Source organism: Pituophis catenifer, unplaced genomic scaffold, assembly GCF_029215685.1.
Source record: "Pituophis catenifer annectens isolate HBS135680 unplaced genomic scaffold, rPitCat1.0.hap2 SCAF_1, whole genome shotgun sequence".
Classification (NCBI taxonomy): Eukaryota; Metazoa; Chordata; class Lepidosauria; order Squamata; family Colubridae; genus Pituophis; species Pituophis catenifer.
In genome coordinates this window covers 41,716,192-42,292,907 of record NW_027256881.1, presented here as the reverse complement: position 1 = coordinate 42,292,907, position 576,716 = coordinate 41,716,192, and the positions used below count along the sequence as shown (strand labels likewise).

The window sequence follows — 576,716 nt, the reverse complement described above, 5'->3', positions numbered from 1 at the left end:
CTTTACAGGCATCCAGCTTGGTTTAAAAAACATTGTATAGTCAGAGTTGAAATGGCTTCTATTGATTTGTTTCTAACAACTAACATTCCATGCATTGGAAGGGTGGAATAAAATTGAAGTAGTACCTGGAGCTCATAATGGGATGCCTCTATCAGCTGCTGTAATGATGTAGGTGAAGAATTTCTTGTCCAGTTGCCTCTATTTCATTCCAATCCTCCCGGAAGAATAATTTGAAAAAGTAGGCTTTTATTTATTTATTTACCAAATTTAGAGACCACTGACCTCACTCTCAAATTGGATTGGATTTGTGGAGGTCAGTGCAACATCTCAGTTTATTAGCAGCTTTGAAATTTCCATCTTCTGGTTCCCATTAGAAATGAATGGGAGCCTCATGTGATTATTACTGAATTTCTCAGGGACAGGCTACTGGTCTGAAATTAGGATTTGGTTTTAGTGCCTTCTGGTCAGTGTTGATTTCAATACAATATTTTTTGTGTGGATCTTACTGAGTGACTCTACTCCACCCCAAAGATTTTAATTATCATTTGGTATATAATGCAACCCTTGTGTGGTTGGTCACACTTCCAGATTTTTTTTTCTTCATTTCCCGGCCCTTCTAAATTGAATCTACAATGCACCCAGACTGATCTGGGCTGTTTCAAATATTTTCAGGTTTATTTAGATATCAAGATGCTATGAACACAGGCATATTTATATGGGTTTTAATCTAGAGCTCACAGAGAACAAGCAGCTACAATATGCCTTCCCTTTGTGGTCATTAGCGGAGCACAAAGAACTGTCAGATAATTAGCATTTAGTTGCTAAGTGTCTTGTTCTGCTTACTCAGGGCCATGCCTAGACAAATATTCTTTTTTTAAAGAAATAAGAATTGCTATGTTTCTCTGTGTACCAGTGTGGGTAATTTCAGTTGCCTCCCAAAAGTTTAATGCTCAGCAATTTGTTTAACTAATTAAGCTATCATACTGCTATGACAGCATCCCAGGAGGTTGAAGATGGGTTAAACTAATAATCCTTTCCAATAAACACAAGGCAGTTACAAAGCATGGATACAACACTACTGGCTCAGTGTACAGGTAATCATCAGATTATGAGAGTAATCTTCGCGCAGCGAACCGGTAGCAGCATTTCACCACTGGATAGATGGTTGTAGAAATGGATTTAACTAAACAAATAAATTTAGGATTGTTCCACAGCCAATTCCTAAAGAGTGCCTGTAACTACTGCATTTTACTTTCATACATAAAACATTCGATGTATTTCTAAAAAGTTAATTCACATACAAATATATAAATGCATACTGCCGGGAACCCAATTGGCCATATTTTTTTAAATGATTGGATATTCATTGGAAAATACATATTTGTCAATGAGAAGACTACTTTAGAGGTTCTCACTGTTCTCATTCTCAAGCTAATGTTGGTTTGTGATGTACATCTTTGCATAATAAAAAATCAAAGTAAATGACTACATCTAGTGTTCTTGGAGCTGTTCTTCAGTCACAAATTGAAATTAAAAGTAATAAAGGTTTTAAGTGCATACATATATTTTAAATGTATAAGATAATAAATAAAAGTAGGAGATATAATGCTCAGAAAAAGAAAATTCGGGGGCAGGGGGAAATGGTTGTAATAAAAAAAATGGAATGCAAGGATTTTTCCCCTTTAGTCAGCAATTTATACCACTAGGTGGCACAATTACTCTCAGAATCAGTTTCTTGTTTAATCCAAAATTTGTGATTTAAAATACTGTAATTTTCTTGCCATTTGGCATATGGTTGTACATTAAGCAGTTAATGTGTGTTTTTGTTTCGATTTGGGACTGAAGTTGTATTAGTTCCAAACATAGAAAGTTACATGTACTCAAAAAGGGTTTTGAGCTCATTAGAAAAATTATTTCAGAGAATCTGTTGTGCATCACAACTGTTTTTATGCACTCCTTTTAAGTTTTTAATTCAAGCAATGACCAGGCAGGAAGGTGGATTTATAACTGTATGGCAACACTCTTATCCCTTCCATAACACCCATGCAACAAGTTTTTATATGCAGGTTGTATGCTGATTGCAGTTTAGTATTATGTATGTGTAAAATGTATTGGCATCTTCAGTTAAAAAGTTCAGGGAAATAGAAAGGCATATTTCTGCCTGTTGCAGTCAAAGCAGACAGTGCTGGATTAGAAAAAGGAAGGACTGCCCTGTAACCCCTCAAATAATTTGCCCCTTTAAAAGAAAGGATTCACCTTAAATTCCATGGATGCAATAATGACTTTTTTTTTTCTTATTTACTTTTCCTAGGGAAGGCCTTACATTTAGGAGTGCCTAATGACAGCAATAAGGCAGTTTCCAAAATATGACGTGAACGCTCACCCTGTCCTCATACCCTATGAACCATCTTCCATATGGAAGAGCACAGGGGAAAACTTGGGTTCACCAAAGCCAATGTCTTCAACCCTTCTGTTTCCTCATAAAGACTGACTAGTTTTAGTAAAGCTGGTTCTTTCACCTTCTATTCTGCATCTGCTTCTCCAGGGAAACTGGCAATGCATTCCTCAAAGATCTGAGTTTTGTTGGAAAACAAGAAGGGCAGGTAAGCAAAGACAATGACTGCAGAAAAGACGACAGAAGGTCAACAATGACATTGCATACAATCTTCTTTTACATATGGGATGGGCATGCAGGTTAGTCTGGGTTAAGGTCATTTCACATGCTTTTTGGGTGTCTATGTCCTGTATTTGGTGAGGCTGAAGCAGCATATTTTCTGAAAACGTGATATTATGCATTAATTATCCATAAGAATCTTTACTGATTTATTTGAAGAGCTTCAGTGTAAATGCACATATGATTTGGTCACCTATAATATATTGTCATTAATATTGGTGATTAGCCTAATCTAAACCAAGTAACATGAAAAGAAGTGCTCAAATAACTCAAGGCAGTGAATTAGATCTCCCTGATAACATATGCACAACAATTTTCCAAGGTAACATTTGGAGATAATTAATGTCCAAGTAACCTTCATGGTGAAGTAAGCTCCAACCACTGCATCATCTTAGCTCTTTTTTCATCTTAGGAAAAAAGACATGGAAAACTATGCTTCGCAAACTTTGATTCATTTAAGAACTTTAGGCTGAACAGCTTCTCCCCCAATCTTATTTATTTATTTATTTATTATTCATATTTCTATGCTGCCCAACTCTCCGAGGACTCTGGGCGGCTTACAACAAAGACAGTATGAACAATATACAATAAGAGACGTTAAAAAACCCATACACACCGGATCTCGCAAGATCGCAGTGATGAGATCAACGGCCCCAAGCCTGCCGGAAAAGTATTCAATCATGGATAAAAGTATCCAATCATGGATAAAAGTATCCAATCATGGATACTTTTCACCTACACATAGATGTTTTCTTATATTTCTAGTTTTTTGTCCTGTCAGGACTTCTAGAGCCACCACCAAATACAAATATTATCTCCACATCAACTCACATTCCTCGTGATCTTTTCAGAGGTGGGTTTCATATATTTTTACCACTGGTTCGCCACGTGCACACATGCTCACTTCGTGTGCACCAGAGGTGGGTTTCAGCAGGTTCTGACCAGTTCTGGAGAACCGGTAGCGGAAATTTTGAGTAGTTTAGAGAACCGATAGTAAAAATTCTGACTGGCCCCGCCCCCATCTATTCTCTGTCTCCCAAGTTCCAGCTGATCAGGAGGAAATGGGGATTTTGCAGTATCCTTCCCCTGGAGTGGGATGGGAATGGAGATTTTACAGTATCTTTCCCCTGCCATGCCCACCAAGCCATGCCCACCAGGCCATGCCACGTCCACCAAGCCACACCCACAGAACCGGTAGTAAAAAATTTTGAAACCCACTACTGGTGTGCACGCCTTCCGCACATGCGCCCGGCCTCAACAACGTGGCTAAATAGGACGGCATAGCACCGATCTCTGGTACCGGTTTCACCTGAACCGGCTGAATACCACTACTGGATCTTTTGTATAGTAGATGCACTCATGCAGCTCAGTTCAGGAAGCAATGCTTACATTCTTAGACAGACTACCTTACAGACTAGAGATAACAAAGTTCTCTTTTGACTTTAAGAGCTTGGTCCTATGTCTTTTCCTTGCATTCAGGACCAACAAGAATGGTCCTGGTGATGCCCCGAACAGTCTCTCCTTCCAACTGCATTAATATTTTTGCAGCTACAGGTGATTTGATTTTAAAGTCACATTGTAGTACATAGGCTGACAACTAGCCACTCACGGGCCACATTTATGCTTAGTTTCAAAAAAAAATTCTGCAATATTGCCTCTTCCTGGTAATCCCACTATAAAAGTGTAATATAATTTATTGGGAATGTGCATTTCTGGAGAAGCCAGTATGATATAGCTGGCAGAGCACTGGAAATCCCTGCATAACCATGGAAGAAATCATATTATGTTGACCTATTTAATGTGGCTTTTATGGAAACAAGGTAACAGCTATCTACTGCCCTATAATCTTTGGTGGAATGGGAAAAGGCAAGTGTGACATTCGTTCAAGACCATCTGAAGTGATTACGTATTAATGCAACCTTACCCAGCCTTGCGCCCCTCAGATTTGTTGGAACTAAAATTTCAGCATTCCTAGTCAGGAAACTTTGCAATTCTGGAAGTTTTAGTCATAACACATCTGGAAGGCTGGAAAAGTGTGACATTTGAATGCTGACTTTTATTCTTTGTGTAATTTGCATGTATTAGTCCATGTATAATCATGCCATTATAAAAACATATGGCCTAATAAAAGAGATTTTTCCCCTCTTATCTCCTTTATTATTCATTTGGTTTGTAGCTCTGTTGTTTGTGATAGTTCTGAAGCTTCTGAGTAGAAGTAGCTGCTGAAGTTATGCTTTCAAGTCTGGAAAAGAATGTATTTACATATATTATCCACGGAGTATAGCAGGAAAGTGTCAATTTATCTTTCATTGTAATTGGAATATAGCAATGTTGGAACTGGCAGCTAGAGTATGTAGTAGAAGCTCTTAACCTCTGGACTGATGCTTGAAAATTCAATTAATTGCTAGAGTTTGAGAGGACTTGCTTGTTTGGCTTTTGAAAGAAAATTCCTAACAGCTACTGACCTTCATTCTCTGATCAACATATGAATGCTGCTGGTCATGTTGCTTTAAAGAAAAAAAAAGAAGATTTTCAATAGTTTTGTTTTTTTAATTAAAAGGTCGTTGAAGCACAATATAGAATAATCCTGGTAAGCCCTTGAATTCACAAAGTAGTGTAAACTCTGAGTTATATCCTTAATTGTTTTATCTCATAACATTTACTCTTCTTTCTCATGCAGCAGTGTAACTATATTCTGTTTCTTTTTTAAATACATAATTTTATTGAAAATTTTTATCACTAATACAAACTAAAATACAGCAAAAAATAATAAGGAAAAAAGCATAAGGAAAAAATGAAAGTACAAAAAGAAAAAGAGTAACATAAAAATAGACAAGAATGAAATAAGCTACAAAATGGCTTGTGATTTTTACAACAGTTATAAGTATAATTATAAATTAATCTCTCTCTCTCTCTCTCTCTCTCTCTCTCTCTCTCTCTCTCTCTCTCTCGTTACATCATGAATCTCTTTTTTTATAATTTATTCTATCTAATCATCAAAACCATAAATCACAGGATCATTATTTTCTTTTTTATGCAAAAAGTCCTTAAGGGGTTTCCAGTTACCAGTAAACATAGATATTGTCTTTTTTCTAATCAAACGTTAATATTTAAAATCTCTGATTAACTCTAATTCTGTATTTGAATCCAACATTTTCTAGCTTTTTTGCATGTTCACCATGCAGGATAAAATGACTCTTTTTGTTCACATTTCCAATATAAATTTGACATATCTTTATATATCTGAAATTCTTTTTTGCGTCATATACCAACAGTATATCATTTATAAACATTCTCTTTATGATTATTACACAATGTAAAATTTCATTCCTTGCAGCCATGTATTTTCACATTGTTCCTTCCACCTGTATAGTCTAACCAAAAATTTTACTCCATTTTATCGTATGTTCCTTAACTTGTTATTCTGTTTCAAATATAAATAAAAGTTTATACGTTTTAGCAATCACACAATCATCATTTGTACACAATTCTGTTTCAAAATCAGTATTCCAATGTTCAATACTATATTTTACCTACTTTAAGTTTTCTGATAATAAGAAAACTATTGACAAGTGTATTTTTCTCTGTTATCAGTGGGTCTCTTGATTTTATTGTATTCTTTTGATAGAACTCTGGTATCTCATAATATGTTAACCATTTGTGTTTGCCTATTATTATTTCTTGTCTGTAAAATGCTTCTTGTACTGAGAACCACAAAGATGGTTTTGAGCACATACTGGATTAATACTTATTCTATATTTTAATGTACCACTTCTAATATAATAATTTTTGAAATCTATACTAAGCTTGACTTTATCATACCATGTACTCTTCAAATCTCAGATCATGTCCTTCTAATTCTAAGTGTTCTATTTCTCAGCATCTACTCCTTCATCTAAACTATTATGTATGGATTGGCTAGAATCTACATAAGTTTTCATGCTCGCCACGTATTGGCTAGAATTTGTATAAGGTTTCATGCTCACCACAAATTGGCTAGAATCTACATAAGGTTTAATGCTCACCTCTGATTGGCTGTCCAGACCGTGGGAGTTTTAACCTGCTGTAATTGGCCGGCTGGTCTGCCTGGAGCTCCTTAAAAAGGCGAGCTCTGGCAGCCCAGCCGGCAGAGCACAGTCACATTTTGCTGGAAATAAAAAGGTGCTGAATTCACTAATGACTCTCGTCTGCTGTTTTGCGCCGATCTAACAAAAACCAAACAACAAATTGCAAAATAAACTTTCAAATTAGATAAACCCAATCCTCTTTTTTCTTTTACATCTTGTATCACTTCATATTTAACTTTGCTTGGTCGGTCTGTGCCCTTTCTCCTTTGCTGGTGACCTTTCCCAGGCCTGAGGGACCTGGGACTGCCTTGTCCTGCTCCTCTGGTCATTCCTCTGTCGGCCCTAGCTCCCTCCTCATCCTCAGACCCAGGCTCCAACGGGGCCATGACAATATCAAAAAGGATTATGCACTGACAATGTCACTATCCTTTCTGGATCCAACTTGGGACTGTGATAAAATATCTGTGCAATCTCTAAACACACATGCAGACACCAAGAATTGACACATGATGTGTGTATGGAGGACATTAGGTCAGATCAATTCTAGTGCATGTAATCTTTTGAGATCTCTGAAGAATGAAAGTGCTTATATGAATGATCCACCCACTTCTTAGGGAAAAAGTGATGGTTAATTCCTTAATTGGAAAGCCAATTCAGTATAGTGATTAAGACATCAGACTAGAAACCAGGAGACTGGGAATTCTAGACCCACCATAGGCACAAAATGTACTGTTGACCATGGGTCAATCACTCTCTCTCAGAAACAGGCATTGGCAAATCACTTTTGAAATATCACCAAATGGGCAGCTTATGTTCCTGCTGAAGTACAGTAAGCAGGTCCTTATTTGGCCAGAGAGGAGGAATAAAATCTTGAGTCCTGCTCACAAAAAAATTGTATTGATTTCTTCAGTTGTCATATTTTTTAACATCTTATAATATCTATATCTACCAAAAAAAAAAAATGTTCATCTGCAAACCTTAAAATGAAATCTTCCAAAACAGCATTGGGAAAGCTAAGCATGATCAGCAGCTCCTAAATATTGTAATGAACAGAAAGTGCAAAAGGACAAAATGAAAATGGGACAGAAGTAAGAGTGGCTTTTTGGAGGAGCACCATCTCATCAGGAAATGAATGTGCTGCAGGTGCAGCTATTTATTGCAGTTTGGTAACATCACAACGATAACAACAAAACAATACTTTTCAGAGGAGTTACCAAATATTTCCTGTTTAAGTAGGAATGCGGCGTCATAGATGCTTAACGACATTGGAACTGCCAGTCAGAAATAGTCTGCGTTCCGGCAGTTTGAACCCAACTCCTTGAGATGAAGTGAGCTCCTGTCACTCGATTCCTAGTTCCTGCCCACCCAGCAGTTCAAAAGCATGCAACATTGTGAGTAGATAAATGGATACCACTTTGGTAGGAAAAACCTAGCTGCTTTTTTTTTTTTTAATTTGATTTATATGCCGCCCTTCTCCGGAGACTCAGGGCAGTTTACAATGCGTTAAGCAATAGCCTTCAAACTTTTGTATATTTATACAAAGTCAGCTTATTGCCCCCACAATCTGGGTCCTCATTTTACCTACCTTAGAAAGGATGGAAGGCCGAGTCAACCTTGAGCCAGGTGAGATTTGAACTTAATTGCAGACAGCTTGATGTTAAGTGATTTAGTCTGCTGCGCCACCAGGCTCCTTTTGTGTATGTGGAGAGTGGAAGCTGGCACTGGACTTGCCTGGACATAAGGCATGTGGCAAGACCAGCGGAGGAGCCCAGAAGAGCCAGCATCCTGAGTATTGCTAGTTAGATGGTGTAAAGCTAGTTCACCCCCATGGTGCATCAAGGATAGGCGCGAAAGCACTGAACAGAATAAACTAGCATTCTAGTCTGTCAGAACTGCATTGTGTGTCTACCATTGTGTGTCCTGACACTGTATGCCATATGCTAAATAATAATAATCCTGTTTAAGAATGGTTTGGAACCTGCAGGCAATAAAAACAAGATTTTCATTTATTGGGAAAGACTTGCTTGAGCTATTATTTGTGGCTTGAATGTGTTTAAATTAGTTATCTGGTTTAAAATGGCTGATGTATTAGTATAATAATTATTAGCCTATTATTATTGCCTATATAACTCTGTATTATTCTTACTTCTTTAGAAAGCTCCTTTTCATACTTCTTATTTTGTAACAGTGCCAAACTAGAATTCTAATTTATGTGCTGGATGGCACAGTGGAACGTATTCTAAAAAAGACATTATATGCCAACTAAAACATTTATTTTATTTTATTCATTACATCTATTGAATTCATATTTGTTTTGTGCAAGTATTTGAGTATTTACAAATATGCAGTATGATTCAATTGGAATACTAACATGGTCCTCAGATTTGTGCACTTACTGTAGTGAGAAAATATTTCTATTCAGTTGATAAATTAATTATACCAAATAATTTAACAATATGAAATATATCTTTAAAATGTCTGAGGACAGTTTCTGCCTCAAATTCATCCAATGAGCCTAATAGATAGATAGGGATTTGGGATTTATAGCACGTGACAGTGATATCCACCCACATTTACTTCGTTAGGTAAAGGTAAAGGTTGCCCTACACATACATGCTGGTCATTTCCTGCTCTAGGGGATGCTGCTTATCTCCATTTCTAAGCCGAAGAGCCAGCACTGTCCGAAGATTTCTCCGTGGTCATGTGGCCGGCATGACTAAACGTAGAAGACGCACGGAACGCTGTTACCTTCCCACCAAGTGGTCCCTATTTTTTTACTTGCATTTTTTACGTGCTTTCAAACTGCTAGGTTGGCAGAAGCTAGGACAAGTAACGGGATTTTACTCCATTACGTAGCACTAGGGATTCGAACTGCTGAACTGCCGACCTTCTGATTGACAAGCTCAACATCTCAACGTCCCTTTGTTTTCTCTGTATTAATTTGTCAGGTAGACGGTATGCTCTACATTCTGGTATGACATACTCACTTCCTAAAATATTTTTGGCTCACTTCCTAAAATACTTCTGTTTTATTATATCAAAATAGAGGTGAGTAAGCTTCGATCAATACGGTGTTGTTGTTGTTTTGTATTGAGCAATCAGATTTCAACTTGTTTAACTGTTTTGTATGGTGTTTTTATTGTTTAGTATATTGTGAACTACCCAGAGTTTATTTGGAAACAGGCAGCCCCTAAATCTAAACAAATAAATACTGTAGCTCTCTATCATCCCTGATTTGTTCCTAATTCCTACATGAGGGGTGGGCAGGCTGTTGGCCTTGTGGCCTCCTGCAATCCCAGATCACTGTTAATCAACAGAGCCAGATTTTCTCTTGGACTTTTTTGTTTATTGGACTGAAAAGCTGCATTATAAGTAAATTAGCCCTCCTGAATATTTTACCCAGGCACACCTGGGAAAACAGCCACCTGTCCTTGTAGTACCAATTAGACTTGCAATCTTCAGCCCTTCCAAAGAGGTACTTTGAGGGTCATGTGGCCTTTTAAAAACTGTTCCAAGTCGTCTCTGAATGCATGTACATGAACAGCCACTTCACTTTCTTGTCCCCAGCCCAACTCTTTTAAACCATTAGATTGAATCAAAATAGACTGAATTTTTGTTCTGGCCTCCAGCATGACTCTTGAGTGTAAATTGCACTCTTTGGTCCAAAAGAGTTCGGCATCTTTGTATATAGTTTTATGTCGCAGCTAGCAGGTTGAAAAAAAAATCATTCTATAATTACAAGCTGGCACATCTTCAGGAGACACAGTAGAAGATCTACATTTTACTTTATTCTCATTTTAAGAAAGGAAATTTGCAACACACTTCTATTTTTTTTCTTCCACAAATAAGTTCATTTATGATCAATGGGGAATTCTCAAAAGAAAGGTTGCAAAGCCTTTTGAACTAACCATCAATTTCTTCCATGTAACCTGCTTAAATTTTTTATATTTTATGGATTATTCGTGGAATCTGGCATCTTTGTCTCTTTAATTTTCTTCTATATTCCAAGAGTACCCTATCATATTCCATATGTTCCTATATATCAAGAGTGTCAAACTCAAGGCCCGAGGCTGGATCCAGACCACGGGGTACTTAGATCTGGCTTGTGGGGCCGTCCTGGAAACATTGAAGGACCGAGCTCCGTTTTCACTGGCAAAGGGTTGCAGGAGGCCATGGCAGCCAAAAACAGGGCTCAGGAGCCCGTTTTCGCTGGCAGAGTGCTTGGGCCACTACAGGCACCCCAAACAGGAGTGACATTGAGCTGGCCATGGCCACCTTGGCCACACCCACCCAGGCCCACTGAGGTCAAACACAACCCTGATGCGGACCTCAATGAAATCAAGTTTGACACCCCTGCTATATATAGACTCAGGCTATTTTACTTCATCTCCATTTTAAATAAAGATTGCAGAACTCAAGTGTCACAACAGAGAAGACTGTACATCAGTAATAACACCCAGCATGTATTTGGCAGGCACTGGAAGCAATTGGCAATAGCTCTGCTTATTCCTTTCATATACAAATAATCCCTGCTGATGCCAGCTTAAACTATATTTTGCTTAGAGACAAAGGAAAAGCAAATTCATTTTCAGCCAATAACTTTAGTCTTCACTAAGAGCAAGAAGAAGCCAAATAAGAATTTCTCTTCCTTCTTAGTTCTTCAAATATGTTTTTTTATACATATAGTGAATCAAACAGTGTAATGTATTGGATCTCAAAAAGTAAATACATTATGGTCTCTGGTCCCAATCTAAAGGACCATTTATATTTAAACAGATGCAAGTAGAGGTACATTGTCCAGTTTAAATATTGCATTCCAATTCTATAGACAAGACTCTTGATCACCAAATTATTTCCTAATTAATTTTGGATTTGCCCTAAAACTATTTAGTATATCTAGATTACTAACGATCACAATCCTGCTACTGCTGGATAATTATTTGCTTCTATTAGTCCTGGTTTCTTTGAACTTTCCATTTTTATTAAATCAGGAAAAGTGCTTACAGGTCAATGGGCATATTCTGCTTATAAACTAATATTTACCATAGTATTTCATGCCAATGCACGATTTCAGCTATGGCAGCCAAGATTTTAAAAATAAAAAAAGCAGAAATGGCAAAACCTTGCCTGTCCACAGATGTTATTTTTGCAGAAAAAGGAATCCTTGCTAGACAAATAATATGCAAGACACTGTTACTTTAAACCCACTCAAACATTCATAGTAATAAGTATGAATTATGTTAAGCATGAAGCCCATTTTGATATTTGGTACTGAGTTATATCACAGTTTGGACAGCATTTTCAACAAGCCTGAAATGTGCTACTTTTTGTACTACTTAAAACAAAAACCTGCTTCAACCTCATCACAATACATTTTCTGCTTGGTGCTGAATCTTCTTCCATACAAAGCTTTTTGCTAGGATCCAAATGTCCTCCGACTTCATTCTAAACTTATCAGTATCAAATAGTTTATTGCATTGACTGAACCGTCATTACTTCTTTTCCTTCCTTGCTCCATGGAAGAATAAATGCCACAGCACTGCTAACCATTTTAGTAACAATGATCACCACATGTTTACCTTGCCATTTTCTTCTCCATGCCACCTTAAACTATGCCAAACAATGGCAGGGGACATGCTGTGTAGGCTGTTGTAAGACAGGAGGAAAGAATGGGCCATAGGACAGTAGGATGCTGAATGATGTGTGAAAATGAGAAGATGGCTAAATGACTTACTGTTCAAATAGCATTTCTCTAAATGTAACTAATCAATTCTAGCACAGTAGGGATGGTTAACATTACAAAGGGTCTAATCAGGGATTTGTCCAATATCAACTTGCTTACTCAGTAGCTTCCCATGCCTGAAAAGCATATGCACAAATTTAGTAACAAAGACTTGAGGTTGGACCATTTTGCTTTTATGAAATAAGTATATTCCAGATTTTAGGGATCCCTGCCGTGGTGATTGGATGCATGGAGAGCAAGTGACTTCTTAGTACTTACAAAGAAATGGCTGCAAATTTGATAGAGAACAATATTTTGTCACAACTGAGATAACAATGTTAAATAATTTTCATATGCTATTGCGATGTAGTTTTCATAAGAAATGTAAAAGCAATGATGCATCTGTTTATATGTTTGCTGTAGGAAAAATAAAGCTTTCGGAATAGTTTTTGATGGTTTTGCAAATGAATTCATCTCAAGAGAGAAAGAAAGAAAAGGAAGGAAGAAAGGAAGGAAGGCCTATTGATTAAGTTACAAAGGGAGTTAAATTCTGAAAACTTTGGAAGGTATACTTAGAACAGAGGTGTCAAACTCAAGGCCCACAGGCCGGATCTGGCCTATGGGGTGCTTAGTTCTGGCACACGGGGTCCCCCGGAAACAGCAAAGGACCAGCCCATGATGCCTCTGCCAGTGAAAATGTAGCTCTGTTTTTACTGGCAGAAGGTTGCAGGAGGCCATCACAGCCTAAAACGGAGTTCGGGAGCCCATTTTTGCTGGCAGAGCTCTCGGGCCACCACAGGTGCTGACACGAGTGATGTTGAGCTGACCACGTCCACCCTGGCCACGCACCCCAAGGTCAAACACAACCCTGATGTGGCCCTCAATGAAATAGAGTTTGACACGCCTGACTTAGAATGGATTATAGACAAAGATGTTATTTTTCCCAAGAGGCAACTAGAGCTGAAGAAGCTTCTTGGATAAGAAGTGAAATGTCTTCAGAGAAAAACAAGAAAATCCAATTGCCTCTTGAAAAAGAAGCACCTTTGAGACAACCATGACCTGGATGATTGAGAATCTCCATAGTTCATAGGTTCATAGCAATTGAACTGCACACAGTAAGTGGCCAAATTCTAGTGATTGGAATTTATGCTCCTAATCAACAACAGGATCATTTTTACAAAACTTTGCACACCAAAATATTGCAATGGGATTATAGATCTATTTTAATCATGGGAGATTGGAATGGAGTAATTGACACTAAAATAGATAAAAAGAGTTTGGTGAAGTCAAGGATTAGATTACCACAGACTTTTTTTGATATGAAAGAAGATCTGGAATTAAAGGACATTTGGAGAATACATAATCCAAAAGAATTGGACTTTACTTTTTTTTCTGATAGACATAGATCTTTTTCTAGGATTGACTTTATTTTATTATCAGATGATCTACTTGTCAAGACAAAAAGAACAAAGATTTTTCCAAGAACTCTAACCGACCATAGCCCAGTATGGATAGAAATTGAGATGGGAAAGATTGAGAGAAGATCATGGAGATTAAATGAAAATTTGTTTAGATATGAAAAAAAATAACAGAACTTAAAAAGCAGATGAAAGAATTTTTTGAAATGAATTTGAATAAGGGTACCCCGATTGAAATTGTGTGGGATGCGAGTAAAGCGTATATGAGAGGGGTACTCATTCATATGAACTCTAAACATAAATTGAATCGCCAAAAGAAAAGATCTGAAATGGAAGCAGAAATAAAGAACAAAGAACAGTTATTTATTAAAAACCCAACAGATGAAAGAATACGTGGTGCTATAAAACTTTTGAAAGATCAATTTCAAATGCTTATGGCGGAACAAACAGCAACAAATTTACAATATGCGAGACATAATACATTTTGTAATGCTAACAAACCGAGCAGATGGTTGGCTTATACACTAAGGAAGAAGCAGAGTATACGGACTATTGATAGTATTGATATTGGAGGGAAGGAAATTTTTCAACAAAAATTAATTAAAGAAGTTTTTGTAGATTATTACACTAAATTATATGCTAAAGATGACATGCAGAATGGACTTATAGAAAAATATTTAGAAAATAAAAGAGTTACAAAAATTACCAATCAACAAAAGGAGAGAATGAATTATCCTATAACAGCTGAGGAGATTATTGCCGCAATTAAACAATTGAAAACAGCTAAAGCTCCTGGAACGGATGGTTTAACTGCGGTGTACTACAAAACTTTGCAAGCAGAAATGGTTGAACATCTTAGAGATTTATTTTGTAACATACAACAAGGGGGTAAAATACCCCCATCATGGAAAACAGCTTACATTTCTTTGATACCAAAAAGAGCAAACAGGTCCTAAAAAACCTGAGAATTTTAGACCAATATCTCTTCTGAACAATGACTATAAAATATATGCAAAAGTATTAGCCAACAGGTTGATGCCAGTTATCCAAGAGGTGATTCATGGTGACCAAGCGGGATTCATAGAAGGCAGATATATGAAGGACAATGTAAGGCAAGTCATAGATTTATTGGAATATCTTGAGAAGAATAAACAGATCCCTGCAGTGCTGGTTTTCCTGGATGCGGAGAAGGCCTTTGATAGAGTGGATTGGAATTTTCTCTTAAAGACTTTAAAAAAGATGGACTTTGGGGATCAATTTATACAGGCGGTTTCAGCAATTTATCAAGAACAAAAGGCACAGATTATTATTAATGGAAGTTTAACAACAGATTTTAATATTGAGAAAGGAACAAGACAAGGTTGTCCGTTATTCCCATTGTTATTTATTTTAACACTAGAAGTCTTGTTGAATACAATACGGGACTCGAGTACCTTGAAAGGAATAGTGATAAGGCAAGAGGACTACAGAATAAGGGCATTTGCAGATGATCTGGTTGTTACCCTAACACAGCCGTTGGAATCAATAATCCAGATGAAAGACATTATAAAAGACTATGATACAGTATCAGGATTTAGACTGAACCAGAAAAAAACTAAGATGATAGTTAAAAATATGACACAAGATCGTAAACACGAACTTGAAAGGAGGGCAGGTTTTGAGATTGTACCAAAGGTTAAATATCTAGGAGTTCAGGTTGCAGAATCAAATATGAAATTGTTTCAAAATAATTATGAGGTGCTGTGGCGAGATGTACAGAAAGATATGCAGACTTGGAAAAAACTGCAGCTGTCTTTACTTGGAAGAATAGCAGCAGTTAAGATGAACATTTTGCCAAGATTTCTTTTTTTGTTTCAAATGATTCCGGTGCTTAAAAGTGATAAACAATTGAAAGAATGGCAAAGTGGACTGAATAAGTTTGTCTGGAACGAGAAAAAACCGAGAGTCAAATTGAAAATTATGCAAGATGTTCCAGAAAGGGGAGGTCTTAAACTTCCAAACCTACAGTTATATTATGAAGCAGCGGCTTTGACTCAAGCAAGCGATTGGTTTGGAAGGAAAAAGACCAGAATATTGAATATAGAAAGCTTTGATCTTGAATTTGGTTGGCATGCTTACTTATTTTATGAAAACAAAGTGGATAAAGTATTTAAAAGCCATATACGCAGAGACTCTTTGATGAGAGTTTGGAAGAAGCACCGACTCAAACGGGATTACAAAATACCGCTATGGCTGGATCTTGGTCATATTATGTGGAATACAAATATAATGTCACTCGGGGGGTTTTTATATAAAGAAGTTCTTTTTACAGATGCGGGCAGATGGCAACTGAAGACATTAGAAACACTGTTGGATGAAGGGATTAATCTAACTTGGTTACAGTATAATCAACTTCAACTGAGATGGAAAGAGGACCAAAAAATTGGTATAATGTTGCATGAGGAAGAATTGGTTAGACATATAAAAGAGAAAGGTCCAATGCATATTAAAAGGCTTTATAATGTTAGAAAGGGATTCAGAAACTGAATTGGTTAAAGACTGCATGATTAAGTGGGCACAAAATTTTGCAGAACCAGTGATGTTGGAAACATGGGAAAAAATATGGGTTCAGAATGTTAAATTTACATAGTCGCAGAATTTGAGGGAAAATTTTTATAAAATGTTTTATAGATGGCATTTAGATCCTAAGAAATTGTCATGCATGTACCCTAATGTTCAACCAAAATGTTGGAGATGTGATTGCTTAGATGCCACATATTATCATGTGTAGTGGACTTGTAAGAAAGTGAAGGCTTTTTGGATAAAAATTTGGTGGGTTATGCAGAATGTTTTGAAGAAAAAAATTCAGTTTTCTCCACAATTGTTTTTATTGGGTATAGTTAAGGGTTTTACATTGGGTGAAACAAAGTTGATATTGTATATGATAACAGCAGCGAGATTACTGATAGGTCAATACTGGAAAAATGAAGCTATGCCCACTATTGAGGAATGGACTTTGAAGATGGCCAGCTTTGCAGAGATGGCGAAGATTTCAGCATATCTAAAAGATTGCTCACAAGATGTTGCATTCATTCTGGTGGGCTTCTCACGAGTAGTCCAGATTAGAGAAAGCACAAACGCAGGTGTTTCTCGTGGTGAGAGAGCAGAGAACAAAAGCCTGCCATCTCTTTTATTAGTTATCAAAATACAGCGTCATCAGAAGGCGTTATTATGGCTACACATCTCATATTACATACAAGAGATAGAAAAACATCCATATATTCTCCATATAAGTTTCACATTCTTACCTATTACAGTAAATCACGTGATTTCTAGGAAAGCGATACTTAAGGTGCAAAAACAAAACTTAACTCTGACTATTTGCTACCAGTTACTACCAGGCGAGAGGCCCATCTCCTGCTATCTGATTACCTCACTTCTCAGGAATGTTCCGCAAGAAGATGACTCTTATCTTTGCAAATACAGTCTATGTTATGAACAAAGAGAGAACGAATAGGGCCCTTTAGAGAGTATCCATATGAACCCGCTTTTCATAGTCAGATTATTTCGGTGCCAAGCTCCATACAGTGTCCAACCAGTTAGACTGGTCTATACATGTACTATGGCCACCGCATTCCCACAACAAGAGACTTATGAATGAGAGTGGAAAAAGTGGATAGATTATGTGCAGAACAAATATCAAACTAGGAAGTATCAAATAGCTTTTAACTGAAAGTATTATATAAAGATAGAAATATTTGAATTTTGTGAAGATGAAAAAATATATTGGGGGTGGAGGGGTTCAAGTTTTATAAAAAGGGGATTTTGATTTGGATTATATTCTGTGGAAGTCCGGGGGGAGGGGGGGGTTGGGGAGGGTTAGGGAGGTTAGGGAGGTTAGGGAGGGATGGGGGGGAAATGGGGAGAAAATGTAATTGTAAAACTTTTCCAATAAAAAAAAAAAAGAGAGAGAGAGAGAATCTCCATAGTAAGAGTGACAGTTACAGCTAGGATTATATCAGAAAGATGGAAGTCCAGGGCTGGCTTTCAAAATAAAGACAGAAAATTTGCTTGGGAGCTGATACAAAATCAGCAAAGAGAAACAAGGAGACTCATCCTATGATTAGAACAAAGGAAAAGGTAAATGATTTTTAGTTTGGCCTCTGGTTTGAGGTTCCTAATATTTTTGTAGCCCTGCTTATTCATGGATAGAAATGCTACTGCAGAGTTTGCCTGCCATGGAGCAGTCAAAAACAGAGGCCTTCTGTCTATTAAAACAGATGGCAAACCTAATGTCTCTATAGATTTTATCCCCAGAGCATGAGTGCCATAAGGTAGAAGCACTTCTTAGCATCTTCTATATAGGAAGAGAGCTCCATCTGACAAGTAGCAGTCCCTGAATTGCACCTGCGGTCAGATTATTACATGCTAAGACACAATTCTAGATAAATCCTATTTTTCTGTTTGACCTTCTTTTTAAGCCTCACTTTGAATTTGACTCTCCCATAATTACAGCTCATCACTTTATCACTGTAATTGAACTGTCCTGTGTCACCTTTCCTTTTCCTCCACATCACCTGCCAGGATATAACCATTTATCTGTCTGGAGCGTGAAGGAAAAGAGAAGGAGGTTTTCTTAGCTGGAAGAGTCACAGTACAGGTGAATGTTTAGTTGCTAGGTGAATGACTTGACTCCCAACATATAGTTGGCAGTTCTTATAATAATCACATCCTTTACTTTCCTGGACTTAATCCAACTTTCAGCCAAGGTGGCCAAGACAAAAGTATGACACAATTTCTCCAATCGTTGTTATCATCCAGCACATCTGAATATGCTGCTTTAAAGCCAAATAAATAAGAAATAAATGTCCTGACTGGGCTTAAAAGCTTGAGTCAAGGCCAGCCATATCATTTGGCTGACAGACAGCTGACTTTGACATGAATTTAGGCTATTATGAAAAGAAAACAAATGGTTAATTGTTTAACTTATTAACTCTTTTCTAAGGCTGAGGAACAATTTGAATTTCATGTATCAAAGTAGTTTTGAGAACTATGCCCATATCCTTGGAAAAATGAAAGTAATTAAGATAATCCTTGTTCAGTGACTGCCTTGTTTAGTGAATGTTCGCAGTGACACTAATGATTAGAAAATAGCTTTATGATCAATGCCTGCATTTAGGATCTTCACAGGTCTGCAAAACAAAGGAAAATGAGTAGGATATTAAGCACAGTTACAGTTTCATTTAACAACACTTTGCTTAGTGATCAAATTGCTAGTCCTAATTGTGGTTACTAAACAAGGGCTACCTGAATTTGCTGTACTTTCTCAGTAAAATGTCTTATGCTAGACCAAGTGAGATTCTGAATTAGATCTAAAGGGGCAGTGATAAAACATATAGTTTTTACCAGGTACGATTCTAGAACACTCTAAACTATCTTAGGGTGACTCAGCCTATCCAGCCAGTTTGCTTGTTCCATGCGGTAGCTTGCCACCTCTGAATCCCGTTCAGAAATGTCCCATCTCTGTGTGTGACTCACATGCAAAGCTCACATATTTTCGCATTGATTGATGGCCTTTCCCAAACAGCAGAATCTCCTGCAGACAAGGGTCAGATCCTAATACTATAGAACTTGACAAAAACATTAGAGTTAGCTCCGGAGCTACTTGCTCCCTGCCCCCAGATAAGCCATAAAGATCCATACAGAAACTGCATTATGAGATAAAATGTGAAATTATCCTCCCTAATTTGTAAGAAAGGCCAGGGGTGAAATCCAGCAGGTTCTGGAGAACCAGTAGTGGAAATTTTGAGTAGTTCAGAGAACCGGCAAATACCACCTCTGGCTAGCCCCAGAGTGGAGAGGGAATGGAAATTTTACAGTATCCTTTCCCTGCCACGCCCACAGAACCAGTAGTAAAAAATTTGGATCTCACCACTGAGAAAGGCTATTTCTGTTTGTCAGTGTTTTTGCCAATCAATGAACTGTCTCATCAATGGCTAGTATATTTACCTCTAATCTTCTTCTATGGGAAGCAATTGCTATATTCTTTTCAAAATAGTCCAATCTGTTACAGAGATTGGGCACATGTGTCTATCCAACTTTTTAAAAAATTCATGGCAAAACCTAGAATTTGGGTTCTTTTTAAAGGTATAGTTATATCAATTTATTCTGGTATATGCATTGTGTGCAGGCATACAGCTTTAAGTAAGTCTACAAGTCTGTTTTTCTCTTTCCCTCAGCTACCTTCTTCTCAGAGCAAGTCTTGAATGCTGGAGCAGCATAGAAAATTGTTGCTGAGAAAGAGTATTTTCTCATACACTGTACAGAGTCTATACAAATAGTCCTTGATTTGCCAAGCATCCAAATTTTGATCACATGAGTATGGGGACACTACAATGGTCGTAAGTGTGAAAAACAGTCATAAGTCACTTTTTTCCAGTGCTATTGTAACTTCAAACCATCACTAAATGAATGATTGTAAGTTGAGGACCACCTGTATTCATTGTACGTGCAAAAAGAACAAAGTGGCTGCAAACTAAATCAAAATTACTAGTTAAAAGAAATCAGAGAAAGTATTTATTTGTTTATTAGACATATCTTACTATTTACTCCAAATGGTGTTCAAACAGTTAGAAATTCTTTGGTCTGTGGTCTGAGTGTCAAATCTGGATTACATATTTATTGGTTTCCTTTATCTAGGGAAAGAATAGTATCATATATTTCAGAACTTGAACACCTTTAAAAAAAATCTGTCTTTGAGAATTTTACTGCAGATTGAGAGATCTGAGATACATGAACAAAAATGAAACAGCAGTCTTGCTATAGTAATTTCTCAAGGTCAAGGTAACCTATCATGGTACAGTAAGTCTGTTGCAAAGGTTACTGTCAGATGCAAAAAATCAGGACCATACATGAAGTTCCAATTAAACTGATTTATTACTAACCATACCAATGCCCAAGAATCTACTCAACTAACAGCACTATCTTAACATTAGATAAGGGTCAACAGAATTCAAGATAAATTGGGCTTAATCCATTTGTGGCTAAGTAGAAGCTATAGAGTGACTCCTCTTTTGACTTTGGTTCTGCTACTCCTTCTACAACTACCCAATCACCATATCTATCAAGATGTAGGTAAAGAAATCTAATTTTAAAAATCTATAATTAAAAACTAGATATGCAATTAAACACTAAATCTGTCATTTTAGAAGTAAATGCTTAATTCTAAGAATATTTGGGCAATATTAATTAAATAACGTAGCGCAGCAGACTAAAGCACTGTTATTAACATCAGCTGCCTGCAATTACTGCAAGTTCAAATCACACCAGGCTCAAGGTTGACTCAGCCTTCCATCCTTTCTAAGGTAGGTAAAATGAGGACCCAGATTGTGGGGGCAATAAGCTGACTTTGTATAAAATATACAAAAGTATGAAGGCTATTGCTTAACGCATTGTAAACCGCCCTGAGTCTTCGGAGAAGGGCGGCATATAAATCAAATTTAAAAAAAAAAGTAAATAAATCAGGTAAGTAAATAAAATAAGTTTTATTATGTTAGCTGATGAAAGAAGCCCAAACTCTGGTCAACTATTCTATTCTTTTTCTATTTCTGCTGCAGAATGATCATCAGGGCCTGGTGGCTCAGCAGACTGATAGCATTGTGATTAACACCAGCTTTTCTGCAATTACTGTAAGTTTGAATCTCATCAGGCTCAAGGTTGACTCAGCCTTCCATCCTTTCTAAGGTAGGTAAATTGAGGACCCAGTTTGTGGGGGCAATAAACTGATTTGTATAAATATACAAAAGTATGAAGGCTATTGCTTAAGGCATTGTAAGCCGCCCTGAGTCTCCGGAGAAGGATAAATCAAATAAAAAAAAAAAAAATAGAAACGAGAAAAAGCTAACAATTCAGAAACTCAGCAATTTGAGGACAAAACATTCTGGAGAACTCCGGAAAATTTCATTTGTTCATTGGACTATGCTGAGCTTAATCATTCTAAAGCATACCATTCCAAAGGCAATTTGGTGGTTTATAGAAGTAAATCTTCTGAATTTAAAATCTTCATGCAAGATTGTTTGCAGTGATGGTCCCTTGCTTCAAAATAATAAGCCCAAGTGAGCGACTGAAACAGCATCCATTTTTATATGCATATAATAGTATTCGGGGGTGAAATACACCTGTTTGGGATCAGGTACCCCTCAAAACACCTCAAGCTGTTATCAGTTTGGGGTATTTCTTTTAAGATATCACTGAACTGCCCCTAGAACCGCATACTCTAGAGCAGTGTTTCTCAACATTGGAACTTGAAGATATGTGAACTTCAACTCCCAGAATTCTCTAGCCAGCATGGAACATGGAGTTTTCTCAAGTGATCTATTCCTCAACTGTTAAATTTTGCACATCCATATTCATTAATGTTTCCAAAACAAGATAAAGGCATGGACTGTTGCTTTATATCATATCATTTGCGTGCAGAAGGACCCAAATCTGCTCCATGGCCTTCATAGGTAGAGAGCTGGGAAAGATTTAATATAGATGTTCAATATCTGCTACAATGATCTGATGCATCATTTCATAACCCATTTCTATAACATCAAACCCCCTTCTATGTCATGTGACTGAAAAATACAATAAACTGTCAAAACCTTGAACTTTCTTCTTTCAAACAGTAGGTGGAAAAAACTATATCAAGAAAAAAAAATTAAAAATTTGGTTGATTTTTTTAAATTGGCATTATTATTGCATGGTATTTCAGCAGTACCAATAAAGGAAGGTAAAGAAGCAATGGAGTGCATGCAGAGAAGAATGGATCTTTTTTAAAAGGCGGCTTATTGTGGCTATACTTATCTACATTTTAATGGTTTAACCTTGTTATAGATAAATGTTACTTAACTTAAATGTTACTTAACATATTTCAAAGACAGCTCACTCACAGAAAGAAAGAGTTTGACCACTACTTTCTTAGAACAGAGGTGGAAGAGAATCATCCAACTGGAAGATATGGTAGCCTGCATCTTTGACTGGCTAATGTCCTTGCAAGCCATTATCTACAGCTTCATGATCCAGATTGGATTTTCTTAAACCATCTTACAATCAAGCTGGTATGGTAAATTATGATATGCCTTAAGTAACAACACACACACACTGATTCTGGATTGCAACCTTGCTGCAGGATGTGCTATGCAAAGAAATTACAACCCCCTTGTGTTTTGGTGCATTACCTCCTTCACCTTCCTGGAGAAATCCTTTCGGTCTATCTTACAATGACCACACATCCTTATTAAATTATTTATTTTCTTCGTTTTGCTCCTGAATTTTTTGTTTCTAAAATGAGATTCTAAAATTCTAAACACAAGATTTTAAAAACAAACATTTTTTATTCTTATGAATTTCTTTCAGATTTACCCCCTTTTCACATTTGTCCTTTATTTTTGCCAAGAAAATATAGTCACCGTGTCTATCATAGAACCAAGGGTGCTTCCAGAGAAGATCCTGATTATATAATTGTCTTTCCATTTTCAAGGAATTTTACAGGAGGACCAAGCAACTCTGTTTTCCAGTTTTAATATTCCAGAGTTTTCCTAATAAACTCTATACACACAAACACAAGAAGAACAAATAACTTATCGCAATTGGTTCAAAGAAGGCAGGTGAAATATATATAGCCATTTCATTTATCTGTCAGCAAGTCTGAATGTCACAGTGTCCCTCTTGGATATAGGTCTCTATGGCCCACTGATGGAAGAGTGCTTCCTGATTATAGAACCCAGCTTCCTTGAACAGCTCCTGGTACTAGAGCTTAGAGCTATGCACTGCCAAACTGGATCTATTAGATTCATTCTTACAAGTTTCTGACAATGCTGTTGAAAGATGCTACAATGCTACATCATCCATTTAGGAACTCACTACTGAAACTTTAAATGGCAGCTTGTTGTCACAATCTTCTCTGGCTCTTACATTAGGCCGAGGAATGCAACTCTTTCTAGTGGTAAATGGTGGCAAGTAGGAACAAGAGTCACTGGCAGTTTCTCCTGAGCCCATTACCATTCCTCTCTGCTAAAAGACACACTATTGTGTGTCATAGGTGTTGATTTAAACTAGCATTTTAGGGGTGATGGAGAGTGCTGTCCTATTTACTATACTAAAACTGCAGAATTTTTACTGCAGTTTATACTAGAACTGCAGAAAAAACAATTACTACCAACCTGCCTTCCATTGAGGACCTGTATACTGCACGAGTCAAAAAGAGGGCTGTGAAAATATTTACAGACCCCTCGCATCCTGGACATAAACTGTTTCAACTCCTACCCTCAAAACGACGCTATAGAGCACTGCACACCAGAACAACTAGAAGCAAGAACAGTTTTTCCCCGAAAGCCATCACTCTGCTAAACAAATAATTCCCTCAACACTGTTAAACTAGTTACTAAATCTGCATTACTATTAATCTTCTCATTGTTCCTATCACTCTCTCCTCCCACTTATGACGGTATGACTGTAACCTTGTTGCTGGTATCCTTATGATTTATATTGACTATTTCCCTATGACTATCATCAGTGGTAGGTTGTCCCCGATTCGCACCAGTTCTATAGAACTGGTAGTAAAACTGGCGGGAGGCTCCGCCCACTGACCCTGATGGCATCAAAATGCTTCTGTGCTTGCGCAGAAGAGCGCATGCACGCACTTGCTTCGCTCGCTCGTGCGTATGGCCCCATTGCAAACCGGTAGTAAAGGTAAGTAGAAGCCACCCCTGACTATCATTAAGTGTTGTACCTTATGATTCTTGACAAATGTACCTTTTCTTTCATGTACACCGAAAGAGTATACACCAAGACAAATTCCTTGGGTGTCCAATCACTTGGCCAATAAAGAATTCTATTCTATTCTATTCTAAAATATAGTACTGTATAATAAAAAAATAGCCATATAATCAGTTTTTGTACATAAAACAATCTGTGACCCGTTGGGTCATCCTTTCATAGGTATATTCTTACCATATTCCTCAATACTTTCAACAAGGACAGAACTTCTAATGTACTACCTTCATTGGGAAAGTTGGATTCATTCAGAGATATATTGCCTTGAAAATACCATTGTTGAACTGTATAGCACAGCACAGGAAATTTTATGACATTTTGTATTATTTCATCAACTGTTTTATGATTTTTATGTCATAAAATGTTTTATAAAATTTGCCAAATTTCAATTCCACAGGAGTCATGCGTCCCAGATTTTGTAAATTAGCCCCTTTGAGATACCTTGGTTCAAAAATTGTTGCTCTATTGATGCACTATTTTGCTCACAGATTGCAGGGTAACCCATTGTGTAACAAAAAACATTAGACACACTGATGTAAATTAAAACTGTATAAATTAACCTTATGATGTAAAATCATAATTTTGAATGTTTGGATTATAATAGTCCTAACAATTGGTCTTACTGTAGGATGATAGCAAAAGCAATAGTACTTAGACCTATATACATCCCCACACTGTTTTACAGCACTTTCTGGATGATTTACAGTGTCAGCACACTGCCCCCAACAATCTGGGTCCTCATTTTACTGACCTCGGAGGGATGGATGGCTGACTCATCAAGATCGAACTCCAGTCTGTGGGCAGAGTTAGCCTGCAATAATACTGCATTCTAACCACTGTGCCACCAGGTTCAATAGCACTTGAACATGTAAAATAATAATCCCCAAAGATATTTAAAAATCACTTAAATTAAAAAGAGGAAATAAGGCACACTTTTTCAAAATCAAGCAGACTGGGGAGAGATTTATGATGTTCAGCACTTTCAATCTATAGATTATTTAAAAAGGCTCTGTGCCAGTCACACAGCTAAGGTCTATATGCTATTCTGAATAATTCACTGGAGAAAAAGAGATTGTATTTGCCCTGTGACAAATAACTGTTTTTGAGTGCGAGACAGAGGAGAAATCTATGCAATAGAAGGCACTGCTCTGAAGGAAAATGTGCGAAGTCAGAATTGAGCATTGATTGCAGCCTAAAGAAATATCCAGAAAAAGTTAACAATTGTGTAAAAGCAGACCCCATTAAATTAAATAGCTACAGAGAGTACTGGGCTGCAAGTCTTACAAATTACATCCTGGCGACTGATTTGTAAAGGTTATGAGGAGAATGAGAACAATCTCCTGCTGCAATCCTCTGTTTACCAACCTCAAGATGGCAGTGCTGTAAAACAGCTGCACTTTCCACCAGAACACTTACATAATCTTGTTTATACAGCAAGGAGGTCATTTGAAAGCTAAGATCACACAATGCTAATTTGGCCAATGACTTTCAGCTTCTACTCTCTCCTCCCCTGTTTTTGGCAAAATGCCTTCTTTATGTCTAGATGGAGACTTCTCAAGGAAAGGGGATGTGCTGATATGCTGCTGAGGAAGGCTTGCAGACAGGGGAAAATAGCTGGGATTAAAGTTTTGGGTTTCTTTCAAGTTATGTCTTCCTTAGAACTGCTTCTTTTAGTTTCTTGTTCTGGACCACAATGAAGCGGGAATGCTTGGCCAAAACATCATTGTAATTTCAGTGGGATTTCTGACCCACAGCTCTCTTGCATATTTTTTTTCCATTTGAGAATTCTATCAGGGGAGTATAAATCGAAAGGCACACTTTCTGCCGCCTGAAGAAAAGACATTTTAGAGAAACATCCAGCTGCTCTTGCGTACAGTATAACTCATTCTGAAATAAGGTGGATGAGAGTTTATATGCACATCATCTGTTTATTTTAATGATTTCTAATGAGTTGTGAAGTATATGCTTGACAGCTTATTTTTAAGAGAGAAGCCCTACACAATTGTAGCAGTTCTACCTGGCTAGGGAAAAGATAGCTGTTGAAAAGATATATTTTCAAAGTCTAGTGGCATTAGGTAAAGTACAAGTAGTCCTCAAAATATGACCTTTATGGAGCCTGCCCATTATGGCCACATTGGGTGACAGCTGTTGTGAAGTATCTCATTTAATGATCCTTCTATCCCTGCTCTCCCCAATGCAATTGTTAAATGAATATGTAGGTTGTTAGGTGGTGCATGGAATACTTCAGTGATGGAGGTGGCCTTTGGAGGCCTAGTACAGGCCCATGCCTACCTGCTCTGGTCTTCCCAAGCCTCCCCCATTCACCAGGATACCCCTGGTGATCTGCTTTTGACTCCTTGGGTCCCCACAGGCCTTTTCCCATTTCCACCAGGATGGCCTCCCCAGGCCTTAGGCTTGATTTCCACCCCACCATGCCAAACACCCTCCTCCCCAATTACTTTTAGCAGAGCTCCAAGACCTTCCAGACCACTAGAATGGATTGGCTCATTGCATGGCCATGTGGCACAATTCCAGAAGGGGTTACCAGAATACAATTTGGCTGCTGGAAACATGGTGGCTGTTTGTGGAATTATGCCATGTGGCCCTGAAGATTTCCAAAATATTGTACAGACATTAGTGAAACAGAAAGGGTCATTTTGTCCCTCGGCCACATGGCATGATTCCAGAAGTGACCGCCATGTTTCGAATCTCCAAATTGTATTCTAGTACTGCTGCCGCTTCTAGGAATGAGCCATGCAGCCAAGGGACAACCACTGTGTTTTGTTGTCTTAACATGTCTATGGAGTTTCTCAGTCATCCCAGTCATAGTCATCCCAAAGGTGCTTTTTTCAAGAGGCAACTGGACTTTCTGGTTTTTCTTTGAAGACATTTTGCTTCTCATCCAAGAAGGTTCTTCAGCTCTGACTGGATGATGAGGAATGGAAGGATTTATATTCCTTGCAGATAGCTGGTCAATTGCATTCTTTTAGTGAGCCATTAAGGTCCCCTGGAGGTTTATCTTTGTTATCAGGGTCACCTCAGTGGTGCAAATGGGTGTGGAGCCTCCTTGGAACTGTTGAAAGGACTGTGTTGTATTTTGAAGATAGATGATGTTGTACCCCTCCCTCTCGGTTGAGAGAGCGATATTCAATTTTGACTTAGATGGCCTCTTTGACCCCTCTTTCAAACCAGCGGTCCTTTTTTTCCAAAAATGTGGACTCTGCTGTCTTCAAAAGAATGGCCTTTGTGTTTTAAATGCAGATAGACTCCTGAATCTAGCCCTGATGGGTTTGTTCTCCTATGTTGTGCCATGCGTTTATGAAGTGGTTGTTTTGTTTCCCCGATGTATAGATCTGCACATGGCTCACAACATTGTACTGCATATACAGTATCATGTTGCTCAGTTTGTGTCTGGATGTTTTATCCTTGCGGTGGACAAGGTTCTGCGTTAGTGTATTCTTGGGTTTGAAGTGTGCACGTTTGTTGTGTTGGCTGAAGATCCTTCTTAGCTTTTCCAATATTCTTGCAACGTATGGAATGACAACGTTGCTTCATTTATTGTTCTCTTCTTTGTCTGTAATGGAGGAACTCCTGTAGGGTCTTTTTTGAGATTTGATGAAGGCCCACTTGGGATAGCCACTCATTCTGAGGGCTTCCTTGGTGTGTTTTCGTTCTGTTTCTTTCCCATCTTTATTGGTACATTTGGTGGTGTAGGGTTCTGATGACTCCCATTTTGTGCTCCAATGGGTGGTGGGAATCAAAATGTAAATATTGATCTGTGTGAGTGGGTTTTCTGTAAACTTCAGTGTTAAGGCTTCTGTCTTCCTTAATATATACTGCACAATCCAGAAAGGCTAGACTATTTTCCTTAACATCTTCCTGTGTGAATTTGATGTATCTATCTACAGAAAACACAGAAATTGGAAACAGTCACCAAACATATCAACTCTTGTCAGAAAGTCCAGTTGCCTCTTGAAAAAGCACATTTGGGACTGTCTTAACATGCTTTGTACTGTACAGATGCTTTCTTATGTGCCAAATGGGTGGGATAAAATGGCAGAAGCTTTTGGACTGGGTCCATGAGGTTTAGGGACAAACCACTCCATTTTACTGCCTTAAGGAGGTGCATACAGTGCTGCAAAAGCTTTCTGCAAGTGGGCAGGACAAAATTGTGTCAGCTTCCTAGTCACCTACTACATGGCCCAGGGATAAATTATTTTATTTTGCTGCCTTAGTGAGATCTGCACAATGCTGCAAAAGCTTCTGAAGGCTGCAGAGAGCTTCTGCACCACTGTCCAGACTGGCTGCACGGTAGCAAAGACACCAAAATGGAGCCGTTTGTCCAGTAGTGGTATTCATCGGTTCTATCCAACTCAGGCGAACTGGTAGAGGCGGCTGCAGGAGGCTCCGCCCACTTGCCCAGACGTCATCACGTCCCATTTTTGATGATCTGCACATTCATGGAAGGCCCTTGTACGCACGCTCACATTTACGAACTGGTAGCGAAGGTAAGTGAATACCACCCCTGGGTTTGTCCCGCAGCTGCCAGTTTGCCCCACCCATAAGGTGGCAGGACAAAATGGTGGTAGCTACCAGATTGCCATCTCATGGCTCAGGGATGCATGGCCTGCCCTTCTTCTGTAACTTGAGCTCTGGAGATCTTCAATTGGTAAATGTGGGATGGGTGACGGGCATAGGGGGAGCATAGGCCAAAGTGCTGCTGGGTCCCGGCAGAGTGGGATGGGGGAGAGGGTGGCTTGGGGTTGCTGCAGCATCCTTGACAAATGACTACAGAGGCCGTCCAGTGGCTATAACTTTGAAAAGGGGTCAAATGTAATTTTGGGGGAGTCTGTCATAACTTTGTATGGCCATTAGGTGACCATTCATATATTGCGGGCTACCTGTATGTGTTCTCAAAGACATCCATGTAATTTTCTTGGTATGAATAAAAAAAAAGTGGCTTTTCAAAAATCTTTTCTTTAATATATCCTAGTCTGGCTCACAGCTCTGGGATTTTCCTGGTGCCAACTTTGTCTGTGTCTGCTTAGCATTTTTTGAGGCCAGCCAAGTTTGCTACCTGCTGATATCTGCCATGGCATCTCATAACACCTTCAATTGTATTAATTTATCTTATGTCTTTGTTTTATCTCTAACTATGAGGGTCTCAGCAGAATTTATGTTCTACCTATCCTGACTTATACAGAAAAGGTATTTAGTAATCACCTCTTTCTATTTTGATTTATCAAGGAAACAATAGTTTAATTATACTTTATTTTTTCATACTTTTCCTCTGCTAAATGGTTTCTTTCTTTTCTTTTTTAATTGTGGAATCTTTTAAATGCTTTCCATCTACTGACAATACACCATCAAAGTATGCAAATTTTTCTGGTTTTGGCATATTTGTTTTGCTACTTTTTGCTACTTTAACAGGATATGCTTATCAAACGAATGCCAAAAAATACAGGATGATATTCAAAGATGTATTTTTGTCAGGTGCAATTTTACAATGCTGTGTGGCATGTCATTATAAAACATTCAGAATGGCAAGGCAAATAAAACTATAATAGTACAAATATATGGACTCAGGACTGATATAAATATTAATGTATTCTCAGTGTTAATTGCAATGACAATATAGTATCTCTGAGTTCGGCAGGAACGAGGTATAAGAATAACCATTTTGCTTTCTGCAGAAAGCATCCAGATACTGCAATAATGAAATTGGATGGATTCGACTCTACATTGAAGGTTTGGCATCAGTTCACAACAGCTGAAGTGTAGCAGATGGCAAGATCTAAAAATGTAAACAAAAATTGATTAACCAAGCAATGTACGCTGGTAAATGTCAAAAGTTTGGAGGATGGAAAAAGTTTTGCCTAGAAACTGCTGTCTAAGGCTTGGCGGGTACACATTTAAAATAGTAGAGATGAGTGCTCTTAGGATTTCATAAACAAAAATAAAACAATAACATTCTGGACTCCATCCAGAATCCATGGCCATCTAGTGACTATATAAATAATACCACTATCCACTCATTTTCCTTTGGAAAGATTTAAAGCTAATTGGGGGGGGGGGAACCTGCGCCAGGGAGGGTTATCACAGCAACTATTTCTTTCTCTTTTTTGCAAATATCTTTATTAAAAAGATTGAGATGCAAGCTTACATAAAGGAGGAAAAAGGGAATAACAGGACAGATGTATATACTCTTTTTTTCCAATGATACATATACAAACTTTGCAGCTGATGTCATATATTTTAAAAAGTCTCATTCCCCCCCCCAACTGTTAATCTGGCATCCCTAAAAGAAAAACTTCAGGTTTCCTTTATAACAATAATTTCATTGATCAACTTTAATTAAATTTCAATTAAATCAAAATTAACTTTTTCTTGGTGTTGCCCATTTCCTTGAACATGTGCCTTGGCACATCATTGGAAAGTCAAATACAGATTTTGACTTGAAAATTTTTTTTGTGTATAGCTGGTTTACAGGAACAACAGTTAAACAGCTTAGTACTATTGATGTTGAAAACAATTTCAGGTAATCAGTTTCTTAAAAAAGAAATACCTTGGCTCTTTTTACTTTCTGAAAAATATTTTCAAATACTGAAATAATGCATACTATTTATTCAAGACCACACTGTTGATTTTAAAATTCTACAGATTGGGCATGTTATCATTTTTCTTAATATCTTGGACCACTGTGAATACTAGAGGTAGATTTCATAATGTATTTATCCTTTCTCTTCTCTTCCAGTTCTATTTCTATGTGTTAGTACTTGAGAATGCAGATGCAGATTGCTCTTGTTGCATGTAATATTTATTTATTTATTGGAATTTGTCAAACAAAAATGAGAACAAGAATAAGAGAATAAAAATACAATGACAGGGATAGGCACGTTAATGCACTTATGCATGCCCCCTCTTCTGACCTCTTAAGTAAGAAGTAAGGTCCATGGAAGTCATTTTGTGACTGAAACTGTGAAAATTTGTAGCTGACACAACTGAATCAGGTAGGGCATTCAATACTTTGGCAACTATTACAGAAATCATATTTTTTACAGTCAAGTTTAGAACGATTTACATTGAGTTTAAAGCGGTTGTTCACGCACGTATTATTGCAATTAAAACAGAAAAAGTCATTTACAGGTAAAACATTACTACGTATAATTTTGTATGCAATACCTAGGTCTGACTGCAAGTGATGCAGTTCTAAGTTATCCAAACCAAGAATTTCGAGCCCAGTAGCATAAGGAATTCTATTGTGTACAGAAGAGTGCAAGACTTTTCTCGTGAAGTACTTCTGAACCCACTCGATTGTACTGATGTTAGATATATGGTGGGGATTCCAAACAGTTGAACAATACTCTAAAATTGGTCTTGCATAGGTTTCATAAACTCGAATTAGCAATACAATGTTTCCAGAAAAAAAGCTTTGCAAAATTAAGTTTACGACTCTTAATGCTTTTTTAGCAACGCTGTTACAGTGAGCTTTGGAGCATAGATCGTCAGAGATAAGTACACTTAGGTCCTTAACAAAGTGAGGGTCATCTAGCTTATACTTGACATTCTGATTACGTTTGCCAATATGTAAGACAGAGCATGTATTAATCAAAATGAAGTTGCCAAATAGATGACCATTCAGACACATAGTCGAGATCACTTTGCAAAACAACAGAATATGAGTCTCTTCCTACATTTTAAAATAGTATTGCTCATTGAAAAAGCACTATTAATTCTCATTTTATTCTAAAACATAAGCACAAATATTTTTGCAACTATTTTTGAAATTTAAAGTTTCCCAATAAATAAGTACATAAATAAATGAAAAACACTGTAGAAACACTGTCATTTGCTAAGCCATCAGCATGCTGGTCACTTTTATACTGTTTCTTTTTTGGTTCTACCCTGTCCTTTAAGTCTTGTTCAATTGAATAGACCGCCATTCCTGAAAATCAGAAGATGCAGTAGAACAGAACAGAACAGAACAGAACAGAACAGAACAGAACAGAACAGAACAGAACAGAACAGAACAGAATAATAGAGTTGGAAGGGACCTTGGAGGTCTTCTAGTCCAATCACCTGCACAAGCAGGAGACCCTATACGATTTTGGACAAAGGGCTGTCCAATTTTTTCTTAGAAATCTCCACTGATTGAATACCCACAACTTCTAAAGGCTAGTTCCAGTAGTTAATTGTTCCCACTGTCAGCAACCTAGAAATTAGTTCTAGGTTGCTTCTCTCCTTGATTAATTTCCACCCATTGCTTCTTATCCTGCCTTCTGGTGCTTTGGAGAATAGGTCTTCTCCAAAGCACCAGAAGGCATTTGTGGCATACTCCACTCTTCTTTGTGACAGCCCCTCAAATATTGGAAAACTGCTATGTCAACCCTAGTCCTTCTTTTTACTAGAATCTAGTGATGGGGAACCTTTTAGAGACCGAGTGCCCAACCTGCAACTCAAAACCCACTTATTTATCGCAAAGTGCCAACACGGCAATTTAACTTGAATAATGAGATTTTACTACCTAAAATAATGATAAACAAGGCAGAATTCAGGTAATTGTTCTAAGAAAAATGTGATAAATCCCCTTCATTTTTTTCCTGCTTTTCAAATATTACGTTTAGCAACAATAAAAAAGAAAAGTTTTTGTAATATCATTTCTCTTTTCCCCCCTCTTTCTCTCTCTTTCCCTCCCTCCCTCCCTTTCCCTCCCCCTCTCTCTTTTCTCTCTTTTCCCTCCCTCCCTCTCTCTGTCTCTTTCTCTCACTCCCTCCTTCTCTATCCCTCTGTCTCTTTCCCTCTCTCTTTCTCTGTTTCTCTCTTTTCCCCTCCTCCTCTGTTTCTCTATTTTTCCCTCCCTCTCTCTTTCTCCCTCTCTCTTTCCCTCCCCCTCTCTGTCTCTCTGTTTCTCTGTTTCTCTCTCCCCTCTCTCTCTGCCTCTGTTTCTCTCTCTTTCCCTCTTCCCTCTCTCTCTGCCTGTTTCTCTCTCTTTCCCTCTCCCTCTCTCTGCCTCTTTCTGTTTCTCTCTCTCTTTCTCTCCCTCTTTCCCTCCCTCCCTCTCTTTCCCTCTCTCTCTCTCCCCCCCTCCCTGGGGGGGGGAAGAACCCCTGAACTGGTGCTGAGTGGTGGGAATCTGACGTCTGGAGGCTGAGGAGCCCAGGAGCAGCGCACCCATGCTCAGCTTGTTGGTGGAAAGCTGAAGACCAGCTGGCCAGCGGGGAGGCGGGGCATCCCAACACAGGCAGCTCTGAAGGAAAAGCAACTGACATCCGGGAGGCGAGAATGAGCAAGGTCGCATTGTGGCTCTGCATTGTAATGGGCTCCAGGAGGAGGACAGGATCTCGTCTACCCCATTGTGAAGCGTGATAAATTTCACTGTGCTGCACAATGGGCAGGCCATAGAGGCAGCAATAGCAAATGCACTGCCACAAAGGTGGAATGCTGTTTCGCACATTTTTTTTTAGTCCTGCAAACGACGGTGAGAAACGTGACAGAGAAACACAATGGAGCTGGGCTGGGGTGGTGGTGCACATGCCCACAGAGAGAGCTCTGCATGCCACCTCTGGCACGCCTACCATAGGTTCGCCACCATGGCACTACTAGACTAACATAATTCCTGCAACCATTCTTCATATGTTTTAGCTTCCAGCCCCCTAATCGTCTTTGTTGCTCTTCTCTGCACTCTTTCCAGAGTCTCAACATTTTTTTAATATTGTGGTGAGCAAAATTGGATGCAATATTTCAAATGTGGTCTTACCAAGGCATTATAAAGTGGTATTTTCACGTGATCTTGAGTCTATCCCTCTGTTAATTCAGCCTAGGATTGCACTGGCTTTTTTGGTGGCTGCAGCATATGGATGGCTCATATTTAATTGATTGTCTAGTAGGACTCCAAGATTCCTCTCGCAGTTATTGCTACTGAGCCAGGTACCTCCTATTCTATACCTGTACGTGAGAGAGGGTTATAGCATAGGATGCTATTATCTGTAAAATACAGCACTTCTTCACCAAGGACAAAGAACACTAGCTGCTGTTTGTAGAGCATATTCTTTGCTTATGGGCTGTACTGTATTTTAGCAAATTAAGTAATTAACATTTATAAAGTAGAAGCTTTGTTCAATGCATAAACAAGATCTATTTATTTGTACAGAAATACAGTGCCCACATATACTAACACAAACTTAAATCAATGTTGTTATAGTCACTAATCACATTTGTAAAGTTTTGCTTTCATTTTTAATCAATCTCTTCCTGGTGGCCATGCCAAAGGAAAGAGAAATGCCTCAGCTTGTTTATATAACTAATTCCATGTTATGTTGAAATGATATCAGCTGGGAGTAAGTCTAATTGAACTGAAAGGAACTTCATTTAGAACAGATACTATAGTCTGTGATGCAAATTTGCATTCTTTTGAGAAAATTCACAAGGATATTTTGATGTAAAAAAGTTCGGCACCCTTTTCTTTATGGAGGAATGATATAACAAAGATATTGCTTTTATATTCAGAAATGTAATAATAAACACATCAAACTGATTATAGAGGAATCACATAAAGTGTTTTTCTGTGATGCTATGGGCCTGAAATATTTTTCTTTCTTTTTCATTCACTACTCAGTCTATTTCTACAATCTGCCCACTACACCTCAAAAAGAAATTGAATTATGACTTCCTATTGGACCCAAAATAGATTGGACTACCACAGGGAGATGTTATGAAATGACATTTAGTAAAAGCTGTTCTCTGTTCCATTGCACAATACCCTGTGGTGTCCTTCATGCTAGTTATCGATTAACTTCATTCAATGCAAAAAGCTTCTTTTTGAGCTTGGGAGTGAGATGTCATAATCAAAGAAAGTCATTGATTAGTGAGACAGATGACACAAAACTTCTTCAGTAGTGTCTTGAGTTTCATGGCAGTGGCATAAAAAAATAGAAGGTAACTTTAAAATGTTGACAAAATCACAAAAAACAACTTAAATATTTTGTACAGTTATAGGACTCAATAAAATAACTAAACAAAATGTGCTGAACTCAGGAAGACACTTTAAGAGAAAAGCTGGGGATAAAATGGCAAATATACAGTATATTTTTGCCATATTTCAGGTGAGTAGGAAAAACAACAAAAACTAGTGAGACCAAAGCAAGAAGACTAGAATATAAGTATTCAACAAATATAATACAATAGTAAATACAATAAAGATATCCCTCTGGACCTGGCTAACTAAATATTTTTGAAGATTTAAAAAGGTCCTAAAAGCAGGAAAGTTAGTGCACTCTCATGCATTCTGTTGCTATTACTACCAAAACTGTTCAGAATCAGATTTATAACAAACAGCCCAGATTGGTCATTTTGAACTTGAAAAAGGAGCAGTTAAAAAGATAAGCTAATAAATTCCAGTTTGCTGACATTTAGTTTAAGAGAACGTTGATGTCCAATCTTGGATATTTTTTATCTTTTTTTTTTCCCCCCTACTGAGGGAAATTAGACGTAATATGGGGATAAAAGGTCTTTATATCCAAAATCAACAATATAAGGTGCAGGCTTACGCTGATGACTTAGTATTTATATTAGAAGATCCGTTGATATCGGGACCGTGTCTGACCCAGGAAATAGAAAAATATGGTAAGGTGGCGGGATTAAAAGTCAATAGGGAAAAAACTAAAATTATTGCCAAAAATCTGACAGTAAAGCAAGGGAAAGAATTAGAAGCGAATTTGGGGTTCCAAATTGTAAATAAACTAAAATATCTAGGTATTATTATATCAGCCAAATGCTCCACGATCAAAGAAGACAACTATCTGAACCTTCTCAAGAGAACAGGTCAGGATCTAGAGAAGTGGAAGAACATGCAGATATCCCTACTGGGTAGAATAGCAAGTATAAAAACTTACATACTCCCGAAATGGATATACCTATTCTATACAGCACCAGCTAGATTGGATAATAATTTTTTTAAAAAACTAAATTACTATGTCCTTAAATTCATTTGGCAAAATAAAAAACCCAGAATCAAACTTAAAATGCTTCAAGAGCTTAAAGAAAGAGGAGGATTTGGTGTTCCAAAATGGGAATACTACTACCAAGCCGCAAATTTAGTCTGGATCAGGGATTGGATATTGTTGAGAAGAAGGAGGTTGTTGATCTTGGAAGGGGAGGGGCTACATCAAGGTTGGCATTATTTTCTTTGGCAAAACAGAATCCCAAAGCACAGGTGCCTTGCAGGACATTATGTGAGGAATATTCTAATTGAGTCCTGGAGGAAAATTAAGGGTAAATTTTACTCTTCAATCCCCTCTTGGCTGGTCCCACTCGAAGCTATAACGTATAGGCCTCTATATAACAAAGAAAATCATGTCTGTTACCGGGAACTTTTGGACCCCCATGGTAGTCTGAAATCAAGAAATGAGTTGGAGTTGCAGGGAAGACAACTGGATTGGTGGGCTTATGCCCAAATTTGCTCGAAATTTAAAAAAGATAGGGAACAAGATGGTATTAATTTGAATCAGCATGATCTGGACAATATCATTCTAGGAAAAGAGGACAAAATGTTATCAAGGATATATAAACTTTTAATAGACTATTGGATAGGGGATGAAATAGTTAAAGACTCTATGATTGCCTGGGGGAGAAATATTGGCTATCCAATTGATTTGACAAAATGGGAAGAAATCTGGCTTAAACATATGAAATTCCTGTGGGCAACATCATACAAAGAAAATGTGTACAAGATGCTGTATAGATGGCACCTTCCACCTGCTCGTCTTTCTAAAATGTATTCAAATCTCTCACCAAACTGTTGGAAGTGTGGGGAGATTGGCACCTATTTCCACATGTGGCGGACCTGCTCCAGGACGACTGAATTCTGGAAAATTATACAGGCATGGATCATGGAAATCACAGGTTATAACCTAATTCTGAAACCAGAGTACTATCTACTGAACATCAGGCCAGACAACATAGGCACAAATATATGGTGTCTGTGTGTATTTATCACCACGTCAGCAAGAATATGTTTCGCCCAACATTGGAAGGGGAAAGACCTGCCGGCTGAAGATTTGATTTTGGAGAAAATTTTGGATTATGCGGAAGCCGACAGACTGACTAAGGCATTGAGAGATCAAAAGGACTCCGTATATTTCCAGTGTTGGGACAAATGGTACGTTTGGTTGAACAACAGACGCCCCAAAAGTCAAGTATAACCAGGATTATGTTTAATATATGTTAAATCTGACTGAAACCTACATACCGTAGAAAGTGTAAATATCATGGAAAGTTCCTGTCGCGATCATTTGTTTGACTATTTCTTTTTTTTTGATGTATTGTTTTAAATAAAAAAAAAAATTAAAAAAAAAGATTTTTTTTATCTGCCAACTTTCTTTTTCCTTTTCTTTCAAATAATGGGAAAAAAAGATACTATTTTAAATGGCATGCATTGAGATTTACCATCAACTCTCAGTAATAAATTCAGTGCAATGGTCTAAAAGATACAATAAAACTTGATCCTCAAATTTGTTTATTTTCTTATCACAATCTGTGTGTTGCCTATGCATCAGATTCTGGGCACTTACAAATATTTGATATTAAAACAACATTCAGCACAACTTCAAAATTAAAACTCATACTCAGGGCATTGAAGGACTTTGCCTTAAATCAGATCATGTTCTTCCCTAGAGCAAAGCACTAGACAGAGTTTTTCCAAACTTGGCAACTTCAAAATTTGTTGACTTCAATTCCCAGAATTCCCCATCCAGCACAGGTTGCTAAGTTTGAAATACACTGCACTAGGATAACAGAATGTGATAGTTTTGTACAGTCATAGGAACTATGGTAACTATTTGCTTGCAGTTTCACAGATGAACAGTGGGCTAATGACATAGTTACTGAGGGATACAAGTTATAGGATGGCACATTTAGATGTCCTTCAGACCCACCCACATTCTTTTCTATCTTGAGAAAGCAATGGAGGGATTTGGAAAAGATGGTAGCCCATTGACGCATGAATGGGGGAACAGTCAATTTCTCCTTCTAGTCCATCATTTGCCTTATAAAAAGCCTGGTCAGCACATCAGAACACAGAGATCATCACAAAGTTCAATAAAATCAAACATTTGCCAAGAGGAAAGAATTCAGAAGCCAGGCAGAAAATGGTGTGTATACCAGGGAAATCAACCAGGAAGTCAGATTTTAAATACAGTTTGCAAAAAAGTTTCCTGAAATGTGTACCCCATTTAGAAAGATTTATACTGAAACATATACTGTAGTTACTCTGCCTTATGTACAATAGTTACTGTACATAAAATCTGACTTGATAACAAAGCCATTCAATTATATTAAACTATTTGGGGATTTATTTATTTCAAAAATTATTTCCTCTGTCACTGAGAACACAAATATCAATGGGCTCCTATCTGCCATGAGATATTCAACTGGCAGTGGTCCTATTCTTATGGGCTGTGTTGCTTTACAAAAATGTTTCTCAACCTTGGAAGCTTGAAGATGGTGAATCCCCCAGAATCCCCCAGCCAGAACTGGTTCTGGGAGTTGAAGTCCACCCATCTTCAAGTTTCCAAGGTTGAGAAACACTGCTTTACAGTATTTATCAAATTGAAAGAAGTCCTGTGTAGAATATCCTCTCTTCAATTGGCTAAATATTTTGGATTCAATATAAGCCTGTGGCACACAGAAGGGTGGAATAATTCAGAATAAAGGGCACATCTTGGTTCCAAATTGTTTCTACAAAGCCTATTTCTATAAATTAATAATTTCATACGGTTATCAATATGCAGCCATAGCTGATTGAAACTGAATTGCTTAACTCTAAATACCAGAAAAATGAAGAATTTGGAAAGGAAATGGTTCTGACTGTAGTCAAAAAATCTTTTCCTGATATATGGATGTATCTACAATTAATACACTTTCCAAATTTAGAACATTCTACATTCAAAAATTTCATCATTAGCTAAACAGAAATGTTTTAAAGGAACTACAATCTTCACTGATTTATAAATATTTTTCTAGAAGATTCTAGATCCAGGTCTGTTGTTTCTTAATAATATTCTTATTGTGGAAAAAAGGTTTATCTTTATAAAGATACACTGGTATCTTTATAGCAGGGGCGAAATGCTCCCAGTTCGGACCGGCTCGGGTGAGTAGATAGCGATGGCAGTGGGCAGTTCGGAGAACCGGTAGCAAAAATCCCTGCCCCCACCCCATATGCCCAGCTGAGCCGCGCGATCATCAGAGCCTTTTTTTTCTTTTAAATGGCTTTGACGATCCCAGCTGAGTTGCCTGCTAATCGGTAGCAAAAATCCCTCCCCCCTCAGTTTGCTTACCTTAGCTGCTGGTTGCAATGCCTTGCTGTAATCCCTGCAATCCATTGCATCAGCAAGCAACTGAATCTCCCTGCCTGCAATCAAGCAGGCAGCGAGTTGTGGACTTCAACTCCCAGAATTTCTCAGCCAGCAAAGCAAAGCTGGCTGAGGAATTCTGGGAGTTGAAGTCCACAAGTCTTAAAGTTGCCAAGGTTGGAGACCCCTGTTCTATTGTTTTTTCCCCCTTTGGGAGCTTTAAAAAAATAGTTAATTGGGGGGTTTTTTTAGTTGTTCTTTTTTTAGACCTAGCCATTTAAAGTTTAGGAAGTTTTAAATGTAGCTGCTTTTATATAAAAATAAAAATAAAAATAAAGTAAAATAAAATAAAATCATGCGCTCCATGGCATAGGGCCTAGCTATCTTCGAGACCGCCTGCTGCTACCAACGACCTCCCATCGACCCGTGCGCTCCCACAGAGAGGGCCTCCTCGGGGTGCCATCAGCCAGACAATGTAGGCTGGTGACCCCCAGGGGGAGAGCCTTCTCTGTGGGGGCACCTACCCTCTGGAATCAGCTCCCCCCAGAGATACGGAGAATCCAAGACCTCAGTGCCTTCCGTCGCGCCCTTAAAACCCATTTATTTAAACAAGCCGGGCTGGCTTAAGATGAAATTTTTAACTGTTTTTTTTTAAATGTTTTAAACGTTTTTAATTGGTAATGAGTTTTAATTGGGCCAAATTTATATATCTTTTAATTGTTTTTAATATTTGTTCTGCATGTTTTTTAATCTGGCTGTACACCGCCCTGAGTCTTCAGGGAGAAGGGCGGTATAGAAATCCAATATAAAATAAAATAAATAAATAAATAAAATAAAATAAAATAATATTTGTGCAGCTTTCTGAGATTTAGTGTGTTTCTGTAGTGTTTCACTCTAACTACACAAACACACAAAATCTCACAAAGCTGCATGTGGAATTTTGTGTGTGTAAAGTGTGAAAGTTGTTTTTTTTGGGCTTTTTGTGGCTGTGTGAGGTTCCTGCTTGTTGCAGGGGCCATTTTGGGTCTAGCACAGCTGCTTTTACATTGCGGGTGAGCCAGTTGTGTTGTGTTGTGTTTTGTAGGTTAAAAAAGGGCAAAGAAGTGACATTGACTTGGCCACGCCCTCCCAATCACCTTACCACCAAGCCCCGCCCACTAATTAAGCCCCACCCACAGAACCGGTAGCAAAAATGTTTAGATTTCACCCCTGCTTTATAGATTATGTCCACTTTATGCTGAGATCAGTGATCTATGAAATATGTCTTAACAATATGATATCAGTGACTTGGGGAAAATATTGAAACTGACATTTGCATATTATTATCTTACTACTTACTTTTTTTTGAGCTCTCAAATATTCATCTGATGCAGATGTGTATAGGTATCTACAGGGTGGAATGGGACAACTGGCTGAGGCCGTCTCACCAGTGGTTGTCTTGCCATGGTTAACTTGTTATGGCCAGCTCGCCATCGCTGGCTCGCCACAGCAGATTCAATGTGGGACAACTTGCTGCAGCCAACTGACTGTGGAACAACTCACTGCGGAACAATTCAATGTCACTCGCATGAGTGGTGGATACTTGTGCTCAAGCAAGTGGAGCTTTGAGCACGAGCACAAACGGCCTCCACTCAAGCTCCCTCCTCTTGTGCAAGCGGAGCATTGCATGTGAGTGCAAGTACTTGCCACTCATGTGAGCGGCGCTTTGTGTGTGAGTGCAAGATCCCTCCACTTGTGGGCAAAGCTCCAGATGTGTGAACGGAGGGTGCATGTGCATGCTGATTGCACAAATGGAGCTGTGCGCCTGCTCGTGCACTTGCCACTCACATGCCTCCCCCCTCTCACCGGGCCAGGTCACCAAGCTGGAAAGGTTGGGGACCGCTGGACTAGAAGACCTGCAAAGTCCCTTCCAACTCTATTTTTCTGTTCTGTTCTGTTACATTTCTAAAGATGTAGATGATCCTGGTTTAATGATCCTGGTTTTTAACACTGGGTCACTATTTTTCACGCTATGTTTGCATATTTTCAGCATATTAGTGGCTTTGATTTTACTTGTTAATTTTTCACTGTTTTGGGAGATTTGAGATTGGGGAACAGTAAACAGTAAAGACTTCTCTTTTTTCATTTTGTCAGTAAAACCCAGAGATGTAATGTTCTTTTTTCAGTGCTTTGAACTGTTTTTATCTTTAACCTGTAAAACTGGGGAGGCAGCAGGATAGTGAGGAAAGGCAGATCTAATTGTCAGCCTGACCCCATACCATGATCAAATAACTTCTTCATTGACTTTGCATGTTTTCTTCAGAATGACCACGCTTACCCAGATGGAAATGTCATTTTCCCTTGCTCTTAAGCAGGAAGGGAAAGATGTGTTTAACTGTTTAACATAGTTTATGCTTTATTGAGGTTTCAAACAAAATATACACAATTTTATCAATATATGTTATAATGCAAATTATCCTAGCAGGTTTCCTCCTCTTCTTCCAGCTGGAGCATAAAGCCCAGGCTTGTCCAAAACAGTAGGGAGCAAGGGAAGCTCATGTAGCCCATTAAGAAATGTAAGAAGCTGCTTTATATTCAGTCACAGCATTCATCCATGTAACTCAGTACAGATGACCGACTGGCAGTAGCTTTACAAATGATCAAGCAGGACTTTTCTCTGCCATACCCAGAGAAGCCAAAGCTTGAACCTGGGATCTCCGCATGCAAAGCAGGTGCACTGCAATACAGCTTTGACCATTATTCAGCGATGCTTATTATCAAGTGACTACGCAGTTCAATCTTACACATTTAACTAAGACACTGGTTCTCAACCTGTGGTCTGTGGACCCCTTAGGGGCCCATGATGTCATCACAGGGGGTCCATGAATACTTGAAGAAATGTTATGATTTAAATCTTCAATTAAGTCTTGGTGGTCTGTGGCCACAAAAGGTATTTAAAGCGGGTCCGTGGTGAAGAAAAGGTTGAGAACCACTGAACTAGAAGGTAAATGTTATTAGTATATAGTTATAAATGCTCACTCTGTATCTCATTCTGACCAATGAGATTTACATCCAGCTTAATAATGTGTACAGGTTTGCAGCCTTGGAATCAATGTTAACTTGCTATCTTCACAGATATAGCCCCAGTGAGATGGGTGGCATAGAAGTTTAATAATAAAAATCAAGTATAGAAATGTACAAAAAAAAAGTATGGATTCTGAGTCGAATAAGAGGCAACTAGCAGGAAGAGAATGAGGTACCTTCTCTTCCTCAAAAAATGGAAAAGAAAATCTTTAAACTTTTCCACACTTTGTAATAGACAAAGGTTGTATCACAGTTGGCTTCACATTTTACAGGCACAGCTAAAAGTATTAGTACCCTTCTTCCCCCCCCCCCCCAAGAATCCCAATTTGCTGTGAAATAAGTTGAAATTGACACAGATAAAAATTGGAGGCCACAGCTGTACAATGTTTTTCTTTTATATTATACTGGGTGCCCTCTTACAGCATGTCAGGGGAATTCTCCTAGGTAATTAGCATTACACCAACAAGAAGAGTCCTGTAACATTGGGTTGTCTTGCTTCAGGCAAGAGCACTTCTATATCCAACACACAAGCACAAGATACCCTCATTAGTGGAGAGCAGAAATGCCTGATATTAGCCTCAATTCATCCCCAATCAGAAGCTAATGCAACTTTGCTTTCTGGCTCTGCCTGTAAGTAGTCGTATCTGTCCTACTGTTCAGTTCACAGTTATAACAATTAACCAGCAGAACAACTTGCCTCCAGAAGTTGTGAATGCTCCAACACTAGAAGTTTTTAAGAAGAGATTGGACAACCATTTGTCTGAAATGGTGTAGGGTTTCCTACCTGAGCAAGGGGTTGGACTAGAAGACCTCCAAGGTCCCTTCCAACTCTGCTATTCTATTCTATTCTATTCTATTCTATTCTATTCTATTCTATTCTATTCTATTCTATTCTATTCTATTCTATTAATGTGCTTCAATTCTTTCTTTAGCATACAACTATTCAGTGGTGAAAATCAATTTTTTTTACTACTGGTTCTGTGGGTGTGACTTGGTGGGCGTGGCACGGAAAGGATACTGCAAAATCTCAATTCCCACCCCACTCCAGGGGAAGCATACTGCAAAATCTCCATTCCCACCCCACTCCAGGGGAAGGATACTGCAAAATCCCCATTCCCTCCCCACTCCTGGGGGAAGGATATTGCAAAATCTCCATTCCCACTCCACTCTGGGACCAGCCAGAGGTAGTATTTGCCAGTTCTCTGAACTACTCAAAATTTCCGCTACCGGTTCTCCAGAACCTGTCAGAACCTGCTGGATTTCACCCCTGCATCTATTTCAGTTGGTTATTCTGGCCTTCAAAACCCAATTGCCTTCCATTACTGATCCATGTGCACTGCATGGTTACTGTGCCCTAGATACAGGCCTGCATGGTTCTGCCCTGGTGCTCCATCTATTTCTTTCTTTTCATCCCCCACCCCACCCCAAACAATGACACAACAAACTGTATGTTTTCCATGAATCTATCAATTGATTTTTTTAGAAAATGCAGTCTTCTTTTTAGTTTCTTTTTTTTTTTTAATTTTATTTATATACCACTCTTCTCCTGAAGGACTCGGGGCGGTTTACAGCCAGAATTAAAATATAAATATACAATATCATAGTTAATATTAATTAAAATCATTAAATAGTTTTGTCTGAATTTTAAAACCCAAAATTAAAACCCAATTTAAAATCATTCAGTTAGACAGCCCTGCCTGTCGGAACAGTAGGGTCTTGAGGGCACAGCGAAAGACCCGGAGGTCAGAGATGTTACGAATATCCGGGGGCAATTCATTCCAAAGAGCAGGAGCTCTGACAGAGAAGGCTCTCCTCCTGGGTGTCGCCAGCCGACATAACTTGGCCGACAGCACCCTGAGAAGTCCCTCTCTGTGGGAGCAAACTGGTTGATGGGAGGCTGTTGGTGGCAGAAGGTGGTCCCGTAGATATCTTGGTCCTATGCCATGGAGCGCTTTAAAGGTGGTGACCAACACCTTGAATTGCACTCGGAAGACCACTGGGAGCCAGTGCAGCTCGCGCAGGAGAGGTGTTACATGGGCATAATGAGGTGTGCCCATAACCACCCGTGCGGCCGCATTCTGGACCAGTTGGAGCCCCCGAGTGCTCTTCAAGGGGAGCCCCATGTAGAGAGCATTACAATAGTCCAGACGGGAGGTGACGAGGGTGTGGGTGACCGTGTACAAGGCGTCCCGGTCCAGAAAGGGACGCAACTGGCGGATCAGGCGAACCTGATAAAAAGCCCCCCTGGCTATGGCCGTCATATGCTCTTCTAAAGACAGACATGAGTCCAGGAGGACACCCAGATTGCGGGCCCTCTCTGTGGGGGGCGAAGATTCACCCCCAATAGTCAGCGATGGCACCAGCTGACTATACCGGGATGCCGGGAGCCACAGCCACTCAGTCTTTGAAGGGTTGAGCTTGAGCCTATTTCTTCCCATCCAGGCCCGCATGGCCTCCAGGCAGCGGGACATTGCATCACATCAAGGCATCATTGGGGTGGTTTGGGGTCGAAATGTACAGCTGGATGTCATCAGCGTACTGGTGGACTCTCACCCCAAAACCATGGATGATCTCACCCAGCGGCTTCACATAAATGTTGAACAGAAGGGGCGAGAGGACCAACCCCTGTGGCACCCCCCAAACGAGGCGCCTCGAGGTCGACCTCTGCCCCCCTGCCAACACAAACTGCGAGCGGTCGGAGAGGTAGGAGAACCACTGTAACATGGTGCTTCCAATTCCTAACCCCTTCAACCGCTGCAGCATGATTCCATGGTCGATGGTATCAAAAGCTGCTGAGAGATCTAATAGGACCAGGACAGAGGAACAACCCCTGTCCCGAGCCCTCCAGAGATCATCAACCAACTTTTTAGTTTCAAGGTAACTTGTATAAAAGGACCCTTTCTAGGAAATTAATGAACACTTTTCTGTCATGCTCAAACAATGAAACAGCAACCAGCTTTGATGAGCATTTCAATGAATTATCGTCTCATGATAATCAGTTCACTTATTCATTAATGCTACCTTGCAATATTGCAGTTTACAGTACTAGTTCTATTTGTTCAATTAGTAGTATCATTAAGCTTTATTACTACTACATTTACCATACTAATGTTAAGCTTTATTACTACTACATTTACCATACCAGTGTTGTATTACTACAACATTTACCATAGAATTCAGAGTGCAGGACTTTGGAGATGGGGCACTGTTTGCTTGAAATAACAAAACTCTGTAGAAACTTCCACTGAAAGTACATTTAGGTGTGAATGTCCATCTATAAACAATTTAAACTGATGATGATGATGCAGAGATATGAGGGTGCAGCAAGCAGAACTATTCAGTGAGTACTCATAGAACCTCATAGTCCAGATTAAACATCCTGCTAAATTGTGCTCAAGTGTCACAATCTAGGTGGAATTTATAGGCCAGAAGAAACTTGATACTGTGGTACAGAATTGCCATTAACTAATATTAGAAAAGCCATCCTTGAGATTGCCTATAATATTTCCAGGTCTCAGTAGCTGCCTAATAATGAAATTATTAAAAATTTGGAATATGGTATGTAATTGTATTGAATATGTCTAAGTCCATTAGGACCCTATCCAACAATATGGATTTCAATGTGGAGAAAAGCAAAGTTTTACATTTAAGCAGGAAAAATCAAAGGTGTAAGTATAGACTTAAGTGAGACCTGGCTCAAAAACAGTAACTGTGAGAGGGATCTTGGGAGTCCTAGTGGATGATCACTTGAACATAAGCCAGCAGTGTGCAGCCGCTGCCAAAAAAGCTAATACAATCCTGGGTTGTATAAACAGAGGCATAGAATCTAGATCGCATTAAGTACCGTACTAGTCCCACTTTATAAAACCCTAGTAAGACCCCCACCTGGAATATTGCAACCAATTTTGGTCACCATACTACAAAAAGATGTTGAGACTTTGGAAAAAGTTCCGAGAAGAGCATCTAAGATAATCAAAGGCCTGGAGACTAAAACAGGGGTGAAATGCTCCTGGTTCGGACTGGATCGCCCGATCTGGTAGCGATGGTGGCGGGCGGTTCAGAGAACTGGTACCAAAAATCCCTCCCACCCCCATACCCAGCTGAGCCACATAATCATCAGAGGCTTTTTATTTTATTTTTAAAAGCATTTTTTCTACAACCCCTTCGGCCGAAAAAATGCTTTTAAAAGTAAAAACAAAGCCTCTGCCAATCAGGCAAGTCAGCTGGGATCGTCAGTGGCTTTTAAAAGCATTTTTTTTACAACCTCTTCAGCCGAAGAGGTTGTAGAAAAAATGCTTTTAAAAGTAAAAAAAAAAAAAGTTGGCCACGCCCGTCATATTACACCCCCCCCACACCAAGCCACGCCCACAGAACCGGTAGTAACAAATTTTATATTTCATCACTGGACTAAAACATACAAAAAACGGCTGCAGGATTTGGGTTTGACTAGTCTAAAGAAAAGAAGAATTAGGGGTGACATGATAGCAGTATACCAGTACTTGAGGGGCTGCCACAAAGAAGAGGAGGTCATAATCTCCAAAGGGAGGGCAGGAGAAGAAACAATGGTTGGAAACTAATCAGAGAGAGAAGCAACCTGGAATTAAGGAGAAACTTCCTAACAGTGAGGACAATCAACCAGTGGAACAGCTTGCCTTCAGGAATCCTGGGCGCTCCATCACTGGAGGTTTTTAATAAGAGACTAGACCAGAGGTGGGCAAATGTGGCCCTTTTACAACCTGTAAAAGGGCCACATTACAAGCTGTCTCAGGAATTCTGGGAGTTGAAGTCCACAGGTTATAAAAGGGCCACATTTGCCCACCCCTGGACTAGACAGTCACTTATCTGAAATACAGATTCTCCTGCTTGAGTAGGAGGCTGGACTAGAAGACCCTCAAGGTCCCTTCCAGCTCATTTATTGTATTCTAGTACCTCATGTAGCCCTTGGATTGTCCTTTTGAATTCAGTGTAATTTTTTTTTTTCAGTGAAACATGATGTTTTGAGCAATGCATAAAAAAAAAAACTTCAAAGATTCCCCAGAGCGGTTTAATTTCTTAATTTCTTTCTCCCACTTTTAATCTTAAAATAACCTCCCCTCATCCTCCCTCCAGTAGATTGTTCCTGCGTATCTGTCAACTGAGTCTAAAATTTCATGCATTTGGAAAAGTGGTTTAATTCAATCCACAGATGCTTGCTTCATATTAAGGCTCCTAGGCACGTTTCCTGGAGTCTACTTCCCATTTGATTCAACGGGGTTTTCTTTTCTTTTCTTTTTTTTAATTAAGCATACTCCACTGGAAAGCCCGGACATAAATATCTACCACCTTCAGGCCATTTTGTCATCCAAAGGTAAACGGAGACCTTCGGTGTTTTCCTATTGGTTGGCAATGATGTAATGCAGCAGAACATACGGGTATCTCTCTCCCCGTCCCCTCCGTTCCTGGTAAGTACTTGAGAGAAGGCCGCTCCAGTGTTTAGCCAATCAAAAACAAGAGTCCATTATGGCTTTGGGGAGTGAAGTAGGGAGGGCAACCAGTTCGATTGCTTTTCAAACACCGCCTCGTTCTCATTCCCCTCGACCCCGCCTCATATGCAGGCCTACCCAATCAGAGTACAATATTGACACTAGCCTCTTCGGCTATTTGAGAAGCTCTTTTAAAGGACACGGAAGCTAGGTAAGATGGACATTTTCTTAGCCAATTGAATGATGGTAAAATATAAAGGCGGGCTAGGGGGAAATCAGTGTATGTTTTGTAAGAGAAAGAAGTAGTAGGGAATGGGGCGGGCTGAATAAGTCAATTGGCAGTCGTGTGGCACCAATGAAGCTTCATACTACATAACCATGTAGCTTTCTAGAAGCACATAGATGAGGGCGGGAACCTGACCTCTATCGACCAATTGATGCGAAGCTGAGAAAGAGACTCGTAGCCAACGGGCGTTGTTTTATAAATGGCAAATAAGTTAACCAATCGGTATTTAGAATGTGAGGTTTGACAGGTGAGAGATCCAATGGAAATGTGGGCGAGGACCAGAGCGTTTGAGTGACCGTCATTGCGACCAGTAAAGGTAAATCTTTTTCTTTTTTTAAAAAAATACCGGTTCGACACTCACTCTCTAGCTCTCTCTCGCTCTCTCTCTCCGAGGCTCTGGTAAGGGAGGGGGCTCTTGTCCCCTCCTCCCACCCGGTGCATTCTGACGTTGCGCGGCAGGGAAGGAGGGAGGGCCTAGTAGCGGCCGCTGGGATACAGGCTTCCAACATGTCTGCGCTGCTGGCTGCGCTTGGATTGCGAGGGCAGAGGCCGACGAAAGGAGAGGCCGCTGCGTGAGGAGGAGAAACTAGAAGAAGGCGGAGGCGGCGGCTCGAGCTGTAGCCTGTCCCGACCCGAAGCCTAAGTGGGGGAGACGGAGGCTCCTTCCGCGGGCGGGCGTGGATTTTTTAGGCAAGCTAAGAGGCTGCGGCGCCAGGTACAGGCCCGGGCCGGCTCTTTCGGAGGGAAGGATTGCGGGGCGGGGAGTGGGCGAAGGCTGACGGGGAGAACGAGGCCTTGTCAGGCGGGAGACGTTGAGCGTAGCAAAAAAAAAACAAAAAAAAAAACAAAAACCGACGCAGAGTGGAAGGAAGAGGGAGGACGGCCTCGGCCTCCGCTGGCGTTGCGGGCAGCAGCAGCAGCAGCAACCGCGGGGGGAGAAAGCGCCATGGCTGAATTTGTATCTGCGCTGTAAGGCCGGTGGTGAGAGATGGAAGTGGTCTTCGGTCGGAAGACCAGGAACGGGCGGGCTCTGGGGGCTCGGATCATAGGCCCCTCGTGGCCGATTGCGGCTGCTCCGCTGGGGCCTCCGGGTGGGAAGGTGCAGTTTGGGATGGAAGGCAGCTTTTGATGGGATGTGGGCTGGATGAGCGAGATCTCGCGGTTCCCTGCCTTTGGATGGGAAGGAGAGGCCTGGGCGGACGGAGGACCTTTTTCTCCAATACATATTAAGGCTCCGTTATTTGGATGTCGACCACAGGGTGGGATTTTATAGTTATTCCATTAAATTTTTTTTTTTAAAAAAAAGCTCAGTAGGGTCTGGCCTCCCCGATTTGCTGATTTGGAGAAATACGCGAACCTCTGAAATGTAGATTCTCTGCAGGGGCGGTTCTGGGATTAATGCAGGTTGGGAACTAATGTTGCCAAAAGGGGACAACTCTCTCCGTGCTGGTCCTGAAGGACATAGCCCCTCATTCCTCGTAATTTTAGCGATGGAGGCAGTAGTGAAATCTATCTCTCTTGGCGGTTGACTGGAATTCAGATCTGAAGGCTGCTTGCTTATTTGCTGACTAATATACTTTTATTGATATGCGTTTTAAACTTTACCTCAATAGAAAGCATGAATAATATAAGCTGTTTTTAAAAATATATTTGAAAATCTCTATTCCAATCCCATAAGTGATTCTCTGTAGTTTTGTATTGCTGTCTGTGCCTTCGTTTTAAGGGAGTACAAGTGGAAGACAAATTTCTAATTTTGCATAATGATTGGAAAAACTTAAGATGGTGACTAGAAAGTTGAAGAATAGATTGAAATTAGGGTAATTTGCAGTTGCTTTGGAAAAACATCTTCATATTTCATGAGAAAGTACTAATACAAAGATGGAGTTGTAAATTTGAACTTATTTGTACCTGGTATTTGATTGTTCAGGGGATGTGTAATTATTTAATCAAAGAATTTAGCATTGTAAAGGGAAATGCTATTTGTAAATAGAATTATTAGATCAATAATAATTTGAGAATTTTTATTCAGGTCATGTATGGAATAATGAAATTTATGAGGTATGATTTTGAGCAGAATAATGATATACAGAATAGTGATATACAGAAAACTTAGGTATTTGTAAATATGACTATCTTACATAGACATGTGCCATAGACATGTGTAGAGATGTTGTTATCCACATACATATATTAAACTAGTGAAGTTAATCTGAGTACAGTATAGCTTGTTTAATGTGGATTTACCACAAGACTGAGCTAGGTGCATGTAACTTGTGAAAAAATGTGGGATTAAAAGTATTTAAGAATTTACAGAAATTAATCGTTGAAAACTTGACATTGAAGACTTGACTGATAATTTCTTACAGCGGATAATTTAGCTGTATTTAAAAACCATCATTATAGTGGAAACCAATCCTTTTCTATATAGGACTTTACCTTTGTATAGTGGTAGTGTTTTGGTTTTTATGCTGAAGATCCAATTTGAATACATAATAGGATGACTTTTTTTCTCTTAATATAATTTCTTGAAGTTAAGTCCTTAAAAGTTAAGATTGGAATCTCTTGCCATCCATAATATAAACATCATTGTGATTTGTCACAGCTGATTAGACAGGAGTTTTCTCTGCCCCCAGTAGGCGGTTTTTATTCTGTCACATTATGTTCTTTTCTGCAGCTCTTAAGATCGTGTTTTCTACTGGTTATAGTTGTGAAGACTGTACAATAGGTCTCATTATAATACAGTGGAGGGAATAGAGACATTGCTTAGGGAAAATGATTAGTTGTGCTGCCACAACTAATCAACCAAATTGTAAGCTGCTCTGCCCAGTAATCAAATATGAAATACACAAAGTGTTATAGAATCATTTCTGCAATATCACTTTATACTGGCATCTGATTATTTTGGTAATGTAAAGCCTGTCTTAAATTAGGAATATTGCCACAACAGTGGCGACATAATGTTATAAACCAGGCGGGGTGAACGATGGCCCTTTTATGACTTCTGGACTTCAACTCCCAGAATTCCTGAGCCAGCCATTCTGGCTCAGGAGTTCTGGGAGTTGAAGTTCACAAGTCATAAAGAGGCCATGGTTCCCCACCTCTGCTATGAACTGTTAATATAGAAATTTTGATACCTTCAGACAATCTGTGTACAGAAAAAATTGAATAGGGGAAGGAGGATTCTTTCTTGCCCTGTACTACAAAAATGCTTGGAAATTTTGAATATAAGGTAAATTGATTTTGCATATGCTAAAGGTAGTTTGGCAATATTTCAATAAGCTTAGATGGTTCTACAGGCAATATGGCAAATATGTACAGTTCTTAGAGTTAATATGGCCTTTTAATTAGAATATTATAGCGATAGTCTCTAGCAGCTTAATGCAGGCTTGGTGTACTTTTAAAATCAATGTAATAGAACAATATTTTGTCGTTTTATGTATTTTATTGCTGTTGTGTTCTGCAGAAAGCAGGTTTTGAATGTATCGACTATGATAGAAATAGCATTTAGGCTAATATACCGCCCCATACTGTTTTATAGCACTCGATTTACAATGTAGCAGCAGTATTTGCATATTGTCCAGTTATAATGTTCTAAACAACTAAAATTGAATAAGAGGAATGATAGCTCACTAAGCTTACCTATATTATCTAGCTGCCAGCTGTTAACTCCATCTTAGTTTCCTATCAGTACTACAGATTCTAATATTCTAATATTTAATGGTAGTAGAGCATTGTTGAGTTGGACAGGTGGTCTTAACCCACAAGCTACTGGTTATGTTTATGCGTATGCCATCTTATTTTTATCATAACTTTCTATATTGTCTAAAATTATCAGTGAATTATAATCATAAAGTACTGTACTTCCTAACCCAGGACTTCTGGCTATTTTAAACTGGCAATAGTAGTGCAATACTGCCAGAATTTATTAATAAAATAGCAATTGGGATGAATAAAGTGATCCTGTAAATTCCTTGAAGCTTTAGAAAAGAAGGATTGCAACTCATGACTCAAAAGGCTGGTCCTTGCTACAAAATCCTGAATTACTGTTAGATCCTACACTAAAAATATTTAAGCAAATAAAGCATTCATATTATACAAACTCAAAGAATATCCAAAGCATGTCAGAGGTGTGTTTTTCAGTGGCTACTTTATAACAGTAGAACTTCACTTCTCTGGAGTTCTGCCAAAAGCCAGATAGTAGCTTGACCATTTAAAGCATATGAATTGTTTATGTTTAGAACGAACTGAAATAGCCAAGAAGCCTGGTGTCAACTTGGCACCAGCTGAATTCTTCCTTAATATTCTCTTATTCCTCAGCTGTGGATTCTACCATGCAGTCTTGCTGCCCCTCCCCCACTTTTTTCTTTAGTATCCAATGCTAAAGGTGAAGCTATTTTTAGTTCTTTTTCTAATAAATGGTATGCTTTATCTGAATATCTGAAAAAGGGTACTGCAAATTTTCCAGTGGACACAAACAACTTATACTTTATTATGTCTTAATCATTGAAACTTAATGAAAGCAGTGACTGCATTGCATTCATACTTTGTTCCTTTGACTTGCTACAATTTTTTAAAATTAGAAGTGAGATTGCAAAGTACCTTGATATTTAATGTTTCTTGCATTATTAATATGAAAAAATACAATGCAAGAGTTCAATAAGGAGGTTCAGAATATGAATCTCTAAGGAAAAGTTGCTATATAATAAACATCAAATTTGGTTATGAGCAATATACTTTTCACCATTAGTTTCACTAGATTTCAATAATTAAAACAGATTAATGTCTGCAATTACATGAGAACTTTTCAGGCTTTGAAATCAGTGTATTTGTGGTCTGCTTATCTCATGTTCCAATTTTAAATTCTCTCTCACAAAGAAACTGCACACAGCTAGTTTTTCATGGAGTTGAAGATTATGATTCTATAATAAGTTTTATAATGAGCTGTTTTAGAATAAATCAGTAGTAAGACCACTGTTGATATAGTGTATGCCAGAAGTGGCGAACAGTGAAAGAAGTAGGATAGAAAAGGTTTAGTTGGAAAGAAGAGTAAAAGAATATAATTTGCTTTCCTTTCATTCAGGAACAATCAGGCTACATACCAGATTTTTATTCCACATAATTATTTAGATAGTAGAAAATATTTAGATAGCAGTAAGGAATAGATTTTACTAGATGTTTTATTTGCTACTCAGTTAATGTTACCAAATCATTCAATAGTGGATACTCTTTTAAAGATTCTTGCTAACCCGGTACAGATGTTACTGCACATAATAGCTGCAATATACTTGCAAATATATGGAAGCATGCCTACAGAAATAACTAAATCCTTGTAAGCTGCTTTTAAAGTATATGAATAATTTTCCAGCATATGAGAGTTCAGAAATAATAGCATTTTAAAAAATTGCATATCTTTTGTAATTTTTGAGCCCAGCTGAAATATACAATATGATGAAAGGCTCAAGGTAGAAATCTGAAGAAATTAAATCTCATTCTGTTCTTTGCAAAAGTAATCACTTTTGATTACTGTTATAGTATTGGGTCCTTTTGAACTTGGGGAATTTCTTATAGGAGCTGTTGAACCTTCCATTTATAAAGGCCCAAAATGATACTTTCTGCATAATTATGAAGTCGTTTATAGTATTAGTTTTGATGTATAATAGACATTCCTTTAGCAACTGATTTTATTGGGTGATTTCCTGAACTTCACAGTAACATACATGATATATCATATATTGTTTCATATATAGTAGCCTAATAGTATTTTTCCCATACGCATTTTGGGTTTTTTTCCCCAGCATACTTTTTTTTCCCTGCCTCACAACCCCTCAACATTATGCAAAATGTTGATTTCATTTTTTTAAAAAATGAGTCTAATACATATTCAGAATTAAATATCAGAACTTAAGTCACTGGTTTTCTACCTACTTATAAACACTTTGTATTTAAATAATTTTGCACATAATGTTTAATAAGATAGCATTCTAACTTAAATTGCTAAGAACTTTTCAGAGTTGAGCATAGTGAATTGGTTTTGAAGCCACTTAGTATAACTTTGACCTTGAATTATAAAATTAACAAGTCTTGTGTTCATAGAATCTTTGCATTTGTTATTATGTTCTGCCTATTAGAAAAAAGAACATAAGTGGCCCCATTCATGTAGCATACTAAGCAGTATTTTACTGTGTTGTGCAGAAAAACCATTCAATTGTGATTCATTCAGTACTTATGGCTTAGTGCATTGTGTTATCCCCTATGATATGCAAGATATACAGTTGACCTATTTTATCAGAATGGGAAATATCCTCACAGATTAAAAACCAAGAAATCCATCTATATACAGTTTCATCATATTTCATTATAATACAGAAAGGCAGAAATGGGAATATCTATAGAAAATATGTGCACGAATGGGAATTTATAGAATTGGAGACTTATAGAAATGGGGAGATGAGTGTATACGCTGTGGAAGATAGGTATACAGTGCATAGAAAGGGAACCTGAATTCAGGAAAGGCACAGAGACATGCAGAAGCAGGGGGAGTTTTGAACAGGGTGGATAAAAATCGATGATTTTAAAAAAAAAAATCAGATTTTTTTATTTAAATCGGATTTTTTTATTTTTATCAAATTTATTTTAATAAAATGCTTTTGAAATAAAAATCTAAATATTATTTTCTATTTGAGATACATTAATAATTTAGTTTATTCAGCGTGAAATGGAGCTTAGCTATGTAGCATGAGGCTGTATGTTTGGTAAACTCATTCAATGAATCCAAGCTCTGATATAACATGCACTGCATTGATTCACACAATTTCACAGTAACCATGAGATAAATCATAAAACAAAGTTCAGGAATATTCCTTTATCTCATTGTTTTGGAAATATATGTATACTACAAACTATGATTGAAGAGAAATGCATCTGAACCAGTGAGGGGGAAGAGCAAGCAGTAAAAATGAAAATAAAACCTTCTAAGCAGCCTATATATATAACCTAATCCAAAAAGAAACCCCCACTAAAATCCAAGACAGAGAACAAGAAAACGGCAAGGCCCTCCTCCCATACATAAAAGGCACCACAGACAGAATAAGCAAAATCCTCCACAAACATAACATCAAGACAGCATTCTGCACAAACCGAAAAATATCCACCATCCTAAGGAACCCCAAAGACAAAATTGAGTTAGAAAATCAAGGAGTATATGAAATCCCATGCACCGCCTGCCCCACCACATACATCGGACAAACCAACAGACGAATAAGTGCACGCATAGAAGAACACAAGAACTCAGTCAGAAAAGAGGAACCAACTTCTTCCCTGGTCCAACACCTTAAAGCCACAGGACATGATATTGACTTTAAAAAGACCAGAACTATCACCAAAACTGAACACTTTAACAACAGAATAATCAGAGAAGCCATTGAGATAGAAAAACACCCACACAGCATGAACAAACGAGACGATACCTCCCGCCTACCAGCCATTTGGAAACCCGCCCTTATTGACAAACGAGTCCCTAACACGACGAATGACACCAGACCCACACTCACGAGTGCCACACCTGATGTCACCACCACACATCCACGCAGAAAGCAGACTCAAACCCACACTGATAATGAGCCACGACCAAGGACCAGAAGCCAGACCGCAGCTGCATCATTAGCCACTTTAAACCCCTCCAATCCATACATGAAGCAGACTGACACCCACCATGAAGAGCTCGCACGGCCACAAACACGAAGCCAAACAACAACAACGCAGCTCACCAGCTCAAATCCCCCTGCAACTCAGACTAAGCTGAGCACAACCAAGCCCCCACCCAAACAGAACACAACCCCAGCCAATCAGAGCACAGCCAAGCCCCTAACCAATCAGAACACACCTCCACCCAATCAGAACACAGCCAAGTTCCCACCCAATCAGCTCACACCTCCACTAGCAGTTAAAAGGAAGAGACAGCTGCGATCTCACATTGCTCCTGGAAGCACGAAGCCGAGAACACCAGCCTGAAGATGACGAATGAGACTTCGTCGAAACGTCGCCAAGACACTTCCAATTTTACGTGGGAGAAGACCCGAATAACCAAAGACCTATATATATATATATATATATATATATATATATAATTTATATACCACCCTACTCCCGAAGGACTCAGGGCGGTGAACAGGCACAAAATAAAATACATAGATACAAAAGTTAGAAACATATTAAAGAGCACTTGTCATTTCAGATCCATCATGGCAGTGCCTATTAGCGGACATCCACTCACCTGCTGCCTGCCACGTCCCTCACCTTTAGCGTCACTGTCGCATCACTAGCCATCCCATTAAAGTGAATGGGACTGTCAGTGAGTCAACCGCGGGTCAGAGGGGCTGAGATGACAGTTGCTCTTTAAAAATTATGATTTAAATTGAGTTGATTTAAATCAAGCCTTTTTACTAGTAATTTAAGTAATGAATTAAATCGTGATTTAAATCGACTTGATTTAAATCAAATTCACACTGGTTTTGAACCAGTAGCTTATACTTGCTCTAATTTGAAAAAAATCTAAATCTAAAAATAATGATACTTTGTGTGGAAACAATATGTATTTTTAGTATATAAATTCTATATTAATAGTGATCCATTGACTTGGATCTTTATATACAAAAGTGTGTGTTTTCATACTCTTAAGGAAAATATTAGAATACTAAAAGAATTGGGGGTTAGGAAGGGGAAAAACCTTGGGAAGGAGAGGAGAATCATAAGAGGAAAAGGATGAGCAAGCTTCAGTGTACTTAGTGATGATGGAATGCTTGGGATGGATAGAAATGGGATACTATACAGAAAGGAGTTGTCCGTTTCTAGAACCCTAAATAGTTGGTAGGCATTCCCTTTAAAGACACTTTTATTACAGCCTCTGTTGTAAAAGTTGTGTGTGGTGTTACAAAATAAAATAGTAATAGAGCATGTGTGTTCATAGCCACCTGTGAAAATTTTCAGATAGTGGTAATCCTCAATTTATGACTAACGGAGCCTTTGAATTTCCTTTGTAAGGAATCACAGTTGTACGTTGATGCTGGAGCTGATTTTTCAACTTTTTTGCAATGGTCATTAAGCAAACATTACTGTTGTTACGCAAATCAGTGTAGTTCTATGAATGGTTCGTGCTGGAAACCAGCGGAAAAGACCAGAAACTGGCAAAAAAAAAAAAAAAAAAATCATGGTAACCATGAACTCTTCAATCAAATGTAAAAGTGAGCCGATTGCCAAGTGTCCAAAATGCTGCCATATGTCCATGGCATCTGTGCAACTGTTGGAACTCCAGAACCAGGTCATAAGTATCTTTTGGTGGGTTTGCAGAAGTTTGAAAAGCCCCTCAGCAACTGGTCATTAAGGAAAGACTACCTTTATATTCAAGTTCCAAGTTGCTGAATAATATACTGTATTTTCCTGAAAATAATGCATAAGACTGAAGAAAATACTCTTGTAATTGTTTAACTTATTTACATTTAATATAGAAATATAGAAAACTGATGGCAACCCCCCCCCCCGGTGGTCCGTTGAGTGTGCCTTTAAGGGTATGTTTATTTTTGTTTTGTTTTTAATTTATTATTTTAATCATTTTTATTGCTTTAATTTTAATTTGGTTTTTTACTTATTTACTATATTTTTTGGAGTGTAAGACGCACCTACCTTTTTGGGTTTTTTTTTTTAAGTTTTTTTTTATTTTTTAGACAAACACATACAAACATACAATGTATTTTCTTTGAACAGAGTGTTTGGCTGGTTCACAAATTTAAACAGTGTTTAGTCATTTCAATTAAATTTACAATTTCTATATTTCCTTTTTGCCATATTTATTCCTCATCTATTTTTTAAAAAAAAAACAATATTACCCTTCATTCTCATCTCTAATCTTAATCAAATTCAATTTTTCCCTTCTATATTATACCCCTTCCCGTTGTCATCTATTTTTAAATCCATCTTCACATTGGTTAATTATTTAATATTACAATTGTTTAATACAAATTCAACATTTTTATATAAATCAATTAGTTATAACTATGTTTTTTGTATATTAATCAATATGAACATGAATATTCCAATTATTTCCATGCAATCCAATTTCTTACAAATCAATTAATTATATTTACCAATAATAATAAACCAAATAATTTCCCCCATATATTCCTCCAAACCACAACTTAACCATTTCTGCTTTCAACACAATATACAATTAATAGTATCTCAATTATTACAATTCCCTAGTTAAATACAGCTTTTTTTTCTTTTGTGTTTTAAAATCTTGAACTCTCCTCTTTTGCTCTAAATTTCCCATTGTTTGCACCTACCTTTTTTGGTGAGAAAAAAGAAAAAGAAATCTCTCTCTGCCTCATTTTGTCACATTGCAGCAAAGAGCCTGCTTTACTTTCAGTTTTGTTTTTTCAGCATAGCTCAGGAAAAAAAATCTGCTCCAGCACTTTTTGCAACAAGCAGGAGAGCCCTGCGCAAAACAGCTGAGAGCAAATCAGCTGAGAGTTGGGAGGCTGAGCTAATCAACTTGTGCTAATTAACCTATGCTGAAGCTGAAAGGGGCTGTTTTTTCTTGCTGTTTGCTTGCAAGAAGGTAACTGCTGCGAGGCACAGGCCAAAGGGTGGGAGCCAGTGGGTGGGCAGGGCTACATTCGGTGTATAAAACGCACCTAAATTTTCACTCCTTTTTGGGGTGAAAAATACAGTATTTTTATTTTTTGTCGGATGATAGGCATGGGTTCATCCCAAGCATGTTTAACTCAGTTACTGACAATTGACCCACTACCTATTTCTGTGAAGTAATACTATCTAACATTATTTTTGATGTTTTGTCCCTCAGATCTTGCACTATTTTTGTTGATTGTCTTGAGACTCACTCAATCTTATATTTTTAAAAGTTAGGTCTCCACAGCTGGAGACTGTTTTCTAAATAGGCAACTGACTAAGCCCTATATAATGGGATTAGGGCCTCCTTTTTCCTGCTGTTGATCCTCTAGTGAAGCATCCCAGAATTTTGTTTGCTTTCACAGCTGCCTGGACACACTGTGTTCTCATTTTGCAATCATCTGCTATGAGCACACCTAAATTCAGTTGTTCTGTCTTAACACTGTACCTCCAGTATTGTACTCTGCCAGAGGATTCTTTTTCCCTGGATGCATAATCTCACATTTAAAAACATTGAACTGCAGTTTATACATTTTTGATCAAATTTCCAGCAGTGCCAAATTGTTTTCCAAGTTACAAATATTCCCAAGAACATCAACTCCATCACACACTTTTGTGTAATTGGCAGAAAGACAAACCTTATCTAGCAATCCTTCTGTTCTATCACTTATAAGCACGTTATAAACAGAATAGGATCTAGGACTGAGCCTTATGGTATACCACTTATGACTGGTTCAGACAGTCAATTATCACACACTGGGATCTAACCTGAGCCACCTTCCTTTCCCCTGGATCATCCAGTGGTTAAGCCCTAGCCTCTACAACTTTTTTATAAGCTCATTATGTGGAACTGTATCGAATGTTTTGCTAAAATCCAGAAAGGCTATGTCTAGAGCACCACCTTCATCCAAAACATTTGTGACATAGTAAAAAAAGTCAACCGGATTAGTTTGACATGATCTGCCCTCAGTAAAGCCATGTTGCTTTGGGTCCATCAGGTTGTACGGTTTTAAATGTTAATCCTTTTTTTTCCAGGAGTGATTCCATTAACTTTACTACTACAGATGTTAAATTCACTGGCCTATAGTTTCTAGCTTTTTTCCTAGCCCTCCTTTCTGTAGAGGGGTACAAAATTAGCTGTTTGCCCGTCCTAGGGAACTTCACCTGTTAGAGACTGGGTAAACAGATCAGTTAATAGTCCAGTGAGCATGCCTAGAAATTCCCTCAGAATACTGAGATGAATACCATCTGGACCCATCTTCTACCTCTACCTCTAAAAACCCTGGAAAAGAAACCTGGAAAAGGACTAATACGATCCTCCAACTTGTTTTTGTAATTGGCATCTACTTCTGAGCAGACTGAATAGAAGTATATTTTTGGATGGTTTGTGTAGCCAGGTCTCCCTTAGCATAAGAATTGTTTAAATCTTTGATTTTAGTGATTACACAGTTTTTCCCCCTTTTATACCTAGAAAAAAGGTTTTGTCCCCCTTTTTAATAGATTTAGCCAGTTCCTCTTCTTTCTGCACTTTAATAGCACTAATAACTTGTTTGTAGCTTCTTATATACCTGTAATATACCTCTCAATCAGCTACATTTCAGCTATTTTTATAACTATGCTGATTTTTTTCTCCTTTACTATCCTATGTACATTTGCTATAAATCAGAGTGGTTTTTTTTAATTAACGAGCTTCACATAGAGACTAGTTGCATCTAGGATGGCAGATTTTATCAGTGTCCATTGAGCGTTGCACCCTTCAAATTTATGTTTTAGATAATCTCCCATTTTGGTAAAATTTGTCTGCTTGAAGTCTATAAAACTAGTTTTAGTGTATGCTGTATTGCCTTTAGTTTTAATGTTAACCAAAAGCATTGGTGATCGCTAGAACCTAAACTTTCCCCCACCCTATCCCTATTTGTCAAAAGTAGTTTTAGAATATGCCTCTTGTTAGGCATTTTACTCATTGGTTTAGAGAGGCACATTTTAATGTCTCTAACATATTCCTGCTCCTGTTTTTAAATGCATTTGAAAGATTCCACTTAATATCGGGCATGTTGAAGTCGCCCATGATTACAACCTCTCCTTTCATTGCCATCTGGGTTCTCTCCTCGACCAGAATGTTATCATAATCCTTTGAATGTCCTGGGGGCCTGTATGTGACACCAATTCACCATTTCATGTTTTAATTATCTTGTCTTGTGAGAGTCTGCACATTATAATGTGATCTAAAAATGTTTGGTTAAACAAAATCATAACATAAATTTATTGTTTTTACCTCAGGAAAAAGAAAACCTCCCCCAAAGACGAATAAATAGAAAGGGGCTAGAAGCACAGACAAAATCATGTGTACAGGTAGTCCTTGATTTGCCACCATTCATTTAAAGACTTTTCAAAATTATGCCTACTTTTGAGAAAGCGAATCTGTCTTAACCAATGACCGCAATGATTTAAGACAGAAATTCTGGTCCCAATCGTGACTGTAAGTCGAGGATTATACATGTAGTTGTGCTCAGAATTATAGTCACAAGTTTTTGCAGTCATAAATTGAGCATCATGTGACTAGATTTGAAGTTACAATCGTTTTTAACAATGGTTGTTAGGTGAAAACTGCAGTAGTTAGTTGAATGCCACATTAAGCAAACCCATTTTCCTCAATGGATGGTTTTTTTTTTTTTTTGGTGATGGAAATTGTGGTCATGTGACTCCGAGACCCTGGAAACAGCAATAAAGGTGACCTGTTGCCAAGCACCTAGAATGTGATTGCATGATTGCAGGAGTGTGTGTGGCCCTCATAACTCCGAAAATAGATTGTAAATAGTTCTGGGGACATCCATTATAACTTCACATGTCATTAAGTGACCAGTCATTAATGGAGAACTAACTGTAATGCTAAAATTGTTAAATTCAAAATAGCCAATTTCATCTGAAACCAATGGAGATGCCCTACTGTGCATCTGTGCAGGTGACTACTTAGTAACATGTATTCATAATATGTGCAAATGTGTACCTTCAAAAAATAATTTTATATTAGACTTTTATACCACTAAAGTCATATGACTTGGCAGTATATAAACGGTTAAATATCTAAGGTATATAGTTCAATAGTAATACAAAAAGTTAAAATCAATAGTCATAGTTAACTGGTGCAATATATAAAACCCCTTTGATAGTATTTATATCCTAACTAATTAAAAAACTTTCTCTTAACCTGCTTCAAGAAAGACAAATGTCTCTTGATAGTGAGGAATTACATGCATTTCCTCCCCCTGGGTCTCTTAGTTGGAAAAAGCAATGACACTTTGACACTAAGACAGATAGGACTTTAAAGACTAATGCTAACATTTTAAAATGCACTTGGAAGTTTACTAGTGGCCATCACAAGACCTGCATCACAAATGTAATGTGCTTGTGACATCTAGCGCTGGTTAATGCATACAGTCTGCAACAAAAACAACAAGAAACATTGAGAGAAAGAAGTGCAATGAAGGGGAAAAAAGGAATAAAACGGGAATAAAAGTGGATGGTGATGAGATGAGGGAAAAAGTTAAATGAATTAGGAAGAAAGAGAGAGAAACCTTGTTTAAAAATTACAAAGGGTTAAAATCATTAGGCAAACCCTCTCAAGCAGCTATATATTTTCTCAAGCAGCTATATATTTCCAAAGCCACAGATCTAAAAGAATTGCAGTTTTTCTTAACATCTTTTTATCAGCAAATGATCCCAAATAGACACACCAATATTTGCTAAGAGGAAATAGTCTTTTTATTAAGTAAATTAGGAGCACCTAGTTTCTCCAGACTAGAAAAATTTAATTGGCATGTTCTTGTTTTTTATTTCTGTATAGCGATACTGTCTTCCACATGAAATCGTTTATTTTACTCTGAATTCTTAACATTCTTGTCTTTGGTCTATATTTCTGATGGATAAGCTTTATGTAAATTCATTATTTTAAGTCCTTGTATTACATTTATGAGTCAATTACTGTGATCCTCCTCCTTAAAATTTCACTATAAAGAATGTGCTGCCTTAATTAAAAATTCCTGGTTGTTTATCTTGGCACTATAGTGTCACATTGTGAATATCTGTTAGTGTCATTATCAGATTTTTAAAATGTTAGTTTCTGCAGACCTGATGCTCCCTTCATGTTCTACTAGTTGTAACTGTTTAGAATTATCAAGCTCAAGAGCTAGTAAACTGGGAGCTGTTTTTATTATCAAGATCAGTCAATGGTATTTGATTCTGGATGGATTGGAGACAATGGGAGTAGTTTATGAGAGAATAGAAGCCGCTTGTGGACTTTCTGTGAGTTAAATACAATAATAGATTGTTAACAGAGGCCTTTGAGGTTTAGCTTCATGGTTAGGACTGCCTATTAACATTTTTATATAGTAGATAGTAGGTCAGACTGGTTGATTGGTAATAGAGTTCTACAATTGTGATATTTTTTAATTTATATAGCAATTTTGCAAATATAGATGCAGACATTTATAGATTGGTGACCTATTTTGCAAGGGTGAGGTATAATTCTTGTTGCTTAAAGGAGCGTTGATCCTACCTGAATGCCCTTTCTCGGGACGGTGGGACCAGCAGCCAGGAATGGGTTAACTCCATCTGTTATCTGATAGGACTGAGTCTGCAAACTGTTATGCTCCTCCTCTTCCTGTTGCTTCCCAGCCTTTAGACAAGAACGAAGCTGCAGACTGATGTGTTGAGCTGAAAAGACAAGGTTATGCCCCCACCCCAGAAACTGGACTGGAAGACAATCAGGGTGGGGCTAGCTGCTGGTCCCACTGTCCCGAGAAAGGGCATTCAGGTAGGACCAATGCCCCTTCTCCATAAAGGTGGGACCAGCAGCCAGAAATGGGACATACCAAAGCAGTGTGTCCTAATGGGAAGGAGATGACTAGTCCGGTGTCTCCTCTCTGAATGGACTCGTTGGAGCATCCGCTGCCCAAAGGCCGCCTCCGCCGAGGCGTAAACGTCTAGCTTATAATGGCGGATAAATGGTGTACGGGATGACCAGGTAACAGCCTGACATACCTCCTCCAAGGAGGCTTGCGTAGCCCACAGGGCCAAGGTGGCCACGCTCCTGGTGGAGTGGGCGGTGATACATTGTGGGATGGGCAAGGCCTGGGCCTCTTAGGCCCTGGCAATACAAACCGGAATCCATCTCCCCAAGGTAAATGATGTAACCCTATGACTCAGGGTGGCAGGTTGAAAGGAGACAAAAAAAGATTCCATCAGTTGGAAAGAGGAGGTCTTCTTGAGATATATATAGAGGGCCCTCCATATATCCAAGGTAAGCCATCTGTGATCCAGGCGATGGATTGGCTCAGGGCAGAAATTGGGCAATATCAATTCCTGAGAAATGTTCCTCAGATGTTCCTGTGGAATGTAGAGTTGACCTTGGGAATGAAAGTCAGGTCCAGACGTAATACGACTCTGTCGGTATGGAAGACACAAAGGTTGTTCCTCATCGAAAGAGGCGCCAACTCAGATATTACTCAGATAGGTTACGGCCACCGGAAAGGCCACCTTATATGATAGAAAACTAAGGCTGGCCTCCCACAGGGGTTCAAAGGGGCCGCAGGTAAGGGAATTTAAGATCTTAGTAAGATCCCAAGTGGGATAGTGGTGAACCATGGGGGAACAAAGATTGGTGGCACCCCTGAGAAACTGCTGAACCACTGGTTGTCAAAGGGATTCCCTGGAGCCCCAACCCAAAACGGAGAAAAGGGCTGCTACCTGTCTCCGAAGCGTGTTCGGTGCCAATCCCTCATCGAGACTGTCTTGGAGGAAGTTCAAGAAGTGGGCAGTGGCCACTTCTATGGGAACCAGACCCTTCCTGGCGCTCCAGTCGCAAAAGGTACGTCATGTAGCATCGTAGATGCGGTTGGTGGATGCCCATTGCGAGGCTTGAATAGTCGTGATGACCCTCGAGGACAACTTGTCCTTCCTCAGCAGGCTCTGCTCAAGCGTCAGGCCATCAGTTGGAACCACTTGAGGGTCCAGGTGAAACAACGCCCCCTGGCTGAGGGAAATCCTATCCGGAGGAATCCTCCAGAGCCGAGCCACTGAAAGGGCCACCAGGTCTGCGAACCAGGTCTGCCTGGGCCAATGAAGCGCCAGCAGCAGAAACTCCAGCAGCTTCCTGATGACTTTGGAGATCAGAGGGGGAGGGGGAAAGGCATAAAACAGTCCCGGAGGCCAGGGGCTGCGCAGAGCATCCTCCTGCTCTGCCCCTGGTGACGGGAACCTGGCAAAGAATTTTGGGATTTGGCGGTTATCCCGGGTGGCAAACAGGTTGACTGTAGGGAGGCCGAAGCAGTCCGATAGTTCCTGAAACAGGTCTGGGTGCAGGCGCCACTCTGCATGGTCGACTGACGCTTGGCTGAGCCAGTATGCCTGCACGTTTGCCACCCCTGATATATGTGCAGCCTTATGGACCACAGATGATACTCCACCCAGAGGCCCAACTGCTCGACCTCCTGCATAAGGTGCCAAGAGTGAGTCCCTCTGAGGCGGTTGATTTGTGCCTTGGCAGCTATATTGTCCATCAGCATTAGAGTGTCTTGATCCTTGACCGTGTCCTGAAAGGCTCTGAGGGCCAGGTGAATTGCCCGGAGCTCCAACCAATTGATTTTGTGACTCAGGTCCTCCTGAGTCCACTGGCCCTCGGCCATGTGTGTTCTGAGGTGGGCTCCCCAACCAAAAAGGCTGGCATCCGTTGTCAATACTAGACGGGTGGTTCCCTGAACGCCTGACCCTTGGTGACGGCTGGGGAAGTCCACATCTTAGAGGAGGACCTCTGGTTGAAGCTGGACCCTGAGCAAGGAGGCACTTTAGCACGCCCTCTGATACGGGAGCAGGAACCACTGCAGAGCCCTGCGGTGGAGCCGTGCCCAAGGGACAATGCTATGCAGGACACCATCTTTCCCAGGAGCTGGGAGAGCATGAGCAGGAAAACGGGTCTCCCTGCCCTGGCTCCCCTCACCAGATCCCTCAGGCTGGAAAGGCACTCCTGGGAAAGATATACCTTGTTCTTGACTGTATCGATAGCCCCTAAATGGCAAATGTGAGTTGTTGGAATCAGTTGGCTCTTGGCCCAGTTGATGGAGAAGCCATGGTCTCATAAAACCTGAAGTTCCTCCTCACCAGAGACTGTGAACTGGATTGGATAAGGAAGTCTTCTAAGTAGAATTGGATCCTTATCAGCCGTGTTCGGAGGTGCGGCTATCAGTTTGGTAAACACTCTGGGTGTGGAGGAGAGACCAAACGGCAGAGCCCAATACAGGTAATGAAATCCTGCGTGACGGAAACAGAAACTTCCTGTGGGCCGGAAGGATGGGGACATGGAGGTATGCCTCCGTCAGGTTGACGGATGTGAGGAAATTGCCCTCCCTGACACTCTTCAAGATGATATGGAGAAACTGCATCTTGAACTGTCGGTAAACCATGCAACAGTTCAGAGACTTATCGAGAATTGTCCTCCATCCCCCCCGAGGATTTCTGTATCGCGCATAGGCAGGAATAAAAGCCCTGTCCATGTTGCTCCTGTGGAAACGGTTGAATGGCCTGAATGTCAACCAGATGTTTGATGGCCGATTCCGTGAAGAGCCGTTTCGTCCAATCCCGCGATAGAGGGCAACGGACAAAAAAACTTGGGGGAGGTGGAGAGGAATTCCAGGGAGAGGCCTGACCTGACCGTCTCCCTGACCCAAGTGTCCGTAGTGGTGACCTCCCACTGGCTGGCAAAAGTGCCAGATGGCCCCCAATGGGAGGGTTGGATGTGCAGTCAGTAGAAACATCAAAAGGGACGACCCCTCCCACCCCAAAAGGGCTGTTTGGGAGGGCCCCTCTGTCCTTGACCACCCTGTCTATCCTGGGGTCTACCCTGCCAGGGGTTAAACGATCTTTGCAATCATGGGCCTATGAAACCACTGTCCGAACCCCGAAAGGGACAAAAGTAAGGGTGTGACCTGGAGTCTACCCGTCGGGACATGTTCGACAGGACCTTGCATTTATCTCTGGATTCTACCAGAAGAGGATCCAGAAATTAATCGAACAATTTGTCCCCGGCATATGGGGAGAAGGCAAGCCTCCATTTGTTTCTGGCATCTGGCGGAGCCAGAGGAGTCGGTGAGACGCTGTTGTAGCGCTGATAGATTTGGCCGCAAATCTGGAGGTGTTTAAGGTAGCGTCCGCCGAGAACTCTATAAGTCTGCCACAATTTTATTCAAATCTTGTTGTGATCTCATGTCTGTGGCCGGCAACCGCTCATGCAACTGCCGCAGCCAGAGCAAGGATGCGCTGTTAAAGAACGAAGCTACGGTGGAAGCCTTGATGGACCAAGCTGCAGATTGGTGTGCCTTGACCAATGACTGCTCAACCTCTTGTCTTCAGGACGGAGGACTTCCTCAGGAGGTCCTGTCAAGACGGAGGGAGTGGGCAGTGCTACCACTGGGGAGTCAACAGTGGGAACCTGGAGGGTGTTAGCGAACTCCATGTCCATATTGTAGAAATGTTGGTCAAGTTATTAGGAGTGGACCTGGAGATAAGAGCAGCCCACTGTCTCCGCACCACATCCAGAAATAGTTTGGGAGTGGGCACCTCTTCTGTGTCAATGGCAGGCTCCACAAATAGAGTATCTATGGGGTCAGAAGCTCCTGTAGCATGGCTTGGGGGTCGGCGGATAGGGCACAATCCTATAGTGGTTCATGCCTTATGGAGCAACGACTTAAATAATTGTGGTCTAAAGAGTCCCACAAAGGATGGTTTGTCCGGAATCAGATCCTCATCATTGGACATGTCGGGATCCCAGAGCACGTCCTCCCCAGTTAGAGAGGCATGACTGGAAGAGTCAGAAGAATAATCTGGAGCCTTTGGAGATATGGGATCCCCCAACCTCTGAGTCTCCTAATGATACCCCTGGGACCTGGGATAGTCAGAGACCAAGGATTCAGCTCTCTGCTGCAACCCAGTGGCAGTGCCCTGCTGGATTGCATTAGAAATTAAGGTTGCTAAGCCTTCTGGGATATTATGTTCCCACTGATGGTCAGGTCTGAGGCATGCTGCGGTGGGTGTAAAGGTAGCTTCGGCCGAAGCTCCTCTTTGCTTATCGGGCTCTTTCCATTGGGGCCCTGCTATGCCAGGGTCTGAGATGGCACCAAACAGTAAGTCACTACAGCCAGGCCCGATAGGAGCCTGAGGTAAGTTATCATCTGGTTGAAGGCAATTGCTCAGGAATGATCGTTTGTTTCATCTGCCCTGAAGAAGGTGCCTGTGGAGAAGGGGCCCTTTATTTTATATGGAAGCATATTTAAGGCCGCCTCCATGGCCTTGTGCCTCTTCCTGCCTTCCCTGTCTGCAGCCTTGGTGAGAGGCTTGGTGAAGAGGGATGGATTAGCCTTGCCTTGCTTGGAGGGCCTCAATCCCAAGGCCTGGCTGTGGGCTACCTCGATCATCCCTTGTGGAATCCTGCCTCATGCGTTTGGTGGCCATTTTGAAGCTACGTGGCTAATGGTCCTGAGCAAGCAAGTTCACTATGGCGCCACGTGGCAGGTCGCGCAGGAGGCAAAAGAATAGGGAGGGGAAACCCCGAATTCAGCAAAGCCTTGCTGATCAGCCAAGCTGGGCAAAAACCAAACCATTTTGACTCTCTGCCTCTGCCCACGACTCTTTAAGCCCAGTCGGCATCGCCTCCAAGTCTCTGAGACTAACGTCACAGAGCAAGTTCATGAACGCTAGCCCCGGACAACCAGTGGTGGTAGCTGAGCTGTCCTGCCCCCTCCTGGGCGACAATATGGACCGGTCTTACTGAGCTTTGTGAGCTTCCACCACTTCAGCCTCCAAGTCTGCTGGTGGCTCCGATCAGCGGGAAAAAACCTCCATGCCGCACTACCGCTGGCTGTGTTGCCAAGCGCAACCTTTCAGCGGCAAATTGGGGTGGAAGCCTCCAACCCCCCCGTCCATCGGCTGGGATATCGGCTTGGGCAATGCCCGTAAGTGCCTCACGGAAGAGCTGCCAGCTGGCAGCCTTCCCACTGTCAAGCGACCTTCAGCGGGCTCAGGCTAAATTGCCCTTCACGCTGGTACAGCAGAAGGCTCAACCAGCAGAGCTGGGAACTCTCTTCAGTAAGATTGCCGAGAAGCGGCCTTCAACAGGCTCAGGCTGGATCACCCTTCACACTGGCAACGCGAGGGGGCTCAACCAGGCATGCTGGGAGCCCACCCAGATGTTAAAACTGTTTCCTAGGACAAAAGCAGTCAGGAATGCTTAGCTCAGAAAAACACGTCTGTCCAAGTCAGACTGAGTCTAAAAGCTGGGAAGCAACAGGAAGAAGAAGAGCTTAAAGTTTGCAGACTCAGTCCTATAGGATAACAGACAGATTTAACCCATTCCTGGCTGCTGGTCCCATCTTTATTTATATATTTATCAGTGTTCTACCAGAGGGGATATTTTGTGTGTATTCTTGATATTTTGTTTTATACACTTGTTTCTCTGTTTTTGTATCATTATTCTTTTATTATGTATTTTATCTTTGGAAATAAATAAAAAATTATACAAAAAGCTGGTTTCTATGTAATAGTATTAATAGTGGCTTTAATATGTAGTGTGGTACTATAGCTGTACATGAAGCAGAAAGCTTCTTTAAAATTAAACTCAATAAAATTTAATTTTACTTAAATTAAAAATTTAATGTGAGAAAAGGGAAACAAAAGACATATCAAGAATACAGCTATCTTAAAGCATACCTGGTTAATTTTCTGGAATTCAGTTCAGTGAAATAGGCTGTGATTACTGTGAAGTAAGTAAGGATTACTATTTTGGATAAATCATGTCCTTTTACCTTAAGTAAAAGGTAAAAATGTCTCAGGGTAGAAATTAAATATTTACTTGTAATATTTTTATAGTTTTCTCCCCTCCCCCCCTTTTTTTTGGTAGGTATATCTTTACATAATAAAATTATGGAGATATTCACATTTAACTCAGAGATTCAAAAATATTTCTGAGGGAAATGGGTGGTTTAGAAATAGGATGGACGGATAGATAGATAGGTAGATTCTTTAAAATCCTTTTTCGTTTGGTTAAAAATAAGAATGTATTCTATTTTTATGTTAGTTTCTCTGTGATATATTATGCACTACTTGTATAACTTTTGCAATTTCTTTACTTGTAAGTAGTACTGATCTTTCTTTCTTGAAAAAAAAATCCCTCAAGCCAAACCCAAACCTTATGATGGCATAGATATTACTATATCATTTTCTTTGGGTTAATATGGAAGTGATTTACCTTTTTTGCAGAGATTTGTTTTGATTTATCAGTTTAACTTGAAGAACTTTCCTGGGTTTGCTAAGGGCATACAGGTAAAATGTAATAAATGATAAATGGTATTCTCCCTTAGAAATGAGGTTTTGCCTTTTATGAGATGGTTAGATGCATCCTTGTTGGAACTGCTATATAGGTTTGTTTAGTGACCATTGGAAATTACAAGGGCACTGAAAAAAGTGATTTTTTTCACACTTATGACCATTGTGGCATCCACATAGTCATATGATCAAAATTCAGATGCTTGGCAACTGTCTCATATTTACAGGGTGGATTTGATTTAAATCAAGTCGATTTAAATCATAATTTTTAAAGAGCAACTGTCATCTCTGCTGCTCCTCTGACCAGCTTTTGATTTACTGGCAGTCCCAATGTTGCAGAATATACAGCCTCATGCTACATAAGCTCCATTTCATGCTGAATAAACTAAATTATTTATGTATCTTAAATAAAAACTATCTTTAGATAGATATTTACTCCAAAAGCATTTTATTAAAATAAATTCGATAAAAATAAAAAAATCCGATTGAAATAAAAAACATCCAGTTTTTTTAAAAATCATCAATTTTTATCTACCCTGCATATTTATGACAGTTGCAATGCCCTGGGATCATGTGTTCCCTTTTGCAACCTTTGATAAGGAAAGTGAATGGGTAAGTCAGATTCACTTAACAGTTGTGTTACTAAATTAACAACTGCAGTGTTTCACTTAACAACTATGGCAAGAAAGGTCATAACATTGGGAAAAACTCACTTAACAAATGTTTCACTTAGCAACAGAAATTTTTGGCTCAATTGTGGTTGTACAATATTTTGTAGTATTGCAATGGGAAAAAAGTCAGAATTATAGAAATAATTCCTTCATATATAATTGTTCTGTTTTGGACTAGAAATAGATATTTAACATACTGGTTGAAGTGTACCAAAAAGCATGCATAGATTTAATTTAAGCTCTTAAAACTGTTCTCCAGGTGGTCAGAGTTAAGTTTGTTAATAGTTTTTTAGAGATTATTTTTTCAGAAGAACGAACTAAAATATCTGAAGAAAGTATTATTAATATTAAAAGTAGCATGCTTATATTAAACCTCTGGTCCAGCTGTCATGAGAATGTCCAATCTGACCCCATTGAGTGGAGGATTGTCTGGATATCTTTTCCTGCAGGGTACTCTTAAATCTGTTTGGATCAAGGTTGTACCCAAACTGGATTAAGTATCAAAGGACTTTAGGACTTAAATGACTATGAAATGAATGGTAACAGCCATTAACATTAGTGGAGCAATTAGGGCTAGGCATGGGAGGGCAGATTAAAAGGGCTGGAGTGCCTCTATTAACTTTCTTTTAAAATGTAATACTTGCATTTTAGCCAAGTAGGCAGAATCATAAATTTTAAGTTTATCTTAGAGGTATGCTTTCTATAATTTTATTAGGGATCTAAATCCTTTCCTCTATGTGGGTGTGTGCGCGCACCCCTCCAAAACAAATTACCATATTTTTTGGAGTATAAGACGCACATTAGTTTTTGGGGAGGAAAGCAAGAAAAAAAAAATTGCCCCTGCCTACCAGCATCCATCGGTATTCATCTGGCTAGCGTCCTTGCAGCAAACAGCCTGCTAAGCTTCAGCACATTATTGCAGCCTGATTTAGCATGAACAGCTGATTGGCGGTTGGATCGGCCTCCCGGAATACTGCCAATCAGCTGTTCCAGGCTGCGGGGATCGCCAGAGCCCATCGCTGCCTCTGCGCATCGCATTTTTGGCCTTTGCACGCTCCATTTTAGGCCTGTTCCAGGCTGCAGGGATTGCCACAGCACATTGCCACCTCCGTCGTTTTTTCGGCCTACGACACCCGATTTTTGGCCTCCATGCGTCACATTTTCGGGCAGTTCTATGTGGCGGGGATCGCCACTTCTGCCACCGCTGATTCCCACCACTTGGAACTGGCAGAAAATGGGACATGTGGAGGCCAAAAACGCGACACACAGAGGCGGCGATCGGCGGTGATGTGCTGTGGCGATTCTCGCAGCTTGGAACGGTTCTAAAACGGGGCATGCGGAGGTTGAAAATGCGATGTGCAAGAAGCCGAAAATGGCTGAAGAGTGGGGGCTGAAGGGTGGGTGGGGCTTTGCCAACATTCAATGTATAAGATGCACGGCAATTTTCACCCACTTTTGGGGGGGAGTGCGTCTAATACTCCAAAAGTATTAGGTAAGTGCATTCTTATTTGCATGGCTAATATGTGAAGAACCCATTCTTTCATTCACCAACTCATGAATTAGTGATATGAAATATGAAAAATTGTTAATTCAATAAATATGCAGATGAGCTTTTCCCAAGTTCAAGTAGACAGTTTTATTCATATAATTTTAAATTGTACTTTCCATTAGAATACTCCTAAAGTATGTGAGGTGTTATACAACTCAAGCATTGCTGATTACGGATATCAGCTGATCTTGAATGTGTCATGCGTGCTGCAATAAAATTAGGATGCTGGAATTATTTCTCATCAAAAGAAAAGTTTTTTTTTAAAAAAAATCATTTTATATATTAGAATTATTATATTGGCTCAAAATTGGATGATGTGGAAATGTCAGCATCACTAAGTTTCAGAATTCAGCTCAGCCTAGAAACATTTATTTATTTTATACATAGTGGAGTGGTTGGTGCTCTCTGAGCTTGGTTGTTTGCTTGTTCACTACCCAACTAGGTAGCATCATCATTCTCTTCTACTGAAACATTGGAATAGCTCCTTGTTTACTCAAAGAGCTATATCTTAAACAGCAGCCACTTGTATCTCTGGGAAGTTCTGCATAACATCTTCATTCTAAATCCTTTTCCAGCATATTTCATTAGAGAGTTATGACAAATGTTTAATATTAAGACTAACTGTATATTCATTTTTCTTTTGTAATTTAAATTGATACAAGAGTTCAGAATTCTGGTATAATTTACCAAAGTACTTTTCCATTTTTTAAATGTGAAAATAAATTGGATGATGATTTAAGTCTGTTGTCATCTATTATTTTCTAATTAGGTGTTATATGATCGAAGATGAGTTGAGTAACCATCTAGTTAAAAAGTTTTAAACAGAAAAATATATTGCTAAATGTTACTGCTGTCAGTGCTGTATTGACACCATTGACAACTAAATTGGTATTTAGCATTTTTTAAATTTAAGGGTTGATAAATACGTTTATTATCATAACTCTGCTGAATTATAAAGGATTTCATGTGAGTTCTCTTCAACCCTGACTTCCTATTTTGTGAGCTAGAATAGTCCATAAAGCTCTTTTTTTCTTTTCACCAATTACTAAGTGAAATCCATTCCCAGGTGACAGGATCTGTTATTGTAATATCAATAAATAATTCAGAGCATTTTTAATGTTCTGATTTAAATGCACATGCAATTGGCAAATAAACAATAATAAAAATGAAGCACATTTCTTACAACTGTATAAGGCAGACCTTAGGTACTAGCAAGCAAAATACGACAAAATGTGACACTGAATTTGTGAAGAAGTGCTTTAAATTCTAAACAGATCTTTTGAATTCAAAATTCCCCAGTCAAAAAAGGTGGGCAATCAGCTCAAATACTTTTCTGTTAAGATTACTCAAACTAGATCCAGTATATTTTTGTTTCAGATCTGTAGAATGTTGTGACCATCAGTGGAGTAATTTTAATGGTTAGCATCCTCTGCTATTATATTAATGATAGCATTTGTACCATTAAGATAGTAGCATTAAATCTTAATGTGAAAGACCTGAATTCAGCTCCTATCTTCTCTTTGCAAATTCTATTAAGTTGGTTCATTGTGGCAGGAATTAAATGTATTGAAATGCACATACATTTAGTATTTAGTATTGAATGTGTATTTCATATTTTAGTTTGCGTGAACAAGATTATAATTTTAAATGAATCTAAATATAGCATACTAGCCCTACCTCACCCATTCTAATGAAGGTCATCCAACCAAAGTAATCAAAGTAGTCACAGTACTATAACCTGGGCAAAATTCCAGTTGAAATGTGTCCAGATAATCAATTTCATCTAGATGCATCTAGAATTGTGGGGCCACAATTTTTTTAAAGACTTAACTTACAATTAGAGCTCTTTTTGTGACAAGGGAAAGGAAGCTTGGATTCCTTTAAGAAGAGAGGAATAAACTTTATATTCACAAAAGCATTGATTGCTTCCCTTAATCATGGGTTCTGTCTGATTTAATCAACCAGGAGGGGTAAGAATTAAGCAAGAAGGCCATCTTTTCACATCTTTATAACTTTGATATCTATGAAATTAAAAAAAAAACAATCCGCAAAATATAGCAACCACCTGCCAAAGTTGCTCAATTTTAAATCCCAGGTCAAGCTAGGATTAGCTGGAATTTAGTCAAAATGCTTCAAGTATATTGCAAATTTTTATAATCTTATATTATCATCAAGATACTGATATTGGTGATTAAGTAATGGCTTGCTCAAGGACACGTAGACAGTTCATTAAGTTGATGACAGAGTTCTTATGGTATGATCTATATTTTGGTAACTGTTCTGCTTGTATATGGGTATTTAAACTGGAATAAATGGTACTTTGCAGATACCAAGTATCAATATATGAAACAAGATTTTGACTTTCTATATTCATAGAGAACAGTGGATCCTTGTTTGGCATATTATTCTGAACTTCAGAATTATAAATAGTCTTATAATTCTCTAGTATAATAGTCGTATAAGTCCTTGCTTAACAATGGTAATTGAGGCCTCAATTTCATGTAACTATTCTCACTTACAATGGTAGTTGATGTGGAATCTCCAGTTAGATTTGAGGTCAAGAGGGGCCAAGCTCAGAGTTGTTGCATTGCAATAAGGGGCACAGGCCAGACTCAGAATCCTTAAAGCCTTATCTTGCTATTCCCAAAGGAATGCAAGTCAGTCTGGTGAGATTCTTATAACATAGTTCGTTAGCAATAAACTACAGTTGAGACTCTTCTCAAGTGGTTCTTGTTGCTTTCACTTGACTGTTGCAGAAGTTCCACTTGCGTTGTTAGGTGAATCCAATGCACTCATGATGTCCTGCAGTTACATGATCACTATTTGTATCCTCCTGCTGGGTTTCCTGTTTACTTTGCTTGTGGGGAGCTGGCAAAATATGATCATACAATCAGAGGATACTTAAGCTGTCATAACTGCCAGTTGGTTGACAAGTGCTCAAACCATGATCATAGACCACCCCATTGAATGAATGGTCATTTAATGCTGTAGGTAAAAAACATGTTTTTGAGCATCTCTGAAACTCAATGATTATATTGCCTTTTTGGGTTCTGTTTGCAAATTCAGTTTGATTAGTAAGTATTTTGTGTTCACTTTTGAATCATAACTGTTGTTCATCTGTGACAAAGCAAAGAAGTCTAGCATATGAAGAACAGTTTCATTAAGAATAATCAAAATGGCTTCAAAGAGTATGCATGTTTCTGAGTTTAATAGAACTTTCAGCAAGCAAAATGTTGCAAAATGTGGAATAAAAAAGACACAAATCCTCAAAATTAAGCCATGTTTTACCATAAGATTTGCAATTTATAATCTGTCTCAAAAATGACTGTAGATAATGCATTAGATTAAACAGTGGTGCATAATGGTAGTTTTGAAAGCACAAAAGTCAGTCCCTATGTGGATGGACTGCTCCCCACTAAGAACAGCTGCATTTTTAGACATCCCCGTGAGAAAAGGGCAAGTAAGTCCCTATAAGAGAAATAGCTGTTAATGTTTTAGTTTGTACATGTTGGGGAATAAAAGCCGCCTGGCAAATTGCTTTAACAGAGCAATGGATTATCTGCCTTTTTTGAACATGTATATTGTATATACAGTATTGAACCTGGAAATGAGGAGAAATTTCCTGATAGAACTATTACAGGTAGTCCTCGACTTACAACCATTCATTTAGTGACCATTCAGAGTTACAATGGCACTGAAAAAAGTGACTCATGGCCATTGTTTTACACTTAACATCCTTGCAACATCCCCATGGTCACGATCAAAATTCAGATGCTTTGCACCTGGCATGTATTTGTGATGGTGGCAGTGTCCCAGGGTCATGTAATCCCCTTTTGTGATCTTCTCACAAGCAAAGTCAATAAGGAAGCCAGATTCATTTAACAACCGTTACTAACTTAACAACTGCAGTGATTCACTTAATAAATTTGGCAAGGAAGATTGTAAAATGTGGCAAATCTCATTTAACAACTATATTGCTTAGCAACAGAAATTTTGGGCTCACTTGGGGTCATAAGTCAAGGACTACCTGTACTCACACTGTCTCCCACTTGTAGATGCTCCATTGTTGGAGCTTTTCAAGGAAAGAGTGGACAACCATTTGTCTAATGTGATGCAAGGGCTCCTGCCTTGGGCAGGGCATTGGGCTAGAAGACCTCCAAGGTGCCTTCCAGCTCTATGATTCTATGTTCACTATAAAGGTTTCCTGGAAAATCTGTGAATCAGCATACATTTCAGACATCATGAAAGAAATTAGAAAAGTAAAAAAAAAATATCCTCCCCTCTCAAAAAACCAAGAAAGGTTGGTTGTGTGGTCATCTGGATGTAGAAGACACCTGGGAGAACCTTTGAAATAGGAGCCATGATGAACTTTTTGGGAAATGTAACAACCGCAAAGCTTTGCTAAGTGACCTTTGAATGGTTTTGCATTATTTTTGTGTTGTATTTTGGGGAGAAATATAACTCTGTGTGTATGTATAGTATTATCAAAGTCAGAAATGAAGGCACCTCATCATGAGATTTTTAATACTTAGTATAAACAGCGGTACACAATATTTGTCTCATTTACTTATTTGTATTGATAGGCAACTGCAATAATTAACAAAAGCACATTGAAGTAGAATTAGAAAGAAAGAAGTTTGCCAGAAAAGCTGTCTTCTTTCTTTTACTCCCAACCCTTTTTGCAACTCAAAGTCCAGAATAGACGCTTGAGGGAGAAGGAGCTACCATGTATTTTACTGCACATTTAAGTTGGCCAGTACCATAAGGCATTATGCTGGTAGCTTCTGTTACCAGGGTTACCTAGGATGTGGATTCTAGTAGCTCTTAGAAAGTATAAAAAGAGAGTTGTTTAATCTGGAAGCATCACTAAGCAGAGAGTTTAGGAAAAACTTAAGATTTTCTGGTGAGTGAATTGCAGACTGGAATATCAATCCTTAGTTTGCTCTTCCCTTCTTAAAGAAGAGAATGGATTGAGATCTCTCTTCATTCAGGCATTTTAAACAGTGAATAAATTAGAACGTTGGTATGATCAGGTAGAAAGATGACCACCCTTAGCCTTCAGATTTGGATAATGGAATAGAGAATGACACACTTTTCTGTTTAGACCAGGGGTCCTCAAACTTTTTAAACGGGGCCAATTCACGATCCCTCAGACTGTTGGGGGGCTGGACTGGCTGGGTGGACGTGGATAAGTTATCATGTGACTGGGCATGGCCAGGTCATCATGTGACTGGATTGGTGTGGCCAATTTAGCCCTCCATTTTGCCAATTTAGCAGTCCATTAAACAATACACAGCAGCCCCGTTTTCTATAGTCTTCTTTTTAATACTGCATTGAAGTTTTTGCTCTAGTTTTTTTTTTTTTTTACTGGGGGCCGAGGTTGGCAATGCCTGGGGAAGGAAAGGGATGCTTTCCACAGGTCTCATGGCTCTATTTAAAGGGCCAGCTAATGTCATTGGTGTTGGGAGATTCATGTTGGGATGAGAAGGCACGAGTGAGGTGGCGGCTGCTCTCACTGGTAACTAAGCCCACCACGCCAATTTGCGGGCTCAGTTGCCGCCAAGAGCAGCCACCGCCTCGCTCATGCCTTCTCATACAAAAAATAGCCGGGTTTTGCTCCAATTCTTTCCACCACAGCCACACAGCCTTTTCTTCCAATTTTAGCTATGAATTGCATCCGTGGTAGCCCAGCACTGCAGTCCCACTTGCTCCAATCCGCAGCTTCTGCTCACGTCAAAGAGCCGGCGGCTGGGCGGGAAGAGGACAAGGACGGGCGCAAGGTGATGCACCGCTTCCAGACCAGTCCGGTGGGTGGGTGAGCAGGCATCCTCAGGGAAGAGCGCTGCACTGGGTGACACATCTCCCGGTTGCAGGCTGGATGCGGGGCCCGAGGCAGAGGGGAGGGCGAGCGTGTAGCAGGCACCCGGAGGCCCCACGGAAGCCGAGAAGCAGGCCCGAAAGGCGACTGAGGCTCGCCGTCCACAGACCCCCCTCCCCAAGGGTGCCATTCAACCTAGCACAGCGGGTCCAGGGCGGATTTCCCACCCCACTGTTGGCCTTACTTTCCAGTTTTATCCCATGGGGCTCACAGAGCTCTGGTCACCGCGGCTGCCCATGAAAGTAAGGCCTGTGCTCGGTCGAAGAGTGCGGGCCAGCGGGGAAGCCAGCTGGCAGAGGAGTGAAGCAGGCAGCACAGCCTCGTGCTCCCTGACTGCTGGCAGCCGCCAGCAGGTAAGGCCCAGCAGCTGTGGAGAGTCTGGGCAGGGGATAAGATGTGGGCTGGGGGGGGGGGAGACAAGCAGCAATGGCTCGCCTTCCTCTCTACCACCAGCCACGGGAGAAAAGGAAGAGTAGGTGGGGATCGGGGGTCATGGCCAGCTGGGAAAGCTGAACTGCTGCCCAGCCCAGAGCAACAAAAGGCAGCTGAGCCTCACCGTGTCCACCCCCACATCCCTGAGACGCCCCTTCAGCCTAGTGCAGTGGGCCTAACAAAAGGCAGAAGAGATTAAGAAGAGGTGGCAAAATTACACAGAAAAACTATACAAGAACGAGTTTAACATCCCTGATACCCACGATGGGGCACTGACCTTGAGCCAGAAATCCTAGAATGTGAAGTCAAAAGGGCCTTAGGAAATCTGAGCAACAACAAAGCTAGTTGAGGTGACAGTATTCCAGCTGAGCTATTCAAAATCTTAAAAGATGATGCACTGAAAGTGCTACACTCAATTTGCCAGCAAATTTGGACACTTCAATAGTGGCCACAGGATTGGAAAGGATCAGTTTACATTCCAATTCCAAAGAAAGGCAATGTCAAAGAATGTTCAAACTATTGCACCATTGCACTCATTTCACACGCTAGTAAGGTTATGGCTAAAATCCTACAAACTTGGCTCCAGCAGTATGTGGATCAAGAACTACCAGAAGTACAGGCAGGATTTCGAAGAGGCAGAGGAATTAGAGATCAAATTGTCAACATATTCTGGATCATGGAAAACGCTAGGAAGTTCCAGAAAAACATCTACTTCTGCTTCATTGACTATGCTAAAGCCTTTGATTGTGTGGATCAAACAAATTGTGGCAAGTTCTTAAAGAAATGAGAGTACCAGACCATCTTATTTGTCTCTTGAGAAACCTATATGCGGGTCAAGAAGCATCAGTGAGAACTGGAGAACTGGAACATGGAACAACTTATTGGTTCAAAATTGGGAAAGGAGTCCGGCAAGGCTGTATACTGTCGCTCTACTTACTTACTTACTAACTTTATTTGATTTATATACCGCCCTACTCCTGAAGGACTCAGGGCGGTGAACAGCCAAACAGTAAAAATACATAGATACAAAATTTAAAAACAAAGTAAAATCGAATTAAACAATTTGGCCCAGACAGATTAAAACACCCCAATCATTTAAAAACCGATTAAAATTTGCATAATTAAAAAGAGGGAAAAGATTAGGCCAGGCCCGCCTGGTGGAATAAAAAGGTCTTAAGAGCATGGCGGAAGGTGTGCAGATCCGGGATCCTCTGTATCTCCGGGAGGAGCTCGTTCCAGATAGTAGGTGTCCCCACAGAGAAGGCTTTCCCCCTAGGGGCCACCAATCGACATTGATTGGCCGACGGCACCCGGAGGAGCCCCACTCTATGAGAGCATACCGGCCGGTGGGAGGCTATTGGTGATAGTAGGCGGTCCTGTAGATAACCAGGTCCTAAGCCATGGAGCGCTCTAAAGGTGGTAACCAAAACCTTGAAGTGCACCCGGAAGACCACTGGGAGCCAGTGCAGCTCGCGCAGGAGAGGTGTTACATGGGAACGCTATGTTGCTCCCATTACCACCTGCGCAGCCACACTCTGTGTCAGTTGGAGCCTCCAGGTGCTCCTCAAGGGGAGCCCCACGTAGAGAGCGTTACAATAGTCCAGGTGGGAGGTGACGAGGGCATGAGTGACTGTGCGTAGGGAGTCCCGATCCAGAAAGGGACGCAACTGGCGAATCAGGCAAACTTGATGAAAAATCCTCCCGGTCATGGCCGACAAATGCTCTTCTAAAGACAGGCGTGAATCCAGGAGGACGCCCAAGTTGCGAGCCCTCTCCGGGGGGGCCAATGATTCGCCCCCAATAGTCAGCGATGGCGCCAACTGACTATATCGGGACATCGGAAACCACAGCCACTCGGTCTTGGGTGGGTTGAGCCTGAGCCTATTCCTCCCCATCCAGATCCGCACGGCCTCCAGGCACCGGGACATCACTTCAAAGGCATCGTTGGGGTGGTCCGGGTTGGAGATGTCATCAGTGTACTGGTGGTACTTCACCCCGAAACCACGGTTGATCTCGTCCAGCGGCTTCACATAAATGTTGAACAGGAGAGGCGAGAGGACCGACCCTTGCAGCACCCCACATATGAGGGGCCTCGGGATCGATCTCTGCCCCCCTGCCAACACAGACTGCGACCGGTCAGAGAGAAAGGAGGAGAACCACCGCAACACAGTGCCTCCCACCCCTAATTCTTCCAACCAGTGCAGCATGATACCATGGTCGATGGTATCAAAAGCCGCTGAGAGATCTAACAGGACCAGGACAGAGGAGCACCCCCTGTCCTGAGCCCTCCAGAGATCATCTACCAACGCGACCAATGCCGTTTCCGTGCTGTACCTGGGCCTGAAGCCCGACTGGAACAGATCCAGATACGTCGTTTCATCCAGGTGCTGGGGGAACTGTTGCGCAACCACACTCTCAACAACCTTTGCCACAAAGCGAAGGTTGGAGACTGGACGATAATTAACCAACATTGCCGGGTCCAGGGAAGGCTTCTTGAGGAGAGGCCTCACCACCGCCTCTTTCAAGGCGGCGGGAAAGTCACCCTCACCCAATGAAACATTTATTATCCCCTGGAGCCAGCCTCGTGTCACCTCCCGGGAAGCCAGCACTAACCAGGAGGGACATGGGTCCAATAAACAAGTGGTCGCGTTCAGTCTGCCTAGAATCCTGTCCACGTCCTCAGGGATCACAGGATCAAACTCATCCCAGATAACATTCTTAAGACCTGCCCCAGTCCCTCCCCCTGAGACTACCCAGTCGGAGTCCAAATCTTCCCAAATCTGAGTGATTTTGTCATACAGATACTGAACAAAATCCTCAGCTCTACCCTCCAAGGGGTCCTCCCGCGCTTCCTGGTGGAGCAGGGAGCGGGTCACCCTAAACAGGGCGGCCGGGCGGTTATCTGATGACGCAACAAGAGCAGCAAAATAACTACATTTCACTGCTTTTATCGCCACTAAGTAATTCCTAATATGAGATCTTACCAGTGTCCGGTCCGATTCAGAAAGACTGGCCCTCCAACTACTCTCTAGGCATCTTTTCCGGCGCTTCAACTCCCTCAGCTCCTCAGTGAACCGAGGAGCCAAATGAGATTGGCGCCGGGTCAGAGGCCGCAAAGGCACGACCCGATACAGAGCTCCAGCGGCCGCCCTATCCCAGGTGGCCACTAGGTCTCCAGTTGAGTCGTGTGCCAGAGCCTCAGGAAATGGCCCAAGCTCCATCTGGAACCTGTCAGGTTCCATCAGGCGCCTGGGGCGGAACCATCTTACCGGCTCCGCCTCCCTGCGGCGGGGTGCAGCGGTTCGAAGGTCAAGACGAAGGAGAGAGTGATCTGACCATGACAAGGGCTCGGTAACTATATCCCCTATTTCAAGGTCACTCAACCACTGTCCAGAGACAAAAAGCAGATCCAGCGTGTTTCCCCCCGTGTGGGTAGGGCCATGAATTAACTGGGTCAGGTCCATAGCTGTCATGGAAGCCATGAACTCCCGAGCCACCTCGGACGCCACACCCACGGACAGCAGGTTGAAATCCCCCATGACCATAAGCTTAGGGGTATCAACCGCCACCGCGGCGATGACGTTGAGTAGCTCGGGCAGGGCTGCTGCCACGTGGCAGGGAGCCAGGTACGTGATCAGCAAACCCATCTGAACCCCGTGACCCCATCTCACGAGGGATTCACAGCCGGCCGTCTGAGGAACAGTGGCCTCCCTCGGTCTCAGACCTTCTTTAATGATAACCGCAACCCCCCCACCCCTACCCTGTAACCTTGGCCGATGGAATGTGTGGAAACCTGGTGGGCATATTTCAATGAGAGGGACCCCCCCTCTTGTCCCAGCCAGGTTTCCGTAATACCTGCCAAGTCCGCTCCCCCCTCCTGAACAAGATCACAAATGAGGGGGGCTTTATTTACGGCAGACCTGGCATTGCACAACATCAGCCGAAGGCCAGGGCCCTGAGGGTCTGCGCAACCTGGAGAACGAGTGGAGTTTTGGGGGCCGGAGTGCACCACCGCTCGTAGATAGTGGGTGCGTGCTCCTCTAGCACGATATGGCCCCCTGCTCCCGCCATATCTATCCCTCCCACCCACAGTACTGATGGTAGAAACTTTATCTGGATATGCTTTAGTCCCCCCCTCGACCCCGGCCCCCCCACCCTCCATGCCGTGCTTCACAGCCATATCCGGCCCTCCCCTTAGTGGGTTATCCCCCATACCCACAGCCCTACTTCTAATCCAACCCTCCCCCCCGGAACCCCTTAAAAAATTGGTTAAAATTCATATAAAACACCCCTCAACCCCCTCTTCGCGGCATGCCACCTCTCTGGGTTCCAAAACTCGTCATCGAGGTAGGCCTTCGATAACGTAGAAGGCCAGGCCTGCGAGAGGGGGGAGTCTCGCAAGGCAAAAAGCTCAGCCGGTGAGTACATCCCTAAAAGTCCGCCTGGGGAAGATGGAATGAGGCCAGGGATTCAATGATGATGAGTTTAAAAAGGTCTGTCTATTTAACTTATACAGAGTACACCATGAGAAAGCCAGGGCTAGATGAATCAAAAGTTGGAATTAAGATTGCCAGGAGAAATATCAACAACCTCAGATATGTAGATGATACCGCTCTAATGGCAGAAAGTGAAGAGGAACTAAAGAGCCTCAACGCGGGTAAAGAAGGAGAGTGCAAAAGTTGGCTTGAAACTCAACATTAAGAAAACTAAGATCATGGCATCCAGCCCTCTTAATTCCTGGCAAATAGATGGGGAAGAAATGGAGGTAGTGACAGATTTTATTTTCCTGGGCTCCAAGATCACCGCAGATGGGGACTGCAGCCAAGAAATTAAAATACGCTTGCTCGTGTGGAGGAAAGCTATGGCGAATCTAGACAGCATACTAAAAAGAAGAGACATCACCCTGGCAAAAAAAGTGCGTATAGTCAAGGCTATGGTTTTCCCAGTTGCAATGTATGGACCCAATGAAAGTTGGACCATAAGAAAGGCTGAGCGCCAAAGAATTGAGGCCTTTGAACTATGGTGCTGGAGAAGACTCCTGCGAGTCCCTTGGACTGCAAGGTGATCAAACCGGTCAGTCCTAGAGGAGATCAACACTGATTGTTCTTTAGAAGGCCAGATCCTGAAGATGAAGCTCAAATATTTTGGCCACCTAATGAGAAGGAAGGACTCACTGGAGAAGAGCCTAATGCTGGGAAAGATTGAGAGCAAAAGAAGAAAGGGACGGCAGAGAATGAGGTGGCTGGATGGAGTCACTGAAGCAGTAGGCGTGAGATTAAACGGACTCCAGAGGATGGTAGAGGACAGGAAGGCCTGGAGGAACGTTGTCCATGGGGTCGTGATGGGTCGGATACAACTTTGCAACTAACAACAACAACAAAAAGTCCTTGCCCAGTAGTCTCATGTAGATATTAAATAGGGAGAGCAGGCGAGACCGAGCTTTATGGCATCCTGTGATCTGTCTCTCTCAACCATTTCTATCTCTGCTCTGTCTGAGCTCAGTAACAAGTATAATGAAAGCTATACCATGACTGTCCCAAAGGTACTTTCAAAAGGCAACTGGACTTTCTTTGAACTGAACTGTTAAGTTCAGTTGAGAAGTAAAACATCTTCAAGGAAAAAACAAAGTCCAGGAGTTTTTTTGAAAAGCACCTTTGGGACAACCATGACCTGGATGACTGAGAATCTCCGTAGAATCTATACTATGATCCACTTCTCCCAAGACACTAAAATTTTGCAGCCCAGTCATCTCAAAGCATTTCCCTAAAGTAGACAAAAAGAAAGGGTACAGTGTGATGTTTTACGACACCGTAAATTCACACAGTTGTTAATTGATCGGTCCATAAACCCAGGACTAAAGATTAGGGAAATACTGTTCAAGTAGCTTTAAAGCATTTTAACAAGTAGCCAATGCATGCTGCACTCTAATTAAATAAATTAGACTATTTAGTGACTATTATTAGACTATTTAGCAAGACTATTTAGTGGATACATTACTAGCTCACTACTTTTTATATTTAATTTTTAATTAAATTAAATTTTAATCAGTTATTGGGTAGAGTATAATAAAATGGAATGCTTTTCATTCAAATGGAATGTTTTTATATGAGTGGAGAGGTACACTCATTTGAGTGAGAAATGCTTCTAAAGTAATACTTTATAAAGACAAAATTTAAAATGATTATGAGAGATTGAAGGAATGGTTTGGAAATAACAAAATGAAATTTCATAAACACAGAGGACTCCAAAGTACAGAAAGTAGGACAGCTTGGCATCGTTGAAAAAGTCATGTGATTTGAGATTTGAAGAACTTGGAAAAGTTTAGACTTGAGAAGATGATAGAAGATATGATAGCACACTTCAAATAGCTGAAAGGCTATTGCAGTGAAAAGTGTCAGGGTCTGTTTTCTGCTATTCCAGATTGCAGGACATAGAATAGATTTAAGTTACAGACTGACAGATCATGATGAAATCTTAGGGTGAAAAAGATTTCCTAACTGAAAAGAGTTTGACAGTGGACACAAGAGAGATGTTGGACTCCTGTCCAATGAATGTATTTGTGTGAGACTAGACAGCCATTTATCATGGATGCTTTAATTTGGAATTAGTAAGGAGTTAGCTAAAACGATCCCTTCCAACAGACAGATTCTGAGAGTTTTTTTTTTAGACGAACTGGAATTTCCGTTTTGTTTTATGTTGTGTCAAAATTAGGCTTCATACTATGCTTAATATGTATTACTATTTTTGTAATTTTTAAAAATTTTATAGAAAGAATAGGGAAAACAGAAAAAGAAATGTATGTATTGTGCTCTATAACAAGGCATTGTTTGATATATAATGCATTTTGCAGAAAATACAGGAACTTGCATGAATTCAGATTGAATGTTTATTTGCAGACCATGCAGTTTATGAAAATATTCCAAAACTATTTTTTTACATTAGAAAGCACTATATTTTTCAGTGTCAAGAATTGTATTTTGCCTTCACATAGTAGCTTGGATCCCCTATAAAAACTTAGAAGAATTAAAATTAAATCTTTAAATAAATGATTTGAGTTAGATTAATTGTAGATGGATGGATGGGGATGGGGATATAAAATAATTAATAGTCTTTCCTTGTTGAATATATTAACTTTTATCTTTTACCGCATACATATTAAAGTGTCTATCCCCTGTTCTTAGTAAAATCCATAGATCTAATATTTTGTTCCATTCAGCATCATATGCAATTAATTTCTGCAATGCCACGTTTTTTCAGTGTGCTGATAAATCCTCTGTTATACATTCGGAGGCCAGAGGATTGGAATAAGAGGGAAGGGATATTAATGTGGAAAATGAAATTAAAGAAAAGAGGAAATCTGCTTTTTCTTAATAGCAAATTATTGAGGGGTGTGATGAAGTCTTAGTCATGCTCTTACAGAAATTAACTGGCAAATTCGTAGCATTAAGTGTAGGGTAAAAAGCAGCTGCAGTGGATAGCAGTGTTTGTAAGCAAAAAAGGGAGGGGACAGACTGGTTTCAGAAAGCAGCAGCAATACATTGGAAAATATTTTTGCACAGCTTGCTGATCTTATTTTTTCAATTCTCTGTCATTTTAGTAGTATATCTTCATATAGCCAAAATTTATCAGCAGTCTATAGAGATTAAAGTATATCCAACAAGTATCAAAACTCTTTATTTATCACCTGGATTTTTGCAGCTCATTCCTGTAGCCTAATGGGTTATTCACCTCTGTTTTATTTTATACAGGTTGTATAAATTAATATTTCTGTTATGAAATACTTTTTCTCATTGGAAAGGAGAGAAAGTAATTCCAATCTGTTCTAGGCCTTCCTACAAAGGCTTTGAAATGGTTGGAGAAAAATAGTCTTTTTTTCTTTCAGATATAATATTTATTCTGATTAATACAATAACTAATTATAGAAATTTTCCCTTTGAATTTAGTAATGTTGCCACAATGGAGCATACATTTGGGTTATTCATTATTTGCAAATCATCTAAAGCTACTAAAGCTACCGTATTTTTTGTAGTATAAGACGCACCGGACTATTAAGACACACCTACCTTTTTTGGTGAGGAAAATAAGAAAAATCTGCCTCTGCCTCCCAGCAATTTTGCCTCATTGCAGCAAACAGCCTGCTTTACTTTCATTTTCGATATGCTCCCAGCAACTTACTTCCTTGCAGCAAGCAGCAGAGGCTGAGTCTGGAGGCTGATCCAATCAACTTGTGCTAATTAGGCTGTGCTGAAGCTGAAACGAGCTGTTTCTTCTTGCGGCTTGCTGCAAGGAGGCAAATTGCTGGGAGGCAGAGGCCAAAGGGTGGGGGCCAGTGAGTGGGCGGGGTTACATTTGGTGTATAAGACGCATCCAAATTTTCACCCCCTTTTGGGGGGGAAAGGTGTGTCTTGTACTCCAAAAAATATGGTATTTTAAAGCTAGCGATATATTTTGACTTAGATTGGTCCTTTACTTCATTGACTTGATTTAAGGGTATTTTAGTCTATCCTAGAAGAGAGCTGTACCATGAATAGTCGGTTTTTCAGTGACAGGGTACCCGGTCAAATTATTTGAAAGTTTTGATGTAATGTTAATAAAGCCTTATAAAGAAACCTTAATATTGTATGTGTCTGAAACTGTAATAAAGATAGCAAAATAATGCATTCCTAAACTGCAAATTCATTCTGCAATATGATGTTCTAATTAATATTATCTCTTTTCCTAGGAAATTCCAATTTACAGGAAGTACTGCATTCTGCATGATTTGAAGGCTTTCAAGTTTAATCTGTTCTATGCCTGTTGGCTGAAGGAATGTAAACCATAAATTTTTAGAACTGAACAAAAATTGGCAGTAGTACAGTTAACAGGTAAATATTTCTTGATGGTTAATTAGATGTAATAGCATACATAACTGATCTCTAGCTGTTGGAACTTAATTTATTCATAGACTATGTTTGGAACAGGTATGAGCCTAAGATGTTCTGTTTTCTTATTCTCTGCCATATTTATGAGTTTTCAGTTTCAGCATCGTTCTTAATTGAAGTCCATTAGCTTCAGATTTACAAAAATACAAATAATCCTCAATTTACAACTACAATTGGGATCAGAATTCTTTTGGTAAGCAAGGCAGTTAAGTGAATCATGCCCAATTTTACATCCTTTTTCCCATGGTCATTAATCAGATCAATGTAGTTAAAGGAATCACAGATTGTTAAGCGAGCCCAGCTTCTCTCATTGACTTTGCTCATCTGAAGCTGGCTGGGAAGGTTGCAAATAGCAATCACCTAACCTCAGGACACTGCAACTCTTGTAAATACATGCTAGTTGCCAATTGCCCAAATTTTGACCATGTGACCATGGGGATGCAATAGTTTTATTTATTTATTTAATTAATTAATTAATTGAATTTTTATACCGCCCTTCTGCTGGACTCAGGGCGGTGCACAGCCTAGAATAAAAAACATCCCAATACAAAATTTAAAATTTTAAAAGAATTAAACAAATTTTGGCCCAAAATTTAAAACTTCCCAACTAAAATCCATTTACAATTAAAAATATCTAAAGGGGGGGGTTACGCCTGCCCAGCTTGATGAAATAGAAAAGTTTTGAGGGCACGGCGAAAAACACGGAAATCTGATATCCTCCATATCTCCGGGGGCAGGTCGTTCCAGAGGGCAGGTGCTGCCACAGAGAAGGCCCTCCCCCTGGGGGTCGCCAGCTGACATTGCCTGGCTGATGGCACCCTGAGGAGTCCCTCTCTGTGGGCGCAAACTGGCCGGTGGGAGGCTATCGGCGGCAGAAGGCGGTCCCGTAAGTACCCAGGCCCTATGCCATGGAGCGCTTTAAAGGTGGTAGCCAACACCTTGAAGCGCACCCGGAAGACCACCAGAAGCCAATGCACCTCGTGCAGGAGGGGTGTCACATGGGAGCGCCCCATCGCTCCCATAATCCCCCGCATGGCCGCATTCTGCACCAGTTGGAGCCTCTGGGTGCTCCTCAAGGGGATCCCCATGTAGAGAGCATTGCAGTAGTCCAGGAGGGAAGTGAAGACTGATCACAGTCTTTTAAGTGAAGACTGATCACAAGTCACTGATGTCAGTGATGTTGTAACTTTGGTCACCAAATGAATGGCTACCTGTATAATAGCAGTTGTAACCTCTGATAGTTAAACAATATTCTTCTGTGCATCATATACCACTGATGGTTAACCTTTTTGGTGCTGAGTGCCCAAAGCACGTGTGCAAGTGTGTGAATGCACATATGTGTGCCCGAATCCCAAAATGCAATTTGAGCATCCCCCCCACGCATGTGCCCCCTAGTGCATGCATGTGCATCCCCAGCGCATATGCCCCAGCCCCCTTGCGCATGCACCCTTAGGCCCCGTTTTCACTTCCAGGTTGGTGCACGAGACTTTCCAGGCCCAAAACGGCATGGAGGGGCTTTGCACAGTGCCACTGTGTCCCGTTTTGGGCCTGGAAAGCCTCCTGCATTAACCTGGAAGCCAAAACACAGTGGGCGGCTACTTGCGGCATTTGTTGGTGCAGCTGGGCACGACTCTGTTCCAAGACAGTGGCCTGCCGCTGCTGCCGCTGCCTCTTTGCTGGTGTGAACGGCCTGCCACTGCAGCCTCTTTGCCTCCTCAAGGCGCCCCCCCCCCCATGCCCAGTTTTGGGCCTGGAAAGCCGCCTGCACCAACCTGTGTATGCGCCCCGCCCCTGCGCATGCTCAGCAGAGACCCGAAGACCAGTTGGCCGGCGAGTTTCATGCACGTATGCATGGTGGAGCTGGGCTGTGGCGACGGCTGGCGTACCCGCAGAGTGGACTCTGTATGCCACCTGTGGCACGCATGCCATAGGTTCACCATCATGGACATATACCATATATTAACCAAGTTTTAGATGTTTTTTTGTCAGTCAGGAACAATTCTATCTATTATGTAACTCAGTGTATGTAAGTAAGCTGATGTTGTGAGGAGGGTTATTTGGGACTGATCTTTGATTTCTGAACACCATTGATACATAGAATATTGTAGATGCCATCTAGTTTATACTATTGATTTGAAAAGATTGATGTTCACTATATCCTTTGGAATTGTCTGATCTGTAGATTCTTTTTAAATATGTTGGCTTTGGGGAAAATATGTACTGTTTTCAGGAATTGTAGAAAATGTTTGAAAGAAGTACTGTATTTTGTAAAATGTATTGATACGAGAAGCAGTTCTCTTCAGAGCATTAAAGCAGCCAAATGCATGCTCAAATTTCCAGAGGCGATTGGGGACAGCTTTTGAAGCAGTAGCATAGGCCTTGTAAAAGTTGCAATTGTTTTTATTTTTTGAATATAGCTTTGTGATGCTAACATGATTTACAAAGCACCTATTTCCACTGCTTTACAGAGCCCTATAGTTAAGTTGTTGCAAGATATGGCTGCCTCTTCCCCCCTCTTTTTTTTTTTTAAAGCTGTGCTAAAAAGGAAATTGTCTGAACTCTAGATGTTGGGCTACTAAATGCTATTTTAATTACCATGAGTACTGTTTTAACCTTTATTCTTATATATGAGTTCACATGCTTGTGTTCTGTTCAACTATTACTGATTACAGTTGGGAAGTATGTATATGTATCTGCTACTTCATACTTAAAATAGGAGAATAAGTAAAAAAAACTATGCATATTAAAACTACTGTGGCTAATTTACAGATATGACATGCAGATGTAAGATGGGATTTGTGATTTGTACATTTTTTATTATTTAGTAACAAAAAGATAATTACTGTGTATTTCAATGTTTGGGCTATTTTGTCAATAGGACGCTCTAGTCAGCTAAAACAAACATTTTACATTCATTTTGAAAAGCTAAAACTAATGCTAACTAAGAAAGCTGGTTGAAAGCCATTTGTTTCTTTAAAATGGACCTGGGTATGTACGAGATCGCCTTCTGCCACTGATAGCCTCCCACCGGCCAATACGCTCCCACAGAGAGGGATTCCTCAGGGTGCCGTCGGCCAAACAATGTCAACTGGCAAGACCCGGGGGAGAGCCTCCTCTGTGGGGGCACCTGCCCTCTGGAATGAACTGCCCCCGGAGATCCGTATGATCCCCGATGTACGTACCTTTCGCCGTGCCCTTAAGACTCTTTTGTTCCAACAGGCCGGGCTGGCTTAGGAAATGAATTTTAATTGGGTGTCTGTCGTTTTTAATACAAGGCCAAATTTTTATATATTTTAAATTGTTTTTTTAAATTTTATGGGTATATGTTTGTTTTAATATGGCTGTACATCGCCCTGAGTCCTTCGGGAGAAGGGCGGTATAAAATTTTTAATAATAATAATAATAATAATAATAATAATAATAATAATAATAATAATAATAATAATAATAATAATAATAGTAGTAGTAGTAGTAATAAAATGGAATGGGTAAGGACTGAATAGAATTCTTGATAGAGTGCATTCTATAAGAAGGTTATATTTCCCAAGTAGTCTGAAATAATTATCATTATTTGGCTGTTTTGAAAGACTTTGCATAGCTGGACTTTGCTTTTCCTTGTTTTATGTTGTATTAGGATACTTACTCTACTCAGGATCACATTTTCTTTTGCAGATATCTTTGTAAATTAGGAAACATGGGCGCATTTTTGGATAAACCAAAAACTGAGAAACATAATGCTCACGGGGCAGGAAATGGCCTGCGTTATGGCCTCAGCAGTATGCAAGGCTGGAGAGTTGAAATGGAAGATGCTCACACAGCTGTTGTAGGAATTCCTCACGGTTTGGAGGACTGGTCTTTCTTTGCTGTTTATGATGGTCACGCAGGATCTCGCGTGGCAAATTACTGCTCAAACCACTTATTAGAACATATCACTAACAATGAAGACTTCAGGGGAACAGAACAGCCTGGCTGTGCTCTTGAACCTTCAGTAGAAAATGTTAAGAGCGGCATCAGAACTGGCTTTTTGAAAATTGATGAATATATGCGCAATTTTTCAGACCTCAGAAATGGCATGGACAGGAGTGGCTCAACAGCAGTGGGCGTTATGATTTCACCTGAGCACATTTATTTTATCAACTGTGGAGACTCACGTGCTGTTCTATATAGGAATGGACAGGTCTGTTTTTCAACACAAGATCACAAGCCTTGCAATCCAAGGGAGAAGGAGAGAATTCAGAATGCAGGAGGGAGTGTCATGATTCAGCGTGTTAATGGCTCATTAGCAGTTTCTCGTGCTCTGGGGGACTATGACTACAAATGTGTTGATGGAAAAGGTCCTACAGAACAACTTGTTTCTCCAGAACCAGAGGTTTATGAAATTGTAAGAGCTGAAGAGGATGAATTTATTGTCTTGGCTTGTGATGGAATCTGGGATGTAATGAGCAACGAGGAGCTCTGTGAATTCGTTAAATCTAGGCTTGAAGTATCGGATGATCTGGAAAAAGTGTGCAATTGGGTAGTGGATACTTGTTTACACAAGGTACGTAAACTTTTCAGACTAAAGATTATTTTGGATGTTCCTTTTACTGTTCAAACTGAACAAAAATTAATTCTAAAAATAGCATAGATTTGTTATTGATGAGTCCACCTTCATGTGATGCAGTCTTACTAAGCATTCACCTGCTTTTATTTGGGCTTGGCAATGTACTTTATACAATCGAAATAGCACTTTTAAATTTTTTACAACCTAGTTTATATTTACTCTTAAAATTTAACATTTATATTTACCCTCGAAGGAGAATATTCAAAATACTCCAAAGTTAGATTCTTTTCTGGAAGCAAAGGCAATATTGTTTCTTCAAGAAAAAAAATGCTTGGAAATTGTGCTTTGGTGCTCATTGTTTAATCTCTTCCCCTCCCCACTCAAACCAGTATTATTACCATTGATTTTTCCAGGATTTACATTTGATAATAATGAAATTCACATTACTATTTAAAGTGCATTTATAGCCTTTAGGGTAAAGCTTTAAAATTTCCAGAATTAATGATACAAAAATTTATATATATTCAAATTGCTCATTATTTGTAAACAAATAATATCCAATCTTCAGTTTTCTAAAACTCTTAAGTAGAATGTAACACAGATGTTTTATATTTGATGTTTTTTAAAACAGAAACTCATTTTCAAAGTGTTAATAACTCAAATATTTCAAGTATCTAAAATTATTTAAATGAATTTCAGTCCTTCATATATTACAAAATTGTAGTGGAAGAATCATAAGTGAGAAAATCCACTACATTATGCCAATAATTAGCTATGTAGCTTCCAGTTGAGAACTTCAACTGACAGGGAGTTTGTCACTAGGTAATCCTCAACCTATGACCACAATTGGGAATTTCTGTTGCTAGGCGATGGATCCATTAAAGTAATCACATGGTCAAACTTGATTTTTATGGTCATTTATTGTGGTCGTTAAGCAAATCCACCTTACCCAATTAATTTTGCTTGTTGGAAACCAGCTGGGAGGGCCACAAACTGCTATCATGTGACCATAAGTCACTGCAACTGTTGTAAATGCGAGCCCATTAACAAGCACCTGATTTATGATCATGCAACTTCATGGGTGGTAGAATTGTCATAACTTTCAAGATGAGCCACTTTTTCCAAAGCCATCATAACTTTGTATTATTATTAAACAAGTTGTAAATCAGGGATTACCTGTATTGTAGTCACACTGTTTCTTTGCTTAACATTTATAACTGGAAAAGTACTATATTCAGCCAGAACCCTTTTCTTTTAATTTCAACTTGTTGATTCTCGTTAAGGATGTGCAAAGCTCACTGATACTGGAGGAGTCTAGAACAACCACATAGATAGATTTTTATTATTGTAAACTGCCCAGAGTTACCCTGTGGTAAAACGGGCAGCCAATTAATTTTATAAATAATAAATACATTCCAATCCCCTATCAGAATGTGTGAAACTTCCTGTCAGACGATGCTATTCTAGGGGTGAATGTTCTATTCCTAATTCAGTGAACTTTGCATATTCCTAGTCCTTGCCTTGGTCAAGATATTAGAGCAAATTTCCTTCCTTTGGCACATGACCGCTATTTTGTAGATCCCTTCCACATTTTTTCTCCTTTGCAAGTTAAACCTACCTGCTCTCTTAATAATTCTTCATAGGGCTTGGTTTCCAGATCCCTTATTCTAGTAAATATCCTGTGAAACCACTCCAGCTTCTTCATGTCTCTTTTAAAGTATGTTATTTCTTCTCTTTTACTACACCTATTATTTGGAACAACATTCCCCTCTGAATTCCACATGGCCCTTTTCCTATTCTCTCCACAGACACTGAGCTAGGATAATGTCTACATCTGCTATTCATGATGTAATTTAGTAATTGAGAATATGTTTGCCATCCCAGTGTTTTTTTTTTAATCAACTGTTCTTAAACTACTATATGCTGTCCAGAATTACTGATGAGAATGTGACCTTAATTATTGAAATTATAAAGAAGAATAAGTTAACAAACTGGGCACAGTCCCAAGTAAAATCAGTCCAGTGCAGAGGAGATGAAAACTCTTTTAGCATCTGACATCTACACACAATATTTTTGTGAATGCAGTCCCAGATTATACCACCCTTTTTACCTGTTTCATCTTATTGCGTGCTGATATTCAGGTGGCGGTTGGCTAATTGTCCAAGATCTTTCCATAAGACTGCTGCCAAGTTGGATCCCTGCAGTCCTGTATTGATGTTCTGTATTTGCAATTTCCTATCCAGTTCTCACTACTAAACCTCATTCTGGAGTTGGCAAGGATTCAGTCTTAAAGTTGGGTGAATAGTCTACCTAGTCGGTTGGACTTTGGTTCAGCTCTGCAGCCCTAACTCTCTCAAGTACCTTTCCTCCAGGGAAGATTTTGAAGGCATGCAAAGAAGAAATGGAAATAGTTTGTCTTTATTTTTTTTTGTTAGAAACTGTTTAGTCAATAGCACAATTTAATAGTAGTTTACCTAATTAAGTTTGGCAATCAATTGCACATAGTTTTTGAAATATTTTAATTGAGTAAATATGTAATTTAATACTGTGAAAAGGCTAAGCATTCATCTCAATTATGTCATGTTCTTTTCCTCCCCAAATATAGGGAAGTCGTGATAACATGAGTATTGTTCTAGTTTGCTTTTCAAATGCTCCTAAGGTCTCAGATGAGGCAATGAAAAGAGATGCAGATTTGGATAAGCATTTGGAATCACGGGTGGAAGGTAAGAAGTTGACTTTTCTACTAGTTTTCCCCCCGTTAGATTTTTTTCTTAGAATGGTTGGGGCAACTTGAAACATAAATGGATTAGAACCATGATGGCAAACCTATGGCATGTGTGCCAGAGGTGGCACACAACTGCTCTTTCGGTTCTGTCACATGCATGCACGCCAGACAACTGCTGTCTTCTGAAGTGCGTTCGCCGGAACTCGGAAGAGCAGCTGGCCACCATTCACATGCGCACCAGCCAGCTGCTCTCTTCCGGGTTCTGGCTCGTGTGTGCATGTGCACATGTTCCAGTTTCAGCACTCAGTGCCAAAAAGGTTAGCTGTCACCGGATTAGAGCATAGGAAGGGAACAGAAAACAATGTAGTGAAGGTGCACCTGGATCACCTCAGTCAGAGTAACCTAGAGTAGATGCTGATGCAGCAGTTTGTCTAAGAGCTTGCTGATTGTTCAGCAGAACAAAGTTTCTTATTTTGCAAAATTTAAACTTATTTAAGTTAGACTTGTTAGTTTATTGCTGATGGGAATAGTTTCTTATTTATATAATAGCAGAGAAAACATCTTTCTAAAGAAGAGGAAATGTGAATAGTTAGCTGACAAATACTAGAAAGTTTTGTTAAAACCTAATAACAAACAATGTCAGCTGCAGAATGTGATAAATTATAGAAATACTATGTGTCTACTAAACCTGAAGTCAACATTGGAAATGTCAGTTGTTTGGGGACAATTTTCAGGTTAGTAAAGATGCTTTGTGATCCTAATAACTGGACGGACACAACTTTGCAATTTACTTCCCAATACCAAAGGTGTTTGGCCTTTTGGTTCTGGAATTCTCTGTGTCCACCCCCACTGAGGACAGGTAGGCACTATTTAGTCAGCCCATCCTAGGCAATTGATGGGTCTGTTAAGTTCAAAACGAGCTTGGAGATTTTCCAGAAGCTCTGGATCACAATTTGGTCAATTGTGGTCCAAGCTTGGAATGAGCATATAATGAGGGCCTTGGAATTGGATTGTCCCTGTCTGGACTCTTTTTGCTTGTGGATCCCAGAATGTTCCTTGGCTTACCAAAGAGTTGTGGGAGATCAAACAACAGAAGGGAAACTTATAAATTTGCTGGCAAAAGAGCAAGGCTACAGGTGAGAGCCTTTATTAGGACTTATCTTGTGGCAATAAGAGCAATAAGAGCTCTTATGTCTGCAGATAATCAACTGATGATTCTGTTTAGGATGACCAGATCTCTTCTGGGTAAGGAGGGTTTGGGAGAGCCCATGTTTGACTGCTGTGAAGAGTGTTCTTGGCATCTGTCAAATAAAGTTACTTAACTTTGCATAGCATTGGCTACTGGCTGGGAAGTCCTATGGAAGTGATGGTTGCACATCTGCGATCTACTATGTAGAAGAACCTGAGCTTATTACTCCTAAGGAAATGGATAGAATTATCCTGATTGGTTAAGGGCCCCTGGGAAATAGTATTCAGTGGGTTCATGTGACTATTACCTCATTCCTTGAAGGAGGCATTGATGCATGCACTTCTTAAGAGGTCTTGGATTCAACTCTGTTAAGACAGCTTTTGCCCAATTTCCAACCTATCCTGTTAGGGAAGACGGTAATGGGTGCTCAGCTCACCAAATTAACTGAAGTAGCAGAACCTTTTTAGGCAAGGTTCAGGCCAGGTTATGGCACAGAGATAGAATTGGTTATACTAGTTCTTCTGTGACAGATTCAAGTCAGTATTGGTGGTGGTGGGAGGTGCCAAGCCCAAGGCGCCCCCCCCCCCAATATCGTGGAGTGCCTCCAAGCTTAACTCTTTTCTACCTCCTTTTCAAAATTAACATGATACTGCTAGAGGAGGTTATCAGGCACCATGGGGTATCACCAGTATACTGCTGATAATCCAGTTGCACATCTCTTGCTATTCCTGGCTGCCTAAGTAGCATTGTCCCAGAGTTGTCTCTGTGCCTGAAGGCTATAAATATTTGGGTGGGGAGGAGCTGGCTTTGACTCAGGCATAGCATGACAGAATGGCTATGGGTTTTTGGTTCCCCCTTTATGTTCAGGAATCATCTTTCAGGAATCATCACCTATTGTTACACTCCCACAGGCAGAGCTGGTGCACAGTTTGGGATTGTTGCTGGAATTGCTGCTTTTAGTGGAGGAGCAGCTGGCAGCTATGTTTCTCTCAGTTTCACTTTGCCCCATTCCTGGATTAGGACACCTTGCTCATCCCCTAGTCACTTCCAGGTTGAATTACTGTAATGTGCTCTAAATTAGGCTGCCTTTGAAGACCCATCCAGAAATTACAGCTGATCCAGAATGCAGCGATACATGAAGTTCTGGATATCCTATGCAGGGGTGAAATCTAAAATTTGTTATTACCGGTTCTGTGGGGGTGGCTTGGTGGGTGGGTGAGGGTAATGTGACTGGGTGGGCATGGCCAATTTTTTTTTTTAACTTTTAAAAGCAATTTTTCTACAACCTCTTCAGCCGAAGAGGTTGCAGAAAAAAATGCTTTTAGAAGCCTCTATCAGGCAATTCAGCTGGGATCGCCAGAGGCTTTTAAAGGCATTTTTTTTCTACAACCTCTTCAGCCGACAATCCCAGCTGAGCTGCGCGATCATCAGAGGCTTTTTTTTTTTTTTAACTTTTAAAAGCATTTTTTTGGCCGAAGAGGTTGTAGAAAAAATGCTTTTAAAAATAAAAAAGTAAAAAAAAAATAGCCTCTGATGATCTCGCGGCTCAGCTGGGCATGGGGGGGGCAGGGATTTTTGCTACCGGTTCTCCGAACCACCCGTCTCCATCACTACCGGATCGAGTGATCCGGTCCGAACTGGACCATTGCTGCTTAAGCTGCACTGGTTTCCAGTTCTTTTCTGGGTGCCATTCATGGTGTTGATTACCTTTAAAATGGGTGAAATGCTACTGGTTTCTTTGGTTTGTACAAACCGGTAGTGATAAAAACTATTGGTTTGCCCGAACTGGTAGTATAAAAATGATTTAAAAAGTAAAAAATATTTATTTTTTAAAAATAAAAAAAAAAAAAAAAGTGACTTCCGGTTTGCGAGCTTCGGCGACGGCGGTGATTTTCTAAGACCGCCAGCCCCGCCGCCTGTAGAGCCGCCCCGCGAACGAGGAGCGGCTCGAAAACTCCGAAATCTTGAAGATTGCAGGAGCAGAGACAGCAGGGCACAGGTTGAGCCCCTGTAACCCCCCCAGGGAATTGTTTCTGGGGGTGAAAACAGGAGCGGCTCCCTTCCAACCTGCGGAGACTCCGGGCGGCGTGGGACGATTCTGCCTTCAGCAGAACAAGCCGACAGCAGCAAACTCTTAAAGTGAGAGGAACTAATTCTAACAAATAGCGGAAATACCAACTTGAATCCAGAAACCTGAAAATTGCAAGTATTAGTGCTTTATTGACTTTTTAAATCAAGAGAAAGTGAGCGAGTGAAAGTGATTTGGAAAAAATATGGCGTCCAGCGCTTGAGTTAACGAGCTAGTGAAAGTGAATTTGTGAAGCCTCTCTGCTTTGCTACAAAGTTGAAAAGTTGCTACAAAGTTGTCTTACCTAAAGGAAAACATTTCTTTTTGCTACAACTTAGAGATTTATTTTGTAATATTCAACAAGGGGGTAAAATACCCCCATCTTGGACAACTGCTTATATATCTTTGATACCAAAGGAACAAGTTGGTCCTAAAAAACCAGAGAACTACAGACCAATATCTCTTTTGAATACAGATTATAAAATTTATGCGAAGGTATTAGCCAACAGGTTGATGCCAGTAATTCAAAAAGTGATTCATGAGGACCAAGCGGGATTTATTGAGGGCAGATATATGAAGGATAATGTAAGGCAAGTAATAGACTTATTGGAATATCTTGATAAGAATAAACAGATTTCTGCAGTGCTGGTTTTCTTGGATGCGGAGAAAGCCTTTGATAGAGTGGATTGGAACTTTCTACTAAAGACTTTAAAAAAGATGGGCTTTGGGGACCAATTTATACAGGCGATTTCAGCAATTTATCAAGAGCAAAAAGCACAGATTATTATTAATGGAAGTTTGACGACAGAGTTTAAAATTGAAAAAGGAACAAGACAGGGATGTCCGTTGTCCCCACTTTTATTTATATTAACATTGGAAGTCTTGCTAAATATAATACGGGACTCAAAAATCTTGAAAGGTATAGTGATAAGGCAAGAGGATTATAGAATAAAGGCATTTGCAGATGATCTGGTTGTTACCCTATCACAACCAATGGAATCAATAATCCTGATGAACGACATTATACAAGACTATGGTAGAGTTTCAGGTTTTAAACTGAACTCAAAAAAGACTAAAATGATAGTTAAGAATATGACACAAGATCGTAAACATGAGCTTGAAAGGAGGGCAGGTTTTGAAATTGTACCTAAGGTAAAATATCTTGGAATTCAGGTTGCAGAATCAAATATGAAATTGTTTCAAAATAATTACGAGGTGTTGTGGCGAGAGGTTCAGAAAGACATGGAGACCTGGAAAAAGCTGCAACTGTCTTTACTTGGAAGAATAGCAGCAGTTAAGATGAATATTTTGCCAAGATTTCTGTTTTTGTTTCAAATGATTCCGGTGCTTAAAAGTGATAAACAACTGAAAGTCTGGCAGTCTGGTGTGAATAAGTTTGTCTGGAACGAGAAAAAGCCGAGAGTGAAATTGAAAATTATGCAAGATGTTCCAGAAAGAGGAGGCCTTAAACTCCCAAACCTACAGTTATATTATGATGCAGCAGCTTTAACTTTAACAAGTGACTGGTTTGGAAATAAAAAGGCTGGAATATTGAATGCAGAAAGTTTTGATCTTGAATTTGGATGGCATGCTTATTTATTTTATGATGATAAAGTTGATAAAGTATTTAAAAGTCATATACTCAGAGATTCTTTGATGAGAGTTTGGAAGAAGCACCGACTCAAATGGGATTATAAAATACCGCTATGGCTGGATCTTGGTCATACCTTGTGGAATACAAATATAATGTCACTCGGGGGGTTTTTATACAAAGAGGTTCTTTTTACAGATGCGGGCAGATGGCAGCTGAAGACATTGCAGACACTGTTGGACGAAGGGATTAATTTAACCTGGTTACAATATAATCAATTACAAATGAGATGGAAAGAGGACCAAAAAACTGGTATTATGTTGCATGAGGAAGAATTGGTTAGACATATAAGAGAGAAAGGTCCAATGCATATTAAAAGGCTGTATAATGTTTTGTTAGAAAGAGATTCAGAAACGGAATTAGTTAAAGATTGTATGATTAAGTGGGCACAGAATTTTGAAGAACCAGTGATGCTGGAAACTTGGGAAAAAATTTGGGTTCAGAATGTTAAATTTACACAGTCGCAAAACCTGAGAGAAAATTTTTATAAAATGTTTTATAGATGGCATTTAGATCCTAAAAAGTTGTCATGTATGTACCCTAATGTTCAGCCAAAATGTTGGAGATGTGATTGTGTAGATGCTACATATTATCATGTTTGGTGGACCTGTAGGAAAGTTAAGGTTTTTTGGATAAAAATTTGGTGGGTCATGCAGAATGTTTTGAAGAAAAAAATTCAATTTTCTCCACAATTGTTTTTATTGGGTATAGTTAAGGGTTTCACACGGGGTGAAATAAAACTAATATTGTATATGATAACAGCAGCTAGATTGTTGATAGGTAAATATTGGAAGAATGAAGCTTTGCCTACTATCGAGGAATGGACTTTGAAGATGGCCAGCTTTGCAGAGATGGCGAAGATTTCAGCGTATCTAAAAGATTGTTCACAAGAGACTTACGAATGGGAATGGAAAAGGTGGATAGAATATGTTCAGAACAAATACCAAACCAGAAAGTATCAAATAGCTTTTATTTGAAAATAATGTATTAGAAATATTTTTATGTAAAGAGACAAAGAGGAAAAATTATATAGGGGGAGGGATGGGTTCAGGTTTATATATTAGTGTTATTAGTTATGAGTATGTAATAGGGAAGTCTGGGGGGGGAGGGTTAGGGAGGGTTAGGGTGGATGGGAAGTTTGGGGAGGGAGGTGGGGGGGTGAAAAAAGGGGTGAAAATGTAATTGTAAAACTTTTGCAATAAAAAAAAAAAAAAAGTAAAAAAAAGTTTTCGACCATCACATCTGTGCCACGCAATCATTGGAACCTTTTTTTTTTTTTTTTTACTTTTTTAAAGCATTTTTTTGCTGCCCGTTCAGGCGAGTAGGTAGTAAAAAAATGGTTGGAACCAGGGTTTTTTTACCTTTTCAAAGCATTTTTTTACTACTTGGTTTGGGCAAATAGGTAGTAAAAAGTGCTTTAAAAAGTATTTTTTAAAAAAGTTGGCCACGCCAACCCAGTCACATGACCCACCCACCAAGCCACACCCACAGAACCGGTAGTAAAAAATTTGCATTTCACCACTGCTTTAAAACACTGAATGATATGAGTCCATGTTATTCATGGGGCTGCCTTTCCTGAGGGTATCTGCGCGCTCTATCAGATCTCAATGGGGTGGCTATATGCCAGGTCTCATCCCTTAAATGTTGCCATCTAGCAGGCCCTAACAGTACAGCCTGCCTTCCCAATTGAAACCTTTGCCTTTGGAACACCCTTTGCCCTGACATCAAGCAGACCCAACCTCCTTGCCTTCTGAAAGGACCTGAAGACCTGACTTTTCTGCCAAGTGTTGGAGAAGTGTATATCTGGAAAGTTGTTTTTGGATGTGAAGGTTGTATTGTTTTGTTGGGGCACTAGGTGTTTTATTACAGTATTATGCTTTTTATTATTATTTTTAAGCCCCACTCTGGTTTATCGCTTGGGGGGGGTGAAAGTCCTACTAAGCAGGTATATACAAAAGTATGAAGGCTATTGCTTAACGCATTGTAAGCCCTGAGTCTCCGGAGAAGGGCGGCATATAAATTTGAATGAATGAATGAATGAATGAATGAATGAATGAATGAATAAAATAAGATGGACAGCAATATAAATCTAATAAATAAATCTTTCTGACTTTCCAGTCTGGCTTACAGCCTTGGTATTTTCTGTTGATCTCTTAGAACCAACTATCAAACTTGACACTGCTTAGCTTCCTTTCCCAAGCAAAATTTGTCATTTGCTACAATCTGCTGATACCTTTCTCTGGCGCGCTGCTTGGAAGAATCCAAGACCGTGGGTAGTATCCCTCAGCTTGCCTGAAAACACTGAGTGTATGTCACTTTAAGAACTGTTGACTCCTCCCCCGGTGGCTGGCTGAGGCTCAGTTCCTTTCACTCAGTGCCTGAACGAGTGTCTTTTGGAATTTCCTCCTTCCTTGTTATCCAATTCAACCTATTTTCCATTTATTTTTCCTACCTCCTTCCACCTTCAAAACTGTGAGTTTTTTCCTTCGTTCTACCTCGTCCGATCGAGAGGCAGCATCGCTCTGAAGGCTTCAGCCTTCCGACGCCCCTCCTGGGCTTCTCCCTGCCGTAGGGCTCTGCCTACCACCTCGGCATCTCTGTGAGCCTGGCTCTTTGCCCTGTATAGCCCTCGCCGCCGAGCTCTGCCTCCCATCGGCATCTCTGCGTGCCTCATTAATCGGGCGGTTGGGAGACGCGATTATTTTTCACGGCCCGATACCTCTCCCGCCACCGCCCTCTGCCTTCGCCTGATCGTTGGGTGGCATCCGAGTACCTACCCGGTTGCTCCGTGGCACACTCGGCATCACTTTGGGAGGCGTTTGGAGCGCTCGTCAGCGCTCACACGCAACATGTCTTTCTCTTCAAGAGCGAAGGCGATCCGGCGATCCTGCAGACGCTGCCAGCTACAAAGAGGCCTCCATTACCGAAGTCTCGGGAGTGACGCCTTGCAGGACGTTTTTTCCCGCGTGGCCACCATCTTGTGATTGGCGCCATTTTGTTGCCTCAGAGCCGAGCCTCAGCAGCGCTCTTCATCAGACCTCTGCATTATTAGGAGCCTGCTGTTTCTTGTGGCCTTTGCTCCAGTGTTGTGAGACTCCTTTGCCTTAGACTACTCTCGAGTAGTCCTTCTTCTATATTGCTGACTTGGGACTTTTGACTGTTTTTTCCTTGCCACCCAAGCCTTCCTTCGTGCCTAATCTGTTCAAGCTTTTGGAGGAGTTTTGTTCTTGGGAGTTGTCTTTTGTTCTAACCTGGACTCTAGGATTCCCTTCCCCCCCCATAAAAAAAAAAACAAAACTCCAACTTACCATGGGTGATCCAGATCTTTCTTCCGACCTGGAACAAGGCCAATCTCCACCTAGGATCAAAGGTTCTGACCGTTCTTCGGGGAAGGCACCAAAGAAGACGTCAAAAAAATCATCTCGCTCTTCTAAGTCCGCCTCCTCTAAGGGCCACAAATCTTCCTCGGCTGAGGATAAGGCCGCTAAGCGTCGCCATGATGCTCTAGAGCGTCAATTTGAACAGGCGCAACGCAAGGCTCCTGCTCCCGCGCCGCAAGTCACTCCCCCTACGGAGGAGCTTGCATCTCCATCTCACATCGACCCTTTGCCTCCTCCGATCACTTCACAGGTGATGGCGACAGGAGTCGATCCTGCGACTCAGGGGTTCATTTACTGCCAGCAGGCCGACCTCCCTGCTGTTCCTTCAACTTCAGCGGCTGTTTATCAGCCCCCTCATCCTCCTCGTGCGCCTGAGGCTACATTCACACCCACCGCGGCAGGCCTCCGTCCCCAAGAAGGTCCCCAGCCTTCCTATTACGATATTCAGGCGATGATTACAGCCACGTTGTCCAGAATGATGGCGGGGGGGGGGGGTTCCTCAAAACATACCTCCTCAGGCCTCTCATCTTCAGGGGACTTCTCAAGCATTCATGCCTAAACCATCTAGACCAGCCGTTCTTCGCTCCGAAGTCGACCCTGGTGACTATTCATTACATGAGTCAGGCCACAGTGATGACTCTCAGTTTGACTATGAGGAGGCAGGGGATATGGAGCTCTCGGATGACGAGGACGAGCTACCTGAGAAGCCCACATTTACGGGACTTTTCCGGCCATCTCTCTTCAAGGCTTTGCTTCGCAAGGCCATTGCTACCACACAATTGGCCTCTTCTAAGACCTTACCAGAGACTGAGGGGCCCGCTAATCCCCATGAAGCCCTTTTTGCTGTTCCGCAACCCGACCAGGAGTTTATCCCCTGTCCGCAACTTTTTTCTGAAACCGTCCAGCGTCCCTGGGCCCAGCCAGGAGCGCTCGCAGCACCTAATGGCATTGACAAGAAGCTGTTCTGCTCAGCGCCCAGCTTTCAGGATTTACTTGCACTTCCATCAGTCGACGCCCCCATTGCTGCTTTGACGTCCTCCATGGTGTTATCCAACGACATCGCGGATGGATTGCGCTCCGAGGACAAAAGGGCCGAACTAGTGTTCCGCAAGGCCCATCAGACAGCAGCTTGGGCTATTCGCGCTGCCACGTCAGCGTCTTTCTTCAACCGGGCTTCCCTGATCTGGCTCCGCCAGCTTCAGGAGCGGCTCCCCCCTGATGATCGGCGCCTCCACCAGGACGTTAACAAATTGGTGGCGGCCACAGAATACTCTGCCGATGCGGCTCTCGCAGCAGCCAAGTTCGCATCGCGATCACTGGCATCGGCCGTTACCTCCCGCCGCCTCCTGTGGCTCCGACATTGGCGTGCGGATGTAAAATCCAAATGGAAACTTGCCTCTGCTCCATATAAGGGATCTCGACTATTCGGGGAAGCGCTGGATCCTATTCTCATAGAGGATAAGGACAAAAGGAAAATCATGCCTTCCTCTTATCGCAGAGCAGATCGCCTCTACTTACCGTACAGTCAACGCCCTTCCTTTCGGCCTGAACCTGGTGCCAGTAGCGCTTCCACCTACCGTCCTTCTTCTTTCTCTTACGACCGCGCGTCCGACAGGCAGTCTTTTCGGGACCGCACCAGATGACAGCAACCTTCCAAACGTCCCTTTCGTGGAGGTGCCTCTCGACCCTTCAGGAGAGGGAAATGACTGTTCCGAGACCTATCCTATCGGTGGCCGCCTCAACCATTTTTTCCACCAATGGTCCCTCACGACGACAGACGAATGGGTCCTCCAAACTATCCGTCTAGGCCTCACCCTGGAATTCTCCTCTTGCCCACCACATCGATTCATCCGCTGCCCTGTCTCCAGGAACCCCGAGAAGAGATGCCTAATGTCCACGGAAATTCAGCATCTTCTGGACATTCGCGCTATAGAGCCCGTTCCCACCGAACATCATGGGACCGGTTTCTATTCAATATTTTTCCTGGTTCCAAAGAACTCCGGGGGCTGGAGAGGGATTTTAGATTTAAAAGAGCTAAACAAATTGATCGCCTACCACAAATTCAAAATGCAGTCCCTTCATTCGATTTTGGCCGCCGTCAAGACAATACGACAACATGACTTCCATCGACCTCAAGGAGGCCTACCTCCATGTCCCGGTCAGATCCTCCCATCGGCGTTTCCTCCGGTTCTTTTACGACAACCAGGACTTCCAGTACAGGGCCATGCTGTTCGGTCTCTCATCTGCTCCCAGGACCTTTACGAAGGTCCTTGCAGTAGTGGCAGTTTCTCTATGGCTCATTCCCATCAGAGTCCTCTGTTACCTGGACGATATCCTCATCCTGTCCGACTCTCCCCAGAAGGCTCTCAGGGACCTGGAAGCAGTTCGAGACACCCTGCAACGACACGGTTTCTCCCTAAATCTGGAAAAGAGCCACCTTCAGCCCACCGATCGTATTCAGCACCTCGGAGCCATCATCGATTCGGCTTCTTGTCATGTTTTCCTGGCCCCGGATCGTCATCTCAGCATTGCCACGGCAATTGCCCAGATTCAGGCTTGCCGGACAGTTTCTATCCTACAATTGTCCCAGCTACTCGGGAAATTAATCTCGTGCATCAACCTCATGCCTTGGGCTCACCTCCATTCTCGCCCTCTCCAATGGTTCCTTTTACCTTATCAGAAGTCTCTGGGCAGCAACTCCAAGTCCCGGGTCAGGCTCCCTGGTCCAATTCTTCGTTCCCTGCGTTGGTGGACTTCCCCCGCAATTTTGAAGGGGTGCCTGTTTCAGGAACCCAACAGAATAACTGTGACAACAGATGCGAGCCTACTGGGGTGAGGGGCCCATCTGTCCGCCAAGATGACCCAAGGCCTTTGGTCACAAACGGACCTACAACACGATATCAATTGGCTAGAGCTGAGGGCCATTCACTTAGCCCTCCGGCATTTCCAACCCGACATCCAAGGTCAACACGTGCTAGTCTTGACCGACAACACCACGGCCAAGGCGCATCTGAATCGAGAAGGTGGCACCCACTCCAAACCACTACTGGACGAGGCGATCTCCCTCCTCTCCTGGGCGGAGGGGACCATACTCTTCATCTCGGCCCAACACATCTCCAGGACGGACAATACCCAGGCGGACTGGTTAAGCCTCTCCCAGATTGATCATGCAGAGTGGCGCTTGGACCCAACTCTCTTCCAGCTTCTGTCAACCAGATTCGGCCATCCTATACTGGACTTGTTTGCGAGCCCCTGCAACACGCAGCTTCCTCGTTTTTTCTCCAGATTCCCCAGCCTGGGGTCCGAAGGAATGGACGCCCTCCGATGCCCATGGCCCCCCGGCCTGCTCTACGCTTTCCCTCCATTCCCTCTCATCCCAAGGGTGATGCGCAAAATCCTGTCGGAGGGCGTGGAGATACTCCTAGTCGCCCCGCACTGGCCACGTCAACCGTGGTATGCAGATCTACTGGACCTGTCGATATCCCGGCCCTGGAGAATACCCCAGGACAAAGTCTCTCTCAGCCAGGGGGCTATCCTACACCCGGACCCGGAGTGGCTCCAACTGGCCGTCTGGCATTTGAGAGGGACCTCCTGAGAAGGGACAACCTGTCAGGGCGGGTCATTACCACCATGCAAGCTTCTCGCCGGGCTTCTACCATATGGATTTACGAGGCTACCTGGGAAGCCTTTCGTCGCTGGTGTCGCAAGAACAACGTCGACCCGGCCGGAGCCTCCATTCCTGTTATTCTCAAATTTCTTCAGGACGGGTTGGACAGCGGCTTGGCGCCAAATACCCTGAGACGCAGGTGGCTGCCTTGAACTTGGTTTTGTCAAAGTCAGCAGACCATCCGCTCTCTTTGGATCGGAGAGTCTGAACCTTTCTCCGAGGGGCCACCAACCTGCGTCCGCCAGTGGTTCACAGATATCCATCGTGGGATTTATCACTGGTGCTCCAGACACTAATGGCTCCACCCTTTGAGCCCATGTCTTCTATTTCTCTTCGCTTTCTGACCCTGAAGATCGTATTTCTCGTTGCGATCACTTCGGCAAGGAGGGTATCTGAGCTCGCGGCCCTGTCTGTACGTTCCGATCTCTGCATCTTTCACACGGATAGGGTCGTGCTCCGCCTGGACCCCGCCTTCTTGCCCAAAATTAATTCGCTCTACCATCGCGCTCAGGAACTAATCCTGCTGGATTTTTGTCCGCAACCTCGCCATCGCAAAGAAGCCCAATGGCATACCCTCGATGTCCGGCGGGCTCTCCGGCATTACATCCAGAGGACTTCACTGTTCCGGAAGTCGGAAGCGCTCTTTATTTCTTTCTTACCCACCTCCATGGGGCACAAGGTTACCTTGTCCACCATTGGGAGGTGGCTCAAAGCTTGCATCTCTACGGCTTACACACTTCGCAACAAGGTTCCACCTGGACGCATCCTGCCGCATTTGACTAGGAGCGCCTCGACGTCAGCTGCGTGGGCCACCCAGGCTTCAATCCTGGACATCTGCCGAGCAGCCACATGGACTTCGCTTACGCCATTTGTACGCCATTATAAAGTTGACTCCTTTCCCTCGGCTGAGGCGTCCTTCGGACGGCGAGTTTTGCAATCTGTCATCTCTGCTCCAGCCACCCGGGAGCAGACAGCCTTCCCTCCTGTCTGATACTTGCTTGGGAACATCCCACACTCTTGGATTCTTCCAAGCAGCGCGCCAGAGAATGGATGTTGCTTACCTGAACATCCTTTCTGGGCGCGCTGCTGAAGAATCCAACCTTCCCTGTTTCAGCTTCTGCTTCTTGAGCCCGGATGGACTTTATTCTTCGCTTGTGCTATTCTTCGTGAAAGAAACTGAGCCTCAGCCAGCCACCGGGGGAGGAGTCAACAGTTCTTAAAGTGACATACACTCAGTGTTTTCAGGCAAGCTGAGGGATACTACCCACGCTCTTGGATTCTTCAGCAGCGCGCCCAGAAAGGATATTCAGGTAAGCAACATCCATTTCATATTTAGTCTAATTCAATGCTTTTATTTTCCATATAAAATCCAGCCATTTTTCCACAGTATCCTGGAAATGCATACTTTTTCATTATTGCTGAATTACAATTCCCATGCAGTGATGAAGGATGTTGGGTTTGTAGTTTACTAACTGATAGAACCCATACTGCTCATATCTTTCTGCTAAACAAACGCTGTGATAGTAGGAATAGCCTTAGATTTTACTTTTCCTTTTATTCTGTCTTTATTATGTATAATGAGTGGCCCAAAATGACCCAACTAGTTTCTGTGCTTAAGGGAATGCATAGTGTCCTGGTTTCTAATCCAGCATGTAGTGAGCATAATAAAGTTGGCCCTTTGCCAACTTTGTTCTACAAAGTTCTCACAAAGTTCAATAAAGTTCTCCGTCATGCTGATAGGATAATACAATTCGTGGGTGTTTCTTTACGTCCTTGCTTTGAAGCTGAGTCAATCATTTCTTTATTCCCGCCTCCTACTGTGCCTCCCCAGTTTTTGACTCAGCTTTCATGCAAGAAGAAGCAAGGAGAGGTGCTCCAGAAGGAAAGACTTTTAGACCAAAATCCAACTAATAGCGGGAAAGTTAATGGTAGCTGAACCATGAGTAAAAAGACCGGGCTGTCTCTGCAGCCGTGGGGTGGGGGAAGAGGGGGGGGAGAGAGAGAGCTGTCCGGCAGCAATCCCTTAAAAGCATCAGTTCTCAGTCTACTACGGCTTTAAACTGAAAAGCCGAGGCCCCAGGACATCATTTGAATAATAAAGGGGCTGAGTCTTTGCTCAGTTTTGGCTGAGTATGCTCATTAGTGGCCATAGAAAAAAGGGTCAGTGCAGTAAAGCTCCAGCACAAGTGAATCTGCCTGCTTCCCACGGAAAAAAGGGGGAAAACATGGAGGATTTCTCTGAGACAGGGGCAAGTGGGAAGGAGCAGAGATCCCCTGCTCTAAGCCCAGCCCTAAAAATGAGCTCGGAAGGGCCCAGAGCGGCTGCAAAAGCAGCTACAGTTGAGATAAGAGGAAAGTCTTATTTTCCAGTAAGTTCTCCAAAGCTGAGGAGAAAGAGGCTTTGAGGAGGAAAAAACGCCATTGAGAAAAGTTTTGCAAGAGCTGAAAAGGAGGTGGAGCGGAATTTCAGTATTTCAGCCAATAGAGATGGAGCAGCAATTCATTAGTGCCAGAGCTGCAACAGCAGAGGGAGCTGGTGAGCATTCAAACCAAACAATCCTTTGTTTGGGAAAGGATGAATCATTGCTTGAATTGCTAGGAAAGTTTCAGGACTTTGGAAATCAGTGACAACCTCATCCAAAGAAGATGAGACTGGCACCGGAGTCCACATACACTCCCACAACTGCAGGAGCTTGATCTCCTGCACTTATGAATAAGATGAAAGCTCTAATATCAGAGGCTTTAACGCAGGTCATGTCTGAGCAGGAGGATCAGACCAGCCCTATAAACGTGGAGAGAATATCGGAACAGGATCATCCCTTACCAGCACAGAAGCCAAAAGGGGGCCTGGCATTACAAAGATTTAACTCCTTTATCTCATCCACTCCTAGTGAGACTTCAATTTCAGGAGAGGAGGAACAAAAGGAGACAGAATTCTCTGATGAAGAGGAAACTCTGGAAGATACTACAGCATTTAATGGTCTGTTTCGAACAAGTCTGTCCAAGCTCTTGCTAAGCAAGGCCAAGGCAGCAACTGGCATGGGCACTGACCCGATGACATCTAGGGTAAAACCATCCGTGACAGATCCAGAGGATAGGCTTTTTGCAAGCCCAACGGAGAAATGCAAGACTGTTCCTTCTCCCGATCTGTTCAGAGAGGTGGTGCATGGGCAAATGGTCCATCCAGTGATTTTCCCAACGCCAAGTGGGAACGAAAAGAAGATCTATAATATAGAGCCAGAATTTGCAGAATCTCTACATCCTCCAACAATTGATGGCCCAGTAGCTGCCTCAACATCCTCAAGCATCCTAGCCAATGAGGCAGAGGAGGGCTTGAAAGGAGAGGACAAGAAGGCAGAGCAGATCCTTCATAAGGTCCAAGCAGCAGCATGGGCAGTCAAAGCTATCACAACCGCTTCCTTTTTCAGCAGAGCCACTCTGATCTAGCTTCGGGAGAGTTCATTCAGTAGGCTCAACCAGTAGGCCTTTCCGACGCAACAAGTGACAACAAGAGCAGTCCATCCATTGGAGGAAGACTGGGCCTATTTGCTGACAGATGGGTGACAATAACATAGGACACCTGGGTCCTATGTTAACACAGTAAAGCGAGGTATAGCACTAGAATTCCTATCCACATCCCCAAACTCCTTCAGAAGGTGCCCAATATCAAGGGACAGGACAAAAAGAAACATCATGGAGACAGCAGTTCAACATCTGCTGGACATCCAGGCCATAGAACCTATTCTACGGGATGAACAGGGACAAGGATTCTACTCAATCCTGTTCATGGTGCAAAAGGCTTTGGGGGATGGAGAGCAATTTTAAACCTCAAACTTTTAAATTGTTATATAGTATACAGTATAGTATACAGAAGATTCAAAATGCAGTCCCTCCAGTCAATACTGGGAACATTCGAGAGGGCGACATCTTAACATCAGTAGATCTCACAGAGGGATATCTGCACATTCCCATTCTTCAAGCTCATAGGAAATTCCTACGATTCTGTTATGCCAGCTGGCATTACCAATACAGAGCCCTTCCATTCGGGCTATCCTCAGCGCCCAGAATGTTCACCAAAGTGCTGACAGTAGTGGCAGCACATCTCAGAACCATTCTGGTTTGTGTCCAATGCTACCTGGACCACATATTGATACAGTCCTTGATAAAGACCAGGGCAAAAGAGGACTTGGAAATAGCAATACAAGCACTGCAGAAGCATGGATTTTCCATCAACTTCGACAAGAGCCAATTGATTCCAACCAAGCGACTGCTACATTTGGGAACAGTCATAGATACCACTTCATGTGAGGTGTATTTATCACAGGAATCCCAAGCCAGCATAAAGGCACTGGCGGATCAGATCCTAACAGCATGAACAGTATCTTTGGATCTGCTACTGCAGCTCCTAGGCAAAATGGTGCCTGCACGCAAGGACACTGCATTGTAATGGATCCTCCTACCACATCAGAGATCAGGCAGGACCAATGCTAGGATCAGGATGTGGGTTCCACCAACAGTGAGGCAATCACTTCAGTGGTGGAGGTCACAGACCATATCCAGGGGGTGTGGCTTCAAGGAGCCAAATCGCCTGACCATCACAACAGACGCCAGCCTACTTGGTTCGGGGGCCCATTGCCACTCCCAGATAGCACAGGTTCAGTGGTCTTCAATGGACCTCAAGAACAGCAACAGCTGGCTGGAACTCAGGGCGACCCACCTGGCACTAAAAAGGTTCCAAAGGGTCGCAACAGGTCGACACATACTGATCTTGATGGACAACATGGCCACAAAGGCCCACATAAACCTATAGGGGGGGACACACTCCAAGGCGCTCATGCAAGAAGCAGAACACCTGGGCCTCTGGGCGAGGAAGCGTCTCCTTTCGCTCAGAGCAGAACACATCTCAGGGTCAGCAAATATACAGGCAGACTAGCTCAGCAGAACAAGACTCGACCACTCAGAGTGGTGCCTATATTCTGGGCTATTCAAGGAGTTGGCGGAAAGATTTGGGAGTCCAGTCCTGGATCTTTTTGCATCCAAAACAAACACACAGTTACCAAGGTTCTACGCAAGATTCCCAACACTGGGAGTGGAAAGAGCCAATGTTCTCTGCAGCCCATTCCACAGGGCACAGGAGATAGTACTGCCGGATTTCTGTCCTAAGCTGGTACACGAGTTAGAAAAGAAGTGGCACTCCTTGGACATTAAAAGCGATACGCATCTATCTAAAGAAAACGGCTTCTATCAGGAAGACAGAATCAATGTTCATTTCAATTAGGCCAAGCTCATTGGGCAACAAGATTTCATCATTGACAATAGGTCGGTGGATTCGAGCATGCATTACTAAGACCTATGAACTGCAGTCGTTGCCACTGCCCGGATGAGTGTAGCGCAGCTACAATGGCGGCGTGAAATACTCAGGCTTCCATTGAGGACATCTGTAGATGGGCAACATGGTCTTCTCCGTTACCGTTCATCAGACACTACAAGCTGGAAGCTTTCGCATCAGCGGAGGAAGTCTTTGGCAGAAGAATACATCAGGGAGTACATATGGTGGTGGGGACCCAGGACAAGACTTTGCCCCACCCTTAGGACAGCCAGCTTTTGTATGTCCCACGAATTGTATTATCCTATCAGCACGATGGAGAAAGAGTGTTGGTCTTACCTGAATGCTTCTTCTTGTCGTGCTGAAGGATAATACAATCCCACCCTGACAACTGTCAAGTCCTAGATCCGGAAGTGATCAGTAACAGCACCAAAGAACTCCGAAAGTCGATCAATCAGCCTTCATCAAAACTGGGGAAGCAGAGTAGAAGGAGGTGGGACTAAAGAAATGATTGACTCAGCTTCAAAGCAAGGAAGTAGAAGAACACCCACGAATTGTATTATCCCTCAGCACGACGAGAAGAAGCGTTCAGGTAAGACCAATGCTCTATCTCTTAGAACCAACTATCAAACTTGACACTGCTTAGCTTCTTTTCCCAAGCAAAATTTGTCATTTGCTACAATCTGCTGATACCTTTTCATATTTAGTTTAATTTAATGCTTTTATTTTCCATATAAAATCCAGCCATTTTTCCACAGTATCCTGGAAATGCATAGTTTTTCATTGCTGCTGAATTACAATTCCCATGCAGTGATGAAGGATGTTGGATTTATATTTTACTAACTGATAGAACCCATACTGCTCATACCTTTCTGCTAAACAAATGCTGTGATAGTAGGAATAGCCTTAGATTTTACTTTTCCTTTTATCCTGTCTTTATTATGTATAATGAGTGGCCCAAAATGACCCAACTAGTTTCTGTGTTTAAGGGAATGCATAGTGTCCTGGTTTCTAATCCAGCATTTAGTGAGCATAACAAAGTTGGCCCTTTGCCTTAATGTACCGTAATAGGATGATTCAGGAGCTAGTGCACATTGTATACGCACAAACAAACTAACAGTTGGCATTCATTTTTGGAGATGAATTCTCCTATCATACGTTTCAGCACAGGTAACAATATTGCTGGCTGAAGTATTTTAGAAGTCAAACCTTCTAAAATTTTGGCTGAATAAATATAATACTAGCAGGGTTGTGATTGAAAAAATGAAAGTAATTCTGAATACTTGACACAATGTGTGAATTAGCAGAATGTACACAGAAACCTGAGGAACCTGTCATTCTGAAACTAATTTTTAATTTAAGAATAACATAATATGTTTTAGATTTTGTTGATAATGTTGTCCTGCAGCCATTATGACAGTATGATTTTCCATAAAAGTTTACCTGACTTGAACCTCTGAAGGGAGTTTGCAAAAAAGATTCTGCCCCATAGTATCAGTAGTCATTATGTTTTCTGCATGCTGTATTTTAAAATGTTATAGGTTATCTTCTAAAAAAATGAATGGCTATGCATACTGGTGGCTGGTAGAATGGTAAATTGATGTGCTAGTAATATATTATCTTCAACTGAGGATATTTGCCTGCTGATATGAGCTAGAACTCTGAGGGAGATGGGGAGTTCAAAAATGTGAAAAGTAAAATAAATAATAAATAAATTTTTCAATTGTGTTCAGAATGAAAACAAAACTATGTTAAAATAACAAAGTAACAAACTACTGGTGAAACAGCAATTGCTTAGAATATAAACATAATACAGAGTAAATAGAACAGCTGTAGTCTTAAAAATAACATTTCTGTTTTCGCACACAAAATAATTACTGATGGAATGCATAAAATTATTGAAATTTACTGAAAAAAATTATCAGATCTTTCATCTCATATTTGTTGCCTGGGTGGGGAATATAAGATGAGGTTTTCAAATATCAAGCTAGTTGTTGCATACTGGCTGGTGAACTGCAGTTTGATGTGTCATTGTTATGAAGGTTTTGACATAGAGAAGATGAAAAATATTAATGACAGGATATGTTTTAGTTATAGTCTGAGTTATCAAGCATATTTTAATGCTGCACTTTTCAGAGCTGATAGTATGGTAGTTTATAATCACATACTTCACATATCATTAAGTAACCCTTTTCACATTCTAAGGCAAGTGTTGAAAGAATAGAAGGTGTTATAAGGAATCAAACTGCTTTTTTTCTGTTGAACTAGTTATTACATTGCATTTTAAAATTATTACGATACGTTTGAAGATTTTCTCTACTGTTTAAGTGTTTTCTTTAAATTTTCTAATGTTTCAGTGTTTTCCTTGCCATGTCCTTGGCATTGTCAGAGTTAATGGTCTATTGTAAACTCTGTTTTATTAGGTTGTGCAGCTTATTTTCCAAACTCTCATTGAGAAGAAAATAATGCACGTTATCTTCATGTCATGTAGTATGGCAAAAACCTTTTTTTTTCCTTATTGAAAGGAATTAATAATGTTATTACAGAGTTATAAATTTTTTTTAGTTAATTGGGAGATTCCTGGCAGTGTTAGAACTGTATATAGACAACTTAAATTAAGGAGTATAATTTATTTGCTGTTATATTTGTTTCTGAAACATGTTCTTGAAGAGAATATTACATTTATCTCCAGACAAAATTATTAATAAACCATGCTATTAATAGAACTATTATTACATGTTTATACTGTATATAGAGAAATGCTGGAATTGGAAACCAGTTAGTATTACAAACAATATTGGATAATAGCTCAACCCTTTTTTGGTAGATATTAACTTGTTAAAATAAGTATTTTGTGCTGTTTTTAAATTTGTAAAGATATTCTTGATTAAATTAGCAGTACAAATGCAGTGAAAAAGTAATTTAACTAGAAACCTTGTATCAGATAGAAGCTCAGTGGTCAGAAGTATAATTTAGCAGTATCCAAAGTGTTTCTTGGTTGAAAGTGAGCATTGTACCTTAAAACTTCAAATACATATAGATATACATCCGTAATCTTTGGTATATTGTCTAAATGTAAAATTAAGGATATAGCAGTTAAGATTTTTTATTTGTAATGTAATTTTCTGGTGGTATGAAAGTAAAGCTATTATTACTCTTCAGCAAGAATTCTCGAAAAGAGATTTTGTAGAAATATGAATTTCCAGTTTCATCTCCAGAGTGATACCACATTGAAACTGCAACTACTTCTTTTATTTCCTTTGCAACATTGTCAATTTCCATAGCAAATGATGTAGGGAAAGAACTAAAATTGAGATTCAAGAGCTTTAAAATAATACTATATATGAAATTGTATCTGTAAATTAGAAATGATATCTGTAAACTCATCCATATATTGTGGTTCATCCTCCTTTGAGAAATTCACAGTTCGAAAATTAAGCAAATTGGTAGGACCCAGCATTTCCTTTAACAGTGTCATATCTCTTTGTTACACTTTTTTACTTTGAAGTTTTAATTTCATTGCATTCATATGATTAGTTATATCTTTAGGAAAACATTTTTTTGAAAATGAAAAATACAAAATTAGCAAGATGAAAGCCCCACTTGTTTCTTATTAGAAGTAACCAGTATCCCTCTTTTAGACAAAGTTCAGTGTATTTTGCAGACTCAGCAATTTAACTTGAGACGTTCGCCATATTTGCTGTACCTACTTGCTAGAAGTAAACTGATCTGTGATTCAATAAATACTTGCACATAAATAAAATTAATAGTTATGTCTAGCATACAAAAAAGAATGGATGGCATTTCAAATAGTATCTGGAAGAGATATTTAAAGTAATGTTCTGCACCTTATTTCTCACTGCTCCCCTTTCATATTCTTCCTGGCCTCCAAATCCAATCTCTAGGAGAATGATGTTCCAGAGGGCAGACACCATTGTAGGAAATGCTCTCTGGGTTCCACCAGCTAGCACTGTCTCATGGGCAGAACCTGGAACATGTCTCTCCTGCCAGATCTCAAAGGATAAGTAGACCTCATTAGGGAGAGATGGTGCTATAGGTAGTCTGGCCCAAGCCATGAAGACCTTTAAAGGTAACCACCAACATCTTGAATTGCACCTGGAAGCATGTCAGTAGCCATTGCAGCTCATGGAGCAGAAGTCTTAAATGTGCCAAGTGGGTTTGCACCCATAACTGCTCACACTGGTGCATTTTGCACCAGCTGAAACATCTAAATACTTTTCAAGGCCATGTAGAACACATTATAGTAAATCTAACAGAAGGTGATTAATGCATGAGAGACAATGAGCAAGTCGTCCTAGTCCAGGAACAACAAAAACCCCCATAGTCAACATTGCTGCCAATTCTTTGGCAGGAGCCATGGGTCCAGGAGTTCCCCAAATTACACACATAATCTACTTGGTATATAGTGCAACCCCATCTAGAACAAGAGATGAAGCTTCCTCAGAAGCAGGGATATCCCAAAGCCTCTTGGCCTTATTAGGGATCAGCTGAAACCTCTTGTTCCCCATCCAGACCTCCATAGCCTCCACACACAAAATACGACCTCCATAGCGGCACTTTGACAAATCAGAGTGCAGCTATAGAGCTGAATATCATCAGCATACTGACGATAACTTGCCCTGAACTGATGGATGACCTCATTAAGTCGTTTCATGTAGATGTTAAATGAGAGAGCACAGAACAGCATCCCGCATAATGGGCTGTATGCTAGACCTCTCCTTCTTTATTATCGCTGATTGGAACCAACCCTGAAGGAAGGAGATGAATCAACACAGTACTGTTATCCACCTCAACCCCAAAGCCGATCTAGAGAGATACCATAATCCTAATTGAAAGCTGCCAAGAAGTCAAGAACAGGAAGAAGGGATGTACCACACCTTCCTTGTTCTTGCTAGACATCCTCCAATAGTGCAGTCAGTACTGTCATGGTCCTATACTAGGCCTGAATCCCGACTGTACGGGGTTCATAAAATCCACCATTAATGCTTATGGTGCCTGGTAGCTGCGTTTCAACAAGGGTTACTCTTTGTCTACTTGAAATAATACTGTGATCTGAGAACACATTCCCTCACTTCTGGTGAAGTTACATATAAGAAACTCACTTCTTCCACATATGCCCCAGCCACTTCTATCAATAATCAAGTTCTGCTTCCTCTACTTAATTGCGGTGGCATAAATCTTTTGAGGCATCCCAGAATTCATGCCACAGTTTAGAGAGGTCTGATGTGGATGAGGAGAATGGAGGTGGCATGAGCCCCACCCTTGGGAAAGTTCAGACTTATTTAGAGGGCTGCATGTGTTCTTTGCCACAATTTTGATCACTTTAATATAGATGAAGGCAGGGGTTTGGGGATCATAGCTTCTTCTGAACAGATCATTGTATTCAGTATATAAATGTCAGGATGGGAACAGAAACATAGTCTGTTATACTTATAGAAACTTCTTTGTGCTATTGATGTACAAAGAGAGCAAAAAGTGTTCATACCAGCAGAGATTGGTACAAGACAAGACAGATTCCTGTAGAACTCAATCACAATTTGGTGTTTGATATATTTTATGGCATTTCTAGGCGTCCTCTCACTCAACAGACTCTGGTGTTATATTGCAGCTCTTTGTTTTCATTCTATATTGCATTTCACTTACTTTAATTCATACTCATTGTAAAGCTTTTCTTAAGCGTAGTCTGTTCTCTTCTATTTTTCTGTCTTATGCCATCTCATTTTTTTAGATTACGGGAAGCTTGTTATCGTCTCGGTTCTTTTTGTGTACCTTCATCTCACTTGACTAATTTCTAGTATAATATTTCTTCTTTCATGGGCAAGAAGATTAATGCTACAGAGCTCTCTCCTTGATCTTCCCCGTAGTATGGGGTATTTGAGACTTAAACAAGCTCATATCTAACGTAGTGTCCTTCAGGAGTGTTGGACTACAACCATCTACTACTGGCAGTAGTAGTTCGAGATGGTAAGTGTTATAGTACAGTATACTTGAGGACATGAAAGGGAAAGCCTACCATAAATACTGTTCTCCATATGGATTGATCTTTCACATATACCGTACTAGGGAGATAGTGTGCCTGTTTAAGTGTTCATGAATTTCACTTAATCATAACTCTACTTCTTATATGTAATTTATATTAGCAATTTAACTTGTATAGTAGTTTTAATTTAAAATGAGGAATGCAGTGGAAAGAAATCATTAACTACTGCTCAGCTTTGGATATAATTACAGTATTTGTTTTTAATCTAGTGTTAACCACTCAGATTTGTGACTGCAAGTTGGGTGAGCATACAAATTGATTACAATAAATATAAATAAATAAGAAAAATGCATTTGCTGAAATGACCTTATTCATGCAACTTTTCTGTTCCTGTGAGATGAGTCATTTTTTCTAATATTACTTGCATACAGAGCTTCTAAGTAAATTATCTGTTGTTCAGATCATTTTTTGCATTGGAAAACTATTTACAAATAGGATACAAAATATCACTTATTTTATTATAGCTGTAGATTTCCATACAAAACCAATATATTTTCAGGTATTCTCAACTTTGGAAAGAATGAAACTCCACAGTGACCCATTTAATATATGCCACGTATATCAGCTGCCTGTTTTCACTATAAATTCTTTACTTAGCAGGTTTATTGAAGTCATGATTATTATAAAACAATTGTAGGCTTGATTTATGTGACATGGTACACTAACTGGCTAAATTTGACAGTGGAGCTGGTTATATTACTCACTTATATATTATGTTCATAAACTTAGTTAAGAAGAATATAAACAGAACTAAGTGAGATTTCACTTTCTGTAATTATCATTTTCTGTATCTTGTGTATTAAGAAATTGAAACCTCAGTAACATGCTCAAGATTATTGGTATGAAAGTCCTATGCATTTAAACCATTATAACAAAGAAGCATATATTTTATCTAGCAAGCCTGGAGGCTGATTTTTTCCCCCAGTTTAGTGGCAGTGGGGAACTATTGTTTTCTGATACTAATCTATTTAAGACGAGATTTATTATTTGAAGGATGTTGCCAAGGATAAACTCCTGTTCTTCTATTCTGATCATGGCACCTGAGTTTTTTGTAGCCTGTAGTTCTTTAAAATCCATGCAAGGGGGCATATTGTAGAGCACAACTCACAAGTAACCCTCTGAATACTAAATAATTGAACGTAATGTTGGAGTTTATTAGGCAGTCATAGGCGTAACGTTGGTCTTTGACTGGCATATCAAAGATTGCTCTTCAAAGTGGAGTTCTGGCTATGATAACAGTTAAATTTATTTTACTTTAAATTAAATATTATTGACTTTAATTATAATAAGATTATTGCAGATGTATTTAATAAATACCTTTCTGTTATATTAAGTATTGCAGATGCAACAACTATCAATAGAGACCGAGTGGAGCAATTGGCCAGTTTTAAGTTTCTGGGTGTTAGCATAAAAGAGGACCTGACCTGGGACACTCACATTGCAGCACTGGTCAAAAGGGCCCAGCAGAGATTATACTACCTGAGACTTCTCAGGAAACAACAACTGAATGAAAAACTGCTGGTGACCTTCTACTGCTGCACCATAGAGAGTATTTTAACTTACTGCACCTGCAGTAAAGTGGCAGATAGGACAACACTCCAGAGGGTTAACGTCATTGCCCAGAGGATCATTGGTTGCCCTCTCCCATCTTTAGAAGAGCTTTATAGCTCCCACTGCCTTAAGAAAGTTCAAAAAATCTTGACTTGTGCAGAAATGGACAAGCTGACACTAGAACTCAAAAACAAGGACGAAACAGAATACTATAAAATTTGGAATAAAGTGTACCAATGGTTAGAAAGGAGAAAAGGAGTTGGAACAAAAAAGAATTAGAGTTTGTAAAATGGATACTGGATAATATTTAGACAAATATGTAAATGAGGACAAGGGATATGTATATAAGAACAAAATAGTGTATTTTAATAGTAATTATATTTGTTATGTTAAAAATATGTATGGATATGACAAGACTGGTATGGTCACACTGTCCAATGTTTTTAATGTTTGTTTAATAAAAATTAAAAAAAAGAAAGTATATGTATAAAATGTTTTATAAGTGGCATCTCCCACCTGCCAGATTGGCAAAGATGTTTCCAAATACTTCCCCGCTATGTTGGAAATGTAAACATCAAAAAGGAACTTATTATCACATGTGGTGGTCCTGCCAGAAGGCAAAAGAATTTTGGCAAACAATTAAAATACAAATAGAAGAAATTATAAATCAACAAATAAAAATGAGGCCAGAAACTTTCTTACTGCGAATAATTACCGGGCCATATGAAAAAGAAATAAAATATTTAATTATTCACGTATTGACAGCAGCCCGAATAGTTTTCGCCCAAAACTGGAAAAACAATGACATACTATCAGAAGACAAGGTGATTAGAAAAATTATGGAATGTGCGGAAATGGATAAGCTCACAAAGGAGATCCAAGAAAAAGATGAAACAGATTATTACTTAGTCTGGGAGAAAAGGTATAAATGGTTGGAGGAGAAAGGGGATAAAGAAAAAAAGGCACAAAAGAAAACTAAACAATGGTTAAATTAGGTGGAGAAATATGGAAACAAATTGGAAGATATAAATTGTGGAAAGGAAACTAGATACCTGTTTATGTTAAATGTAAATAAAATATTTAGATTTAAGAGAAAATATATATATGATATACTAGGAATATATGTATAAGAGATAGATTAAGATAAGAAAGAGAAAATGTATAAATATAGATTACTGATGCGAAGATGTTGAAAAGAAGATGTAAATATCTATTTTTGTTTTTTTGTTTGTAGGTTTGTTTGTTCGTATTAAAAAAATGTTCAATAAAAATTATTTTTTTAAAAAAGAAAGAAAGTTCAAAACATTCTTAAATATCCATCTCATCCTGGGCACCCTTTTTTTGAACTATTACCATCTGGCAGATGGTACAGGATAATAAAAACAAGGACAAATAGGCTGAAAAACAGCCTCTATCCCAGGGCAGTAACCATATTGAATTCTACTGTATAGTGCAATATTAATGCAATATCAGGGGTTTTCAATTCAGTTGTATAGAATGTGAAGGATGTGTGTTTGTGTTTTATTTTTATAATGTACACTGAAGATGGCATTTAATTTTGTTGTATGAGGTGCAATGACAAATTAAACTAAACTAAACTAGAGGGACTCTGGAGACGCTACAGGATTTGGGGAGCTGGAACCTGTGAATTTGTATATTATACTAGTGAACTTCCTAGAGAAACCACTTTCATGACTCCCCAGTGCCAGTTTAGATGGATCTATTCCAGTTGGGCTCAGAACAATGAACTGTTTAAAGATTTCACAAAATTTAAATGTTGCACATGCTGTGTTTAGAATCAGCAGTTTTTGTCTCAGGAAATTAACAGAGCCTGTAACATTAATTTAAAAAGATTGCTTAGGTATTTCAATACCTATCATTTGACCCTTTGGGTTTTTTAAAAATCTTGGAATAAACTAGTAATTTTAAGAGCTAGGGTGTTCAAAATATACACAGAATTATATGCAGTAACTAATAAAAAGGCCAAATTCTATATGCAATTTCATTAATAAAGTTAAACCAAGTATTCAACAAAATAAGTTACCCATCTTTTTTTCAAACTATGTGTGCTGCTTTTGATTTTTTTCCCCACAGGAATTGCCCAAGTCATTCAATGTCCTGTACGTTGGATGAACTGTAACAACTTTAAGTGACTTATACTTGACAAGAAATGAGAGTTAGAATATTGAAGGAATATTTATTTCAAGAATAGAAGAATATAAAGAAAACTGAAGAGAATACAGAAGAACACAAGTCTTATTTTCCCTTTCTCCTTTCTTTCATTTTCACATTTCTTCTGATTCTAATAAATATCCAAACTCTGCCCTTTGACAAAGTCTGTGGTTTTTTTAATTACGCAGCCTGAAATTTGATTAACTGGAACAGCACCTTGCCATTTTACATCAGCTAGAATGCTTAATTTCTAAGCATTAGAAATTAAATTATGGAGTAGTTATCTAAACCTTTATATGAAACAAAATAATAATCGAAAATGTATTTTCATTAGTAAGTTTGCAAAGTCAATTTCTGAATATCAGAACTTACAAATTTTTGTACAATTGGATAATCACTTAACCAGATGAAAGAACAAAGAAAATATTCCTTTATTTTTGCACTGAAACAAAATACTTGTTTTCAAGAACAAGCAAAAATATTGATTACATTTCTTTTGGTTGTGGAAATTTCTCGATCTGATCCATGTTTAACTTAAGTTTTATATATATTCTTTTCGTGATATAAAGCTCTTCGTTTACTTGGTTTTTAAATTGGGGGATGAGAATGACAGAGTGATTTAAAAAAACAACATTGGCTTTTGTCTTAAAAAGTTACTTTTTGTTAAAGTAGCTTCTTCCGGTTATCCTTGTTTCCAGGCTTTTTAAGGTTCATATAGTTGAGATGGATTGGCAATGGGATGTCATGTTACATTTAGAAAGACTATAGAAGATTTTTGGTACGACATGCAATCGAAAAGATCTTCAAAACATATATACAAGAAAAAAAAAAACTTGAGAAACAATTTTTTTCTGTTTAATATTCTTCCAACCTCTGGCCATCTAACCAAGTTATAAGTAAGATTAGATTAGTTTAAACTAGTTTGTGCAAGGGTAATAGAGTAAGATACTCCTTGGGAAGGTAGAAAGGAATTATGGAGATATAAACAAGAATTGTACAAGTATATTTCTGTTAATATAACTTGACTTTGTCCTTGTCCTTCAGTTCTCTGTTCTACTCTGGAGGAGAGCTCTCCTGAACATATACCCTAAAATTTGCGGGCTTATAGATGGGGAGAGAGTTCTGAGGGTCTCATTTGGTCAGTGGAAATTGCTGGGAGAAGAAACTCATTATCTGAAGGATTGTAAATTGTGAAGCAGCATTTTTATGTGAACAGCATTTTTGTTTTAGATAAATGAAATTCGGTAGATCAAAAATCCAGGCATGTTAGATTTGCAAAAAAAAATACTTAGCCCTGAAGATGTAAGATAAGGCATCTGTTACAGGCTACTGATAGAAGCAAAAACTAGAACTCAGAAATTTAAAGATTGTGTATTTGAAAACGATTAATTCCATATAGTTTTATTTAGGATCATAGATTGTTTGGAGCAGCAACTTGAATCCTGGATAGTTGAAGTAAGCTCTGCTGAATAGAAGGATTTACTTCTGAGTAATTGTGTATGGATATTAGTCCAATAGTAGTTTTTTTGTTTAGAAACTAATAAGTTAAATTGAAATAATCAAAATGGCATCTGAGTTATACATTTTATTTTTCAAAAACAACTCTATGGTACATTAAACATTTTTTTCATATATTTTATATTTTACATATATTTTATTGCATGAAAGAGATCATGATTCCATTGTAATCAAATGTATTTCATCGTAATTGAATTTTGGTGAAGCATAAGATTTGAGAAAATCCTGACATTCATTTGAGATAATTCAGATTGTGGAAACGGGCCTTCTTCAGTCATGAAAAATTATATGGGCTTTTTTTCTTCCTAATGTAAACCATGAAATAGTAATATTTATATTAAAAGAGGAAAGCGGGATTAGTCCATGGTAGCAAAAAACAGGACTCTGATAAGAACTTTTCTGTCTAACCAATTTTCATTAAAAGGCTTAAGGTTTTTAATACCCTTCCTGGGTATTAGCAGAAGTTTAGCAGTCATTTTATTCTTTTTTTTATTTTGAATTTCTCTGGGATAAATTCATGACTTTATTAAACGTATCAGGAGTTGTTTCCTAGTAGTAAAACAAATACAATTACTGTTTCCCTTTAGAGATAATATGTTGCAGTCATCTTGTGATCTCGATAGTTAGGTTCAAAATCAACATTAAAGAGACTGATGCTGACATTTAAAAGTTGTCTGTTGTTTTTGCTTTTATTTTTTTAAATGAAATCTATATACATTTTGAACCATTGTAAATGTATATCTTCAGTATGTCTGTCCTGAATTGTGTTTATGCTGGATATTTTCACAATCAAATGTGCAGTTTTCTGGATATGCTGCTTGTTTTTAATAATTTAAGAACTTTCTTTTAACTAGAAATTATGGAGAAGTCGGGTGAAGAAGGAATGCCTGACCTTGCTCAAGTTATGCGCATTTTGTCTGCAGAGAATATCCCAAATTTGCCACCAGGAGGTGGTCTAGCTGGCAAGTAAGTAAAAATACACAAAATTCTTTGACTATATAGAACAGAAATAAATTTGTGGGGGTTTTTTTGCAGGTATGTATATTTATTGTCTTCAAATATTAGTATGATCATATAACTTTTTGTAGATTTAAATGTATTCTTTCATGCCTCAGTTTACAATTAACAACTACTTTTCTCTGATCTTTTCTCCAAGACCAACATCACTTTTTATTAGTTCTGCAGCTCAGTGAAATAGTCTGCTAACCCTACCCAGAGACCTTCAGGATAGATCTGGTCATTCAGTAGAAATAGCTGTAATTCTAGGAATTGCATTTCAGAATGACAGTTGTGTAACTGCATTACTGAATGTTCTCCCTGTGTTTTTGCATGTAGCATAATATATCGGGAACAAGATGACAAGAGCTGTTAACTTTATATAAAATTTTGCTATCTGGAGCTGTTTAGTCTTAACTGTTTTTTCAGTTTTTTCATTCTAAAATGCTTCAGGCTAGATAATTCTGTGAATTTGCTCTAGATGTAGTGCTATCTTAATGATAATTTGTTCAGTGATTGTTCAAAGTTTCAGCAGCATCGAATGGCACTTAACGCCCCGTCCCCAAAGTTATGACATTATAGTGCCCTGCAGTTGATGATAAATGATAATGATAAAAATTTGGGTGCTTGGCAGCCCACCTGCTTACAAATTCTCCCACCCACCTGTGTCCTTCTCTCTCGCTGCCCTTTTGGTTGTCCCACACAACAGCACTTGGTGGCAGCAGCATAGGGGCTGATGAAGAGGTCCAAGGACTTCTGTCTCAGCCAAACCACCACCCCCTCCAGGCCCCTATTTCAGCTCCAGCCCCGCTGCCACTGAGGAGTGCCACCACAAACCATACACCATAGTCAGCCACAACTGCACCATAGTACAAAGTGCCAGCCTGCTCTGGTAGACACAGCTGACCATCACCATCTTCCTCCTGCTGCTGTTGCACACCCAACCTGGCCTTATGCGAGGCAGCTGCTGGATGCACCAGGCCTTCTTCCTGAGGCTGCTTGTGCCATTCTCCAAAATAATATGTAATTTCTCCAAGTAGTGCATGCCGTTCTCATGATGTTTCAGAAGTCTTCTGAGGCCTTCTGAAACAGCACGAGCAGGCCATATCCATCCTCCTCCGAATTGCATGCCTTGTCTTTTGATGCTTTGGAAGATCTCAGAAGCTTTCCGAAGGATTAGGAGAACAATGTATGCTATGCGGAGAATGGTCCAAGTGGCCTCTGGAAGAAGGCCTGCAAAAGTCAGCAGCTGGCTGGCATAGGGCTAATCCGGGTGCAGCTTCTCAGTAGTGGGATGAAGATGACAAAAGTCAGCTGGGCATGGCAGAGCCTGCAGATTGCTGGGTGGTGGGAGTGGCTTGTGCTTTGTGCTGGGATGGCTGGCCAGAATGTGTGCTTGAGGTAGTGCTCAGTGGTGGGTAACCATCTTTCTGTTTCAGCCCCAGAGCTGCCACCGCCAGGGAAGAATATCACTATACAGGATGACCAAAAGGGGAGAGATGGGGCGGGGGGGAGATAGGCAGGTTGGGGGGACTTGAAGAGGAAAGCAGTACCTTACTTTATTGAGGCTTAGGACTAGGAGAAACCAAGCTGGAATGGCTTGGATCAGGGTGTATCGTCTCCTAACGACCAACGCCATTCAGTTAATAGCAACATTGCTAAGCAATGCAATCATATGATGTCATGCTTTATGATCACATTACTTAGTAACAAATTCTGGCCCCCATTATTGGCATAACTGGAGGACTACCCGCATTTTAATGTATTTTCATGGCGTACTTAAGACTTGAAATTTGGAGAATAAAAATATAGGAAAACACTGAAATATGATAAATAGTTAAGATTTAATTACAAAATGATATACATGCTTTAGTAATAATGTTTGACTCTGGACAGTGGCTTGTGAATAATTTGTTTAATTTTTGCGGGGGTTTTTTGTTTGTTCACTGTTCATGTATGTACAGCTTGAATTTTTATTCAGTTGATTTGGCCAGTCTCAACTTTTTGAATGTATTAAAATATAATCTCAACAGGATTTTTTCCATTAATTGTTATTTTTACGCAAGTAGATACAAAATATTTTAGGGTTTTGTTTTGTTTTTTTGTAATTAATGAAATGCATACTCTAAAAAAGCAATGGCCTGAGTAAATTATCTTTAGTTTGGGTGGAGTAGATGTAGTCCAGTACCATAGAGTTCTGCATTGTCTCAATTTTCTAGCAAAATTTGGTAGGATCCACTTTAGTAAACAAAAAACTTCGATGTAAATGGTCTTTTTCTGACTTAATACAAAACCTTTGCACAAGAATTGAAATCCAAGGTATTTTTCATTTGGCCAAGATGCTTGCCAGAATAACATATTGCACATTTTTCCAGCAATACTTATAGAGAAATTCAATAACTAATGCTTCTGCCAAAATATCTCATTCATTTTTATTTCTTTAGTTTCCATAAACTATATAAACAGCTGGCTATTTTCAGAATGTTTTTCCCTTGGTCATATCAGATGTGAAGATTAACACTAAAACAAGAGTGCATAATATCTATATACTGTATGTAATATCCTGCAGAGTATTACTCTATGTAATATGCTGCGGGAGCTGCATTGACTGCCGATTTGTTTCCAGGTGCAATTCAAGGTGCTGGTTGTCACCTTTAAACCCTTCATGGTTTGTGACCAGGTTATCTGAGGGACCGTCTCTTGCCATCACATCTATCCGACCCATCAGAGCGGGGAGACAAGGAATGATGCGGGTCCCATCCCTGAGGGGATGGGACCTGGTGGGACCCAGAAGAAGGGCCTTTTCCGTGGTGGCTCCCTCTCTCTGGAACATCATTCCCCCAGAGATTAAAACGGCCCCACTCTAATACTATTCTGGAAGGTGCTGAAGACCTGGTTCTGCCAGCGGACCTGGGGAACCTAGAGTGGGATGGAGCCCATTAAATGGCTTGTGTGATCTCTTGTTGCCGGGGTGGGGGTGGTTTTATTATACTATATTAATTTATTTGATTCTTTTTATTAGTTTTATTGTTTTAAATATGGTTTTATACTCTATAAGCCGCCTTGAGTCGCCATGGGCGAATAGGCAGCAATATAAATAAATTAATTAAATAATAAATAAATAAATAGTTATTTAAGCATTAAAATGAGTAAATATGTACATCTCCAGACTACCATCTACCGTACCATTTAAAGATATTTCTTATTATGCCCACATAACACCTCTACTCCACAAGCTACACTGACTCTCAGTAGGCTTCTTGGTGCAATTCAATGTGCTGATTATCCTCTATAAAACCCTACACAGCTTTGGTACAGGAATGGATTATTTATGGGGCTGTCTGCTGTCATGTTTCCCACACATAAGAAGGTGGCAGCATGGAAGCTTCCGGCCTAATATGGCTTCCAAAGCTGACAGTTTGCCCATCCCATAAGTTCTTACAAAGAAGGCACACTCCAGATTCCTTCATTGAAAAAATATCATTGCGTGGGACCCAGGAAGTTTGTCTTCTCTGACGACCTCTGCCATTTGGAGTGATCCTCCCCAGGACATATAATTGCCCCCAACCCTCCAGACTTCTAGGAAGGTGGGTAAAATCCTGGTGATTCCTCCAGGCTTTGGGGTCAGGTTGAGCAGAGTCACAGTGGTGAGTTGTTGAAGTTTTCAGTTCTATTTATCATTGTTTTCTGAGTTTAATGCATTATTTCATTTTTATGTGTGATGCTTCTTTGTCTATTGTGTGCTGCCTGGAGTCTCATAGTTTAAGTAGCCTAAGTAAAATAAAATAAAGTACCAAGATCTGTAAAAGAATATTCTACTTACTGCTGTGGTAACCAAGATATTTTTGGGAATCCTGCAAGGAGGGGCATGCTTGCAATAACACTCCTGCTGTTGCTCTTCATCATCTGATACCATAGGACCTATTTTCCAGTACGCTGCTCCTCCAATCCATTGGCTGGGTTCCTTCTCATGTTGCTGGGGAAACTGAGTGTAGATTTTTTTCTCTTCTCTCCACTTTTTGTTAAGAAAATATTTGTTTTATGCAAACTATTCACAATGTAATTTTAAAATGTTGTCTTTGTTTAGGAGAAATATTATTGAAGCTGTTTATAACAGGCTGAACCCACACAGAGAGAATGAGGGGGTAAGTACGTCATCTTTGATTGCCAGCTTTCCCTGATGCAGTTAAACTGTAATCTATCTTTACGTGGAACGGTTTATATTTGGGTTTACAAGTACTCAAGATCATTATGCTAATGAAATTCCTTAAAGGTAAAAGTTGACCCTAAATGATTTGTACTACAGATATTTTAATATAAATGGTTGTGGCTTCATTCAAACCACAAGACAGCCATATAACATTACTTTAGGACTTTATTTCATTTTTGCAATGTATTTGTGATACAGGAACATATAATATAACCCTAATGTTAAGGGCTACTTTGCCAAATCAGTATTTAATCTTCTTAGTCTTCATGCTAGATACTGATTTATTTTTTTCAGTGATAGAGATAGACAGACAGGCAGACAGGATTATTATTGAGGCCACATTTATTAAACTGAAATCCTGGTTTCTGTTTGGGAATAATAAGGGAGAGAATGCACACAAGGTTTGATACTGTGCTTGATCTATAAACATTAAGTAGGTCATTCAATCTTGGATGATCTGTTTATTTTTCAAACTCTAGTTAGGTTTTGTTTTCAATAGCCTATGCTAAATAGAACCAATTATATCAATTATGACTTTAAATTCATAATAATCATTCTGAATGTTCTGGATAGTATAGCTACAGCCCCATCTTCAGTAAGATACAAATTATATGCTCTACCGCTTGCCAAACACTGTCAAATTATCTGAAGCAAAGGGAGAGGTTTACATTAAAATTATAGCATCAGTATGGATCTAGCAGAAACCTTCTGGGTTCTGTTGTAGTTTATAGTGCCTTGCAGTATCACAGACCTTTAATCTTGAGATTCTGTATAATTTGTTCTGAACACTTGAATTTCTTGCTTCAGGTTTGGGCCAAGTCAGCCTCCATTCATAATTCCTTTCAAAGTTCAGCAAGCTCCCTTTATATTGTTCAGTCCTTTAATGTTTAAAATTTCCAACTGATAGGGAGTTTTGTTTTGAGCTATTTGATGTTTAAAGCTTCAGCAAAATAGTCTGAACCCAAAGACTTAGAGTATTATGCATGTATGTGTGATTTTGGTTGCTACCGTCAGCCTTTTCTGTAGACACTGTTTTCCAGCATTGAGAACTTTCTGGTGTGTGGATTTCCAGTGACCAGAATTCCCAGCTAGTGCCATCATTATTGAGAAGTTTGGAAATTGAAGACTACATGCTTAGAAGTTGCCAGAATCAGAGATACTGCTAAATATTTCACTTTGCTAAATCCTTCTAATAAGTTCAGCTAAATATTATATATAGATTTGAAATCATTTAATAAGTAGATTACTGAAGTGGTGAAATAGCATAGTGAAATATATCTTTTTTAAAGGCTTGTAAAAAGCTATTAGACTGAACAGCTTAATTAAAATGAGTCATGCGTAGAGGAGTTTTGTTGTTGAACTCAGCAAAATTGAAATGTAAATGTCTTTTAATATTCAATCAGTCATGTTTTATATAAGTGAAACAACTTCCTAAGAGAATGTGTTTAGGATACCTACTTTCATGTTGAAACGTGCAGAGACTTTTCTTTCTTTTCTGTGCACCAGAATAAATGGTAGGTTCACACATCACAATAACCTATAATAGAAGTTATTTAGCTATTTAGTATACCATATGAAGCCAACTTCGCATTATATGAACCAAGCCAGTTGTGGCTTGATCTACACACTGAAGATGGCATTTAATTTCGTTGTACGAGGTGCAATGACAATAAAGTAAACTAACTAACTAACTAACTAACTAACTAACTAACTAACTAACTAACTATGATTAAATAAACCAATCTAGTATAATGTGTAAATCAAAACTATATATCTGATATATCTGATTCATATATTTGATACTTGAAATGCATACACACACACACATATATATATACATACAGGCACACACACGTGTATGCATTTTTATATCAGAAATATTCACCAACAGTTATGTTCTCAGTACTGACATGAACATAGCAGAAATGTAGGAAATGGCCTACATTAGTAAATCTAGTACAGATTTTGTCTATATTAGAGCACTGACTCTCCAAGGTTCTAGGTAGACTGTTTTTTGTTAGAGGTGCTTAAAATTAAATCCGAAATTTGTTTTCTCCCTAAATTTAAAAATCAGCAATAGATTTCTTTCTTGTAATTTAACTTCTCATTTATATAATATATGATAATATTTTGAACTCATTTGGTAGCTTCTGAATCTGCTTTTATGTGTTGTCACACAGTAGTGGTTGGGAGAAAGGCCTTTTGAGTTTTCCTCTGTTCTGTTTCTTGTAAATTGCCACAGGTGAAGAAGTAGTGCAGGTTTTCCCAATGAAAATTGGGAAGAACTGCAGGTTTCTCAGGCTTTTAAAGGCTTTAAAATTTAGCTTGTTGTGTGGATTTAACCCACACTTAAATAATGTAGTGTATTTCCCTATCTAAAATTGAATTCTTAAGCATTAAAAGTTTTGCCTTTGTTGCTAAATTGACTTACAGTTTACTTGTCCCATTTATTTTTATAATCTATTATAGTTTGCAAGATATAATATCAGTGCAGAATGAAGATTAGTATCAATCCATAAAGCAAGCATTTACAAATACTTCTATATTGCTAAATATTTCCCCGTAACATTTAATATATTTTTACTAATAATACCAAGTCAAGTGCTCAAATTGTGTTCTATTTAGTTATTCTCATTGATACAAAATGTTACTCATATCTTAGGAATCTTGTTTTTGTTTCTATAGCTTGTTATATATCAGTATTATGCAACTTTGTGAAATTTTGCAGCTTACATTACAGACAAGTGTTACAATACAAAACATCATACTAGATGTAAAATTCATACCTTGAAGAACACCCTGGGTTCTGGCAATTGTATGGTAATTGTGGTGTCAGTATTGCATGTAAGAAGAAAACAGGTCCACTTCAGTTTTAGTTCAGTTTTAATGAAAGAAGATCGGCCTTCTATTTTTAGTTGGTTTACATACCATGTTTTTGCAGTTTATTTCATTTTTTTTTTTCTAACATGGAGCATAGGCTCTATCTTTATACCAAATCTGGTAATTGTATAGCAGCAGTCATTCAAATTTTGCATAAAAGTATCTTTCCTAATATTACACGGATTCAATATTATCAATTGAAACAGACCTTATATGCAGTTTTCCTAATGCTGCTTAGAGTCAGTATCAAGTGGACATTTTGAAATAAATATTAAAAATATTGATACAGACATGCATGTGTTGTAAAACAATAACCTAGACAACAGAAAGGAAAACAGTAGAAATAAGATCAATTTTACCACTGCATGGTGGCATCAGTATGAGATAACAGTAAAAGTCCTTATGAATTGAAAATAAAAATAATAATAACATCCTAGATATGCCTTTCTAGGGAGGACTTTTCAGTTGGAAACCACCACTGAGAAAACCCTTACCTTGTCACTCATGGTACTCTGATCACAGAGCTGTGATCTTTCTTCTGGTGGTCTTGGGTATCCTAGGCAAAAGTAGCATAAGCTCATTTGCTGTCTGCAATTATACATTTATATTTTAATGTTCCATATTTCAAAATTTACTGGTAATTCAATACTGGGTGCTTTTGAAGTTTGGTGTTAATGGCATTATTTAGAACCAGGATGTGAAATGATGCAGTTGTCATGCTGGAGAAGGTTGGCTGCTCCAGATAAGTACTGTAAATAAGAGGATTGTGTAGGCAAGAACTGCAAACTTTCTTTTCAGTTTTTCTTCTAAACTTTTCCTAATCAATACCTGTCAGATATAGCAATAGCACTTAGACTTATATACGACTTCACATTGCTTTACAGCCCTCTCTAAGCGGTTTAGAATCAGCATATTGCCCCCAACAATCTGGGTCCTCATTTTACTGAGGAAGGATGGAAGACTGAGTCAACCTTGAGCCAGATGAGATTTGAACTGCCAAATTGCAGACAGCAGAAGTAGCCTGCAGTACTGCATTCTAAACACTCTGCCACCAAGCAGTATTTCATTGAGCTTGGTAGAAACTCTAGGAATGTCAAATTCCCGGCCTGTGGCCCAGATGCATCACATGCTGACCACGCCCACACCTGGTTTAGTGAAGGGGGAAAGTCTCGATACGTCACGTGACACTGCCGTGATGACGTGAGTTTGACATTCCTGCTCTAGGATGAGGCTGGGTAGCAGGAAGTTCTGAATTCCTTAGCTTTTTTTTTTTTTGCTTTTAAAATAGTTCTTGTTCTTTCTACATGATTTATACTTCCATTTATGATACTTCCATCTTTATATAATAAAAACTACTGATAAGTGTCTTGCTTGGTTAGAATCTGAGTATACCTTAAGTAAAGATGACAGAATGAATTTCAAGGGGAAAAATCATTTATATCCCCATACCTAAACTGTCACCAGTTTCTCAGGACTGGACAAATTTGAAGAACATAGTTTAAAAGGAGGATATAGTTATACAGAAACAAAGTTTTTCTTTTTCACATAATTCAGTTGGGATTTCTTTTATTTAAAGTTTCTGATAAGATAATTTGCTGTCTGCTCTATGTATTAACACATATTCTTGATAATCTGCAAAAGGATCTTAGATTAGCACAAAGTATACATCGATATGCTCTTTTGCATACAACTATATGTCTTTGGAAAGTCCACAAATAGGACATGAAGTCAGCAGTTCTTTCTAACTATTTCTCCCACCTCCCCTAATATCTTATGTATAAACACATAATGATTTTGAGCCTTTGATCTGAATAATAAGTTGTCTAGACCAGTGGGTCTCAACCTGTGGTCTGCAGACTCGGGGCTGGAGGGGGAGGCACAATGTCATCACATAGGGAACTGTGAAGACTTAAAGAAATGTTATAATTTAAATCTTGAGTTAAGTCCTGGTAGTCGGTGGCCACAAAAGATATTTAAATGGAGTCTGTGGTGAACAAAAGCTTAAGAACCATTGGACTAGACTCTTTGAAAAGCTATCTTAGATTATATTAGCATACTACATGATATTACTCTATATTTTATGTGTTGTGTGAAGACTTGGGGGGGGGGGTTGGAGGGGAGGTTGACCCTAAATTATCTGTACCTATGTGTATTGGACAAAGCTGAGTTAACATTTGAGAAAAAACTCATACCTTAAAAGCATATAGAATCAAGCATGGAACTACTTAGGATTTTTCTTTTATATTTGCTCTAGAATTTGTTTGGAGATCAGCCCATTAGCTCATGCTTGGAGTATGAGTTTGCTTAGAATATACTTAGAAAGTAGTACATAATATTCTAATCAGTATATGTGGCAGCAAACTTTCCATTGGCAGTTTTAAGTCGATTGGCAAAAACTTAAAAGGTAAAGTAAAGGTAAAAAGTAACATGCATTTTAGTTAAGCTGTTCACAACCTGTTGAATATACTGCTATGTCTTAAAACATAATATATAACTTACATATTATAAGTATTTATATAGTACTTACCGGTATATATAGAACAATAAAAGTAGGAGTTATACAATGTCTTTACTTTGAACATCTAAATTGCAAATTATGTCCAGTCATCTAAGTTTCATAGCTATTGGTGAACTTAATATGAAAATACCTTTCCATACTTTTGTTATTTTATTAACTTATTTAAAATCCTAACTCTCAAATAACTTTTTGCCAAAGGGGACTAAGATTGCTTGAAAGGTGGCTTACTAGAAACCCGCACTTACCATTTTTAATAGTTTGTCAAATGTATTAAAGATTTTAGAAATATCCTAGTTCAACTACTGATTCTGGGGTATTCAATCTTAAATAAGGACCATGGCAAAGCTGCAGAAGTTGCAACACAGGGAAAATTGACAGAAGCTCTCAGGCAAGTGAGAGTTACTCATAGGGGAAACTACCGCCACCTTCTGGAAGATGTGCTCATTAGTTACAGGCTAGCTAAAATTCAGGGAGAAGAAAGTTCTGCTGAATCAGCTACAACCTCAACTTCAGATGCATCAAATAATCAAGAGACAGACTCTAAAGCAAAATGTGAGCACCAGCGTGCTGAAACTCAGAGCCCTAATGAAGATTCAGAAATGAGTGATGAATAATATGATGAAATGATACGATGCCTTCATTTTCCTCACAGTTGCTGATTGTTTAGTTCTTATAATGTCTTGCTTTCTCCATATTTGTTACGTCTTAGTAAGTTAGATTTTTAAATTTTTATATGTACTGGCTACATGCATAAGAGGCATTCTGCATATGTAGGGGGTTCTTTCTGGGAACTTTAGCTATTATAAAATGTAGTTTTAACAGCACTGTCACTGCTTGCCTTCTGCCTATATGGAAAAGAGCACAGCATCTGTGTTCTTAGATTTGATGAATTTAAATATCAGTAGTATTGGATTAGAGTTTGATATCTAAAAGGAATGTCACCTTGGCCATTGTGCTGGTGGGGGGGAACCTAACTTAAAATTTTGGAGAAGCCTAAAATTGCCATCTGAATCCATCATTTATAGTTTGTTGAATTATAATTTACTTTCCATGATTGACAATGATGTAAATATTGCACGTTTGTATTTGAATTCTAGATAATTCATGTCAAAGACACATTTGTCTGTTTAAGTTAAGGCATGTTAATTTTAGCCATTTAAGTTGTCCTGTGTTTTGCTAGCCTATAGTATGGACATTATAATTGTACCCAATTTTCTAAATGTATCCAGGATGCACTTAATAGCACTATGTATCTAATGCCTAAAATGTACTGACAATTAGTGTTTATTAGAGTTATTGTTTACAATCAAATAAAAATATGTGGAATAATCTGAATGTATATTGACTTTCTTTAAGTAATCATGGTGCTTTAATAACCTTTATTGCTATTCTGTCCTAATATAGTAAATTCTATAAATAGAAACAATAAACAATTCTCCCCCCCCCACACACAAATTTAGTGAATACTTTCTGCCTTAGGTTTTTTCTTATTTCCTTATATTATGTATACAAACTGAAAAATATAGAAATGATAATAACTACCAAAATGTGAATTTATTTTTTAATTAACTTTATGAATATAATCCTACCTTCATTGCCATTTTTAAAATGTTCATTTAAAATTTCACTCCTCTTTCTGCAGTTTATTTTAACTAGCAAGCTAGCAGAAAACACAGGCAAACTTGAGTGGTCATAAGGATTACAGAATTTAGGGTTTTTTTTCCTGACAATATATTTTTTTGATCCTGCCACTGAAATTACACGGCTGGGAGAGTGGAACAATAATGATTGAGTCTCTGAAGATGGAGTTTTCTTGATCATCTGTGCATGCTTTCTCTATATAATAACTCAGAATAATATGGATATTATTTTTTTTAAGGTCTATATAGCACTAACAGTTTTCCTCTTCTTTTCCTGTAGGGTGCTGGAGATCTAGAAGATCCGTGGTAGCCTTACAGATCTACTAAAAATGCTTTTGAATCTGAAAAAAGGGGGAAAAACTTTTAATCAGTTTTCTTCAATACAAGGGAAAAATTCTGGTGGATTTCCAACATTTTGTGAAATGGGCAGAAAGAAATTATTAGGATTTTCCATCATTTGTTCATATTTGTGTTTTCTGATATTGCCACTCTTAGCATTGCCTATACTACAGTATTTTTACCAGCCTTGGGCATATTGGCTACATCAATATGGAGCCAGAGCCCTAAAAACCAAGGAATAATGCTTGGAGCACTTCACTAAATGTACATAAAGTACCATGGGATTGTAGTTGTACCCTGAAGACACTATGTTTAACAAAACTTACAATACGTGCACACGTGAGTGCAAATAATTGTAACAAGACACTTATTTCACCTTACCAAGATGGAAATCTTTTACAGCTCTGGGCTTTGGAAGTCATTCAGTTGGGCAATATGCTATAGGATGTATTTTTTTTTAATTTTTCCAGTTTTACCTGTATTACCAGACTGTTAGGATTTCCCTACAGTGTCCAAATTGTGATATGTTGCCTATTGCTTGCTTGAGACAAAGTGTATTTGGCAATAATATAAGGAGATTTTAGGCATCTAAACAAATACAAATTTTACGCATGTGTATAACACATCTTTAAACTCTTGCTACATCTTTTTAAACCAAACAACTTAATTTATGGTTAGTTGTAATTTGCTTTGACATCTCACTCATTGCTGCGAGTTTTTTTAAATGCTGAATATTTGCCTTTATTATAATGTAAATTGTGATTTTGTTCTAAATGTGGTTTTCTATAGTTTTTTTTCCTTTGATTTCTATCAGCTTAAAAGAGAGGTCTTGTGTAATATGGGTATAATTTTTAATTGTTTGCATTATTTACAAAGTTCAAATTATCACTTTGAGATTACTATAAATACAGCTAAAATTATCTATTTTAAATCTAAGAAAATATTAGAGATATTTTCATGGGTTCAGTGACCTTTCATTTTATAAGCAATGGGCATGGTACAGAGTGGCCGTCATGTAAGGTACTTGAAGATTCTTAGTTTAATTCTATTTTTGCAATAACCTTATTTTTTTTCTTAATTCTTTTGAGTTGTGCATGTATTGAGTCAAGTTAAATGCTGAAAGTGGAGAAGAGTATTTATCTAAAAAAATAAATAAAAGCTATTGGGGAGGGGAAATAATGAATGTATCCATCTGTACATGACTTACATGCTGTGGATGCCTTGTAAACATTTTCCTATTTGTTTAAACTGTGTTTCAAACGAGGATGTAATTGTCCTTGTGTGTAGTTTAAGCTAATGACAGTCATCAACTGGTTTTGTGTGAAATAAAATTCATGGTATTTTTCTGTAACCTTCCTTCCCATCCCCTTACCTACACTTGAGTGTAAATCCTTGTACACTCTTATAACCTGGTGCCTCTGGCCAGATTTCCCAAACATTTGGTCATGTTTTTATTTTGTTTTATTTTAAAGTTTTTTGGCAGTGGGATGGTCTAGAAAGGATTATTGCCACAATATATTTTATTTATTCATTAGATTTTAGCCTCGTAAGTTAAACGGTGTTTTAAATGATGATGTTAACAGGTATTTGTCCCTATTGTTTTTTTGTTTCATTTTCCTTTGGGGGTTGTTAAAAGCTAGGGAACGAAGAATGCAACATGGTTTATTGTTCAGACTGTCTACTCTGGTTTAATCCTGTACTGATAGTACCTTCCCAGTATGATATTGTGATGTTTCATACAATACAGTGAACATAACCAACTTGTTATCTTCAATAAAGGATTGCTAAAATGGTGAGAGGCCCTATTTTGTGGAAAAATAAAGACAAAATTATTCAGTTCTGTAATAGGAAATTCCATATTGTATGTGTATTGTGATCATGATCTATAAGAAGTAATGAACTTGGGCCTTTATTGCAATGCTTGGGTTCAAATAGCAATCATGCATCAGTAATATACAGGTTGCTAAACAAGATCAGTAATGTGCAAATAGATGTAGTGCATAAATTAAGATCTGTACATTTTATTGGATCCAAAACAGTTCAACAGAATTGAATATGGATTGAATGTTCAGAAGATAACAGGGCTTTATAACACATTGACGGAATAACTCAAATTCGTACTAATTACAGTTGTACTGAACAGTTTTCAAAAATGTGATATTCAAATTATTGAGTTAACCATATTTCTAACAATAATAAGAGTTTCTAATAGTGAAAAAATAAACAAGAACTAAATTATCACTATTTCAGTGCATTACCCTTAGAAGAAGTATGGTTGACCAGATACTATTAACTGAGCTAGATCCATTTTCATTTGCATCAACATGCAGTTGAAGATTTTTTATTGCATGTCAAAACTAGTCTTTATACCTAATGAATATCATAGAAACCAGAGTTTACACTGCCGTATCTAAGACTGTAAACTTGTTCCTTTTCCAGTTAAAATTTTCCAAAGTATAGAGCAGTGATGGCGAACCTTTTTGGCACCAAGTGCCCAAACCAGGACACGTGCATGTATGCTCATGTGCCAGAGCGCCGGAAACCCAAAGAAAATCTGGTCTTCGGGTTTCCAGCACTCCGGTGCGCGCGAAGACCAACACACGTGCTGGAAATCAGAAGAGCAGCTGGCGATGGCGCACATGTCCACAGAGGGCGCTCTACGCGTGCCATAGGTTCACCATCGGGTATAGAATAATAATAAATGCGCTTTAAGTATTCATGCCAGAATGAGAATTCTAGATTACTAGTCACAAGATTCCTATACTGAAGGAGATATGATCATATTTATCAGTTTCCCCTCTCCTTGGGTCCGCTCCCATTTTTGAGGGGTCAGGCAATACTTCACAATATAAAGGGAGATAATGCCAAGGGCTGAAAGAAGAAGTGGGAATTGGGAACCTTCCCTCTCTCCAGTAGAAATTATTTTTGCTAAATCTAGTCATTTCCATGAGTGGAAAGAGCCTGTCCATTCACTAAAGAAATGCTACAGTTCCAAACCAGTAGATATGGATGGGTGGTGCCATTGCAGAAGAGTTAATCTATTCACTAAGATGTCCTACTTCAAATAGTCATTCTATTGTAAGCTTTATTGCCAGAATCTTGTAGGTGAAGTCAATGAGGAAATGTGTAAAAATGCAGCGAAAACTGTTTAATAAAGCAGTTACTATAACAATAATTTGATGATGTCTGCAATTTAATATAGGAATTAAACGTGTCAAATATATTTATAATAGACTCATACTTATTGTCCTGAAACTCCATATGGCAACACTGTTTAAATTAATAGATACTTTGCTATTTCATGTAAAGTACTGACTTACTTGAAATATGCCCTGCAAGAGGCTTTGACTCAAGTTTGATGCATTTAGATGAGTAAAGCTGGGCTTTGTTTTACATCAGTAGTCCCAGCTAATCTGTCTTTAGAACAAAGTTCTGCCAGCCATAGTGGCATGTGTGTTACTGGTAGACTATTGAAAGTTGATCCTAGGCTACATCTTAGCTTACTTCCAAATTAAGCCTTTCTACTTAATGCCTGTTAATACCACTGCCAGTTGAATTGGTTTTAAGCTATTAGTAACATGCTGCAGAGACTGCAGGGACTAATGAGTCCCATCAATAGGAATCAATGTAACAAAATAACTTGATTATATAGTCTGCTGTTCGTATTTTATTTAAAAGTTAACAAAAAATCCTCAGAAAATTAAATTTAGTTTTCATGCTAATTAAAGGTGTAATTGCTTGATGAACTTGCAAGCTGTGCAAACCCACTTAGAAATTCAGATGATCTATGCAGAAAAGATGTGCAGCATCTCATGGTGTAAGATTGGTGGGTTTGTTCCTTCAATACCAGTGTAAGTAGTTTCTTTTCATTTACATTAATAAAAACCACAAAGATTTTTGTGACGAACTGTTGGCTATTTGCTTGATCGCCAAATACAACAACTTTCAAGTGGTTTAGATTTCAAATAGCCATCATTTAGTACTGGATAAAGTGAAAGATTTGCCATTCTAGCTGTTAGGTTCTGGCTTACCTCTCGCATGATTTGTTTTAGGTTTTGATATTGATGGAAAAAACAAACCTGATCAGATCAATAAATATTTGGGTTTTTTAATTTTAAAATTGCCATATAACTTTTATAATGAAGTCTTGTAAGAAAGATCATAGGAGGAGATTGAAGCTAGATCAAGTTTATATTCAAGTTAACACAATAAGATTTTGTATGGATTCTAAATAGATGAGATGGGAATCTGTAAATGGCAGATTTATGTAAGATTTTGACTGAATAGGATTCGTTTTGGCATTGTAAAGAACTTAATCTGTTACCAACATTACTCTGGCACTATAGCTTCCTCATGTTTTACAGCTGCTTTCTTGTGCTCTTTATGGTCTGTAAATATCACTTTAACATCTAGTCCAGCTTTCTCCAAGCAATCAACTTTTGGATGTGTTTGATTACAATTCCTTTCCCCTCAGCCAAAGCAACCATTATGATGTTGTGAATTTAGTCCAAAACATTCAGGCAATTCCAATTGGGGAAGACTGATCTTTTAAAGATCCTGTTTACATAGAAAACCATGTAACCTCCATTTGATGAAGCTGTAACATTCTATGATGCCTGGGGTGTCTGTAAATGTGTGAATCTGGTGCATGTCAATCTGTTCATAAGTATAAACATACTGTTTGTATCATAATTGTTCTTGTTTTTTATTTGTGGTGTTGAATTTACACTGGGAGTATTTTAACAAATCAATTCTAAAAATAGAACAGAATACTCATTCCATTTAATGTTATATTTGAATTGTGCATATGGTATGTACTGTCAAAGGAACAGAAGCGCCGATATTTCTTTTAATATTGTTGTTAGTGGCATAGATTCCCAAATGCATGAATCCCAAATGCCTGCTAAACGTATGGCAAACTAGTGGCTCTGAAAAATAACATGATTTGTTTTTCTGTTCCTTGCATGTAATATAAATGATAATACTTTCACATGCTTATTGCTGGAAACCATTATTTCTTCCTTTATCAATTCACAAAAAGTCCATGAAAATGATTACTAAATTAATGAAGTTAGCTTATCAGAGCACAGATAATTAGGCAGTTGCAAACAAAGATGCTTTTAACTAACTCATATTCTGAGCAGCTGAAATGACTAGAGACTTTGCAAACACTTAACTAAAACGGCAGCTCATCAGAAGCTCATTCGTATCCATGTAGCTATACTCAAAGGTTATTCCAAGTACTTGGTCTAATTGTCAGGATTGAAAGTGAGAGTCATTTGCACACATAACACAAACTTCAAAAAAAAAAAAAAAAGGACAAGAGTTGTTAGATGTACAATGGCAACGGACTTCTTGTCTCATTATTCCCAAAGATCAGAAGAATGGTTAGTCTCCAGCCATGTAGCTGGAGGGCCTTGTTTTACATAGTTTTTTATCACACTGGGTAGAACCTAATGTTTCTGAATGGAGTTAGCAAACCCCGATCTGTGGAGCTTTTGATTGCTTTTATTCTTAAATGTTAATCTGTGCTTTAAGCTGCTATTATATTGAACACCCAAGAGGTAAGAGATTCTCACCTGTTGTGTGATGTGTCTATTTTACCTATACAACTCCAGCTGGTCACTTCAAAATCTTCAACTCTGTTTTCTCAATAAATAAAGATAAAACAATGAAATGCTTGTAAAACAGAAAATAACTGGGCATTCAATTAGATATGCTGAATTTAATTCCTCTTCTGGGACAATATGTGGAGATATCAATTTGGAGAAAATTGCTCTCTTGGATTTGGTGAACATCTGGTAGCAGAGCTCTGCAATGAAATGAACAACCCTTTTGGTCTGAGGCCAAATTGGTGCTAAGGTGGAAAAAAATTCTACTGAGGGGGTGGCAAAACCTTGAGGCAGCCAAGCTCAGCCTGAGGTGGCTTCAAGAAAACTTCCATCAGAAGAAGTTTTAAGGTGTGGAAATAATCCAAGTCCAAATCAACAAAAGCAGAGAAAAAGCATTCTGCTGTAGCTGTTTGAGTTACAAGGGGCTCGGCTAAGGTGGAAAAAACTGGTTGAGAAGTGACAATCTGTTTACTAGGAAAATTCTTAATAGGAATAGTAACCAAACCTATGATGTCTAACTACAGTTAGGTTTTTCCAGTTCAGTATTAAAGAATATTCCCTAAATAGCCACCAGTTCCCTACTATAAATAGAGGTCATTTAAGGGCAGCCACAGTTTATTTTGATGACAGTCATTCAACTGTGTGGAGGAATTATTTATTATACATGCATCCCCCATGTGTCTCAATAGAATGGTGCTTAAAGTGGTTTGCTTGTTCAGTTTTTATTTTTTTATAGGCACCATTTCTAACAACCCAGGATGACTTTCAAAGAATAAGGCACAAAAAACTCACTACAATAAGCCACTCCATTCACTAAAACTGAAAAACAAATAATAAAAAGTATGACATTGCATTGGAAGATGTTTCAAAGAGGAAACTCATAAATTTAATAAGGTAAAGAAATCATGCAACTTCTGGACTTCTTTCCAGTTCTACTACTAGCAATAGCCAGATGACTTTGTGCCCTGGGAAGCCCAGGTTGGGCTGTGTATGTGTTGCTCATGAGTCATGTGATGGGCTGTCCAGCTCCTTCTGGGGGATATTTTTCTTCAAAGTCCCTGGCTCTGACCCATGTTCAAACCTACCTTGAAGCATTGCCTTCTGTTAACAATTGGCCCTGTTTTCTTCAGGTTATCTAGAACTGGCCTCTTCAGGTTATCTAGAAAAATCCCAGCTCTCTTCAGACAAGTTCTGTTTTTGTTTATTGGGAAGAAGAAAAAGAGTTAAATTAATTAATTCATCACAGGAATTAACCATACATTTTATGTTGCTCTTATTTCTTCCACCATTCTATAATTTTATTTCTGGAAACCTGGACATAAGGTTAACAGAGTTGGAAGGGACCTTGTAGGTCATCTAGTCCAACCCCCCAGCCAAGCAGGAGACCCTACACCATTTCTGACAAATGGCAGTCCAATCTTTTCTTGAAAGTCTCAAGTGATGAAGCTCCCACAACTTCAAAAGACAAACTGTTCCATTGATTGATTGTTCTCACTGTCAGAAAGTTCCTCCTCATTTCCAAGTTGAATCTCTCCTTGATCAGTTTCCATCCATTATTCCTTGTCTGGCCCTCAGGTCCTTTGGAAAATAGGTTGACCCCCTCCTCCCTCTGGCAGCCCCTCAAATACTGGAACATTGCTATCATGTCTCCCCTGGTCCTCTTCACTAGACTAGCCATGCCTAGTTCCATAACATAACACCCAAGTCTGTTAACACTTTACATTTTAGCTGCAGTGGCCCTTTTCTTTGCAAAACAGGCTAAACTAGAGCCAGTTTGGTGGTGTGATTAAGGCATCGGTAGTAACCAGGACTTATAGTCCCACCTTGAGCACAAAGCCACCTGAGTGACCTTAGGCCAGTCACTTTTCTGTCAAAACTGTGGGACTTGTCCAGGCAGTCTCCAAAAAAACAAAAAATTGAATGGAAGAAAAAAAACCACTTGTTTTATTCAGGATACTATTTTCTGTCAAGAAAGCATTAAAGCCTATGATCCATTACCTGCAGCCTGAAATAATATAACCCATTCTGGAATCTCTTCTACTTCATTCTATTATCGTGACTATTAATCAGATTTTAGTCTATCCTTCTATAGGACTTGCAAGGAAAACCAGATAGGAATCACAACCAGGTGAGCTAAGTCTACTTTATAGTAAAGTCAGAATCTTGCAAGTCTGAAAAAGTCAATTCCCCCCCCCCCCCATTGTCTCCTTTACAGCCTGAGAAATTAGAGGGTTTCTTCTGGGTCTCTTGCTCCACACACTATTCAGCAGCCAGGTATACTTTCCCTTCTCTAATCGTTGATTATGGCCCAGTCTTCTAATGTCTTTCTCGTGTACCATTGCACCTACAAAAGTGCATATGTCAAGAAAACTCTAACCTTTGACTCATTTGGAAAGTAAATGCAGCTTTACTTTCTAAATGAGTCATGGACAAGTTCTCTTGACAACAAAATGGGAATGGCTTTATATGGCATCTCAGATGAACTTTTATTCTACCCATAAAATAAGTAATATATCAGCTAATACAGTACATTCAGAAAGTATTCAGACCCCCTTCACTTGTCAAATTTGTTATGCGGCAGCCTAATTCTACAGATGTTGAAGTTCATTTTTTTCTCAATCTACACTCAGTATCCCATAATGACAAAACAAAAACAGTATTTTAGAAATGTATTAAATTTATTAAAAATAAAAAACTGAAATATCACATTGGCATGAGTATTCAGACCCTTTGCAACAACACTTGAAATTTAGCTCAGGTGCCTCCCATTTCTTTTGATCTTTGCTGACATGTTTCTACACCTTGATTGAAGCCCTTCTGTGATAAATTAAATTGGACAAGATTTGGAAAGGCACACACCTCTCTATAGAAGGCATCACAGCTGACAATGCATACTGTAGCAGAGCAAAAGCCATGAGCTCGAAGGAACTGTCTGCAGAGCTCAGAGACAGGATTATTGCAAGGCACAGATCTGGGAAAGGATACAATAAAATTTCTGGTTCCTAAGAGCACAGTTGCTTCCATAATTCTCAAATAGAAGTTTTGCACAACTAGAGCTCTTCTAAGAACTGGTCACCTGGCCAAACTGAGCAATCGAGAGAGAAGGGCCTTAGTAAGAGGGGTGACCAAGAACCTGATGGTCACTCTGTTAGAACTCCAGAGATCCTGTGTAGAGATGGGACAGAGTTTCAGAAGGACAACCATCACTGTAGCCCTCTATCAATCTGGGTGTTATGGTAGAGTGGCTAGACAGAAACCCCTCTTCAGTGCAAAACACATGAAAGTCCGCTTGGAATTTTCAAAAAAGCACCTGAAGGACTTTCAGATTGTGAGGAACAAGATTCTCTGGTCTGATGGAATCAAGCCTGAACTGTTTAACCTCAAATCTAAGTGTTATGTCTGGAGGAAACCAGGCACTGCTCATCACTTCCCAATATCATCCCAACAAGCGTGGTGGTGGCAGAATCATTCTGTATGGGTGTTTTTCAGCAACAGGGACTGGGAGACTGGTCAGGGTTGAGGGAAAGCTGAATGGAGAAAAGTACAGGGATATCCTCAATAAAAACCTGTTCCACAGTGCTCAGGACCTCAGACTGGGTCAAATGTTCACTTTCCAACATGACAATGATCCTAAGAACACAGCCAAGACAACACAGGAGCAGCTTAGGAACAAATTGTGAATGTCCTAGAGTGGCCCAGCCAGAGCCCTGACTTCAACCCTATTGACTATCTCTGGAGGGACCTGAAAATGGCTGCCCCGACAGTCGCCATCTAACCTGACTGAGCTTGAGAGCATTTGTAAGAAACAATGGCAGAAAATCCCCCAATGCAGGTGTGCAAAGCTTGTTGCGTCATACCCAAAAAGACTCAAGGCTGTAATTGTTGCCAAAGGTGCTTCAACAAAGTACTGAGTGAATGGTTTGAATACTTATGCCAATGTGGTATTTCAGTTTTTTTCTTTTTAATAAATTTGCAGACATTTCCAAAATTCTGTTTTCACTTTGTCTTTATGGGGTACTGAGTGTAGATTAATGAGGGGAAAAAGTGAATTTCAACAACTAGAATCGGGCTGCAGCATAACAAAGTTGACAAAAGTGAAGGGGGTCTCAATGCACTGTATATTAAAAATATTAATCACGGTAAGCAATACCTTAAGTAGGAAAAACTAGAGAACCTTACAACAAATTATGCCAAGGGTGATATTACAGTTCTGAACTTCAAATATGGACTGCATTCACTTTTTAATACGTTAGCATATATTAGCCTAACCCCAGGCTAGGCCACTTTCTGAATGTCTTTACCAATTTAAGATATTCAGGAGTACAAGTAGTCCTCACCTTACGAGCACAATTGGGAATGGGATTTCCATTGGTAAGTGGTAGAGTCATAAATTAAGACATCATTGATCACATTGCTTAATGATGGCAATCCTATAAACCAAGAATCACGGATTGTTAAGTTAGTACCTATCCCAATTCAAGCCATTCCGGTCCCTTCTATCCTTACTTACCTCAGTAAAGTAAGGAACTACCTCCAATTAACCCTATTCACCCACCCACCCCAATACACACACATCTCTGCCCTTTGGCTCTCCTGCATCCTGTCTTGTGGGGTGACAAGCAGCCTCAGAACTGCACAGCTTAGGGACTGCTTGAAGTCCTGGGAAGTCACAGCTACCCCAGCCCTCTCTCAGCTTTAGTTGCTCTCGCTACCCAGCTGACTTTTGCCTTCTTGCTCCGATTGCTGACAAGGCATGCCAACCTGTCTGCTAGGTTGTGTTGGGGTATGCTACATCAAGAAAGAAAACGAAAAGAAGATGAAAAAACAGCCTTAAGCCACACTTTGTCAGAATGCCCATTCCCACTGAGCTCCTGGGCCAGGCTGGGCACGCCTTGCTCCAAGAGATTTTTCCAAAGGGGCATTTTGGCACACTGTAGCTCTGGGGTGGTTTTTTGTTTTCTTTTTTATTTTTTACTGCTAAAGCTCAGTTTAGCCCAGCAGCCAGGCTAGGCACACCTCTTCAAGAAGACAGTGAAGGTCAACTATAGTCCGATAGATATATAGACCAATATATTGGTCATATAAGCCCGATAAAATATATAAATAAAAATAAACTGGGTCAGCAGTGCAAGCTGGCAGGGAGCCAAAAGGGCATGGATAAGGTAAGATAGGTGAGGAGAGAGATGAAGCTCCCCTGTGGTCATAAGTTGTGTGCAGGCTGCCAAGCACCTGAATTTTGACCATCGGATCACAAAGTTGTTGCAATAGCCATAACTTCAGGTATGGGTCATATTTACCTTTATTCAATATGATCATAATGGTGAATGGTTGCTAAATGTATGGTTGGAAGCCAAGGACTACCTGTATATTATTTTCACAAAATAACATCAAGGGAATATAGGTGTAGCTTCCAATCAGTCCCTCTATCAGTGTTATCTATCGAACTAAAAACCAATCAGCTCTATTTCAGTTTGTCAACCTGTTTGGTTAGTTTATGCTTCAGGGAGTCAGTGTGAATCTAAGAAATTGTCTTAAACAATCATGGATAAATTAACCAAGGGCAAACAACAATTGGCTATTTGGCAGCAGCTGCCTGGAATGCTAGGCAAAGCTCTTCAATTCTTGCTACAATGATCTTTCCAATTGTAGGTGCCAGATATCTCTTCCTCCATGCAGACAATATGCTGTAAAACTGAGCTAGAAATCAAGGGTCCTCAGTGCTCTTTGAGCTTGTTTTCTTGCAGACATTTCATTACCCAAACCAGCTACAATCCTTGTCACTAATGTCCAAACCAGTGGCTCTTGAATCCCATTTTATGGAAGTCTGGTCAGGCCACCTTTGCAGCAGTGGTGAAATCTACTTACCTTCCCAACTGGTTCAGAAGTGCCTGCATGCGCGTGCCACATGTGCGCGTGGACAGCGCAGAGGGTAAAAAATAAGTTACTTCCTGGTTAAAACCAGGAAGTAATGACAACCGGGCGGGTGAGCAGAGCCTCACACCGCCATCACTACCGGTTCTCCAAACCACCGGCAGCCATCACTACTGGTTCGGCGAAACTGGTCCGAACCAGGAGCATTTCACCCCTGCTTTGCGGCATCAGACCTACTTAGTCGGGTTTCTTCTTTAACTCCAAGAAATCTGTATGTTCAACAAGAGACTAAAAGTGATTTTGCTTTTGTTGTTCATGACAAGTAATTTTTAAGGGATTAGGGAAGAAATACAGTGAAGCTCAAAATCAAGAATGAACTCAAAGCACCATTTTTCTTATTTAACAGTTGTATTTATATAAAATGTAGACATCTTCAAAAATATGGCTATCTTCTGTAATGTAGAAGATCTTATGGACACTCTGGTTGGAAGCTAAAATCTGTTTGGTTTACTCCTCCTAGAAAAGTGAACTGAAGAGAACTAGAGCCAAGAAACAGTTTCTCCCTTGCCTTCCCAGCTGTGTGGAATAATCTCCCCCAAGAAACTAGACCTGCTTCTTCAGTTATGCGTGCCAGAAAATGTTAGATGGAGTTTTTCCAAAGAGTATTGAATATATAATTGTCACCATTGTTTTATTTTGGATTCTTATTTATTGATATTACTATTCTTGTTTGGATTATGTTGGGGATTGATGACTGTTACAGCTGGAATAGTTTATTTTAAACATCATCTTACTTTTACTGAAGACATTTTAATTTTTACATTTGTTCTTCTAGATGGTGTTTTTTTAGTATTATGATATGCCAGGTGTCCTTAGTTGATTTCCCCAATTGTAAGTGTGATTCATAAATGAAGACTCAGAAAATTCTAAATGATAGTTACATACACATACAAACAAACACACCCACGCAGTCACCAAAATAGCATAAAACATGGTTGCCTCCATTTTTAGTGATTGCAATAATACTTCTTGTGGACTTAAATCTTAAAGGTAGAAGCCAAGTGAGCTACTCAACCAAATCTTGAGCAAGTAGAAAAGCTGCTGGAAGAAGACATAGCTTCATAGGGAGAGACAACTTGGGGGTGGGGGGGAAGTAAAGACAAATCTTGTAGACACCCACTTTTTGATGTATGTAAATCAAGTAGTGTAGCCATATTGGAGTTAGTTGCTGTTATGTATCCAACACTGTCAATGTAACAGACATATTGCAGGTTAACAAAGTCATGTAATAATCAGATGAATTCAATTTCTGCCCTAGGTATCGCAGGTTTCTGAATATAGCAACAAAAGTTTCAGTATATATCAATATGGTGATACATATATAGGATTCTACTATGATGGACAAAGAATTTACAGGCTAGTAGTCATGATTTCTGTGTTCCGTTCCAAACCTGGCTGCAAAGATTAAACATTTATTGTGTTTTATATATTAACAAATAGGAGACCCATATCTAGCTTCTTAGTGGGGTATAAGTTGTGCAGGTATGGGAAAAGAGAATTTTTGGGTAAGCAGCAGTTTTGGGAAAAGAATTCAGACATATCCAAGACTCAACTTGGATTCTAGGGCCTTGTAACATATTACAGAGTGCCTTCCTTTCACATTTATGGACTCATAAGTCATAAAAAGGAGGGTTTTTCAAAAATTCTGAATTCAAATTGAATATAATTCGAAAACTGTAGAATTCAAATTCTACAAAGTATACCTGACTCCTGTTAGGGGACTTTTCTACCATGATCCAATCCCCATTATGCCAGACATGAGCTTCATGCAATGACCTTCTCGTTCATAATGGACTGAGCATTCCCTCTCTGTTTTTTTAAAAATAGAAACAAATGCTCCAAATACTTGCAAATACATTAAATGTTTGTGACTTCCCTATTATCACACAAGTTATCATGCAACAATGCTGCATTCTCCTGGGATTTGTCCATTTTGCCAAGTTTAACCATTGAAAACGACTTAAAAGTGAATTTATTTTAGATTGGTTGTTGTCAAAGGTTTAGACATCCCTGGGCAAATTCTATGTTTCAATGAATTCCTGAATGAACAAAAGCTGAGACAACCACCACACAGTACAAAAATGAAAACGCATTTTCCTGCAAATTTGAATGCATATTACTATTTATATGAAGCTGTTTACAGATTCAAAATAAGAAAACTGAATATAGGAAGTGTGAAAGGTTGAAGGGCGTTTACAACCGTTGGAGCCTGCACAGCAGTGCGTCTGTCCTCTGGAATGAAGTTCTTCAAGAGATCTGGGTGATTCCCAACCTAACAGCCTTTAAAAAGCCTGGAAAACTTGATTCATGACTCCCCTTGCAAGTTTTATTGTTGATCAGATTTGCCATCTTGTTCTTTATTTGCTTTTATATATAATCTTTCCCTTTGGAAAAAGAATTCTTGGACAGGCTTGGTGAAAAATGAAAATTTAGTTTTCTTTTTTAAAGACTTACAAAATCAGGTGAACTTGGGATGTAGCTGTATTTACAGATTCTTGTTCTTTTCTTGATGTGTTTAATTGTAATGTTTTTTCCTTCCCTTTGGGGATTCTTTGTGTTTATTTTATTTATGTATGTTAGTTTGAAAATGGATTAATAAAATTATTCTTTTTTTTAAAAAAAATCTTCATTAGTTTCAGTCAGTGGTGAAATCCAATTTTTTTTTACTACTGGTTCTGTGTGTGTGGCTTGGTGGGCATGGCAGCGGAAGGATACTGCAAAATCCCCATTCCCACCCTACTCCAGGGGAAGGATACTGCAAAATCCCCATTCCCACCCTACTCCAGGGGAAGGATACTGCAAAATCCCCATTCCCTCCTCACTCCTGGGGGAAGGATATTGCAAAATCTCCATTCCCACCCCACTTTGGGGCCAGCCAGAGGTGGTATTTGCTAGTTTTCCGAACTGCTCAAAATTTCCACTACCGGTTCTCTAGAACCTGTCAGAAGCTGCTAGATTTCACCCCTGGTTTCAGTGAAGTAAATCAGCTTTGAGTTTGTGCCGATTTGCTCTCCTTCCTTTTAGGCATTTAGTCTAATTTTAATGCAAGACGTTACTTAATCTTCTTGTGTTAACCACCCAGGGTCATTTTGAACTGGGCAGCCTTATACATTTATAAACAAATTGAATTATCTTCTAATAGGTAAAAAATAAAGTAGCCTTTTAAATTCAGTTGCACTTTCAATGGATTAACATGATGCTACTGCCATGGCAGGAAGATTGCCTATGGAACATCTTCCCAACATCAAAGGGTTAAGGACAAAGATCCATTGCTGGAAAAAAAAGAACAGCACCACCTATTCCGAAGCCCTGCATTTTTTTTCTTTTGAAGTCCATTTAGATCTTTGTTCTCTTGCAACATTTTACCAGGCTATAAAGAAAAGACTTTTGTTCAAAAGGGTTGGAGCACTTGACGCTCTTTAATCTTAGTCAGACTTTGGACTGGTTGGTCAGGTTTATTTATAAACTAGGGACAAATGACAAGAATGTTTTTCACTGATTGAAGGTATTCAACCCACTTCTCAGCTGCATGAGACTTTTGAGCAAGAGGAGACAGCACTGAAGAAAAAGGAATGGCTGAAGAAAATACAGTCATCTCTCTTGAGATGAAAGAGAAAGAAGGCGTGGACAACAATGGCTTTCTTCAGGGTGAGGAATTAGATCTCAAAGAAGCAGCTGAGGAAGGGTCACCAAGGCCTGGTCCTCTGGTCATGGAAGCAGAAGCACAGGAAGGATTAACTCAGCAGCCTTACGCAGGAATGCCCAAAGAGGTGCTCCTTCAGTACTCCACACAGGCACGCTACAGGGTTACCAGAGAAATACTCTTCTGGTTGATCATTGCAGCTTCACTGGTGCTTGTGGCAGCTACGGTCACAATCATTGCTGTCTCCCCCAAATGCCTTGATTGGTGGCAAGCCAGCTCCATTTATCAGATCTATCCACGGTCATTTAAAGACACTGACGAAGATGGGAACGGTGATCTCAAAGGTGGGTACATCCAACTGTTTGAAGGATGGCAGCCTTGCCATATCGTATGTTTTTAAAAGGAACTGAGTTTGAAAGCTCTTTTGTCTCACCATCTTGTCAAATTCCCTATTTGGAGAGAGAAAGAAGTTCTATAGTAAGAAATTTTGCAGAAAACGGTGCCTTTAAAAGAAAGGTCCAAAGTTGTGCACTCAAAGCCTCCCAAAGACTTGAGTGTGATTCCAAAGATTCCTAAGTTTATTACCAAATTGTAAGTTTTAAGATGAGAAGGGGGAAATTACTAGCACATAACTGGAGAACGGTCCTTATATTTAATGTTGATTCAATATAAATGTAAATGAAATGAAATCAGATTTAATTTTTGTTTGGGGCCCATCTGTTAATTTTGTGAAAAGCAACTTCCATCAGGCCATCTGAAATCTAAATATGGATCTCAGTGCAGGAAAGCTGTGCATTCCTGCTTTCAAATAAAGGTTAATTGGAAATACTTTTTTAAAATGTTTGTCTTCATCTTAAGATCAACCAAATAATTTTCAGATTCTCAAATGCTAGGTTGAAAACAGTATAGAAATCTTACAGGTCATATGTTCACAATGTGGGTTTCTCCATTACTGAACTGTATTTCCCAGCATCCTTCACTACTGGCCAAAGCCCCTGGAGGTCCTGGGAATTGTGGTTCAGCAATATCTTGCTTGAGGTTGCCTATTGTGTAACATTGCGCATTTAGGGCATCCCACTTCTTGTTTCAGTTCATATCCAGTAAACAAATGTCAGTTTGTGCTAGATTAACTCAATTACTATAAGATTAATCTTACGTTTTATATAAGTGTGCTGAGGAAAATAAGCCAAAGTTTTATATAATCGTGGATGAGATATATAGGCCGAGTATGGGAAGGCTCAAAGAATCTGTAGTAATGACACAGTATAGTATCTATTTCCACATTTCACTAGAAAGCATTGAGACGGTGTGATATCCTTTAAGCATCTCCTCCAACTTACGGTAGTTCTCTTGGCTGGTTCATCTTGATCAGTACTGCTACTATCGAAATTGGCAGGGGTGGTTTCCTCAAGCTGTTTTAACTTCCCCATCCAGTATTTCTAAGCAGTCTGAACCACTGTTACATCTTCTTTCCTTACAGAATTATTTATGTTATTATAATTGACTTTCATAATTAAGTACCCTGTTTCCCCTCAAATAAGACATCCCCTGATAATAAGCCCAATTGGGATTTTGAGAGCATGGCAATAAGGTCAAGTGTTTATTTCAGGGTTCAAAAAAATATAAGACAGGGTCAGGGGAAGGATATTGTAAAAACTCCATTCCCACCCCACTCTAGGGGAAGGATACTGCAAAATCCCCATTTCTTCCCAATCAGCTGGGACTTGGGAGACAGAGAATAGATGGGGGCGGGGCCAGTCAGAATTTTTACTACCGGTTCTTCGAACTACTCAAAATTCCGCTACCGGTTCTCCAGAACTGGTCAGAACTTACTGAAACCCACCTCTGGACAGGATCTTATTTTTGGGGAAACACGGTAGTAAGAACAATACTAACTTCATACATGTTAAGCTGAAATGTGGTTACTTCTTTGTGGTTTGGTGCATGAATGTAACCAAGCAATAGTGGTTATTTAGTGTTCTATAAACCATGACACAATTTGGGAATCTAACTTCCCTAGTCAAATTGCATCTTCTACCAGTAATGATTCAGTTCTTTAGAAGATTTTTGACTTGATATTTACAGTATTGTCCCACTTTTTTCTTGATTAGGTATCCAGGAAAAACTAGATCATATACAGTATCTTAATATAAAAACAGTCTGGATCACATCTTTTTATAAATCAGCTATAAACGACTCTGGATATGGAATAGAGGATTTTCAAGACATAGATCCAATCTTTGGAAGCATGAAGGATTTTGAAGATCTGGTTGCAGCAATCCACGATAAAGGTTGGCTTTATTGTTAAGAAAGAAGTACCAATTTCTATTCTTTTACACCTAACTGTATGTAAAGTTGGCTATACTCGGTTCCTCTTGCCTCACTTCAAAAATCCTAAACTCGGTTCCATTCAATTAATGCTTGGAAGAGAAGAATGACTTGGAATTCAAAGAGTGAAAGTTTTACTTTCAAGTAGCAAATCATTTCTATAACACTTCATGGATCTGTTCATATGATCATTAGGGACAGAGTTTGACTCAAAGGAGACTTCTTTATTATATAAACAGAGTTCAACCTGAGCAATTTTTGATGTTGTTTCTTCTGTGAAGGGAAAAGGTAAAAATTCTTTTAGGTCACGGGTGTCAAACTCATGGCGTCACGTTGCTGTCATGTGACATATCACGACATTTTTCCCTTCACGGAGCTGGGGTGGGTGTGTCCTGCGCATGATGCATCCAGCCTGCGGGCCACCACTTTGACACTCTTATACTTAGGTCAAGTTCATGCACAGTCCATGTAATATTTTTGGCAAAAATGCAGAAGTGATGCTGTTTTCCCAGTTTTAATCAACATTCAGGGATTTTCTCCCATTTAAATATTAACCAGCTTCAATCTTACTTAGCTTTTTCAAGATCACCCAAGATTTGATCAACACTGTAACCTATGATATAGGATTGGATGCAAAAAGTCCATATTGTGAGTGGGAAAGGTTCCTACTGGCATAAAGAGTTATTATCTGCCTTGACTATCTTTTAAAAAAAATGTATTTGTAGTGCCCACATCTTGCCATTCTAAAAATGTTTCTGTTTTCAAGACTGGATTTTTTTTAGCTGAAGGATGGAGGAATAAAAGGCCTATTGTATTAACATGTTAAACTGCAAGAATTAATGATAATTAATTCCAGTTCTCCCCAGGATTAGTACCATAACAAATCTTTTTGAGAGGCTGCTTACAATTTTTACATCATTTACCATTTAGCCATATTTCTAATCTCAAGTTTCTTCAGGTGCTTCACATGTTCAGTAATCTCTGCAGCACATTCATATAAGGGGTTTGTTGATCTCAATTTGCCATTATGCACCTATCCTTTTAAAATTAAAATACTTTACTTCTTTCGGAAACACTGTGCATGTGTATATTGCTTGGCTGTTTGACATACTATTCTTTGCATCTTGAATTGAAAGGTTTAAAAGTGATAATGGACCTAATCCCCAATCATACTAGTGACAAGCACAAGTGGTTTCAGCTTAGTCGGAATCGGACTGGAAAATATACGGATTATTACATCTGGCATGACTGTGCTCATGTCAATGGGATCACCACTCCTCCAAATAACTGGGTGAGTATAAAGTTTTGATAGCCTGGCAATCATATACAAAGTAATATTTAGGTGCTGTAACAGATCTGGGTTTGGCAATGCAAATATTAGCTTCGAATGCAGATCTTACAAACAGGGTATTTTTGCCCTCCGTTTCAGATTTTTCTAATTTAGTTTGAACCCCTATTTGTGAAGAAAATCATGATAGCATGATTTTCAATGAAGCAACGTAATTGAATTAGTAATTAGAAACGAGGGGTGAAATGCTCCCGGTTCAGACCGGATCTCCTGGTAGCGGTGGGTGGTTTGGAGAACCGGTAGCAAAAATCCTTGCGCTCCCCCCCAACCATGCCCAGCTGAGCTGCATGATCATCAGAGGCTTTTTTTTTTTTTTTACTTTTAAAAGCATTTTTTCTACAACCTCTTCCGATGAAAAAATGCTTTAAAAAGTTAAAAAAAAAAAGCCTCTGATGATCGCGCGGCCAGCTGGGATCCTCAGAGGCTTTTCTTTTTTAAAAAAATAGATCTTTATTAATTATTTACAAATTAAAAACACATATAATGTAATTTTCAAATAGATATATCTTGGCCGAAGAGGTGGTAAAAATAATGCTTTGAAAAGTTTCTGATGATCCCAGCTGAGTTGCCTGATCGGCAGAGGCTTTTCAAAGCATTAGAAAAAATGCTTTGAAAGGTAAAAAAAAAAAAAAGAGTTGGCCATACCCACCCAATCACATTACCCCACCACCATCAAGCCACGCCCACAAAACTGGTAGTAACAAATTTTATATTTCAACCCTGTTAGAAACAAACTGGTTTGCTGTAAACTCTAGTACTTAAAAAATACCAGGCTAGAAAGCAAAACGCAGTGTGTTCTAGACCACAGTTCTGGGAGTTGAAGTCTGCCAGGCTTAAAGTTGCCAAGGTTGGAGATCCCTGTTCTAGACTCATATTAGGCACAAAACCAACTAGGTGATCTTGAGACTCTGTCTCAGCCCTAGGAAGGAGACAAGGGCAAATCAGTTCTGAAAAACTTTGGCAAGAAAACTGCAGGGACTTGTCCAGGCAGTTGCCAGGAGTCAAGATTGCACCAGCACCCACACGCTAAAGATCCCTGGGGATGATAATGACTTTGATTTAAGTAGTTAATAAATAAGCTTGTTATAATTACAGGAAGGAAAAATTCAGGAACAATATGCACAACAGAACTGTTACGTATTGCTATCTGCTGATATGTACTAATTACTAGGAAACAATATTCTTTTTTTTTAATGTCTCAGCAATAAATAAACAGTTCGCGGAAACGGTCCGTTTTCCCTTATTAGTTCAGCTTTGCTAATTTGACCACAGTTGAAGTGAAAAAACATTTATACTGATTAAGTCTAAAACAGACAAAATACCTAACTGCTTTAATGTAATACAAAATAGAACTAACCAATGGTGAAACATTTAAGAGTTCCATCGTGCTCCAAGAAAATGATTATTTGGAGGAAAAGTCTACAGTTTTCAGTCGAAAGCATTATCAATTAATAGCCCAATCATTAAGGTCAGAAATAAGTGACTTGAATTCGAACTGCCAGAGAGGTTCATACATACTTGTAGGCAAAGAGTGCGCTGCTGTGTAATATAAGTAAGCCAGATGGAATGGCTTTTCAGAAGACACATCTGCAGTGACATTTTAAGTCATTACAAGCATTGATCTACAAACTTCCCAAAGAAGAAAAATGCAGAGTTCAGCTACTTCTGAAGTAATTTACCTTTCAAAAAATGCATACAGTCACTAAGTGGTTTGCTTAGTGAAGCATTAGCATTGCTATTTTTCTTATTTTCCTTGCTCTTAATGCTTTTTGTGCATTTCTTGCTATGTTCCTCCTATCTCTGTGCAAACCACTCAGCAGGCAACAACCCATGTCTCATGACTAATTCTTTGTGAGATGCCCCTTCATCTGTGGATAGCTCAGCCCGCTGCCTTCTCATCACAGCAGTCTCCTCTCTCCACTAGCCATGACATCAGAAGAAAACAAATCAACCCATTGTTAAATCAGTCTTTATTGCTTTCTAGAATGCTAATTTGTCAGAAAGTGGTTTCACTCTTTGAGAATGGGAAGTTCAGGAATGATAGTTTCGGAAAGCATTGTTCCATTTTCCTATAATATTTTCTTTTACAATATTGTTTAATGTCAGAGCATACTGTAGCTTGCAGTGTCAGCAAAGAATGGAATGGAATGGAATGGAATGGAATAGCATAGCATAGCATAGCATAGCATAGCATAGAATAGAAACAGTTGGAAGGGACCTTGGAGGTCTTCTAGTCCAACCCCCTGCTCAGGCAGGAAACCCTATACCATTTCAGGCAAATGGTTGTCTAATCGCTTCTTAAAAACTTCCAGTGCTGGAGCATCCATAACTTCTGGATCTTGTATTTCTTTGCCTTGGTGTTAAATCACAAGCCAAGGCCAATCCCTGAGGCTGGAGAATGATTGCCTGGTGATATGGAGTACATGTCTTAGAAGTAGATGAGATACTCCTAGATAAAAAAACACAACCAAACCAGAGGTGGGTTCCAGCAGGTTCTGACCAGTTCTGGAGAATAGGTAGCGGAAATTTTGAGTAGTTCGGAGAACCGGTAGTAAAAATTCTGACTGGCCCCGCCCCCATCTATTCTCTGCCTCTCAAGTCCCAGCTGATTGGGGAAATGGGGATTTTGCAGTAACCTTCCCCTGGATTGGGGACAGAATGGAGATTTTACAGTATCCTTCCCCTGCCATGCCCACCAAGCCACGCCCACCAAGCCACACCCACAGAACCGGTAGTAAAAATTTTTGAAACCCACCACTGAACCAAACCCAATAGTTACCAAACTATAAGCCCAACTTCCCCAGTTCAAAATTCACCACTATTTCACAAAAAAGTGACCAATACTCCACATGATGATATTGCTCGTAATGATATAATACCCTCACAATGAAATCAGAAAGGCATAAACATAATTAAAACACTTAAACATAAAAAAGTATATTCGGTGTAGTTACCAGTAGCTACGATAATAAAAAGGCTACAAATCAAGTGTCAGTTTTTAGCATTTTAAAAATGCTTATTCTGTGGTAATCTGTCCCATATACAGTAAAAACAGACTCTATTTTTTATGAGTCAAGAACCATCAACATTTGACATAGCTTTTCTGATTACCATGTGAAATACTTTTGCTGTAAATATGACTGTTTAAAGAAAAGCAAATCCATTCCTTATTTTTAATATTTGGATATTCAAGGTTTCATGGGAATCAGATTAAATAACATATTAAAAATATATTGTATTTCTTATGCAATCAGATGAGCGTCTTGGGAAATTCCAGTTGGCAGTATGATATTGTGAGGAACCAATGTTATTTTCATCAGTTTGGAAAAAAACGACCGGATTTAAATTTTCGTAATTCTAATGTTCAGGAAGAAATGCATGTAAGTATCAATAGTATTTTTATTGTTAAGATTTTTAGATGGCTTCCCATCAAACAATACAATTTGGCAGAATGGGGAGGAAGGCAGTTGAAGACCAATTCAGAGCTTTGGTCTTTTTTCCTCAATAGGTTCTTAACACTAACTGTTTAAGAAGCAGCTTGGTGTTTTCTGAATTAGAATCTCTGCTTGTAGATGCTTCATTATCTGACTAGGTAACATTACTGGTGTAAGTTATTGGGTATAATGTAACATCTGCAAGCAAACAATCAAGCTTCGCGAGCACCAAGAACTCCATAAAGTAAGATGGATCAAAGAAGTTCCACAAAGGATCTTCTTTGACAAGAATCTAAGGTCTCAAGCAAGACCGAAAGGAGTTGCAGCCTAGTTCTAGCCATTCAAGAACATTAAGAGTCGAATGAGGGGCATGTTTGATAGTTTTTAGAAATTTTAATTGGATGTTTTCAAATCTAGAGATGTCTTTATTCACTGGCACAAGTAAGGATACCATATAGGATCAAACTCAGATCTTTAGCTTTTTAGCTGCTTCAATCCACTTGCTGCATGGATGTAGTTGCTGCCATTTGACATATATATTTGGTAATCTCAAGGGATGCTTCTTGAGCGCTTGTATTAAGATCACTTGCCTAATGAACCCAGTAGTAGAAGATTGAAAATGAACACCTAGATGCTTAAAGGTCTTAACAGACTCAGTAAGTCTCTCATTAACTGAAGATTTAAAGCAGTTTTTTTGAGAAAACTACAAAATTTGTTATAGATTACATAATTTTAAGTTGTTCTCTAGAGAGCAATAAGGTGATAAAGCTTTATAGGATTGTTTAACGCCCCAGTGGGATGGGGTGATGGTGATTTCAGTTAAACTGCCATCAAGATTGTCCTTTACTTAAAAGATGGTTGTGCATGATGGAGATCTATTACAATATTAGGTTTAAGGTTTAAAGGTTTCCCCTTTAAACCTTAAACTTAAAGTCATGACTGACTCAACAGGAGGTGCTCATCTCTGATTCTCAGCTGAGGGAGCCTCCATTGCCTGAGAGACACTTCTGTCATCATGTGCCCAACATGAAAATACAGAACACCGTAACCTGCCCACTGAAGTGATACCTATTTATCTACTCGCATTTGCATGTTTTTGAACTGCTAGGTTGGCAGGAGCTGGGGTGAGTAACAGGAGCTCACCCTGTTATGCAGAGCTCAGGTCTTGAACCTGTGCTGTCAGCTTTCCAGCCGACATGCTCAGCATCTTTAACCGCTGAGCCATCTTGCTCCCTGTCAGTTTAAGGAGGCAATAATCAATCAGTTTGGCAGTTAGTTTCTTCCAGAGCCTTCTATGTAGTATGGAATCGAAGGCCAGCCTAAAATCAATGAAAGCAACATAAAGGACACCTTTTGATAGACTGAAGTATTTCTCTGCTAGATGTTGTTAAATTATAAATTGGTCCATTATTGAATGTTCAGTGATAAATCTAACCTGCTCAGGGACCAAGATGTTCTCTGCATGCAATTCAATAGCTTCATAGCCGCATGAGTCTGGAAAGAGAAATTATTGCCTTCAGGGTGGGACAGCATGTCTCTACATACCAGTGTAGAGGAACAATGATGGGAGACACATATGTCTCTATCTCTGGCTTGCAATCATCCCTGAAGCATCTGGTTAGTCATTGGGAGATTTTAAAAAAATGGGCTATGATGGGCCTAGGTCCAATTCAGCAGAACTGTTGATTCAAACAGAGGTATTATCTATGGGCTCTTTCGATTACAAAGAGTCTGTTTTGATGCTAATTTTCCAAAAGCAGAAACTTCTTCCCTGCAACCGAAAGTAGTGTACTCTTGGAAAGCTAGTTTCACATGTACTTTTCCTGTAGAATAGAGTTTAAAATCAGAAAGGACCAATGAGTGAAATAAAAGCCATTTTGGCATAGGGCTTAAAGGCAATTTGGAGACTGGGAGTTCCAGTCCTGCCTTAGACATGAAGCCAGCTGGGTGATTTTAGGCCAATCACTTTCTCTAATCCCTAGGAAAAAAGCATTTTCAAACCAGGTTTGAAAATTTTGTCATGAGAACTGCACAAGCTTGTCCAAGAAGTTACCAAGAGTCAGCACTGGCTTGAAATGCAGACAAAAAGCCTGTGAAATAGATGTTCTTAAGTCTCAGCTCAGCACAGTGGCCAATACAGAATGTTGTACAAAATGTGCCAAGAATCATTGTGGCTTGTTTCCTGAATCTAAGAAAAGAATGAGAACACAAATGAAAGAAAGCTAAAAATTGCAACATTGGATGTTTAGAACAGAATGAGAAATGTTCTTGTTGTAAGCATGACAATGTGGAAATAAGCAAACCCACTAATTCTTCTTTTGCTTTTTATTTAGGATATTATTGAGTTTTGGCTTGGCAAAGGAGTTGATGGATTTAGCATCAGTACTGTTAAATTCCTCTTAGAAGCAACACATCTGAGAGATGAGCCACAAGTGAATAAAAGTCTCCTGCCGGTAACAATTTTTCAGCCTTGTCTTTCCATAAGGAATAAATGCTTAGATTTTCTTGCATTTGTTGGGTGCTATATAATTCTTTATCAGTTGTTAAGCTTCTGCCAATGTAATACAGTGACTTGCAATATATTAAGAGTGACTGGAGTGTGTTTGGGGGACAAATGTACAAATCATAAACTAGAGGCTGGTAAATGTCTATGGAGATTTTCTGTCATCTCAAAGGTGGTTTTTCAAAAGGCAATGGGACTTTCTTAGTTTTTCCTTGAAGACATTTTGCTTCTCATCCAAGAAGCTTCATCGGTTCTGTTAGAGGCTGGTGGAAGGTTTGTGATGACAGGCACATAGAGTTATTGCCTCTGAGTTAGTTTGACCTTTTGTAGATATTTAGAGAATGAATTTGCATAAGTAATTTAGAAACTAAGGTGAGACAGAAACAGTTAAGATCAGCAAGAGCTGTACAATATTAGGGTGGGAAGATTTATAAGACAAATTCTTACCAAGAAGGAATTTAGATAATAGAATGAGGAAAGGCTACAGATAGATTTCTATATAAATACCATATTTTTTGCAGTATAAGACGGTCCGGAGTATAAGACGCACATTACTTTTTGGGGAGGAAAACAAGAAAAAAAAAATTCTGACTCTGCCTACCAGCATCCATTGGTATTCATCTGGCTAGCGTCTTTGCAGCAAACAGCAAACAGCCTGGTTAGCTTCAGGACATTATTGCAGCCTGATTCAGCACAAGCAGCTGATTGGCGGTTGGATCAGCCTCCTGGAATACCACCAATCAGCTGTTCCAGGCTGCAGGGATCACCACAGCCCATTGCCACATCCGCACCTCGCGTTTTTGGCCTCCGTGCATCACACTTTTGGCTCCGTATGCTCCATTTTAGACCCATTCCAGGCTGCCGGGATCACCACAGCACATCACCACTGATCACTGCCTCTGCATGTTGCGTTTTTGGCCTCTGCATGCCCTGTTTTTGGCCTCTGCGCATTGCGTTTCCGTTCCAGGAACCAGCCGATCCTTGCCACTTGGAACTGGCCGAAAACGCGAAGTGCAAAGGCCAAAAATGGGGCATGCGGAGGCCAAAAATGTGATACACGGAGGCTGAAAATGCGACGTGCAGAGGCAGCGATGTTCTGTGGCAATCCCCACATCCTGGAACGGGTCTAAAACGGAGCGTGCAGAGGCCAAAAACGTAATGCACGGAGGCCGAAAACGGCCGAAGGCTGGGGCTGGTGGGTGAGCGGGGCTTCAGCAGCATTCGCTGTATAAGATGCACAGACATTACCACACACTTTTTTTCGGGGTGAAAGTGCATCTTATACTCTGAAAAATAGGTATATGCATTGTTATATGTATATCTATATATACTGTATATATGGAAACAAATTGCTAAATAAGAATGAGCATTTTAGTCAAGTCTGAAGGCCACTTTTGTATTCTTATAATTTTTGTTTAGGATTTTGAAGAGCCACAGCAAAAGCATTATTGTCCTGCAATGAACAGACCCCACCGGTCTGCCCCATGGTCCTCACTGGACTGCATATGTTTATTCTGCCAGCCCCCCATGGCAGGCTAAACATGGGTACCCCATTGGTGCACCCATGCTCCATGAGCCTGCTGTAAAAGACAAGCCCTGGTAGTGATTTGTTTATATGGACTTTCTGTTTTAAAAGTACTCATAACATTAGACTCTCTGAGCTTTGGGAATTGAAAAAAAAAAAAAGGAATGTGTGCCAACTCCACCTTGTGAGCACTTCTTTGAGGCTATTATCAGAGGAGCAATTACAATATCCCACTGTTTTGTCAGGAAAACATCACAGCTTATGCTGAACTGTATCATGACTACACCACAACCCAAGTCGGCTTGCATGATATAGTCCGCAGTTTTCGGCATACCATGAATAAGTTCAGCAGTGAACCTGGTAGATACAGGTAACCATATTCATTTTTTATCTATCAGCCTGACTTTATTTATCTTGTATTTCTCAAAGCTGTAATGTTCCCAAGTGCCAAATCTCTCCTCAGCAAACTGAACAGATAAGCAGCCACATAAGGATGTGAGAATTTCTGATTAGAATAGAATAGAATAGAATGGAATGGAATGGAATGGAATGGAATGGAGTGGAGTGGAGTGGAGTGGAGCGGAGCGGAGCAGAGCAGAGCAGAGCAGAGCAGAGCAGAGGAGTAGAGTAGAGTAGAGTAGAGTAGAGTAGAGTAGAGTAGAGTAGAGTAGAGTAGAATAGAATAGAATAGAATAGAATAGAATAGAATTTTTTATTGGCCAAGTGTGATTGGACACACAAGTAATTTGTCTTGGTGCATACGCTCTCCGTGTACATAAAAGAAAAGATACGTTCATCAAGAATCATAAGGTACAACACTTAATGATAGTCAGAGGGAACAAATAAGCAATCAAATCATATTAGGAAACAGTCAATATAAATCAATAGAAAGTTATAGAAAAACTAAGAAGCAAAACAGAATACCGGTGACTGTTGTATATAAAATATGAGTTCTATTTATACTGCAATTGGTATTGAAATTTGTCTGCCACTCTCCTGTCTGGTTTGTGTTACAGAACAGAAACCTCCCTCTGTTGGAAGGGAGAGTCTCCATCTGCTCTGTGTTTGGGCAACAGCCAGACCTGTGTCTGGCTGTTTGCTGTTGACTGTGGGAAAATCAGCTTTTATACTCATCAAATAGCTTGATAATGTTAGTAGCAAATTGCAATGCTAGGGGAAGCATTATAAGAAGATGGTCTGGGGGTGCTGGTAATTTTAGCCTTTTAGGAATTGGAGTACATCTCCCATTGTACTATACCATGCTCACTGGAGGTACTGGGAACTGGACTCCAAAAATGTCTGAGTGTGAAAAGTTGTAGGAAGCAAATTCTAAAATCTCAGCAGCATTTGATATTTTAAACTTTGATTTCAGCAGAGCCTACATTGTAACCTAAGTGGCATACTTGCTGCCTACCCAGCAAATATATATATAGCAATTATCTCAAATCCTACAATATACAGTACATCTATTATATCTTCTTTGAAAGGAAAACACATTTAATTGAATAAATAGTCAGCCAGCTAATCATGCATACTGAACCTAGTATCTCATTATTTATTTTTATAACGTGTTTTATTACAATTCAAAGTCTCATTCTACCTGATTTTTAATTTTTGCCGGGTCAAAAATTGTTGCCGATATTCATTTTAGCTTCAATTTGCAGTCAATAAGAACACATGTTTTAGCAGGATAAATGATTGATGCCATGTTTTTCCAGTACGAAAAACAACAAAAACAAAAAAAAATACTGTATGTTAAAATATTTGATTTTTGTTCTCTAGTTATGGGTTCTGCCTCTTTAGGGAATTAGCTACTTGTCCAAACTGTTTCCTTTTTGGAGTTAGTTAAGCTAAATTCTTAAGAGGCCTCCTGTTCAGAGGTTAGAACCAAAGGCAATTAAGCTGGTGATGGCAGCTGCTTTTGGCCTGATGCTGGAGGAAAAGGGCTGGCAAGGACAGGCATGTGACTCATCATCTGTGACAGACATAGGTGACATGCTTTCTGCCAGGATCTTGACCCAGCATCACATAGGCTGGCAGCAGCTGCTGTCCTGTCTGCTTCCTCTGTCTGTCTATGAAGATTCTCTTTATCATCCAGGTCATGATTGTCCCAAAGGTGCTTTTCAAAAGGCAACTGGACTTTCTTGGTTTTCCCCCCCCCTTGAAAATGCTTCACTTCTCATCCAAGAAGCTTCTTCAGTTGTGATTGAATGGTGGGGAATGGAAGGATTTATATTCTTTCCAGTCATCTGGTTGTTAGCAGCTAACGATCAGCCTTCAGAGTGCTAATGATCAGATGACTGCAAAGAATATAAATCCTTCCATTCCCCACCATTCAGTCAGAACTGAAGGAGCTTCTTGGATGAGAAGCAAAATGTTTTCAAGGAAAAAAACAAACAAACAAGGAAGTCCAGTTGCCTTTTGAAAAAGCACCTTCGGACTTCCTGTGACTGTGGACATGATGGCCATTCTCTGTCCTAAAAGTTGGTGCCTGATTGAAGTAAGTTCACTGAAGTTCTCTGACATTATTTTCTCTTCAAATGTCTTCAGATATCGCAAAGACAACTTTTGAGTAAAGAATCACAGTTGTTCAGTATAGAAAAATTCTGATTTGGAAAAGCTATTATTTTCTCAGAAGGAGAGAGGGTATTTTAAGACTTGCCTGAAAGCCAAAGGATTCTGTTCTAGGAGAATGGGAAGGGAGCAGTTGAACTTTAGACCTCTCACAACCTCACTTGCAAATCAGCTTATTTGGACTGGAAGGTCTTTAAATATAGTATGTAAAGCTTTTACCCCTACACACAGCTGGCCTATCCTAAGAAAATATTCAATGAGAAATTATCCTACTTGCACCCAGATTATTATTTTATATATGACTGGAAGTCTGAAACATTGAATAAATACTGTATAAATATTGAACAATAAGTTGGTTTTGGCCATAACCTCATAATCTAACAGATACTGTGTAAAAATAAAAAGAAAAAGAAAAAGAAATGAACAAACTTGTCTTGAATGCAGTCTTGGCATAGAATCGAAGCTTTATTTATGGTGGGCTTTTCTCATGCACTGTATAATGTCCTTTTAATGTTCCCCATCTATTTATCCTATCTTACACTTTACACCAGGGGTCCTACACTTTGCTGGCTGAGGAATTCTGAGAGTTGAAGTCCACAAGTCTTAAAGTTGCCAAGGTTGGAGACTCCTGCTTTACACCATCTTACCCAGTGCCTCTGTCAGAGCAATACTTCAGCCATTTTATCAGTACTCAGGGAATCTTTTTGGCAAAGAGGATGTAACAATTTAAGTATTTTATCATGTGAATCGTTTTCATAAGAAGACAAATTCTCCTCCTTTGCAGATTTATGGCTACAGAATCCATTGAGAACAACATTGAAGAAATTATGATGTATTATGGGACATCATTTATTCAAGAAGCTGATTTTCCTGTAAATTTCCACCTCAAGAACCTGGAATCAGTTTCAGGAAACAATATTTCTGAAAGTATAGCTTTGTGGATGAAGAATATGCCGCAAGGAAAATGGCCAAATTGGATGGTAAGTTTTTGGTTTTGAGGATTTTTGAAATTTTTAGTTTGCAGTATAATTTTTTATGTCTTTTTTAACCAAGCAACCGCTAATGTTTATTCATACTAAGGATGCATAATCCTTTGTCAAAAGAACAGTCCAAGATAAAGGGGACATAGGGAAAAAGTGCCAAATCGAAACTAAAGTATTTATTTTAAATACTTAAAATGAATTGTTGAATTGTCCCACAGTGAGTTATCCTGAAGTGAGTTGGCCACGGTGAATTGTCCAGTGGTGAAATCCAAATTTTTTTACTACTGGTTCTGTGGGCGTGGCTTGGTGGGCGTGGCAGGGGAAGGATACTGCAAAATCTCCATTCCCTCCCCACTTCTGGGGGAAGGATATTGCAAAATCTCCATTCCCACCCCACTCTGGGGCCAGCCAGAGGTGTTATTTGCCGGTTCTCCGAATTACTCAAAATTTCTGCTACCAGTTCTCCAGAACCTGCTGGATTTCACACCTGGAGTTGTCCCATTCGGATGCAAGAATGCCTTTGTCAGAGCAACACTTTAACCAGTGGTGGGATTCAATTTTTTTAACAACCGGTTCTGTGGGCGTGGCTTAGTTGGGGGTGTGGCTTGGTGGTCATGTGACTGGGTGGGTGTGGCTATCTGGTCATGTGACTGGGTAGGCATGGCTAGCTGATCATGTGACCGGGTGGGCGTGCCTGTGTGCATAGGGACTACTCAGAGGGCTGAAAAAAGTCATTTCTGACTGATCCTCGCACTTTTGACCGGTCCTCGCACTTATGACCATCCTCACATTTATACTCATTGTGGCATTCTTAGCAACCGTGTCAATCATTTCACCACTACTTCTCTTCACCACGGTGACAAGATAGGGCGCAAAACGTAAAATGTGAGGACAGTCGTAAGTTCAAGGACTGGTCAAAAGTGTGAGGACCGGTCAAAAATAACTTTTTCAGCCCTCTGAGTAGTCCATATGCACATAGGTACTACTCAGAGGGCTGAAAAAAGTGATTTCTGACAGGTCCTCGCACTTTTGACCGGTCATCATTTATCTTCTAGTCCAGAGATCTTCAACCTTGGCAACTTTAAGCCTGGCAGACTTCAACTCCCAAAATTCCCCAGCCAGCTATGCTGGCTAGAGAATTCTGGGAGTTGAAGTCCACAAGTCTTAAAGCTGCCAAGTTTGAAGACCTCTGAGCTAGGGCTTTGGGGCCAGCCTTTTGGGGAGGGGGTCCCATTCGGAGAGACCCCCTGCCTCTCAGGAAGCATCAGGCCCAGGCAGAGAAAATTGCCAAGGTTGGAGATCTCTGGACTAGAAGACCTCCAAAGGTCCCTTCCAACTCTGTAATTCTGGTATTGGCAAGCAAGCACAATTAAGCTACTTAAATCCTCCAGAGCAGGGGTCCCCAACGTTTTGGACCTCAGGGACCACCAAGTTCATAATTTTAAATTTCGCGGACCACTAATACGAATCCAGCGCGTCGCTTGCTGAAACACCTGGACTCCCAGTGACGGGATAGGGTCCTTCAGGCACTCTCCCCCCCTCTTTCTCTCTCTCTCCCCCGTCTCATTCTCTCTTTCTCTCCCCCCTCTTTCTCTCTCCCCCCTTTCTCTCTCTCCCCCTTTTCTCTCTCTCCCCCTTTCTCTCCCACTCTTTCCCTCTCATTCTATTTCTCTCTCCCCCTCTTTCTCTCTCTCTCCCCCTCTCTCTCCCACTCTTTCCCTCTCATTCTTTCTCTCCCCCTTTCTCTCATTCTTTCTCTCTCCCCCTTTCTCTTTCTCTCTCCCCCACTCTCTCTCTCATTCTCTCCCTCTCCCCCCCCACTCTCTCTCATTCTCTTTCTCTCCCCCCTTCTGTCTCCCCCACTCTTTCTCTCTCCCCCTTTCTCTTTCTCTCCCCCTTTCTCTCATTCTCTTTCTCTCTCCCCCCTCTTTCTTTCTCTCTCTCTCCCCCACTCTCTCTCTCTCATTCTCTTGCAGGGGGCCGATCTGGTGTCTGCAACGGAGAGCAAAAAAACCACCTCCGTATATTTGCGGTGCAAGGCAGCCCTCGTTTCCTGCTGACTCAGAGCGGTAAACAGCATCTGGTTCGGGGAGCAGCCGGATTTTGCTCTCCATTACTCTCTCGGCCCCCTGCAAGCTCTCATCTCTCGAGAAGCCCAACCAAAGTTTCCCGCGCCACTTCAGGGAGCGCTCCTCGAGAGACGAGAGCTTGCAGGGGGCCGAGAGAGCAATGGAGAGCAAAATCCGGCTGCTCCCCGAACCAGACGCTGTTTACCGCTCCGAGTCCCAAGCGACAGGAGATGAGGGCTGCCTTGTCCCGCAAATATGCCGGATTTTGCTCTCCATTGCAGACACCAGATCGTAATGCACCACCTGCAAAAATGCGAAAATTTCCAAATATAGCCCTGCCCTCTTACAGCTCTCCTGATGTTCAACTGTTGTCTTTCAAGGAGGATACTTGGCCAGCTTCATGCTTGATGTCTCCCACCTTGGCAGCTTTAAGACTTGTGGACTTCAACTCCCAGAATTCTCCACAATTCCCCAGAATGGGCTAGGCGGGAGTTGAAGTCCAAACGTTGTAAAAGAGCCACAATTGCCCAGCCCTGGGCTAGGGTAGGCTGACGCCGCGCGGATGGGAGGCAGGGCAGGGCGAGGGGCAGGCAAGCCAGCAATTTAACAAAGGGTTCGGCCGAACCCCCTAGAACTCCCAGAATCCCACCACTGACTTTAACCATTATATCAGTACTCAGGGAATTTTTTTTATAGATGATGTAACTATTTAAATACTTTATCATGTAGATCAATTTTATAAGAATGCAGACTTATTTGGAAATCAGAAAATTCCAATATTAGCTGGAAACTAAGATAAGAGAGAGTAGCATACAGTCTACTTCAATTTTATGTGTTGGTACCTTGTGGAAATATTTTACAAAAAAAATATCATAAGACATTATTGTCTGCTTTCTTAAAAATACAGTGATGAAATTCTGCTTGAAAGGCTTCTAAATGTGTTGATTTTGTTGTCTATTAATTACAATAGTAATAACATTTTTTTTAAAAAACAGTTGTATCCAGTGTAATGGTAGAGAAAGAGAAAGAAAGTGACATGGATCTGCTAATGGTTGTACTTATGGTTTAGCACAGGGGTCCATTACCGGGACATGGCCTATTCACAACCACGCTGTGCAAGTAGAGCTGCACAAGTAGAACTGTGCATGCACATATGCGACAACCTGCTGCTTACGTGACCCAGTTCCCCTCTCCCCTCCTCCACTGGGCTGCCAAGCTGCAAAGATTGGGGACCGCTGGTTTAGTATGCCCTAGCCAATTTTAGCCCATCAAGTGATAATGAATACTAAACCTGCTGCATGAATAGTTTGTATAATTTGAATTTCCATAAATAATACAAGCTTTGTATACTAGGAATGAAATAATGGCTTATTTAATTTTAGGTTGGGGATTCCAACACTGCTAGAATATCCTCTCGGATTGGAAAAGAATATATAAATGTCATAAACATGCTTCTTTTAACCCTTCCTGGAACACCTGTAAGTTATTATGGCGAAGAAATAGGGATGGAAGGTGCAACTTCAGAAACTGTGAGTTAAAAATTCAACTTTTCGGTCTCTTGAGAGGCTTGTTGTAGAGGAGGTAAAATCTAGTAATGAAAAAGGCCCTTCCTCAGTCTTCTGCCCTTCAGATGTTCAGGACTTGATCCCTCATGAACAACAGCTAACATGGCTGGCTATTATAGGATTTGTCTTAAACACTGAAGCCGCTGTCCATCTGCCATAATTACTCCCCATGTCACCACTGAAATGCCCATACTTTCCTCCATTCACCAATCCCCCCCATTCTCCCACTTCAAGCTGAAGGAATTTATGTAATCTGACACTAGCAAACAGGATAAAAAAAGCCCCCAGCCAGGTTATATTTCTTCTGTAAACCATTCAGCACCTAGGCCTGAGCAGAGCCTCCATCCCACATCATCCACACTACCAAACCCCACTTCATTCTATTCCAGCCATCCACCCCCTGCATCCTGGTCTCAACTGAACTGCAAGGAGAATCTCATATCTGGCAGACAGAACCTTTCCCCATGTTAGTTCCCAAGGTTGGTATGCAAGACTAGCCTTGTTCAATCTTGTCAATCACACTGCAAAAATCCTTGCAGTACAGAACTTCTCACTCTGGTTGCCAGCAACCACAGTAGAATCCACACACATCAGTCCTGAGAACCCAGCTCTGGATCCCATGGAGAAGAGAAAGGAAAGCTGCCAAGATGGCTGCTGTTCTCCTATAAAATGTTCTCCTACAAAACTACCAACTTCTTCCTCTCCCATTGCTGCCATTCACCTGGAATCCTCAATCCTAAATTTCTCTCAAGGACTCTTGTTCCTAAGATGCTGAAATCAATGCCACCTTGTTGTGCCAAAGTGCTTCCACAAAATGGAACCACTGTTCTCCATTCTCCTCACTATGACTCCAGGAACTGGCCAGATGCCACTCATTAGATGAGCCAGAAACAGCTTTTGTAGATATTTGTGTACATTAATACCAATCTCAGCCTTGGAATGGATTGGTGAAGAATGTGAAATTTTGGTTTCTTATAGTTAATTTCAGAATCTTGATATATTCTTCTATAAAATTTTAAGCATCCCATAAGAAATATTTTTTGAAATCCATCTAGCCCTTTAATTTAGCTTTTAACTTTCCAAAATTCTAGTCTACCTTTTGCTATTTTCCAAAAATTGTTTTTCTTTTTAATCCTTAAATTTGCATAAAACTTCTTTCACTAGGAGTAGAAAGAAACTTTTCCAGCAGCATGATGAAACTTGTCTTTCAGAAGACCCTACGCATCCAAAAATCAATAACAAGAAACTTCCAAAAGTAGTTAAGTAGATGAACCCATTTGAAGATGCTGAACCTTGGTTTAGGAAGGATGTTTTTTGCCTGATGATCATCCATTATTTTATGATCTCTTAATGGATGGACTCAGATAGCAAACTTGTGGGTGATCCTAGGCCTCTCCCTGATCCAAAGAAAAGTTCCAAGAAGCCAACCCATTCACCAGCTCCTCTTATTGTCAAGGTTGTAATCTTATTTCTGCCATTACTTTCCCATAATTGTTTTCATATTAGCAGTGAATCATGGATTAATCCTGTCTTATTAGAGACTTAACATTTATATCAACAACTAAAGAAAAGGTCACCTATAATTTGGCTGGAACAACCTGGGGAAACTGGCACAACTGGCACTGGTAACTCAATGCCCCCTGCCATATTTCTCTCAACCTGTCACAAACAGGATGTTGCTTCCACCAAGATACATCTCCCTTCCTCAAAATGTACCACACCTACAAATTATAATTGTCATTTGTATAAAGGCAGCTATATAGATGTGCCACTCAAGCAGGGACTCTCCTTCTTAACTTCTTTAACACTTTCTCACACCTTCAGTTTTCTAACCACTGTGCTAAAGACAACTAAGAGGCATCTGAACCTTGACACATTAGTGTCTCCCTCCTAGAAAATCTGAACCCAAATTGTCCTGGTTGGGACGTCTACCTGCCTCGGTCTTAGGAAATCCTCCCAGGGCAACTGCAATGGCTAGATGCTCCTTGATGGGAATTGCTTCTCCTTGAGGCACAATACAGCTCAATTTCTAGAATAGTGATAGTGAATCTTTTCAGCGCAGAGTGCATGGGGTGCGTTGGGCACCAAGTGCCAAAAAGGGAGCACTGAGTGCACACACGGTCACGAGGCCGTGATCAGGAAGAGGAGCTGCTCAGGGGGCATGCGTGTGCTGGATAACTGGATACTTCGTTTCCGGCATGCACATGCATGCTGGCCAGCTGTTCATTGTGCGTGCATGCATGCTAGAAACCCGGAAGAGGAACGGGCTACACTACGCATGCCAGGCAACATGGCTCCGTGTGCCACTTTGGGCACGCGTGTCATAGGTTCGCCATCATGGCTCCAGAGGCATGGAGGCCACTGTAGGAACCAAGGTCAAAATGTGACAGCCATGGGCTTTCTAACACTGTTCTTTATCATACCTATTTGGGCAAGACAACGTGTCCTAGATGGCTCCAAACAGTATTCCTTTTTGAGGTTTTCCAGTGCAGATGGTGGCAGTCTTTGCTGCTGGCTCTTCTACCTACCCTGTTTTATATTGTTTTTTTTTTTGAGAATTTTTTAATTATTTTAAAACAAAAACAAAACATAAAACCATCATCATTCCAAACAATAACAGACAGTGAGTCGAACGGTTCATATTCTCTTGTGCATAAATCCATCTCTAAAATACCAATTTATAACAGAAACTTGTATCTTTTATAGAAAAAAAAACCATCAGATATTTTATCTTTACATCAACCCCATATTTCATACTTCAATTCCATGATTTATTATCTATCCATTGATAAAACAAATCCCATATCAAATAATATTGTTTATCTTCCTGTTCTCTAATTTCAAATGTCAATTTACTCATTTCAGCACATTCCATAATTTTCTTAATAATCTCATCATCAGTAGGTAAATTCTCTCCTTTCCAATTTTTAGCAAATACGATTCTAGTCGCTGTTAAAACGTTCACAATTAAATATTGTTTTATATTGTTTTAATGTATTTTATTAATACTCATGTAACCCCCTTTGATATATGACTATACAGAAAATAAGATATAAATGTACATAATGAAAAATGCAAATTCAATTTAGTACTTGAATAGTTCCTTCTCTTTTTTAGGCACGTTTTCTAGAAAAAGCCCCAATGCAATGGGATGACAGCCTTCATGCTGGCTTTAGTGAGGGCAACTCAACATGGATAGCAGTAAATCCTAACTATCAAAATATAAATGTGAAAGTGAGTATAAAATCTGAACACCTACATACATTTGATTATTAAAACTAAAAAAATCCTCTTATGTCTTAAATACAGTACAGTATAGTTAAAAAAACATGATATAGGAACTTTAGGGGAGAATAGAAGATAAAATGGGGAGGATTGTTTAAATTAATGCATTATCCAATTATAGCATGTCTTACAGTTGTACAAAAAAGTAAAATATAAATTTCAAAGTAATTTATATTCTAAAGTAGAAAACACAGTAGAAAGTTTGCTAAAATACAGGACAGGAAGGATATACAGGCAGGCCTCAACTTAGGACCATAATTTAGCCAAGAATTTATGTTGCTAAGTGAGAAATTTGTTAAGTGAGGGGATCACATGACCCCAGGACACTGCAACTGACATAAAGATGAACCAGTTGTCAAGCATCTGAATGTAAATCACGTAACCATGGGGATGCTGCAATGGTCATAAAAATGGTCAGGAGTCACTTTTTTCAATGCTATTATAACTTTGAATGGTCACTAAATGAACTGTTGTAAATCGAGGACTACCTATAGTCAAGTTACACTATGTTTGATTATAGTTTACTACCCACACAACCCTACCAAGGCCCCAGTGAACTTTATGTAACAACAAATAAGATTTCAGCATTTAATAAATTATGATTTTCCTTTATTTTAGATTCAACAAAATCACCCAAATTCCACACTCAACTTGTACCGAGAACTCAATTCCCTTCGGTCCACTGAGCTTCCCATTCACAGGGGATGGACGTGTTACATATGGAATGATATCAATGTCTTTGTTTATGTAAGAGAACTTGATGGGTTGGATCAAGTGTTTATGATGGTTCTAAATTTTGGAGTGGGAACCGTAACAAATCTGCAATCTTTGGTTCCTGGCATTCCTTCAGAAGCTAATATAAAGCTAAGCACCATTTTTAGTAATACTGGGAAAGTTGTAAACATGAAAGCAATTGAAACGCAAAAAGGTGAAGGACTTATATTGGAATATAGGACAAGCAAACCATTCCATATGATGGACAATTTCAAAGAGAAGTGCTTCGTTGCAGAAAAGGCATGCTATTCCAGTGTCTTTAATTTACTTTACATGTACTGTTAAATGTCATTATTTAATTTAAATCCATTAGTTGATTACATGTTACTTCTTTACAAAAGATATGCCAGTTTATTCATAGATTTCTATAGGCTTAATCTAATTCTAGTGGGAGAATTAGAATCACCTAAGAAGTGCAAAAATTAACTCTAATAATTCCAATGTAGTGTTTACTATGCTTAGCTTAAATGGTTGCTTGTAAAATTATTTTCCTATTAATTGTAAGCTTTTTGAGAACCATTCTAGCTGGCTTTCATAGTTCCTCCAATTCTCACATTCTGTGAAATGTGTGTTTCTATTAAATGTGTACCATACATTTTGTTTCTTATCTAATGAGGGGATAAAGATATGATGGGAAGTTTAAACTTTAAAATAAGAAAAATAATTTCTCATATAATATTCATACTACATTGGATTCTATACTATGCTCTAGATAAACCTGACTTTCAGGACAATCTGCAAACTTGGGACTGGCCCAGACTGCAGGTGCTAGGATTCTTAAAGAATAGAGGGTACTGGAACATACCAATTCAATCATGCACTTGTCAGCTTCTTTCCAGGTTCACTTCATGGTGTGTGTTTGATCTTTAAATCAAAGAGCAATAAAATCAAAGATAGTTTTATTTCTCTCTCTGCAAACACTATTTTGGTATAGATAATATTTCCTTGCATTTCATCCAACAGCAGAGAAAGGGCTTTTTCACTTTTTTGCCATAGATTTTAGAGTAACTTTCCTAAAAAGAACTTAGCCTTCACTGCCTGTTTTTCAGTAAATGATGAAAATAATTTTATTCAAGCATTGCTTTAAATTGATCAGTTTCAACTGCTGATTTTTAGCCCCTTAATTTGGTTGCATTTTCTGCTTTCTGTTTATTGCTTACGAGCCATTTGCATATATTTCAATATAGAAAAGGAAGACAAATTCAAACAAACAATGTTTTTATTGAGGTTAACAAAGCCGTCTGAACTTGGAGAAGTGTCTTGCCTTTTCTTCAGGAAAACACAGGATAAATTTAGTTTCCAAAATATGTTAAAAGTTCTAGAGAAATCACATGGGCAAGTAATTCTGAATATTTAGCCAAATCATTTTCCTCTCCTTTGCAAAAAGGACAAAAATTCCAGCCTGGCTTCACTCCTGCTTGTCAAGTCCAAGCTCACTATATAGAAATGCTAGTTGTGTTGCAACCTAAAAAAATTAAAAATAGTTAGTACAGAACACAGTACTGATAACTTTTTGCACACTTTAAGAGATGTATTTTCTGTAGCTCTTTCCACCCCAATTGATGGTCTCCTTGAAGTGCTGTTCGTGCTCCTGTAACACTGGGGATAATCATGGGGGTTTGTCTGCAGTCTGAAGAGTAATCAGAGTTTTTCCTGCCGAATTCTCTTTAGAAAATGGCAGCTACTGTAATGGGCTTTTCACTGATATCCGGAAAGCTTTCTGTGAATTGAGCATTACTGTCAAGTATAACACAGCTTGTGACCAGAACAACAGCAGCCAACGCTGAAGCTGGTGTCACAAAATGCTTTCAAAATTGCTTTGCTTCTTTCGATCATAGCCTGTGGTTGAAGTACTTTCATGTGAGCATGTGTGTCTTCTATAGTAGGCAAAAAGTTCACATCTACACTTTAAAAATATTTAAACACAAGAAAAAAAAAAGGATGCATTTGCATAAGTTGTGTTTTTACATACTTAAATCTATAAAAGACTTACAGTTTGGATACAGTTTCTCATCTCCTTGAGAATCCCTAGCATTATTTTCCTTGCTGTTCTAGACATTCCATCAATCACCTCAACAGATTTTTCAATAAACAAAGAAGACTGATGTTGGGGAGAAATCAACATAGACCATTGAGGTTCCTTTTCAATAGCGTAATTTTTCTACTGAATGTGAAGCTTTTATAGGCAGAAGGATCCTTTCTATCCAAAATGACAGATTCTGGATTTTGCACTATATAAAGTGCAAAGTACAGCCCTGATATACTTATAGAGAAGCCCTTGTTACTACCAGCCAGTTAGTGGGAAGATCTTCCATGGTCACTGTAATATGATCCAAGAGGCTAAATCCCATGCGGATTTAGCCAATCCACAGTTTCGTGAGGAGGAAGATGAATGAGTCTAATCTCTGTACATTTTCCTCCTCCATCTCAGTTGCCCCGCCCCTTTTCCTGATAATGATTAGTGCTACTGGTGACAATTCGACATCTACAACCCTGGATTGGGAATAACATTTTCCAAAATAATGTTTATTTCAAAAGTATTCACTTAATGGATTATGATAAGATAAATGTTTATATGGCGAAACCTAGAATCCTTTCTCAATGACTACAACAAATTCCTGTTTATAAAAAAACATCTTAAGTGGGGGAGGGGGAGATTATGATTTGGTAGGTGGAAAGGCTTGCGTATACAGAAATGGAAAAGATATTTCAGAGGACCAATGATTATCTTCGCAGATTATAGTATTAATTTGTGACTCTATCCATTGTAAAGGATATTTCTACCTGTTTTAAAGAATCCTCATACGTTGGAGAACAATGGCTGCCTCCTGGTTGAATATCTAAGATAATATTAGGCATCTGAGGAGCTCCTGAAACCAAAATATATTAAATGCAATCTACATTAATAGGACAGGAAATATGCTATTCTGAAACATAAATAACCATGCACATTAGTAACACGGACAGAAAAGTATTTTGCTATATGTCTAGGGAGATTCTCAATCATCCAGTTCATAGTTGTCAAAAGGCAACCAAACTTTCTTGTTTTTTTCTTTAAAAATGTTTCGCTTCTCATCCTTCTTCAGAACCGAAGAAGCTTTTTGAATTAGAAGCAAAATGTTTTCAAAGAAAAAAAATCAAGAAAGTCTCGTTGCCTTTTGAAAAGCACCTCTGGGTATTTTTCTATCGCTGTTTGAACATTTGCTGGCTGGTGGTATGCAGGAAATAATTTACTAGTGTCCTCTACCTATTTATTCCAATTCATTTTCACAACAGGAGAGCATTTCAGATATTCTGGGGGGCCAAAAATGTGTTTAAGAGGATAGGTTTCTCAATAATTAATACAGGTAGTCCTTTGAACGTTCGTTTAGTAACCATTGAAAATTATGACGGCACTGAACAAAGGACTTATGACCACTGACTGAAGCTGAGGCTGCTGCAATGTTTCCACATCACAGGAACAAAATTCAGATGGAAAATACCTTTCATACTTGTACCCCTATTTTAATATCTCACAAACTTTGTATAATTGAAATTATTGTGCTTTGTATGTATGCTCGCCTTGGAAAGAATGTGATTGGTGTTTACTTCTGAACAAAAATATGTTCCAGTTATGCTATTTTTTAATATTACTTTTACAATAATTATCAAGCACTTCATATTTGGAAACATATCATTAACAATTGATAACCATGAGCACAGTTTGCGTATACTAATGGTTACTATATGCTGGCTACAAATTCTCTCTTCTTTTTGAACAGATGCTCACACAGAATACACAATATTCTTAATGGATCATTTGAAGTCAGATATTAGTTGAAGGACTAATAGAGCAAATTGTTCTATATATATCTATCTATTTTTCAATAGGTGAATTAAAATTGCAGAGAAAAACAATGGAATGCTAAGTATTTTTGGCAACTATATGAATGAAGAAATGGGATATTTGCTTTAATACCAAAAATCTGTTCAAATATGAAGACAAATATTTAAAATTAATAATTTGAGTAATTTATCTATTTCTGTGTTAATAATTTCCTCTCAGTAAGCGGACTAATTTCTGGATGTTACAACTATTATATTTTATCTAAATGTTAATTTATTGCATGTAACACATACTATATTTTCCAATATAATCAATATATGTCAACATATCAGGATATGTATGTATAAATCAGGGGTGAAATGCTCCCGGTTCGGACCAGATTGCCCAATCTGGTAGCGATGGAGGCGGATGGTTTGGAGAACTGGTAGCAAAAATCCCTGCCTTCCCCCATGCCCAGCTGAGCCGCACAATCATCAGAGGCTTTTTTTTTACTTTTAAAAGCATTTTTTCTACAACCTCTTTGGCCGAAAAAATGCTTTTAAAAGTAAAAACAAAAAAGCTTCTGATGATCGTGCGGCTCAGCTGGGATCATCGAAGGCTTTTAAAAGAAAACCCCCCTTTTTTTTCTTTTAAATGCCTCTGACGATCCCAGCTGAGTTGCCTGATTGACAGAGGCATTTAAAAGAAAAAAACTCTCTGCCGATCAGGCAACTCAGCTGGGATCGTCAGAGCCTTTTGAAAGCATTTTTTTACAACTTCTTCGCTGAAGAGGTTGTAGAAAAAATGGTTTTAAAAGTTAAAAAAAGGCCACGCCCACCCAGTCACATTACCCCCCCCAAGCCACGCCCACAGAACTGGTAGTAACAAATTTTAGATTTCACCACTGGTATATATGCAATCCCTGTTCCAGAAGGATGAAATATGCTGAAAAGTCCAATCTAAAAACAAGGGCCACTTACACAAAACACTAATTGGTCTAATTTAGCATCATGATCCTAATTTGATAAATCTTAGTTCACTGAAGAAAAAAAAAGAGCATGGATATATGTAGTCCTTCCTTGCTCCATTCTGTGAAAGGTTTGCTAAAATTAATCTGGTTTCTTAATCCAAATTATCTGGTAGAAGCCAATGCATTTTTCCCTTTCTCCAATTTTTGAAAGAAGAGAGCAATGCTGCAGTTTTGTTCTTGCTCCTAAATGTGGATTGGACAAACATTTGCAACTATTTCATTACCCATACCCCAGATGTGCTCTAGAAATTCTTAGTGCTACCTTTATAATCTGAATTGTTGCTTTTGGCATGATCTTGTACAGCTTTTCTAAGTTTAGTGATGTATCTTAACAACCCTGCCACGGGAACTCGTTGATCCTTTTCAGAAACTGTGATATAAAGAGAAGGGTAATTCTAAAAAGAAAAAAAAATGTGAGAGCAGGAAAGGAAATGTCTGAGTTAGCAGGATGGAATTATTGATACCAATCTGTGCAGGCATTAATTTTTAACTTGGTGGAACTTGCTTTACCATGTCAGCAGAAAAAAAGCATTAACAGAGTTAATTATATGGATGAAAAATCTATCCAGACTGTAGCCATAGCTGACATTTTTGAGAAGATCTAATCTCTGACTTGATAAACAGTTGCACTTGTCTTCTGTTGAAAGTCCTCCATAAACTCTTTATCCGAGACTAGAAAGAAACTCAAATAAAACTTTGACTCTGGTTTTAACTCTATCCTAGCTGCTATTGAAGCTACTCTTTCTTCATTTGGAAATAGATAACCAAGCAAGTCGGTTATCTGAGGGTAAAGCAAGACAGTGTTAAGTTTATGGTGCAGCCATACCTATTCACAATTGATATGGGAAAGTTACCTGTTTACTCAAGAGTTATACATCCCCCTTAAATCCCCTTCTATCAGTTTTGCCTGCATTGTCATTGCTATCCCTATTGATTAGATTGTAGTCTGACCACAGCAATATAGTCCATTGCACTTTGGTGACAGTGATCCAGATACCAAACCAAGCTGTCATTCCTTTTCTATGAGCGATAAACTTTTCATTTGTCTCTGTTAAATTTCATTTTGTCATTTGTATTTATTAATTAAATTCTGCATGTCTCTCAGATCTTTCCAGATCATTTTGAATTTTGTTTCTATTTTCTAGGATATTAAGTATTTTGCCTAATTCTGTATCATTGGCAAACGTGACTATCTTTCCTCTTTATATAAATAATTAATCAAAATACTGACTAGTGGAAGATCCATAACTGATATTTTTAATCGCCTACATTGGCTTCTTCTCTCCTCCATTTCCCCCTCCCTGCCACGGAAACTGTTTGTTTATTTTTATTTTATTTTTATTTTTATTTATTTTTATATGCCGCCCTTCTCCGGAGACTCAGGGCGGCTTACAAGGCGTTAAGCAATAGCCTTCATACTTTTGTATATTTTATACAAAGTCAGCTTATTGCCCCCACAAACCGGGTCCTCATTTTGCCCACCTTAGAAAGGATGGAAGGCTGAGTCGACCTTGAGCCTGGTGAGAATTGAACTCGCAGTAATTGCAGGCAGCTGGATGTTAAATGCTGCCTTAGTAGGAGGCATTAGCCTCCTACGCCACTCAGGCTCTTTTGTAGCTGTGCCTTTGGTATCTTCTCCTTTTAAGAACTCCCACCCCTGCTGAGTTCCTTTTCCCATTAGTTACTTCTGCAATTGAATCCTACTTATTATTGCTTATTGAAATCTGCTTTTTAGAAGTATAAGTTATATGCTTCATTATGCTTAGTTTTAGTTTCCCTTCATTTTGAGTGGATTTCATTGAATTGTCTGAACAATTCTCTAAATTTAACATTTTAGTTATGTACAGTGCAATAATATTTAATCAGTACAAAATGCAATAGTACCTGTGGCATAATATTTTGGTATGGACAATAACTTTTAATATATTCTTTGCAGGACTCATCTCCCACTGGATCTCCCCATTCTTCTTGTTCCTCAATAGTCAAGGGAAGATAAGGGTCCAGCATTGTATTTAAAATATCCAGAAAAGGTGCCTATAAAGAAAATAAAATCATTTTTTTTCTCATATAGGTTTTACATGAGTGAATCAGATCCCAGAGATAAGCCTGTTTTTTTTTTTAGTATATTTAATTTGTGAGAAGTTAAAAGTAAAACTTTGGAATATTAGTGGTTAAAGATACAAGAAAAAAGGCAACTTCTTTAATCATACATGAAGAATAGTAATGTATCATGCTAAGCCAAAGTGTTTTTAACCGTGAGTAAAACATCTACATAATATGCTAAGCTATAAGTTATAGTTTCAGAACACAGTTGTGTACACATTACCTGATAAGCGAAAATCAAAAAACCATATTTGGTTATTGCAGATATACAAAATTATTTTATTCCTCACTTACTGTAATGTTCAATTGTCCTGGCCCAAGAACTGATTCAACTACAGATGATTCTGCCAATCCTAGACCAGCATTGCTTCACTTCTTCTATCAGCTTGATCTCTAAGTATTGTAACTGCCACTCTAATTCTTTTATTTCCTCAAATTTGAAGGAGCGATTTTCTCCTTGAAAATCTGGTTAAGCGCAATACTGCCATTTCTAGAGGTTGAGGGTACTTGGACAACTTCCTTCACTGCTTCTGCTAATGATTTGTCTTCCCATTACTTCCATGCCCAGTTTGTTCCTTATCATTGCCAAATTGCTCAGGGCTTAATAGAAAGAAACAAGCGGAGGAAAACAGCAGGGGCAGATGGTTTAGCAGGCCACCACTTCATAATGGCAAGAGCCTCAGTAGGAGGTGGAGAATGTCAAACCTGTCAATGTCAAATGTCAAGCTGGTCCTTTTTCTGGATATAACCATGAAAGAAATGGGCAATTGTAATAGATTATATAGAAAGTATTAGCTTCAGAAGAAAGCTAATGCAATCCATCTTGTTACCTACTGAGCCAAACACGCATAGGATACTACTGGAAGGCAAAACCTAAACTTTGTTTTGTTTTATATACTGTTTGTGTGTGTGTCTTCACATACACACATATAATGTATAACTTCACACTGACAGACAGTAATCAATTGTATGATGTTTTCATTCTAGTAAACAACATTTTTATCAAGCTGAGTCACACTGTGGCTGATATACTTTAACCAAAGCTGAACATGGCAGACTAATTAAAATATATAATGTCAGGGACTGTGATTTACAATCAAATCCTAATCACCAAAACCTGACACTTTGTTACATCATCACTTTAAGTACTTCTGTTTGTTTGAATTGATATAGGATTTCCTCTTTGAGCAGGAGATTGGACTAGAAAGTCCTCCATGGTCTCTTCCAACTATGTTGTTCTGTTAATTTGCCTCAATGACTGCCCAGAAACCTCAACCTCAACAACAACAACAACAAGAGCTGGCAATGGCCTGGAGCAGGAAAGTTGAAGAAAGAGACAGAGGGGTTAATTCTGGCTGCACAAGACCATGCCTTAAAAATAAATGCATACAAACCCAGAATTGAGAAGAGATCAACAGATAACAAATGTCACCTATGCAAAGAAGTTGAAGAAACAGTGGATAACCTAGTTAGCTGCTGCAAGAAGATCACACAGACTGACTACAAGCAATGACATGACAAAGTAGCAATAAAGGTGCATTGGAAGATGCATCAAGGAATATCATTTGCCTGCATGCAAGAACTGGTGGGACCATAAAATAGAGAAAGTCATAGAAAATAAGGAAGCTAAATTTTTCTTGAACTTTAGAATTTAAACAATCAGGCACCTGGCATAACATCCCGGACTTAAGAATTGCCAATAAGAAACACAAAAAAGTCTGGATAGTGGATGTGGCTCTTCTAGGAGACAGTGGAAGAGAAGAGAAAGAACTGGAGAAGATCACAAAATACAAAGACCTGCAAATAGAAATAGAACAACTATGGCTAAAGCAAGCAAAGTTTGCCCCAATAGTAATAGGTGCCTTGGGTGTAATCCCAAAACAACTGGAGCATCACTTGAACATCAAGCATTGACAAATTCACCATCAGTCAATTGCAAAAGGCGGCTTTACTCAGAATAGTTTCCATCCTGTTCTTAGTAATATGTCCATACAGATGATATCTGCAATACCGTCAACCATCCACATCTGCCTATCCCAGGTCCTTAGAAAGGACTTGATAGGAAAAAAATGCCAAACCCACTCTGAACATCTGGCTGACTGTGCGACGAACAATAATAGCAATAGTAATAGTAGCAGCAGTAGCAGCAACAACAACAACAACAACAACAACAACAGCAGCAGCTTGATTGGAAAAGACTAGACCACTATATTACAATGGATATTTTGATACAATATTATGTCTATAATGAACAATCTGCATAGATTTCCAATTACTTTTCAGATAAAATTCAAGTTATTAGTTTTAATTTTAAACAGCACTAGACACATGTACTTCAGTGTTCCTCCACCTTGGCATGGCTTATCTGTCACTTAAAACAGCAGAAGAGACATTCTTAAACAGCGGTTCTCAACCTGGGGGTCGCGACCCCTTTGGGGGTCGAACGGCCATTTCACAGGGGTCGCCAAAGCCCTCTCTCGCCCACCCCCACGCCTTCACTCACCCTCACCCTCTGCCTCTGTTGGATCGCCCGGTCGCTTACCCCGCCCACTCCCAATCTATTGCTGCCTCCGGAGTCCCAGCTGGTGGCTAGAGGGAAAAAAAACTTTAAATTCTTGCCGCGGGGCTTCAAAGAGCTAGCTGCAAAGAGGTAAATTCCTGGAGCAATTTTTTTTCCCCCTACCTATGCTGAAAAGCGAAATTGAAACTAAAAAAGGGTCTTTTCTGCAACGTGACAAAATGAGGCAGAGAGATTTCTTTTTCTTTTTCCTCACCAAAAAAGGTAGGTACAAAACTGCAAACAATGGGAAATTTAGGGCAAGATTTTAAAACACAAAATAAAAAAAGCTCTATTTAGGGAATTGTAATAATTGAGATACTATTAATTGTATATTGTGTTGAAAGCAGAAATGGTTGTGGTTTGGAGGAATATATGGGGGAAATTATTTGGTTTATTAGTATTGGTAAATATAATTAATTGATTTGTAAGAAATTGGATTGCATGGAAATAATTGGAATATTCATGTTCATATTGATTAATATACAAAAAAGATAGTTATATAACTAATTGATTTATATTAAAATGTTGAATTTGTATTAAACAACTATTACATAATTAACCAATGTGAGGATGGATATAAAAATAGATGACAATGGGAAGGGGTATAATATAGAATAGAAGGGAAAAATTGAATTTGATTAAGATTAGAGATGAGGATGAAGGGTAATATTGGTTTTTTAAAAAAATAGATGAGGAATAAATATGGTAAAAAGGAAATATAGAAATTGTAAATTTAATTGAAATGACTAAATACTGTGTTGGAAGAAATATCCCTCTGGGTTCTGCTCCAAGTGGGGAAAAAGACACTGGAAACATGGAGACTGTTTGGAAAGATGGTTTAATGGTGGACAGGATCACATGGCTTGATGGGGCCAATTGTGTTAGTTTCTGTTGCTATTGTGTTGCAAATGTCCTTTGACAAAGGATTGACTTTCTGCCTCTGGCCCATTAACAAAGGGTGGGGGGCAGGAAGGTGGGAGCTGCTTTGTCTGTAAAATATGCTTCTCCATTTCTCATCCAGGGAAATATAATATTCTGCCTTTTTAATATTTCCCAAAATATTTCATTCTTCTAGGAAAGGGGTGGGTGCTAACCTCCTACAACTGTTTAAATTTGTGAACCGGCCAAATACTCTGTTCAAAGAAAATACGTTGTATGTTTGTATGTGTGTTTCTAATTATTGCTATTTATTCCTATTTGTTCTCTTTTATTCTTTAAAGTTTAACAATTCATTCTTTATCTTAATATCTTAATATTTGTTTGGGGTTGGCTTTCTTCCCTTTCATCTTTTTTATTGTACAGCAATCTTTCTCCTCAAACCTACCACCTCTGTCTTTTCTTTCTTTCTTACTTTCTCTTCCCCCCCTCTTCTTCTTCTCCCTACTTCCTCTTTCTTTCTCCTTCTCCTCCTCTCTTCCTCCCTCTCTTACCTTCACTCCTCTAATTTTCCTTCCCTTCCTTCATCCCTCTCTATTGCTGTATCCTTTTATGCATATGGACTACTCAGAGGGCTGAAAAAGTTATTTTTGACTGGTCCTCGCACTTTTGACCAGTCCTCGAACTTACGACTGTCCTCACAATTTATGTTTTTGCCCTATCTTGTCACCATGATGAAGAGAAGCAGTTGTGAAATGAGTGACACAGTTGTTAAGAATGGTACAATGGGCATAAATGATGACCAGTCATAACTGCGAAGACCGGTCAAAAGTACGAGGACCTGTCAGAAATCACTTTTTTCAGCCCTCTGGGTAGTCCTTTTGTGCACAGGGACTACTCAGAGGGCTGAAAAAGTTATTTTTGACTGGTCCTTGCACTTTTGACCAGTCCTCACATTTTACGTTTTTTGCCCTATCTTATACCATGTTGAAGAGAAGCAGTTGTGAAATGAGTAACATGGTTGTTAAGAATGCTGCACGGGCATAAATGTGAGGATGGTCATAAGTGTGAGGACCAGTCAAAAGTGCGAGGACCTGTCAGAAATAACTTTTTTCAGCCCTCTGAGTAGTCCCTATACACATAGCCATGGCCATCCGGTCACATGACCAGCTAGCCACGCCCACCCAGTCACATGACCTCCAAGCCACGCCCACAAAATAAGCCACGCCCACAGAACTGGTAGTAAAAAAAATTTAGAACCCACCCCTGGTTGGGGGTCACCACAACATGAGGAACTGTATTAAAGGGTCACGGCATTAGGAAGGTTGAGAACCACTGTTCTTAAAGATAGTCTCAATGTCAAGAGCTAGTTCGGTTATCACTAGGATTGATACTTTATTGTGGATGGGCAATAGTTTATTGAAAAAAAGTCTTTAAATATTAATCTAGAAAAAGCACCAGCATGGACTTAAATCAAATACTAGTTATCTTACCTGTAAAACCACAGCTCTGATAAGATGAGGTGCAATATTGCAGAGGGCACCTGCAAGAACTCCTCCAGCACTCATGCTCATTAAGGCTGTTTGCATAGGCTGAGAATATCCAAGTTCATGCAATAACGTGATGCAGGCCTGGAGGTCTTGGATACCATTGTGTTTCTTCATCATACAACCATCTTTATGCCATCTCAAGCCCAATTCTCCTCCACCCCTGCCAATTAAAATAAGAGTAATAACAAAACAAAAAACAAAACAAAAAACCCCATGACATTTTATTCCCATCCTAATATTTATCCAAGAATATTAAATACATATATGATTTCATTAGAAATGCCTGTTTTAAGTGTTAATATTGTTTAAACATTAAACTAAAGAAATAATAATCAGGTTGGCTTGAATGTGGCACCGATCACTCTCTGTTTCTGCAAACAGAGGAGAACACGGCAACTGTTTTTGATTTTCTTCTTGGATAAGAAATTATGTCCCTTGGTATTAAGTATCAAAAAAGCCATGGATCTTGCAATTCTCAACATATTGCTGTTGGTGGAGAACATACATTCTTGCAAACCAACTCATCACGCTCCTCTTTTTGTGATAAACAACATTGCAGAAAGAAGTATGAAATAGTATGCAAGTAGAATATTCTTTATTGAATAGAATATTCTTTATTGGCCAAGTGTGATTGGACTCACCAGGAATTTTTCTCCGGTGCATAAGCTCTCAGTGTACATACAAACAATAAAGTGATAAGTCGTAAATTATATAAATCATAAGATACAATCATAAATCATAAGATACAAGCAACAAGTGATAAACCATAAAATACCAATAGGAAAAGGTAGTAGGAAAGATGAAAAGATGAGAGAGATAACAGCAATATAGTCCTACTACATGGGTAAATATTTTTAGGCATAAGACAATTTGGTGGGAGTTAGATATTTAGCAGAGTGATGACATGGGGGTAAAAACTATCTTTGTGTCTAGTTGCTTTGGCATGCAATGCCCCATAGCAGTGTCCTGAGGGAAGAAATTGAAATAGTTTATGTCCGGGGTGTGAGGGGTTTGTAAATATTTTGTCAGCCCTCTTTCTGGTTTGTGCAGTATACAAGTCCTCAATGGATGGTAGGCTGGTTGCAATTGTTTAAGTAATGCATAATCCCAAGAGAGCATAAAAAACATGAACAACTATTAGATATTAAATAGAACCAGAGATGAAAATGTGTCTGTTGGAATTCTATATAGCTTTCCCCCTTTGCTCAGTGCAATTTTCTTATGCTTATTGGGTTTTCTATACATAATTTTGTGATTACAATGTTAACAGATCATGTTTTGTGGTTTCTCCAAGTTGGATCCAAAGGTGCTGATATATTTTTGGGGATATATACATGACCAGTTATAAAATAGAGTAAATCACTAGTAACATTTGAATAGAAGTGATGAAAGGAGTGAATAAACACATACATAATTTTATTTAAATAAACTATTTAAATTTGAAAGTACTGTTTTAGGACAGGGCATATATAACCTTATTTTTAATACATTTAAATTATTACATTCTAGTATGTCTTTTAAACTGAATTAAGGATTAGACATTCTGAAATATTCTAAGCATGCTAATATGAGAATGTTTTGTTAAAACATTATATAGTTTTTAAATTTCAAAATACACATGGATAAATTTTAAATTTTAAAATACATGTGGCGTTATTTTCCTTCAGTTGAATAATTTAGAATCATGTAAAATAGCTGAAAGTTTACTATATGGTACTAACCATAAGGACAGTATAATTTTCTTCAGTAAAAAGTAGAGAAGGTAAAATAGAATTTACTTGTATATTATTATATTTAAATAGTATTTAAAGGATAGCAAGCATGTCATTTACAATTTCTGTGCTTAGCTGAATATAAATTATTCCTGTGAATGTATATTACATTATTTCTTATGCTGAGAATTGAATGACAAATATCCAAAAACTTTTAAACATGGTACTAAGCCATAGAACTAAGCTGTGTTCTGAGGAAGTTAGAATTCATACAAAGAACATAGCATTGTTAGCAAATAATCATCAGCAATAATGTATATTACAAATAACTAGCAACACTGGCAAAAACATTTATTTATGGAAATTTTTTTGAATGTAATAAAAATGTTGTGACTGAAGGAGAGAGCTAAAACTTTAAGCAGTAACAGCATCAGGCACAAACGTATTGACAATGAAATATTAAGAACAAGCAAAAAAGTGTTATATTACAAACTTACCTAACATGACAAAAAGCTAATATCCACCCATCCTTGATTAACATTAGATTCTCTGCTTTAAATGTCATGTTCAAATCTATTCCATAAGCTCCATAGACATGAACCAGAAGTGGCATCTTGCACAGCTGCGTAGAATTGTTTTTATAAAAAACTGTAATTGGTACCCAAGTTTCATCCTGAAAATGTGGGAACATTTCAGAATAAAGCATATTTAGACATTTGCAAATTATAAAATCAAAAGAAAAGTTCAATTTTCATTTATCCTAGCATTCTTTGATATTTTGTACAAAACTCTCAGAAAATAAAAAAGAAAGTTGGGATTGCTTCAGGATTTGTTTACCGATATAGAGCATAAAGCTCATTAAATACAACTCATGAGAAGTGTATAAAACATGAAAGCAGCCCGTTCCTCCTGCATCTTCTGCATTGTGATCTGAACAGCTTTACACTCTTCACACTGAACGTAGCAGCAAACATAAAAACTTAAATGTCTGCTAGGAATTCTCTGCTATATGATTGAAAAATACAACAGGTTGCAGCATTATTTTTCTTATTTCATGAAAACGTGTGCCTCACCTGGGAGATTATTATCATATAGTTTCACATTTGTATGTTTTATGTTAACACTTGCTTTCTTTGGGGGGAATTTTTCTCCTGACAGCAAGGAAAATAGGACCACTTCATTTCAAGCCAGGCTTATTGAGAAAAAGCATAACAACTTTGCTTTCATGTTTCTTAAAAGTAGATCTTACAAAAAGAAATGTTAACTCTTCAGACAGCAGAGAAACAGCGATAGCTCTACTGATTAGGGTTTTTTTTTTTTTTTAAAAAAATTCATTCCAAGTCCTGTTTACAAGAGGCTAAGAAGACAAGAGCTTACCTTGCTCTTAGCTTCTAGACGTACAGTTTTACAATTTGCTGTAATTGGTACTTCTTGCTCAGTAAATTCAATAAGGCTCTTTTCCATCAATGAATATGCAAAACAAACTGGAGACTGAAGGGGAGACATGAGCCAAAAATAGCAAGTGTTGGCAGTATAGTCAGAATTAGGTTCCAATTCTAGTGAACAGGCCCAAGCAGGTAGCTAGAAAACAACAGAAATTATTAATATTTGCTCAGTTTTTTGGGTTTTTTCTGTTAAACTATATGTTGTAGTTTCCAGTCTGATAACAGAATTTGAATCTTACTGGCCAAGAGGTGCTTCACATACCCCAGTAAAAAGCTGGGTTGGTAGCAGGACCTCACTATAACACAAGTACAACAATTCAATTACTTTTCCTAAAAGCTGCTTAAATGACATTCAATAAATAATGCAAATGGAAGTAAAAATATTTTGAAATAATCAGAGGTGGCAAAATATTAGGCAATGTCAGTAAAAGTGATATTGGGGCACTAAAAATATAATTAAAATGCATGATTTATCTTACAAGATTTCGCCTTGCACTCTTCTATGTTATCAGAAAGTTTTAAAAATCTTTCTTCCTGCCCCTCTGTCTGCTCTTTCACTCTATCCAACTTGAAATCCAGCCAAGTCAGTGTCTGTTATTGCACTGAGGCCTTGCATTGGCTTTGGGGTGCTCAGCCACTTACAATCCTTGCCTCTGACTCTGTTCCCAGCGTTAGCCATTGTGAAGAACAAAATTATTTTTTTGGCACAGCTACATTCGGAAACTCAGGGCTATTATGTTTTAAGACTTAACACTCCTAGAAATGAAAGGAATCAAGATTCATTCTCTGAGAGCAGCAGGGTCTCTTACCCACTGCTTACTTTCTTTTAAGAAGTTCTGGTTACTGGGTTGATAAAGGCTTTTGGAAATTGAGGCAGTCAGAGTCAAAAAGCTTTACACAGAAAAACTGCACTCTGTGTAATTGATTAAAACCTGAAGAGGATCAATCTAAAAAGACTAAAAAACCTTATAAAATGGGCACTATATTTAACTTGACTGCTACAATTAGCGAAGTAGAGAGTGTATAAGCTTACCATCTTATTGCAATCATGCTAAGTGAAATTTAAAATATTTGCTGATAACTGAATAGTAAGGCAGAAGTTAACCTATGTTTTCAAAAGAGCCCTTTGATTTTTAAAGTTATAGAAAACCTGACTAAGTAAGATGATGCTCTAGACAAAGAAATATAATGGATTTTAACTGATCCAGGTGTTTAACAAAATGCTTTGTTAATTAAAATGTTTTTTATTCATGATTTGTTTATAATCCTATGCAAAACTTCTACAATTTATTGTGTAAAATTTTTATAAATCAAAGTCCACCAAGGTTTCATCTTATGTTTAATGTATGCATAATGTACCATTATTTATTTTGTTTTTGCTATAAAATTTGGTAAGCATTGGGTAAGATTAATTTCTGAAATTAATAATTGAGAAATAGGTCTGTTAACTACTAAGTAAGGAGTTAAAGTTGCAAGTTACAATCTGCTTGCTCTGTGTCAGCAAGCAGGAACGAACTAAAAGAAAATATGCTATGGATTTGATATGCATATGGATATGTTTTTTTATTCCATCACTACATCAGATTCTAAGGAACCAGGGAAGCTGATACCATAGTCCTATTTTGCAGAGTAGCTATTCTTTAGGACTGGTGCTAATAAGGTAATGTGATATTTTTTGCTGAAGTAGCAAAATATTCTGACAAACAATAACTGGAGAAACTAGATAATTTAGCTACATTAATAACTACCCTCAAAGCATGCTTGGAATCTTCATTGCTACTCAATAATCATGATGTTGATAGTCTAATGGTAGTTGGGTATATAATTCAAGACAGGGAAAAGCATGAAGAAAATAATAACCAAATTAATGGCACAAATATCCTCAGCCTATTATGACTACATCCCATCCAACACACCAACAGGTTATTTCCCAAAGTCTCCTGTGTTGAAGGTTATGACAATTCTAATTTTAGAAGTTAGGTACTTATGTTTAGAAATGCAATGTGGGCTAACTGCCTTATTCTATGAACCAGGGGCCTCTAATTAGCAGTGTGTATAAAGGACACAATTTATTTATTTTTTTATTAAAATTCTTCTTCTCTGAAAATCTTTGGATAAATACTATTTACCTTACTCTGGATTTAATAAAAGAATTCATTCTGAAAATTATTACTATTAAAAGTAATACATGTAGTAATTTAAATATTTACCTTAACATTTTCAACTGTATTTGATACAAGAGAAATAATATCCAAATAGAGCTCACCACCGAGTTTTAGAAAGATCACGCAGTGATCTCTGAACATATCTAAGTCGATTAATTTAGTGTTTTCTTTTACTGTGTAAATGGGCTGCCAATTCTCCAAACCACACGAACCAACTGGAGCTTTCATCAGCTATAAAACAAAGAAGAATCTGCATACATATATGAAAAAATGAAAATTTGCAACATTTAAGCATTTTCACTCAAATTTTAGTATTCATGTAAGAAAAAGCTTCCATAAGCATTCAATAATTTGAATAATTAGATTATTATTAACTTGGATAGCTTAAGATATTCTGGAGAGAGAACTATCTTAGCTTAGATTCCTCTCATCTGAAAATAAAGAAATAGAATAAGTAATTTTCATATTTTCAGAGGAAAATGAACATGCTCTCTTTTATATAGCGTCTTAATAGGTGTATGTCTATCCTTGCTAAATTTTGAGGAATGAAATAACTAACACATATTTTTCAACGTTGGCTTAAGTACCAGTCAGAAATTTTTTAAAAAAATTCTAGCTGAGCAATGCTGTAGTTCTTTTCCACAGTTTTTTGGTATTTTCCAAAGCTTCTATACATCTCAGCAGGAAAGATAATAAAAAGATGAAATGGAGGTCATAGAGATATGAGCATTATGAAAAAATATGATAGAATTTTTGTTTTAGAAACAAGATACACAATAAAAAACAAATGCAATGATTTTGATAGATTTATCCTAGCCACATATATCTCAAAGTTTGTGTTTTTGCATGAAGAATTTAAATAAAACGATCTTACAAATGCAATGTGATAATTGAGTGTATTTTAAAAGCATATATAGGAAACACGAACATTAGATTTGACTATGAAGCCAACTATAGGTTTTTTTCTTGGAAATTAAAATCAGGGAGTCAGTGTAGTGTAGTGATTAAGTTTTTGGACAATGGACTAGGAATGATTATACATAGTTTCCCTTAAACATGGAAGCTAGATGGGTCTCTGGACCAGTTTTATATAACTAACCTGAATCCATCCATCCATCCATCCATCCATCCATCCATCCATCCATCCATCCATCCATCCATCCATCTATCCTGCAGTGGATCAGAAATGAATTGATTTGAGCTGGTAATAAATTATTAAAATATATAATGTGGTTGTTTTTCTGAACCAAGCTTTCTAGTTCCCATACCTTGTACCCCACAGGGTTTCCATATGTAGTAGGAATATATAGCTCATTGTTTCGATGCTCAACATGATAAATGATATTTTTGGTTCGTTTTTGCACAAGAACAGGAGATTTAAAAGGGCGATGACAATCTACCAACCATACTTCAGAAGTGGTCTTGCTATTACTATTTATAGTAATAAAATGTTTATCCTTTGTGCGGTAGAGATCCACAAAGTACCTTCAAACAAAGAACACAGAGACAATAAAATAAAATAAGATGTCATGATGTCAAAATTCTTTGGGTGGCTTATTGCATGGGTCACAAATATTCAATTAAAACACAACATAACACCTTCTTGCTTAAAATAATATATAAACTTCAGCCTGCTTTGAGATTATGCCCTTCAACTAAGGGCAACATAAGGGACTTCAACTAAGTTAACTTCAACTAACAAATTGGTGCTCTCTGAGTTTTGTTTTCTTGCAGCTGATTCATTACCAAACTAAGTAACATAATCAGTGCTGATAAAGTTACCTGGTTTGGGTAATGAAACATCTGCAAGAAAACAACCAAGCTCAGAGAGCACGAAGGACTCCTCATTTAACTCTGAGCTACAAATATTCTCCTTTTATCAGTAAGTCACTTGTTTTGGAGCAGCTCAGAATTTAGTAAGAATCAAGATTTGGCTCCATACATGAGGCAGGATGCACAATAGTTTAGGTGTTCTCAACAAGGATGAAAGCAAATTGTGGAGAAGGGATTGTTAAAGAATTCTGTGACAGGGCAAAGGATGTAGAACTGCTGGCATTCGTAATCTTAAGTGTTATGGGGGTTGAGCTGAAATGATTTAATCTAAGAGAAGATTGGATCTGAAAGAATATTTAAAATGCCTCTCTTTCTTCCCTCTAGTCTTGTTTTTATCCTGATAAATGTAAGCTACAGCTTTTTGTTGTACTTAACAGGGAAAAATGAGGCATCGTTTTTAAAATAATATTCTTCTGTTTCAAGTCTCACTTAATAAACCAACATTAAAATAAAATGTTTTGCTTTGGAATTACTGTATCTCACATTTTGTTTAAACCATAGTCTGCTTAATTATGATTTGTTCAATAAGACAGAGTTGGCTGGATGCCTATCTCGATAAACCGTGAACAGCTGATTATATTATTGCACAACTCTGGGAGCCAGACACCTAAACTGGCACAGAAAAGAAAGTAGGCTACTTCCTACACTCAGCAGCTTGTACAAATTGACCCCAAGATTATTCAGCTAGAAATGGGTTTCGGACTAATCTATCACACCAGGTTTGTTATTTATATACATGAATATGGATCTATATGTTGTTGTTGTTTATTTACTTACTTACATGTATGTGTATGCATTATTTATATACATGAATTTGCAGCACATTCTTACCAGGCTAATCCAGCCGACACACTCAACTTTATCAGCATCAATCCACTATGCTTTTTAAATGGGGCATGTGGCAGCAACCTAACCTAAATTTTTCTATTGTTGCACTAATTAATTTGCTACAAAAGGCAACATGGGCAATAGCTTTGGGATGATATGACCATTATAGATAGAGAATAGATCAAGGATTTCTGACTACGTTAAATATATGTAAAAAAAAGTCTTGTTCACATATTTTTTGTATTCTTTTTGCAAGAAAGGTGCTGTTTCACAATTATTCCATGTGTGAATAAAATATTATAAAGCTGTAAATGTGGGAATTTTTCCCTTCAGTGAGAAATGTTTGCATTTATTGAGTTGCTACATAAAACTTTTCTAGTCGGTTTTCTTTTGATTATTATCAAAACATAGCAGTTTCTTTCTGGATATTTGTCCTATCTATATTTATCAGATTTAATACAGAGTTATACATAGAGAAAGCAGTTAACTATATCTGACTTACCTTGCGTCACTTTCTGTATACACCAGTTCAGAATGCTTTTTATTAAAATCAGACAAGTATACAGTATGACACTGAAGATTCTTTTGGATGGTATAGAACAAAATCTCATGTGTAGCCCATTCTAGACAAAAAAGAAAGTTTAGTTTTTGCTAAGGGACCATGAGGAATTGTATTTAATAAATCCAATATAAAATAATAAATTGGAAATGAACATATGAAAAATTACATGCATGCACAATTCTAGAGTTAACTACTGATTAAGTTTAAAATGAAAAACAATAAGAGATTAATGCAAGTGTTTTTCAAGATTTCCTTTCCTGCACAATCAATGTGCAGTAAGTACCACTGTGCAGGATGCGTTTCTTTCTGGACTGCAACTGTCAGTCTTTCTATTTCTTCAAGTGCCCAAACAACAGTATTTTACCACTGTGAAAATAAAAAAGATACCAATATCTAGCACATTTATTGCAGCTTTTGAGTTGTATGAATAACACTATTATGATGGCCTATTAACATCTGTGACATCTATCGTAACAACTGTCACAATGCTTTCCCCCACATTTAAGCTTTGCAGTAATTGCTACTGCTTGTAATTTTTGCATATTAAAGGCCCTTCCCAATATGTATATATGTTTCAGTTTTAAATATTTAATGAAGTGGACTAAAATTCAAATAATAAAACAGTGTGAATGTTGGATTAGGATTAGGAAGAGCAAGGTTTAAATGTTCACTCAGCCATGAAAATTCAGTAGATGACATTAGGTTACTACATTTCTATCCAACCCAATTCACAGGGTTGTTATTAATGGCACAAAATTGGAGAATATTACATATCATTTCTTCAATTCTGGATAGGCAGAATATAAATAAACAAAAAAAAGAGTTATGGTTTATGTCCTTTGAAAAAATGCCATTTTAAGCAAGTTTAATTTGTTTCAATTTGTTTGGAAGAAGGAAATTTCAACTGCTCTTAATTTCGACACACATGGGTTTTGTTATGTGGAAAGATTCATTAAAACTAGTGAAGTAGGGGGCTGCTTGATATAGGATTATACATATCCAGATTTAGAAATATCTGAGAGTTTCATGATAATAATGAAACAAGCTTTGTGACACAAGCTCCTGCTCTTAAGTATTCTGAAATCAAGATACATATACGAAAAGTGTGGAACTTGCATTGGGATACCGTCTTCCCATTTATCCTAATTTATATTCTCTTCCCAATCTCAGAATATTTGGCAAATCTAAAAATTATGAAACCATAACCAAGTGGATTTAGCATGTTGTAACAGACTTACACATATGCAAGGAACCAGGTTTAAGGTGGCTGCATTAGTCTAACACATGAGATTTATGCAAAAGTTATGCAAATCACTTGGCAAGACTATAAGACAAATGCTACTCCAAGAAGAGTTTAGGCAATAACTTCCTCTGAAAGGCTTGATTCAGCACTTCCACATGATTATTTGCCCATGTGTCTAAGATACTTTCACCTGGATGCCCATTCCCTTTTTACTAAATGCTTACCAAAGCTAAATGCATTTGGGATAACACATTCCACTTTTGATATTGGATGTAGTTTCACAATAATACAAGCATATTCTTCAGAGTTGGCACTTTTAATTCCAGTAGCCATATATCCGTGATCTGGAGAAATGCGGATTTGCTGGATAAAAGAATTTTCAAAGGGTAGAGCTTCTGTGCTAAGTAATGCTTCGTAGTTCTCTTCACCTACAATACACAAAACAGTCATGTTAAAACAGGAGAATTAGTGCAAAGAAATCATCCATTGTTCTGCTATACCATTGAATGTGTTTATAGATGTAATGTTTTGGGATTAGTTTGTATATACAGACCTTGATTGTGCTAAAGTTACTCAAATTCAATGGTATGAATTTATGACTAGTTTGTCACTGCTTTAATCGATGTGGATTGATTGATTGAGCCAAGATGGTATTGATTCTTAGCAACCACAGCGATTTTCTCCATTAATCAACTGATTGATGGATAGATGGACCTTAATCACAGGGCAAGTCTGTGGTCATATACTTTTTATTTCAAAAATTCTACTTTAAATTTTGTGCAAAAAATGAAAACAAAGGACCTGTTTTTGAATGTATTTTACTCCCTAATCACTTCCAAATATATTGGCAAAGTCATGGAAGAGATATGACACCACTTTTTAAAAAGATACCACAAAATTAGTTATTTTAAGTATATTTTCTCATGCTCTTTATTTTTAAAAAATAAAATGGCGACTAAAATGGCCATAGGTATGTGTATGGTATATGTTTATGACTGGCTGGCTTAGGAATTCTGGGAGTTGGAAGTGCACACATATTAAAGTTGCAAAGTATTGTTCTATAGTTTATGTGCTGCACAATTTCCAAATTGCTAAATAAAATTACAAACCTAGAAGACATAATTACTTTATTGTATGTTTTAAAAAACTACTTTGAATGAAATTTATCGCTTAAAAATATTCTCTTTTGAATGGAGTTTGATTCCTGGAGTTAATGGAATTGGTTTAAGTATCCAACTATCCTCTCTGAAATTCACAAAAGCTCAAGCTACTTACATACATTCCGAATGAAACATAATTTTAAAATAAAAATATCTTACACCAAAATGCAAGGCCATACATCTTGTAGTATGAGACCTAAGATATGTGGCCTCCTGCTCCAGCTTCTCTCTGACTGGTTGTAGTCCTAACCAATTTTGCTGAGAATAACATATACCTTTTCCTGCCTAATGTAACACACTGTTTTTGTAAGACCTTATTGAAAGTTTCTTTTAATTTATTAAAGCTATATATGCAGCGACTAAAAAAAATTAAATTTAGTAATATAATAATCATACCTACTTCTCCTAGCTTTGAACGAAATATGCAGCCATTTTCTTCAAAGTAAATATAGTCTCCAAACTTAATCTGTTTAACATTAACATAAAGATGGATCCATTACAAGGGATTTAGAATTATGTCATTATCTGTAATTATATTTTGTCAAATTCCTGTACAATAAACTGAACTTTTTTGAGGTCCATGGAATTTCTATATAATTAGAAGAAAAATATGCTCCTTCATATTCCTCATGTAAGATAAACACTGTAAGATTTAGCATTTCTCTCCAAGCTGTCTTCCAGATGTACTAGGATTACAAGTCTCAGAATCCTCAATTACTGCCAAGCGAGTATTCTGGTAAATGCAGTATTAGAATCATAGAATCATGGGCTGGAAAGGACCTTGGAGGTCTTCTAGTCCAACCACCTGTCCATGGCAGGAGATCTTATATCATCCCTGACAATTGGTTGTCCAATACTTTCTTGAAAACTTCCAGCGAAGGCACACCCACAATTCTGGTGGTGGTGGTGGTGGTGGGAAGAGTTATTCCATTGGTTAATTGTTCTCGTTGTCACTAAGTTTCTCTTTAGTTCCAGGTTGCACGTCTCTTTAGTGAGCTTCAACTCATCGCTTCTTATCCTATCTTCAGGAGTTTTGGAAAATAAATCGACCCCCACTTCTTTGTGACAGCCCTTCATGTATCGCAAGCTATCATGTCACCCTTAATTCCTCTCTTCGTTAGGCTACATATACCTAGTTCCCTTAACCTTTCCTCATATGATTTGAAGAAAGCTTCTGTAAAGATCTAACTCAATGAAACAGTCTTAGTTTATACCAGTGGTTCTCAATCTTGACCACTTTGAGATGGGTGGACCTCAACTCCCAGAATTCCTCCATCAGCATTATGTAAGTTGAAATCCACCCATCTCAAAGAAGCCAAAGTTGGGAAAAACCAGTTTATACCATTCTAAACACTTGATGTTTATTCCACCATCATCACATCTCAGTCAATAGCTTTTTCATCTCCCTCAATTCAGTAGTAATCTTTATGTTAATACAGATAGTCCCCAACTGATTGCAATTGGCACAGGCAATTTCATCACTAAATGATGTGATCCTAAAGTTAAATGTCATGTGATGGTGCCATCATATCATATGCCTGTGGTTGTTAAGTGCAACATCATATGACCGTGGCAATTTTCATTGACTTTGCTTGTTGGAAGCTAGTTGTAAAGTTCACAAATGATGATCACATCACTGTAGGACACTGTGATTGTCACAAATGTGCAGTAGTTGATTAAGATCACTGGGTCACTGCTATGGCCACAACTCTGAAGACTGAAGGCTACAGTAACTTCAATTGATCACTGAAGGAGTGGTTGGTAAGCAAGGATTATAGTTGCAAAGTGTTAATCAAACCCACTCTGTTATCTATTATCATAGGCACCTTGACTTAAGGCATACATAGATGTACACAGGCATCACCTTACTTTGTACCAGGGATGAAATTCACTTACCTTCCCTACTGGTTTGCAAATGTGCGCGCGCCCTGCATGCACTCGCTTCACTTGCCATCGTCTGCACATGCGCAAAGCCTTCTGCGTATGCACAGAGGCTTAAAATCATCACAAAAAAGGACGTCATGACGTCTGTGTGTGTGGGCAGAGCCTCCTACAGCTGCCGCTACTGGTTCACCCGGGCCGGATAGAACCGGCTGAATTTCACCCCTGCTTTGTACCCACCGAAACATATATACCATGACCATTATTTGTTTGATTTGTATCCAGCTATCAAATGTATTTCATTTGCTTCTCTTATCCTTGTCAGTGGATGAACCCTGGCACTGGAATATAGTATTTTTCCCATTTAAAACATTTGTTTTACTATAGGAACTAATACATATATCTAGCTGCTACTAGTATATTTATACATATACTTTTCAGTTATTAGAGAGTGAGATAAAGTTCAAGATCATGAATATATATTATTTTGATTAAGCTAAGCTTGATTCCTAACAATACCATGGACACATCCTTGGCAAAAATATGAAACTTGTTTACCATTGCCTTCTTCTGGAGTTTGTTTTTACTTATCAGTTATGCAACACACCCAGGGTATGAGTACATCTGACTCTGGTTTATTTTTCAAGATCATCCAAAGTTGTTTACAAATGTTTCTATATTCTTGGTATAGTTAATTCTTGAGATCCCTTCATACAGAAATATAATGTAAGCTTCCATGTTATTTATTAGATTTATAACTTGTTCATTCAGAAACTCTAGGTAATGACTCATGGTCCCTCCTCCCATTATTCCCTACAAGAACAATCAGATAAAAAATTTGTGTTGAGAGCACAAAACTGGCTCAGAGTCAACCAATAAGTATTACATTTGCTCTCCTATGCAGGCAGTAGGTGTTTAGAAAAATATTCAGAATTTGGCAGAAACAAATGGAATACAAATGTACAGTATAATCATGAAATGTCTTAAAAACCAAATAGGCAAAAAAAACAAAAAACCTCACCCCTCTCCTAGTGAAATGCAAACCATTAACTTCAATAAATGTAAATGGATATTTAAATTCTGGAATGATCATGATGGACATATCACAAAATTGTTTTATTTTGATGGAAAAACCTTTGTCACATTGGTTTTAAATCCTGGCTTGAATTTCATTTTTCCAATGTATTCAGTAAATAGACCAATGAAAATTATTCTCCTTCAGTCTCTCAATGTGTAGAATTGGGTTAATAATAATACATTATAGTTGTATGGTGGGGATAATATGGAAGTAATGCACATAAATGAGCTATGTATATGCGGACAGTAACAAGACAAGTGTTATCATAGAGACATCTCTTTAAATAATTTTTGAAATATTATTTGAATTAGCCTCATAAGCAAGCTAGCAACTTTTATAATACTTACCATCAGGCTATTTAAACCTAATGAATGACTGTCATAGTGTTTTTCCAATTTTTGTTTAATTCTCTCTCTCAAATCTATGTAGTTTGCTGAACAAACCCGCCAGTTCTTTTGCTCTGCTTTCAGAAGATCCTAAGAAAAGATATGAAATGCTAAATGTTAATAAGCAGGATTTATTTTACCGTATACAATCTGAAATTATAAACCAACTAAGATACCCTTAATAATTTTGTATATCCTATTTTAGGAAATTAAGTTAATAACCAAATATGTTGGAAAGCTATGGGAATGAGTCTTCTTTATCAGTAATACTACTACTTCCTTTGAATTGCAAATAGCAGACTTGGAGAGGTGTTCTACCCCTTCTTAATTCTGAAAGAATTAATCCTTCTCTTCCTATGATCTCAACGCTGTCCAGAGCTACCACTGGCTGCTATTGATAATGCAAAAATGTGAACATGAATTATATTAGCAAAGTCAATGTTTAATTTGTTTCTAAAATTAAAGACTTTCTCCATTTTTCCACACAGATAGCCTCACAATATGAGAGCTAAATAGGTACTCAATTTATTTGCTCATGGCAAGGCACTCTGTCCATTAAGAATGATGTGGAACCTTTGATCTATGGACAATTTATAATGTTTTAATACTTGTATACAAATTCAAGGACCAATCAATTGGATTGAAGGTAAAGTAAATGCAATGTGGATGATTATATCATTTGCACAAGCTAGTAATACATAATGTTATAATCTGCAAATTCAATTTGGTCCAAGAGGCTTATCTGTTCTTCTATTATTCTGATACATTGCCAAATGGTAAGACCTAATCTATCTATATTTGAAAACATAATAATTTGTAAATTAAAAATATAAGGAAATTATGGGAAAAAATTATATAAACTACTACATAGCTGAAAAGATCTTAGCAATGTTAAACAATTATTTAGCATTAGCAATGCTACTGTATTTATTTGTTTGTATCTCACCTTTATTATTGTTACAAATAATTTAAGGTGGTGAACATGTCCAACACACATTCATCCTCCTAGTTCCCATTATCAGTCTCTTCCTGATCTAATATAAATTTTAATTGGATTAGTCCCACTTAATTCCGTGTTTTTTATTTCTATAAACTATATAGAAGATGGAAACTTAAGAGATCCCTTTTGACAGTCCCTCAGTTCTTAATTCAACATTTTCATTCTATCAACACAAAATTGAATTAAATGTCTGATTACAGGATTTAGAAATTGTCTTTGGCAGAAATGAGGAATATCTTTATTTTATTGGACTGTAGTCTGTCCCTGGATTTCCAGTGAATAAACATTTTTTTTAAAAAAATAGCAGAACCCAATGATAATTTATTTTTTAAATTTCTATGTTGTCCATCTCACTATCCAATTACAATTGAACAGCAACAGCAATAGCACTTAGAACTTATATACCACTTTACAGTGCTTTACAGCCTTCTCTAAGTGGTTTACAGAGTCAGCATATTGCCCCCAACTTCAGAAAGATGGAAGGCTGAGTCAAACTTAATTGAGCCAGGTGAGATTTGAACTGCCAAACTGCAGACAGCCAGCAGTCAGTAGAAATCTAACCACAGTAGAAGTCTAACGACAGTCTAACCACTGTGCCACCGTGAATCCAGAACAGAAGCCCAAAAAGTAAGTATCATGGTCTTTGAAAATGTATTTTCTGCCTTAACAATTTTAGTGAGTCACTGACACAAGAAAAAAGGCAGTTTTTATTGTGTAAGGGCCAAGATTTATTGGCCTGAATGATTTATTCAAATAGCTTACCTTGCTGGCAAAAAACCTCCATGACTGAATGCTTCCCTGGGAATAAGGAACAATGCATACATTTCTAAAACATGTTGTAAAGAAAAATACTTGTTGCTTTGTTTGACTACAAAATCTTACAGACGAAGTGGACGAACATTTAAAGCAGTTCATGAGGTGACCAATACTGCCTTTCAAAAAAGAAGGAAAATATTTAATGCCTGAATACATGATGACAAAATATTCATCTTGCTTGATTCTTCATTCTTATTTTGAGAACTGTTAGAGTCCAAAGTAATAGCAAATCCAAGTAAACTAGTTGCAGCCAATAGATGTTTCACTTTCAAATGAATACAGTCTTCAATTCTACTGGTTCAGACCTGGAGGAGAAAAAAGAAATTATAATTTCTTTTTGAAAGAGAAATTATAAACAAAGCTGAGACTTTTTAACCTTACTAGTTTCTAAAAACAATACTCGCAGAAAAAAAAAACACTAAAAGAATATTTTCAAAAGATGTTGTTAGGTCCAAGTCAGTGCTTATTCTTAGTGATTACCTAGAGAAATCCCTGCAGTTTTCTTGGCAAAATTGCCATTACGTCTTTTCTAGGGCTGAGAAAATGACTGGCTCAAGGTCACACAGGTAGTTTTGAGTTTAAGGCGGGACTAGAACTCAGATTCCTGGTTTCTAGCCTTTAACCACTGCATCAAGTTGGCTCTTCATTCCATTTGTTAAAAGATAGGTCACTATTTCACAACAAAAAAACCCAATATAATTTTATTGAATCTCCTTAAGGGTGGCAGAAGACTTATACCAAGAATTTAAGGAGTAAATGCCAAGTGCTTTATTTGTTACAGGAACCTAACAGGTTCAAGGAATTAACTGGTCCAATATTTCCAATAGTGTAATCTAACAGTTGTACCACTGAGAAAAATTGCTGCAGGTCATCAATGGCTAGACTGATTCTTTATATCAATTATTTAACTTTATATAATTGTTACAATAATATCCGTTTTATAATATTCACAACACATATACTCATTCCTCTATCTTTAATCTGATTATTAAAATGTCCACAACCACATTTCCAGCTTTTGATTCTTATTTCTTGTTTTTCCAATTGAGATTTGCAGTTCAGTTTTACATACCTTTACTATCTATCTTTGTATGTAAAAAAGTATTTACATAGTTTTGTTAGATCTTTCTTGTACTAGAACAGGATCCACTTTTGGCTCAGATATGGTTAACATTAAATGGCAATCATGGAATCCCTAAGGTAAGAGGCATTCACCTGGGGGTAGGGGGTATAAAAAAAATCAACATGTTTTTGAAGACCCACACCTTTTTAAATGTTTGTGAAAAATTTTGCTGTCCTGTTCCAGGCCTGACATACACACACACACTAAGGAATACAACGCAAGGCTTTACTTTGGTTGAGCAATTATAGCAGTGGCTGGATGGTTATATTTTAAGAAACATACCCCCCCAGTCTTCAGTAGCACTAAATCCCTTAAAAAGGGAGACAGACAAGATCCCCAGTAAGCAAAGTGCAGAGCAGCAAGCAGAAGCACTGTCAGGACACAGTACAGAAATAGAATCATTGTAGGTTATCAGCTGGTCTGGGTCCAAAAGCACAGAATTTTTACAGATAATAGTTCAGGGCACAATAGACACAGGTCTGGTAAATGGAGTGGTTGTTCCCAATGAAGGATTGCTTTCTAGTGATGGCTCTAAAATACAGCCCCAGCAGATGAAAGCAGTCGCCGGTGAGAATGCTCATCTTGGAAGGAGCAGTGCAGATTTTCTCTGTTCTTCTCTTCATTCAACCCTACATGTCTTAGTACAGGGAGGAGGTCCTAGATCAGACTTGTCATCTTCTGCTGTTTCTGGCTGCTCTCTTTTTGTTTAACATTTGTGATATTAGTCTGTCTCTTGAGGAAAGGCTATACTACCTGTCCATGGGATTATATTATAGAAACTATGTATTTAAAAAATAGTTTCTTTAAAAAATAGTTAAATAGTTTATTTAAAAAAATTGATTACCAGAAATATAGCATGGAGTGTTGAATCCCTATCTCTCACACACATCAGGATTAAGAGGAGGACACCAAGTGAGGCACTCCCTCATAGAAGTATAATGGTATGTGGGAATGACCTTGGAAGACAGGAGGAACAGCCACAGCCATGACAACAATCTAATGTGATTTGAATACAAAAGAGGGTGGTGAAAGCATCTTAGAAGCAACACTGTTTTTCAGGAGAGTAAAAATGAGGGACAGGAGGTCTGCATTTCAGACTTGCAAGATTCTGTTAATTTACTCTTATGGTAAAGATAGAGGTAGTACCTTCTAGATTTGCTTCTTATTGGGATTAACTTTCAAGGCTGATAGGAAAGTATATAATAACGATAGGAAATACCTGCCATCATCCCAAATCAACAGATGAGCCAAGTGTGAGGGTGTGAGAAGAGGTCTAAGACATCCACTTTCTCTATGATTCTCGAATTGCCAAAATGTGAATGGCCCTGAAATTTAACAAGCATTGACCACATAGGTTTATGTTTGCAATAGCCACCAGGTGGCCAATAGTAGCAGTGTAAGACCTCACTTCAAGTCTTACCTTGATTAGTGCCACATGGACCACTCGACACAATTGTTGCAACAATTCACTTCTGAAATACAGCATGCAAAATTGAGTAGAACCTGTTTCTGCATTGGGTTGGAGATGGGCTGAGGATGTCATACTTTAATGCAATGTTATGCATTAATGTTCCCGACCACTGTTACTGGAACATCTTCAGTTGTGACAAAATGTGTAGATAAATACAGAGTCAATCAGAGGGATAATAATCAATGTAAAGGTTCATGTGCATAAACATATACATTATACATACATACACAGATATGTATGTATGTATGTATGTATTATTTTATTTTTTAATTTATTTGACTTGTTTGCCACCCATCTCATCTAGAAGTAATTCTGGGTGGCTTATTAAAAGCCAATAAAACATTGAAGCAATAAATACTCTGAATAATAACAATAAATTACAATTAAAAAGATGAGGAGGAAGAATGAAAACGGGGAGAGGTGGGGTCTTGTCTTAATCCGTCAACCATCTCCAGCATGATGCATCCTCATTGGGGTCCCATGTCAACTGGCAGAGCCAGATCTTCAGGCTTTTATGGAAATTCAGATCTCAGGGCAGGAGCCACAGAAGAAAAGGCTCCTCTCCTGGATGCACCAGCTGAAATTCCTTGACTGATGGGGTTCATAGCATGTCCTGTTTGCTGGCATGAGGGGGGCGGGACAATCCCATTGGGTGTGATGGTTGCTCAGATAGCTTGGCCCATGCCGTGAAGGGATTTAAAAGTGATAACCAACATCCTGAATTGTACTCAGAAGCAAACCACCTGCAAGTGCAGCTCGCAGAACAGAACAGCAGTGTAACATGGGCCACCTAGAGACCCCAAGAACTGGCTGCACCACCATGTTTTGCACCAATTAGGCTATGAGAGAATGACTGGCCCCAAATCACACAGCCAGCCATCATGCCTAAGGCAGGACTAGAGCTCACTATCTTCTGCTTTCTAGGCAAGCATGCATTGCACAAAACTGGTTGTGATGGGGGGGCTCTTGGTACATGTGTGTACAAATAAGTACTGATCCAACAAATTTCAAATAAATGCCTTTCCATTCTATAAAATCGATAATATATTGGAATCGAGGATTTAGTTAGAGCCTCAAGGAAAAAGGCATTTCATAAAATAGCAGGCAATGGCCCAGCTAATAACTTAGGCATTGAAATGCTTATTCAAAGTTAAGCCTAGAGGAATTCAGTGGACTCTAACACACTTCCCTATAGCACTTCATTGTGCAGTACAGCACTTTAGAATTGCATACTTAGTCTCAACTTTTTTTTGCCTTTACAACTGAAGTTATCATTTTGTGCTTTATCACAACATTTTAATTCGTAGATAACGGGGGAAACCGAGCCATCTTTTGGCTTGATTTCTCGATCCGAACTGTTTTAAAGCAGGGTAGCAGTTATCTCCAGTCACCGGAATATATTAATCAAATCAACAGGAATATTACGAGCAACCTTTTTACCTTTTAATCACTCCGTAAGGAGGAATTTAACAATCCAGAATGAAACATGAACCTCAGGGACCGCGAGAGCCAATTTACTATTGACCATAGACAAACAGTAACAGAAAAGGCGAACGGCGATGACTTGTTAAACCGGCGACTGAAACCTTCGTCTGCGTACACCGCAATGCTTGCCCACAACCAAGATGGCAGAAGGCGGCGGTTTTCCGGAGTCTTCGCTTTGCCCTTTATCAACATGGCGATTTTCTGTGCCCGCAAATAAAATGCGAAATCTCCATTTTGGTCTGGGGCACTGAAACACCGCCCCTGATTCGAGACCGAAGTCTGAATGGCGTTATTCTTTTTTTTTTTTTTTAAACGTTAAAAAAAAAGTTATGTTAAATACTGGGCAATGCTTTCCGCTACCGTGGCAATAAAAGAGACGAGTTTAGCAAGAAATAATCCTTCACTAACTGCATTCTTTCCCCGTAGCCGTGTTACTGTCAAACGTCCGCTTCCTTGCCCGCATCAAAGATGATTCCGTCCTCTTCTCATGCTCCTAATTGCTAAATGGGAGGTTTTTAGCAACTCTTGCTGAATAAGGCTCGGGCAAAAGCTTCTCAGCCCTGACCGCTGTTTCTTGTGCCTCGGTCGCTACTTTCTGGGAAGGCGACCGGTCCCCCGAGTAAATTTAGGGTTATTCTTTCTGGACTCCCCCCTTCCCCCCGGTTCATTTCACGATTTATTTATTTATTTGGCGCGCTCGTTCAAGTTTGAGTTTAGAGCCGAGAAAGAAGGGAGAGCTGGCATTAGCATGGCTGCAGAATCCTCCCCGAGCGCTTCTCTTGCTCCAGCTGACAGGGCTCAGGCGGAAAACCAAGAGGGAGACGCCGGGAAAAGGAGCAAGCAGGCAACCGCCAAAGCCCGCTGGACGCTTCTCAGACAGGTACGAAAAGTCAACGGCCGCTTCTTTCTCCCCAGCCCCCCCGCCCCCCGGGAACCCTATCGCATCCCCTGCCATTTCTCTAGCATTGCAGATGGGCGATGGTTTCGCTTCGCTTCCTTTGAATATAAGTTATTTGCTGCCTCCGTTTCACTGATGAGGCGGTAAAACTGATCTCGAATGACGCCCCCAACGGCTTTCTTGCAAAGTTAATAAACTGGCCGCAAGGGCAAAATGGGCAGAAGCGACGAGATATATATATATCTCAGACCCATTTCTCAGACCCAGTCAGACCCATTTCCCTCGGGGCTTATCAAATATATATATATATAATATATATCAAATATAATATATTTGATAAGCCCCGAGGGAAATGGGTCTGACTGACAGGTGAACTGGACCAGCTCTGCTTCAGGCCTGAATGGTGATTCTGTGTCAGGGATTCCTTGCTCTGAAACTTGCTATGCTATCACACCTGCTTTTGAGAATGAAAGGGCTTAACTTTGCAGTTTGAAATGATACTAGCAATAATAGAATGACCTGTGGCAAAAGAAAGCAAAGGTAGTAGCAATAGTAATAGATACCTTGGGTGCATTTCCAAAACATCTGGAGCACCGTTTGAACACCTTGGGCATTGACAAAATCACCATCAGTCAACTGCAAAAGGCAGCTTTACTTGGAACAGTCTTACATCCTGGGACAATACCTGTAATATCTGCTGATTTCAGTTCCTAGGGAAAGACTTGATAAAATGGATTAAAAATACCAAATCCAGTCTAAAAATTTGTCTGATTGTGTGACAAACATAATAATAATATATAATTATAATGCAATACACAATCGTGTTTTGTGCAATAGTGTTTTGTGCTATTATGTGCAAAGAATGGAAAGGTATTTTGTATGTTTGTGTACCTGTTCCATGAAGCAAATACTGGTCAGTATAATAGCTGATTCTCATCCTGTATTTGTTTAGAATTTTTTTCATCCTGTTTTTATTCCTTTTATAAGTAGCTCAAGGGTGCAAATCTATTGGACAACAACTCTGTGTGGTAGGTTGGACCGAGAGAAAATGACTAGCCAAAATCACACACAGCTGGCTTTCATACCTAAGATAGAAATAAAACTCAGTTTCTTGGTTTCTAGGCCAGCACCTTAACCATTCACCAAACTGGTGCTTTCCTTCCTTCTTGCCAGATGTTGCTCCCTGTTGTAAGGCAAGCCAACATATATGTAGCAGCACTCACTTGTAGAATGTTGTATGAAATATAAGTTGTAAATAGCTCTAGAAGAGATTGGACAACTGTTTCTCTGAAATGGCAGTGATGGCTAACCTTTTCTGGACCGAGTGCCCAAAGCATGCATGCACGAATGCACACATGTGCATGTGAACCACCAAAATGCAATGCATGCATGCCCCCCATGCACGCTCCCTGCACACACCCCCCCTGTGGATGCGTGTGTGCCCCCTCACGAGCCCCCCGCACATGCGCACGCTGCCCCACATGCACCTGCCCCCTGCATATGCACACACGCCCCACCCCCACACATGCGCATACATCCCCGCACAGGCCTGCCCCTGTGCATGCTGCCCCTGTATGTGCCCCGCCTCCCGCACATGCGCGGCAGAGACCCAACGACCACCTAGCTGGCAGGAGGTGCACGCGCATGCACAGCGGAGCTAAACTGGGGTGACGGCTCGTGTGCCCACAGAGAGGGTGCTGTGCACCACCTGTGGCATGCATGCCATAGGTTCGCCATCATGGGTTAAGGGTTTTCTGTTTGAGCAGGGGGTTGGACCAGAAGACCTCCAAGGTCTCTTTTAACTGTTATTCTGTTACCAGTATCTACTGTATGTTTCAAATAGACCATGAAAGACATTGTCTAACAAAACAAGCATCACATTGCTCTTCAAAAGAAATGGCAAATGATTCAGATTCTGGAAAACCCAATTATTCTCTCTTTAACAAACATAGTTCAACACATTTTAAAACTAATGTTAACCAGGTTTTTTTTTTTACTGTATGTTTTCAAGTTTATTAAAACCTGGACAATCGTTATTTTGTTGCAGCTTCCTTAGTTTGAGTCATGATGTGTTTCATTATAGGTTTTGAAGCAAAAGCCCTTGGAGAATGCCAACCTTCAGCAAATATCAGTAAGACGATTTGCTTCATTTGGTCTCTTCTCAATAACTGAGGACAGTATCGTGGCAGAAGATGATTCAAGGTCTTGGTTTCAGTACAAAAGTAACTATTATCCTGACTATATTATATCATTAAGGTAAATATTATTCCAGTTCTGCAAATACTTTCTATGTCCGCATGTTGTTTATTTTCTTTTTCTTAGTTTTTACTTAATGACAAAATTGAATTATTTCAGGCAAGGCTGGACTCAAAACTCTATTATCAGTTAAAATTTTAAGTTGAATTGGACTTTCATATACACTACTAGGCAGCTGAGTGGCAAGCTGAGCGGTGGTGCATCCAGAAACCTGGATGAGTTTGCAACCCAACAGAGAAATGGCACAAAGGTGAAGAGTGAGTATAGCCCAGAAGGCCAGTGGATAGCAGCAGTGAGTGAACTGGCAGTGGAGCAGCAGAGGAGGTGGTAAACTGCTAGCCTGGCAGAGCAGTGGCAGAAGCGCTTACAGACTTTTTGATACTATTTTATTTATTTTATGTTTGTGGAAACTAGGCTTACAAAACCTTATCTTCAGGACAGATAAGAACATGGACTTAGATTATTGTATCCCAATGTCTTATTTCAGATTACGCTGAGAGCCCAAAAATGTTGCCTTGAATCATGAGAATAGGCGGCAAATAAATTTGATAAATTAAAAAAATTAAATTTGGATAGTTCTGTCAAAATAACCTGGAGAACAATTTCTGGAAGAGTTTCTATTATAAAAATGTGAACATCGAGTTTCCATGAATTTTTAAGACTCTAACACCCCAGGTTGGCTATGGCAGAAATCGAAAAGAAATACCAGCAAAGTTCAAATTTGTTTTTAATACAATCTTGGACTCTATAGAGACTCTGCAGGTTGAAATAACTTCCCTATCAAAGGTAGTCCTGCAGAACAGAATAGCCTTTGATTTATTAACTGCTGCCCAAAGGGGATTTTGTGCCTTGTTACTTGAAAAAATGTTATTTTTATGTGGATAAAGGTGAAAAAATTGAGCAAAATGCCCAGGTTTCAAAAAGTGCAATAAATATTTTTTTTCATGTATCTTTTGAGGCAACCAAGTATAGTTTGGGGACTTTTTTCATGTTTAGCCTCACTCTTTCTAATGCTGGATGCTTGAGAAAATCAGTTTTAAAATTTTGTAATGTAAATTTTAAAATATTATCTCCTTTAATTTTAATAATTGTGTACTTTACTCATGGTGCATCTTTAATTAAGTAGCAATAAAACAAATTTTGTGGTTTTGAGGGATGTACAATTCACTGAGGTAAGAAATAGAATTGCAAATGGATATTATGATTATGATTATTATGATTATTATGGACTCAATAGGTGGATAAAAATGCCAAACTAGACTCAAGAAAAACCAAAAGCCCTGGATAGGAAGATCACAAAAACAATGACAATGAATCATGCCCTTCATTTATGCATTGATATTAAAAGACTCTACTTACTTAAGAAAAATAGGTGTGGAATGTTGCAAGTACACCAGACAGTTGAAGAAGAAAAAAAGTCATTGGAAGAATATATGAAGAGCAATGAAGAAGATGCACCAAAGATAAAAAGATAAAAGTTTCCAGTCATGTCCAACTCAAGGGGCGGTCTTCATCAGATTCACCGCTGAAGAGCCAGCATTGTCCGCAGCCACTTCTGTGCTCATGTGGCCAGCATGACTATACACCGAAAGTACACAGAACATTGTTACCTTCCCACCAAAGTGGTACCTATTTATCTCCTTGGTTTCAAACTGCTAGGCTGGCAGGAGGTGGGGCAAGTAATGGAAGCTCATTCCATCATGTGGTATTTAGCAGTAGTGGGTTTCAATTTAGTTTGCTATCGGTTTGCTTGTGTGTGCGTGTGTGCTCATGTGCATGCGCGCCATTTCTGCACATGCAGAGGAGTGGGTGGGTGGAGCCTCCCACCACTACCGGTTCGCTCAATCCAGGGTGAATCAGCAGCAACCCACCACTGGTATTTAGGCCTCAAATTGCCAACCTTCTGTTCAGCAAGCCCAGCTTCTTAGCCATTTGGCTGCCACACTGAAACTAGTATACCAAGGAAGGCTTACTGAGTACTGAAAAAACCAAACTGGCCCACAAGAAAGACCAAATAAAGAATGGAAAATAGAGATGTGCACTGACAGCGTAACAGCTGACGGGTGCATCAGAGTCTATGGGAATTGTAAACCCTGGATGACTGCCAAGATACGGATGTTTCTGAGAGCCTGGGATTCTGCCTTTAAGGCAGGGGACAGTGAGAGATATAGAGAGGCCAGGACAAATCTCAGAAGAGGCATTAAGATGGCAAAACAACAATACAAACACAAAGTGGAGAACCATCTAGCAGACAACAACCTAAAGCAAGTGTGGCAGGGACTGGAGCAACTAACTAATTATAAGGGCAACACAAGGAACACGGTCAACGCTGATGCCTCGTTGGTAGACGAGTTGAACATCTTCGCCCGCTACGAGGTGAAAAGACCAGATCCCGCAGCTGCTGCCCGCCAGCCTTCAGATTCCCATCCACTCACTCTCTACGAACACCAAGTGAGAGCTGTATTGAAGGCTGTGAATCCTTACAAAGCTGCAGGCCCAGATGGGGTGCTGGGGATAGTGGTAAAGAATTGTGCCGATCAATTAGCAGGGGTCCTAACAAGGTTCTTTAATATCTCCCTGCAAACGGCCTGTGTTCCATCATGCTTGAAAGCAACCACTATTGTCCCAGTCCCGAAGAAAACAGCAATTAACTGCCTAAATGACTACAGACCTATCGCATTAACGTCTGTAGTGATGAAATGCCTTGAGAGATTGGTTCTCCAACACCTTAGGACATGCCTCCCACTGGACTTTGACAAATATCAGTTTGCCTACAGGGGGAATAGGTCGACAGACGACACCATCGCTACTGCTTTACATTCTGTAGTGAGCCATCTGGAGAAATCCAGGAACTATGTCAGGATGCTTTTCATAGACTATAGCTTGGCCTTCAACACCATTCTTCCGAGCATCCTTATTGAAAAGCTGACTGACTTGGATTTTCCCTCTTCCATCTGTGACTGGATCAAAGACTTTCTGAAGGACCGACCACAGAAGGTTGGGTCTGTCATATCCACCCTCCTGAAGCTTAGCACTGGCTCCCCACAGGGCTGTGTGCTCAGTCCCTATCTGTATTCACTGTACACACATGATTGTGTACTGTCAGACCCATCTACTGTGATCATTAAGTTCGCAGATGACAGCACTATACTGGGTCTTATTACAGGTGGAGACCAAACAGCGTACAGTGGGGAGGTTCAAACACTTTCCACATGGTGCTTAAAAAACAACCTGCACCTGAACATCAGCAAGACCAAGGGGATGGTGTTGGACTTCTGGGGGAAGAGGGGAACCTGTCCCACTTTACATTGACAGGGGCTGTGTAGAGAGAGTTTCCTCCTTTAAATTCCTGGGAGTCCATCTCAGCGAAGACCTCACCTGGAAAAACCACACGATCCAGGTTGTCAGGAAGGCCCAACAGAGACTCCATTTCCTTAGGGTCTTGCATAAAAACAGGGTGGAACAACAACTGATGACCTCCTTTTACCAGTCCACAATAGAAAGCGTCCTTACTTATTGCATCATGGTACGGCATGCTGGTCTGACAGCTGTGGATAGAAAAACATTACAGAGGGTGGTGAGCACAGCACAAAACATCGTGGGCTGCCCCCTGATACCACTAGATGAGATCGCTAGGGCTTGTTGCCTTAGAAGAGTGAGGAAAATTCTCAGGGACGACTCTCACCCTGGTCACAACTTCTTTACCATCCTACCATTGGGAAGGAGATATAGAAGTATAGCCAGCTGCACAAACAGGCTGAAGAACAGTTTTTATCCATGTGCTATCAGACTCCTGAATGAAAAATAACATCATAACTATGTAGTTGATGGACTGCAGGGCTGGTGCAATGTGTAACATGTTCACACTGGTGCAATAGCACTGGGTGTTTTGTTAATATGATTTATTGGGTTAGGGATTTTCTGTCTTCACTGTGAGTTGTATTGTGTTGAGAGGTGCACTGAGGGAGCTCAACCAATCTCATTGTACATCTGTTGTGCACTGACAAAGATTTGAAATTGAAATAGAGATGTGGCATTGAAAATTATTTCATGGCAAGTACATACAAATAAAATATCAGGCAGAGCAGATAACAAGATATGTCAATGGCTAAAAGCAGGAAAGTTGAAGAAAGGAACAGAGGGACTAATTTTGACTGCACAAGACCAAGCCTTAAGAACAAAACCAGACAGTTACAAATAGCAAGTGCTATCCCTGCAAAGAAGGTGGTTGCAAGGATTAAAATAATTAAAATTAATATAACATCTATTGAACAGACCAATTAGTTTGCCTACAGTACAGCAGTTGTGGTTACAGAAGAATGAGTTATCAAAATGAGAAACTCCAAAGAAAATCATATTCAAACCCAAAGTGAAAGATCAGATTGGAGGCAAAGATAAAGAAATAGCAATAGCACTTAGACTTATATACTACTTCATAGTGCTTTACAGCCCTCTCCAAGTGGTTTGCAGGGTCAGCATATTGCCTCCAACAATCTGGATCCTCATTTTACTCACCTTGGAAGGATGGAACGCTGAGCCAGTGACAACCGAACTGCTGGCAATCAGCAGAATTAGCCTGCAATACTGCATGCTAACCACTATACCACCATGACTCCTTAAATTAAGATCAGATGCAAGTAATATAAAGAATATAGAAAATGAATGAATGAATGAATGAATGAATGAATGAATGAATGAATGAACAAAAACTGAAGAATGTAAGGATCAAGATAAGCCTAATAAAAAATATTGGTTTAGCACCAGAAAAGTTGAAGAAACTGTAAATCATAAGGCAACAAATAACAACACTAGTTATTTGAATGTTTATGAGGCATGAATAATCAAATTTAAGCAAAATCAGATATTTCAATCAGACCAAAGACACTTCCACCGAGGTAGAGAATGGAAGTAGAAATTCTGAAAATGTAAAAATAAACAAAAAGGAAACACTACTTTGGAAAGATCTATGGGAAGTTAAAAAGAGTATAAAAATACTGGACAGTTAAAAGAATTTGAAGATGAATTTGGTAAAAATCAAATGGAAGAACTAACTATAACAGTAGAAATGGTTGAGATTTGAGTGAAGAAGATTGCATGGGTTTTGACTCAAATATCTGACTAGTTTACATCCAATTATAGCTGAACAGTTAATGAAATATTGCATTAAGGAGACATCAGTGATTGATTAATTGGAAAAAGGTATTTGATTCAAAAAGACCCAGTGAAAAGGACAACACCAGGAAACTATAGGCTCATAATTAACATTTAATTTACAATTAACATTAGTACTGAAAAGCAAGGTTATTTTTTGATAAAGTTTGGATGAAATTAAATTGTAATTTAATTACAATTCTAAAGTCCTTTGTTTAAATGAAAAACTGTATTACATACTGGAAATATTATTTCATTTAATATCCCCTGTTTATTTGATATGCATATAGATTTACCCAATCAGTAAAATTAATCTCATGAATTATATTGACTCATAATGACACTTTGCACTGGTATTAATTAATTGTAATGCAACTAATCAAATTAATTATTTGTATAAGTCTATAAAGACGCTTGTAACCTCACTCCTCTTTATGCCTTTGCTTCCTGGTTTCCAATACCATACTTCGTAATAAAGCAATTTGTGCTTCAATGAAATTGTGTTTTTCTCCTTCACTGTAAGTTCAGAAGCTAGTTAAGCAGGAAACAGCAGTTCTCAGGTAAGACAGAACTGTGATGTAAATACTGAACACGCATTTCGACCCATTCTCAAAGTTGGGAAGAGAATGGTCAAATGTATGTTGATAGAAAAAGGCAGAAGGAAAAAGCCTAAAATTTAAAGCCTGTAAGACTAGGCCTGGATTACTGTATTCTTCTGCATACGAGTAGCCTCTATCCTTTTTAGAAGATAGCAATTTATCTAGTTGGGTTAAGTCGATGAGCGCTGAAGCAAGCAAGTTTCTGCATACAAGGCTGAGTGCCCCAGAGTGAAAATGTATTGTTGTGCCTGGCCCTGGGCAATGTGCATATTCACTTTAAGGATCCTCCTGTTGTGGAAATAGGGAATTAAAGAAACATCCCTTTTAGGGCAGACAGAGTCAGTTTATTTATTTATTGCAATAAAGGATCAAACCCTGATATCGCTACCAAGAGTTTGAACGAAGTATGATTTTCAGCTCAAAGCATTTATACAGTTTCAAACAAAGGATTCTGTGAAGTCAGCAATTCATATGGTCATATACATTTGTCATTTTTAATTGACATTTCCTAATTACTGAGTTTGTTACTATCTTTGCAAAAACAGTTATAATTCTTCTTAAGAAATTACTGAAGCATAACTGGTCATCTTCTCTCTCCGACCTTAAAATGTAAATCGCCTAGACTGTCCTTATCTGTGACAACTGAGAGGCCTTGAAGTAAAAATCCTACTTGAAAGGAATGTGCCTGCTTACATGCTGGATACAATTACAAACATTTTCTCTTTTACAATATTAAGAACAAAGAGGGCCCTTCAGTGATCATCTAGTTGAACCCGCTTTTACTTTATTTATTACTTTATTTGTCACTTTCCACATTACTCCTGTCTGTACTGATCAAATTTGGGTGATACCTTCAATCTATAACCTCTAAAGAGAGTTCAAGAAATGTACTTTTCATCTGCCTGTATTGGGTCATTCATATTACTGCACTGTATTTTGTCAAAAATAATTCAGTTAGTAGTAATAAAAGTAGTTCCCTTCTCCCTAGCACTTTCAGGGCTATGTAGTCTTTTGACATTGCCAATTTTTACTGCTCCTAGTTTTGCTTCTGTAATTACAATGAGGATTTAGTGTCTCAATGTGGATTTTCTTTAAGTGGGATTTCTATCTGTAAATAAAGCTTTTCTGATCACAAGGATTTGGAACACTTGCAGAATTCTTACAGGCTCATACACCATTAGGTTCAGTGGGGTACGTTTCTTTTTTATATTTTAATTGTTATATATTTTACATTCTTATCTTGCGTAATGACTGTTACAATGAAAGTGGGAGAAAGAGACCTGAGATTCAAACCCTGGGACTGATGTTACGCATGTACATATACAACCCAGGGGTGCTTTCAGCAGGTTCTAACCGGTTCTGGAGAACCGGTAGTGAAAATTTTGAGTAGTTCGGAGAACCGACAAATACCACCTCTGGCTGGCCCCAGGGTGAGGTGGGAATGGAGATTTTGCAATATCCTTCCTCAGAAGGGGAGGGAATGGAGATTTTGCAGTATCCTTCCCCTGGAGTGGGGTAGGAATGGAGATTTTACAATATCCTTTCCCTGCCATGCCCACCAAGCCACGCCCAAAGAACCGGTGGGAAAAAAATTGGATTTCACCCCTGACACAACCCAATTCCTGTGTTATAAACTAGTTGATTTTCTTCATAAATGTGGCTTCTTCTAATACCAATAAAACTTTTACTTATCTATGGTGATTGTATTTGAAGAGTCATGAATCAGACTTTGCCATAATGAAGTGCGGCAACAAGATTGGCTATTTCTATTTCCAAAGGGAGAAACAAAGCTATAGTGTTACAACCCCAGGATTTAAACAGTAACTCAACTCTTGGAATTCTGCTGACCATCATTTTTCTAGTGTCACAAAAAAGTTGTGAGAGGAACTAATTAATTCAGACACTGAATCGACTAATGTAGCAAGTAGGAAAGATTTTACTGCAGCAGGTAGTTCCAACATCTTCCTCAGCCAGGACTGAACAAACACAAACAATTAAAGTGAAGCAAGACAAAATTTTAAATAATTTCAATTACCTGGTGGCAGTTACAGGATATGCACATTTCCTGTCTATTTATTCTTCCTTAAATGCATTTAAACAGCCAAAGCTATTTAAGATCTCTTCCCTCTTCCCCCCCCCCATACTTCAAAAGTTGAACTCATGTTCATAGGTATTAGCAGAGCTCTACATTTTTCCCAAGAAAAATTGTGGTGATGTATATAATTGTTGGGACAAATGTCCATCTGGGTTCAGTTCCAAGTGGGGAGAAAGCAGGGGTGAAATGCTCTCGGTTAGGATCGGATTGCCTGATTTGGTAGCGATCGTGGCTGGTGTTTCGGAGAACCGGTAGTGATTGTGGTGTAAGGCTCCGCCCACCCACCCGGTTGTTGTTACTTTTTACATGTGTTTTACATGTATTTACATGTGTTTTACATGTGTAATGTGTTTTGTACCCTCTGCGCAAAAACGACTCTGACAATCACAGCTGTGCCTCACGATCGTCAAAGCCTTTTTTTTACCTTTTAAAAGCATTTTTTGACAACCTATTTGGCTGAATAGGTTGTAAAAAGATACTTTTAAAAGTTAAAAAAAAAGATAGCGTGCCACTGCTGATCACTCCCACCACACTTACTCCATGCCTCCTTATGGTGTGCACTGCGTACATGTGCGCACACCTCACATTTGGTGCATGGTGTGCACTGCGCATGCGCACACACACAGTGCGTGTTTGGCACATATGCGCAACTAGCGAACCGGTAGTAAACCGGTTCAGATTTCACCACTGGAGAAAGAGACTGGTGTGCCTTTCGTTCTTAGATACAATCTGTCAATTTGCCTTAAACGGTAGTGTTTTTTAGCTGTTTTTTTGTTCGGAGAGTTGTGGATTTAAAGGAATACAATAAATCAGCGCTGAGCAGCTTCGGCGTTTCCCGGCTGGGGCGCCAGCTGTCTTTGATTGTTTTGAAAGAAATTAGCGCTACACGGCTTCGGCGGTTTTCTGGCTGGGGCGCCAGCCGCTTTGGGCGTTTTTCTGACAGCGCGAGGAAAGAGGACCTTGAAACGGTCCTAAAGCAGCCGTTTGAGCCACGAGCGAGGAGCTGGTTATCCGGCGCGCCGGCAGAACCGCCCTCGCTCTCGCAACTCTCCGCATTGTTTTCTTTGCATTGTATGCGGCTTCAGAGTCCCTGCACTGTAAGCAAACTCCATATACCAGGAGGGCACTTCGCAACGAAGATCGGCAGAAGGGAGAGAGGCTGCATTTGAAGGCGAGTCGGCTGAGGTTCCGATCTCGCGCTTGTATTTGATCTGCCTGTCCAGCGCCCACCCACCAATTGGTCAGAGCGGTCTAGGGCAGCTTTTCGGCTGAGCCGTTGGTGGACTGTTAACGGCTATTGCGAGGTGTTATCTATAGACGCTGTCTGGCATTGTCTGACCTCCTGTATACTGCCATCAAAGGAAAGTATATAAATTTAGTTCCTTTAATTTCTGTTTGGGGGATTGATTAATTAATTTTCCAACAATGGCAGAGGTAGATATTTCATCAGAATTAGAACAGGCTGATTCACCACCAGGGCACCATCCCCTAAGCCTAATAAATCTAAGAAGGGCAGAGCTAGGACCAGGGATATTGCTGACCAATCCATGTCCAGACAAGGGGACAGGCCTTCCAGAGAGGACTTACGTAGACACAATGCTCTCGAAAAACAGTTCAATAGGGCCAGACTGGCAGCTCAAGCTATACCTCAAAGAGAGGCTCAGGAAGTGATTTTACCTCAGACTACTGAACATCTAATATATCCAGAGATAGATGAGGAAGCCATGACTTGGCAGCAGGCGAATTTACCTTCAGACAATCAAGGCTTGTCTCTGGCAGCTAAGTCTATGAATACAGAGATCCAAGGCAGGGTCACTGTGGGGACAAGTCAACAACCTTTTGTTCAGGCTGTTCCTGAGGCCACCTTCACCCCTATGGCCGCTGGCCTACGTGTTGGAGAAGGTCTATTACAGGGTCAGAATTTGGACTTCCAGGCTTTACTTTCACAAACATTTTCTCGCATTTTCCAAGCGGGATTGCAACAATCAGGTTTATTAACAGGACCTACACCATCAACCTCTTACAATGTGTCTCACAATACTATGCAACATTCTGTAGTCAATTGTCAATTTGAGGAGGAAAACCCAGAATCAGATTATTTGAATGAATTTGACTTATCAGATGATGAGGAGGCTGATACAGATAAGCCTACCTTTCAAGGACTTTTCAATCCTTCGCTTTTTAAGTCTCTCTTACGTAAGGCGAGGATAGCTACCAATATGGAACAGGGTAGTGACAAGAATTTGGATCCAAGTTCCCAATCTGAAAAGACTAACAGTTTATTTCCAGTCCCTTCAAATGATTTTGACTATGTACCTTTCCCAGGTTTGTTTTCTCAAGTCATTAAGAAATCTTGGAATCGGCCTGGTTCAATTTCTGGACCCAATACATTTGATAGAAAGCTTTATTGTAGCTCCCCGGAATTGGATGCTCTTCTACAGTTACCTTCGGTAGATGAGCCCGTGGCCAGCCTCACTTCGCCATCGGTGTTGGTCAGTGATGCTGGAGATGGTCTAAAATTGGAAGACAAACGGGCAGAGATGATTTTCAAAAAAACTCATCAGGCTGCCGCTTGGGCAATCAGGGTGGCAACGTCCGCCTCATTTTTCAACAGAGCCTCATTAACTTGGCTCCGCCAATTAAGAGAGGGGGTACCTTCCCAAGATGCCAAACTTATGCAAATGTGACTAAGTTAATAGCTGCGGCAGAATATTCAGCCGATGCATCTCTGGACGCAGCCAAATTTGCATCAAGAGCGTTGGCCTCAGCAGTATCATCAAGGCGTCTCCTCTGGCTACGCCAGTGGAGAGCTGATATGAAATCAAAATGGCGCCTTACTGCAGCACCATATCAAGGACAGTCGTTATTTGGAACATCATTAGAATCGATTTTAGTGGAAGGTCGAGATAAAAAGAAAGTACTACCATCTTCATATAGACGTCCTGATCGACGTTTTTCACCGTATCCAAGACAGTCCTTTCGGCCAGAGCAGGGACCTAGTGGTTCCTATTTTCAAAGATCTTCTGCTCAACGGTATTCTTCCTTTTCGGATAGAGCGTCCTTTCGAGACAGGGGAAGACGTCAGGCCGGTTTCAAACATCCTTTTAGGGGAACGGGTTCTCGCTCATTCCGCAGAGGGAAATGACTCATCGACCCCTGTACCCGTTGGAGGGAAAATCCAATTGTTTTGCAACGAGTGGAAACTTTCAACAACAGACAATTGGATTCTTCGTACAGTGATGGACGGATTACAACTGGAATTCACGTCACCACCTCCAATGTTTTTCCTTCAATGTCCCTTTTCAAACATTCCCTTAAAAAGACAACTAATGGAGTTGGAAATTCAACACTTACTTCAGATAAAAGCAATAGAACCAGTGCCTCAACATCAAATACACAAAGGATTCTATTCAATTCTTTTTCTTGTGCCCAAAAGCTTGGGAGGATGGAGGGGCATCCTCAATCTAAAGCGATTAAATCTCCATGTGAGGTATCGCCATTTCAAGATGCACTCCCTCAGGTCACTGCTAGGATGTATCTGATCCAACGATCTTATGCAATCCATCGACCTGAGGGAGGCATATCTGCATGTGCCAATTTATCCAACGCACAGGCAATTTCTCAGATTTGCGTATGCAGATCGCCATTTTCAATACTGATCTATACCTTTTGGCCTCTCGTCTGCTCCAAGGATATTCACGAAGTTAATGGCAGCAGTAGCGGCAACACTAAGGGAGAAATCAGTAAGAATTGTCTGTTATCTGGACGATATTTTGATCCTGTCGTCATCAGTACATCAAGCAGAACTGGACAGACAAAGAGTTCTTCAAACATTGCAGAATCATGGCTTGACTATAAACTGGGACAAGAGTCAGCTGGTGCCAGTAACCCGAATATTACATCTAGGGGCAGTTATAGATTCCAGGCAGGGAATAGTGTATCTTTCCCCAGAGCGCCAATCCAGCATTCGGAAATTGATATCTCAAGTGTTGTCTCTGAGAACCGTGCCTTTGATTCTGTTGTCTCAACTATTGGGCAAACTAATCTCATGCATAAACATTGTGCCTTGGGCTCGACGCCACTCTCGTCAGTTACAGTGGCTTCTGTTGCCCTACCAAAAACGGGGCACGGCGGACTCACAGTTCAAAATCAAACTGACTCCGGAAGTGAAACTATCACTAAAATGGTGGATATCACCAGCTCTGAAGGCGGGTACACTATTTATAGAGCCACTAAGGATCAAATTGACCACGGATGCCAGTCTTATGGGATGGGGAGCCCATCTTGGGTCTCAACTAGCACAAGGAATATGGTCTCTGGTAGAGAAACGGTACAGCATAAATTTCCTAGAATTAAGAGCAGTCAGATTAGCGTTAAGACACTTCCATCAGGAAGTAGCTCAGAAACATGTATTAGTTCTAACAGACAATATGGCCACGAAGGCTCATCTGAACAGACAGGGAGGAACGCGATCAAAATCGCTTATGAACGAGACAGAAAAACTGATGGCATGGGCAGAGAGATATATACTGTCGATAAAGGCGGAACACATTTCAGGTTCCTTAAATCAACAAGCAGACTGGTTAAGCAGGGGGATAATAGATCAGTCAGAATGGAGATTGAATCCAAACCTATTTCTACAGATTGTAAACAGGTTCAGGAAGCCTATGGTGGATCTGTTCGCCACGGGAAAGAATACACAACTTCCGAGATTTTTCTCCAGATTCCCGACTCCAGGAGCGGAGGCTCTAGATGCTCTGCAAAGTCCTTGGCCTCGGGGACTTTTATATGCATTTCTCCCCATTCCCATCATTCCACTTGTCATAAGGAAAATGATGATGGAGAAAGCGGAGCTCATTCTAGTGGCACCGTACTGGCTTCGCTGAGAGTGGTTTGCAGATCTGAAAGATCGTTCAATCGATCAACCATGGAAGTTACCAGTAGGCAGACGGGATCTGAGTCAGGGAGCAATCTATCATCCAAATCCAGACTGGCTCCAGTTGACCGTCTGGCGCTTGAATGGATTCATCTCTTGAAAGATCAGTTACCACATGATGTAATAGACACCATTCAAGCAGCCAGACGACCAGCAACAGTCCGCATTTATAATGCCTCCTGGAAGAGGTTCGCTAAGTGGGCAGTTGATCAACATACAGATCCTACCACAGCATCAGTACAAGACGTTCTTAAGTTTTTACAATCTGGATTCAAAAAAGGACTTGCACCAGCTACTCTCAGATGCCAGGTGGCTGCGTTAGCCACAGTGCTTCATACTGACAGGGGGCATTCGTTGTCTCAAGATCCTAGAATTCGATCATTTTTACATGGTGCTGTAAATCTAAGACCACCAACAGTACATAGATATCCAACTTGGGATCTCAATTTAGTATTACAGTCATTGACAGTAGAACCTTATGAACCTATCAAGGAAATAACATTAAGACATCTTACAGTGAAACTAGCATTTCTGTTAGCGGTTACGTCGGCTGGACGAGTAATCTGAATTGGCGGCATTATCTATTCGTCAAGATCTGTGTATTTTCTTTTCGGACAGAGTGGTTATGAGGCTGGATCCGGTATTTATTCCAAAAATTAATTCATTATTTCACAGATCTCAAGACATTGTCCTACCTAATTTCTGCCCAAATCCTAGACATCCGTTAGAAAAAAGGTGGCATACATTAGATGTTAGGAGGATATTAAAATGTTACATTAGGAGAACTGTATCTTTCCGTAAGTCTGAGGCTTTGCTGGTCTCCTTTTTACCATCTACTATGGGACAGAAAGTATCGTCTACAACAGTGGGTAGATGGCTTAAAGCATGCATTGCTGCTGCTTACAAATTGCAGGGTTCACAAGCTCCTGAAGGCATAGTTCCACATTCTACATGCAGTGCGGCTACATCAGCTGCTTGGGCCACTCAGGCATCAATTGATGATATATGTAGAGCAGCCACATGGTCGTCCATTTCTTCTTTTATCAGACATTACCGAGTGGATTCATTTGCGGCTGCGGATGCATCATTCGGTAGAAGAGTTTTACAATCGGTAATTTCCAACCGGAGCCAGGGGATGGAGTCTAAACCCTCCCATTGAGTGAAGGCTTGGGTATGTCCCAATCGGTGGAATATCGGAGCAGCGAGGGAGGAAAAAGGACGTTGACTTATCTGAACGTCCATTTTATCCTCGCTGCAACGATATTCCAGCCCTCCCACTGTACTTCCATCACCTGGCCTGGGTTGGGGTGTTCTGTTTTTCCTTCCTCTACAGCAAAGAATGGAGTATTGCTGAGCACATTGTAAGCCGCCCTGAGTCTTCGGAGAAGGGCGGCATATAAATCAAATTAAAAAAAAAAAAAAGTGTATTCCGAGATAATTGGTGATATACGGTACGAAGTCCATAGGCTGGAGGTAATCATTAGGAGAGTCGACTTCGTGAAAAGACTGGACATGCGCAGAAGAAAGGGGCGTGACCAGGCTGTAGAGGAAGTTTGAATGGCACTCAGTCAGTCCAATGACAGTGGAACCCCCCCAATCGGTGGAATATCGTCGCAGCGAGGATAAAATGGACGTTCAGGTAAGTCAACGTCCTTTCTGATTGGTTGTCAGACTCCTATGGGGCCAAGCAGGGGTAACTTTATAGGTTGTCTTGAGTCCCAGGCTTGGTTGAATCTTGCTGGGTGATGTAATGAAGGGGCTTTGGGCAATTCCTATTATGGCTTAATGGCTTTGTCCTGGTTTGGATCTTGAGTGAGGGCTAATCCTATCACCCTGGAGCTGAAGATCTTTTGTAGATAAGATGGCCCAGTCTTTTGTCCTGTAGATAGGTTGGCACCAGTCTTTCTGGGGCTATTAACAAAGGTGGGGGCTGCTGTCCAAGAGCATGTTTCTCCTTTTCTCATCCAGGGAGGTATAATATTCTGCCTTTTTAATATTTCCTAGAATATTTCATTCTTCTAGGAGAGGGGTGGGTGCTAATGTCTACATTCATATTATAGAGAATATGGTCATTTTGTAAAAGATGCACAGCTAAAACATCTCTTTTCAGAACACAATGGTTAAATTTAAGCAAGGCTTGAAGTGTTCCAAGTCTAACTATCAAAAAATGAGGTTATAGAAATTACATATATATGAAACAATTTTCACATTACGTGCATTTTTACACTGTAATAATTTGTTCTTGATACTGCAGCTTTAAGAAGCTTTTCTCATTTTCCCCTGTTTTACTTTTTTTCATTGCTGTGCTACTTACGTACTGCATTTGCTAATAGGTATCTTAGGGTTTAGAAAAACACAAGCTAACCTCATATTTTTCCTTGTTATTCTATCCTTGAATTTCTCTTCTTGATTTTCTACTGTTATTCTAATACATTGTCAATATTACTGGATCTTTTCCCCACCTCTGAAGAGATTCTTAAGAGGTTAGGTTTCTCAGAGCTAGGTTAAGATTGACCTTCACCTGCCTATAAGCATGCATTGTTTGCATTTCTTCCTGTTTACACTTTTCAAGGTTTGTTAAGTCCTTATAATTCAATAAGTATTGTGAATAGTTTTGTCTAACACTGTCCTTAATTGCTGCTAATAGCTCAGTGTTGTGACCATTAAAGCCCACTAAGATGCACTCACTGGCATTGTTTCCATAATTTCCTCCTTTGTTTGCACTGTCCTATTGTCTTTAACACTTACCTATATGCAAAGAATATATTTAGACTTGAATAAAATGCTATAAAGGGAACAAGGGTATAACAAGGCAAGACAGATATGCCTGTGATGTGCTTCTTCCAATTATGGAATTTTAAAATAAAGTTCCATTGCCTCTTGTCCTTGCTGCTAATTTTCTCAAGAATATAATCCCACAGGGTCAGAAATGAGGCATCTAGACGTTAAGTGGATCGCAAACATTTGATGTGATGCACTGTCATTTAGTCATTCCTGTTACATTATAGATCCAAACAGAAATAGAACTTGCACCACTGAAAACTTCATCAGTTATAAATATACTGACCCCGGGAGCCTGTTGATACTTCAATTTGTTGAAACTATTGATGGTTGTTTTTATCCGTGTCTAAGCGCACTGATCTTCTCCTATTCACCATCAATAATCATAAGCAGTCCTCTACAATTTTATTTAACATCCTCATTAAATTTACTAATAGTCCTAGGAACTGACTGGTCCAGTGTATCAATGCACATATTCATTGGGACTGAAGAACCTAATCTTTGATTCTATGGCATGCAACACTTACATTTTGTTTGGCCTCATGCTTACCCTGCTCATCACCCTGTAACAGTAACTTCTTACCACATCGTTGGCCAAATAAATGGATTTTGAAATATGCCTTTGGGAAGAGATTTTCCTGGTTTTTGAGGCTACTTCTCTATTGTACTCAAAAAGAACAGGATCCATATGTGTGTGGGGGCATATGATTTGTGACTTTCTGGTATAAGCAAGTTTCTGAATAGAGAACTAGACCAGTTACTAACACAGTAATTTAATGACAAGATCAGTTTAGTCTAGTGGTTAAGTCACTATGTTAGAAAGTGGGAGAGTGTGAATTCTAGTCCCGCCTTAATCATGAAAGCCAGCTGAGTGACTTTGGGCTAGTCATTCTCTCTCAGCTCAGCTCAGCTCAGCTCAGCTCAGCTCAGCTCAGCTCAGCTCAGCTCAGCTCACAGAGTTGTTCTGGGGAAAATAGGTGGAAGAAGGTATGTTAGATACGTTTGCCACCTTGAATTATTTGCAAAAAATAATAAAGGTGAAATAAAAAAAATGAATGGTTTATTGCCTAGAGTTAAGTCTGACAGGACTTCATAGAATGGATTTGATGAAATCCATGCTAAATATTTATAGATGTAAAGTGACCTATTTGAAAAACAAGCTGCTTATAGAGTGCTGTGCCAACAGTTCAGTTAGAAACAGTTCCATGTGTTGACCAACTGGTTTCATGTGGCTTATGTCCAAATTTGATTATTCAGTCGATATACAGAACTAAACTGGGTTTAGTTATTAGACTAATACAATTATTAGAGTTTGGAATGTTTTGAGATTAGGGATAAGAGAAGCAAAGAGCTTATCAATGACAACTGAGGGAATGCAGAAGGGGAAGGGGAATAGTGGCCCTGGGAATATCAGAAAGTTGGTGGGCTGCTGGGATTTGCCACATTGGCAACTGTAGCTGAGGGAAAACAGAGAGGAAAGGAGGAAAGGTATAATACGATGGCTTATGGATGTGGTATGCTTAGAACTGTTTGGGAAGGAGGGAAAATGCATAGCAGCTTTGCCTTCTCACTTCATGAACACCACTTGAGGATTTTTGTTTTGGTTGAAACAGCAATCCAATTTTGTTGCAGCTAAATCATGGCCCATCTGGAATGGATCAGCAGAACTTTTGCAATATGCTATCATTGTTTCAGGTTTGAAAGAAAACACATTTTCCATTTCATGCACTCTTGTAACTGATTCATATACCATTATTAAGCAAACTACATAAAGAATTTAAAATAGGATGTGATTTTTCTTGGAAAAAAGTTGATAGATATCCAAAAGCAGAGAAATCTTTTATGTGTCGCATTACTCACACTAACAAGGCAAAAGATTGCAAGAATGTATTTTTTCCAGAATGCAGAGGGTCAGATAAAGTATGTTTATTGTGACAAGACTGTGAAGCAATATGAAAGAAATCTAGTGACTGTTATTTATCCAATGTGTACTGTTTGTAATAATTATTTTTCAAATGTCTTGTACCTCTTTTTCCTTCTACTTTGCTCAAAGAACTGGAAGCAAATATCTTTTGGACAGTATTGTTTTCCTGTGTTTCTAGTTTTTGGTAAAAAATAACCTGTCCTAGTATCACATTGTGTATTGTGACTATGTGAAAACTATCTAGAGAAAGTAGAGTGTACTTTGTATTGTCTGATTATACAATGTTCTTCTTATACAAAGTTCTAATTGTTCATAATTACACAATTATTAATTGTTTAATAATGAATAAACAGGAGTGCTAGCACTTTCCAGTGTCTAAGGTACGACACAACAGGTAGTCCTTGCTTTACAACCCAAATGGGACTGGCAACTCTATCGCTAAAAAAGGCTGTTAAGCAAGACATTGTGTGATTGCAATACACTTACAACCTCACCTCTGCTGCAGTTGTTAATTGAATCCCCATAGTCATTAAATGAAACCACAACTTGCTATTTTACCTCCAGTTTTCCATTGACTCTACTTATTGGGAGTCATCTTTGAAGTGCAAAAATGATGATCATGTGATCTTGCCTGCTAGTTGCGAAGTACCTGAATTTTGATCATGTGACTGCAGGGATGCTGCAATGGTTGAAAGTGCAAGCACCAATCATAAAGTTGCTTTTTCAACACCATCATAACCTTAAACAATTGCTAAACAGAGCAGTCGTTAAGTGAGGACTACCTGTACAGGAATGGAAACAATAAGCGAGACAATAACTTCAATACAAAATCAAAAATACCAGTCAGTGGAAGGATCAGTAATAGAGTTACTATGTAAAGGCAATGAAAGCCAAAAGAAAACACCAAGTTCTTCACCTTATATGTGGAAACTGAGAATTTTTTTTTTTTTAATTTGATTTATATGCCGCCCTTCTCCGGAGACTCAGGGCGGCTTACAATGCGTTAAACAATAGCCTTCATACTTTTGTATATTTATACAAAGTCAGCTTATTGCCCCCACAAACTGGGTCCTCATTTCACCTACCTTAGAAAGGATGGAAGGCTGAGTCAACCTTGAGCCTTGGAGAGATTCGAACCAGCAGTAAATTGCAGGCAGCTGTGTTAATAACAGGGTGCTTAGACCACTGTACCATCAAGGCTCCTTTTGTTTCTAGATGAACTTTAAATTATAGGAATTCTCTGAAACTTCAGTGTGGATACTAGCCTGGCCTCATGGACAGTGGAAAAACTCTTCTGGTCTGGACTGATTCATGTGAGAGCAGGCAGTCTTTTAAATACTATAGTTTCAAGTCTTTTAGGACTTTAAAAAACATAACCAGCACCTTGAATTGCATGCTACATATTCTGTTTTTTTGAACTAGTTTTAAGGCAAATGAAAACTATGTATAATTAAATGTGTATCATACACTTCAGGAAAACTGATACTGAAAGCACAACCAAAACCAGGACTGTGGTAGGACTTTGGTGGTGATGGGGAAGGAATACAGCCCTGGTACAAAATGAGATTACACAAAGAATGTAAACAATTTAATTATTTGAATTTTTTTAAAAGCAGCATCTATTGTCGGTTGCCCACTTCATTGTGATGGTGGTGGGGTATTTTGGAAGGGATTAGTAAAACATATTAGGGATATATGTCTAGAAAGTATAATCTTAGCAAGATGACCCAAAGCATGATGGTCATCCCAGCTGCCAGCTAAAATAAGCAGGCATCTATATTGGGCAGCAGCAATATGGGAAGATGCTGCAGACAAAAGATCACAGTGGCAATGGAAAAGGCATCAATTAATAGTGCCCATGAGAAGGCAATGGCAAACCATTTTTTATTTATATATCAAAAAAGCCACATGGATAAAAATTGACCCAGATTTTTCACTAGTGGTACAAATAGCAGGAAATATTATGCGAAAACCTACTTCTCTGAGGGAAAGGTGGAAGGAAAGAGGAGAAGAGGGTGACCAGCAGCACAGTGGATGTTTCATCTATAGTGGTGATATGTGCACGATTGGAACACTTGTAAGACTAGGTTTCTCCAGATCAATATGGAGAAAATCTAATAAAAGAGAATATACAATTTAATAAAATAATAATCTAATAAAAGAGAATAGATGACCCTCACTCTGTTAAGGACTTTGGAGTACTCATCTCAAATGATCTAAGTGCCAGAGCTCACTGTAACAACATTGCCAAAACAACATTAAAAGTTGTTGCGTAGCTTTTTCTCCGGTAATATTGAACTGCAAACCAGGGCATACAAAACTTTTGCTAGACCAATTCTTCAATACAGCTCATCTGTCTGGAACCCGCACTGCATATCAGACATTAATGCTGTACAATCAAATGAGTCCAGAGATATTTCACGAGAAGAGTCCTCCATTCCTCTGCTCGCAACAGAATACAGAATGTTAAGGGAGCGTGCACCCACTGTCTTCGAGCGGTAGCGTGCTCCGGCCCCCAAGGCTCCACTCGTTCTCCAGGTTGTACAGACCCTCAGGGCCCAGGCCTTCGACTGATGTTGTGCAAAGCCAGGTCCGTAATAAATAAAACCCCCCTCATTTGTGATCTGGTTCAGGAGGGGGGAGCGGACCTGGCGGGTATTATGGAGACCTGGTTGGGCCCGGAGGAGGGGTCCCTCTGGTAGAAATGTGCCCACCAGGCTTCCAGGCATTCCATCAGCCGAGGTCACAGGGAAGGGGCGGGGGAGTAGCGGTTATTATTAGAGAAGGCCTTAGGCCGAGGGAGGCCACTGTTCCTCAGACGGCCGGTTGTGAGATCCTCCTTGTGAAGTGGGGTCATGGGGTTCAGATGGGTTTGCTGATCACGTACCTGGCTCCCTGCCACGTGGCAGCAGCCCTGCCTGAGCTACTCAACGTTATCGCCGCGGTGGCGGTTGATACCCCCAGACTTATGGTCATGGGGGATTTCAACCTGCCGTCCGTGGGTGAGAAGTCTGAGGTGGCTCGGGAGTTCATGGCTTCCATGACGGCTATGGATCTGACCCAGCTAATTCATGGCCCTATGCACATGGGGGGAAACACACTGGACTTGATTTTTGTCTCTGGACAGTGGCTGAGTGATCTGGAGATAGGGGACTTAGTCATCGAACCCTTGTCATGGTCGGATCACTCTCTCCTTCGCCTTGACCTTCGAACCACTGCACTCCGCCGCAGGGAGGCGGAAATGATAAGATGGTACCGCCCCAGGTGCCTGATGGAACATGATAGGTTCCAGATGGAGCTTGGGCCAATCCCGAGGTTCTGGCTCACGCCTCGACTGGAGACCTAGTGGACACTGGGGATAGGGCGGCCGCTGGAGCTCTGGATCGAGTTGTGCCTTTGCGGCCTCTGACCCGGCGCCGATCTCACCTGGCTCCTTGGTTCACCAAGGAGCTGAGGGAGATGAAGCGCCGGAAAAGATGCCTAGAGAGTAGTTGGAGGGCCAGTTGTACTGAATCTGACCGGACACTGGTAAGATCTCATATTAAGAATTACCTAGTGGCGATAAAAGCAGCGAAATGCACCCATTTCGCTGCTTTTATTGCATCATCAGATAACCGCCTGGCCGCCCTGTTTAGGGTGACCCGCTCCCTGCTCCACCAGGAAGCGAGGGAGGACCCCTTGGAGGGAAGAGCCGAGGATTTTGTTCAGTATCTGTTTGACAAAATCACTCAGATTCAGGAAGATCTGGACTCTGACTGGGTAGATCCAGCGGGGATGACGGAGGCAGGTCCTGAGAATGTTATCTGGGATGAGTTTGATCCTATGACCCCTGAGGATGTGGACAGGATTCTGGGTAGACTGAACGCGACCACATGTTTGTTGGACCCGTGCCCCTCCTGGTTAGTGCTGGCTTCCCGGGAGGTGACGCGAGGCTGGCACCAGGGGATTATAAATGCTTCATTGGGTGAGGGTGTCTTTCCTGCCGCCTTGAAAGAGGCGGTGGTGAGACCTCTCCTCAAGAAGTCTTCCCTGGACCCGGCAATATTGGCTAACTATTGTCCAGTCTCCAACCTTCGCTTTGTGACGAAGGTTGTTGAGAGTGTGGTTGCGCGACAGCTCCCCCAGTACCTGGATGAAACGACGTATCTAGATCCGTTCCAGTCGGGTTTCAGGCCTGGGTATAGCATGGAAACGGCATTGGTCGTGTTGGTGGATGATCCCTGGAGGGCTCGGGACAGAGGTCGCTCCTCTGTCCTGGTCCTATTAGATCTCTCAGCGGCTTTTGATACCATCGACCATGGTATCATGCTGCACCGGTTGGAAGAGTTGGGGGTGGGAGGCACCGTATTACGGTGGTTCTCCTTTCTCTCCGACCGGTCGCAGCCTGTGTTGACAGGGGGGCAGAGGTCAACCCCGAGGCCCCTCATATGTGGGGTGCCACAAGGATCGGTCCTCTCGTCCCTTTTGTTCAACATTTATGTAAAGCCGCTGGGCGAGATCATCCGTGGTTTCAGGGTGGAGTACCATCAGTACGCTGACGACACCCAGCTGTACATCTCCACCCCAGACCACCCCAACGATGCCCTTGAAGTGATATTCCAGTGCCTGGAAGCCATATGGATCTGGATAGGGAGAAACAGGCTCAAGTTTCTGTGGTTTCCGACGTCCCGATATAGTCAGCTGGTGCCATCGCTGACTATTGGGGGTGAATCATTGGCCCCCACGGAAAGGGCTCTTAACTTGGGTGTCCTCCTGGATTCACGGCTGTCTTTAGAAGAGCACTTGACGGCCGTGACCGGGAGGATTTTTCATCAGGTTCGCCTGATCCGCCAGTTGCGTCCCTTTCTGGACCGGGACTCGTTACGCACGGTCACTCATGCCCTCGTCACCTCCCGTCTGGACTATTGTAACACTCTCTACATGGGGCTCCCCTTGAGGAGTACTCGGAGGCTCCAACTGGCACAGAGTGCGGCCGTGCGGGTGGTGATGGGAGCGACGTGGCGCTCCCATGTAACGCTTCTCGTGCGCGAGCTGCACTGGCTCCCGGTGGTCTTCCGAGTGCGTTTCAAGGTTTTGGTTATGACCTTCAGAGCGCTCCATGGCTTAGGACCTGGTTATTTATGGAACTGCCTGCTACTACCAATAGCCTCCCACTGACCAGTACCCTCCCATAGGGAGGGACTCCTCCGGGTGCCGTCAGCCAAACAATGTCGTCTGGCGGCCCCCAGGGGGAAAGCCTTCTCTGTGGGGGCACCTACTATCTGGAACGAGCTCCCCCCGGAGATACGGAGGATCCTGGATCTGCGTACCTTCCGTCGCACGCTTAAGACGTTCCTATTTCATCAAGCTGGCCTGACCTAAATTTTTCCCCTTTTTAAATGGGAATTTTAAATTTGGTTTTAAATTATTGGGGTTTTAAAACGGTTCAGCCAAATTTATTTAATTTGTTTTATCTCTATTTTAAATTTTTTATCTATATGTTTTATTTTATGGCTGTTCACCGCCCTGAGTCCTTCGGGAGTAGGGCGGTATACAAATTTAATAAATAAATAATTTTTTTTTTTTTAATTTGATTTATATGCCGCCCTTCTCCGGAGACTCAGGGCGGCTTACAATGCTTTAAGCAATAGCCTTCATTCTTTTGTATATTTTATACAAAGTCAGCTTATTGCCCCCACAAACTGGGTCCTCATTTCACCTACCTTAGAAAGGATGGAAGGCTGAGTCAACCTTGAGCCTTGGAGAGATTCGAACCAGCAGAAATTGCAGGCAGCTGTGTTAATAACAGGGTGCACTAAACCCTTGTACTATCAAGGCTCTTGATAGTACAAGAGCCTTGATAGTCTGGTGGCATAAGGTATAAATACCTTATGCCACCAGACTTCAAATTCTGGAATTAAACAGTTTAGAAGTTCGCTGTCTTCGGTCAGACCTAAGTGCAGCATATAAAATTATCTGCTACAATGTCCTATCTGTCAATGACTACTTCAGCTTCAATCACAACAATACATGAGCACACAATAGATACAAACTTGTAGTAAACCACACTAAATTGGATTGCAGAAAATATGACTTCAGTAACAGAGTCATTAATGCCTGGAATGCATTACCTGACTCTGTGGTTTCTTCCCCTAATCCCCAAAACTTTAACGTTAGACTGTCGACTGTCGACCTCACCCCATTCCTAAAACGTCTCTAAGGGGGGTGCATAAGCACATCAGCATGCCTACTGTCCCTGTCCTAATGTTCCCTTTTATATGTATCCATTTCATGTATTCAAATTATGTTTATACTTATATCTGTTACCTAATACATGCTTGACGAAATAAATAAATAAATAATAAATAAAAATATGTAGCTCAGGGTTGAACATTGGGGTCCTTTGTGTTCTGCTTGATTAGAATATTGTTTTTTGCTAGATTGTTTGTCTAATGTGAGTCCCTGCTTATCTGGGTGTTCTTTACTGGTAAGGAAGAATTCTGGTCTTTTTATTTTCTTCTTAGCTTTTTTTAATTGTCTCTATTGGAATGATATGTAAATGTGGTTTATCTCTCTGTGTCTATTGTTGGCTGATTTGTCTGAATGCCAAGATTCCAGGAATTCCCTAGCAGTTGAAACTATGGCTGAATCTAGCTATGTGTTGTGAGATTAAAGAGTTTTCATCATGTTTTCTGTCTGATAGTTGGTATTCATGGATTCTCTGCTAATTTTCCTCCTGCCTGTCCTACATTGTGGTTGTTAACAGTCTTTACGCTGTATGTTGTAGATGACACTTGTTTTTTGTTCTTGTGCGGTTTTTTGTTTTTGTTTACTTAGGATGTTTTGAATCTTAAAGTTAAGACCAAGCTGTTTTATGTACTCCATAGATTTTGAATTCTTAATATCTAACAATATACAGGACAATGAGCATTGACTACATTTTACTGATCATTTGAAAATACACATCTGAGTGAACAGTTCCAGTTTGTTGTGCATATTATTCATGGGAACACTTGGTTTTTACATGGTTCTTATTCATTGATACACACCTGTGTTCCAGAAAGGGATGAAGGTTTGATCATATTCACTTTGTATTATAGATATAGTTGCTATGGTGACTTGTATTAACTGTGTATTGTTAATCTTGCATTGAGAGTAGAGGAAGTAGAAGAAAGGTAAGTAGTCAAGAATCTATTTGTCATTGAGTGAGAGATTTTGCACGGTCAACCATTTCTAATGAAAACACAAATTGTTCAGTTGGAATAATAGTTACAGTTTTGTTTTGTATTCTGAAGTCTTGATATGGTTGTGCCTTACAATAACAAAAAGTATCAGTGAGAATCACAGCTGTGGTACACAAACCACAAATGGATCAGGAAAAGTACAAGGAAAGACAAAATGAGAGAAGGAGCTCAGAACGGAAAGAAGGAAAAAAAAACTAGATGAAGAAATGAGAACACAGCTTATTGTTTATTAAAATGGCTCATTTTATCTTCAGTTCTACCCTTTCACAAAGGGTATCTGTTCCCTACATTTCAGTAGTTAATGAGTTATAATTTGAACACAAAGTAGTAAGATACGGACTTTTTCCTTTTCTCCCTCTAGTGGTAAGACTTTAAAAAATTGTGATGGCTGTACGTATGACATTGTCCTTTTTTGCACTGTTAATGGTGGTGATTTTTTTTTAGATGCAACAGCAGATTATTAAATGTTGAAGATGTTCTGACAAGTTTTGACAACACAGGAAATGTTTGTAAGTAATGACTTTTGTTCTTGATTATGGTTGTTTTATTAATAAAATTTACCATGTATCTCAGTACAAAAATCTGTGCCAAGATATTTTTTCAATGTGAATATCACAGGAGGAAAACCAGAACTAAAATCAGACAAAGAGGAGAAAGTAACTTAAGTGCTAGTAAGAAATAATGTATTATGTAGAAGCCAGGCACTATAGCAGGACTATAAAACCAAATTAAATATAAACCTATATAATTTTATACATGTAAAAATCTACATGTTTTAAACAAAATAGATAAAAAGATAAAACTAATGTTTAGCACAATTTATTTAAAAGTGATCACAAAGAAGGCATATAGTAAACTGAATGTTTTATTATCCTTTTAAAAAAAATATAGCAATAGCAAGCACGAGATGTAACAAATAATTTAATGCTTATATTGAATAGCTACAACTTTAATTGCATTTGAAACATTTTTCTTCCTTGTGTAAAATTATCTGTTGAAATATCTGCTTCACATGGAACCTTAAAACTGATTATAATATCACATAATTATACATTGCAATGGGTTGGGAGAACAACTTTGGGAAAAGGGAGGAAGAACTGCAGTCTAGACAATGATCTGATAAACAAAATCTGTCTTGAAAGGAGGAATGAGGTTGAAATAAATACCTTAGAAGATGCCCCCCCCTGCCCCCAATTAACTGGAAAGTAAAGACGGGACGGGGAAAGTGTTTTCAGAGTTCCAAGAATCTGTTGTTATAATCTTACAATAAAGGCAGTGTTAGTACTCATGGAGTACTAGCATACTGAAAACTAATTCAAGAAGTGAATAAACACACTGGAACAAAAGTGCCTTATTTTATAAAATGAAAGTATGTTGAGAACATTCATGTCTTGGGGGTGGGTGGGGGGAAATATTCCATGAAATGGAGATAATGACTAACAGATTTATCTGATCTTCATATCACCTCACAAGTATAAATAAATAAATAAATTTGCTTTGTTTTTTCCAATCTGATTTAGAACTAAATATAATAACAAATAGTTTGAAATTATTCATCAAATTAAATATTTTGACATAGCGCTTTGCATCCATTTGGCTTTCTTGCATCCATTTGGCTTTCTTTTTTTTATTTAGAGATTTCTTTTGACACATAATTAACTTCCTTAAGTATCATCATTACATTAGAGAATCTACATATGTATAATACCAATTATCTTTGAGATCAAGATTAACAATGACTGTGCATGCAAAGTAACACTGAATCTCAGTTTAATGTAGAAAATATAATTATCAACAAAGGTTTTACTTCTCTTTCAATGTATTCATTTGTAATATTGTCTATTATAGAAAGAGTATGCCATTCAGAGAGCCAATTACCCATGTCACAATACAATCATATTAAGAGTTAGGCTTCCTTCAAGTTATTTCAGTATACAGTAGTGGCCAAAATTGTGAAACCATTTTGGGAAAAATGTATTTTCTAAAACTAGCTAAGAACACCACTTTTTTTTGAAGTAGTACCATAAAATTATATATCAATGGAAAGATAATTTAATCAAGAATGTAATGCAATAACTTTTATGAAGGATTTGCTATTAGAACAGCAGTTACAGTATAAAGAAGAAAAGTGAAACACATAGAAAAAGCGAGATATACAAAAATTATCACCATAGAAAAAAATGAGATATACAAAAATTATCACGTCAGTTAATACTTAGTTGGGTAACCTTTAGCATGAATTACTCCTTACAATGTCTTCCCATGGAGTGAACCAAGTCTTTTAGTTCTGCAGCTGTTATAATGTGAAACCAAGATTGAATGATTGCTTCTTTAACTGGGTTTTATTGCTGGGTCACTTCTGACTAACAAGTTTCTTTAGTTGGCTCCATAGATTTTGAATTGGGTTAAGATCTGGGCTATTCCTAGTCCATTCCAGCTGTGGAATATGATTATCTTGAAACTCCCCCCCCCCCAAAAAAAGGTGGTGTTATTAGCCATCAAACCTCAAAAATACACTTTTTGCAAAAGGTTTCCACAATTTTGGCCACTACTGTGGAGGGATATACTGTATAGTAGAGGATTTGACTGTTTACCTAGCCAAGTAATCCAAACAGGTTTAGCTTTAACATGCCAAAGACTTGGGTTTTGTTGGGACTAAATTAAATTTACCTGAAGCTTAATTTTCATGTTCAGTATCCACAATAGAGACAAAATCACTATTCCATTACTGGGGCCTCTTTTGTCCCACTCCTGGAAACCATAAGGGAGGAACAAAGGGAACAGAAAAGGCAGGTATGAGTGCAACAGCCCCAAACTTGTCCATGATAGCCTAGCTTTGATTACAGTATGCCACTGTTCCTTTTTTGGGGTATGTGAGGGGGAGAATAAGAGGCAGGAAATTTGGAGGAAAGTGATTACTAATCAGCCTTGTTGGTATCTAATTTGAGGATGGCCCCCAAACAATCCTTTCATTTCAAATCACATGCTGCTGGGAGAGAAGGAAAAATGAATGGACTAGAGGAGGGGATCACTAGGTTATCACCCTCCTCTAGCATAATAAAAAGAATCATCTTCTTTAACTTTGAAACGCTATTGATTCACTAAAAAGAACCCTCTTTTGTATTGCAAACCTGACATTATAAATCAATACCAGATGTTTGTTCATTAAAAGGTAAAGAAAACAAAATATCTAAGCCTGGGATATTATATATAAAAGTCTAACTTTGATTTATAAGTCTTTACAGTTACAGAAATTTTCAAAGAATAAAATGAAGCATATTGATATGTAGAAGTACTGGAAATATGATTAAAATTACATTTATAGGAACATAAGTAATATGTTTAAAAAAGAATAAATCAGATATGTAGAACGTTTCCCAGAAATTTTACTGTGTTTTTGTAAATCCATATACAAATTTTAAAAAACTGTTTTCTAGATAAATAAGTCTGAGAAAAAAACTAATACTTTGCTTCCATTAGTAGTAACATGAAACCATTCCTAAATATAGTCAATTCATTTAAAATATGTCTGTCAGATGTAAATGCCTTATTCTCTAATGTGTAAATAATGTATATATGGAACATCAGGGGTTAACTTATTACTTGAGCTTTAATGTATTCATATTTTACCACTCCCATTCCTGGCTCCGCCCCTTGTATATAAAAGGAGCCATCCTCCCCATTTTCCTTGCTTCTATCTTGAATATTCAGCGAATATAGAATGCCTATTATGATTAAAGAGAATTATATTTAAACCTATAACTTCTATTATCTTTATTGAGTCTGATCCTGAAAATATTGCAACAAGCTGGTAGCAGAGGATGGTTAATTGACTCAATAAGTAATTAAAAATGTCCAAGAAAGATAGGCCCAACACCAGGGCCTACAGCAAAGAAATAGAAACTGATCAAGAGATGATCAACGAATCCACTAATGCGATTTCGAGAGAATCCGAAGAATACACCACTGAAGAAGAAGAACTGATGAGTGAAAATAACGACCAGGAAGAAATCGAGATAGAAAATAACGAACTCAGGTCAGAAATATTAAAAATACTAAAAAGCCAAAAGAATGATGAAAGCCTCATCGCGGACCTCCAGGAGATGCTGAGGAACAGCGGAGCAGCGAGAGAGAAAAACATCATTAAAGAAAAACCCAAAGATCAAAAAACTGTGAGTGAAATGACTACTGAGAAAATAGTTGTAAAAAAGAAAAAATGTGACCCCGCGCGAAATTTTGAACGGCAGCCATCTTGGTTTCAACGAACTTCAAAAGAGAGTGAAGCAGAGCCAATCAAAACGCTCAGTTCAAAATTTCTGGCGCGAAAAACGCTATCAGACGAAGAAAGTGAAAAAGAAGTCTCAAACTCTTCAGATGAACCAAAATCAGAAAGTGAAGACGATTTAACAAAGTCTCAAGTAGAGTCAGCAATGAAAACACTTTTTGCTGCTTTTGGGCCAAGATTGAAAATTTCTAAGACATCAACGAAGAAGCAAGCAATCAAACCGACATCTCAAGACCTGCACGCTCCCATCCTGACTTCGAAAACGACGACACCCGAGCCCAGAGAGCCATGCCGATTCCGTCCTACACCGCAGACAGAATCGAGTGCCAGCACACACAAGAGAAAGAGAAGAACCGCCGCCATCACCAAAGCCCCAAAAACCGAGCCAGAGACCGACTCATCTGAAGAGGAGCGGATCGAGAGAGCTGAAATGGAGAGAACCTTCCACAACGGCGCCAAAGAAGAAATGAGCAACGCGCATGTGCAAAACTACGTAGACGGCCCCGAAAGACTTGAACTGGCCAGAGAACCGCGCAGACTCGTTACAAGCATCCCAATGCCGTTCTGTAATTTCCTGCACTTGAGAGACCACGGACTGCCTCAGGTTGTAAGTAATGGACAAAATAATGTGGGGAACTTACCCAGTGACTTCCCAAAACTTAGAGTTGATGGCATTAATTTACAAGAGTGGTACCAACAGCTTCAGGTTATTTTTATGAAAGAAAATTTACTATTCTTTATAACTAGTCCTCCAAGAAGACCTTGGACTTTAAAAATAGACTGTTTACATCATAGAGCATTTTTCATAATAATTTCTAGCGTGTCTCCTGCAATGTATCATAGCATCAAACCAAACCTAACTGTATCAGAAATAATTCAATGCATGTTTAATCTATTTCACAGCGATAGCGTAGCCACAACCACAAGAATGTCTAAGGATTTCTTTTCTTCCAGAGTGAAACCAGGGGTTTCTATAAGTGAACATTTGATAAATCTAAACAAAATAAGAGCTGAGCTGCAATTGAGGGGGGAAGTGATTTCAGATCAAACTATGAAAAGTGTTATTATCAATTCACTTGATCCATCATGGGATAGCTTTATGTCACACTTAGATACCATTAATTTGGGATATTTATCAATAGAAAGTCTATCTAACAAATTGATAGCAGAAGACAATTCAAGAAAAAATCGTTCCAGTAACCAAACAGAACACAAATCTTTTAGGAAAGTAGTCTTTCAAGATAAATGTAATGAAGCCTTTAGATGCCACAATTGTGGATCCAGGGAACACAGTAGAAGAGACTGTCCCAAAGTCCCAAGGGAGAGACATAGGCCAGAATATAGGAGCAAATACAATTACAGACAATCTTCCACAGATAGACACAAATATAGAAGTCCACCAAACTACAGAGAAAGTAGAGGGGGTAGAGAAAATTCAAAAGAGAGAAAATCTGGGTCACTAAATGGGCTAAATAAACAAGACAGCACCAAAACACAACAAGATGAGAACAATAATTGGCTTATTGATTCTGGTGCAACAAATCACACCACTAATAACAAAAGTATATTATCTTCATTTACAGAAGATAAGTTTGTGATAAAGGTAGCTAATCAAGAAAAGGTTCAAGTATTAGGCAGAGGAAATGTGACCTTGCCTGGTTTAGGGAAAATAGAGGGGGTATTATTAATCCCAGAAATACCTCACAACATACTAAGTGCTATAAAACTAAGCAGAGAATCTGACATCAATATAGTTTTCTCAAAGGGGAAAGCAACTATAGAAAAGAACAAAACAAATGTAGGTACTGTGATGATAAAAGGGGGTCTACCCTATCTGATAACCAAAGAAAGATGGTTACATAACATTGATTCAAATATGGAAGATTGTATTGAAGCAGATGATGAAAATGTCAGTAACAGTGACAATGATGAATGTAAAATAACTCATGATAACAAAAATACACACAATGAGAAGAAACCAAAAATAGGTAAACCAATTCATGATGAGTGTGCTCATATCTTACATAGGAAGTTAGGACATGCAAGCTTTCCTGTAGTACAAAAAATGACTGAACACGCAGAAGGTGTAAAAATAAAAAATTGTGAAAATTATTTAGAATGCTCAGTATGTAAATCCACCAAACTAAAAACCAGTCCTAGACCAAAAAAATCTAACAGATCAACTAACAATATTTTTGATTTGGTACATATGGACTTAGTTGGTCCATTAACTCCATCAATTACCTATAGAAAACGTTACTTCCTAACAATAGTGGATGATTACAGTCGCTATGGTTTTGTTTACACATTAAAGCACAAGGATGAAACCTTTCAGAAATTTAAGGAATTCTACAAACGCATAGAAACACAACATAATATCAGAATAAAACAAATTATGACAGATAGGGGATGTGAATTCATGTCTAAAGAATTCTCCCAATGGTTAAAGGATAGAGGGATGCTACATTTCACGTCCAATCCATTTTCTGCCTTTCAAAATGGGATTGCAGAGAGAAAGAACTCCACACTACAAACCATGATTAGATGCACATTAGAGGATGCTGGTTTAGGCAAACAATTTTGGTCAGAAGCCTTACATTATTCAAATTACACTCAAAATAGAACATGGTCCAGTATTGTGAATAAGACACCATATGAGGTGATGTACAATAGAAAACCTAAATTAGCACACATGCACATATTTGGAGTTACTGCAGACGTGCACATACCTAAACAATTGAGGAGAAAGGGAGAAAACGTATCCAGGAGATTAAGATTCATGGGATACGAAACTGGAACCAAAGGGTACAGATTCATCGATAATAATAACAAATTTATAGTATCCAGAACAGCTGTGTTTCATGAGCAGGCCAATTGGTCTAAGTTGCACCTTAATGAAATTTTTCCTAATAAAAGCAAAGATAATATATCTTGCGAGGAAGGAACAACAGAAAATCAAAATATTAACAAAAGTAAGAACAAAACCAAAACTTGGATAAATAGTCAGCATAAAATAAAGACAGACACATTAACAAAAAAGGAAGCCAGATATTTGCATGACAACCATAGCAAACCTGAAAGAAATATTAGAAATAATAGAAACCAAATACCAAATAAATACAAAGATTATATTATGCATATGGATGGAGAACAAATAACACCTAATACATATGAGGAAGTATTGAAACTTCCCCGTGAAGAAAGAGAAAAATGGGAACTAGCTATGGAAAAAGAAATGAAAAGTTTACAAGGATTAAATGTATTCACACCTGCGATCGCACCTAAGGATAAAACAATTATAGGTACCAGGTGGATTTATAAAATTAAGAATTTAGAAGGAGGTAATACCTTATACAAGGCCAGACTAGTTGCACAAGGTTATGCACAAAAATATCCAGAAGACTATACTGACACATATTCACCCACAGTGAGAACAGAGAGTGTCAAAACAGCTCTTGTAGTAGCATCTGCACTCAATCTAGACGTGTTTCAATATGACATACAGACTGCATACTTACATGCAAAATTAGATAAGGAAATATATGTAAGAGCACCACACAGTCAATACACTAATAAGAACGAAATTTGGTTACTAAATAAGAGTCTGTACGGATTGAAGCAATCTGGCAAAAGATGGTACGATTGTTTGGTAAAAGTACTAAAGACCATGGATTTCAACGCCACCACTGCTGATAACTGTTTCTTTGTAAAAAAGAGTAATGATCATATTGAATTTGTATTAATTTATGTGGATGATATTTTATATATTGGAAAGCATAAAGAGAGCAGGGAAATCTTTGTAAATAAGTTAAACGAACACTTCTCATTGAAATCACTAGGTAGAGTGAATAAATACCTTGGTGTACAAATTAACAAAACAAAAAGGGGATTCAAACTTACTCAAAAAGATAAAATCATTGAACTCCTAAACAAATGTAACTTAAATAATGCCAAAACATGTGACACACCTATGCAAACTGATTTTCTTAGAAACAATGATGAATCTTCCCCTGAGTTTAAAGACAACACATTTTACAGATCAGTTATAGGTTCACTCCTTTATATATCTAATTGGACTAGGCCAGATATTGCATTACCTCTCAATTTATTGTCAAGATATGTTAGCAAACCAACCTTGTATCATTGGGAAGCTGTCAAAAGAATTTTAAGATATCTGAAAAGTACATTAGATTTTTGTTTAATATTGGAACCCAATAATGACAAAGAACCAAAAATTACTTGTTATGCTGATGCAGATTGGGCTGGTGATACATCATGCAGAAAGAGTACCTCTGGTTATGTTTTTCTATTGAACGATTGTCCAGTTTACTGGTATACTGGTAAACAAGAACTGGTAGCCACCTCTACCACAGAAGCAGAATATGTTTGCTTGTCTAAAGCTGCAAATAACCTTGTATGGTTCAATGATTTGATCACAGATGTTTGGAAGAAACCTACTTTACCATTTATTATGCATGAAGATAATAAAGCGGCCATTGAAATTTCTAGATCCGATGCAATTGGACAAAGGTCCAGGCATATTGATATAAAATTTAAGCACGTGAGACAACTATCTCAAGACGGATTCATCAAAGCAATACATTGTGATACTTCTGAACAATTAGCTGACATATTAACAAAACCCTTACCTTCTAAACAACACAAATATTTAACTTCTAAATTATATGTATTATATTGTCCTGAATCTGAATGTAACTGGTGTTGTATAACGAACCGGCATTTAGAGGGGGATTTGTCAGATGTAAATGCCTTATTCTCTAATGTGTAAATAATGTATATATGGAACATCAGGGGTTAACTTATTACTTGAGCTTTAATGTATTCATATTTTACCACTCCCATTCCTGGCTCCGCCCCTTGTATATAAAAGGAGCCATCCTCCCCATTTTCCTTGCTTCTATCTTGAATATTCAGCGAATATAGAATGCCTATTATGATTAAAGAGAATTATATTTAAACCTATAACTTCTATTATCTTTATTGAGTCTGATCCTGAAAATATTGCAACAATGTCTTTTTTAAAATCAACATTGGATTATACTTCATTGTGCACTGACATTTTAAGTATAGAAAAAAATCAATTTTATAAACTAACTTTTGACCTCATAATGATAATAGAATCTACCTGATAGCGAATAACATAGCAAAAAGCTTGGTACAATTCAGCTTCAACTTGTAAACTTTCACCCTCTCTGAGTGCCTCAGGCTTTATAATACAGTTAGTATCCTTAGCAAATATGTAATTGAAATACTGTTAGTTGGAAAAGGTTAATTCACAGATTGGCAGAAGAAAGGAGGACTATGATAATTTTGTGTGTGTGTGCCTTTAAGTCAGTCTTATTTCCTAGCAACTGCCTAGATAAGTCCCTGCAATATTCTTGGCAAAATTTTTAGAAGTGACTTGCCACTGCCTTCTTAGAGCTAAAAGATAGTGATTGGCCTAAAATCATCCATTCACCCACAACTCATAATATTCCAGTTTCTAGACTATTAGAAGTCTACTTAACCACTACACTAAACTTGCTCTCTCTATGTGATTTGCATATTGCAAACAACAACAACAACCTAATATCAAGTTTAATTGAGAGAACCCTACGAGCATACTGTATAGCTACCTAATAGCATTTTAAATTGCAAAACAAAATGAGTGCAGAGGTTGAAAAACTGGAGAGTTTGTAAATATTGATTATTTTGTGCTTCTGTATGTTTGTGTGTGTGTTGGGATCAACATTTTGGTCACAAAGCCATGTGGTTGTAAAATGCAATGTCATATGACTCCATTGCTTAGCCATGGCAAACCCAGCCATCCCTGTTGCTATTGTGAGGATTATGAGTCTTTACGCAAGGAATCTCCTCACAATTTTATGTTGACTTTTATCTAGCAAATCCAATGGGGAAGCCATGGCAGAAAGTTGCAAGTCCCAGCCAGCTCTCACAGTTAAATGGTTGTTGCAAGTGCAGATAGGCTGAGGGTGGCTGCTGCCAGGTATGAGAGGGTGCACCAGTGGTTACTACAGCACTACATGAACTGGTACTGGGTGCAGGTTACACTGGTGGCCGCCAGCCTGTGCTATAGAGTGTGAACCGAGGGTCTGCAGATGGGTGGGTGCTCCTTAGAAGAAAAAGTGGCAGGAAGCAGGAGTGAATTACAGAAACAAATTGCAACCTTCCCTGTCAGCCTTTGCTTGTGAGAAGCCAGCAGGAAGTCAGAATAGGTGATCACATGACAGCAGGACACTGCAGCTGTTGTAAGTATGAGCTTATTGCCAAGTTTCTGGATCATGATAATGTGACCACAGGGTGCTGGATTGCCAGAATGTCAAGGACCAGTCATAAATAATACTTGTTGAGCATCTTTGTAACTTTGTAATAGTTGTTGAACGTGTGGTTGTGACGACTATCTGTATCACATATTTTCCCTGTGAATGAGACTTGCATTTGGAAAGCTTTCCAAAATTGGGTGCTGAAAAAAACTGTACAAGTAAGCATGGAGAAATATTTGGTTGCACAAATAAAAAATGTACAAATTTGCTCTGTATACCGATCGAAGCAATAATATTAATATTAAAATATCTAAGATATTAATTCTTAAACCACAAAATCCAAATAATTTTAATCATAAATATTAGCTTCTTTCATTTTTCAGCTAGCTTAATGTAGATTAATATACAGTTTGCATCCATGTATCTTACCTCAGGTATCTTACTAACTAAATAGTCTAACTTCTAAAGCAGCTCAGTAGTAAACTAGCTCATTAGCTCAAAATAAGATGCTGCCACTAGCTGGCAGCATTATATTAAATTTGAATAAACTACTTTCAAGTTTAAGTTTTATATTTTGCCAACTACTGGGTTTATATGGGTATGTATACTCCTCATGCAAGAAACTGAAGCATGGCTTCTTATGTTTATATTATTTGATTACATCTATCTTTTATTAAATGAAATGATTTTATCCTACTTATTTATACTGTTATTTATTTATACTATTTTAATGTTTATTTTGTTACTCAGTAAAATATGCAAGCATTTGCCCTAAAATGCGATCTGTTCTGCACACAAGTCCTAAAACTAAAAAGAGCCCAATAAAATAAATGTGTCATTCTAAAACATTGTGCTTGCTCATTTATTTATTGAGAAAAATATTCCAAAATTACATATTGGATAGATGGCATAAGTATGTTTGCCTATAAGATTATCAGTTCATTTAAGGAAATTAGAGTCAACTTAATTGTTTCAATCAGTAGGATAATACGTAATAGGACTGTGTGTGTGGTGTATGTGAGTAAGTGAGGTCCTCCCTATATTAAGAACAGTAATTCTGGACCAACAGTCCCTATTTGTGGTCACTCATGCCCTAGTCACTTCCCATCTTGACTATTGCAATGCGCTCTATATGGGGCTGCTCTTGAAGAGCATCTGGAAGCTCTAGTTAGTGCAAAATGCAGTGGCCCGCATGGTTTTGTGCAGACCCCGGTATGCATATGTATCACCTCTCCTGCGGGAGCTGCATTGTTTGCCGATTTGTTTCTGTGTGCAATTCAAGGTGCTGGTTGTCACCTTTAAAGCCCATTCCCGAGGGAGATACACCTGGTGGGACCCAGAAGAAGGGCCTTCTCCGTGGTGGCTCCCTCTCTCTGGAACATCATTCCCCCAGAGATTAAAACGGCCCCACTCTAATACTCTTCCGGAAAGCGCTGAAGACCTGGTTCTTGTTTTGGCTCCGTTACCTGAGCCTGTGTCATCGGCAGGAGAGGACTCCGAGAGTGAAGGAGAGGAGTTGGCAAGGCCTCCCTCTCCAGGACCCTCCTCTTTGGCAATGCCTTCGGTGTCCGCCGAAGGGCAAGAGATAGGGCCGGGGCCAAGCACGTCCACGCAGCCACAGGTGGACAGTGATGAGAGTAATGAGTCTTGGCTGGATCCTCGACAGCGTTGCAGAGATAAGCGCACGCAACAGAAGAAAAGGTGTGCCAGAGATTAAGCTGAGTCACTGGACCACACCCCACAGGGTATAAAAGGGAGCATGCTGGCCAGTCAAGCCTTGTGATGAACAAAGCTGAAAGCTTCCACGCCATTCTGCATTGCCGGACTTTTGCTATAGACTTTGCTGGATTATATTTGGACTTGATTTACTCTGTAATTATTGAACATTTTACTTTGATGTACCAGAAGCGGAGAGATGTTATCTCTTTCCTTCGTGAGTAATAAACTCTTGGCAGGCAGCCATTAGGTTGCTGCCAAGTTCCGTTATCATAAGGATAAGGATTTTGTCGGCTGGTTTGGTTTTTAACTCTTGGACATCTGTTGGTGTGTGTGCGTGTGGGACGGGGACAGAACAGTTCTGTCAGCAGGCCTGGGGAACCAGAACTGGATGGAGCCCATTAAATGGCTTGTGTGATTTGCTGTTGCCACGGTGGGGGGTGGGAGGTGGAGGGTGATTTTGTTATATCGTACTATATTAAGTTATTTGATTCTTTTTGTTAGTTTTTATTGTTTTAAATGTGGTTTTTATTCTGTAAGCAGCCTTGAGTCGCCACGGATGAATAGGCGGCAATATAAACTCAATAAATAAATAAATAAATAAAAATAAATTCTGGGTACTTACTATCAAAATTTGTGCAGAAATATTTAAAGTACAAAGAGGTTCACAAACTTTTAAGTACCGGTGTATGGATTTGTAATGGATTTGTTGCATGCAGGGCTGGTTTTTGCTACAATAGGCCTTTCAATTGTAAGTAGAATACAGAGTTGGTTGGGATGAACCTCATGCTTGACAAGCTCTGCTTTAGTACTGTTACCACCTGTATAGTTTAAAATTAGTCTGGCATTGTGTTGCCAGCTGCATTTTTGCATCTTTAAAACTGCTTGGCTTCAATGCTATGCTAAGGGCAATTTGAAATGTTCACATGCTTAAATGCATTAATATATGCAAATTACCATTGGCTATTTATTGTTAATATAGCAAATCTATGTGGGTGCTTTCTGGGAGTGGTGGACAACCATTACTATGCTGATGATATACTCAAGGTCGTTCTAATTGATCATGATTCAAGTTCTAAATGACTCCAAAGTTTAACAAGTTATGTGGCTTACCCCCAGAGGACAATTCAGATTTGCTAAAAATTGTTGACTGCATTAATACAGCTGGGGCCACTGTTCCTCTGGAGAAGAATTTTTTTAAAAAATCTGAATTCTTTCTTATAAGTGGCAGAGGCTGCTATAACAATAACAGTAAACATTTGTATAACTGAATAATTTGGATGCAAAATTAAAAAAGTAAGTTGAGATGCAGAGGGTTATTTTTCTCTCTCTGCTTTATATCTTAGTTTAGTTAATGTTAATAATATATTGAGGAATATTATTGTATGCAAAAAAAAATCAAAATTCTTATGAATCTTTGCATCTAGTATTGCCTATAAATTGCTTCAGAATAGATTTACAATAACCTTGCTGAGTAGGCTGATTTAATGATTTCATGCTGCATATCATGGGGGTGAAGCTGGGAAAGAAACATTATTTTTTAGATTTATATCCCTCTTTTCCTTCAGGAAAATGGCAATATATTTCTCATTTAGTAAGCAAACAGTGATAAGTGAAATATAAATTCTGCCAAGTGGGAAAAGTATTGAAGATTTGAATTTCTTAAGTTAGATATACATCATTTTAAGATGAACCATCTTTGAATCAATTCAATTAATAAAAACACTCTTTCCAGGAAAAAGTTATTGTCCTAAAATAAAGTCAACAGCAGGGGGCAGTACAACTCTCCATGCTTATGTTTCAGTGATGAAGCAGTTTAAATAGCCAAGCAATTAAAAACCTTGCCCTGCTCAACACTCAGCAGATAGAAATGCACTTAAATTGTGTATGTGTTTCTGATTGCTAAAACTGGTTGACAAAATTGAGCATATTGTTGAATATATAATCTTATGAATGTATATACATTTTCTGCCTCCAAATTATAAATGTCTTGTACTTGTTCACATACTAATTTACAAATGAGTATTTACAAATGATACATTTATGAATTTGATTTTCTTTGATTGTGAATGGCTAGCTTTCCTGAATATCATGAACATATTTTTTACATTTTAAAATTTAATAAATGAATAATATACTGTGAAATTGCTTTGATAAATTTGAGAGAGTTTCCTCTAACAATAATACATTTTAGATATATTATCTGTATCATTATTGTTGTTGTTGTTAGTTGTGAAGTTGTGTCCGATCCATCACGACCTCGTGGATAACTTTCCTCCAGGCCTTCCTGTCCTTTACCGTCCCCTGGAGACCATTGAAGCTCACTCCGACTGCTTCAGCCACCTCATTCTCTGCCGTTCCATTCTTCTTTTGCCCTCAATCGTTCCCAGCATTAGGTTCTTCTCCAGTGAGTCCTTCCTTCTCATTAAGTGGCCAAAGTATTTCAGTTTCATCTTCAGAATCTGGCCTTCTAAAGAGCAGTCAGGGTTGATCTCCTCTAGGACTGACTGGTTTGATCACCTTACAATCCAAAGGACTCACAGGAGTCTTCTCCAGACCATAGTTCAAAGGCCTCAATCCTTTGACACTCAGCCTTTCTTATGATCCAATTTTCACAGCCATACATTGCAACTGGGAAAACAATAGCCTTGACTATACACACTTTTGTTGCCAGGGTGATGTCTCTGCTTTTTAGTATGCTGTCTAGATTTGCCATAGCTTTCTTCCCCAGGAGCAAGCGTCTTTTAATGTCTTGGCTGTAGTCCCCATGTGCGGTGATCTTGGAGCCCAGGAAAATAAAATCTGTGACTACCTCCATTTCTTCCCCATCTATTTGCCAGGAATTGAGAGGGCCGGGAGCCATGATCTTAATTTTCTTAATGTTGAGTTTCAAGCCAATTTTTGCACTCTCCTCCTTCACCCGCATCAGGAGGATCTTTGGTTCCTCTTCACTTTCTGCCATTAGAGTGATATCATCTGCATATCTGAGGTTGTTTATATTTCTCCCAGCAATCTTAATTCCAATTTGTGATTCATCTAGCCCCGCCTTTCTCATGATGTGCTCTGCATATAAGTTAAAAAGGCAGGGCAACAGCCTTGCTGAACTCCTTTCTCAATTTTTAATCAATCAGTCATTCCATATCCAGTTCTCACAGTTGCTTCTTGACCCGCATATAGGTTTCTCAAGAGACAAATAAGATGGTCTGGTACTCCCATCTCTTTGAGAACTTGCCATAATTTGTTGTGATCCACACAATCAAAGGCTTTAGCATAGTCAATGAAGCAGAAGTAGATGTTTTTTTGGAACTCTCTAGCTTTCTCCATGATCCAGCATATGTTGGCAATTTGATCTCTAGTTCCTCTGCCTCTTCAAAATCCTGCCTGCATTTCTGGTAGTTCTCGGTCCACATACTATCTTGAGGATTTTGAGCATAACCTTGCTAGCATGTGAAATGAGTGCAATGGTGCAGTAGTTTGAGCATTCTTTGGCATTGTTCTTCTTTGGAATTGGAATGTAAACTGACCTTTTCTAATCCTATGGCCACTGTTGAGTTTTCCACATTTGCTGGCATATTGAATGTAGCACTTTTACTACATTGTCTTTTAAGATTACAATAATTATTGTACTAGGTATTATTTATAACATACTATTATTAAGAATTGCTTCCCTTAGCAGAATGGGGATATTTTCTTTACCATCTATTTGCAAAAACTGATCAAGATAATTTAGGAACCCTTCAGAATAGCTTTTCAAAGCTGTGGGGTTAGTAAAAAGAAAAGGAGAAATATATATGTATATATTTAGTGGATTAAAATTATGATTTAGATTTCTACTATTCTGACTTTACTGTGGACAATAACATTCTGCTCACATTCCTTCAAAACCTCTACCATTCCAGACAAGTGGCTATCCAGGCTCTTAAAAACCTCCAGTCATGGAGCACCCACAACTTTTGAAGGCAAGCCATTCCATTGGTTGATTGTTCTCACTGTCAGAAATTTTCTCCTTAATTCTAGTTCTATAGAATAGTTTATAAAAGAACATTTACCAGTATATAAATTTATAAATAGAAATTATGAAAGTTAAATTCAGTAAAGAACCAGTTTGTTGAAGGGGTTAAAGCTCCTGGAGTAGAAACAAGGAAACTATGTGTTTAGCTCTGCTTTAGATACAAAACCTGCTGGGTAACTTTGGCCAGTCACACTTCCTCAGCTTTAGGAAGAAGGCAGTAGCAGATTACTTTAGACAATGTTGCCACAAAAACTGCATAGACTTGTCCAAGTAATTGCCAGGAGTCAAGACTGACCTAAAGACAGACGGACACATACACACAGAGCCCCAAATCTACCATTTAGTAGTTGCATATATCCTTTAAAATTCATCATTATATACTTAAACATTAGCAGCCTTGTTTGTATAGAGAGAAGTATGTCAGCATTCAGCTAGAGATCTCTCTGGCCTACCTGCCTGCTGCCTGCATATGTTTTACAGGTAGAATGAAAAAATAGGTTGTGGAGTAAGTATTTCTAAGTCCTTTTGTTTCCCATCATACCTGAAAATATTTGCAATTTTCTGCCAGTCTGATAGCTGCTATAGTACATTTTCCTATGGAGGGGAGAATCTGATTTTCCCATCGTTGTCATACTGTAATGGAATGTCACAATGATATATTTAGCAATTAATCCACTAGCAGCTCTGTCTCCTATGAAGCTTTTCCAAATGTATGCTTTAACCACTGATGCAGAAAAGAAGGCAGTTGATAAATTTTATGGTCAAGCTTGGGTCTGAAATTGACAGAACTTGTAAACAAGATATGTATGCCGCTTACTTTTGGAGCCCATTCTGAAGGGCCCCTTAACAGCAGGTAAAAAATGCCAAAAGATAAAAGGTGGACAGCAAATCTGGAGGAACATTGGGGGCAATTGTGCTGTTCTCCGAGGTTTGTGCATCTTGAAGAAGGGCACAAGGTGGCATTTCTGAAGAGCAGCAGTAGTGCAAGAGTTAATATAAAGGTCTGTGGTGGTGGCAACTGAATGAGACTCCTGAAGGCTCTAGGCCAGTGGTGAAATCTAAAATTTGTTACTACCAGTTCTGTGGGCATGGCTTGGTGTGTGTGTGTGTGTGTGGGGGGTAATGTGACTGGGTGGGCGTGGCCAACTTTTTTTTAACTTATAAAAACATTTTTTTTCTACTATCTCTTTGGTGAAGAGTTTGAAAAAAAATGCTTTCAAAAGGCTCTGACGATCCCAGATGAGTTGCCGGATCAGCAGAGACTTTTTTTCTTTTAAATGCCTCTGACGATCAGGCAACTCAGCTTGGATCAAGAGAGGCATTTAAAAGAAGAAAGGGTTTTTTTCTTTTAAATGCCTCTGACGATCCAAGCTGAGTTGCCTGATCGTTAGAGGCATTTAAAAGAAAAAAAGCCTCTGCCAATCAGGCAACTCAGCTTGGATCGTCAGAGGCATTTAAAAGAAAAAAAGGGTTTTTTTCTTTTAAAAGCCTTTGATGATCCCAGCTGAGCCGCACGATCATCAGAGGCTTTTTTTTTTTACTTTTAAAAGCATTTTTTCTGCCGAAGAGGTTGTAGAAAAAATGCTTTTAAAAGTAAAAAAAAAAACCTGTGATGATTGTGTGGCTCAGCTGGGCATGGGATGAGCAGGGATTTTTGCTATCGGTTCTCCGAACCACCCGCCTCCATCGCTACCAGATCGGGTGATCCAGTCCGAACTGGGAGCATTTCACCCCTGCTCTAGGCCTCTACTTCAGGCCCAGGTCTGATGCTGCACCCAAGAGCTACTGTGCAGGGTGGTCTAGATCAGGAGGAAGGTAGCTGGTGTGGGAAGTTGTGTAGCATTCCTCAGTGGCAGCAATGATGCTAGGGGTGACGTAGAGGCCTAGGTGGTGACAGCTGTCTAAGACTTCTGAAAACTCAGGCCTCTACTTCAGGCCAGATCCAGCACTTCCTCCACATTGTAGGGCTGAAGTAGGGCAGCTATGGCTTTGTACCATCTCCCCCCCAGCTCATGTGTGATTTGCATCAAGCCCCTGAGGCATCCCCATACCATACTTAATAACCCATGTGATCACTTAATGGCCACAGTTGGGAATCCCTAGATGTGGACACATGGTGACTCAATTTATGACTACAATATAAATTCCAGATTCAATTGTGGTCATACGTTGAGTACTAAGCCATATGATTGGAGATTAAACTTTTACTTCTTTCAAACATACACTGAACATTAGTAGTAGTATACACTAATACTGTTGTCTACAGTAACATTTTCAGTAGATACAGTGGTAATTCATAAGATTCTTCTTTTTTCTCTTTTTCTGTATTAGCTTTGGCTTTGGCTTTTCCTTCTCTGACTTTTTCTTAAATGATGAGAGAGTTCTGAAAGTTTAAATATAATACTCTTTGAAGTAAAATGTGACATGAAACTGACTTGCACATTTTTAACAAATTACTCTTTATAAAATGATTTGACACCTTAAATTAGATCTATTAGAAGATTGTAAAAATCTTTTAACAATGAATTTCATGTTACATTTAGCTGCCATGTAGGAACGATTTGAACACCCCGTTGAGAAGAATTCTTATTTCTTTTACATGGTTCATTGTGCCAATGTACTGTATTTTTCGGACTATAAGACGCTCCAGACTATAAGATACACATTAGCTTTAGAGGAGGAAAACAAGAAAAAAAAAATCTGCCTCTGCCTCTGTGGCCCGTTTGCTGCCACCGCCTGTTCGCTATGGCTCTTTGCTGCCACCTGTTTGCTGCGGTCATTTTCTTCCACAGCCTGTTTGCCGCTGTGGCCTGTTCACCGCTGTAGCCCATTTGCCGCCATGGCCCATTCACTGCCATTGTCTGTTCGCCACCATGGCCTATTCACCAGCGATTGCAGCAAATGTGCTGTGGCAATAGGTGGAGATAGGTGGCAGCAATCCTCACTGTCTAGAACAGCTGATTGGCACCGCACCCACCCCTCTCCCACCCTCTCGCCACAATATTCATTGTATAAGATTCACAGACATTTCTACCCACTTTTTGGGGGGGAGAAGTGCGTCTTTTACTCTGAAAAATACGGTACATCTATTTCTATATAGGAGTACACATACTTGTCCATTTGTATATATGGACATACATAAAATTAGCATATTAAGGTAATAATTTTGTCCTTTTCTAAATTTAGTTTATATATTTCCTTGATGTCTGTTTCCTTCTTTCATTTCTACATTTTGTATGAATTTTATAATTCATATTTTATATGAACTCAATTTTATAATTGAGTTCAAAACTGGATTATTTCCTTAACTGGCAAATATTTCTAATTAGATTTGAGAAATTTGATGGTCTATACTGCAGTATTAGAGAGGTTCAAAATATTAGTTTGTTAGTTTTCCATGATGGACCAAAATGTAATTGGATATATGTGAAGCTTGCATTGAAAAATGTTCCCAATTTCAAAAACAGAGCATCAGATAAATACTCTGCTAGAAGCAATATCTTACCATACTCTTCAAACATTATTAAAAAGTTGCTTCTGGTTCAAAGTTTATTGATGAACCTGCTTCTGCTAGTAGTAGCTTACTGAAGAAATGCTTTATTGTATATTAACACTGTGAGTCTCCCAATATACTGCAACCGTGCAGTGTAGATTTTCCCCCACTCTTTTGTAAAGTTCTAGTGCTTAGTACATATGTAACCAATACCTTGAATTGGACCCAGAAGTAAACTGGCAACCAGGGCAATTCATGCAATGTGTTCACTGCAATTCATGCAGTGTTACATGGGCCAGCCTTGGGGCCCTAGGACTCTATGCAGTGCTAAATTTTATCCTAATTATAGCTTTCAAATATTCTTCAAGAATAGCCCCATGTAGACACATTGCAGTTCTAGTGATTCCATTATACCATAAGAAGTGTCAAAGAAGGCAAAATGCCTTTCTAGTAATCAAACCAAATTCTTACTGAGTATTTCTGGGTCATTACTTTCAATGGATTTGTATTTAGTTTTAAACGTTTTATTAGTGATTGTCATTCAGTTTGTAGTTTTAAATTTAGCTTCCCCCCCTCTAATTGCTGTTTTTGTGCATTGTGGATGACATAATTTTGATATTCGGTGGGTTTAGCTTTGTTTATCTGCCCAGAGTCAGGTGGCACTATAAATAATAAAGTCATATTTGAAGATTTTTACCTGCTCTTAATCTGGACATATAGTTGCCAGGTATGCATTTGAAATCACTTTGTGACAATTAGGAACTTTATTTTAGAAATTCAACTTATCTTAACTACCAGAACAATAATTGGCTAGGGGACTTAAGGCTTTTTTTAGTCCAGTGAATGTTTGTGATAGAAGTACTACATTGCTGCTATGGCAAGGTTGCAATATGTCTATTGTCTAATTTCAAAGGGTGGTGCTATAATGTAATTGCATTTAATTTAATTATATTAACCACAAGAGGGTTAATGAACAAATTAAACAACAAGGGGAGCATATTAAACCTCAAGGGCATACAGGTTAGAGAAATATACACAGGTTAAGCCATTCATAAGATATTTCACCTAAATTTTCAGTTATTTTGATGTACAAAGTGCTTAAAATAGGATAAAAACCAATTTTAATGAATTCAATTTGACAAAATAATTGCATGTTCATGTATGTTACCTTAGCTGAATTTTGCAAAACTACTATGTAACATTAGCATCTGCAGAGTTTAGTTATAATTTGAAACAATTTACATCTTTTTTCCCAATATAAATTCTTATACATTGTTGGCCTTACAGAAAAGAGGAAGAAATAGGCTTGTGTGTCACTTACATCTCACCTTGGCCATTTCCTTTAAGGTTGAAGTTCAAAGGTTACCAAGATTCTACTTAAAAAACATGACATAGTATGTCATCGGTATACACTAAATCCACACATCTTCAAAATAAATACTGATGGCATTTTAGTATTACAAAAGTAGTTTGCTTGTGTATGAAACCATGCTCATATATAATCTTTTTTTAACATGCACCATAATTTTTTTTTTTTTAATTTGATTTATATGCCGCCCTTCTCCGGAGACTCAGGGCGGCTTACAATGCGTTAAGCAATAGCCTTATATTAATATAAAATAATAGCAGATATCCATGCTATGTTAAATGCATTGGAGATTTTCCAGATAGGTGTATATATAAAATACATATAGTATACATATTTATTTTATATATAAAATAATAACTTTTATAATATGTAATCATACCAGGTTTTTGAATAATGCTTGCACTAGTGGAGAGAATATTTTGATGTATTAGTGCAAAACATGGTGCTAAGCCTGAGGTTTTATAGGCTTTATAAAGCATCCTTTAACCCTGACATGACGCTTGAATGATCCTTCACTTATTTTCTAAGTGAACATGCCTGAATAAGCAAGACTGTGGTTTCACATAACAGGCAGATACATTTTTGAGATCCTCCACTGGTTATATTGTGTGAGGGTCATTCCTGTGCCCCATTTGTGAAACTGGGTCAAAACAAAGACTTGAGGGTCACTTCTTCAAGTGCTAAACAATTACTGTACACTAATAGGCCTTGATAGTTGATTTTGTACATATGTAGAATTAAGATAGATTACTGTTTGAACCAATTTCTAATCCTGCATCTACAATGTCAGGATAATTAATATCTGCTAAATGTTCTGTGTTATAAGCCTGGAGTGAACTACTTTTACTTGTATTATTATTATAGCTCAGTTAATGTGAATACTATCCTAGAGATATCATTATAGAAGTTCTAGAGATTAAGTTCTAGAGATATCATTATAGAAATGAAATACTTAAAGTAACTGTATGCGAATGTGCCTTATGCCAAATCATCAGATTTTGATAATGTGCCTTAATCATACTGAATTTACCAAAAAAATCAGTATTAAAATTATAATTTATTAATATTTTATTCCACATAATCGGCTGGGCGATTATCTGATGAAGCAATAAAAGCAGCGATATGGGTGCATTTCGCTTTTATCGCCACTAGGTAATTCTTAATATGAGATCTTACCAGTGTCCGATCAGATTCAGCACGACTGGCCCTCCAACTACTCTCTAGGCATCTTTTCCGGCGCTTCATCTCCCTCAGCTCCTCGGTGAACCAAGGAGCCAGGTGAAATCGGCGCCGGGTCAGAGGCTGCAAAGGCACAACTCGATCCAGAGCTCCAGCGGCCATCCTATCCCAGGCGGCCACTAGGTCTCCAGTTGAGGCGTAAGCCAGAACCTCGGGGATTGGCCTAAGCTCCATCTGGAACCTATCAGGTTCCATCAGGTGCCTGGGGCGGTACCATCTTATCGGTTCCGCCTCCCTGCTGCGGGGTGCAGCGGTTCGAAGGTCGAGGCGAAGGAGAGAGTGATCCGACCATGACAAGGGCTCGATGACTATATCCCCTATCTCAAGATCACTCAGCCACTGTCCAGAGACAAAAACCAAGTCCAGTGTGTTTCCCCCCATGTGCTTAGGGCCATGAATTAGCTGGGTCAGGTCCATAGCTGTCATGGAAGCCATGAACTCCCGAGCCACCTCAGACGCCTCATCCATGGACGGCAAGTTAAAATACCCCATGACCATAAGTCTGGGGGTATTAACCGCCACCGCAGCGATAACGTTGAGTAGCTCGGGCAGGGCTGCTGCCACACGGCAGGGAGCCAGGTACGTGGTCAGCAAACCCATCTGAACCCCATGACCCCACTTCACAAGGAGGGTCTCACAACCGGCCGTCTGAGGAACAGTGGCCTCCCTCGGCCTAAGGCCTTCTCTAATAATGACCGCTACTCCCCCGCCCCTTCCCTGTGACCTCGGCTGATGGAATGCCTGGAAGCCTGGTGGGCACATTTCTACTAGAGGGACCCCTCCCTCCGGGCCCAATCAGGTCTCCGTAATACCCGCCAGGTCCGCTCCCCCGTCCTGTACAAGATCACAAATGAGGGGGGCTTTATTTACTACAAACCTGGCATTGCACAACATCAGTTGAAGGCCCGGGCCCCGAGGGTCTGTGCAACCTGGAGAATGAGTGGAGCCTTGGGGGCTGGAGCACGCTACCACTCGAAGACAGCGGGTGCGTGCTCCCTTAACATGATATTGCCCCCTGGTCCCGCCATATCTACCCCTCCCACTCACAGTACCGATGGTAAAAACACAATCTGGACAAGCTCGACCCCTCCATTACCTCCGGATCCCCCACCCCCTCCGCCATGCATAGTGGCAGGACCGACCCTCCCCTTAGTGGGTTATCCCCCAAACCCACGACCCTAGTTCCAATTTTACCCTCCCCCCCGGGACCCCTTAAAAGTTTAACCAAAAAATTACATAAAAAAACCCTCAACCCCCTCCTCGCAGCATGCCACCTCTCTGGGTTCCAGGACTCATTGAGGTAGGCCCTCGATAACGCGGAGGGCCAGGCTTGCGAGAGGGGGGAGTCTCGCAGGGCAAGAAGCTGTGACCTTAAATACATCTAAAGCTCTGAGGTAGTGATAAGGTATGGCCAAGGGCTCCACTATGATAGTCCAAAATGTCCTAAAAGAAACAAGGAAGATTGACCATAAACGGAAGAGTCTCCACTGTCCTCTCACGGCAGTAGGGGAGTCCAATGTTCCAACCAACTCGGGGGTAATCGTCCAACCAGCCTCTCACGATGGTTGGCCAACTGGCCATGGGGAAGATGATACATCCCATCAGTGGTGAAACAATGATAAAAACCGGCTCCATTCATCCTCCCGTAAGCTGCCATTTTCCATACAGCCAGCGTGCTGGATAACAAACAGAGCCAGGTCCAAAATCTCCAGAAGGAAATAAGCTGTCCACAATGTTCATACAGGCAGCGTACAGATGGATAGAACAGGCAAGAAAATAGATGGAAAATAGGTGGGAACCGCCTCCATCGAACAGAAACTGGCAGGGCAAGTATGTTAGTCATAGGGCCTAATAGTGGCCCAACTAGGGAGGGGGGAGGGTTGACCGGGGCTACGCAGTAACTCCAACAGCCTCTCAACCCTTGTTATCCCCCTCCGGGTCTTCCAGGTCTTCCAACCACCCTATCCATGCCCGGTCTTAGGCCCCCAAGATGGTTATGAAGGAGGCCTCACCAGAGGAGCTAAAATTTGGGAATTATCCCAAGGCCCTATGGTGGCCCGAAGTTGCCAAGGTTTAAGAATTCAGTGATGGAGGCTCCCACCTCATGTTCTTTCTAGGCTGCAGGACTCCAGCCATCCCAACAGCTGGCTGCTGCAACGGCATTGGCAGGAGGTGCTGGCATCATTGCGGGCACCACCAACAGCCACGTCTTCCATTCGACCTCGCCTCCTTCAACGCCCACTTCCTTCCCCCTGACATCTAACTTCACTACTCCGACGTGGGGGGGGTGCAGTCCGCGACGACGCCAGCGTCCCCTCCGCAGCCGCCCCACCAGCCATCCTGACATAGCCGAAGCTGGCTGTTTTAATTGCCTCCGCTGCCGCCATAGACCAGAACGCCGCCCTTCTCGCGCTGCCCTTCTCGCGGCGGCCGCAGGACAGCTGTTCTTCGGAGCGTCGGTGCCACGCTGGTATCAGCACTTTAGAAAGCACCTTAGAGAGCACAAAAGCTCTCGGCCAACTCGCCACAAGCAACGCTTGCTGGGCAGGGGGTCCTAGATGGACAAACGACCCCCGGAGGCCCTCACCAGCCAAAACACCCCATCTCTACCGCAGCGAGCCTAGAGCCGGGTTGCCATCTTGGAGCATGTAATTGTTAACATCTGCTCCCTACGAGCCAATCAAAGAATCATCCATACATCATCTCACTGTGAAGCTGGCATTTTTGTTGGCGGTGACGTCGGCTCGGTGAGTATCGGAGTTGGCCGCATTGTCAATTCGTCAGGACAATTCGTTGTGCGTTTTTTTCCCAGATAGAGTTGTTATGAGATTGGATCCAGTATTCATTCCTAAAATTAATTTAACTTTTCATCGTGCTCAAGAGATTGTCCTGCCAAATTTCTGCCCAGATCCGAAACATCCAATGGAAAAGAGGTGGCATACTTTAGATGTATGTTGAGCACTAAAATATTACATCGCACGAACAGCGGACTTCCGGAAGTCGGAGGCCTTATTGGTCTCATTTCTACCTTCCTCTATGGGAAAGAAAGTTTCTTCGACAACGATTGGCAGATGGATAAAATTCTGCATTTCGCCTGCGTATACACTGAAAGGGTCACAGGCCCTGGGCGGTATAGTCCCACATTCTACCCGAAGTGCTGCTACTTCAGTTGCCTGGGCCACTCAGGCATCTATTGATGAGATTTGTAGGGCAGCCACATGGTCATCCATATCCTCCTTCATAAGACACTATAGATTAGACGCTTTTGCCTCGGCAGATGCGGCTTTTGGCAGGAGGGTTTTGCAGGCTGTAATTCCCTGCCGTGGCCAGGGCGATGGAGGCAGTTCCCTCCCAAATTAAGAAGGCTTGAGTATGTCCCAATGAGTGGAGTGTCGGAGCAGCGAGGAGGAAAAAGGGACGTTGTCTTACCTGAACGTCCATTTTGTCCTCACTCCTCCGACACTCCGACCCTCCCAGTGCCTGTCCATTGCCTGGTAAGGGGGGGGGGTTGTGTTTTTTTCTTCATTCCTCTACAGCGAATGTACTATGGAGATCTTGGAGGAAGGTTACAGTTGAATCTGATGATCCTAGTCCTGTCTGGAGTTTATACAGTTTACGATCTGCTGAGAGTTCTGGCTGGACTTCGTGAAAAAACTGGACATGCGCAGTTAGAGTGGGCGGGACCAAGCTGTGGAGGAAATTTTGAGTGGCACCCAGTCAGTCTAATGATGGTGAAGAAGAACCCAATGAGTGGAGTGTTGGAGCAGCGAAGACAAAATGGACATTAAGGTAAGACAACGTCCCTTTTTATTAAGCATGACAACCTGTCCCCGATCGTGGCGTAGCCAACTCTGACTTCCTGACCCCAAACCTTCCCTTTCTGTTCCCCAATTTTTTGCGTCTCATTGGCCTTCTTCCAAATCACTCTCCCCATATCTACTACTTAAGCTCCCAGGAATGTCCCCCCTCCCATCTCATTTCCTAGGGGATATTATCTTCAAGGAAAATAAGTAGGTGAAATGTCAAGCGTCTTCTTGCCAGCTGCCCCCTCTTCTCCTTCTTATGTCAGCACTAGAGTAAATGCAGGTTGAAGTGCTGACACCCAGTGAAGAGCCTGATCCTCTAAAGCAATGTTTTTTTAAAGTGCGGTCCTAGTACCCTTGAGTACTAGGACCCCAAGACCTCATAGAGTTCCTCAACATCAACATTATTTGCTGGATATTGTGGTGGAAAATGTACCTGGAGAAGCAGTAGAGGGGAATCATGGCAGCACAGAGTTTCTGCAGGTAGAAATAGCACAATAGGGTTGGAAGGGACCTTAGAGGTTTTCTAGTCAAACTTCCTGCCCATGGCAGAAGATCCTATACTATTCCAGACTTTCTTTGGGCTTGATGGATACATATGCTCATTGAAAGAATAACAGAGTATCAGAACAGAATAAGAGAATTGGTAGGGATGCCGAAGGTCCTCCAGTCCAACCCCCACCCAAGCAGGAGACCCTATACCATTTCAGACAAATTACTTCATAAAAACCTCCAGTGATGGAGACCTACAACTTCTGGAGGCAATCTGTTCCACTGGTTAATTGTTCTCACTGTCAAGAAGTTTCTCCTTAGTTTTAAGTTGCTTCTTTGATTTAAAAAGTCCTTCTTCCTTCTTTTCACTAAACTAGACTAGACCAGTGAAATCCAGCAGGTTCTGACAGCTTCTGGAGAACTGGTAGCAGAAATTTTGAGTAGTTTGGAGAACCAGCAAATACCACCTCTGGCTGGCCCCAGAGTGGGGTGGGAATGAGATTTTGCAATATCCTTCCCCCAGGAGTGGGGAGGGAATGAAGGTTTTGCAGTATCCTTCCCCTGGAGTGGGGTGGGAATGGAGATTTTGCAGTATCCTTCCCCTGGAGTGGGATGGGAATGGAGATTTTGTAGTATCCTTCCCCTGCCATGCCCACCAAGCAACACTATGCCCACCAAGCCACGCTCACAGAACTGGTAGTAAAAAAAAAATGGATTTCACTACTGGACTAGACATACCCAATTCCTGCAACTTCATATGTTTTAACTTCAAGCCCACAATCATCTTTGTTGCTCTTCTCTGCACTCTTTCCAGAATCTCAACATCTTTTTTAAATATTGTGGTAACTAAAACTGGATGCAATATTCCAAGTGTGGTCTTACCAAGGCAGTATAAGTGGTACTAACACTTCATGTGAACTTGATTCTGTCCCTCTGATAATGCAGCCAAAGACTACATTATGTTTTTTTTTTGCAGCTGGAGCACGCTGCTGGCTCATAGTTAAATGATTGTCCACTAGGACTCAAAGATTCCTCTCAAAGTTACTGCTATTGAGCCAGGTTCCACCTATTCTATTCCTGTGCATTTGATTTTTCTTGTCTAAGTGTAAAACCTCACTTTTTCACCATTGAATTTCATTTTGTTAGATAGGACCCAGTGTTCAAGTCTGTCAAGATATTTTTGGATCTTGAGCCTATTTTCTGGAGTTTTGGTTATTCCTGATAGCTTGGTGTCATCTACAAATTTGATAAGTTCCCCCTTTATCCCCTCATCTAAATCATTTATGAAGATGTTGAAGAGTACTGGGTCTAAGACAAAATCTTGTGGTACCCAATTGCTTACTTCTCTCCATGTAGATATAGTTCCATTAAGGACTAAACGTTGAGTGTGGTTTGCCAGCCAGTTATGGATCAGGTGGTGATGTGGTCTATCCCATATTTTTCTAACTTAGGAAAAAATAGGTTGTGGTCTACTTTGTCAAATGCCTTACTGAAGTCCAAATATACTACCATGTTTTCCCCAAAATAAGACATCCCCTGATAATAAGCCCAATTGGGCTTTTGAGCGCATGGCAATAAGGCCAAGTGCTTATTTCAGGGTTCAAAAAAATAGAAGACAGGGTCTTATTTTTGGGGAAACACGGTATGACCATGGCATTTTGCTGATTCACTAATTTAATCATTTTGCAAAAGAATGAAATAAGAGTTGCTTGGCATGAATTATTTTTGACAAATCCACATTGGCTTTTGATTATAGCTTTGCTTGCTTCTAAGTGCTTGCAGAGGTATTGCTTGATTATGATATCCAGGATCTTCCTAGGTATTGATGTCAGGTTGATTGGTTTGTAGTCTCCTGGATTTATTTTTTTCCCTTTTTTGAAGATAGGAACGATGTCAGCTGTTTTCCAGTCCTTTGGAAGTTCCCTGGAGCTCCAGAATCTTTGAAAGATATGGTTCAGTGGTTCCAAGATCATGTCTGCCAGCTCCTTCAGAACTCTGGAATGTAATCCATCTGGTCCTGATGATTTGAATTCATCTATAGTGGACAAGTGTTTTACTATCTTCTTGCCTATTTTAACTTGTATTCCTAGTCTGTCTTTTACCGTTCTGCTTTTGGTAGGTTGGGCTATTTTTTATTTTGTGTGAAGACATATCCAAAAAACGAATTAAGGAGCACTGCTTTCTCTCTGCTGCCTGTTACTTCTTTGCTATCTTCTTCCATTAGTGGACTGTTTTTTTTTTCCTTGACTTTTTCCTTGTTTTTTTACACGTGGAAAGAAACTTTTTAAATTATTTTTGATACTTGTTGCAACTTTTAGTTCATGCTGAGCCTTAGGTTTCCTGACTTCATCTTTGCAAATTCAGGCTATATGCTGGTATTCTGCCTTAGTTATGTTGCCCCTGTTTCCATTTTTTATTCTTATCCTTTTTATCTTTCAGTTTATCAGACAGTTCTTTATGCAACCATACTGGTTTCTTCTTGGATGTATTTTTTTTTCTTTTTCAGTGATATTGGACTGGTTTTTACAATCATATTTTTCAGTGTTTCCCAAGCTTCTTGAATTGTTTTCCCCTTTAAAATTTTCATCTTTGGAATCCTTCCCAAACTCCAAGTTTGTTGAAATCTGCTCTTTTAAAGTGTAAGATACTGGTTTGATTTGTTCTATTGTTTGTGTCTGCATTTTATTGAATTCTAACATAACACTCTCCCCCAACGTTTCTGTAACTTCAACCCCCTCTATCATTTCTTCTCTATTAGTAAGAATTAGCTCCAGTATAGCTGAGCCTCTATTTCCCTCCTCTTCCTTTGGATGACAAAATTGTCAGCTAGGCTCATTAGGAACCTGTTCAATCTCCCACTTGATGGAGAGTTTGTTTCAATTCATGTCAGATTAGTTAAAGTCTTCTCTTACTACTGTGGTATGTTTCCTGCACACATTAGTTAACTGACTAGCAAAATGTTCATCTATTTCTTCTGTTTGATTGGGGGGCCTGTAGTATGGCTTATGTCATCCCTTTTCCTTTTACATTATCCTCCATGCTTTCATTCTTAATTTTAGGCATTTCTATGGAGGTGTAGCGAATATATAATGCAACTCCACCTCCTCTTTTGTTGAGTCTGTTTCTTTTGAACAGTTTATATCTTTCTATCAGCACATTCCAGTCATGAGAAGGTAGTACATCCCAGAGAGAAGCCCAGATTAAGAGACTGCACAATTCTGAGCTGGATGAGGAAAAGAGGAAAACGTTCAGGGTAGCCACACCCTATAACCTCTCAGAATATATCTGTCATATAGAGAGTTAATAGCTTTAACTTGGCAAGATTTGGTTCATTAGGTGTAAGCAAGTAAAGGAATGACCTTAATTGGATTTCACTGGTCTCATTTGGGCCCAATAGATACTGAAAATATTTAAAAATTTCAAATCATGACACTCTTTTATATTTAATAACTAATGATTTGATATTTTTATTTTTATACAATTCAATAAATAAATATTGTATGAAGACATCAATTTTAAATTTTAATATGGTAAATATTAATAAATATAGCTGATGCAAACAAAAGATCTTTTGGGGTCCTCCATAACTTTTAAAAGTGGGAAGTGTCCTCCTTGTTCTGACCTAGGCTTCCTGATATAGTAAAAAGCACACAATTAGTCCCCAAACCCCCTTTTTTTATTTTAACGGCTGTGAATTCCTTTCATTCACAGCACATGCTGAATCACCAAAAGTTTATAAATAGTGCAACAGAAGTCTGCCATAGTCCTTTGGATAAGGCTGGTAAACCTTTATCTTCTTTGACATACTGCCAAAGACCTAATTGGCAATTATCTTGGCAAGGCCACATGGAAACACAGAGTCAAAAACAGAGCTTCAAAGTACAAACCAACACCATCCACAACGTTGCTTCCTGCAAAGGCCCACCTGCCTTTGCTCTTCCTTTATGTCTTATGGGAGGGGCCAATCATCTCCAAGCCTTACTCCCGAGTCGTCCTTTTTGTTTTAACTGTTCTTGTCTTCTGGCAGCTCTGCGCATGTGCGCACTAGGAACAGGCTCCCCCTGTTCCTCTGCCTCTCTGATGTCTGACTCTGGAGGCTCTGGAGTCCACACATAACTCTCAGATGGCCCTGGCCCCATCTCTGCCTCTGACGCAGAGCTCTCGTCTGAGCCTTCCCCAGACTCCAGGACTGGCTCATGTTCCTCCCCACCTCCTCACTGTCCGACTCTGCTACCAGCTCTGCAGGCTGCTGGCGGACCACAACACTCCTTGATGCTTCAATCTCCCATGCAGACCTGGTTTCTTGGGAGGTTATCAGTTTTACTTTCAGACAACAAAGTTAGCAATGGAACCAGAAATATCAAAAAGCAAAGGCTTGCCTGCAAAATGTGTTTTCAAGAAGAGTTGTCTAAAGTCAGTCCAAGGTTCAAGAGCCAGATCAAGGTTGTCAGCCAGTCCAAATTTCAAGAGTGGCATTCCCACACAGGGATCACACATAAGCCAGATGTTGTTTTCAGCAAAAAGAACAGAGGTAAAACAAGTGTCTTATATAGGCTGCAGCCAGCTGTAACTAATCATAGTGTTTACTTGTTGTTTGGCAAGTAGCCTTATAGACTTTCTCTGTTCTGCTCTCCTTTCTGCTTTCTAGTGCAGGGACTGGGAAACCTTCAGTTATCCTCTTCTGATGGATCTAGCTGTTCAGGTGGTATTTGTGATTGATCATGTGGTATCTGCAGCGGTGAAATGCACTTACCTTCGCTACTGGTTCGGAAATGTGAGCGTGCGTGCCTCTTTTGCGCATGCACAGAGGGTCAAAAACGGGATATAATGACATCCTGGTGAGTGGGTGGAACCTCCCGCTGCCGGCCCTACCGGTTCAGGCGAGCCGGATAGATCCAGCTGGATTTCACTACTGGGTGTCTGTCTTTGTGCTTCCTGAAGCTAAATGCCAGAGGATCAGTTGGAACAGTTTCATCAGCTTCAGATTCAGAATCTGGGTCTAGAAATCTGGTGTCAGGGTTCTAAGTTAACATACCCACAGCAAACAAAACTCCAAGGCAGGTAGAGTCCCCAAAGAATAGCTTTATTGGATATGCCATATTGGCACGGGCTGGTAAAACAACTCTAAATGTTCCAGTAGTTTTCACCTAATTAAAAGTAAAAGTTTTTCACTTTCTCAAAACAATCTGTCACATGATTCAATCAGGATACAGTCCAGTTGCTAGGTGACCTCAGCCTCCTCCTTCTAAGCACCTGATGAAATGTTCTTGGTTTCCAAAAGAAAGTATTTTGTTTTGGCTACAAACCCCAGCTATCTCTACTCCCCCCTCTCTATCCCTTAGCTCCTGTTGGAGCAGCCCTGAAGCCTCAAAATGGCCTCAGTCAGGTGAGCTTCAGGGTTGACACCTGGGCCATGACAGAAGGGGTCCTGAGAACAAAAAGTTTAAGAAAGAATATTTTTAAAATAATGTATTATGACTTTGTCTTCTCTCCAAGGGTTTAATCAAAAGTTCTAGAATAAGTACAGAAACATTTTGTACTAATGTGAATCAGGTTTAATATATGTAAAATCCTCGGGACTCAAGAGGAAAATAACTTAAACATAAAGGAAATGGGTGCAACAGCACTCAATTCTCACTCAGTTTTGATACTCTTACCTTCATTAATTTGTTTAAACTTGTATCAGATTAATTTTAATTTTCAGATTAAAAATGATAAGAGACCTTCACTAAATTTACCGACACAACAAACAATACAGGTAATGATACTTTAGATAGTAACAAAATTAAAATTGGTGGAAAATATCAGTTAGAGGAGTATAATTGTATAGGCATAAGAAAAAAAAACAATAGACTTTAAAAATGTAGTTAAAGCAACATGCTAAAAACACTATAACAGCTAAATATATCACACATATAAAACTTAAAACACAACACAGCAACAGTAAAGTGAAATTAAAAAACTAGAAGAATTAAACTATCTTTGCCTAGCACTAAGAAAGTAAAAGAGTAGGCTCCAGATAATTTTTTATCTCCAGATAATTATTCTTTATCTAAGGTGCTGCTGCTATAACAAACTACTTTGATTTCGAAATAGTCTCTTGTACTCAGATTCTCAGGGCTCAAGGCCAGGACATGATCATGGTCTCAGAACTTGATTTAGATATAACAGAAGAGAGGTTTTTTTCATATATTGAGTGACTGCCACTTGACCCAGTAATGACCTAGGAAGCAGGAAAGATAATACAATAGAGTACTGAAATAATAAGATTAAAAGCACACAGATCCAATTGGTACTTGACATACAGTATATTATGAAATAAAAGTTTTTGTACAGCTTTTAGAAGGATAGAGTGAAGTATAAATGGTAGCAACAATCTGTTTTTTATTTAAAGTTGCAAAGTGTATGTCATTTAATTCTGAAAAAGTACTACTTTGCTTAGAAATAACACAGATATGAAATAGCAATTATAACAAAAGAAAAATAACAAAACCCCAAACCCAGTAACAGCAATAAAGCATTATGTAACATTGCCCAAAGTCTGACCTAAAATCAACTGATAAGCTTCTGGGATTGATACCGTGTTTTCCCAATATATTTTTTTGAACCCTGAAATAAATGCTTGGCCTTATTGCCATGTACTCAAAAGCCCAATTGGGCTTATTATCAGGGGACGTCTTATTTTGGGGGAAACAGAGTAGTAGATCTAAACATGGGTCTTTTGTTTCATTCCTTGGCTCAAGTATTCATTATTAGTTTTTAATAATTAATGAGTGAATTATTGAACATTGAAAGACTTGGTCAGGCCTTGTATATATATCACTATAAGAACTAATGTGATGCTTCAAGCACTAACAATTCACTTGTGGCTAGACATACAATTTATTAATTATTATAGACATACTTCAACTGTTGTATCAGTTCTCTCATGCGCATAGACAAACTTTAGTTTAAACCTTTCAGAACATAAAGTTAGCAAAACATATACTGTACATGCTATTTTAGAACCTGAGGTATCACATAAAGTTTCATCATAAAAACATTTTATTGTTATTTGCACTCTTCTTTGAACCTTAAATCATAAAGCTCATAAAACATTATGAGATTACTGTACAGCAGGCATTTTTCACAGAACTGACTTGGCTTTCTTTCTATTAAATCACCAGGGCACAATAAGCACTGATTGCCTATAAAAAGTCATTTTACAAATTCAGCCTTTTAGTAGGAGTCACAGAAAAAAGTGATTTAAAAACCTGGCAGTCTATTTGCATGCATTTCTGAAAAAAAGCAGGCTTAATTTGCACTTGAAAAAATAGTTTCTTTGCTAGGTTTGCAACATGAAGGACAAATATGTTGTTGGAGCTATTAATGAATCACATTTTCCTCACAAAATGTGGGACTTGGTGTTGCCAGATGTAATTTATTGTTATCTCCTGATTATTATATTAGTATCTTATAGGGTTGCCAGATCTGCTTCCAAAAAATAGTGGACAAGCGGGGGGGGGGGGCATTTAAGTAGTAAAAAAATAAAAAAAAATTACAATTAAATTATATATTTTCTTACAAACATTTTAACACGTATTAAAATAATCACTTCAAAACTTTACTTAAAATTCAAAACATCAAATATATTATAATAATATGTAAAATATTAAATTACATTTTACTTTGCTGTCGTGTGTATTTTTTATTTGACTGCGCAGCTTTGATCAATTCTTTGTGTTTAAGGAATAATTCTTTAATTTCAGTACAACGTTGAGAAATATTAAAAAATATACAAAGTTCACTTCGAACTGATACAAGCAGTTGGTTACGTTCGTCAGTCCACAAATTTCCCATGATGCTGAAAATTTGTTCAACGTTTTCATTTGATACCGGAATTGATGCACAATACTGGAACAGTTTCAGTAAACTGGGAGCTGGCTCTTTCTTGAAAAAGTACGTCCACTTATCAAGGGATGAATCGCCCTGCAGATGAACATAAATTTCTTCTAAGGCAGAAATTTCATCGAAGAGAGTGTTGGGTGGAAGTTCTTCTCGCCATGGTGATAATAACCAGATGTTCGTCATTTCTTCTAAAGTTGGAGGATTATTGCGATCAATTAGATTGAAACAATTTAGCGTCTCATATACTGAATCGGTGAAATTATACCACTTTTCTAGGTACGCAATGGCTCTTTGATACACGTTGATGGCTTCTTTCTTGAACTTTTGCACGGCATTCTCAGGCAAATGTTTTTTATGTAAGGCAAATAAAACTTTCATTCCAAAAAACTGCTCATCGTATTTTTTTTGCAAAGAATCACGCAGCTTACGCATGATAATGTGAAGATCACATGCAAGAATTTTCTTGCTTTCCAGCTTCAGTAGGGTGTCTTGCATTATTGACATGAAGAAGTGCGTGAAATATAAATACAATTCTGAAATTGTTGGTTCATCGTCCTTTGCGAGTTCATTTTCCTGATCCGAAATAAGGTTCCAGATAACCTTATGGCACTCATCAGATCCAAGAGAAATAAAATACGATTTTAGAGGTATCCACTTTAAAAGAAGTCTTTCGACTGCTTTAAACAAACTTAACCAACGTGTTGGAACATGGCGCAAAACTTCATGGAATTCTGACTCGCAAAACTCAAAAAATGATTTCAACTCTTCTTGTTTCTTCGCAGAATTCAAAAATTCGGCAAAAACCTTCAGCACTACATTTTCGATATCAAAAGATAACTGCTTTAATGCATTTTTTGCGCTGTTGTGTAAAATGTGATTATTGCAATGAGCATTCGATCTTTGTCTCATTCTAACTTGTGAAAAAAAAGACAAAACGCGATTCTCCTATCCTTATTCTCTTAGACTGTACAGCTTTAGATTACGTACCATTTCATCATAAAGCTTTTGAATAAAAAAAAGTCCACTATTTTGTGAAAAAAAATAGTGAACATAATGTGAAAAAAGTGGACTGTCCGCTCAAATAGTGGACACCTTGGCAACCCTAGTATCTTATAAACTGTAGGGGAAATCAATCTTGTGTGTGTGTGTGTGTGTGTGTGTACACACACACACACACACACAGAGTAAGATTTTTTTTCCATTTCTTGGATTTTATGTTAAAACAAGTTAACATAATTAATGTTAGAACATGTTAAAACAACCCCTCTTCCTCATCTATTATATGACTGTGTTTCTTCTCAATCTCTAAATTTAGCTGTGCTAATTATTCCTTTTCTGTTTCTGAAACATAGCAAGGATATACAGAAAAATATTCTCTGATCAAGCGCTGTAGTTTGGGTATTGGTTGCTTTTTGCTATGTTTTGTACCTTCAGCTCTTTTCTCTTGCCCTTTAATTTTGTAATATTTAATATTCAACTGTAGGTCTCAGAACTCAGTTTTTAAAACATGATGGATTATCTTTATTTTACTCTGAATAAAGAATGGATTAGAGATTTCTTTTCCTATACTAGGAAGTAAAAATGTGGGGAAAGCTGTCCTTATATCACTGAGTAAACAATGTCTCATTATTTAGCTAATGGCTTCTTTTAGTGAATAGAAGAGATAGCAAGAAATGCAGCTTCAGACTAAACCAATGACTATATGTTTGGCTGCTAGGTGTTAATGCAAATTCATTCTTCGGCTCATTCATCCCTACTGCTCCCATCCTTTGATTTAATTAAATGTAATTGGCTACATTGCTCTTCTCAGGCCCCTGAGGTGTTTTTGTTTATTGCCTACTCTTACTGATAATGCTTCAATTCAAAGTACAAAACACTGGATAAATAAGAGCTTTTTACCCTATGCTGAATTTATAGGCGGATTATTCCCCTCAAATAGTTTTAGTTTACTGTTAAAAGGAAATGACTGGTAAAATAAACTCATTGGGTGGCAAATGTAGTCAATTTGGAAGCAAAGAATTAAATAGGGCAAATTACACAAGATTAGAAGAAGCAATGGAAGTTGTATTGCCAAATTGATAAAGGATTGCAACCAATGGACTGCCACTGGAAAAAGTTCAGAGGCAACTGACCTAGATTTCAAAATCTAGTTATAAAATTCATTTTAGAATTCCTTATTTAAAGCATGTGTCTTGTTTTTAACATGCACTCATATTAATGATAAAAGTAGTATACGATAATTAAAAACTTTCCTCTTTAATAAAACGATAACACTGTTTGATTTAAATTCCTTAGACATCACATCTGAAATTAGCTTTAACAAAAATATTACTATTAATTTCTCTGTATTTATGATATTTGTTGTTTTATGTTGACAGTTCCTGCAAACAAGGATTTCATTCAGCCAGTTTGTTCATCCTGACATTCCAGTTCCACTTTCAGCACCTATAAAATTTAATGGCATTGTCCCCATTTTTACTTATTCCTTAAGGTGACTGTCCACTAAAAAGCTTTCATTGTCATATATAGCACTTTCATTGAAACTAAACGTCTCTCTTCCTATTGTTGCATACTATATTATGCCTGCTGTGTCCATGAAGTGGGGGTGGGGGTGGGGTGGGGAAATAGCCTGCACACAAGATTATTGGCTGCACCTTATATAGCTTGGCATAGTATAGGGCAATGATCCGATTATCAGGCAATCTGCCTACTGTCCAATAGACTTTGAAGATTGCCTGCTGGGTATCTCACTGAGGTTGTTAAAGAGTCTAAGACCCACTATGTCACAAATTGTTATTATAATCCTTCCTCCCAATGATTGTGCAGACAGAACACCAGCCACAGAGCAGTATTAGTATTCTCAAGCTAGTGGGAGTCTGTTCAAAAACAGGGTATATATAGCCATGCACCCTTGTGATATCACCATGCGATTCTTTAAAGTTTTCATAAATATTGGGGGAAAAAAGTTAATCCACATTTCAACTTGCAGTACATTTAATATTCTGTGCAAAATTAAATAAATATAAACAAGGGGATCCTAATTTTTATATGCTAATATTGAGGAGGGGGGCGTTGCTTGACATTCGGGATTTCTCTCTGTTTTTCTGCAAAGGAGAATCCCACCTGGACAGTTCTTCAATGTCCTCTTCTTGTAACACATTCTTATTTATTGGACCAGACAGCCTTCTTGCAGAAAAATTATACGGAGTTTATTTTTACAGCATTTTTGAAAACTTTGATTAAATAATTCATTTCTTATAGGGGATATTGAAGTATACTGTAATCAGCATATACACCCTGATTTACAGTAGTTATTTACTTTCACTTTCTGAGCAGACTACTGTAGGAAGAAATATCCTTCTGGGTTCAGCTCCAAGTGGGGAAAAAGACACTGGAAACATGGAGACTGCTTGGAAAGATGGTTTAATGGTGAACAGGATCACATGGTTTGAGTTCCTGAACAGAAAAGGGCCGAGACAGAACAAATCCCTGGGTTTTATGCTCTTTCTGGCTTTGAACTTCCTGGGGCCCCGAAAGAGTATCCTGATTGGTTGTCAGACTCCCAGGGGGTGGGGGTCTTAACTAGCCTTGCTGTCTGATGTAATCTTCCCATGTGCCATGTGGTGAGTTTCTGTTGCTATTCTGTTGCTATTCTGTTGCTATTGTCAAACATTGAGTTTCTGCCTCTGGCCCATTAACAAAGGGGGGTGGGGGGGAGGCAGGAAGGTGGGAGTTGCTTTGTCTTTAAAACATGTTTTTCCATTTCTCAACCAGGGAAACATAATATTCTGCCTTTTTAATATTTCCTAAAATATTTCATTCTTCTAGGAAAGGGGTGGATGCTAACTTCCTATACTACTACACCTGGATGTGCCTATTCTTGAATTTCCAGAATTCCCTGATCTACTTTGGGTTAGCTCTCTACGAGACCTTGGCATATTTAATTCTCCTTGAAGAATCATTCTATTTGTTTGTTTGTTTGTTTGTTTTTTGTTTACTGCTACCCATCTTCTCATTGTGACTTTTGGTGGTTAACTATGATTTAAAAAAACATTCAAACAACAACATAACAATAGTTACCTATTTATGCAACTGGCATAAAACTGTAAACAAAAGTTCAAATTCAGTATCAGCATAACCATCTCATGGGCTTTGCCCTACATTCTGATCCCCATGCCCAATGATATATTCATATCTTTAAGGCCTGTTTTGATCATTACCTCTAGTGTCCAAGACCTTGAGGTTTGAAAAGCTGCATTTTAGAGAATATGCAAACTAAGCTACCAGCTAAGCTATCCTTATACCAAATGCACCTGTCCCTGCTGATGGTAAGGACAGTACTGGTCAACTTGGGCACTTTTTGACCAGTATACCAGAAGTGCAATCAAAGCCCAACTTTACCCCAAGGATGTACACACTCTGTGCAAAGTAGGATCTCTAGGGTACCTTGCAGGACAATTTTATTGTTACTTGCATCTCACCAACTAGGAAGTAAATCTACACTTAAAGGGACATATAAATATTGTCGAGAGCTACCATTGGAATAGTTTTCTACCTAGCAATGAGCAATTGTAACTTGCAAGGAAGGCAGTATCTTTGCCAAACCTCAATATTTTATACACACATAATTTGTAAATAAAGATTTGAGTACATTAAACCATTTGCTTCAGTCCTAGCTATGCATAAGTAGCAATTTCACTAACTAGAGAGCTTTTATAAAAAAAATTACCTGCCTAGTAAGTATTGTCATTGAAATAGCTCAGTTTTGTTAAAGTAATTTTACATTCTATTAGTCTTTTATGAACAGGTTAAGGTGACATTTGATATTTTAATTTGTTGAGGTATTGTGTTAATGAGTGTAGTTTTAAATTGAATGCTATGGCTTATATTTATAATATAATAATTTATATTATCACATTAAATACTTTCCAGCAAGGTACGTGCAATGCCACAGATAATGAAATGTCACAATATCACCGGTGATATAGGCTTTATTTGGTTCAGCTATTTTTAATGTTACTAAATACTTCAGTTTTATTATAATATATAATATTAATAGAGTTCTTTAATAATTATATGAGATTTAATTAAACAAGTTACATTTTTTAAAAAAATGCAGTATTTAGAGTTTATTGATGTGATTCAATCAATTCAAAATTAGAAAATAAGGAAGGGCCAGAATATACTGTATATTTTTTCTACCAAAAGATGCATTTCCATGGTGGAAAGTGCTAATTTGTTAGAAACATGCCAATTAATAGGTGGGCTCAAAACCATAAGTGGATGGCACATATCAATTGGCTAAGGTATTCATGTTGCATGAAATATAGATATCTTAACAGTTACAAATGAAAAGTGGCAGATGCATTGATTTATTAGTAGACACATAGATTTTCTTTCATTCATGTGTCTATGAGGCTTATTGTTTTGTTTTATATGTCTGTGTAATTGATCCATGCAATGATAATGGTACTGGGCTTAGTCCTGGCTATTTTTCTGTAATACCTCCCAAGATTTCAAAATTGTCTTTTTTGAGCAAAATTTATTCTTGTTGCATATATCTTGTTGCATATAGCTCATTAAACTGTGATGTGACTTCTGAATAAAGAAAGAAAGAAAGAAAGAAAGAAAGAAAGAGAAGAAGAAAGAAGGAAGGAAAGAAAAATGTTAAATAATTATAATGCTTGGAACATTAGCATTCAAAATTGTAATTAATACTCATAGAATATTTTTCTTCTTTTCATTTATTTATATTTAATACTCTAAGGTGTTTACTTAATAAAATAGCAACAATTTAATCATATATTATAAATATGATATAGAAATAATATATTCTACTAAAATTTAGAAGATGGATAATTAGAAAGTGTATATGACTATATTTAATAATATTTTAAAGGATTGAGCTAATTTTATATTAAACATTTTATGGGTATACTTTTAGTTTCTATTAATGTTATTCACTTCTTCATTATCTTATATATCTTTTTCTGATTTTACTAGCACTGCTATATCTTTGGTTGTACTTTGTCATATTTTCTGATTATTATACTTTTCAATAAATATATACTATATATTTCTGGTTCTGGTTAGGATGATGAAAAGAATGGGAGCTTCGCATCTGCTGTCCTGGTTATTTTTTGTTGTTTGTTTGTGAAGCGCGTGGCACACACTATTTAAAGGATAGTGTGACATTCATCTGAAGGGATCTTGGACTGTTGGTCTGGACACTTCAGCCTAATTTCAATTTCCTCTTGTCAGAGAGCTTGAGATGGAAGACTGTAATGTTTGTAGTTGCTGTAGTTGCTGTAATGTAGTTACAGGTGCTGACCATTCCTGTAAACCGAATGGCTAATTTTTAATTGGGTAATGGTGCTTAGGACTTGATTGGCTATTTCTGGAGGTTCCATTGCTTATGGCTCTCCCAGGTCAAATGCCACTGGGCCTAGCCAGTTAAAGCCTTCTGGGAATGGGAAGGGGAGGCAGAAGGACCAGTTAAGGCCTTCTGGCCCATGACAAGTTTCCATGTGCCATTGAGCTCTGGGATCTTTCATCTTCTAATCAATCATGCAGTTGATTAATGACGACAATGAGCAGAGTTAGAATTGCAGTCACTGAGTGAGGCAGGCAAATTAAATAGTTTAATTATTAAAATTTAATTAAATATATATTAACCTTATGAATCTAGCACAACAATGCAATTTACCTGAATCTGGAAATCCATATACACTTCACTTGGATTTTCCATGTATATATTTATTATGTTGGTCTTTGATTATTCAGGTTTTCTCCCGCGTAAAATTGGAAGTGTCTTGGCGACATTTTGATGAAGTCTCATTCGTCATCTTCAGGCTGGTGTTTTCGGCTTTGTGCTTCTAAGAGCACGAAGCCGAAAACACCAGCCTGAAGATGACGAATGAGACTTCGTCGAAACGTCGCCAAGACACTTCCAATTTTACGTGGGAGAAAACCCGAATAACCAAAGACCTACATACAAACACCTGCGAAAACCTCAGAAAACATTTATTATGTTTTATCAATGGGAATAAAATACAAAAAAAAAAAAAAACATACATCCAACAGTAACAAAAGAATAGAAAAAATGTGTGCAAAAAAAAAAAAAAAAAGGTGGGAGGGAATGACCCAAACACCCAATATTAAACAGTTTTTAAAAAATCCATCCTGGCTAAATGTTGAAAATAATAATAATAATAAAAAAAAACCAATTACCGTATTTTTTAGAGTATAAGACACACCCTATTTTGGGGGGAGGAAAATAAGAAAAAAAAATTCTGCTTGAGAGGCTTTCTGTTTGGGAGGCTGCATTTGCAGCCTCCAAAAGCTCCATTTGAGAGGACGGGTGGGTGGGCAGGGCTACATTTGGTATATAAAATGCATCCAGATTTCCACCCTCTTTTAGGGAGGGGAAGCGCACCTTATACTCTGGAAAATAAGGTAATTCTCCGCCCCTTACATAATGGGTCTATAAATGGTTATAAACTCTCTCATCCTTATTTAATAAAAAATATATAAACAAATATTTCAGATGAGGAGGTCTCTCAAATAGCCCCAACATTTAATATAGCAGCCACGGTGGTGCAGTGGTTAGAGTGCAGTACTGCAGGCTACTTCTGTTGACTGTCAGCTGCCTTCAATTTGGCAGTTTAAATCTCACCAGGCTCAAGGTTGACTCAGCCTTCCATCCTTCTGAGGTGGGTAAAACAAGGGCCCAAATTGTTAGGGGCAATATGCTGACTCTGTAAACTGCTTAGAGAGATCTGTAAAGCACTGTAAACCGGTATATAAATCTAAGTGCTATTGCTATATATAAATGGATTATGGATTTGTTTTGTTGTGATTGTAGATCTCTTCCTACTCACCTTCATAATTTTTTTTATTCATGCCATTTGCAGCCAAATAGCAGTAAAATGTCTTTTCATATATATAATACTTTATGTAGAAGGCATTAGTATTTTATATAGAAATCAGGTTAGAGGTTATTCCATTACATGACAAAACGTCTTGTATTTTTATCCCACTGGGAGTCTGCTGCTCAGTCAGTTCAAGTGGAATCATGTGAACTTATACTTGAAGAATGAAAATTTTGCCATTTTATGGTAATTTACCTTTTTTGAACATTTCTATTTACATGACTCCAGCAATCCACTTTTCTCTGGGTTCGAAGCCTCTTCTTTCTCATCAGTAATGGAAGAATAGGAAGTAAATCAATGTCTGCACTATCTTGTATTACTTGTGTAGCAGAGGTTGATAAAGCATGGTGTAAGCTGAAAAAATTCTTCCAGACCAGTGGTGAAATCTTCCCCGTTTTGCCACTGGTTTGCTGTCAGCACATGCGGTGTATGCACCAAATGCATGCTATGCGCACGCACATACACAATGTGCTCCAAATGCATGCTGTGTGTGCATGTGCACTGCACACCAAATGCATGCTGCACATGCATGCACATTATGTGCCAAATGCACGCTTCACGTGGAAAAAGGAGTTTTGGGAAGGTAAGTAGAACAGCGAGGCAGGCAATTTAGTGTGCCACGCAATTTAGATTCACTAGAAAGCAGGATGTCCTGCTTTGGATTTTCTGCGTGATTTTAAATCACGCGGCATAGCTGATTGTCGGAAATACCTGTTCGGAGGAACCGGTAGCATTTCATCGCTGTGCCAGACCCATTGGTTTTGGAATCTGTGGTGCTTGATTACAAACCCAATAGTGGAGTAATCAGGAAATGATTTTTTTTTAAGGCAACAAAAGCCTTAAGTGAAGTAAGGATTGGAGAAAAGAATACAATTGCTATAGTTTATATGACAATTTGAGTAACAGGCAACAGCACAGAAATTTAAAGCAGATTTAAAATACTTGAAATCAATTAAACAGCTCCAAGTACAAATAAAGGAATCCTCGCACTACTAAATAAATGTTCCTTACCAACTTTACATCATAAGTTCTGTTAGAGTCTTGTATCCATTGTAACACAGATTTATTTATACAGCTCCAACATGTCCAATATCTTCCTTCCTTCCTTCCTTCCTTCCTTCCTTCCTTCCTTCCTTCCTTCCTTCCTTCCTTCCTTCCTTCCTTCCTGTTGTGGCCCGCTGGCGGCCAGTGGAGCTGGCAGCAGAGTCGGACAGTGAGGAGGTTGGGGAGGAGGTTAGGGAGGAACTTGGGCCAGGCCTGGGGGCTGGTGAAACCTCGGATGAGGGCTCTGCAATGAGGCAGAGGAACAGCTGGAGCCCGTTCCCAGTTTGTGCAGGTGCAAAGCTGCCAGAAAACAAGAACAATTAAGAAAGGAGGGTAAACTCGGGAGTAAGACCACACCTTGGAGATGATTGGCCCTCCCATAGGACATAAAAGAGGAGCAAACGGGATGTGGGCTTTTTCAGGAAGCCTGTTCATCTCGTTTCAAGATTGGAAAGTTCTGTTCGTGACTCTAATACAGTGGTCCCCAAGCCCCGGTCCGCGGACCGGTGCCGGGCCGTGGAGTACCTGGCACCGGGCCGCGCAGCGGCCGGGGGACATGAACGCTGCAGCACAAAGGCTCCTGGGCCATGCGCAATGGGCCGTGCGCAAAAGCTCCTGGGCCGTGCCCCCACCCCTGCGCGCGCTCAGCGGGCCGCGGCGATAAAAAGGTTGGGGACCACTGCTCTAATAGACTTGGTGTGAAGTTTGGCCTTGCTCTGCATTTGGAAATTGGTTCTCTGGCAGCATTCCAAGTGAGATAAGATGGGGGTTGTTAAACATTCCTCTGAAAGACTGTTTGCCAAAGCCTTGTTGACTGTGAATGAACAGAATTCACAGTCGTGTTAATAAAAGAGATTTTACTGGGATTAAGACTTTGCTTCATGCTTTCTAAGGACGCCTAGGTCAGAACACCTTCCTTCCTTCCTTCCCTTCCCTTCCCTTCCCTTCCTTTCCTTTCCCTTCCCTTCCCTTCCCTTCCCTTCCCTTCCCTTTCCTTTCCTTTCCTTTCTTATTTATAAAATTTATTGGCTACCCATTGTACCTCAGGATAACTCTGGGTGGCTTACAATCATAAAAAATAAAAGCTGTATAAACATAAAAGGTTAATTGTATAAAGATATAAAGATAAAAGCATTACAGAAAATGAGGTGCAAAGTCTATTTCACAGACAAAAGCCAGAAAAAACACCAGGCCCAGACAAGATAACTCCTTCTTACTTAAAAGCTTGTGCTGACCAACTGGCACCCATCTTCATCCACATCTTTAATAAATCACTAGAGTTGTGCTATATTGCTTCTTGTTTCAAAAGCTCTACTATCATCCCAGTGCCAAAGAAACCCTCCATCAAGGAACTGAATGACTTCAGACCGGTTGTTTTAACATCTGTAGTTATGAAAACCTTTGAATGGCTAGTGCTGGCCCACCTGAAAACCATCACGGATCTTCTGTTAGACCCCTTGCAATTTGCCTACCGAGCAAATAGATTGACAGATGATGCTGTTAATATGGCTCTGCATCAGTGGTGGGATTCAGCCAGTTTACACCACTTTGGGAGAACCGGTGGTTAACTTTCTGAGCAGTTTGGTGAACTGGTTGTTGGAAGAAATCATTAGGGCAGAGAACCGGTTGTTAAATTATTTGAATCCCACCACTGCTCTGCACTACATCCTACAACATTTTGAATCTCTAAAGACCTATGCAAAGGCCCTCTTTGTAAACTTCAGCTCAGCATTCAATACCATCATTCCAGATATTCTTCTAACTAAATTAAATCAGCTAACTGTAGCTGACCACACTTGTAAATGGATCATAAGCTTCCTAAGAGACAGGAAGCAGCAGGTGAAGCTAAGCAAAATCACATTAGATACCTGTACAATTAGCACAGCCCCCCCCCCACCCAGGGCTGTGTGCTCTCTCCACTTCTCTTCTTTTATATACCAATAACTGCATCTCAAAAGATCCCTCTGTTAAAGTACTGAAGTTTGCAGATGATACAACAGGTCTCATTCGAAACAATGACGAATCTGCATACAGATAGGAGGTTGAACAACTAGCCTTGTGGTGCGACCGAAACTAAACACACTCAAAATGGTGTGGTAGAAATGGTAATTGATTTTAGGAGAAACCCTCCTATATTACCACCTCTTACAATACTAGACAACAAAGTATCAAGAGTAGAGACCTTCAAGTTTCTAGGTTCTATCGTATCTCAAGACTAAAAATGAACACCCCCTAACATTAAAAACGTCATCAAAAAAGCACAACAAAGAATGTTCTTTCTGCGCCAACTCAGAAAGCTCAAACTGCCCAAGGAGCTGCTGATTCAGTTCTAAAGAGGAATTATTGAGTCTATTATCTGCACCTCTATAACTGTCTGGTTTGACTCTGCAACCAAGACAGACACAGACTTCAACAGATAATTAGAACTGCAGAAAAAACAATTGCTACCAACTTGCCTTCCATTGAGGACCTGTATACTGCACAAGTGAAAAAGAGGGCTGTAAAAATATCTATAGACCCTTCACATCTTGAACATAAATTGTTTCAACTCAAAACGATGCTATAGGGCACTGCACACCAGAACAACTAGACACAAGGACAGTTTTCCCCTGAATGCCATCACTCTACTAAATAACTAATTCCCACAACACTGTCAAACTATTTACTAAGATTGTATTACTATTAGTATTCTCATCCTTACTATTACCTATCTCTTCCCACTTATGACTATAACCTTGTTGCTTGTATCTTTATGATTTATATTGTTTTATTTAGTTTCCTAGTATGATTTGATTGTTTATTTAGTATCCTATGACTGTCACTAAGTGTTGTATCTAATGATTCTTGATGAATGTATTTTTTTAATGTACACTGAAAGCATATGTACCAAAGACAAATTCCTTGTGTGTCCAATTGGCCAATAAAGACTTCTATATTCTATATATTCTATAAAAACATAAATAAAATACTACACACAGCCAAATACAGGAAACCAATCAAAAGATGGGGAGGGTGGGAGCAGGATGATGGTGAGGTGCAATCTGTTGTTAATTGATCAACAACCTACATTGTGATGCTGCCCCATTGGAGCCCCAAGCCAACTGGCAGAGCCAGGTCTTTTTAGGCTCTTACGAAAGATCAGGAGGATTGGAACCAACTTCACTCTGGGAGGCAAGATGTTCCAGAGGGCAGGTGCAACAGCAGAGAAGGCCTTCATTAATATTTATTTATTTATTTTTCACATTTTTTGAACTGCCCATCTCAAATACAAAAAAAAATCTACTACCATATAAATAAAAAGTCAGGTACTATACATGTGAAAATATATAAGGAGTACACCGAATCATAAGCTATTGCTATTAACATAAATCATAAAATCCAACTAAAAGTTGGATCAAATTGTGGTTCTTGCTTCTGAAATTTCATTACTTTATCTGTGATTTTCTTAATGTGGCAGTTGAAGAGACTTTACTAATCCACAATTCAGTTGTTACATTGTCGAAGTTTTCCAATGTGACACAATTGTTGTTTTGGCTTCTATAATAAAATAAATAATCAATTCTTTATTTTTAAATTTTTGGTTTGTTCCTGTAATTAAGTGCAATAAGCCTAACCCTGGAGAGCATTCAATTCTTTGTTTGGTGATAATACTCCTCCAAAAATTATTTTGCCAAAAGGATATTACTTTATCACATGATAACCATAAATAAAAGAATCATACTTTTTTGGACAACATTCCATTATTTGGAAGAAAAATCGTGATATATGTGTTGCAAGTTCAATAGGAGACAAATGCCAATTGTGTATAAACCACTACATTTCTTCCATTGAATCTGAAGTAAATCCGCCTGATTTCAATTGCTGCTGCCAATATGTCTCCTCTATGGGATTATTTAACTCAGTATCCTAAACTTCCTTTAATCCATGTGGTAGTTCTCCTATTTCTAACTGCGCTACCACAGCTAGGTCAAAGGACTGAGATGAAATGTAATTTAACAGGAAGAAGTGCAAGATATATCACTTAGGCAAAAATATAGGGCACACATGCAATATAGTCTGGAAACATGACTTCAGCAAAGGACTTGATTATGGTTAACCTGACATGAGCTGAACGTGTGAGATAATGGCTAGAAGAGTTAGTGCAGGATTGTGATAGAAAAAGCACTACATCAAAGACATGTGAAGTTGTTCCCCTCTACTCTGCACTGATGAGACCACATCTGGAGTACCCTGCATAGTTCTAGGTATAGGAGCTGTAGGAAAGATAGATGGAACTATTTTCCATGGTCACAGACACTAGGACGAGAAACGGCATTTAAATTTCAGTTTTCAGGATGATAAGAGGGGTACAGTAGAACAGTCTACCTACATTTTACTTATATACCTACAAAATGAGTCATGCGGCAAGGCAGAAAACTCAAAATTATAAGCAAGTAAAACAGAATGAATAAGAAAACACAAATTAAGTGTTTTGGAACAGCCAGGTCAAAGTCCAAACCTAAACCTATAGAAATACTGTAGCATGACCTGAATTGAGTACCTCAGATTTTATTGACTTGAAGTAGTTAGCCACAGAGAAAATATAACAATGTGAAAAATCAATAACCAGTGTTGCAATTGTTGCAGTTAAAAGTAGTATACTAATTACTGAATATAAGAGAATGTTTGTTTTTTTACATTGACATGTTGGATGAATTCATTTATGGAATAGATTAAAGTAGTACCAATTGAGTTGTTGATTTATTCAAACTCTCTCTGTATATCATTGGACCCACATGAGTTTTTGCAAAAATTCAGTGGCAAAAATACACAAAATTAATAATATCCGTCAGGGGGCAGTTTTTCACAGCAATATACATATTGAATATTTCAGTGGCTGTTCATGACAAAAGAAATTGTTAAATTAAATCTGTAGATTCATTTGAGTAAACAAGGATAAAATATTAAACTATGAATCGAAGACAGAATTGAATAATTATATTTATTTTCTATTAGAACCTAGTAATAAATTTCAATTGAGAAAGTTTCCTAGGAATTCTTTTAAAAACAAAAGCTTAAATAATGCTATTATTATTATTATTATTATTATTATTATTATTATTATTATTATTATTATATAATTATTACTAGCACATGATAGCATTATCTGACTTTTTCTAGTTAAAAGAAAAATCAAAGCAGCAAACTTCAATATGTTAAAGTGAGATAAGTAATAAACATTTCTGTTATGTCTACAAAACTAAGGTCTTAAATTTTACCTCACAACTATAATATTTTTATAATTCTATAATTTTAAATAAGGAAAGGAAAGGAAAGGAAGAAAGGAAAGGAAAGGTTCAACACAGTTTGAAAAATGAAAAAAAATGCCATTAATGATTAGGGGCCAAATAAAACAAAGTTTGTCTGGGTATGTAGATTTTTTTTTCCATTTGAGTTTTATTGGGTTTTAACAAAAAATTCTTATTCAACTCTTGTGCACGACTGTGACCATTTACAGATCATCATACTAATATTCTCCTATACTCTATGTAATTTTACAAAATCTACTATCTGTTATTTCCCTTTTTTTCTATCTTCAATCCAATTATACAATTTCTCCCATATTACATAAAAGTCCGAATCCATCTGTCCTTTCAGTTCCAATGTCATTTTATCCATCTCAACGCAATCTAATATCTTTCTAATTATTAGATCTCCTCATGTTCTCTCTCATCGTGTATCTCATTGCTCTCTGTGTCAGTAGCTGTCTGATAAGGTATTTACCACGTATAAGTCTGTATATATTTAGATAAAACCACAGTTAATTATCTAAAGGCTCTGTGTGCTGTGTGCTCTGTTTTGCTCCTGGGTTTATCTTATAATACTAGTGACGCTGCCTAAACTTTGACAAAGTTATCTGAACAATATAATATTATTATCCAAGTTACAGAATTTTGAGGAGTTCATAGCAAAAAGTGATTGACAGGGGTTTTAGCATTAAGCGAAATGATAACAATTTTTCAGTTACACAATTTTTGAAAAACGCATCACATCCAAAACAATTATTCTGGCTTTATAGTAAATAATTGATTTAAACAATTGTTTTAATAAATAATTGTTTTATTTACATTTATGTAGACAATACTAAAGAAATGCAATATTTACAAACCTTTTGCTTTTTGAAATCTGCAATCTTATTTCATGCAGAATTTCAAAAAGTATGTATCATTCAAACATATTTTATTTAACATATTTAATCTTTTCCATGGTCCTTGAATGATGAAAAATACTTGTGTATCTTCTTTCTTCCTGGTGAGAGCAATATATAAATGTTTTTTCCTCTACATAGATCTTTTAAGGTTGCATCCCAGGGTAAGAAATGTTTGTGTGTTATTATCCTAGTTTTTCTTCGATTCTCAACTATATTTATCTGTTAGGTTGTGCTTTATCCTTTGTTTAAAAATGTTCTTCCCAACATTAGCAAATTTAAAATCGTGTTTAGCTGGGTTGTCTAGCAAATCGTTCTAGGCTAGAGGGGAAAAAATATAATGGCTTTTAAAGAAACTATTGAGACCCGTGATAAACCGGGTGGTGGTGTACTCAATTGGCATGAATACCTTAGTTTTAGATGGGTCAGCTTTAGGGGTCAAGTTGTGAAGAGAAAAGGCATCACACACACTTCATCAACACTGTGGAATGAGAGGCCAGTGCATTTACTGAGCAATAGATTTCCAGTGAGCATATAAACTAATTGGTGGATGAACATGCCCCAGGAGCAATGATTTTAAGGTCATGGCAGGCTCAGTGAATTGTGCTGACTTACACTTGTGCCTCACTGATAGCTGATCTTACCAATGAGCAGTTTAGAGGCATTCATGCCTGAATGTTCTTCCATGTGCCTTGAATGGCATGTCAGTGGTCACTGTTTCTGACATCTTTTATATTTGTCCAGTCAGCTTTAAATCTTTAGCTTGGGCTCTAGCATACTCAGAAAAGAAAAGAGTGAAGCAATTATTTTCAGTCATTGAGTTTTGAAGTTCTTTGTGTTAATTATTCCAAATAGAGCTAGTTCATCAACAAACTAGAAATGTTAAAATGAAGAAAAGGGAAAATTGAATGTATACATTTTAATAATAAATGGTATTCTGATTGTAGGTTTGCTTTCCTCTTATTTAAATTTCATGCTAAAAGGAATCTCAGTTTTGAGGATGATTCAAATATATCATAAAGCAATGTAGGAATAGATTACTTAGCATTTTGTTTGCCCTATGCTTTACATAACTATCCATTGCACTTGTATATGCAGACTTAACACAGATTCTTTTGTATTAAAGCTGTTTATATAGATCAGAAATATATCAAATCCATGCCCTCTCATTGTTAAGAGGGGTATATCAGGTTTCAATTGGATATATAAAAGTGTGCATAGTTATATACACTGTGTTGCTTAATCCAGACCATTTGATCTGGAAGTGTTAGGTGTTACTATCCCAGAACCTGGCAATCAAGATGAAACATTTATGGGATGAGTTGTACTCTAAAAGAATACCTTTGTAAATTGGATCTGCTCCTTGACCCCCACATATGTCTTGAGTTCATAGATAACTAAAATTATAATGAAAATTGTGAGGAAATGTTCAAAACTTTTGTGAATATTCTTCACTAAAAGCATACCGAATATTGTTGCACGTCATAAATTATTTCCTTATTTGTTTTGTGTAATACCAGCAACTGATTTAACAAATGACACATTCATTATTTTAAACATCTAATTTAAATCTGTGGATCTTCATTATGCACCAACAAATTGCCATTGACTCTTAGTGACCATAAAGACAGTTCATCTCCATATGAATCATCAATAATTTTATTTTGTCTATCCATCTGGTTTTTGTGCTAAAATACAGGAATGATTTACCATTTCAACAATATAAAACCATATCTTAGCCATTGTTACTGGAGTGAACATCTACCTCCAGCATCTTTGTATAGCTGCTGTGTCCCGCTTGCTTTACTGAGGCAGGTGGGATGACCTTCATGTTTTGGGTAACTCCACTGGATGTATCTACTCTTAACATACACTCTGAATGTTCTTCACTCATGTCTCCTAGGAACGGATCTATGGCAATTTGCCATGGCCAACTTGCCTCAGCTGACTTGCCACAGCCAACTTGCTGTGGGACAACTCGCCACAGCCAACTCGCCACAGAACAACTTGCTGCAGGACAAGAGCTACACTAATATCAAAGAAATGTTGCAATAGAATCACTAAAGAAAGGATGCAAAAGGAGGGAGAGAATGAAATATGAATTGCAAAAATTAAATTTTTTTTAATTTATTTTAAATGATTAAAGAGAATTGTTAAATTGTCCTAAAGTGAGTTGTCCCACAGCGCATTGGCTATGGCAACTTGTCCTGTGGTGAGTTGACTGCAGTGAATTGGCCGTGGTGATGCAGTTGGCTGAGGTGAGTTGGCCGCAGCGACTTGGCCGTGTCAAGTTGTCCCATTCCGTCTAGGATCACCTCCCTGCCATGATGAAGTAATAAAGCAAGACCTTAGGGATGCAATGGATCCTAACAGTTACATTGTTTTCAATGTTTATTTGAGGCAAAAAATAAGAATAAAACACAGTGATTGATCAAGCTTATTTTAACCCTGAATTTCTCATTGCATTCCATATCACTCAGTTAATGTCAGTTTTTGGAAAACACAGTTATTTGTTTGAGCATTGAATGCTCTTGAATTCATGACCAGACAGAGGATGAATGGGCATCTGAGATCCACTATCACTCAATATCATCATGCAGAAATAAGATTTAGTATAGTCTTTCAATATAACTACTGTTTAATTAAAATTCTAATAGGAACATAATAACTCTTTTTTAAAAATAACATGTAACATGTAAGATAAATTTAGGGTTAGTATTTACTTTTTTTTCTACATCCGGCACTATATAGAGGTTAAGGATTCTTTGGAAGGAAGTGCTTCTTTCTATATGTTGTGTGGTGGAAATTGTGATTCCGTATAGAGTATATGAACATTATTTATGATTTGTCAGATCCATCATTTGGTGGGTGTAATTTTTACTGTAGTATTAAGTGTTCAAAATAGCTGAGTCTTTGAAAGGTATAGTTCTTGACTTTCAGTTAATGTTCTCAAGATATAAGTGTAAATTACTTCTTTACACTACAGTGTTAAAAGTTCCTCTATCCACTTGGTGCTGTGACTAACACACCTTATACAACTTATCATTCCATCTTATTCTATCAAAGCAGCACATAGACAGCTAATCCATCAGAAATCCCTGTCCTTATCAGATACTCATGAATGGTTGCGCTTTAGGGTATAACAGCACAAAGATCATTTTACTTTTATAAACTGCAGACTATTGGGAGAAAAATGCTTTTCTGTTTTCAGATATTCTCCTGGTTTCATAGAAGTTGCAGTCACTCTTTTTTGTTTCTGTATTTCCTTTTATGAAAAACAAAAACATTCTTTTTTCAAAAAGAGGACTATGTCCTTGCAGCTGTGTATTCTGGTATTTTTCAGTGTAATCTCTACCTGTTTCTTCCCCCTTTTGTACTTTAGAATCAATGTAGTTAAATTTCTTTAATAGATAATACAAGAAAATGTATTTTCCTATCTTTTCTTTTTTATATTAATTTTATTAAAAGTTATAATTAAAAAGAGAAGAAGAAATATAAACTAAAAAACACACTAAAAAGGAAAAATAATGCAGAAAATAGAAAGAATACCAGAAAAGAAGAGCAAAAAAGAAGAAAAAGAAACTCAGTGCTGGAAAACTTGTTGATCCAAAGATTCCTAATACCTGAAAAACAATTAACAAGCAATATCCAAAAGTGATTTTAAAAGAATGTGAATCCAGTGCCTTAAAGTCACTAATGTGGATTGAGCAAAAATACATCTATTCCCTCATTTTATAGAGCCCCAAACCTGCTGGAGATTGCTATTAAGTGGTCTCTTCATGAGTAACAACTCAGTGAACCACTTGTGAACAATCTCAAGTCGTCTCCTTGTTTGGAGAAGAACTATGAAGAGCTGATCTGCTTGTCAGCTCATCATTCTGCAATAATTATTGGCTCTTCTCTGTTTGCTGTTTCCTAGCCAGAAGACAGATAGAAAACTTCTGTGTATTTCTCTGTTTTTCTAATGCTTTTTTCAGTTATTTTTATGGTATTGGTATCAGTTGTGTACAGGAGTCTGAGCACATATTAATGCCTCCTTCAAGAATAAAATTTCCATAAACTTTGTTGGAAATTAATAGGTCTCTCATCTGCCCACCCCCCTTCCTAGCATCTCATTGATTCCATCAAAGAATAGGAATTTCCTCAGGGTGGATTTATTGTAGGGCGATCAGGGTAGATCCCCTCACAATAAATCCACACATAAAGAGGAATCTACATATTTGAAGGCAAGTGTAATTCCTTTCTGGATTTCTTTGAATTCCTTTCTGGATTTCATACGTACCTCTGGAACAAAGCCCTGGGCAGGAACACCTCAATCTGCACAGGAGGGATTCACTAAAAACAGCACAAACACAAACCATACCCTCAACCTTACATCACAGATGAAACCCAGTCTCTGGACCCCATTTTCTCTGTAGTCAACCCCCCACCCCCGAAACAAATCTCTTTGTTTTTGGGAATAAATGGATCTCATTTCTCACAGTATGTCTGGATTTTATTTATTTATTATTTGTTTTTACCACTCTGGCTCATGGAACCTCAAATTCTTCTTCTAACAGCTTAATCACAACTACCTCTCTGTGCATCTTACATTGCATTGTGTCAGGTTCAACTGTTAACATATCAAAGAATATACTGGATATCATGGCTTGTTATAAAAGTTTATATCAGAAAAATACAGTATATCACATCTGATTGTGAATTTCTTTGCTACTGTTATAGTAATTACAATACTGCCCTGTTTGTAAATTTAGAAGGCTTGCTGTATCATCTGTTTTTTCCCAAACCAAGCTATTGAAATGTATTTATATATTTCTCATTCAACCACTTTGCCATTATATGTTGTTATGTTCTTTGAAAAGATTAGTTCAGTGTAGTTTATATGAATTGTACAATAATTGTATTGTCACAAAGATCCTTAAAGAAGGAGTTATATCAGCTAGTCCTTGACTTATGACTACAATTGGAACAGAATTTTCATTGTTAAACAATGGAGCTGTTAAGTGAGACACACCTTTCTGCCAAGCTTGTTAAGTGAATTACTATTACTAAGTCATTAAACTGCACTGTTAAGTGAATCCAGCTTTCTCATTGACTTCGCTTATCAGAAACACTCCCCCCACATCCCAGGAAGATCTCAAATAGCAATCGCATGGCCCTGGGACACTGAATGTGGATTGCCAGATGTCCAAATTTTGATCACATGACCAGGAAATCCTACAAGATTAAGTGTGGATTGTTCATAAATTACTTCTTTCAGTGCCATCATGACTTCACACAATCATTAAACAAATAGTCATAAGTCAAGGATTACTTATACAATTTTATACTGGAAGAAATCCCACTGAATTCCATGAGAATTTCTTCTCTATAAATCTCCTAAAATATCAGAAGTCACATTATTTTAAGTATGTACATGTTAAAGTAAGCTTCAACACCTGCTTATTAGAACTGAAGTAAAATGATGGTGTGATTGCACTGATGTACTGTATTTTATAAGAATTTGCCTACTTTGAAGGCAAGGTGATAAACAAATTAATTTTATATTAATTTGTTAAGTGTTGTGTGTCAGTAAATATAGGTAAGATTTTTTTTTTCTCTTTAGAATGAATGAGCACTTCAAGAAGTACTTATGAATGACTTCTAGTCCCATAGGAATGAAAATACTGCACAATATACACAGTATATGATTCTTCCAGAGGCAGCATATTTCTAAGACCCGATATATGTGTTTACTGCTTCAAGGGCATCTAGACAATACAAATACTTCACTGTAGATCTTATTTTAAACTACATCATTATAATTCAAGTTGTTGATTCCAAAGAATAGAAAAGATTGATTTATATTTTGAAGTCCTATGAAAAAGATTTTATGGACAATATTTTCAGTTAGTTCATACCTATTGTTTTCTTTTCTTTGTGACTGATAAAACAGTTATGGTTTCAAAAATTTGAATAATAATTCAAGGTATTATAACAATTCTGCAGCTGAATATTTCAGGAAGTGTTTGCATAATTGGAATATTTAGCAATGTTTACACAGTGGGAGATAAAACTAGCATAAACAATAGACTAAGTCCAATTTGATATATTTATGAGGGTTTTTTTTCCTTCATGATGTTTTTGTTACCTTTCATTGCATACTTAACTTGATCATCTAGTACCAGTCAGCTAAGCAGACCAATAGAACACTCAATTTCGTTATTAATGGTAAAATTTTCCGATAAAGTCCCAATATACTGTTTGATAAGAAACCCATGCTCAATATTTCCAGGATCCAATTATTGAATAAGACCATTCAAGTAATTTATTTGGGGGAAAAATGGGGTCATGTCAACTGTACTTCTATATTTAATATTTTCAAAACAGAATTGGGATTAAGAACATGTATGTCATGTAGCATAACATTTTCTTGTCTCTATGTTTCCCTTTTTAATTAACTAAATACAAAAAAGAAAAGAGAATTAAAAAAAACAATAGATTAGTAAAAAGGGGGGAAGTTAAAAACCAAGAATATACAATATATGTATTTACAGACATTCGTATATCACTACATTTATGCTATTGTTCATTATAGCCATCCCTGGTTAATATTAACCAGTCTGTATTAATTTGCAAACCATTGAATAATTGGAACCACGTTTCTGTTTCTAATACTGAACAAGATGTTTTTCTTATTGTAAATTCATTTTCTTTATCCAGAGGTCAACTCCAATGTGATTGAATATTAAATCTCAAGGTTGAATTAATACATATAATTGCTTCTTACTGAAATGGAACAATATATTCGAACAAACAGTTAATTTCATTGCACTGCCAACAACTTAAATGCAATGAAGTTAATTCTAGAAATATTTTTGATTGATAAAAAAGATATAATTTTAAAAAAACAATTAAAATTTTGGATTGTTTTTTAACTTCTCATTTTTATTATCTAAGCAAAACCTAAAAACAAAAGCACACAAACATGATTTTAAAACAAAAATTAAAAGGAAAAGAAACATTTTTAAAAAAATCATAAAAAGAGCATTCTGGTAACCTACTCTCATTCTGCCCCCCCCCTTCTTTTCCCACCAGCCACTAATTACTACTTGGATACTCATGGAATACAAATTTTTAGTTATTCCATTGTGTGAAGAAAAGGAAATTATCATTTTTTATTTCTTGTTTTCCATAATCCATTGGTTTCTATATAAGAATAGTAGGATTTTTTTTGGGAGGTTGGGGACTGGCGTTCAGCATTTGGGGAAACAGAGTCAAAGTAGATGAGAAGTTGGGAGAAAATATACAAGGAATTTGTTGTTTATAAAATGGGTCTTAGATCTATTCTAACATTTACATTATGGCAGTATGTGTTCCCACATTAAAAAAAACAGAAAGTTTAAATCTGTCAGTGCATTCAAAGGGAGTGCTGAGGAATTGCATAATAGAGACACAGTTGCTGTTTGCAGTTATTTTATTTTATTTTTTTATTTTTATTTTTATTTATTTATATGCCGCCCTTCTCCGGAGACTCAGGGCGGCTTCAATGCGTTAAGCAATAGCCTTCATACTTTTGTATATTTATACAAAGTCAGCTTTGTATAAATATACTTATATATAAGTTATGAGACTGTGGGTTGCCTGTTCCTGAAATAGAGAAGTATAATATTGGACTAACATCTGCCCTGAGTTGTTAGCATAATGGAGCTCAGGGGGAAAGATTTCAGGAGGATAAGAAAAAACAAACAAACAAACAAAACCCCAAAAAGATATTTTGCCTTTCCTGAAATCACCTTGCGGTATCTTAAGGAATTTAGATTAGATTGTCATAGATATTGTCTCCAACAGTTTCTCAATTTGTCATGCAGAAAGAGTCTGAGCTTCAGCCAAACTCAATAGCTGCCAAAATAGTTCAGGTCTCCTTGGGGATCATCACTAAGTTTCAACAAAACTGTTATTCCCAAGAAGACCAGTTTGGCATTCCCATATCTTTTTCCATTGTGTTTTCTGCTCCTCAGTATGGTAACGACAGAAGTGAAGCTATCCTGATGAAAGTATACTTATACCTCTGGGCATGCATGTAATATATATATCTTCTTGTTGTTGTGCCATATCTGTCATTGGACGTTGGTGATCATGTTAGCGATCCTATTTTTATCAACAGCCACATGAAAAAGTGCTGCTGAGTTTTGTCCAAACCAGTTCCTTAGATTTTGAAGCCATGATGTTCTTCTTCTGCCTGAATGTAATATATCCAGGCAACCAAATATATACATTTGGGTAAATTCTTTGTATGCTTTTTATTTATATTTTATTTGTTTCCATGACCCACAAAGTTTTGTTTGTGATAAACATGAACATACTTAAAAATGTAATTAATTCTTTAAAATATAATACATTAATCAATTGCTTTAATTGGTTAATTATTACTTTAATTAATGCATTAATTTTTAAAATTCAATTTTATTTAGCTGTCCATCTCAATCAAGTGGCTCACAATTCTAAAACTGTAAAACAATTGAAAAGATTAAAAGAATAAAATAGTAAAAACATGCAGAAAATAAATGCATACAGCAGCTAAGATAGTTAACCAACTAACAATAAAATGAAGAAATGGGAACCTTAACACATTCTGAGTTCCAGGTCAGGGTACATAGCTGTGTTTTTAGAAGCTTGTGAAAGGCCAACAGGGTTGGTGCCGTTCTAATACCTTCATATAGGGGTGTGTGTATACAGATGTATATCTGCCAAATAAGGATCACTCTTCATACCTATGATGAAGTAGGTTGTAAAACCTTATGATAAAGACACCTCTAGATTTTCCAAATAATTGGAAGAATGAAACACATGGAAAAAATTTTTTGAAGGAAAGCCTCTTGTTTATCAGGGTAGTATTGTAAATTATGTCATATTTCTATACTTGTCTACAAGCAACAAACTCTTGAGAAGAAAGTAGATGGATGCATACTCAACTTACCTCAAAATAATATGGCCATAAGTGCCCATAGAATGGTTGAGGAGGCAAATGATATTGCATGATGCAAATTACATATGATGCATTGTTTATACCATGATATAATATCACTGATTCAACTTAACATACATTTTATCATTAATTTGATGATTTGATGATGTAATTTGATGATGTCATGATGTATGGCATCATTATGGCTTTTACTGAATTCCTGTGTACTTTGGGATAGCTAATAAAATTAATTGCCTGGAGATTCAAGAAAGAAAAAAGTAGCACTTTGTGCAATACATATTTAATATTTGGAATGGCATGGGACATTGTGTTAGATTTAATACAGGACCATGGATTGACAAATTGAAAGAAGTTTTGTCTTTAAGCAGCTACAAATCATGATAGCCAAATGGAATTTTCATATTTGGTGCTTATTTGTATGTCTCTCTCTGTGTTAAGTTACATCCCATCAAAATACATACTTATGTAGATTATCCTGTCTTTCTGCCTATAGTCTATTTAAGATAACTTAAGATAACTCAATAGGTATCTATTTTTAACCTTTGCACTGCTTTAGGTTTAGGTTTATAGGTTAGCCATTAAAAAGTATTTTAGGAACAATTTTACGTCAATAAATAATATTTATCACCAATATTTGTCATTAAAAGCTTTGGCTATTGATGCTTAAATTTGCTGTTAAAAACAGCAGTCTTGTTCACAAATTGCCTTTGCGGTTACAAAGGTTTTAATTTTGTTACATACTGATAACTTTCATTCATTCATAGAATACACACACACACACACACACACACACACACACACACTTATATACATATATAAACAATAATCAGAGTGGTTCATAGCAGTAATTCTCTATAACTCTTCATTATATTAGTAACACTCTTTTACATCTTAGATTTTTTGCATAGGAAATTTAAAAAAAACTATAATGCTTTTCATTTCACTTTATGCAACTATTTCATTACAATCTGTATTAATGAACTAAAACTATCTGTAAACAAGAACAATCAGGTCTAGAATTCATTATACAAATTTGAGAGTTATAGTTATGGTTAGTTGCAGTTCTATATTCCGACATGTCATTTGATTTGTGATATCCTGCTGTGGAAGGATGCTACAGCTGCTGTTTTTAGATGCTTTTCTATAGTTAATCACAATATTATATGCTAAACAATACACTGACTTAATTCGTATTATATATTATTTTATAAATTGTCTGATTTATTTGCCATACAGATATATACTCCTGAGATGGTATCTTCTGGCAACTGCAGCATATACTATACATTTATTAGTCTATTATATATTCACAAAGGTAATATTTTTTCTTATTCTTGGGAATATTATTTAGTTAGGTGTATTTACTTTAGCTGACTAATCATATTGTCTATGCATTCACAAATTATATCAAATCTAATAAATACAGGTCGTATACATTGTTTTTCTACGGTACCAATGTTCCGATTAATTGGCACAAATGGAATACATGGAGTAGTTACAATTTTTTAAAAAGTTCAAGTCAACTATCTTGTTTAAAATTGCCGAGAGGTTTTGTAAATAATGTTAGTAATCTAAATATAACAATGCACATTGACCGATTATTACTCTACATGATATAGGTTCAGTATTCCAGTTTTGACAGCCCATTACTGAAGATAATGAATGGCTACTTTAAAAAAATCAAATTGAAAGCTTGGTAATGGAATATAGCTAGTGGCATAATTTTAAGGGTTCAAAGTATACTTCAGTTTGATTTGATGACATTTCTGTCCTAGGCTTTATAGGATAAACATATTTTCTTCAGTTTCTTTCATAGTCAGGATTTGCAGTTGTTGTTTCTAAAGCTTTCATTTTAAGTACATGAAGTTAATACTCATTTTCTAATCTGATTTGATGAAATTGCCATATATTAAAGACAAGAATCTCAGATCACAGTTAGTTCACTTCCACAGGACAATCTACGATCACTTTCTTTCTGCTCCTTAACATTTTATTTCATTAGACATTAATATAATTATCCACATCAACATACTAATTCTTGAGCTACAGCATCAATCAGTATTACGTAATTTAGCTGAATCTCTGCCTACAAACTGTATAGTTAACTGACAATTTTGAAACAGTTACTCAGGATAGTGGAAATTAAATGCTATGTTTATAATGGCTATAAATATATACTATACATTGACAAGTCCTCAGTCCCCTAGATAGAATTTTTCAGAAATGTGATTATTTCCAATATTGAATATCCAAGCATATCCAATATTTTGCACTACCAATTTGAGTGTAGAATGTAGAATGTTTGTCCATTGCTAAACAACATGTTTTTTTTTCCTATAGCAATTGGACATAATACATTTCAACAAATATTGAAAGTAAATTTGTTCTTTTGCCTTAAAATCAGTCTATACTTGGTTAAAGTCCCTCCCCTCCTCCTGGAAATCTGGAATGTCTAATATTCAGGAGCTTGCTGTTAAGAGCTTTCTGTTTCGGTCACCAATAGAAGTCAACATTATTTTCAACCTGTTTTTTTTTTTTTTTTTTTTAAGAGAGAAACCTCTCAAATCAACTGAATTCAACAGGCTAAAGCTCTTTTAGAAAGTCAAAGTTTTTGCAGCAATGTTTGTTGAGGTCTGAGTGATGCCTTTGGACTACAATTCTTTTTTCCCAGATGCTTTGCATCAACTTTTGAATGAATGAATGTCTCTATTCATACATCTCCCTGTAGATTTGTCTCCTGTTTTGAAATTCCTTCTCAATAATTCTCTTAAGTACGCACCCTTCTAGTTGTAGTACAAAGCACTGTGATTATGGGCATGTAACACTCTCTTTCTAAAGATCAAATACTGTACCAATACCACTTGAAAGTTCAGCTAGCAGGAATAGTAGCGAGAAAAACTGCTGTCACTTTGCCCTACAGCAAGCTTAGTCGGTGTCAATCTATTGCATAAGGATATTGCTTGACTGGGCTTTTGTAGCTAATAGAATAATAGCAGAGCTTTAGTTCCAGGAGCAGAGTTATTTTGTAAGGAAGTTGAACAAAATATTTCTCTCTCTCACTGTCTATTCACAGTAAGTGATAGATGTACAAGACAGACAGATAGGTTAAGCTTTACAGAACCACTTGCAGATGAAACCTTGTTCAATCATTCAGTTAAATTGACTTTTCATGACCATATAATTTTGTAGAATGTGCATGCATTCAATTTTGCAGCTACTAAGATTGTTGGCCCAGCAGGGACAAAAATAACCAGAAAAAGGATTGAAGCCTGGGAAATAGACCTCTTGTCGGTCAATAGGAGTGCTGATTTACCACTGGTTTAGAGGTACTTTGGAGCTGATGGCACAAGGAAATAACAATCAATGACTTAAATAGTCAGCTATCAACATCCCTATTAATAATTAAAAGCCACATAAATAGTATGCACAGAACAGCTCAGTGCATACATTCTGGAAAGAGAGAGGTTGAGCTGAGGATGAGCTCCAGCACAAGCTTGGAAGAATAAACCTCTGGTCCCAGTGACCAACTCAGATTGGATCTTATCTTTGTTTTTGTGTCCAAATTAATTAAGCTTCATCTTCTTTATTTGTATTTCCAGTGAATTATCTGATTTTACTTCATCAGCAATTGAATCATTTACTCTTTGTGTGATCCAAAGTATTCTCAAAAATTTCCTCCAGTATTACAATTCAAAGATGTCAGGACCAGCTCACAGAAGATGAAGAAGATCATTAGCCTGTAGGGACTCAGCTGGAAGATTGCTTAGCAACCAGATGAGACAGTTATCGCTTGACCTAAGAAGACAAAGGCGGAGCTAACACCTCCCCTCAATGGAAGGGCCTGCCATCAATAGAGGAGGGCTGAACAAAGGCATTCAACAAGACTATTGGTCAGAAAGAACCCTGCCCCATCAAAGAAGCAAATCCGAGTTATTCCCCATATATAATAGGAGTCTCATGTCTCACAGATCTGTTGGCGACAACTTTCTGTCTCATCATTATGTTCCTCAACTCTTTGGGCTTCTTCTTGTATATTCAAGCCTGTTGCCATTGCATTTCTATTTAAAAACTTTTTTTTAGTAAAGATATAAAACTTACCTGTGTGTCTGTGATTTCTGTGGACCAGGAAAGGACAAAAGATATTAATTTTTCTTCAGCTATTCTGATGTCCCAGCTTTGCTAATCATATGCTAGAACTGGGAAGCCCATGGCCTCAACAAAATCTGTTCACTATCAGTGTGATGTATATGTATATATGTGATGTGTATCAGTGTGCCTTTTAATATTTTGTCTAAGTCTGCTATAGTCCCTTTTTATTTCATGTATACACTGACCACACAATGAACTTCAAATAACAAAGTCCTTGCTGCCTCAACCTCTCCACTGTTTCCATTATGCTAGTATTGCCTATTGACATTCCTTTCCTCTTCTTTTTTCTAACACTGAGCAACAAACAAGCTTTTTCATTCTCTTCTTTCACTTTCAACGAGAGTTACCTGAAATCTTATTTTTTTTCTGATTATCAAAGTGGTATCATCTAAGGTTTTTTAAAATTGCTTCTATTTTAGCATTTCTCATGACATTTTCCTTCTATAAGTTAAACAAACAAGATGACAATATAAATCCTTGGAAGATGTCTTTCCCTAATCTGAAACAATTAGTTATTCCACATTATTCCCAATCATCATATAAATTATAAATATCATTTAAATTTTATAAATTTATAAAATTAAAGCCATGCTGGAGGTGGCTGCTAGATGGATGGGAGACTCCAGCTCTCCCCTTGCTCTCTGCTCTCTACCTATCCATTTTTCGTTATCATATTGATGTGTTCTTACTGTTTGCTTTTTCATTGTTTATTTTATTCTATTATTTGACTTCTGTTTTCTTTACTCTTTCCATTTCTACGTTTTTTTATTGTTGTAAGCCGCCTAGAGCAGGGGTGGGCAACTGAGGCCCTTTTAAAATCTGTGGACTTCAACTCCCAGAATTCCTGATACAGCCAAGCTGGCTCAGGAATTCTGGGAGTTGAAGTCGACAGGTTGTAAAAGGGCCACAGTTGCCCACCCCTGGCCTAGAGTATCCCTACAACAAAATAGGTGGCAAATAAATTTAACAAATAAAATAATAATAACCAGGTGAGAGGTGTCATGACTGTATAAAATTTGTTGGGGTTTAATCAAAATATTGCAAACTATTTGACAGCTTCTGCACAATAGTAGGACATTTATTGTTTCTGATTATTGATTCATTGAAATAATCCTTGAGTTCATTATCTGATTTTAGAAAATAGTAGTACAGTTTTCTTTCTTGGCATAATTTTTCAGGAAAACAGCATTTGTAACGTGTTGACTCTTGTGGCAAAATCCTTTTATTCTGTACAGGAGTGATGCTTCAAAGGCTTTGTTCAGTGGATGGGAGGGAAAGTATGAATAGATCATGAGATATCTGGAGACATAAGCAGCTTCTTGTGTTTTTTTTTAAAAATAATTTATTAGAGGGAAATAATTGAAAACAACTAATAATTCTTGGAGTATTAATTTTACTTTAAGTATTTGCCAATGGCAAAACAGGGGCATTAAGACAATGAAGAAATTGCTGTAATGACTTTTAAAGAAATGAATTAATTTCAGAAACAAATCCTAGCTATTTCATATATTAAGTACATAGTCAATATCTAAATAGGGAGACAGGGATTGAGAAATTCATATATTAAATTTATTAAAGAATAATAATAATGAAATAAGGCTGTTTTAATTCACTTACATAGATTTTCCCCTTCACATCTCTCTGTAAAAAAAAAATCATTGAAGATATTTTTAAGTGGACCTAGCAAAAATACTAGTATATTTTATGTTAGAAAGCCTTGATAGAAAAGTGCTTGAAGTTCAAAGGGCATTTGTCTCCTTTCTTGCAGATTCATTTAAGTACTAATCTTGCTTTACCTTTAACTGGGACAGAGAATCATACAAATGACTTGAGATAAAATGAAAATAATGGATCTAGCTTGGTACTAAAGGCGGTAGTTACACTGCATACACATCAACAGGCAGTGAGTGTTATTCTATGCTAATGTAAGTCTGATGGATCAGCTTTCGCTTTTAGCCTAAAGGACCATTAAGCACTGGAAGCTGGGTCAAACTGATACAGTAAGGTAAATATACTCCAATGGCTGGCAACAGTAGTTAAGCAGTAATTCAGTGTGTAAGACTAATATTGCTTAAAATTTTTGAAATGAGGACAGATACGTTTTGTTTAGAAAATGTTTTGATTCGTAGAACATAATTAAATGAAAAACAAAGCAAACTATCAGAGCATTAATGCCGGATGCTGCTACATATTTTCATTGTTCCCAAATATTAAATCACTGTAAAATGGATCCTGTAAAATGTAAATAATTGGCTCTAACAGATTAATACATAATCGAGTGATACCATACATCATCTTGCCAGAAATTAAATATTATGAATACTAAGGTTATTTAATGGCCTTGAGAGTACAAAAGTATAATAGGAAAATAAAAAGTCATACTATGTAGTCAACTTTGAAAAATACATCATTGTATAAGCTTTGAAGTGGTTTTCTAGGTATTGCCTTGATACTCTCATGCAATGAATTTTCATCCTTTTGTTGTTCTTTATATGCACCTACTTATTAAATACATCCAGAGTTGTAGAGATATTTACATGGCCTGTAGTGGAGAGCTCTTCAAACATTTTAATGCACACATGGAGATCCTGTGTGCAGTAGTTTCTTCATTTATTCCTATAGAATGATGATTTCCATCTGCTCTGCTCTTTTGTGTGTACTGAACTAGTCTTTCAAAATGAAAAAAACCTTGTAAGTTTTTTATTACACACATAAAGAACTGCTATCTTGTAACTATTTGCAAATCCTGCTTGATCTGTCATTAACAAAAGCTTTGCTTCTAAGATGTATATAAGTTTTCCTTTTCTTTTAACTTGGTTGACATGGGCCACCTCTGAATGTATGTGTTAATAAATGAAATAGCTATCAATGTGTTTTTCAAGGAATGAAAATTTTGTTCAATGGTGAAAAAAAGCAAAGTTCTACATTTAGGCAAGAAAAACAAAATGCACAGGTACAGTATATGTGGTACCTCGCTCAATAGTAGTAACTGTGAGAGGGATCTTGAAGTACTAGTGAACAACCATTTAAATATGAGCCAACAGTGTGCAACAGCTGCCAAAAAGCCAACAGAGTTCTAGGCTGCATAAACAGAGGGATAGAATCAAGATCACATGAAGTATTAATACCACTTTATAATGCCTTGGTAAGGCCACACTTGGAATACTGCATCTAGTTTTGGTCGCCACAATGTAAAAAAGATGTTGAGGCTCTAGAAAGAGTGCAGAGAAGAGCAACAAAGATGATTAGGGGACTGGAGGCTAAAACATATGAAGAACGATTGCAGGAACTGGGTATGTCTAGTTTAATGAAAATAAGGACTAGGGGAGACATGATAGCAGTGTTCCAATATCTCAGGGGCTGCCACAAAGAAGAGGGAGTCAAGCTATTTTCCAAATCACCTGAGGGTAGGACAAGAAGCAATGGATGGAAACTAATCAAGGAGAGAAGCAACTTAGAACTAAGGAGAAATTTCCTGACAGAAGTTGTGAATGCTCCAACACTGAAAGTTTTTAAGAAGATGTTGGATAACCATTTGTCTGAAGTGGTGTAGGATTTTCTGCCTAAGCATGGGGTTGGACTAGAAGACCTTCAAGGTCCCTTCCAACTCTATTCTATTCTATTCTATTCTATTCTATTCTATTCTATTCTATTCTATTCTATTCTATTCTATTCTATTCTATTCTATTCTATTCTATTCTATTCTATTCTATTCTATTCTATTCCATTCCATTCCATTCCATTCCATTCTATTCTGGGACAGAATATGTACATTTGGGGTCTAAGTAGTCATCTTTGTGCTATTGGACAAGGCAACATTAAGGGTATATTAAGAGATAGGGAAATGTTAGAGAAATTGACGTTGGCTCTGGTGCTGGAAAGTTTTGCTTTCTGGTGACTTCAATTTTCATGTACTGAGGTTTGGTTCTGGGAAGGATCAGGAATTAATGGCTTCTATGGCAACCATGGTTATCTTTGGATCAACTCAGGTAGGCAGTCATACGTTAGATCTCATGTTTGCCTTAGAGATATAGAAACTGGAAGAGCACAAGTTCTAATTGAGCTGTAGTCATGAAGCTAGATGGGTGAACCTCAGCTAGTATTTCTCTCATAGCACTAGGAAGCCCTAGGAAGTAAGCAACTGCAAACTACTTCAAAAATCCTGTCAAGTAAGTTGCAGGAACTAAAATTAATCATTTTCATGCATCGTTGTGCCGACATTCCTCAGTTATGGGAACCTTCACTCCTTTGATTTGTTTTACTGAGTGCTTGTCAAATATTTATCTCCCTCTGCAGTGTGGTTCCGCCCCTTCCTTCTGCACATGCTCAGTCTTTTTCACTCAGTTGACTCAATAGGTCTAGAGTGCTTTTTGTCCTACAGATAATCTGTCTAATTCATCATTATTATTATAACTTATTAGAGGGCTGCGTTAATGGCTTCTGTCTTGACAGCTTTACAATTGTTTTAAAAAAAAAACAAAAAAAAAACATTGCTATTTAAATTGCGGCGTTAAGGGGCTGCTAGCTGCCTTGCCGTTCAATCAACAACGACCTGCAGAGGTTTGGAAGCTGTCTGATTAATTGCTGTCTGTACTGAAGTAAAATTTTTCTTGCTAAAAGTTACGGCGCTAAGGGGCTGCTAGCCGCCTTGCCGATTTAAATTGCGGCGCTAAGGGGCTGCTAGCCGCCTTGCCGATCTGTCAACAGCGATCCACTGTGGTTTGGACGCTGTTTCTTTAATTTAGCCGAGGTGTTTTTCAGCTGCTGAATAACGTTAACACTATTGCAGCCCTCTCTTGCTTATCAGCGGCTACAAAGTTTCTAAAGTAACTTTCAGTCTCATGTGGAAGTTTCTGTTTTAATTGAGCTACATTGTAACGCTTGAAAGCTGCTTTGTTTATTTAAGCCACGGTGTTTTCAGTATCCAATAACACCTTTGAAGTTTCGTTATTTATTAGTGGCAAAGGAGTTTCTGATGTTGGATTCAGACTCCTAATGAAAGAATCTATTTAAATATAAAGAAAATTGACAGACTATTTAAAGTTCCTGCCTGAGCCAGGCATACTTATTTTTGAAAGTTGTGATTTTTTTCTCAAGTTATACACTCGAGTGTTATACTATTAATATACCACAAGAGATCAATTCGGAAACGTTGGGCTCGAGGAATCTTCGTTAAACTGACAGTTGCTGAGGCAAGCAACTGACAGCGCAGCCATTTTTTAACTGTCAAAACTTCGTTTATCATTTGCTTACATCAACTGACAGAAGTTCATCTCAGGGAAGTTGTTCTAATTAATTGTTGTTTGATAAAAATATTATTATACCTTGAATTAATTAATTAATTACTTATATTTTAAAAAAAAAATTAAAAATTAATTATTATTATTATTATTATTATTATTATTATTATATTGATTGAATACAATCTTTAATTAAATATGGCAGACGATAATCTATCATCTGACCTGGAACAGGTCGCTTCTCCTCCTAAAGTACATTCTCCTCAGCAATTTAGAAAAAAACGAGCTAAAACAAAAAATGTGACACAGCCTCAACAGTCTGCCAATTCATTGTCTGATGACATTATTAAAACAATGAATAAGATGGAAACACGTAGACATAAAGCTTTAGAGCATCAATTTGCCAAAGCCAAGTGTGCTGCACAATTGGCTTCTAACACATATCATTCTGAAATGTCTGATAATCAACAACTTATTGATGACAATAATCAGATTAATGAGGAAACTGAAGAAATTCAGTCACAAGATTCTATGTTTAGGGAACAACAAGGTCACTTTATGATAAATATTCCCAGAGGTTTGGCTCCTCAAGGGCCTAATTTTTCAGGTGTTAATTCTCTAAATCAAGGTCCTCCTGAAGCCACTTTCACCCCAACCGCTGCTGGGCTTAGTGGGAAAGATTTTCAAAACAGTGGTCAGGAAGTGGATTTTCAAACAATGGTTACACATGCCATTTCTAAAATATTCCAAGCAGGTTTGCAACAAACCAGCTATCCTTGTCATTCTGGTACAGTTACCAGTAATCAATATCATTCTCAATCAATTCCTAAACAGCAATATTTTAGCTGTGGGGATGACACAGAGTTAGAGGAATTTGAATTATCAGAGGATGAAGAAGACATGACACCAGAAAAACCAGCATTTCAAGGTCTTTTCAAACCATCTTTATTTAAGTCACTGCTACATAAAGCAAAAGTAGCTACTAATATGGGACTAAATTTAGATAAGTCATCTGATCCTAATACTCAAATGAACCCCAATGAGAATTTGTTTAAAGTACACAAGTCTGATTTGGACTTTGTTCCGTGCCCAGATCTATTTTCACAAGTTATTAAAAAATCTTGGGATCATCCCAGTTCAATTTCTGGACCTAATAGCTTTGATAAAAAATTATATTGCTCTCCACCAGACTTGGATGAATTGTTGCAATTGCCATTAGTAGATGAACCGGTGGCAACACTTACGTCATCTTCTGTGTTAGTCAGTGAAGTTGGAGAAGGTCTTAAAGTTGAAGACAAAAGAGCTGAAATGACATGTCGCAAAACTCATCAAGCCGCGGCATGGGCAATTAGAGCTGCAGTTTCAGCATCATTTTTTAACCGGGCCTCCTTTATTTGGCTAAGACAATTAAGAGATAGATTACCACCTGAACAATCTAGGATACAACAAGATGTATCAAAAATTATTGCAGCTGCAGAATACTCTGCAGATGCTTCATTAGATGCTGCCAAATTTGCTTCCAGGGCATTAGCATCTTCTGTAACATCAAGAAGAATTCTTTGGCTACGTCACTGGAAAGCTGACTCACGGTCAAAATGGAGGCTCACATCAGCCCCTTATAAAGGCCAGTCTCTATTCGGAGAGTCCTTGCAACAGGTTCTGGTAGAAGGCAGGGATAAAAAGAAAATTTTACCCTCCTTGTATAGAAGACCGGAACGCAGATATTCTCCCTTTCAACGACAGTTTTTTCGATATGATCAAGGGAATTCAAATACCTACACACAACGTGGTAATTTTCAACCGTACTATTCCTCATACTCGAGTAATAGAAATTCCTTTCGAGGAAGAGGCAGCCGCCAATCATCGTTCAGAAGACCTTTTCGAGGAGCGATGTCACGTCAATCTCGTAGAGGCAAATGACTCGAATTCTTCCCTTCCCATTGGGGGCAAACTTCAACTATTCTATCACCAATGGGAGGAATCAACAACGGATGCATGGATCTTACGTACTGTAACCAGTGGCCTCACTTTGGAATTCACCTCAAACCCGCCTACCAGATTCATCCAATGTCCTTGGTCAACTCAACCATTGCAACAAAATCTGATGAATCTCGAGATCAAGCACCTGAAACAAATCAAGGCGATCGAGGAAGTTCCAAAAGACCAAATTCAAACCGGTTTTTATTCGATCTTTTTTCTGGTGCCAAAAAACTCAGGGGGTTGGAGGGGAATTCTGAATTTGAGGCAGCTGAATGTGAATGTTCTATACAGAAGATTCAAGATGCATTCACTAAAGTCAATTCTACAATGTGTAAGACAACGAGATCTCATGCAATCCATAGACCTCAAAGAAGCATATTTACATGTGCCCATCCACCCAAGGTACAGACAATACCTCAGGTTTGCATATGCGGACAAACACTTTCAGTACAGGGCAATGCCCTTTGGCCTTTCTTCTGCACCAAGAACATTTACGAAATTGTTAGCGGCAGTAGCGGCCAATCTCAGGTCTATCCCAATACGTCTAGTATGTTATCTGGACGACATTTTAATTTTGTCAACATCAAAGGATCAGGCATGTCGGGACAGAGAATTAGTCATCCAATCTCTACAAAACCACGGGTTTACAATCAATGTGGACAAAAGTCACTTATCACCGACAACTCGACTATTGCACCTAGGTGCAATCATAGATTCAGAACTGGGATTAGTTTACCTGTCTCCAGACAGACAAAACAGCATCAAGAGTTTAGTTCTGCAAGTAATATCTCAGAAGAAAACTGCACTATTAACACTGTCTCAACTTCTAGGCAAGTTAATATCTGCAATTACAATAGTGCCATGGGCTCGTTACCACACGCGCCATCTTCAGTGGTTTCTGTTACCCTTTCAAAGGCAAAGACGAGCGGATTCTCTTCACAAAGTGGTGGTACCAACACGAGTAAAAATATCCCTACGTTGGTGGATAACAGAGGCAATTCAGAAGGGTTCTCTGTTTCTACAGTCAGAACAAGTAACGTTAACAACGGATGCAAGCCTTTATGGATGGGGTGCACATCTCAATTCATTGATAGCGCAAGGGATTTGGTCTACGTGGGAAAAAAACCAACCAATCAACTGGTTGGAATTACGAGCAGTGCGCCTGGCGTTAATTCAATTTCAACATCAAGTGACCAACAAACATGTCCTGATTTTAACGGACAATATGACAACAAAGGCACATTTGAATCGTCAGGGAGGCACAAAATCAAAAATTCTAATGGAAGAAACGGATCGCCTCATGTCTTATCGATAAAAGCAGAACATATATCAGGAGAAATAAATGTACAAGCAGACTGGTTAAGCAGAGGCAAAATAGACCAATCAGAGTGGATGTTAGATCCCAAGCTGTTCAAACAGATATCTCTCAGATTCGGTCAACCAATAGTGGACCTATTTGCTACAAATCAAAACGTCCAGTTAGCAAGATTTTTTTCTCGTTTCCCAACTCAAGGAACAGAAGGCCAAGATGCTCTAAGGTCTCCTTGGCCGCAAGGACTTCTGTATGCATTTCCTCCAGTCCCAATAATTCAGAGTGTAATTCACAAATTGAGGGAGGAAAGAGCAGACATGATATTGATAGCACCTTATTGGCCTCGCAGACCATGGTTTGCAGACCTCTTAGACCTTTCAATAGAAAACCCTTGGAGAATTCCTCCAAATCAGATAGTTCTACTTCAAGGAGAAATAAGACATCCAAAGCCAGACTGGTTACAATTGACCGTCTGGCGCTTGAAAGGTCCAGATTAACAAAAGATCATATTCCTTCAGAAGTAATTGCAACTATGCAAGCAGCCAGAAGACCATCTACTACGCGTATTTACAATGCGACTTGGAAGGCATTTGTAGAATGGTGTAGTACAAATCACGTAGATCCTACATCAGCAACAGTACTTGAGGTACTATTATTTCTTCAATCTGGTTTAGACAAAGGTCTGGCTCCTTCAACATTGAAGAGACAAGTAGCAGCATTGGCTACAGTCATAGATGGACCAAGTAAGAAGTCTCTTTCACAAGATATGAGAATTAAATCCTTCCTAAGGGGAGCTATGAATTTAAGACCTCCTATTGTTCACAGATATCCTTCATGGGATATGAATTTAGTATTACAAGCATTAACAAAAAAACCATTTGAACCACTGGCATCTATAAGTATGAGATATCTAACTTTAAAATTAGCCTTTTTAATAGCAGTAACATCTGCACGCAGAATATCAGAAATAGCTGCTCTTTCAATTAGGAAAGATTTATGTATTTTTTACTCAGACAGAGTTGTACTTAGATTAGATCCATCATTTATACCAAAAATTAACTCATATTTCCATAGAGCTCAAGAAGTAATTTTACCAAACTTTTGTCCAGATCCTAAACATCCTAGGGAAAAAATGTGGCACACACTGGATGTACGTAGATCATTAAGGCGTTATATAAAAAGAACTGAATCATTTAGACAAACTGAAGCACTATTTGTATCATACTTACCTTCTACAATGGGTAAGAAAGTGTCTTCTAATACAGTGGGGCGCTGGATTAAAGCATGTATATCAGTGGCATATAGTTCACAAGGGGAAAGTTTACCTGGAAGAGTGTTACCACATTCAACACGCAGTGCTGCAACTTCTGTTGCATGGGCTACACAGGCATCTGTAGACGAAATATGTAAGGCAGCTACATGGTCATCTATTTCATCATTTGTTAAACATTACAGGTTAGATTCTTTTGCATCAGCTGATGCAGCGTTCGGGAGAAGAGTTTTACAATCAATAATCTCCCCACGAAGCCAGGACAATGACAAGGAGTAATTCCCACCCTAAATTATTAAGCTTGGGTATATCCCATAACTGAGGAATGTCGGCACAACGATGCATGAAAATGGAACATTGGATTACCTGAATGTCCATTTTATGATCGTTGTGACGACATTCCGTCCCTCCCTTGGCGTATTGCCTGGTGGTCGTGGGGGGTGTTTTTTTCTTTTTTCACCTCTGCAGTTAAAGTTCCGTTGAGTATATTCTTCAGATCTGATGGAGTTAGACTTCGTGAAAAGACTGAGCATGTGCAGAAGGAAGGGGCGGAACCACACTGCAGAGGGAGATAAATATTTGACAAGCACTCAGTAAAACAAATCAAAGGAGTGAAGGTTCCCATAACTGAGGAATGTCGTCACAACGATCATAAAATGGACATTCAGGTAATCCAATGTTCCATTTTGTTTTGTTTTTGCAGTTTGGATTTGTATGTTTTAATGATGTCATTATTTCTGTGACATTGTATTTCCTGGGAGTCCCAGCAGATTGCAACAAAATAAAAATAAAACAAATAAATATCAATCTTTGTTTGATCTTCAGTGTTAAAGTCATAAGTCACCTGTGCCTGAGCTTGCTTTTTCAAAATGAAAATCAATTGAACTGGGATAAATAGAGGTAATGAGAGGTGAAAATTAGCCAGACTGACCAACTGAAAAAACTACATCTGTAAATCCAGGTAGTATCCATCAAAGCATTCTTAAATAATTAAAATATAAAAGTGCTTTTAAAATAATGTTAATTCCTTTAAATATACAAACTACAACAATAAAAATACAAAAGAACAAGAAAATGAAAAAATAAAATAGAAAAACAGAGAAAATGGACTAAAACAGAAAAATAAATTAAAATTGAAATACATTTTACAATAAATGCATATTTTTTAAAAACTTAGTTCTTAACAAATAAACCTTACAGTAGATCAGTGTTTCTCAATCTTGGCAATTTTAAAATGTGTGGATTTCAATTCCTAGAATTCCTCAGCCAGCTTGATTTAAATCAAGTAAACGATATGGCTGACCTTCCCATAAGAATTTTCTTGAGATTTTATCAATCTGTTTTAAGATATTTAAAAGGCATTAATAATAGCAATCCCTCCAAGATACTTACAATATCCTTCTAAGAATCTAAGATGGTCAATCTTGAAATAACAATAAATCTGAAACCACCTGGTTGCTAGTTGTCTTAAGGAGAAATCAATGAAAATTTATTTGTTTGTTTAACACTTTTTATGAAGAAAATGGTGGATAAAAGAAAAAATAAGAAATAAGAATAAGAAATATTAAAGAGAGAATAAGAAAATACAATAACAAGTATATTCCTTGCTGAAAATGAATCACATTGAACGTTGCAAAGGTAAATTGTATTGCATTACTTTTTTACTTTTGGAGGCTGTTTATATTTTTACAAATAAGTTTACCTGCAATTTACCTGAACTTTCAAAAATTGTATATGAAGTCCTTCATCAAGCTTAGCAAATGTAACTGCTGTGCAAAATAAAGAAACAAGTGATCTCATGGATTGGAAAAAATCAGAAACAGTAGGCATAAATGGGCCATTCTACTACAGTGGGGGCGGTATTGATTGATTGACTAATCAAATTTGTATAGGCACCCATCTCACAGAAATTGATTCTGGATAGTGTACAATAATCAAATAAAATAAATATAAAAACAACAAACATAAAAAATATAAAATCCACATTGAAAGGTTAATATTATAAAAACTAATATGCAAAACCAAGACAAAGAGAAGATTAAAAAATTGGCTATCTCGGTAACGGAGCCATCAAAGCATGTCTCCTGTTCCTGGGACCCCCAAGCCTGATAACATAACTAGCAATTTGAGTGATTTCTGGAATGTCACAGGGGATGAAGCTAATTTAATCTTCAGGGAAGAACATTCCATAATGTTGTTTTTGGTTTGTTTATTTCTTTGGCTCTCTTTCTTTTGAATGTAGACTGAGCTGTGGATCCATACTTTAAACTTAGTTATTGGGAGCTGGCTGGGAAGGCAGAGGACTTCACTCCACAGTTAAGTTGCCACTGATGGAGGGCAGGGGAGTATGGAGGGAGATGTCCTATCTTCTGCCTGCCCAGTCTGATGGTGTTGATGGCTGAAGCTTCAGACAGGATGTCCTGGAGGGCAGAGGCACCATCTGAAGAAGGAGACAGGTGGAAATGAGTTGATTGATTGATTGATTGATTGATGCCACCCATCTTCCATAAAATGGGTGGCATCATGGAAGCTTCCATGAGCAGCTTCCTGGCACAAATGGGAGGATATCTTGGGGCAGTGGTTGCACAGAAGACTCGTGGTGTGGATATCTAATAGCTGCATGCACACGTTGGAATGGCTTTTATTGGTGAGGTGGGGTCTCTTGATGAGAGGAGTCTGGCACAAGTATCTCTGGGGTATTGGGCTGGGGCAAATTGATTGCTCCAGGGGAAGACTACTACAGGAAAAGGGAACTCTCCAATATCTCCCCTTCTCACCTGATGATTTAGTGCTGTATGAGATAGCAAATCTGGCATGTACAACTAAAACATGGTGGGATGTTCATATAAACTTACCATCTCAGAGATTGCCCAAGTATCAGATTCTTCAGCAACTTGATACTATGGCCAGGATAATATGTTTCTCTAATCATGAAGTATACCAGAGATATTGCTGTAGAGATAGCAAGGTACAAATGCCTTGGACTACAGAGAAAAGCTAAGGGTCCTTTACATACGGGCTACCTTGCAGATTTCCTTTTCAGTCATTTGGAGCTGGTCATTAGATTGGCTATGGACCACATCTGCCTGGGCAGAGTTTCTTTCCTCTTCAGCCTCAACTCACTAGGAAGTATTGTATTTGTATTGCTCTAATGTAGACATTACATTGCTCTAATGTATTCAGTTTTGAGTCTCCAAAGGTCTCCAAAGATTCCTTTGGTTAAAATGTTCCTTCGAATTAACTCTTCTCATACAGTTTAAAGATCAATGCCAACACTTTAAATTTGGTCCCAAAATGATTGCAGTCAATATAATAGGTAGGGTAATTGATGCTTTGTGTTTCAAATGTTCAATCCCAGTAGACCAATTAACAAACTATTAGTAAAAATGGCCCCGTGACCAGAACATTGCAAAAGGTTTCTGTGCGTACAATTAGGACATATGAAACTGAAGCTGCCTCCACCTTTTTTGGAAAGCATAGCAGTTAGCAAACCAACCCAAGATCATAAAAGTCATTAATCAGCAATAGCAATAGCACTTATATACCACTTCACAGTGCTTTACAGCCCTCTCTAAGCAGTTTACAGAGTCAGCATATTGCCCTCAATAATCTGGGTCCTCATTTTACCAATGGTCATGAATGTACATTGACATATATCTTGAAGAGAATTAGAGCTGAATTAAGACATCCCAAAGAGGTGCTCAGAACATTCAGTGTTTAATACTCTAGAACAGTGTTGCTCAACCTTGGTCACTTTAAGCTCTGTGAACTTCAACTCCTAGAGTTCTGGAAATTGAAGTCCACAGGGCTTAAAGTGGCCAAGGCTGAGAAACATTGCTCCTGAGGATATGATAACAGTTCTTCTCCTTCTTCCGCACATACCTGAAAATATCTCAAGTTCCAGATATAACACAAAAGGCCCATTAGGATTTCCTGGGAGTTCTCAATGGTTTTTTCCTATAAAGTTCAATGTGGACCTCTCTCTATTTTATTACTACAAATAGAGCTATTTTGGGGAGGGTATGCAAAGAGACGCATGATCTGCTCTGAGGCAGAAAATCTGCTAGTGGTGTGCTCAATTTGTGATCACATAGTTGAATAGCATCTGCTCCATCTCTGTATGGAGTTCTATTAGGCTTATTTTCAAGTACAGAATGCTTTTGGAAGACCACTGATATGACTGTCACTCGTTTCACACTTGTTTCCAGCCATCATAAATTGGCCGTATTTGTGTTTCTGAATAAACTCAAATAATATTAGGTGCAAGCACTATTGCAAGCAAAAAGCTTGTTTTGAAACAGCTATCAAATATACTGTATATTGTTGTGGGAGTATGTACAGGTAGTCCTCAACTTTTTACCACAATTGAGCTCAAAATTGATGTTGTTAAGTGAGACTTTTGTTAAGTGGGGTTCGCCCTATTTTATGACTTTCCTTGCCACATTTGTTAAGTGAATCACTGCAGTTGTTAAATGAGTAATGTGGTTGTTAAGTGAATCTCGTTTCCCCATTTATTTTTATTTATTTTATTTTATTAGTCATATTTCTATGTTGCCCACTCTCCGAGGACTCTGGGTGGCTTACACCAAAGACAGTATACTAAATAGCATACTGCCCCCAACAATCTGGGTCCTCATTTTACCCACCTCAGAAGGATGGAAGGTTGAGTCAACCTTGAGCTGGTGAGATTTGATCTGCTGATCTGCTGAAATAGCAGTACTACACTCTAACCACTGCACCACCTTGGCATTGACTTTGCTTGTCAGAAGGTTGCAAAAGGTGATCACATGACCCCAGGACACTGCAACCATCTTAAATGTGAGTCAGTTGTCAAGCATCTGAATGTAAATCCCATGACCATGGGGGATGCTATAATGGTCATAAGTGTGAAAAATGGTCATAATTCACTTTTTTCAATGCCATTGTAACTTTGGTCACTAAATGAACTGTTATAAATTGTATCAATATTTTCTCAGCAGCACTTTTTTAAAAAGTTTTATTAAAATCTTTATTGTTAAAAAAAAATTGTACATGGTGGAACCGTCATATTAGATGAGCAGGGGGGATTAAAATCGAGGCTGCAACTAAAATAACAAGGATTGGAATTAGAATGGTGGTCATACTTACAAATTCAGTCAAGTTATATGAAAGATATGAAAATGTGGGGCATCAACAGAAATTTAACGAAAATCTAATTAAATAAATTAATTAGATAAACTTCTATTGGGGACAGAAGAGAAAATGATCAAAGCAATGTATAAATTCTTGCTAGAATACAAAATGGAGGAAGAGTGTGTTAAAGAGACGATGGTGGTATGGGCAAAGAACTTTGGGTACAATATCAAATTGAAAAAGTGGGAAAAAATGTGGAACAAAAACAGGAAATTAACTCTGGCTACATCGTACAAAGAGAACTTATATAAAATGTTTTATAGGTGGCACCTATCACCAGCTAGGCTAGCCAAAATGTACAAAATGTTATCACCTAAATGATGGAAATGTGACCAAATACCGGGCACCCACTACCACATGTGGTGGACATGTAGAAAAGCAAAAGAATATTTTAAAGGCAAAATATGCTAATGTGGTTGGAAGAAATGACAGGACAGAGATTGGAACTCAATCCAGAATTATTCCTATTAGGAATTATAAAAGAAGATCTAAGTAAAGGGTTAACATGTTTAATATTGCATATTATAACAGCAGTGAGAATAGTTTATGGCCAACAGTGGAAGAGTGAAACCATACCTAAAGAACGGGAAATAATAAAGAAAATACTTGACTGTGCAGAATGTGATAGACTGATGCTAGAACTGAAAAATAAAGGAGAGACAGACTCCTATGAGATTTGGAATAGTTTTTACCAATGGCTAGACTTAAGTAATAGAAGTCGGAACAGATAAGAACAAGGATGCGTAGATTGAAACAAGAGGCATAATATGTAATATAGTATGTAAGGGTAAGCGTGTATAAGAGGTTAAGTATGTGTATATAATTAGTGAGTAGTAATGTATATTGAATACATAAGAGACTTGTGTTATACTTTGTATGGTGGAGATATCGCCAAGACAGTTCCACCATGTACAATTTTTTTTTTAACAATAAAGGTTTCAGCAGCATTTTTTGAAGTATTGTGGGGAGGGGGAAACAGAAATACTCAGGGGTTATGGGCTGGGGAACTGCAATCTATTAAACTTCCAGGAATTAATCCATTGTCTCCTTGTTCTTCATATTTACCTTGGACAATGTCAGTATACCCGTAACTGCTCCATAAAGGAGGAAGCTTTGTCCTGACTGCCAGAGATGTTTTCAGCTTGGATGTGAGGAATCCAAGTCAAACTGCCAAATTATTTCTTTTATAGTCACTGGTATTTGCTTAGATTCGCAAAGTATTCATGGGTAAAATGAAATGAGTGATCATAATTAAATTTGATCCATTTGAAATCATGACAAATATCCCACTGACACTAATGGTACCATTCTAATGAAGATTGCCTCTGGATCTAACCCTATTAAATTGCTCTGAGCCTTTGTGATGGAGAGGGAAACAGAGATTTCCCTCTCTGTAATAGAGATGTTCTTATTGAGGGAAGGCTTTTTTTAATAGGGTATAGGATCTTTCACTTTTTGTTTGTAAAAATGAAAAGATTTTTTAAAAAGTCAAAATAACAGTAAAGATGTTTATCTGATTTGTCTAACTAGAGATTTTAGTACTGCTTTATTTTATTTGCTCTTTGTTTATATATTTTGTTCTTAATATGCTGCTTTGCTGTAATTACTTTAGAGAATTGAAACATGGAATCTGATGTATGCGACTATTGAATTCAAGTCTTCTGGTTCATAATTTTATTTAGTTTGATAGTAGGAGTGCTACTTGACTTTAGCTAAATGGGCTTCTATTATGGAATTCTTTAAGGTTAGAAAAGTACTTTACCTTGGCTTACCAGTATATTAATGCCCTGGAAATCTCTTCTTTGTTTTAGCATCCTTTCTTTGCAATATTTACCTCGATAAAGAGACTGTCTTTTGTAGAAAAAAGGCAGCATGCAGGTAAATTCAATCAGTAGTATCATAATAAAATGCAGTAGGAATAGGAGCCATGAAGTATGCCACTGAAAGTAAGTTCTTTTGCTTCTTTATTTCCTTCACTAAGAAATACTAACAGAATACAGAATAACAGAGTTGGAGGAAACCTTATACCATTTCAGATAAATGTTTATCCAATCTCTTCTTAAAAACGTCTGATGTTGGAGCACCCACAAGTTCTGGAGGCAAGTTGTTCCACTGATTACTTGTTCTAACTGTCAGGAAATTTGTCCTTAGTTCTAGTCCTTAATTAGTTTCCATCCATTGCTTCTTGTCCTGTCTTCAGGTGCTTTGGAGAATAGATTGACCCCCCTCTTCTTTGTGGCAACCCCTGAGTTATCGGAACACTGCAATCACGTCACCCCTACTCTTTCTTTTCATTATACTAGACAAACCAAATTCCTGCAATCGTTCTTCATATTTTTTAGCCTTCAGTCTCACTTTCGTTGCTCTTCTCTGCACTTTTTCTAGAGCAGGGGTCCTCAAACTATGGTGTACGGGCCGGATACAGCCTGCCGAAGCCATTAATACGGCCCGTGCGATACCACGAGACTGCCCTGCCCACATCATCCTGCCTACCCACCGACCCCCACCTGCCTTCTGGAGGCCGAGGAGGTCAAAAATGGGATGTGTGGAGGCCTCTGGAGGCCGAAAATTGGGCTGTTTTTTGCCTCCCCGGCCTCCAGAGAGAGGGGGGGAGGAACACACACACACACACACACACACACACACACACACACACCAGGGGTGGGTTCTAATTTTTTTTATTACTGGTTCTGTGGGCGTGGCTTATTTTGTGGATGTGGCTTATTTTGTGGGCATGGCTTGATGGTCATGTGACCATTCTTTAAGATTTAGCAGAGATACTGGTCTACCAGGCTTTTAACTGCTTACAGGGCTGTACCGGTCTACTCATTTGTTTTTTGGAGGCACTGGTCTACCCATTTATTTTTGCAGGCACCGGTCTACTCATTTGTTTTTGGAGGCACCGGTCTACCACCAAATTGCCTTTTACCACTGATCAGCTGTAGGGCGGCCCTTTGAAGCCCCGCGGCAAGAGTTTAAACAGTTTTTTTCCTTCTAGCCGATCAGCTGGGACTCAGGAGGCAGCAATAGATTGGGGGTGGGGCCAAATAAAAGGTAAGAATAACGCGAGGGGGAGCGGGGGGGCAGAACCGGTTCGGTGACGTCATATCGTCACCGCTACCGGCTCGGTGGAACTGGGCCGAACTGGGAGGAACCCACCACTGACACACACACACAAAGAAGTCCCTTGTATACACCTCAAGGCAGTCATATCCCTTGACTAACCTTCTTTCCACCCCCAGGTGCAAAACAAATTACAGCTTAATTTGTGTATATTGTTTGGACTGCTAAATTGGCCATGCCCACCTAGTCACATGACCACCTAGCCAGCCTACTCAGCTGGTCCAGCCTCCCAACAGTCTGAGGGACTATGAATTGGCCCCCTGTTTAAAAAGTTTGAGGACCCCTGTTCTAGAGACTTAATGTCTCTTTTATATCATGGCAACCAAAATTGGATGCAATATTCCAAGTCTTACTAAGGCATTATAAAGTGGTACTAACAATTCATGTGATCTTGATTCTATCCCTCTATTAATGCAGTCTAGGATTTGTTGGATGTGTTGGATTTTTTGCAGCTACAGCACACTGTAGCACTGTATTTAAGTAATTGCCCACCAAGACTCCAAAATTCCTCTTGCAGTTGCTACTATTGAGCCAGGTCCCTCCTATTCTATACCCTGTACCTACCTGTATAGGGAGTCCTCGATTTACAACAGTTCGTTTAGTGACCGTTCAAAGTTAAATGGCACTGAAAAATGTGACTTATGATCGTTTTTCATAGTCACAACCTTTGTGACATTCCTATGATCATGTGATCAAAATTCAGATGCTTGGCAACTGGCTCATACTTATGACCATTGCAGTGTCCTGGGGTCATGCAATTAACTTTTGCAACCTTTGGATAAGCAAAGTCAATGGGAAGCCAGATTCACTTAACAACCAGATTTCTAACTTATCAACTGCAGTGATTTACTTAACAACTGTGGCAACAAAAGTCATAAAACAGGGCCAAATTCACTTAACAAATGTCTAACTTAACAACAGAAACAAGGACTACTTGGTTTTACTTGCCTAAATGTGCAACCGTACTTTTCTCACCATTTAATTTCATTTTGTTAAATAGGGCCCAGTGTTCAAGTCTGTCAAATCCCTTCTGTATCTTGACCCTATCTTCTGGATTGTTGGCTATTCCAGCCTGATGTCGTCTGCAACTTTGATGAGTTCTATCCCTTCATCAAAATCATTGATGAAAATTTTGAAGAGTATTGGGCCTAAGACAGAGTCCCCACTGCATACTTCCCTCCGTGTTTTTCTGTCACCCCAGAAAAGAAAGATAAAGTATATTTGCAGTTTTTGTTCTTGGTTATTTGAAATAAACAAATTAACATAGCCAATCATTTTGTTTTAATTTCATAAAATCTAAATTACTTGCAAGTAAGTTATAGGAAATTTACTTATACACACACACACACACACACACACACACACACACACACACAGAGAGAGAGAGAGAGAGAGAGAGAGAGAGAGAGAGAGAGAGAGAGAGAGAGAGAGAAAATTATGTATATTACATATATACCAGGGATGGATTCTACTTACCTTTACTACCAGTTCTCAACGGGGCCTCGTGCACGCTCTTCTGTGCAAACCCAGAAGCTTCTGCGCATGCGCAGAAGCATTTTCATGACATCAGGGTCAGTGGATGGGGCTTCCTGCCAGTTTTACTACTGGTTCTATAGAACCAGGGGAAACCCACCACTGATATATACACACATACACATACACATTTACATACACACATACACATACAAGTAATGCTTGACTTACAACCATTTGTTTAATGACTGTTTGATATTACAACAGCACTGAAAAAAGTGACTTATGACTGTTTTTCATATTTATGACCATTGCAGCATCCCTGTGGTCATGTGATCAAAATTCAGACACTTGGCAACTACTGTATATGTATTTATGATGGTTGCAGTGTTCCTGAGACATGTGATCCCCTTTTGCAAACCTCTGACAGGCAAAGTCTATGGGGAAGTCAGATTCACTTTATAACTGTATTACTAACTTAACTGCAGTGATCCACTCAACAATTGTGGCAATAAAGGTCATAAAATGGGACAAAACTCATTTAACAATGTCTTAGCAACAGAAATTTTGGGCTCAATTGTGGTTGCAAGTCGAGGACTACCGTGTTTCCCCAAAAATAAAACCCTATCTTATATATTTTTGAACCCTAAGTAAGTGCTTGGCCTTATTTTCGGGGATGTCTTATTATTTTGGGTGTGTGGAGCAAGATGTGGCTCCTCTTGCCGCTTTACCTAATTTCCAGCTCTGTCTCCCTAACCCTAACCAGAGGAAATGGTGGGGACCGGCTGCACATACGTTTAAATATTTTCGGGGAGGGCTTTTTTTGGGGAGGGCTTATTTGGGGGGTGTTATTTTAGCACATGCGCTCAAAAGTCTGATTAGGCTTATTATCAGGGGATGTCTTATTTTAGGGGAAACAGGTTACCCCCCCTCTCTCCCTCCCTCTCTCCCTCCCTCCCCCCCTCTGTGTGTGTGTGTGATTTATATTAAAGTCTTTTTAAATAGGAAGATTAAAAACCAATACAAACTAATGTAAGAGAAAGAAAAGAAAGAAAAGAGCAAGTTAAAATTGCAAGAAAAGAAAAGAGGAAAAATAGAAAAGAAAGAATACAATTATAAATTAACCTCTTTCTCTGGTTACAACAGTCTTCTTTTTATAATCTATCTAATAATCAAAACCATAAATCATAAGTTTATTTTTTTCTGTTTCATGCAAAAAGTCTATAATGGATTTCTGGTTAGCCATAAACATACTGTAGCTATTGTCTTTTTTTATTCAAAGATGTCGGGAATTTTACTTCCAATTGCTTGTGTTAAGAATTTCAGTCAGCATCTGCCATCATTTGGAAGTATTTAAAATGAAAGTATGCAATATTTCATTGAGTTTAAATGAAATCAAAACTATTACAGTACTCTATATTACTTTCTTCCTTAATAGAAAGTGTTTTCCTTTCAATTAGGTCTTCTTGAAAGAAAATAATTTCTAGTCATAAAATTTTCCAAATAGCAAAGTTAAGAGATGAAACACTTCTAGCAAATGGGGAAATCTTCACTGTTCTGCAACATTGCATTTATTGAACTGGATTTGCAGAGTTCAAGGCCTGTTATGTTTTTTTCCTAGACCAACCTTCCTATTTATCTTTGAAGTTGAAGTTGAAACTTGTTTTACAAGACATGGAAAAGCTTTTAAACTAATGTGTTTGACGAAAATTGGCAGCAAATGTGGGGACACCTGCTGTTAAGAAAAGTGCCTGCACATTCAGCATACTTGTGTCCCCAATAGAGGGAACTGCTGAGTAAAATGATAGCCAGTATTGTTCAAATCCTATAGGTGGCAGCAGTTCCTACAATTTAAGAACATAACAATGAAATGATTTGTGGGTATGAGAATAAAACTGTCATGAGTTAAGGTAATGGGATCTTTGTTCCATAAAGTGTTCTTCTTTGAAATATGATACCTGAGAAATAACATTAGGTTTTCTAGTTTTCCTTTTAAGATTTAAGTAGCTTATCTTTCTTTTAAGCTCTATTTATACTTTCAATCTTGTCCTCAACCATGTTTCAAAGGAACAATAATTTTATGGTGTCACATTATGAAGTGCCTGTCTCTAAGTAATATAAGAGAAAAGACCCTATGACATGCTAGTTTAAATTTATATAATAGTCTATAGTTAGTTCTGAATACAGCTACTTGTGTGGCAAAATATTGAACAAGTTTTAGTCAAGACTTTCAGTTGTCATTTATAGAGCACGCTCTGATTGCATTTTGAAAACTTAGCTTGGATCTGGAGCTCCTGTTTTATATGAAATGCTGATCAGTGCTCTCTTCTTTCATATCAACTTGCTTTAAAAACACCACATTTTCCTGCAAAGGAGACTCAAAACTTCATTTATTACATTTATGGAAAATAATTGCTTTGCTTAACTAATAGAAATTGTATACACACCCACACCCACATATGTGTATGTGTGTGTGTTTAATTAGCATACATCTAAGATTTGCAAAAACAGCCATTGTATACAAATAGTGGTTCATCTATCTACCCAAGAAATTGCTAGAAAGAAATTAATACAATAAAGTGCTATGCAAAAAGTATTACAGGTAGTCCTCAGGTTATGAACAGTTGCTTAGTGACTGTTTAAAGTTACAATGTCCCTTCCAGGAAGTTCTTACAACCCAATTCTGAAGTTCCATGGCCACCACCTCGCCTACCAACCATAGTCATGTGACTGCATGTTGGGTGCTCAGCAACCAGACTGCTTGCTTGTAGCATCCCAAGGTCACGTGGAATGTTTTAAGATGGCTTTGCCGAAAAGTAGCATATACTTCGGATTTTCAGCAGTATAAAATCAGCTCATAGTAAAACATTGGTTTGCTTAACAACTGCAGCATTTACTTAATAAAGGTTATAAAACCAGGTCAGTCATGTGGGTGGCTCGATTTACAATTGTCCAACATGACTATGAAGAGCAGGTTCCATTACATCTGTAAGCCAAGGACTACCTACAAGGAGCAAATAAGAAATCAGCCCAATTGCTGTTACATCCTGAACAAGATTCTGAATCAAATTGAACAATAAATTTCAGAGTAATAACTGGTAAGGGTGGAAGATGGTGTATGATGACATTTGCAAGTTTCTAGGCATATGAGCAAAACCACAGGTACCAAATTAAGGCAAAAATAAGCCATAACAGTCTCACTGCAAATTACAAGTGTGCCTGGTGTAGTATAGCAGAAAAGTGTTCCCTTTTGAAACTCTAACCACTGTAAGTTAGGTCTGCATACAGTATTTATAGTAAAGTTTCAAAGGACACTTGGAAGTTTAAAAACACAGAGGAATCTTTAGCTAGGGTACTGGATCTGATACTGAAAAAAAAATGTGATCACTGCAGGATACTGCAAAGAGGTAAAGTTTTCTGTATCCATGCGGTCCAGTTCTGGTAAACTTAATTTTGGTTAGGTACCTATACAGAATGTTCATGGTTATACTTACAAAATGGTTGCTATGGGAGACTAGCTTATTCACAAATGACTGCCAGAGTAGTAGGATAAGTCATAACATTTTCATTTCTCAGAAGCTGAAATTGTCCCCAAGATGTTCTGTGCCACGTGAATGGGATATTTATGAAATCCAAAGACAATTCCTATAATAAATATAAATAAATATGTTGCAGTTTGGTGTTCTGCAGCTGCCTATTTTATGTTTTTAGTTGAAAAAAATGAGAAAAGAGAGAGTGGCTAGTGGTCAGTAAGGCCAAAGTCAGAGAAAACATTGGTGCCCATGGCAACATACATATATCTTTTTACCTGTGTTGTCTCAATGCATATTCTTGAATAATTCTTGATATACATTATTTGCAGGCATTTCTATTAACAAAATGCTTATGTGATACCATCCTTAACAAGTTTTATGCAAGTGATGAATGAGCAAATGGAAGACATACTGATACAACTGATTCATCTAGACCATCCCAAATTCAGTCAGACAATAATCAGATCCAGTTACAGTCAGATATAGAATTTTTTCATATAGGAATAAGTATATTAAACTCTCTTAAAGTCTCTTTCCCCTTCAGTTCTTCTCATCACCCATACTCCAGGGTCCTTTAAGATATATAATCTACCAATTTTAACTGTAATTTATGGTTGAAACATTCATTCGTGTAAATATTCTTGGAGATAAGATCTCCATACCACTTTTTAGGCTCCCTTTGTTGTAGCCAGATGATAATTACTGTTTTAAAGAAAAAAATGTAATGGCAAACTCTGTTATCCATTCTTAGTTTTATGGAACGTAATTCTCCTGATGTGTAAATAAGATGAGGGAGCACCAGAGTACATTATGACATCTATGGTTCATGTGAAAGCAGCCCAAAAAACAAATAACGAATGTTGGTATGCTGCCATGATATTACCAGTAAGAAAATTAAATGATGGCTGCTAATTCTTATTGAAGAAGTTTGAATATGAACTGCCAGGTGCCATTTTTTTTTTTAAGAAAAAGAAATATAAATAATATATTTGAATACTTTCAAAAGCTGTGCAGAATAAAAAGGCATTAATAGCCAGTATTGAAATCAAACAAAGAAACAGTTATTGTAACCTTCTCAGGAAAAGAATGCCATAGTTATTGTCATCCAAAAGGTCCTGTCTTGTCTTCCCATGAATTTACACTCTCTACAGAGGGGCTGCCATGGGAACTGTGGCAATAATTTATATTTGCCAAGGAAAAATCAGCCTTCTCAAAAGACCAATATTACTTTGACTCATGGATACAACTGATTTTCATAACATTTTGTTTTCTTTTTAGATTTTGATGTCAAGATAGTAGCATTGCCACTGAATAATGAGTATCCTCTTAATAATCAGGGGAATGTAGATACTGAATGAAAATTCTGGAAATACAAAAAACAAAAGATTTACTGAGTAAAAATATTCAATAATGCATTGTTAATTGTGTTTCGTGTTAAAAAGAAAGAATGCTTTCTTTTGTCCATTATTGGTTCTGTGCAGCATTTGACAGAGAAATGCTTTTGTGAAATATATTATTTGACAAATTCTATTATACCTAATTATAAAATAGGCTGATTGCATGAATCTTATTCATTCAAAATTATATAAAATTAATGTTTATATTGCTAATTCTGCACCTCAGTATAATCCACAATTCTATTCTATTCTAAACTACAAAACAATTGTAGTTTTATGTAAGCTTGCTCTTGTAATTGTTTTAGCTAACGTCTTGTTTTTTCAAACAAATAATTCAAAAAATGAAATGTAACAATTTTATAAAAATGATTTCATCTTAGAGCAATCATATCAGACATGCTGATATTTTCAGCATCTCTTATTCCCCGTTATTTTTATCTGTCATTATGATGTTTTGATCTACAGTTAATAAACAGAGATTCAGCTTATTAGTCATCAGTAATAACTGCAAAAAAAAAATAATGCTGCACAAATGCTAATTCTATGGCAAACTGTCAATGGAGTAACCATGCTAGGAAGACCTTTGCTAAGTCCTTGAAACATTGACGGGCATAAATAATATTAAGTTCCCAAATATATTATTTGGAGTTGGACTCAGATTCACTGAATAAAAGTATGAATTGTTCTTGAAAAGATTATCTGGTTTAGACCATACTATATAGGGCATTCTGGAACTACACAGATATTCTAGCTCTCACTGAATTCTCTCTTCTTCTCCTTTGGCTTAGAATACTTTTCTATTCTTTTAAGAATAATTCACCTAGCTGGAGAAATGTAATCTTTAGGCACTATTATTAACACAAGCATTATATGGAAGTTATCATCTGTTGTGCCATCCCAGTTTTAGAATACCGCTCCTTTAACAGCCATCATTATCTGCCTGATGGCTCCAGGTGAAGCCAGCTGAACATCTGGCTTTTTAGAAGAACTTAAATAACTTTATTGTCACTTTGAATGTACACTAATCGGCATATATTAAAATGAAATTTTGTTGCATACAGCTCCCTAAGGGTCACCACCTTCAATGCTCTTGCATTTGGGATTTAGTAATCCCACATTCTGACCATGCCTTTATCCTTTGAGTGACTTTCTGCTTGTGTTAACTTCTTCAGTTTTGTCTTTGGAATTACATGTTTCAGGATGAATGTATTAATTATCTGTAGATCAATTGGAGGGTGGAAACCATTATGAATCTTGGGATATGGAGGATTCTGTTCCAGAACTGTGCCTCCGTTATTCTGATAGGAAGGCTCCACTTATAAGTTGGAAAACTTACTTGTAAAACAGAGTAATATTTTAAAAATGATTCTAGTTAAATATAATTACTAGAAAAAATTGGCCATTGTGAGCATAATATAGTACTTGGATGATCAGAACAATGGATAACATAATTTACAAACTGAGGTTAAAGAGCAATGTGTTCAGTTTAGCATAAAGGAAATAGAGAGGCTGTATTATTGAGCTCATCATGTCCAAATATTCCCTTCTAATAAAGTCATTGTGAGGAGAATGATCTATGAGTATTTTCCTTGTTTGATAGTTTAGTGAAAAGCTGAATGAATCAGTTTAAATAAAATTGGAAACCATGGTTTCCTGACACGTGAGCAGACTTCAGGACTGCTCACTTGTATTTGTGACCCCTACCTTCTCCTCTCTGAGGCCATAAGGAGATTGGAAGCTTCAGCTTCTGCTTTTAAGTAGAAAAACCAGAGACTGGAGATCAGAAGATCATGAATTGAAGGTTGTTTTTTTAATTGTGACAAAAATGGTCCTCCAAACTGAGAAATTATGACAATTCCACTTTGTAACAATCAAAGACACAGCAGAGGGGAATAAACACAAACCCATTTACCTAATTGGAAACCACAATTTCCTATAAGGTCTCTGCTTACCTAGAATATCACTTTAGGGAGAATATCCCAACAGTCATCTTCTAACTAAAATTTTATCTTACAGAGCAGTAGTTGGCTTAAAAAAGTATTAGAGAAGAGATAAATAGGAAAAATGAGAAAGAAACATGGACAAAAATATTTTTATAAATCACATTTTAAAAAATCATTAAACCATATAAATGGAAGTTTACGTATGTAAGAAATGAAGTATATTTTATTTACCAAGAAAATTAGAGTCTATGTCTGAAGCTTAATTATACACCTATTGTATAGTATCCCAAATGGGAGATATGTTGTGAAGCCACTACAGCTTTTAGAGCCCATCAAAATACAAGTAGTTGTTGGTGGTGGTGCTGGTGGGGAAGATTTGTTTTACCCTTTCCTCTTGATGCTGTGTTTTTCTCCTCAGTCCCACTAAAATTATTGTGAAGATGAAAAACAACAATGGCAGTGTGAAGCTGGCATTACTTCTGGATCTTGATTCTGTATACTCAGAAGAATTCAAGAGCTTTGAAACTAGCAAATATATATTTGTTACCATCCTTTCATAAACACAACTAAATAAAAACAACTACTACAAGGAATTGTATTATGCTGCTATGGGCATTGAATATGCTTAATGAGTGAGAATCAAATCAAAGAAAGGAGACCACAACCTGAAAGACCAACACATATTATGAGCAGAAACACAGGAGAAACATTTTTTGAGGGGAGGGTATGAAGAATGAAAATTGTTTGAAGACTTCTCTTGTTTTAACTGCTTATTACTTATTTTCTCCTATACAAATTGATAGTAACCTGAGCACACAGGTTCTTTAGAACATGAGGACAATAATATACATTCCTAGCAATTTCCCCTGAATTTTCTCATACCCCATCAAGAAAGCAGTGTATGTGTTTCTGGACAGTATGCTTGAATTGAAGAAAGAGATAAGACTATTGCCTCTTGGAATCATGATCTATGCTATCATTGCTGACCACATCCTATTCATTTCTAGGGTTAGTATGCTCACTGGAGGCACAGATCCTAAAACAGCTCAAAAGTTGATTTTTCCTACATACTTCACTAATTTACTTTACATGGTTTTTCCCCCCACACTTAAAAAACAAATGTATGGTCATCACCAGTGGTGGCCCTAAAATAATTGTCAGTAACTGTCATTCTGGGAGAACCGTGTAATAAATATGCATACTACCACAAGATATGCTTACTACCATGTCAATATTTCACATTCTATTTACCTTGGGTGGCCAACTAGTTTGTCAATATGGATAGGCCTCACTTGGTCTTAGAGTCTGCATTAGATACATGGTTGTGAACTTACTACTTACTAAATATTCTAGATTCTACTATTAGGATAAGAATTAACAATTTGTTCAATTCTTTCCTCAAGTCTTATTCTCGGATCATCAGATCCAGCCATTAGCAATGTCATTTTTACCATGCTTTTAACAGTTTCAGTGAATATTTTATCACATGTAAGGTTGAATTATTTTCTAGGGGACTTGATGGAATTGGTAAATCACCTAGTTATTATAACTAGAACCATAGCAACTATGCCTCTATGATACATGGCCCTATAATGGCACTATTGAAATGTCAAGTTTTGTATTTTGACTTTTGAATCTTTAGAAAGGCAAGCTAGCTATGTAAACCCTATCTGTCTTGCATATTTGGGATAGGAAGTGAAAACCAGGTATGACACTCTGGAAAATTATTGGTAATAGAAGGAATTACGAAGTAGTTCAATTTCTGGATTCTGAAGATTTGTCAAATCTATGATCTCTGTTTAAAAATGATGTGATTTCTTGCATGTCCATACATTAAGCATTATATACATTACATATTAAAAAGATTAAAGTGATTGCTGCTAACTGCCATTTGGAAAAAATCTACAATACATTATATAAAAGTAATACCATTTCTTTTCATATTAAAAAGTATTGTTGCAGCCAACCTACAGTATACGAAAAGTGTTATTGATTGTAAATTTAAGTAAAAAATGTTTAAGTGAACAGATAGAAAAATAAGATCTGTACTTTGTGAAAATAATTTATTGGAAAGAATCTAGACAACTAAGGTAAACTAACAATAAACAAGTATCATGGTCCAGGTTACTTGAGGGACCATCTCAACCCACTGGAATTGGCCCATACCACTCGTGCCAGCAAAGGAGGCATGCTGCCCGATTATTCCAGCTGGCAGGATCCAGGAGGAGGACCTTCTCTGCTGTTGCTCCTGGAACATTTTGTTTCCCAGAGTGAGGTTGGCCCTAATCCTCCTATCTTTTTGTAAGGGCCTAAAGACCTTTGGTAATTGGTTTGGGACCTCAGTGGAGGAACAGCACAATGTAGGTGGTTGATTGAGTAATAACAGATCCCAGCTCCCCCTGAACTCTACCTTCCCCTCCCCATCTGTTTTTGGTTTTAATATTTGTTTTTAACTTTTTATGTTTTAGCTTAGATGTAACTGTAAGCCACCCAGAGTTATCCTATTATGGTAAGATGGGTGGCCAATAAATTTTATAAACATGTAAACAAACAAACAAACAAATAAATTTAAAAAATCATATGTTGGGATATTACATGATATGATGGATGTTTATTGATTTTTATACTGGGGTGTTAGCTTTGTAAGCCACCTGAGTCACCGTGAATGAGTTGGGTAGCCATATAAAGTTTCTAAATAAAATAAAATAAAATAATATAATAATATTGTGTCCATGCGTTTCAGCTCAAAAAAGAGGAAACCTGAGTAATCTTCAGGTCTCTACATCTTACCTACCCATCTTTTGTGAGTTGGGTCACTCTCACAATTTATAGACAAAATAAACTTTATTTTTAAAAGAGAGAAATAAAAGTAAAAATTCCTACTTAAAATTGGTATGCATACAACACATTTCGTGTTGGAGAGTTAAAGATATAGAGCATTTAAAATTATAATCAGTATTTTAAAAGAAACTCCTGTAGAAAAAATATGCAGGAAAATTCTGATGATGGAAGTATGTGTTCCTTCCAGTAGTTTAGTTAGCCTTCTGTTATGTAAAGTGATCTTGTTGCACAGAACATTTAATGACTGAAGATGTACAGACAAATAATTAACAAAGCCAATAAAGCATTATCCAGCAAATACAGGAAACAAATTAGGTACAGTTCTTAACTAACATTTTACTATTTCTCTAGAAAATAGATGGCCTTTGTAATCTCTGTTGTTACCTGAAAAATCCTGCATTCTGTAACTTCTACCTTAAATCTAAAGCTCAGGGAAGAGGGTAAATCCCACTAGTTTCCAATCCCTCATTCAACAACCTAAAATTGATTTCATCATGTAATGAATATTCAATGAAACTCAAAATCTAGTTTGTTGTGTCTGCATTGATAGGAGGGCGGTGGGCAGGCAATCAGATTTCTGTGTAAAATCATTCTGCTGTGCCTAAATTCAAGATTCCATCAACAAGGAAGTCATCAAAGTTGCTGAACATATCCCCAAAGAATTTTGAAATCTGGTGCCTTTAAAATAATGTTTACACTAGCTTGAGTCCATCCCTGTAATGATGCATAGAAGCAAATACTACAGGTCATTGATTGGATGACTAAAGTGTGAATGATGATGGAAACAGAGCAGGAATGAGATTTGGTAATTCATGAAAAAAGTAGGAGAATATATTTAATGGTAACTTTGTGTTGTTGAAGAACATTTTCATTTGTGCTAATTAAACTACCCTATTTTTGTTGTTCCCTACCCCATCAAGTGCAGTTAATACTGGTATCAGTTTGCTCATGGTACTATCTTTCAGTAAAAAGTTTTCAATGGTGATAGTAGGGCTTAAGTAGATAAAGGAGGACTAATATTAGCTACCTGGATTACTATTGCTGAGGCAAAATGAGAGTGAATGTAACCTAGGGAGTTTAACTGGTGAACTGAACAAGCAAACAATTGAAATAGTTCTCATGTACTCTTATATGAAAGTTCAATTAAAAGTAGTATAACTTGAACCATGAAGAGTATTTCTATAGGTTGCAACAATATTAAATACTTTTGAATTATAAAGGAAAATTAAACATTTTTAGCCTATAAGATTTGGGTAATAATAGTAAAAATTCCTAAATTATTTAGTCATTTGCTTTCATGTTAAGCACAAAATAACAGCTTTTCAAACATTTCATATGCAGCTCAAACTACATATGTTTTAACACTGCCAAGTAAAAAGAACTGTGTTATATTAAAGTGCACATTGTGCGTTTGGAAATACCAATCATTTTATATCAATTTTGAGTTATTTTTCTGTCACTTCATATTCCATTTCAGAGAGGCATACAAAAACTCTCACTCAGAATAAATCTCTTAGGGCTTACTCATGGATGTCAGCAGTCATGAACAAGAAGTGTAGTGCACAACCACGGAAGATTATAAGAATGTTAACTTTTAGTGACATATATATGTATTGCTGTTCTTTGTATTGTGTTGACTGGAAAATTTAAAACATACAAATTGATCCCAATTTAAAAAAAAAGATTTAAGAAGCAAAATGACAAACGCATTATTTCTTGAATAGTCTAAAAAATATATATATAATACAATTTTTACTATTATTGCTGAATTATGGGTACTATAATTGACAAAATGAGCAAAATGTATACGTGTTCCATGTGTAGTACATTCTATTTTTTCTAGAATTCATAGCTTTTGCTAGTTGCTTTATCTTTGTTCTTTACCACTGGCTGTAATGCCTGCCAATCTTTCTCTGCGCTAGACTAGTTTTGACCATGATCACCTAGATGCTTTATAATGAGCAAATATGGAGACATGGCTGCTACTGAAAACCAATCTTACTTGGAATTTCAGTAGCATCTATGGTTGATAAATATCCTTTAAAATCACACTTAAGAATCAGGATAGGACTTATTTTCAGGTTGGTCTTATTTTCAGGGAAACACGGTAGAGATCTTGCAGATTTCTCCAAGTCTGAATCTTTAGAATGCTTGGTTTTGTTGCAATTACAATCATCCGATCTTATTTCTAATCACTGCCATATTTCTTCACCATCATCAAATATTGCCACCATATTTCTTCTCTCTTAATACCACCATTGCAAAATATTTTCCTTCTGATGAGGAAATTTGGAGTTTCTCTAAAGTTCTTTCTCATAGGCATCTTTCAAATCCTATCAGAAACTCACAAGCAAGAATTCTCATTAGTCAAGTTTACTGCAAGGAAAAATGGGTTACATTACAAAATCTTGAAGAGTGGATGTGTGTAGTTTAAGACATAATTTAGCTATGAGTACACTAAAGTGGGAGTTCCTTGATGCCTTTGATACTCATTCTAACAATTTCTTGACTCAAGGGCAGTTGCTACCCAGTTAGAAAACACAGAAGGAATATCCATCTGTTCTTATTCTACAATATTTTGGAAACGTCCAATCCTGTTGTCAGCTCAGAAAATGTCACTTCAGCATTAGTCTTGTTATTTGGGACTGCCATAGGGAAAAAAAATAGATGAACCTGGTTCAAATTTACTTTCATTCACAATATGAAATTCAAGGCCACTTTCAGAAATGTCTTTGCTGATAACTGAAGGACAATCATTGTTTCCCCCCCCCCCCAAGTTTTTTATAGTTATTTTTTTTTTACTGTCTGGTTGCTCTACCATTCAGATCACCAATATTCTTAACTCAACCCCACAAACAATAAATGGTTCATTATGTCAGCATATAAATTGGACTTTATAATTATTAAAAATAGAAACGGTACTATAGCATTAATGTAAAAATCAAACAGAAATGGGCCCATTAAATAGATTTGTTTAGTATCTTTCACTCTAGCCAAGTGAGCAGTTTCATCAAAACCCATTAAGGTCCATTTTCTTAAGCTTTTTCTATTGAATTGAAAGCTGATGTGATATCAGTAAATGCCATGTAATGGTATTTCCGTATCCATTACTATAAGTATGATACAATAATCAGTTGTGTTATGTTTCTTTTGGAAGTTCACTTTATGCTCAGATTGAAGAGTTAAATCCAGTCCATCCAACTGTTCAAAATATGGCAAGGGTAAAATCTGGAAGAAGTATCCCAAAGGCTTTACTGGGCAATAATTTAAGTGGACTTGCCTGTCAACAGTCTTACACATTAGAACCGTAATACTCTGTTTTCAGAGTGACGCATATATTTCAGAGAAGAATCTTGGAGCATGGGAGACTCCCATATACTTCCTACAGGCTTTTCCAAGGCTATGTATCAATCAACTGCTTGCACTCTGAATAGTTGCAGAGCAACTTGGAAGAATATCTCATTCAGGGGATTGCCCAGGAGAGTTAGCATAGTTTGCTAAAAAGTAGCAAGTCCTGAAAAGGAATCTGAATAAGTGCACAGATGAAATTGGAATACTTAAAACTACAGGTAAGTTGTTCGTTTTTATATGGAGTAACAGAGCTATAAAGAATGTAAAAAAACAAGTTGTTTCCCCCCACCCCCAGATATCTTGTAGAAACTTCAGTACATTCAAAATATTTATTTTTTTTCCTCTCGACTTGGAGTCTTTCAAGACAGATCAGATTAGTTAAATGATCCATAAATTATTTGCATATCAGGCAGTGTTTCGTAGATAATTAGCAAGAGGTGGTCATTTTGAACAGAGTAGAATGTGTCATTTAGTAACAGATAAAATTTGTCACAGCTAATAATCCTGAAAAAGTGGAATGACTATTGCTCAGAGTTGAAAAGATACAATGATTAAAAAGTAAAATGTTTTTATTAATGTTGTTCAAATATGCATATGTATACTCTAGGACAGTGCAGTATTTTGGATCTGATCTCCAAATGGAGCTCTGGACTGTATGGGAGCATGAATGTAACACCCATATTCCTCAAACTGTCTACATGTTTTTCCAGGATCACAGCTTTCCCCTGCAGTTGGCACATAATCCCAGGAAGAAGCATAACTGCTTTAATATTTTGCAAGTTATATTTACAGTTTCCAAAGCTGCATAAGCCTAATAGATGTTGAGCTATGTAAAGTCAATATGAACATACTGGATTGATTTCTTGGAATACAGAAATTCCAGTGTTTGAAAGAAGTTTCTTTCTGTAATAGCATTCCACTTAAAGTAAATCACTGCAGTATACTAATGTACACATGTAATAATAATATGCTGTACTATATAATATTTAGGATTTTGTACAGTTTCTGCATGATAAAATCGCTCAGATCCGGATCGGATTGGACTCTGACTGGGCAGAATCCAATCGGGAGACTAGGGTGGGTCTTGAGAATAATATCTGGATTGAGTTTGACCCTGTTTCTGTCAAGGAAGTGGACAGGATTATGGGCAAACTTAATTCCTCCACTTGCTTATTGGACCCTTGTCCCTCCTGGTTGGTTTTGGCTGCCAGGGAGGTGACTAGAGACTGGATCCAGGCAATTGTCAACGCTTTGTTGAGAGAGGGGAACTTCTCCACCTCTCTTAAGGAGGCGGTGGTTCGACCTCTCCTCAAGAAGCCTTCCCTGGATCCAGACTCACTTAATAACTATCGTCCCATCTCCAACTTCGCTTCGCGAAGGTTGTTGAGACTGTAATGGTGCAACAGCTCCCACAATTCCTGGAGGAAACAGAATACCTCGACCCGTATCAATCGGGCTTCCGACATGGACACAGCACAGAAACGGCATTGGTCGCTCTGATGAATGATCTCTGGCGGGCTCGGGATGGTGGTTGTTCCTCCATCCTGGTCCTACTTGACCTCTAAGCTTCTTTTGATACCATCGACCATGGTATCCTACTGCAACGACTTGTAGGGTTGGGGGTGGGAGGCACTGTCTTACAGTGGTTTTCCTCCTACCTCTCTGGTCGCTTTCAGTTTGTATGGGTGGGAGGGCAGAGATCCACCCCGAGGCCCCTAAATTGTGGGGTGCCTTAGGGGTCGGTTCTCTCCCCCCTACTCTTTAACATCTATATGAAGCCACTGGGTGAGATCATTCGTGGCTTTGGGGTGAGATATCATCAATATGCTAATGATATCCAGTTATACATCTCCACCCCTGACTACCCCAGAGATGCCCTTTCCGTGATGTCCCGTTGCCTGGAGGCGGTACGGGCCTGGATGGGCAGAAACAGACTCAAACTCAATCCTTCCAAGACTGAGTGGCTGTGGATGCCGGCATCTCGGGTTTCAGAGGCCCCATCACTTTTGATAGATGGGGAAAAACTTGCCCCCATTGATAGGGCTCGCAACTTGGGTGTCCTCCTGGATGCTCGGCTGTCCCTAGAAGACCATCTAACGGCCGTGACCAGGGGGGCCTTCACACAGGTTCGCCTGGTGCGCCAGTTGCGCCCTTTCCTGGACCAAGATGACTTTCGCACAGTCACTCATGCCCTAGTTACTTCCCGCTTGGATTACTGCAATTCCCTCTACATGGGCCTGCCCCTGAGATGCACCCGGAGACTCCAGCTGATCCAGAATGCAGCCGCACGGGTTGTTACGGGAGCCCCTCGTTACTCCCATATAACACCCTTCCTGTGTGAGCTGCACTGGTTACCAGTGGTTCTCCGGGTCCGCTTCAAGGTGCTAGTTCTCACCTATAAGGCCCTACATGATTTAGGTCCAGGATATTTGCAGGACCTTCTCCTGCCTGCCTCTCACCATCCTGTTCGCTCACATAGGGCCGCTCTCCTCAGGGTTCCGACTACGAGCCAATGTCGTCTTGCTGTGCCCAGAGGTAGGGCGTTCTCTGTGGGTGCTCCCACCCTCTGGAATGAATTACCTACCGAGCTCCGGACGGCTCCTGATCTCCGTTCCTTCCGTCGGGACCTGAAGACTTGGCTGTTCAAACAAATAGGGTGACTCTGATTCCGGGTTTTATTATTTACTATTAATTAGTTATTTGGTTTAAAATGGGATTTTATTGTACTTGTTTCTTAACTTGTGTTCGCCGCCCTGAGTCCTTCGGGAGAATGGCGGCATATAAATACATGTAATAAATAATAAATAATATGTACAGTATTCTAAGTAGAATCAAGGAAACATTAAAACTAAATGGGGATTAAAAGAACTGTTGCTTCTTTTGAGAATTTGGAAATAGACAGGTAGCATGGTATAATCATTACTTCAGAATCACTACTCATTTGACAGAACTTTTAACAATTCCATTAAAAAGTGTGATTTTGTACATACTTAAAAGATGGTGTCATCAATTATAACTGTAAGATCTTCATTATATTTTCAAGATTTATTGTGCAAAGAATTAATGGAGCCAGAATTGACTTCAGGACTCAAAATAAGGAAAAAGTAGTATCAGAGCATTTCAGTCTCTTGAGACCTTTATTGCAGACCTCAGAAAGACCATCTTGGAGAAACACAATTTTCACAAGCAAGAAATTGCTGAACTCGCATACATCAGAAGGTTTCAGGCAATCTTAAATTTCAACAAGTGAAATGGCTTTTAAACACATTGCAATTGATAATTGATAAGGTACTTGTAATCTGACTCATATGCAACCTGAATCTGTATAACCAACCTGTCTTCCCCTCACTCCTCCTGCCTCACTCAATTTTAAATCCTATATCAATGTAGCCACTCTGTGCATCTTATGAAGTGAGCTGCAGCTCATGAAAGCTTATGCCTTTTAATAACATTTGTTAGTTGCTACCAAAAGTGCTACCAAACTCCTCTTGTAGCGAACATGGGGATTTTTAAATAAAATACTAGATAGCTCTACAGTCTTCATGTTTATAAGCTGCTAGGAATTTGAGAAAATATCTTGCTTCCCTGCCTTTGCCCTCCATTTTCCTCCACTTCTCAAAATTGACAACTTAATATTTTGTATCTTGACTGCTCTCAAGCATACAGAACTGATAGAGCCACTAGATTGATTTCTGCTTTAAGTCCTTCCTCCTTTAAGATAGAAGTGAGAATTGCCTATTTCAAATATTGGAGAAATGTAGGATATTAGCATAGCTATAATTGAACAGGAGCACATTTTTCATCTTCCAGACAAAGGAAGTGATAAAGACTGTAGTTTCCTGTCTTTGCAGTATGAAGTTAGAATTTATAATCTCACAATAGTAAAGGAAATATTCACTTATTTCTTACATTAAAGGTATTAGAGTTGTGCAGAGACTATCATTCAGGGGTGCTATTCAGCATGTTCTGACAGGTTCTGGAAATTTTGAGTAGTTCAGAGAACCGGAATATACCATCTCTGGCTGGCCCCAGAGAGGGATGGGAATGGAGATTTTGCAATATCCTTCCCCTAGGAGTGAGGAGGGAATGGGAATTTTGCAGTATCCTTCCCCTGCCATGTCCACCAAGCCACACCACATCCACCAAACCACACCCACAGAACCAGTAGTAAAAAAAAAATGAATTCTACCACTGCTATCATCGAACTACCCATAGAAGAGTACAAACAAATGTTCTACTTTATTGTTCTGACATTCTTTTCTGGGGACTCACTGTCATAGACAGTATTCTCCTTAATCAACATCGTTGCTTTTATTCATTAATAAAGTTCAAGAGGGCTAACTCAGATGACTCGGGCCAGTATTATTTGTACTGACAGTGATGATTTATAATTCAATTAGAATTATATTAACAAAAAAGTTATCCTTAAATTCTCCTTAAATTTAAAACTATATAGTTTTAAACAGAAATGATATCCTTTCAATCTTGACTTGGGCAGAGTTGTCACCAAGAAAAAAAATTAAATTTAAGTGGCAGCTAGAGTAGGCAATGAATTCTGAGTGTAAAAACCAGATAGGTTTGCTTATAAATCGGCACAACTAGATCTTTTGACTTTTAGACTCAGAAACAAACTAAGAAGTTATTCTATTACAGAGTGTAATAGCACATTCTGCTAAAATGAAGTTCCCTGAAGATGGGCTCTAGCAAAAGCTCAGAAGACTAAATCTCTGGTCCTGGTGACCAACCCAGATTGGGGATTTTTTCCTCATTAAAAAGTCTTTCTTTTGTTTAATCTGAACTGTGCTGGAAGTATTTTCCTTTTTTTCTTATGATAAGAAAAATACATTTTCCCCCTTTATCTTGTTTGCTATTTTCATGTGCACCATAATATCTTCTCTTAGGTTCTCATGCCAACCTCTATCTATAATTTATACTTCAATGCTCGGTATGGAACCATTGTAAAATAATGCAAAATATAAAATAATACAAAATAATCCTTCAGATTCCAAAATAAATGAGACATGAAACTTCTTGGAACACAAGTGTCCTTGCCTGTCTGATTAGACTGTATTTATTTGATGGATGGAGCTTAGCTGGGTATGACATATCCAGATGAAATGTATCGAGTAAATGTGCATGTTGGTGACTAACGTGAGTGGAAAAATGTCTTTGAACTTGTCACCATGAAGAGAATAAAGTTGGATCTATAATATTTTGCAACTTGTAAATAGAGTTTATGATGAGATAAATAAAATACAGTTGTCATATAGAATAGAATAGAATAGAATAGAATAGAATAGAATAGAATAGAATAGAATAGAATAGAATAGAATAGAATAGAATTTTTATTGGCCAAGTGTGATTGGACACACAAGGAATTTGTCTTGGTGCATATCCTCTCAGCGTACATAAAAGAAAAGATACGTTCGTCAAGAATCATAAGGTACAACACTTAATGATAGTCATAGGGTACAAATAAGCAATCAAATCATATTAGGAAACAGTCAATATAAATTGTAAGGATACCAGCAATAAGGTTACAGTCATAAGTGGGAGGAGATGGGTGATAGGAACGATGACAAGATTAATAGTAGTGCAGACTTAGTAAATAGTTTGACAGTGTTGAGGGAATTAGTTGTTTAGCAGAGTGATGGCGTTCGGGAAAAAACTGTTCTTGTGTCTAGTTGTTCTGGTGTGCAGTGCTCTATAGCATCGTTTTGAGGGTAGGAGTTGAAACAGTTTATGTCCAGGATGTGAGGGGTCTGTAAATACTTTCACAGCCCTCTTTTTGACTCTTTTTGATTAATATGTTAAATTAATTTGGGCTGTTGTACATGATCTTGAATTACAGGGCTCGTTATTTTTTAAACATCATTGTTTACCACTTAGGGTCACTGTGAGTCAGGCAGCTTATAAATTTAATGAATTATATATGTTTGTAAGCTATAGTTAGATTCACAGTCTGAGACTGGGGAAATGTAATAATTCAAATCCTAATCAAGGTCCAAGAATTAGGTGCTGTTGAAGAACATAGGAAGTTCTAAGCAGGCTGGTTTTTTGTAATTTGATAAATCACAGATTTGATGAATTCAATATTTCCAGATTATTATAGTTCATCACACAGTTATCCAGATGTATAGACTGGATTGGATTTTTCCCAAAGACCTGGGATAGAGATTTATGGTATTAAATGTATCGTTGTAGCATCTAAACTGTTCCAGGCCTTTTGTAATTGAATGGTGGTGATTTTGTCAATGCCAATGGTGATAAAGTGGTGTTTCGGGTGTATTTTATTATTTATTATTTTATGTAATAACTTTTTTTGCTGTCATTACTATGCATATCTTATGACATATCTTTTATTAACCAATTTATGAAGATTATTTACTATAGTCTCAGAATTATTCTTCTTTGAAAGTGGAATGGTACGATATGAGGACTGACCATTCAAAGAAAAAAGGAAGTAAAAAAAAATCAATTGGACAAGGGAAAGCAATTCTTTGGAATTCACATACCAACACACACTCACACACACACACAAATGAAAGTGAAAATATGTATTGTATACAACAGTTAGAATGCTGTCTTTTAAAAAAAGATATCACTTTTTAACTCTGCCTCTTTCCTGAATCCCAGCATGACAGATTGCCCTTGAACCTTTGGGACAAATTTGTACTGTGGAATGTAGCAGTGGAAAGATCACAGTTTGAAAAATATAAATAAGAACTCAAGAAGGCCAACTTATGTAGCCCTTTAGTAATAACCATCATTTTTTTGCCTTTTCACTTTAACTATCGGTTATTCAATTGTTCGTAGTAACAATATGCAGTTGTTTTGTATGCACAAATTGCACATGAAAATGTGGCGAGGAAGGGGCAAGGCAAGAACTAGAGGTAAGTTAAATTTAACTAATATTTAGTTAAAGGAATTAGCTACAATTAGTCACTTGAATTTAATGAATGGATTAAAATATTGGGTTTTTGCCTCTATTACATTAAACATTATAATTCAGCAACAACTTTTCCTTTAACAGTTTAGCACAACATTTATATTAAAGAAATTATCTTAAGTATCAAGCTATTTTTCAAGCAACTGAAAGGTTTCATGTAGATTGTGTCGTTATTTATATGTATAGGAGAAAATTGCAATGTGTAAGTAATTTGAAACATTTCAGCCATATAAATACTAGTACTCTAGAAACTGAATGGGTAAAAATATAATATTGCAGAACAGAGCCGCATATATTATATATTATATGTACTGAAGTCTTTTTCAAAACATTTACATTAAACCTGACAGGTGTTTATGAATAGCAAAAATTAATTTTCCTCACTTCTGTCATCAGGTAGAGAAATGGATTTTAGCATTGAGGACTGTCAGTATTTCCTGAGTACTAGCATAGCTCATGTCAGTGTCATAGAATTTCACCAGGTGGCCTGCTAAGAGTCAGCTTAATGTGATTTCAAATGATAGGGTAGGGAAGGTAGAGGATATTAAAATAGTATCATACATGTGATTTAAAAGCAAGTTAATTGCATGGGCTTGTTAATAAACAAAGATAATTTCAGGCTGTAATATCTGTTTTATACTATATCAATAGTGAATATGATCCCACTCCCTATTTACTCCAAATTTAAAGGTATATATCTTCTGAATTGACTCAAACTGACAATTACATTATTCACAAATGTTTTTAACTAAATGGTTTTATGATTTGTTGGAGTTTTAGGTATTGTTTTTAACCTTCCAAACTGTTAGCCCTATTGAACTGACAAGATTATACTAATCAAAGAAGACTATTAGTGACTTTCCTTATGTAAACTAAGGGACTTCATATCTTAATTGATATGAGATAATAATAATTAAAAAGAAAAAAGAAAGAAGAATAGAATCTAGCCAGTAGTTTTTGAGACTGTGTTTAAACAAGGCCTGTCAAACTCCCGGCCTACGGGCCGGATGCATCATGCGCTGGTCACGCCCAGGCCCGGTTTAGCAAAGGGAAGGAAAGTCCCGATACATCACATGACACCACAGTGACAATGAGAGTTTGACACTCCTGGTTTAAAGTATTTGGAAATTCCCAGGTAATAAATGTGCTTGGAAGTTGAAGAACCTATATTTGTGTCCTCCAATGAAAAGCTTATTTCTTCTGGAAGAATGTTCCATTTGTTTTTATTAATAATGCCACTAAAATTCAGAATGAATTCTCTCACATTTTATTCTAATAGGTTCACATTTTCTGAATATATTTCTGAATATAAAACAAACCAAATCTTTGTTTCAAAAAAACTTTAATATTTTTGAGAATGGTTAAATGTTCATTGTATATTCTGCCTGTGCACATACTGACCAATGAAGCACCCAAATACTATCCTTTTTGTATATTTTGAGATGTGTTATACACAAGTGATAATGAGAAGCTTCAATCATGTAGAAAACAGACCCTACTATATCATCTGGTGTCCTGCATAACATCTTTATGAAACCACTGGGTAAGTTCATCCACCAGTTTGGGATACAGTATTATCAGTATGATGATACCTAGCTTTACATCTTTAGAAATGGGACAGAACAAACCTCGACTCAATCCTAACAGCCTGAGTGGTATTGACTGTTTGGACTTGGGGATGTCAACAATTTTAGTCTTGGATGGGGCTGCATTTCTCCAGTCAAGATTGGGATGCAACTTGGGGGTTTCTTCTGGAGTCACATGTACTGCCTTAACAGCGGGTGACAGCTGTGGCCAGGAGAGCCTTTGCACACATTTATCTTGTGTACCACTTGTGCCCTTTCATCAATCATGATGCCCTTCAGACAGTCACCCAGATCCATCCTGGTCACCACACAATGGGATTATTACAATACACTCTACATTTGGCTGCTCTTGAAGACCATCTAGAAGCTATCACTGATTCAACATACAGTGTTGCCTTTCTGTGTGCCCATTAGTCACTACTGCTGTGCAAGCTGCAGACCTTCTGTCCTAGGACTCTGTGGACACTACCAAACTGCCTTTCCATTCTGATTTTACTTGATGTACTCGGCGGCGGAGCTATGTGCACTGCGAGACTCCCCCCTCTCGCAGGTTTGGCCCTCCACTCTATCGAGGGCCTACCTTAATGACGGGCTTTGGAACCCCGAGAGGTGGCATGGTGCGAGAAGGGGGTTGAGGGGTTTTTTAGCTAAATTTTTAACCAAAATTTTAAGGGGACCCGGGAGGAAGGGAGGGGGTTGTAAAAGTGGACCCGGGGGGGTTCAGATAGCAACTGAGCGGGGTGATGGGTCGATTGGCTGCAACAGAGGGGTCGTGAAAGGAAATTTAACCGGGGAGCAGGGGGAAGATAGGAAGGGCTGTGTAATTGAAACAATGAGTGGGAGGGGCAGGTATGACGGGCGCAGGGGGCCATATCATGTGCTGGGGGTGCGCACACGCTGTTTACAAGTAATTACGCACCCCGGCCCCCAATGCGCGACTCGTGTCCTGGGTTGTGCAGAGTGTCAGGCCCAGGGTCCGCGGCTGATGTTGTGTAATGCCAGGTCGGTTGTTAATAAAGCCCCTCTCATTTGTGATCTTATTTTAGAGGGGGGTGCGGACCTGGCAGGTATTACGGAGACCTGGTTGGGCCACGAGGGGGGGGTCCCCCTCGTTGAAATGTGCCCACCAGGTTTCTGTGCATTTCATCAGCCAAGGGCCCAGGGGAGGGGTGGGGGAGTGGCGGTGGTTATTAGGGAGAGTCTTTGTCCGAGGGAGACCACTGTTCCTCAGATAGCCGGATGTGAGTCCCTCTTTGTGAAGTGGGGCCGTGGGGTGCAGATGGGTTTGCTGACTGCGTACCTGGCTCCCTGCCACGTGGCAGCGACCCTGCCCGAGCTACTCGACGTCATTGCCGGGGTGGCGGTTGACACCCCCAGACTTATTGTCATGGGGGATTTCAACCTTCCGTCTGCGGGTGAGGCGTCAGAGGCGGCTCGGGAGTTCATGGCTTCCATGACGGCCATGGACCTGACCCAGTTAGTTCAAGGCCCGACTCACATAGGGGGACACACTCTGGACCTGATTTTTGTCTCTGGTCAGTGGTTGAATGATCTTGGTAGAGGGGACCTAGACATCAAACCCTTGTCATGGACAGATCATTCGCTCCTTCACTTGGACTTTCCTACCGCTTTCCCCCGCCGCAGGGAGACGGAACCGACCAAATGGTTCCGTCCCAGGCGCCTGATGGACCCCGAAAGGTTCCTGACGGAGCTTGGGCCGTTTCCTGAGACTCTGGCACACAACTCGACTGAAGAGCTGGTGGCCGCCTGGGAGAGTGCGGCCACCGGAGCTTTGGACCGCGTCGTGCCTTTGCGGCCTCTACCCGATGCCGATCTCAATTGGCTCCTTGGTTCTCTGAGGAGCTGAGAGAGATGAAGCGTCGGAAAAGACGCCTAGAGAGCATTTGGAGGACTAGTCAATCTGATTCCGACCGGACACAGGTGAGGTCTTATATCAAGACCTACCTAGTGGCGATAAAAGCGGCGAAATCTAATCATTTTTCCGCTCTTATCGCATCTGCAGAGAACCGCCCAGCCGCCCTGTTTAGGGTGACCCACTCCCTTCTTCGGGGGGGAGTGCGGGAAGATCCCTTACAAGGCCGCGCTGAGGATTTTGTGCAATTCCTGCATGATAAAGTTGCTCGGATTCGGGATGGCTTGGACTCCGATTGGATGAGTCCAGGGGAGGAGACAGGGGCAGGCCTTGAGAATATTATCTGGGAGGAGTTTGATCCTGTGGCTCCCGAGGATGTGGACAGGGTTCTGGGTAGGATTAGTGCCGCCACATGTTTATTGGACCCGTGTCCCTCCTGGTTGGTACTGGCCTCCCGGGAGGTTACACGAGGCTGGCTCCAGGGGATTATAACTGCTTCTCTGAGTGAGGGTGCCTTTCCCGCCGCCTTGAAAGAGGCGGTGGTGAGGCCCCTCCTCAAGAAGCCTTCCCTGGACCCGGCTGAATTAGCTAACTACCGTCCGGTCTCCAACCTTCGTTTTGTGGCGAAGGTTGTTGAGAGTGTGGTGGCACGACAACTGCCCGGGCACCTGGATGAAGCTATCTATCTAGACCCGTGCCAGTTGGGCTTCAGGCAGGGGCACAGCACAGAAACGGCATTGGTCGCGTTGGTGGATGATCTCTGGAGGGCTCGGGACAGGGGTTGCTCCTCTGTCCTAGTCCTATTAGATCTCTCAGCGGCTTTTGATACCATCGACCATGGTATCATGCTGCGGCGGTTAAGAGGGTTAGGAATAGGGGGCACCGTTCTGCGGTGGTTCTCCTCCTTCCTCTCCGACCGCTCGCAGTTCGTGTTGGCAGGGGGGCAGAGGTCGACCTCGAGGCATCTCGCATGGGGAGTGCCACAAGGGTCGGTCCTCTCGCCCCTTCTGTTCAACATTTATGTGAAGCCACTGGGTGAGATCATCCGTGGTTTTGGGGTGAAGTGTCATCTGTACGCTGATGATACTCAGCTGTACATCTCCACCCCAGACCACCCCAACGATGCCCTTGATGTGATGTCTCGCTGCCTGGAGGCCGTGCGGGTCTGGATGGGGAGGAACAGGCTCAGACTCAACCCGTCCAAGACCGAGTGGCTGTGGCTGCCGGCGTCCCGATATAGTCAGCAGGTGCCATCGCTGACTATTGGGGGTGAATCTTTGCCCCCCACAGAGAGGGCTCGCAATCTGGGTGTCCTCCTGGATGCACGGCTGTCTTTAGAAGAGCATATGACGGCCGTGGCCAGGGGGGCCTTTTATCAGGTTCGCCTGATCCGCCAGTTGCGGCCCTTTCTGAACCGGGACGCCTTGCGCACGGTCACTCATGCCCTTGTCACCTCCCGGCTGGACTATTGTAATGCTCTCTACATGGGGCTCCCCTTGAAGAGCACTCGGAGGCTCCAACTGGTCCAGAATGCGGCCCGCGCGGGTGGTTATGGGCGCAACTCGTTGTGCCCGCGTGACACCCCTCCTGCGCGAGCTGCACTGGCTCCCAGTGGTCTTCCGGGTGCGATTCAAGGTGTTGGTTACCACCTTTAAAGCGCTCCATGGCATAGGACCCGGGTACCTTCGAGACCGTCTTCTGCCACCAATAGCCTCCCACCGACCAGTCCGCTCCCACAGAGAGGGTCTCCTCAGGGTGCCATCAGCCAAGTTATGTCGGCTGGCGACGCCCAGGGGGAGGGCCTTTTCTGTGGGAGCCCCAGCCCTGTGGAATGAACTGCCCCCGGAAATACGCAAGATCTCCGACCTCCGAGTGTTTCGTTGCGCACTGAAGACCCTGTTATTCCGCCAGGCAGGGCTATCAACTTAATAATTTTAATTGGGGTATTTTAAATGTTTGGGGTTTTAAATCGGCCAAATCTATGTAATTATTTTAATTTTTAATTATTGTTGTGTGCTGTGTTTTTAAATTGGCTGTACACCGCCCTGAGTCCTTCGGGAGAAGGGCGGTATAGAAATAAAATTATTTATTTATTTATTTATTTATTTATTGGCTGCCAGTTGGTTTCTAATAGAATTCAAGATACTGATTATTATCTATAAAGCCCTATATGGCATGGGGCTTAGATATCTGAGAGTCCATTTGTCTCCAGCTGTTTCTGCCTGCCCAAAACATTCTAGCAGAGTAGGTGCACTCCAAATCCCTTCATTAAATATTGCCATCTTGTGGGACCTTGAAAGCATGGCTTTTGTGTTGCAGCCCCCTCCCTGTAGAAGAGTATCTCCCCAGAGAATAAGGATAGCAATAGGACTTAGCACTTAGACCTATATACCACTTCATAGTGCTTTACAGCACTCTCGAAGAAGTTTTACAGAGTCAGCATATTGCCCCCAACGATCTGGGTCCTCATTTTACCAACCTTGAATGGATGGAAGACTGAGTCAACCTTGAGACCCAAACTGCCAAACTGCAGGCAGCCGGTGATCAGGAAAGTAGTTTGCAGTACTGCATTCTAACCACTGTGCCACCACGGCTCAGGATATTGCCCTCTCTCCTATGGTTTTGGAAAACTTTGAAAACCTAGCTTTGGTCTCAGGCCTGTGGTTGATGTTTGTATTTGTTCAATAGTTTCTATTTTGTTTTGTTGATTTTGTTGTCTATTAGATTATTTTAATCTGTGCTCTCTGTTTTACTTAATGTTTTTAGCTGTTTTTATGGATTTTTTTCTAGTTTTGTTATGCTGCCCAAAATCCACTTGAGTTGGGCTGCCAATAAATTGTAATTAATTAATTAATTAATTAATTAATTAATTTGTTAATTAATTTGTTAATTAATTTGTTAATTAGTTAGATTGTCCTAAAATTCTTCCTCATGGCCATATTAATGTACTTTCTTCCAGCTGTATGGAAGTATAAAGATATATCAGGTTGTAACTGGTGCTATCCTCATACATTTCATGTAGAAGTTAGATAAAATATTTAGTGGATTTCTCTGCCAGCAGAAAATACAGCCACTGATTGCTCTGCTTAGGGGTGGGATTCTACCGGTTTGGACCTGTTTGGGCAAACTGGTAGCTCCAACGATCAGCTGGGAGTGAACCGATTCACTCCGATGATCAGGTGGGCCAGACCATCCGTCCCTGCACTTTACTGATCTATATCTTCTCAGTTGATTCGCACGGCAGAGCAGATTGCCACGCCTCAGCTATGTTACTCCCCAGCAGTAACGCGGAAGGTAAGTTTTTGTAAAATTGTCCGTGCGAAGAGCATGCGAGTGGTTGGGCGTGGCCAACTTGATGTCACTCACATCAAGGGGCGCCTCGCTGGCCCCTACTCGCCCCACCCCTCCCAGCCACTACTCACCTGCCCGCCTGGGCTCCTTAGGGCCCCAACAGGAAGCAGTTGTTGGAGCTAAACAGCCACCATGAGAAAGATTTGGCAAAACAGCTGGCTCAGTTCAAATTGGATCTGACTGAGAAGGAGCTCAGCAGAAGCACCTCACTGAGGACTATGAGCATAGGCTTTCCAAGCAGAGGGAAGACCTGTGGGAGTGCAAGGCCAGGTGCCAGCACCTGGAGGCTAAGCAGGCTGAGATGGCAGCCAGTTCCAGGCCATGATGCAGTCCCACTGGAACAAGGCCCTCCGGCTCTTTGCCACCAGCGATGCTTCCCCTCAGCCTTCGCCTAAAGCCCTGCACCAGGAGGCTGAAGCAGACCCCGAGTCAGAATTTCTGCCCCATCCGACCCACACAAAAAGACCCTGAAGGGGGTGGACTCTCTGCAGTAACACAAGCATTCATTGCACATATCTGTCCCAGGGGCCGTAGTTTGAGGACCCCTGATTTGGTGCAATATAAAAAATGCAAATAATTTTTCTGCAGACCACCAAAATTTTCTCATAGGCCACCAGTGGTCCATGGACCACAAGTTGATGACTGCTGCTCTAGAGAACAATAACATATGACAATTTATCTAGTGTTGTTTTGTATGCAGAACCTCTTCCAGACTCAGATAAAACAATATCCAAAGAGGTCCTGCATATGAAACAGCATTAGATGAGTTACGTATAACAAATCATCCATCTTTGTTTTCTAATGTTTGTTTACATTATATGGCATTTCATTAGCTAGGTGAGTAGCAAAAAAAAATAGTTGTAAGGATTAGATATTGTAGTATTTTATGTTTAAGACAGATACATGGCCATAGACAACAGTTTTTGATGTGTGACATTTAAGCAAGTAACAAGAGTTTACAAATCCTGAGAAAAGTAGCTTTCCTCATAAATTGTCTTCTTACCTTTTAATATTTATTTACATTGGTCAACACTTCCAAGACTTTGATCAAGCTAGCCTCATTCTGCCATGACCATTTCCATCACCACAAGAACTTGATCTGTTTTCACGTTTTATGAAATCAATAAATTTTATCCCTAAAGAATCCAGCATGCCTTCGATTCCAGACCTGACATTTGCTAATGCTATTGCTGATGACCTGCCATTACAGATTTTCAAAGCTGCAGTCTGTATTTGACAACACTCATAATATGAATCAATATTCAGCATTCAGTGAGTGAGTAAGGGAGTCATTTTAATGCTCCAAAAGGCTGCATTGCCCCTGGGCAGCTGTCAGAAATGGGTAGTTATTAATAGTTCTCTCTTTTCACTTAGCATAGGCAGTAGGGGTCAGACATGAAATGATTTAATCAGGTTATGATATCCATGACAATGAACACTTAAAATGTAATCAGAAAATTTAGGAAGAATTGTCCCTAGGCTGCTGTAATTATTCTGCCCTTCTATTGAGATTGTTACAGAATGACCATACTTTTCAAGTATGCTTACAACTTAACCTTTTCAGAATTTATTTAATGGAAGTCTTCTTTTATCAAGAAAAAATATTTGTTCCTCCTCCTCCCCATTGTATTATTTTGAAAAAAGTAGAGTTATTTTTCAAAAAGACATTACTCTTTTTGTTTGGAAATGTTATTACAATCCACTTACTCTCCCAAGTTCTAGAAATATTGAAGAAATTGTGGGTAGATATAGCTCAGCCCTCAGACATTTTTGTCCTACATATATTAAAGTTTAGAAAAAAGATTACTCTAGTTATTGCTGATCCTGATAATTTATCATGGGTGGATAAAGTATTCATATTTCCTTAGGTACATATTTCTATTCAACATAGACACTCTTCTTTTTGCAGTAAATGAGGGCTTTATTATAGCTTTAATTTGCAGAGGAAAAAAAAGTGAAGGAAACTGAGAAAAAGATTTATCTTCATTGGGAGAAAAATGTACTTCTAAAAACAGGTTTATGTCATAGCTTTTTTTTTTTTTTTTAGTAATTTCCAGTTTTTCTACTCATGATGCAAGGTCTTAGTATTACTTTTCAAAATTTAGTTAGTTAGTTAGTTAGTTAGTTAGTTAGTTAGTTAGTTAGTTAGTTAGTTAGTATTTTGCTGTAAGGTAGGTTTTGCTGAGAGAGTTTGAGTGGCCCAAAGTTGCCCAGCTGGCTTTCATGGCCAAGGTGGGAGGAACTGATGGTCTATTGCTTTCTAGCCTTGTGCCTTCACCACTAGACCAAACTGACTCTAAAAATATCTATTAAAAAATGAAATCTCTGAAATCAAATTTTATAATGTCTACTCAGAAGTAATCTTATACAGTTAAGTTGGAAGTGTTCTGCTGTTTGTGATCACCAATTTATTACTGTTAATAAGTTGCTTCATGGTCAGGGACACAAAAATTGACTTTTCCATATATTTTAAATGAAAAATGTTACATTATTTTAAAAAAATCTTTATTGGGCACATAAATACATGAAATATGAATTAGGGAAATAAACATCAGTCAATTTATAGTTCTAACTTTAATCTTTCATAACTGTATTTCTTTTCTATTGAAATAGTTGGAAGAAAGTATATATAATTGCTCAGTCTGATGTTCAAATATACCTGATATAACTTGTGCAGGAAATAATACTACCAATCAAAATCTTTATTTGCCAATGACCCTTGAGGGGAAAAAACAATAATTTTCTGGAATGTAGAAAATACCAGTCCAGTGTTTCTCAACCTTGACAACTATAACTTGGGTAGGCTCCCAGAGTTCCCCAGCATGCTGGTTTAACAATTCTGAGAATTGAAGTCCATCCATCCTAAAGTTGCCATAGTTGAGAAATACTGCTTTAGACAGATGTTGTAGTTCTGCACTGCCATAATTTTGCTATGTTTGCTACATAGTCTCTGACATCTTCAGTAAATGGTAGGCAGTGCATTCTAGAGCTGGACTTGACCATCAGTTGAAATTGTAACAATGAGCTGACTGATTACCCAGAAGGTTATGTAATATAGCAGCATAATTTCTACTTTCATTCTTTTCCTGGTAACTTTGGGACTGTGACAAGCTCTACAGCCTACTCCAGATTTCTGAAATCCACTTCTCTTGAAAATTGACTCATTGCATATTGTCTTCCAAGTTCATTTTGGGAAACTTACACGCAATGTTACTTTATGAGGAAAATTGAATACCAAGTAAAATAGGAAGACAGGAAATATTTGTTGTTGTTCATTGCTTTCATAATGCAACTGATGATCTGCATTAGGATTTAAGGATGTTTTTGTTATAGCAAACTATTGCATAAAGATCAAGAAGTGATTCTTACGCACATTGATATATTTAGTCTACTGTTCATGTTACATTTTTCAAGGTAGCTTTTTACTAGATATATGACCATAAACCTATATGAAATCATCAAAAATAATAATCAAAACTGAAAACAAGGTTAAATCACCAGTGATGAAAGTGTAGCATTTCAGAATTAACAATCCTTTCTATGAATTCAAAAAGCATTTTGTGCCAACGTCTTTTTAAATAATTTTTATTTGATTGGGGTGCTAAAGAGAAAGGAATCAGATAAATGACCTGGAACTTGCAATTATTCCCTCCTTGTTATGTTTTATAGCCATAAAACTGACCCTTTGTGGGACTTTGGGAATAAATGAAGCCCATTCTTCACTGGCACAGTATGGCAAAGTATCTTAGTTATGGCATGACTATTTTAAACTCTTTTTTATAGACTCTTCACTTTGTAGGGGTTTGTGGTTTGCTTTTCAGAATTGTTACAGTAGAAATGGCACATGAACTGGAGTAAAAAAAAAAAACGGCAGGGGCAAGAATTCTACCACCACCAAGAAGGTTCTTCCATATTCACATATCCAAGCTTATCTTGTGTGGGGGGAAAAATGGTTTATTTATGTTTTTCTGAGAATAACTTTTTTGAGGGGTTATAATGAAATGAAGCTGTCTTTCTTACTGTGTTTGGGTTTCAGTCATTTGCTATGGAAGTGGCACCTCAATGTTAAAAAGGGGAATGGGGAGAGCTTGATTGAAGTCATTTTTAATGAGTGAAAGAAATAGAAAAGGAGGAAGGAACAATTGCTTTTATTCATGTTGTAAACTTATCTCTAATATGACAACCCTCTGCCTATATATTCTTGTTCTATGTTCTCTTCCTATTTAATTCGATTTATATGCTACCTTTTTTTCAGAAACTCAAAGCAGCCTATATAATTTCTTGGATCACATTATGGTTGCAGCAATTAAAGATTTTATAATTGGAGCAGAACAATTTAACTGTGAGGTCTGAATTTACTTTTTTCAAAAACATGTATAACTCCCATAGCTGTGCAAGAGGGAATAAGAAAGCTAAGTTCTGTTATTCAGATATATTTTCCTTAAACTTATGTTGAGTTTAAAAGTAAAACTGGCATTCTGAATTGTACTTGGAAACAACAGCATGGATAATGGGTAGAATAATTTGTTACATGAACAGACAAATGGTCTCTTGTCAAAGCTGTGTCTCCTTCATTTATTCTAATCAAAATGTATGGATACTTCTCAGTGGCAGCACCAATTTAAAAAGAAGTGTGCAACTTTCTTGTACTCAGAGGCCTCACTGAAAAAAAATGTAGCCCCAAAGCTGTAAGGGAATATGGCTGGTGGAGACATAACATCATCATAAGGGTTGGGCCTCAATCAATCAATCAAAATATTTGGTTTTTTGTTTAAGAGTATTGTTTTGTTTTAGGGTATGAGGAGACTATAAAAGCAAAATTATTTCTTTGCAGTTCAAATTTTGTCTTGAGTCACAGTCACAATATGGAAAAGCCCACTTCTTTTGGTAAGGTTTTCTGGATTAATATCAGTGGTGGGATTCTGCCAGTTCTAGGGGGTTCGGCTGAACCCTTTGTTAAATTGCTGGCTCACCCCGCCCCTTGCCCCTTGCCCCGCCCCTCCACACCACTATTTATTGCCAATAAATAGTGGTGGGCGAGGGGTGGGCGAGCCAGCAATTTAACAAACGGTTCGGTGTTTTTTTGTAATTTTATTGGCCCGCGGAGCTTCAGCATAGGCTAATTAGCCCCTTGATTCTATCGGCCTCCCGACTCTCAGCTGATTTGCTCTCAGCTGTTTTGCTCAGGGCTCTGCTGCTTGCTTGCAAAGAGTGCAGATTTTTTTTCCCCTATCTATGCTTAAAAACAAAACTGAAAGTAAAAGCCTGCTTTACTGTTGCTGCAACGTTGGAAAATTAGGCAGGCAGATTTCTTTTCTTTTTCCTCACCAAAAAAGGTAGGTGCAAACTACCTTTAGTGGAAAGGTAGTTTTCCCTAAAGGGGTAGTTCCTCTTTAGGGAAAAAGAGGAGAGTCCAAGATTTTAAAACACAAAAGAAAAAAAGCTCTATTTAAATAGGGAATTGTAATAATTGAGATACTATTAATTGTATATTGTGTTGAAAGCAGAAATGGTTAAATTGTGGTTTGGAGGAATATATGGGGGAAATTATTTGGTTTATTATTATTGGTAAATATAATTAATTGATTTGTAAGAAGTTGGATTGCATGGAAATAATTGGAGTATTCATGTTCATATTGATTAATATACAAAAAAGATAGTTATATAACTAATTGATTTATATTAAAATGTTGAATTTATATTAAACAACTGTAATATTACATAATTAACCAATGTGAGGATGGATATAAAAATAGATGACAATGAGAAGGGGTATAATATAGAATAGAAGGAAAAAATTGAATTTGATTAAGATTAGAGATGAGGATGAAGGGTAATATTGTTTTTTTAAAAAAATAGATAAGGAATAAATATGGCAAAAAGGAAATATAGAAATTGTAAATTTAATTGAAATGACTAAACACTGTTTAAATTTGTGAACTGGCCAAATACTCTGTTCAAAGAAAATACATTGTATGTTTGTATGTGTGTTTCTAATTACTGCTATTTATTCATATTTATTCTCTTTTATTCTTTAAAGTTTAACAATTCATTCTTTATCTTAATATCTTTATATTTGTTTGGGGTTGCCTTTCTTCCATTTCATCTTTTTTACTGTACAGCAATCTTTCTCCTCAAACCTACCACCTCTCTCTTTTCTTTCCTTCTTATTTTCTCTTCCCCCCTCTTCTTCTCCTCCTCTCTTCCTCCCTCTCTTACCCTCACTCTTACTCTAATTTCCCTTCCCTTCCTCCCTTCTCTTCCTTCCCTGTCTCTCCTTCTTTCTTCCATCTCTCTTCTCCTTCCTTCATCCCTCTCTATTGCTGTATCCTTTTGTGCATATGGATTACTCAGAGGGCTGAAAAAGTTATTTTTGACCGGTCTTCGCACTTTTGACCAGTCCTCGCACTTACGACTGTACTCACATTTTATGTTTTGCACCCTATCTTGTCACTGTGGTGAAGACAAGTAGTGGTGAAATGACTGACAGTTGTTAAGAATGCCGCAACGGGCATAAATGTGAGGAAGGTCATAAGTGCAAGGACCGGTCAAAAATGTGAGGACCAGTCAGAAATGACTTTTTTCAGCCCTCTGAATAGTCCCTATGTGCATATGGACTAGTCAGAAGGCTGAAAAAGTTATTTTTGACCGGTCCTCGCACTTTTGACCAGTCCTTGAACTTACTACTGTCCTCACATTTTACGTTTTACGCCCTATCTTGTCACCATGGTGAAGAGAAGTAGTGGTGAAATGACTGACATGGTTGTTAAGAATGCCGCAATGGGCATAAATGTGAGGATGGTCATAAGTGCGAGGACCAATCAGAAATGACTTTTTTCAGCCCTCTGAGTAGTCCCTATACACATAGCCACGCCCACCCGGTCACATGACCAGCTAGCCATGCCCACCCGGTCACATGACCACCAAGCCACATACCCCTAACTAAGCCATGTCCACAGAACCGATTGTTAAAAATATTGAATCCCAGAACTGATTAATATGATTGCCTTAAATTCAATTTTTACCCCGCCATCTTAGAGAGAGGGAGAGACAGAAAGAGAGAGAGAGAGAAAAGAAAGACTTATTATTCAATTACTCATTGAATTTATCTTCATCTATTTTTGGAATGGTCTGATGTCAACCTTGAAGGGCTAATATCAGTCCAGCCCAACTCAAGAAACAGAAGAATCTTTTTTTATGGGAGATAATAGAATCTAGAAAGCTTGACAGGGCTTCGTTTGCTACTTCTGATACAAAAAAGAATCAAGACAAAGTAATTTTCAGTATCTTTCTCACCCCTTTTTCCTTCCCAGGGTTAAGTTGATGGTTATCAAACCATGCTTGCACCTCTTCTTCAGTGTTAGCTCTGTACTCATCTACATCTGTGAGTGTCTAGGGTGCTTGCAAATGGGGGGGGGGTGTTAACATTGAGAAGTAACAAAAATATGTCACCCTTGATTCTTGGGCAGATTCCAGAACAGCATAATTGGAATAACATTGTACATGCCTTAATGCAATCCATTAAAAATCAGTGAACTTTACATTGATCATGTCAACTTTTCTGACCAATTTCTATGGAATTTTATTTTGAACAAATCTGTTAGAAAGTGATAAGGGGGCAGCTAGTGTTACTGACTGAGTTTAATAATTATATTATCAATTATTAAATTAATAATTATAGATTTAACTATGGGTATGAATTTGCCAAATGAATTTGTCAGGTTTTTATGAAGTATAAAGTGGTTCATTATTTATTTTTTTTGGTATAGCATGAACTATTCCACAGATGAGTAAATCAACACTAGCAAGTATTCTGTAAATAATACTTCTGAGAGTATCGGAAACTTTGGGATAGAAGAAATAATCAATTAAGCAAAATTACAATGTATAATATTTTTAAAGATAGTGTTGTCAGTGAAATACAGTGCATTGGAAGTCATTGGAATGACATGAAATGCTTTTTCCCAGCAGCTGACAATCAGGAACAAGAATATATACTTGATGGCAGCTTCAAGAGTAGGGGAGTGATACATTGTGATTTAAAAGAATCCATAATGGTTTGTTTTGAATTTAGTGCTAGAAGAAAGATGTCCTTGCTCAAGATTGCATTTGTATGGAAAGCACGGGAAGGAACAGATTTGATTCCAATATGCATTTTCCACAAGACGGTACATTAAAATACCTGTTAGACTAACACTGACAGGCATGAAAGGAAAAATAGGTCTTTTTGCTGATGATGATCAATTGTAGTATTGTTGACAGACAGTCATAGTGTTCACTTTCTATTCCTCAAGTGCATTTTAACTTGAATCATTAGTATATATTGCTTGTATGTTGCTGCCCCTGTGCCCACACATAGAAGTGTCTATTTTCGTGTTTTACAGTAATCTATGGTTTGTGAGTTAATACACTTGGAGATAGCTTAATAAATGTATTTCTGTGTGCAGCATGTTATATAAATGTCTTTGAGTAGAAATCCATTTCACTCGCTGGTATCACAGTGGTTTACATTCTATTTGGTTAGATAATGCATCATCGGTACTTATTAATATAATGAATTTTATCCTAAAGTATTTTCCTTCATAAAAAGATAAACTTTGTAAAATCATTGGATTGAAAGTTTTAAAGTGGTCTGAGATAAAATTGTGTTTCTCCTGATAGTGATAGTCAGGAACAATAGATTCAGAAGGTACTCACTGCCAGTAAAACTCAAAGGCAGCCTTCAGGCCTACCTAGGGGGGGGGAAAAAGCTTTAAATAATCAAGGGAGGGGAAGAGACCTTGCTGAACAGAAGATGAGAATCTGAAGATTTGGAAGCAGAGATGCTTTTCTTCAAGAGAGCAAGAAGAAGAGCTATAATACCTACTGATGTCATACTACAGGAATAGAAGTGAATGTGATGGCCACGATGGCAGGCTTGTAGAGTGTACTCCCTTTAGGAAGCCTGGGTCAGGGATGTGACAGAACTGCTGCAATGTTTTATCTAATCCTCTATGGTTATCCCTTAGGTTCTCCATATGCAAATATTTGAGACTGTTAGGACTATATCCATCTCACCATGGGCTTTGGAGCTCTAGAGAGCAAATTCAACCTGAGATCTATAGTGCTTTTTTTTTTTTTTTTTTTTTGCAAAAATGGGCCCATCTTTGGCCTCCCAAACCCCCAGGCGTCATGTTTTTGCCCTCCCCAGCCCCCGGAGCACTCTGTAGGCCTCCCAAACCCTCTGCATGCCCCGTTTTTGCAAAAAAAAGGGGGGCATGTTTTTGGCAAAAATGGAATGCATGGGGTGGGGTTTTGGGAGGCCAAAAATGTATTTGGTGTATAAGACGCACCAACATTTCCACCCGTTTTTTTGGTGGGGAAGTGTGTCTTATACTCCAAAAAATATGATAAGTTAAATAAATCCATTTCTTCAGGACCAGATGGATTGCATCCTAGAACATTGAAGTAACAAATAGAGTTGATTGCAGTACCGTTCCTATCTTTCAGAATTCATGGAGAACTGATGAGATCCAAAAAGACTGAGATAGAACAAATGTCATCCTTACTTTCACAAAGGAGGAGAATTCTGAAATAACAAGTGGATTGATTTGATGTGTTTATTGGGCAATAGACTTGAACAGATTTTTTGAAATATGTGAATACGTGGATAGGCATGCTACAATTAATGGAGTCAACATGGGTTTGTCCTAAATAAATCATGTCATTTTCTTCTTTCACAGTGTTGCTAACATAGTAGATCTAGAAGATGCTTTAGATATACTATCCTTGCTTATAACTGGTTGCTTAACAACTGTTTGAAGGTATGAAAGACCTTCAAAAAGCTACCTATAATCTGGTTCCAAAGTCATGATGGCTGCCCCCCACAGTCATGTGACTAGATTTTGGGCCCTTGGCAACCACTGTGCAGTTACGGCCATTTGCAACATTCCACGGTCATGATTTCTGACATGGAAACCATTATTTACTTCTCATGGGCAAAACCCAGCTTATAACAAACGATGAGTTTGCTTAACAACTGCAGTGTTTGCTTTACAACTGTGGCCTTCACTTTGTGACCATGGCATTCAGTTAATAACCACTGCAAAAAAAGATTGTAAAATTGAGTGAGTCATATGATGGAAATATAAAAAAGTATTCATCATATAGAAAATGTTGAATTCATCCATTAAAACTAAATGCATGTTATTCAGGACTGATATATGGAAATATTTATAGAAAATACTATTTAATTCTGAAATCATAGCCATCATCAGATTCCTAACCCAACCTTATGCTTTCCTTAGCTAAAGGAACATTGTAAATGTGGTGTTTTTCATCTTGCCCCAACATATTTATGTACTGGTCTTTATTTGTGGACATAATTTGACATAATTCATCATTCAGTCAATGTGGTCAGGTGACCATTGAGCTGGGACCAGCTCAAATCCTACTAGCCATTTTAGTTGGTGTGAGCAGATCCTATCCACAGTGCTTCCTGTCTTCCAGAAAGAATCTGTGTTTTTTTTCAAGTGGGTCCTCCCTTTGTGCCTGCCTAGTCACCTTGCTAGCCTGGAAACCTGAGTTTAAAGAGATCGTCTTAACAGCTAACAAGGAATTAGTGTGTGTATATGGGGTGAATAGGCTACATATCACAGCATGACGAAGCATGAGGCAAGTTTCCACCTCAAAGTGCATCCCCACCAATACAATTTAGGTATTTACTGGAAGACAGTCATTTACAAACAAATATCCACTTTATAATGACCTAATATGAGATTAATCATCATACTTTTGGAAATAATTACTCCTAGTAATTCTTTTTTTTTTTTTAAATCTCATTAAATCCTGAAGGATGAATTAACCTGTTTAAATAATAACATTTCTGTTGAAATGAAAAGATACACCATAATCATGATCACAATTGCTACAAAAAATGTAGATGCCTTCTTTGTTTGATTAATTTATGATGAAACAGGGATGAAATTCCATTGCCTTTGAACTAATAAGATTTATATCAAAAAGATATACAGATTGGACTGCTTTCAAATAACTCACATAAAATGTTTGTGAAAAATTAGTATCTGACTCCCACTAATGTGAAATATTTCTTAATGCAGTAAGTACAGACAATACTCTTAGCAAAACTATAAATATGCACAGAATTGTAATTTGTGTTAATGTGTACCAATCCATTTTAGACGACTCTAGAAATAGTTTTATAAATATGAGATGACCAGGAATGGCAATTATACACTTGAAAATGCAGTAAGGAAGGATGCAGATAGTTCCAGTTATTTTAGTCAAACGTGTACAATATTCAATAAATTTAGTATTTATTATTTATTTATTAATCATATTTGTATACCGCCCTACTCCCGAAGGACTCAGGGCAGTGAACAGCCACGATAAAATACAAAGACATACAAAACTTAAAAAACTATTAAAAACAGATTAAATAATTTAGGCTCAAAAAACAAAATTTAAGACATCCAATTTATCTAAAAAACATTTTAAAACCCAATTTAAAAGGGTAAACATCTGTACAACTTTCTCAAGTACCTAGTTGAAGATTAATAAATAGCTTTTACTTCAAAAGCTTTCACAGAAAGCCACAGTATGTTACTTTTCTTAGAAGAAAAACTATATCCCCCTCATGCAAGTTTAAATTAGCCCATTTTAAATGTCTTTAATATTGCAGTTCATATTATTTTGTCATAATGCACCCGTCCAAGCCCTTACTAAAGTGTGTGTAGTGTTATTATAATGTAGGTTTGTGCATATTGTACATCGTAAATCAGTTATGGCACTATTACATTACAAGCTTGAAATTGTATCTTGTTCATTTGGCATCTCAATTTATAATAATCCTTTTCTTTCCTTACCTATCTTGTGAATGTTAGAATTAAGGTGTAACCAATTGTTGTGTGAATTGTAAAGATCTAGCAGACCTGATATCCATGACTGAATGATGAGATACTGGATTTTCATAGAAGTAGACAGCAAGCAAGTAGAGGTAGCTCTGAGACTATGATGTCCTAAGTCTTTTTCAAGGGAGGTAAGCCACTGCAATGACAATAGTTATTAAATAAAGATTGAAGTACAAAGATTGCAAAGATGGTTGCATTTAGAAATTGGGCATCCTTCCAAGTATAAGGTCAAGCAGTGTTTGCTTAGGAGTCCTAGATATATTAGGATAAACAAAATTAATAGAATCATAAATTGTGCATGATAAATTATTTAGTTGTGTGATGGAAAATGATAGAGAACTATCCTACTTTGTTCTAAATGTGCTAACTTCTGAAGAATAGTTTCTCTTTCCCCCTGCCCACCAGATGCAAATAAATATCACAGTCTCTGAGCACTTATGTTAAATTGTGCATAGGCAGGGATATTGTAGCTGGCACTGTACCATAACTCCAACTGTGTCTAACATTCTAAAGAAAACTATAGTAAGCAAAAACATGTAACAAAATATACAATATCAAGACTGAAGAACTTCACAAATTGAAATGCCTGCATGGTTGCAATGTTAGAAGAAAGATGAATTTCCAGGGTATCTTTGCACTGCTAAGTTTTGTTTGTTTTATATCTGACAATATCAGCTACTATTTAGACACTTATACTTTGAGGGCAGAAGATTGTAGAATGCAAGTGTGTACAGCAGCTTCATAATGTTTTATTCTTTTTGGAACAAATTTGTTGCACCAAATGTCAGAAGAGTCATTTTGTTCATGTCAGTTATTTGAAAATAATGGAAAGATGCCAAAGTGAAAAGCCCAGTAATTCATGCACTGGTGTAATGGAGCAAATGAAATTCAAAGCTCTTGTACAGGTCCAATTTCAGCACCAAATGCTTACCTGTCAGTCAGCAAAATTGTCCCTGAATAAAAATGAACCCATCTGAGAGAGAAAGGTTTTTAATATACATCACATTCTCTGAATCTGTCGCAGAAGAGGCTGCGAGAAGCAGAAAAATGCTGAAAAGGAAATCTTAAGGAACAGTGAGTTGGCACTCAACCATGTATCATTCACTGGAAAACTCTTGCATTTGTGTTCATTCTTTTTCTCTCTTTCTCCGCTCTTGCACCTGTTTGGTATCTTTTATCTTCCTGGATGGACAGGTGATTTTCCTCAGGCTATGATAGATTTGACCAGTCACTGATTTGAAGGGAAAGCTTTAGACAGGTAGCTATTGACTTCTGGTTGCAGCTGTAGCTTGTATCTGTGAAAGAACTGGTGACAAGTGTTACATCGTGAGAGGCTGAATATCTTTGCAAAATACATTTTTGTGGCCCAAGGCAACAGATTTCTCTGTGGAGAGTTTCATTAGAATTGATTCCCACTGCTGGGAGAGCAACTATCAGTAATGAGCAGATATTGAAAAGCAAAACATCGTATATACAAGGCTTTAATAAAATAAAATAAAATAAAATAAAAAACCATATCTAGAGGTATCTGAACTAGAAAGTCATTGTATTTGGAATTGGGGAGGATATCAGCACCAATACATTAATAGATTCTGTGATGATTTTACAATAGCTGTTTATCTGTTATTTTTCTCAATTGTCTGCCTGATTATTTGTATAAGTTTCTGCTTAGCATGTGCGTGTGTAATCAATATGTATTTATCTCCCCCAAATGGCACGACTAGCTTCTAAAACATTTATTTCCATTACTTGTCTCTACATAGAACACAGTAGAAGAATTGCATGTTTTTAAAAAAATGCTTAAAAGACCTCCATGAGTTGGGGAATAACATTGCTAAGCAGAGGACAGTTTTACCCAGTATTGAACACAACAAAACATGAAAGGTTGGATACTCCAATTCCCTTATGGAATGGGAAAGACAAGAATTGCTTTTTTCCTTTATTGATTAAGTTTATTTGTCGCCCATCTCAACCACAAGGTGGATTCTTATTGAAGCAACAGCAGCAGCTTGTGGTAACATTAAGGCTTGTTTGAATTTTTGTGTCTGTGTGTATTTGTGTGAATTGTATTATAACACTAATAAAACTCATGTCTGTTGTTACTTTGTAACCTTCAGTTCAGCAAAATGTTGCATTGTAGACCAAACCTTTGTCAACAAAAGTGTCTGAAATGGGCTAATTTACAGAATGCTGGGACCCATTACTCTCAAGGGAAATTTGGGAGGTTTTTTTCCCTGCTTCAGCACTCCTGTGTTGTTGCTATTCACAGCACTGCTGATGTGATGAGCTGTGGTCATGTGATTCTCATTTTCAATATGTCCCAACAGCTTCCCTCAAGTCAATTTGGAAGCCTGATGGAGGAATGTCTCACCTTCTTCCTTCCAGCAAAGTCTCACCCACCTGCACACTCTCTGCCCTTGCTCCCTCCCCCACCTGGCAGCAGCCACTTACCTGCCTGTTGGCTCTGGATTTGCAACTTCCTGCCTGGAATGCTTGCAGGGACAAGGTCACTGGAGAACCTTGGGGGGGGGGAGAGGTAAGTCTTTCCCACCTGTGCACTCTCTATCAGTCTGTGCACTTGTGCTCTGCCAGCCACTTGTGTACTCTCTCTCACCTTCCCCCACCTGGCAGCAGCCAATTACCTGCCTGCTAGAGGGGAAGGGAAGGGGAAAACAGGAAGGGAGGGAGGAAGATTTCTGATATTCCCTGCCAGCTTCCCACAAGAAATGTCAATGGGGTAGCTGGCAGGTCATTGCACTCTCTTCCACTGATTTTTCTCCATCTGTGGTCATTTGGTTTGTTTAGGTAAGGTAATATCTCTGAAATAATTTCTCAAAAGTGTATATGTATGTATCTGTGTTTGTATCTGCTCATCTCACAAACGTGACTCAATTTAACTGAGTACCTGATAATTTCCATGCAATGATCATATTGCTTTCATGAAAACAATATGGAAATGGTTTGCTGTTATTTTCTAATGGAATATCTTTCTTTTCTTTTTCTTTTTTTAAAAACTTTCCTAGGATTTCCTTTTGGTCTCACATTCAGGGTTTAACCAAGCCCAACCATGCAGATTTTTTTGAGATTAGCTAGATTGTTGTTGTTTTTTAAATGGCTGTGTGAATTTTTTTAGTACAAGCTTGACACAGAAGCGGGAATAGAAAAAAATGTAATGAAAATTAAATTTAGAGGAGCATAGTTAGTGGTGAGGAGTTAAAAACTGAGCAGATTTTTCTTCTATTTTATAATATAAAACTCTTGGTATTTTATGAATCAGAAATTTAGATGAAAGACATATCCTATATAGGTTGACATATAAAAGAAAACTACTACAGTTCATTACTATCTCCTCCAAACAGAACTCTCAGAATTGCCTTATCATATTTTAGTAAAGAAGGCAACAATATCAGCAATGTAAATTGCAAAATGAAGTAGCACTATGTAAGTTCTAATTTTAAGATAGTGAGATGAGAAACTCCCTACAAAGCCATATCCCATCCATTAACATGATGAAACAAAGCAGAATATATCCATCTAAAAATGTAAAGATATGGAAAGAATGCTGCAATTCTAATTGTTAGCTATAATAGAACAGCACTTACATGATTTGATTTGTTTCTTGATTTTATTCTCTGGTCAATATTCAGGATGACTAAAAAAAATTAAGAACCAGTGAGAAAAAGCAAATTCATAAATTAAAATTAACACAGCAATACTAAAATAAATTAACAATTAAAAGGCTGCCAAAAAGGTAGAGGCCAAACAGAGCTCCAAGAGAGTATGCTTTATAGTTTGAGAATGCACTTTTGTCACTAGAAAGACTGGCTCCTTGGCTGTGAGGTCATTTTCCAAACATGGCATCTCCTGAATATCTTAACAATTATATGTGTTTGTTGTGGGAAACACTATCTCTTAGATGAGTGTTTCTCAACTTTGGCAGCTTGAAGATCTTGATTTCAACTGGCCGGCTGGTGAATTTTGAAAGTTGAAGTCCATGCATCTTAAAATTGCCAAGGTTGGGAAACACTGTCTTAGATAGTCAAGACTTGAACTTGTTCCATTTCCATTTCTTCACTGATTAGAGAAAGAAAGTCCTTCCTGACTCACTCCTGCAAATCCCTCTGCCCTACCTTTCTCCTCTTGGGGCTCAGGGAAGAATTTCCATTTCTTCTTAAGATGAAGTTGGGAAGGTTCTTCCTTCCCCTTACAGACACTAGGCGGCAGGGAAGGGAGTTTCTTTCTCTGTTTTCTCTATCTGAAGCTCTTCCACTTCAGGTGTTGTGCTTCTCTTTCTTGTCACTCAAATGTCATCTGGACCTAAGAGTTTCACATTGTGGGCCAATTGTCAGAGAGGACAAAAGATTTCTGGGTACAAATTGGGTATGAGTAGAAATCTGTAGGGGATAGGATATTTTGGTTTATGTGATAAAGCATCTCCCAACTCCTTTTGTTATTTTATGACTTAGGAAATAAGGGATAACAATGTTTAAAATAAAATAATAATTATACCCATGATTAAGAGTCAGGTGTAAGTATAAATTCATGAGGTCAGGGTTTTAGTTCAAGTAGTTTATGCCAATTGAAAAGATTCTTTGATGGCCAAAACCTCCTTCTTCACAGCATCGCAGTTCTGTTTGGGAAAGACTAGTCTGGGAAGGAGATGTAGAAGTAGTTGTTAGGTACTTCTGCTCTTGGTTCCTTTTGCCTTTAGGTTGCACATGATTCTTTACTTAGTTGGTATCCTCTATGACCTATATAGAGCTAGCTGCAAACAAAATTTGATTCTGTATATGAAGTTGTTTCTTCTTGGTGGGATATGTAGTATTTTAAAATTGTTTTGGGTAGTATTTTAGTTTACAGAGCATTCTTTAAAAAAAAAAGAAACAAAACTTCATAAAGTTTTTATAGGTTTGTAGGTCGCAGTGATATCTGGTGGATGGAGTGATCTGTGGCATGTTTTGATATAGTTCTTACATATGGAAGTATTATTTTGGTTGTCCATGTTTTGCTCTTTGTTTTACTTCCTAGTGCACTTCTTGACTGGGATGAGAAAGTTAATCTTATTGAATATTCTCCGGATGTCATTGCATTCTGCTTTTCTAAGAGTTCTTATGCAGCTGATCTTGGTTGTAGCTTGGAAGTTTAAGATTTACCTCATGTGGATGTGTACAATGGAGTGTAGCCGCAGCGCCTCGAAAATGGACGTTCAGGTAAGACAACGTCCGTTTTCATAGACCTTGGTTTACACCCTTCCAACATCAATGATTAGGGTGCCTAGGGAGTGTTTTTTCTTCCCTATTTCTATGGCAAATTTGATCACAGGGCATTTGAAGAACACTTTTTTGGATGTTTCATAACTATTTCTGCTATGTATCCTGAGATTGAAGACCAGTTGTTATTCCTGTGACTTGTCTGTAAATGCAGTTGTTGAATTGGAAATAGGTGGTAAGACTGAGGTCTAATAATTCTATGTTGTTGGGAATAAAAAAAAATGTATTTTTTTCATGTTTTTGTTTTTTTTATTACACTTTGTAGATAGCTTTCTTAGGTTCCAGGGCAGTTGTCAGGCATAGGGCTGGCATTCTTTCCAGGAAGACCAGATCAAAAGTAGGAACACCTAGTATTTCAAGAATACTGTTTGTTGTTATTAGAACATTAAAATGAAATCTTGAAAGCCTGTCTTAGTTTCTCATCTACTATCACTTATCTAACAAAATCAAATTGGGGTAAGGTGTTTTTTTTACCTTTATGCTTTCTTCTTTGCCAAGATTGAGTAACCTTTCTTGAAGCTCTTCCCCATTACCAGAGTCAGATGTCAATTCCATCATGAAAGTCTTCCTGACTCTGCTAAGGAGGTTAGTATGTCTATAATTTGCTTCAGTCATCCCTTCTATGTTTTTTGAAGAAAGGGGTTTTTATTTATTAAATTAATATAATTACTAGCCCCCAATCCTTCAATTTATAGCCATATTTATTTATAATATTGTTAATGATTTAATGACAGTAGTACCTAATGTGCTGCAGATCAGATCCTTTATGGCATTGCAAGGGTATCCACAATTAATTGTTTCATCTCTGTATAGTTCTGTGAAGTGTGTTTCCCATGCTTCTGGTGGCTCCCAGTTGTCTAAATGTATTGGTTTGTTGCTGGGCTTCATCCGTGTTTATGCACCCAAATACATCCTGTTGCCTGTGTTGAGTCAGATACCAATGGAATAGTTCTATGGCTTTTAAAGAGTGTTATGGTCCTGCTGGCATCTCTTTGATTAAGGAGGATGGGGAAGAAGTGAAATCATGGGGGTGGGGGTGTCCAGAGACAATAGTCTTGGCCTGAATAATTCCAGCAGTGGTGGAGCCAATGATGCCACTCTGCTTAAGGTAGATTCAGTCACCCTCCAGGACTCCTTGCCTGCACCCACTGACAGTATCTTAGACTCTGAAGTTCAGCCACCTAATCTTAAGCAGAAGCATGTAATAAAGATCAGAAGCAAATATGAAAGAGCTGACAATAAATAACCCAACAGAAGATACAATGCTGAGGAGTAAGTTACCTCAGCTATGTATTAGTGGAGGCTCAGTGTGGCTGATTTATTGACTTCATTCCCTGGGAACAGACATGGATTTTGGCCAATATTCAGCCTGAAAGAAAAAGAAGTCAACCATCTGCTTGCCTTGCTATCTTTCCTGTCACTAGCCTTTGCTAGCTACTTCATCAGCAGTCTCATTTGAAATCTGTGATCTGGTGCTACATAGATGAATATGAAGTAAACCTGCCACAAAGTTAGCTTATGGGTGAAAGTTAATGTTAAATGTGACAATACTCCCAGTTTCTTTCTTCTGATATCCTAGTGCTGAAAGTACTTGGACAAATTGGTCCAGTCACTGAAGCTAAAGCCCAATTTATCTCACATGGTGATTGTTATAGAAGCTAAGAGAAGGAGGGAATTGCTAGACACTGCCTTGCATGCAAAATGAGATATAAATCTAATAAACTAGTGCAAGTATATTATTGTTACTAATAACATTAATAAACAGACAGTAAGATAACATTCAAGTTTCCCAAAGGCAAATGTATAGTGCTAAAAGTAGCTATTTGATTAAATTGCACTATATTGCCTATATTCAGTAAAGATCTAAGAATACAGTTTTGGAGAAGGTGTGAAAGAGAAGTTGGGGAAGATCCATCAACTCTGCAATACCGGATTTATTTTAAAACTCTGGCTCAAATGGCTATTTGTTGTCTTTGTGGTCTGGGAATAGTCATACATATATCAATCTATATTTCATGACTTTTATAAGCTGTGAAAATGGTATTTTTCCACCAAATTGTCACTTATTATCATTCATTTAGGGCCAGTAACATAGAAACATGTTTTGGTGACAATGTCAAAAGAATAGGGACAATTTGATGTTTTCTTTTGATGCTGTTTGTTGATATCTAGACCACTGCAGCTTGATTGCCTAACATTAAACCTGAAATAACAGTGCAATCATAACAGTATCATCATGAATGTTGTTACAATAGAAACAACATTTACACTGCTTCAAAATAGTAATTATCAAACTTTTTGTCATGAAGTGCTTATTTGCTGGCATTGATCTGTCCGGGTCAGTTGTTAGCTCTTCTCATCTGAGGTGTGTATTGATTGTATAATCAGTAGATAGAGGCTGCAGGCAGATGAAATTCAGTGCTGGCCAAATTATTGGCTGCTTGCCTGTTGACCTGGACTCTGCTGGTTGCACCTTAGATAGTTGTGGGATTAGTACTCATTTTAGTGACCCTATGTGCACAGAGAATTCTGTATCATTAGCAACGATAAATGTCATCCTATTTTGTTGCAGATATGGTTGAGTCTGTCTGTAGATGACTGAAAAATCTTACAGATGTCAATATGAGATAGGTTCCAAAAGAGCATAAAGCTTCCATTTATATTCTTTTTCAGTGTTTCTCATATTTTAAGGATTTAGAATTTGGAGAATTACACACTACAAATGATATTCCAGTGGTCTTGCAAATATACGAAATTTACTGTACTTGATATTTATTTGTTAATGTACTTATAGTAACATTTATATTCTCTTTTCCATCCTAAAAGGGGCATTCTCAGGGCCATCCATATGTGATGCTACTTTTCCAAAGTTTCTGGATTCCTTTAATGCAGCCTAGAGAAGCAGGGGGCTGCGCTTTACTTTTTCATAAACTAAATCACAACAAGCTGCTGTTAGTTTTTGCAGGGAAGGGGGGAGGCGCTTAAAGCTACAGTATCATTAAATGTTAGAAGATCCCGGAAATGATGAAAGTTTGCTCTTGCAACCAACATTTGTTTGTTTGTTTGTTTGTTTATTTATTATTTATTTATTTATTTATTTATTTATTTATTTATTTATTTATTTATTTATTTATTTATTTATTTCCCACCTTTATTAGTTTTACAGAAAAACATAAGGTTCAACATACCTTCTTCCTCCTATTTTCCCCTACAACATAGCAGTGATTTAGAAAAAATTAAAGAATTTACCTTTCTTGCATCATATGTTTTTGTGAAATGCTACTTCATGTATATCAAATAATAATAACAAAGTGTTTATGGATGTTTTTACTGTACTTTGTAAGCCACTGAGGGGGAGGGAGGGAGGGAGGAAGGAAGATAATGTTAATAATTGGATTAATCTGTATAGTTATTCTAAGATTTGCTTCACCCTTGGTCACAGCATCAGTTGTACAATGGCTTTTTAAACCTAAATATTAAGGTTTATTCAAATATTTATAAATTAACTTAATTGTTTTCTACACAGGTATCTGTGGCAGTAAGAGGGGTAAGTGACAAAATGGACATCATGCTATCACAACAAAATGCTGTGACTTTCATACTTGAATCAGATATGGGAATGCAAATAGGGATTTCTTCTGTGACAAACTGTTCTGCCATTGTGGCTAGCTGCAGATACTATGGCCTTCTGATATATCAGTATGTCTCCTTTGTGTTTCTCTTTTCACACATAAAGACAAGCAGCAAACATTAACATTTAATTACATTAAAATTCAACTAGATTTTTGTATTTGCCATATCTGGGGGGAAATGGGAAGAAACTTAGTTAAAATCAGGTTTACATTTTGGAAGGTTTTTCAAAGAATGCATACATCAAAATGCTACTTATTTGATGTAAACTTAACCCGCTGTCTTCTTGTAAGTGGGATATTTCTTTCTCCATAATCTTCTTTCACCTTTCCAGCATGTAATATTTATATGTACTTGTAACAGTTAAACTGCTTTTAATGGATGAATTTTCATTTAAAGGTAAGAAAGATGTTCTCTACTTCAAGCAGCAGGTGTATTTTTAATCTTTAATAGGTCACCTTCCCAAATGCAAGCAGGCAAGCTGTTATTGATCAAAGAGGTTTTGTTGGGCAGCTTTCAGGTTATTGAGTGACAAACTTTATTGAATTTGACTTAACAGAAGTCAGACGACAGCTGAAGCATAAGAGCTTGCACTACCATCAGAGTCATTTGGCGACAGCCAGGGAGCAAGACTCAGCCATGGATACTGAGCTCTTTGCTGGCCCTTGGAGATTAACTGAGCAGCCTTCCTACCAATTCCCAAGGCTGTCAACAGAGCCAATTAGATTTTCAACCAGTAGACAAGAAGGGTGGCACTTGGGGACCTTTTTGCTTTAGGTCGAAGGCTTTTCAGACTGCGATGAGATGACATTGATGATGACACGTTGAGCATTGGTTGGTTTTAAGACAAGTTAAATTAGCAGTCTTGAAATGATTCCAACTGTCTCCTGACTTCTCACTGTTGCCATATTCAGTGGATCCTGTCAGGAGCAGGTTGATGACTTAATAGTCTTTCTTGAATGGATTTGAGCACTTTGGCTGTGTGTTTATATGTAGTTGTCATGCTTAAAATATTCATATGAAGGTTTGAAATATTTATTTGAAGGAGCCTTCCACAGAGTTCAGCAGCAAGAAACTCTGTGACTCTGCCTTATCTCCCCCTCCCCCCACCATCTTTTTGCTGCTTTCAAGAAATGTTTCTTGAATTGTTTCTATTAAGTGACCTTTTAGAAATATCCACCAAGAGGATTACTCACTTAGGAGGTTGTTATGAATCTAGCATTTCATTTCTAGATCCTGGTGCTAAAACTTGCTGATGCATCTTAAGCAAATGTTAGAGTAGTGTGGCATTTATATCAATTTAATAAGAGTGTGCATCACAGTAGCTCTGAGGACGTCTTTGAGTTAAGAAGGATTGTTTGTGCCTTGCACTGCTATATAAGCCAAGAAGAATTAGAAAGATATTACAAAGTGCTAAGTGAAAGAAAGCGAAGTGCAAATGTATCTAATGATGATGCTACAATTTTTGTAAAAAAAAAAAAAATTCTATTGGCAAAGCTGAAAAAGTTCAAGATATTTTTCACAGGGTTGCACTAATTTTTGAATATTTACCAGAGTAGAAAGGAGATGCTACAAATGAAACAAACATCACTTTTCTCCTCCCTAAAGTCCATGTTTTTAAAAATGTATTCTTGGTGGTGGTTTTAGAAATTCAGGTTTCTATAAGATAGGTCTATCATATAGCTTTCTTTCACCATGAAAGGTATTTTAAATATTTCAATATTTGTAACTTTTTAGGGGATTTAAAGAACCCTACTTACATATACAGTATAAATATTTCAGAGTGCCTAGTGTACACCTATGATGACAGACACTGTAGGTGAAGAATGCACAGAGAAAGTCAGGCTACAGATATTCACTACTGAATAGGAGAAAACTAGGAGGTATCAGTTTTGGTCAGCAAAACCAAAAGATCTGCTTTCATTCAGATTGAAGACCATGATCTTCAGTCACCATGTCTTTTGCAGGTTAAACTTCAACATGTTAGGGCACTGGCTAGGGAAGGTTGACCTGGTAAACATCCAGAAATTAGAATGACTCAGTGGAGGGAGAAAGAAAAGAATAAAAGAAAAGAAAAAGACCTGCAATGGAATACAGACCACAGAACTGCTATTTAACAGGATTATCAGTTCAGAGATATTATGTAAAGGCAGGAGCAAACCTCACTATCAACATCTGACAAGATTGTTGAGCTAAAAGCAATTAACTCTGAAGTGGGATGTGTAGGTCAAGAAACTGAAACAGGAGAAATAATAATCACCCCTATTTGAAGTGGTAGAAAATGTTAGATTCTAAACAGCAGGTGGCTGGGAAAATGCCAAGAAAACAATTATAATGCACATACTTGGATCAGATGTCATTTACCAACCTTCAGTTAGATTTACAACAGCAACATAGAGCAACACAACAAGCAATCACCATTCTCTGTTTTATGAATAAATCAGAAATTCTTTAGTTATTAATAAACTCAATTTTAGCATGCAATTTTTAATTATAAAACAAACCAACTTACACTTCCAGGTTGAATTTTGCTGCATATGAGCAGGATAATGGAAGAAGAGACATTGCTATGGGCAAGAAAGTATAATTAAATAGAACTTTAGTCTATTTAATTATCAAAAACTATCTGTCAAAAACTGATTGTAAAATGCCAAACTATGAGTTTTAACTCTCATCTTTAGATACTAAATTGTATTAGTGCCAATTTATAAAACAGCAAACAAGTTAGCATTCTTTTTGGCTGGATCTTTAAGATGTTTGATTTTTAAGTAAAAGGACCATGAAGTTTCAAGTATCCTGCCTTATTGCTGTTTCTAGTGTTCTATCTATCTAGAACACTGACTTGCTAGTTCTATAAGATACATATGCATATTTTCAGCGGTACTCAAATCTTTACTGTAGTGTGGTATTCAGACAAAAAGAAGCAACAGCCATGCTCTTCTAATAATAAATCACACCTATAAAAATTTCTTGGTAGTAAATTAAATTGCTTTTATATGTTGGGATAATAGCAGGGTTGCTCCATAGGGTTGGCCCTTTTTGTACTTGTCAGCATGACATGAGATGCGTGGAACCAAATGGAGAAGTCCCTTCCTATGAAAGCATTGGGTACTTTGTAGAGTAACAATAGTCATGTAGGGACAAATGTCATGGCTAAATTTATATATCACATGACGACATAATATATATAGGGATAATTCAGCCATTATTGTTTAAAGCCATTGTTTAGAGTTTAAAATACTTTGTGAACCAATCCAATTTGGTTTATTCAGTAAACCATGGTTAAATAAATCACGATGTGACATGGTGCATGATGCATGCTGTGTCAGTAACTTACTAATTGCCAAAGATTTTCATCTTGCCCTTACAATTAGGAAAAATATGCTGCTTCCATTATAGCAGAGAAATCGGAGAAGAGTTTATCTGTCTATTCCACTTAGTAATTGCAGTCTTGGTTCTTTGCTTTTACTTGTACATCTTAGTCTAATGTTCTTAGAGTAGGGATTTGGTGCTATGAATATTTTAGAAAGAAGGTAACACAATAACTAGCAGCAAAATTATTCTGAATCTGTTGGGAATGACATGTCAGAATAGTAAGTATATTTTTACCATACATCAGTAAAAGGAGGTGAAATATATTAATATATTAAATTTATGTGCTAAGTATGAACAGTAGCTAAACTCCTAAATACAATTGTATTTTACATGCTTTGGAAATAACTTGCAAGTAGCTGTCAGAGAGCAAAGACTGCCATCCATGGCCTGTGGCAGAAAACAAGCAATTAGGGACTTCAGTATTTGATTACACTATCTTAACTGCACATTCATTGAGACTGATTAACTGAGTTAACATTTAGGTAGAGGATGCGTCAGCTTTGCTCTTTCATCAACATTGTGACAAAAATAAATCTTGATTTTTTTTTTTTAAAAGGAGGGTGTTATTACATAATACTTTGAAAAATTTACTTCATATACAGTATTGGGGAAATGTTGGGAATGTTTTCAAACTTAAAATTGGTTTTACTTTCTTGCTGAATTTATTTGTCATTAATTAACTGAACCTTCACATATCTTATTACTTGTTATGTTTATCATTAGCAAAGTACATGGTTTGCTTTTTTCCCTATTCTATAACTTTACATATCCTCTGGATTATCATTATTCTTTTTAAAAAAGAAAAACCTAGCTGATGCCCTGTCTCAGAACTGATATCCTTCTCCTTAAAACTTTTAAAATATTTGATTAAATTTATTCATTAGATTAACTGGTTAAAATCATGTATTCTTATACTAACTGACCCATGCTAACAGCTGTGGTAAGATGTATCCACAGGAGGATCAAGGGCAAATAAACAAAAATAACAGCACACAAATGTAAAGCAAGTTCTGACTCTTTTATAGTAACATCATATTTGTGCACAAAAGGAACAGAGCTTGCATCACTAGCATGAAAAGCAAGTTCTGACTCTTTTATAGTAACATCATATTTGTGCACAAAAGGAACAGAGCTTGCATCACTAGCATGATGCTGCTTTTATCATTTTGATGAAAGCATTGCATCCTCTGGCTTGGTAGCAGCAATCATGTTTGACATGGGAGTGAGGCTCTGCAGATGAATGATATCAATAAAGGCTTCTCATCACCAGAGTTTAGTCAAAGTGAGCCTTGTCAAAAACAAGACAAAATAAATGTAGAAATTTCAAAATGTTTAGTTAGTTCAGAGAGAAACAGACCAGAAATTAACCTGAGACATATTTGAAAGCTTACTACTGTTTTTTTAAATAGTTGCTTATTGTCTAATTTCTTCTTAATTTGTTTCAGTATTTTTTCCAGTTGTTATAATAATAACTGCCATTTGGAGTTCAGTACTACATTTTGAATAGAAAGGTAGGCACAAGATTCCAAAACCAGGGATAAAATAGCATAGCTCAGATCTAGATGTAGAATTTTTATCCCCTTTCCCTGTAATACATTCTTATATGTTTGCTGTTTGAAACAATTGCTGTGTATAGCATTTTTGATGAACAGCATGTTTTATTTATTCCTGTTATTTTCCTCTCCAATTTTCATTTTCCCATTTTGCATGGGTGCAATTGAGAGTAACAGAGAGAGCAAATTACTCAATAAACATATAGCTAATATGGACCATATATTCTGTTTACTTGAATCATCACTATTTCTATTCACTCCACTACACTTTAAAATTCTATCAAGTTTTCCATTTTCAATAAGACCTTTCAGAATTATCTTCATGTCAGCTACTACCATTTAGTAATAAAACATTCACTTTCATTATCTGCCTGAACAGAGTGTAGTGTGATAAGAGGCAGCCTTTATAAGAATAAATAGAAATCAAAGTTTATATTTCCTCCAAGAGTCAAGAATGTTTCTCACAACTAAAGCATTGGATTTGTGGCCACATAATCCTGTTCACCAAAATCTGTAATAAGTCTGATCCACTTTAAATGTTACAAAAATAATGAATTCTCCATTGAGAGTGGAGACAGCAGCCAGCGTGGGTAGTGCCCATCCAATCAGCTTGAAGGACTGAGTCTGCCAATTATTCTTAGTCCCGCCCTTGTTGCCGGGCAGGCCAGCTTTTGACTCAGTCCTTCAGCGCTGGCTGGTGTGTGGGACTTCTCTCTGCCTTATATTCTTCCTTTTATATCTTTCGTGTTGTTTTTTTCGGTTTTCTTGAACTTGGACTGTTGGACTTGGAACTGCTTAACGATTTAACCATTAACTGTTTTTTCCGGCTGATTTTGGACCGTTTGACACCGAAATTTGTGAGTTGCCTTTGTTCTCCATTTAACCTCCGTTCCCCTGGCTTAGCCAGGGGCGTGGGGCTTCCCTGCCCTCGTTCTCCTTGGGGAGGGGGTTTTTCCTCTTCATTGATCTTCGAGGGACATTCTCTCCTTCTGCGCTCTTCTCGCCCCTTCATTTGGCCCATTTTCTGTTTTCCTTTAATACCGGCAACTTCGGAGAGCGCGCCACAGCGGCGCCGGCCATTTTGGATTGCAAAATTTTCCCGCCGAGAGGAGAGCGCCATCTCTGCAACCGGTACTTCTTCCTAGCAATACTTATCAACGTGGGACCTTGTTTGAGCGGAAAGCTTCCCCCGCAGGCTATTTTAATTAATGTGCAGCGTGGCAAACTAACTGGTTAATCTGTGGAGTCTTGCACCCCCACCTTTGCTTGCTGTGGCCCGATAATTCAGTGCCTTATATATTTCTGCTCAGCCGCCCTTCCCAGGCTCAGTAAATTGTTAAGAGCCATTGCTGGGTTTTCTGATTGCAGCTGAGGAGTCTCGCGCCCCCCCCATCTTATTTGCTGCAGTGGGGAATCTGTGTGCCTCTCAAATTGCATCCTGTGGAGCTTCACGCCCCCTTACTCTGCCACAAAAACCGTTTGTTTTACGCTGGCCTTTATTGAAAATTAGTGGAGCTTCGCGCCCCCCCCATCTTTTTTCCTTCCTTCCTAAATTGCTGCGCCCACAGGATTGTGGCCTTAACCTAAATACTGGATTAGCTGATTTATTGTTTGCTCCTTCTCAGGAAAGCTTCATAAATTTCCTCAGGCCTTCCCTGCCACGCCTACCTGTTTGTGGAGTTGCTACGCTCCCAACATTGTCTATCAGTCTATTATCTGTAAAACAAGAAAAAGTAAATTTTAATTTTCTTCACTGCTATCTTCTGTGGAGTTCCTTTCGCTCCCTTCTCTCTATCCAGCGGCTAATTATTGAGGCAAAGCCTGGGTCTGGTTCCTTTTTTTCCTTGAGCCTTTGTTTTTTCTGCCATGCCTAAGGCCCTTTCAAAATCTAAGCACGGCCGGAGGGCCAGTGCACGCGAAGTTGGCCAATCAGACCCTATGTCTGCTACCCAGCAATCTCTAATGGAAGATTCCAGGTCTCCTCCCATGACTACTCATCATAAGTCCACCAAACGTGGCATGTCTTCTTCTTCTTCTAAAGTGGAGAAACGTAGAGACAAAGTCTTAACCAGGTTATGTGACAAGGCTTGCGCTCAATTGCCTCCTTCCACTCCTCAACCTCCTTCTCCGTCTAACTCGCCTCCAGCCGCCGCACCCCACTCGCCTACTCCTGACCAACTGTCCCTGCGGGATTGTCCAGTGACTATCTCTGATGATAATTTGTGGGGCCCTGGATCAGCTTCTCCTCGACTGGTTCCTGATCCGACACCCGCTCAGGCGGCCCCTTTGACGGATCCTGTACCTGTCCTCCCTTCGGGCTCCATCGTTCCTCCGGATCAACTACAACAAATGATTGAGGCGGCGGTTCAAAGGTCTTTGGCGGCACGTTCAGGTTCCTCCAGTCGACATGGATCGGGGAGAGAGACTTCTCCTTTTTCAGGAGGTTGCATTGACCAAGTCTGTTCTCACTCAGTTCGATCTGTCTCTCCTACTTCTTCTCACTACAGTCACCCTTCGGCCTTGAATGATGAGGAAGATCCTGCTTCTGACCTGTCGGAGGATGAGAACCTTCCCCCGAATCAGCCAGCTTTCACAGGTCTATTCCCTCAGGCCTTGTTTAAATCGTTGCTGTTCAAGGCTGTTAATACGGCCCGTTTATCTTCGCCAAACGCTGATCCGGTCCCTCCTTCGTCTTCCTCTGGATCTTTGGACCCGATGTTCGCGGAACCCGCTAGGCCTATAACATCCGTTCCTACTCCTCCTCTCTTTCTCGATGTAGTGAGACGTCAGTGGGAGTCTCCGGCTGCTGCTCCTCTTCCCTCATCAAATGACAAACGGAATTTTCAAGTCTCTTCGGATCTTGAAGCTCTTCTCCAAATCCCTTCGATTGATGCCCCCGTTGCAGCTCTTCTCCCTAACTCTAATTTCCCGGGCGGACCCGACGAAGGTCTCCGTCCTGATGAACGTCGATCTGATCAGGTGCTTCAGAAGGCCTTTCAGAGCTCTGCCTGGGCGATCAAAGCAACCACTACAGCATCCTTCTTTAACCGAACAACTTTGATTTGGTTGCGTCAATTACAAGAAAAGTTATCACCTGGTGATGCCCGTATCAGACAAGACTTAAATAAAATTGTGGCTGCTTTACAATTTTCCGCTGACTCTACTCTAAATGCTGCCAGGTTCTCTGCAAAATCCTTAGCTTCGTCTGTCACGGCTCGTCGTCTGTTGTATCTCCGACACTGGCAGGCTGACGCCAGACACAAATGGCGGTTGGCATCGGTTCCCTTCAAGGGCACGAAGCTGTTCGGGGACGCTTTAGACCCTTTTCTCACAGAAACCAGGGATAAAAAGAAGGTGTTGGCAGCTGTCTACCGCAGAGGACCGCCTCGTTTCTCACCTTACCCTCCTCGTTCCTTCTCTCGAGGTGCAGACGGGGGGCCCTCCCCATCTTCGTCTTTCCCTTCCTTTAGAAGAGAGGGGCCCTTTGGTAGGCAGCGGGGGTATTCCGATAGGTCATACAGGGGGCGTCCTTTTACTTCCAAGCGGCCCTTTCGAGGGGGAGGAGCTCGTTTCGCCCGGCGCCGTCGCTGATTGCTTTCCGAACCCTCCTATTGGTGGTAGATTGGGTCTCTTTGCCTCAGTCTGGGAGGAATCCACCTCGGACAAGTGGGTCCACGCCACCTTGAAATCTGGGTTGGCCATTGAGTTTATTGCCCCCCACCCTCACACCTTTGTTTGCTGTCCGATATCTCGTAATCCTGAAAAGAGGTCCCTGATGGACTCATCGGTTCAGCATCTCCTGTCTATCAAAGCTATTCAACCTGTGCCTCCAGGCCAGGAAGGTTTGGGATTTTATTCAAGGGTGTTTCTCGTCCCTAAGTCATCGGGGGGGTGGCGCCCTATTTTGGACCTCAAACGTTTAAACAAATACGTTGTGTATCGTAAATTTAAAATGCAATCATTAAAGACCATTCTTGACGGTGTTCGGAGGGGCGATCTCCTCTCTTCCATTGACCTAACTGAGGCCTACCTTCATATCCCAATCCGCCCTTCCCATAGACGTTTTCTGAGGTTTTGTTATGGTGGAGCACATTACCAGTATAGAGCTCTACCATTTGGCCTCTCTTCTGCCCCTCGCACCTTTACGAAGGTGCTGGCTGCCCTGGCGGCTTGGCTCCGTCTTCGTTCGGTCCGCCTCTTATGTTACTTAGATGATATTTTGATTTTGTCCCCTTCTGTATGGCAGGCGGCCCTGGATATCCGTCTGACGATTGAGACGTTGGCGGCTCACGGTTTTTCTGTTAATTTGGAAAAGAGCCATCTATCCCCTTCCACTAGACTAGTACATTTGGGTGCCCTGATTGACTCTCTTCAGGGCAAGGTTTTTCTTTCTCCCGATAGGCAGAATAGCCTGAGGCAGTTAGTCTCCCAGGTTGAGGGGAGTCATTTAGTTTCTCCCTATATCTTGTCTCAGCTCTTAGGCAAGATGATATCGGCAATAGCCATAGTTCCATGGGCCCAACTTCACGCCAGGGAACTCCAATGGTTTTTCTTGCCTTTGCAGAAGGCGGGCAGAGGCACGTTGTCGAGGCCGATCCCTCTTCCTCCTGCGGTCCGCAGATCCCTCCGGTGGTGGCGTTCCCCTGCTATCGCTGCGGGTTGCTTCTTCCTCGAGCCCTTGAGGGTGGTGGTGACGACAGATGCCAGCCTCCTGGGCTGGGGAGCCCATTGCCAGGGTCATCTGGCTCAAGGGACTTGGACGCCCTCAGAAGCTCGTCGCCCCATCAATTGGCTGGAACTGAAGGCGGTCTTCCTGGCTCTGAAGTCCTTCCGACACCTGGTCTCCGGAGCTCACGTCCTCGTCCTCACGGACAACATCGCCGCAAAGGCACATCTGAACAAGCTGGGGGGCACCAGATCGAAGTCTCTTCTGGCCGTGGCGGTCAGTTGGGATTCTGGTCAGAACGCCATCTGTGTTCCATTCGAGCAGAACACATCTCCGGAGTACAGAACGTTCAAGCGGACTGGTTGAGTCGGCGGCGGATAGACAATGCGGAATGGCGGCTCCTCCCGTCCATCTTCCAGGAACTGTCCCTTCGTTTCGGCCGTCCAGTAATCGATCTTTTCGCAACTCACGAGAACGCTCAACTTCCGCTATTCCTCTCCCGGTATCCATACCCTCGAGCAGCCGGTGTCGACGCTCTCCGGACTCCATGGCCGTCGGGTCTTCTGTACGCCTTCCCCCCGACGGTCCTCCTTCCCAGGGTCATCCGCAAGATTCTATCCGAGCAAGCGGAAGTGATCCTTGTGGCGCCTCATTGGCCTCGGAGGCCCTGGTTTGCGGACCTCGTGTCCCTATCGGTGAGCCCATCGTGGCGCATCCCCCTCTCGGACAATATTCTCTCGCAAGGCGCTCTGACGCACCCAGACCCGGCCTGGCTCAATCTGACCGTCTGGAGATTGAGCGGTGCACTTTGAGGGGGATACACGTTCTGGCGGATGTCGTTCATACCTTACTATCCTCTCGACGTCCTTCTACGGAACGCATTTACTCTGCCACCTGGCGGATTTTCTGCAACTGGTGTCGCCAAGTCGACGTATTGCCTCTACAACCGTCTATTGTTCATATTCTGATGTTTTTGCAGAAGGGCCTAGCCCAAGGTCTCTCTCCCAACACTCTCCGCCGACACATCGCAGCCTTATCTTCAGTGCTCACCTGCGGTTCCTTATCATCTCTGGCTCAACACCCCTTGATACGCTGTTTTCTCCGGGGAGCTAAGAACTTGTCTCCTCCTATGCTGCACCGCTACCCTACCTGGGATCTACCTCTAGTCTTGCAGTCTCTTACGGGTCCCCCGTACGAACCACTTCGGACTACCAGTCTCAGGCTTCTCACCTGCAAGGTTGCCTTCCTGGTAGCCATTACTTTGGCTCGCCGCATCTCTGAGCTCGCCGCCTTGTCCACTCGTCCGGACCTTTGTGTTTTCCACGCAGACCGAGTGGTTCTCCGTTTGGATCCAACATTCGTCCCAAAGATCAATTCTGTATTTCACCGGGCTCAGGAACTTATCCTGCCTAATTTCTGCCCCCGATCTACTCATCCTCGGGAACAGCGTTGGCACGCCCTCGATGTCCGGCGAGCTCTGCGAATCTACCTGAAGAGGACGGCCCCTTTCCGTCGCTCAGAGTCTCTTTTTGTCTCCTTCTTACCTACCTCCCAAGGCAGTAAAGTTTCTTCTTCGACCATTGGTCGTTGGATCCGTCAGACTATTGCCACAGCCTATGATGTTAGATCCCTTCCGCGTCCCTCAAGGTTGACGGCTCATTCCACCCGTAGCGCTGCTACGACAGCTGCTTGGGCGACTCAGGCTTCCCTGCTGGACATTTGTAGAGCGGCCACCTGGGCTTCGCCTACCCCTTTCATTCGACACTACAAACTAGATCAGTATGCGTCGACAGAAGCTTCGTTTGGACGCCGAGTTCTACAAAGGGTTGTTGCCGGAGAAGACAATGCGGTCCAGCGTGACCCCCCCCTGACATTGGGACAGTGAACTTGGGTATGTCCCACGCTGGCTGCTGTCTCCACTCTCAATGGAGAAGGAGCGTTGGTCTTACCTGATACGTTCCTTCTCGTTGAGTGGAGACAGCAGCCAGACCCTCCCCTTGTTTTGAGCTGGACTCGGCATGTCTCTGTTTTTTTCTGTCTTTGGGTTCTCCCTTTTTTTGTCCCACACACCGAGTCTGTCTTCCAGTCTTCGCCAAAAGCTGGCCTGCCCGGCAACAAGGGCGGGACTAAGAATAATTGGCAGACTCAGTCCTTCAAGCTGATTGGATGGGCACTACCCACGCTGGCTGCTGTCTCCACTCAACGAGAAGGAACGTATCAGGTAAGACCAACGCTCCATCTCCTAGTCAAATTCACTTTTTGTTGACTACTTGGATAAATTACGTTTCAGAAATGATTTGCTATATACAGAAATTTGCACCATTTGCAGACAAGGCAAAAGAGAATAATACTTTATTTTAAATTCTGGAATTGGGAAAAATGTAGCACAGACAATAAATAACAAATATGTTTTCATACAGGTTTATATATTGCTTGTATATATGTATACTTAAAATCAATAAAACAATGTAAACAAGGAAACAATAGCTAAGAAATATCTTTCTTTTTTGAACAAAAAGTTTTTATTACTTTTTTTAAATTCAAACAAAAAACATTTTCACTTATCTATTGAAACATTTGTAAACCCAACCTTCAACCCCCCCTTCCCACCCCCTCCCCCAACTTCCCAGAAGAAAAACAGGGTATAAATTTTACCAAACATACGCTAAAATATGCTAAGTTAATGCAAAACTTAAAACTCCCTAGACCCCTTAACTCCCCTTCTACAGATTATTCATCAACCTCCCTTTAAACTCAAAATAATATATAATCCTTTAGCCCTAAGAATTTTAAAAACATTACCAAACACTAATAGATAATTCAAAGCCTAAAAATTTTGTAATACATCTGTAAGATATTCTTAGTTCATTTACTTAATCATTTTACTCTTCCTCCTACTTTTGTTCTCAAGATTCAAATATTTTTAAAAATCTTAATACAACAATAATTAAACCTTAATTAATCATTAATTGAACTCTTAATTCATTTACTTAATCATTATAATTAATCATTAATACATCAATAGTTAGACCAAAGAAAGTTAATCTTCCATTCTTCCTTTCTTTCTGTATTTTTTCCAGTCTTTCTTCCTCCCTCCTACTTTTATTTTGAGGAGGTTTTGAATTTTAACTGGGGGTTGATGTATTTTTAAAACTTGTCCCTTTCTTGGAACCATTTCCTCTGATTTAGAGCCCCCATATCGACTCTTCTTGCTTATATAATCAGTCAGTTCATAGAACGAAGAATTAACTCGATCAGTTTGCAAAGAAAAGTCCACTTGTTGCATTTCAATTAATTGTGTGAAAGCCTCTGCCAAATCTTCTTTATCCTCCGAAACCTCGTAGGGCTGGTCAGTTTCTTCTTCTTTCTGCTCCAAATTATATTTTTGAAAAGTTCTGTCAGTTAATTCCAAAAGGGCAGGAAGAAAGTTTGAAGATTCTTGAGAGCCAGCCAGTTCCAGCTTCTCTGTTTTGGTCAAAATGTCTCCTACATTGTCATTGTGCTTTCCTTCAAAAACATCCTCAATTGCTTTTATATCCTCCACCGGTTCTATAAATTTTTGTTCTATGATTGCTGTTAGGTTATTAATAATTACAATTTGGTTATTCATGGCTTCCTTTATAAATTCTGTAAGGTCTCTAAAAAAATCCTCCTGGCTCTGTGAATCAGTTCTCTGTGTCATTTCTGACGCCATTAGAGAGCCTCCACCACTTTCAGGAACTCCTTGCTTGGAAGCCATATTATTTTAAAAGAATTTTTCTTTTCACAGCCATAAAGTCTCTTGAACAGCTTTCTCAGATTTATTTGTAATTTATCAAGCAAGATAGTCTTTTCTACACCCAGCTCTCAAATCCCAGCAGTTTAAATCCAGTCTCTGAGCACAAATCTGTTAACAAGCACTTTCATTTCTAACTTTCACTTTTACACCCACAACGAAGATGCCATTTCCACCTCCAGCTCAGCAAAATCAAGTAGAAACAATGTATCCCAGGAGTTAAGCATCATACTTGCAAAAGCTTGTTCTCCTGCTTCCGTTCTGTCTGCTTTTGAAATCAATTAATCTTCTTTTTGACAGCAGAGTCGGTCGCCGGCGTCTGGCTCCGTTTTATGGAGTCGCCACGGATCCGGAGCTTCAGTGGGCTGAACGGGGAGCTCTACCCTCGCCCACCGGCTCTCCTCTCCTTCTTCTCCCGAAGGAGAGGTTTTCAAGCCGTCTGACAGCTGATTAGCGCTGTCAGAACGGCTCCAACGGAATCGCGGGGCTGGCAGTCCAAAAAGACCGTCCGTGACACCGGCGGTGCCAACCGGAAGTCTGCTAAGAAATATCTTAATGAGCTTTAGTGGTCAAGATATTGAACTAATTAATAACAGTGCAAGACACTATGATTGACAGTACTTATTGAGATAGTGGCACTTAACAAAAATATTGGGTATAAAGTGGAAGATTTTCAAACAATGTATTCTTATGGCTGGGTAAAGGTCAATCTTAGCTGAGTTCCATTTGAGAGACTTAATCTCTTCAGTGATGCAGGAAAGATCCAATAACATAATCAACTAAAGATAACAGGTTAGCTTTAATCTAAAATATAGTCTTTCAATTATATATCACATTTATAAAATTAGATATAATTCACTCCTTTGTTCATAAAAAATGTATATGTTTTAAAAACTGAATGGCAGATGTGGAACTTGGTGGCTTCTTTCCTGTTTTCTCCTTCTTCTTGTATGGTATCTGAACAGGGTGCTTTATAAATCTAAGATGAAGTGGATGTAACTGCTGGATGGGTGACTAATAAAAAGTCCATCATAATGCATTCCACACCTTCATTATTGAAGAATAACATCTTTAACATAAGGATAATATATGGCAAAATAAAAAAGTCAAAAATCCATTATCTTCTACAATTCCTACAAGCTAGCTAGATTGTTGAGATTTATGGTTTATCCACTTTGGTCAATGGTGAAAACAGTAAGGTTCTACATTTATGCAGGAAAAACCAAATGCACAGGCATAGTATAGGTGGTACCTGGCTTAATAGTTGTAATTGTGACAGGGACTTCAAGTGGACAACCACTTAAATATGAGCCAGCAGTGTGCTGCAGCTGCCAAAAAGCCAACATAATTCTAGGTTGCATTAACAGAGGAATAGAATCAAGATAATGTGAAGTATTAATACCACTAATAATGCCTTGGTAAGACCACACTTGGAGTACTGCATGCAGTTTTGATCACCTTGTTTTAAAAAAGATGTTGAGACTCTAGAAAGAGTACAGAGAAGAGCAACAAAGATGATTAGGGGACTGAAAGCTAAAACATATAAAGAATGGTTGCTGGAATTGGGTATGTCTAGTTTATGAAAAGAAGGACTAGGGGTGACATGATAGCAGTGTTCCAATATCTAAGGGGCTGTCACAAAGAAGAGGGAATCAACCTATTCTCCAAAGCACCTGAAAGCAAAACAAGAAGCAATGGATGGAAACTACGGTAATCAAGGAGAGAACCAACCTAGAACTAAGGAGAAATTTCCTGATCATTAGAAAAATTAATCAATAGAACAACTTCCCTCCAGATGTTGTAGATGCTTCAACACTGGAAATTTTAAAGAAGAGATTGGACAACCACTTGTCTGAAATGGTATAAGGCTGTGATGGCAAACCTATGGCACATATGCCACAGGTGGCACCCAGAGCCATGTTGCCTGGCATGCCAACTGATTTTTGGGCCCACCAGAAGTAGGGAAATAAGCTGTTTCCTGCTTCTGGGGAGTGGGGAAAGCCTGTTTTTCTTTCTCACCTGGCTCCAGATCCTCTCTATGCATCTGGGGAGGGTGAAAACAGCCTTCCCCACCCCCTTGGAGGCCCAAAATGGCCCGTTTCCCAACTTCTGGTGGACAGGAAGTGATGTTTTTTGCTGTCCCCAGCCTCCAGAGACTCCTAGAGAGGCGTACTGCATAGGAGAACTGCATAGGATTTCCTGGCTGAGCAGGGGTTTGGACTAGAAGACCTCTAAGTCCCTTCAAACTCTGCTATTCTGTTAAGAAGAGAAAATGGCAGCAGCAGGGCCTCTGGCTCAGTGGTGAAATGTAAAATTTGTTACTACCGGTTCTGTGGGCGTGGCTTGGTGGGGTGATAATGTGACTGAGTGGGCGTGGCCAACTTTTATATTTATTTTTTTTTTACTTTTAAAAGCATTTTTTCTACAACCTTTTTGGCTGAAGAGGTTGTAAAAAAATGCTTTTAAAAATAAAAAAAAGTCTCTGATGATCGCGTGGCTCAGCTAGGCATGGGGGGGAGGGCAGGGATTTTTGCTACCGGTTCTCCGAACCAGCTGCCACAATCGCTACCGGATCGGGCGATCCAGTCCGAACTGGGAGCATTTCACTCCTGCTTTAGCTCATATGCAGAAAATTGCCAGTCCTTTTCTAAGTCAATTCACACAGACAACCAGATATATGATAAGCCACAGGTTCCTCACCACCATTATTGATTTTCATTAATCTGGTGGATTCCAGTGTTGGTAGAATCCTGACAGGAGCACTTATATGTCCTGTGCCTCCTTATAAAATTGGCCATGGTCACAAATGTCTAGGAAAGGGGCATCAAAAAAGTCAAGATGGCAGTCATGACTGAACAATCAAAATCCCACTTTTTTGGTACATTATCAATATATTTGCATGTAAGGGGGCAGAATTTTGTTCATGCAGTTGCCATCTTGACCTTTTTGATAACCTCTCCAATCCAGACACCACTGCCATTGATAAGTATAAATATTTCAGTTCAAACTATTAGACTACAAATTAGTTACTATACTGTTACGTTATACTACATTGTTTTGTGAATATACCTTAGTGGCTATATGTTTACCAGACATATTAAAAGAAATGACCTTGCAATTTATTCAGAACATAACTTTATTTTCTAGATTATTCATCATTGGAATCCTTGCATCTTAATTCATGTACTGAAGAAGGTTAATTCTTTTTATGTTTCTGGATTGTAATTTCCTTAAATCATGTGCCTTTTAAATGTATCTGAAACTGGTTATATTAGAAAAAAAGTACAAGAAAGTTCATTCATTGCAAATATTTTATTGTAACACTGGTTTTTCTGACATCTTTGTGATGCTTTGGCAATACCATCATATATATTGAGTGAGCAGATAAGATATCAGTGCCATTCCAGTGATCATCCAACACTTCTGTATTGAACTGATATTACTGATAGTAATGCAATATGATAAGAAGGCAAAACTGCAAATCATGATAAGGTCATATTATAGTAGTGAGGAAAAATGCCATTTCTACTTCTTTTTTTCACATCCTATTACTTCATATAATTCGGATGAGTTCCATTTTATAAGGCCCAGCTTATGTATGATTCCTCAAGGACCTGCTTCAAATAGTTACCTGTCTTTGGTACAATTCATTCAACAGAAACAACTCAGAGAAAAGGAAAGGAGAAATTGCAAAGGTAATGTATGCATACATTGAGATCCAGTAATTTTGAGGGTCAGTAACAAATATTTAGATAAGATCACAAAGGAAGGGAAGTTAAAAGATATTAATACAACAATATTTGACGTTGGCTATCTGAATAATGCCTTCCTGGACCATATTACAATATTTTCATATAGGAGAGACATAATAATAATAGGAGGCTTCAATAACCTGCACATTGGCTTGAAAACTAAGATTGCAATAAGAATTCCTCAGAATTCAGTTTTAATTTCCCTGAAAATCAAGAACTCCAGCATTATATTATCACTTTTTCCCAATGTTCCTGCTACTACTGTTTCCTCAACTAAGTCTTCCTTGTTGATTAATGTCAAGTCAAGACAGTTGACTTTCTCGTGTCTTCCTATCTCTGAGGGAAAAAGTTATCAGCAAGATAAGTCAGGAATTCCCTGGAAGGACTATGCTTGGAAGAATTGCTGTACACACATCTTGATAATTAAAGTCTTCTATCACTATAACTTCATGCCAATTTGAAAGATCCACAATTTTTTTTTGGAAGGATGGGCCTCTTCTTCTTAACCAGGAAGGCATTAGTAGATTCCAACAGCAATATTACTATGTTTGTTCCTTTACTTACTTAAGCTAAGATGCCAAATTTACTCATCTCAATTTTTGAGCAAAAAAAATGATATTTTAAACATAAAGTGCAACTCCTTTCTTTCTACTGCTGCTATTCCTTTTAAATAAATAATTGCCTTCAGTTGCTATAATACCACCATGGAAATCATTTCACCAGTTCCCCATTGTACCTGTTACATCTGTTTCTTGTGTACTACTCCGCAACATTACTTTTGAACATGTATAAGAAAATAACATTTCACTGTGGTTTCCATTCAACTGACATATTCTCCACTCACCTGCTAAACAATTTAAATATGATTGAGCTCTCTACGTCCATAGTAGGTGGTAGCAGCACTTTTCTGATCATAGCTGATCTCAAAAAGGCAAAGAAAAGATCAAGAAAAGTCAAAGAAACAAAATAAAAAAATAAAACAATCATTCTGGAAGGAGGCAATAACAAATCAATTTTCTGTTGCTGCCAAGAAAACTATGTGGATATGTAATCACCGGGGCTGAACTTGAGTTGTTAAAATTATTGAAGTTTTAAATTATTAAAGTAACATTACTGTGCTTTATTATTGCAAGAGAGTTGATGGGATGTTTAGGTGGAAGAATACCACACACAACAGAATTGTCATTGTTACTGTGCATGAATAGCTAGCTGAGGCTCAATTTTTAACAATAGTTCTGCCTCTTCTATCACAGAGCAGAGCCAATAATTATTTTGGGAGCATATTATGTACAATTAAACTGAAATGTTCAAGAAATGCACTAAGAGTAAATTTGACATGACATGAAGTGCAACATAAAGTTGTTTAATGAAACATAATTGCACCAATTACATTTAAAATATTTATTTACTTGCCAAGAAAGAAACAAGATTTTTTAAATGCCTGATTATCTAAACTGACACCCAAAACTATTCTACTTGATCTTACTGGAAAAAGAATCATAATAAGTTAACATAGTAGAAGTTAAAAAAGAAGCTACAGGTTTTTAATTTAACTTCTAGCTAAACGAAACATATTTCTTGGGCTTTGCTATTCATATGTGCAGCTCTGATTTTTAAATGCCACATTTTAAGCATTGTGAGTTTTGCCAAGCTATTTGTTCAAGATTTACCTTGAATACCGGTAGTAAAGTGCACTTGAAATTCTGAAGCAAATATTTCTTGATTCTTTAAATACAAATAATGAGGAATTCATTGAAAAGCAACCAACAATAAAGAACACTGAGAGATTGAAAGAGGAAATAATTGCCAATGTCCTCTGTTGACACAGTCATTGAAGACTTTTTCCGTAATTTCTTATTTAAGTCTTGCTAGGATCCATGGATAGGCCTACTCAAATTTCATTGAGCTTTGGATTGAAAAAGAGCATGAGATAAATAAAGACTTGATAGAGCAGGTCTAAACCTAATTATTAGACCATCTTTTAAATCTTAAGCAGAATAAGAACAAAGAAGCATTGCTTATCTCAGAACATACGAATGGAAATAGAGAAGACAGGGAATTGTTCCCAAGAGATTTAAAAGGAGAAGATGTCCTCGATTTGCAACATATCCTAAACTATCCCTCCCTCTCACATCATATTTGTTTATTTGTATCCCACCTTCATTATTTTTATAAATACCATATTTTTCAGACTATAAGATGCACCGGAGTATAAGGCTCATCAAGATTTCGAAGAGGAAAGCAAAAAAAAAAAAGGTTTTCCCTCCCCAGTCCCCAGGAGCACTCTGCAGGCCTCCCAAACCCTCTGCGTATCCCATTTTTGAAAAAAAAATGGGCCCTTTTTTTTGCAAAAATGGAATACACAGAGGGTTTGGAAGGCCTGCAGAGTGCTCCTGGGGGCTGGGGAGGGCAAAAACATGATGCATGGGGGGTTTGGGAGGCCAAAAAGGGGGCCATTTTTCACAAAAAGGGGCGTGCAGAGGTTTTGGGAGGCCTGCAGAGTGCTCCTGGGGACTGGGTAGGGCAAAAACGTGATATATGGGAGGGTTGGGAAGCCAAAAATGGGCCTGTGTTTGGCCTCCCAAAAAACCTCCCATGTGTCACATTTTTGCCCTCCCCAGCCCCCAGGAGCACTCTGCAGGCCTCCCAAAACATCTGTGCATCCCATTTTTGCAAAAAAACCAGGCCTGTTTTTGGCAAAAACGGGACATGCGGGGCGGGGTTTCGTGAGGCCAAAAATGGCTGTATTCTAGCCATAAGATGCACCAACATTTCCACCCTTTTTTTGGGGGGAGGGAAGTGCATCTTATACTCCAAAAAGTATGATAACTCAAGGTAAACTTATCCAACACACCTTTTCCTCTTATTTTTCCCACACTAACAACCCTGTGAGGTGGGTTGGGCTGAGAGAGAGTGACCAGCCCAAAATCTACCGCATAGCTCCTAGCGACTGGTAAGATCCCATAGAGTTGGCCTCCTCCGGGTCCCATCAGCTAAACAATGTCGGCTGGCGGGTCCATGGGGGAGGGCCTTCTCTGTGGCTGCCCCAGCTCGCTGGAATCAGCTACCTCCTGAGGCCTGGACCGCTCCCACCATACTGGCCTTCCGGAAAATGGTGAAAACCTGGCTTTTCTGGCAGGCTTGGGGCCGTTGATCTCGCTGCTGTGATCTTGTGAGATCCGGCCATGAGCGGTGTGTATGGGTTTTTTTAACGTCTCTTATTGTATATTGTTCATATTGTCTTTGTTGTAAGCCGCCCAGGGTCCTCAGAGAGTTGGGCGGCATAGAAATACGAAAAATAAATAAATAAATAAATAAATAAATAAATAAATAAATAATTAATCCAGCTGGGTTTCGTGGCTAAGGTGGGACTTGAACTCATAGTCTTTAGCCTAGTGACTAAACTATTAGTCCAAACTGATTCTCTACTACTCTCTGTCTGTACTACATACCCATTTCTAATTTTCTTCCTCTCTGCAGTTTTTAGCTATTTATTATCTCAACTGAAAATAGCTTTGCAAAAGTCTAAAATTTTCATCTTGAATAGGATATACAATCAGTGGTAGGCAGGCCATATTTGTTATATTGTATCATAAAAATGTCAAATTCACCTAAAGTGAAATTAACTGAATAGGAAATATACTGAAGAATAAAACTAGTTGCGTGAAACAAAAGCAGTATCTTGAAAGCTGAAAAGAGAATAGTGGTTCTCCATTCTCCGTAGCAGAATATTCAATTTTAATACTATTAAAAATTTATAATATGCAATCCTCATATACATTTCTGCAGCCAGAAGAGCAGTTCCAGATCATAATACCAAATTTGGCAACCTAATTTTTCATGTATATAGCCAAAATGAATAAAAATTTTCAGATCTGATCATCCCCTCTCTGTAACATTACTATCGTGTAACTAGATAAATAAGGGTCAAGACAAAGTCCACAGGGATATAATGCAGATTATATACATTAGTTTAAAAGCCTATTATAAATTATCCCCTAAAGTCTTTAGTTGAAATTCAGTAAATGGAACAAATATTCTGAGGCAAATGAATTATTTACCTGAGCAAAAAAATCACCATGCTTATAAATGACATTTTGCACTACTTAAAATATTCTTTCTTATTTTAGGAATTCCTATTAATATTAGTAGAAATTTTAGAAAATGTAAATTTTCATTCATAATTTTGAAGAAAAAAAGAACTAGATTTTCTGTCTTGAAGACAGGTTGAAATGTTGCTTGGTACAATATTCAGTTTTATTCTTATTAATTACACCATCTTAAAAACAAGCTGTCACAGACAAATCCACAGAAAAGTGTCAGAATTTTTCCTGTGATGTAATTAAATTCATTTTTTTATAGTTTTATAATTCTGTTTTTGGTTTAAAATAATAGCAAATGAGTATATCACATTCAGAAGAACCTGTTGTTTTTATTTATTTACTGAAGGGATAAATAAAAATTGTAAGATACCACAGTAATTATATATAGTTCTTTATAAAATGTAATTATTTATAGTCCAGTTTTACAAAATGCTAAAGATGTGTCTTTGACATAATTATATGCTATAAATTCTTTTCCTTTGCATTATAGCATGATTCTATCTACACCATAATTTTCCCTCTCATGTAAATAGTTTCTTTTTGCCACTTTCTCCTTTCATGCACAGTGTGAAGCTGGAGTTACACTATTAACTTCTTTGAAAACACCTTCAGTTATACAGTAAATTCTGCATAGTGTCTGTTCAGGATGTAGCAAAAGTATGCCAGTCTTGAGTTTCAGTTTGAATGTTGCAGCCCAACCACTATAAAATATTTTACATTCTGAATTATAGTCCAAACATTTGCAACAGACCTATCTCCAAAAGCACCTGATATTTGCAGTGTCCTCTCAGCAAAATGAACTTGCTCTTTGAATTTCTCACTGCTGAGGAATAGATGTGTCATGCAGTGGTGGGTTTCAAAAATTTTTACTACCGGTTCTGTGGGTGTGGCTTGGTGGGTGTGGCTTGGTAGCCGTGGCCAGGGAAGGATACTGTAAAAACTCCATTCCCACCCCACTCCAGGGGAAGGATACTGTAAAATTACCATTACCTCCCCAATGCAGTGGAAGGTTACTGCAAAATCCCCATTTCCTCCCGATCAGCTGGGACTTGGGAGGCAGAGAATAGATGGGGGCGGGACCGGTCAGAATTTTTACTACCAGTTCTCCGAACTACTCAAAATTTCCGCTACCGGTTCTCCAGAAATGGTCAGAATCTGCTGAAACTCACCTCTGGTGTCATGCTAGAAGAATAGTCCAGTGTGATTTCAAACATATATCCAGACTTAGAGCTTGATCCTGAATTCTTTGTGTCATATTTCATTCCCTCCTATAAATGTAAGAATTATGCTGTTGCTTTCATTGAAGTGGGACATATCATTGTGAAACCTTCCTATCATTATGTTTCCTACAAGCATTGAATGGGGATATATTTGAGCATCATTATACAGAAAATTATATTTCCTATAAGAAATATTGTGTGAGCTACAAATAGGTATGGATTAATCTCATAAAAATGTGTGTAATGCTTCTTGTCATCCAACTACTTTGTGCAAGACACAACAATACTATTGGAGTCTGTTCGTTTTTAAATGCTGTTTTTAAACAAAGTTTTGTTCAATAATGAACATTAAAATTGAACCATTTACAGGGATTCCTTGAATTAGGACTGCAATTAGAACTGTTATCCTATTGTAACTTACTATGGTCATAAATAAAGGCAGTGCTTTTCTGCAGGAAATGATACCATCATTATTTCTTCTTCTATCATTTTTAACATGTTTATGCCCTTTTATACTTAAACGCTGACAAAGTTGCTGTATTGTCTTAATTAGGCCATAAGACTACTGAGCTGACTCTTTTGTAAATTTTTGAAAGAAAAATGTCACTTAACAGAATATATTTAATTTATCCATGCATATATAAAAGTATGAAAATTGGAACAAAAGAATCTAAATTGAGAAGCTCAGTTGGTTCAGAAATCTCCAGAATCTGGAGTAGAAGTACAGCTACTAGATTCTTTAATGCATCAGTATTCATAGGATATGTACAGTTGGCCTGGCCAACTTGACTTTAGAAAGGATTTGTACAACAGTTGATTGTATTAAAAAAAGGACAGTTTACTATTTGGATCTTGTCTTTAGTACTATCTGCCCATACTGTGTAAGACCCAAAGTGGCTACAAATTGAAGATCTCATGCTCTGCTCGTACACTTCTATTGTTTTTCCACAGGAGAATTGTGTTTGTCACACTAGATCAGAACAGTAGTCTGTCAAGCTGATTTCTTGCCTGTAGCACTGGCCAACACTTGATGCTGTGGGAAAAAAAAAACTTTATCATAGGCGGACAATTGTGCAATGCTACATATGAGGAATACCTTCTCTAACTTTGCAGCACATTGTTGATGTCCCTAGGCAAGAGGTTTGATCTCTTGTTGTAGCATGAAGAACTACAAATGTTATTAGCACATGGGCTCTAATTTAAAGCTTAAAAGCTGGAGAGAAACATCTTTTGATCTTTTGAATTATTTGGATGCAGGTTTAGATGTAAAATAATCCATTTTGGTCAAGCTGAAGTTATTGATTCTTAACTTCTCTAACCTTTATAACAACTAGTGTTGGTTTAATCTGTTTGCATCTACTATAAAGTAAATTATATGCAGAAAGCCATAAAACCAATTGCTTTTTTTTTTTGTTTTATATTTTCATTATATTTAATACTGTAAAGAGAAAGGTCAATAGAAACACTTCTCTTCTTCAGATTCTGATTTTTGTTACTGATGTTTAAAAATGATAAGGATTTCATTTGTATAGCCGTGATGGATTAGAGTGTTTATTTTTTAAGTCTGTTTGAATTAAATAATTTTTAAATAAGTAAAATTCATGCTTATATTTATATCACAGTTGCTTTTAGATACCCGGGAGAGAAACATAGCTAGCCTATGTAGACTAGGTTTTTGTCAATGATTTAAAGAAAATTTAAGGAAAATGTGAAAAATCCTTTAGTTAGTGCAAGCTACAGAGTGCATGCCCACTGGCCATTCTTTACTGTCAGAGATTATACTGAACCTACACAAGTGTGGATCTGGGAAGTTCTCTTTTTTAAAATACTCCATACTAAGACTCCTCAAAGCAAATTTGTGACCAAAATATCCTCTACTCCAATTACTAGCCGTCTGGATTTCTTCATCAAGCATTTATTCCAACTTGGTCTTGCGATGTCTTGCGATGTCTTCTCTCTCATTATTATGCCTAAATGACTTGTTAACCATTACTGGGTTTAGTTAGAATCATAGCAACCTCCATGATTTTATCCTTCGGTTTCACACACCATGGCATTTGCAAATATGCAATGTAGTTTACCCCCTCCACCTTTATTAAATACTACTGGTTAGATGCTAGTGCCTTTTTTGAAAGAGAACACACACACACACACACACACACACACACTATATATATATATATATATATATATATATATATATATATATATATATATGATAAATAAGTAAATATTCTCTCAGTTCATTGAACCATACATAATTGGAAGAATGGGAAGACTGTTTTGAAGGGGAGGGTGATGTAGGAGAAGGACTAGCAGAGGCAGGGGAAGGCATTAAGAAAGACATCAGTTTAGAATTGTTAAGTAGCCACAAGTGAACTAAGTTCAACTCTCCCCTTGAGTGCCATTGACCCATATCTAACTCTAACCAGGTGCTGATCGTTAGTTGAGTAGTTTCCTGTGTCTAGGCTTTTAGCAATAATGCTAATTTGAACCTCCATGTGTGGACCTTGTTTTTCATGCCTGACCGTCCCCAGCCCAGCAAGGTTGAGTATAGGTTCATTTGGAAGCAATGACCATAGTAGTATGAGGATTTTAGGCTTTATTCCAGGGCAATATAAGTAAATAAAGTAACACTGTTACTGATACCTGTTTTCAATAGTCTCATTTCACTAGAATTTGCCAAGATAAGTCTATTTTATCTAGGAATGTTTTGTCTAATCCTGACAAGAATGTAACCATCAACATTAAGGAATATTTGTTTACATCAAAAGGCAATGAACCATGTCAAAGTTAGGTAGTATCTGTTTCCAAGTTTTTTGCTTTGCTTTTGATTTTATCAATGAGAGAGAATCATCCTATCCTACACAAGTATCCCACCAAGAATAAGGCAAAATAAAATATACCATTTAGTGACTTAAAAAATGCTTGTTTAATTCTGTACTACATACTCAACCATTACTGTATATAGAAATATAAAATTCTATGTATGATGCACCTAAGGGAAAGAAGTTCACAATATTATCCAATATCTCCTCACCAATTTACTGGTGAAACACTAGAACTATACTCAAATGATTTTACATGAGACTCCCATTAGTACTTTGTTACAGTTGTGACATGTTTAACTTAAACCTGCTACAACTTTTTAGACAAACATTTATGGATTTTTTTAAAAAAAAACAAGCAATCATTTATTTATAGAATATGGATAGCTGCCCATCTCAGCTCTACATAGTCTTTATGACTCTAGGCACATCACAGTAAAAAAAAACATAAAAACACAGAATATTATAAACATTTTAATGTAACCAAGATAGAAAGGAAGAAAGAAAAGAAAGAAGAAAGAAAGAAAGAAAAGGGAGGAAAAGAAAGAAAGAAAGAAAGAAAAAGAAAGAAAGAAAGAAAGAAAGAAAGAAAGAAAGAAAGAAAGAAAAAGAAAGAAAGAAAAAAAGAAAAAGAAAGAAAGGAGAAACCAATCAATCAATGTTCAATCAAAATACTATGCAAGTCAGGCTCCATTAATAGACTGGTTCCAATGTCCAAAGTAGAAGCCATGCTTTCTAGGCTTTCTGAATGGCTAACAGTAGAGGGCTCTGCAGATCTCATGGGGGATGTTGTTCCATTGGACAGGTGCCATGGCAAATATGGCATGTTTCCAGGGCCCTGTTAAGATAGTATGTTTCATAAAAAAGACCTACAGTATGCCTACCATGTTAGAACTGCTGGGATAGCCACAATGGTACTTCAGTCAATCTGGTCCTGTACCAAATTGAGCTTTATAAGCAGTCACACCTTTAAATTGAGTGTAGAAGCATACTGGGAGCCAATGCAGCTTGTAAAGTAGCGGTGTTACTTAGGTGACTGAGGTGAACCCAAAACAGCTTCTGGGCCAGCTGCAGCTTTTGTATGCTCTTCAGGTTCAGCTCCATGTAGGGCACATTGCAACAATTTAAGCAGGAGATGGCCATAGCATGTCTGTCCATGAACAGAGCTTCCTTTCCCAGAAACAAGTGCAATTGGTCCACAAGGTAGCTGACCACAGCTGCTATCCCCTTCTTGAATAAGAGCCATAGGTTTAGAACATATCCCCAAACTACACATCAACTGTGTCTAAGGGAAAGCAATCCCATCCAGAGACAAAGATGGAAGATCTCCAAACCTTGGGTGGGGAATTTAGTCTGGCTAGGGTTGAATTAAAGCCTTGTCTATCTGGACTTTGGCAATCTCCAGACATGGGATGGTATGTGTGAATGACCTTGGGAGACAGGAGGAAGTTCTGCAACTAGGGCAATGGTTGGTTAAGAGGTAGCTCAATCCACAAGTGGGGGAAAAGCATGGGAAGCATATCAGAAGTAATTCTTCATAGTTTTCCAGAGGCTAAAAAGGGAGGAGGAGAGAAAAACTTTCAGTCTTGCAAGATTCTGCTTAATGTAATCATTCATTAAAGATCGTGCTGAAGCTCCTGGTTTAGCTTCACGTCTGAACTGCCTCAAAGAACTAACAGGACAATTGGAAAGAATCTTGATAGCATCACTTGGACAGCCCAGCTCAGGAATGTACAATTATGTATCATCAACATACTGGTAATATTAAACCTATGCTGACAGATGACCTCAACCAGTAACTTCATACAGATATGAAACTGGACAAGGGAGAGCATCAAGCACGGAGCACCCTACAAATAGGGGAATAAAGCTGGATCTTTCCCTGCTACCTCTACTGCTGGAACTGGCCCCAAAGAAAGGATGGGAACTATCATAAGTTAGTGCCCTCCATTTCCAACCCTTTTTTGAATGTGTGTAGGCGCTACATGTTCATAAGGGTGGGACTTGGATTATGACAGAGCACCTGGCATTTTGCGAAGTGTGTTCCTGCCCGAGAAAGCTGGTGATTTGGGAGTTAAGCTGCCAGGTTTTTCTATCGGAAAAATTGTCTTCCCCTTGCTTCCCCAGGTCTTGCTTTTTTTCTTGGCCTCCTATCCAGTGTTTACAGTGTATCAGTTTCTGAATTGATCACAATATTCTCGAGGGGAGGGGAAGTGCTAATGTAATATTGTATGGTATAGATGCCCAGTGAAATTGAAAAATAAATCCCCATGGAATACATTTATGGTATGTTTCAGCTTTCATAATGTGGATAACATGAACAAAGAATCAGTCATAATTGTTTGTAAAGAATTTCCTAGAACAGTTATGCTGCAAACATTGACAATCACTCACTTTAAAATGTTACAGTACTGCCTGTTAATGGATATGCTTTTTAAAGGAAAAGAATGAAGTGTTTTGTGGTTTACTATAGATTAGTAGCAAAAGGGTCAAGATTGGGTACAGTGCTTCTGTTCTTGTGCATAATAAAATTCTGTAAGAAATCTGTTTAAGTTTCAGAAAATGATATGGTTTGCCAGATTTATACAATACTTGAGGTTTTCTACACTAGTGCTCTCCTGCTGTAGTGAATGACTAGGATGTCTAAGTATCTTGTGCTCTTAGCACTCCACAATGCCTGCTGGGTTAGGCCTATCTTCTTAACCGTTGGATCATTGATCAATCTCCTCTGCTCAATCTCCACTGGTTTTGAAGACAGGTGCCACCAAAAACTGATAGAAAACTATAAGCAGTTTTACAGAATAACACCCACAATTACTACAATAATGGACTTCCCGTGCCCCCTTGTGCTAGACTCTACACTTCCAGAATCTGCAGAGTCCCCTTCATGTCTACAGATGAACTGCAGAACAATGAGTCTTCTTAGAACCCAAACGGCTACCATATACTACAGTAACAAAACAATTTCTCTGTAGATGCTTGGATAATGGAAAGAAACAGTACTTCATCTGTGCTTTTTACCTCCTGCTTTCTGTGAATCAAATATTGAATTTTTTTCCTCATGAAAAGGGGGGAAATATGATATTTTTCAGTATTTTGCATATTTTTTTCTTTTAGTAGAAGGTTGTAGATATTTCAGTACACTTAAACAAAATGAATTATAAATTTCTAACACATGCATCTCTGCATCATTCAAGTGATGCTGGATCATTATCAATTTGTAGAACATGGTAATTCAACCTGCCATTTATGTCCATTTTCTTTGATCAAGTAACACCATTTGAGATAAACTAACATCCTTATTTTGCTATACACCTATGACATACTTACATGGAGTTATGGTGACTTAAAACACCACATACTTTTTAAATTCCAATTTAAATTCAAGTTTGTTTTATTTAAAACTATGGTGCTATATATGAAGAAGGACATGTGTTCTATATTTATTTCATAGGGGTAGTCAAACATCCCATTATACTGGACTAACAAAGTGTGGAATGTGATAAACCATAGATTACTGAAACAAGTAAAGAGTGAACGATCACTGTGCTGTAACAAAAGGAACCAGAAAATGAAGAGAATTTGAAGAGATGGAAGTTAATAATTGGATTAAAAAAATGGAAAAGAAGATAAACACTATATAGAGAAAAGAGGACAGAAAACATACAGATTCATCTTTGATAATGTTTAATATAAGCATTATGTTTTATAGATGGGTTTTTTTAAAAAAGATGCAACTTATATCTTATATCAGGGGTTCAAACTTGATTTCATTGAGGGCTGCATCAGGGTTGTGTTTGACCTTGGGAGGCCAGGGTGGGCGTGGCCACAGTGGGCATGGACAGGGTGGCATGGTCAGCTCAACATCACTCATGTTGGAGGCACCTGTGGTGGCCCTACGGGGCTGAGGGGAATCCATTGTCTCTAGTGGAGGAAGGCAAGACCAGGGAGAGTGCCAAATCCTTGTCCTCCAAAGGAGCCTCCCCATCCCTCTCAGGCCATACGGAGGACCCTTAGATGGCAGTGCAGGCTGTCCAGAGCCCTAGGCAATGGAGGGCAAGCACATAGCTCAGCCCTCAAGCTCCCAGGGCACCGGGACCCCATAGCCCAGCCCAGCCCCATTTCCCCAATGGGGTGTCTGGCTGCGCTTACCTCTTCCTTGAGGTTGCTGCTGCTGTGCTTGCTCTCCTTGGCTAGGTTGGTCATGATGTGTGCGGGAGGGCAAAGTGAGTCAGAGAGAGACCCACTCCCTCTCCATGCAAGGAGACCCAAATTTGTAACAAAAGCATTCTCAGTGATAGAATGGGACACCACCAGGAGAGGTCAGGAGGAGGGGACAAGGGGATGGCAAAAGGGCAGCAGGGCTGCTGGTGGCCAAGTGCTAAGGCAGGACCTTCCTTCCTCCCTCCCTCCCTCCCTCCCTCCCTCCCTCCCTCATTCCTCCCTCCCTTTTCTTCTTTTTCCTTTCCTTTTCATTCTCCTTTCTTCTTCCTTCCCCTCTTTCCTTCTTTTTCCTTCCTTGCTCTTTTCCCATCTTCCCTTCTTTTTCTTTTTCTTTCTTCTTTCCCTTTCTCCTTTCCTGTCCTTTCTTGGATGCTCAAAAGTAAAAGGGGAAACATTTCTCCTTTTGTTTTGTTTTGCTTTTAGTTTGTTTTGCTAGTCCTCTGCCAGCGAAAATGGAGCCCAGGGAGGAGCGCATGTTCCCCCCCCAGCTGTGTTTGTTGGCATAGGCACCACAGGCTGGTCCTTCACTGTTCCAGGGCAGCCCCGTGGGCCAGATCTAAGCACCCTGTGGGCTGGATTCAGCCCACGGGCCTTGAGTTTGACAGCCCTGTCTTATATGATCTGGTGATACAATATTGTATTTAAAAATTAAAAAGTTGTATTTATCATCAGCTGATTCTTATTCTTTAAATTTCTCACCACTCTTTTTTGAAGCTATAATCAACTTCACTTGCCCATAACTTTTTGAGTCTTCCCCTTTTTCTTGATCTATTTACTCTTCTTTCATGTATTTATTTTGCAATTCAGTTCTCGTTTGTTCTCTATTTAACAAACCATCTCAATGTACTTTTGTTTTAGTCACTCAGTTTTGTATTCAGTCCACATGCATTCAGCACCCTCTCTTGATACTATCTTCTCTTGTTTAATCACTTTTGAAGTAATCTATTCCCACTGCTTCAACTTACCTTTATGACATATTTAACTCACATTTCTACATAACAAAGTAGACAGAAGCTTGCTCTTAAACATAGCCTTTTTCCATTCTTTTGACAAACATGTTTCACAAAACACCACATACTTCCACCATTTCCACATCTTGAACTTCTCCATTTACTTCTAATCTTTACAAAACATTGTACCAAAGAACACCCCTTTTTCATTGTGCTCTTGTTTTTACCATTTATTTATAATTTGCAATCATCCACTCAATTTTCTTTGCTACCTTGATGTTTGATGTAGGTTTTTTTTCCAGATCCATACTCTTTGTTGTATTGTACAGATATAACATTCACTGCCACTCATTGTGGTTCTCAGCTAACATAGCATTTTGAAGTACATGTATATTGATCTTCCACCTCTGACATCACCAGAAGCATTCCTTAAATATGGAATAGTTGAATTGTGTTCATACATACAATATGTGTTCATTAATATATACATATTAATATACATATTAATATGTATATATTAATATATATCTTTCAATCGTTCTTCCACTCTAGACTCTTTCACATCTTTCCTTCCATGTCTTCCATCTTTTTTTAAATATCTTGTCTTATTCACTATCAAATTATGATTTGTTTCATATTTAGAATTGACCCTTGTGTCCTTCACTAATTCTCTAATTTTTTTATTATAAACAATCAGATCATTCATTTTCTCCATTTGTATGCAGAAACAGACTTAAACCTTGTACTTGAAACTGAGCAGATCTTTTCTAAGCTGATACTGACCAGTCCTCATTCTCAATTTTATGGGGAGCTCATTGAATGGTTGAGTTAATTTTTCTATACTCTCTTGTGTTATTACTGTGTTTATGACCCCTAACAATCATTTTTCTACTGGATTGTGTTCATTCAGAATATCTCCTAACTTTCATTTCTGGCTCTTCCATTATTATCATTCAGTGGACTGTGAATTCCTACATTCCTGCGCACCTATAACAACCTAGATAATTTAGTTCTTACTTTCTTAAATACCAATTAGTTTCCCATCACAACAAAAGGTGCTGGTTATCATATATAAAGTTCTTCATAGTATAAGGCCTATCTTTTTTGAGTGATCAGCTATCTCTGATAGTTTCTGCCTAATCCATCCATGCTCCAAGTCCCACCAATCAGACAGTGTCATCTAATGAGACTCATCTTTATTGCAGCACCTGCCCTCTGGAGCAGTCTTACCAAAAATATTCAAATGGCCTTTACCTATCCTGACCACATTGTCTTGAGAAAAAAAAGGACTAACCTGAAAAAGGGAAAAATCTGAAAAAGGTCCATAAGGATAAAAGAAATTAATTGTTTATGTTTACAACTTTGCTTTACAGAGAAAAATTCAAGAGCAGAATCAAGAAAACTTTTGCAAAAATGTGTATTCTAATAAAATATCTAAAATCAAAACGTATATGTAAATTTATTTTAAAAAGAGAAGTCAATTTCCATATTTTTGACACGAATATGAAAGATTGTGTTTTAAGTAGCACCATTTGTATGGTAAATGTCCAAAATAAAGGACAAAAGTGAATTTTTTAAAAATAAAATTATTTAAAGGACAGCTTTCCAAAATAAAGGACATATTTCACTGTACCCTGTCTTTGTTTAAGTGGTCCTTAGGTTTAGATTTTCTCAAGGCTTTTGATTTAGGTGGGTGGAATTTACATTTATGTTGGTTTTATGTTTCATTGCTCTGCCTGGATAACATTTTGCTTTCTTCTTTACTGTGGTTTTCTTTTCTATTTTAGTGTTGTATTCTTCTCAGAGCTGAACAGCCTTATAAATTTGATATATAATTAAATTCAATTTGTAATCTATTTATAGGTATCTATTGCTTTAATGTTGATTTTTGATATATTTTAACATATATGCTATTGTTGTTTTAATAAAGGTATTAGAACAAGCACAGAGAAATTTGATCTTCATAGATAGGCTGACAAATACACTGTAAGAAAAGCATAAAACTCATTTATCAAATAGAAAGCTGTCCAGGATTTAACAAAAAGGAAATACCAAGAATTCTATAAAAACTGGGATCAATAGAATGCAACTATTCCTTCAAAAACATGAAAAGCAAAAGCTTGAAATTCTAAACAGCAGACAAAAAGCTCCAGCATTTCAGTCCTGGTTGCTTTTAACAAATAAGGTGTGGGAAGTATACCAAGAAGAATGTGCTAGCCTATTCTTGTAAAATTTAGCATTGTGCATGTATTATCAGCAATATTCACAGTTGGTTCATAGCATTCTTGTCTGTCAATAAACATGTCTTTGTACAGGATGATAATTGCTCTGCCTGCATTTCCTTTGGCACCCACCAATCATTGCTAAACCATTAGTAAATAACTTTTTTTTCTATGTGTGTCAGCTGTTCCAAAAATATTGGTTGACTTTGGCAGGCCAGTTTGCTTCACACTTTCAACATGCTTTTGCTTCCTGAAAAATGCTTTCCCACCACCCTCTGCTCCCTTTGTTGACAGTTTTGTATTTGAAAGATGACATTTTTCTTTCATTTGAAGAGTAAAACAGACATACCTGGATTTGAGAGATCCCAGTAATTGGGTTTCAGGCTTTTGCCAAAATTATTAAATCATCATCATTGTCATCAATTCTCAGGATAGTTTTTTATTTTCTCTCCTGCCATCCCCTTCTCTGGCATATGTAAAACTGACTTTTAAAGGGTTAAAGAATAATGGATCAGATAAGGTCGGTTCTAGCAGTAGCTATTACAGCTATTATTTTCCCTTTTCATGGGAGGGTGCTCAACAAAATAAGATTGTCACACTCCTGTGTGTGTGTGTGTGTGTGTGTGTGTGTGTGTGTGAGAGAGAGAGAGAGAGAGAGGGGGGGGGGGAAGACAGCGACAGACAGTTAAAAGCCTCTTCATGTAAGGATGTTATTTCATAAAGACACCAGCACTGGATTATCGCCTTCACTTTAAACTTCTGCCAGCTTGTACAAAGAGATAAAACAAAATAGCCCCAGTCCCAGGGGTGGAGAAGTGGTGGCCATATCTGCCTATGTCCACAAGCTTTCATTTTGATTAGTCACATGTGAGGAAAATTCACTTAGGCTGAGAGGTAAATTTAATACCAGTTATGCCCATGCTGTTTATATCACAACCATTTTCACATGATGCCACTTAATTCCCTAAGAAACAGGAAGGTAAATCGGCGGCTGGCTAGCTAAGGTGTCATAATGCATTAGGACCAGGGCTCACTGCAGGGGATAATGGTTCTGATTACTGTTGACTCATGTCTCCACCAACTGCCTCATGTAAAATAAGTGACATTTAAAAGACATCAAAACGTGCATGCACTGTACTAGACCTTCTACCTGAACGCCGGGTCCCTTTTTCACCCTAAGTGATACAAAATGATAATTCAACATGCCGTAGTTGATCTGCACTAAGCTTTTAACTTCCTGTCTTGTGTTTTTAGAGAAAAATCTGTAAAAATGCTTCTGGGAACTTCTCCAACACGTTATCATTAATTTCTTTTTCTTTTTCTTCTGCTTTTCTATTTTGCCCTTGGATATCAGGCTGTTCATCTTTTGAAAGGATTAAGACAGAATCAAGTTGGTTTGTGGCATACAACAAGAGGCAGCCTGGTCTCCAAAGGCCCGTTTATGTCTATTTTTATAAAGAGAATCAAATTCCAGTTTACAGTAGGCATATGCCTCAGTTGACATCTGTTTCAAAGCCTTGGATGCTTTGCTTGCATAACAGGCATCAATAAATGGCCTTGTTTTAAGTCTGTTCACTCAGTTGTATTTGGGTTGTTCAGCTGGGGATTTGACTTGCAGCTGATCCCCTACCGCTCATAACAGATAAAAAAAAGGAGGAGGACAAACGCCCGAGAAGCTCAGGCTATTTATTAATGCAGATTTTAACATTCTCAATGAACTACTTAGACTGTTAGACTTTCACCAATTTCTTATTTGACCAGCCAGAAGATTAGGCAATGCTTCAAGGTAACAGAATTAATGTTCAGAAAAAATGTTTTATTTATTTTTTTAAAAAATTGAACAGTTTCAATCACAGAAAAATGTGATTAATCATTTAATAGAAGTGCACAGAAAATCATTTATTGAGTTAGAAGGGAAACAGTAGAATTCTGCCACATTTTTCAACAGACGTAACCCATATACTGTGATACCTATCTAGCTATATAAACCTAACCATTTATTTATGGAAAAAAGTGTTTCTCTGTTGTATTAAAAGTATTCATAGATTTCGACTGACTATCTTGAGCGGTATGTGAGAAAAATGTTCTTTATCACTGCACATTTCCTTTGCTATTTTCTTCAATATATATATTTCTATTTTAGAGGATTCTATTCTTTACAGCTGTTTTTCATACTGGATTGGTTTTTTCTCACCCAACTTGAAGGAGACTTTACGTCCATCAATGATGTTACTTAAGTTTATGGCCTGATGGTGATAAAATTATTTTTTATGGTTTGGCCTATTTGATTTTTAATAATAATAGTACTAGTACTAGTACTACTACTACTACTACTACTAGTAGTAGTAGTAGTAGTAGTGCAGCCACTGAATTGCTGCTCAAAAGGCAGTGTAAAGTCCCTACTGAAATAAATGTTCTGTTTACTGACCTCATTACTCTATGCATTTCCTTTACCTACCAGTCATGTGAAGCATGGACAGGGAAATTCAGATTGCAACTGAATAAAGACACACATAACTTGAACTAGATATTAAAGAGGGTAATAAGTGATCTGAACATGCTGCTGCTTTCAGAGAAAGGACTATTGTTTTTTATAATCACATACTGTGATTTTATTCCAGTACATAAAAAACCTGCTAATACATTCATTCCTGAAGAAACTCTAGGTTGGATTTGTCATCTTTGTGACTTAACTAATTCCTTGATATACATCTGGACTAGTGGAAAGCCACAAGAGGTTTAAAATACTCTTCTGGATGCAAACTTGGGATGAAGTAAATTAGTTCATTTGATGTCTGACAATGTCTGTATTAGCAGACTCCGGTGCATCCTGTGGCCCCCTTTCATTTTGCTGCCTGCTTCCTCCAAATTGTTACATATGGTTCTCTAATAGTTTACTGAGTTTTTTTTTTTTCAAGTGGATTTACTTATCAGCTTTTTCCAGTAGTAACAACAATTGTAGTAGGAAATGTATATCTCCCATTTACTCTTATCCAGTACTCCTACTTTCTTTTTCTCTTTAATTTTTATATATGGTAAAAATTTCATTGAAGAGAGGTTTTAGATGACAGGGCTGTAATTTTAAACCCAATAGAAGAGGTGTAAGCAATTTGAGCTTAGCTGAAGCATAATCTTAGGTTGTCAAGAAGAAACCCATTCTCTCTATGCTAATCAATCAGTGTATTAAGCAACCAATCATCTCTTCAGCTTAGCATATATCCTAAGGTTTGATATATCTATTAACTGCCCATCATGTAGCTGGTCTCTGGATGATGAGATTCTCCTATCTTGGCATTTTGGAGGCAGACAACTGAGCTATCACAGCCTCAGAGAAAAACCAAAGGGGAGATTTCATTCCTTTTCTAGAAAGCAGACAATCCTAGAATATAGAGCAGAGAAAAGAAAGTAAATTACCTTTTTTTTTCAATATCATGAAGTGTGTTTGTGTGTGTGTAAACTGTATGTATTTTGTTGATTTTTTTAATTAAATGAGAAATTTTATTATTTGTTGTGATTGAATCTCCAGCAAAAAACAAACAAACAAAAAAAAAACCCAATGTGTAATGTTGTTGTTAGCTGTTCATTGCAAGAGATGCTGCAGAAACAAGTGACAGGATTAATAAAAATAATGATATTTTCCCTGCTATTATAGGGGAATCAATGCACTGACAGTGGAGAATTTTATTGAAGTGCCACAGAAAGATACATTTATCTGAAAAATTGAGCTTGGTTTTCAGAGTATTGCACTCATTTTACATAGATAGGAACATATGTATATCTATACCCATCATGTCATTCAAAATTTACAGCACAGAACTCTTTCTGTTAGCAGGAATGCTGCATGTGGCCTGGTATGACTAAAGCTGGCAATCTAGTATACTCTTTGTTTATCCTACTAAAAATTGTATGTGAAAGGCTTTTTTTCAATATAGAAGCAAATAATTCAAATTTCATTTAGAAAAATATATTCAAACCAGCATATGATCTTCTCTGCTAATATTTAAGATATCAGAATGTAGACTTATGATGTTATGGAAATCTATATTAAAGAAGGAATACTGTAATTCTCTCTGTTGCCATTAGAGTTCATAAAGTGCATTTTTAGGAGATTCTGAAATAATTAAAAAGCTTAATTCTCTAAAATGTATTATGCATAATTCCCAGAAAAGAATTTGGAAGTTCAGGCCTCACAGAGCCTTCTAGCATTTGGAGGTTGGATCTCTAAGTAGCATAACTGAAATTCATCCGGTCAGTTACTTGGTTTAGTTTATAAAACTTGTGACCTTTTATAAGTTAATATTAATTTTAAAACATAATTTTGCTTTGTTATTTCCAATTTTTAAAATTAAAATCGCGATATAGCACAAACTATATCCTGGGTGTCAAATTCACAGCGTCATGTTGCCGTCACATGACGTTTCATGATGTTTTTCCCACTTGCAGAGCTGGGGTGGGTGTGGCCTGTATGTGACGCATCTGGCCCGTGGGCCGCCAGTTTGACACCCCTGAACTATATGATAGATTGACTTCTACAGCTCTAGTAGATTGAACATCTAACAGTATAATTCTGACTTAAATCTCATTATACACAGTGAGGGTTTCTTCCAATTTAGACTGTGTAATATTGTAACCTGAATTGTGAAAGAGTATGCATAGAGAATCTCCTAACTTTTTCCATTCTCTTTTCTTTCACCTCAAAATTGATCCACCAAATCAGAAGCCTTCCATAATTTCATGCTTCTCCCTCTCCCCTTCCAATGTGTTGGTGCTAAAATCTGACTAGAAGGGAACAGCCATGTCTTTTAGCACATTTATGTTAAATATATCACTTGGCCTCACTTTGAATTTGAAATTCCAAAAAATATATGTAATGAAGTAGTAGCTAGGAGTGCACTGAGGATCAGAACTATTGAACAAGGGAAGAGGTTTCTGCTCCATTCTGTGTTCCTAACAAAATTCTCCCTCTTGACAATAATGACGATGTTACCTACCTATTGGAGAAGGAGGATTTTCTTTGGACAGTTTAGCCACTCTGCAGTATTTTGTTCTTCTGTCCAACTGTCCAGAGAACTTTATGTTTCTTAAAAAAATAAACAAAATAAAGCAGAAATATAAAATACATATATGTGCAGTATATGCATTAGATTTCAAGCTAACTATTCTGGATACAATAAATGGATATAAATCCATCAGAATAATCTGATCACTGTTTTAGACATTTTGGCAAGTCATTTATAATTAAAGACAAATTTGTGTTCAGGAGAAAATAAAAGGTGTAAGAAATACAATTTTATGGACGATACATGAGATCAATTTGATGTATTAGACCAAATTATGAATTTAGACTGGAAAAACAACTGTTCACATTTCTGCTTGGTGACTTTAGTAAACAAAGTGTGACTAGACTATTGTCTCATGTCCACCCCATTAAGTGGGAGCTTGTAAAAACTGTTTCACCTTAACAGTAAAAGGAACACAAGGGAAAAACAGTACTGAAATACAGATGCAGTTTTTGTCTCCCATAGTTTTTAGTTCCCATGTTAGTTCTGTTCCTAGCTCCAAAACCAGAAATAAGTTACAGACTAAAGAAAAATCATATTTAGTGCAGGAATGTTTGGTTACTCTCTCCCAGAAGCAATCAAATAAGCCACCTCTCCTGTTTGTTTGTTTGTTTGTTTGTTTGTTTGTTTGTTTGTTTGTTTGTTTGTTTTTAAATTTATTTCCCACCCATCTCAGCATGGGGCTACTCTGGGCAGCTTATATGTGAACATTACCCATCTTTTGCAATCATAATGATTTTGTCTTTCAGCTATGAACTTCATTAGATGGATGTCTTTCAAGGCAGTCAATTCCATGGGATATTGTAAAGATAAATAATGCAAATCAAGCAAACAAATATCTCTTATAATCCAACTCCAAGGAATCAGCCAGTACTTTTAGAGATTGCTTCTGTTCAAGAATGGGCTGGATGAAGGATGACAATGATGAGAATAAATTGATGTTAAGTGCACGTAAGATGGAGGTGATATTGGTAAATAAGAAACTCGATTTGAGGATTTAAACCAATTTGGGATCAGGTTGCCCTCTGCTTGAAAGAGCAAGGTTGCAGCCTAGAAGCATTCTTTGATCTTCAGCTGCCAATAGATTTGAGGTGATGGCTGTGATAGAAAGCACCTTTGCACAATTATGCCTGATGTATCAACTGTAATACTGCCTGAGTTGTTCAGATTTGGCCATGGTTATCTACTCTTCAATTGCCTCATACCTTAGCTATAGTAACATGCTGTACATTATGGCTATATCACCACATCTGGAAGTTGTACAGAGTGAAAAAGGCAGTAGCTTGAATACTAACTGCTGAATGAGACAAGGATCATATTACTTACAAGGCACAATTTCAATTATTGTAATGGATCTTTAAAGCAAGGATGTGCAAAATTCCATGTCCGCATAATTAGATAATCATTTCCAGAAAATGACAAACCACACCAGAACTCTAGACCAGCATGTTCTGAGACAAAAACAATCAGGGATAGCAGAAGGAACTCATGTAGCTATCAAAAACAAAAGAGATGAAAGTTCTGAAAAAACCCTATATAAGATAGATGATTGATTGATTGATTGATTGATAGATAGATAGATAGATAGATAGATAGATAGATAGATAGGCAGGCAGGCAGGCAGGCAGGCAGGCAGGCAGATGTAGATATCTATAGATATCTATATCTATAGATATATAGATATAAATGTAAAGAGAACTGTACAGTTCTAATTGTTATGTATTTATTTTAGTTGTACATGACTTTGAGGGCTCACCAAAATAGGAAGGAGAGTATCAATGTAGGAGTTAGATAAATATTTTGAGAATGTATCTCTGATCTAAATATATACGAGACCGCCTTCTGCCACCAACAGCCTTCCACCGCCCAATACGCTCCCACAGAGAGGGGCTCCTCAGGGTGCCATCGGCTAAAGAATGTCGACTGGCGACACCCAGGGGGACAGCCTTCTCTGCGGGTGCACCAGCCCTCTGGAATGAGCTCTCCCTAGAGCTTCGTCTTAGCCCCGACCTGTGTACCTTTCGCCGCGCCCTGAAGACCCTTCTGTTCCAGCAAGCTGGATTGGCCTAATACGAATTTTATAAGGGGTGTATGTATGTTTTAATTTTTGAGCCAAATTTTATATATTTGATTTTAATTGGTTTTAAATTTTGTAAATTTATGTGTTTTAATATGGCTGTACACCGCCCTGAATCCTTTGGGAGAAGGGCGGTATAGAAGTCTAATTATAAATAAATAAATAAATTGAACAGAATAGAAAGCAGTCTTTGTATCATGTTAAAGAAAAATATAGTCACATACAGTGTTATTTGTAACTGATAAATCAAAATACAGTTAAAATATTACACGTCCCAGAATTATATTAATAAAATTGTTTATTATAAACATATTTGCTTAACCGAAAGCACCACAAATATTTCTTGGAAATACTTTAAAAATATTTGTTTTTTGTTTTGCATATAATGTAAATATACAGATGTAGACCACAATTGCATGTTTAAATGGAAAAACTGTCACTGCAGCTATCTTGCTGGCTTAGGTATTGTGTTCTCCTTTAAATAAAATATTATAAGGGGGGGGGAATGTCCAAATGATAGCTAATTTTAAATTCAGGTATATTACTGTTCTAGTTAGGCAGATTGCTACTTGATCATGCTAAGATGCTTCCTTATCCATTATTGGATCTGGGGGAAAAAAAGGATTAAGAATTATCTGCCTTCTCTGTTAATGTGCAAATCATCTAAAAGCTCAGCTTAGAAAGGTCTTAGAAATGCTGTGAAATAGCAAAATAATAACCTCAGAATTTTAATAGAAGTATACAGTATCACATTTCTCCATGAAATTTACGGTGATGGACAATAGAAAAAATCAACATCTGTAAATTTTCATTTATAGTTTTTGGTTTTTTTTCCTTTTGTACTAAAACATTTTCAGGCAATTCTTTTTCCATTTACCAGCTCAAATTTACCAGCTCAAATTTTCAATGAAAATGAATTACAAATATATTGGGAATTATAACTCAGATAATTACAATAGTTAATTAGAATACAGTATATAACTGATTGCTAGTTTCCGTATTGTTTTTCAGTCTGTCTCTACATTGGTAGTCTGCCTCTATAACCCCTGGTACTTAGAAGAGAGGGCATAGAATATAAACCAAAAAACAAGTTTTTAATGGCTGTATTTGCATTTTTAGATTTTTATTGGCGATTGTTACTGGAGTGTCTTTGATCATTTCTCATTACTCAGATACATACACTTGTCTTTTTAAAAATCTGTGAAAAGTTTTTAAAGAGAAATTGCCAGCATATCCAAAACCCTATTATAATGCATTTTTCAAATATGTCAGACACATCTTAGTTAAAATTAAACCAAGGATTGGTTTTGAGCGAATAGCCCTATATGCTTACAGATGCTGTGGATGGTTGCATCTAAGCTGCTTATTATATTGATGGATTTTGCTGCTCTGCAGCAAATGAAAACAGGCAGCTGCTTCCTCCATCAAAGCAAAAGGCAGCTTCAGTTTTTATTAAACGAGTGTTCATTTCTTCTATTGCCAAAATTCTTCCACAAAACAAAAGAGCAGTTTTAGCACATTATTGCTTAACTAGACATGAACAACTGACAGCAAGTGATAAGCCCTTCTGCTTTTCACAACTGGTAATCATTTTTTGGAATAGATGTTTTAATATAGTTGAATATAAAATTTTGCAATTTACATCAACAATGGTACGTAAATTTATAGATCCAGCTTTTTGCTGAAGAGTGAAGGCTATAATCACGAAAAGCTTGTTCCAGCGTTGTTTAATTTTTAATGATTATTTGAAAACCGGGTAAAGAAAATGAAATAATTCATTCAGTTGACACACAAAAAGCAAAAACAACCTTACAAGTAGCTTCCGTGATTTGGCAGCCCTGCCATATATTTCAGATTTCAGAATATCTACATTTTTTTTTACTTAGCACTGCATTTCTTTTGCAACTCCACAGGCCTCCCTAAATGAATGCTGCAAAAGAAATTTGCAGATTGAAAAACATCCTTTTTCCCCCTTTTGCATGAATAATAAAGTATTAAAAGTCATATTGGCCAAACTGAAGATTAGTCTCTCTCTCTCTCTCTCTCCCACTCCCTCCCTCCCCCCCTCCCTCCCCTTCTCTCTCTCCCTCTCCCTCTCTTCCCCTCTCTGTAATTTCAGTTTTAGACTGAGAAAGCAGGTTGTATAAACTATGACAAAAATGTGGAAATGTGTTGTTCTGTATAATTCCCTACTTTGTTTTTTGAGGGGTCCTTGGTGCTTTCTGAGCTTGATTAGGTATCATTATATCTAAGACCGCACTCATCCACACAGACAGGTAAGACACCAGAATATAAACTGATAGCACTCCTTACTAGCACTGATGATGTTACCTAGTTTGGGTAATGAAACATTTGGAAGAAAACAAGCAAGCTCAGAGAGCACCAAGGACTCCTCATTTCAACCCTGAGCTACAAATATTCTCCTTTATTGGTACTTTGCTTATTATTATTATTATTATTATTATTATTATTATTATTATTATTATTTATAATAATTTATTATTATAAAGTGGCAATTCTCTCCTTGATGGTATTATAAATTCCTTTTCCACTCTGGTCAGGAAAGAAAAAAAGAAAACCATGTGTAATGTCAAACGTTAATTAGACACTTTCCTCGATCTGCATTCCAAAGCTAATTTGAGTATAAATGGTCAATTTTATTGCATAGAATTAAGAAGCCATACATAGAAGTAGTTCTCAATCTACAACACCCAGGATTTCTGCCTTTAATATATGCTTGTCCTAAGGCTTGAATCTTTGGTCTTTTCCTACTTCAGCTGAAATGGTTGGCTACTTGTTCCCAGTCTTCAAAACTGCTGACAGATATAGAAATCTTTGTGAATGTGACTAGTTAGTGCTTTGGTTTATAGAAGAAATGGGGAAAGGAATTACTAAGGAAAATAGTGATATGAACATTTTTGGGTGCTTTTTAGGATCTTTATGTGTTGGAATAGCTCTTCCTGTGAATTAACTATTCCAGATTATGCCTTCTGCACTAGGAGTCCAACATGGGTTTCACCTGAAATGCATCTTCCCTACCTGCTGAAGGTAGAGCTGCATAGTAGGGTGTGTGTGGAGTGTTCTAGGATCAAAAGAGAACAGTTGAATACAAGATACATTGTATATATTCAATGTAGGTACTGTAAATACAACTTCACCTATCTGGAAATACAGTAGCTGTTCGAGAAAAAAAAATCTATATGCAAATGAATAGGCTGTTATCAAACTGAAATGAACTGAAAAAGGGAGTGTTCAAGGTGAAATCGAGTATTAGCCAGGTCCACAGAAAAGCATGTTGGATCTAGGTGGTAGGTTGAGAGGTGTATGCCTTTAATCAGGAATAAGTCTTGTTGCCCCCCCCCCAGAATGCCATTTAAAGAAGATTTCCTTCTTGAGAAAATGAATGAAAGAGTTCATCAGAGCAACCAAATTAGGAACAAGTTGCAATAAAAATTAGCCAACTCTAGAAAATGCTTTCCATGCTTACTACCATATATGTGTATATGTACATGATAGAATACATGTATATGCACATGAGAGAATAAAGTTCACCTTAGTTAGAGACATATGAAGTCTTTCCAAGACAAATACTCCATTGAAGCCAATATCTATAATTTAGCTTACAAGCTGTAGCAAAGATAGTACTGAAGAACTTTCCATATTTGTTCATTGTGATGGGCAGGATTCTTAGGGTAAATAAGAAAATCATTCAAATAAACAACCAAAAATCCATTCGAAAAAACCATGAAAAATTGTAGCAACCTTAACTGCAGAACACAAGATTCATATAGACCTCCTTTAATGAATTTTAACGAAGAGAATTAGGGATTAGAATACAGGATGTTTAGAATTGAGATGGAAACTTTTCAACTCTCTATCATACTATTAGTGAGTTTATTAAGCCCGGGTCTCATTGATGATTTCCTTTCTGCCAAAATGTTTGTATGACACACTAAGAGTCAATTTATTTGATATACCTGTAATGGAATCTCTCATTAACTGATTGATTGTATTCTTTCCCTCACTTAGCATACACTCTTACAATATGATGAGATTGATGATAACATGAAAAATGAGGGACTGGATACCAATCTGGAAAGTTCCTTTAACAAGTAGCAAGTATTATATATGAATTTGTTAAATATGCATGCCTATTCTACATGTGAATCAGATTGTAAATCCCCCGAAACCTAATCTGATAAACATGCATCTCCTGCAGCCATTTCAAGAGTTCAGAACTAAGGAGAAATTTTATAATGATAATTAAGTTGATTATAGATTATTGTTTGTTATGTTAATTCTTTCTTGTCCAGTATATTACCATTTACTTGTATGATGCTGATTGTAAGATGCTTAGTATCAAATTATTTCAGTGGTGTAAAAGGTAAAAACAGATGTTTTAGATGTAAATAAACTTAAATAGAATGGGCCACTGTAAATTACATGACATGCTATTCAGGGCATGAAATCATGACACTAAAATGTCATTTCTAACTGTGAATAGCTACAGTACAACCCAATAAATGTATTTCCTAGAACTAATGGATATCTCTTGAATATTACGTTTATGTAAACTGATGCACCTCTTACATATGCAATGGCAAAAGACAGGAGACTGATGAGACAAAGATGTTATTCTCCCATACTTGTTTAGCTCAATATAAGAATGGTAGGAGTGAAAAAAATGGCAGCTGATAGAGGAGGTTAAAATACTAATAATTTGAGATATTTGGACAAAATAACTTCTTAACTAAAGACAAGGAATACTTAGGATAGCTCATTGTGAACATAAAAATGGAAACTGAAAAATCTTGGTTAATATAAATATTGAGAAGACCATAGTAACATCAAATAGGAAGCTTACTGGAGTTACAATTGTTAGCAAAATAGAAATGATAAATAGTTTTATTTCTTGGACACAAGATAGAGATGGATAGTGTTCTTGAAAAGTAAAGGAGATAATCTTAGGGAGGAATGCAATGACAAATTTAGACAACATAATGAAGGATAAAATGTCAGGAAAGATCCATAGACAGCAAGAAGAACTGGACCAACTAAAAATTAATGTTTTGAGATGACTGGAAAACAGAAACTCACATATCTTAAATACGCGATGTAGCTGGATAATAGACTAGAAAAATAATTATAATTGGCAAACTGAGATAAATAGAAAAAGAGAAAGCCAATCAATAATGTACAGTAGATGAGTAGGATCAATGACTAGCTACAGATTATTATTAGAGAGAGGTCAAGATAATGATTCTATTATTCTGTGAAATCATAGAATGATTTGATATCTAAGCAACTAGGTTTAGTGACTTTATTTTTAATAGATATACAGTACATAACCCAAATTTCTACTTCTTCCCTTTCAAGTTATATTACTATGATACACCACAGTACCTACAGTACTTTACTGAAATTCCCATCATTGTGAATTACAAAGCACATACTTTGGTGGTGTTCCTGATTTCAGTTTTGTATCCAGAGGCTCCGATGGCAGATTTTGCCAAAGCTTCTCCTTGTTACAACTCATCTTCCATTACTAGTAAGATCTGATCTGGTCATGTAACACAAATTGTATTTATATCTAGAAGTAAATAACTGCAATGAACTCTTCTAGATCCAGAATGCAAACCAGGAAGAATAATGGTTGGTACTCACTTTTGCCACACACAAATATGTAGTTTTGGATCATTTTCCTCAATAAATCAATGAACAAATACAATGTTTTGACTCATTTGTTTGAGTTTTCTTTATCAAGTTATGGGACTTATATGGAAAACAGATCACATTTTAGTTCATATTTATGCAGAAAGGTTGAAAATTCAAAAGGATTGACATCCTGTTAAGTACCATTCTAACATTGCTGTTCTCCTTTATATCCCAACATTAACAGAAATCCAATTTATATGAAGACAAGAAAGAGGACCATTTCTGTTATTGCACCTCAACTGTACAATCCTTTGTCCTGGAGGCCAGTTTGGCATCCTCCAAACTGTGTTTAAAAATACGATATAGGCCTTTTATTTTTGGCTGCTGGTTGCTTCAGTTGGTGTGTAAAGGAACACTTCACAGTCCATGTAGTGTAGTAATTCAAGGAGGCATTGCAGCAGAGAAGGGCTTATCAGAGGATTAAAGAAGGAGACAAAATGGAGAACTGTGAGAGTACTATGTCTAATAGCATTATGTAATAAAATCTTTTCAGTTATAATTTACTTTAAGAAAGGACACAATAGTTATAATAGACCAATTAGCAATGCCCCCTTCCTTTTCCTGAATGAGCTATTAAGCATTCCCTGAAATATCAATTTCTTTTTTAACAAAATCTTAACTTTATAAGACATGAACATAAATTATGTATTGTCTATTATTTTTGCAAGTTTATTTCATAGTCAAAATGTCACCCAGTGTCATTTTTTTTCTTCAGTATTTCAATTGGAAGAGTGATTATCTTTATATTCATGTGAAGTTTTTACAATACATCTACTTATGACAGTTGCATTTAGAAATAGAAATGTGATTTTATTAGAACAAAAGTGAAATATCAAATGCATAGGAAAGGGAATACACAAAGTTGCAGAATGCTTTTCACATACAAAAAAGTCTAAATAGAAAACATAAACGGGAAATGGAAGTTTTATTGCAATGTCTGATGAATCTGATATGTTTTACAATTTAAATTTCAGAGAAAATGTGTAGAGTTGTTAATATAATAATATAATTTTGAGTATGTGAACAAATGCTTAGACCCAACATCATGTTTGCTAAAATCAAATGGATTACAACAGAACAATGCAAAAGAGGAGAACAGTGGTTATAATGAGTGTTGCTTGATCCCTCCTTTCCTGCAAATTCCTTTTCATAAGGCTTCTCTCCCTCTTGATTTCAGAGGCAGGCGGGGATGGGGTTAAAAAAAAATCAAAATTACCTGGGATGCACTTTTGCAAGGGAAACTAGATTAGGAAAGAATAAAGCTCCTTCTCAACAACTGTTTGTTGGGCAATTGCTCCTTATCCCCTGCAGTTATAAGAGGTTTCTGATTAAGAGCCCAATGTTTCTCATGTATCTAGTTCTGCCCTTAGTAGCTATTAGCATTATTCATATAGTGTCATCTGTGTGCAGGCATTTTACAAAGAATGAGAGGGTCTGTTCTCTTTTGAAGTGGATTACAGTACAGAAAATGATAGTAGGGAGACCACAGAAGAAGGAGGAAATAAAGGCAGGAATAAACAGAAGAATATGAGATTATTACAGCTGCATACTCCAATTTAATGGCAGTAGAATCAACTGAGTGAGTATGACAACCACACAGGCTTCTGTCAAAGCATATTGACTTGATTTACATTTATCTGGATTAGAGCCACTGGGTACAATTTGGACAAAGTTGGATATTTTAAAACATCTTTGATTTCAATAAGAAATTGAAGTTTTATTAGTCCTCCCCACAGATTTCAATGAAAGTTCATAATGCTTTACATAAACTGTGACTGCATTCAGTGTTTGAAATGAATGAGATCATTTCTCATCTGAATAGGTTCTTGATATAAAGATATATTCCAGCCCTGCATATTACAAAATATAGGTCAGTTCAACAGAGTAGAAGTCAAAGTGCAAACTCCTCCACATGAATTGTTAAGCTTATCCCTATTTTGAAAGCCATCAAAGAGGATTACTTACCTGTTCAAGCAAGAGAAGCTTTTCCTTTTACTCAAATTAACAAAGGTAGTCTTGCTGCTTCTTTAATGCTTTACTGGGTAACACTCTGCACTTCCATATTTGAAACCTGTTTATAAGAGATCCCCTGACCACTGTTCTTTTTACCTGCCGGCTTTTGGAATTAACACTGACATAGCACCTTGTAGTCCTGGAGAATAATGGAAAGAAGCAGTATACATAGCTGGTACCTGACTTAATTGGGTGGGATTTAGAGGATCTCATCCATGATCTTCCTGCTAATGTTATTAGCAACAGCTACTAATGTGGCTTGAGTCCTAACCTGAATTGTATCAGGGGCAGCAAAGAAAAGTTCCAAGCAAAATGTAGGCATTTCTCCCTCTGCTGGTATTTTTTGACAGCACAATAGCTTCTTGATGCACTGTTGTCATTGTGCCTTCCTGCAAAATACACCAACCATATAATATTGCCAAGGTGGGAGAAATGGGCAGTATTTGCAAAACTGCTTGTGTTAATATTAAATTATTTAACTTGCATGTTGGTCATTAAATAATTTAACATATATGCCTTAAAAAGAAGTGGAATATGTTTTTAAGGGAAGTCTGTCACTTCAGGCACTTTATTTTTAGCAATAATAAAGAGACAAAAGGAGAATTAGGATCAAGGCTAAGAAGAAACAATATTGATCTCAAGCTTAGTTTCATTGACCAAGGAGAAGAGAAAATAGAAAAGCCCTTCGGAAGGAGACAGGGAAGGTGTCCCAAAAGACTGTGTAAACACTCTGCACAGCTGTGTCAGAGACACTTCTGCTGATATTTTCTGTTTTCCCTTCAAATCTGCCACTATTTTTATCACATTTTTATAGGTAGCCTAATTAATTCTACTCAGTAAACTGCCCAAGAACTATAGAAAACCCAGTCTGATGTTCTTCTACAATCCTGAGAGGAAAGACGAAAAAATAAAGTGTGAAACCATGGACTGTCAAAGGACTGTCATTAAAAGGGGGGGGGGTTGTAAAATGCAAGTAAAGGGTAATGAATGTTATCAAGATTAGAAGATGACAAGGTACTTGATGTACAATGAGAGTAATCCAAAATTTGTAGGCGCAACTTTCAGTATGTTTCACCAAGGTAAAATGTAGCTTAATTTAAAAGGGATAAATGTTGAAACTTAGGACTTCTCTTGCAAACCTGATAGCGATATATGAATAATAAATGGTAATAAATGGACTTTTTATGTCATGTGTTTGGTTTGACATAAATATTGCTTTAAATATATTCATTTTGAAATAAGTGCCATATGGTTCTAAATTAGTCAATTACTTAAGTGGGATTTAACTGTAAAAGTTAAAGTATAATCCACAAAATATTTTTTGAAATACAAGTGATCAGCTTTTCTACTGTTGTAAGGTTGAATGATCTAATAAGATGTGATACCTTCGAAGCTCTCCAATTTGCAGTAGTTTGGTCTGATTTTGATGCACAACTGCTTCCCCCATGTTTCAGTATTTAAATAATATCTGGGTTAGAGAATACAACAATGATCAAAAGTTGTCATGGCATGTCAGTAGAAGAAGATGGGGAGGAGAAACTCCCAGAAAATGTGTGAAAGAGAAATAAAGAGGTATTTTTTCATGTCTCTTTTTCCTCCATCTCTCTTCCTAAGTTTGAATTAGAAATTTGTAGCTGAAACCTTTCCAGTCAGTATACAACAACCTCATCCTGCATGCCCTTGCAGGAGACACAAGAGAAGAAACTGAGCTAAAGTCAGGAAACAAGGCCAAACTAATAAGGCAATGATTAGCTCTCTCAGCATTTTGGAACTGAGACTGGCAGTTCAGGTTTGCCCATCCTTGATGTCTCAGAGGGTTGCATAGCCAGATATTGATGCTGAGTGGCAATGGGAATGGGAATGGAAACTGACTAGTGGCTTATGGGAGGACTGAGCTGGATCCCTGCAGCAGAGCCAAGTTGTACTAAAGGAGATAATAGCCATTTTACACATTACACTGGGGTCTATCAACATCAAAGCAACTTGAGCATAAACTGTATTTATTAATCCTCAGTGATGACTTAGATTTTTCATCTTTGCCTTTCAAAGCTTCAGTTGGAGGTGATTTCTAGATCTAGCAATAGTAATAAAACTTAGACTTATATACTGCTTCATAGTGCTTTTACAGCCTTCTCTAAGTGGTTTACAGAGTCAGCATATTGGTCCCAACACTCTAGGTCCTCATTTTACCCACCTCGGAAGGATGAAAGGCTGAGTCAACCTTAAGCCAGTGAGATTTGAACTTCCGAACTGCAGCTAGCAGTCAGTTGAAGTAGCCTGCAGTACTGCACTCAGTGGTGGGTTGCCCCCGGTTCACACTAGTTCTATAGAACCGGTAGTAAAACTGGTGGGAGGCTACGACCCCGACATCATCAAAATGCTTCTGTGCATGCGCAGAAGCTTCTGTGCTTGCACAGAAGAGCATGCGAGTGAAGCGAGTGTGCGCGGCCCCATTGCAAACCGGTAGTAAAGGTAAGTAGAACCCACCCCTGACTGCACTCTAACCACTGTGCCACCTCGGCTCTTATCTAAGATCTGAATTCAGTTTGGATTTTGGTGGAATGCTTTGTGGGGCTGGGTTTACTGGCAGTGTTGCTCTTTACTCTCTCCCAAATGGGAAACATGGGGGACAGGGGTGGAGAGATAAGGTCTTATCCTAGTTTATTTATACAGTATAGTTAGTAGTTTTTTCTCCTTTGTCATGACAACCCTTCCCAGATCAATATGGAAGTCAATCCTGTAACAGTCCCATTGGATTGATTGTCATGGTGCCTGGTACCTGGTACTCAATGCTCTATGTTCAGGTGACTGACTACCTTCTCACTATCCAATAACACCCACCCCACAGCTTTTGTTTTTGGAGTTCTAAATTTATTTTATTTTATTTTTAAAAATAAAATAAGGTTACATTAGAACATTTCTATTATTCTACTTAATGCATTTTTTATTCTGTAGATGTACTGTAGTTGTCTTTATTTCCATCAATTCTTTCTCCTTGATTTACTGTATGTGCAAATATGAATTAGGAAATGCTAAAATGATGATGGAATTATACACGTGGACTATATAAATATAATATATACAGAACTATATAATTATAATATGGTAAAGAATTATGAATGGTGTGATATCAAAATACTTTTTCATGGTCTTTTCATGATATAAGATTGTGTATGCATTCTTCAGTAAAACAATATATTTTAAAAAACCTTCTATGATGGTGAATTGTCTCTATATCAATCCATTTTATACATACATGCTGATAATATAAAGTGGAGGAAATCTCAAGTGCAATAAAGGCTAAAATTTTAAAAATCATTTTAGCAAAAGCAGAATTCAGTATTAAAACAGAGCAACCCCCAATAACAATAAAGAACTGGCAAAATTGCTCATCCCTGGCTGTTATTAAAAGAAATACTGATACTGGCTGTGAGAATCAGTTGCATCTATATGTGTTGGAAGCCATATCCCTTTTTAACACGCCAAACTTACAGTACATGGTCAAAAGGGGTGGGGCTTTGATCATGACACAATAGTCATTCACTTGATTTTTTTTTATCCCTTCCATCAAGACATCCTACTTGAGATGGGGGATATTCTTTTTGTTTTGACCTTTTGTGTTCTGAACTATGTTTAAAAATCCAACACAAGATCAATTTATGGAGATATAAAAATATGCCTTAAAATATTACTTTGTTCTTGGTTTTTTTATAGGTATCTGGCCTTCTGAAGAAATACTAGCTTACTATTGCCTCAAGCACCAGGAAATTTTCAGGTATGAAACCAAGACCTAAAAGACCATCTTCAATCCATTACTATTTTATTTGCATAGCAAAATTTGCTAGGATTTAAATCCTAAGACTCAGTTTTTAAAAAATTCAAGGTGAAAGTGTATTACAAAGAATTGGGAGCTGCCTTTGGGTACTAATATTGCATAGCAAGCTTTCTGCTATATGTCAAAGACTTTTGATTTCCACTCAAGGCATTCTCTTTCACTTTGATTTTTAGGAAACAAAAGTGAGGCATCAATCGATTGATAGTGATTGTGAAGTTTGGTAGAAAAATAAAGACATTCTTTACTCTGACCTCTATTCTGAAAATCAGCAAAATGTTCTCTAAGAAGATAGGTTGTATTTTTAAAGCAAAACTCTGGCATCAGAGAACTCTCTTTTCTCTCTTTTATCATTAGGTTTCCATATATTTTTCATATGCTTCATCAACTCCCCTGCTCATTCCTTTCTAGGAATGCTGGTACAATACAGAAAAAATAATAGGCTAGATTTCTCAGTTTTGATGGGCTTAAGAATTAGCATTTGGAATCCCCTAGGGACAGTCAGAAATACTGAATTGAGGAGACTCCAGTGAAATAAAAGCAGGCTGATTTTTATAGCCATTGGCCCTTACAAATAGTGTTTCTCACTGATAATTCAAAAGATTGCACACATGTTTATACTGGTTTTATTTGTCTGAAATGGTATAGGCAGTGGTGGGATTCAATTTTTTTAACAAACGGTTCTGTGGGCGTGGCTTAGTTGGGGGTGTGGCTTGGTGGTATGTGACCGGGTGGGCGTGGCTAGCTGGTCATGTGACTGGGTGGGCGTGGCTAGCTGGTCATGTGACCGGTGGGCATGGCTATCTGCATAGGGACTACAGAGGGCTGAAAAAAGTGATTTCTGACTGGTCCTCGCACTTTTGACCGGTCCTCGCACTTATGACCATCCTCACATTTATGCCCGTTGCGGCATTCTTAACAACCGTGTCACTCATTTCACAACTGCTTCTCTTCATTATGGTGACAAGATAGGGCAAAAACGTAAAATGTGAGGACAGTCGTAAGTTCGAGTACTGGTCAAAAGTGTGAAGACCAGTCAAAAATAACTTTTTCAGCCCTCTGAGTAGTCCATATGCACAAAAGGACTACCCAGAGGGCTGAAAAAAGTGATTTCTGACAGGTCCTCGCACTTTTGACCGGTCTTCGCACTTATGACTGGTCATCATTTATGCCCATTGTAGCATTCTTAACAACCGTATCACTCATTTCACAACCTCTTCTCTTCACCATGGTGACAAGATAGGGCAAAAACGTAAAATGTGAGGACAGTCGTAAGTTCGAGGACTGGTCAAAAGTGCGAGGATCAGTCAGAAATAATTTTTTCAGCCCTCTGAGTAGTCCATATGCATAAAAGGATACAGCAATAGAGAGGGATGAAGGAAGGGAAGGGAAATTAGAGTAGGAGTGAGGGTAAGAGAGGGAGGAAGAGAGGAGGAGAAGGAGAAAGGAAGAGGAAGTAGGGAGGAGAAGAAGAAGGGGAGGAAGAGAAAGTAAGAAGGAAAGAAAAGAGAGAGGTGGTAGGTTTGAGGAGAAAGATTGCTGTACAATAAAAAAGATGAAAGGGAAGAAAGCCAACCCCAAACAAATATAAAGATATTAAGATAAAGAATGAATTGTTAAACTTTAAAGAATAAAAGAGAACAAATATGAATAAATAACAATAATTAGAAACACACATACAAACATACAATGTATTTTCTTTGAACAGAGTATTTGGCCGGTTCACAAATTTAAACAGTGTTTAGTCATTTCAATTAAATTTACAATTTCTATATTTCCTTTTTGCCATATTTATTCCTCATCTATTTTTGTAAAAAACCAATATTACCCTTCATCTTCATCTCTAATCTTAATCAAATTCAATTTTTCCCTTCTATTCTATATTATACCCCTTCCCATTGTCATCTATTTTTATATCCATCCTCACATTGGTTAATTATGTAATATTACAGTTGTTTAATATAAATTCAACATTTTAATATAAATCAATTAGTTATATAACTACCTTTTTTGTATATTAATCAATGTGAACATGAATATTCCAATTATTTCCATGCAATCCAATTTCTTACAAATCAATTAATTATATTTATCAATAATAATAAACCAAATAATTTTCCCCATATATTCCTCCAAACCACAACTTAACCATTTCTGCTTTCAACACAATATACAATTAATAGTATCTCCATTATTACAATTCCCTAGTTAAATAGAGCTTTTTTTCTTTTGTGTTTTAAAATATTGAACTCTCCTCTTTTCCCCTAAATTTCCCATTGTTTGCACCTACCTTTTTTGGTGAGGAAAAAGAAAAGAAATCTGCCTGCCTAATTTTCCAACGTGCAAAGCCAACAGCCTGCTTTACTTTCTGTTTCGTTTTTTAATATAGCTAGGGGAAAAAAATCAGCACTCTTCGCAAGCAAGCAGCAGAGCCGTGAGCAAAACGGCTGAAAGCAAATCAGCTGAGAGGCGGGAGCCGATCTAAGCAAGGGCTAATTAGCCTATGCTGAAGCTTTGCGGGCCAATAAAATTACAAAAAAAACACCGAACCCTTTGTTAAATTGTTGGCTCGCCCGCCCCTCGCCCACCACTATTTATTGGCAATAAATAGTGGTGCAGAGGGGCGGGGCAAGGGGCGGGGCGAGCCAGCAATTTAACAAAGGGTTCGGCCGAACCGCCTAGAACCGGCAGAATCCCACCACTGGGTATAGGATTTTCTGCCTAAGCAGAGAGTTGGACTAGAAGACCTCCAAGGTCCCTTCCAACTATTCTATTCTATTCTATTCTATTCTATTCTATTCTATTCTATTCTATTCTATTCTATTCTATTCTATTCTATTCTATTCTATTCTATTCCTTCTTATTACTTAGATCTGTGATGGCGAACCTATGGCATGTGTGCCACAGGTGGCACACGGAGCCATTTCTCCAGGCACATGAGCTGTTGACCTAGGTCAGCTCCACTGCGCATGCACGTGCGCCTCCCACCGGCCAGCTGATTTTCAGGTCTCTGTCGCGCATGTAGGAGACACACGTGCATGCCCATGCTGCCCCACCCCTCCCAGGAGTCTCCACGCAGCCCGTTTTGAATGCCAGGTAAGTAGAGGGCTCACGCACAGGCTCTGGGAGGATGAAAAGCGGGCCTACCAGAAATCTGGAAACAGGCTGTTTCCAGCCTCCAGAGGCTTCAGGGTGTCCTGCTAGGCCCAAAACAGCATGCGGGGAGTTGCGCGCACATGCATGGGAGGTGGGGAGCATGGGGGGTCGCACACGCCTGCTCGGGGGTTGGGCAGTGCAGGGGGGGTTGTGTGCACATGCGCGGGGAGGGGGCATGTGTGGGGCATTGCATTATGGGTGTGGGCACATACAGGCGCGCTATCATGCGCGCACACAGATTTTTAGCACCCGAGGAAAAAAAGGTTAGCCATCACTCGCCTAGATTACCTACCATGCTATTCTGTGTAACTGAGCAAAAATTTTAGTTGGTAACACTGTTCACAGATGCCAAATTTTGGAAGTTAGGGGAGAGATAGTTTGTTTTGGTGCTAGCATAGAAAGTTAGTAGTACCCTGCCTCCTTTTTTATTGTGAATTTTATTTGTTTGTTTAAACAAGAAGCTTTTTGTGGCTTCATTTTTTTCCAAAGTACACCAAGATGTGATAAGTGATAAACATAATAGCTGTCAGCTGGTTTTTGCCAAGAGGAGTTCTGAAGCTGCAACCAAGATACATACATGGCAGAAATCTGTAACAGGGCAGCATACATTGCTCATCTTCCGGAGTATAATTTTCAGGTGCCAACGTATTTATTCATCCCTTTTAAGGACTACAAATTCTTCCTTAATCCAGCTTCTGGTTGAAGTTTTTATGGCCTGCATCTTGCTCAATAACTGTTATCCCTCAACATACATGTTAAAGAAAACTTGAGGAGTAGAGTAAGGTGGAACCACTTTAGTGGAAAATGATATTGTGGTATTTTGTGCCATCTGACTGTACCTTAAATTGGATTGGATTTGCAGCTTTTTCCCTCCAGTAGGTGACATTGCCAGAAAGAGATCCTGTCACAGTTCTCCAATAACATCTGTTATATCATGTAAGGATCCTCCTTCTTGCAACTGTGAGCTAAGGGTGAAGATTCCAGCCATGTGTATGACAAAATTTCAGCCATGGGCCTGTCTAAACAGATACAGAATCCTCTTCCAGGATAAACCCTTATAGGGTGTTTTGCGGCTAAAACCATGATTCTTGGATCTGAGGGTGTGCTAGAATAGTGCCACTAGGGAAACCAGTTTATTCTCTGGGAGACTTGAAGCACAAATTGTTGTTTCTAGCTGTCAGCCTTGGCATCCACCAATAATACTGTCATCACAAGTATCACAATTTGAAAGCTATATGACCAGTTCATATAATCAATGGACACTGATGAACCAGCAAATAAAAAGGTCATCTTAGTAATGGCTAATATATGGATGACCCACTCTGAATTCTGAAAGTTGAAGTCCACAAGTCTTGAAGTGGCCAAGGTTGGAAACTCCTGCCTAGCCTACATGAGAGACAAATGAAATGATTAACATATGAAGACTTCTGGGTGAAATTTTGAAAACTTGTGTGAAATATTTGTGTATTAAAAAGGCAGTAATACATTTCTATGTGAAGTTTGCCAGGTTCGGCTCCTTGAATTCCTTACATTGTACGCTCTACGTTGTTTTGGGTCATGGCAAAGATAGTTTGGCTGCTAGTTACAGTCATATTTTCTTTCCTCTCTTCAGCATTGCTGTTTGACTAGTGACTGTTAAAGGAGGTTTGAAAATTAGAGGTACAGGACAAAAAACCCTAGAATGAAGGCCAAAGTGCTTGTTACAATTATAATCAAATTTGTGACAGGCATATTCTTGGAGTGTATTCTCAGCAACTGTGTATTGGAAATCTATTCCGTTGCTGCTACTTCCCATTCATAGTTTATTGTTCAGATGTCCCACCTGGCCCTGGCCCTCTGCAATGTCCTTCCATGAATACTGCATTGTATTCTGTGATGACCTAATTTCCAACAGCGCACACGCTTTCTTATACAGCCTATGCTATACCCATACATGCAGTAAATCCAGCTTTAAAAAGCTCTTCTTAGGTTTTTTTCTTTACTCTTTTTCTTGGGTCACCCTCCTCTGCCTCTTTGCATGATATTTTTTACTAAGGAAAATAAATCCATATGCTGTCAGTTAATAGGCACCTTTAACTTCAATAACCTTGTTCCATCTGGGAAAGGTAATAAAAAACAAGAGACAGTCTGTTAAAATGGTCAACTCACTTTTCCTTCAGCTGAATTTAGCAGGTCTCTCAATCCAAACATGTAGCTGGCTGCAAAAACAAAGTGCACCAGACGAATAAAACATCATACATCTAGGAAAGCAATACAGGATTCCAAAACAGAGGCTGCCAGATAAGATATCATTCCTCAAAAGGGATTTTTTCCAATAGTAATCAAATTTACGAGTGGTATCTGCCTACCTTTACGCTTGCCAGAATAGGCTTGTCTGCATAATTACAGAAAATCAGAGGACTATCCAATATACAACAAAGGTGCAGACTCAAAAGAAATTTACCTTTACAACTCTGGGTAGTTTAGCAGAAGCCCCAAAAGAGCCTGAAAGTAAAATATATCATTTCAATTAAACAATAAATAAATAAGATAACAATTCTTCACTTAGTGTCCTGGTAACCACCATTCTCACCAGCCTTTATTTGGCTGATATTCTAGCTCGGACTTCATTTGCTTCAGCCAGTTCTTCTGTCACTAGTCCCCTTCATGGCTTCCATGATGACCACCATTTTCTGCCTCCATCCCCCAACGGCAGTAACTTCTAAGAGAGCTGTACTCACCACTCACAATTACTTCTGTCATTGTCCAGGGGCCATGCAATTGTTTCCTTCATCCAGCATCCAACTTCTGTTTGGAGTCTTGCTTTCCCATCCTTCACCAATCAGTTTTTTTTCTCTATTCCATGAGTGTTGACATACTTCTTTCCAATTCACTTCCCCAATCCTATTCATTATTCCTTCCACACAATCTGTATTCCTTCGTCATATCTGCATCACTGCTGCCCCCTGTAAAATAAAATTGAACAAAACAAATCCTCCATTAAGGTCAACAATTCTCTAGAATATGCATGCATACATTACAGAAGCATTTATTTGTTTGTTTGCTTGTTTATTCATTTATTCATTCAGTTTAAGTAATTTGCATGGATGCCTAACTCACAAAAGTACAACAATCATACAGCAATGAAACATCATTTGTTACTCTGCTCAATAGCAAAACCAGCTCGGAATTAACAACAATAAAACATATACAGTATGTCACACCAACATACAGAATACTACACCTCCCAGGACTAACATCCTGCCCCAATCTTAAGAGAATAGCCAGGCCTTCAAAGTCTTCCTGAAGATTAACAGGACTGGGAACAGTAAAATCTCAGTGGGGAGATCATTCCACACAATGGTTGCCACAAAAGAAAACATTAAATCAGTAAGTATAAATCTAATTTAATATGTTTATAAAAACAGACTTCAAACATTTTTGTTGAAATAATTATTATTTTCTCTTTAATCGTACACAACATACAGAATCCTTTGAAAATTCTAAGTAGCAGATGTGCTTTCCTAATCTGTTTAAGGGGCTTATGTGGTGTTTTTATGTTTTTTTCAATACCTGAAAGGAGAAAAAGTCTCATTAGTAGGCATATATAGATGATGAGAAAGAGCCTAAAATTATAAGAATTTTTTAAAAATAAAACTGAATCAGAAGAACTCAATAAATCATTATTGTAAATACTATTTCATGGGAGGAGAGCTATATATAGGCATTTGTGGCATTTGATTTTTTATACCTCATAATAGCTAAAAATAATCTATTTCTGTTTCTAAGAAATAATTACATATCATTTGTATTTAGAGTTAACAAGAAATGAATAGCAATAACAATAGCACTTAGACTTATATACCGCTTCACAGTGCTTTATAGTCCTGAGCGGTTTACAGAGTCAGCATATTGTCCCAACAATCTGGGTCCTCATTTTACCCATCTTGGAAGGATGGAAGGCTGAATCAACCTTGAGCCTGGTGAGATTCGATCTGCCAAACTGCTGGCAGCTGGGGACCAGCAGAAGTAGCCTGCATTACTGCACTCTAACCTCTGCTCCACCGCGGAATAACTAGCCTTATGTGAATAAGTAAGCATGCTTCAACCTTGGGCCAGGGGTGGGTTCTACTTATCTTTACTACCGGTTCGCAACGGGATCACGCTTGCATTTGCATTTCTGAATATATTGGTACCAAATACTCTCATACCTTCCTAACTTTTGGAATTCTGAGACTGTATTATCTTCTGCAGATGTCAGAGCTAACTTGTTCAGGCATGAGAATCCCTTTTGTTCACAATGAATAGTCCTACATAATATACAATTAGGATATCAATCCATACAAAGGACATATTCATGTACTATAAACATGATGGAGAAGGATACTGAGAAATTCTGTGGCAATTGCAGATGTTGGCAGTGGGCCTTTTCCTTTTTCCCCCCTTTGCTATTGACAGAGTCAAAAAGATTATTTTCTTTCAGCTTTGTGAGTTTAAATTTACTTGTGTTTTAGTCTTCCTCGCTTTCTTTTAGCAGATATTAGCTACCTGTTTATATATCTCTTTGGTGATTAAGTCCATCTTCCGTTTTCCATACAAATCCATATTAATTCTTTGCTCAGTCAAGAATACCCTATGCATTCCCAGCAATATGCTACCATTACCCCATGTTTTTCTCATCAAAATGGTGGGCTATTATACTACCAGTACCTTATTTTTTAGAAGTTCCCACTCTTTCTGTGCTTCATTTGATCTGACGATTTCCTTCCATGGGATCTGCCTAATACTTGTTGAAATTAGCTCTAAAATGAATATGTGTACAACCATGCTCTGGTTTCTTTTTCTGAAGTAACTTCAATCCCAAAGTTAAATAATCACTTCTTCCAGAGCCCCCACTGCTTCTACCTCTTCAGTAAATTTTTTCCTACTGATTAGGATCAAATATAGTTTTCAATTCTCATTGTTATGGGAAATGTAACTGTCAGCAAGATCACATAGGAATTTGGGGACTTTGCAGGCTTGCATGAGTTAGTTTTTCAGTGGATGACCAGATAGTTGAAAGTTCTGTAACATGATCTAGCAGGGCATTATCCAGATTATATGCCTGGTTTAGTGGTCTATTGCACATTTCCACAACAGTATCTTTTTGTTTCCCTTCATAGCAATCAATGTAAGAATCAAAGTGATAACTGTTAAGTTGGGTGAATGAGGACGCATTATTGTAGGGTGAGAACCCAGCAACTGACCAGCTCCCTTTATATACCTTGCAGCTGTGGTGGTCAGCCAATCAGCTGATGGTCAGTTAATTCAAACTGCCCACCCAAATCTACCTACGTAACACTCCTCCCCTCCCAGAAGTCACTTGGGGTGGATATTAGCATACAAAGTCTCTCAGGTGACCAGGGCGTGTCCGCACCCTAGTTGACCTGCGCAGTTCAGTCAGAGGAGTAGCGTCGAGCAGGTCAGAGGGACTCCCTGTTTCTCCCTGCTCCGCCAATGGAACCTCCGAGAATTCGTTGTGGGCAGCGACTTCTGCGGCTGGTCGATCTTCCACGATGGGGTGGCACTGGATCTCGGGGCCGACAGCTAAGTCCTCCCCTAGACTCGGGGTTGAGTTAGTTCGAGAGTCCTGTTGGTAGTTAGGGAGCGGTTCGTCGAAGGCGTCTTCTGTGTCAGCGGCCCAACGCTTCTGTATCTGGTCAATGTGTCGGCGCCAAATCCTCCCATCTCCCATGTCTATCCTATACGACTTGGGCTCTGTTACCTCCGTGATTGTCCCGGTTTCCCAGAGGGGCCCATTCCCGTAATTCCTAGCGAATACTGGCGTCCCTATTGTGAACTCCCTCAGTTTTTTCTCTGCCCCTCTGAAATTGTCAGGGGAATAACTGGGGTGTAGCCTGTCTAGGACTCCTCGGAGCTTCCTCCCCATCAGAAGTTCCGCCGGGCTCCTGCCTGTGGCGGTGCATGGTGTGGTGTGTTGGGCCATTAAGAATTTATCTATCCTCTCCTGCCAGTCCCCAGGGCCTAGGGGTGAGATGGCTTCCTTAGCCGTTCTCACAAATCTCTCCGCCAATCCATTACTAGCCGGATGAAACAGGGTGGAGAGCACATGTCTGATCCCCAACTCTGCTAGGTACCCCTCAAACTGCGTGGCCATGAACTGGGGCCCGTTATCTGAGACTAAGGTGTCTGGTAGCCCATGGGTGGCGAACAACTGCCTTAGCTCCCTAATGACGGCATCGGTGGTAGTGGTTTTCATGAGTCTGATCTCCAACCACTTCGAGAAAGCATCCACTACGACCATAAATACCTGCCCATGGAATGGGCCAGCGAAGTCTATGTGGATCCTGGACCAGGGACCCTGGGGCCATTCCCATTCCCTGACCGGTGCTGTGGGGGGATATGGCCTAGACTCCTGGAAGGGTTGGCACTTCCCCACCCACTCAGTGATGTCTTTATCCATTAGGGGCCACCATACATAACTCCTAGCTAACCCCTTCATCCTTACAATCCTGGGGTGCACCTCATGCAATAGTTTTAAAACTTTTTCCCTTAGGCACAAGGGAACAATAACCCGATCACCCCACAAAAGACAATCCCCTTGCATTGTCAGCTCGCCCTTTTTGTTAGCGAAATGTTTGAATTCCCCGTAATCAGTCTTTTCCGGCCACCCCCTCGTGACCCAATTTGTGACTTTCCTAATCACGTGGTCTCTGGTTGAGGCTCTCGCTACCTCTGCTGAAGTGATAGGCCCCGAGTCCAAGACGTCAATCAGAAGGACTGAAACTCCAGGTGTGGGGTCCTCTATCCTGTCCGGTAACAGGCAACGACTGAGGGCATCGACGTTGCCCATGCTCACCCCTGGTCGATGTACCAGGCGATAGGAGTATGCTGCCAGGAAGATGGCCCAGCGTGTCATCCTGGGAGATAGGGCTGCCGGGGTGGGTCATCCCCTGCAATGACACCCAGCAGGGGGCGATGGTCTGTGATGAGTTCGAAGTCTCTGCCGAACAGGTATTCGTGGAACTTCTTGACTCCTGAGACAGCTGCCAGGGCCTCTTTGTCAAGTTGATTGTAGTTCCGTTTGGCGCTTGAAAGAGTCCGGGAGTAGTAGGCGATGGGTGCCTCTAGACCATTCAGTAGTCTATGGCTCAGGACGGCCTCCACGCTGAAAGTCACAGACTAGCAGTAAGGGAAGCGTAGAATTGTACTGAATTAGGAAACTCTCGGCCGACAGGAGTTTCTTTATAGTAGCAAACGCTGTAGCTTCAGCCTTCCCCCAAACCCATTTGGACTTTTTGGCCAACAATCTGTGCAGGGGCTCCGCTACTGTTGCCTTTTCCCTTAGAAAAATTGCGTAAAAGTTCAATAGTCCCAGGAACGCTTGTAGTTCCGCCTTATCTTTGGGGGTGGGAGCCTCTCGGATCGCCCTAATCTTGCTTTTGGTGGGGTGTATGCCGGTTCCGTCTACCCGGTACCCCAAGAATTCCACAGAAGGGACTGCGATCATACACTTGTTGCGTTTGACCCTGAGTCCTGCACTCTTGATCTTCCCTAGGACTTGTCTCAGTCTCTCCCCTAGCTGCTGTTCGTCTTCTGCGGTAACAAGCACGTCATCGAAATAGGGACCACCCTGGGGATCCCCTGTAACAGTCGCTCCATGGTGCTCTGGAATAGTCCTGGAGCTATGCTGACTCTGAATTGGAGTCTGGTACACTTGAAGGCACCGTTATGTGTTACTATAGTTTGTGCCTCTGCGGTAGCACCATCTACCGGCAGCTGCTGGTATGCCTGCGCAAGATCGAGTTTATCAAAGATCTTGCCTGGCCCTAGGGAATGCAGGAGGTGATGTACGATCGGAACCGGATAGGCGCTCTGCTGCAGGGCCTTGTTGATCGTACACTTATAGTCTGCGCAGATGCGTACAGACCCATCTGGCTTAACAGGGGTCACAATTGGGGTCTCCCACCGAGCATGATCGACTGGCACTAGCACCCCCTGCTTTATCAATTTGTCCAATTCCACATCGATCTTGGGTTTTAGGGCAAAAGGTACCCTCCTTGGTTTCAGCCTGATGGGGGCAATGTTGGGGTCAAGGTTGAATGAAATAGGGGTCCCCACATACTTGCTGAGCCGCTCATTGAACACATCCTGGAACTCCTGCATCAGGTCATCCTTCAGGGTGCTTTGCACATTGCGGACTCCGGTGAATCCCATGCCCAGGGCTCTGAACCAGTCCATGCCCAGGAGGCTTGGGAGCTTCCCGCTGACCATGGTGAGGGGAAGCTTCTCCCGGAATTCCCCGTACTCCACCTGGAACTCACTGATTCCTTCCACGGGGATGCGGTTCCCCTGGTAATCGCGCAGTCCCAGTCGCTGGTGCCGCAGCTGCTGTCTCTGGATGCTGGGGACGGCCTTCTTTATCAGGACATGATGGTAATTGGGGATCCGATGTCGATCTCCATTACGCACTCCTGCCCCTCGATGCCGACTGTCATGTAGGTCTTCTCCCCGGGGTATGTGCAGGTCCGGCCGATTCGGATGGTGCAGGCCTCAAGATCCTCAGATTTTGCGCTTTTCTGGTAGCTGCTCTTCAGATTGGTTCGTTCCACTGCGCCGTCTCTGATTGGCTAGCGTTGCTCCGTGGCTTGTAATGGTGGGTTTGCTTGGCTCTGCAGACTCTGGCGATGTGCCCCTTCTGCTCGCATTGCCGGCAAATGGCGTCTCGGAACTTGCAGGTCTGGCACGGATGGGGTTCCCCACAACTTGCACAGGCATCTCGCTGACCTCGCCGGTCCTGCCAGTCCTGTTCGGTCCTGCAGACCTCTTCGTCTGACTCCCCCTCTCTCCCTGTTCCCACGGTTTCCTGGTGAACCGGGGCTGTCTTCTGTGCCGTTCTGCTCTGTGTCATCCCCTGTAGTCTCTCGGCTGCCTTGGATGAGGATTCTTGAGCCCTTGCCTCGTCCAGTGCGATGTGTAGTGTGAGATTTGTCTTTGCGAGCAACCTCCTCTGCAAGCGAATATCTCTCACTCCACAGATTAGTTGCTCTAGCAGCATCTCATCGAGGTCTCTGTACTCGCACTGGTTTGCGGCCTTGCACAGGGCAGCGACATACTCGCTGATCGATTCTCCCTCCTGCTGCAGCTGTTGCCAGAAATCGAACTGTTGGACGTACTTCGATGGTGTTGGGGCATAGTGGTCCTTCAGCAGTGTCTGAAGCATCTGCCACGAGATGGTATGGACCGAATTCTGTTCCGACAGGGCCTCGGCCATATCGAACACCTTGGCTCCACAATGGCTCAGGAACAGGGCTTTCTTCCGTACATCGGGCAGCCCCTGTAGGTCGCTGGCCACCAGGAGGCATTCGAAGCGGGACATGTAGGATCCCCACTTCTCTTCCGCGGGGTTGAAAGGCCCTGGCGGCACATAGGTAGACATCTTCAGTAGATTCTCCAAGTGCTCCACTCACTCGCCTGGCTGGATTCGGGTTTGCAGCTCTCTTGTCGGCTCGTGGCTTCAGCTCTTTCCGTGGCTTCTGGCCTCAAAATCCCATCCTCATCGCCAATGTTAAGTTGGGTGAATGAGGACGTAGCAAGCCAGGCAGTGAGTGACAACAGCTTGTAGGGTGAGAACCCAGCAACTGACCAGGAGAAACAGTCCCTTTATATACCTTGCAGCTGTGATGGTCAGCCAATCAGCTGATGGTCAGTTAATTCAAACTGCCCGCCCAAATCTACATACATAACAATAACATCATAGAACGTAAAATATGAAGTAGTGCAATGGAAATAGACAGGACACAACCAGAGAAGAAAGGGGCATAAACCTATGTAGCAAAGTAATGACAACTTAGAAAAGATCATGATACAAGGTAAAAATATTTCTATGACATAAAGGTCAGAATAGTGAAAGCATTGTTCTTTACAGGGGTAATGCCTATGAAAAGCAAACGCCAAGAAAAGTAAAACAAAACTCAGATTCCTTTGAATTATGGATTTGTTGTTTGTTACCATTGTTACTAAAAGTATCATGGATTGTTAATCAGTCCTGGAGCAAATAAAAGCAGAGTGTTCCTTGAGTCATTATGGAAAAACTCACATACTTGGAACATGTGGTGCATAGATTAAAAAAAGATTATTATATTTGAGCAAAATAAAAGAAGGGTATTCAGGTATATGGAGAAATCCTTTGCAAAGGAATGTGAGAACTATTAAGTAAATGTCAATTTAACCTTGGGAAAGAAGAGTGAGTGAGAAAGAAACTCAAGATAACCCCATCTTACTACTGTTTGGTATAAGAAGGGGCAGAAGAAAACTCTTTCATGTTTTCAAGATTTGTTATTGTATTCTCCAACAGTAAAGCAGAGTTCCAATAGTTTTTATAAATTCTCTTTTCTGACCTCATCTATCTTGAAGGACTGACAAGGGGAAATACAATGGATGTAGATGTATGGGATCAAAAGGATTATGTGTCAGGGTTCCAAGTAACTGGAAGCCATCTTTTTTGTTGGATGGCCTGCCATTATGGCTATATCCTTGGAAAACCACCAAGTAACTACTAGGGGCAGATTAAAAATTGGAAATGCTGGCATCAGGACTTTATCATCCTGTGATGATATTGTGATTCAACATTTGAGGTATTATCATTTTATTTTTTCACATTGCCACCTTCCAGTCTATTCCTATTTTATTGACCCTATTACGTTTTCTGAGGTTTGATGCTACTAACTCATATCAGTTTTCTCTAATCTTGTTTTTAATGTGTCAAGAACACAAATTTACCATTTCCTATGTTTTATTTTTTCTACTGCTCTTCTACACTCACAATGTTATTGTGTGATTATATGAAAGTGGTTTACTGAAGATGTTAAGGAACTGATATAAAATCTCAGGACCAACAGAAGGCAGTTGTCCCTTACAATGAAGAAAGGTGACTTTAGGAACAGGCTCTGTACCTATTTAATATCTCAAAGCCATTTATTAAGTGATAGAATTTCCCCAAATTCATAGATAAGTGAACTTACTCTCAAAATTCTTACTGGAAATTAGTACAGTCAACAGTCAACTTTGCTTAATACAAAAGTACAAGAAACATTTTTTCCTTGATGCCATTTATGCCTGCTCCAAAGGAAATGGAGAGTGCAGATTTCATCTCCAAGTACTGTAAATTCACCCAGGAAACAGTCCATCAGTTACCACAGATTGCACCTTCAAGTTCTAACATCATCCTAAAAATAAAGTCCAACACCCCAATCAAACACTGAGTGTTCCATCAGGCTGTAGACTGTGTATTATTCCTTATAATTATCATATGTAAAGATCACTGTAAGACATAGCTCCATAAATCCAGTTAGGTTCAGTTGTAGGAAATAACTTTTTACTGTTTCTAATAAAGTCCTTCATTTTTATATCTGTTTTTAAGCTGCTCATCCAAATCCTGACACTAGCAACAATTGAACTGAGGCAGAAACCTGCATATGAATGCTTGCACAATATCCTCATCTGCGGTGTTTAAACATGAGAATTCATTGACTATCCAGACCATATAAAAGTTTCCTTTCTGGTGTCCTGGGACATATTTGAACTGAAGATCCTTAGTGTGAAAACTGATTTGGGTGGCATAGATGTCAAAAAGCATCAATTCAAACTTCAATGTGCATTTTTAAATGATGATGAGATGTTACTAAACTCTGATGCATCATTCATATCAAGGCCAGTCTGTCTTTTCAAAGCTCACACAAAGGTGGATGCTGCCATCTTTCTCCTGTAAGTCCACCTACTAGAAGAAAAAAAGGGGAAAAAGAATTGGCATAGATTGAACATATGACAGGTCCTCAACTTCAGCTGAGTAGATCAGCTTTGTTTTGAATAACTAAAGAGTCCTAGTGTGAAAGAGTGAGAAGAGGAATAGCAGCATTAGCATTTCTTTGTAGAAAATTTCCCCTGGAACAGATTAGATCTATGGGCTTTTGCGCATGCAATTTATCAGACTCTACAATTTTGAGAAAAACTTCCCTGCAGTTGCTACGTTTACAAGAAAGATGTGCTGAGGATTTGAAAATACTGTTTCATCCAAACATGCATGTCACTCTGATACATCTCAAACTCCAAAGAAATCCAGGGGAAGAAACAGATGCTTTGTGTTGCTTTCAAAATACATTACACTAAGGTCATTTAATTTTTTCTGGCTGAATGCTTGACAAAGTTCTGACTTGTTAATATGTATGTATAGAGTTCTGTCCTGTTTTTACCGTGCTCTTCCTGTATTGATCACAGAAACATAGGAAGCTTTCTTATACTGAATAAAATTATTAATCCATCTAACCCATATTATCTTTAGAGACTGTTAGCGGCTATTCAGGTTTTTCGACAGGATTTTTTCCCCCAGTCTTACTTGGAGATCATAACGATTAGTAGAGGGCTTTCTAAACACAAAGTTGTGTTCTACCACTGAACAATGAAACCTCTGGATATGTTTGGATAGGGACACTCTACTTCTTGGAAACCCTTTCAGCTTTGTCTAAATCCAAAGGGAAAGAATAAGATGTGCAATAAAACACTAGAAGGCCGTTAAGACTTGGAAAACAGAAAATCACTGTAAGAATACCCTATTTTATGATATATCATTAGCAATATATTTAATTGTCATGACTACTAATACCAGACTGCATAGAAATTGTATTTTACCATAAACATGGATTGTAAGTTGTTTTATATTAAGAGGTAAAAAAATATAAAAACACATTTTTGAATTGGTATTCCATGTGTACATGTTCAAGTACACATTGTGAGCAAATGACTGATATGCAGTACCATAAGTTTTCAGCTGTGCCATAGACATGCTTACTTTTGAAAAATCTTACTTATGAGCAACAGGATTTTTGCCAAGTGTTTTTACTGGCAAAGTGGTTGTTCTAACAGACTTCTTAAAACAATCTTTTATCATCTATTTCCAATTTAAAAGGCATAAGCTACCTTTTCACCTGTAGGCTGATATTTTTTTAACTTGAGGTATATAGTTCATTCTAAATATTTGTAATGTCAGTTACAATTGATAACTATTTCATTCTACAGTTCTACAGAGGGAGAGAGGGAGAGGAAGAGGGAGGGAGAGACAGAGAGAAAAAGAAATAATATTAATTCCTCCATTTACTTGTCTAACTGTTTTTGAAGGAATGAATGTGAATTAACGGTGTTATCCTTTCCTAACAATTATCTTTCGCTACTCTAGCTAGTTTAGTTCTAAAAGACAGAGCCATTGACAAGGGAGAAAAAAAGAACCTTCTCGGATTTTTTCAGCTCAGCGGTGGTAATGTTGCACTGAACACTAATGAGGGAACCCCCACTGGTTTGCCTGCTTTGTGACTTTTCTATTTCATAATTATTTTTAAAACGCAAAACGACATGAGGTAGCCCAGTCATGCCTCTGCTACTTCCTGCTACCTCGGTGTTCACTACAGATGGCAATTTGTTCTTGTAACATATATGTCTCTCTGACCATTTTCATCTAATTTGTATGGGTTCTACCATTTCCTTTCTCTCTTTCAGGGGCCTTGCTGTGTGTGAGCTGGGGGGTGGCATGACATGCTTGGCTGGGCTTATGGTAGGTCTTTTCTCAATCCCATTTCTATTCAGAGGGGGGAACAAAAGGGAAAAATGTTCCAGTGCCTCCAACGACTGGGTCAGAGAACTGTCAACAGAATCAGCTGCAGTCAAGCTGCAGAATCTTCAGAGACCTTCTAGACTGACTGGCTTTCGTATTATATCGATTTTATGGTTGCCTCGACGAGGAGAAACATTTTACCTCAGTGTAGTCAATATCTCTTGTTGTGACATTCCAGGCCACATACACTCCGTCTTTCAGAGCCATAGCTAACGCTCCCCCGCGCCCCCCCCTTTCAGATTATACTTCACCATTTGCTAAGATACAGGAATAGCCTGGCGAATCACAGTTGGAGCACCATGATATAGCTGCTAATGTTTTGCCTGCATTATTACACCAACAAACATGATCCAGAGCTCTCGGTAATTAGATTCTTTTGAATTAGATTGGCCATTCAGAAGCGTCATTCACCATTCTCTAGGTTCTGAGTCATGTATTCAGGAGATATTATGTAGCAGTGCAGTGCATTAGACAAGTTTTTATGTCTCTACAAATAAAAGCATATTGTTACACTGATTGGCATTTGACAAACCTGTCGTTCTTACACAATGTGTCGAGGTTACAGCCCAATGTGCGAGCATGTCAAAGCTCACAAAAAAATTACCCTTACAAAGCCATCTGCCTGCAATGCAAAGTTATATGAAGGGCATCAGGCAGTCAGACAGAAGCAAGCTGAAAGGCAGAGTGACAGCCTCGGATGATGGCTCTACTAGATAAACAGAAGCCCGCAAATGAAAGCCTCTCAGAATACCATCATCCGCTGTCACAATGCAATTACGGAACTGAATGATAGCAAGATAGAGGCTCCCGCAAATGGAATGATAAAAGTATTGACTGATTTGATTGAATGATTAAAATAATGCAGACATAAAATGAAAAAAGATTGAAGACTGTTACAGGGAAATAGGTGAGGAAGCATGATACTGAAGGCTTGTCACTCCTGTCTTCACTTCCACACAGACAAGCATATTTGCTCATTGTTTGCTGTGCTCTTTCTCTCTCCCTCTCCCCTCCCCCTCCCCCCTTTCCAGGTTGCTATTTCTGCAGATGTCAAAGAAGTTCTGTTAACTGATGGAAATGAAAAGGCTATCCAAAGTATCCTTATTCAGTTAGAAAACTGGTGTGTTGGATTCATTCCATTTTGTTGGGTTCATGCTCAGTGTAAAAATAGAACAAGGGGTTATATAACAATATGCATTATTTATATTGTGGGTGTGCATTTGTGTGGATGTGTAGATATACATATATATAAATTCATATTAAATATAAAACACACACATCCTGAATAATTATTTATTTGAAAAAAATATATATGTGATTTTTTTGAGTGGTGGAGAAGTTAATTATATAGTGTTTCTAAACATATATTCACTTATTCCATTTTATTTTTATTATTAAGATCCATATTTGTCAATTTTCAGTGATTTCATTCCATCAACATTGAAAATAGAATGTTAATTACAACTGATGTTGCAGTTTTTAAAATTCAACATCAGCTGCAATAAAAATTTCTATTTCTTTTATTCGGCTATTTTACACTGAGTTTGCTTTAAGATATTATAGTATGTAAATATGTCCCTTTTGCATATTTATCTTATTTTTACAGTTGGGTTGTATTTAATCATGTATACACAGTATCACCCCTTGCAACCTATCCCTAACTTCATGCAAGATGGATCTGCATTCAGTTAATGAACATTGTCCAATATTTCTCTTGGACCAAGATTTTCAAATATTTCTATCCATTCCATACATTTTTATTATTATCAAATTTGAATTCATTTTATATTTAATCCTATTAGTATATATGCAGGTAAACAATTTACACTTTAATGTGACTGCAAATTATTCCCCCTGAGTTAACTAAGTGTCTACAATAGCACAAGAGCTGAATCCCATAGTGAATATTAATGGCTGTCAGAAATTGAGAAGGAGCTGCAGAAGGTATCTGTTTGCTTTGCTTCTTGATGATAATGACATTTGCATGTTAAGGGCCTTCCTTTGGCAGGTGATATTCTAATGTCAAAGTTACAGAGAAATCTTTGTTAGTGTTATCAAACGATCTTCTTTCTCAAGTCTATTCAAGCTTTAGAGGGACATTTTTAAGAAGAGAAAAATGTGGTTACAATGCATGTTTAATTCTAATACAAGGTATTGTCTAGGAGACTTAAAGAACACATTTATTCTTTTTGTGGACTCTCAAGGTAGCTATAACTGTTTCAGTTAGTTGGAGAATTCAGAGATAAAAGCAGACCTAACTAGAAACACAGCCCATCTTTAAAAAAAATATGATGTACAAGAGCTTTAAAATAAAGGGAATGCAGAGTCTTGTTGTAATATTTATCCAGGAAAATAGTACTCCTCTTACTTCAGAAAATAAGATCTAATTATATGTAATATAGGCACAATGGTCAAGTATCTTACTTTGCTTTACATTATATCTGTAAACATACACACACAAACACACAAATTAGGTAAATATCTTTACGAATAAATATATGGGAGACAGGCTTATTTAGCAGTGAGGCAAATAGATCCCAGTACTCAACTTCTGTGTAACCATGTACAGGCTGGTGCTGTTGGATGTTAAATATTGCATCCTCTTTTAGATGCCTATACAGTTATCCATCAAAATCTGCTGTAAAATTTTACGGGCTGGATCCATAATACTAAATAAATGTTTTAGCAAATTAATTTAGCATTAAGAGGCTTAGTTTTTACTTTTAGTTTTATTGGGTTATACTTTGGTGTGATCTGATGCTTGTACCTGGCACTAAGATTCACTCTTAAATAATTTTATGCAATTTTACTTAAGTAATGTAAGACAAATTTCCTATCTGAGCCTTTTTACAACAGATGTAACAGTATAACAGCAAATAGAATACATAGGGTGGTGAAGCATTATTTACTTAAAATGAAAAGTCAGGTAGATATATTTCCAGTAAAATAGTGTTGTAAATATATCCTATTCATCCTTTCAGTACTATTTCTATGATATGTGACCAATTAATTTTCTACAACCTGCATCTTTGAATTCTAAATTAAGTCTTTAGTTTTGTACCCTATTAAAAAGCAATTAAATTAAAATGCTGTTTTTGTTTAAAAATAGAATTTACTTTTGTTCTTTAAACTTTTTAATAACTCCAAATTATATGCCAGTCTCCCTTTTTATAACCCTGTAATCCCTGGCACTATCATATCAAAAAAACACCTTTCTAAAAGTTAAAATGATGTCAATCCGGGAAGAGGGGGAATCGCAGTAAGAAGCCAGGAAATCACTGAGCAAGCCTGCTAATTATTCTTAATAGGCAAGATGAACACATTCAGCAACAAATGACTGCATCAGAGAAATGTCACTGAAAATTGACTTGGAATAGTGCTTTAGGTCTGAGCATCCATTTTTATATTATTGTCATTAGCCTACTTATTATTTTTGCTCTTATTAGTGTTATTCACAGGGGACAAGGAGTTCTATTTTTGTGAAATTTTACATTTGGGAGAGGGGGGGATTTGATTCCCCCCCCCATAAAGTCACATATTCACATCCCATCAGTCATTGATGGTTTTACTGTCAGTTCATTTGTGTGAGTAGTAATTTCATTTGCTATTGGGTTGTCAAACCATGTGCTCTCTAAATGCAAAATCAATATCGATCGATATATGGAACCAAAAAAACCCTCTGTATTTGTATTAACTATTTCAGGTTTTAAGCCATTTTGGTTCATATCATATTTTAATCCTAATATTCCTGAGCAATGCTATCTGACATACTGTAAATATATTTCACTTATTCTACATAGATAGTACTCTACATAGATAGATAAATCATCTGAATCTTTTAAACTACAATGCAAACAAATGAAACTACACTTCAGAAAAACATTATTTGCAATCTTTAATAAGAGAAATAAGGAGTTTGTATGGGTATATTTTGGAGAGTTTTATTGTTTGAAATAAAATATCCAGAGAGAAAGAAACTATGCCAAAATGAAATTTAGTAATCAATTGAACGTAAGATTTATATCTTTTAAATGAGAATAAATGTTGATCTGATTGTGAAGGTTCTATGCTACATAGTGTGCTTAAAAAAATAAAAGTTGGATGAACTTTCAGAGAAAGTTTCACATTCAAAGAACATATGAACATATGAATATTTTAAAAATATTTAACACAGTCCTTAAGGTTGTCTGCTCTCTATGTTATTTACTCTCCTGTATTATTATTATTATTGTTGTTGTTGTTATTGTGGTTGTTGTTGTTGTTGTTGTTGTTGTTATTTAATTTTTTATACCGCCCTTCTCCCAAAGGACTCAGGGTGGTGTACAGCCAAAAATAAAACCCACAACTATATGAAAGTTAAAAGACAATTTAAAAATATTAAATAATTTGGCCGAAATAAATTTATATACATTTTTGCCCATGAAATTGAGAAAAAAAGAATACGTTTTGGGTGCAATTAAATTATTCCATAATATAAATGCAGCTATTAAATATAGCTATGGAATTTTGTATGGAATTTTGACTAATCTAAAAAAAGTCTAGGTTGAAGCTGTGTGTGTTTAGAATATGGATTTTTGTAGTAATGCAAGTCACTTATAGTTCAGTAACAGTGAGGTTTGTGTTCAGTAACAGTGGGATGTTTGTATGTGTGTAACCTGGTACAGGGCTGAATTCCTAAGGCAACTTATACCTAAATCAACATTATTGAAATTAAAATTATTGAAAGGTGTTACAAGAACTAAATTTGAGAGCTTTATTGGCCTGTGTTCAATTAACAGGTGGGTGGGTGTTCAGTTACAATATTTAAGTCTTTTCCCCCCTATGATTTAGATAATGTTATTTTACAGAATTCCATGAAATATTTTCAAAGGCAAATCTAAGCTACAGGAGGAAGTAAACATTAATACCATCATTGTCATCATCATCTTCAGCATTGTTGTCTTATAAACCATTATTGATGAATATGTGTGAACAAAGAAACAAAATTTAAGCATTTTTCTAATAGTATTCTAATCAACATAAACTGCTATTGTTAGTGCAGTCATGCCTACTGAATATTTAACAATAGTCAATAAAAAGTATAGATTTGTTTCTTTGGACTTGTACAAAATATTGTTGCTATTTTAGTAGAAATAGTTGGTGTATCTGCAAAGTTTGTTAAATAATATAGCTACTCCCTTGTCAGGCAATTCTGAACTAATTCAGTTCAAATTATTCAGGTTTGAAAATCAAATTTATTGCCAGATCATATAATTTTAAATTCAAATGCCTAGAAATATTGAGAAAAAATGAGCTTCATTGCTATGTAAACATATTAAAGATTGAAATTTATATCTATTCTCCATCTGGGTGACTTTTGGTCATCTCAGTTTAGAGTATACAATTGTACAGTGTAATGTCGTGCCTTGACAAGAATAATGCTTTAAAGATTTGTACGTACGTACACATACATACATACATACATACATAAATACTATCAAGGCAAGGACACAGAACTGAGTGCTGATCTTATGTTTAGTGCTACAACACCCATAATTTCTCACCAGGGAGCACCTGCAAACAGATGATCACGCGGCTCAGCTGGGATCGTCAAAGGCTTTAAAAAGTATTTTTTCTACAACCTCTTCAGAGATTGTAGAAAAAATGCTTTTAAGAGCCTCTGACGATCCAAGCTGAGTTGCCTGATCGGCAGAGGTTTTTAAAAGAAAAAAAGCCTCTGCCGATCAGGCAACTCAACTTGGATTGTCAGAGCCTTTTGAAAGCATTTTTTTACAACCTCTTCGCGGAAGAGGTTGTAGGAAAAATGGTTTTAAAAGTAAAAAAAAATTGGCCACGCCCACCCAATCACATTACCCCCCCCCCACACTAAGCCATGCCCACAGAACCGGTAGTAACAAATTTTACTGGTGTAAAGGATATATCAACTTAAAGGAAACATTTCTTCTTCCTTAAATGAAAAATCTAAGATAATACTTCCTAGTAAGACTCATATCCAAATGATTATGGTTCGTTACAGAGTCAGCCAGATATTTAGACTGGATTTGGTATTTTTAACTATCTATGGAGTCCTTTCCAAGAACCTTAGATAGGGAGATGTTATTAAAGATTTCATCACAGGACGTGATCAATTCCAAGGAAAGCTGCCTTTTGCAATTGACCAATGGTGGTTTTGTCAATGCCAGGGGTCTTCACATGGTGCTCCAGATCTTATGGAATTGCATCCAAAGCACCTATCACTATGGTACTATCTTTGCTTTCTTTTGCCATCATTCTTCTATTTGCAGGTATTTATATATTGCGATTTTCTCTAGTTCTTTCTCTTCTTTTCTGCTGTCTACAGGTACTGCCATGTCCACTATCCAGACTTTTTTCTCTTTCTTATTAACAATTGCTAAGTTTGGGGTATTAGGTGGCAGGTGCTTGTGTGTAATGCCAATAGTATTTATTAGGCAAATTATATTTATTGCAAATCTTCCAGTGCACTATTGTTCCTACTTTGTCATGTGATTGTTTGTAGTCAGTTTGTGACAGCTAAGTAGGTGGTCCACTGTTTCATCAGCTTTTTTTTTTTTTTGGCAAAGGTGGCAATTGCTGCTTTCTCAATTCTGGCTTTGTATGTTGGTGTCATTGTTCTTATTACTATTACATTTGAATAATTAATGCTATCCTGCTTTTATTTCATCTAGAAACTACACAGATCTAGGCCTACTTAATTTCAACAAAGTTGCTGATTTTTGTGCCTTCGGTCTAGAATTTACCTATAGGCAAATTGGAATGCATGCATACACTGTAATCAGTAAATCAAGGAAGTAAAGTTCAACAAGATTTCCTTAAGATTTTTCCATGTATATACATGAGTGAAGAGTGACACAGTAGACATGTACATATACATGTAATTAATTACAATTTTCAAGAGTCCTTGCGTGTTACTTGATTGGAACATATTTACATATAATTCTTAACTTATGTTATAGATGTATGTGATATCATCACAAGAAATAAAAAAGTTGGAGTGTTCAGAGCTAAAGCCATCTCAAGCAGGTAAGATGTTTCATATTCTTCACAACTATTATTTTATATTACTACTCTTAAAATGAAATCAAATGCTAGCTTGCTTGAAAACTTGCTTGATCCTCATTCAAAATCAGATTCATCAAGCAAAAATTATAAATTAATTGTGCAATATATATTGACTATGCATATCTATGTGCATCTATATGATTTTTTTAAAGTTCTGAAAGTGAATTTATAAAAACATTTGCTTTACTTTGCGTATGTTTTGCAAGGTGTGAATTATGTCAGCTAAATGTAAAACATTTGTATACATATGAGGAACTATTATTGTTAAGGACAGACAATATATAAACTTTGTTTATATATTAATATTTTACTGTATCTATCCACTAACTGAATACAAATTATGTTTGAACTTGGGAAAGAATATTTTTCTGTTTAACTGTACCCCATGAAGAAACAAACATAGCTCAGGGATTGCTTAATCCATGCATTGCATCCCAAAGGCAATCCCAAACCTTTCAAGATAAATCTGAAAAAAAATCTATCTATAATCTGGAAAACTGCTGCCAATTCCTGTAGACATTATTTTTTAGTTAAATCAATGATATAAAGCAGTTTCCTTGGGTTTTATTTTCCTACCTCTAAGTGATTCCACAAGGATATTGGCTAACATGATCCTGGCCTCTAGTCCATTGTTCTGATAATAGAATAGAATAGAATAGAATAGAATAGAATAGAATAGAATAGAACAGAACAGAACAGAACAGAACAGAATAGAATAGAATAGAATAGAATAGAATAGAATAGAATAGAATAGAATAGAATAGAATAGAACAGAACAGAATTCTTTATTGGCCAAGACAAATAAGGAATTCCTTATTTGTCTTGGTGCATACGCTGTCGGTGTACATAAAAGAAAATATACATTCATCAAGAATCATAAGGTAATGATAATCATAGAGAACAAATAAGCAATCAAATCATATTTAAAAACAGTCAATATAAATTGTAAGGATACCAGCAACAAGGTTACAGTCATCCAATCATCCAGATGTCCCTATGTTCTTAATGCTATTTATTACGTATGCCTTGATGAAATTAAACAATGGATAATAGCTTCCTAAACTAACCATGTAGTTATCAAGAAACATTAGCCTAGTTCATATCAGACAAATTTGTATCTGTTTCTAGATAATGTTGAACAAAGGACTAACATCTTTGGAAAGAGGTTAAGAAGCAAACAATTTTCAGATAATGATTGATCATGTACTACATTTCTGTAGTGTCACTCCATGTTCTCATTTCTCAAAGTTCTCTGTTTTTTCCCCCGCATGCGATTTTTTTCAATACAATTACTTGGTAATAAGGATATTGTACTCAAAGCTTCAAAGATTAGACATAGACATATGTGTGCTTGTGTTGAACATGGAATAATCAAAAGATGATGGATTGGCCCAAGATTAATTCACAGTTATGAATGACTAAAAAGAATAGGATTTAAGTTAGTGGATTTCAATAATTCTAAATTTGATAATCCACTGCAGTTGAATTCTTTTTTATAGATATCTGCCTAATATTTCATTTTCAAACCAGAGGCTATAAATGTTGAAGAAAAATGGGGAAAAAACATATTTGCATTCACATTGCAGTAATCATTGCCACCTGCAATCAATATTTATTAAAATTTTGTGCTGTCAATAATTTGATATTTTGAGATTTGTATGGTCACTTATTTATTAATTTATTCTTGCTATTATTACCAAATATAAAATGTGTATATGTTTGTGTGCTTAGAATATACAGTGTGAGATTATACTTTAAAAACACACATGCACAAACACATATTCAAATTTTCATTTCCAAGAAGATCTCAGGTTTCAGTTTATTGTGAATAAACCTCTTTTTAGGTTTTTTATGCACCCATATATTCTGTAGGTTTCAAATTGCCATGCAGTATATGTAGGACCATCTCTTGTCAAGATTTCCAACCTGGTCTTTTAGATATCAATCAAAACACATTTTCAACAATGTCCTCATTTACATTTATCTAATGTTTAAGGTCATTTGTGATCATTTGAGTGTATTTCAGCATATAGAATCAGTGAATAATAGATTTCAACACCATGCTGTGAAGAAAGATTGTGTTTTTACAAGGCATAATGTTGTTTACTGGGTGTTAATAATCACTAATTAATAAACATATCTAGATTTCTGAAATGTTGCATTTTCTGCTTTGGAAAATGTCAAGTGTTTAACACACTCAGTACAATAGCATTTTCTGCTTTTATGCATGAAATAATTTCATTACAGAAAAATACATGATGTTGCATTTCAATATAGGTCATACTAGTTATTTTTATGAACTATACATTCACATTTAAAACTTTTATATAAATAGGATTTTTGTAGCCTACTGTATTGTTTAAGATCTCCTGGTGTTCCTTGTTTCTTTTCTATTGATATCTATAAGTTGTTGTGAATTTTGCTAAAAGTAATAAAATTCATCTGTAACCAAAAGAATTTAAATATGAATTTTGGAGCACTGTATAATCCTAGCCTGCAAATTTCTTAATCAAAGTTATATAATTTGATAAATGTTCCTATAAGACCTAGGCTTTAGTTATATTTTGAATTATTGCAGTACACAATAGTATATCAAAGGGGCATGTTACACCTCTGTTCAAGAGGCATGAATGGAGTTTTGTTTGGGGAATAGGTTGTTGTGTTTACCTTCTAAGAGTAGAAGCTCTGGCAGGTTTTCAGTAAATTACTCTTTTCATTGGTAACCATTATTTCCCTTTCCTTCAATGAGGAACAGAGAGTATCAGATGTGTAAGGCCAGTCTGATTGATTTTGAATGTGGAACAAATTAAGAAGACAGATTGACTACCAATTTTTTCATATAATTAAAAACACTATAAATTGGAATATGATGAGAAAAACAGCAGAAGGCAAAGAGAAGATACCCCAAACTGCCACAAGTTCCATATTTGTAGGAAGACATGGTTAACGGCACTGATGAAAGTCTTTTGTCAATAGTTTGATACTTGCTGAATTTTATCTGTTGAGTTTCTTGAAATGTTAGCTCTTCTTTCTAATTTCATGTCATCAATTTACTCCCTTTCTTAAATTACAGTTTTCCTAAACCTCAACCAGGATATTACATTATCATAGGTAGCAGTGGTTAATTACTTTTCTAAAAATCTTCTATAAAAATGAAAAATATTCATTAACTTTCTCTGCTAGTTATAGGAATTCTGTTGTGTAAATTTTGATTGTAGCAATAGCAATTAGACTTATATACCGTTTCACAGTGCTTTAGAGCTGTATCTTACAGACTCAGCATATTGCCCCCAACAATCTGGATCCTCATTTTAACGACTTTGAAAAGATGGAAGTCTGAGTCAACCTTGAGCCTGATGAGAATCGAACTGGCAGTCAGCAAAATTAGCTTGCAATGCTACATTCTAACCACTGCACCACCGCGGCTCCTATTATGGCTCTCTTATTTATTTAGAAATAAATTATTTCGTATTTTAAATCTAAAATAAATAAATAAATCTGTAAGAGTTTTAATCCTTAATGGCCATACATTGGTCTTCATTGATGAAAATATGGAAGGTATATTTACAGTTTTATAGCTAGTCTTGTGTCACTTTTACCCAAAATATTTACTGTAAGTTTTCAAGGAATGAGCTAAGCTTCACAACTAAATTAGACATTTATCATCCATGTGGGATTTTCAGCAGTAAAGGTGATCCATGATGCCTAACATATCATTTCTGGGAACATCCAACAAAAGCACAATAATCAAAGCATCTGAAGATTTTTCCACTAGTCTTGGCCATGAGACAGGTGTTAATAACAGTGCAGAAGAAACAGTAAGCTATCTTTATAAATAAAGGTGCATATGATCACAACTGTGCAACACAACTGTTTATTTGGGGGGAAAATCTTTTAGTTTTATTAATGAAATATTTACAATCTCTTGATGCTAACATGAAGATATACAAGTAATGATGTCTCTGATTTCTAAACAATTTTGGAAAAACAAGCAATATCTTCATGACAAATAAGATATAATTTTCTTGTCCTGAATTGTATCAAAATTAAAAATAAGGGAAGATTCTTAACAGCAGATACAAGCTTTGTCTGCAAAAGTTCAGAGGATCAATTCTTATAATCCTTTTGCCTAGAACTGGGCAAATCTGTTATCTAAAATACTGATAAATCCCAGTTGGACAATGAACAGAGTTAATTCCAAAGACATACATCTGGTCTTTGTGCTTAGGTTTGTTCTCAAAATTCTCAAAGATGAGAATCGTTATCTGAGCATTGTATCCACCCATAAAAAAAGATTGTTTTGACAGACATTAGTATTATAATATTGATCAACTATTTATCTCTAAGAATCATATTTTATAATTTCTAACCTGGTACCTTAATTACTACACAAATTGGCTCTATTTACTGCTTTACCATAATTATAAATCAATAGTTGCCTTTATTGTTTTAATGGTTTTGTTTTTCTAACTTATCTAGGAACAGGAATGTTAATGAATAATACGGGTATTAAAAAAAAACTATATGCATAAATATGTTATATTTCGTAGTGTAATAAACATTAAACTGTAGAGATAGCAATAGCAACAGCAAGAGCACTTAGACTTATATACCACTTCATAGTGCTTTACAGCCCTCTCTAAGCGGTTTACAGAGTCAGCATATCAACAATCTGGGTCCTCATTTTGCCGACCTCGGAAGGATGGAAGGCTGAGTCAATCTTGAGCCAGTCAGGATTGAACTTCTGGAGTGAGCAGTGAGTTAGACTGCAGTATTGCATTCTAACCATTGCGCCACCATGTAATATGTTAATCCTATGACTTCTGTTTGCATTTTTATTTTTTTAAGTGATTGAAAAGACTACCCAGTCTTTTGTGTCTTTGTAAGTAGATATTGCAAAAAAGTTCAAGAATGAAATAACGTATTTCACTCTTGCCTTGCACCTGCAACAAACAGTACCTGAGATTAGATTCTCATTGAAAATCACTGATGAAAAAATGGTTTCCCACTTAAATACTTTTTCATATTTTTTTAGCAAGGTTTCCATTTTTTCATTGGTGTGTACTTATTTATAGTTTTTATTGTCTCCATATTTGGGAATTTATCAGTTAGGGAATATAATATCATCCCTGATCAGATTGGTCAACATCAGTCAAAAGGGAGCACTCTCTGAAGTTAATATATGTTTTTGCCATGTTCCTGTAAAGAACATTGAGTTAGATATTTTTGGCCTACCATTCCAGCCATCAAAAGAAGATGTGTGATAGCTCATCAAGGTGCAATATTTCCATATTTTATTCCTAATGTATTGTAACCTGAAGCTTACCTGCATTTGGGGATTTAGTCAGTAACTTACTTGGTTACTTACTGTATATCCCACCTTTATTATTTTTATACATAGCTCAGGTGGTGAACACATATGATAGTACTATTCCTATTTTCCTCACAACAACCCTGCGAGGTGAATTGAGCTGAGAGAGAGTGACAGACCTAAAGTCACCTAGCTGGCTTTTATGCCCATGTCAGGAATAAAACTCACAATCTTGTAGTTTCTATCCTGGTGCCTTAATCACTAGACCAAACTGCTCTTTTTATTCTATTCCTATTTCTTCTGGATAAGTTGAGTTCTATATACGTTAGTTGATTGATTAAGATAGAATTATGATAGCTATATATAATGTATTCAACTTTCCTGCTTACTCTTAAATTTATGTTATTTATGGCATACAGTTGCTTTTATCCTACACATGCTATCACTAAACTTTCCATTATGTATTTAGGTAGACACTGAAGCTGAATTATATGGCTCCAAGTTGAACATCTTGATATATTGTGTTTCCTTTGTATAGATTAAGTATTTTTGGAATGATTTTGATTTGCTTCTAGATAAATACAGATCAGCCCTTCCTGGGCTGATGAGGGAATAGGCCTTCTTCTCATACTTTTTACTGCCTTTCAAATGTAGATTCACAAATGATAATTACCATGCATTGTGGTTTGAATTATACTACTGGGAGAAAATAGGATTTCAAGATAATAAGCCATTCCTTTCTGCCCTTTAACCTGTCATAGTTATAGTAATGTGTCCTTGTTTGGTTTATTTAAATCAATGATTGGATTCCATTAAAAAATTGGAAAAGAGGTGCTGTTATTTGTCCATTTACCTTAATATGAAAGAATTTATAGAGCTGGCCAAAACATGTCTGAAATTGTGGAGAGGTACTTCCGTTCAGTATAGATTGCACCAAATGAAATATATCAGGGGGATCAATTATTTGACTTTGTATAAAGAAATTTCCTAAATTGCACTGTTGTCTGCTTTGAAGGCAGCGATTTTCTTATGTTCAGCAGAGATCACCAGCTTCTTTTATCCCTTTAATTTCCTTATCCTTAACTGAAATTGAAACTGAGAACCTTTTGCATGTCCTGCACTAAAGAGCCATGGTTTACTGCCCTTACATAAGGAAAGTTAACATGGGATTATTAAAAAGGTACTTGGAAAGTTTTCAAAGATGTAATCTTGTATCTGCAACTAGAACTTCTAGAATAGAAGCAGTAAAGTGTGCTCTTTCTCACATTTGAATGATCTTGAATTGACTGTAATAATTTTTATGCTACCTGAAAAAATAACCAAACCGAGCTTACTTCAGGAAATCTATTCTGTATATATCCTGTGCAAAAGAGTTTTGGATACTTTCCCAGTTAAAATGGCTAAGGGAAAATATCAGAAGGTGGCAGAAGTAAGCATCCTATCCTCTTCCTATCCCCTTCAAAAGCCAATTCCATTACTCACATCTAAAAACTAAATCTCTCTTCTGGTTTAAAAATGATGTAATTGAAAATGAATCACAGATATTTGTTCAAAATTTGGAGAGGGGCATATAATGTATTTTGAGCCAGTTACTTAGCTTTTATGAAGTGGGTGTGGGTGTGGGTATGTACTGGAATAGCCAAAAGAGTAAAATAACATTTTATTTTATTAGAAAGTATATTTTAGAGTATGGTTCTTTTGAAATTAAAAAAAAAATCTAATGAAATGTATAATGCAAGAACAAAGTTAATAATCCAGAAGCTTTTAAAGTGCAGTGGTTGATGCTGGAAAATTACTGAGTCATCTTCAGTATATGTAGGACTAATAAAAAGGATTTAGAAAAAAAATAATCATAAACTTTGCAGTTCTTATTTGTCTTCATGGATTGCCTTTCAGTGGAATGACAGACTAGTGATGGCCTTTAAAGCTAGCAACTCAACCACTAGCTGCTGTTGCAGCTTTGGGTTTTTTTTTTATTATTAAAAAAATCAAAATCAAATGAAAACTAGCAACCCCACCAACTTACCTTTACCTAATTTTCACTGTTGTAACCTAAGTTTCCACGGAAACAGGGTTGAAAAAGCCGCCAGTAGCCAGCAGGCAGTCAGCAGCTGAGAGTGAGAACTCTCCTTTGTCACTTTCCACTAGTGGATGCCTGCTGAGCCCTGAAAGTGCCAGTTTGCAAAGCCACCTAGGTTTCGAAAATGTGTACCCGCTTTATAGTTTAAATGGGTGTGAATGTATGGGTCTGTATATGCATGCATGTATGTACTTGGGGTTGTGCGGTGATTAAATTAGCCTACTGTTTTTCCCCCTTGGAATGGCACAATACATTCCAGGAGGGTAAATTAGTGAGTCAGTTCTGCATTATTATTTTGTTAGTCTGATATTCTACACAACCTTCCCCCATGATGTTGTACATCAACAATGATTTTTTTCAAGGATTCTAATAATTTTCTATGTATGTAAGGCATATTGTTGAACAATAAAAATCATCTTTCACAAAGAAAATATTATGAATAAACCATAAACATGAATCATATAAACCACAGCTGCAGATTATCTTAACCAGAAACGGTTGTCAGTAGTGAATAAAAAGTCCTAAAAGAGAAATAAATATGTATCAGACTAGATATATCATTCCCCTTTCTTTCTAGCTTTTCTTAGCTTTTGTACCAATAATTGCAAATGAAACATGTACTCTTTTGATCACAAAACACACAAAAAAAACCCACAACACAATACATTTTGTAACAAAAGCACTTTTAAACAATATGCATATACTGTAAATATTATTTTAAAGAAATAACCTCTCGTTCCGGTTACTCATAATTTTGTTTTGGAAATGAAATTTAAAACTCTTTTTATATTCCAGATGTTGGAATTAAACATGAGCTAGTCAAGAGCAAATCTTAATAATATAATGTTGGCATACTTTCAAGAATGCTTATTCTCTGTCCTTCCTATAAAGCTAAAGGAAACAGTGGGTTTATCAATAATAAAGACAATGAACACTTATCACAACAAGCAGAGAAAGAAGAAAGCAATATTTTGGTTTGCAAATGTATACTGCAATACAATAAACAATACTGCAATTTAATTACTAAGGGGCAAAACTTTGGACTTCCTGTATATATCACTTTACTTATAGGAATTCTTTAACCAGCTGTTCATATAAAGCTATATTTATAGTGGATGTCACTAATTTATACGTCTATATGCACTCTTTACAATCATGTTATGTACTTTTAATAAATCATTTTTTTTGACTCTTGATCAACATACTAAATGCACCTTTTTTTTTAGAAATGAAAAAGATAAAACACATAAGTCCTGATTTAAAAAATATTTTCTTTCTTTCTAGCATTTTACGATGGGATAATGAGACAGATGTCTCTCAACTGGAAGGACATTTTGACATTGTTATGTGTGCTGACTGGTAAGTACATAAAAATCATAAAATTCATGTGAGAAAAAAAATAGCTTTGCTGAAGTAATTGTACTGTGCTGCTTGCTGATGGCTAAGCAAAGTCAACAAATGAAGCACAAAGCCATCTTAACCTCAACAAATTAATATTCATCTCCATGTGACAGTTCTAAGGTAGTCTTCTATCACACAGTAACTTCTACCACATTATTTCCCAAAGATTGATTTTGAGAAGCATTTCCATTTTCTGGAATTGCCTCTGTTTCATGCTTGATGTATCAGTAAATGGACGACTTAGGCAAATTGCAAATAATTATGGCTCAGTGAGGAACAGTCTGGAGAAAAGGGAGTTTATCAACACAAACAGCTCAATTAGCTTACTTCTTAGGAAAGATCTGACTATTGATATAAGAGGATATATATTCTGTGTTCCCAATTAAATCTTTGGGAATTTTCTCTTCATTTTTTTAAAGCTGCTCAAGAAAATAACAACAAGCATTTCCTTAGTGATACTCAGATGTTAAAATTAATAGTAAATCAACTGCAATAAAAAGAAATCAGATAAAAACATATTTACCATTGGTTGATTGACAAGTTAAAGAATGCTTTGTTATGTATCTAAGTAAATTTGATTGTTGATATAAAATAATGTTTATTTCTGGTGGCTTATCTAATTGTATAAAGTCCACAATGATTTCAGTTGAAATATGTTTTGAAAATACATTTTAACAGCAATATTATTTCACATAAATACATAACTCAGTTTTGTGTAGCTTCTTGGATGCTGGTCTGTGACAGTCCACAAGATTTTGACTATTGACTTCTGTAAAGCAATTAGCATGCAAGATAAAAAGAATAAATACACATTTTTAATGCAGATGTTCTTTATAAAAATATTCTAAGTGACTGTAGAAACAGAATAGTTTAAGGAAGAAACTAACCACTGTGTCCTTTAAAATAGTGAATTAAATTCATAAGCTATAGACATGGTTTTGAAAATACTTCTTTTAATAAAATATTTCTAGTTCTGTATAATGCTTTTCTTTGCCCTTTATTTTCTCCTTTTATGACTAACCAATGAATGAAACAGGCTTTCTTTTCCTAATGCATAGCCTTTCAGCAAAACTTCTTTGTTCCCAAAAAGGACAGACATGGGTTTCTAACTAATCGCTGATAATGTGCCTCAGAGATGCATCATCTGATTAAAATAAGGAGCTAAACAACACCATATGATTTCAGCAAGTAATTTAGTAAATGCCTTCCTCACCAAATATTAGAATGGATACTCTGGGTTTCATTGCACAGATGAAGTTAATGCTGGACAGGATTAGATCAGATTAAGTATGAAAGTCAGATCAGATTCTGGCGGACGTGAGCAGGAGGGCAGCAGTCTTCTCAGAGGCTTAGACAAGGCTTGCATAGGGATGTTCTCCAGATTATGTGGGTGAAGCAAGGTTTGCCAAGAGATTTTGAGTTAAATTTGTGCTTCACACAAATATCAAAACAACCTGACTATTGTATCTCATTTATGCCTAATACATATCCTATTTATTATGCCTAATACATATCCTAATATTTACTGGGTAGAGAATATCAGAAACAACAAGATTTAACTTAACTTTTTAAAAACTATGTATTATTGTTGTCTATTATTCTATTGTCTAATGAATAAATTGCTAGAATTCCCAGAAGAATTGTAGCCTCACTAGAAAACAAAGAATTATGGTTAATAAATATACATTCACTAGTAGATATGAAATGCACCTATTTCTGTGGATTTACCACAGTATTAAAACAAATATGCTTTAATTAATGACAAAATACTATATAAGCATACCGATATATTAGTTTGAGGAACTAATTATTGCATTTTCTTTTTCTAACAGAAATAACTTACAGAGCTTATAGTGCAATATATAATCTGAACTACTAGGTTGGCAATTAAATATATTTTCATTTTTTAAAATTTGGAATTTCATTAAAACAATAACATTGGGTAATAATTCATAATTATATATGGGCTATGTTTGCATGTGCTAATATTTAAGAGGTTTCAAAACTGTGTAGAAATGAAAACAAAAAATAGGTAGAATAATTTTGTAATATCCATTTAACAACATTATCCAGATCATTGTCAGCTGTTAAGCTCTGGAATTAGAATACAGCAGAAACCTTGGTACAAATATTAAGGGAAATGACAGATTCCTATTGTGCTGTTTAAAGAAAATTGGCATAGTATGATGCTCTGATTAGCTAGCCATTGGTACTACTTGATTCCATTTATTAAAATAAGAATGATGCAAGCTCCATTCATAAATGAATTCTGAAGTCAGACTGAGATTCAAGTAAATTATGCATGATTATAAAACCCAGCGTTCTGCTAAATGTTTAAATTATATCTATGTTTACATTCTGATACTGAAATAGTTGATGCACAGAAATAGAAAGGAAATTAATAAAGGTTTACAATATTTAATAATTACAACAATAATCTATGACCTAATTCAGGTCAGGCCAGGTATAAAATAAATAGAAAAACAAGATTAAATAACTTGCAACTAGCTAACCCACAATTATGAAATTTTGGGAATATGGGATAAAGAATAGTCAGACAAAAAAATAAAGCAAATATTAGGGGAAAAAAATTCACAGTATTGTATACTTATAACATAGAATAAGGTAAAAGGAATGCAGTACTTTTAGGCAGGTTTATGTGTATAGTTTAAGGCATGTAAAATGGGAAATGGTTTCTTCAACCATTACATAAATAATGATAACTGGAAGTAAATGACCTATGTTAGCTGTTTTATACCATTCATTTACCAAATTGTAGCCACAACAATCCCATACCAAATCTCAAACTATCCTGTGAATTTATGCTGATACCTTCAATCATGGCTTGACTTACCTGAAGCTACCAGGGCAACTTTGCCACTGTAGATGAAATGCTCTTAAACACCCAGGAATTGGGAAAGCATTGCCTGGAAGTGCCTTGGTTCCCCATCTTTTTTTTTCTTTGAGTCATTAAGTCAGGTGTATTTTTTTATTTCCTATGGGCTATTGAAATTTGATGGATCTATGGGCAAAGTTGGATTATCACAGTGGCATTTTTCTGCATCAAAACTCTGGCATGCAGTGTTTTGAAAAGTGACTACAGTGGTTATGAATTTAGCATGTATAGCCAAATGTTACTAAATATCACGGTGCCAAAGTGCGTATAATCAACGCTATGATTTTCCCAGTTGCAATGCATGGCTGTGAAAGTTGGACTATAAGGAAGGCTGCGCGCCAAAGAATTGAGGCCTTTGAACTATGGTGCTGGAGAAGACTCTTGTGAGTCCCTTAGACTGCAAGGTGATCAAACCGGTCAGTCCTAGAGGAGATCAACCCTAACTGCTCTTTAGAAGGCCAGATCCTAAAGATGAAACGCAAATACTTTGGCCACCTATTGAGAAGGAAGGACTCACTGGGGAAGAGCCTAATGCTGGGAAAGATTGAGGGCAAAAGAAGAAGGGGGCGGCAGAGAATGAGGGGGCTGGATGGAGTCACTGAAGCAGTTGGCATGAGCTTAAATGGACTCTGGGGGATGGTAGAGAACAGAAAGTTCTGGAGGAACACTGTCCATGGGATCGCGATGGGTTGGACACAACTCTGCGACTAACAACAACAAGCCAAATATTGGGGCATTTGTTACAGGGTTTTTTTTAAAAGAAAAATGTTAGTTCAATATATTATGCCATATAAACGTAATTGTTTATATGTAATTGTTGGTATCTGAGAATGGAACAGGAACTGTTTTTATGGCTTTGATTAATGTAAAGGATGAAGGTTTTTTAATGAGTTTCTGCTAGAAAACAAAATAAAAACAGTGATATTCTTTCTCAGAAAGTACAGAGCTAATGGGATGGCACGAGATAAGTACAGATGACATGGGTTTGGGGAGGCACAAATTATCACCTGGATTTTAATAGAGGAAGTATCTCTATTTCTTCAATGTTTATATGAATGGCAAGTATGTATTTATTTCAGGCATCGGTCCATCCATTTACAGATAGTTTTAGTTTCAAGACTGGTTCGTGTGAATTCCATTTCTGATTTCCTCTGATAGCTCTCACTGCCGTTAGCACCAACTGCATATTGTTATAAAATGCATGATAGGTCACACTACCAAGAACATGCACGAGGTTGTCGAATTTTGTAATAATAATTTATTGTTCATTTTGATCAAGTTTTTCCATTTGTTTTCATTTTCTGTAATGATCTGATGGTGTGAAAATAAGAGCTCCATTTCTCCCCATAATGAATGTGTTTCAGTGCATGACAGCTTTGTTCCTTACTGAAGTTATGCAGAGCTGCTAATGACGATGAAGTTCGAACAACTCAGATTTGTATCAGAAGCATCATGGATGGTGGCACTTGGCTATTATAATACATGCAAAATAAAAAGATGAAACTTATTAAATGTAAAGAAATATCAGTGCTTCACAAATGCTAATAATAATTCACAAAGAAAATATAAAAATGTAGGTTTCAACACAGAATGTCATATTGCCTCCATATAATTTGTTTTTCTGGAATCTCTCTCACCTAAATGGGCTTCTGTATATGCTAATTAAACCAAACCACTCAATCGTTCTCCCTACACTTCTTACCGAAATGGCATAGAGGACAACAGAAGTTACAATTTAGATATTCAACTTCATTTCAATTGGTGAGTCTCCTGGGCCACTGAAAAACATACCACCTTAGTCCTAATTAGGGATACACAGGTTGATGGAAAATCAGTTGGTTTTACTCCCAATTGAAAGAGTAGAGAACTACTCTTTCAATTGAAAGTAAAACCAATTGATATGTCGCTCTCCATTTTTTTTCACAGTTTGCAGAAAAAAAATAACATTCCAGTTAGGTTTATCAGATTTGGGGGGCCTTGGAGTGGCACGCCAGAGATCATATTCCTACAAATGGTATCAGAATAAAAAAAAAATGGGGACACAACAAAACTAAATCGGGTTTAATTTATAATTAAATGTAATTAAATTAAAGCAACATAGCCCATTAATGTAAACAATAGCAACATGCACTTCATCATTGCAACATGGTAATGCTTTCCACAGAGCTGACTTCTTTGTAACTCTTGCTGGAATTACCATGGAATCAAATTAATGTCTCTACAAATTGATGAGGGCAAGAAAATGAATTTTCTAGCAATTTTTGTTATGCTTCCTGGGTAAAAAGTAGTGGAATCTTCTTTTAAATAAGGTTAAAATAGATTTACAAAAAAAGTTTTAATTATAACAAGAATGAGAGCCATTTCTATGGTGGTGCTCCATATACAAAAAAGGAATGCATAAACAGACATAAATACATAAATAAGCATATAAGATATAGTGGGCAAATATGAATTATCCTATCAATGAGGTATCCTTGTTCTTTTTTTAATTATTCTGCAAAACACCTGTGACAGGTGATTAAGTAAATTTGATGCTGCCGTGTTTATTTTTATTTCTGTCTTCTAGTGTCTTGTTTAGTTATAGATAGATTTTTAAAATTTTATTTAATATTTCAGCTAAAAAACTTGTTTGAGGATTAAAAAAAACGAGTGTACAATATATATACATATTTTTAGAAATAAGCAAAATAAATTGAATTTTTCTATAAAATGCAGAGGACAGCCTGTTTTAATATTAATTTCTGTTCCAGAAATAGAATGGGATTTATTCATTGTATATTGTATTAATTCTGATTGTATTACCTAACTATTTATCTTAAAAGTATTTCAGCTAAAAGCATATCTTGGTAATCCTTTGGTCTTCAGTTTCAGACAAAAATGGTTACAAGTTTGAGGATTTGTTTAGAAACCATGAACTGAGAAGAATTTAGATTCAGTTTTTCTTCATAGCAGTATATAAACATATGTAATTAGCCTTATACTTATCTGCATTAGAATCATTAGAAATGAAACCCCTTTTTAATCTGAATACTGTTCTCTTTTCAATGTCAGCCTGTTTCTGGACCAGTACAGAGCTAGCCTGGTGGATGCAATAAAGAGATTACTTCATCACAGTGTAAGTATGTTTCTATTTTCTCCTGAACATGCTTCAGAATAATTAGTCTGTGCACAATGATTGAGAGAGTAATGGAATGGCAGGATTAACGTCATGTAATACTTTAATACTTATTATGTCCAACTTCAATTGAGTCTTCTAATCTATCAGATTCCTTCCTAATCATAAACTAGAAAACTTCTTATACTTGGCCTTCTGATAAGGAACACAGTGGGAAGTAAAATAAATGAAACCGCTTCAAAGATACTGGGAGATTATTTTTATCAAAGCATTTCTTGAGTATTTCCCTTTGATAACAATGTCTTCATATTAAAGTAAAATTCTGATATTGAAAATTTTTATGTTAGCTTCTGTCATGTGTAATCCCTTCAATAGTAACCTTTGTCATTGTGTATTTATTTGTTACAAAGTGCTATTTTTAACCACTATTTATACTAAATGAATTGTATAGTACAATAATTTTGTAGGAACTTAATAAATAATCCTGATAAATTGAAATTTTCTTTTCAACTTATCAACAAAACCCTTAATATCTTCATGTCCATATAGATACAGAAGTTACCGGTAAATCTTAACCTGACGCAAAAATGGTTGGAAACAAATTCTGAATGTATGAAACACTTAGCAAATAAATGAATATGAAATATACATTCAGTCTATGCTTAAAAGAGGTTTTCTGCTATTGCCAGAATAAAAACAGCTTAACCTTGTCAAAGCCATATTTGTGAAGTGAGATGAATAACAACAAATTAAAAGCATCTTTTTCTGAAGAGAAGCATTGCCAGTTTCAACTATCAGGTCTCTATTGTTGCATTTGTTTGTTATATCTCAACAACTAAATAATAATAATAATAATAATAGTATTTAAAAAAAAATGACTCCCAGCTTCTCATTCTTGACCTTCAACAAACAGCCAGGTTGAGCAGGAATCCAGAATACATGGAAATGTTAAAAGCCCAAATGCTATTGGGCTGCTTGTTTCAGGAAGAGTAAATTCTGAGGACCGTACTGAAGGCGCATATTCTGTAATTTCATGAAGTGATCCTTTAACTTTATGGATTCAGAGTTGTCACCTTCAAGTATTTTCTACTGTTCTAACTGAACTTTATTTATATGCTTATCTGGAGATGATGATGACTGCTCTTTGAAATACCAGAAGAATATATAGGTAGTTATTGGTTAATGACTGCCTCACTCAATGACTGTTCAAACTTATGATGCTGAAAACGTAGATTTATGAATGGATAGCTATAACAGCATCCCTATGGTTATTGGTTCGTGATTTGGGTGCTTAGCAACCAATGCACATTTACAATGGTTGCAGCGTCCCACAGTGATGTAATTGCCATTTATAACTTTCACAGCTAGCTTCCAACAAACAAAATCCACCCTGAGTCTTTGTGGAGAAAGGGTGGCATATAAGTCCGATAAATAAATAAATAAATAAAATCATTGGGGAAGCCCGCAGTAAGTCGCAAGTTCAAGTTACATGACATTGGGCTTAATGACTGCAGGTGATTCATTTATTGACCTCAATAGAAGTGAGAAGAGTTTGGCATAGTCACATAATATTTCACTTTTTCTTTTCTTTTTTTAATTTTGATTTATATGCCGCCCTTCTCCGGAGACTCAGGGTGGCTTACAATGCGTTAAGCAATAGCCTTCATACTTTTGTATATTTATACAAAGTCAGCTTATTGCCCCCACAAACTGGGTCCTCAATTTACCTACCTTAGAAAGGATGGAAGGCTGAGTCAACCTTAAACCTAGCGGGATTCGATCTTACTTTAATTGCAGACAGCTGGTCTTAAATTACAGAGCTCTGTCTGTTGAGCTATCCAGGCTCCTAACGACCACTTCATGACCATGCTACTTAGTGATAGGGTTGCTGGTTTCCATTGTGGTCAGTAAGTTCATATGATAGACTTTAAACTTCAATCTCCCACTGAACTTAGAAATAATTATTTCTGACTGGAAAAATAGTATTGTTTTCTGAACAACTCACCATAGTACAAGTCTTTGGCAGATGCATATAGAGCTGATAGAGTAATGTTGACATACCTGTATTGCAGAGTTTTACATTTGACAGGTCACTGAGAACTTGAATCCTTTGAAATGGAAACTCCTGATCTCCTGAGCAATATATCCTAAACCTTTTTGCCACAATCCATCCTTACAGAAAATCCAGGTCCTACAATCTGTGCACTGAGAATTCCTCTGTGACATCTGAGGCTAGCCAGACGATTCTCCCTCTTGTTTGACCAAAGACTATTCATTTCACAGAGGGGCATGAAAACAGTGATTTTATTAACATTTAGTTCTGAGTATTAGTGAGATATTTGCCTCTATGGTCCTCAACCTGTGTCTTTCTACTACTATATCCGAGAATGAGCCAAAATCTATTACCTATATTACAGTGTAATTTTATATTTAATTCATACTTACAGTTTTCACTAGAACATATAAATATTTTCATTTCCCAGCATTATTCTTTATAGAACTATATCTTCCTCAGTAGTAACTCCTGAAAAATTAATACTTCATTTGTGTTTTCCCCTACTAAATTTGATTTTGCCACTGTAACCTTCTGCTCATTTTTATATGATTTATTTTGATGCCACTTTCCCTAAGTGAACAGTTCAGTGTTTGCTATGCCCTTGGTTCAGGGACAGTATGTTGATAGCACAACATTTATATCAGATCCTCCATTTGTAGAGCAAACTCCAGGAAGATAGAAATGGTAACATCCCTTTGCATATGTCCCTAAATGTCCAGTTTTATAGGATTCTCCTAGGATTTTAGCAGTAAATAAAAATCAAATAATTTTGTAATAGAAGCAATAATGGTGATCAAAATTCAAGAACTATGCAATTTATTCAGCCATACCAGAATGATTAATCACATTAAACTTGGAAATCCAATGTAAGTAGAATAGTCAACATTTGATTAGCTGGAAGAGTAAGTATATATTGAAAAATCTTGTTAAAGGACAATGTTTTTCAAACCAGCTACCTTCAGACACATTTTTTCAGGTTCATTTTATCTCTCAGAAAAACAAATGGGCTCTGCAAAGATCTGGATAAATAGCACAGGGCATATTTAACTAAATCAAGACATTTTCCAAATCTTTCTGAATTCACTATTCCTTAAAATTATTTGAAAGTATGTTTTAGAATGCAGCAACAATCTTTGGTGACTTTTCTACAGTATTAACCTAGCAAGCTTTATTTATTTAGAGAAGATATAATTCTAAGGAGCTAAGATTTTACCATTTAAGTAATGTGTAGTATTTAAAATTATATTTTTAAAATATAAAATAATTTGTATTAAGAAAAATCCATGGAATTTATAACAATCCATACGACGTGATTGTATGTAATACCCTATGTGAAGATGAAAATCTTTTCCCAGAATTACACAATGCTGAACTGTGTATTCTATTCATTGTTTTTGCATTAATTTGCTTTTTAACAGTTTAAAAGTCATGGGGATAGCTGGTCTTTTGGTAAAAAAGATAGTAGGAAAATCACAATAGCAATAGCACTTAGATTTATATACTGCTTCATAGTGCTTTACAGCTCCCTCTAAGTGGTTTACAGAGGCAGCATATTGTCCCAACAACCTGGGTCCTCCTTGCCCAGCAGAAGCAAACAACAGTCAAGGACTTTATAGCCAGCCATCAACACCCCAATCAACATCTAAAAAGCCACATACAACAGGCACCATATAAATCCCACACACAGAACAGCCCAAAAACGCACACTCTACTAGAGAGAAGTTCCCAGAAGATGGGCTCCAGTTTGAGTCCAAAAGCTTGGAAAACAAAACCACTGGTCCTGGTGACCAGCCCAGATTGCATCCTGCAACATTATCCTGATATATGTATATGTATATTTACCTTCATTTGTAATGCCTAACATGGCACAAAAGTCCTAAGTTTGGTGGAGGAGGCAGCTGCTAAATCTAGATTCTCTTCTGACTATTTTCTAATGCAAGTAATCTTCTAGGCAGTATTCCCAACTTGATGCCTTCAATTTATGCATCCCAATTGACAACTGGCAATTGTAGACCAAGGCATATGGAGAGTACCAGAATAATTGGATTAGTGTGTTGAAGGCCATGTCTGCCGTGAAACTAAACTTCAACTCCATTTGGAAATAAACAGTAATGAAATAATCACAAGACATTCCAATAGATATCCAAGAATGGCAAAATTAACACTGGTTGGCAATTACCAGGAGTAATAGAATCTAATCTTTAAAAGGTGGCCTCACAATTGCTTTCCTTAAGCAAGTTTGTATAAGAACATCCATCTCTGACTCTATTGAAATAGAATCAGTAACAATAAGAATGGGTTTTTAATCTGAAAAATATCCCATAAATTGAAAGGAATCCCCACAAATCTCCAATGAATAGCCTTGGGCAAATATAATAGTAACAAAGAAGTAAGATTTCCATCACCATCATTACAGTTTTAAAAAATGTATTCTCGGTCATATCCAATTGTGCTTATTCCAAATCTTCCAAATCATTTATATTTTGTTTGTCAAACCTGATATTCATTGTTCTCAGTTCTTTAGGATTCCAAGCTATTGACATAGCTCCTTAACTGGTATGAGGATTTTTAAGAGTAAATCTATTGAAAACACCTTATTCTAAACACATTTCAAGGCCTTGGCAGGATTATTACCTAAACCAGAGGAGAATTCCAAAGATCTCTCAGAAAAACATCCAAATTTATCATCCTCCTTGATTAGATCATCAGATTCATGGATGTAGAAATTATAGATAAAAATTGCAGAATCATTATTAACTTTCATATGCCTAGTTCAGTATTCCTAAATTTACTACAGAAGACTCAACCAAAGGTGTATTTTTCTTTATAGGTTGGAGTTAATATTAACTAAAACTTGTCTTTGGTTTAGAAATTTATGCTTTACTTTGACAAAGACATCAGTATCTTTTTCTTCCATTTCTGAAAATTAAGATTTTGAGCCATAATTGTTAAAGTACCCTTTTTGTTTTTATGAAAGCTCTGTATCTTTTTATGTTTCAGGCCATATTTATTCATATGAATACCTAGAGTCTGCATGGGATACAATAATAGTGATTCGTGCAAGTTAGCAAACCAGTGAGAGGAAATGCTTATTTCTTGTTATTGATTCAAAAGCTTAATATGCCCTATTTGTTTGCTTTCTTAGCAGAAATCAATTGGAAATCCCAAACTTGGTGTTTGGCAATTTGCTGTCAAGTTTCAGTGATACAATCCTGGGGGTCCTGGGGCTGGTAAAACTGATTTGGGAGCTGGATGAAGCACAAGAATTCCCACCTATGGTCTATATCAATGATGGCTAACCTTTTTGCCATCGCGTGCCAGGAAGGGGGGGAGATTCATGTGTGCGCATGCCCACACCCATAATTCTATGCACCTTGCCCCGTGCATGTGACCCCCCCTCCTCCCCCCCGCTCCTGGCACGCGATGGCCCGGTAGGCTCATTTTTCTTTCTCACCTGGCTCCAGATCTTCTCTATGCATCTGGGGAGGGTGAAAACAGCCTTCCCCACCCCCTCGGAGGCCCTCCAGAGGCCCGAAATGATCCGTTTCCCAACTTCTGGTTGGACAGGAAGTGACGTTTTTTGCTGTTCCCAGCCTCCAGAGCCTCTCTGGGAGTTTTATTATGAAAATTTATTTTGAAGCAGTAGAAAAATAGATACAGAGTGGTTAAATTTATTGGATTAAACCCCAAATTTATGCCAAGGGAAGGATGCTCTGATCATCGGTTTTTTTCTACATTCTCCGTTCCATTCCAGTTCTGATAAAACTTTCAGGGATACTTGGGGTCCACCGCAAAATCTTGATATGTGGCAGATGGGAAAGTGATAGCAGACATTCATTGCAAAAAAATCTGATTTAAATGCCTAAAGCAAGCAAAACATAGATTATGCAAGATGTTTCCACCCAGTTTTTTCAGTTACCCCTTTTTCCACTACTGCTCGTCTGCTGCTCATCCAAGGTATTTTTGTAATTCCTAAAAACACTAGATGAATCTTTTCTGGTAGCTGTAATGGAAGGAGAAGTGTAAAAAATTCAGTGTGAAAGTATGTTCCATTTACACAGTTTTACATGTTACATTTGTACAATTTCCTCAATTCTAACAAAAATTAAACATGACTATGGATCAATTTTTTATAGCTTATAGTATTTCTCTTTAGCAATTTGATTTAATGGAATAATTAGACAAAATTATGTGGAAAAGATAAAATAAATTTTGATAACAGTCAAGTGCAATTATTCACATTTGGTGAAGTTTACTTATAGCGTATTTTTCAAGATCTTCCTGTTCCTATTTGTCATACCATTGTCCATTTTAATAATTTGTTAACAATTTTATCAATGTTATGTTATAGTTTAAATAAAACATATAAATGTTCTTAATGTTTTAGGGGAAAGCTCTGATATTTGCTCCACTTAGAGGAGATACTCTAAACCAGTTCTGCAGCCTAGCTGAAAAGGCTGGTTTTTCTATCGAAAGACATGAAAATTATGATGAACGCATCTCAAACTTCCACTCCAAGGTTAGTTTTCTGTTCATGGTAGATAACACTTTAATCCACATTGCATTTTGAAGAGATCATGGTTCTTTTGGCAGGTAACCTAAATGTTTGATTAAAGTACTCATAGGTATGCTGCTTCTAAATAGCTATTTTTTGTATCTGATTATTTTGTGTGGAAGAGCCATCCTTTATCTTTGCATATCTAGAAGACCTTTATAGAGGCTTTGCTTCATCATTTCCTCAGAATGAATCTGTTCATTCATAGGGATCCAATTCAAAACGTTCAAGTGTTTAAGTTTGTTCATACATACAGTATCTATTAAAAACAACGGGGTATATTTGAGCCTGAAGCTTATGGCAATTAACTTTATTGAATATCAAAAAATGTGGAATTAATTAGAAGGTGAATGTCTAATTGTATCATATCATATTTTAAATCCATATTTGATTTATAGATGGGTCAGATGGTAGGTTCAGATGGAATGATCTCACACAGAATGTACAGGTTTTGAGGCTATCTGTGTCTGATCTCTATATTACAATAGTTAACCAAATATGATTTTAAGCTTGTTTTCTTAAAGTGACTATTCTCATTGTCCTCTTTTATCACATTTAGTGTAATAAAATTATAGTGTTATGTTGCATTGGAGACCTCATACTTCATAAACTTTAAATTTCCTAAAAATAACTGCTTCCAGTTCCATGCAATTCAACTCATGGACCAGAATGGTGATGTTCATTATACTAAAAGGAGGATCAGGAATCACATATTCTGATTCCCAGCTATGTAACATTATACATGCAGATATTTTCAAAGTAGTGAATTTTCAGGCATTTTCAGTAGTGTTTATATTACCTCTAAAGCGGAATCCTACACTTAATTCTTGCACATAATAGCATTCTTCCTATTGGTCAAGGCCAGGGCGATCTGGAGAAGGAGTGGTCAGAGTGCTGAGTCGAGATGGGACGGACGTTGATTGGAGCATGTGATCGACTGAGGAGTGCGGGGATGGTTTTGGGGGTTTTGATTTACTGAGGGAAAACCCGGACCTTTCAGATTCGGGTTTTCCCAGATGTGCCAGTTTACCTATTCTAGTAAAGAGAATTTTGGAAAATGCTTGCTTCCATGTCTTTACTCGGAGTTGGGGTTTTCTGGAATGCTGACCCTAGGGGATGGAACCCGCAACATTCCTTGCCTCCCTGCTCTAGTGGGTCAGGTAGATGTGACCAGCAAGAGATGGTCCCTCAGGACCATATATGGTACATCCTTGTGAACTAGGAGAAAAGTGACTGCAGACCAATGGGTCATAAAACAGTAGCTAATAGTGAATAAACTAAGGGAAAAACCAAGCAATAATATATTCTTTTCTTGTATGTGTCTGCAGCATGCCAGCAACTGATTCACAAGCCCCATCCATAGTCTGTAGAAAAAACCTTTCCTCACAGAACCAGTCCCTGGTACCCAAACGTTTGGGAGCCGCTTCTCTGTAGGATGAAATTATATGTATGGACTCTGGCTACTGATTTTGAATGTCAAGTAATAAGACTGTCCTAAGGGTAGATGAGACAGCTGACCTGGCATGTATAAAGAAGACTCAAATGGGAATAGAGTGCAAGTCCCTCCCTCCCCCCCCCCCGAAATATGCCTGTCTGGATTTCAAGTGTGGCACTGTCCTGAGTCCAGAGCAGGAGTGGTGGGATAGCAGTTGTCACCCATATCCTTGCCTGATCTTCTAGAATCTGTTGTCAGGTTGGCAACTAAGTCCCAAGGTCAAAATTCTTGGTGACTTCAACTCCTTCCAGGTGGCATTGAGTCTGAGACAGCTCAGAAGTTCATGATCACCATAACAACAATGGACCTGACCCAAATCACCAAGAACATGACACACTAGAAGTCTGAGGGTGAAGGTTTGTTCTTCAGGCTTGTAGTTGGTTTCCAAACATTTCATTACCAGGCTAGGTAATATCTTCAGTGGAGTTTATGGATGTCAGTGTCAGTGTCGTTCCGTTTATAAGGGTTTCAGATATGGGTATTTCAAATGACAGTCTTGTGATAAGGAGATTACATCAGGTCAGGATCATTGGGAGGTGAACTGGTGGGGGGTTGCATGGGTTGGTTAAGGGTCGATGCTGTCTCTGGTTGGCTATGCAGTTGATTTAGATTCTGAGGGGTCTGTAGACTGGTTGTAGGTCTGTAGACTGGTTGTAGGTCTACATGTTGATGGTATTGCTTGTGGATTGCCAATCTTCAATGAACTTACAAGCATGGTGGTGGTGCTGTTTGGTTTTGGTGTGGGTAGAGATTAAATATTTGGGATGTGGTCCAACTTCTCTATGGTTAGCTGACACAGGTTTTAGGCTATGACTCCTAAGCAGAAGGATAGGATCCTTAGGTCTACTTACCTGGCCACCTGTTGTTAGATTCTTGTTTGTGAAGGCCACATAGGAAGTGACATGTGGGAGTTCATGCTGCAGTGTTTGCTTTGATGAGGGAGGCATTGGTGCATCCCTTTCTCGACGTTCTAATGGGATCCACAGTCCTGAATAAGTTTTGTCTAGCCTGCACCTCCCCTTCTCAAAGATTACCAAGAAAGTGGTCAGTCTGCTGTTTCAGAGGGCCTTTGAGAAACTGAGTTTCTAGGTTTCCTCCAGTCATGTTTTAGGCTAGAAAACAGAGACAAGTTTGATTGTAGTTGCTGATCACCTTTGTCAGAGCCAGAACTAATTTTCCGTTATCACTTAGTAGTTTTTAATACCATCTGGACCTCCTGGGGATTTGGGGCGGGGGTCATGAATATGCAGGGTTCTTCTCTTTTCCTCTCGGATTAGGTTCAGTAAATGTTGGCAGTGGGGGATTAATTGACCTTGGAACTCTTGATGTATGGAATCCTGTAGGATTCAGCAGTCTTCCTCCTTCCATTTAATATCTGTATGTACACGCTAGGTGAAGCCATCCATCAGTTTGGATCAGGTACCCTCAGTATGCTAATGATACTTGGCTATACACCTTTACCCCAGGCCAACCAGATGATGCTATCAAGGTCTCAGTACCTAGAGGCTGTTGGGACCTGGACGGGAGGGAAGAAGATCAAGTTCAATCCCAACAGCACCAAGTAAGTGTGGATAATTGGGGCTGCACTTTTCTTTTGGGAATGGTGTATAATATGGGAGTCTATTTAGACTCACAGATCCTGCTTCAGGAGTGGATGGCAGCTGTGGCAAAAGTGGGAGGTAAGGCTGCAATCTGTTGATGGGCTGTTAAATATGAACTATTTTTTAATGAATTTTATAATTCATATTTTCTATTTAGTTATTTCTCATTTACTGAAATTTAGCACATCTATATATTATTTGTGTTATAAATAATTTCTGATCTTTGATCACAATTAAAATTTGATTTAATTTGAATAAATAATAAATAGAAATCTGAGAGGATAAAGATTAAGAATGAAAAATAAAAACATAAAAGAAGAAATAAGAATGAAGTAGGCTTATAGATTTGGGCTGCAAAAATCCAATTAAACATTTCTGTGTCTTTTTGCTGCCATTTATTATCCATCCAAATTTTTATACTCCATATTTGGAAATCCTAATGAATGAACAGAATAATTTTAAGTATCTTGAATTAAAAGCATTAGAAGTGTCTGATTTAAATGCCACATCAGAGTAACAAACTGAAATTTTGCTGAGCACATTGTAAGCCGCCCTGAGTCTTCGGAGAAGGGCGGCATATAAATCAAATTAAATAATAATAATAATAATAATAATAATAATAATAATAATAATAATAATACGGGAATAAAATCTCTTTTTCTCTCCCTCTTTTACTCATATACAATGCCGTTTCTCTTTTTCCCTCCCTCTTTTACTCATATACAATGCAGTTTCTCTGTAGTGTTTTTAGTGTATTCCCTCTCCCTTTAGCTCAGTGCTGTACTTTGCTATACAAATATTCCAGCCTTGACCAAAAGCGTTAGTTAATGCACTGTATAGACACTAACCCACAGAATTAATGTTAACAAGCAATCATTATTTACTAAGCTTGAAAGATATGGCCTTCTTGGTCTTCTTTTGTGGGAAAGAAATTTCCTGGAAAGTTCAGATAATGCCTAGATATAGGGTAAACAGATACTTTAAAATGTTTGGGCATCATCCCCCCAAGTCATACTGAAAAACTATCGAGCTACAGAGAATAGACCAGTCTTTCTCAACCTTGGCAACTTTAAGATGCATGGACTTCAACCAATTCCAGAATTCCTGAGCCAGTTTTGAGAGCTGATGTTCATGCATCTTAAAGTTGCTAAGCTTAAAAAACACTGATATAGACACACAAATAACCTGTATACAAAGCTGGAAATCAGGGGTGGGTTCTACTTACCTTTACTACCGGCTCACAACGGGATCGTGCGCATGCGCAGATCGCTTTTGATGATGTCAGGGTCAGTAGGCAGAGCTTCCCGCCAGTTTTACTACCGGTTCTATAGAACCGGTCTGAACCGGGGACAACCCGCTGCTGGAAATATTAAAAATTTGAGAGAATGACTGAACAGTGGCCAGTCGGTTGCCTCCCCTTCAATAAATCTACAATTATCCAGAGGATTGCAGAAAAATACATAGCCTTCTTGTCCATATATACTTCTCTTTACTCAAAGGGTAAATAAGCACACTTCTCACATTTATATTCCCTCTAGGGAGGCTCTAAATTAGTATAATAATAAGTGTGCAGCGAAATGCAGTAGATGAGGTAGGCAAACTATTTTCCAAAGCACCATAAGGCAAGACAAGAACAAATGGATAGAAACTAATCAAGGAGAGAACTAATCTAGAACTAAGGAGGCATTTCCTGACAATGAGAACAATCAACCATTGTAATGGCTTGTCTTCAGAAGTTGTGGGTGCCCCAGCACTGGAGGCTTTCAAGAACAGACTGGAGAGCCATTTGTTTGAAATGGTATAGGGTCTCCTGCTCATGCAGCGGATTGAACTAGATGGTCTCCAAAGTTGCTTCTAACTCTGTTATTCTGTTCTGTAATAAGCACTTCTGATCCTTCCCCTATCTAAAAGGAGATAGACCGACACAATTTTTCCTCTTTAACCATTCCATCTTGTTCCTTTGCTACCACTACTGATCTTAAAACAGCAATGTAACTACTAAGTAGCATTGTTCATCCGTATCTTTCTGAGAACCTTAAAAAAAAGGAAGGTAAACTATATATACTGGTATGTAAAATATTTTTTTTTAAAAAAAAATAGTCTCAAGACCTGAGAATCTCTCTTTAGGTAGCCATGCTGTAAAGATTTCCAATGTATCACAGAACCTTTCCAGAGTGCCTGATAACTCTTATGGACCAGAATTGCCATAGTAACCCATAGTTGTCCACTTGTGTTAGGGTTAGGGTTAGAAGAAGTCTATAGCTTCTTTAAGAGAAAACAATGACAAACAATAGAATTGCTGTTAGAGTGGCTACAAGCTCTGAATGACTCTTTTAACTGTATTTTAATGCTGGGAGTGCTGTGTCAGTGTAACAGAGCAGAAGAGGTGGCTTAAAAGAATAATAAAGCAGGCTTTCAAGAACTATATGAAACTTGTGGCCCATGGCTTATCCACACAGTTCTCAAATTTCTCATGCGGGATTGAAAGAATTATACAAATTCCCTATTTTCACCTGGATGCGTAATTGCTATGGAGTCGATGATGGGAGATGCCTTGGACTTGCTATTGAACAAACTCTTTCTGACAGTCTGCAAGAATAAACTCTAGGTTGGGGACACTCATTAACATTTCAGGCACAAATGCAGATTTATTTAATTTTTTTTGTTTGTTTTCTGCTGCTGATACGTGGCGGTGCAATGTTGATTGAAAGATGGCTTATAATAGTTTCCTTAGTTGTCCCTTTGCTTCCTCATTGTATGGCCCAACATCCCAGAGGCACAGCAGTTGACATTCGCCTTTCTTTCTTCTTCTGGGGTCTAAGGAATATGGAAGTACAGAGAATCATTTTGGTGCTCAGTTTCCTATGTAAGAGGCAAATTCTTCATTGCTGCTTTCCATAGACTTGGGAGATCAAGAAAATTAGTAGAGGATATCACCATAGCTCTATCATGTTAAGCTTCACATGAGTTCCTTTTCTTTTTTCAATGTTAAACAGCCCCTAAGGCAAAGGGAGCTGGCACATAGCCTGACCTCGCAATGGGCAATTATTTCTTTCTGCTTTACTCAGTGTTCAGGTGCTGGCTAAGTGCTGCCCTGTGTTAAAGGCTCAAGAGGTGTTTTTTTTTAATTGAATTAAGTCTGTCAGAAGCATTTTTCAAGCTCTTCTCCCCATTTCAAATCATACTCTAAACCAACAGTCAGTAATCAAAAGCAGCTGTACAATATTTCACATTGGAGACATTGAAATGTAGACTGTGGGATGCACAGATAGAAAACAATTTCCTCAGGCAGTTTTGGGTTTTGATGCTATTCTTCATTTGCCTCTGATCAACTCCATGTTTAAGGAACATGACAAAATAATTGTGTTCCAGCTATGTTAAATTTTCTCTTGGAAAGTGCGTAGAATGGTAGATGGAATCATACTGCAAAAAATGCTTTTGGGGAATTTAACAGATTGAGTTGGAAGGGATCTTATAGGTCAGTGATGGCTAACCTTTTTGCCATCATGTGCCAAAAGTGGGGGGAGTGCGGGGGGGGGACGCTTGCACACGTGCCCACACCCATAATTCTATGCCCCCCGCGCATGTGCACGCGACCCCCCTCCCGCACTCCCCCCACTTTTGGTCCGTTTTTTGCTCTCCCCAGGCTGCAGAGCCTTTCTAGGAGGCTGGGGAAGGCGGAAACAGCCTTCCCCATCTCCCCGGAAGCCCTCCGGAGGCCGGAAACAGCCTTTTTCCTGACTTCCGGTAGGCCCAAAAGGCCCGAAAATCAGATGGCCAGCGCATGCATGCACGCCAGACCTGAGCTCACGTGCCCACCAATATGGCTCCGCGTGCCACAAGTGGCACGCGTGCCATAGGTTCACCATCACAGTTATAGGTCATCTAGTCCAACCTCCCCCCTCCGCTCAAGCAGGAGACCCTACACCATTTCTGACAAATGGCAGTCCAATCTTTTCTTGAAATTCTCAAGTGATAAAGCTCCCACAAGTTCCAAAGGCAAGCTGTTCCATTGATTGATTGTTCTCACTGTCAGAAAGTTCCTCCTCATTTCTAGGTTGAATTTCTCCTTGGTCAGTTTCCATCCATTATTCCTTGTCTGGCCTTCAGGTGCTTTGGAAAAGAGCTTATTTATTTATTTGTTAGTTCCATTTATATGCTGCCCTTCTCCAGAGACTCAGGGCAGCTTACAATGCGTTAAGCAATAGCCTTCATACTTTTGTATATACCTGCTTAGTAGGGCTTTCGGCCTCCCCTAAGCAATGTTCTTTTTATACAAGGTCAGCTTATTGCCCCCATAATCCGGGTCCTCATTTTACCTACCTCGGAAGGATGGAAGGCTGCGTCAACCTTGAGCCTGGTGAGATTTGAACTTGCAGTAATTGCAGGCAGCTGGCAGCTAAGTGCTATTTAACAGCACTTTAGTCTGCTGCGCCACCAAGGCTCCTTTTAAAGCTTGACTCCCTCCTCTTTATGGCAGCCCCTCAAGTATTAGAAGGCTATCATGTCTTCTAATCACTAGATTAGAGTCCTTCTCTTCAGTAAACTAGCCATGCCCAGTTCCTGTAACTGTCCTTCTTATGTTTTAGTCTCCAGTCCCCTAATCATCCTGGTTGTGCTCCTCTGCACTTTTTCTAGAGTCTCAACATCTTTTTTATAGTGTGTTGACCAAAACTGGATGCAGGAGTCTAGGTGTGGTTTTACTAGGGCTTTATAGAGTGGTATTAGTACCTCATTTGATCTTGATTGTATCCCTCTGCTAATGCAATTTAGGATTGTGTTGGCTTTTTTAGCTGCCGCTGCACACTGCTGGCTCATACTTAGCTGATTGTACACTAAGACTCCAAGATCCTTCTCACAGTCACTGCTATTAAGCCCAGTTTATATGTCTGCTTTTGGTTTTTCTTACCTAAGTGTAAGACTTTACTTTTTTCCACGTTAAATTTCATTTTGTTAGATAGGGCTCAGTGTTCAAGTCTATCAAGATCCATCTGGATCTTGAGCCTATCTTCTAGGGTGTTAGCTATTCCTGCCAGCTTAGTATCATCTGCAAATTTGGTGAGTTCCCCTTCTATTCCCTCATCTAAGTCGTTTATGAAGATATTGAAGAGTACTGGGCCTAAGACGGAACCTTGTGGTACCCCACTGCTTACTTCTCTCCATGTAGACTTAGACCCATTAAGGACTACTCGTTGAGTATAGTTTGTCAGCCAGTTGCGAATACATCTGGTGGTGAATCTATCTATCCTGTTACACAACTAGAACAGGAATGCATTGTGAATTAGGAAGAAAATAGCCACTTGGGCACCAAGCATCCCCTTTGGTACAGAACAAAATAGAAGACAGTAGAGTAGTGTTTGATAGAATAGCCAGTTGATAAATTATTGATAGAAATGTTGCATTTCTAGGACAGCAAAAATAGAAGAAGACAGGTGTTGGCTTGGTAGCATTGGGTAATATGACTAATAATGGGCTGCATTTAATTTGGCGGGTCACACATTGAGCTACATCAATTCCCAGTTTCTCCTGCAGTGGGAGAGGCTCTGAAGAACTGTATCAATCCCAAATACGCTCACTGTTCAGAGCAAGGAAATCCAATGTCAGCAAAGCTGTTCTGAAATAATGGCACTAGAGAAGTAATTGTATGAAGATGGCTTCCATGAACATTCCTGCTAGCTTCCACCCTTCTCCCTAGTGCCCCATGCAACATATCTCTCAAACTCCCTGCATTGTTCCTTGTTGATAATTAAGCAGGTGATACAAAGGGGGACACCTGCTATTTATGGCAGAGAAAACCATTGAAAGTACCTAGTCAGGAGAAGCATCCTATCCAGAGCTCAGATGACACCATTAAACCCTAATCACAAATAGCTGGATCAGCCCCCCACCCCCAGGAGAGCGGGCTTAAGCCATCCAGTGCCATTCACATGCATGGTCCTTTTGTTTTTTGAGAATCATGAAATGCCACCCTTTGAGGAAAAAGTACGGGAATATTCATTACTTCTCTCTACATGGGCATATATAAATTATAAACCTTATGCTCAGAGATTAATGAATTATGTGTAAAACGTATTCATTTTATTAATCAAATTTATATTCTCTCACAAACACAGAAATCTCTTGTACGAGTTTTGTTTTTTATTCTTCCAGGGTGGCTGAAAATCTGAAATGGCAAAAAGGGATTAATAACTGGAAAAGAATTAGAATCAGAGCATGGGGTTTGGGCAATTTTCTCTACTTCTCAAAAAAAAGTGGGGGGGAAGCCTTCGGTATATACTGTATGTTTAAACTTTGTTAGGGAAAGTTGCTAGGGGTACATGTTTCAATAATCAGTTCCTTCATAACAGAATAATTGAGTGTCTGCCATTACAGATAAATGCTAATAGAGTGATTTTTCACCTATTTGTTTTGAACAGTCTCAGTGAATTTCATGCATTTTACTTCGCCGTATAGGGTTGCCTTGTGAGTCACTAGGCGGTTTACAGTGATTGATTGTTGTATTGATGTATATTGTGGTCAGTAAATTGTATATAGTTTGAAAGAGCTTGAAACAAAAGAGCCACTCCTTCTTTAGGATTAAGGTAGAGCAATACAAACAATTACACAGTAAATAACAATAGCATTCAGCAGCTGAGGCAGTACAGCAATGTGCAAGAATGGAAGAGGGGCTCAGGCAAAGATATATTGGCTGAAAATAGAGATACTACAAACTTTATATGCCCCTATCGTTGGATATCAAACTCCACCCCACCCCCCAGCTCCGTTGCAAATATTCCCCATCCTTCTGGCTCTTAAGTTAGTTTTCCCCTAAACTGATGATGGCTGATCTACCTACTTTTTGGAATTTTCTTCTTTCTTCTTCCAATAAAAAGAGGGGGGGGGCTTTCCAATTGCAAGGCTGCTGGGCTGACTGGAACCTTCGTTTTTTGTTGCTGAATTTATGTGAAAAGTTTGGTTGTTAAGTAGGATCATGCTTTCTGGTTGCATATCCAAGCCTCATCTTTTCCTCGGACGTGTTTTCTCCCAAATGAAGGAGAGGCATTTTCCTTTCGGCTCCGTGTTATCCTCTTATCCCTACTGTTTTGGAATAGAGCGTAACCAGCTGGAGAACTGTAAGAAGCCTGATAATGCAGCTATTTTCTGCTGTCCCGTCTTAATCTTGTTACACAAATGGTTGTGAAGAGATTCATGAATTTTAATTTTGCCCTCTGCATTAGTGCTTCATGTCACTCATCCACAGCTGCCTTCTATGGCAAGTTATTCACCCCTCCTCTTAGAAGGGGGGGGGAAATTAGTTACAATCTTGACAGTAGTGCAAGTAACAACAATTTAAAAAAATCCACAGATTTAGGCAACCACCCATGAAGCTGATTAACAGGCAGTGATCAGGAGGAACAGCTTTGCCTCTTAAACTTTTCACCTCTCATTGTTAGCTGTGAAATTTTATTTCCGTTTCAAAAAACAAGCCTGTAATCAAAACTGGGCCTATACTTTATTATTGTGCTTTTGTTCAAAAACTATAGACACATCCTTTTCCCAGGTTGGGTTTCACAACGCATCAGTCTCGCACTAACCTCTGGAATATTTTCTTAATAATTAATACATTTTTTAAAACAAATAAGATGCAGGTTATGCTACTTTGCCAAATATACATTGCAAACTGGGTATGTTTCATTAACTATTCAATATTTTTCTTCTCCTGAGATAAGTAACCAAAATATAAGATGAGGGTAGCATAGATTTATGTTTTAACAGGGACAAAGCAAAGTCGGGATGGTTTTCTAAACAAAAGCAATGGCTGAGGCTGTGGTATGAGAGCAGAACGTGATGTCAAAAGGATAGTTATATTGCCTTTCTCCTTATCTATTTGAAATACCACATTACGAGTGGCTAGTGCTTATAATGTGTCTGGTGCGCGGTTAATAATTGTGGCTACTGTAAAGGGTAAACAGTATGAATTCCGCTCCCGTTGCTGCTGTTCACCCTGTGGGTCTGAGTGTGTTACATCCAATTAGGAGGGAAAGCATAATGCTACTAAGAGTGGCCATATAATTTATTTCAGTTCTCCTAGGCCTCTCCTGCTCTCCTCCCTTTTCTTGCCTCCAAAATTGAAAAATTGTTTTATTCACAATTTGCTTTTAGTTGTTCGTGCAATTCAAAGGGTGGGCTCACGAGGGTTTTTTTTTTCCCGTTTCATAAAATTACAATAATTAATTGGGCTCAGAAGTGCAACCATGATGTGCGCAATAACACTCTACATAATATTCTGGACTGAAGCATATGCACTGTTTACAAATGCTTCTGTGTATGCATATATGAGTTCAATAATGTTATGTTTCCAATGCACTTACGATTGGATAACAGGTTGCAGTAATACATGCTTTTGTGGCATTTATTTGTTTAACATCCCCCTGCTAATCTGGAATAGTGAAGCCGGGTCTGAGTTGTGTTTAAACTCTGCAATGGAGCCTTTGGGCTGGCCACCAGAGGTCACTAGAGAATTCAGGTTAAAAGAGACATGGGGGCAGACCAGCTCTGCTACATTCCTAAACAAGAACATTTTTTTTTCTTATGGGCTTACAAGATATTATTTCTGGATGTAGGTTAGTGAAGCTGCTGACCCAAGACACATCAGGGTAGAGAAGATTATGAGCAATAGGAATGGCCATTTGAAGTTTAGTCCTCGAGGAAATGAAGTTTCCTTTCTAAAAAAAACAGATCTTAAGATGCAACTGGGGAAAACTTTGAACTGGAAATTATTTTGTATACTGTTTTTTTAAAAAATGAAGTGTTTCTTTATTATTATCATCGTTAACACTTATAACAATAGAGAGTTTTTGGTTCCTTCAAGAGATCACTTGGAATGTGTCCCATGAAAATTCATGCCGCCAGCACCCCACCAAAAGAAAAAAAAAAATCAGTTAATTTCTGGTATTAACCAACATTTTGCTATTTGCTATGCCCTTGTAAAACGAAGAACATCAGCCAAAGTACATCAAAGGATGGGCTCACAGGTTTTTTTTCCTGTTTCATAAAATTACAATAATTAATTGGGCTCAGAATGTCAGGAATAACATTACCTGAAGAAAAAGTTGGATATTATTTAAAATGCTACATATTATTATAAAATTAATAAAGCCATTTTATTAACATAGAACTCTTCGTGCTAATATTAAAGACATTAGAGAACCAAATTGTCATTTTTAATATGGCTGAGAATTTGAACAGATTAACAATTGTTGTTGGGAAAATTACACTACTCATAAATGGTAAATTATTTCTCAGAATTAAACAATAGGACATGGGTAAATTCCTGTTTATATAATGGCTAAAAAGAAATGTCAAAAGCTATATTGAATATATAATATTCTAATACACATATGTACACTAGAGTATTACATATTAAATATTATATATTTAAGAAAAAGGAACGCTACTTCATATTCTTTGCCTCTTGTCTTTCAGTTTTGTGTTGCTTCTCCCCCACCGCCCCAGCATAAACACACACAAAATTGTTTCAGTGAAGTCTTTATAAATGTTGGTTTAAACTTGATTTTCATCTGGATAGCTTGTTGAATTCAGTAGTTTGTGTCTATAGAAAATATATGCCAAATTCAACTACTTGGTAAATAAGTTCTCATTGGAGAGCTGGCTAAATGAATACTTGTTTTAAGAATGAATACCGTACATGTTACATTGACTTAGTTATAGAGTTCACATAACCTTTGTTTTTGTTGCTAAGAATATGCTGCGCTATTCTATGTCCAGAGAGGTAAGTCTGAATTAGTATGTGAAACTACTGAAGTTTGACAGTTGTTGATGATCATAGTGTTCTATCAATCATACATTTAAAGTCTTAATTTTAGGAAACAGTTTAGCTTTCATTTATTTGTACATTTCAGATGAATTGTATTTACTCCACTGCATGGTATTTTCTCACCAGCAATTTTGATTACTGGTGATTATAAAAAATGAAAATAAAAATTATGCCAAATATTTATTTTCTCCTTTGATACCCACCCATCCAACAACAAGAAAAATCTGACTTACTAACAAAGATTATGTTGCTACGATTAAAACGAATTGACTTTTGCTTTCTGTTTCTTTATTTGCAGCTGAAAAAAGAAGAAAAAGATATTTATGATCCAAATCTCCACTACCCATTTTTTCTTGTTTTAACCAAAGAAGGATAGAATATGGGAAAACAATATTTTTTACTACAAAATGGACTGTATATAATAATTTCATGGGAAAGGTAAACTCTGAGCAATGTAGACTAGATCATTCTCAGAACTTTGGGTTCATTATATTGAAAAAGAGAGCTGGAAGTCTTAAGAGCTCTAGTTTCCTTTGTGGCTGTCATTTCGCACATGATTTCTTCATTGTGACAAAAATGTTTTTTTCTGTTGCATCTGGAAGAATGTGTTTGACCAACTGCAAAATGCTAAAGGATTTATTGTTCAAGTAAGTGAAAAAAACAGATACTGATATCTGCTCAACATTTGAGATCGTATCATATTCTATGAAAGCTTCTCTTATTTTACCATTACCCCTTAGGCTATTTTTGAAAATTTCCTTTTGGGTTTTCTTTTCAGAGTGAAATTTTTCAAACTCAGATTGTTTATCTGATTTTTTTTTTTTACAACAGGAGTTGGGATTTCAGAGTTTTATTGTTGAATTTTTTATTTTGGGGTGGGGGGTTTGGTCCTCTCTCAGTAGATGTATTAGAAATTATTGCTTCAAACCAAAGCCTCATAAACTGACCATTTGTCCTCTGGACACAATGCATTGGCCAGCCCTCTGCTCCTCCTCTCCAATTATGTGTGATTAGTCTCAGTGTGTTGTGTCAAGAAGGGGGAGTGTGCTGAGTACTTATTATCTGTTTAGGTACAAGAAGAGTGCTCTGACTATGAATGAAAAGTGAGTCTTTATCAGTCCTGAAATCTAACTGCAACTGTTCCCTATACTTGCTATTAAAAAATAGATCCTTGTCTGAGAAATGTTGGGTACTGTAGCAGTTGTGGGCTCTTTGCTCTCTCACTTCCCAAAAATACATGTTAACATCGGGCATTGTTCACACCATTTCATTAACATTTTTGTCCCAGAAGCAATGCATGCCTTTCAAAGCCTAAGACAAAACTATTTGGATTTGTCTTCTTCCTGGTTTAAGAAACACTTTTTGGCATCTTAAGTAGCTTATCGTCTCTTTTTTTTTTTAACTATTTTTAAAAGTCACTGGGGGGAAAATCAAATAGTATTACACTTCATTGTGTGCTTAATTGGCAAAGTATATGAAAATAAAATAATTACCCCTGAATTGTTGTTTCTCTTCTCTGATTTAATAAGTTGCACACAAACTCCGATGTGCTTCCATCTTTCCCTCAAATGCATTTCTTTATCATCAGTTTACATGATGGTACATTCCACATTTTTTTATGCTCCATTAGAGCACCTATATGGATCGCAGAAGGCATAGGTCAAATCGCAGTTAGATCATACATTTCTTTCTCACAAAACCTGAATTGCAATGCCAAGTGATGGGCTAACATCACAATAACAGCAATTTATTCCTCTTTTGATAAAACAGCAGTCTATTCTCAGTGTTGGATAAAGACCAGGGGCAATGCAAACCAGCCATTTATCCTAGTATTTCAGTGGTAGATCTCCTTTTATGGATTTTATGGATTTCACATTGAGACACTTACTGCATGGAATTTCTGCTCAGAAATGGCAAGAATTTAGAGATGGACAGTTTTATCATCATTGTGTGTCTCATAGTTACACGTGCTATATATCTTTAGTAAAAATATTATATAGAAAAGGCACAAATAGTACCCATGTATATGGACCATCACATATCATCACAAAACTATTCAAGAACATGACAAATAGATATATTTGCTAACTTTTACATAATGACCCTGGAAATTATTGTTTCACTCTTTTTCCCCCTCTGAGTAGATAACAAGTATATCAAAATGAACAACTAATTATTATTGTTTGTTTCTTTTCCCCATCTGTCATGTCAGTACAAGCTAGTGTCTCAAATGCAGGCTATTATCCCGTAAGGGTTTAATTGAAGGGGTCTTAAGAACACGATCCTGCAAACATTTATGCATTGAGGCTGAATGGTGAAACTAAATTACTCATGCATATAATTGATGAAAGGACCAGAAGCCCTAGATTGTAGCATTTGCTGCTAAAGATCATTGTATAAAATTCTCTGGTTCTCCCCCCCCCCCCGCCCCCCATTTCTCTGGAAAAAAATAAAGTTGCTTTCTAAAATTATCATTATCTCTATATTGGTTTAATTAAGCACACATTCTAGTTCTTTGAATGTTACTTCTGCTCGTCCAAATAGTAATGTTTTAAAATTAAAAGCTGGTTTTAATTTAAAAAATAAAGATTACTAACAGTGATTGTAAGCATAAATTGACAAACAAAATTTAAACAACCTTCAGTTAAACACACTCTGTGATGAGGATATATGCTGGGTTTTGTATGAATGGAAGTTAAACTGAATGAGTCCCTTAAAGTTAAATCAGATATCAATCATCAACAATCAATGGGAACAACACATTGGTGAAACTTTTCTTATGGGCTTGTAAACTGCTCCTGAAGGGGCTTTTTTATACTGAATGATAGTTTCTGAGCCTCTTCTTGATAGAAGTTGCAGGAGGAAAAATTCTGATTTCAGTAACAACACAATGGGCATATGACAGACATCTTGTAAGTTTTTTAAAAAGTAGTTTTCTGAAACATGGTTTCTAAAAGTCTGCAAAGTGATTTTGCCAAGATTAAAGATGAAGAGAACGCCTTTTTTTTCAAAGAAGGAGAGAGATTAGTAAAAGAGGCATCAAAGATTATGTTGGGCAATGTTATAAGTGTTACATGCAGTTAGTAAGATTTGTTTTGTTTTCTATTGCTATGTACGTACTGTGATAAAATAAGAACTATTGTTTCCCTTTCATTTCTGAATATTTCACTTGTATTCTGCACATTTAGTATCCCTTTGATTTTTTTCCCCTTGCAAGGTTACATAAATTAAAAGGTATTCTGCTCCAATCGGCACACTAGGGACAATATGTCACATCTTCAGCCAAAGAACCCGCATAATCTAAGGCAATACTTGTGCAGAGACTAATGGAGGGCAAGGTCAAGTTCCAGTGAAATCAATTCAGATCAAGGCAGGAGAGAAGGAAGCAGACAAAAGGCAAAGGCAAGATGAGGTTGGTTGGAGAAAAAGAAGAGCCAGTAGGGCAAGATAGGATCAAAAGCACGAAAATGGCAGAAAGTCTCTGGTTATTCATCCCTGAGGACTGAATGCAACATGCTCTTACAAGTGTGAGTGCTTGTAACATTCTCACCCTTGTCAATCAAGAGTTTAGGAAAGAAATATGAACATTCTCCAGCAGGGCTGTTCCATCCCTCAGCTGAAGAAAGTATTTCCCCTTCCAAAAAAGAAATCACATATGCAAATGGGCCATGCTTCACACTCTTGTACAAATGCCATTTTCAGCAAAAACAGCAAAAAAGACCCTAGATGTATTTGTGTGTAACTCGATTATCTTCCAATCCCTGGTGTTGCTTCAGAAAGATTTATTTATTTTTACCCCACCTTTATTATTTTTATAAATAATACAAAGGTAGCAAACATACAGTATCTAATACTTCCTCCTATTTTCTCCACAACAACGACCTTATGATATGGGCTCATCTGAGAGAATTCACCCAAGGTCACCCAGCCAGATTTCCTATTTAAGGCCAGACTAGAACTCACAGAGCCCAAATGGCTCTGACAAATCCTATGGTTGGTTTCCCATTGCTTCTACAAAATCACAGACCAAGGATGGATGCACTATTCCCATCGTACTCACATCAAAGGTCATTTAAAAGTAAACAACTGCATTTCAATCCCATACCCAGGTGAAATTTTATGAGGTGCCCAAATTAAAAAAAAAAAAAGGCTTTCTAAAAGCATACAGTTACTTGGATATACAGAGTCATTCCATAAAGCATTATCTTTGATAGGGGGTGGAGAGGAGAAAATCCAGGTTATTATAGAAACATGTGAATTACCAGAGAACCATAAATTCGTGATTACAGAGAAGCATATTCTGTTCTATTCCAAAATCCATACAATACACAGGTAGTATTTTCTTTAGTGCAACATAATGAGCACAAACTTGTGGGCAAGCTGTAATAAAAACCCAAAATATTTCCCATATAGATTTAATGATTCTAATATCAAGGATTTTTTTAAAATTCTTGGCCCATCTTATTTTCTCTGCAACATTTTCATTCCTCAAAAGTAATTGACAAATTGTTTTTATTTATTTCATTTCATTTCTACAGTTGCCTATCTCAGTCAAGTGGCTGGACAGCTTGTTTTCTGCCATTACATTCCAAATCACTTTGTCCAATGGTAGTGCCAAAAGTTTAAAAAACATCTGGAAAACATCTACTCCTAAGGTGTTGTACAATCTCATAAAGTAAACCCAAGGATGTTTTTTTTCCTTGCATGCACAACCAGATGCATAAGATCTGCTACACAACACAATCCCACTGTGACATTTTGTGAGGTCTTTGCACACACAGTTTTTTTGGAAACAATTCAGCTTGTGTTATTTCTGCCAAAAATCCAAATACCTCATTAGTCTGTTGAAGCAACAATGACAAAGATATCTTTGGCACCCTAATACCTATATGATTTATTGGAGCTGTGTTTTCATAAGCTGCAGCCCATATTAACAAAAGCATGAAGTAACCTGGAAATTGTGCAGATAAGGGTTTTTGCTGAAGGAGAAACAGCTTATCTACAAAAGCTCATACCTCATAAGGAACCAACAAGTTGGTATCAAGATTGGTTTATATTATTTTAATGTATATCCCATCTCTCTGTCCAGATAGAAGGCAGGATTGTTGATGGTCACCAAGTCTGCTGCTCTGCTCAATACTTTTATTTTGCAAATATTTACAGCACATTCCATCCAACCTTTACTTCAACATTCCCAGGAATAAACAGCCCTTTGCCTTTCCATGTCTATTCTCTGTCCGGAAGAAATTTCTTATTGTTTCTCCTGTTGGATTCCCATTGCTTCTAGACTTGCATTTTGTCATCAGCAAACAAGCCTGCACCATTTTCTACACAACAAATCTATAATGTTTCCATGCATTCTTCTCTTCACCATTCTAAATATACCTTGAATTCCCATACTTCTGTAGTTCTTTTTCTTTCTACTGACATCTCAGATAAGCATGGCTGTCAGGTGCATCTGATAGTCCAACCTTGATTTAAAAAATCAGTCCTCTGTGTTGACTGAACAGGATCTCTTTTTAAAGATGCTTCTCAATAACACTCCTGGCTTGTCGTATATTATTTTATCTCCAAATTCAACAATTGCCAAGTTTTCAAAAACTCTAATGTTTGAGCTATTTTCCCCAGGATGTTGAATTTAATTCAACAGAATTGTTTTTATCAGAAACAAACTAGAGTAGTGTAGGACAGTAATTGTGTTGGGATTTTAAAAAAAAAACCCTGAAAGATGCTAACCAGTTCTGCCTGTGGTCTTTGTGTTCTCTGACTTGGTAAATGGCTCTTAGCCTTCTGTCCCTCACGGCCCATCTTCATTTCATGTAGTTTTTAAATGATTAAACAGATCATGCTGTGACATCTAAAATGTCAACAAGTCCATAAATCTGGAAAACAGGAATGTAATAAAATAGGTAATAGGAGATTCAGGAGTTAATAGAGGCCCTAATATGGGAGTGTATACAGTAGCTGCATATTGGAAACAGTGCAAGTGAAGATGGCTTAGTATTGCAAACTGAGGAAGAAAATTGTTTTTAATTAGCACCTTCCTAAGAACTGCTGATTAATACTGTTTGGTTTGGTGAAAAGCTTTCAGCTGAGTAATTTGTACAGCCATTACAACAGTTTTGTTAGAGAAGGGACTCCTGTTGTTAAACACAAACAGCAGATGATAATGGTGGAAGATGAGTTTGTCATGTAACAATTCACCTTATTGGTGGGGGAAAAAAAGCTTTACATAAAATCTAATACAGTAGTAGATATCAGCAGAAATCGAATATAGTATACACTAGAAAGAAATGTTATATGGTTTATAAAATTATGTGCACATTTTAAAGGCAGTGGGCATTTAAGCTGGTTGGTAAGTAGGCTTGTTGTTAATATTGTTCTCCTTGGAAATCTGTGCCGGTTATTTAGCCTGTAAAATTATGTTCCATGTGCGAATAAAGTGCTGCATTTAAACCCAAGATAATCTTCCAGGATGTACTTTTTTTTCCTGAGAGGTATTATTACTTATTTTTGGCTAGCTTGGTGGATAGATGGTTTTTTTTTTTATCCATTGGATAATTACCACTCAAAATCTTTACTCCCAACTTGCCTAATAAGGTAACGTGCAGATTTCATTTCCATCCAATTAGATGTTAGGTACGATATACAGTAAACAGGAGAACTTAAAAAAGAAAGAAATGTGATTAACAATGGAGGAATATGTATATTAAATTGTTACACTATCCAAGGAATTGCTTGACTGGGGGTGCCATAATAGAGCATGAGAGGGTTTCTCCCTCCCTCCCTTCCTCCCTCTCCCCGCCCTTTTCGACAGGCCTTTGGGGTAATAACAAGGGTTGAGGCTCACGACAGTGCCAAATAAGCTTTAGACAGCATAATAGTCTGCAAAGAAAAGCCACAGAGCACTAATGCGAAAGAAGAGCTGTCCACCACATGCAGCAAAAATCACCAAAGGTCATTTTATGGTAGCAATTGTGACACAAAATTGGTGGTCATGCTACATGTCTAATACTCAGCGCAGCTTTATAAATGATGGGCCCCTAGCGATGGCTGTCATTAAGTGCTTTCATCATAATAAACTTTAAACTGTTGGCTTTATGAATCACCAGCCAGTTTCAGCTGTTCGGTGGATGGCGCTTGCAGGGCCTTAAGTGTGACAAGACCTATTAGGAACTGCAACCATGCTTCAAGCACACTTGGCTTTCCCACTCCTGGGGTGATTGCAGCCTATTAAAAGGCATCTGGGAAGATTTTCCTCTAGCAATCTCTGATCAAGAGCTTTTTTGGGCTTTGACCTGCATTTCCTTCAAGACTTTCTCCAAGGAGTTTCATAAGAGCAAAAACTCCAGAGGATTTATAGCCACTTCTGATTAATACCTTTTCAGGGTGTTTCCCCCCCCTCCTTTTGAACGCTCCCACTGCTACATGGAGAAAAGCTTTCATTGTTCCTAAGGTGCTTATTTGTGACCTTTTCTCGGCTTTTCTGATTCCTTCTAACATGTTCTCAGCAAATCTTTGGTTTGTAACCAAGACAGTTGTTGAATTGTTACAGCTTTAAAGAGAAAAATGACTTTCAGATATGCATACATGAAGGTACGTGTGTGCACAAACGCACATATACACAGAGCTAATGTTAGCAATCTTAAATCTATAGTGGAAGCTTTTAATTCAGGAAAAAGGATCCTTTCCTGTTATTCTTAGTGGCAATTCAAGATTAAATTTTAATCTATGGCTCATTCACATGACATTTTTTGCATGTGAATCTGTCATATATTGATAGAATATTCACCAATCCAATTCTAGCATGGTGCTTTGTTTTGTTTTTAACGAGCATCATAAAGACCTCTTCAAATTCTGTCTCCTGAGGTTTGCAAGATGCCTGACATTGCACCTGGAAATGTAATTCTCTAAAGCAATGCTTCTCAACCTTAGCAAATTTATGATGTTTGGATTTTAATTCCCAGAATTCCCTAGACACACATTTTAAAGTTGCCATGAAATATTGCTGTAAAGCCTAGGGTAGACAAGAATCATTTCTCGTTTGCTGATGTCTCCTCCCTGATTGAAGACTTGATCACTGGCATAGATAGATAGGGCAATTTCTCCTGCTCAGCAGAACAGAGCAGTGGTGGGTTTCAACATTTTTTACTACCGGTTCTGTGGGGGTGGCTTGGTGGGCATGGCATGGCTTGGTGGCCGTGGCAGGGGAAGGATACTGAAAAATTCCCATTCCCTCCACACTCCAGGAAAAGGTTACTGCAAAATCCCCATTTCCTCCCAATCAGCTGGGACTTGGGAGAGGCAGAGAATAGATGGGGCGGGGCCAGTCAGAATTTTTACTACCGGTTCTCCGAACTACTCAAAATTTCCCTACCGGTTCTCCAGAACTGGTTAGAACCTGCTGAAACCCACCTCTGGAACAGAGAGGGTAGAGATGGTAAAGAAACAACAATTGGTGCCCGATTGCACCACCATGCAATCGGTGGTGCAATTAGTCACCATGGACTAATCTAAGAAATTCTTTACATGAATGTTAATCCTTTGAATTCAATTTTAAACAGAAATCAAATGTTATCAAAACACATAATTGCCCAATTGCCATTATAGACTAATCTAACAATCTAATAGACTAATCATCCAAAACACCCACTTCGACGTAAGGAGAGGTTCAAAGGCCAAGGCCTAAAAGTCTACCTTGAAGTCCAGAATCACCTGCTATGTTGAATGGCAACTGATAGCTGAATTTGTACATGGTATTATAAAATCTAGGGTTTAAAGATCAGTCCAATTTTCTGGCAGACTACCCGGCTTTCTTCCCTTTATGTTATGGGTGTCCAACCTTTGGGCTTGCTTGGGCAGCACTGAGTGAAGATGAATTGTCTTGGACCACATGTAAAATACATACAGGTAGTCCTCGACTTACAATCACAACTGAGCCCAAAATTTCTGTTGCTAAGTGGAGACTTTTGTTAAGTGAGTTTTGCCCCATTTTATGACTTTTCTTGCCATAGTTGTTAAGTGAATCACTGCAAGTGATGTTAGTAGCACGGTTGTTAAAGTGAATCTGGCTTTTTCATTGACTTTGTCAGAAAGTTGCAAAGGAGGATTACATGACCCCAGGACACTGTAACCATCATAAATATCAGTTGCCAAGTGTCTGGATTTTGATCACATGACCATGGGGATGCTGAAATGGTTGTAAGTGTGAAAAAGGATCATAAGTCACTCTTTTTATTTATTTATTTATTTTAAAAGTTTTTTATTTTGAAAACATTAAAAACAAGACACAAACACACATTTATATACATATCACTTTTCCCTACAGCTACTTCAAAATGATCCTTTCTTACTATTTACATCTATTCACACATATTTTAAATTTATCTTATTCAACAATTTATTTTCCATCATTCTTTCTTTCGTCTAGATTGTACTTTGATCTTCAACATTTTTTCAAGTCACTCTTTTTAATGCTGTTGTAACTTAGAACTGTTACTAAATGAACTGTTGTAAGTCAAGGATTACTTGTAGTTCATGTATATAAATCACATAATAATGTTAAAAGTTTGCAATCTTTTGGGGTTGCATTACTAGCTGTCCCTGGGCTGTGAGTTGGACATTCCTGCTTTATGTACTGTTTCCTACTTTTACATTTTAATAATATATGGTTTGTAGACCACTTTGGGAAGGCTTCATTCTCAAAGGACAGAGATATCCTTATGTATGTTCCTACTGTATGCCAAACTCATGAGAGTGAAGCAACGGATCTGGCACAGAGTAGTTCAATGCTGTGGTGCATTTCATAATGGCAAGGTACCATTTTCTAAAAATAAAGGTTCTAATTCACTACTATGAACCGCAAAAACTGATAATGTTGTTTTCCATTACATGTTTAAATTTACATTTAAAGCCATTCAGCCAGTCTTGGGGCAACCCATACAATTTGTTAAATATATATCACCTCAAGAAAATGACCTTGATCTCTCCTGATTTGATTGCCCATGAATTTCACAATTAACAACTCGAAGTACTGATATCATAAAATAATGAACTCAACCTATCCACCACTAACATTCATCAGTTTCAAAAACAGCCACATGTCCTTTCATTAAACTCTTCACCATATTTTTGCCTTAGCTAAAACAGAATAACAAGAGTTGGGAAGGACCTTGGAGATCTTCTACTCAAACTCCCTGCTCAAGCAGGAAACACTATATACCATTTCAGACAAATGAGTGTCCATTCTCTTCTTAAAAACCTCCAGTGTTGGAGCACCCACAACTTCTGGACCCACTGATTAATTGTTCTAACTGTCGGGAAATATTTCCTTTGTTTTAGGTTGGTTCTCTCCTCGATTTGTTCTCCAGTGCTTCATTTTTTTTTCTCCCAATAAATGACACATCGTTCAACTATCCAAACTCTGACACCAACTCAAGATGGAGAAATCAGAGCCATATGATACTTCCTTTCTCTTGTTCCTGCAGTTTAAAAGCTCCCATAAAACTTATACAATTTCAACCAGAATCACATAGTTTATTAAAAAAAGACACATATACAGATCACCTGACTATAAATGTGCAGCGTTTTCAAAGCTGACATATTTCCAGATCTTTTTAGGCTAGCAATATCAGTTCCTTTCTATTCATGGTTGTGTAGCCTTTTTAAGCCCCCCACCCCACCCCCATCACGGATGGGGACTACACACAGCACAAGTTCCCTTTTCCCTTTCCAGCTGGTTCAGGTGCTAGTGTTGTAATGTTAAAAGCTTTAAGTGTGTAAAAAAACCTGCCTAATACTCCTATTAGTGATTCTTCTAATCCATTCAGTGTAATAGCAAAAGTTTTAGATGAATGTCTCAGAGGTAGACCATTAAAATAAATTGCCCAACCTTGGGGAGATTAGAATTAGTCTCCCATCAGAAGCACCTTGGGGAAGCTGGGTGTGGAGCCAACTTTTGAAAGCCAAAATTCCCATCAAAAACAGCATTGGTCTTCCTAGTTGTACTAATGAAGACACAATAGCAGTAATCATTCATTTGACTTCTAACTGTAGATTTGTTTCCTCTAGGAAACAAACATGCAAATGTGAGGGGGGGAGGGAATTAATCATGGCAGTAGGATTCCTGATTTGAAATGCTTTTGATTTTGAAGCACAACAAGGCAGGAGAAGTGAGCCCAAGTAAATAGTAAACAAAGTACATCAAAGTCAGAGGAAGCAATGAGGAGCATTTTAATTAACCATAATAATGCAAAGAACGTTCACAACATAGCACCTTTTCATGTTCAAAGAACTCTGTAAACTAACTAATTAATGCCTGCAACGGTCTTATGAGATAAGTAATTATGGCCTTTATTCCCTTCTCTTCTTCCTCCTTTTTATGAAACAATGAGGTACAAAGATAAGTGGCATGGCCAAGGCCACTGGAGATGATAATACTGAAAATACAGTACAAATCTTCCCAAATCTCTTTAAATATTAGAAAGACATATCAGTCTACATATAAGCTAAGTCAGTGGTCCCCAACCCCCGGTCCGCGGACCGGTGCCGGGCCGTGAAGTACCTGGCACCGGGCCGCGCAGCGGCCGGGGGACATGAACGCTGCAGCGCAAAGGCTCCTGGGCCGTGCGCAAAAGCTCCTGGGCCGTGCGCAAAAGCTCCTGGGCCGTGCGCAAAGGCTCCAGGGAAGAGAGCCCCGCGCAGGTACGCACGTGTGGCCCAAAGCCCCCACCCCTGCGCGCGCTCAGCGGGCCACGGTAAAATTATCAAAGGCTGATTGGTCCGCCGCGATAAAAAGGTTGGGGACCACTGAGCTAAGTGTTCTAGCTTGTTGACACAGATGGAGTTAAAGGCATTCAAGGACTAGATTGCTAGAATTGCCCTGTTTAGCAAGGGACATTTGACATATATCTTTGTACATATGCAGCTGCCTTCAAGAAAACTAGATCATTTGTCTGTTCAGCTTGATGTCAAAACTAGATTATTTGTCTGTTCAGCCTCTTTCTACAATCACAGGCTGAAGTCATTTCTATCACCTGCCATCTGAATGTTTTGCCTGGAACCAAAGAAATGAATGTACAATATGCCCCTCTGCATACAGAACCTTGGTTTTGTTCCTGACTCATGGAAATCCTTCTCCGTGGTCTCCCATATGTGGCACTTGACTGCCCTCAAACTCATTTAACAACATTGTCATCAACAAGCAAAGCTACACTAGGTGTCATTGCTGCAGACAGGGATCACAGGTTGCTAATATTTCAGGCATTTGAGACTGGGATTCTTCACCTGAAGGCAGGACAAGAAGGAATGGATGGAAACTAATCAAGAAGAGATGCAACCTAGAACTAAGGAGAAGCTTTCTGACAGAGCAATTAATCAGTGGAATGACTTGCCTCCAGAAGTTGTGGGTGCTTCAACATTGGAGGTTTTTAAGAAGAGATTGGACTACCATTTGTTTGAAATGATATAAAGGTTTCCTGTTGGAGCAGGGGGTTAGAACAGAAAACCTCAAAGTCCCTCCCAACTCTCTTATTCTGTTAATTATTTGGATTGGGACATGTCTTTTGAGGCTACCATATTCTCATTCTTGTTTTTCTTTTGATGCACAAAAGGAATAAATGAGATTTTTCATAACCATGAGGATATATCTTATCAGTTTAGAATTGCATTAATTAAATGTCCTGTGAAAGGCACATGTAGAAGCAATTGGAAAGCTGGCAGTCTCAAAAACTCAGCCCTCAGGTTTTGTGTGTGCACTTCAGAGAGGGCACATACAGGTCTATCACCTTCTGTAGACGTTTATCAGTTTTTATCCAATGTCCTACTAATTGGATGCACACACTCTGGTACTTGAAGTCCACTGCAGTTGAGGCCAAGTTGTCACACTGGATGAGTTGCCAATTCTTTGAGCTAGACAAGAATCAATAAATGTCTCATCTGCTTTCTCTTAATAATTTTGATGGCCTATAAACATTCCAATTATGATTATTAAAGTTGTGTTTTTCTTCATCTATTCCTAACTTTACAGAAATTGAGACTTACTGTTTTCCCCTTTCCATTTTTGACTCCTCCAATCTTCTGTATCCCCCTCCCACTTTGGGCAAGTTTTCCTTTCACCATACAACCTGGCAGGCAATGTACCAACATGGATAACAGCTCAGGTTTCCCCAGGGGAAGATTTAGCCCTCCTGCAGGCAGCCTTTTTTTCCATCTCATCAACCTTTAATAGTGTTCTTTGTTTTTACCCCATGGGAGGAAAATAATCCCCACATCCTTTCCACACCTGGGCTGGGAACAGCAAACTTCCACCTCCAATCTGACACCTTGAAAAAGGACCAATTTGCTGACATATTTTCCCCCTGCAAGGGCTAAAGCCTATGTGAATGGGCCTAAAGCCAGTAGCCTTAATTAGTTTGCAAGTTATCAGGCACAAAGCCCACCTGTTGAAGAATGCAAAACAAATGTGGTCTTTGGTGAACTGAACAACACAAGCTTTACTGACAATTGTCAATCACATACAGAAGACATATTTGACAGACATTTGATAGACTCTTGAAGTGGTAGAATACTGGACTGAGTCCAGCAATGTTGGAACCTGTTCAGAGGATGGCATCTATGAAATGAACATTATTTTGGTCTATGAACCATAGTATCTATTGGGCAGAATGAAAGATGTCCTATAGGATCTTGTTTATTTATAATTCAATTGAAACCAATCCCCTTGCAAAATGATAATTAGGTTCACTTATAAAAATTTTAGAGGAATTCACAATAATTGTTAAGAATACTATATAACAAGAGCTGGCTTATCCTCAGATAAATTCGTTTCCAGCCCATATTTTTTCCACCATTAAAAGAAGGTAATCTTTCATCATAACCTATACCGCGTTGCTTCTTTTTTTTTTCTCCTTACCCACAAACCTTGCCCAGGATATCACAGAGCTGTTTATCTCCCAGTATAAGCTCAGTCTCAAACTAAACAAAATGACCTTTCTGCTGATGCTTTAGGACATGAGGAAACAGAACAATTTTCACTCAGAAACTTGACTAAAGAGTATCTGCTAGACTGACACTACTTGAGACCATCACTTTGTGGTGAAAAAGACAGTCATTGGGATCTACCCCAAAACTTTTTGAGAAGACAATTTGAAGGGCTTGAAAAAGGCCAATGCTACTAATATTGCACAATTGTTTCAAAACTCATAAAAATGGAAATACTATCCATTTGACAATGAAACTAACACACACAATAATTCAGTGGCTGATCTACAGGATTAAAATGTTTCTGGAAAGTTCTTTTAGGCATAATTATCCTACCTTCTTTAGTGATATATGGCTGTGAGAATTGGACCATAGAGAAAGCTGAGCACTGAAGAATTGATGCTTTCAAATTATGGTGTGGGAGAAGACTTTTGAGAGTCCCTTGGACTGCAAGAAGATCAAATTTGTTAAATCCTATAGGAAATCAACCCTAACTATTCTTTGGAAGGATAAATACTGAAGCTGAAGCTTGAATACTTTGGCTACCAAATGAGATGAGAGGACTCATTGGAAAAGACCCTGATGCTGGGAAAGATTGAGGGCAAAAGGAGAAGGGGACAGAAGAGGATGAGATGAACATAATTTTGACCAAACTCTGGGAGACAGTAGAGTACAGGGGGGTTGTCATCCTATGGTCCATGGAGTCATGAAGAGTCAGACATAACTGAACAATAAAATCCTACCTTCTTAAACTGCTTTATAAATTATTTAATTTTCACTGTACCTATCAGCAAAGATCTAAATCTGGATTCAGAATGCTCAGCTTTTCCCCAAATTGCAACCATATGGATTCTTTGTCAGAAACTATGACCTTAATGCAGTATATATGTCATTTAACATGTGTACCAATGAGAAGATGTCTTAACAAGTTCCCATAGTCTCTGAATACTTTACACAAGACAAAGAAGTTTAGGCTACAAATGTTTTCCTTGTTACTTTCCACAAGAATCTCTCTCGTGAATTAAGAGAACATGAGTTTTGCAACAAGCCCTGTCTTCTGATGGATAGTGTACAGTTATCACGGGTTAACTCTGACACATTATTCTGCTTCAGTGCTAGTTCCTCAGCTACAATGTAAGACGTTATATTGACCAGTTTTATATAGTTATTAAAAAAAGTAAATGTCGTGAGCCCTTTCCAACTTGGGTTCCAATCCTAAACATAAATGGGATTTACCTTTGAATAATAAACAATGAAATTGCTTCTAAATTTTTCTGACATTTTGACACTAGATAGAATCTCTAAGACACTCAACAATAAGGATAATTACAAATATAACCAACATTCATGTTATCATTATTAAATCCCATTTACTGCTATGGAAATTAAATCAAAATCAATACAGAGTTATTCTTTTTTAAAAAGAATCCCCGTTATTTAAAGAATGGTATCTGCAAAGGGTTTAAATTGGCAGAAACCCGAGACTGTTAATTTATTACAAATGCTGTATGTTACATTTGAAATGGGAATTACCTATGGTGAGCTTGGAAACTTTTTAATGCACTTGTGTGCTATCTGTCTAGAAGAAACAATTGCAGTGACAGGCTATCCTTCATAATCCCCCTCTTCAGACTTGTGCTCACAAAAGACTTTAAATAGTGAAGATGTTGTGTGGGAGGAGAAACATTTTCCAAACAAGTAATTTCTCCAGTCCGGGCCCAGGTAACAAAGGGCTCTCTGGAATTTTTTGTAGGCCTTACCAGAGCCGGCCTCTGGGCCTTAAGGCCACCTGCTGCTTAAGCCATCGGTCAATAGATTAACTGCAGCTATTACTGAGTGCTTAGAAAAAGCAGGTTATGTGGCAGAGCAAACAAAATCAACCTGCATTTAACACATGTTAATTCAAAAATTTAATAAATAGAGAGTGGGGTGCTGGAGGGGAAGGAATGTTGAGAAGAGCAAAGAAAAAAGAGAGAAAGAAACAGGAATTCTCTCCTTACATACTTTTAGGAGCAAACAGTTAGGCTGCAGACAAATCATCTTCATGGCCACTGATGCAAAAGAATTATTTGCCTCTCTTCTCTTGCCTTTGCAAGAATTCTTTTGCACTTTCACCATTCCCTCCTTCATTTTTGGTTTCATGTACAGTTGTTCCTTGAATGCAAACTGCATTCAACTGAGAGACCGTGCGAATAGAAAATCACTGTAAACTGCTTTCAGGGGTGAGCCAATACGAAACACAAAAGCAAATTATTGTGAGCACACATATAAACCTAAGGCTCAAAATTGTTCTTATTATTTGGCCAGACAAAAGGAGTTTCATCTAGCATTTTTTAAAAAAGAAAAACGTCTCTTCTCACCTGCCTATAGTTGGAAATAATTTTTTAAAACTTTTCATTGGTGTCATTGAGGAGATGGGTTCACCACAATATCTGTCCTACTGACTTCTCTTAAAGACAGATCCTGAGCCGCCTTAAGGCAGTTATCAGGTTGGACAGAAAAAGTGGGCAGATCTTACACACTCTATACTTCTGTTGGTCCAGGAGCAGAAGCTCACACATCTATTCCCACAAATCAAAGAAACAACGGGGAGAAAATCAATTAGGAGCCCTGGCAGTTATATGCTATCTTCAAGAAGCACAGGAAAAGAATTATAGGAGAAGCTATTGCCTTCATGTCTGACTTGTAGACTTTTGGGAAGCATCTCATTGGTCACAGGGTGGAGTGGGGAAAGAAACCAGTCAGATTCTGTAGAGATTTTCTTAAAACAATTTCAGGACAAAAGAGCAGTTCTGTGCATTACAACAGGGGGGGAAAGCGTATTCCTACATAAACACCATTTTTATCATCAACATCAACATCCATCTCCATCTCACACACACACATACACACATACCCTGCCCATCCATCCAAATATTTCCAAGCTCAAATATGTGTATAGAGAAGTTCAAGAATAGTCAATTTATATACCAGCACTTATTTTGAAATCTCTTCCAATTTTAATATTGAGTACAAGAATAGAAATCAAAGAAAAAACATATAAGTTTATGGATTGTCAACCTGGAAAGAATATGCATAATGAAAAACTCCGTTTTCACAAATTTGTAAAAATGTAGTAAGGATGAACTGAAAGGCAAGGAATTCTAGGCTTAGCAGCCATGGCATTTTATTCACCCATAATTACTTTAGCTTTGGGAGAATATGTATCTTTGGAGTAATCATATAATTGGTTACTATTCCTTTCCCTAATTCCAACGTGTGCAGAGAGAAAGACACAGATTCCTATCTCAGAATAACACCTGATACATTGGGCTGGTAGATTGTGACCCTCAAATATTAGCATTATATTGTTTTTAAAAGAAAAAAGGTTCCATTATAATTCATATATTCCCTTAGTTGCTTTTTTAAAGATTCCTTGAAAAGCAGTTATGTATTGAGTATATTATACTTAAACATCTGCACATGTTCATGGCCTATTTTCAGGCTTTTTATGATGTTTTAAACTGGGATTCTTGAATCTAAGCATCTGAAAGGTTATTTGTTCCTATATGAGGCTGTGTACTTATTGACATCTTCAGAAGAGGCCCACTTCTGCATTCCCTGATTACTTGAGATTGTTAGATGACACATATGACAGCCTTAGTTGTGGCCCCTACAGCTTGAAATTGTCCTCTTCCCTTTCTGGGGAAGAAAAGATAGTCTGATGGAATATCTTTATTTTCAACTTTTCAAGAGGATGTGACGGTCTTTATTTTTGCCTCCGAGACATTTGTTGTCATTTCATTGAGAAATGTGTACACACACACACACACACACACACACACACCAAGAAAGGGGCTTTGGGCTAAACAGCAAAACATAATTTCTCAATTCAAGGTCTTTTTCTGACAGAACTGAAAGAATTGCAAGCAAAAGGAATATGACTTAAAAAGTCATCCACTGGAATGGGGGCTGCTGATTTGGTTTAAAATACACAAAATTGCTGAATTCAAATTAAATATTTATACTGCCATTTCTGCATTATTGGGGTATTTTAAACTTCTGGGGTTTTAAATGGAGCCAAATTTATTTAATAATTTTAAATTTTAAATTGATGTTTGTCTTGTGTTTTTAAATAGGCTGTACACCACCCTGAGTCCTTCGGGAGAAGGGCAGTATAGAAATAAAATTATTATTATTATTATTATTATTATTATTATTATTATTATTATTATTATGTGATGAATCAGATTTACAAGAAGTAGCATTTAATACCTCATTAAGATTCTCTTGCAGTTTTGTTCCATTAATGAAACTCTTTTCACATGAACGTAACTCATGCAAGAATCAAATGAACAACAATATTGATTTATTAATATTTATTATTGAGACCAAATATGACACAGACTTGTGCCACAACAAGTAATTGGTTATGAGATGATAAAAGCCATCATGTGTTACCTAGTGAAATGACCATGGGTGAAGACATTCAGAAGATTCAATATGTATAACTCAACCTCTCGTCAGATCCTCATCAAGTGCCAAAATGAAACCAGCTTGGCCCTTGCCTACCTTGGGATGGAACAGCATTCCATAATCCCAGGGGTATACCTGAGTAGGTTAGTCTCCTAATTTTACATAATATTCTACACACAGACAAAAACACATTGAGAGAGAGGGAGGGAGGGAAAGAAGGAGAGAGAGAGAGATCACAAAATTAATATTGTTTCAATAGGGTACAGTGTGTGCATATAAAATAGGGTATATGTATATAAAAATATCTGATTATGTAGTTTCATTGTTGTTGTTAGGTACTAGATGTAGATTGGCACAGAAGATAGAAACTGAAATAAATGTGTGTTACAAATAATCTACATCACTATAGCACACTTCACAAAGACATTGCCAAGCCATTTTGCTGGGCTCCCCCATGGTTTTTGACACAGTAGGGCAGCATTTAGCTTTATATAAACACAGATAAGATAAATGGCTTATTGTCGCGCAGTAGGTATTGCTACTCTATCAGCTACCCTCATGAAGCCTGAGCTGATAGCTGCAGCAAGATACTTTAATGCCACTGATACTTCCTGTTTCTTCTTTTTTTTTTCCCCCTCTCTCTTTTGGGCTCAGAAGATGGGTCAAAGCAACCATGCTGGTACCTTTTTTTCTTATTTTTTTTCTTATCTAGGATCTGCACAGAGAAGATGATGGTGGCTAAGAAACTGTCTTGTCCCTTTTTTTCCTGTCTCATTAAGCTAAAATAATGCAGGGTTAAAATTGCATTTGGGTGATGGTAGTAGAATGGGTGAATTTATTTAACATAAAAGCAGAAATAGTATTTAGAGTTCCAAACTTTTCATCCCACACTTGGATTCCTGTTCTGTTAAAAAAAAACCTTTAAAAAAGCAACAGCTGAGAATTTTACCTCTATATCTGGGGAAAGTTTAGTTATTTTTTTTACCTATTAGACAGTTGCTAAATAATAGAGACCAGTTTGGTGTAGTGGTTAAGGCAGAGGTCTTCAAACTTGGCAGCTTTAAAACTTGTGGACTTCAACTCCAGAATTCTCCAGCCAGCTATGCAGGCTGGAGAATTCTGGGAGTTGAAGTCCACAAGTCTTAAAGCTGCCAAGTTTGAAGACCTCTGGGTTAAGGCATCAGGTTAGAAATCAGGAGACTGTGAGTTCTAGTCTCACCTTAAGCACAAAGCCAGTTGGGTGACCTTGGGGCAGTCACTTTCTCTTAGCCTTAGGAAGGAGACAAAGACAAACCAGTTATGAAAAACTTTGCCAAGAAAACTGCAGGGACTTGTTCCAGTGGTCTCCAAAAATCAGACACGATTGACCAGAGGGAAAAAAAAAGCAAGAAACAGCATTGTTTCCAGGATGTAACCTTGTTAAACTAGTTTTCAATTATTTCCCATTGTTTCTCACTTGTTAACATTCCCAGTTTGGTCAGAATATTAGTTTATTTACATATCCAGTTGTGTGTAAATATCCTTCTGTAATGTCTGGAAGTGAGAAGTGGGAGTCTGAAAATCCTTCCAAGACTCTGTTCTATTACTACAATGAGAACGTGGTTGTAGATCAGGGCCCCAAATCCTTCTGGTGCCCTCATATAGAACATGCAATTGTTTGTATTGTCAAATTATAGTGGATGTAACATTGGGTCCTACTTTCATATCAACAGATGTAACGCTTATTTTAATTTCTAAGATATAATTAGAGTTTGTAGGTGAAAAATACCGCTCTTTTGTATAAATAGGTCAAATAATTGAAGCAGACTGAGATAATCTCATCTCCTCTATATAGAAAACAGACATAGTGGCATAAATCATCTGAAATTTCCAGTCAGTGCTTCACCTTTCCATTATCTTGCCTGTTTTTCAGTAGTAGACGCCTATCCCTGCTGTCAGCTTCCAGAATATATTTTAAGCTATTGTTGAAGATGGATGAATTGCTCCCTGGTTTTAATATTTAATATCTACTGCTTAGAGCTGTTATTACTTTACTAATCAATATCAATGTATTTGTTCTGTTTTGAGAAAAAGCAGTAACTGGAGCAGGGATAAGAATAAGCTTGCAGGAAAACTGGGATTTCCAACTGTCTCCCAACTTACATTGGTCAAAATGGGAAGTGGATGGACCACATTCTTCTCCTAACAGTGGCTTGTTATTGTTTTGTTGTTATTTTTCATTTCTCCCTTATCTCATGTAGAGATAATTAGAAAAATCTAATACGATACACTTCAGATCCCTTATCCAAGTATAATGGGTGGATGAGGTTGAGAATGGTTAAATCTACCCTCTCTGCTATCATTACCCAGAAACAACTCCACTTGGAGACCTTTCCCTAGAAGGAAGAACTGTACTGTAAGTACTAATTCTAATCTCTGCGAGTTTGAATGGTATATTTACGGTGCCTGAAATGGACATATCCACTTGTCTGGATAGGTTTTCTGCACTCATGACCACCTCTGCCTGAAGATTTCTTCCATCATAGCTGATTGCTTTTCAAGTATTTTGGGGAAAGGTTAGAAATGTAGCGCATAAAATGAAGTTAAATTCATCAGTGTTGAAATGATTTTATAAAACCGTTGTGTACAGCTTTTCTGTTGATATGAGGCTGCAATTGTGTGCATATTTACACAGGAAGAAGCTTCACTGAAGATAGTGCAAATGATCAGAGTTTAAATGATCATCTGTAAATTTTCTTTTATCCTGTCATTTTATTAAAACTTTAGTCTAACATGATGGTTTTTTTTCTCGTATTTGCATATAATTTCTTATTTACCCATAAGGTATCACCTGTTTCAATGATACCTAATATAACCAAGTACTTTGGATTTAAATGGAACTTAGCTTTCAAGAATGTATTATTATAGTTTGAATAGTCTTGAAAGAAAAAAAATAGTACAGACATCCTTCTGTCTTCATCAAATGAATTATTTTATCAAACCACACAATTTGAACAGGTTGCTTGATTGAGGACTAATCCAGCACTTGCCAATCTTCAATTTTTCCTTTCTCTCCAATATTATATAAAACCCTTCCTGCAATTGTTGTCTAGCAGTGCAGACTTCTAAGATGTTTGTCCCATTGTTTGAACTGAAGTATCTCCAATTCTTATTCATGTTCCCCTAAATAACTTAAGTTGTCTTGAAACACAAGCTACTTTGTGTTGCAAGCTAAAATTCATTTTGTGTTATAGTAGAAAGCAAAGATAGCAGATGATGTAATGATGGAGTCTCTTTGTGATCCCTTCCAAGTAATCCAGAATTTTAAGTGTAAGTGTTTAAGTTTCACTGCTTGAAAGAGCTGGAGCAGTTGTTTCAAAGGAGCAGATAGCAGCCATCTCCAATCCGAGGTTCTGCAAATGTGTTTGAAAACGAGATGGGCAACACACAAATCTAACAAATAAATAAATAAAACTCCCCAAATGGCTCCCTCAACACTCCAAAATGCCAGTCGTTCATCTGGAGTGGGGGGGGGGAGAGAAAACCACCTCCCCTCACCTGTATCTTACTTTTTAACTCTAAATAGAACTTCCAGGTCAGTAGGGAAATTGCCACAGAAGAAAATACTAATTCCCCAAGCTTTATTACTATAATCATATTTGGATTCCACCTCTATCAAGTTGTCACCCTGAATTTGCTTTTATGAATAAAGGAAAAGGTCCTGAAATACTTAACCACAGATTTTCCATCTCTCATCTGTTTTGCCCCCTCGCCACACTAACAGTAAAAACACTAAACACCTCCACCATATCATTTGCTCAAATCCCTCTGTCTTCATACTGTTACATTTTCTTAAAACATGTTTCTTTTCTAAACTATGTCATGCCATCATTATACTGATAGGTCAAAGTCATACATTGCCTCATTTTGCCCCAGTGAGCTCCACTTTTTTCATGTAACTTCATAGAGCAATGCAGTCCATTCAAAGCTGACGGTGGGGGTGGGGGCAGAATAGGCATTTATTTCAGTGCAGTTAATTTCAGCCTAATTTTTTTTTTTTCGGTTTAAAATATTATGTCTCTCTGGTCTTTCGCAAATGCAGCTTTCCAAGATCTTTAGATAATGACAGAAATGTTCTGCTTCTTTGATTAAGGGGGTTCAATGGCCTTCCTAACTGTTTTGCACTGTAGATTCAGAATATACACTGGGATAAAAGAAGTGGAAGTGAGGCAGGGAAGGAGGGGGGGAGGAAGAGAGGGAGGGAGGGAGGGAGAGAGAGAGATGTTGGTGATAAAATATGAAATATGTTTATGTTGGAGAGGGATGGATAGATGGTTGTTGGTGATAAAATGTGTTTATGTAGGAGGGAGGGAGGGAGGGAGGGAGGGAGGGAGGGAAGGAAAGAAAGAAAGAAAGAAAGAAAGAAAGAAAGAAAGAAAGAAAGAAAGAAAGAAAGAAAGAAAGAAAGAAAGAAAGAAAGAAAGAAAGAAAGAAAGAAACCCAGTTGATGACTGTCTTTCTCTAAGCCTTTTCAATCACGGGTTAGCAGTTGACATAATCCTCACCTACTGGGCGTCCAGTAGAGCTGATCTACCTTTTCTGTAGGGCGGTTCAGCTCCAGTCAAGCCTGATTAATCTGGTGCAAACCCTGAATGAGCACAAATATAACACGAAGAGCTACACCTGTTTATCGAGCCCGTTCATTTCCCCTCCCCGGTTCCGCGCTGAAAAGAAGCATTAATTAAAACAGTAAACAAACGCGCCTCTATTCTAAGTCAGAGCTGCAGGCAGAGAAGAGATAACTTAGACTCTCGAGAAGGGGGATTTTCGGTTAATTTATGGAATCGAGGATAGTCACTCTTGGGGCAAAGAGGCTTGACTTGGGAAGGAACTGCAGCAGACGGTCTGTGTCTAAACATTTCTGTTTCACAAAATGTCTTCATTTTCAATACCTCGTCCCAGTTGGAATTCTTAATCAGCTCGCCTTGCCTTTTTCATAGAAGGAAATGGCTTCGTTTGTCTGCGGCGCCTCCCTCCTTGCCCAAAAGATATTTAAGCCCCGGAGAAGATTGCAGGCGGCCGTCGCATTCCCCTGGAGCGGTTTCTGTAGCGTGAGCGCAACCAGGAGGAAAATCGCTTATCCTTGAGCGCCTATTCAAGATCGGCGGTTTTTCGGGCTCTGCCTGGTGAAATTCTCTCCCTGGCCCCATATATGAATCATATTTATTACATTTATAAACTGTTAGCAGAGCGATGGGTCTTAATATGATTGAAGCTGCCATCTTGATTTTTTTGATCCCCCAAAGCATCTGCATTAAGTAAGCGCAGCAATAACTAGCTGCCTTTTAACTAACATTTTGTGTGGACTTGAGTTCTCCATTTCTGATTTTAGAGGCCTCTGCAAAACCTAGAAATCTAGGGTATCCTCTAGTTAAATTATCCTTGGGTTAGTGAAATGCATAGACACAGTTAGAAAGTGACCTAAGAAGATCCACTGAGCTTCACAGTTGAGTGAAGATTTAAATCTGGGTCTTTGAGTCCTTGTAAGAAATTGACATGTCCAGTAACTACTGTGCTCCAACATGGTTATATTTTGCAATTTATGACCCTGTTCTCCATAGAAAAATGTTTAAGAGAGAATAAATTTTAATCTGCATCTGCTTCATTCAAAATGTTAGAAGCAGATATTGTAATTCTGCTTTTTGTAAGCAGAATTGTTTTAGTGTAATAGCAATAGTTGTTGAGAGCAATATAAAATATGAAGTCCCTCTCAACAGCTTACAAAGAAGTGATCCAGTTGTTCTATTTCAGTGTTTTTCAAACTTGGCTACTTTAAGGTGTGTGAACTTCGCTCCCAGAATTCCCCAGTGTGCTGGTTTAGGAATTCTGGGAGTTGAAGTCCACACATTTTAAAGTTACCAAGTTTAAAAAACACTGTTCAGAAGCAATTAAAAACTGACTCTGAGAAAGGTTGGCGGTTCAAATCCCTAGTATAGGTTTCCTGGGTGAGCAGGGGGTTGGACTAGATGACCTCCAAGATACCTTCAAACTCTGTTACTGTTACTTCGAGTTTTAAACGGCACCTGTTGGAAAGGCATGAGCAGCCACCCCACATCTTTTATTTGTCTTCCTTTCATGAAATGGAAAATGCATGGAAGGATATAAAAAGCTTGCAAAGAGAAGGAGCACTCTATATGGGCTGCACGTAAAGTTACAAAAATGAAACAAGGTGATGGTAGACTAGAAGCTTTGCGTTCATGTAACTCCTTTAAGACTAACAGGTTTACTATGAGACAAAACAGGAGGTGGATGCAGGAGGTGGAAAAATCATGAACAGTAGGAGAGGCAGTTTTGAAAGTTTTTTCCTGGATTTTTTCCTGATGTGATTTTTTTTTTCAGTATTGTAAAGCTCTCTAGATCTATTGCATGACAGTCCCACTTCCAAATGGTGGGAAACATGCCAGAAATTTTCTACAGTTGCAATGGTGAGACTCCAGGGTCCACAAAAAGGGAAATGAGTCCTGTGCATCTAGGATACTCACCTACAGCAAATACAGCAAAATGTAATACCAAGCTGGCTGCTGGAGGTATCCTTTATTACTTATTTAGGACTGGGATTGGTGCTATCAAAAAAGTGAAAATGGTACTGAAGACCATGCAATTTAAATCCCACTGATTCCAATTCATTTTGCCTATAACCGTAATGGCAAACCTATGGCACACATGCCAGAAGTGGCATGTAGAGCCCTCTCTGTGGGCATGCACACTGTCACCAGTTGGTCTTCTCCCATGCTGGAGCACCGGAAACCCAAAGACCAGCTGGCTGGTGTGCATGCGTGCACCAGAAACCTGAAGATCAGTTGGCCGGCATGCGCATACACACTGGCCAGCTGGTCTTTGGGTTTCCAGTGCTCCGGCGTGCATGTGTTCCAGTTTGAGCACTCGTGCCGAAAAAGTTCGCCATCACTGGCCTATAAGGAGAGTTTGGCTTTGAACACAAAAGTTGCAGCTACCATCTTCACTTTTTTGACTCCGCTTGCCTCCCAGTTGATCAATATGCTTAACTCAATTTTCCTGAGACTCTACCTTGATTCAGGACAATTGATCCTAACGATCAACATTTTCATTTGTTTCAGAGTGTCAGGAGTTTAGGAGCACAAAGCGACTGACAAGATAGAACTGGTGAGGGCTGTTGCTTTGCTGTGCACAACCTTGACCCTTCAAAGATGCAATTACCTGCTCAGCGACAATAAGAAGGGGTAGACTCTGCCCTGGTTTAGCAGAAATTATATATAGGAGGATCCTTAGATTTCACCATTTTCATAACTTTCCTGAAAAAAAACCCCCAGTATTGTGACATCTTAAAAGGTAATCCCAGATCCCAGATGAGTTGCCTAATCGGCAGAGGCTTTTAAAAGCACTTTTTTTTACAACCTCTTCGGCTGAAGAGGTTGTAGAAAAAATGTTTTTAAAAGCCTCTGACAATCCCAGCTGAGCCGTGCGATCATCAGAAGCTCTTTTTTTTACTTTTAAAAGCATTTTTTCAGCCGATGAGGTTGTAGAAAAAATGCTTTTAAATTTTTTTTAAAAAACCTCTGATATAGTCTTCCAATGGGCAGCAGGGTGCTTGCTGGCTGCCTGAAAAAAGCCTAGAAACTAGTGGATTGTGATTTCACTGAACTAGGGCTGTATAAAAATCTTGGTTTACGTAGGAAGAACCTGGCTAAAGAAAAATACACATAAAAGGCGTACAAAAAGAAAACAAAACATACATATACATATACACACACAATATATATATATATATATATATATATATATATATATATATATATATATATATGTCTTCTTAAGTTTTCGCGGGTGTACATATGCAAAAAATTAAAATCTCGGGTGTTTTCCCGCGTCATTGTAAATAAGTTAGTTAAAATGTTTAAAATTCTGGTTAAAATCCCAGCTTAAAATCTAAAAATCCTTACAGAGCACTCTGCAAGGTCCTTTAAAACCTCAGCTAAAATCCTACCTATATATTTTTGCATACATACACACACACACACACACACACACACGCACACACACACACACACACACATATATATATATATATATACACATACATACATACATACATACATACATACATACATACATACATATATATGTTTTTCTTTTAGCCAGGTTTTTCCTACGTAACCAAGATTTTTCTACAGAAAGAGGCTCAGGTTCCAGTATCTTGGACTGAGGCTTATATTTCTATTATCCCAAAAGAAGGAACTGATCTATCTCTTATTAAGAACTATAGACCAATATCATTACTAAATTCCAATTATAAGATATTTGCGGGGGTTCTTGCAGCCAGGCTTAGCTACTTCCTTAACCAATTAATTCATTCAGACCAAAATGGCTTCCTTCCTAATAGATATCTACGAGATAATCTTAGAATTATCATGAACACACTAGAATTTTTTGAAAATCGCCCGGATAAACAATTAGCTTTAATTTTTGTTGACGCCCAAAAGGCGTTTGACAGAATCAGTTGGGAATTTATGATTTTTCAATTGGAATATATGGAGTTTGGTGGGAATTTTATTCGGGCAATTCGAGCTATCTACCGGGAGCAGACTGCAAGAATTCTCATAGATGGAGAGGAGACGGAGAGAATTCAAATTCATAGAGGTACAAGACAGGGATGTCCCCTTTCCCCATTGCTATTTGTATTAACTTTAGAGCCCCTGCTTAGAGAAGTGAGAGGAAACACGGAAGTAAGAGGAATGAAGATTAGGCAGGAGGAAGTTAAAGTCCAGGCTTATGCAGATGATCTCGTATTTATCTTGGATCAACCACTGGACTCGGGCCTGAAATTATTATGCTTGATTAGAGAGTATGGGAAGGTAGCGGGATTACTGATGAATGAAGAAAAAACTAAAATCCTAGTGAAAAATATGACTCAGATGCAAAGGCAACAGCTGGAGCAGTTAATAGGTTTAAGAATAACAAATAAAATTAAGTATCTGGGTATATGGTTGACCGCCAGATGCTCCTCCATAAAGGAGGATAACTATCTTCCTCTTTACAGCCAGATGCTCAGAGACTTAGAAAGATGGAAAAATCTCCAGCTATCAATTTTGGGAAGGGTGGCAACCATTAAGATGTGCGTGTTACCCAAATGGTTATTTCTATTCCAAACAGCCCCAGTAAGGTTGAATAAAGAGTTTTTTACAAATTTGGATAGGAGTATATCTAAATTTATCTGGCAGGGAAAGAGGCCGCGGATTAGATTTAAAATGTTACAAGAACCCAAAAATAGAGGAGGATTTGGACTCCCAAATTGGGAGCTCTATCACCAAGCAGCAAACTTGATTTGGGTGAAAGAATGGATGGTCCTACAAAAGAGACGACTTTTGACATTTGAGGGAGCCGGTCTTCAACATGGCTGGCACTGTTTTCTATGGCCGGGAGCATCCGGCCGCCCTAGATACTTTGATGATCACTATTTATGTAGGACGCTTGTGTACACTTGGGAAAAGGTTAGAAGAAGAGTATATTCAAAAGTTCCATGTTGGATTTCGGCGCAGGAAGCTCAGATTTACCTGACGTTGTATAAAGGGGAGAAAACCTTGACGTATGAAGGTTTCTTGGATGTTCAGGGTAATCCGAAGTCACGAGAATTATTAACTCTTCAAGGATATAAGATAGACTGGTGGTCTTATTCTCAAGTGCATTCCAGGTATAAAAAAGATTTATATAGTGAAGGAATCTACCGTAAAAGACAAGAATTGGATAAGATCTTATTAGAAGGAGGGAAAGGGATACTATCTAAATGTTATGCATATTTATTGTCTCTGCAGATAGGACAGGATGTAGTGAAGGATTGTATGATAGCACGGGGGCGAAATTTTGGATATCCCCTTGACTTCCAGCAATGGGAACAGATTTGGTTGAAAAATATGAAATTAACCATGGCCTCCTCATATAAAGAAAACATATATAAAATGGTCTACCGGTGGCATCTCCCCCCGGCGAGATTAGCTAAAATGTTTCCCGGGACATCTGCCTGCTGTTGGAAGTGCGGTTACAGTAATGGAACTTATTTTCACCAATGGTGGACCTGCCCGCAGGCGGTTAAATATTGGAAAAAAATACGGCAATGGATTTTGGAAATTACACAGATTAATTTGGAATTAAGGCCTGAGATTTTCCTATGGGGGGCAAAACCTTTGAATGTTAAATCAGATATATGGTTCTTGTTGATTCACATTATTACTGCAGCAAGATTAGCGTATGCGCAGGAGTGGAAAAATCAATACTTACCGATAGATTTGAAAATAATATATAAAATTAATGAGTGTGCGGAATCAGATAGATTAACTAGATTGATCAATGGTAAAAAAGATTCAGAATTTTATAACGGTTGGAAAGTATGGTACGATTGGGTCCAGAAAAGGTGGGATAGAATAGATATATGATGATGTATATATATGATGGCAAATATGTATGTATAAAGGAATGACTTTATACTTATGGACAATGTAATCACATTATATCATGGTGGCAGGATTGTATATTTTATTTGTGTATTTGTGTATAGAATATATTAATAAAAATTATATATATATATATATATATATATATATATATATATATATATATATATATATATATAAATATAAAGATTTTTCTACAGCCCTAGCTCAGTGGAGTCACATCCACTCGATTCTGGGCTTTTTTCTTCTGGCAACCAGCAGGCCTGGCTTAAAGAGAAAAATGAATATACTTTAAAGTTCACTTTCAGACCAATAAAATTCCAGCTAACTCCAATTAACTCATTAAATTTAGATCATTCCCTCCAAATTACCCTCATAGAATAATTTTTCTTCTTGCTGTATGCATCCTTTTTAAAGCTCTAGATTTAGATTAAGATTTTCAATTACAAATATCAAACTGATGAAAATCCATCCTAATTCCAATTGACTCATTAAGTTTAAGTCACTCCTTTCAGCTTGTCTTCCTGGAATAAAATCTTTTTCTTCTCTGGTATGTTTGTCAAGTAGTTATTAGGTTTTCTTTTTCTCAAGAATATCTTAACCTCGTTAATATGCATGAGGAAAAAGTCCCAAACTTGTCCTTTTAAAAGTTGTAAATTTTCTTGGAGTGCTTCTTTCCCAGGGGTGGCTTCTACTTACCTTTACTACTGGTTTGCAACGGGAGGGCGCATGATCGCTCGTGTTGCTTGCTCGCTCGCGCTTCTGTGCATGCACAGATCATACCTTATGACGTCCGGGCGGGTGGGTGGAGCCTCCCACTGCTTTTACTACCGGTTCTCAAGAACTGGACAGAACCGGGAGCAATCCAGCACTGTTCTTTCCAATAGTATTTTAAACCATCATAATAAAAATTGGTATCAGGTTTATATTTCAAAATTACAGTTGACTTCTCTGCATTGTCAGCTACTTGTGAAATTGCCTCAGTGGTTTAGTATCTTTCTACAAATATTTGCATCTCTGAAGTAGTTTGAGTAGTCTTTTTAACATCCTTGGAGCAAAGCTGTTCTATGAACTGATGCCATTTTATTTAAAGATTTTTCAAATACATCTTTAATAATTTGCTTCTCCATTTTCTTAATTCCCCTCTTTAGTCAAAGAGTAGCTTTTTTGAAAGTCACTTAAGAATTGCTGACCTTTGATAGATCAAATGTTAGTAGAAAAGAAGACAAAAAGGGCAGGGCAAGAATTCTTAGCATGAGAACCATGTAACTTTGGAGTTTAAAATAGAGACTGCAGAGATTATTAGGCCTCTGTGGCAACTGGGATTTGTTTATATCACTTTGTAATCATTTTGTACAATCGTTTTATTAAAAGTTACAGTTAGACAGATAAAAATACGAACCACAAAAAAGAAAAAAAAGAATTGCTGACCAATCAGGAATCATAAAAATCGGAAAGTTTTAGTTTTGGCCACCAACAGTAAAGCAGACCAAGTTTCAAATTACTAAAAATAATAAACTAGAACCACAACTTTCAGCTCTTATATTTCTCCATATTTTTTTAAAAAGTTAATCCACATGTCCTTATTTTAGCTTGCCTTAGCAGCCTTCTTCCTTGTTGTTTAACAAGAAGAAATCCCAAAATGGCATAGATCTTCAAAAAGGACTAACAGGCTATATAGCTAAAGAGAGCCTCTTTTAACTTAATAGAACTGGATTTTCTAAGCCAGCCAGAATCTAATAGAGTGAGATTTCATAACAAATTTAATAAATTGGATTAAATTGAACTGGGAGGAAGAATTTATTATGCAGAGCTCTTTGAAGTCAGATGCTACTGGAATTTCTATGTATTAGGTTGTCTGCAAGGAATATTGTTATTCAGGAAATCCTGGGCCCAACAAGTAACCAAAATTTGAACCATTATTCAAATTCTGTCTGCTCTTATATAAATTTCTGAATGAAGGAATAGGAGATTTTCCTAGAAATTAATGAAAATATTCATCCTCCTAATAGAGAACCAAGGTGATGTATGAGATAGGACACACTGGGCAACTTCAAAAATATACATCATTTTAACTTTCAACACATAACATTTAAGCTCTATTCATTGAAAAATGTTGCAATGTGGTGTTTTATTTACCTATTATTTCATTTCAATAAAAAGATGATAGGGCATGAACAAATCAATTCAGTTCTCAGTCTGAATTTCCTTTTCTGTAAAATTATGAGCCAATCCTTAATTGGATTTATCATTGGACATTTGAATAACAGAATAATAGAGTTGGAAGGAACCTTGGAGATTTTCTAGTCCAAACCCTTGCACAAGCAGGAGACCCTATACCATTCTGGACAAATGGCTGACCAATTTCTTTTTAAACATTTCCAGTGATGGAACATCCACAACTTTTGAAGGCAACTTGTTCCACTGGTTAATTGTTCTCTCAGGAAATTTCTACTTGCTTCTAGGTTGCTTCTTTCCTTGATTAGTTTCCATCCATTGCTTCTTGTTCTGACTTTTGGTGTTTTGGAAAATAGGTTGACCCCTAATTCCTGCAACTGTTCTTCATATATTTTAGCCTCAAGCCCCCTGATCACCTTTGTGCTCTACTCTGCATTCTTTCCAGAGTCTCAACATGTTTTTTATATTGTGGTGACCAAAACTGGATGTAAGTGTGGCCTTACTAGGACATTATAAAGAGTATTAACACTTCCCATGATCTTGAGTCTATCTCTTTGTTAATGTAGCCTAATATTGCATTGGCTTTTTGGGGGGCTGCAGTTCATTGCTGGTTCTTATTTAAATAATCGTCCACTAGGACTTCAAGATTCCTCATGCAGTTATACTATTTAGCCTGGTTCCACTTATTCTATACTAGTACATTTGGGTTTTCTTGCCTATGGGTAGAAGTTTACTTTTCTCATCACTGAATTTCATTTTGTTAGGTAGGGCCCAGTGTTCAAGTCTGTCAAAATCCTTTTGGATCTTGGCTGGTGTCTGGGACTTTATATCTTATGGGGTGCTGGCTATTTTTGACAGCTTGGTGTCATCTGCAAATTTGATGAATTTTCTTCTATTCCATCATCTAAATTGTTTATAATTAGCTTTATAAATAAAAACATATGCCCTAAATTTGAATTATTCTGTAATGCAAGCTATTAGAAATTAAATATAGTGCAAAGTATGGAAAATTTAAATTGCTGGCCTAGAATAGGGTTTGAATTGCTGTGAATAGCGCAATGTCATTCTTTCATCTTCTCCAAGATTGTTTTGCAACTCACATTTCTGTTGAGACTCTTTAACTTAGGTAATTAATGTATTAGGTGGATGTTTTATTTTTATTTCAGTCTGGGATAGAGAATTCTTCCATTTGCAAAATCTCAAATTGTAGTTTTCATAAAATTATAGACAGTCTCAAGGCAGTAAAACAGATTCCCTCTCTAAATCTTTGTCACTTCATCCTTCTTGAGAGAAAGAGGAATGTCTGGTTCATATTTCAATTCATCCTGCTCAGCTTGTGGCATATCCAGTAATCATGTTGACAAATTAATGGTAGAGAATTAGTTGTACATTAAAGACTGAAATTGTATCATGTGGTACATTGTCATAAAGAGATATAAAACAATAGGGAAATAAATGTAAATGAATTCAGACAGGTGACATGTAAAACACTAAGACTGACATCTGTAGACTTAACAAGCTGCTTTGCTTTATTACCCATAAAGTGAGAATTAAATATAAGAAGACTTGGAGAAAGAAGAGGCACAGGCATTTGCTTTTCAGCTCTAGAAATTACTTGAAACAAATGCTTTTCCAAGAACAAGCATCTATTAGCTATTAAGAGAACTCGATTTTATTCTTTGCTAGAGTGATAAAACTGTGTTTTGTACTTTCCAGATGGAGTAGTGGTTGTTTGTTAGACTAAAATAGGAAACATATTGTAAATCCCCTTTCTACAAGGATGCTGATGCAAATTGCACCAAAAAGAATGAATGGGTTTTCTCTTTCCCCAAAAATTCTGTGTAGAATGCACAAGAATTTCCCTGAAGCCAGTGAGGTCTCTTGGCAGTGTTGCTGGCAGCATAATGCTATTATATATGAAAGGATACCCCTGAAGAAATTAGAGAAACAACTTCTCTAACTAACTTTCCCCCTAATTTTTGAATCTTTTTTAAAGCTTATCTTCTCATTGTCACCTTTGTTTTGTATTTTTAAACCTGGTCCCAAACTTTTAACTATGTTATATTGTCTCTTCCTTCTTCAGTAAAATTATGGTAAGAATCCATCTTGCTTCCTTAAAAGTATAAATTGCAACACTCTATGAGTTACATCTAGGGATGTTGAAGTTTTTGGCAGAATCACTGGCTATTGTTTTGGAAAGCCGGAGAACTGTCAGAAGTTTTGTGAAGAACAAATATAGACCCAATATTCAAAAAGGGAAGTCTAGGCCTATAGTCAGTATAGTACTAGAATGAAATGCAAAAATATTTTTGGCAAGAAATTGGTTGAGTTAAAACAGGTGGCGTACCAATACTGATAGCCCCTTTTCAAAAAGGGGCTAAATGGCAATTTGTTAGCTAAGGGGTAGAAAATATTTGCACTGAGCAAGGGGTCCAATTGTATGTGTATGTATGTATGTATGTATGTATGTATGTATGTATGTATGTGTATGTATTATTACATACATTAGCTAGTTTTATGCCATTTAACTAGTTTTGATTTGTAAGTAGTCCCATAGCACAAATTCAATAATATAATACAAGCATGAACATGAAAGAATTTTACACCAAATACAATACTCATATAACAACAAAAACTGTTTATATCACATCCAGTAATCTCAATTTAATCAATTTTAACATTTGGGTTCTCAGTTATCTTACATCATTATTTATTTAATTTATAAAGTTACCCATCATATGAGTAAGTGACTCTGGGCAGCATATAACAAAAATTCCCCAATGCACTTTGAAACAGCCTCATTTTTGTTAGCTTTCTAAAAGTCAAGAGTGAGGATGTAGACTATATTTAATGAATAACAGAACTGGTAGGACCTTGGACCTTCTAGTCCAACCCCCTGCTACAGGAATCAGAAAGAAATGGGAATGAGGAAATGAATGAGAATGGGGAAGGACATTTTGTAGAACAGAAGCTCCAGCAGAAAGTGTTCAACTTGGCATTCCCTCCCATTGTGATGTTATTCTAGAGTTGGATTATTTCTGAATAGGCAATTGTCTTGCTTGGGTTGAATCTCAGCCTGTTTCTGCCGATTTGGACTCTCACTGTCTCTTCTGATCCATACCCAAATGTTGGGTGACTTCCCTCGACAGCTTCATGAGATGATAAATAGAATGTGAATGAGTTGAGCTATGTAACACCCCATAGCTGAGTGTACAAGAGCTCAGTTACTCCTTTGTTATATACAATGAATGAAACTGTCCATTCAGAAAGGAGTACAACCATGCCAGTTGTAATGCCCCCAAATCTCAGACTTTGTAGAAATCCAGAAGGATATCCTCACATAAAACCCACTATGAGTAGTTGCCGAAATTACAGTGAACCACCCCAGAGGTACTTACGACGTAGTTTTGAAGTTCTGATGGCCATACATACCTCTTGCAGTCATGCAATTAAATTTTAGATCTTGGCAATTTGCTCACATTTATGGCTGTTTGCAGGATCCCACAGTCAGGTGACTACTATTTTTGGTGGCTTTTTTTTAAATAGTTTCTGGCATTTACTTCCGGCAAAAAATGTCCATTGAAGAAAATGGATTCATTTAACAACTGCTGTATTCGCTTATTGACTGTGGCATTCACTTTACCACCACAAAGTGGTTGTAAATGACTGCCATGACTTAAACCCTAAGTCCCGGCTCAATTATAGTCGTAAATTGAGGATTACCTGTAAACATTTAGTCAGATCAAAAGGGTTGCACTCCTCTATTCATATCTTATCCTAGGTGTGGTTTTCTTCCCATACCCAGGCCTGGATTACTTTTCCAACAATCATCTCTAAAATATTTGGAACCTGGGCAATAGTTTACTAATATATCTTCTTTTTAAGAAGTGGCACAGGGCTTCATTCAGGAATGCTGGTCCCTCCCCTCTGCATTGAAGCATCCACTGTTGCCCAAACCTAGCACCCCATCACTCTGTCCCATATGATCCATACCAATTTATACATTCTATGATTTTTCACACTCTCATTTGTTTCTGCATTGATTGTTGTTAACTTTGGGCTTCTTGTGATCAGTTCTGTCTATTTATTCCTTTACGTTACTTTGGACATTGATACAACAATGCTATAACAGAGAATGTTATTGGTAGATCGGTGGATCTCAGTCTTGATGTCACCACACCCTGTAGCTCCACTAAGTTTCCTCCTAGGCTTAAATATTTTAAAAGCTCTGAAATAGTGATAGAATATGGTATGAGATTTTGAATGGGTATTGCTGAAGTGTCTTGAATCAGTTTGGTTAGCAGTTGAACCTTGGCAATTGCATACATGCTGACAATCAGGGACTAGTAAATAAAATTTATTAACAAGGGTGTAAACAATCTTCTCACAATCCTCTAAGTATAGCCTTGCAAAAGGGTTTCTCCAAACTGAATTTCAGGAAGAGGCATAAGGGAGGCTGGGGACAAAGTGAGTTTTATGTAGGGGGCAAATGCATATCAAAATGTCTTCTTGTTCGACTCAGAGAGGAAAAGATCTGAAGAATGACAGTTCTAATAACATGAACACGTAAAGAAAGACATCATCCAGAATTCTTTCCCCAAGGCTTATTAGGGGGAAAAAAACCTCTTGTGGGATTTTAAAAACTAATTAATCATTTGTGTGGACTGAATCCATTTCATTAGCTGCATTGTAAATTAACTACAGATAGGAATATATTAGTGATATGCAGCACTTCAGACTTGAAGGCAAAAAGGTGCTTCGAAATATGTTTAGACATAGACATACCACCTGTCTGTACCTCCTTAATATTTTCTGGGATTACCTTGCAGCTGCAGAGAACAGATTCACGATTCCAGAAAAACACACAGCTACTTCAGGTAGTTAAAATCAAGTACTATAATCAAGTGCCCCCTTCAAATCTGAAACATCTTATAGTTCTAGAACATGAATATTATTATTTCCATATCCCTTTAATGGGAAGAGCAAAATTCTAAATTGTAAACCACGAGAACTGAAGGAATTGAAATTATTGTTTAGTTACTGAATTACTAGAAATTGCAGACATTGATAATTATATTCTTGACAGAGGCCATTCAGAAATATTGTGGGTGTGTTTGATATGACATAGGCATTCATGCATTGATGAGCTAATTAATACATTGAAATGTTAAAAATCAAAACACAGAAAATACAGTTGAAACTCTTGATGAATTATAACGCCTTTGTTTCATACTGAAAACTGTCCTTGAAACTATTGTTTTCAAAGGAACCCCAAATTCACTGTCCCTGAGGTTGAAATTCGATATTAAATTAAAAACATTTAAGGTAACTTAAAATGAGGAAATGTCCTGAATATTCTTAAATGGATTCTTCTGGAGGAAAAGCATCATTCCCTCTGTCCCCCAGTCTTCCATAAACCTTCCATATGTACTGGGATCAGGTCTCAAAATTCCCATCCAGCAGTGGAATTTTAACTGCAGTAGATACAGATGACTCCAGGTCATTGCAGTTCGTGATTATCAGGTACAAAAGTTTGAAAAATATTACCCTCCCCAACAATTGGCAAATTGAAAGCTCCTTCTGTGAGATAGACTCTTTTGGCTGGGCTCCCTCACTACTTTCTCCTTGCAGGCAAGTGAGCAAGCCCTCTTGGGCACTGATGGACACCAGCTTCACCAACTGTCAATTGTAGGGAGGCTAAGCTGTAATTGGCTGTATATTGTCCCTAGGACAGAGGTGGGTTTCAGCAGGTTCTGACCAGTTCTGGAGAACTGGTAGCAGAAATTTTGAGTAGTTTGGAGAACCGGCAAATACCACCTCTGACTGCCCCTGCCCCCATGTACTCTCTGCCTCCCGAGTCCCAGCTTATTGGGAGGAAATGGAGATTTTACAGTATCCTTCCCCTGGAGTGGGGAGGGAATGGAGATTTTACAGTATCTTTCCCCTGCCACGCCCACCAAGCCATGCCACGCCCACCAAGCCACAGAACCGGTAGTAAAAAATTTTGAAACCCACCACTGCTCTAGGATCAGAAACAGTATGTTTCTCCATTTTAATTGCTGGGAACAGAAATAGGAGAAAGCCTTCATGTCCTGTTGGTAGATCTCCTGTAGCCATACCCCCACACACCCCAGTTAGTCAGTGTGAGAAAAAGGAAACTGGATTAAATGGGCCTTTTTAAATTATCTTCAGGGCTCTTTTCATATTCCTTCAGGAACTGGTAGTATTAGCTTCCTACCTGGAGGTCTTCATGCCTCCCCTTTGCCTACAAAGGCAAAAAGACTTCAGCAGCCTGAGGAAAAAAAGAGGCACCTTGCTTTAAAAATCATGTCAGGCCTAGCGTCAGCTTTATAAAGTTCTACCATAATGTTAAAATAGTTAATAAAGGGATAAACAAAAATTATAATCATTTTGAATAGTAGAATGGTTGTATGGAATGGCTAAGCATTCATACATAATACCTTAGAGAGGTCCCTCTAAAAAGTTTCTCAAATCGGATTTTAAGACAGCATGTCGAAAAGGGAGGATTTTGTGTTATCCAGCTCAAATCACAGAGATTGCTTCCAGACCTTTGACTTTCTAAGAGACTGCACACTATTGGGCAAGCTAATTATAAGGAATCAGTTTCCTGGTATGAAGGAATGCGCTACCTGCAACAAAAGATGCGTGAGCAATCAGGAACCCAAGAGGGGCTTGGAGGAAGCTTCCTTGAATGCCAGAGCAAACCCCCAGCCCCAGGTTGATACCCACAGTCCTGGCCCCTGCTGGGAGACTAATCACTTGGCCATTCTCACTGCTCTTGTCCAATCAATTCCTGAATAGCAAAATCTCACCATATAGAGTATGAATCGGGAGGAGGGGGTAGCTGGGAGGGAGGAAATAAAAGTGGGTACAGACTTTTTTTTTCTTGCAACAATACCAAAGGGAGCTTTTGAGAGAGGACAAGGAATGGACAAAGTCCCAGCGGAAATAGGAGTAACTTTTAGAGGCCCTTGGAGCCCTGGTTAATAAGAGAGCCATAATGGTAGCATTGGCCTCTCCTTTGTATTACAGAGCCATTGTTTGTGCATTTAAAAAAAAAAGTCATAAAATTGAGCTTTTTTTCTTGTTATTCTTATGTGGAATATACATCTGAATATATCTCTGAATATATCTCTCTGAACTGCACCAAGTGGTTGTCCTTATGTGTTTGGTAGATTTTTTTTTTAGATGTGTGTGTGAGAATAGGGGTAATCATTTTGGCTCTACAGTACCTATGTACTTAATTTTGCCACCCTTTCCTTTTTGAAGAATGGGAAAGCATCTTGAGCCAGACAGATGTCAGCTCTCTGTTTTAAAATGTAGCTTTGTTTACCCAACAGAATGGAATTCATTACAATGCAAAAAATGGCCCAATTTTGTGACCTCTCTTTTATTCAGAAGTACTGACAATATCAAGAAGCTCGTCTGAAGGTCACAGGTTTATGTATCTATTCTCTTAAAGGGTTTTAGAAAATTCATATGGAGAATGCAAACAAGCACAATACAAGCAAACCTACTCTTCATTGTTTACTCTAACCTTGCCCTTATTATTAGATAGAGCGGAGAAGAAAGCATTAAAAGCTATTATAAACAGCACTCCCCACCCCCTTAGCAGAAGAGAAGAAGAAATTTTATCTCCAATCTCTAAAGGTCACTTTCTCCTCCTTTTCAGATTTTATTTATTATTTCTATATTCCAAGTCCAGAATAAGCTATGGCAAGATTTTTTTTTTCAATTTTGAAAGTAGCAATTTTTTTTCATTACACTTATTTATTTTGATTTCTATAGTTGACCATCTCAAAAGTGACTCTGAGCAGCGTAGACCATAAAACAATGATCAGTTTTGCACTGTTGATATGTATTAGAAGTGTGATAGGGTTAGGGAAACGTTTCAATTGTTCATTGTTTGTTTTTTAAAACCAAAATCTGTTCTGTCTCTATAATTTAACATTAGTCAAATTTAAAAAATTATATAAGATTCACAGTGAGTAGTTTTTATTTTAAAAGTCCATTTCAGCTACTGATCTGCAGATACTGTTTAATTGTTACTTAATTCCACTAATTTTGTGTCTTTTGTTAAAAGAACTTTCTTAGCTGGATCTTGTTGCTCCGTTCCATGCTAATTGCAGAGTGCATTATATAAATAGTTTTATAAAGAAAACTATACCCTAAACCTGGAAAGTTGCATGTTTCTATTTGCTCAGACTTGATGTACTTATTTTAAGAGGGTCATTGCAAAGAAAGCTGTATAGACCATAAGAATGTCCCACATAATAAGCTTAAACAGAACCTTTTGTTAAGCCTACTATTCTCAGGCCTGAAATTAGGCCTTTTTTTCCCCTCACTGCAAACTGAAGTGGTTCATTACTGCAGCTTCCTTCTCTAGGCCTTAGCCCAGCCATCTCTGGTACTCAAGCCTGTAACTTCCTTAAAAAGGAAGAAGGAAAACATGCCACACAAAGGTCTTGTTAGCACTTCCTATGCGAAATTAGCAGCTTTCTAAAAGGTACAACTCCAATTACCTCACATAGTGGGGAACGCACACAAACCTAACAAAGAGTCCAGTCTTGCAAGTGACATTCTGTCTTTCTAGAGTTACTTCCCTAATTAGGAGTGAAGACGCTCTATTCTAGTGAGTGCATCTATTTACAGTGGTGTGCACAATGCTTTAACTTGAGCGTCCCCCTGAAAGGCCAGTGTTAAAAAACACAAGTGCTCTTTTGGCAAAGCTGTCTGTGGAGAAGCGCCACATTCCTAACGGTTACACCCTCTAAAAACAAAACAAAACCCCCAAACCCCCACAAAGAAAAAAAAAAAAACCTAGAGAAAGAGAGAAAAAGAAAGGCAAGGGGGGGTGTAGCTCCTTCTCTCCCCCCCCATCCCCCATATTGTTCACACTTCAAGATTCATTTTGGACAATAACGCTTCTGCCCAGTGAGCTCTGGGAATTACAGTGGACAATAGGGAGGCATTCTGAAGAGTGTCTAATGATGGGGAAAAAAAGAAAAATATTTATTGCTTTTGACAGTTTCACAAGGGGCAAAAATCCTTGTCGTGGTTTAAAGTTTCCACAGCTGTTGGGGGGAAAGGGTGTCTCTTATGGACTAAAACAGTTCAGACCTTTTGTTGAGGAGGCCCAGCATCAGGGCCAAGCTGCGAAATTAAAGATTAAGTTCATTAAGATAAGGGAATTGTACCAGCATTGTTTTTGATACAGGTGTAGCCATAGGGAGAGAATGTCTCCCAGTAGCTATACCTGTAATGACAACCGTTTCACAACTCCCCCTGGAGAACAATCTTTGTTAAAGCAAATGTGTCCATTTTTTTTTCAAAATTAATAACGTGTTTGTATCTGCGTTTGTTCAGTCTCCAGTTCATCTCTTCCTTCTGTGTTCTCTTCCATTTTACCTTTTGCTGTTCTTCTCAATTGGCATATTCTTGGTTAGTAAGATCCCTTTCTTGCTTTTCTCATATCCTTAGAAAACTCTGTAAAGTATCATGTACACTGAACTGTATAAATAGATGCCATTCAAGGCAGAAAACAGACACGTGTGTGCAACATTTTGCCACATGTTTGACCATGACACTGTAATATGTTCCTTTTCTACCTTGTCCTGCATTTAAAAATATATTGGTAAGCCATAATTTTTAGTGTAACTGAACTGTAATTATTAACGTTTTTTCCCCGTGAGCTTTGAAATCAGACCATTGTAGTTTGATAAATGGGAAGATTGTTCAGTGGTCTATTTTCCGTAATGCTTGCAATATGTGACCTTTTATTATAAAGTTAGTAAACTAGAAAGAGAAAGCAACACACTAGTAAAAAGTTAAAGTAGTAAACTAGAAAGAGAAAGAAAGAAAAGTAAGCCAGCTGGGTGATTTTGGGCCTGTTATTCTCTCTCAGCCTAATTCGTTTTTCAGGATTGTTGTTGTGGGGAAAATAGGACTAGAAAGGAATGCTCGCTGCCTTGAATTATTTATAAAAAATAATAAAGATGGGATAAAAATAAGTAAATAAAATCATAGCATACCAACTATACTGGTGCTGTTTACTATATCTACTGTATAGAGTCCAAATCTGGATGTAAGTATAAAATATGGATCTAAGCTAATCCATATGTAAGAAGTAATATATAAATTTGAATATATAAAGCCCTCTAACATTTCCATTGTAATAAACATGTTCAGGATGGTGATATTGAATAAAGACTTGCATTTGATTATGAGAGTACTGTGATGTTTAAGATTCTTTTAAAATTTACTGTTAGTTTATAAAGTTGATGAAGAGATTCACAGTAAAACTGAAGGGTTTTCCAGTGTAGGTCTGTAGTCTTTCTTTCATTTTGGAATAATTTGTATTAGTATACATCATGGATGCAGAACTGAAAGGGAGTCTTTCTTTTGCATGACTGTATTTAGTTCAGTAACTTTCCTTGTGTATCAGAACATAAATCCTATTACTTTGTTCCCAAAATCCAAAGTTGCAGAAGGCTCATGTAATTTCTTAGAAGTCCCTTTTTAAATAATTGACCAGTTTGGGAATCTCAGAAACAAAATGCAGCTTTTGGCTGTTCCACAATTGCACTGACTTTGCAGCACTCTATATTTTTGATAGAACGAAATGGTTGTGTTTCCATATGGGATTCTTCACTTTTTGTGCCAGGGACACATATGGAAGTTTGCTGAAAGCTAGAGATTCAGAAAAATGTATTTAAATACATAAAAATATAGGTATAGGTTGTATTACAAAAGAAAAAAAATGACTACCATATGTTGAAATAAAGTTTTTAAAATAATAAGAAAACAAAAATATAACATAGTCAATATGTGCTGCTGCTTCCATTAAATCAATAATATCCTCTTTTTTTTACAATTTAGTAATTTTAGATAGGGAAGATTTGTTAAAACTACCAAAAATTTTGGAGTCCAGAGGCCATACATTACTTTGTTGTCTAGATACACTATTGAAAGAAAAGCTAAAATATAATTTTTCCATCCACGTTCAACTCCCCCAAATCTATCAACCGGTCCCCAAGATGTCCATGCACACCATATTAAGGCTCACTGCTTTAGTGAGTAACTTACCTGAATTAGAACATTTCTGTCCATGTAATTAATGTTCTACTCTCTTTTTCAATCTTTAATGTATGTGATAAACCTCAAAAGACAGAATTCTCTCTCTCTTTTATTTAACTGCAGGGCTCTCTTATTCCAGCATTCTGTGTCTGTATTTTGGAGACACACCTGTTTTTGAATAAACATTTCATTGTCTTTCATTGTCCCATAGGCACAATTTTAAAATATTTGTCTGGATTGAGGTTTAATTCTGCTCGGTAGACATCAGTCACAAAATGCCCATTGACTTTGGCTGCCAGTTGATCTGTCTCTCCTTCTCTCCCCCCCACCCCCCAACCCCTCAATTCAGTTCTCTTAAACCAAATGCCTTAAGAGAAAAGGTGGATCAGCTTCAGGATGTGGTGAACAAGAGATTTGCCAACTCACGGGAAAAATCTGCTGTATTAAAGAGTTTTTTGTTTAGACACAAAATGATCCCCCCCCCAATCCCTCAAACTGGTTTTTGCAACAAACAAGAAACGGAGTTGATGTCTTTGCAAAAGGGAACTGCTGCAGTGACTTGTAACCCTACCAGTCAGATTTTTCCAAGGTAGGCTCAACACTCTCTTTTTCATATGTGAATAATGGATTCTGTTTTATCGTATAAAGAAATCTGGGTTGTAGTACAGCTAAATCAAAGCAGATATCTGTTTAAAACCAATTTCATGCTTTCAGGTGAAATTATTTTAAATATTCTACGCTTTATGGAGTTTTTCATTCTACTAAAGAAAAGTTATGATTTTAAAATTTGCTTGTAAAAGTTTGTTTCTTTTCTATGTTATTAGCATTTCACATTCACTAGTTCAACAGTATCTTCTTTAACATGTTATGGTTATGGTGAATTATTCTTATTTTTACACTTGCAGAAAGTTTTAATAACTAAAATCAATTATTGTGGAAAGTCTGTATTTGTACTTTTTAATTTTTATGGAAAAATACATGCAGTCAAACAAATAGCAAACCAAAAGCTATAAAAAACTAAGATTAATGAAATTTTGCATTGTAAGTACAAGGGAAAAAAAATTATACTACCTTATTTGCCTTTTTTAAGAAGAAGCTTTACTCATAGAAAAGTTCAAATATCTAATATGATTACAAAATTTGTGTTTTTTTCAGAAAGGAGAGATTTACTTATTAAATTTTGTATGAAATGACAGAGAAGATGCTACCTCCAACTTACGAAGTTTTTATTACATGAAAATAGGAAATATGTATTTTCAAAGATATTCAATATTAGGTTCATGTTAATATTTGAGATGCTGCTTAAGATAATTAAAACTGTGGAAAAGTGTACTGTGATACAAACTTATGTATCACCTGTAGCAAAAGCTTCCTATAAGGATAAAACTAGTGCCACTGATTAAACGAATATGAATTTATACAAACTATATTCAGGAAAAAGAACCATTTTGAATTGTATTAAATTCTTCTATATACACAAACAAAGAAAATATATTTTCTAAGATATTAAATGGTGTGGATGATGTCATTGTTTGATATTGTAGAAATCTGACCCAATGCAGTCCTTATATGAAAATTTAAAAGTAGTCTTTCTAAGGTAAATGGGGCTTTCTTCCAAAGAAGCGTGGGTAGAATTGCAATCTTAATTCTAAAAGTAAACTAGGCACAATAAGTTCACCTATATTTTAATTAGTTGCCCTCAACATATAATAAAACAGTGAATTGCAATGAATGCATATATTTGCAGTTAAGAGAACAATAATTACATGTAAAGAGAATCTTACACCAAGTAATAAGTATTTATGCATTTTATTTTGGAAATATCCTAATATGGAAAAAAAATACATCCAGTTGTAAAATCCTATAGGTATGGTATCAACTAGATCTTTAGAATCACAGTCAATATATAGTTTCAGAAATACTGGCAATTAATCAAATTGTTTGAGGCTATAACATTTTAATTATTCTTTAGTTGTTTTAATGAGCTTTTTAAAAGTGGTAATTATTTTTCTGTCTTGTTATTATAATACCTCTTAGCAAAAGAATGTATTTTTTATTTACAATTTACAATTTTTCAATACAGTTTTTCAATATTCTATTGTTGGGAAATATATCAAACTTATTTAACTTTATGCATATTTAACTGGAAAATTCAATCATGTTTATTCACAAACAATTGAGAGCATAACTGTAGCTTTTATAATTGGCCTTTTTGGTGAAGGGAGGGATGTTTGCTATCTCTGGTATATTTTAAAATGTCATTACTATGCATATGTCATTAAATTTTGATTGTAATGATATTGCTGAATCTTTTCCAAACATTGCAGCATACTGTAATTACTTTCTTAAATATAACACATCATTGGGAAATACTTTCATTAAAGAGATGAGCCTCAAATCTGATGAACAAGCACAAAATGCAACATATTAAAGTAAACCACATTTCCAATTTCCAGGCAAATAACATGAAAAAATATTCCTAGAAAATTCTACTTTGCTGCATTTTTCTGCTGCTGTTGGTTGCTTTAGATTTCTTCTGCTCAAATTGTAAGGATTAGCAATTTGACTTCAATATTAAGCCTATCTGACCATCTTAATCTAAAAGTCATTATATATATTTTAATAGCAAAAATATTGCACAATTTCAATATTTCAAGATGTGCTTCTTTTCCTTAATTACATGATTAGTAAACTTACTTGGACAATAACATTAATATACATATTGTGAACAGCAAAACAAATATTCAAGACATTTAGTTTTACACTATTTAACCAGATTCCTGGATTTGCTTCTTATTTTAAAAGTATGGCTAAGAGTAAATGATCTTGGTATGTATTACTTTCATTCTCTGACTCAAAAACTCTGAGTCAAATACATATGCATTGCATATTGGTTTATACTCTTCATCTGACAAAAGAAAATAAATGAATTTGCTTTATCATAAATCTATAAAGGATTTCTAGGGAGCATGCAAATTGCTACTGCTAGGTGGTTTGATGTCATGACCCACTTAAAACATTTCAACATTCTAACTTCAAAAGGTACATTTTGTTTTGAACTGATAAGTTGCAACATGTTACCTTCTGTCAGAAAATTCTGCAGTTGTAAACAGTAGCACATCCAGGCATGGATGACTGGAATAAGGGTGATGTCAGGGGCATGGCTGTGATGCTGCATCTGCCATTTTACAAACCACCATCTTGTTACCCTTCTCTCCATGGCCACACCTACCACTATGCCAGTTCTCTAGTTTATGGCCCAGGCAGCAAACTTCAGCCCCCACCTCCTGACTAGCCAAAGAGCAGCAGCTGATTAGAGCAGCAAAGTATCAATAGCTGGATACAATTATTGGTTCCCATTTTATTCTCATACTTTCCCATAAACAGTATATACTATTCCTGAGTAAAGTTCTGTTAAGGCTATTACAGCTAGAGTCTAAAACAGGGCTGTCAAATTTGTGGGCCATGGGCCACGCCCATGCTGGGTTTAGCGAAGGGGAAAAAGTTGTGACACGTCACGTGATGTCGCCATGACATAGGTTTGAAACCCCTCGTCTAAAATTACCTGACTACATTTGTAGCTTAAAAGATGACACAAGTTAGTGTTATATACTATGTTTTTTTTAATCATAAAGACATTGTTCAGAACTAAACCATGTCAACATATCAACTATGATGCCCTCATGTTGACTGCTTCCCTTCCTTTGTCCCCATTCACTAGCCAATATGTGGAAAGGAGAATGTACACGTAATGTTATTTCATGGAGTATTGACAGGAACTAAGCTAGAAGAGAGAACTCTATATAGGAATGTCTGTCACAGATGCAATATGGAAAGACAAAATGTATGGTTTACTAAATGCTTGAGATCCCCCACAGTTCTAGAAGCTGTCAGTCAAAATCGTTATTAAGCCCATGATGGGTCTATGTTCTATGTTACGTCATCTAAGTTCGTGCTAAATGTACAAAAACCAGGCTTCCTAAATTGGAACTTGTGGTTTGCCATTTCCCAAATACTCTCATAATTTTGAAGGCATTTTTCAAATACCTTCTGTTCTTGTTTATTAGAACCATACGTTTTTTTTTTTGTTGTCCCATAGTAGATGAGATTGTATGTTGATAAATAATGTGGTAGATTTAAGTTGTGACCATAAGTTGTATTAGAATAATAGCACACAAATTGTGTAGTTTGCAGAATACACATAGTCCCAAAGACATTTCAAAAACCTTAGCAATTTATGGTAAATGCATGCTAAATATTGTACATTTTATAAATGCATAAAATAAAATATACTCATCAGATAATTTGTAGAAATATCAATTTTCTTCAGATTTAGCAGAAATATTGGTTTGTGATTATCCTAATAATATATTTCTACAAAATTGACCATTTCCTGAGACAAAAAGTTTAAAAACTAAATGGTAATTAAACATAGGCATATCATATCTTTATCTAGTCTACCTCTTTTTAATGTATTTCTCCCATGTCACATCTCCATGATTCCTTACAATTTAAGGTAGATGTTAAAATTTTTGAAATTTAGTCCCTTTCTGGCAAATGCATCAGATTCAGTTATGAAACAAGACAACTGTATTGCTTTACATGACAAATACATATGTCAGTTAGCATTACTATTAGGCAATTTACAGGGTAAAAATGGTTGTTATGTGCCTTAGGTTATTGCAGGCATGTGATGAAGAAGTTTTGCATGTTTGTTAATGTAAATGATCACCCCCTCTTTGAATCTATCAAAATAGCTATGTCATCTGGAATGCTCATACAGTTGTTTTCAAGCATGACACATCTGTGATTCAGCCAAACAGTGTTTCCAAAAGACACAGCTACTTTAACACTTCAGGAATAGCAACTTTTCTCACACTAACACATTTTATGAAGTGGTCTTTTCTACAACTTAGTGCAGGGAGACATTTTAGGTAATAAAGAATCTCCGACATATATCTCCTTCCTTTATTCTTGGAAGATTTTCATGTCATTTAGAACCTGATGGATAAAAGACTTATTTCAACCCCATTGTTTTCTATATATGGGAGGAAATGGAGAATGGAATTAGCATACTTTTTTCAGAATATCTTTTCTTGCATATATATTCTATATGATTTTTAAGCAGATGAGGGACAATGTCAAAAATAATTTCAAATGAAATAAATTCATCAGTGTAGAACAAAAACTAACCTACATGAAATCATGCATCAATTTCTACATCTCAACACATAAAAAGTTATGATCTGCTGAAAGAGATCAGTTGTCCATCTTGTTCAGCAGGCAGCAATTCTCCAATACATCAGACAAATCTTTTCTCCTGTGTATTCACTCACTGTCACTCACTCACTCACTCACTCACTCACTCACCCATCCATGCATTCATCCATTCAGCATGGAACATGGTATTTTCCCCTATGTAAATTTGTCTTTCACTCCAGATTTCATTTCAGTCTTTGCTTAGCTGAATTCTGAACACTCCTTGACTCTTCTTTTATTGGAAAGGGTGGACTGATAGATGGGGTGGGGCGGGGCGGGGTAGGGACTTGCTAAATTCTTGTCAATTTTAAATCTATTATATTTGAACAATTCTTCCACATTTTCTAGTTTTGTTTTGGTTTGGTTTTTTTGCTTCAATTTATATGCCACCCTTCTCCGGAGACTCAGGGCGGCTTACAATGCGTTAAGCAATAGCCTTCATACTTTTGTATATTTATACAAAGTCAGCTTATTGCCCCCACAATCTGGGTCCTCATTTCACCTACCTTTGAAAGGATGGAAGGCTGAGTCAACCTTGAGTCAAGTTGATCGAGGAATGCTAGGAAAAATATTTTGCCATATAGCTGGATTATAGAGATGATTGAATTGTCCCATGACAGCAGTCACTGTATGTGGTTTTATAGGAAGCTGCCATGTGACAAGTCTTTATCCCACTTTATCCCTCTGATATCTTTGAAGATGGGGATTTGCCCCAATGATTCTTAGGTTTATTACTCAGAAAGAATACTGAAATTCCTCTTCTATCAGATGGAAATATCCTATGCTGGTGTAGAAAATCAGGAGTCCAGACAGTTCAGAGGAATATAGATTTATTGAATGCTAAAGCTCTCTACAAGAATCTGAACTACTAATGGTCAAAGCAAATTGGTGGTAGGTAAGAGTCAATAGAATTCAAGGTGGGTTGGATTTAGATCTCTTGTGAGTGTGAAGGGATTCAAAACTGATGACTCATTTGATCCGTCCCTTGGGCTCAGCCTGGTCATCTCCTACCACTGGATTATATACATTATAGTTTGAGATGCAGATATCCTCCTTTAAATGGAACAGAGTAATAACCTTTAATATGCCCATTGTGTTAATATGTAACACAGTCATGTACTTCTCAAATCCTAATCTGATTTAAATTGGAAGATAACGTATGGGCCTAAGCAAAAGTTAGTCCCTGGACTAACTTGAGCATTTACAATTGAGCATCTACAAATGCATGAATATTTATAATTCTCCTGTTTTTTTCTTTTGCATTTTGCTTCATTATTAGAGTTAAAATATTATTGCCTTCAGTGCTCTTCCTGGATAGAAAGCTGATATAAATCTAATGAATTAATAATATATGGTTCCCAAGTAATTAACTCACTGTTGCAATGAGATGTATTGTGCTTCTGTTTAAAGTATTACTTACTTTAAATAAAAATTAATAACATAGTGATTATACCTTTATTTCTATTATTTTGATATTATTTCTATATTAGAATATGTTTGTGTGTGTGTGTGTGTTCATTCACAATTAGGCTCTGATTGGGCTGGTCTAGTCAAGAGGCCAGAGGCATAGTCATACTTGGTGATCCAGGAAGAGTTTGATAACTTCTGAGAAAGAAGGCAGGATCCTCTGTACTACCTAATCATCCAGGACAATTTTGTCCAGTCTCCAGCTTTCCCTTCTTCAGGAAAGCAATTGGGAAGAATGGTTTATTATGTTTTGGTCCACTGATCATGGTATCTTTCTGAGCAGGTTGCAAGGAGTGGGGGTTGTGGTTATAGTGGTTCTCATTTTTCTAGAACTGGTTCCTCATAGTGTTGGGAAAGAGGTTGAAATAGTGAGGGGACATCTTTATAGATGCCCATATATGTATGCACTAAAGACAAGAATCCTTGCATGGGAGAAAATTAGTAAAGCTTTACTTATAGCTTATGACTGTGATGGTGAACCTATGGCATGCCTGCCACAGGTGGCATGCAGAGCCCTCTCTGCAGGCACGCCAGCCGTTGCCCCAGTCCAGCTCCACTGCACACTGCGCACTGTGCATGCCTCCTGCTGGCCAGCTGGTCTTTGGGTCTCTGCCATGCATGCACAGGGGGCAGGGTGCACATGGGGAAACCGCATGCACATGCATGGGGGGTGGGGTGCATGCACAGGGGTGTAGGTTGGTGTAGGAGGCTCCCCACACCCCATTTTAAATAAATAAATAAATAAATAAATAAATAAATAAATAAATAAATAAATAATTTTGGCTTCCAGGTTGGTCCAGGAGGCTTTCCAGGTTCAAAATGGGGCACAGAGGGCCTGCATGAGGTGCCCCCATGCCCTGTTTTGGCTTTCCAGGCCCAAAACGTGGCATGGGGGGCGGGACGCATGCGCAGGAGGTGCTTCCAATTCATTTGGGGGGTTCGGGCATGCGTGCGTGCATTCGCGTGTGCACTTGTGCTTTGGGCACTCTGTACCAAAAAGGTTAACCATCACTGGCTTATGGCATTTATTTCTGGGCTTGATTTTACATGCATAGAACATCTATTCATGTAAATAAATAAATAAATAAATGAACAAACAAACAAATAAAGAAATAAGCCACCCAGAGCCACCTTATAGGGGAGATGAGTAGCATAAAAGTTTAATAAATAAATAAATCTCAGCTTTTAGCAAACAGAATAGTTATAGCCATAATTGAAATTCTCAGTATGGATTTTGTAAGGTTTAACCAAATACCTATATATAATATGTGTTTACTGAGTTGTCCCTTATATGATCTCTGAATTGAAAACAGTCAGAAACAAGTCTTTACTTTGTGACATCCTCTTTGCTGTGCTAAATGCTGGTTTATTTATATGAGTTCTGAAAATTTGCTGTTGAGCAAGGAGCCATTCCTTAGTTAAAGAAACGATATGACATTTGGAAAAGTAGATTTAAAGGACACATATATACCCACCCACAGAAAGGAAGAACAGAAATAGAACACAATCAGTCCCTCTAAAGTCCTTAGTTTGGGCACCTAGTTAAGACACAAAAGCATTTGCAACAACATTGTTGGAAGAGAGAATAAAAGAGACCCTGTACAACCATTAAGGCAATTAAGGAAAGATTAAGGTTGCATTTTGCTGAAAGACCCATTAATCAATAGGCCAGAAATCACAGCATGTTGTAAAACATAAGTCTCCAAAAAAGGAAGTGGGGGAGTACAAAACTAGCCCCCCATTCAGAGTTCCTCATGAGAAGCCGTGGAGTATGTTTAAATCAGCTGTGATCACCTGTCTTTGTGATGTATGGATATGGAAATACCCTTTATTCGAACAGATCATAATTATCACAATTAATACAAATGAAATGTTTGGAAGATATGTTGCTATATGCAATATGTGTATTCAGTGTAACAGCCTTATGTAAGAATTGCGTGGAAAGAATCTGGTTTCCCCTATGAACTAATTGAAAGAATGTGGCAACAAGAGTGAAACCCAAATTCATTCTACATCAAGTAGATCCATTGATAGCAAATGGACTTATGTTAATTAGGGTTTCTTGAAGACTGATTATTTTGTTTCTATTCTACTCCAAATGGAATTAAGTTTGAATTTCAGAAACCTAGAATCTTGTATCACTTTAGCAAGATACTTATACTGTATCAATATATCTAATACTTCCCCTCCACCCAAAGATTAATTCACTAAAACAAAGCTTTGTACCAAGAAAAGATAATACTATACTGTTTCCTAAGAATGTCAGTAATTGTTATTTAACATTCAGAAGATACATCCTGTAAATATTTGAAATAATCAGTAGAAATAATCATCAGAGAAATATCAAAGAACCAAAAGTAAGATTTTACCAGTTTATTGAGCAGTATGCATTCTATGTCACTTTGCTTCAAATTCTCTCAATATGATGAGAGAAAGCAAAACTTGAGGTCTATTTTGGTAAATTTTTAAAAAGTATATTATAAGCCCTGGATGCCTGATGTTATCTACCTGACAGTTCTTTAAAAATTCAAAGATGCTAATCACCTAGTAAAAACATACAAAGTTGGATTCAGTTACTGAGAACATAGCCAATATGACACCAATTTTTAAAAGGGACCTGGAGAGATCCAATAAAATATTGACTGGCCAGCTTAATGTCTGTTTTAGCAAATTGGTAGAAATAATAATCATAGAAAAAAATGTTCACGTAGATCACAGGTGTCAAACCCGCAGCATCACATTGCTGTCATGTGGTGTTTCGCAATGCTTTTTCCCTTCGTGGACGTGGCTTATGCGTGACGCATCTGCCCATGGGCTGCCAGTTTGATACCCCTGACGTAGATGAACAAGCCTTGCTGGGGGAAAAAAATCAAAATGAATTCTTCCTGCCTTAGAGTTATCTAGAGTGTGAACACATGTGTCCTGGATGGTGGTGACCCTGTCAATGCTGTATATCTGGATTTTCAAAAAGCCTCATCAAAGACTCTGAACTCAATTTATTGGCCACAGAATAAGCAGCTTGTCCTTCTGTGAACTGATTTTAAAAACAGTTCTATACATTTTGTTATATAACTGTATGTTTTTCTGATTGATAATTGTACTGTAATAATCTATTTACTACATAAAGTATGAAAATGACCACTAACTTAGCTTTAAAAGGGGACTGTGAATCTTTGGAAGGAAGGTCTATCAAGAGCTGCTGCTCTTCAAAACTCAATATTATTTCCAGGTTGGGTGGCATGCCTTGCAACACAGGTGCAACAGTGATGGAGCAGGATATGCCTCCATTTACTGCTTGTGAGTACCCAGAAGCATCCTGTTGGCCATTCATTGTGAGAAAATAAGATAAGACTAAGATATGCTCTGGCTGGACATAGCAAGATTTACTCTTATATTATGATGTGTTTTTCTATTATCTGCTCTATTATGCCACATTTTGCACTTTCCTGAAGCATCTGAGGAGCAGGTTTGCAGAAATCCAAGTAGAGAATTATAGTATTCTCCCAACAGTAGAGTAACTATAATCAGAAACAGACCATAATTAGCAAGGTAAATTATGAGCAAGCATTTCTCAGTCACTTTAGCAGACCATGACCCTAAAGTGTGTTCAGCACATTGAACTTCTATGATTTTTTAAAAAAACATTTAAATGTCTTACCCAGGCAATAAAAGCTCCATAAGGTAAATGTAAAAGATCCCCTCGCACATGTGTGCTAGTCATTCCCGACTCTAGGGGGCGGTGCTCATCTCTGTTTCAAAGCCAAAGAGCCAGCGCTGTCCGAAGATGTCTCCATGGTCATGTGGCCAGCATGACTAAATGCCTAAGGCACATGGAAGGCTGTTACCTTCCCACCAAAGGTAATCCCTATTTTTCTACTTGCATTTTTTCTGTGCTTTCGAACTGCTAGGTTGGCAGAAGCTGGGACAAGTAACAGGAGCTCACCCCATTATGCGTCACTACGGATTTGAACCGCTGAACTGCCGACCTTTTGATTGACAAGCTCAGCATCTTAGCCACTGAGCCACCGGATCCCTTGCTCCATAGGACTGGCCATTGAGGCTTATTTCCTTAAACTAACTGATTAAAAACATTTTCAAATACAGAGAGCAAAAAACTTCTTTAATAGATAAACTCCATCCTATTAGATACATAAAGAAATCTTTTTTAGTATTACTTGACTTATCATCAAAGGTTGCATGCCTAAAGTTACCTAACAATTGGCTGAACTGCTACTGAATGCACTTCAAGTATTCTGTAAGGAAAGAAATATAACTGAATGGTCCAAAAAAGTTATTTAGTAAATATCTCTGAAAGCACATTCTGTTCAAAGAACAGATAAGATGTTTCCTTCACCATCGTCACCATTATTATCTAACAGGGTTTTTTTGTATGTTCAAATAAATCTATACACTGCAATTCTGTTTTCCTTCAAATAATCCTAGTACATGGGTGGATGCTATTATTTCTGTATTGCTGACAATGTTGGAAGGATGAGATTGAGAGGTTCTCATGTTGTTATTCATCATTTCCCGAAACAGGCTAAGAAATAATGAAAATCCTAAATAATAAGGAACTTGAAGCTCTCCAGATGGTGCTCCAACTCCCAGCACTTCACTAAAAATGGGTCCAGTGATGAAGATTTCTGAGAGTTATCATTCAGTAGTATTGGTACAGATACTGTAGAGAGGTTATGGGATAAGTGAAACTGGCACCAAGATCTTCACGGTTATTAAATATTGCACCATCCAATAAAGTGAAAGCAACTCTCCTATTTGCTCTCCATCAATGGCTTGTCCAAATTAAAAAGATTCCCTACCGTTTGTGAAATGTGTTCAGGCAAAGTTGTAGTGATTTTAGGAAAGAAAATTTCAGAGAACGGAAGGAGTTGTAAAGGCTGCTTCTTTAGAACAACTACAATTGCTGCTGAGTAACTTAGTTTTTCCAACTGCTAGCAATCACCCAGTTAAATGCCACAGACTGGGTTCTGCAATATTTTCACATTGTTTATTTTGCTTCTTGTTAATTTTTTAACAATGAAGCCACCTTTCCTACATTTTATGACATTTCTTTAAGGTACCAAGGACTTTTTGCTATCTTTGCAACAAAAGACCATCCCTCCAAAAATCCTTAAGACTGCAAATCCATCATGATGAGTAAGAGATGCTCATAGATATCTGGCCAAAAAGAAAAAAAGAGAGAGAGAGACTAGATGTGGTCTTTGATGCTGTGCAGGAATAGTACATATCTAGTGGAGGTGGCACTCCATTTATCTGTAGTTTCACTACTTTTTATTTCTTCATGTAATAGGAGAACTAGTTTTTCAGATAATCCCTCTATTTGAAGCACCACGTGGAGGACAGAGCTACAGATAACTATGTCTGATTGTTGTATCCTGTTTCTTGAATCAAAGACAGTATCTCTTAAACAGTGTATTAGATGGCAGGGAATCCTGGCTTCTGCTCATTAGGTAAGCAGTTTTTTTTGGATTCTGGGAGAAGAATGGACATAAAATGGAGATTGGAGAGTAACTGTGCTGCAATGATTCTATTCTTAATTTTCTAATGATGTAATAATAGCCACCCTTTATATAGCAGGTGCTAGAGAATTCAAAAGAATAGCCCATCTGCTACGGGTGATTGCAGGATGACAATCCACAATTTGTGGCACCTGCAGTAGGACCTTCCAAAGATGATTGTTGTATCTACCATTGTGGGTAATGTGTTTGTGATAGATCATTCATGTGCCTTCTTCGGTTGTTAAATTACAGCTTCCATGAGTCTCAAACAGTATTGGAAACCTGCTTCCCAACATAATAATAGGTTCTTTTGCTGAAGTTCTTGCTTGAGCACATCTGGAAGGTCACAGATGAATCAATCTGTTTCAATACATAAGTGACATCATTTGAACAAGTACACTTGCCTTTCATATTTTTAGGCTACAGACTACTATTAATAATAGTACTGTAGTAATATGAATACAATTTACAATATTAAGATGTCTTCAGCTCATTCTACTAAATTTGATAGGATGGGCATGTTGCAGTTCCAATCTATTAAACAGTGTCATCTTGTGGAACCAAGAAGGCATACTTCTCTGTTGGAAAACCTGCCTAAGGAACATCTCCCTGTTTTAGATTTGGAGGACCCCAATCCTCTTGGCCTTTGTACCCAGGCATTAGGTCCAGGATGTTAGACAAGCCCCAGTATATTTATGTTTGTTCTGTGAAATTGTTCTGTACATATCATCTTTTTCCTCTTTATTCTTTTCAATTATGGTCATTGGGCTCTTTTATATTAAGTATGGGAGAGATGTTATTTTGTTTATTGTTTATTTGTTGCCCAGAGTTATGTATTTAAAAGTGGATTGTATCCATGTTTTAATAAATAAATATGACTATTCAGCACATATTTCTTAATGATCTTACAAAAAATATAGTTTTACAACACAAAATTGTATTTCTGTGTACTTCCTATCTGGCAATTGACTTATGATTTCAGCGTACATAGAGTAATTTAAGTCACAAGTTGTTTCAAAAGCCTTGGTGAATAGAAAGATTACTTCCAAAAGAGTTCTAATACATTTACAAAATCAGCTGTTTGGTTACTCATTGCCATTGTGTAACCAAGCAATCCACAAAACTTGCCTTGTGCCAGTAACTCCCATGGCAAGGGGAGGGGGAATGAGTGTATATAAGGTTTATGATATTTGTTCATTAGATTTATATTCTGCCTTGAATATAGTTGTTCAAGATGACATAGACAGTTCTCTGTCCTCCTATTTTTTCCTCACAACAATAATATTTCTGTGAAGTACATGAACCATAAGCTAGGTTTCCCTGATTACATAATAATACTGGCCACTACACTGCCACTCAGTATAAATATATATATATATATATATAAAGTATATGAATCTAAAACAGCCTCAGCTAAAATAGCCAAAGCAGAGCACACCATTCTAAAGAGACCAATAGTTAGAGGAAGTGTAAGAATATATATTCTTGTCCTCTTTTATGATTCCAGTTGATGAATCTCCGGGCTATAAAAATATACTTTGTTTATTATTTAACTTGAACTTTGTCCAACTGCAATTAATTTTACAGTTTTTTAAAATATTGTTATCCTTCCCTATAGTTATAGGCCTCTTACACTTGTTCTTATGTTTGTCTCCTGACCAAAGTTTTGAAATGTTGAATGAAAAGAATTGTTGAAAAACAATTCCAGTCACTTCTCTGCAGCTTGAAAGATTGCCTTGCCTTAGTTGCTAAATTGTTCTATTACGCAGAGAGAGGAGATTTTGCTTGATTCCCCTCTTTCTAAGTGGAACTACTGGATCTGAGCCCCCCCCCCCCAAAAAAAATCAGGATGACGCCTAGATGGCAGAAAAGAGGTAAAGGAAATTAACCTTCTTTGCTTTCAATTGACTTTTGCAGTCCAGATCTGCAGGATTCCCTGCATCTAGTCTCTAGGCACCTCAGGGCTCTCCCAATCCTTAAAAGAAGTTTTGGTAGCAGTGCCAGGATAGAAGAGGGGACAGCTGTTAGAGGATATTTTTTTCAATATGAATATGAATATATGGAGTCATAATGTAGGATATTCTTTACTGTGCATAGACTAAAATGATATCTCTCTGACCTTCAACTGGGCACTCCAAGAGGAAGTGAGACTAGTTATTAATGCATAGTGCTGCTATATCTTTGAAGAACTAATTGAAGTAACTCAAAACCAGCTGTTCACCTATATATTTCCCCAGTCATACCCTTGTAAGAAAGACATTGGGGTTATGAATAAGACGGTGTAATTGAGAGTCATCAGCTTTGCAAAATGCCTTCCGGCTCCTGATTTTGGGAAAAACGGGAGGAGGAAGGGGTCTTAATATGCTAATGAAGAAAAAGAACCAAGTGGGAGGGCAAGCTGCACATGTTAAAACCTGCACCTGAAATAATTGGAAATGGGCTTAAAGTGGATGCGTGTAACCTGATTGATTTGCCAGCTCCAGGGTATGTTGCTTCATTTTCAGTGTTGAGGTCACTAGGCAATCCCTCATGTACAAATGTAGTTGGAGAGGAGCAGTCATCACTAGAAGGCTAAAGCTGACAACTGAAGAGCTGCAGAGAGGACTGGAAAACAGGAACAATAAGTTGGGAATTCCTTTGGCTTTTTGATTTTTGCAAGGTCAGAAAACATATCTCACTCAAGACACGCTTAGAGGATGTTGAATCCACAGAAATTATTGTAGGTTTTTAAACAGGATGATGAGAATCCTAAATGAATAAATGCCTTCTAAGCAAGTCCAAGTGTACTGCTAAAATAAATTGATAAGACACAACAGTATTTTTCAATAGACTTCACCAAATGTAAGAGAGACAATTTCTCCCAATTTTTCCAGAAAGGGACATTCTCCAATAATTTTCCAAGGACAGGAGTGCCACCCTTTGCAATAACAATACCAGCACTAATGGAAAATCTGAAATGTCAAGAGTTCCATCATGGCCATGGTTCTTTGCCATGATTCAAGAAAAACCAATGTTGAGCTAAATTTGCCTGATGAGATGTTTTACAAAATTTACAGTTGAGATGGCTCAGACGTGTCTCTCATGTTTAATTACTGATAATAAAACTGAATATAATTTCATCACTTACTTATGGGTTACAGTTATTTTTCCAGTAGACAGAGTAAGTACTTCAAAAAGACAGCCATGTGTACAAAATTGTGTAAAGCACTATTGAATGTTTGTTCTTTGATACAGTTATACTAATAGTATAAATGCATTTAGAAAAAAAATTCTACATTCCACATTGAGAGGAGCCTTATGTTCTTTTCTCTCTTGATACAGGACAATTACTGCTGTGAAGTGTCACGACCAAATATAAAAGTATATCATCAGTATGTACGGTATATAGTTGTGACATATTAGCAAATCAATTGGTGATATAAACAATTGTCCATGTGTTGTCTTCTTCTCCTTCCTCTAGCCAGTAACAAATTACAAATGTGTTCCATTTCAGATAATTGGTGGTATAATCCTTTGTTGCGGAAGTGAAGGAACAGATAGTTATAATGTGGGCTCTATCTTTCATTGGCGAGTGGGACCTATAAGGTTTCCAGTCACGTTTTCTCCCCACATTCTACAGAATATCCAAATATGTTATTTCCAGTGACATTCATCGTGTGGTTACATCGATACCATTGGTTACCACTTTACTGACTTGGTCAGCCAGTCAGTAAATGACACTAAACTAAAAGTTGGCAAGCCATTTATAACATGCCAACTTTCAGTTAGTTGATGCACTTTAGGAACATGCATTGAACCTTACAGATATTGTATTTTAATGATAGGTAGATAAATAGGTAGATGATAGATAGCTAGATAGCTAGACATACATACAGACAGACAGATAGATATTAACAATTGACAAACATATGACTTCATCAACATTTGTTTGTACATTGTCAATGCCAAATAAACCAAAAATAAATTTAGCTTCCTTCTTATTTTCCCCTTTCTAGGGCTTACATAGGCACTTTTTCATTTGTACGAAGCTGTAACCCTGTTTGTCAACTTCAGCAATTTTAAGCTATGTGGACAGGGGAAGTAGCAGACTGACCGGGGAATTCTGGGACTTGAAGAATGCACAGCCTAATGTTGCACAAGTTGAGAAACACTGCTGTTACACATACTAAAAACATTCCATAACATCTTAATCACAATAGTATCTACTTTCCAATGCCACCTGTAAAAACTGCATAGCTCATCACAACCATGGAAGATTAGTACTTCTATGCTAGTTGTCAACTAGAGGTACAGAACAAACATATTACTCTGTGGGAAATCTTGGAACTGCACACCAACTTGCTCTGTTTCAGAAATTATTTTGAAACATACTTCTTTCATAGCAAACCTTGCAGACTGTCAGTCTTGTCCACAATGGATAGACAAGCTATGAAATTAAGCATCATTGCTTTATCAAACTGGTACCCTTTTAGTTGCCCTATTTCTTCTTTATGTCATCTTTACAATATGTGTACAGACCTAAGAGGTAAACAATTGTCAGATTATTACATAGAACACTAATTTACATTACTTAACACAGAGAAATATTATTAACATGAGTTATTTGCTATACATATGCCGCTAGATAATTACTGGTTTTGTTATTCTCTCCTCTTTTTTGAGGGGATTAGGGAAGTAAATTCAAGATATATGCATATAACATCTATATTTGTTTGTGAGTTTTCTTACAGCCCTCTAAATTGTGATTACTTCTTGCTTTCACTTGTTTTGTATCCTTAAAATTCTTCTTTTCTGCAGAATTCCTTCTGTCTATAAGTCTTAGTACAATAGCTTGTCTAAATCAACTGTCCCTTCATTTTTCCTAAAAACCTGTTTGACCCTGTTCTTTCTCTGTAAACATGAATTAGTACATTTGTGATCATTTCATATCTTCACAACATTGTCAGTTCATGGCTTGTGGGAGGTTCAACTGGGTATGGGCCCCAGATATCACCACACGTTAGAGAGGTAATAAGGAGTTTTTAGCCCATTGCATTTATTATCATATACATATTGCCTAGTAAATCAAATCATATGGTTATCTAAGCTTGTTTGGCATTTGTCTTTGGTAGAATATGGGACCAATATCAAGAGGATAGGTCTTTATGAAGCAAGGGGGAAACACAGCAATTAACATTCAAAGATAGGATTACTTGCTCTTTTTACATTTATGGCACAATGTTTGATGCATACTCTCTTTCTAGGCTTCAGTAATTTGGAAAGCATTACCATTCTTTAAACTTTCCGGTCAAGAAATTATAATTTGAAAAAAAGCAAGGTTGATATTTACAGTACTTTCTTGTTCTTGCTTTGTGCCAATTTTGTGGAGAGAAAAATCCATTCTCAGCCAATATTGAGTTGTATTAAAGGAAATAGTGGAAAATTCCGAAGGACATCAATATTTAAACCTTGTGTAGCATGTCTGTATTGCTTGTCTTCCTGCATCTTCTCTGTATGGAGTACATTTCAGAATAACCAGAGTTCCAAGATGTTTTGCTGGTGGTTGTTGGATCTCTCAGTAATTCAGAATACGCAATTACATCTCCTCTCCCCTTCCCTCTTTCCCTCTCCCTCTTGCTGCTTCTTCCTTTCTACTTTTTCTACAACCAGTGCTTTAGATTGCATTAGCCGTAAACAAAGATGTATTTGCAGGGCAATCGGTTTGAGTTTATTGTTTATGTAAATCTCTCTGAATGTGACATAGCCAGATAGCTCCCTATGTTGGGCTGATCCATGTTTTAGGCCTGCAGCCAAAAGTATTTTATCTTTTTACTTCATTATAGTGATCTTCCAATTAGCTGTGGTCTGTAATACCCTGATTTTGGTGGCAGTGGTTTGGGGAGGATTGTTTGATAGTTCTGCTCGAGAGGCAAAACGAGGGGGCCTTATTATAGAAAGTGCAGAGGTTGTGCAGTAGCTGAGTTCTGTTGCAAAGTTTGCCGATAAGGGAGAACTGGCCCTTGAGCATCCATTCTATTCTGTATATTAACACTTCTAATCTGCACTGCTGATAAAACTGCAAGCCATTTGCCTTTGGAGGAATTAGTTCTGCCTCACTTGTGTAACCAGGCGATGGTGATTAACCTTTAAACTGTCCAATATTCTCAGCAGACTCCTGCTCCAGATTAGAAACTATTTAGTTATGACCAACTAAATTAACAACATTCCCACCTCTGAAGAATAAGATTTGGAAGGTATGCATTTTAAGGTGGAATTGCATTTGAAAACAGTGAGACCTACTTATTTGTTGCTGATTTGAGGGATGCCTAAGAATAATGTACTCTATTTTTTTTTAAGAAAAAAAGGGAAAAGAGAAAAATTGGAAACCCATCTCTTGATTTTTACATGGATTGTTTTGCAATTATTAATGGCCATGAAAATTTAATTAAAAGCTACCTTTTCATGTTTGATTAATATTGCTTTGCATGTTTCTGAAAATATGTGTGTGTTTCATTGAGGACAAACAGATTACTTGTTTTAAAATTAGGTATTTTATTACAATAAATTATCATTGTTTGCTCAGGGCCAGAATCACACATGAGGAAGGTACTTCTGTCAGTCTAAACAGAATTCACTACTTTCTGAACCTGCTTAAAATGAAGGTGTAAATTAAAAATTGGACCATAAATCAATTGATGGATTAAACAGCTAGCAAATGGCAAATCTGGGGGAAAGGGGGAGGGTGTTAAAAAGATATTTGGAACTGTTTATTAATTTCTTAAAAATATTTTGTCAATAGAGAACTAGAAAGAACAATTTTCAGTATTCCCTAGCCTTTTAACAAAAAATGAAGGATTTTTGAAATTTAGGTTTGTTTTTAGCTATAATATAGGAAGCTTTATTGAAAGTAATGGGTTGATTAATTAGCAGTCTAATGAGAGAATGCTGAATAAATTCCAGATTATTGAATGACAAATATCACTGTTCAAAAATGTATTTTTGTTGGGCTTGGGGTTTGCTTGTTTTCTTTTGGTAAGGTTGCAGTCAGAAACCTGGTTATACGGAAACAACTTCTATCAAAATCAATGGATTTAATTCCAAGGAAGAGCCTCTAAAACCAAAGTGTCAGCTGCCTCATTTTTGAGATGCGTTGAAAAAAATTCTGAAACATAACATGACAAAGAATGTGCGTTAAGGGAAAAGCAATAATATTGAAGGGAGAGGCTAACTTTCGTTTACGGAAAACTGTCTCTTCCTAATTTTTCTTAGGGTGAAGCAAAATGATACAATAGATGCCTCAAATGTCCATAGCAACCTATTGTGTCCCATAGATTTCAGCTGCTGGGTAACTTTGCACTGTGCTATTGTATCTCCACATTTCGTTAAAATGTAAAACTTACGAGTTGAAATGTACCCTTCAACTCACATGGCATAGAGACAAAAGCAAGGGCATTTATGCAATAAATTGTATAGTGCCTGTCCGACATGCATGAAATGACCGTATTGTTCTCCCTTGCTAGAGAACAAAACCAAAATCCCTGTTAGCAATGTTTTTCTGTTTTACCAGTTTTTATATTGGCTGCCTCCTTAAAAATTGCTAATCTAGATACTACATTAGCAGGATGTCAGTCAAACTGCAATCCATAGTGAAGCCTTCTTCACATACCAATTTAAATCATTCATGGTCCTTTCTTTGGCATTATTCAAAAGATCATAATAATTTTCTTGTGCCCACAGCACAAAAAAATCAATTATTTCCCTACAAAGACTTGAAAGTACTTAGCGAGTGCTGCAAGAAAAGCTGAGGGTTATATCAAATTGAAATTGCACTCATTACACACAACACAATTAGTTGCCACTAGTCTGGCCGGTCCTTTAATTCTGAATGGCATATCTTTATTATTACAGAAACAAGCATGCAAATGGCATTGTTCAGGATTTGCAGAAATCAATAGGATATAGTGCTGTGTGTTTGGTGGCCACTGTCACTCAATCGGCTGTGGATTTGAGATAATGTGTGTATTTGAATTAATGAAGGGAATGTGAGACATCATAAGTGACACCCAAATAAAAGAAATGGGTACATGATATTTGTAATTATTCTACTTGTGTTTTTGTTGTAAATACTTGTGCTTTTTGTTTTTTAATCAAAGGATTAATTGCATTTTAATAAGGCATTATGATTTTCAGAGCTTTAGTTAATTAAAACTTGTAGTATATAATTATGAAGTGATGCTGAGATTTTTTAAAAGATCACCCATATGTTTTGAATGTGTATATTCTACTTCTTCTCATTGTGCAGTTACCATACAATTCCCTTCGTATTTCTTTATATTAATGGTGTTTAAATGTTTGAGACGATGGGTCCAAATTTGGGGGAGATTTTTGCAAGTGACAAATACAGTACAAACATTAATGATCTTAGAGTTGGTTTGTTTGGTACATTTCTTTCTGACTTTTGTGTATGAAAGGATTACCCACATATTTTGGGTGAGGATGATGATGATAGATATAAATTACACCATGGACTCTGGAGTCATTTGGATAACTATTGTGAATTCATGGTAAAAGAAAAGCCAAAAGTGATTCCACAGAAAGATGTTGATGCTCCCAGACTACAGAAATTGTGGAGCTCCATTGGCCCTGCAGAATTACCTTGCTCATAACAGGCTGAATGTTGATGAGCATTTCCTTCATGTGTGAAAGGAAGTCCACTGCTCTTTGGAGCACACACAACTTTCGGGAGGGGAGGCTTAGAATTCAGATTCAGGACATAGGTAAGAATGTTATTTCTTACTCCTGTAATCATCATTGAGCATGCTTGTGTGTTTTATGGGCATGTGTACGGAAACACACAAGTATACCATCCTTTGAAATACTATTCTCAATGCAATGTTATAGTTGGTCAAATAATTTAATATTAACGTTGTTTTTTTCAGCTTTTGATCTCCCTATAATTTATATTGTCCCATATCATGGTTAAACTGGATGAGAATGATGGGAATTTAGTCCAGTCAGGTCTTGGGATTCATATTAGTCTCATACAAATCAGCAGAGTAGCTAACATAGGGTTATTGTGCCCTTCTATATAAAAACAGTAATAATACAAATAATGACGCTGAGTATCTCACTAAAAAATATGTACATCATTTATAAAATCCAGTCCAACAAATTATTTTTTCAATTTGACAGACATTTCTTTGTTTGGTTTTGCACAGACCTCATGAGATTAAAATTTACTCTAATTCCCACAATTTACATTCTCCTGAAACTCTTAAACTGTAGCTGTATAAACTCAGGTATTTGGCACTGTAAAACCACCTGCGGTTAAGCATTTGTAAGATTTGGCTTCTTTGCGACTATTACTACCATCTTTGATACAGCCCTCTTCTTGAACCTTTTGAAGCAAGGCCATTTGAAGATAGGGAGGAAAATTCCTAAACAGACCTGTAAAAATCTCTGAAGTTTACTGTTTATTTAAGTCTATCTAAAAATGTTCTGTAAGTAGAATTTGCTGATTTTTGCCTTCCTCCTTTTGCGAGCTGATTTAAAATCTAATATTATTAAGTCAGTCACAGCTTTAATATTTTAACTGTTAAACCCAGAGCTTGAGAGGTGATGCATTCAAAGCTTGCTAAAATATTTGCTCAGCAGCACAATTGTATGTGATGGAAAATAAACTCCCTCGGAACATCTCACCCTATCAGCCATGGCCTGTAGCAGGCAAAGAATGAGGGAAGGTCAGTCAATTATGTGTGGTAATCACCGTAAGCATATTATCTGAGACACAGATGTCTTTCCTGACCCCACACGACATAGCTATTAACCCCACAGCAGTATAAAAATGGGGGAGGAGGTGCTGGTCCCTTAGGTGAACCAAACCTTTTCAGTCTGGACATGTCCAGCAGATCAGAAAAAGTTGCAGGACATGAAGACTGTTTTTCAAGGGACTATCCAACAACCTGACCTTTTTGGCTGGTTGTTGGTGAGGCGTTGTCTCCTCTTTGGGGACATTTCTATAGGCCTAGTCATGTGAGATAAAGAGTTGCATCATCTGAAAATGAGACTGACAAATTGACTTGTAAGATATCACTGCGCATAATAGCTATGGAATGTCACTTTCCATTTGGTTGGAAAAGGGGAATAAAAAGATAAAATGGAAAGAAGCTGTTTGTGAATTCCTCCTGCATACATTTTAAATTTGTCCTTCTACTACTGTTGGTAAAGGATAATGCTAAATTACCTGATGCAATGAAGGAATGGGCAATGCCTTCTTTTGCTTGTTTTATTGTTAACATCCTCAACAATTGGTTTGAATTTACAAATTAATTTACAAAATCAAAGAATTAAATGCACAAGGTTTTACACAAAATTTTGATGAGCTTTTTTAAAAAAATAAAATTGCTTTACAGGAGTTGTTCTATTTTAGTGAAAGTTACACCTACATACATAATATGCTTTTGCCTTTTCAGATAAGAAACATTTGGAAAAGGAAGTAAATGTTTAAAATACATTAAGGCTTTAGACCTATGGATTTAGAGCAACATTCAAGGGGGCCAGATGTTTCACATATTTATGTCTCTGAGAGTCAAAAGTGGTTTCTCTCTTTAGAAAAGAAAATCCCAATATTAGGAAACCCCTATTTCAGCCTATGAAATATGCAAAGTTTCTAAATCTGCTCCCCCAAAACAAATAATTCAAATGTATATGTAAAAAAGGAAAGAAGAGACGTGTCAGGTATTGACTAATCCCAGTGCCTCCCTGACATCCCTCTAACCCAGCATGTAATTTATGCCAGTCCTGAAGTTGACATACCTTTATTTGCTCCCATAGTTTCATTAAAAAAATGTGAGGAAGACAGTTTGCAAATGCCATCCTTCTTTCCTTCCAGCCAGCTAGCCTGTGAGAGTCAGGCACGATAATTACTTTCTTGGGGTCTTTAACAAAGATCTCTACAATTCAGTTAGAATTGATCAGCAAATAATAAATAGGCATTTCCCCTATTTAAAATTTAAGTTTATTTTATTCTGTTTTAGGAGCCAGAATACAATGACTATGATTAATATTGCATAAAGCAGTCATTTTTTACCAAAATAATACTGTCTAGCACCCTTTCTCATTGAGAAGAATTATCAGACATATATTTCTGTTCAGAACTGTGCGCAGGCATAGTCTTCAAGGTGATCATTCTTAGGCCTCTATCATAGTCAGTCATACATGAACAGATTATTTAGACTTTCCTCATTGATAGGAAAGCATGCATGAATCTCTATTGTTTGATTATCTGAGGGACTGCCTCTTCCAAATTACTTCTACTGTCCCATCAGGTCCAGCAGGAAAAAAATGTTGTAGGTCCTGTCTGCTAAGGTATTCCATATCACCTTTTTGTTGTATGCTGCCTAGAGTCACCTTGTATGAGATTGGCAGCAATTTGATTGATTGATTGATTGATTGATTGATTGATTGATTGAATAAATAGTCTACTAACCATGGAGGTAAAATGCCTTTCCTCCATTAAGAAAGAAACTGAATTTAACCATTAAGTTGATTGAAGACTGCTTCAATTTTTTCTGCCCTCAGTAAATAGATATTGTTGTAGTCAGATATTTCATTCATTTCGGATTCAGTATGGTCTTAAAATGGATATTAAAAACATATTTGTCTGTGCTTGAAGTACCATTCAACCATTCAAATGTTGTTACTACTGTGTTTCAACTTGTAATCGCTGGTTATTGTCCGAAGTGATTTTCATATTACTGTAATGGTCTAATTCAGCCATTATATCAAACCATAATTCATAGTTTATAGACCACAAAGACCAGCATCATGGAACACTCCAAAGCAAGTAAGTTTTAGTGTGATATGTAATTGTATTTTTAATTATTTTGTCTTCCTATTGTTATAACTTTAATGTACATAAATTCGTAAATCCTCATATGAATGTTTTCTAACTGATCAAGTATACCTGTCTCCAGGAAGTCAAATAAAAAGCTGCCTCGAGAAATGGCCCTTGAGATTAGTGGGAGCTCCATTCCAGCTGAACAACTACAGCTATCAAGAATGTGGATAGTGAGACAATGAATGTGCAAACGCACATAAAAATACATCCTGAAACCTAGAAACATCAAAATGTTTTTACTCTAGACACCAAGCTGTGATAACAATTTTTCTAAGTGCAGATATGTGATAATTAGGCTGTGGATAACAATTGTTCTACTTTACACCATTGTCCATCTAATTTACTATAGGTAATCCTCACTTAATGGCAGTAACTGAGAATAACAATTCCATCAATGTGGTTTTAAAAACAACATCATGTGACCACACTAACTTCCAATGATGGTTGCACAGTTGCCACTGTGTCACTGTGTCAGGCACAAAGAACCAGGAACACTTACTGAGTTCAGAGCACTGAAGAGTTTATTATTGCTACCTGTGCACAAGAATCCGATCAACTAATGATCAAAGTTAAATTGGTGCTAGATTTTATTTATTTATTTATTCAATTTATATGCACCCTTTCACCGGAGACTCAGGGCAGCTTACAATGCATTTTTTAAAAAAAAACCATTATAAAACCATTTAAAAATTAAAACATTAAAACCCATTCACACCATTCATGGCCAGATCTCACAAGATAAGGGTCAACAGAATTCACTGGGGGCTGAACCTAGGTCTCTTGTGGGAGTGCAAAGATTCCATACTGTTGACATGTTTAACTCTGCCTTCCCGCTCAGCCTGTTCATCCCCTACATAATTTTAAGCAAATTGTACACAGTTGACATGTGATCATTTTCTGACATCTTGCTGGCTTCTCCATTGACTTTGCTTGTCAAAATCCAGCAGTGAAGATCACAAATGGTGATAACATGAACAGAAGATGTCACGAGTGTTTTCAGGATTGCTGTGGCTACTTGATCAGTCACAAACAATATGGTTTCAATCAAGCCATCTCCTGTTTGCAATTACCTGCAAGCCTTCCCCGCCCTAGTTAATTGCAGGTTAACTCCCCATATAAGCAAGGACCTTTTCGCTTGCTACTTGGGCCTAAATGCTGTTTAGGCCTAGATGCAGAGCTCCTGCTGGAAGCTGGATGCAGAGCTCAGTGCAACGTTACAGAAGGGAGGAGAACACAGATAAGGACTCCAGACGCTGTTGCAGAGATACTCCTACGGATGCTTGCCTTTTGCTATTTTGAAGCACGCAAGCCATCATCAGAACTGCTGCTGCTGGACATTCTTCCTCCCACAAGCTTCAAGCTACGTTTGCTGATTGAAATTGTTTTTTCTTCAGGTGACTTTTTTAGCTGTGAAGTTTATGCTGCCGCCCTTCTACTACCTCGATGATGTATCGACACCGAAGCTACTTATTGTCATGTTAACCTTTTTCTCTTGTGAACTGTTTTGGTATTGTGGAGAGGAATCTAGGGAGATAGCCTGGCTTCACATAACCAAGATAAGACTTGGTTACTAAACGTGCTTTTTTAAAGACATAGTGCTTTTTAAATGTTTTAAAGTAAATTATATTTTTACACAAGACGCCTCTGTCAGATTTATTTCAGTCCTAGTGTGTTTGCTCATGAGCTGGTTCACGGTCCGGGGTACCCCTCAACCCCACATCATAACAGAAGATGCTGCAACTGTTGTAATTATGAGCCGACTGCCAGGTGCCCAAAATGCTATATATGATAATGGGAACACTGCAACAACCACAACTACAAGGACTAGATGTAAGCCTCCTTGTTCAATACCATTGTGTTCGAAGTTAACAAGAACTTAAGAACATATTAAACAAGAACCTGTATTGCCCTTTTTGTTCAATCTAGACTCTTTTTTTTCCAGCTTTCTGGAGACATTTTGCAGTTAAACCATTTTATATCAAATGTTATTTTCTATCACTTTCTAGGAATAATATAAGATTAAATATGTTGTGGGCATTCCATACAGAAGCTTGTCTTTGGATATGTGATTCACTTTAAACTTTCCTTTCAAACAGCAAAGTGTGTAAGGGTTGTGTGTGTTTTTGTATGTGTGTATGTAGAGAGGCATCTCTACAAACGTAGAGAGGCATCTTGGCATCTCTTAAATGTGAATGGCAGAAGCATTCAGAACCTGTTTATTTACTGAGAAAAAAATTTCTCTAGTCAAATAAATGTTTTAGTTTGCCACCTTGTCTCCCAGAAAAGAAAATGAAATGAGCTGTAGTCCTAAAGACTAAAGACTAGAGACTAAACAAAATGAATGTGAGAAAGCATAGAGAGAAAATAAATGCTGGTATCTTCCCACAGACTTCAGGAAAATTAGCTGTTGTTTATTTTTAAGTATCAGCTGGGTTTATCGTTCTAGTCGATCTTACCAATCTCTTGTAAGAATTATTAACAAAATCTATTTGCTGCACTTTGAACACTGTTTCATCGTAAATTATTGATGTTTAATTGATGACTGACCAGGCTATAGCTCAAATGATCAGATGAAGGGATGGAGATGCTGAAATTGAATTTCCTGCTGTCATCTCTTCTTCTTTTCCACTGTTATTTAAAAATGATGTACACTATTGAGTTAGACACATCCTTAGATTAGACCCACTGAAATTAATGGGACAAAATAGTTCACATTAATTTATCCCATTCAATTATATAACTAAGCTTGGATCAAAAACATTTTAATTATTCAGTTTATTATCAAAATTGATTGTCAAATGTTGATAATGTTTTTCTTTGTATATTAGATATTCCTTGGATATGATTCTCTTCATTCTGAAATTAGAAATAATAAATAACTGCAGTTATCTTGTATAGTTTGTTTTAATTCTGACACTTTCAAGTTTGACAAGAATCATTCTTTTTTTTCCATGCAGTGTTTCACTCCCATAGAGCATGTCTGATTTTCTGCAAGTGTTTCTAATATATTTTTGTTATTCCTTTCTCTAAAAAGGTGTCAGACATGGTATTCCATCTCTTCCATTTGTCCAGATAACTACTCTTTCAAGTAACCCTGAGTATCTTCTAAAGTTAGTAACCTTCATTCATTCTTCCTCCATTTTCCCTCATTGCCACATTGTTACCCCTCTCAGAGTACATGTATACAACCAGCTCTATTGCTGCTGCTTCATGTGAATGAATGTCTACCCAGTACATGCTTATATCCATAGTTGGTCAACTCAAGGCAGCAAACATACCTAATGCTCCTACCTTCTATTTTGCTCACAACAAAATAGTGAGGTAAGGTGGGCTGAGAGAGAGTAACTGGCCCAAAGTTATCCAACTGGCTATCATGCTTAGAATTCATAGTGTCCTGATTTCTAGGCCAGCCTCTTAAACACTACATTACACTAGCTCTCTTGTTATGATGGTCATGAACTCTTATGTCAATTGTACTAAAGCCCAAACTGATGATTTTTTTTATTTTGTTCCCATTTTCATCTTATGATTAGAGTGATCAGGATTCTACTTTCAATTATATAGAAATTATTTCTAAGGTTAGATCATGTTGCAAAATTTCTTCTGAAGAAAAATTATATCTCCTATATCAGTGATATCCATACTTTGTAGCTTGGTGGCCTGGATGCAAGGGAGACGGGAACTGGGCCACATGAATGGTGGGTTGGCATGCATGTGCATACACAGCCCTTATGTAGTGGTGGGCTGGTGTGTACGTGTACAGCTCAACTTGCATGAATGGTGGGCCGGCATGAACATGCGCAATTGTCCACTGGCCCACCATTTGTGTGCACAATTGCTTGCTGGCCTGCTGCTCATGCAAGTTGAGCTGTGTGCGTGCAATCTGGCCAGCTACTCGCACAACCCAATTCCGAATAGGCCATGGCCCAATAGTGGGCCGCAGCCCAGGGGTTGGGGACCTGTGTCCTATATACCATATTTTTCAGAGTATAAGATGCACTCTTTTCCCCTTTAATAGAGGCTGAAAATTTGGGTGTGTCTTATACTACAAATGTAGCTTTTTCGAAGCTTTTTTTCAGCCCTAATGAGGCGCTAACAAGTGAAGCGATCTTCCGTGTGCTTCGCCTGCTTTTCTCATTGCTTCTCTCTGAAGATCAGCTATGCTTTAGAAGCTGTTTTTTATCCCCAACGCTCAAAACCAGGAACTAATGTGCTGAAGCTGACCAGACTAAAGACGCTAGCCAGATGAATACCTGGTAGGCAGAATTTCCCCCCCCTCTTTTCCTCCCCCAAAACTAAGGTGTGTCTTATACTCCAGTGCATCTTATACTCTGAAAAATACAGTAGTAATTGTAACTGTTATATATAGTCTCTAAGAAAATGTTCACAGATAACCCAAGCTAATGGTGATGCTGGTAATGGTAAAAATACCACACACACACTTCCATTCCATCATGCACGTATATATATACACACAAAATGATTAATCTACAGATTTTGATAAGGATAAATTAGCAGAAAAGAAATTTTTAATTTCTTTCTTTCTGTCAGGTGCAAAGCACCACACATTAAGTTGCAATTAAACTGATTGCTCAAGCCAATGCATAGGAATCTAGTCAACTAATGGTTAGCACTATTTTGGGGATAGATAAGGATTAATGAAATTCGGGGGGGTTGGTCTTAGTCCACTTGTGGCAACATAGAGTCTCTAGGCTGATTCCTTTTTTGACACTGCCCCAGGCTCTGCTACTCCTTTTCCTACACTTTCCCAGCTAGTTGGGTCAAAATTATCCTTGCTGAAAATCCATTTTTGATCATGAGGATGGATAAAAGTGTAGGTATGGTGTAAAGAGGAAAGAGTCTCCTCTATGACCATTTAGCAGGAATGCTGTTTCTGTACTTTCAATGGCTCAGAAAAAATGTATCTCTGCCAGGGTTCACTGAGAGAAGGGAAGAGTCTTTAACCTCCCTCTGAGACATCCTTATCAATATTATTTTTCCCACTTCTGTGAGTGGCAGGGAAACAGCAGGGAGAAAGCAAGGAAACTTGCTGTTCCTGCTGCCCAATTGATTAGGAACAGCTGGCAACCGGAACACTGGACTCCTGCGTGTTCTGGCTGAGAGCCATAGGCAGGTTATGAATCACTCGTTGCCCATAGATGAATTAAATGACAATGTCCACATCAAATGATTATGGCAGCTAATTAGGACATTTTAGGTCTATTTGATGCTCTTTCTTTCTGTTGCTCTCCCTGGTGTTGGAGAACAAGATCCCTAACTTGCTAACTCCAAAATCCGTAACTCCCTAACTCCAATAGATATTTTTGTTGACTTTGGAGGTCACTTCACCCTGAGAAGTGAGCAGATATACCTATAGTTCTCCTCCCTAAAGAAGTGATTCCATTCACTGTGCCAGTGGCCCCTTCTTCCCTTAGTCCAGGAAGATCTGCTGGGACATGATCATCCGTATTCTTCAAGGCTTCTTTTTCTGAACGTTAAATCTCAGCTCCTATCACCTTCTTTTCAAGCAGCCCATTTTTCTCCTTCTCAGTTCCCCCCCCCCAAAATAGATGCTCTTCCCGCATGATGTCCTTCAAGGTGGTTGCACTTCCTGCTCTCTCACTTTCTGCTTTATTTGTCTGTATTATTCAGGATGTAGACGAAGGGTTACGTTTTTAAAATGGTATTCTCACTGAAGAATGTATATTCTACCCTCTTTACTATTTTCTTCAAGAATGCATTTAACTAAAAATGGTAAATAAGATATTTGTTTGCAACTGAACTGGCTGCATGCTGCTCATTCCATTTTTATAAGAGCAGTGTTGTGAGCATCTAACATGGGAACAAAAGTATGATTTTAATATAACACAAAGGGGGTGTTTTTGTTTATTCCCTGCTGATCTGTAATCAAATCACTAAGTATATGTATGTTTGTTTGGTCTTAAACCTCCTGCAACGTCTACTGCAGTTTAAATTGTGAATCAAGCATAAAGCAGTCAAATCTTTTTTTTTTCAGTGTAAGTATAGTTCTACTGTGACTATATAATCCATTTTAAATGAAGCAAGTTCCAATACATGCTTCACTTTTGAAGAAGAGCAAGTCAGTTTGTAGTATAGTTAATCTGAACAAAAACAAAAGCAGTACTGGCAAAATAATTTATAGTATTTGCCCACTAAGTAATATACATTTTAAAGCATCCAAAATAGTGATAATACAGTATTCACATATTGCAATTTTCAGCAACTACAAGGTGGCAAAGAAAATAATCTTCAATGCCAACTTTTTACAAAACTGAAACACTTTCACATTCCAAGTCTTATAGAAATTATGTCAGGAAAATATAAGGACAGTAGTAATGCCTAGAGTTATAATGCAGATAGGAATAAAATGAATTAATGTCTAAAACAAATACCCTTGACTTCTCAAAAGTTGTCCTTAAAGTCCTATACAATTTATAGAAGATTTTGGAAAATTGAAATGACAACATTTTAAAGAACTAATATTGTATATTTTATGTGGGCACACATGTTGGTTTATCCTGAATTCTCCATTTTCTGACATCAAACATGAGATCCTGAATATGCTTTCCAGCCAGAAGGTGATTTTAGATCAGCATTTCTCAACCTTGGCAACTTTAAAATGGGTAGGCTTCAACTCCCATGGGATAATTGTCTTATCCCATGGCAAGACAACACAATATGACTTTGGGGAAATTTAGTGGTGGGATTCATTTAGAATAGAATAGAATAGAATAGAATAGAATAGAATAGAATAGAATAGAATAGAATAGAATAGAATAGAATAGAATAGAATAGAATAGAATAGAATAGCAGAGTTGGAAGGGACCTTGGAGGTCTTCTAGTCCAACCCCCTGCCCAGGCAGGAAACCCTATACCATTTTAGACAAATGAATCTCTTCTTAAAAACTTCCAGTGTTGGAGCATTCACAACTTCTGGAGGCAAGTTGTTCCACTTATTAATTGTTCTAACTGTCAGGAAATTTCTCCTTAGTTCTAAGTTGCTTCTCTCCTTGATTAGTTTCCACCCATTGCTTCTTGTTCTACCCTCAGGTGCTTTGGAGAATAGTTTGACTCCCTCTTCTTTGTGGCAACCCCTGAGATATTGGAACAGTGCTATCATGTCTCCCCTAGTCGTTCTTTTCATTAAACTAGACATACCCAGTTTCTGCAACCATTCTTCATGTATTTTAGCCTCCAGTCCCCTAATCATCTTTGTTGCTCTTCTCTGCACTCTTTCTAGAGACTCAACATCTTTTTTACATCGTGGAGACCAAAACTGAATGCAGCATTCCACGTGTGGCCTTACCAAGGCATTATAAAGTGGTATTAACACTTCATGTGATCTTGATTCTATCCCTCTGTTTATGCAGCCCAGAACTGTGTTGGCCTTTTTGGCAGCTGCTGCACACTGCTGGCTCATATCTAAATGGTTGTCCGCTAGGATTCCAAGCTCCCTCTCACAGTTACTACTATTGAGCAAGGTACCACATATACTATACCTGTGCATTTAATTTTGATTTTGATTTTTTTTATAAAATAAAAGGGCCTAAGTTGATTTCATTTTGGATACATTCAAATGTCATTGGTTTCTTTTGTGAGGCTTCTAATGCCAATATCTGGTTTCTTTGCTTAAAAATTAGCTGAAACTTTGGAGAGTTGTTGCTGAACCATATTGAAGATACGGGCTAGTTGTTTGCTTGGTTGGCAGAAATCTATGTTTTATGATTCCATAATTGAGAAAAGCAAATCTGTACCTAAACATACAGTACAAATCAAATCAGGGTCACCATACAAATCCTGGTCATTTGTGACCTAGGTTTCCAAGTAATTTATCAACATTTCTTTTTACACTTTTTAGAAATACAATAGAGATTCCTCTTTCTGAATATATAGGTAAATCATAGTGCACCTCATAAAATAAAACAGCACCAGCAGTTGCAAAATGGTGGTATTACTGTTCTTGCCAGCACCACCATGTTATAGTTAATGGAGATAATGTGAGGTGTTTTTAGTGCCTTGACACTTTGCAACTCTGATTAAGAATTAGTCTTGCATTTATAGTCATGCATTTATGTTATCTTTGGAAATTCTAAGCCCAAGAGTTATTTAGAATCTTTATGCCATTCTAAAAGCTTTTAGATATTTGTAGGGATACTGTTAGCTTTTTATATAGATACCTGTGGGACCATTATTGACCATGACTTAGACTGGTGCCCAAATTATTGGCAAATTATTGGCAGTGAATCAAGAACATGTTGGAGAAATCACACCTGCTGAACTATGGAAAGATATTAACTCTTCTGGTTAAAAAGCCTGCCCATTTGTACAATGACATCTGAATAATACAGCTCAGAAAAAAATCAGATTGCAGAAAAAGTAAAAGGAGCAGAAAGATAAGCATTTTCATGATATAAGTTTAACTTTAAAATGCAAATAATATTCTTTTTTAGATTGTTAGAATATGATAATGGCAAACCATTTCCAATATTTTTACAATAATATTAAATGAGTTTATCCATATAATAATCCAGAAGTTGAATACATTATTCTTTGTGCTTTCTGAACTTGGTTGTTTTCTTGCAAACATTTCATTACTGTGGTTACCTAGCTGAGTAACGAAACATCTGCAGACCAACAACCAAGCTTAGAGAGCATGAAGGACTCCACAGTTCAAACCTGAACTACAGATAGTTTCTTCTATTAGAATTATTCTTTTGTCTTGTCCTCCCTAAGCCATATTCTACCATTTTATTCTCCCACACACAGCTTTGCAAATTTGCACATTCCCTTTAGGTGCTTTGCCAGATGCTTTCCAGCATTATAATTTAAACGAAATGATTTGTTTTTCTGCTTGGGAGCTTAGAGACTTCAGGGTAGTGACAGATTCTGGCAGCCATAAGAAGAGATTATTTCCAGTTTGGCTAATGATATAATCAACTATGGTTGCAAAGTCTTGCTTTTCTTTTTAAATGACATTTCCCACAAGCTACCCATGTTGTATTTAGAAGTGGCACTTAGGATGATGTGTTCTGTAATCTCCTACTTACGTCTGACACTCTACACATACATTTATCTACCAAGAGTTTCTTAATTCAGCTCCTGCCCCAGCACACAATGCTATTGAAAGTGAGGATAGAAGGGTATATGTGAATCAGGCAATGAATAACATAATGATTTTATCATGGATATTTTTTAAGATGCAGCTCTAGGACAGTTGTAGAGGAAGAGATCCTAATTTAGTTACTGAATCATGTTGTACATGCAGAAGTCTCCAGGCTGCTCCCCAATTAAAAGGATCAGGTACCAAGTGACATGAAAAACCTCTTGACCTGGAATAATGCAGCTTCCAGTGTTCCAAAGCCATGTTTGTAGAATTTCCTAATCAACCCTCAGGGTATTTGGCACACCCCTTCTGCAAATATCGGTTGTTACTGATGTTCCAAAATAAAGCTCTTGTGAATGAGACATCTGTACTGTTCATTTTCTCAAGCGGAAACTGACTGTGTAAGTAGCATGATCAAAATAGTTTCCCCCTCTTGGCTACTAGAAGAATGTGAATAAATACTTATTTACCTGAATTCCACCTACCTTACTATGTATCCATGTAACCGAGGTTTTTTTTTATTATTATTAACTCTCCAAGAACACAATAGCCATACACTGAAGATCCTCAGCAAGAGCTCATACTGCCCATGTAAGTGTATTTTTTTTAAAAAAGAATCAAGCTCTTACCTCTCAAATTACATTCATAAAGCATTATTCAAATACATGCAAGACTGACTATTAAAGAAAGCACAATGACTGTCTACAATCTATCAATTTTTTTCCACTTTGACTTTGAAAATATAATCGGTACTTACATAAATTGTAAATACTACAGAATCATGCTAAAGGAATCATTCTGAAGTGGAAGTGCTAATATGCTAAGCAAAATAAGCTCTTTCTAGTCGTAAATTGGGTTGATTATTGAAGAAGATAACATTCCCAGAGGCTCAGGTAGACAAACACAAACAGCATTTAAGTGCCAATTGCATTTTAGGCCAAAAGGAACATTTTGAATTCAGAAATAGAAGGGATAAATTTTTATTGCGCATGAGGTTGTGGTTTTGGGTAGACTCCACACTTTACACATGATAATGTATACAATAGCATTCTGGATCACTTTTGCATCCTGGTCCATCAATTTAATCAAATAAATAAACATGTCCTGCATGACCTGCACTGGCTCCCAATGGTCTTCCGGGTGCGCTTCAAGGTGTTGGTTATCACCTTTAAAGCGCTCCATGGCATAGGACCTAGTTATCTTCGAGACCACCTGCTGCTACAGACGGCCTCCCATCGACCTGTGCGCTTCCATAGAGAGGGCCTCCTCGGGGTGCCATCAGCCAAACAATGTAGGCTGGTGACCCCCAGGGGGAGGGCCTTCTCTGTGCGGGCACCTACCCTCTGGAATAAGCTGCCCCCAGAGATAAGGAGAATCCAAGACCTCGGTGCCTTCCGCCGTGCCCTTAAAACTTTCTTTTTCCATCAAGCCAGGCTGGCCTAACACTTTTTAAATGTTTTAATTGGTTTGTTACTGTTTTTAATTATAGGGCCAAATTTATATATATCTTTTAATTTTTCTTTTGGGACTAAAGTTGTCCACAAGGGTTGAGTGGGGTGTGTATGGGATGATATCAAAACGTCAAGAAGACAGCCACAACCACGTGATGGAAGCTCCATCCATTTGGGGGTTTTCTATCCATGCAGCACATGTTATAAAAGAAGGACTTATGAAGTTGTGGCCACTATTTTGACATTTTTGACACACACACACATTTACACAAAACACACTCTACAGAATTGTGTTGGAATTGCTCCATTTATAATCAAATGAACCAACTTGCCTGTTGGAGCATTTCTTTACTTCTCATCATACTGTAGCATACACCTTTAGCTCTTTTAGCTCTTGGGGTTAAGGCTATTGGGAGAGGATTATCAAAAAAGTCAAAATGACAGCAACATGATAGAAACCCCATCCCCTTTTTAGTATGTCATCCATGCAACACAAGTTCAAAAGGGGCATTTCAATTGTGCAGTGCAGCTACTATTTGGACATTTGCCACCTATATATGCATTCACCTATTTGGACTCTATTGCTCAGAATTATGTTGGCCAGTTGACATAATTAATAACAAGAATATTGTATGCTTCTTATTACTTTCCAGAATACCTGCTTATTTCAGTGAACAAACCTATCTGCTAAAATATTTTGATTTTCTTCAAAAAACAAAAGTATATATTCTAAAATATACGTAGGTAAATAAATATGTCTGACTTCTATGTTGTTTCATTTAGCATTCTGTACAGAAACCACTCTTTCCCAAACATTATGTGTTTATAGAATTTTGTATCTCCAAGTGCCTGTTGTAAACACATTGCATACTCACACACCCATCTGAAAAAAGTATCATTATAAAGTAATCATGCAATCAATCAACCTACTCAGAACAATCACAGGATGGGTGGAGACTTGTCATATGAAAAGAAATTGTCTCATTTGCATTTTAGACTATGCCACAGATTTTAGTTTAGTAGTACACTGTCCTGAATACCAAATGTTCATCTTCTTTCTAAAGATTTCATTTAGAAATTATCAATAAATTGAGCTTTTTTTAGGAGAACATGGAGTTTACATGAATATTACATGAGCATTAACAGAGTTCTTTTCAATTGAATCAAGTGCTATATGAATTCCCATTTTAGGAAAAGCATCATCTATATTTCCCAGGATGCAAAGACAACTGACCTTGTTGAGTATTTTCCCCAGGTCCCCCAGTTTCAATGGGAGCATTCTGTTTAGATGTTGCGAGTATAAACCATTGCTATGAATTTGTTTATTGCTTTTTGTCTTATGACATCAAAGGATGTGGCCAAAACCCCATCCTGTAGCAATGTGTTCTGCCAATTATTTATGAGTATTGATGTAATTGATGTAAACCTGTGCTATATTGTGGTCCACAAAGGTCCCTAAATGACTCAAAGTAAACTAAAAGGAGAGCTTCTTGAGAGTGAGCTTAACTCTTGATGACTTTGTGCATATATCTGAAATTCCCTTGGCAACAATATGGAAGTTTTGCTTTCTTTCAGGAAGTTTTTGTCTTCCACACTGTCCTAACATTCTCTGCTAGACTCCCATTCAGTTACCAACCTGTATCAACCAGATGCCAGACACATTCATGAGTCATGATTTCCCAATGTCTCTTGGTGAAGTTCAATTTGGAATGACCTCATTGTTGTTTATTTATACTTATATCAGCTGCACAATTTAGTTCAGTTTATGTCATGTCCTATCTGTAAATAACAGGGAAACTGTCTCTTGGAATGAACCCATCCATGCTTATCCTGAGCTAGAAACTGCATCTCCTTGGTCATTTTTGATGCAAAGTCAGCATTGTGTTGATGGTTCTTTAAGCTTCTGTCTCATGCAGTCTAATCACAAGATATAAACTACTGCTTAGGTTGTAGTGAAAGTGACAAATCAAATCTAGATTGAAACGGCACTATGTCAGCTTGCTGGTTGTCAGAGCATCATTTGAAGAGGCTCCATGATGAAGGGAGAATGACAATTCCTTCCTGTATTAATTATCCGTAGCCATGCAAGAATGCCAAGAAATCACAGCATTCTGATTCCAAGATAGTTTTAAATGTATAAAATGCAACAAATGTCAAATCATTAAATGAATTTCAGCTTCCAATTAATTTTTCATGCTCCTCCTACTTTTTCAGATTCTGTCCAAAGTACACAGTGGCCATTTTTCTATTTGTTTTCAATCCCACAGTGAGGCTGCCTTGTTTATCAATATCCTATGATTAAAACTGTTTCTTGGTATCTGCAATAAATGCAAGTATTTACATAGTTTGCTCAGTGATGATAGGCAAGAGCAACTGACTTTCAGCCTACAACATCATATTTGTCTCCTACTCCTAAGTTATTATTTTCCACAAATTCCATCCATGACTTCAGTGAGGCTATTGCTTAGCTGCCTCATACTGAGCTATTTTCCTACAAGATATATGTTTATTATTTTTCATGATTCAATCTAGGGCTGATTATGAACTCAGTTCATATTGACCTGCATGCTCAAACAACTAAACCTCCTGTAGTTGCTTATATTTAATTGTTGCCCACTCTTTTCTTTCCTTTCCTACATATATACATAAATAAATATATTCTCTTCACAATGTTTCCTTTTGGAGTAAGGAACATTATTTAGAATGCAGAAAAGACAAAAGAGATAATACACCAAGTAAACTACTATAAAGCCAATAGATATTGTAAGCAAAAGAAACATAAGTTAATCTACTTTATACCAATAGCACACACTAAACTTCTCCACAACTTACTATCTGTGAAAACCATTCTTCCTTCCTGGACTTCTATTTAATAAACTGTCAATGAGGCACTTGAGTTCTTTTTTGTTCTCTTCATACAGTTCCAAAACAATATTATGTCCATCAAAATTGTACTGCATTTTCTTTGCCTCTTAATATGTTTGATGTGATCAGGAAGATCTGCTTGAGTTCAGTTCTTTATTTGCTTACATCTAATAGAAAAATCTCAACAGATTAAAGCTATATCTTTCTAACTAATATATATATACCCTGAGAAATCCTAGGGGGTAACTACCCTGAAACTTTTCCTCCCTTCCCCATTCAGTTCAGAAATCTCTCATTTATGCCCTCTCTTTGGAATGCCCTGCTTTTTTCCTAGGAAGTGATGATCTATTGCCCCACACACACACATGCTCCTTTTCCAGCTGCATATTCTGTCACATCTGCATTATTTAAAGTAACTTTTTTCTTTCTATAGAAGTTGTACAATAGTTTCCTTTATTTTATCTTTGTTTTCTTGCAGCAATCATTACCTTACATTCATTATTCTCCATCCATAGTCTCTTTCACTTCATCATTGCATCAAGCTTCTTTTTTCATACTTCCTGTTAGGGTAACTTCAATCACTTCTATGATACTCAGTAACATAATTCTTCTTTCCTTTATTTCAGCCACAATCCTTTTCTTTATTTCTACTTTCCATTCCTTAATCTATCTTCTAATACTTTTTATATGTGACTCATGTTTTTTTTTTCTTCCTGCAGTTCTTCTACTTTCACGCTAGGTTTTTTTTTCCAGTTTCTTTTACTTCTTTTATGGCATGTTCTCTCAAGATCTCTCAAGTATCAAACAAGTCTTCCCATATCATCACCCTTCTATCATTTACTAATTCTCTGATTCTTTCATCAAAAGTATCAAATTAATCATGTTTCTAGATTTATACTGTTTTGCCATGTGTTCATATAATAATAATAATAATAATAATAATAATAATAATAATAATAATAATAATAATAATAATAATAATAATTTTATTTCTATACCGCCCTTCTCCCGAAGGACTCAGGGCAGTGTACAGCCAATTTAAAAACACAAGACACAACAATGATTAAAAATTAAAATAATTAAATAGATTTGACCGATTTAAAACCCCAAAAATTTAAAATACCCCAATTTAAAATTATTACGTTGATAGCCCGGCCTGGTGGAACAACAGGGTCTTCAATGCGCAACGAAACACCCGGAGGTCGGAGAGCTTACGTATTTCCGGGGGCAGTTCATTCCACAGGGCTGGGGCTCCCACAGAGAAGGCCCTCCCCCTGGGTGTCGCCAGCCGACATAACTTGACTGATGGCACCCTGAGGAGACCCTCTCTGTGGGAGCAGACTGGTCGGTGGGAGGCTATTGGTGGCAGAAGACGGTCTCGAAGGTACCCGGGTCCTATGCCATGGAGTGCATTAAAGGTAGTAACCAACACCTTGAATCGCACCCGGAAGACCACTGGGAGCCAGAGCAGCTTGCGCAGGAGGGGTGTCACGCGGACACAATGAGTTGCGCCCATAACCACCCGCGTGGCCGCATTCTGGACCAGTTGGAGCCTCCGAGTGCTCTTCAAGGGGAGCCCCATGTAGAGAGCATTACAATAGTCCAGCTGGGAGGTGACAAGGGCATGAGTGACCGTGCGCAAGGCATCCCGGTCCAGAAAGGGCTGCAACTGGCGGATCAGGCGAACCTGATAAAAGGCCCCCCTGGCCACGGCCGTCATATGTTCTTCTAAAGACAGCCGTGCATCCAGGAGGACACCCAGATTGCGAGCCCTCTCTGTGGGGAGCAAAGAGTCACCCCCAATAGTCAGCAATGGCACCTGCTGACTATATCGGGACGCCGGCAGCCACAGCCACTCGGTCTTGGACGGGTTGAGTCTGAGCCTGTTCCTCCCCATCCAGACCCGCACGGCCTCCAGGCAGCGAGACATCACATCAAGGGCATCGTTGGGGTGGTCTGGGGTGGAGATGTACAGCTGAGTATCATCAGCGTACAGATAACACTTCACCCCAAAACCACAGATGATCTCACCCAGCGGCTTCACATAAATGTTGAACAGAAGGGGCGAGAGGACCGACCCTTGTGCCACTCCCCATGCGAGACGCCTCGAGGTCGACCTCTGCCCCCCATATGTCTGGACCTATGCGTAAACCACTTATTTAATACAAATATATATTTGTATAAACGTATATACTTTAACCAATATTGTTATTCATTGGTTTGGTGCCTCAGTCAGTTTTATATTCTACTTCTTCCCTGGCTTTCATTCTTTCAATATATTTATTTTATTTTATTTTATTTTATTTTGTTTGTCAAACATGTACAAGACAGCAGATATAGGTATAAACATAAACATAAACGAAGGAAGTAAGTACAGATAAATGGGGAAAGTAAGACAGGGACGGTAGGCACACTAGTGTGCTTATTCACATCCCCTTTATGGACCTCTTAGGAATGGGGTGAGGTTCATAGTAGACAGTTTTAAGGTTGAGGTTTTTCTCCACAATCATTTCTGGTTTTCCATTATCACCATTCAGTGTTGTATAATATATTACTACCACCCACTTGTGTTCTACTAGTTTCATATGTAGATACAATTTCATATTTTCTGATCTATCTGTTAGAATACCTTCATCCATATCTATAGTATTCTTCCCATTCTCATAGTTTTCTAGACCCATAATATAATATATTCTCTTTTTATTTCCTTTTTTCATTAATTAACACAACTTTTTTTGGTTCTAGTCACAAAAGTCTATATGCCATAGTTGTCATCAAATAGACACATAAATAAAATCTTCACAGAACGTCTTGCAAGCCAAAATACCATTACCTTGGGAAGGATATGCATTCTTCTGAAGCATATTCAGAATTCTGTCCTCTCTGCTCTTTGGAAGAAATACAGATATCTCCTTTACAATGAATGATTATATTTTCATCTTTTAGTTTTGCCACTCCTTTGGTTGTAGAAGTATTATAAAAAGAATATACATGGAAACAGGTAAAACAGAAGAAGATGCATAATGATGTCATTACAATGGCTTTGAAAACGGTGCTGTATTCTGCATATCATATTTCTAAAATGAATTTTGATCATATGTTTGTACAAAAATGTAAGTACGATAAATCCTTAAACAAACAGCTCATTTTGACCCTAATTGGTTCCTAGCTTGGTAAGTTAATTATGATTATGTTCACTTTTTCCATTTTTCCTCCTTCCAGAGGACACTGATTCCCCACTCTTAATTTAAAATGTTTTTATTCTAAGAAAATGAATAAATATAATTGGTAGGAAAGGACAAAGGATTTTTTGTTATACTCACTCTATTTAATGGGCTTTATTTCGATCTAACTGGGTAGATTTGCAGCCTTAGAGAAGTCATTACTAATGTAATTCCCTTTCTATAAAACATTTTGATATAATACAATCTGAGGCAAGCATAGAATAGAAACCCAACATTGTTATGGAAAGTCAAGTATTATACAGATATTTCAAAGTACAGAATGACTATTGGAACATAAATCTCTCTGAATGCAGTTGGCCTTGTACCTCAGAACTGTAGCTTTAATCTTCTGGAAATTTAACAAGTAGGTTTCAATATCTATTAATATCATTTCTAGGTCATCAAGCCCACCACATGTTTACAGGTTGTTTTAAATTATATTAATTTTATTACATTCAGATTCTACATTTTTGGGATAATTTACAGGATTGCAGGATTTAATCAGTAGGTTAACAATTGAGACTTTAAGAAGGATCCTATATTGAGATGTAAGAAATATCGAGAATTATTTAAATGAAATTAAATAATCATTTAAAGGGGACTTATTAAAGAATTAAAAAATATTTAGATGACAGCTCTAAATCTGGGGATATCCTATCTGGAAATTAATTGTAATGATGCAGGCCCTGGGAATGGACATTAACAACTGGGAAACCTTGACCTCCGATCATTCAGCTTGGAGGCTAAAGATGCAGCATGTCTTCTCCAATTCAAAGAGACACTTGTTTGGCAGGCTGAGGCAAAGAGGCAGTCCCAGAACCAGCGAAATCTGGGGTCTGGGCAGGGGACAGAATGTATCTGCCCTCAATGTGGAAGGGATTGCCACTCTCAAATTGGTCTTTTTAGTCACACTAGATGCTGTTTTAGGACCTCTTTCTAGAGCACGATACCATAGGCTCTTGAGACTGAAGGATGCCAATGATGCTTGTGTGTTAATGAAACTTTTTACTACTACTATATACTGTAGGTACAATTTCAGTTGAAGAAATCACCTTTTATAAAGCATAATTACCTAAGCATCAAAAACATATAAGTACAAGAATCATAAACTTTTAAGATTTGTCATATCTTTCAGCTCCATATGAACCACCCTTAGTTTTGTAAATGAAGTCCCTTGTATTTGAAAGAGGCTTTCAGGATGGGTCAGAAAGCTGTTTCAGATAGTTACGTTCTGAAAGCTTGTAAGATTTGCTGTTAATTAACTATTGGCTCTGCAGTTCCACTAAGGAAGTAGATAACAACAATACCTGGCAATCAGGAATATCCTAATACAGTTAAAACTACTTCCAACATTTTGTTTTGGTCTCCCATCACCAACTTGGGAGTTCTAGAAGCAGGAGCAAGTTTAATTCTCAGTGGTTAGAACCTACAACATCATTATATATTGTATAAATTTAATAAAGGAATAAAGGAAGAGAGAGATCAAACACTTGCATGGTGTCACTGGGCACATAAATGAAAATTGCCATTCCCCTCTTTGTGACATTGCTTCAATATAGGCAAAATCTGTAATAATTTTTTTTTGAGATTATATATTAATAATGGAAAGCTGATAAGGCACTGTAGGAAGAAATTAAATTAATAAAAATCTGTCCCCTAGACTTGTGTCTGGTCCAGATAGTTCATTGCTATAGGTGACCTTTGCTGGTTTTATCCCTATGGCCAAAATCTGAACTTCAAGCCAGAAAATAAAGATGAGTGTATGTCCTGCTTCTGTATCTCTAGCCATTGTTTATTTATTGAATAATGGAATGCAGAATTAAGCAAATACTGACCGGGAGAAGGAGGATTAGTGGGGCTATGGGACTTGTTTCAACAAATATCTATTAATTCTGGGTTTTATAGCACAGAAGATCAAATTTGAGATAAGCTTGCTTATACTGTTAGGAATTGTTTTTGGTTAGGTCTTTGGATTGGTATGCGGTGCTGACTCAAGAAGTGACTAAGTAGAACAATGGCTTGTAGGCATTTTTTGGACAATTTTTTTTTTTTTAATGCAGGGTGTTCAACCATTTGCTTGCCATTGACTTTCCCCAACCAGGAAAATCGGGGTATTCCAAAAGGCTCTTACTATATAAGTATTACTCTTTATTGGGTCTGGTTTCTGAATCCTGGCTCATGGGATGTCCTATCTTCTCAAGAACTTCTACAACTCTATCCCATAGAAATCATTATTTCAGAGGAATCAAAGACATCAGTTGGTAGCTTTCATATTAATAATATAGATTGTCCTTTGCAAGACTTCTTAGTCTATGCATTTTCTGAATACTTTATCCAATTACTTTCTGCTCAAAATGACACTTTTCCAAGAAATACAGCTACTTTGCATTCTCAGAATATGTCAAAAATCCTTTCAATTAATGCTAATACACTTTGCTATTAACATTACTTGAAACATTAAGTTTAATTTAACACAGAGTTTCCAGTTCTTTCTGTAAAAGTAATCATTAAGTCTTCTTGCATTTCCAAACAATTTTGTTCAAACTCTCTCTGTGCAGGATGTTCAGAACTGGAGCATTCTTAGTACCCAGTTGCCCAGCTTCTACTTAAAGACTTCCAATGAGATAGATCCCTCTATTTCTCTAAGCCATTGGTTCCATGGCCAAACTATTATAACAATCAATGTAATTTACATTGTTCAGTTTTTAGATTTGTATCCCAACTTTCCTTCAGGCATTCAAGATGTATGTAGAATGTACTTTCCTCCCAGTTTTTCTATATCAATAGCCCTTGAAGGCTGAGAAAGAGTAACTGGCCCAAAGCCACTCCATGAGCTTCTGTGGCTAAGGGTAGACTTGAACTTGGATTTCCTTGATCCTAGTCCAGCACCTTAACTACTATTCCAACTGGTTTTAAGAGATTAATTAGATTTTGTTTTCTCTCAGGGCCACTGGACAACAAAGTTTTGTCCCTCCTTCCTTTCCTTGTCCCAGTGAATTGTATTCAGCTTATTCAGAATATTCTAATTTAATTTTCCATATAGCTGACAAAAACAACAAAAAGAACAAATTCCTCATAATCATAAATATGTATTATAAATACGTAATACATAAATATGTAAGTTTGGAAAGCTGTCTAAATTATAGTGAGAACTTTCACTGTTCCCTGCATGGACTTTTGCCTGTGTGGGCATTGATGAGAAATGTAGCAAAGATATGATAGGAGCTGGTAATATGCAAAAGAGTTATTTTCAGAGGTATCTATAAAAATTTGAAATAACTCAGTTTAATACATGCCTACTACCTTTAATGTAATATTTGTTGCTGGGCTGTCTGGACTTCCTTAGCCCATAGTATGCTATGATTTGGATTGCATTGGCTGAAATAATAAATTGGGGTAAAATGGGTGGACATGAACATCCTTCTCTATTAATTTTCTGCTTCTGCAGTCCTCACTGATGATAATGTGAATGCATTTAATAAATAAATAAAAAAACTAATCTACTTGCTTTAAAAGTGCAGAGATAAAATCCAAAACAGGCAAAGGGGTTATAATATTTATCAAATGAAATTGCTCCATAATTTATTTCTATAAGTAGCACAGTAACATTTGGGATTATATTGTCTCATATCTTGATACACTGAAGGGAAATTCTGTTGGAAAATTTCTGTTACCAGAGAATTATTGAACAGATAGCAGCTTTCAACAGAATGTCAAATAAATAAACATAGTGTTTAAATAATGTGGGGGGGGGGAGAAATACTGTGTTAAATACTTTTACCTTAGGACACATTTTAAAGCCATCTGGATGAAATGGAGAGAAATAATCTTTTATCACAATAGTCAGTCACTACATAAGAGCTGTAACAATATGAATAGCAGTGACCACTGCAGCTACAACTCCCCCATCTTAAAATTCTTACATCTTCACACCAAACATAAGACAGCCTAAACATACGGATAAGCAATATATGGATCACTGGCTTAGGAGTTTCACCATCTATCATCAAATAGATGAAAAGAAAAACAAAGTAAAGCAAACATTGAGTAGTAATGTCTGTCTTAAAATTAAAGAGACTATGGAGTCTGATAAAAATAAAGTAAAAGTAAAGATCTGAGTTGTGATTTTCCCACTGCCTTCTTCTAAATCAGATTTAGGAGCTGAATTGGGGCATAATACTTACACCATTGTGGTAAACCTTACTTTTGACATGTACAATCACTCATTATACCTCTCCATACTTTTATTTTTTTGCAAATTTTGTTTTTCATTCCACCATGCTTATATACTATTTTCCATCTCTTTCTTTTTGACAATTTCCTTCTTTTTGACGTTGTCAAACATAATCAAACTGCAGCTTTCTCATATGTTCCTTTCCTCTCAAACCATCCACTCTTCCCATGTATAATTGTTTTGCAATTTGATCCTTACTCATTTTATCTATATGCCAACACAATGCACTTCTTTCATGCTTGTCTATCATTTTTCTATTCAATGCAACACCTACCAGTTCTTGACTCTGTATCTTCTTATTTTAACAGGTTCTAAGTTTCATGCAGAACTGATATTTTTGCTTAAACTGATATACTTATTTCTCTATATCTTAATGGGCAGAATCAGTTTTTTTCCACCTTAATTTCTCATTGTTAGTAAACATTCACTCACTTAATATGAACACTCTATTTTTTCTCAATTTATTTCTAACTTGAAATCCTCATTTTTTTCTTATCAAATGCTTTTTGATGCATTAATTTTTAGATCAGTACTCCTTGTATTATATAATCTATTTATCATTCAGATGAATTCAGATTCTCAGCATATAATTATTTCGCCTGCCACTAATGGCACGATAAACATCCATATATATTTCTCCATAAATTAATTAAACAGCCAAGGGGATATCAAACAATTCATTAGATATTCCATTTATTTTCCTACATGCATTACTGCTATCATATACCACTATCATCACACTCAGCAACCATTCTTTAACTTTGTATCCACACAAAGCATTCCATTATTTAAGCCTATTCACTTTATTATAAGCTTTTTCTAAAGCTTATAATAGTCTTTTGTTTTTATCACTATGACCTATCTAAGAATGGAAGTCTGGTGCGAGTACTCTCTGACCACAAAATGTTGCACTGTGTTTTCCATATTTTGCTTATTGCCACATTTTGTACCATTTCCATTTGAATTCTGCCAAACACTTTTCTAATCACATCAAACAGTTTAGTTCCCAGTAGTTTTTGCAGTCACTCTTGCTACCTGTTCCTTTATATCCTCCAGCATTGATTCTGCTGGGGATAGTTACTCCCAAGGAGGTAATTTCAGATATCCTGAGGGTAATGGAGCAATTTGTAATTGCTTGTTTGTGAATTGAAAATCCAGTTTGGGACTGCCATTGGTGAGACAATTGTATAAAACAATAGGGTTTAGGTTTTTTGGTGGGGTCAATGACATTATCTGAGACTAAAAAAAGGGATCACTGTGTCAAACAATTTAAGAACTACTGATAGAGAGGAACAATAACCTAACTGTATAGACAACAATCATAGATGCTGTTGTCTTATATATTATAAAAAAGCCATGCAGCCATTCCACAAGCAAACCATATCCAAACGTTATCATTTTTCCAGTTACACCATCTACACCTGCAGTCTTATCATTTTTTAACATTTGCACAGAATATATTACTCCCTTTTCATCCCTTTTTTTCTTCAGGCTAAAATTGATAACATTCATGTCAGTTCCACTCTTTGATATATAGATAGTCCTTGACTTACAACCACAACTGAGATCAGGCTTTCCATTGTAAGTCATTGCAGTCATAAACTGAGTTGGATCTGATATTAGGACCATTTTTACAGCAGTTATTAAGTGAATCACCATGGTTGTTAAAGCAAATCACACAACATTGAGTGAATCCAGGTTCCCCAATGGACATTTTTTGCTGATTTTTGCTGGAAATCAGCAAAAATAGTTGCAAATCATGCTAATGTGAACAAAGATCCATGCCACATCCATTGTCCAGACTTTTATTTGTCTTTCTTACTGACAGTTGTTAAGTCTGGTGTGTTATGTGGCAGGTGTCTGTCTGTTTGAATTCTAAAGTCCCAGAACAGTTTAGCTTCTTTATTTTCTATTACCTTGTCTATTTTGTGGTTCTATCAGTTCTTTCTTGCAGGGTAGTGGTATTTCTTGCAGATCTTCCAAGGCACCATTATTGCTTCTTTGTCAAGCTATTGTTTGTATTCATCCTGTGAGTTCTTGCAAAAAGCTAACCAGTTGGTCCACTGTTTCTTCAACTTCTTTACCGAGGTGGCATTTGTTGTCTTATTCTGGCTTTGTATGCATTTGTTCTTAAGGCTTGATCTTGTGCAGCCAGAATTAACCCCTCTGTGTCTTTTTTTCAGTTTTCCTGCTCTTAGCAATTGCCAGGTTTTAATGTTATCTGTTTTGCCTTCTATGGTACTGGCCATGTAATTCTTTGTCTTGGCATGTCTCTTTTCTTCTTAATTTGGTCTTTCTTGTACAAGTCAGTTTGGTCTCTTCAGTACTCAGCAAGCCTTCATGGTATACTAGCTTCAGTGCATCTTCTTCCCTGTCCTTCAGATATTCTTCCAATGCCCTTTTTTCTTCTTCAACAGTCTTGCTTCTACTTGCAATATTCTAAATCCACCTATGCTCCTTGGTAAAGGGAAGGGGGTCATTTGTCACCTCACTTTATATTTGGGATTCCACTTGTTAGTTTTCCCCAGTGTGGCCTGAATGAAACATGTCTTTACCTAAATGAGGTTACAGATTCTGCTCTTCAGAGTCTACTCTAACTGGCAAAGATAATTCCCTGTTGTATGTTGATGCCTATTTGGCTTGCAAAACAACTCATCTTATTCTCCTCACCATCACTATATTCACACCAAATATTTTTAAAATACAAATGGTATCATTGATTTTGAGAAGCTATCTCCTACACTTGCACTTCTGGCAGCTGTTTTGCTCATTGCATTTTAATAGAAAATTAGGGAACTGAAGTGATCCAGCATCAAGTCACATTCTATTTTATTCAAGGGATATTCATGTATTTATGCTTCTGCCCATAAACTCTCCATCAGCATAAAATAAGTAAGTGATTCTTTTCCCTCTCCTGCACGGAAGAACACAGCATGCTGAGTGTTGTAGGAAAAACAGTATATCTCTAGCTGAGCAGCACAAACGTGCTGAAAAGAAACTGTATTCTTTGCTAATTTACAGCTTTAATATCAATTAATACATTATCATGAGGTTGAAAAGTGAAAAGCAAATGGAAACCAATCTAAATTTTTAGTCAAGGCTATCTATTTTAACAGATAGACACACAATAATAGAAATAATCTTTCCTCTCTTTTTACTGAACTGTTTTCACTGTAATACATATTATTGGTTGTAATACAAAGTGTTGTTTTTATGAACACAAAGTGTGACCTCGAAGACCTTGATGGAAGGACTATTATTTTAAAAGGCTAGAAGATATGTCTGTATCCCAGCAGAGACACTTGCTATGCAACACTCCCTTTTGCCGCGTTGTTGGACAGTCAAAAACTAGAAAAATTAACATGACGCTATGAGGAATTCTAATGGTTCTGAATACAGCCATAAACTGCAGTAATAATTCAAAATACAGTGGCTAGGGGAAAAGAAAGACCACTACCTAGTTGCTCTTGGGTGACCTCTTCCAGTCCGCAAGATAGGCCTTATCTACTCTGGGCACTGGAGAAATGAAATGAAATGAACTACAGTACAATTTCATTTATCCAAATAGCCTACGGGACACCAATCGTTTTAGGCTTGGGATAAACAGGGTTACTATTTGCATAAAGATACCTCCGTATGGCACTACCATGCAACACGATTGGGATATTTTTGGATTATCATGTTTATTATATATATTTATTCCTAAAGTATAGAGATTTCCTTCCCACACGTAGGATGTAAAGCAAGGATAGCATTGACTACCCATATCTCAGAATATGGCACCCAAACATAAAAACAACAGTAAATATGCATGACAGAGTAAATCAATTAGAACAATAAGTTTCTATAATATTCTTTAATGTTTGATGAAAAAGAATATTCAGCAGCTATAACATTTATGACAGGGCTGATATTTAAACCAGGGAGTTACTGTTCTATCATTCTGTATGGTAGGGTTTACATTATATACAGTAAGTATGCATCTAACAGACCAAAATTATAGCTGCAACTTTTTCTCCCTTATATATGTTTTTAATGTTTATTCCATTTTTATTTAGAATTATTTTTAGCCTTTTCTTTCTCTTTCCATTAATTTCTACCACCTCTCTATTTTTCTAAGTGGTACTCTAGCACACACAGCACCGTTTACTTCAGGTTAAACCACCATTTAATAAATTTAACTACGGCAATCCAACAGCTGATGATCAACACACAACCAAAAAGGAAATTGAACATATCAATAAACAACTAATAAAAATCCAGAAATCAATACCAGCAGGAACAGGAAAAAAAAGTATGAATAAACCCTATGTAGCCTATTAACTTCTAAAAATATGTATATTCTCCAGATAAAAAGATTAAGTTGAATATGGTGTCTTCTAAGGTTACAAGTGAAAAAGACTACTATTTCAAACTAATTTTAAAGAGATGATCCTTTGTTTCTACAACTCATAGAGGTCTCCTTATACTATTAATGAAGTGCCTCATGAAGACTTAGCAGGAAAAGACACAGGATGCATTTATGACCTAGGTATATTACTTCTGTTGGCCTTTCCTTCCATCCTAATGAAATCACTTAGCAGCTTTCCACTTTTCTTTTCTTTTTTATATTGAAAAAGCCACTGTCACAATGCATTTTGGTACTTAATTGCCAGAAATCATGGCAGGTTGCAAAATATCGTCTTGTTTTATATGACACAATGTAAGAGAAAGTGACACAGTGTGGAGCAGGCAGGAAGTTAATTGTTCTGCTTGAACTGCATGGGGTCAGAAGGAATTTAATTAGTTTATCATAACAAAGCATTTCAGATTTATGCCTGAACTTTGAAATCCTTACTTTCCATTGTAAAAGATCTAACATCAAAGGAGAACCCAAATATTTGCTAAGGGAAAGAATTTATGGATCTTTATTTTGCTGCGGACTACACATTTCACTATATTTATAACACGTATATATCATATTTTATATATATTATAGGGAGCTCAACCAATCTCATTGTACATATGTTGTGCACTGACAATAAAGATTTGAATTTGTTGAAAAATAGAAGCTGAAGCTTTCATTAAACAAGTTAACCTATATCTGATTTGAAGTACTGTTTAATTGTTTTTAAGGTAAGAATAAATGTTCTAAAATCATAATCCTAGTTTACTCCAAAGATTTCAAGAAGTAACCAAAATTTATATTTTGCTGCAATTGTAAAATAAGATAATAGGCAGATGTACCAAATTTGCCTATTTTATGGATTTTAAAAATACTCAGTTTTATAATTGACGCTTTAATTTATTTGATAATATTGTTTATAGATCCTTGATTTGTGCTGTTTTACAAATCTGTCTGAATGGGCCGAATGTGAATGATGCCATGGACCATAGAAGCAAAGCAAACAAAGAAATAATACAAATTAATTACCAATCTGTATCATAGTGCAACCTTGTATGAGTATGTATCTTCTCAAAAGAATACCTCGCTTAATTTAATGAGATGTATATTTTATCTGCATGGAATAGAAATACCTTCCTTCTGAAAAGCAGCAGTATCCTGTTCTACTGAACACTCAGTACTGAATAGAAAAGTATTGATGGCAATATTGTGCATCCTTCTGTCATCTTTAGTCTATAATATACTATACTAAAGATAATACTAATATTAATTTTACTATTAAATTAGTATACTATATATTTATGTTAATCTATAAAGGGACTAATGAAGGCTTAAACTTCAGAGTTTGTTTCATTTCCCACTCTTTATACTGTCAGTACTAACTTTATAGATCAACATTCCTAATTCTAATGCCTCCTACAATTCTCACCCATCATGATCAATAGATACTCACTCTAAATCAGGGGTGTCAAACTCACGTCCCATGGGCCAGATGCATCACACTCTGGCCATGCCCACCCCCAATTTAGCAAAGCGGGAAAAAGTTGTGGTATGTCATGTGATGACAACATGACGCTGTGAGTTTGACAACCCTGCTCTAGATTCTGGGAGTTGTTGTCCAAGTTGAGAAAAGCTGCTATGTTTTATGAGGTGGAATGAGTACATAGCACCATGGCTGCTACTACTTTGGGGTGCAAGTGGAGATTCCATTTTTAAATGATCCAGAATAGAGGCTTCTCTTAGTCACAGTAAGATGGCGATTTCAGGTGATAGTTGCTGGAGAGATAACAGAGGGCAATGTACCAGCAGATTTCTCTCAGGTTAATGAAAATCATTGTCCTACTGGAATAATAGAAATAAGACTCAGCTGTCACTTTGATCAACTTCCTATTATGTGTTGAAAGGGAGTAGTGCCGGTATACCCTTTACCTTAACCCCTTCCTTCCCACTTTTCTCATGCTTACTGTATAACAATCTAGCTTTTTCGACAGTGGTAAACTGTCAAAAAGGAGCCCTAGTGATGCAGTGCTTAGAATGCAGAATTGCAGGCAAACTCTGCCCTCAGACTGGAGTTCAATCCTGATGCTTTCCATCCCTCTGAGGTTGGTAAAATGAGGAGCCAGATTGTTGGAATCAATATGCAAATACATTGTAAACTGCCCAGAGAGCACTGTAAAGCACTATGAGGCGGCATATAAGTCTAAATACTATTGCTAAACAAATGAAGATTTTGAAAAATCTTCAGTTCTGGGATGATTTGAATGGGAAAAAGCTGTCATTTAACTATCTAGACTCCATGTCAGTGAGGGCTAGATGCAGTGCTATCTTGTCTATATAGGGTTGAAACTATATGCAACTCAGCTAGAACTTTTTAGCTACATGCAAAAGTTTGACTCTTGTTCATCCATCCCTCAGAATCTTGAACAGGGCCACCTTGCTTTAATTATCATTTTTGTTTTTCACATACTTGTGAAGAGCAGCTTTCAAGTGATATTTTGGAAGTCCTTAATATTTTCAATTCTGTTATGCTCTGCTCAGGCCAGTGGTGGGTTGCCCCCTGTTCGCACCGGTTCTATACAACCAGTAGTAAAAGTGGAGGGAGGCTCCGCCCATCGACCCCGACATCAACAGAACGCTTCTGTGCATGCGCAGGAGAGCGTGCGTGAAATGCAGTCCTGTTGCGAACAGGTAGTAAAGGTAAGTAGAATCCACCCCTGGCTCAGGCTAATATATTATCTCAGAAGAAATTCATAATGATTATTGATTTTTTTTTCCCAGTTAGAAGCCCAGTTATCCTACGATCTGCTTGCCTTTTTTGCAGGCACTGAAAGGAGACAAAACATAACTCGCATGATGTTGTGTGTAAAAACGTAACTCGCATGATGTTGTACAGAATCTGTTCCCTAATAAGCAGTCTTGCATCTTATGCAACTTTTAAACAACTCCTCAGCCATATATCTTCTTTCTGATGATATTGCTTTGTTCATATATGTTATTGTGTGTAAATTCCATAAGGCATTTCCCCCTTGTGGCTGTTATTAAGAAAATCCAAAGAATTTTTCAGGATCAGACCAAAAGGCTATTGATTCCAGGATTCTAGATCATGATCAATAAACACTCAGGCTTTTAGATTCTGGAACTTGCTGTCCAAGTTGAGAAAAGCTGCGATAAATTATGAAGTGATGGAATGAGTGGCAGCTTGGGATGCTTATGGAAAACTCAGTAGCAGGTTATGAAGCTATTGTTTTATATCTAAGTTGCTTTTGGTAATTATTGAGAATCAAAGAAAGAAAAAGAAAAAGAAAAAAAAGAGAAATAAATATTACCTTAGCTAGAAGAAATAAAAATTGGAATTAAAATTAAAATAAAAGAAGTATCAGCTATCTTTGATAGGTTAACAATAGCACGGTGATGGTCAGGAACAAGAAAAAATTAAGGAACCTCCAGTTGCAGTCAGAAGAGGAGAGAGCAAAAGCTACTATGTTGTTCAATGTGCTTTTTTTTTAAAAAGCACATCACAAAGAAAGCTATGCAGTTCCAACCCAATACAAATAGGCAAAAGGACTGAAGAAGTAACAGACTTTATCTTCCAAATACTAGCTTTTCTTTGATAGCTCATGACTTTGTAATCCAAAAGAATACTTCAGCAGAATTATAAAAACCATTCAATTGAAATATAATTTAGAGTAACATCAACAACAATATAGGATAAAAATGCTACATTATTCAGATATATCAGAGAATCTAATTGCTTCCTCCTCTTGTGCTGAATCCACCTGCCCATTCTGCATTCTACTATCCCCAAAATTTTAGAATGCCCTACTAGGAAAAAAGATTATAGTTGGTCAAACTAAATTGTCCCAGACATGATAGATGGATGAGTTAAAGAAGAATCAGAAAGTAGATTTTCCTTTTACCCTTTAGCACCAAAATTATCCATTACTGAAGAAAGTGAACAGGAGCTCAACTCATATAGGAGACCTCAATATGTCAGCTCTGAAATCAGTTCTGAAAGCATTTCTATTTATTTTTGTTTCCCCTTTTCCATTTAATTATAAAAATTGTAGATGGATTATAGGAATATTTTGTTCTGCATTCAAAATAACATCGCATCTTTATAGACTAGCTTGCAATTGGCTCATACAATATGGAATGTTGCCCTTATATAACTCCTAGCATGAATACAGAAGTTACATATAGATCTATCTATATGTGATCATAATGCTATATAATCCAGTCTAATCGCTTTGAAAGATGATTCAAAGAAATGGGTTTTAATATCTGTTTTGTTGGTAAGGAATTAACTAAAGAAAACTTAAGGATGCAAAGTACTCTGTTCTCAAACATAGTGAACTAAGATAACATCAAATGTAACTTGTTTTTTTTTTAAAAAAAAATAGAATGCCTTCTGGATATGCTATCAATTAAACACTCATTTTAGGCTACTTGGGTAGAAAATCCCAAATTTCATAGCAAAATTCAATAGTATAACAAATAATTTGCCATTATTTAAAGAAAAGGATAATGAGAAGATGATTCTCTATCTATTCAGACAGAGTGTAGCTAGCTGGATTTATTTATAGTAATATTATTTGGTAGCAAGGAATGAACCGTGATTGAATGTAAAAAAAGTATATTTTTGATGAGTTAAAGAGATTAAGTAAAATCAGGCAGATTTTGACAGAGAATGGTGTGTAAATGAGAGGCGTTATCGAAAGGAATCTGGCAGCTCCATTTTTGTTATGGTGAAAAATATCAGTATTATTTACTAAGAAGATTAGGCCTGAATTGGAAGAGAGGCTGGTTGTTGTATGGAGATTGAGATAAGATAAAGGATTTTTCCTTCTCTGCACAAGCCAAATGCAATCCATATAGGACTGTTATCTCCAGCTCAGGCCTAGCAGAAGTATATTAAGATGTACATTATAATTACCAGTGGCAGGAGTAGATTTCATAAAGACTGTTTCAAAACCCTAACAAAATTTTGCTTTTTAATTATATTACTTCGAGAAGAACATTAGGTAATTATAAGAGGAAAAAATACACCTAATATTTCAAAATGATTCATAGGGAAATCTCACCTAATGCGAGAAAGCTTTTGCCTGATTTGTATTTGTTTTGCAATTCAGTTTTGTTTTGGCAATAGAACTGCAGACAATTGAGATTGCTAAATGCTTGCTTCATTCCCCCCCCCTCTATCCATAATGCAAGATTAGCAAGGATTGAGGGAAAGTAGGGGGTAAATCCTTTTTCCATGACATAATTAATTAGTTCCAAAAAAAAACGAGCAGCATGCTCATAAATCACTCATATACACCAAGGATGGATTTGACTCTCTCATGTCCTATAGTGGTAAATAGTTTGAACATTATTCTTAGATACTACAGAAATATTGACAGGCAAAGTCCAAGAGTGTACCTGAGTGAATACTTAAACTGATAACTATCCATTGATTTTCTGGACTACATAAACAATCTGACAGTTAAGACTTCTACTCTAAGTAAATGGACTTAGAAATTGCTACTGAAACTACACCATGTATACTCAAAGTTTTTCAGTATGATTATATCATTTTGTGATGCATCACTAGAAAATTTCTTTCTCACTAGAAAATTTAAACTGACCTGCAGAAGAATGTTTATATTCTATTCCTTGAGGAAGTTTTAAATGAATCTAGGGCAACATTGTCAGTAAAAAAAAAAATGTTTGCGACTCTGAAGTTGATTTCCTAAACTAGATTTTCATATTGTTTCATCATTCAGATGAGTTAGATCAAAATTCCTAGGCTTTAGCTAAACTGGCCGGGGATTCTGGAAATAACAGTCTCAGCATCTCTAAAACCTATCTTGGTGGGGGAAAGTGCTTTTAGTTTATGGGTATAAAATGCATATATACACAACAATTATTTGAGAAGACTTGCTGAGTTTGTTCTCATAAGAACCATGCCATGATTGATAATGGCCTCTGTAACTTTACTAAGGTAACCACATATTTAAGGTAGCCCACATATACATATCCCCCAAGTAAAGGGGAGGAGAGGAATACAGCTTACTGACCACGTGTCAGTATATAATAGATACATTATAGGTGATGGGATATAGGCAATAGTTAAATAGGTTTACAACTAGTCAAGAGTTAGATATGCCAAATTTTGATGAATTTTTGACAGTGTGCCTGCCTTAATAACAGCTGCTATGGAACGAAGACTTCAAACTGCTTTTTAGCATACATTTCAATTTCACTTGGACAAAGGGTTCATAAATTTGGATTGACAGAATAATAATAGAGCAAGGAGAAATTATCAATTTGACAGTTGAACATTATCAGTTGGTAAAGGCCAGATGTTGATCTTTTGGTCTGAGTATCTGAGAGAGGTGAAAAAAGACCCATGGCTGAAATTGATGGCTGAAATAACAGAAAGTTATTTAGGGAAATGAAGCCTTAGGTAATCAGCAGAGCTCAACATCTGTTTTTAAAAAGAGATCCAACTAAATCAGGAAAGAGATCCAGACACTAAATCACTCTGGAAGCCAAAGGCTAATATGCTGTACTCACTATAAAATGTACTCTGTATTCTGCTTACATAGTGCACCATTTCCTAAAGGTGGTTAACAAAAGTAGGTTGTTCATTCTATTATGCACACAGAATGAATCATCTCACAGCTTAATGTACTGGCCTGTTCACACAGCACACTAAAATTGTGGCTAGATTGTCATAACATGGGCTACAAATCATCCAACAGCCTTTTCATGTAGTTTATCAAGTTGTGCAAACAGAGAAAGACTTGAAAGCAGAGACATTTGTTAAGTGAGTTTTGCCCATTTTACGACCTTCCTTGCCACAGCTGTTAAGTGAATCACTGCACTTGATAAGTTATTAACCTGGTTGTTAAGTGAATCTGAATTCCCCATTGACTTTGTTTGTCATAATGTCGCAAATGGGGATCACATGACCTTGGGACACAGCAACGGTCATAACTATGAAAAACAATTATAAGTCACATTTTTCAGTGCCATTATAACTTTGAACGGTCACTAAATGAACTGTGGTAAATTGAGGACTACCTGTATTTGAGAAGTAATTCCCTTATTTACTGCCCTAAAGAATCCCCTTATTAAATGTTGCAGTTCTCTAGATCTAGAAAGTTTCTCTGCTGGTTGTGTTAATCCCACACTTTTGACAAAGGAGCTACACTTTTAAAGTTTTATAAGATTAAAGGAGCTTATTTGGGAGGAAAAAAATTAAGATCTATTTGAAAATAGAAGAATTGAGATCATTGCTACTAATTGGATAACCTATATGATTATGAGAGAGTAGAAAAGGAATAAGGTATGGAGAAAGAAAAATGCATACAGTATGTGGGGCATTAGAGTTATTAAATCAATCAATCCATATTTATTACTGTCACAGATCAAATTTATTAAATATGTGTGTGGACCTATGTGTTAACATTTGCATCTTTAAAATAACATAGGGGCACAACATGAAGCCCAGGGATGTCCACATCCCTGGGCTTCATGTTGTGCCCCTATGTTATGATCAGAATATGATCAAAACAGAGAGCAGCGACACACATTAAAAAACTGGCAGAGCTTCGATCACATTCTTGTGGCTGCCATGTGGACCATTTTTGACCGTATCCAGTGGACACCCCTGGGAAGTCCAAAGTCATCTACAGACTTCTAAAGCCTTGAGCATGGCTCCCAAATCCAGTTATTGCCACTGAAGTATATTTTTAATGTAACAGAAAGGGTTCATGCAATAAATGCAAAATAATTACATTACCTCTGTTTAATTATTCATTTAAACCTAAAGGCGGTTGAATTAATTGGTTTGTCCTTGCCCCGCTCTTTTTTATGTAGTATGGCTCCTTATACCCTCAAAGGTCAGTGGGGTCGTCAGATTTCCAAACCAAAAGTTGCCATGTATGTTTTGACTCAAAATATTTCTCAAGAATAAAAAGACTATGTTTTATTTTGATGCCTTGTATAAAACAACTCAACAAAAGATGTATTTGTCTTTCTTTTGCAATGAGCGTTTTATATAGTGATTGTTTTAATAGTACTGCCCATTTGTTGGTGGTAAAGACAAATAATTGGCCTTGTTTTTCATGGGACTCTGCTGCTTACCTGTTTAAATCATGGTGTTATGTTGTCAATGTTTTTAAAACAGTTTGGCTGTAACAAAAATAACATCCACCTTGACTTTCTATCACATGATATGCAGCACATAAATTATTCTGAAATGTACAAATTGCATGAAAATAATAATGAGGCCTTCGGCTTTTGACAGTGGATTATTTATTAAAATTTACTTTTTCTGAGAATTTTTTAAATCTAAATTCCAGGTTTCATGTGTTTTCAGTTTTAAAAAATCCTTTCTTGTGGCATATCACTTATATCCAGAAGTGATAGTTCACATATGAAAATCTGATTAAAGACTGGAGTGGCCTTTGTTACTTTTAAAATAGGATTATTTTTTTATTTATGCTTATGATACCCAAATACTATTAAAAGTTGCCGTGTTCAATTTATTTTAAAAATTGTTCTAAAAACCAGTCAGCTTTAATAAAATCCTTATTTTAGTGAACTTGATAGTTATTAGTCCAGTTAATTTCTCATATCTTAGTCTTTTTCATTCCACATCAATTGGATGTGGCTGTTCAGATTTCCATATGATTGAAATCTCATGCCTTGTGTTTTTCATAAATGACTGATTTAGAATATTTATTATATTCAATTCATCTTCCAACTTCATTTTCAACAATATAGGTGTTAAGACTACATAAAAATAAAATAAATTCAAAACATTTGATACTATGCAACCCAAGGTGAAAATATGGATGCAAATATTTGGATTCAATTATGATATTGAGTTCTCCCCATTCACACATCATATATGAACTAATCTTGACTGGAATTCTTTGAAAATGTCACTGCTGTGATCATTTCACTTTTGGACCAAAGCATGCAAGGAGCAGAATAACTCCATCATACAACATGAGGATGAAGGGAAGAGATTCTAATTGTGCTGAATAGTACAACATCTATTATCTTCATATGGAAAAAAGAAAAGAAAAGCAAGAAAGGAACACGAGGGCAAATAATTCATCTCAGATGTTTTTTAAAAGGTTAATTGACTAATAGACAAATTGGATTAAATATTAACATGTGGATTAGTTTCATTGCTGTGCAATACTAGATGATTTAAACTGAGTAATGGTTTTTGGCCAAAAGGAGATAGAAGTGGGGGGGAAAGGATTACAATGAAATTATCAGCTGAAAGAGAAAGAACAGTGGGAGATATAAAATACCCGCATAAGAAATCTTAAAATAAATAATTCTTTGGCACGAGAATTCCTAGTTTTTATTAATAGATATAGATACAGATTAAAAAATCTATTTGACCAGTGATTATTGGGACAAAAAAATTGGGTGCGTGAACTGTAAGAAATGGGGGAGGGGGAATTAAGCAAATGGATTATGCTTCATTCACTGTTAATTTCTCAGTAAATACAATCTAATGAATAATAAAGAAAATCTGTACATTATTCTATATTGTGTTATTTTTGGCTATTCCAAGGTGGGGAAGATGGAGGAATTGATTACCAGTGAGTAGCTTTTATTTCTCTCCAGAATAATAAGCATCTATGAGAATCTTGGGGGAAAAGATAGAAGGTAGCTGGGCACTTTATGTCTCAGTTCACAGCCACTTCAGCCAAACACATATAGAAAGTAAAATATTTGTTGGGGGAAAATATAACATTCCTCTCTCCCGTCTCAAACTTAGAATAGTATGAGCCTAATGATTTTTATTGATGTCTCAATGGTTTTATTCAAGTTCTCCACCAAAGAGGTTGACTAAATTAAGGGCAGATAGTCCAGTCGTATGATGGTTCTGCTCATTTTTTTAAGACTATCTATAGAAATTGTGCTGAGAGATTTCTGGTCAACCTCTGAACAATTGTAAAATACAATTTATTATTATTACAGTCTTAGACCAGAACACTGCTTTGCATTTCTGCCAGATTTCATGTTATTTAACATGGAACCATGGAGATCATTGGAGGTTTAAAGGAGGCTGATACCACAGAACTAGCTCTTTTTCACCAGTTCAACTGAGGTAAGATGCCTAATCAATTTATTGCTATGATGCTTTATTGAATGAGGAAGACCAATGAATTGAAGTTGAATCCAAAGGGGAAAAAATAGCATCTGTGCCTTCATATTTTGTTCATCTAGGTCAGGGGTGTCAAACTCAATTTCATTGAGGGCTGCATCAGTTTGACCTTGGGGGTGCGTGGTCAGGGTGGGCATGACAGGTGGGTGTGGCTGGAGTGGCCGTGGCCAGTGTGGGCCTGACTCCATGTCACTCGTTGAAGCTTTGTTTTCGGCTGCAACAGCCTCCTGCAGCCCTTTGCCAGTGAAAATGGAGCTCCCCAAGCTCTGTTTTCACTGGCAGAGGCACCACTGGCCACACTTTTGTTGTTTCCAGGGTGGCCCCACAGGCCAGATCTAAGCACTCCGTGGGCCAGATTCAGCCTGCGGGACTTGAGTTTGACACCCCTGATCTAGGTTAACATTTTAATTTTGTTCTGTGAAAGGTTGCAGTCCCTTAATAAGCTTAGTTAATTATTCTAGTGATGGCAATAGTCCTTTCTCATTAGATGTTCAAATGTCTTATGTGGCATGGAATGATGCTAAATAAAACTCTCTAGTAATACCGTTGATGGAGCTCAAGCCACAGAAATTCTTAATTTCTTTCTGACAATTCATAAGCATATACTGTATTTTTCGGAGTATAAGACACACACACACACACACACACACACACACACACCCCTAAATGTGGATGGAAATGTCTGTGCGTTTTATACAGTGAATGTTGTTGACGACCCATCCACCCACTCGGCGCCACCCTTCACCCATTTTTAGCCTGTGTGCGGCATGTTTTCAGCTTCCTCATGCTCCCTTTTAGACCCGTTCCAGGCTGCGGGGATTGCCACAGCACATTGGTGCCTCCGTGTGATGCATTTTTGGCTTCTGTGTGTCACGTTTTCAGCCTGCACATGCCCCGTTTTTGGCCTTTGTGCATTGCATTTTGACCGGTTCCAAATGGTGGGGATTGGTGGCCTGGAACAGGCCAAAAATAAAATGTGATGCACAGAAGCCAAAAATGGGGTGTG

At 38.1% G+C, this 576,716-nt stretch overlaps 4 protein-coding genes across 9 annotated transcripts; 3 read left to right on the top strand and 1 right to left on the bottom strand.

Moving 5' to 3' along the window:
• Nucleotides 1–48,720: 48,720 nt before the first annotated feature.
• PPM1B (protein phosphatase, Mg2+/Mn2+ dependent 1B) lies at nucleotides 48,721–141,466 on the top strand. Of its 5 annotated transcripts, none has more exons than XM_070932361.1 (7): nucleotides 48,721–48,761; nucleotides 88,142–88,283; nucleotides 92,013–92,880; nucleotides 95,489–95,606; nucleotides 125,046–125,157; nucleotides 129,275–129,332; nucleotides 135,128–136,124. In XM_070932361.1, the coding sequence occupies exons 3-7, from the start codon at nucleotides 92,035–92,037 to the stop codon at nucleotides 135,407–135,409; spliced, it is 1,416 nt and encodes a 471-aa protein (XP_070788462.1). In that variant the 5' UTR covers nucleotides 48,721–48,761; nucleotides 88,142–88,283; nucleotides 92,013–92,034; the 3' UTR covers nucleotides 135,410–136,124. The 5 variants fall into 5 exon arrangements, with proteins under 5 accessions (XP_070788462.1, XP_070788460.1, XP_070788464.1 ...); XM_070932359.1 differs by lacking the exon at nucleotides 48,721–48,761 and adding an exon at nucleotides 49,217–49,551; XM_070932363.1 differs by lacking the exons at nucleotides 48,721–48,761; nucleotides 135,128–136,124 and adding exons at nucleotides 49,218–49,551; nucleotides 136,716–141,466.
• A 10,415-nt stretch (nucleotides 141,467–151,881) lies between these two features.
• On the top strand, nucleotides 151,882–174,781 carry SLC3A1 (solute carrier family 3 member 1). Its single transcript, XM_070932358.1, has 10 exons — nucleotides 151,882–152,304; nucleotides 154,072–154,251; nucleotides 155,425–155,579; nucleotides 158,891–159,016; nucleotides 161,404–161,523; nucleotides 163,344–163,468; nucleotides 166,457–166,652; nucleotides 170,107–170,253; nucleotides 173,407–173,523; nucleotides 174,193–174,781. Exons 1-10 carry the CDS (start codon nucleotides 151,890–151,892, stop codon nucleotides 174,631–174,633), a joined length of 2,022 nt encoding a protein of 673 aa, XP_070788459.1. The 5' UTR covers nucleotides 151,882–151,889; the 3' UTR covers nucleotides 174,634–174,781.
• A 768-nt stretch (nucleotides 174,782–175,549) lies between these two features.
• PREPL (prolyl endopeptidase like) lies at nucleotides 175,550–206,555 on the bottom strand. Of its 2 annotated transcripts, XM_070948400.1 has the most exons (16): nucleotides 206,416–206,555; nucleotides 204,925–205,099; nucleotides 202,328–202,686; nucleotides 200,527–200,655; nucleotides 197,617–197,686; nucleotides 196,285–196,488; nucleotides 194,758–194,878; nucleotides 192,863–193,079; nucleotides 191,640–191,825; nucleotides 189,362–189,565; nucleotides 188,482–188,657; nucleotides 186,216–186,432; nucleotides 181,068–181,217; nucleotides 179,446–179,578; nucleotides 177,133–177,218; nucleotides 175,550–175,813 (listed from the first exon to the last, which is right to left on the bottom strand). In XM_070948400.1, exons 3-16 carry the CDS (start codon nucleotides 202,535–202,537, stop codon nucleotides 175,757–175,759), a joined length of 2,160 nt encoding a protein of 719 aa, XP_070804501.1. In that variant the 5' UTR covers nucleotides 202,538–202,686; nucleotides 204,925–205,099; nucleotides 206,416–206,555; the 3' UTR covers nucleotides 175,550–175,756. The 2 variants fall into 2 exon arrangements, with proteins under 2 accessions (XP_070804501.1, XP_070804510.1); XM_070948409.1 differs by lacking the exons at nucleotides 204,925–205,099; nucleotides 206,416–206,555 and adding an exon at nucleotides 204,349–204,427.
• Nucleotides 206,556–207,053: 498 nt separating this feature from the next.
• On the top strand, nucleotides 207,054–474,348 carry CAMKMT (calmodulin-lysine N-methyltransferase). Its single transcript, XM_070948387.1, has 11 exons — nucleotides 207,054–207,340; nucleotides 209,442–209,614; nucleotides 234,768–234,832; nucleotides 415,633–415,693; nucleotides 432,434–432,488; nucleotides 433,580–433,643; nucleotides 439,523–439,589; nucleotides 448,304–448,378; nucleotides 454,368–454,431; nucleotides 460,875–461,006; nucleotides 474,254–474,348. Exons 1-11 carry the CDS (start codon nucleotides 207,209–207,211, stop codon nucleotides 474,329–474,331), a joined length of 966 nt encoding a protein of 321 aa, XP_070804488.1. The 5' UTR covers nucleotides 207,054–207,208; the 3' UTR covers nucleotides 474,332–474,348.
• The last annotated feature ends 102,368 nt before the right edge of the window (nucleotides 474,349–576,716 follow it).

Bases quoted from the DNA above. Each gene is read 5' to 3' on its own strand.
- PREPL (XM_070948400.1), bottom strand. From the start codon at position 202,537: ATGTATTCAGGCATTAAATATTTTCCTTCTTTTTTGAAAGGCAGTATT. The intron at 196,489-197,616 runs GTATGATTATTA...TGTGTATTGTAG, and splicing joins TTCAAAGCTAGGAGAAGTAG to GTGAAGAGAACTACGAAGCA. The intron at 186,433-188,481 runs GTAAGTTTGTAA...TTTAATTGGCAG, and splicing joins TTAGCTTTTTGTCATGTTAG to GGGTGGAGGAGAATTGGGCT.
- SLC3A1 (XM_070932358.1), top strand. From the start codon at position 151,890: ATGGCTGAAGAAAATACAGTCATCTCTCTTGAGATGAAAGAGAAAGAA. The intron at 163,469-166,456 runs GTAACCATATTC...CCTCCTTTGCAG, and splicing joins AGTGAACCTGGTAGATACAG to ATTTATGGCTACAGAATCCA. The intron at 170,254-173,406 runs GTGAGTTAAAAA...TCTCTTTTTTAG, and splicing joins AAGGTGCAACTTCAGAAACT to GCACGTTTTCTAGAAAAAGC.
- PPM1B (XM_070932361.1), top strand. From the start codon at position 92,035: ATGGGCGCATTTTTGGATAAACCAAAAACTGAGAAACATAATGCTCAC. The intron at 92,881-95,488 runs GTACGTAAACTT...CCCCAAATATAG, and splicing joins TGGATACTTGTTTACACAAG to GGAAGTCGTGATAACATGAG. The intron at 125,158-129,274 runs GTAAGTAAAAAT...GTCTTTGTTTAG, and splicing joins GGAGGTGGTCTAGCTGGCAA to GAGAAATATTATTGAAGCTG.
- CAMKMT (XM_070948387.1), top strand. From the start codon at position 207,209: ATGGCTGCAGAATCCTCCCCGAGCGCTTCTCTTGCTCCAGCTGACAGG. The intron at 234,833-415,632 runs GTAAGTAATGAC...GTTTTTTTATAG, and splicing joins TGACAACACAGGAAATGTTT to GTATCTGGCCTTCTGAAGAA. The intron at 432,489-433,579 runs GTAGGTCTTTTC...CCCCCTTTCCAG, and splicing joins CATGCTTGGCTGGGCTTATG to GTTGCTATTTCTGCAGATGT.